Genomic DNA, 515,660 nt, shown 5'->3' with positions numbered 1-515,660 from the left:
CAGCAGCAGTCTGGGCATTCAATCATATCGGATAGTGACTTAAGTTAGCAATCAGGTAACCTGAAAATAACTGAAATAATAATCATCTCCCTTAGGTGAATCATGGACCAAAGTGTGAAGACAGACTTAATCCTTGGAGAGATTGCACCTGAGGGGAGGTGCTGATGGAATGTGGAGAAAAACGGCACTTTAGGCAGTCAGACTGATGGAACACTCTTGAAGACTGGACCTGAGGGAGGAGGAGACTAACTGAATCGTCCTCGAGACAGGATGGAATCGATCACAAGATATCACCTGAGGACAGGCACTTTGAGATTGCTTTCAAAGCGGGGAACACTGATGGAATCTTCTTGGAAAATGGCTTCATTTGGGGTGGGTAAACTAGTTTTTGTACAGGTAGGGTAGTCTACAATCTGCATGGGATTGAGATTGATGGAATCATTTTAAAGATTGCACTTTGGAGGGAAGGATGAGATCACTCAATCCAAGACTGCTGGATAACTCATGGAATTCATTCTGGAGAATACCTGAGGGGTCTTAACCTGTAAAGAAATGGAACCTGAAATTGTTGGGAAGTACATGAGAAATATGTTATCCCTCCACAGGACTGCTTTTGAGTTTGGAAGAGTATTGAAATTCTTCCAGATATTTAACCTAGGGGGTAAATGAACTCATTCTTAGAGACTGGGGCAATCTGATGAATTCTCTCAAGGGATAGAGCCACAAGTAGTCCGATGCTATCCTAGGAGGCCTGGAGGCCTGCATTAGAGGGTCGGAAAACTTGAGGAACCCTTCCTAAGACAACACTAAAGTTTGACAGTTTTGCAACCTGCCTAAGACCTACAGTGCCGGCCAAAAGTACTGACACCCCTGCAGTTCTGTCAGATAATGCTCAATAATATCTTCATTTATTTTGCTTGCAATGAAAAAACACAAAAGAGAATAGGGAAAAGATTTAAATAATTATCTTTTACACAAAACTCCAAAAATGGGCCGGACAAAAGTATTGGCACCCATTTAAAAAATCATGTATGCTTCTTTAATTTGTGTAATGAACAGCCCCTGTTCCTTACCTGTGGCACATAACAGGTGGTGGCAAAAACTAAATCACACTTGCAGCCCGTTAAAATGAATTAAAGTTGACTCAACCTCTGTCCTGTGTCCTTGTGTGTACCACATTGAGCATGGAGAAAAGAAAGAAGACCGAAGAACTGTCTGAGGACTGGAGAAGCAAACTTGTGAGGACGCATGGGCAATCTCCAAAAATCTGACTGTTCCTGTGTCTACCGTGCATAGTGTCATACATAAGTGTAAAGCCCATGGCACTGTGGCTAACCTTCCTTGGTGTGGATGAAAAAGAAAAATTGACGAGAGATTTCAATGAAAGATTGTGCGGATGGTGGATAAAGAACCTCGACTAATATCCAAACAAGTTCAAGCTGTCCTGCAGTCCGAGGGTACAACAGTGTCAACACGACTATCCGTCGGCGTCTGAATGAAAAGGGACTCTATGGGAGGAAACCAAGGAAGACCCCACTTCTGACACAGAGACAGAAAAAAGCCAGGTTGTAGTTGGCCAAAACTTACCTGAAAAAGCCAAAAACGTTTTGGAAGAATGTCCTCTTTTTGGGAAATGGCATCAACATAGTTTACAGGAAAAAAACTGAGGCCTTCAAAGAAAACACGGTCCCCACAGTCAAACATGGCGGAGGTTCCCTGATGTTTTGGGGTTGCTTTGCTGCCTCTGGCACTGGACTGCTTGACCGTGTGCATGGCATTATGAAGTCTGAAGACTAACCACAAATTTTGCGGCATAATGTAATGTAGGGCCCAGTGTGAGAAAGCTGGGTCTCCCTTAGATGTCATGGGTCTTCCAGCAGGACAATGACCCCAAAAACACTTCAAAAAGCACAAGAAAATGATTTGTCAGAAATCACTAGAGACTTCTAAAGTGGCCAGAAATGAGTCCAGACCTGAATCCCATAGAATGCCTGTGGAAAGATCTAAAAATGGCAGTTTGGAGAAGGCACCCTTGAAATATCAGAGACCTGTAGCAGTTGGCCAAAGAAGAATGATCTAAAATTCTACCAGAGCATTGTAAGAAACTCATTGATTGATACCGGAAGCAGTTGTTCGCAGTTATTTTGTCTAAAAGCTGTGCTACCAAGTATTAGGCTGAGGGTGCCAACATTTTTGTCTGGCACATTTTTTGGATTTTTGTGTAAAATGGTAATGATTTAATTTTTTCCCCCCCCATTCTCTTTTGTGTTTTTTTTCATTGCAAGCAAAATAAATGAAGATATTACTATCAAAGCATTTGTAATTGTAAGCATTTTCTAGGGGAAATTAAGCATTATCTGACAGAATTGCAGGGGTGCCAATACTTTTGGCCAGCACTGTATATATCTAGGATTCTTACCGAAATACAACCTCATGGTCTGATGGACTCGCGATAAGAGACCAGAAACAACCAAAAGAAGTTCAGTCCAAGGCCATCCTTCGAGGACCTGCACCAAAGTGTGAGCTGAGCCAATCCTTTTGGTCTTCCTGATGAAAGTAGACAAAATTTCCAAGATACTACCTCTGAGGAAAGTTACCCAGGCTATGTATCAGGTGAAAGTTTAGTAGATACTGAGACTGCACTTGGATGGTTGAACTCTAGTCTCCATCGGAATAAGTATTTTTCTTCGTCTCCTTCCTGAGACCTGCAGTGAAAGGCCAGTGGACTGATTCCCTCAGAGACTGCACCTGAGTAGGGTTGTCTAGGTATTCTTCCTGGGAGAAAAGTTTCATAGCAGAGACGAGTGTATCTGTCTTTAAATTCACCAATAAATCTTGCCCAGGAAAACGGATTGTCACATACAGTGGGCCAAATAAGTATTTAGTCAACCACTAATTGTGCAAGTTCTCACTCTTGAAAATATTAGAGAGGTCTGTAATTGTCAACATGGGTAAACCTAAACCATTAGATACAGAATGTGGAAAAAAACAGAAAATAACATTGTTTGATTTTTAAAGAATTTATTTGTAAATAATGGTGGAAAATAAGTATTTGTTCGATACCAAAAGTTCATCTCAGTACTTTGTTATGTACCCTTTGTTGGCAATAACGGAGGCCAAACATTTTCTGGAACTCTTCACAAGCTTTTCACACACTGTTGCTGGTATTTTGGCCCATTCCTCCATGCAGATCTCCTCTAGAGCAGTGATCGTTTGGGGCTATCGTTGGGCAACACAGACTTTCAACTCCCTCCACAGATTTTCTATGGGGTTGAGATCTGGAGACTGGCTAGGCCACTCCAGGACCTTGAAATGCGTCTTATGAAGCCACGCCTTTGTTGCCCTGGCTGTGTGTTTGGGGTCATTATCATGCTGAAAGACCCAGCCACGTCTCATCTTCAATGCCCTTGCTGATGGAAGGAGATTTTCATTCAAAATCTCTCGATACATGGCCCCATTCATTCTTTCCTTTACACAGATCAGGTCCTGGTCCCTTGCAGATAAACAGCCCCAAAGCATGATGTTTCCACCCCCATGCTTCACAGTGGGTATGGTGTTCTTCGGATGCTATTCATTATTCTTTCTCCTCCAAACACGAGAACCTGTGTTTCGACCAAAAAGTTCTGTTTTGGTTTCATCTGACCGTAACACATTCTCCCAGTCCTCTTCTGGATCATCCAAATGCTCTCTAGCGAACCACAGACGGGCCTGGACGTGCACTGGCTTCATCAGGGGGACACGTCTGGCAGTGCAGGATTTGAGTCCTTGGTGGCGCATTGTGTTTCTGATAGTAGCCTTTGTTACTGTTGTCCCAGCTCTCTTCCTTGTGTAAATCAACCAGATATGTTTGCTTGATTATATTATTTTCTCAGATTTTGGCACGAGATAAATTAAGATGTGATTGGACATGTCAGAGCACAGACTACTCTTTTCTTACAATGAAAGAATCTTGAGAACCCAAAATAAGCAATTACAGATTGGAAGGAGATCAAATTGAAAAATATTTGTAACTAGCAAAGTATGTCTATTAAGGATTGCTTGGTGAGATCAGGAAACGAAGCAGCTTTAAGAAATTAAATACTTTGCTCATCTGCAGTGGTATAAAAAGGTATTTGAACCTTTTGGAATTTCTCACATTTCTGCATAAAATCACCATCAAATATGATCTAATCTTTGTCAAAATCACACAGATGAAAAAAAAGTGTGCTTTAACTAAAACCACCCAAACATTTGTAGGTTTAATATTTTAATGAGGATAGTATGCAAACAATGACAGAAGGGGGAAAAATAAGTGAACCATCACATTTAATATTTTGACCCACCCCCACCCTCCCACTCCACCCCATTTGGCAGCAATAACTTAAACCAGATGCTTCCTGTAGCTGCAGATCAGTCTGGCACATTGATCAGGACTGATCTTGGCCCATTCTTCTCTACAAAACTGCCGTAGTTCAGGCAGATTACAGGGATGCCTGGCATGAATTCATCTATTTATTTATTTATGGATTTATCATGAATTTGTCTTTAGGTCATGCCACAGCATCTCAATGGGGTTCAAGTCTGGACTTTGACTTGGCCACTCCAGAACCTTTGTTTTGTTCTTCTGAAACCAGTCTGAGGTTGATTTACTTCTGTTTTGGATCATTGTCTTGTTGCAGCATAAACTTTTGAATTAATTCTTCCATTAATGATTGCACATTGTCTAGGCCCTGAAGCAGGAAAACAGCCCCAGATCATGATGCTTCCTCTACCATGCTTCGCGATGGGGATGAGGTGTTGTTGTTTGGTGAGCTTTTCCATTTTTCTTCCACACATTACTTTGTGTGTTACTCCCAAACAATTTAACTTTGGTTTCATCAGTTCACAAAATATTTTGCCAAAACCTCTGTGAAGTGTCCAAGTGCCTTTTTGCAAACATTAAACGAGCAAAAAAAATATATATATAATTTTTTTTTTTTTAGACACCAGTTGCTTCCTCCGTGGTGTCCTCCCATGAACCATAGAGATATTGGAATGCGCCAGTGATTTCTGTAAGTCTTTAGCAGACACTCAAGGGTTCTTTTTTTTACCTTTGTGAGTATTCTGCACTGCACTCTTGACATCATTTTTGGGTGTTTTTTGTTAAAGCAGACAGTTTTTTTCATCCGTGTGATCCTGACAAAGATCAGATCACATTTGATGGGGATTTTATTTTACGCAGAAATGTGAGAAATTCCAAAAGGCTCAGATACTTTTTCATAACACTTCATATGTTTCACTGAAACATGACTGAAATAGTGAGTCCAAGTAAGGAGATCAAATTAAGACGCATTGGAGATCAACACAAGATCTCATAGTTGTTTCTTGGTGAGCTCTTAAAAGAAGACAGCTGTGAAATATCAATGAGAAATCGTGCCAGTAGAACTATTTCTCAAGACCTTCTCATGTAATGTTGACTGCGAGACTTACTTCTCACTAGACAAATTTGAGAAAAATGAGAAACCCACTCTGGTCTCGATTGTTGCTGATTCACCTCTCAGAGATGTTAATGAGTTATGAACAAGATCTGATCTTCAATGTTGCTTTGCTATGGGATGTCCTGTGATTTAAGTGCAAACACTCAATGTTAGACTGCTTTTTGCAAATCTCCATATTTTGTTTTTGCAATCCTGGAAATCATTAGCGGCAAAATATGTATGTCTGGATTCAGGCATTAACGATTGTGTGACAAAAACCTTTGACCGTATCCTTTCTGTTACACAAGCAAACATTTACTTTGATGAGCAAAAATTCTTAAAAGCTGCCGACTACACTGTTTTACTTGTCACTTTTCCCAAGTTGCTGACGTGATTTTCTTTTTCCCCAATAAGACAATATTGACTGTCCTTTCATGTTGTGACTTTACCGGCAGTTTAAATGTGTACTTTTATTCAATCTCCCAATACTGTTTATCAACTGGCACAACACTTATCAGATTGGCACTTTGAGCAAGCGCAGCCAGCCTCAACGGTGTCGCATCAACTTTTATATTTACAGAGTGGAGAGTCAATCGAAGGCTGCCCCCGAAAGCCCTCCCGACCGCCTGGAGGATGAGCGACTCCTACTAGACTGTTGAACCAGACGCCAAATGGGTATTAAAGAGCTGGCTAGTGGCCAGATGGGCCAAAGTCACTCTCTGGATCAGCCACTGCATATAGTGGAATGACCTTCAAAGGAAAACATTACGATGATGAGGCCATCTTCATGTCTTGGTCTTACTTCCTCTTTTTTACCTGTTGTGTTCTTTTGTCAACACAATGGATTGCATGTCTATTCCTCTACAGCAATCTTCTGGCCTTTAGGCTCATTACAAATCTTCAGTTATTCATTAATTTCAAAGTATTGAGTCTTCAATGAATGTAAGACTTCACTATCAGTTAACAAGAAACAGGGTGCAGGGCCGCTCCGTAGGGAGCCTATTTTCAAAAACTTAAAATTCAAATATTTTCAAAACCAAAGCCGCTAGCGACCTAAAACCAAGACAGGCACCTCCCTTAGGGATGTACAGTGGGGCAAATAAGTATTTAGTCAAAGGGATATACAGTGGGGCAAATACGTATTTAGTCAACCACCAATTGTGCAAGTTCTACTTGAAAAGATTAGAGAGGCCTGTAATTGTCAACATGTGTAAACCTCAACCATGAGAGACAGAATGTGGAAAAAAACCAAGAAAATCACATTGTTTGGTTTTTAAAGAATTTATTTCCAAATTAGAGTGGAAAATAAGTATTTGGTCACCTACAAACAAGCAAGATTTCTGGCTGTCAAAGAGGTCTAACTTCTTCTAACGAGGTCTAACGAGGCTCCACACATTACCTGTATTAATGGCACCTGTTTTGACTCATTATCGGTATAAAAGACACCTGTCCACAATCTCAGTCAGTCACACTCCAAACTCCACTATGGCCAAGACCAAAGAGCTGTCGAAGGACACCAGAGACAAAATTGTAGACCTGCACCAGGCTGGGAAGACTGAATCTGCAATAGGTAAAACGCTTGGTGTCAAGAAATCAACTGTGGGAGCAATTATTACAAAATGGAAGACATACAAGACCACTGATAATCTCCCTCCCTTCTCACCTCGTGGCGTCAAAATGATAACAAGAACGGTGAGCAAAAATCCCAGAACCACACGGGGGACCTAGTGAATGACCTACAGAGAGTTGGGACCACAGTAACAAAGGCTACTATCAGTAACACAATGCGCCGCCAGGAACTCAAATCCTGCACTGCCAGACGTGTCCCCCTGCTGAAGCCAGTACACGTCCAGGCCTGTTTGCGGTTCGCTAGAGAGCATTTGGATGATCCAGAAGAGGACTGGGAGAATGTGTTATGGTCAGATGAAACCAAAATAGAACTTTTTGGTAGAAACACAGGTTCTCGTATTTGGAGGAGAAAGAATACTGAATTGCATCCGAAGAACACCATACCCACTGTGAAGCATGGGGGTGGAAACATGCCACCCCATTGGTTACATACCAATGTAACCGGTGTGTCAGCGCCGCCCCGCGTTGCGCTCCCACCTCTGACCAGGCCGGGACGCGAACCCGCGCGCCACGACGCTAACCACTGCGCCAATAAAGCTCAAGCCGACAGCGCAGCCATTAGCGTCCTTACGTGAAGGAATCGGAAGGGAGGTTTCCACGCTCCACAATGGACCTGCGTGTACCCATTACACTCACCCCCCGAAACCTTCGCTGCCGATCCGGGTCACGGCACCAATGTAACCGGTGTGTGCTTTGGGGCTGTTTTTCTGCAAAGGGCGACTGATCTGTGTAAAGTAACGAATCAATGGGGCCATGATCTGTGTAAAGGAAAGAATCAATGGGGCCATGTATCAAGAGATTTTGAGTGAAAATCTCCTTCCATCAACAAGGGCATTGAAGATGAGACTTGGCTGGGTCTTTCAGCATGACAATGATCCCAAACACACATCCAGGGTAAAAAAGGAGTGGCTTCTTAGAAGCATTTCAAAGTCCTGGAGTGGCCTAGCCAGTCACCAGATCTCAACCCCATAGAAAATCTGTGGAGGGAGATGAAAGTCCGTGTTGCCCAACGACGGCCCCAAAACATCACTGCTCTAGAGATCTGCATGGAGGAATGGGCCAAAATACCAGCAACAGTGTGTGAAAAGCTTGTGAAGAGTTACAGAAAACGTTTGGCCTCCGTTATTGCCAACAAAGGGTACATAACAAAGTATTGAAATGAACTTTTGGTATTGACCAAATACTTATTTTCCACCATGATTTGCAAATAAATTCTTTTTAAAAAAAACAGTGTTTTTTCTGTTTTTTTTCCCCCCACACTCTGTCTCTCATGTTGAGGTTTACCCATGTTGACAATTACAGGCCTCTCTAATATTTTCAAGTGGGAGAACTTGCACAATTAGTGGTTGACTAAACACTTATTTGCCCCACTGTATGAGTCTCCATGAGCAGCAGCATCAAACAATTCAAAGTAAAATCCCGATTAATTATTTTTATATAACTATAACAAAACTTAAAATGGCTGTAAAATTCTCTGATTTTACACTAGATGCACAAAAATCACCAAATGCAGAGATAATCACCTATATTTTCAGGATCAATAGTTATATTTTACATATATGTTTTTGCCCAAAAGAGCGACTTAAGTCAAAAATGCCCTAAATTTAAAAAAAGTTACAAAATTCAACAGCTAATAAATCACTCAATTTTCACAACAGAAACCTAATACTTGAGGGAAGAACATGGAATCATCTTAATTTTACTCAACAAAAACAATTTTTGCATATTTCTACAATCACAACTTACTTGAACTTGGTTTTAGTTCCGATGTCATAATTACCTCAGAACGTTTTGCCGGCTATCAGGCCCTCGTCGTTTTTAGATTGAAATGTTACATAAAATCACGCAAAAGGCTAATTGTTATATGTTTTGACGCAGAAATGTCAAAATGACTAATTTTTTTGCCCAAAAATGGGCAATTGGCCCAAAATTACCTGATTATTTGAATGTAAAGTTACGCTATTGTATATGGATGCAAAATCCAAAATGGCAGCCATCACAAAACAAAGAGCTTTTTAAGCGGAAAATTCTTGTAAATAAATGCATAGATCCCGGAATTTTTATAAATATGAACGTAAAACAGTCTAGATTCTTGGTTAAAAGCAAAAAAAAAAAAAAAACGGGCACTTATCATTCATTTTACGTAAATATTTCAAGCTTTTTCAAGCTTTCAAGCAATTTTTTCCATTCATTTCATTTTTTCACACCGATTCAAAGTGCATGCATGGTGCTATTTTATCAACCAAATCACTTTTGAGACACTCCTGCCTGCTTGTATGCACTAATACTTTCGTCCTGTTTCCACCTAAATCCGGCGTTAGAACGCAGCGTGAGTTTATCGCAGTGAAAGCCGCCACGACACTCTGCCTGGCCCGGCCCCCTACAGTAAGCCGTGGCGCAATGTCTAAGAGCTGTATCGTCAACTGATAATGAAGTCTTTGACTTGAATTAAGAGTTAATCCATGAATGAGTTGTGGGGCATGCGAGGACAAGCATACAATTTAGCATGTGCATTTAAAAAAAAAAAAAAAAGTCTGCAGAGGGTGTGCCAGAGTGGTGAAATAAACGCCGTATGTTCTTAAAAAAAAAAAAATGGTCGTTTGTGGACTTTCCTCAGACTTCATTAAAACCAACTGCTTTAACAGAGTCTTGTATGAATTCGAAATTAGGACCTCGAGGCAGTTTCAGTGTGTGTGAGAGAAATTGGTACTGCTTAAAAATCTATACACTCTAGATTTGTAAATGTGTGCTGAAGCTTTGTTGTTTAAAAACTCACCATAGAAATGTTAAAACCCTGTGAAGGTCAGAACTATTGTAAAAGCTGTTTTGATTTGCGGCCCTAATATAAGTTGCTTTATCAAAAAAAAAACCTCAAAGGTCTACTTTGTATTCAGCAACATTTTTTTCCCACCGTCAAGCGAAGTAAGAGTGTGACTTAAATTTTTCAGCAAGGACACCTCCACCCCCACTTTCAGTCTGATCTAAGATGACTCACTCAACTAACACAAGGACAAAATGTAGAAATGGAAGTTCAATATACATATGTGCGTCAGGTAGTCAGGTGTATCTGTCTCAATAGCCATTTTGAGACCAGTGTTGTGGGTTGAATGCTTTGAATTCAGTGTCTATCTTTTATGCACTGCAGTGCTTTCATCATTTTTGGGGGGAAATTTCAGCACCCAAAGTTTGTGCCACTGAGCAACATGGTGGTAGTTGGCGGCTGACCCGCCATCACCATGGGGAGACCGTAGAGGCCCTCGTCTGCCCTCCCACTCAAAGCACAGGGCTGTTAAACCACCCCGATAACTAAATTGCCCTGATGCAGTTGGGAGTTAAACATTTCAGGCAGAAATTTTATATTGTCTAATTTGTAAGAAAAAAAAGGTCAGAAGAGAATGGCCAGACTGGTTCGAGCTGATAGAAAGGCAACAGTGACTCAAATAACCACCCGTTACAACCAAGGTAGGCAGAAGAGCATCTCTGAACGCACAGTACGTCGAACTTTGAGGCATATGGGCTACAGCAGCAGAAGACCGCCGGGTGCCACTCCTTTCGGCTAAGAACAGGAAACTGAGGCTACAATTTGCACAAGCTCAGCAAAATTGGACAATAGAAGATTGGAAAAACGTTGCCTGGTCTGATGAGTCTCGATTTCTGCTGCGACATTCGGATGGTAGGGTCAGAATTTGGTGTCAACAACATGAAAGCATGGATCCATCCTGCCTTGTATCAACGGTTCAGGCTGGTGGTGGTGGTGTAATGGTGTGGGGAATATTTTCTTGGCACCTTTTGGGCCCCTTAGTACCAATTGAGCATCGTTACTAGCATGGTGTATCTAATAAAGTGGCCGGTGAGTGTAAATATTATATATGTTATTTTATTATTATTATTATATATAGAACATGAATAGACATTTGTCGCGCAATACCTAAACATTATTTTACTTTTTTAAAACAATGTTCAGTTTTTTGCAGCTGATCGGGAATCACAAACCTGCCATGAATATGATGAATAAAGTGAAGGCTATGTGCTGTGTGAATGAAGTATACTGTAGGTTTATATAGAGTGAAAATTATTGCACCCTACCATCCATTTCATCTACTCCCGTTAAGACTAACATTTGGTGACGGGCCCTAGCACCCATGAAGTTTTGGCTTATATTCTTTAATCGGTCCCCAAAGCCAGTTTCACTGAGCAGTGCAATAGACTTCTGTAATGACTTGCCTTGAATTAATAATCAATCAGTACGCTGTTACAACGTGAACACTCATCATGCTAACATGAAATTATTCATCACATTTAAGGAAGAATACACCATCAAATTATCTTTTCCTAGTGGACTAATGTGTGCCCCTGACTAGGGGTATGACAAAATATCGAAACGGTGATATATCGTGATACTTTGTATCCCAAAAGGTTATCGATATGCTCCTGCAAGAATCGAGATATAATTTTAAAAACCAACAAATTGCGACCAAAATCTTCCACCATAATAGTGTCAGTAACAGTTAACTCTAAAGCCTGAGTTATGCTCCCGCGTTCTCCTGCCAGGTGACGTGTTGCTCTGTAATTCACCACCAAGCCACTAGAGGGGTGTTGCTTTATGTTTGTACGGTTTTGGGGCATGCTTGTTGACTTCCTCTAAACTAACAAACTAAACAATGCAAGATGGAACGCTTGAATGTGGACCTTCAGCTCATCAACATTGAATAAATGTTTGTTTATCCTACAAATGTTGAGGTGCAGGCGACGCAGAAGACGGTTTCGAGGCAGTCAGTCCAACTTTTGATGCCGCATCGAGTTCTAGCCTCGGGTGAAAACCAGCTAGCTGTGGTGACCAGCTTCAAACTGGCGTCGAGCACTGCGTCCAGCGTTTTGTCCTAGGTCTGCAAAGCCCTCCAGCCCGATTTGTTTGACGTGTTCTACAACCAGCCAGTGGGAAGCCATAGCAAATTTCTGGCATCTATGGAACTTCCCAAACTGCGTTGGAAGCCTTGATGTTAACGTTATGATAAAAGCACCGAGGCACTCTCAATCACTGATGATGCATCGTGTGTGAACTGTCTGTTGTTGAAAATTAAACATCAAAACAACTCTTTTGACACCAAACCTGTGCTTTATTCTTCATATACTTGAAGTGTGACACGTAAATAAGTCACAGACTCACAACAAACATATGTACACAATAAGTGATTAAGTGCACCAACCAAATATACGACTTAAAGTGATAAAAAGTTTTTGGCCGACCGCTTCGTGTGGGCATTTGATTCCGAACACACATGTCGGTGGTTCTTCCATTTTTTTTATTCAATCGCTCACCTTGCCATTTGGCAATCTTTATGATGTCTTGACGAGACTTGCTCTTCGATGATACTCCTGTTGGCTTGGTCCATTTTTGCATGTAGAAAAATAATGTTTTACAATGGCGGTGATTTCGCGCTGAACCGGAAACCACAGTCTGAGTGGCCAAATCACAGTTTTTTTCCGCCACGTCATACGCGTTCGCGTGACGCTAGGGTTTGAAAAATAAATAGGAACACGTCAGGCTACAGCGCAGGGTCGTAAATCTGGTCTTCCTTAACGGCGCAGGTCTGACGCGGAAGCATAACTCGGCCTTAAGGCTGCCTTGACGGTGCTTGACACCCAATCCATTTATGAATGAATCAATGAAATATTTATTGTCATCATCATCGGTATTATTGACAATCATTGACAATTACAAAATGTGATATGATTTGCCCGAAGGAAGAAAGAACCGAAGAAAAAAGACAAAGGCAGACGGGAGGAAGCATAAGCTTATCATTTTCCCGTCCCCCCCCCATACAGCTAAAGATGCACAATCAGACATGGTACAGTTACATACATCACATGGCCACAAACTTTACAATAACACAATCAACAATCTGGGTTTACAATAACTCAACGTCCAGTCAAGCAGCTCTCGTGCACAAGATTAGTGGTCTGAGTTTCAGGGCGTACAAGGTTAGCTAGTTATTTAAAAACCAGAGCATTCACAGTCATTCTGTCAGATTTTCAGGGCATTGTTCATTTTAATGCATTTCCAGGTCATTTCCTGTTGAGTTTGAGTCACTGCCTATTCATTTGGGTGATTCTTCGGTCACTTCCTGTTCTGTAACACAAAATGAACAGGAAGTGACCCACAAAATATCCCAAAATCAACAGGAAGAAACGGAAAATCAACCGGTAAATAACCTAAAATCAGGCATGAAAATGGGTCAGGGGTTAAAAAGGTGAGAAGGGTGTGGAGGAAATATGTTCCAGTACACTGTATTGTACACCCCAACAAAATATTGAGCTCTGTCGACCCACACTGTGTTTCAGCAGGGCCATGCAGAGACCGGTGGAGGGGTGGGTGCTCGTAGATCAAAAGGGGCACATGAACAAGTATTTAATACACCTTAAAACAACATAACTTCAATTTTAACCAGCTTTAGATAATAATTGGCTGCGACTGTGACATACTTTAATTGGGAGGGGGCAACAGTGAATAGAAATCAAAACTGTCATCAACACTTTCTGGCTGTGACTCAGTCAGTCTGCCTCTTTTCTTCCTTCAACCTCTGCATCAAAACTTCCTTCCTCAACTTGTTCATCTGAGAACAAACCACATCAGATGGTCACTGAGCCACCAACAGCACAGTTTTCTTAAAACTATTATTTCATTATTAGCCATACTTAACAACTCTAGCACCTAATGATTACTAAAGCAATGACATAAAAATCTTATAGAAAAATAACATTGTAATTGTGTTTATAATTGTATTTAATACCCGACTATCCTTGCAAACTTGTTCTTACCAGGTCTGCTATTCACCCAGCTGATGAGGTATCCACTGCCTTTAGCAGCCTCATCTAACTCCTTTTTTTATCCCTCAATCTCCCTTCCCTACGACGCATGTCTATGTAATGAAATATAAATATTTAAAAAAAACAAACAGACTCCCCGGTGGCTTTTAGTTTTAAAGCTTTCTTAATTTCTTTCTCACTCAATAACGATGGAGTTAGATTTGTGTTTTTATTATTCAATCAAAAAACAAAGTTACTTCGATCAAAAACAAAGTTGCTTCAATCAAAATACAGTATATACTTTTAATCCCAAAAAGTAGCTTCAATTAAAAAAAAAAAAAGTTTTTGATTGCAATAATAAATTTGAGACAAAAAAAGCATTTGAAAACTATTTTTCTTGATTGAAACAAATTTTTCCATTTAAGTAATGTTTTGCGTTTGGCTAGGACATTTGTGTCTTTATTATTCAATCAAATAAGTTGCTTCAAACAAAAAAATATATATAAAAAGAAAAACTTTGCACATGTGCCAATCACCGTTTACCAAAGCCTGAGAGGGTTTGAGTAGACTCACTATGAAGCTTTTAATAAAGCCAGGCATTTTCTAACTACTTTATTCTTGTTTAAAAATAATTCGGTGGGGCAGTAACATGTTTAAAACTTATCATAATTCTTACATTTTGAAGTGCTTGAAAACCATTTATAAATGATACTTTGGTGAAAAAAGTGAAAAAACATGTCTTATATATATGTATCTTTTTTCCAATGTAAAATCTGAATAAATGCATTGAACACGCACAAAAAAATGGGGGGGGGGGCGCTACTTCGCGGTTTTCACTTATTGCGGCGGGTTCTGGTCCCCATTAACCGCGAAAAACGAGGGAACCCTGTATTTCTGAAAAGCTTTAAGAAGCAGGACTCATTCCCACCACTCGTCGGGCCGCTGTTGTGCCGACACCGGCCGTCAGCTCAAATCCAAGCCGAAAATAACGCGTCACCGGCGGACGACGGGAGCGATGTGAGGCGCCCCCTCCATCCGAGAGAATGCCGCTTAATTTGACTCAACAGTGTGTTTCTTCGTTTATATTACCGCTAAATACACAGGCTTGACACCAATTTAACGGGAGCTATTTTTTTCATGGGAGATTTGGCTAGCTCTGGCAGTGTTCAACGCAAGCTGCAACGACTGGCAGTAACTTTTTTATATCGCAAAACGTGAAAACGATTGAAACCATTACTCACCAAATTCAATCTGCTGGCAAATACAGGCAAGTGTGTATGCTGCGCTCTGGTCTGCCCCGATGTGGATAAGGCCTGCTTTTTTTTCCCGCAGCTTTGCAATGCAACCGAAGGCTCTCCGAGCACACCATGTACACGCGTAAGGAGTGCGCGCGTTTGGAATAATGGAACGCAGCTTGGGCCGCTGATTGGTTCTCGTCAGCGAAGCATCTAGAAGGATTTGCTGACTGTGTTCTTAAGTGCTCAGTTTACGTACTAAGTTAATCACATGATGATAATAATAATAATTAAATAAAACCTCCCGACCCCCCCCCCCTCCTCCCAAAAAGAATTTCTCCTCGGATCTACGCAATTCACGTAGGTCGCCCTTTTTTACTTCAAAACGGCGAATTTCGCCGAAAGGTGAGAGATTTTCATGCCTGTAAAATGGCCCAAAATTACCTCATTGCCTGGCATTGGCTGCTACTGACGGCCATAGACGTTCAATCCGTTTGAAGTGGGAGGGATGGCAATTCGCTGCCACCCTCCTACTTCAAATGGATTGGACGTCTACTAGTGATAAACTCATTCCAATTCAAAGCAGAAGCTTGTTTTTCTGTTTATTTGATGTTTGTAGAATATCCTAGAATGATTTCCTGACCAATATATCGATAATCGTTGTATCGCCGTATCGTCAGATCGTTATCGTGAGCTTTGTATCGCAAACCGTATCGTGAGGTACCAAGAGGTTCCCACTCCTACCCTTGACCAATAAAAAACAGTACATGCCTTGAAATAGACAAAGCAAAATGGTAAAACCAAACCTAATGAAAGTGCTACGAGAATTGACCAAGTCGTCACTTATGATTTATTTTAAATGTAAATGCATTGCTCTAAAAAGGACCATTGCCCCCACCAAGGTGGCCGCCACTTGGCAGGACTGTTGTTCCAGAGCGCTAACATGACGTCTTCTGACGCTTCCGTCATGATTTCGCGCGGGTTTCCCCTCCAAATTTCAATGTCCTCAAACGCCATTGGCTAAAACGTGTCCAAACGAGCCAATGGGCGATGCGCTTATTCAAACCAAAGCACCTACTCAACTATTTCCCCTTCCAGCCTCGACGTCAAAACGTTACATCGAACCGCGGTGAGTCACGGCACATTTATTGGCTTTTATTTAATACATTTCGCGATACATCTCCTTCAATATAAGTTGATATTTGGACAATTCACCGGGGTGCCATCAGCAGATCCTCGAATTTTGTCTGCCGCCGCCATTATACCACCGAAGAAGGGTAACCCGCCCTCTGTCTTAAGTAGTATTCTCTTCTTCTCTCCTTCTGTTACTTCTTCTTCTCTGTTTTCTTCTTCTTCTTCATAATATTACAACGTCGACTGGAAAGTAATAGTGGTCTAGCTTGTCAGGGAGAATTGTTATATTGTCCCGTTGCGATGCTCTAGCATGTAACATAAAATCGAATCAGTTTCGTTAGCTTTTAAGCTACCTAGCTACAACGCCATTAGCCATTTTGTTACGGCCTGACAGCCGTTAAGACCAACAGTTCTTGCACACACAATTGCAGCACTGTTACTACTATTTTAGCTGTTAGCCGATGTCAAACTTTATTTTTTCAGCGAGAATGACCCCTCCTGATCACATTCGAAATTCAATACTGTCCGTATTTGTATTTTGGATGCGTGAACTCAAGGCTAGCATAGGGAACGGTTACTCTAAAATGGTGTGTTGAGCATTACGTAAAGCGCAACACACTCTATAAAGTAAAGCTATTTGGCTTTAATGTCACCCCTTTATTATTATTAATAATACTTAAAAGCATGTCGACTGTTAACGACGTAGGCTATGAGTGATTCGGGAGAAGCATGGCCACCATTTAAGACACACAGGCAGCTAATTTTGCATTGAATGTGTTGAAATGACAGGAGTGGGTGAAAATACATTTGTCAAATGAGCTAAGTGGGAATTCATTTTTTTAGCCTAATGGTACATTACTTATTGTACACATAACATGACACTTTTTTCAAACAGGGCTCTGAAGTTTGAAAATCAGTCTTTTATTAAAATTTGTTCTATACATTTTTTAAGCCCGCACTGGTGAAATAAGATGAAAAGTCAGATGGTGACCCCCACCCAGATACTACCACCCAGAAACTTAAAAAACAAAAAACAAAAAAACAAACAAACAAACAAAAACACCCCCCCCCTCCCCCATTTTAAGGCCGCACCGGTGCAATAAAATGAAAAGTCAGATGTTGACCCCCACCCAGAAACAACAACAACAAAAAAGAACATAGCATCTACATTTTCCCCCAAATGTTACTAATGAATCACTGTACACACCACTATTATTCTGAATAAAGTCAATTCACATTAAAAAATATTTGCTAGGAAACTATAGTAGGGACAAGTATATTCTTCATTGAAGTTAAATCAGTATTAAAATGCTTCTATTTTAAAGTTGATTAAAGAGACAACTAAATATATAATTGAAAATGCTGTATTTCAAATAGCTTATGTCTTGTGTCAAAAGCAAGAACAAACTTACTCAGGAACAGTTTCTTTGCTAAAGCCATCTCCACCGTGAACAACTATATGTAACACCACCTCACCCAATGTCCAATATTTATTTACATGCAATATACTAGGGGTGTGACAAAATATCGAAATGGTGATATATCATGATACTTTGTACCTCAAAAGGTTATCGATATGCTCCTGCCAAGAATCGAGATATCGTTTAAAAAAGGTGTCAATGTCATAAAAAAATAAAATAAAAATGAACCAACAAGTTGCTTCCAAAATCTTGCACCATAATAGTGTCTCAGTTAATTCTAAGGGTGCATTGACGGTGCTCGACGCCCAATCCATTTTGGGGCAGTTTACATGGCGACTCTGCGACACAGAAGACGCAATGGCTGAGTTGCGGACTCGCCTCGCGTGCATATGGTGTCGGAGAAGACGGAAGGCGAAGACGCAAAATTCTGAATCCTGCCTCGAAAGTGGAAGAATTCGATTGCGGGGGAATGAGGGGGGCTTGCTTCACATGCATATCAAAGGCTACTGCTGCGCCGGACCCGCGATGATAACGTCACCACTCGTACACGTCACATTGGGCGTGTGCAGCGGTGCTGTTTAACATTAAAAACTGCAAATGGCGGAACGCCGGCTTTAATTTACTGTTTTAATAATATTTTTACATTAAAATATGTTGAATGTTTCCATTTTTTTACCTTTTAGAGCAAAAGGAAAATGCCACTGCTTCGAATGGGCGGGCATGTTTTCTTCCGGGCTGAGGAGCCCCGTGGGGTCAAAGTGCATCATTCGCTGTGACCTTGTAAATCTGCACTGCCCCCTAGGGCCTGGCATGAATACTACATCGTTTTCATGCGGAATTGCAACATTGTTCAAATGGAAACGAAACCATGTAGATGCACATTTGAATTTTTTCGTCTTCTTGGAGAGTCACCATGTAAACGGCCCCTTAGACTATGAATGGTCGTTCATTCGAAACCAGAGCATTCACAGTCATTCTGTCCGATTTTCAGGGCATTTACAGGTCCTTGCTGTTCATTTTATTCATTTTAGGGCATTTACAGGTCATTTCCTGTTGAGTTTAAGTCACTGCCTATCCATTTGGGTGATTCCTCGGTCACTTCCTCTTCTGTAACTCAAAATAAACAGGGAGAGACCCCTAAAGTACCCCAAAATCAACAGGAAGTAACTGAAAATCAACAGGTAAATGACCTTAAATGGCCCAAAATTACCTCATTGCCTGGCATTGGCTGCCACCGACTGCCATAGACGTTCAATCTGTTTGAAGTGGGAGGGATGGCAGCGAATGAACGATGCTGAATGTTCATTCGCTGCCACTCTCCCAGTTCAAATGGATTGGACGTCTACTAGTGATGAAGTCATTCCAACTCACAGCAGAAGCTTGTTTTTCTGTTTATTGTAGAATATCCTAGAATGATTTCCTGACCAATGTATCGATAATCATTGTATCGCCATATCGTCAGATCATCGTTATCGTGAGCTTTGCGTCGCAAATCGTATCGTATCGTGAGTTATCAAGAGGTTCCCACTCCTACAATATACTATGTGAAATACTTACTATGTGCAATATTAATGCCTCACTTTCAATGGCTGCTACTTAACTTCTATTCACACATATTCTATGTGCAATACTTATTTACGTGCAATACTAATGTGCAATATTCAATGCGTTCGCTGTCAACTGCTTCTACTTCACTTCAATTATTTATACTGTCTGAACATAGGACTACCTCATACATATTTATATTTATTTAGATGTTATACTTTATTTTTTGAATGGCACTTTTGAGATTTTTACTTGTCCTGCACTGTAAAGGGAGATACAACTGTATAATAACAGTAAAGGGCTATTTCTATTCTATTCTATTCTATTCTATTCTATTCTATTCTATTCTATTCTATTCTATTCTATGGATTCATTCATTTTTTGTACTGCTTATCTTCACTAGGCTCACAGGTTCACTGGAACCTGTCCCATCAGACTTTGGGGAACACCGTGAACTGCTAGCTAATGGTGTGTTATATAGCGCTTTTCCACCTTTCAAGGCGCTCAAAGCGCTTTACACTATCTCGCCATCCACCTACTGGTGACGCAGCACCAGGAGCAACATGGGGTTCAGTATCTTGCTCAAGGACACTTAGGCGAGTTCATCAGGGCGGTGAATTGAACCCACAACCTCTGGTTTGGGGGACAACTACTCTACCACTGAGCCACGCCACCCCACACTAATCACGACGCACATGTAAAGAACCATTCGCAACCACAGGCAAAAGTTCCAATGAATAAACTCCTTTGATTGTTTTTGGAATGTAAGAGGAAAACGGAGTACCTGGGGAAAAAAACAACAAAGGCACTGGGAGAAAATGCAAACTCAACATAGAAAGGCCGGAACCCGTATTTGAACCCATGACCTTTTAATGTGAAATTGACATGATAACACTCAACCAATTGGTTAATATTTTTGTGCCAAATTCTCTGTTTATTTGAAATTTACAGAGACCAACTCATTAGTCCTTGTTTTATCACTCAACCCCAGTTTATATACTGGTGTCTGAAATGGACAATTAATTAGGCCTGTCGCGATAACAAATTTTAGTGTGCGATAATTTATCTCATAAATTATTGCCCCCCCCCCCCATTTTTTTTTTTAAACCAATTTACAATAACACAGTGAGAATACAGTATATATTAATAGATCAAGTACACTCATTTAAACGCGATAAATGTTTACTCTTAAATTCGAAAATACTTTTTTAAAAAATCACAACTAAAAACAATAAACTATCCCTCTTTCAAGTAAAAGACAACAATATTAATACCGCACAGAAACACAGAATAAATAAAATGTCTTTTTCAAGAAAAAAATTAAATTGCACTTTAATAACTTAAACATTTAGGCAACGAAAACTTTTCCCCTCATAGCTTCTGCAATGGCGTTCCATGTGTAATATTCTGAATGGATGTTTTCCAAGGCACCCTGAAGCTCACGCAACGGGGATGTTATATTCATGTTACGTGGCAGTGAGAGACACACAGCCTGCCGAGAGCCTCAGGTATAGGAAGTGTTGTTAGCGCCGCGTGTTAATAAAAAACAAAGTTGTCAGCACGTCATGGTTTTGATATCATTTCCAGAAAAACACATAATAGGACACCATACAGCTTCCTTTTTAATGTTGTCCTTATAATGATGATCTGCTGCATCATAAATCACTTTGTGACTTTCCACCTCCATGATGGAGCGTTCTTCGTCCATGCTCGCTGGTTAAACTGTGAATAAGCAACTGGGCTGTTGACTCCTGGCACGGCTCCGCCCATTTTGACGGATGTATCTCCGGCAAAAATAGAAAATAGCCTAAACCATCCGGCGGGCTCCAGCACGCTGGAGATGGTCCGCAGTCAATCCGGAGCACTGACACGGCCGGTATACGTTGAAAAATAGGATATACCGTATTTTTTGGACTATAAGCGGCACCTGAGTATAAGTCGCACCAGCCAAAAAATGCGCAATGAAAAGGAAAAAACCATCTAAGTCGCACCGGAGTATAAGTCACATTTTTTTGGGGAAATTTATTTAATAGAATCCAGCACCAAGAACAGACATGTTATCTTTAAAGGCAATTTAAAATACAATAGAGTACAACAGGCTGAGTAGGTGTACGGTATGCTAACATTACACTACGCTAGAAGTTAGATCGGGCCTAAAAAAAATCCAGCCCGACCCGACCGGCCCGTGTGTATCAAAGCCCGGCCCGAGCCCGATCAATTAACTTGATTTGCTTGCCCAAGCCCGAAAAAAACCAGAAATGTTATGTTTTATTTGTAGGCAGGAGCCCGAAAACCCCCCCGAAATTTTGTTTTATTTGTGAGGACTCAGGAGAAGGAGGAAATGCAGGGATGCGATGCGTGGTTGCGTTTTGTGTGATCACGTTTGTGACGATGCCGCTGCATACTATATATGCATAATGATAACAAATTAAAGCCCGTCTTTTGTAACGAATTCTCCCAGTTAAACAAAACTGTAAGATGGACATTCAGTAAACATTTTTAACATATTTGCGTGTCTGTTGTAAGAGGTGGATAGTGGATTTGACATTTATTTTAATCTCCTTGAGTTGGCAGGAAAAAAAATGCAAGTTTTCTCAATGTTCAAATAGTCTACATATTTTTATGATCATTATAAATGCATTTACACAATGAAATAACGCTGGAGAAGTTTATTAAATATATTTCTCGTTTCTGTATAGCATCTTCAACAATCAATTTGAATCCTTTCCATACCCCACTCCTACCACATTTGTTTGCTTTACAATTCCCCTGTCTTTAGTTTGTTTTTTACTCCTAGCTGCTCCATATCGAAAAGGAAATACGAGGATGCGACTTGCGGAGGGCGCCAGGGCGGGAGGGGAAGAGAAAGAGAGCGCGTTCACGTGTGCAGGCATGCACAGCACCTTCTCTGTTTTATCCAAATTATTTATATTATTTAATATCCATACATCGTTTTAAGTCTAAATATATGAATATATATATTTTTTAAAAAGTTAGCGAGAGAGATGTCCGGCCCGACTCGACCGTAAATAAACACACATAAGTCGCTCCAGAGTATAAGACGCACCCTCAGCCAAACTATGAAAAAAACTGCGGCCTATAGTCCGAAAAATACGGTAATGGGAACGGATTGGCTCCGGCACTTTTTTTTTTTTGCCGGACCCGGATCGAAGATGCATTTTGCGCAGTTGGTAACAAGGAAGCTGAACTTTTAACAGCACGTCAGCCGCGTGCGTGCACCAAAGCGATAAATCGCAGCAGAAAAATTACCGCCTTCATTTTGATTTACCGTGCGATAAATGGAATTATTGCATATTGCAACAGGCTCACAATTAATTGCTTTTTCTAGACAATGCACATTTAATACCATAAAAATGTAGTGATTCTAACTTGACTGATTTTTCATGCATTAATATCTAAGCTATCAAGCACATACGTATAAACATGCATTTTCAGTTAATTCATTTAAATATTTCATCTTTTTTATGTGGTATGTGATTGGCTGAGGATCACTTCATGGTGTACCCTGCGTTTTTTTCTCAAATTCAACTAGGATAGGCTCCAGAGCACTCATGACCCTACTGAGGATAAGTGGAAAATTGACACATAAAGTCCTTTCATTGTTTTACAAAAAATGCAGCACATCAAGCATTGTTTACTACAGAAGGAACATTTACCGTTTTTGTGTTTGAGCAATTTAGCACAAATGTTGACCATTTCAGGTATATGTATAGTATTACAAGACAATATGTTGTGGTGCTGCAATGATTAATCGATTAACTCAAGTATTCAATTAGAAAAAATTCGTAGAATTAAATTTTATTGCTTCGAGTATTCGTTTAATTAAAGTGGCGTTGTAATGGTTTATTTGAAAGTGTTTGCATGTAGTTTTATTGATTAAGGTGGATACACTGCCGTCTAGTCTGCCTCATTTCCAATGGCTGAATCCAACTGCTCCCTGTTAAGACCAACGTTAGCTAATTTTTTTGTTTGAGCTAATGTTTTTTAATGCATTCAAAATTTAGTTTATAGGTATATTTAGCCGTTGTTTTGTGGGAATATATGTCTGAACCATTTGTTGAGAGCATTGTTAAAAAAACAAAACAAAAAAGTTAGCATTTCATAGCATTTAAGCATTTAATTGTATTTTTGTTGTATATAGATCCTTTTTTTTGTTTGTTTTTTATACCGTTTGAGGCTAAGCTCAGGTATTTTAATTTTTCATGTTCCTTATCTGATTATTCGATCTAACTAGTTCATCGATTAATCGACAACTAAAATAATCGATAGCTGCAGCCCTAATATGTTGTGGTAGTTATTTTACATTAAAAACACCCTTGACAGCAAAGTACGTCCAATCCATTTTGACCTGGGAGGGCTGACAGCGATTATTCGCTATAAATAGTAGCCAAAGAGCGAAGTTCTTTTTTTTTATTTTTTTTTTTTATGAGCAATTGTGTTTTGGTTTGTGGTTTCAATTGTGTTTTCCCCTCCAAACCTTCCCCATTTTGCCAAATGCACCCATCAGAGTACAGTTTTTACTTGTAAAAGCAGCATGTTAGCAGCCATTTAGGTGAGGCCGCTGAGGCGCTTACAGGCCTTGCAGGTTTAGCAGAGAGATGTTGTTGTTATTAACAACACAGAGCACTCGTGGAATCCTGCGATGAGGTATGCAAATCCCGCAAAGCCAAGCCAGTGAGCATAGCGAGCCCATGATGTTGTTCCAACGACATGAGTGCTGCGTCCAGGCCAAAGAGGATGCCTGAACCTGAACAAGATCAAATGTCACTGCAAAAATATGAATTGGACAGGGGAAAAAAAGTGACCTCGAATGCAGCATTCGATGACATCACATGACGTCCTGGCAGTCTGCTCTTCCATCAGGAGAGGGCAATGTTTGCACCATTTAATGCTGAAACAAGCACATTCTCAACACGCACATTAAGACATGTAATTGCTTTTATATAGAAAGCAAATCTTGTTTGGTTGCAGCATATAAATCTTTCATGGCAGCATTACTGAGGCTTTACTCGTCTCCTCCCGCAGGGTACCATGGAGACCCAGTCAGTGTACATGTGCTTCCCCTGCTACAAGGAGTTCAATACCCTGGAAGAGGTACTCAAGCACCAGGTGACATGCACGGCCGAGGAGGACCAGGGGGATACGTCCCGCGTTGCGCCTGTTATTGTTCCGATGCTCCAGACGCAGGTAAATAACTAGCATTGGGGTTTGAAAGGACTGTTTTTTTTTTTTCTTACTTCATATAGCAAGAGTACATACATCATAATGTTACCATTATATTAGAACTGCACTCTAAAACTCATTTTGAGGTACTCAAAACAAATTCTATCAAGACCAGAACTGAACATCATCTTGTCCAATACACTTTCACTGACTGAAAGTGTGATACATACATACAGTATAGTCTGCTTTCTCTTAATACGCATAGTAGGTGTGCCAACTACAGCTGTTTTCTTTCATTCATTCATCTTCCGTTACACTTATCCCCATGAGGGTGCTGGAGCTTATCCCCGCTGAATATGGGGACTCAGTAGGCGAGGCACAACTTGGATTGGTTGCCAACTAATTGTATGGCACATTGAAAAAACAAAACAAAAAAAACTAACTCGTACCTAGGGACTATTTGAATTGGTCAGACAACCTGCAATGCATGATTTTGGGACGTGAGAGGAAACCCAAGAACCTGGAGAAAACCCACGCAAGCACGGAGATGTAAACTCTTCACTGGAGCCCAGGATTGAACCCTCAAATTTAGAACTGCGAGGTGGATATGCTAATCACTCTTCCACCAAGTCACCCGCTGTTATTTTACTGACTTAAATAGGGGTGTGACAAAATATCGAAACGGTGATATATCGTGATACTTTGTATCCCAAAAGGTTATCGATATGGTTGTATTGAGTTCATTTTGCCTACACTTATAAATTCGTCAAACCTTTTCTTTTATCCCAGGCAATAGTAGGTGGTTTATTTACCCGACATGCTTTGGCGAGCACTTCCGCCTTTGTCAGAGCAGAGCATTGACCCTCTGACGGAGGCGGAAGTGCTCGCCGAAACATGTCAGGTAAATAAACCACCTACTATTGCCTAGGATAAAAGAAAAGGTTTGACGAGGTTATCGAGATGCTCCTGCCAAGAATCGAGATATCGTTTTAAAAAGGTGTCAATGTCTAAAAAAATAAATAAAAAGGAACCAACAAGTTGCTACCAAAATCTTCCACCATAATAGTGTCTCTGTTAACTCTAAGGCTGCATTGACGGTGCACGACGCCCAATTATCATTTAGACTGGGAACGTTCGTTCATTGGAAACCAGCGCATTCACAGTCATTCTGTCCGATTTTCAGGGCATTTACAGGTCACTTGCGGTCCATTTTAGGGCATTTACAGGTCATTTCCTGTCGAGTTTGAGTCACTGCCTATTCATTTGGGTGATTCCCAGGTCACTTCCTGTTCTGTAACTCAAAATAAACAGGAAGTGACCCATAAAATACCCCCAAAATCAACAGGACGTAACTGAAAATCAACAGGTAAATTACCTTAAATTGCCCAAAATTACCTCATTGCCTGGCATTGGCTGCCACTCAAGGCTATAGACGTTCAATCCGTTTGAAGTGGGAGGGATGGCAGCGAATGAACATTCGTTCATTCGCTGCCATCCCTCCCACTTCAAACGGATTGGACGTCTACTAGTGATAAACTCATTCCAATACACGGCAGAAGCTCGTTTCTCTGTTTATTAGCTGTTTATAGAATGTCCTAGAATGATTTCCTGACCAATGTATCAATAATCGTTGTATCGCCATATCGTCAGATCATCGTCTTCGTGAGTTTTGTATCGTATCGTGAGGTACTAAGAGGTTCCCACTCCTAGCCTTAAAAAACACCGCACACCCAAACCGGTAACTGTCCACAATTTACCATGGATTCTGCAGACAATTAGAAGTGACTGTCTTTCAGCACGGCCCCAATTCCCGCTCATACTCCAAGCTTTATGTTTGTGCTCGTACAAGCACGCGCACCAGGGGTGTTACAAAATATCGAAATGGTGATACATCGTGATACTTTCTATCCCAAAAGGTTATCGATATGACCCTATCCCAAAAGGTTATCGATATGACCCTGCCAAGAGTCGAGATATTGTTTTAAAAAGGTGTCAATGTTAAAAAAAAGGAACCAACAAGTTGCTATCAAAATCTTCAACTTGTCTCAGTTAACTCTATGGCTGCCATTGATGGCGCTCGACGCCCAATCCATTTAGACTGGGAGGGTAGAACGAACGTCAAATTATTCGAAACCAGAGCATTCACAGTCACTCTTTCTGATTTTCAAGCCCTTTACACGTCAATTTCTGTTCATTTTAGTGCATTTACAGGTCGCTTTCTGTTGAGTTTGAGTCACTGCCTATTCATTTGTGAGATTCCTGGGCCATTTCCTGTTCCGAACCTAAAATCAACAGGAAGTGACTCATAAAATGCCCCAAAATCAATAGGAAGTGACTCAAAATCAATAAAGTAATAATATCTGAAATGCCCCAAAATTCCCTCGTTGCCTAGCATTGAACGTCAATGGCCATCAGTGGCAGCACTGATGGCCATTGACGTTCAGTCCGTTTGAAGTGGGAGGGATGATTCGTTCATTCGCTGCCACTCTCCCAGTTCAAATGGATTGGATATGTACTAGTGGTAAACTTATTCCAATTCACAACAGAAGCTTGTTTTTCTGTCTATTAGTCGTTTTGTAGAATATCTTAGGTTGATTTCCTGACCAATGTATCGATAATCGTTGAATCGCCATATCGTGAGATCGTTATCACAAGCTTAAATCGTATCGTATCGTGATGTACCAAGAGGTTCCCACTCTTAATGCGCACCAAGTTCGAATTTAACACCAAGGCTGCAGTTACGATTTAGGCCGGAGGTGGCAGTCGCAAGTAAAAAAGTGACAAACTCCATTCAAACTAGAGCTGAAAAAATTACTAGGATAATTTGAGTAACTCGATTTTAAAAATTAATTCAATTTTCTCCTCCTCGAGGAATCGTTTAATTTTGCCAGCTGTAAGCATGAAGTTTTGCCCTGACTACTTTTAATGGAGCACAATGCGATGACGTCACGTGCGTACAGGAAAAAGAGAGAGGCGGCGGATGCATTTGATTTCAACCACACATGAATATAGAAGTAACGACAAAGAAGCTGATGAAAATGAAGAGAAAGGCACCAAGAAAAAGCAGAAAATGTCAAAAGTGTGGGAGCGTTTAAAGCTTGAAACCTAGGCGAAAACTTGTAATGTATTCACGGCAAGATAGCATTTGCATAACACTGCCGCAGGCTACCCGCGCTCCTGCCGACGATTCCGCACCCTTGGCTGGACCCAGCGACCGATGACCGTCCCCGAGACCCCAGCTAAGCGCTACTGCGCGAATCGCCCGCCTAACCCCCGCTCCGCCGAAGACACCCCGTTTACTCTGAGAACGGAGGAAAGATCCTCTGGACAAGGTTAAACTAAGTTAACGTAGCGTTAATACATAAGACTAACGTTACTGTACCTTGCCAACGTAAGGTTAGCCTTGCGAAGGGCTAGGTTTGTATTAATTATGACTACTGTCGATGCGTGGCTAACATGTCTTTCATACAGGCTTTATTTAATCTGTAAAAAAAGAATGAGGGTGTAAAATAAAAACATAATAAAGCTGTCAATTTTAGCTCGATAGTCATTGATGGATTAAACACCAAGTAATAGTGCCTAATGTGCTCCAATACAGCAGGTATCATACAGTTATTTTGAACACTGCAAAACTCAAAATACTACCAGGACTTAAAATTTAGAATTTAAAATGGGTAGACACAAATGGAAATTCAATCGAAATACGTGGGAAAAACACCTTACTTTTAAGTGATGTCTGTTATCAAGCGTAATGGCCTTTTTAGGTAAGAATTTTTTTTTCTTCCCGAATAAGATCTTATTAAGTATTTTGAATGAAAGCAGTGAATTTGTTGTTTTTTTCTAGTCACGTCTGAGATGCAATTGTTGGTTGTTTTCAACAATGTACATCTAAAATAAAGACATTGATTTAAAAATGGGTAAATATTAGGTGAAATGTCTTGTTTTCCTATGTATATTTATAAGCGCTGTCAAACGATGAAAATTTTTAATCGAGTAAATCACAGCTTGAAAATTAATTAATCGTAAATAATCGCAATTCAAACCATCTCTGAAATATACCATATTTTTCTGTAAATTATTGTTGGAATGGAAAGATAAGACACAAGACGGACATAAACATTCAATACTGTACATAAGTACTGTTTGTGTTTATTATAACAATAAATCCACAAGATGGCATTAACATTCTTTCTGTTAAAGGGATCCATGGATAGAAAGACTTGTAGTTCTTAAAAGATAAATTTGAGTGCAAGTTATAGTAATTTTATATTAAAACCCCTTAATGTTTTCATTTTAATAAAATTTGTAACATTTTCAATCAAAAAAATAAACGAATTGCTCGCCATTGTTGACATCGCAGAGCGGGACGTCACATGGGCTCCCTGCCGTTCTTCCACAGTGTCTTTAACTACTTAAGGTAGTGATTGAAATACACCACAAGGTGTCAATGGCGAGTTTTAAATTAATTAGAGATCTAGCCAAGGCAAAGTCTGAGTAAGTTTTATGTGTATTTTGCATAGCTATTTTGATTGGGAATGCCAGTTCTCTTTGCATTGAGCGCTTTTCTTTTTGTGAACATTATTTTTTGAGAGATAGGAATATTTTTTTGGTTGTCCTTTCACTAAATTATACTGTAGCGACCTAACTGTTCCACCCAAATGCATGATGGGAAGTCGGGCAACCATGACTGTCAGTGGTGGCAGCAAATGGTACACAGTATGATCTGCGTTGTATTCAGTTAAGCGTGTTAAGAACAAGATCGTCTCCTGTCATCCTTCCCCACGTCATTCGCCACAATACTTAATTTGTTGTGAAATAGTTGCCAAAGCTTAAGCCAATAAAAGGCGCGGTCCAATGAATGTCTGTGTCCACTCGCATTTCTCTGCCTCTTCGCTCTCAATGTGCTAAAACGGCGTCATTGTAAACTGTTTGAGCCAACGCATGAACGGGTCATTCAGTGCATGCGTAAATTGCGTCAAATATTTTAACGTGATTAATTTAAAAAATTAATTACCGTCCGCTAACGCGATAAATTTGACAGCACTAATATTTATAATTGTTCTTTACCTAAAAAAATGTTTTATCCGATTAATTGATGGGCTTTTCAGTAGAATACTTGATTACTAAAATATTCGATAGCTGCAGCCCTAATGCAAACCTTTTAAATAATTTTTATTTTTTTAATTCTGTTTGTATAATGCTTAAAACCGAGAGCTGCTGGAAAACAATTTCACTGTGCCCTGTATAGCGGCAATAAAAATCATTTGATTTGTTTGAATTTTTGATGGTGTGACAATCATCCTAATCCAAATTGACACATCTAACCCCAATTTGTGTTTTTCATTAAAAGATGAACTAATAGCTCACAGCTAGAATATGTGAATCAAAGCTGTAGCTTTAGCTCATACTTTTTAATGGTAACATCTTAGTAACTAGAAACGTTATTGTGTAGAGTCCCATAAAAACAATAGTGAAGACCTTAAAGTTAAAAAAAAAAAAAAGTCATTGCTTCTTGCCTAAAAGCGATGTGACACTGGACAATGAAGTCACTGCAATTTTTTTTACTACTATTAGGGCAAGTCGTGCAACACCACCGTCTGGCGGTCGAGTTGTCTAAAAAATGACAACCAACCCGGTTTTCCTCTAATGATTCACTAGAGTAGAATCTTTCCGTAGTCCCCCCCCCCCCCCCCCCCCCCAGAGGGTTCCCAGTTGCATTATCTGCTCCGAGGCAAAGTGCAGACTGCAGACTTGGTTATGTGCTGTGACAGTGAACTTCTTGTGACGGCTACTCACCAGCCACAACTTTACCAGCCTCATGTTGTACATACTGTAATACAACAGTGCCCACGGCAACATCTATTTCACCCCCGGAAAAATATCTAGCCTCTTTAAAGCTCAAAATTGGCTTTTTAGGTGAGGTTCTGAATGCATGGATGTCATATTTTGCCTGACTGTGAAAGTGTAAACTGCCAAAGAATAAATAGGAATGTATTAGGACTAAAAACATAACATGGAATTAAGAGGAGAGTCTGTACAAATGATATGGATGGATGTGTTCCTTTTTTTTATTTTTTTCTTTACTTTTAAAAAGAGGCGTGCAAAATTTCCGATTCTTAGATTATTCGCGATTCGGCCGTGGAAGATTCGAGAACGATTCACAAACATCCAAATTCCGATTATTGAATTATACCAGTTAAAGCGGAAGTAAAACACAGTAGGCGCGGTCTTTGGGACGCAATGAGGAACGGACCGAGAGTAAATATCATGTTCAACTCATGCCGCTAGATAAAAAACAATCATACCTGAATGCGGCCGACAGCCGCTACAAACAACGCCCAGTTGCTAGTTGCTACAAACATACGGCTACAGTAGATATCATATATATGTAGAACTAGATGCAAAATGACAGACGACGTTGGTGTTAGAACATGTATTATTGAACAGAGATGCGAAATGACACTTTCTGGCATTAGCAGACAGCCGCCATCTTAAAGCAGTAGACTTTTCTAGAAGGCTCTTTTGTTGCGAACCTAATTAACTTTTTATCTAAAAATACTCCTAAATTGGCAAACTCTTGTCTTGAATCTATCTTTAAATGACGAAACAGTTTTAAAACTTTGACATGTCAAAAGTAGACAGAAGGGAAATTATGGAATTACGGGAGCAATTTTAACAACTGTAACGGTTAATTCACAACATTAAATTGATTGAATGTAGTTTAAAGCTGCTGATACAGAATGGGGACTGAGGTATTTAATTTACTGTTATTTTTGTATATTTGTTTACTGTTATATGTTAACTTGATACTGAAATAGTAGTTTGGCTTAGCCTGAGAGGATTTTTGAACAATTTTGGAACTAATGTACAAAACATTAAAAAAAAAAAAAAAAAAAAAAAGGAGGGGGTGCATCAATAATCGTTTTATAATCGAATCATAGCCTCTGAATCGTAATCGAATCGTTAGGTGCCCAAAGATTCCCAGCTGTACTTTTAAATGTGCCCTTTATAAATTCTATTTAGACACAAATTTTAGATGTTCAACTATATAATATTATACATTGGGTTGGGCATCAAGCATCAATGGGATCCGGGACTAACACTCCGGTTCTCCTGGAACCATTCAAATTTTTAAATTTCGATTCCAAGTTTCGATGCCCTGAAAAAATAGCTGCCGACAAGTGGCTAATTTAGCTTAGCACAAAAATGTGTTGCTTCGCTTCACATAAATGACAACAAAGTAACAGAATAAACACACTGAAATAATGTCAGACCCTCTGGTAAAACGTGCAAACTTAGATTTTGTTTTATTAGGGGTTCCCAACGATGTGTAGTGCAAAGGGGGTGTGTAACGTCTGTACACTTCAAGAATTCAATTCCAACTAAAGTAATGTTCTTTTTGCTGGCTGTTTCCAGTAAGTCACCACTAGTGGAAGCCAAGCGCACATAGCAAAACCAAAGAAAAACTGTCCGGAGTGTTATTATGTGGACGGATGAACAATATATCAGTTTAAAAAGGAATCAAACTTAAAAAGTAGTCAACTTAAGATCAAGGTACAGAATACTCCCCGCTTGACATCTGCCAGCCCTTAACTAACTTGTAGAAATACCACCTAAAACCAACAATGCAATACAATAAAATGCCTGAAACATAAGACACTCTAAAACATAGGCAAAAGAATATGTGTAAATGTTTTCTCCGTGAGCTGTTGAAAAATAAACATCTTTGTGAAAGTGCATTCCTGTGGAAAGAAACCTCATCATATTCAAGTTCAAAGACTGATATTTGTATACAAATTAAAAATAGTCTTGTGAGAAATTCATAGCAAAGTTCATTTAATTTAAAAACCAATCGAGAAGTTAAGAAATTACTACAAACCATGCATTTTTTTTTACCCTGCCTATTAAAAGAATCTCAATCGAGAATCGTTTGGAACCGGAATCGAAACGTGAAATCGGAACCGTTCTGATTCAAACGATGCCCAACCCTAATTATACACTAAAATGAGGCGTCCAACTGCACGGCTTGGCTTCTTTAGAGGTTTCTCAGGTCGTTTTCTGTTCCGTAATTCCCAAAAGCTCAACAAAAATACCTAAGAAAAAGCCAGAGGAACGTTGACATAAGGTGCCCAGTGCGCTCCGTTGATTAATAATAAAAACCCCTTAATGGTAGTGCTTACCCGCAGCTCAGCACTAAACACATTTCTTGTTAGCCACAATTTGTAGGCCACGCGACGGGTTCTTTTTGTGCTCAAAATTGATTAACTCAGCGGGACTGTTAGGGATGAACACTTTTCTCACTGTGAGCACAGATTATATTGCTGTTGATGTTGGAAATCAGGTGTTTACAGAAAAGTCAATTTCGTGCCTCTATCAAGTCATTGTATGTCAGAGTCAAACAGTGCCCGCAATCGTTTTTTTCACCATAGGAAATCATAAATATGGTTACCTCATAATAAAGCACTGCGAGAAGTCAACGTGATTGTGTAATATTTGGATATTCTTCCCTGTCACACAAGATTAAAGACATCTTAGTAGGGCAGCAGCTATTGAATATTTTAGTAATCAAGTAATCGACTGAAAATTCTATCGATTATTTGAGTAATCTTTTTTTTTTGGGGGGGGGGGGTAAAGAGCAATTATAAATATACATGAGAAAAAAGACATTTAATCCAATATTGAACTATTTTCAGTCAATCAGTGTCTTTATTTTTGATGTACATTGTTGAAAACAGCCAACAATTGCATCTAAGATGTGACTAGAAAAAAAAATTCACTGCTTTCACTCAAAAAACTTATAGAGCTTAAAAAAAAAAAAAATTCTTACCTAAAAATGTAATTACGCTTCATAACACACATCACTTGAAAGCTACGTGTTTTTTCCACGTGTTTCAATTTAATTTCCATTTGTGTCAAGCTATTTTTAACTTCTAGTTAAGTTTTAAGTTAGTCTAAACAGTAAGTACTGATAGGATTTTGAGTTTTTGCAGTGTTCAAAATAAATGTATGATACCTGCTGTATTGGAGCACATTAGGGACCAGTGTAGTGCTGCAACGATTAATCGAATAACTCGAGTATTCGATTAGAAAAAAATATTCGAATTAAATTTTGTTGCTTCGAGTATTCGTTTAATTAAAGTGGCGTTTTAATGGTTTATTTTGAAAGTGTTTGCATTAATTTAATTGATTTGGGGTGGATACACTGCCCTCTGGTCTGCCTCTTTTCACATGGCTGAATCCAACTGCTCCCTGTTAAGACCAACGCCAGCTAAGTTTTAATTTAAGCTAATGTTTTTTAATGCATTCATAATTTAAGTTTATTGGTATATTTAGCCGTTTTTTTTTGTGGGAATATGTGTCTGAAGCTTTTATTAAGAGCATTGTGAAAAAACTTTAGCATTTAATCTAGCAGACATTTTCTTTGTAAGTTAGCCGATTGTTCTTTTGTTGTACACAAATCCTCATTTAAAAAAAAAAAAAAAAAACCATTTGAGGCTCAGCAGTATTTTAATTTTTCATATTCCTTATCTGATTACTCGATTATTCGAACTAACTAGTCCATCGATTAATCGACTACTAAAATATTCGATAGCTGCAGCCCTCGACCAGTGCTACTTGGTGTTTTATTCAGCAATGACTACTGCGCTAAAACTGACAGTTAGCTTTATTATGTTTTAATTTTACACCCTCATCTCTCTACAGCGCTGTGTTTTTACAGATTAAAAAAAGCCTGTATGTAAGACACGTTAGCCACGCATCGACAGTGGTCATAATCAATAGAAACCTAGCCCTCTGAAGGGCTAACGTTACGTGAGCGAGTGACAGTGACGTTATATTTATTAGCGATGAGAAGTCTACTGCTTAAAGATGGCGGGTGTTTACTAACGCTGCCCAGACGCGGCCGAGTTTGTCATTTCGCATCTAGTCCTAAATACATGTGATATCTATGAGACGCATCGGACATTACCTGCTACGTCACTAGCATCATGCGGGCGTAGTTTTTAGCAACGTCGGCGTATTTTCTAGCGGCTGTCAGCTGCGGTAAGTTTTTTTTTTTTTTTGCTTCATCCTCTACGCATGTGACGTCAGCGCGTTGTCCCGAATTAAAAGCAGTCTGGGCAAAACGTGATGCTTAGAGCTGGCAAAATTACACGATTCCTCGAGGTGAATAAAATTACTCGGATCAGTTTTTAAACTCGAGTTGCTCGAGTATTCGTTTCAGCTCTACATCTTAGTCACTGTGCAATCATGCCAAAATAAAGTAAAACCCATTTTTCAAAACCAACCCTAGTTGGTTAAAACCCCTGTGATGTTATATAAGAATAAAGATGATAACATATTAGTCTGACTTTGCGGTCACAAAGACAAAATCAATCCTTCAGAAAAAGTTCACAAGTCTTAAGTGCATTTTCCTGACTATGACAGTGCAAGTGCTGCTTGAGCTTCTGTCTGGAAAAAGGTTTCATATTGGCAAGATAGCAATCGATGTGGCGGGGCTTCGGGAAAGGCCGCCACGGCCAGTAATGAGGTCACTGAGCAGACTGACGCCCGAGATGCTCCCTTCGCACGGGCTATCAGTCCATGCCGTCTGAATCACTTCGGTAATGAACTCTCTAACTCTGGATCGTGCCTTCTCCATTTTGTCGCTTTATAGAGTACACGGGAAGCTGTGTTAATTGATGATTGAAAGGTGTATCAAATGGTTGGAACAACTGTTCTATTGCTGTTGTCTGTCATGTGATGATTCGTCAACTGTACTCACCCTGCGAGATAAAACCGTTAAGCCTTTAAAGTGTTGACATAACACTCCAGCCCCACTCCATTAGCTGTAATTTGTTTGTTTATTAAGTGATGTTACAACATAACAATGGCAGTTAGTGTCTTGTGTGGATAAAGCACATGTTTATATAGATGCTTAATGCATGTAAATGTTTAAATCCCAGCGAGAGAGCGCTAATTGTTCAAAGTAGTCCCATGGCAAGTGCGGAACAACCAGATTGGTTTATGATACTAATAAAATTGTGTAATTTTTTTTTACGCGTAATGTGAAAGATTCCTTTATGGGATTCCAAACTGATCTTATTTGTTGCTGTAATGACAATGAGCATAAAGTTCTATCCATGTGTGTCCCCAGCCACAGTTAACACAAGAGACCCTAGGCACACAGATCCAAGTGCAATTGGAACAATTGCCTGAACAACCTGTTGATGATGCAGAGCAGAAGACTGAAGTCATGGTGCAGGAGGCCGAGCTCAGTGAAGATCAGTTGTTGGACCAACCGCGAATCCTTTACCAGTGTGGGGACTGTGAAGAGCTCTTCAAGAGCCTGGACATGTGGCAGCATCACCGCAAAGAAGGCATCTGTCTGAGGACCGTCATCGTGGGCGGGCCTGACACAGAGCCACAGTCTTTTTTGCAACCCGATGAGCCTCAGCCTATGGCTCAGGCTGTTTTGAATGACGACAAGCCTGCTGAAGCAGATGGATCGGCGGTCGTAGAGGAACCGCAGCAAGTCGGCGAGACTTCTTCAGGCAACGCTTCTGATCAGACTGCTCCTGAGGTTGTTAAATTGTCATCTTCACAAGAAGAGTCCTCTGCCAGGAGGAGAGGCGCATTAAAGAAGCCCAAACCCGATCCTGTGCTGCTTTGCGTGGACTGCGGCTCCTGCTTCGGCCTCGTCTCTGAACTCGTGGCTCACCGCAAGACTCACGGCTTTGAGGAAGCTCTGCATCACTGCACGGTGTGCGGTGAAAGCTTCCTTAACACCACACTTTTCCTCTACCATCGCAAGCAACACAGGCAAAAAGGCGAAGGAAGTGCCACCTTGGCGACCGGCCTGTCGGAGAAAACGCACTTGCAGAGTAGCGTGGTGGACGAGCAAGCACCGAATGGCGCTCAGTCAGCCTCTTCGACGCAGCGCACCGAGCTCTTCTTGTGCATTCAGTGTGGCGCCAGCTTCAGCGATGCTCCCACGCTGACCGTGCATCGCAAGATGATGCACGACCTTGACAATCCGCTCCACAGTTGCTCCCACTGCTCGAAGACTTTCATGAATACCACCCAGTACCTATATCATCGCAGGCAACACCGTGTTCTGGAGTGTGGACCAATAGATGAAGGAGAAACTGCTGATGAGATGGTGTCTACACTTGAGGAAGCGGAGAGCTCAAAGCGTCCTCTATCCTCGCCCAGCGCCACGATGGAGTCTGATGCACCGGTCGCAAAGAAGAGCAGGCCAGCTTTCAGGGTCATCAGCAAAGGTAAAGTCAACTATGCACATTTCGTTGCGGTATTCACCTGGGTTAGTGTGCCAGTTCGGACATTCCTTAGAATTTTACTGCTACATTACCTAGTCATAAGTCCAGATCATTACCAGGTCATGTTATGTTTGAATGCAGCAGTTACTGTTTTTTTTTTCAGAGCACAGAAGTTGATGAGGTGGCTATCACGTGACTACATCGCGCTGCAGTACAGTCAGTGCTTAACTTATAAATTGTAAAGTTAAACCTAAGCTTGTCGCAATATGCAATAATTCCATTTATCGCACGATAAATAAAAATGAAGGCGGTAATTTTTCCGCTGCGATTTATCGCCTCGCGTGAACGTGCGTGCGCGCGTGCGGCAGAAGTGCTGTTAAAAGTTCGGATTCCTTGTTACCAACTGCGCAAAATGCATCTTCGTTCCAGGTCAGGCAAAAAATAGCCAATCGTTCCCATTATATCCTATTGTTCAACGTATACCGGCCGCATCAGTGCTCCGAATTGACTGCGGGCCATCTCCGGCGTGCCGATGCTTTTGACGTGTGGGCACTCCCGTCAGGTGTGACATTTCACGCGGAGCGGATATTTTTCGGCACAACATATTTACAACGAAGTCCGCCAAAACATTGTTACCGACTTGGCCGCTACGAACAACTTCGCTTTGACAACGGACATGATGAACATTGAGTGGCAAATTAAGAGCGCTGTGCTTCAAACGCTTCCTGTTTATGAAAGTCGATTGTCATATGCTGGTGTTGTGCAGTAATGAGCAGACGTGACTTCTGTGGCGTTTGCTAACTTTTTCAATGCGCGCACACACTAGATATCATGAAATAGCAAATTAGATGTGCTACGTCCCATGCCATTGGCTACGTGAGCCCAGAGTGATTATGGGACACGTAGTCCATATACTACATCGGTGAATTATAAACCGCCATAACTGAATGGAAGTTAAGAAGGCAAAATCAATCCATACCAGTGACTATAGATAATGCTGCAAATATTGTTAATTCAGTATGTGACACCGATGGATTCGGACCACAAATAGGATGTCTTGCTCATGTGTAGTAAACCTAGCTGCTAAGAGAGCTGTAGCAATCAACAGTGTGCCCTGCCTCACTTTACAAACAGTAAAGATTGTTCTCAACACTTTTATACAAATTTTTTTCAGATCAATAAGAAGTAAGCACATAAATATAATGCACTAAAATGCATGTTTATATGATGGCAATTTAATTTTTGCTACATCCGTATGGAACACCATAGCAGAAGCTATGAGGGGAAAAGTTTTCATTTGCCTAAATGCTCAAGTTATTAAGTGCAATTTTATTTATTTTTCTTGAGAACCTTTTAACTTATTCTGTGTTTCTGTGCGGTATTAATACAGTGGTACCTCTACATACGATCACTTCGACACACGATCTTTTCGACATCCGACGTAAAATTTGAGCCGCCATTTGTTTCTACATCCGACGAGTTGCTCGAAATACGACGACATGACAGCACTGCAAACGAACGCACGGTGGATTTTCTTGTGTGAGAAATCAACACAGTTTTCAAAAAAAGTTGATACAGTTGGAGAAACAAGGAAAAAAGTGATGCTTACCTTTGAAATGAAGATGCAAGTTATAGAAAAATATGAGCTTGGGGTGCGCGTCCCTGAACTGGCTCAACAATACAGCTCCATGGTCCTCTTCCGACCACCGTTCGCCACTATTTATAAGTTAAGGTGACAATTATTATTGTGGTAACATTGCCAAGAAAATCGCCAGCTTCGTCACGTTTTTATCATTTATTTAAGAACTTATCCAACACAAAACGCCCATTGTCTTAAGCAGTTGACGGCTCTCAAGAAAACGAAAGTATTATCTCTACCGCACAGACCTATCTCACTGAGACGTCAGCTTCGCGGTGCGTTCAGGGACAGTAAAAAGTGTCCGCCATATTAGAATCCGATTCGTTACATTATTTACAGGAATAATTATTAATTATTCTTCTTATTATTATATTATTCTGAATTATTTATTTATAACTTATTTGTTTTTCTATGTTTAATTGCCATTTGTAACAGTGCCAGCAGTATTTATTAAGAATTTAGTGTATGTTTTTAGGCTTTGGAACGAATTAATGGAATTATAATGTATTCCTATGGGAAAATCCTGCTCGACATACGACCATTTCGACTTACAAACAAGGTCCTGGAACGAATTAAATTCGTATGTAGAGGTACCACTGTATTGTCTTTTACCTAAGAGGCATGGTCTATTGGTTTTAGTTGTGATTTCTTAAAAAGTATTTTTGAATTTAAGAATAAATATTTATTGCATTTAAATGGGTGTACTTGATCTATTAATACTGTATTCTCACTGTGTTATTGTAAATTGGTTTTTAAAAAAATTGGGGGGGGGGGGGGCGCAATAATATCGCGTATCGCAATAATTTATGAGATAAATTATCGCACACTAAAATTTGTTATCGCGACAGGCCTAGTTAAACCGTTTCACTTGTAAAACAAAAATCAGAGCTCACAATAAACAAAATCAAAGCAAACAAGGCCAATCACTGTTGCTGCCAAACTGACTTCTCTCTTCCGCATACGTCATATTGCATTGCATATACTGTATTGTCTTAAAGGCAACAAAGATATTTAGAGACAAAGACTTCACTATCCGTTGAAGGGTAACGGGGCATAGGGCCGTTCCGTAAGGGGCCTATTTTGAAAAAACTTAAAATTCAAATATTTTCAAAACCAAAGCCGCTAGCGACCTAAAACCAAAACGGGCACCTCCCTTTGGTAGATATGAGTCTCTTTGAGCAGCGGCATCAAAAATGTTTAAGTCGTTCCCTAATAAAATCCTGATTTTGTTTTGTTTTGTTTAATATAATAAAACTTAAAATGCCCATAAAATTCTCAGATTTTACGCTAAATGCACAAAAATCACCAAATGCAGAGATAATCACCTACATTTAAGGATCAAAAGCAATATTTAACATACATAGCTTATAAGTTTTTGCCCGAAATACCAACATGTTTTTTTTTATTTAGGGTTAGTTTTCAATAGCTAATAAATTACTCAATTTTCACATCAGAAACTTAATACTTGAGGAAAGCATGCAGAACCATCTTAATTTTACTCAACAAAACAAAATTGGCATTTTTGCTATGTACAATAACAACTTATTTAGGTTAAATTCTGGTGTCACTATTGCCTCAGCACGTCTTGCTGGCTATCTGGCCCTCGTCGTTTTTAGATCGGAATGTCACATAAAAAAAAAAAACCAAACACTTAAGGCTTTTTTTTTTTTGGTATGGACGCAGAAACGCAAAATTACCCATCCCCCCCTTTTTTAAGTTGAAAATTCTTGTAAATAAATGTGTAAATCCTGGAATTTCTATAGATATGGACATAAAACAGTGTAGATTCTTGGTTAAAAGCAAAAAAACGGGCAGTTATAATTCATTTTACCTAGCTAGTTCAAGTTAAAGTTATGCTAAGTTTTAAAGTGCATACATGGTGCTATTTTATTTAACACTTACCTTGAATCCTCGACCAAATCACTCTCGAGACACTCCTGCCTGTTTGTATGCACTAAAACATTTGTTCGGTTTCCACCTAAATCCAGCATTAGAACGCAGCGTGTTTTGAGTTTATCGCATTGAAAGCTGCCACTACGCTTTGCCGGGTCCGACGCTCTGCCTGACCCGGCCCCCTTCGGGATGCTGAGGCGCATTGTCTGTAGGAGCTGTCTCGTCAACTGATAATGAAGTCTTTGTTAGAGATGTGACAATGCATTACCATCGGCGGTGTTTTGACTTTTGGGGCAGGGGGGCACAACATGTTGAAGACCCCGAAACATGTCAACAGTTAACTTACAAGAATATTTGTAATAATAAGTTGAAATTGAGCGTCTTTTGTTCCCTATCATTCTCGAGGGGAGTTCTAAATCGGGCTGCTTAAGACAGCTATACTTTTTGCCAAGATCGTCATTCTTTTAATATGGTACGCCCGCCGGTGTCGTGCCAATGGAGATTCACCCGTCAAAAATTGTATCACCTGGTCGGAGCCACTGCACTGCACTGATTTGCTTGATTTCCGTGTTTTGGTGATGTAGTTATCTATGATGTTTTAAAACATGGCTCATCCATCACAAAAAAAAAACCTGTTGTATAGCGTAACATGCGTACTAAACGTAAAAAAGGGCAATGTTTTACTGTTTTACTCGTAGGATGACCAATAACTGTTATTACTGTAATTCAAGTCCTGTATGGAGTTAATCCAGTTTAATAAACGTCAATGTCCAAAATATATAACTGTGGTTATTTTCTGGCTTCAATTAATTGTTGAAATCTCCATAACTAATGTGTGTTTGTGTGTGCACTCCCGCGGCCAGGCAATACAATTTTTGACGGGGTAACTACATTGGCAAGTAGAAGCGTGCGAAATTTCCGATTCTTAGATTATTCGCGATTCGGCCGTGGAAGATTCGAGAACGATTCACAAATATCCAAATTCCGATTATTGAATTATACCAGGTAAAGCGGAAGTGAAACACAGTCAGCGCGGTCTTTGGGACGCAATGAGGAACGGACCGAGAGTAAATATCATGTTCAACTCATGCTGCTAGATAAAAAAAAAAACAATCATAGAGTAAATATCATGTTCAACTCATGCCGCTAGATAAAAAAAAACAATCATACCTGACTGCGGCTGACAGCCGCTACAAACAACGCCCAGTTCCTAGTTCCTACAAACATACGGCTACAGTATATATCATATATATGTAGAACTTTGCAAAATGACAGATGACGTCAGTGTTAGAACTTGTATGATTGAACAGAGATGCGAAATGACAGACTTTCCGGCGTAAGTAAACAGCCGCCATCTTGAAGCAGTAGACCTCTCTAGAAGGCTCTGTTGTAGCGAACCTAATTAACTTTTTATATAAAATACTCCTAAATCAGCAGAATCTTGTCTTGAATCTATCTTTAAATGGTGAAATAGTTTTAAAACTTTGATAAAAGTAGACAGAAGGGAAATTATGGAATAACGGGAGCAATTTTAACAACTGTAACAGTTGATTCACAACATTAAATTAATTGAATGTAGTTTAAAGCTGCTGATACAGAATGGGTACTGTACTTTTCGTATATTTGTTTACTGTTATATGTTAACTTGATACTGAAATAGTAGTTTGGTTTAGCCTGTGAGGATTTTTGAACAATTTTGAAACTAATGTACAAAAAAAAAAAAAGGAGGGGGGTGCATCAATAATCGTTTTATAATCGAATCGGAGCCTCTGAATCGTAATCGTAATCGAATCGTTAGGTGCCCAAAGATTCCCAGCTCTATTGGCAAGACACCGGTGGTGGCTCTGTTGTACAATTAGCGTCTTTAGTGGGGCAAATTGAAACTCCGCTCACCATTTTGGCGGTGCTCTCTGGCGTTTCATGGTCCACATTTTCAATCCCTGGTTCTCGCGCAGTAGTTATTGTCGCTTTTGAAAGCTTAGGTTTGAAAAAATTACGTACATCCATCTCGCCTCTTCGGTCCTTGGGCGGTTTTGGCTAAGCAAAGCAAATGATCGTCTCAGGTGCTAGTCAAATGATCTCTTCGTAAAATCATTTTGACCAATTATGATTTTTTTTTGTTCATTTCATTTATTTTTGTTGTTTGTTTAATTGCTTCACAACTTTTATAGACAATATTTTACCAGAAAACTCTTAATTTTAAAACCATATATAGGAAAGTCAATTACATGCAATGACACTTTTCGGCTACCAAACTCCGCATATGTGCATATCGCTACATAATACAACACCACCGCCCAGTGTATCACAACCAATAAAAATTGCTGTTGAATTTAAGACTCAGGTCTACAAGTCGATTATGACAGGGCTGTTCAATAAGGTGCCGAATCGGCCAAAATAACTCTCAGAAGACCGTGAGGTCCAAATCAAGTAGTATTGGATCCTGTTCCAGTAAAATCCAGCACAAATTAACCCCTAAGCCCAGTTTTCATTTTTCTTTATCGTAAACTAGACCTGACAACTGTTGGCTGATCTTAGAGTTTAGGAAGAGATTTTAAAGTTTTGATTAGGATGGCGTGAGACTCAGTGGGCTAAACAAAAACAGTACAAGTGCTTATGGTGTCCTTTCTTAATATTCTTTTTTTTAATTAAAAAAAAATATATATACAGTGGTACCTCTACATACGATCGCTTCGACACACGAACTTTTCGACATCCGACGTAAAATTTGACTCGCCATTTGTTTCTACATCCGACGACATGCTCGAAATACGACGACAACGGCAGCACCGCAGACGAATGCACGGCGGATTTTCTTGTGTGACAAATCAACACAGGTTTCAGAAAAGGTTGGTACAGGTGGTGAAACAAGGAAAAAGTTGACGCTTACCTTCTAAATGAAGATGCAAATGACAGAAAAATATGAGCGTAGGGTGGGCATCCGTGAAATGGCTCAACAATACATCTCCACGGTCCTCCTCCGACCATCGTTCGCCAGTCTTTATAAGTTAAGCTGACAATTCTTATTGTGGTAACATCTCCAGAGAAATCGCCAGCTTCGCCACGTTTTCATCATTTCTTTCACAACTTATTCAACACAAAACGCCTGCTGTCTGTCGCAATTGACGATGTTCTCAAGAAAGCATTGAAAGCGAAAGTAAACTTTCACCCGCTCCCCTCCCTCTTTGTCACGTCAGCGCCGCGGTGCCTTCAGGTACAGAAAAAAACGTCCGCCTTATTAGAACCCGTTTCGTTACACTATTACAGGAATTATTATTATTATTATATTATTAATCCGATTTTTATTTATTATTTATTTGTTTTGCTATATGTAATTGCCATTTGTAATAGTACCAGCAGTATTTTTTAAGGATTTAGTGCAGGTTTTTGGGCTGTGGAACGAATTAATGGAATTATAATGTATTCCTATGGGAAAATCCTGCTCGACATACGACCATTTCGACTTACAAACAAGCTCCTGGAACGGATTAACTTCGTATGTAGAGGTACCACTGTATATATATATATAAACTAGGGCTGTCAAACGATTAAAATTTTTAATCGAGTTAATTACACCTTAAAAATGAATTAATCGTAATTAATCGCAATTAATCGCAATTCAAACCATCTATAAATTATGCCACATTTTTCTGTAAATTATTGTTTGAATGGAAAGATAAGGCACAAGATGGACATATACATTCAACATACGGTACATAAGGACTGTATTTGTTTATTATAACAATAAATCAACAAGATGGCATTAACATTATTAACATTCTGTTAAAGCGATCCATGGATAGAAAGACCCGTAGTTCTTAAAAGCAAAATGTTAGTACAAGTTATAGAAATTTTATATTAAAATCCCTCTTACTGTTTTCGTTTTAATAAAATTTGTAAAATTTTCAATCAAAAATTAAACTAGTAGCCCGCCATTCTTGATGTCAATAATTACTTACAGAAGGAGCTGAAGCCCATAAAATCAGTCGCACCCAAGCGCCAGCAGAGGGCAGCAAAACTCCATAGACACAACAAGTGAGCGTTTCACTGCACTGTCATTTAAATCTGTCTGAGCCGGCCATCTGCGTTAATTGCGTCAAATATTTTAACGTGATTAATTTAAAAAATTAATTGACGCCCGTTAACACGATAATTTTGACAACCCTAATATAAACCTCATGATTGAGAACAAAAGTTCATTTCAATAGTTTGTTATGTACCCTTTATTGGCAATAACGGAGGCCGAGTTCACAGGTGTCAAACAGATTCCAGAAAGTGCCGAGTGGGTGCAGGTTTGCTTTCCAACCAATGAAGAGGACACCTTTTCACCAATCAGATCTTTTACATGTGTAATCAGTTAAACTTTGTCAGGTGCTGCTTGTTTCAGTAGGAAGTTCATTGGTTAAACTCTCTGCAAGGTATCGGTTAGAACAAAATCCAGCACCTACTTGGCCCTTTCTGGAATCAGTTTGACACCTGTGATGTAGTTGTTCAGTCTAGGTTGGATTGGTACAGTAAATAAACTTTATTTCTTTTGTGGAATATAAAAAAGTAAACCTGTATCATGTCATGTCTGAGTCTCTGTCTACGTGGGCATGCTTCATGTCTGTAAGCAGCTGACCTGGGAAAGTACAGGGTCATGGTATGCATGTCTAAAAGCCATAATGCGGGTAGATTACATAGGAACTCCCATCACATGGTTATGTTGCAGTGTATTATGCCTAAAAGTGTACTGTCTTTTTCAGGAAACAAAGATTCAGGCTTAAAAGAAGACGCAGAGGTTGCAATGACAGTGGACACCACAAACCTTCCTCCGCCTGCTAAGCTGCTGCAGGACTGGTCCCGCACTGCTTTGCCTCACGTGTGCCCCTACTGTGGCAAAACTTTCACCCGACGCGTTTTCCTGCGCACTCATGTCTATAGCCATACTGGAGAAAAACTCTTCAACTGCAAGGTGGTCCATCCAAATCCGGTGCTGCATTACTGTTCTTATTTGACAGTGGCCTGACACTTTGTCATTTTTGCGCAGGTGTGTTCAAAGTCCTTCACGAACTCGCAGAGCCTGCTGCGTCATACCATGACTCACAGTGGAAACAGGCCCTTCTGCTGCGATGTTTGTGGCAAAGACTTCACTCAGGCTGCTACTCTCAAGAGGCACCAGCTCATTCACACTTCGAACCAGCCTCGCCGCAAGCGTGGACGCAGACCGGTACCCTTCTCTGCCATTCGTTTTTTCAGCAGAATGCAAACCTGTACCCGTTCTAGTTTTTCATCATTGGCTGTGATTCACATTGAAAGAACTCGTCAATGGGACCTGTTTCACCCAACCAGCAACGAAGTATTTATAAGCCTCCAAGCTCTTAAAGTTTTTCAAACTTTCGTGAGAATAGGCTGATTTTGTGTGGACAAGATAGTTGTAAATATCAGGGTAGCAGACGTCAGGCAGAGACGGCGAAGACAGCGGGTCGAAAAACATCGATTTAGGCATCAAATATGGATCTGGCGAATGTATAAACTGAAGCTTTTCCACATAACGCCTTTTATGCAACGCATCCAATGAGTTTACAGCGTCAGATAACACCGGGGCTTCCATGAATTGCTCTATAAATTGCACGACTAATTGAAACCATTGAGAATAGGGCTAAAAAATGACGGACAATATGGCGGCCGGATACAGCGACATGTCATTTTGTGACGTAGGTGAGTAGGGTCTATAGACGCACACAGGTCTTAGCAACACACTCAGGACATTTTTCAATTGAAATGCCTTAAAACTACTGCTGTACAGTAGGAAAGACAAGGAGCAACGAACTATCTCTCTTCCCCTCTCGCTCTAAAAAATAACTTGCGCACATTCTGTGCCTGCCTGTTTCATACACAAATTTATTTTCCAGTCTTTTAAAAAGGTGTAAATCTCTCTCCCAGTAACTGGGAGCATCCATCATAGCGTCTGTTAACGGTGTCCGGGCGGCAGACGTGTCTTGAATTTCGTTTGGCAACGAGCGGCTGCCATAAAGTTATGAGTGAAAATCATCGTTTTTGAACCTTTATAAATCGTAATCGAATCGTCACGTGTCGAATCGCGATGCATGTAATAATCGATTTTTTTGGAACTCCTTTAAGATCTACCAACTTAAGTTTACTTCTGTTGTGGTCATTTCGCGTTCGTGTTGCGGCTATAGACCCCAATCACCAACGTCACACAATCACGTGATCGCTGTATTGTGCCACCATATTGTCCGTCATTGTGTGTCGTATTGTCAATGATCATAGTTTGTAAAGGTGGATTCACTTGCAAATTATGGAAGCCCCGGTGCTTTCAGACGCTGTAAACTCATTGGATGAGTTGAATAAAAGCTGTTATTTGGAAAAGCTTCAGTTGATCCAGTCGCGGATCCATATTTGATGCCCAAACCGATGTTTCCTCCCGTCCGGTCCTGTCCCGTGCGTCAGAGCTCGTCCTCAGACCACAAAATTTCAAACCATACTCCAGTTTATGTCATGATGAGGAGTCGGGTACCTAAAATCTGCACTGGCCCGAATATAAACCGACATTTGGTCAGCTGAGCGTTACCGTTGTCACGATTGTAAAATGAAATTTGATCGACAACGGGCCGGTGTGTGCCGAAAAATAGCTGCCCCGCGTGAAATGTTCCCCCTGCCGGGAGCGCTTATTTATAACGCTTTGTTGATGTGAAAACATCAAATGTTTTCATGGACGCATTACAGTAATGGATTTACGACTGTAAGATCAGTTTTAAATAATTAAATTACACAAAATATTAGTAATGTATTTTAGTAACGAATCGTGGACTGGGCCAAATAACCATCTTTGAACAGAAATGTATTAGTCTACAGGTTTTCACGACCATATCCCAATGACAATCACACAGGTATGACATTTATTAGTTCAAGTAGAGTAAAAAAAAAAACATATTCACGGTACAAGAAAGTCGTTTCCGTGTGGGCGCTCCCGTCAAGGGGGACATTTCACGCAGGGCGGCTATTTTTTGGCACAACACCTGTTTTAGTGGTCACCCTCTTGCTGCGCGACTGTGGCGATGAGCTTCGTAGTCTCCCTCTGATGTCTGCGATCGTGTTGGCATCATATTGATGTTTTCGCTGCTGTCTAACGGCTGTCGACACAAATAAACAGTGCTGCTTTCGAGATTTGCCCTTTTAACAATGGGCACACAGCATCTACTAAAATGACCGTTTATCTTCTCTGTTACTGCAACCAGCCGCCACACATCCCGTCACCATTTTGATTAATCAATGTTAACGATTGTCAGGAAGGTTTTTGGGTTTGTTTACTAGGCGGTGATTCCTTAGACAAGCAGAAAAACATGCAGTAATAGGAGGAATGTACGTAGCGGTAATATGTAAACACGATGAGCTGACGGACAATATGGCGGCACCAGTCAGGGGGGCGGAGTTGTGACGTCACGTGATTGGGGTCTATAGGCATTCTTATTTTTTTCTTTTGCAGAGCGTTTGGAATTTGGCCTCTTTATATTATCAACGTTAGTTGCAATGAGTTAATAAACCAAACCAACACTGATACTGTGACAGGGATTCATGTTGCCGGTGGTTTGCTGAGATCTGCTTTTGCTTTTTTGTAAGCCCTGCAATGCATCATTTTTCTTACTAGGTACTTGTCTCACTCGTATGGTGAATTACTATTTCGTTGAAGGCTGAATGAAGACCTTGCTGTCTAATGTATTTTCTTTTGCATTGTCCTTGGGTGCAGATCTGTGCTCCAGACAACGACGGAGTAGATGGTCTCTTCTCGTGCCCCCTCTGTCCTTCACACTTTAACACAGAGGAGCAACTCAACCATCACAAGTAACTTGTTTCTTTCTGGTTTGATTTTTCCCAGAAATTAAATTGGTTTATATTGGTGGGTGAAACAACATGTTTCACTGAAGTCTTTTATCCTCAGACAAAAATTCAGCCTTGGCAAACCAGTTGAATGCATCTAATTAACACAGCATGGGAATGAGATGAACCCTCTTCTTTGGTAGCTGTAAGCAGCCGAGCTACATCATATGACCTTAAAGCTTTCCGAACACAACGTGCTCTGATATCTTGTCTGCCCTTGAGTTTCAGTCACATGATTGACAGACAGGCCAAGTGAATTAAGAGGACATGGGGTAGGACAAAGCAAGAATGTACACCTTTTTTGGGAGGGTGGGTGAATATTCGGTGAAATGTCACCTCCGTAGCATTGCACCGTACATTGTGTTAACACTGGAATTGAACAATCGTCAATTGCCCCAATTAGACATGCTGTGAACTGACAATATTTAGGGCTAGGCATGCTGGTTTGTTCGATGTTTTCAGAGCTGAAGAAATTTGTGATGAAATTGGCTTATTATTTTTTGTAAAACAGTTTTGACTAGTTACATTTAGGAACCATTGATTGGGTTTAACATGAGCACTGATTTTATACAGTAGCTCTTAAAGTAAAGATGATTTAAGCACAAAATAATCCCTCTTAAAAAATATCAGACCTATGTTTTGTAGATACAAATTAGAACATTTGAACAAATATAGCTTTATAAAAGCATTGAAAAAATGGATCAGGCTACATGAATTCCCAAAGGATAATAATCTACAAAAAATTTGAACCGTTCGGATTTTAATGATTCCACAACTGATGGTCACTAAAATTCATGTGCACATCCCTACTCATTCCTACTTCACTCTCGGAACATATCTGGACTTAATATTATATTGAATGCATGGAGAGGCTTACTGTTGAGATATTTTCAGAGTTTGAAGTAGGTATAAGTGGAGATGTACAGTATAGTTGTGCACATGAACTTTGGTGATGACTGATCACAGTTATCGGATGTTCTAATTGGCACGCGTTATACCTTTTCCATTGTAAAAATTTCATCCAGTGCAGGGTTTCCCATGGAAAACTTTAAAAAAGGCAGTCTTAAAATAAAGTGAAAAAAAATTACAAATAAAATACTTACATACAAGTGAATCTTGAAACAATCCATTGTTGGTGACGGTCACTTTTAAAAGTAAAATAAATGGTGTGGCTCAGTGATGAAGTAGTCGTTCCCCAACCCAGAGGTTTCGGTTTGATTCCCCACCCTGTTGACATCGTCTGAGTATCCTTGAGGAAGATACTGAACCCCACGTTGGTCTTGATGCTGCATCATTAGTAGGTAAATGACCATATACCTGTAGTGTTAAAGCGGTTTGAGTGCCCTGACGGTGGAAAGGCACTATACAAGTATAAGTTGATTCCATTTACCAAATAAACTAAAATTAAAGCAACACTTGATCCATTTACCAAAAATACTCAAATTAAAGCAACACTAGGTAACTTTTCAACCTTTATCCCTTCAAGACCTGCAATATGAAGCAATTATCAGAGAATCCCAAAATTAGAAAAATAAGGTCCTGATGGAACCTTTTTATCAAATTTGTAAAAAGAAATGACAAAAGGAATATGTGTAATAAGCGCTCTAAAATCTATACCTATATCTATTTGACTAAATCCTGTTTTTTTTTCTCATGGAACCTGCAGATGCATGTGTTGACTTGCATCCATCATTTTTTTTTCAAAAAGAAATGTCAAAATTCTGAATAACTCTCAAAATCATGAAATTTTGGTGTATCAAATGTGATAAATTTGGCAATAAAGGGTTAAAAATATTTTCATAATATTTGTGATGATATGTCGACTTACAGCTAGTTGAATTACACCTCTTTTGTATCTTGAGGGGGTCTGTATCGCATTCACTGGCACTAACTTTGAGGTGGGTGGCAAGAACCCTGCCACACACAAAAAAACTACAAATGTGTAGGCTATGGCTGCAGCTATCGATTATTTTAGTAGTAGATTAATCGATGAACTAGTTAGTTTGAATAATCGAGTAATCTGATAAGGAACATGAAAAATTAAAATTCCTGAGCTGAGCCACAGTTTTTAATTTTTCTTTACAATGCTCTTGACAAATGGTTCGAACACATATTCCCACAAAAAACGGCTAAATATACCTATAAACTAAATTAGGAATGCATTTGAAAAACATTAGCTCAAACCAAAACTTAGCTTACGTTGGTCTTAACAGGGAGGAGCTGTATTTAAGCAATGTGAAATGAGGCCGACTACAGGGCAGTGTATCCACGCATATCAATAAAACTAAATGCAAACACTTTCAAAATAAACCATTACAATGCCACTTTAATTAAACGAATACTCAAAGCAGCAAAATTTAATTTGAATCTTTTTTTTTCTAATCGAATACTCGAGTTAATCAATTAATCGTTGCAGCACTAGTACAGACTGCTTTATGGCATACGTCACTTCCAGCTTTTCCATTCATTATAAAGACAGAAGTCGAGGGGAACGCTTTCGTGCAAATTCTGCAAAGATGGCAGAGCAACAAAAGAGACAAAAAGTTTTGTCTGAAGAGGAAAAAGAAAGGGAGGCTACCAGTATGTATAGAATAAACATTGGCCCGGCTTTCACTCTCTGGCGTTTCGGAAGTACTGTAATTATTTTCTGTATAAAAATTAATTTGGTGTTCAAAAAGTCTTTTTTCAAACTTGAGTCTTAAAAAGATAGTCTTATAATCAGGGTCATCTTATATTCGGGCCAATACGGTAATTAAACTGCTTCAATGGGAGAGCTGGGACAGGTTTGTTCATGTATAGACATAAGATGTCGGCAATGTGACTTCAACCAAATCACCAGTTGTGGTCAAAATGCAGTTACTTTTTAATCTCTTTTGTAGCACTGTTTTAGCCTCTTTGAGTGGTGAGCAAGAAAAGCTTAGCAGCCCACCAGGCTTATAGAGCACTGGAGGAAACGCACACACCACTGGACCACAGCAGTGGTGGTGTTGTTTTGATTTTGCTGATGAAATGTAGGTGTTTTGTGGACGAGTTATTATAAATTGATTGATAATAAAAACAATGAAATTATTGTCAATTTCATACGGTAAGTTTGTTTGGGAAAAGTGCAACATTTGGCCAAGGAGTCCATTTCAAGCTTCACCTCGAGTTTCAACTTACCAAGATACCATGAGATGGTGCCAAAGCAATGTTTTTTATAGTAGCCACGAGCCAATAACAGAGGGAGCCTCCTAACCAACATCTATAAATGCTGGAACCAACAAGGATGAGTGTGTTACAGCACTCAACAGGCTGAAGGCTGTGTCGAAAAGAGTGCATACCCCACTACTAACTCGTAACCTATAGCAACAATTAGGCATATGCTGGATGTTATTCTGACGGTATGATAACCTAAAGTCAAAATATCACTGTATTGTAATTAAAGCTCTGAAATGTGATAATTTGAAATATCTGGGTTTAAAAAAAAAAAAAACTTTTTCCCATTGAACAGGATTTTTATTTTTAAACATATTAGCAAATTGGAACATAAGTATAATGTTGTTAGAATATACCGTATTTTTCGGACTACAAGTCGCACCTGAGTATAAGTCGCACCAGCCATAAAATGCCCAACGAAGAGAAAAAACCTTTTATAAGTCGCACCGGAGTATAAGTCACATTTTTGGGGGAAATTTACTTGACAAAATCCAACACATAGAACAGATATGTCATCTTGAAAGGCAATTTAAATATAAAAATAGAATAGAGAAGAACATGCTGAATAAATGTTCAGTGTACAGTGCATGAACAAAGAAATGCGAATATACTGTCCTCACCAGGACGTTACGGCTCAGTCCTGGCTATACAGCGAACTCCCAAATGACGATGCTGGACGTCAGTATAATTTGCTGAATCAATTTGGTCCTCGATACCATACAGGTTCGCATCAACGTAAATAAATGATAATTAGGTGCTATTACTGCAATGACATAAACTTTTAGCATGCGTTCACTAGCATTAGCACATTGTTCAAACAACCACACAACTGGCTCTAAGTATCCGATCGCGGGTGGAAAACACACAACAACATCAGAAAAGATGATACACACAGGCGTTGCCTCTGTAGAGGTATTTTAAAAGCATAAACAATGAACGTAGGTTCGCAGCCGTGTTTCTCTCTCGTTAACTCGCCTACTCACCCACAGCTACATAGCTGTCCGTCTTCTTCTGGCGCGTGAGTGCTCTTCTTCACGTAAACAAGTGCGAGTGCGCCCCCACGTGGGCGTGAAAGCGCTACAAACTAAAAGCATGCATTTCAATATAAAAAAGTCAATAATACAATTGAACACACATTGCCAAAGGCAGAACGCGAACGTGGCCATAGCTATTAAGTTATTCAGATAACTATAGCATAAAGAACATGCTAACAAGTTTACCAAACCATCACTGTCACTCCAAAAAACAAAATAACGTGAAATGATATCATAATGTGTTAATAATTTCACACATAAGTCGCTCCTGAGTATAAGTCGCACCCCCAGCCAAAATATGAAAAAAAAATGCGACTTAATAGTCCGAAAAATACGGTATATAATCTTTTTATTATTTATTTTAATTAAAATAAATGCAGTCCTTTGGGTAAGCCTAAACCACATCTCAACATCATTACCATGAGAACAAAAATAATTGAATTATTTTCCATAAAAAGCACATGTATATGACTTGTATCATGTTTACATTATATACACACACATTCTTTCTCAACACAGACAGTTGCCAGAGAAAAAAGACATCACGTTTTACCACCACACTAAAGTTAACTCTCATAGCTGGTGGGAAACATTCATGACAGTGTTTCCTAACCTTTAATTTTGTATAAATTCGAAGTCATATTGGAGGTATTGCATCCTCGTCAGCCACCCTCCCCAAGCATGTTTGATATTTCGGTTGGCCCTCCTCCTCTAAGCCGCGGCCGTCTGTAACTTTTCTGTAGCCAAAGTATTCCCATACCAGCGATTTAGTTTTCTTCGATGGTGGGAAAAAGTTAGCATCCAGCCATCGTGTAGCACAGCTCACTCACTGGCACTGAGCAACAACTGGTTGGGGAGGGCTGAACCTTACAGCTGCAAGCGAGGGATTTCTCCATGTGTTTTTAAGACATAAAAATAGCTAATACCTTAAGAACGGTATGACGGAAGAGTTGTGCAGTTTTGAATCCTTCACATTTTCATACCACTGTATACCTTGAAAGCGGTAATCGGCACATGTCTCGCAGCTATAACTCCACAATTAAATAATTGGCGTTGATATGAAAAATAAAAAAATGGCTCCGAGCAGAGTCCGAGGGTCAATAGATACTGGCTGCCAAGTTTCATGATGATTGGTTCATAAATGACCTTCAAAATTGTGTGTCCAGAAGAACCAGAACAACTACTTGAGTGGTGACTTAACAGGCCTTCAGACTGTAAAATATTTGTGGGTTAGTGTCACTCTAATTTAATGCTAGGAGCTGCAAAGAGAGGAAGTTCAAGTGTTCCTTTCCCCCTAATAAGTGGATAATAACAACAATTTTAGTTTACTGCTCTTGACAGGATGCTTTGCCATTCAGTCTAGCTAATGTCCCTCATCTACCATGGAAGCCACTTGCTGTCAGTTATTCTTATATTTTTTCAGTTCTTTAAAAAATACAAATGTCTAAGTCTGATGTTTTTCTTCCTTCCTTTTCCCCCCCTATTCATCAGACTTCTTCACACCAGCAACCCGTTCCCCTGCCCGGATTGCGGAGAGGCATTCAGCCGCAGAAAGGACCTCGACCTGCACTCGCTCACCCATCAAGGTCAGAGCCCCCATGCGGGAACTGTTCACCCACACACTTTGTATTGTCAGTGAGAACAATGGGCTAGAGCAGGAAAAGCGAAATCTCTCTTTCTTGCATTGCCTTCACAGTCAGTGGTTTTATGTTTCTGTTCGGAAATAAAATATGACGGATGAGCGCCTAATGAAAAATCTGTTACACCATAAAGGAAGCCAATCAATTATGATGTTCTTATTAGTACAACTCCCAGTGAATTACTATTGACTCGGCGATAAATGGCGCCGGCCCCCCTGTCAAGCCCACCCGGCCGACCTAGCTTGTTTATTCCTAAGCATACATCGGCGTTATACGAGCATTGTTGCGCCGATGCATTAGGTCAATGACTTTGCATTGATCCTCGTCTCACGTGGAATGGAACGGGATAGGTGGAAGTAAATGAATTGGGTCAACATGCCGACACTTCATCTTAATCACAGGGGTGCGGGCGGGCTGGAGGGGGGGCTCATTAGTTAAAGCTTGACAAGTCGGCACGAGGGAGAGGTCAGAGGTACAGCTTTCCTCGGCGACAGATGATTGACGAGATTGATCTATTGATCAGCCCAGGGCCATAGGGCGATATTGTCCTTATTAATGGTTTAATTGGTCGGTTCCTGAGGGGAAGGAAGGGCTGAGCGGCCAATAGTCCTGACCGGGGTAGAAAGGACAGATGGTTAGCAGATTGCGAGGTGTTGGCGTGACGACCCCTCGACGTGCTGATTGAACCATCAGTGTCAGCAGTGTCCCCCCCTTCCTCGGGCAGATTTTCATCCAAGCAGGAGGTCTCTTGACTTTGCCCAAATAGAGCCAGGACAACTACTGATTTGTTGATGAGCTGATCAATAGAGACTCTCACTTATTGACGGAATATTTATTCAAGCAGGAACTATCGTGAGCACAATTGCCAGAAGTCCAATGACAGGAATTAGTTGTCCTGCAGTACAAGAAGGGATGCTCAGTTGTTTTTTGTTTTGTTTTTTAATTTTGTAGATACTGTATATAGAACATAATTAATCTCTACTGTTGAAACATTCCACAAACCCTTCACGAAACTACAAAGATTATCCTTATGATTAATAAACTGGAAAAAATTATTTATTGAATAAAAATGATTTTTGTATGTCTAGTGTTGCACTAATTTTAGCTGAAGCTTGATCAATTTATTATCTTGGCTTTCAGATTTGTTCGTTAAACATGATAAAATGATTTAGTTAAAGATAATATTTCATAGGAGTTCTTGACATAAAAAAGTAAATTCATGAATCATATTTTCAGTGTATTCTGGTTGGTCTGAGATTTTTTGTGTGTGTCACTGTAGGTGGGGGTGTGGTTGCTGGGGTAAATAACATTATTGCAGTTAATTGTTGCAAAAACAATTTAAAACTTAAAATGTAAAAAAAAAAAAAAAACAACAACAACAAATGTTTAAAAATAAATAAAATACAACAAGTGAAAATACCTTTACATGTACCATATTTTTCGGACTGTAAGTCGCACCAGCCATAAAATGCCCAACGAAGAGGAAAAAAACATATAAGTTGCACCGGAGTATAAGTGGCATTTGGGGGGAACAGTACAGTGTACAGTATGATAATGTTACATAATCCATGAACAACGAAATACGAACGTGGCATGTATGTTAACGTAACATAGCTATTAAGAGTTATTCAGATATTTATAGCATAAAGAACATGCTAACAAGTTTACCAAACCATCAGTGATACTCCAAAAAACCCAAATTACATGTGAAATGATATAATAATGTGTTAATAATTTCACACGTCGCTCCAGAGCATAAGTCGCACCCCCAGCCAAACTGAAAAAAAAACAGCGACCTATAGTCCGAAAAATATGGTAAACACTACAACAACCCTACAAATAGGCATGTGCCGGTATGAGATTCTGATGGTATGATAACCTTAAGCAAACATTTCACGGTATTGCAATTACAGCTCTAAAATGTTTTATTTTGGGATTTCTGGGTTACAAAAAAAAACCTTTTTTTCCATTGAACAGGATTTTTATTTTTCAAAACAACATATTAGCAAATCTGAATATAAGTTTCATGTTAAATAAATAAAAAAATAACAAAAAATGAAATGTTCTAAATATTAAATTAGCATGCTAATTAGCCATGTTATCGGCTCGTCAACTAGCTTACATTACAGTATGTTTTACCTTTGCTAGACAGTGGGGAAAATTTTCAAACTTGTAAAAATTACAGACCTGAAAATAACTTTAGAAAAGCAATTTCTCTAAGATTTCTTTTAGTGGCACCATAGTAAATAATTAAGCACTAAGGTTGAAAAATTTTAGGAACCATTCATGGAACTGAATGTGGGAATGAACCAAAAAGATGGTTCTAGTGATTAATATTATGTCTGTTCTCTAATTTTTTGAGCGTCTCGGGGGTAAATCACAGTAACTCCCTTAATTTAGAAGTGAATGAAGTGGAAAAAATGTTGATGAGCCCATGCGACCTTTTCTCCCTGTAGAATCCAATGATACTGTCAACACTTATTAAATGTTCCTAAATTGAAATCTGTACGCCTCCTGAAACTTAAAGCTGAGATGATTGCTATCACGCTGTTAAGATTAGGGCTGCAGCTATCGAATATTTTAGTAATCGAGTAATGGGCTGAAAATTCTATCGATTAATCGAGTAATCGGATAAAACGTTTTATTAGGTAAAGAGCAATTATACATATACATGAGAAAAAAAGACATTTAATCCAATATTGAACCATTTTCAGTCAATCAATGTCTTGATTTTGATGTACATTGTTGAAAACAGCCAACAATTGCATCTAAGATGTGACTAGAAAAAAAAATTCACTGCTTTTACTCAAAAAACTTCTAGATCTTATTAAAAAACAACATATTTCTCACCTAAACATGTAATTACGCTTGATAACACACATCACTTGAAAGCTACGTGTTTTCCCCACGTGTTTCAATTTAATTTCCATTTGGGTCAAGCTATTTTTAAGTTCTATTTAGGTTTGAAGTTAGTCTAAACTGTAAGTACTGATGGGATTTTGAGTTTTTGCAGTGTTCAGAATAAATGTATGATACTTGCTGTATTGGAGCACATTAGGGACCAGTGCTACTTAGTGTTTTATTCAGCAATGACTACTGAGCTAAAACTGACAGTTAGGTTTATTATGTTTTAATTTTACACACTCATCACTCTACAGCGCTGTGTTTTTACAGATTAAATAAAGCCTGTATGTAAAACACGTTAGCCACGCATCGACAGTGGTCATAATCAATAGAAACCTAGCCCTCCGAGGGCCTAACGTTACGTGATCGAGTGACAGTAACGTTATATTTACTAGCGATGAGAAGTCTACTGCTTAAGATGGCGGCTGTTTACTAACGCTGCCCAGACGCGACCGAGTCTGTCATTTCGCATCTAGTCCTAAATGCATGCGATATCTATGAGACGCATCGGACACTATCTGCTACCACACTAGCATCATGCGGGCGTAGTTTTTAGCAGCGTCGGCGTAGTTTGTAGCGGCTGTCGGCGCGTTGTCCCGCATTAAACATAGTCCGGACAAAACGTGATGCTTAGAGCTGGCACAATTAAACGATTCCTCGAGGTGATTAAAATTACTCGGATGAGTTTTTAAACTCGAGTTACTCGAGTTGCTCGAGTATTCGTTTCAGCTCTAGTTAAGATGGAGTCAAATATCGCTCTTCGTTAATTTAAATGGGACTTCACTGGTTTCGCTGACATGGGGCATATTTAGTGTTTCACAAATTGACAATAGCAAACAGCACTTGTACTTGAATGTGCAACCGCACATTCATCGATTTTCTTTAGCGGTTGTCCTCATTAGAGTCGGAGGTCAGGCATATCACAGATGACTTTAGGCAAGTACATCCTGGACCGGTCGCTAGCCTATTTTATGTTATGTACAAACAACCATTGAAAATCACATTCACACCTATGGACAATTTAAAGTCTTCAACCTAGCATGCATGTTTAGGGGAGGTGGAAGGAAGTAGGGCTGCAGCTATCGATTATTTTAGTAGTCAATTAATCGATGAACTAGTTGGTTTGAATAATTGAGTAATCGGATAAGGAACATGAAAAATTAAAATACCTGAGCTGAACCTCAAACGGTATACTAAAATAAATAAGGATCTATGTACAACAAAAGAACAATTGGCTAACTTACATAGCAAAAGTCTGCTAGCTTAAATGCTATAAAACGCTAACGTCTTTTTTTTTTTTTTTTTTTAATGCTCTTAACAAATGTTTCAGACACGTATTCCCACAAAAACAGTTAACTATACCTATAAGCTAAATGACAAATGCATTTAAAAAACATTAGCTCAAACAAAAACTTGGCTTATGTTGGTCTTAACATGGAGCAGCTGGATTCAGCCATGTGAAATGAGGAAGACTAGAGGGCTTTTGTATCCACCTAAATCAATACAACTAAATGCAAACAATTTCATAAATAAACCATTACGACGCCACTTTAATTTAACGAATACTCAAAGCAGAAAAATTTAATTCGAATCCTTTTTTCTAATCGAATACTCGAGTTAATCGCTTAATCGTTGCCGCACTAGAAGGAAGCAGAGCACCAATGGTGCTTGTGTGTCCACCCGCGTTTTTCAGTTTGTAGAGTCTTGTTTTTCTTCCATTTCAGACAAGGAGCCCGTCGTGTGTTCTCACTGCTCCGCCCAGTTCATCAACGAGGCCGTTCTGGACATCCACCAGCAACGCTGTACTGGTTCAGAAGAGGACAAGAACACCGGACGTGGGCGCGGACAAGGCAGAGGCCGCTCCACCGGACAGGTGAGCACTACAGGAAATGTCCCTTCTAGACTGAGTAACTTGACCTTTTGTGACATTTCATTCAGTAAACGGTAACAAGTCGCTAAATTTGGGCAAGTGAGTTATTTATAGATCACTTTAGGAGCGATTAATAATTAATCAAAACGAAGGCAATTTAAATTTTCTGAGAAAAGGATACATGTCAGAATTTGACAAAAGCAAAACCCTTCGCCCCTCAGATTGAGTGTGATCTATGCGGCCACCGCTGCATGACCCAAGAGGGCCTGGACCTCCACCGACTGTCGCACACCGGCCAGACCCCACTCAAGTGCCCGGTTAGGCCTTGCCGCCGCCGTTTCATCTCCAACAAGGCCCTCGAGGAGCACGTTCTGGCCCACTGTCAGGGCAAGATGGGCAAGCCCAAGAACCGAGTCCGCTTTGAGTGTCAGGTCTGCTTTAAAGGATTTGCCTACAACTCCACCTACCAAGTTCACATGAGAACTCACACCGACGAGAGACCCTTCGAGGTATGGAAATCAATTTTAAAAAATGTTTCAAGAGGACCTTAACCCTTTAATTCACAGATTAAGATTTTTTAAAACTCTTACAGGGCACTCATTTAACTAATTGGCTGCTATTGATGGCGGGAGGGTCAAATTAATATTCATTTTTCATTCAATATTCATATTTTCTTCATCAAATAGCCATAGGATTCAAGACCACTTGATAGAGCCATAGAGCAAATGAACCACCATAAAGCTTTCCACCAATTGGCTATGAAGATGATCTCTCACTTCCTCTGCTGCCACCTTGTCAACACTGTTGTCATACAGCATATTTCTAACGTACCTCATGCCTCCCAGCATGCAATGCAGCGCTACAGATCTAAATAAAGGTCATGCTCCGAGCATATCCTTCCGTTACTGTACCAGTCGCTTCATTAATTACTAGTTACGCTATTTAGTTCATTTTTATGTGATAATGTTAGTTTCATTTTGAAACCGTGAGTTTGAATGACATTTGATTTAATAACCTATTACTTGTTATTATTTGTAAAATGGAGGGAGCCTATTCTTTTGCTCATACATTGTAAGTGGAAATTGATCCTCCCTGTCTCATGAGCATCACAAAATGGCTGCTCATGGAAAATTTACTGGGTTAGTCCAGCAATATGACAACATATTTATGAAATACATTGCTCAAGTCATGTGGCAGTGCATCTACTCTATATATCACGATCAATTTTTTTCAAACTTGATGCATATTGTGAGTTTTCGTCCAGCGATCATCTATGGTTAAACGGTATCTTATCTCAAATCTTTTTGCAGTCACACATAATCCCGGGAAATGTATAGCTATCATAAAATAATCAAATCCTCTTTCTCTCGTCGATGGGAAACCCTGCTTTTCACGACCTACATCAAAAATTGAAATTCAGTATTCACGGTCACACGCTGCTCCCCACTGTGGCCATCTCGCCGCTGCTGGACGTCGGCCATTTGTGCCGCGTGTGTCCTGCGGGTGTTTCCCCCCTCGCTGTACTTGATGAATGGCCGGGCTGAATTAGGGCCTGTCAGCTCCCCTCTCTGCCTGTTACTATTCTGGGAATCTCAACCTCCCGTTTCCCCATCCCCGCCCTCGCGGACGACCCTCCATCTTTGCCGTGCCGGTGACATCAACTCTACCCGACAAACCACCCTGCGTGCCGCTGTGGAAATTGATTTAATGTTGGCGGCAACGCAGCATCTTTCAGGCTGCGCTTAGAGATTGATGTTTGATCAGAGAAGCAACACACAGGCCACTGTGGGGCTGAATATTAATTTAAGTCTAGTATACTTTGAGATGACTGAAAGCCAACGTGCATTAGCTGAGGGACTTACCGACTGAGTTAGGGAAGAAATACGGAAGCCACAAAAGTGACACGGTGATTTTGTGTAGTCAGTCAAAATATGAAGAATCATCAAATACAGATGAAACAGTAGTTCATGTTGTACTCAATTACAATGCGCCGTTATGCACTTCACATCTCCGAAAATGTGTTATAAAACATGGTTAACCCTTCAGACTTGCACTGGCATTTACTACATCTGGCAGTGAATCAAAATCTTACAGTGCTGAAGTGGCAACGTCGAGGTATCACTATGAGGGGTGGGAACATCTGGGTACCTCTCATACGAATTGCGATACAAGGCTCACAATAACGTTTTATCTCACAAGGTGGTGATACAACAACTATCGATACGCCGGTCAGGAAATCAAACTACGATATTTTCAATTCAATTCAATTTAGTCACACACACATTCATATTTACAAAGTGTACATCATATCGCAGTGCTGAGCTAAGATCATGTGTGAGTCAGGTCTCCTTAAGAAGCTACTAAAAGCTTATAGTCAGGAGCCTGTAGTATTTTCCAATACAACTACCGGTATTAAAGAGGAAAAACAAGCTATTTTTAAATGGGGAAAAAAAAGTTTTTTTTTGCTGCTTTGCTGACAAGCCGTCAAAACGTTTGTCTTTCACGGAGAGAAAGTCAATGCAACATTTCTGTAAATATATACAGCAACACTATATTACTGCAACATTCTTGTAAACAAATCCGTGTCTTTCTTAGCTCAGTGCCAGCCATTGACAACAATAGACATCCAATTCACGTTCATTCACCATTACCAGACAAAATGAATTGGATGTCGAGCACCGTCAATGGCAGCCAATGAGTTAACATAGACACACATACAGTGATCCCTCGCTACTTTTTGTTAGATCCAGTGTGCCACCGTCAGAGGTGAGTATATGAAGCCATTTGTATTGTTTGTATTATTTGTTGAGAATAAGCACGGAGCGCTAAGCTAGTTAGCGATTATGCTGATTAATGTCTTAAGTATCCGATTGTATTTATATAATTACATCCGTGACGACGTTTTTTTTTTTTTTTTTAATCCATAAAGAAGATGACGCGTGGAATTTTTACGATGCACTGCACCTCGTGCGTGCGCGCCGTTAGCTTCATTAGCATAAACATCACAACAGCAGGCAATCGCACAGTACTGTGTGCTAACCCAAGGAACTGCTCAGATGCCTTAGTTGTTATGTTCGACGAAAGCCTCAACAAGACAACCAAGTCCAAACAGTTGGACCAGCATGTGAGGTATCGGATCGGCGACCAAGTCGTATCCAGATACTTTGGGTCGCAGTTTATGGGTCATGCGAAGGCAGTGGACCTGCTTAACATTTCAAAGTACGTTGCCAATTTCTCCAATTAATATGTGTTAGATGCAATGATGTATTTCTGCACGGTTTGCCTTTCGAATGAATGTGAATTTCGCAGTTTTAACTCAAGAGTTAGCTATGTTCAATGGGGTATTGGCAGTTGCACTAGCCTTAGCATGGATAAACCGGAGTCGTAGATCAACAACTGTTGTGCCGAAAAATAGCCGCCTCGCGTGAAATGTCCCCCCGACGGGAGCGCTTATTTATAACGCTTTATTGAGCGTTTATTTTATTTTATTTATTTGCTTATTTATTTTATTATTGAGCGCCCACACGTCACTTGTACAAACAGCTTTTTCTTACCAAACGACGGACATGGAAACAATTTTCTTGTACCGTGAATATGTATTATTTTACTCTGCTTGAACTAATAAATATCATACCTTTGTGATTGTCATGGGATATGGTCTTGAAAACCTGTAGACTAATACATTTCTGTTCAAAGATGGTTATGTGGCCCAGTCCACGATTTGTTACTAAAATACAGCACTACTACTTTGTGTAATTTATTTATTTAAAACTGATTTTACAGTCGTAAATCCATTCCTGTAATGCGTCCATGAAAACATTTGATACATGTTTTAAAGCGTTATAAATAAGCGTTCCCGTCAGGGGGGACAGTTCACGCGGGGGCATTTTTCGGCACAACACCACCATCACCCTCAAATACACAACACGGTTGACACTATTATTGGAACGAGTGTGGGGTAACGTTGATCTGAATAACATGGCATGGTGATAGGCAAATTATAATGTAGGTGATGGTAAAACACCTCCTGGTATATTTAAATTTTTTCTTGATAGAGAAAATCCATACTCTTATTCAATCTGATTAAAAGAAATGTCTTCAATAGCAAATAAAGGATTAACATGTGTTTTGTATACTTGTAATGTGATTAGAAAAAACCAATTACCATGGAAATGGTCATGTGTAGCGTTTTTTATTTTGTGGTAATTAATGGTAAACTACTGCCATTTAGTGGCTGTTTTTTAAACTTTCACTGCCAATTGCAAGATTTTTCCAAGCACTTTACAGTTAAGGTGACCAACTTGACAATCACCAACCTACCACCTTGACTAGGTCCTCTTAAAAGGGAAACCTGTTGTATTGCAAATGTAATTTCTGAAGTTACTTTACAAAAATAGTGTAAAATCCATTTTATCCTGGGGGAAAAAAATCTGAAAGACCTTATATTTAAATGTGTTTTAATTGTATCTTCAGTAAATGTGCATTCTTTTGTCAAACACACTTGGTAATTGAGGTTAAATTTGATGTTCAGTGCTTTATTTTTTTAATATGATTCAATATTATCTAAATAATGGGTGCGAGAAAAGTTTAAATTTTCAGTTGAAATGGCATTAAAAAAGGTCTTAAAAGTCTTGAATTTAGATTTATCAATCCTGCTGGGACCCTGACTTACAGGCTGAGCCCCCACCTCTTCAATCTCTGCAGCAATGCTGACAGCATTCCTGTAACGAGTCACATGACATTTTGGAGGGAAAATCACAAGCAGTACTCAATTTGGACATTTAGGGATGTACGTATTTACTAAGGGGTGTACTCACTTTTGTTGCCAGGGGTTTAGATATTATTGGCTATATTTTGAGGGGAAAATAAATTAACTTTATTATATAAGCTGCACACAGACTACTTTTCATTGTGTCAAGGTGTCATTTTGTCAGTGTTGTCCAATGAAAAGATATACTTAAATATCTGCAGAAACGCGAGGGGTGGTGTACTCACTTTTGTGATACACTGTATAGTAAAGTTGTCTCCTTTCTTTTTTATAAAGAAACAACACACATAAACCCATTCATATAACAGTTTATAATCTCCTTTCAACACAAACAGTAAATTGTTAAGAAGAAAGGAAATAGTCATCCATTTTGTCTTTATAATTACTGACAGGAAGTAATTATAAGGAATGTAGCAACAGGTTTATTGTATTATTTATAAAGGTCGACCGATATACCAGTTATCCAAACTATTGGGCCGATATTTGGATTTTTTTTTCAAGATCGCCATCGGCCGATACATAGCTGATATAATGGGATAACCGTTATGTTCACTATTTGGGTGATCATCAAAGGTCGACCAATATATTAGCTGACCAACAGTCAGACGAAATGTAGCCGATATATTGGAAAAACTTGTTTGGGTGATGATCTTGGTTAATTATGATATTCTACCACCTACTGGCCAGTGTTACAAAAGGAAATGGCAAAAAACGTAACTTTTAGTAAGGACATTTAAATGTGTTTCAGTTGCCTATCACATACCTTTCAAGTTGTACGGTTTCGGCGTAATTTGTACAAGTGAGCACTGATTTTTAAATGTGTACGCCGTACGTTCAAAATCTTTACGTTTTTCGGGCATTAAGTTTTTTTTTCTCCGTTTGGATTTTGGCAACGAGACAATGTGCGTTACTATGCGCGGTGTTGGTTGAATGAAGCGAGAAAAGTCAGAGACATTGAGAGAGAAGAGTGTTGTGACGCTGTAGCAAACGCGATGCTAGGCTAGGTGGCGCCAATATTTCCTGACTGTAGCCGACAGCCTACAATCTATGCCTAGATATCAAATGCTTATAGAACTACATGCGAAATGACAGACGGCGGCGTTAATAAACGGCCCCATTGTGAAGCAGTAGACTTCTCAGAAAGGCTCTGTTGTAGTGAACCTTCCTAGCAAACGTCAGTAACTTTTTATGTAAAATACTCCTAAATCGGTAAAATCTTGACTTGAATCTATCTTTAAATTATGAAACAGTTTTAAAACTTTAATTTTAACACTTGATTCACAACATTAAACGATTTCCAAACATAGCAAAGGTTACTATGTGTTTTTTTTTTTTTTTTTTTTTTTTTAAATGAAAAAAAAAAAAAGAAAAAAAGAAAGCTAACACCAGTTAATTTGCCAAGTAACTAACTACTCTTGCCTTCAGGTAACGGAGTTACTAACTCACTTTTTGGGAGAAGTAATTTGTAACTAATTACTTTTTAAAAGTAATATTAACAACATTGGTCATAAAGATGAAGTCTGCAGAATGAAAAGTGACGAAAGCGGCGATTTCATTCTGCCAATTTGTTGCCAAACACAATTTGTCTGCAACAATTGCTGATCACTTCTCAGAATTAACAAAAGAAATGTTCCCTCACTCAAAGATTGCATCGGTAAGTTCATTTTATCAATTGACCTTTTTAATTTATAATTGGACACAGTAACGAACTACCTTCAAGTCAAACTGAATTGCGGTCTGAAGTGCCATGAAGTGCAGCCATCAAGACATGATAGAAACTGCCAAAAGTGCTACATACAATTATAACAAAAGTCCCTTTTATTGATTGTTCTTTGATTGTTCCAGGTTATATGTTACAATATTACCAATAAATTCATATTATGTTAAAAATCGAGTTTTATTTTTGTTTCATATTGCACGCTACATACAACGTTGTAAGATTAGTCAACAATTTGTAAGGGCATACGTCACTATTTGTAAGATTGCCAACGGCCTCGGGTTGACAGGTATGCTATCATGAGGAACGTGCTTTTAAAAAAAGTAGATCGGCCTCAAATATAGGCTGAATTCTCTCTCTCTTTTTTTTTAATCTGCATTGGCCTCTGAAAATCCAATCAGTCGACGTCTATTTATTCAGTTATTTTATTGTTTTACTCAGAAAACTATCCAAAGATGTGAATTTGAGTGTGAATATGTAGTTTTTTGCTCATTCATATTCTCCTGCCAGAGGTCAGCAGAGTCCAAAACTGGATAAGCGGTGGAAAATGAATGAATTTGTCTTATTTTATTGACTCCCTTTTACATTTTCCGTTTCCATCCAGTGCTCCACCTGCGGCAAACGCTTCCGTCAACTGCCCCACCTGCAGGACCATGAGCGCATCCACAGTGGCGTGCGGCCCTTTTGCTGCTGGATCTGCGGCAAGAGCTTCAGTGTGGCGGCCCGCCTCACCGAGCATGCTCGCACCCACAGCGGTGAGAAGCCGTACCCGTGTCCCAACTGCCCCGCCGCCTTCCGCTCCCGCTCCAACCTGGACAAACACATCAGGCAACACGGCGACCAGGCCGCTCAGGCCGCTGAGGAAGTAGCCAGCGCCACTGAGGCGGCGCAGGTCCAGAAAGTGCTGGAGGGCGCCAAAGCACTCTCTGCACTGGCCACCACCACCACACAAGTGGAGGTAGACGACAATGGCATGCAGACCATCTATGTACTTCAGGCGGGCGAGGGAGGGGGCGAGGCAGTCATGATCCCCGCCGAGGAACTGAGCGGCTTGGACGGGACGTCACAGGTTGTCATCTTGCCCTCGTCCATGCTGGGAGCCCAGGGCATCACCATTCCTACCATCACCATGGATGGAAGTGAGATCACCATGCTGGAAGCCACGCAGTCCCCGCAGCACTCTATCGAGTTCATTGTGGAGGAGACCATATGAGCATTGGTTTGCATGAAGAACTCTTTTTTTTTTTTTCTTTCTTTTTTCTTTTTTTTGTGTGTGGGGGTGTGTGCTCACTGGGTGAAATTTCACAACTTGATGTTTTTTGTCCCACAAATGCGATGCTCACAATATATTAAGGATGGAAATTCAGGATGAACCTTAAGTGCACTGTTTGTTTGACCGAATGTTAGTTGGTGAAACACATGAACTACTCAATGTTCCTAATGTGGATGTCTTTAGTTATTGACTTATTCGCTGACATTAAAGGCAATTCATTCACGGTTTAATTCATTTGAACTGGGAGAAGCTGGCAGTTTTGATCGCTGCGGACCCTCCCAGTCTACAATAGATTGGATATACAGTATACTGTTGTCAATGGCAGCCAATGAGTTTGAAAGAATCCCTGTTGCGAATGTAGAGACAGTAAAACGAAGGTCAGCTGTAAAGGTCATAGTGCATTTTTGGCTCATGCAGAATTTTTTTCCCCATATTCTGAACATCAATCTCATTAGTTTTTTTGTTGTTGCTTGGTTTAGCTAGTTAAATTTGTACCTTTACTCACTATGCCTTAAAATGAACTTAAACCTTAATAGGTCCCTTATATGTACCATCATCATTTCCTTTACTATTTTTAACGCCACCTCCCAAAATCTATGAACATATTCGTCCTGGGAAAAAAAATAATGCTGGATACATTTAAAAAAAAATAATTTTTAAACCTTCATTATTTTGTTTGTAATGGATATTTAAAACAAGCTGCTGATCCTGTCTATTTATTTATTTAAGAGACCCATCCTCCATCATCTCCCCCCAACATTTTCCCTTTCCAAAAAACTACTTTGAAAAAAAATCTCAAAAAAATTTATTCTGCATAAATTTAGAGCTTTTATTTAGCTTGTAATTCAAATCGAGCTAATGATCTTCGTTTTCAAAATCAATGCTACAGATCCTATGCTAACGTGTTACACATGCTAATCATTGCAATTGTGAGGAACCTCTGGAGAAATTTGCCACTTCCTGTTTTGAATGAAAAATATAGCTCTACCTAGCTGACAAATTTAATGAAAAATAAGCAAAAACTTTTTAGTAAAAGAATCAAGTGTTTTTTATTTCTAGCTTTTCCATTTTCAGCTCAGTGAAGGAACAGATGACATTTAAAAATGCTTTTCACTCAGTTCCGACCGGTGTTCATTCACAGATGAAATGGCTTGAAGTGAAATTCTTGAGAGGGACACAATGTCCCTTGGATGGCTCAAAGGTTAAATGAAATCACATTGTACAGACTTGTTTGTTAAGAGAAGATCCGTTCATAAAAATGTCTCTTAAAACTCCTCAGCAGCAGATCATCCAGTGGAGAAGCCTTTAGCGGCCCCCGCTGTCACCCGCCTCTTCTGGCTAACAAGTGTGGGAGTGAAATAGCACCCAGCTCAGCAGCAGTGGAAGTCAAGAGTGCATCTTCCATCATCCCCCCCTTACTGTCACCAACCGAGCGAGGTGCGTGAGAAGTAGAATTGTGTGTTGATCAGCTTTAATTTGGCGGGCATTGTTATTGATTGTTTTTGTCCTCTAATCAAATGCATTCTCTTATTAAAAATACAAAACAGCGTGACACCTGTGATGATTTGTGCTATGTAAAATGTTGTCGGCCAGTTTTGATGGAATTAATCCAGTGTTGTCGCCGTCGAAAATCAAAAATAATGATCCTATTCTCCATCAAGAGTTTATGGGTGCAGCCCACCCTTGTGATTGCTGACAGGAGGGGGTTTAAACACAGGTGCACATATACACATGTACGCAAACAAACATATCCACTCTGTCTTCGTTTGCTTCCGTGTCATGGAATGGAGAAACGCTGATAATAGAGAGGGGAACTCAAATGGGGAAATGGTGTGGGCTTGTGGTGCGAAAGGAATCCGGCGACAGCAATTTGTCTGCCTTTTATTGCTTTCTTCTGATGGTTTAAAAAAATGCATTTTAACCCAACTCTATAAAAGAAGACCATAGAAATTTCACATAATAACAGTAACAAGATACTCTGTTGATTATTTGGAAAACTATACAATATTTCCTTAATTAAAGAATTTTAATATATTTACACATTTGACACAATCAACCACTGGTGTTGCCAGGTGTGGGTAAATCCAGTGTAGGGCTACTGCACCTTAAAACATGTTTTGTTTTCTCCTTGATATAACTGTTGTTATGATTTGGTCTAAACAAATAAAAGTTGATTTGATTTTATTTGACTTAGAACACATCCATAACTGAACAGTATGGACATGAAGGTGACAATGTTTTTTTAAGGTAACCTATCGTGGTTCCTTGGTTTTATTATTTTTATTATAGTTATTCTTTGTTCCGCAGCCCTTTTGAGCTCAATTTGACCCCCTTAGAATGCTTCAAAATGCACCAAAATCGGCAGGCAGGTCAAGACGGGTGCAATCTTTGATACCTATACACTATGTAGCGCCCCCTAGCAGTCATTCTTTGTCCCGCCGACACTTTGAGCCCTACTTTGACCCCCTCAGAATGCTGAAAAACTCACCAAACTCAACGACCAGGTGAAAACTGGTGAAAACTGATAAAATGTAAAAAAAAAAAAAAAAAAATCAAAAAAATGCGTAAATGTGTGTAGCGCCCCCTAGGAACAAAACCAACATTTCATTTTTTTTTTAAGGTGAAAGAGGAGGTAACAACGCAAAGGTTTAAAACTTAGAACACATCAATACTACCCCTGTCCCCCTGGTAACGCCCCTGCAATCAAGTATACATTTCGCTAATGCTGGGAAGGTCGCGGCTCCGATCTTGCATCGCCCTCCTGCGGCTCCTTGGCGCTCCGCCTTCCTCTCTCTTCTCTGCCTTGGTATCTGCCCTGCGCTCCGGTGCGGGCCGCTGGCTGAATGCCGGTGGGTCGGCTGGATGTCGCCTGCTCCGGCGGGGGGCCCTTCCCAGCCCTGGGGTTGGTGGGCCGTTTGGGGTCCCATGGTGTTTCGCGCCGGCAGGGGGAATGTGGTTCGTGGGCCGGTTGGGTGTGAGGGTTGGTGGTGCGTCCCCTCTTCCCATCCCTGAAGGCCTTTTGATGGGGCTGCGGGTGGCCCAGGGGACCACCCTGGATCCCTAGGGGGTGGTGATGGCCCTATTGCTGGGCTGCGGGAGGAGGGATGGGATGGGCTGCGCTGGCTCCCCGCCTCCCCTTCCAGATTGGCTGGGGAAGGTCGGGGGCTCTGGTGGTGGTGGCACCCACCCGGCATCTCCATTCGCCTGCGGGAATATCACGTTAGATGGGACTCACGCATGACTAGGTAAAATTAGACACACTCAAGTAGGAAACCTCGGTGTCTGGATTAGCGAAGAAACAGCATAGAATAGGTTGCCAACATACTCACACTCGCAAAGGATTCCCACAAATACTGGGTTGTAGATTTATGTACACTTCACCCCTTCCAATCACTTATCTCTCATACCCCCCCCCCCCCACATGGTGTCAACTGGGAATACAACTAGCTAAAGATAGCTCAAACATATTCATAGAGTAGGCAAATTATTGTCATTATGATAGTCTTATGACGCCGCTATGAAATAGTGTTTCCATATGTTCTAAAAAAAAAAAAAACTAAAAATTAAAACAATGAGGACAATGATTTAAAAGGACAAACGCATACCTGCATGCTGCTATGCTTGTGACTGAACTGGAAGGAATTAGGGCGGCAGCTATCGATTATTTTAGTAGATAATTTAGCCGCTGATATCAACTAGTTAGTTCGAATAATGGAGTAATCAGATGACGAAAATTTAATGTGTTTCAGAATAAATTTTAGGAGATGTAAAACAAAGGCTTGCTAGATTTAGATATAAAATTGCACTTCCATTTCACAAGAGCAATAAATGCATTAAAAAAATAAAATAAAATACCTGAGCTTTGCCTCAAATGGTATTAAAAAAATCAATAAATGAGCATTTAAGAACAACTGGCTAACTTGCACGGCAAAAGTTTGCTTGCTTAAACGTTGTACAATGCTAAGATTTTTTTGTTTGTTATACACAATACTCTTAACAAATCGTTTAAACACATGTTCCCACAAAAACAAACAAACAAAAAAACGCTAAATATACCTATAAACTGAATTACGAATGCTAAAACAGACGAGCTGGATTCAGCCATGTTAAATGAGTTATGTCATATTCATTGTTGCCACTAGAGGGCAGTGTATACACCCAAATCAATAAAACTAAATGCAAACACTGTCAAAACAAACCATTAGAACGCCACACTAATTAAACGAATTCTCGGAGCAGCAAAATTTAATTTGAAGCTTTTTTTCTAATCGAATCACTCGGTTTAATCGTTTAATCGTTGCAGCGCTAGAAGGAATTACATAGTCCAATCCATTTGAACTGGGATGGCTAGCAACGATCATTCGCTGCCAGCTGTCAGTGGCTGTGAATTATTGTGAATTATTTAAAGTAATTATAGCTGAAAAATGCTGTGTTCCTAACTACTAGTCAGTATTAACATAGCCACACAACAAAGTAATGTTCTTGCCTCATACAAAGCCAAACAGATATAAAAACAACGTTAAACCCCGCAGCAAATAATGACATCCAATGACTTTTACCACCACTTTGTTTGCTGCCATTGCGTGTTCATTTGTTATCCAATAAAAGAATAAAAATAAATAAATAAGTAAAAACACAAACCCACCTGTTAATCTGAATGGACAACATCGTACGCTTATTGGAACCTGTTTCCCCTGCAGTAATATGCAGCTGTCTAATGGTGAATTAGTTTTTTTTCCCCTTGAGAAGTGCTTCACATCTGTGTTGCATTCCATAAACATTTTACCACTCCTATAAACTAATAATCCAGCTCAGGACTGTTGGACTACATTTTACAATTGGTAATTATGCCAGTACGCATCTGGAAAGTAATTGCAGTACCTGAGTTTCTCCAGATTTATTGGTTAGAATGTTTTTTTTCCCCGTGTGAACATTTAGGAAACATAATAGTGATAAGGGTGTTCTGTACAAATAGAAACTACGTACAGTGGGGCAAATAAGTATTTAGTCACCACCAACTGTGCAAGTTCTCCTACTTGAAAAGATTAGAGAGGCCTGTAATTGTCAACGCGGGTTAACCTCAACCATGAGAGACAGAATGTGGAAAAAAACAGAAAATCACATTGTCTGATTTTTAAAGGATTTATTTCCAAATTAGAGTGGAAAATAAGTATTTTGTTACCTACAAACAAGCAAGATTTCTGGCTGTCAAAGAGGTCTAACTTCTTCTAACGAGGTCTAACGAGGCTCCACTCGTTACCTGTATTAATGGCACCTGTTTTAACTCATCGGTATAAAAGACACCTGTCCACAATCTCAGTCAGTCACACTCCGAACTCCACTATGGCCAAGACCAAAGAGCTGTTGAAGGACACCAGAGACAAAATTGTAGACCTGCACCAGGCTGGGAAGACTGAATCTGCAATAGGTAAAACGTTTGGTGTAAGGAACGCAACTGTGGGAGCAATTATTAGAAAATGGAAGACATACAAGACCACTGATAATCTCCCTCGATCTGGGGCTCCATGCAAGATCTCACCCCGTGGCGTCAAAACGATGACAAGAACGGTGAGCAAAAATCCCAGAACCACACGGGGGGACCTAGTGAATGACCTACAGAGAGCTGGGACCACAGTAACAAAGGCTACTATCAGTTACACAATGCGCCGCCAGGGACTCAAATCCTGCACTGCCAGACGTGTCCCCCTGCTGAAGTAAGTACACGTCCAGGCCCGTCTCCGGTTCGCTAGAGATCATTTGGATGATCCAGAAGAGGACTGGGAGAATGTGTTACGGTCAGATGAAACCAAAATAGAACTTTTTGGTAGAAACACAGGTTCTCGTGTTTGGAGGAGAAAGAATACTGAATTACATCCGAAGAACACCATACCCACTGATAAGCATGGGTGTGGAAACATCATGCTTTGGGGCTGTTTTTCTGCAAAGGGACCAGGACGACTGATCTGTGTAAAGGAAAGAATGAATGGGTCCATGTATCGAGAGATTTTGAGTGAAAATCTCCTTCCATCAGCAAGGATATTGAAGATGAGACGTGGCTGGGTCTTTCAGCATGACAATGATCCTAAACATACAGCCAGGGCAACAAAGGAGTGGCTTCGTAAAAAGCATTTCAAGGTCCTGGAGTGGCCTAGGAAGTCTTCAGATCTCAACCCCATAGAAAATCTGTGGAGCGAGTTGAAAGTCCGTGTTGCCCAACGACAGCCCCAAAACATCATTGCTCTAGAGGAGATCTGCATGGAGGAATGAGCCAAAATACCAGCAACAGTGTGTGAAAAGCTTGTGAAGAGTTACAGAAAACGTTTGGTCTCCGTTATTGCCAACAAAGGGTACATAACAAAGTATTGAGATGAACTTTTGGTATTGACCAAATACTTATTTTCCACCATGATTTGCAAATAAATGATTTAAAAATCAAACTGTGATTTTCTGTTTTTTTCCACATTCTGTCTCTCATGGTTGAGGTTTACCCATGTTGACAATTGCAGGTCTCTAATCTATTCAAGTGGGAGAACTTGCACAATTAGTGGTTGACTAAATACTTATTTGCCCAACTGTATGTAAAATCATTGGCTCAAAATGAGACTTTTGTTGCCAAGCGAGGGGTAGAAAAGTTGGTACAGCTGCTTGCCGCCCTCTCCCCATCCTCGTCTCCTTGATCCCCCTTTTTCATATTCTCTTGCGATCATGAACACTAAAAATACCCAAAGTGACCCTCGGGAGAGAACGTGTGATGTTCAGCTCTCTCAGCAGTAAACAAGCTGACATCACAATGTCCCATGCAGGTGAAGGACAATGAAGAGCTGCTGCGTCCAGGTTGTACCACCTTGTAGCCAGATGTACTCAATGCAATCAAGTCAACACAAGGAATATCTCTGGATACTTTTGAAGAGATATTGTTTAACAGCTTGACGTCGAAGCAAAATGAGGAGAAAATTGTAAAAGTTCAACAATTACCTATTTCACAACATGTTTTGCACGTACGTGTACTAGAATTTCTGGTAATTTAAAAAACAGCCAACAAAATTACAGAAATGCAATAAAACACTTTTCAAACTGAAAATAAAATTTAAAATATACAATGAGGAGCAGAAGTATTTGCACCCCTTGTGATTTTGCAGGTTCATCCACCTAGAAAATAGGTAGAGGTCTGAAATTGCAATCATAGATGCATTTTCACTTATAGAGACATAATCTAAAATAAAAAGTCCGTGACTCACGTTGTATGATTTTTGAAAATTTGATTTCTAATTTACTGGAGTTCATAAATATTTGTACATCTGAGAAAACCAGTGCTAATATTTAGTGCGGAAGCCTTTGCAATTACAGAGGTCAGACCCTTTCTGTAGTTCTTCACCAGGCTTTCACATATGGAAACAGATTTTGGCCCATTCCTCCACACAAATCTTCTTTAGATCTGTCAGGTTTTGGGCTGTCGTTGATAAACACCAAGTTTCAACTCCATCCAAAGATTTTCTTTTGGATTGAGATCTGGAGACTGGCTAGGCCACTCCAGAACCTTGATATGCTTTTTACGCAGCCACTCCTTGGTCAGCTTGGCTGGGTGCTTCTGATCATTGTCATGTTGGAAGATCCCGCCACGACTCGTCTTCAAGTCTCTGACTGAGGGAAGGAGGTTGCGGCTCAAAATATGACAATGGCAGAAAACACTCAGGTGACTTGAAGTTCTGCTCTGAGACCCCCAATTTAGCCAACTTTCAAAATTGTCCGATATGCATGTGTGATACATCATTTGAAAGCTAAAAATCTCAATTTTCTGGAGGAAGACAAATTTTGAACAGGAGGACATTTAAAAAAAAAAAAGTTTTTTAGACAGCAAAACCCAATCTAAAGGTGAGAGCACGAGAGAGCAGAATTACAGACGCCATGACTTTAACGTGATATCATCTCGTGCTTACGTTGTTTCGATCCAAAAACTCCATGTAGCATGTATCACTGAGTGTCAAGACACAGCTATGAATAGCCACAGCTGGATATTTGGGGATTTTATGGGTGAAACATGGTAATATAACAAGGGCTGCGATGCACCAATCGCAGACATCAAGGAGTCTGAGATTTTCTTTTCCATATATTTACCCATTTAAACTTCATTTTTCAATTTTTCTTTGTTTGGATCGATTATTTTTCATCTAAAATATTGGGGAAAATGCGACAGTAACAAAAAGAAATAGAATTTAGCAATAGTTATGAGGTAGATATCCGTGACTTTTTTACAGACGCCTTTTTTTTCATTGTGATATAATTTGTTTAAAAGTTTAAAATATGCGACTGAATAATTTTTCAAAGTCTTTTTTTTTTTTTACCGAAATGTAAGACATCAATTAATGATTCTAAGCTAAAAATGACAGACATTTTGAATAATAAATATATTCAATTTCCTTCGTTTTATGATTGGGTTGAAAAAAAAAAAAAAAAAAGCGGTTGCGCGACGTCTGTAAACGGGGGTTTTCAGGGTAAAATGGACAAATTAAAAATAGTATGGGGGCTTAATGCGCCATGAATCTGCTATGACAGCATATAGACATATTGTTCTATCAAACACAACAGTTCTTTTGGCTTAAAATACCGCAGTTTCTTTTAAAGAGGAGTGCAAGAGCAGAAACTGCTTTTTCAGTCTTGTCTGTGTTTTCCACCCAATACATTTCACCATTCATCCTCTGCTTTATACAGTATAGTCGTCCTGTCCTCTTTGCCGAAAAGCAGCCCCAAAGCATGAGGTTTCCACTCCCATACTTCTCAGTGGGGATGGTGTTCTTGGGATTGTACTCATTAGTCTTTTTCCTCCTCACACGACGAGTAAAGTTTGCACCAAAAAGTTCTACTTTAATCTCATCTGAACACATGACTTTCTCCCATGACCCCTCTGCATCAATCAGATGGTCTCTGGCAAACTTCAGACGGGCCTTCACATGTACTGGCTTCAACAGGGGAACCGTTTGAGCAATGCATGATTTTAACCATTACACCGTAGTGTTTTACTGACTGTAGCCTTTGAAACTGTCCACCCAGCTCTCTTCCAGTCATTGACTAGGTCCTGCCGTGTAGTTTTAGGCTGAGCCCTCACTTTTCCCATCATGAGTGATGCCCCACGAGGAGAGTTTTTACATGGAGCCCCTGTTCGAGTTAAATTATCTGTCATGTTTAGCCTTTTCCATTTTCTAACAATTGCTGCAACTGCTGATATATTCTCACCAAGCTGCTTTCCAATTGTCACATAGCCTTTTCCAGCTTTGTGGAACTCACCAATTTTTTTCTCTAGTGTCTTTCAAAAGCTCTCTGGTCTTGCCAATGGTAGCAGTTGAATTATGACTGATTGTGGGGTACATAGGTAACAATAATGAGCTCAAACGGAAGGTGAGTGGGTGGTTACTCATGGGGTGAAGGTTGACTTTTTTTTTAAGGTCGACTGACTAAGCCTGTCGCAATATGCAATAATTCCATTTATCGCGCGATATATAAAAATGAAGGCGGTAACTTTTCCGCTGCGAATTATCGCCTCGCGTGCACGTGTGTGTGCGCGTGCGGCAGACGTGCTGTTAAAAGTTCGTTACCAACTGCGCAAAATGCATCTTCGTTCCAGGTCCGCCAAAAACTAGCGCCGGAGCCAATTGTTCCCATTATATCCTATTGTTCAACGTATACCGGCCGCGTCAGTGCTCCGGAGTGACTGTGGACCATCTATGGCGCGCCGGTGTTGTTGACGTGTGGGCGCTCCCGTCAGGAGTGACATTTCACGCGGGGCGGCTATTTTTCGGCACAACGCTGGATATTTACAACGAAGTCCGCCAAAACATTGTTACCGACTTGGCTGCTACGAATAACCTCACTTTGACAACGAACAGCTGAATGAAATTGCCGGTAAGAGCGCTGTGCTTCAAACTCGTCCTGTATATGAAAGCCCTCATATGCTGGTGTTGTGTAGTAATGAGCAGACGTGACTTCAGCGGCGCTTGCTAACTTTTTTAATGCGCGGTTGCGCGCACACACTAGATATTATGAAATGGCAAACTAGATATCATGAAATGGCAAACTAGATGTGCTACTTCCCATGCCATTGGCTACATGAGCCCAGAGTGATTATGGGACATGTAGTCCATATACTACATCGATGAATTCTAAACTGTCATTTGTCACATGAGGTTAAGAAGGCCAAATCAATCCATACCAGTGACTATAGATAATGTTGCAAATATTGTTAATTCAGTACGTGACACAAATGGATTCGGACCATAAATAGGATGTCTTGCTCATGTAGTAAACCTAGCTACTAAGAGAGCTGTAGCAATCAACGGTTTGCCCTGCCTCACTTTACAAACAGTAAAGATTGTTCTCAGCACTTTTATACAATTTTTTTTCATATCAGTAAGAAGTAAGCACATAAATATTATGCACTAAAATGCATGTTTATATGATGGCAATTTAATTTTTGCTCGTTAGCAAAAAAAAATAAAAAATACAATTGTTATATTTTTTTTTACAGAGCATTAAATGTATTGAATCGATCGAAAATCGTGTCCCTCGTATCAAAATTCGTACCGAACCATGACTTAACTGTATCATTGCATCCCTATGGAACACCATTGCAGAAGCTATGACGGGAAAAGTTTTCATTTTTCTAAATGCTGAAGTTGTTAAGTGCAATATTTATTTATTTATTTTTTTTAAACACATTTTATTTATTCTGTGTTTCTGTGCGGTATCAATATTGTTGTTTTTTACTTAAGAGGTATGGTCTATTGTTTTTAGTTGTGATTTCTTAAAAAGTATATTTGAATTTAAGAGTAAATATCGCGTTTAAATGGGTGTACTTCATCTATTAATATATACTGTATTTGCACTGTGTTATTGTAAATTGGTTTAAAAAATTGGGGGGGGGGCAATAATATCGCATATCGCAATAATTTATGAGAATAATTATCGCACACTAAAATTTGTTATCGTGACAGGCCTACGACTGACAACTCTTTGAGTGTCCTAACTATTGTTGATTTTCAGGGGTACAAATACTCATAAACGCCAGTAAATTACAAGTAGATTATTTTTTAAAAATCATACAATGTGATTTCTGGATTTTTTTTAGATTATGTCTGTATGAGTGGAAATGCATGTATGATTGAAATTTCAGACTTCTACCTATTTTCAAAGTTGAAATTTCAAAACCTCTACCTATTTTCTCAGTGGGTGAACTTCAAAATCACAAGGGGTCAAATACTTTTGCTCCTCACTGTATTTATAAAGCAATAATTTATCAAAATAATTGCAACAATTGTACAAAATGTTCACAAAATGTATTGTAAAAACTAAAACATTACAAAACTAAAAACATTTATTAAAATTAATTAATTTACACGTAAAAATAAATCAACAAAGTAAAGAATTGTACAAATTTAAAAGTAAGGCAAAAAGCTAATACTGTATACAAAAAATACAAATGACAAAATAACAATTACAGAAAATTAAATAATTACATGTGAAGTTCGAAAACATTTCTGGTTTGACTAAAGCTTCACACAACAAAGCAAAAGTAAAATGTATTTTGCTAAGGTAACATTAAGACACAAAATTATTTGGTATTACAGAAACCCCAAAAATATAAAGGAAATGCCAATAAAAAAAATAAAAAAAATGTTAAAATTAAAATCCACTAAAAGCAACAAAAGTTTAAAAAAAAAAATTTACTAACTGGAAAACAAAACATTTCGGGAAAAAAAATAAAAATAGAAATTCATTAGCATAACTAACAAAAATTTAAAAACTGCAGAACATGTCATTATTACAAAATTTACAGTTCGTGAATGTGCAAATTTTGTTTGTAGATCCAACTAGAGTCAATACGCTAAAAGAGCTTCTTAAAATACAGTGGGGGCAAATAAATATTTAGTCAACCACCAATTGTGCAAGTTCTCCTAATTGAAAAGATTAGAGAGGCCTGTAATTGTCAACATGGGTAAACCTCAACCATGAGAGACAGAATGTGTGTGTGTGTGTGGGGGGGGGGGGATCACATTTTTTGATTTTTAAAGAATTTATTTCCAAATTAGAGTGGAAAATAAGTATCTGGTCATCTACAAACAAGCAAGATTTCTGACTGTCAAAGAGGTCTAATTTCTTCTAACGAGGTCTAACGAGGCTTCACTCATTACCTGTATTAATGGCACCCGTTTTAACTCATTATCGGTATAAAAGACACCTGTCCACAACCTCAGTCAGTCACACTCCAAACTCCACTATGGCCAAGACCAAAGACCTGTCGAAGGACACCAGAGACAAAATTGTAGACCTGCACCAGGCTGGGAAAACTGGATCTGCTATAGGTAAAACGCTTGGTGTAAAGAAATCAACTGTGGGAGCAACTATTAGAAAATGGAAGACATCCAAGACCACTGATAATCTCCCTCGATCTGGGGCTCTATGCAAGATCTCACCCCGTGGAGTCAAAATGATAACAAGAACGGTGAACAACAATCCCAGAACCACACGGGAGGACCTAGTGAATGACCTACAGAGAGCTGGGACCACAGTAACAAAGTCTGCTATCAGTAACACAATGTGCCGCCAGGGACTCAAATCCTGCACTGCCAGACGTGTCCCCCTGCAGAAGAAAGTACTCGTGCAGGTCCGTGTACGGTTCGCTAGAGAGCATTTGGATGATGCTGGGACTGGGAAAATGTGTTATGGTCAGATGAAACCAAAATAGAACTTTTTGGTAGAAACACAGGTTCTCGTGTTTGGAGGAGAAAGAATACTGAATTACATCCGAAGAACACCATACCCACTGTGAAGCATGGGGGTGGAAACATCATGCTTTGGGGCTGTTTTTCCGCAAAGGGACCAGGACGACTGATCTGTGTAAACGAAAGAATGAATGGGGCCATGTATCGAGAGATTTTGAGTGAAAATCTCCTTCCATCAGCAAGGGCATTGAAGATGAAATGTGGCTGGGTCTTTCAGCATGACAATGATCCCAAACACACAGCCAGGGCAACAAAGGAGTGGCTTTGTAAGAAGCATTTCAAGGTCCTGGAGTGGCCTAGCCAGTCTCCAGATCTCAACCCCATAGAAAATCTGTGGAGGGAGTTGAAAGTCCGTGTTGCCCAACGACAGCCCCAAAACATCACTGCTCTAGAGGAGATCTGCACGGAGGAATGGGCCAAAATACCAGCAAGAGTGTGTCAAAAGCTTGTGAAGAGTTACAGAAAACGTTTGGTCTCTGTTATTGCCAACAAAGGGTACATAACAAAGTATTGAGATGAACTTTTGGTATTGACCAAATACTTATTTTCCACCATGATTTGCAAATAAATTCTTTAAAAATCAAACAATGTGATTTTCAGTTTTTTTTTTCACACATTTTGTCTCTCATGGTTGAGGTTTACCCATGTTGACAATTACAGGCCTCTCTAATATTTTCAAGTGGGAGAACTTGCACAATTAGTGGTTGACTAAATACTTATTTACCCCACTGTATTTGTTCCATCTCAATATTCCGTACTGCATACATTATTACTCCCCAAATTTTAACCTCATCTAGTATGAGTATGATTTATTTTATTTCATTATTTTTTGCATTTCTTATGAGGCCTTGTCACTTGTGTGTAATTTCAAAGTCATCCGGCTGCTGTTTGATGTTCTCAAATGCCCTCGGGCTGTTTTTTTCCCCCCCTCCAGGAGTCGGCCTGTTCATGACAACTGTTCTCCCTTAGATAACATATAATCAAAAACACATTAAAAAACACACCATTAAATCCTGAGAATGATTTCACTCAAATTGTTCTCCTGAAAAGGCTTCTTGAATGCATTTGAGTGTACTTCTACAAATTGCGTGCAAATCAAGTATACAAGTGCCAAATGCATTGATGGCTGCAGTGCCCCTTGAGGGGGGGCGGCCTCGGCGGTTATTGGAAGACCGCCGTTTCGACCCCCGCGGCTCCTCCTGAAGGAGCCGCTTATGATTAGCCGCCCCATTATCGCGCTGCTGTAAACCGTGCAATGGATTTAACAATGTAAACATTGCGAGCCGGCACCGGGGAGGGAAAATATAATAAATGATGTTCCTGTGGTTGGAGTGCTTCTGCTACATCGAACAGTATATCCTCTTGAGAACCAAACTTTACGAGGAAAAGGCACCTTTATAGAGTTGTTCTGATTTCATCTGTTCAGTTTTACTGGAAGAAAAATGTATGTTGCATTAATTGATGAGTAGTCCTATTCAAAGCCCTAAAACCAGTTCATTTGTCAACATGACATTGAGTGGGCAAGTCTAACCGCAAAAAAATGTTTCCAAAAAATCTATGTCTGAATAGTACCACGGAGTATGAGGGCCAAATAAATAAATACAGGATTAGAAATTAAATTCATACTGTTACTACGAGAAAAAAAGTTGTTTTATTACATGGAGTAATGCGCTTGAACAAGCCGCTGTGCACTTTACAGTACGTACGTATATTACCTTAGCTGGGACCTACAGTGGTACCTCTACATACAAAGTTAATTCGTTCCAGGACCTAGTTTATAAGTCGAAATGGTCATATGTCGAGCAGGATTTTACCATAAGAATACATTAAAATTCCATTAATTCGTTCCACTGCCCAAAAACTTACACTAAATCCTTAATAAATACTACTGGTACTATTGCAAATAGCAATTACACAGAACAAAACAAGTAGATTGTAAATAAAAATTGGAATAATAATAATATATTAATAGTAATGATAATAATAATAACACCTTTAAAAATGTTGCGAATCGGGTTCTAATGTGGCAGTATTTTTGCGTGGTGTACCTGAACACACCGCGTGATTGACGTGCCAGAATGAGGGAGGACTTTTCACTTTCACTATACATGGTCAGCTGCGGGGGACTGTAGGTTTAGGACTGTTGTGTTGCAAGCAGTGTTGGGCACATTACTTTAAAAAAGTAATTAGTTATAGTTACTCACTACTTCTTCCAAAAAGTAACTGAGTTCGTAACTGAATTACTCCATAGTAAAAGTAACTAGTTACCAGGGAAAGTAACTATTTCCGTTACTTTAAAAAGAAGTTGTTGTATGTCAAAGAATTTGAAATTTTCTGAGCAGTATTCGTGTCAGTTGAATAGAGAAGAACAGACAGGTAGTTGTGTTGTAGAACTTCGTAATATTTATTACACCTCACCAGCAACAGATTTACCCTACACTTGAAGTGCAACAAAAATAAACAGATTTGAATTGCTTATCACAGATGTCGACAAAAGCTTTGCCCCAGTACATAAATTACACTTTACATGCACGTTCTTTCCTTTAATTTCGGCCAACTCGAAATAGTGTTTATATCTCCACCATGGAAAGGACAAATTTTCCTCTGGATGCTCTGCCATCATATCCCTCAGCATCTGTTTTGCATCTGTGTGTTCGCCGCACGCGCTGTTCCGATTTGTGTGTGAAAACACCGGCTCTGAAGTTTGTTTAAAAAAAAAAAAAAACTATTAACAACAAATACACGTGCGCTATTAGGCTCGAGCGTTTACGTCACAGACTGGGGGATCACATGAGATTTGACAACAACGCAGCCATATTGGAAGCAGGTCTGGCTCGCGGGACATTAAACTTTAACTTGCCAGTTCGATAAAGAGACAAACTCGTTACTAAGGCGAAGAACAGATATGTGATCAAACTTAAGGATGTGAACAATGTTGACCCTTACGAGCAAGCCGAAGACAAATGGAGTAAAGATGTCGACGGGCTTCTACCATTACGCGAAATGGACATTCTACTGTATTTATTGTTTGGTGTATGTTACTAAACTCATCAGCGATTCCGAAATTACAAATCGCTACAAAGCTACGAACAGTTTTGCTGCGGATGGGTGCAGGACCTGCACATTATGACCGTATCAAACGGCAACTATGTGTGTTTACTATTTTCTACTATTTTCTACTATTTTCAGTGTTATGTATGTTTACTATTTTCATTGCCATGAACCTGAATGCACCCAAGTCTTGGATGACAAATAAACAGAGCAGAGTAGACTCGCTACGGCAGGTAGTTTCTTCAATTTAATCAAAGTAAGCAAAGCACCGCTTTTGAGCGTCAGTAGAGGAAACTGCGTCGTAACGTCGAAAAAAAAAAGTTAGATTACCCCGTTACTGAAAAAATAACGGCGTTATTCCCAACACTGGTTGCAAGTTGATGGAAAAAATGACTAGAAACCTGACGAAGCTGGCGATTTCACTACAATAATAATCGTCACCTTAACTTATAACGACTGGCGAACAGAGGTCATAGGACACAGGTGTCAAACCGGTCCTCAAAGGGCCGCAATGGGTGCTGGATTTCATTCCAAGCAAACAAGATGAATACCTTTTCACCAAACTGGTGTTTTACAAGCGTAATCAGTTGATTGCAGTCAGATGCTGCTTATTCTAGCAGAAACCTCATTGGTTGATCTGTCTGTGCTGGATCTGTTGGAACAAAGACCAGGACCCACTGCAGCCCTTGGTGGAATCGGTTTAACACCACTGTCATAGGAGGACCGTCGAGAGTAGACATTCTACGGCCGTATTGTCGAGCAAGTTCACTGATGCGCACACAAAGCTATTACTTCATTTCAATAGTAAGCATCACGTTATCCCTTTTTTTTCACCACCTGCACTAACATTATTGGAACCCATGTTGATTGCTCTCACAAATCTTCTGTGTGTCCGTCTTGTGGAAAAAAAAAACTGCGCCTCTGTCATAGATCGTCGTATTTCGAGCATGTCGTCAGATGTAGTAACAAATGGCGAGTCAAGTTTTACGTCGGATGTCACAAAGATCGTGTGTCGAAGCGATCAGAAGTCGAGGTAACATTGCATTGGTATAATTCCTTCTATTGATTATAATTTGATGTTATTGAGCCAGAAGATAAAGGACTTCCTATTTTATGAAGCAGATTCTAAAATATAGACTCAGAAGATGCACAATGTTATTCCAATTCACTATTACATCACATGAAGTTACTATTGAATACCCCCATTTTTTGATGATTTTAGCCATTTCCAAGTCGCGCATCTTTCCTTTTAAGATTTTTAGGAAAATCCTACTAGGATAAGGATTTCATTTGGCTGTTATAAGTGGCACTTTTAAATGGTGCATTTATCATGCCTATTCATAAGCGGGTGTACACACTTATGCAACCCCCCCACAATTTTTACATCCTTACAATAATGCCTTCCATCTTTTCCATTGAGTTGTTAAGGTTTTAGAGAAGAACATTATCTTGTTTTTTCCTTCATTGCACAAACACCTAAAATTTACAATTGTATTCAAACATATTTTTATCTACTAAATCGGTCTTGAATTCTGTGCTTTAGCTAGAAAAAAAAAACCAACAAAACTATAAACATACAATACGGGTATTGAAATGGTGAACTATAACAAACTGTTAAAGTACATTTCTGAATCTGTTGGAATCAAATTGTATCTATATCAGCTTGAGTGTTTTGCTAAGCCGCCATATTTGATGTGGCAAATCCACTAGCTAGTGGAGTGAACGTTTTAAAAAGCATCAAAATGCAACTTGCACAAAATTAGTTCCTCTCATACTCATTTAGCCATTCACCCACAGCAGTTTTGGAAAATAGTTAACGAATACAATACAAGTTACCGTATAGAGAAGTTTCTGAGGTGCTTCCACTTTAGGTCCTTATGGCTGCAAGCAACTTCAGTTTTAGAATTTCTCCATCAAAACAACAGTGGAGCTGGAGTAACATTACTCACCAAAATGCCTTAAAAAGACCATTTGGAAACGCGTCAGAGGAGGACAACATGTTCATGAAGGCAGATGTGGAACCAAGCTCGTGCCACTACAAGGACCGTAGCTATGTTGCTGCTGTGTTGTGGAAGGTATGTTCTTCCTATCCCTGCATTTTTATGTGTCTGGTGCTCAAAAAATACAAAAGCTAAAATCTTGCGCATGAAACGACTTGTTGCCGTTGATTTTGTTATTACGATGATGATTGTAATTATGATGATCTTTATTATTATTTACTGTAACTACTGTGGCTGCAACACATGCTATCTGCTGCTAGCCTGTTGATAATCAGTATGTGTATGATGGCAAGCATAAATGCAAGTATTACAAGTTTTTTGTTCGTTTGTTTACAGGTGGAAAACGCTGTAAGGCAAGGGAAGTTGATGTGCCTCACCGCAACACTTTCCGTACGTTGATGGACATATATCGAGATTATGCCGTTCTAAGGCTTGAGGTGGTGGTTCGCCTCGCAGTGGACCGTCAGCTCGATCCCAAGATCAAGCTACGATCTTTTTAACTGCAGCAACTTTAAGATACGCTATTGGAGCTGGAATTACCAAGGACAGCGTGAGGAAGCTCGTCTGTGTAATGTCGGGTCAAAGTTTGGTGAGGCTCTGAAGCCGCTCCAGAGCTCTTCTTTCTGATGTCACATTCTCGTATGTTTTTTTTTTTTCTAATAATTTTATAAATTGTGATTTACTGAACTGTTTTGCACATGCACCAATCGTTTTAAATAAAACAAGAAATGGAATCATGCCGTCCAAATTAGTGCTGCAACGATTAATCGATTAACTCGAGTATTCGATAAGAAAAAACATATTCAAATTAAATTTTGCTGCTTCGAGTATTCGTTTAATTAAAGTGACGTTGTAATGGTTTATTTGGAAAGTGTTTGCATTTAGTTTTACTGATTTGGGTGGATACACTGCCTTCTAGTCTGCCTCAATTCTCATGGCTGAATCCAGGTGCTCCCTGTTAAGAACAACATAAGCTAAATTTTGTTTGTGCTAATGTTTTTTTTTTTTTAATGCATTCGTAATTTAGTTTATAGGTATATTTAGCCTATTTTTGTGGGAATATGTGTCTGAACCATTTGTTAAGAGCATTGTAAAAAAGTTTAAACTAGCGGACTTTTGCGACGCAAGTTAGCCAATTGTTCTTTTGTTGTACAAAGGTTATTTATTTGTTATACTGTTTGAGGCTCAGCTCAGGTAATTCTTCACGTTCCTTATTCTATTATTTGAACTAATGGTTTATCGATTAATCGACTACCAAAATAATCGATAGTTGCAGCCCTAGTCCAAATGTTTAATTGCGATCAATATCTGCAATAAAAAAGAATGACATAGTATTTTTTTTATATGTACATACCTTGTAGGATTTCCTTATAACAACAAAATCCGTGTCAGCTGGTGGCCGGCGTATCAATCTATACCTCATGTCAACACAGGCTGACAGGTTGTTATAATTTTGTCCAAGAACAAAATTGTAAGAATTGTAAGAATAATTGATTGTAAGAACAATCGTACAATCTCGCCTATGTCGTGCTGAATCCATTTTTGGAGATTCCGTGGGTTCCTCTTGCTTGATTTTGCAGTTTTAACTTTGTCAACACACTGCCTACTTCAACCGCAATTCATGTTGTTCTTTCTAAAACGGAAGTTCGGAGCAGACATTTTCCAAGATGGCTCTGCCCATGTTTCGCTCAGGAAACTTGTCTATATTTCAATGTTTACCATCACAGTAAAAGTGTTACTCCATTCGTACCTGTGAACAAAATGTGTTTTTCCTAATAGAGAATGCTTTTTTTTTTCCGTTCGTAGTTCGTAGGGTCAATATAAAAATATTTTATCATCTGATGTAAGTCATTACTTAGATTTTGTATTTCTCGAATTATTCCTTGCTTAGCACAAGTCATGACTTGACCTCATACGCCTTAGATTTATGAGTATTTACAAACTGGATCTTTGCCAATCAACTTTATTCTCACTTTTTGATATGGAAATGTCTTAACCATAGCTCGGAAATCTACTCTTTCAGTATCTACACTGCAGGTCAAAAGTATTGGCACTCCTGCAATTCTGTCAGATAATGCTTAATTTCTCCCAGAAAATGATTGCAATTACAAATGCTTTGGCAGTAATATGTTCATTTATTTTGCTTGCAATGAAAAAACACAAAAGAGAAAGAAAAAAAAAATTAAATCATTATCATTTTACAATAATCTCCAAAAATGGGCTGGAAAAAATTGGCCCCCTCAGCTTAATACTTGGTAGCACAACCTTAAGACAAAATAACTGCAAACAACCGCTTCCGGTATCAATCACTGAGATTCTTACAATGCTCTGCTGGAATTTTAGACCATTTTTCTTTGGCCAACTGCTGCGGGTCTCTATTTGAAGGGTGCCTTCTCCAAACTGCCATTTTCAGATCTCTCCACAGGTGTTCTATGGGATTCAGGTCTGGATTCATTGCTGGCCACTTTAGAAGTCTCCAGTGCTTTCTCTCAAACCATTTTAGTGCTTTTTGAAGTGTTTTTGGGTTATTATCCTGCTGGAAGACCCTTGACCTCTGAGGGAGACCCAGCTTTCTCACACTAGGCCCTACATTATGCTGCAAAATTTGTTGATAGTCTTTAGACTTCATAATGCCATGCACACGGTCAAGCAGTCCAGTGCCAGAGGAAGAAAAGCAAACCCAAATCATCAGGGAACGTCTGCCATGTTTGACTGTGGGGACTGTGTTCTTTTCTTTGAAGGCCTCATTTTTGTCCTGTAAACTCTATGTTGATGCCTTTTCCCCAAAAGCTGTACTTTCGTCTCATCTGACCAGAGAACATTCTTCTAAAACATTTTTGGCTTTCTCAAGTAAGTTTTGGCAAACTCCAGCCTGGCTTTTTTATGTTTCTGGGTCAGAAGTGGGTCTTCCTGGGTATCCTACCATAGAGTCCCTTTTCATTCAGACGCTGACGGATAGTACGGGTTGACACTGTTGTGTCCTCGGACAGCGGGACAGCTTGAACTTGTTTGGATGTTAGTCGTTTCGTTGAAATCTCTCGTCAATTTTTCTTTTCCATCTACATCTAGGGAGGTTAGCCGCAGTGCCATGGGCTTTACACTTGTTGATAACACTGCCGCGGTAGACACAGAAACATTCAGTTCTTTGGAGAAAGACTTGTAGCCTTGAGATTGCCCATGCTTCCTCACAATTTTGCTTCCTAAGTCCTTAGAGAGTTCTTTGGTCTTCTTTCTTTTTTCCATGCTCAATGTGGTACACACGAGGACACAGGACAGAGGTTGAGTCAACTTTAATCCATTTTAACAGGCTGCAAGTGTGATTTAGTTATTGCCACCAGCAGTGCTTAATTTGTACATCATAAGGTGCCGGAACGCAAAGTACATATGACAGCGCAGGGCTGACAAAACGGGCACAGGTCCCGGAATATAAGCAGAAATGGTGCTGAAACAACATGCAAATGCCCACTTGTCATGCTGTGGGACTTATGAGCCTCAATTTCAGATGATAATAATAATAATAATAATACTGCATTGTATTTCTAGAGCGCTTTTCAAGCCACACAGACTCTTCACAAGAGAGATTGAATCATAGTACCAGCAAAACAATCATAAAAAAAAATTAAAAGCATAATATCCATGGTATGAATGTTATGACAACAATTTAAAATTATTTAGGCTATAATCTGCACAGCACGGGCAATTGTCCACATAACTACAGGTGGGACTTACAGTCAGCAATTAGTTTCTCAACAGGTCTAACTTGTAAAACATCAAAAAAGATTGGCACGGCGGCCTATTTAGCTTACCATATTTAGTTGTCCAAAACATTCCTTGTTGTCATTATTGCTTTTCTGACTCGTTTGTCTGTCTTTTAGGCATGTTGAAATACCGTTTGATGCTAAAGTTTTTTCTAATTTATGTCAGGGGCTGATTTGTTGGTGCAGCTTTTGAGCGTATCAACAAATCTCTGACTCTTTCAAATGATGTAACATTTTTATAAACAACATTGTTACCAACATCTCCAAGGGGCCGCTGTCCCGTTTCAGTGTGACAGGCATTGCCAATTTGGCGTAGAAGAAGAAGTGGGTAAGCATATGGGTGAGAGAAAGAAAGCGCGGTGTTGACTTTTACAATGGTTCGGAGTTTAAAGCACCGCTAACCAAAAGTGCAGATTGGAAACAACATGCAATTCTTGTGATATGTTCTGTAAATGTATCTATGCATCTGATTATTTTATCCCCGTGACCCAAGCGGAAGATGATGGATGGATGGATGGATGGATGGACATTTAAAAAAAAAAAGTTTTTATATTGTAGCATCACTGGGGCTGTCATCGGCACGGTAACTTATGCGTCAACGCGGGGCTCCTATTGGTGCGCCAGCGCGACGTTCTGATTGGTGGACTGCATAGCCGACCGCCAGTGACTTGTTTGTTTTGCATTAGGGTGGCGGAAAGAATAAAATGAGGGGGTAAAAAGCGACAAGGTTCCAGTGTTATTTTCACTGCCAAGCTTTACTTAGCTAGCGTTACAATTTAAAGCAACTGTTTTCTGTTCAGCCCAAATGCTTCATGGAAAGTTTGGCAACCATGACTTAGAGTGGTGGTTTCCAGTCTCATTCAATGTGTGCTCCTTTCTGTGAAGCGCAGTGGTTCGTGGCGTTATTTATAATAGAGGGCGCTAGTTTAGTAAGTGATGATGATGAGTTAATCAGAATCGTCGTCTCACATTCTCTTCTATATCGCTTGGCATTATATTATCATTAATATTAATACACAAGAGGTGCCGGCTCGGACTAAATAAGTCCCGGAACACGTGAAATCCAAAATCAAGAGGTGCCGGAACATGTTCCGGCATGTTCCAGCTCAAATTAACTCCTGGCCGCCACCTATTACAGTGGGGAGAACAAGTATTTGATACACTGCCGATTTTGCTGGTTTTCCCACTTGCAAAGCATGTAGAGGTCTGTAATTTGTATCATAAGTTCTCTTCAACTGTGAGGGACGGAATCTAATACAAAAAAACAGAAAATCACGATGTATGATTTTTAAATAATAAATATATATTGCATGAAATAAGTGATACATCACAAAAATCGAACTTAATATTTGGTACAGAAACCTTTGTTTGCTATTACAGATACCAAACGTTTCCTGTAGTCCTTGACAAGGTTTGCACACACTGCAGCAGAGATTTTGGCCCACTCCTCCATGCAGATCTTCTCCAGAGCCTTCAGGTGTCGGGGCTGCTGCAGGGCAACACAGACTTTAAGCTCCCTCCATAGATTTTCTATCGGGTTCAGATCTGGTGACTGGTTAGGCCACTCCAGGACCTTAAGATGCTTCTTATGGAGCCACTCTTTAGTTGCTTTGGCTGTGTGCTTTGGATCGTTGTCATGCTGGAAGACCCAGCAACGACCCATCTTCAGGGCTCTCACTGAAGGAAGGAGGTTGTCAGCCAAGATCTGGTGATACATAGCCCCATCCATCCTCCCCTCAATACGGTGGAATCATCCTGTACCCTTGGCAGAGAAGCAGCCCCAAAAATGATGTTTCCTCCTCCATGTTTCACAGTTGGGATGGTGTTCTTGGGGTTGTACTCATCCTTCTTTTTCCTCCAAACACGACGAGCCGAGTTTAGACCAAAAAGTTCAATTTTGGTCTCATCCAACCACATGACCTTCTCCCATTGCTCCTCTGGATCATCCAGATGGTCAGTGGCAAACTTCAGACGTGTCTGGACATGCACTGGCTTCAGCAGCGGGACCTTGCGTGCGCTGTAGGATTTTAATCCATGACGGCGTAATGTGTTTCCGATGGTTTTCTTCGAGACTGTGGTTCCAGCTCTCTTCAGGTCATTGACCAGGTCCTGCCGTGTAGTTCTGGGTTGATCCCTTACCTTCCTCATGATCAGTGATGCCCCACAAGGTGAGATCTTGCATGGAGCCCCAGAACGAGGCAGATTGACCGTCAACTTGAACTTCTTCTATTTTCTAATAATCGCTCCAACAGTTGTTACCTTCTCACCAAGCAGCTTGCTTATTTTCCTGTAGCCCATCCCAGCCTTGTGCAGGTCTATTATTTTATCCCTGATGGTAAATGGTAAATGGTGTTATACTTATATAGCGCTTTTCCACCTTTCAATGTCCTTACACAGCTCTTTGGTCTTGGCCATTGTGGAGAGGTTGGAGTTTGTTTGTTTGAGCATGTGAACAGGTGTCTTTTATACAGGTAACAAGTTCAAATATGTGCAGTTACTTCTGGTAATGAGTGGAGAACAGGAGGGGTTCTTAAAAAAGAACTGAGAGCTTAAATATTTACTAGTTGGTAATGTATCAAATACTTATTTCATGCAGTTAAATACAAATTTATTATTTAAAAATTATACAATGTGATTTTCTGGATTTTTGTATTAGATTCCGTCCCTCACAGTTGAAGAGAACTTATGATACAAATTACAGACCTTTACATGGCTTGCAAGTGGGGAAACCAGCAAAATCGGCAGTGTATCAAATACTTGTTCTCCCCACTGTATATAAGAGAATGCCACATAGGCTAGAACAAGATTTCACCACTAAGTTTTGACAAAAGATAATTGCAGTCACCTTTGAACTCTTATATTATGTTTTTATTTCACAAATATATCTCTTTTAAGTGGATTTCATGCCCGGCAGTTAATCAAGGCGCCACATCAAGTAGAAGGATGTCCAATATTTGAGGACACGCTACTACGTTACAACGTCAAATTGTCATAAAACCGTGCTAAGATGTGATGTCTTAATGCTATTCTTTCAGCCGTCTTCTATTGACTCTATTAACATATTGTAGTTATTAACGGCGGGTCGAGCTGCTGCCGTAATCTGGCGCATGAATCACTCTCCGTGGTTTGTGATCACATTATTCTAATTTATGGCCCCCTGTGCATGCAGTTTCCTCTCCACCTTGCCCGTTCTCCTGCTCTCGCTTACTGTTTTAGACGCATCCTTTGCGCCTTCTGTCTGCTGAGGCGGCGCTGCTGTACCTGCTCTGACTTTGACAAAGTAGTCCCTGCACGCATACCCTCTGCTATATACGGTATGTGAGTGTCTGTATGTGTACTGCTTGTACTACCTTGTTCTTGTAGTTGGCATTTCGCAACACCATGGGACTATTAGCTTTGTTTAAGTGTGCGTTGGGGAGTCTACACAGTAAGGCAGCGATTCACAAACTAGTGTGTGCTAGTCATGGCTTGGGGTGCCTATGAATATTCTCATTCATCCTGGTCATTTTATCCTCAGGGCACTCCAGGGCAACCTGAATTGTACAGTTGTGATCGATTCAATGCCCTGAGAATTGCTTGGGGGTCCTCCAAATAGTTTGAAATATGAATGAAGTTGTATCTTATAAAAATGCATACTGTAGCCTACTATCGCATTAAAGTTTTATTTTTAAGCTCCTTTAAAAAAAAAGCAAATAGTGTTTTTTAAAGTGTGTAAACTACAAATTTCATGATGATGATTGTTCAATGATATTTGCAGATACTGCAAATTGTGTCACGATTTGATTTGATTCAAGGGCTTTTAATCGAATGTAAGGATATTATGCACACATTTCATTCTAAGGCGATTTAAAATACGAACCAATATTGATGTTTTGACAATTTTGTTGTGAAAATATTTCAGACATTTGAAAGAAAAGCATTCCAAAGGAGCAAAGTACTCTCATGAAATTCTGATGTTTGATTTCATTTCACAGATTTTTTTTTTCATGCCAGTTCATGTTCATGTAAGTGCCTTTCTAAAGTGGACCCGTTCTTGAGACTTGCACTCTGAAGCCACTGCATTGCATTACGGTAATGTATATAATCCAAACAGTGATCCAAATGAGGGACGGCTATCTTGACTTTGTTGTTCCTTGTGAAGGCTGGACTGACCGCAGTGGTTTTGCAAGTTCGCAAATTCACACAGATTAATGCTATGCTAACTGATGCAGGTCGGACTTTAAGTAGCAAAATTAGTGGTGTTTCCCCCACCTCCACAACATTGACGTTTTTTTTCCATTACTGACAATGGCTTGTGTTGTCCGAAAAAACTTCTAATGTCCCTCCTCTTCGAAGGGGGTGGAGGAGGCGGCATTTTGTATTTCAGTCAGCAGGGTTGTATGAGTGTGCGTCTGTGTGGCGGGAGATCGGGTTGGGGGGTGGCAAGTCATCAGCCAATCAAACGTGCGTTTGAGGGGGAAAAAAATGGACCGATGCATTCAGCAAGTAAAAAGGGATAAATGTAAGTCTGAACATAATTAAAATAATTTACTTAATAATGATAGAGTCTATTCTATCCTTACAACATATTGGAAGATAATCTAAATTACCCATATAATTGAACTCATTACATAACGCAAATAAGGTGGTTAAAAGTTGGTGGGGACAATTTGTTAGCTGCACGCAGCTCTCTCACTTAACGACTTCGCCGTGTCGTTAAGCATTAATTTACTCCATTTTCGAGTTGTACATGTATGTTTATGATGTAAATAGTTTTTTAGCACTGTTGGATAACATTGAGAGTCCAACTGAATATACAGTGGGGAGAACAAGTATTTGATACACTGCCGATTTTGCTGGTTTTCCCACTTGCAAAGCATGTAGAGGTCTGTAATTTGTATCATAAGTTCTCTTCAACTGTGAGGGACGGAATCTAATACGAAAAAACAGAAAATCACGTATGATTTTTAAATAATAAATTTGCATTTAATTGCATGAAATAAGTATTTGATATATCACAAAAATCGAACTTAATATTTGGTACAGAAACCTTTGTTTGCTATTACAGATACCAAACGTTTCCTGTAGTCCTTGACAAGGTTTGCACACACTGCAGCAGGTATTTTGGCCCACTCCTCCATGCAGATCTTCTCCAGAGCCTTCAGGTTTTGGGGCTGCTGCCGGGCAACACGGACTTTCAGCTCCCTCCATAGATTTTCTATTGGGTTCAGATCTGGTGACTGGCTAGGCCACTCCAGGACCTTAAGATGCTTCATACGGAGCCTCCCTTTAGTTGCCTTGGCTGTGTGCTTTGGGTCGTTGTCATGCTGGAAGACCCAGCAACGACCCATCTTCAGGGCTCTCACTGAAGGAAGGAGGTTGTCAGCCAAGATCTGGTGATACATAGCCCCATCCATCCTCCCCTCAATACGGTGCAGTCGTCCTGTAGCCTTGGCAGAGAAGCAGCCCCAAAAAAATGGTGTTTCCTCCTCCATGTGTCACGGTTCAGATGGTGTTCTTGGGGTTGTACTCATCCTTCTTTTTCCTCCAAAGACGACGAGCCGAGTTTAGACCAAAAAGTTCCATTTTGGTCTCATCCGACCACATGACCTTCTCCCATTGCTCCTCTGGATCATCCAGATGGTCAGTGGCAAACTTCAGACATGTCTGGACATGCACTGCCTTCAGCAGCGGGACCTTGCGTGCGCTGTAGGATTTTAATCCATGACGGCATAATGTGTTTCCGATGGTTTTCTTCGAGACTGTGAGATCTTGCATGGAGCCCCAGAACAAGGCAGACTGACCGTCAACTTGAACTTCTTCCATTTTCTAATAATCGCTCCAACAGTTGTTACCTTCTCACCAAGCTGCTTGCTTATTTTCCTAAAGCCCATCCCAGCCTTGTGCAGGTCTATTATTATATCCCTGATGTCCTTACACTGCTCTTTGGTCTTGGCCATTGTGGAGAGGTTGGAGTTTGTTTGTTTGAGCATGTGAACAGGTGTCTTTTATACAGGTAACAAGTTCAAACAGGTGCAGTTACTTCCGGCAATGAGTGGAGAACAGGAGGGTTTTTTAAAAAAGAACTAAGAGCCGAAATATTTACTAGATGGTAATGTATCAAATTACTTATTTCATGCAGTTAAATACAAATTTATTATTTAAAAATTATTAGGGCTGTCAAAATTAACGCATTAACGCACGGTAATTAATTTTTTAAATTAATCACGTTAAAATATTTGACGCAATTAACGCACATGTCCCTTCAGACAGTATTCTGCCTTTTGGTAAGTTCTACAGCAAGGCTTTTTGTGCTGTCTAACAGCGAACTCTTGTGGTCGCTTTGCGACATGGTTTATTTTTTTCTTGCCAGTTCAATATGGCTGCACGACGTCTCTGTTGTGCTTATATGATCCTTGGAAAAGATTTGTCCGTAAGTATGGTTGTTGTAAAGAATGTACATATTATGTTAATAAGCTAAATGTTTGTATGAGACGCTTTTTGTTTATGTTTAGTCAACCTGTATAGCGTGCTAAGCTAACGTTGTTGCTAATGCAATGCTTTTGTACTTTTTTTTGGTAGTTTTACGTAAACGGTCTAAAGAGGACAATGGTTTGAGGCCATTTTATTAATAAATCAGATGAAAAAGGAAGAAGTCTGATTATTAAGGCGTCGTTCACTAGCTGTCTAGCTTTGGAAAAAGTAGATGCTTCGGAGTGAGGACAGCATAGACAGATTTAAATGACAGTAGAGTGAAATGCCCACTACAGTCCTTATGTACCGTATGATGAATGTATATATCCATCTTGTGTCTTATCTTTCCATTCCAACAATTTATTTTACAGAATATATATATAATTCACAGAAAAAGATGGCATATTTTATAGATGGTTTGAATTGCGATTAATTGCAATTAATTACGATTAATTAATTTTTAAGCTGTAATTAACTCGATTAAAACTTTTAATCGTTTGACAGCCCTAAAAATTATACAATGTGATTTTCTGGATTTTTGTATTAGATTCCGTCCCTCACAGTTGAAGAGAACTTATGATACAAATTACAGACCTCTACATGGCTTGCAAGTGGGAAAACCAGCAAAATCGGCAGTGTATCAAATATTTGTTCTCCCCACTGTAAAAGAGGGCTTGTTTCACCGCCACAAAAGCTTTGGGAGCAAAATTTTATAAGGGTGCAAAATTTGACAAGAACACCGGTACGTGAAAAAAAGACCCTAATCACACCGGTCCGTGGGGCAAAAAAGGTTGGGGAACCCTGCTTTAGACTTTAGAGACATAAAGAACTTTTTTTTCTTCTTGTTAAAAAATAGAAGTCACTTAAGGACTTACTTTCTCCTCAAAATTCTTAACTTTTTAATTCCTATACCCTTTCGGGGGACACAGAGTAGTTATCTTTAATTGGTATTAGAGGGTCCTTGGAAATGTTCTCCCTGTAAGGGCTCCCTGGACCCTAGAGTTTAAGAAACCTGGCGAAAGCATTGGAATGTTAGCTTTGTTGAATGTGTGTATTTGGAAGTCAATATAAAATGTGTGTGTGTTTGAGAGAGAGTGTGTAAATGAGTGAGAATGTGCTTGGAGCCTTGTTCATGTAGTTTGTAACTGTGGGACTGTTGGCTTTGTGTAATGTGTGCATTAGGGAGCCTATAAGTGAGTGCGCGTGTGCATGCACACGCCGCTCGTACATCTGCCGCTTATGTCATACACTCCTCTGTTTTGTCCTCCATTACATCCCTCCTTTCATCCCCTGCTCTGTCGTTCACCTTGTTTCCTCCCCCCACCTTCCTTCCTCCCTCTCTCATTGATAGTGAAGCAGATGTGAGCAGAATGCCAAGGAGCTAATCATTATTCCGGCAACAGAGTGCGCTGCTCGACCTGAATGTCAATCCTCCTCCTCTCTCTCTTTTCTTCCTCCCTTCCTTCACTCTTTCCCTTCATCCCTACCTAGCCTGCTGTACCATCCCCCCATCTTTTGGCAGTCAACCTGGGGTTCGAATGGAGTAAAAAATAGTGCGACACCGGCCGGCGGAACACACGTGTAATGCTTGAGTGAAGTGTATGCTGTGCTTGTCGTGTGTGTATTATGTAAAAAGCTCAACGCATCAATTTGTCAGGAGCAAGGAGGTGTGGGATGGAGATCAGAGATAGACTGCTGCTGTGGAATTCTTATTTTGACACAGTAAGGTTGGGGGGACTCTGACAGTCAGCGGGCATTACGTTGATGTGGACCACGAGTACATTTATTTTTTTGTTATAATACAATATTACTGTCTTGGAATTGCAATGCTTGACACGCACCAGAGTTACTATCACCGAAATGACTGTTCAAGAGTGACTTTTGGTCCAAGCTCTGACCTTGTGGAGTTTGAGTTATTAAATTTTTGTGTTCTGCCGCAAGTAGTCAAATTTCAACACCTTCATTCACCCATAAGAAATGACGGAAACTCGAATTAGTTGCAGGTATCCATAACTCCATGACTGTGAATGGCAGCTTCAAATAAAGCATGGTTTGTTAAGTCTTTTCTCAAGGCCTACTTATGATTAGAGATGCCGATCGATTGGGTCCGATCACGTCATTTTCAAAATATCGGAATCGGCAAAAAAATATCGGCCATGCCTTTTTTTAATATGTATACGTTTTTTAATTAAATCGTTTTCTAATTGTATTTAACGTTACAGACATATTATGTTACACTCATCCAGAGTCTTTAGTTTAGGCTTAAGGTAGGGTTATCAACTTTATCCTGATAACGGCGGTAATTAATTTTTCTTAAATGTATCACGTTAAATATTTAACGCAATTAATACATGCGTTGCACGACCCACTCACGCATTGTCGCGCTCAATTTGTTATGGCGCCGTTTTATCCATATAGAGAGATAAAAGGCAGCGTAAAATGAGTAGAGTGAATTTTGGCAGCCTTTGGAGCCTTTTTTTAATAGGCTAAAGCCTTACAATCCCTCTCCCTACGATTAGAAATATCATAGGAAGCAATGTGGGGAAGCAAGGTTGCAATTGATCTTTTTCTTAACACCTTATGTTATTTCCCAACGCAGAGAAGATATGCCAATTGGTAGCACTACGCACAGTCATGGTTCCACTTCCCATCATGCATTTGGGTTGAATGGCTGCAGTATCATTTGCTGAAAGCTCAACAAATACACTAGATGGCAATATTTAGTCACAATATACAAAGTCACAAGTCTTTCTATCCGTGGCTCCCTCTCACAGAAAGAATGTTAATAATGTAAATGCCATCTTGAGGATTTATTGTCATAATAAACAAATACAGTACTTATGTACTGTATGTTGAATGTATATATTCGTCCGAGTTTTATTCATTTTTTGCTTAATGTATTGCCAAAATGTATATGATCGGGAAAAATTATCGGGAATGATTGGAATTGAATGGGGAGCAAAAAAAAAGCAATCGGATCGGAAAATATCGGGATCGGCAGATACTCAAACTAAAACGATCGGGATCGGATCGGGAGCAAAAAAACATGATCGGAACAACCCTACTTATGATAGACATACCTATCATGTTTATCATGTGAAATTGGCTGGGGTTTAGTTGTTACGTGGCCAATCAGAAGCTAGACGCTTCTCGTGCAGTTTCTAAATGAGATATGACACTGTCGATTGGTTAAGTGTAGTGCTGCAACGATTAATCGATGAACTCGAGTATTTGATTAGAAAAAAAGATTCGAATCAAGTTTTGCTGCTTCGAGTATTTGTTTAATTAAACTGGCGTTGTCATGGTTTGTTTTGAAAGCTTTTGCATTAAGTTTATTGATTTGGGTGGATACACTGCCCTCGAGTCTGCCTCATTTCACGTGGCTGAATCCAGCTGCTCCCTGGTAAGACCAACATAAGTTTTTGTTTGAGCTAATGTTTTTTTTAACGCATTCGTAAAGTATTTTATAGGTATATTTAGTCGTTTATTGTGGGCATGCGTGTCTGAACCATTTGTTAAGAACATTGTAAAAAAAAAAAAAAAAAAAAAAGTTGCCGTTTTATAGCATTTAAGCTAGCCAACTTTTGCTATGTAAGTTAGCTAATTGTTCTTTTGTTATACAAAGATCCTCATTTTTTATTAGACCGTTTGAAGCTCAGCTCAGGTATTTTAATTTTCTATGTTCCTTATCCGATTACTCGATTATTCGAACTAACTAGTTCATCGATTAATCGACAACTAAATTAATCGATAGCTGCAGCCCTAGTTAAGTGTGTGTTTTGTTAAAAATCTGGGGTATGTCATCGCAATGATTTTCATATTAACACTTCAGAAACATCCACTTCAAGGTTTGCATCCTAATCTTGAGTTGGAGTGTGCCTTTTTAAAGCAACACTTTGTAACTTTTCAGTTTTGGTCGATTTTAGAGATGGCCGTGGACAAAAGAGTTTGCCTTAACTCATTCACTCCCAGCCATTTTCACCAGAGCAAGGCCTTTCGCTCCCGGCCGTTTTTCTGGATATTGACTGATTTTGCAAGGCGCACAGAAAATTGCGTTCTATTGCTATATAAACATGAAACCCACCAAAAGAAAGTTCATATCTTTTTCCATTCTTTAGAAATCAGCATTAGAAAATAGCTTAGTTTGAGCAATTTTCCAATTTTTGATGTAAAATTGGAGAAAACGAGCTTTTTGTAAACGCATACATTTCAAACATAACTTTGATTTTAACAAAGCTATTTTTTGCATTGGTTAGATCCCAAACATCTGAAAATTGTTTTCCTTTTACAAAATACCATGAACAACCAGACAAATAGAGCTTTGGATAGCAAAGTAACAATTTATTTATACATGACTACTGAGAGATGATGCTTTGTCGCTGAGATGACGCCGTTGTCGCCATGTCAGCCGTGTAAACTTTCCCCTCATCGTTGTCTGTCTCACAAAGATGGATTATTTTTGCGTCTCTGCGGGGTCTGCTCGGCGAACCACTGCACTGGGGGTTCCACTCGTTTTGCTCGGTCGTCCAGCGCCTGGCCTCCCAGACGTCCTCTCGGTTGTTTTGTTCGGTCGGAGCGCCGCCTGGCATCATGCCGCCAGCGCTCTAACTGTGCTGCCCGGCAGTTCATTGCTGTTTAATCGGGTTGCGGGTCTTACAAAAAGTGCTACTGCCCTCCAGTGGCCAGTTTTATTGCTTTAAAATGGGTTTGGAGCCTTGTTTTTTGTTTCTCAGATCGAAAACTATAGATGCTTCTTGTAAAAAAAATGCAAAACATGTATAAATACGTTTTTGGGACAATGAAGCATTTAAAAATAGAATGTATTTATACGTTTCTTGGAGCAAATGAGTTAAGGAAGACCGCGTTACCCATGAGGACCAGCGCTCTGTTTCCCATGAGGACCATCGCACATCCGAACGGTGTCATAAAATCATCAGTGTATCAAAAATCAATCTCCTGGTTGCCTGCAGATGGATTAAACGACATTTCTGTTTCCAGTGGCTGTGTGAAGGACGAATAGTGATAAGGTAATGTATCCAGTTGTGGCTAAACAATAGGATATGATGGTTAGCAACCATGTGGCTTAGTGTGGCTAACACCCCCTTGGCTTGGTTAGGAGGGGGGGGGCCGTCACACCAGCAAGTGAAAGCTGGGCAAATGTTTATTCTGTATATCCTGGTAGCCTCTCTTTTTTCCCCTCTCCTCAGACAACTTTTTGTCTCTTTTGTTGCTCTGCCATCTTCGAAGCATTTGAGCTAAAGTCTTCGCATCGACTTCCTTCTCTTTAATGAATGGGGTAAGGGGGAAGTGACTTATGCCATAAAACAGTCAGCATACTTGTAGTTTTTTGTATGGCAGGGTTCCTGCCACCCTCCTCAAAGTTAATTAGTGCTGGTGAAAGCGATACAGACGGCCTCAAGATATAAAAGAGGTGTCATTCAACTAGTTGTCAGTCGACATGTCACAAATGTTATGAAAATATTTTATAAATGTTGGAAAGTTACCTACTGTTGCTGTAAGCATACTCATAATAATTATTAATAAAATTGCATAAGCAAAAATGAACGAGAAAAAAAAAATATGCAAAGAATCCGACTTGAGCATCTAAATCCAATATCCCAACGTCAGCTTTCATAAATAATCAAAATGAGGGCCGGCACTGCTTTTGCTTGAAGTAAAAAAAAAAAAAGGTTGCTAAGGACTTTTGAAAGGCAAATTTGTTTCTATCTTATGTCTGTCTACAGTAGTGGTTCTCAATTGTTTTCTGTTTCGCCCCTCGTAAACATTTTGCGCCGCCCGTAAACAGTTTGCTGAAGACATGTCAACAAAGCACATGGATTACTGGAATTATGTTCTATGGTCTGATGAGACGGGCGGGCTTCCTTGTGTACCGTCTTCAGAAGAGGCTTCTTCCTGGGGTGACAGCCATGCACACCAATTTGATGTAGAGTGCGGCATATGGTCTGAGCACTAACAGGCTGATCCCCCCCACCTGTTCAATCTTTGCAGTGATGCTGACAGCACTCCTGTAACGAGTCACATGACATTTTGGAGGGAAAATGACAAGCAGTACTCAATTTGGACATTAAGGGATGTACGTAGTTTCTAAGGGGTGTACTGACTTTTGTTGCCAGGGGTTTAGATATTAATGGCTATATTTTGAGGGGAAAATAAATGAAATCTATTATATGAGTTGCGCACAGACTACTTTTCATTGTGTCAAAGTGTGATTTTGTCAGTGTTGTCCCATGAAAAGATATACTTAAATATCTGCAGAAATGCGAGGGGTCTACTCACTTTTGTAATACACTGTACTGATTAGCAACAGGCTAGCAGCAGATACAGTAGTTGTAGTAAATAATATTAAAGATCATCATAATTACAGTCATCATCGTCATAACAATATCAAAGGCAACAAGTCGTTTCATGCGCAGGATTTTAGCTTTTGTAGTTTTGAGCACCGGACACATGAAAATGCAGGGAACAGAAGAACATACCTTCCATAACACAGCGGCAACATGGCTACAAAAACACCCGGTCTTTTTGGTGTCATGAGCTTGGTTCCACATCTGCCTTCATGAACATGATGTCGTCCCCTGTTGTGGTGATGGCAGATGGATGCGGTATTTCCAAATTGTCGTTTTTTAAGGGATTTTGATGAGTAATGTTACTCCAGCTCCACTGTTGTTTTGGATGGGGAAATTCTAAAACGGACGTTGCTTGCAGTCATACGGAAGTAAAGCGGAAGTACCTCGGAAACTTGTCTATTGGAAAAAACTTTTCAATGTCAAAGTGAAAACAGACTTCTAAAGAGTAATATAAATGAAAAAAAATATATATAAACGCAAATGATTGTTTGCATGATTATTCTCCCCCTTCAAGTCAGATTTTGTAGATGCGCGTTTGGCTTCAATCACAGCAGTGAGTCTGTGTGGATAAGTCTCAGTCAGTCTTGTACGTCTGCCCACTGCAATTTTTCTCCAGTCTTCTTTTCAAAACTGCACAAGCTCTGTAAGATTGCGCGGGTCTAAGGCATGAACAGCCCTTTTCAAGTCCAGCCACAAATTCTCTATAGGATTGAAGTGTGGGATTTGACTCAGCCACGCCAGAACATTTACCTGGTTCATTTTTTTAAAAAAAACATTCCTGTGTAGCTTTTTCAGTATGTTTTGCATCATTATCTTGCTGGAAAATAAATCTTTTCATAAGTCATAGTTTTTCTGTATTGTCCCCTAGTATTTCGGTGTATTTTGAAACCATCATTCTACCGTCTATCTTTGATGGCCTTCAGGTCCTGCTGCTGAGAAACATCCCCACAGCATGATGCTGCCACCACCATGCTTCACAGTTGGGATGGTATGTTTTTGGTGATGTGCAGTGTTTGGTTTCGGTAACACTTTACAATAAGGGTTTCTTAATTAACATTATTTAATGCCTTTTTAGACAATAACTTATGTTTAAGTAACATGACAATAATTATTATAATTGCTTATCTCACATTTATCAATATATTAATTAACATGAGTTAATGCATTAGCTAATGCATTAGTTAATGCATAACCAGACAGTAACTAATGGTTTGGTAAAATTAAAAATATATATAGGCCTATATAGGGTTAGGGTTTGTTAACTTAGCATTTATAATTTCTTAGTTAAGGCACACATGTGCAACACTTTACAATAAGGGTCCAAAAAGCATTCAGTAATGGTTAATAAAGGTTAAGGGTGGGGGGAACTTAAGCATTTATAATTTTCTTAGTTAAGGCATACATGTGCTACACTTTACAGGAAGGTACCAAAAAGCATTCAGTAATGGTTAATTAAGGTTAATTAATACTTATGAGGTACGTTCACGTGAAATAATACCATACTTAAGGTTAGCTTAGCAGCACCCAAGGACTCACAGAGCAATGTTTCTCATTTTAAAAATAACAATCACTTACTCGTACCAGTATACATTAATAACTATTTATTAATGCACTAATGTATAGGTGAATTAATGTTAAGTAATGTACTATATATATTTTATGTTAATACTATACTTAAGGTTAGGTTATATCTCGTGAACGAACCTCATAAGTATTACTTAACCTTAATTAACCATTACTGAATGTTTTTTGGACTCTTATTGTAAAGTGTTCCACACGTATCCCTTAACTAAGAAATGATAAATGCTTAGGTTCCCCCCTCTTAACCTTTATTAACCATTACTGAATGCTTTTTGGAACCTTATTGTCAAGTGTAGCACATGTTTCCCTTAACTAAGAAATTATAAATGCTTAAGTTAACAAACCTTAACCCTAAACCATAAACCCTAACCCTATATAGGCCTATATATATTTTTAATTTCATCAAACTATTAGTTACTGTCTGGTTATCCATTAACTAATGAATTAACTCATGTTAATTAATATATTAATAAATGTTAGATAAGCAATTATCTTATTGTAATGTTACTTAAACATTATTGTCTTAAAATGCATTAACTATTGCATTAACTCATGTTAATGAATATATTAATAAATGTTAGGTAAGGGATTAAATGAATTGTCATGTTACCTAAACATGAGTTATTGTCTAAAAATGCATTAACTAATGTTAAACAAGGGACCCTTATTGTAAAGTGTTACCTTGGTTTCCGTCAAACATAACGTCCGTCTGATAGCCAAAAAGCTTAATTTTGGTCTCATCAGACCAAAGAATTTTCTTCCACTGACCATATAGTCTACCACATGAAAACTCTAGTCGAGATCTAATAAGACTTCTCTTCAACAATAAGTGTCATTAATTGTTTTTTCCTGTCTTCCATCACAGTGTAAATTTTCTAACTGCATAATTCTGAAAACCTCTGCTGGCTTAATGTTGATGATACTTGGTAGAAAAAGTTTTGAGAACCACTGCCTTACTGCACCAGTACAGCTGTAATTATTCGTGTCTGGCCTACTGTTTGAGCCACTGGATCTGCATACCAAGCAAGGGGTCAATTAGACCAGAGGTATATTAGATAGGACTGGAGTGTGTGTGTTTATGTGTGTGTGTGATGAAATGGGAGAGACAGCACCACCTGACTTCCTGAAAAATGAGGTTGTATGCATGTTTCCGTCACGACTCTTATTCAAACCGCTTTCACAGAAACAGAACAAAAAGCCCTTGATAAAAGAATGGTAATGTTGCATTCATACAATGAGACTTAGCCTAAGGGAGCCTATGGCGTGTCAAAGCCGCTGTCGCTTCGGCTCAAGTGTGAGTGAGTCATAGGTGGCCTGGACTCTGTCCACCCACTGGACGGAGACATCTTGAGATGTATTTATCGCGAGACACGCAAAGTCAACTAGTTGGTGAGATGATTTGATATTGCGCCTTCTTTTCCTTCCTTTTTTTCAAACCTGTCAAGCTGCATAGTGATGCAGAATGGTCAATGTGTATTCCTTTTTATGCAGGAATGTTTTTGTTATGCAACAGGGAAGTATAAAGTACTCCCTTTGTAGTTTTTTATATTGTGATGTCTTTTGTAATTACAACCGGACATAAAAGGATTTACAGCAGGGTTGTCAAACTCATTTTTGTTGTGTTTCCATTTGAGTACCATTATGACTGCGAACCAACATAAATATAGGATGGTCTTTTATTATTACCTGTACAGAAATCAGAAGCCAGTTTTGTTTTGCATGCCACAAAAAATAATGCGGTGGGCCAGACCTGGCCCTCGGGCCTAGTGTTTGACAACTTACCACTTTAGCCTGTGGGGAACTATTTGGTAACTTAACTATTACTGTCCTCCCTCACCTTCAGTTTAAAAGACATTGACTCTTGGCTCTCCTTCAACTTCCTCCTCCTCAATAGCTCAAAATCAGAAGTCCTCCCTGTTGGCAACAACGCCACGCTCTCCAATGACAATAACTTTTCTATTACCATCAACAATGCACCGATCTCTCCCTCTACTCAGGTTAAGAGTCTGGGTGTCATCTTCGACTGCACGCTCTCCTTCCGCTTCCACATCAACGACTTCACCAAATCAGCCTACTTCCACCTTTGCAGTATTTCTCACCTCCTCCCTTCTCTCACTCGCCATACCGCTTCCACTCTTGTCTGTAGTCTAGTCACTTCCCGGCTCTATTACTGCAACTCATGCTCTTCAGTCACCAAAATAAGTCCCTCCAGAAACTGCAGCTCCCCCAAAACTCAGCAGCACGTCTCATCACTCGCACCCCCACCAAACACCACATCACCCCCATTCTCCGTCAACTTCATTGGCTCCCAGTCAAACAAAAAATCAACTACAAGGTTCTTGCCATCACCTTTAAAGCACTCCATGGCCTGGCCCCTCCCTACCTATGCATACTCGTCTGTATTAACCATCCCCCCCGTTCACTTTGCTCCTCCTCGATCCTCCACCTTTTGGTCTCCAGTGTCCGTCTCACCACCTTCGGTTCCAGAGCGTTTAGTCACTGTGTCCCCCAGCTCTAATACTCCCTACCCCTCAATCTTCGCAATATATCTACCCACTCACTTTTCAAATCCAAACTCAAAACACACCTGTTTACTCTTTCTTACCCACCATGATCCTTATCTCGGTTTTATTTTGACATCTTCAATTTTTATTTACTTTTATCTAATTTTATGATTGTTTTGTTATTGTTGTTGAGTTATTGTGTTTCTGTCTTTCTTGTGAAGCATCTTTGCGTGTCTTGAAAAGCGCTTTAGAAATAAAATGTATTATTATTATGATTATGATTGTGATTATTATGATTAACTATTATATGACAGATGCAAATATTGCAACTTTAACAGGTGGGGAACCATAATTTGTCATGTATGTAGGAAATACTTATATATATTATATAAATCTGATTTCCATTTAATAATACAACTTTAACTGGTGTGGGACCATATCTGGTTCCCAACGCCAAATTCTACTCAAATATACTTATCAGCACTTAAGCAGTGGAACCATATTTACAGTGGGGCAAATAAGTATTTAGTCAACCACCAATTGTGCAAGTTCTCCTACTTCAAAAGATTAGAGAGGCCTGTAATTGTCAACATGGGTAAACTTCAACCGTGAGAGACAGAATGTGGAAAAAAAAAACAGAAAATCACATTGTTTGATTTTTTGATAATTTATTTCCAAATTAGAATGGAAAATAAGTATTTGGTCACCTACAAACAAGCAAGATTTCTGGCTGTCAAAGAGGTCTAACTTCTTCTAACGAGGTCTAACGAGGCGCCACTCGTTACCTGTATTAATGGCACCTGTTTTAACTCATTATCGGCATAAAAGACACCTGTCCACAAGCTCAGTCAGTCACACTCCAAACTCCACTACGGCCAAGACCAAAGAGCTGTTGAAGGACACCAGAGACACAGTTGTAGACCTGCACCAGGCTGGGAAGACTGAATCTGCAATAGGTAAAACGCTTGGTGTAAAGAAATCCACTGTGGGAGCAATTATTAGAAAACGGAAGACATACAACACCACTGATAATCTCCCTCGATCTGAGGCTCCATGCAAGATCTCACCCCGTCGTGGTGTCAAAATGATAACAAGAATGGTGAGCAAAAATCCCAGAACCACACGGGGTGGACCAAGTGAATGACCTACAGAGAGCTGGGACCATAGTAACAAAGGCTACTATCAGTAACACAATGCGCCGCTAGGGACTCAAATCCTGCACTGCCAGACGTGTCCCCCTGCTGGAGCCAGTACATATCCAGGCTCGCTAGACAGGTTCGCTAGAGAGCATTTGGATGATCCAGAAGAGGACTGGGAGAATGTGTTATGGTCAGATGAAACCAAAATAGAACTTTTTGGTAGAAACACTGGTTCTCGTGTTTGGAGGAGAAAGAATACTAAATTGCATCCGAAGAACACCATACCCACTGTGAAGCATGGAGGTGGAAACATCATGCTTTGGGGCTGTTTTTCTGCAAAGGGACCAGGATGACTGATCTGTGTAAAGTAAAGAATGAATGGGGCCATGTATCAAGAGATTTTGAGTGAAAGTCTCCTTCCATCAGCAAGGGCATTGAAGATGAGACGTGGCTGGGTCTTTCAGCATGACAATGATCCCAAACACACAGCCAGGCCAACAAAGGAGTGGCTTCGTAAGAAGCATTTCAAGGTCCTGGAGTGGCCTAGCCAGTCTCCAGATCTCAACCCCATAGAAAATCTGTGGAGGGAGTTGAAAGTCCGTGTTGCCCAACGACAGCCCCAAAACATCACTGCTCTAGAGGAGATCTGTATGGAGGAATGGGCCAAAATACCAGCAACAGTGTGTGAAAAGCTTGTGAAGAGTTACAGAAAACGTTTGGCCTCCGTTATTGCCAACAAAGGGGACATAACAAAGTATTGAGATTAACTTTTGGTATTGATCAAATACTTATTTTCCACCATGATTTGAAAAGAAATGATTTAAAAATCAAACAATGTGATTTTCTAGTTTTTTTTTTTTTTTCCACATTCTGTCTCTCATGTTTGAGGTTTACCCATGTTGACAATTACAGGCCTCTCTAATATTTTCAAGTGGGAGAACTTGCACAATTTGTGGTTGACTAAATACTTATTTACCCCACTGTACATCCCTAAATGTCCAAATTGAGTACTGCTTGTCATTTTCCCTCCAAAATGTCATGTGACATGTTACAGGAGTGCTGTCAGCATTGCTGCAGAGATTGAAGAGGTGGGGTGTCAGCCTGTTAGTGCTCAGACCATAGGCCGCACTCTACATCAAATTGGTGTTCATGGCTGTCACCCTAGGAGGAAGCCTCTTCTAAAGATGGTACACAAGAAAGCCCGCCCGTCTCATCAGACCATAGGACATGGTTCCAGTAATCCATGTGCTTTGTTGACATGTCTTCAGCAAACTGTTTGCGGGCTTTCTACAAATGTGCTGACTGCTTTTTGGCAAACATCACTTCCCCCTTTCCCCATTCATTAGAAGTCGATGCTAACGCTTTCGCGCGAATTCTGCAAAGATGGTAGAGCATCAGAGACTTAAGACTCTGGCGTGACGGCCCCCCCTCACAACCCAACTCGTCAGCGCTGACGAGATCGGGCGGGGTGGGGGGAATTTAGCCACACGGTTGCTAACTGTCATATGCTATTGTTTAGCCACATTCATTACCTGACAATTTTTTATCCTTAACACAGCCGCTGGAAACAGAAATGTTAATCCATCTGCAGGCGACCATCATTATTTTTCGACACTATGCAGGTGCGCGCTTCCTTAAGGTAAAGCACTGCCACTTTTGTCCACCGGTGTCGCTAAAATCGAATAAAAAAGAAAAGTAACCAAATGTTGCTTTAAGTTAAAACATTTGAATTTTACATGAATATTAAGAGTATTTTCAATTTAGCAGTTGAAACCCTATTTGGTTACTTGGGTAGGAAATGTAAATTACAGCTGCCATAAATATTTATTTTGATAGTTGATGAATCATTGATTATTTTTGCGATGAGTTGACTAATCGGACCATGTATAATCATGTTAAATTTACTGTTGTATTACTCTGGGCATAACATTTTAGATGGAAATATGCACTGGAACAAAAAACTATGGACTAGAAATACGATGTAATTATAAGTATTGTTTCCCAAAGCAAAAAGCATATGTTTGCATGAATTAAAAAAAGAAAAACATACGAAAAATAATTATTTACTGTTTTTCTTCCTTTAAAGAAAATTCAATTAATAAAAAGAAATAATAGAAAAAAAAAGTCTATATTTTTAAAATAAAAATTATTTGGAACAAGTAGGTCAACAATGTATCTCACCGATATATCAAAGATCAAAATACAGGTTTTTGTCAATTTCATAATTATTTTCATAATTAAATAGACCTAGTGTAGATGTGATTTTGATATACAGCACTGACGCAACTTTTACCTGCTAGCATGTAGTGGACTACAATTGGGTACTTAAGTTGAAAATGTTTCATGTTAAATGTGATGATGATATAATTGTCGTCAACCATTTTTATTACAGTTACTCAAATGGAATCTTCGTAATCGTTTCAGGTGGATTTCCTGAATGAGCGAGGATCCACCTTTTTTTGGTCGTTTTTCTCGTCAAACGGCAGCTCGTCTCCTAAACGCTCAACAAAAAAATGCAACTGTAAGGCAACACCATGTTGTCACTAGCAATTAAAGAGCCACCCTGTGAGCGAAGTGAAAAAAATCAATGATACAACACGGTGCACTGAGTAATACCCTGGGAGGCCGTGCGATGCTCCTCAGGGGGTGGGATGATTGCAGGGGGTTGAGAGGGTGGGGGGTTTAAGAGAAAGATCTATATTGAAAGGCCACTTGGAGTCGACCGGCCTGCGTCCTCATCTTGTTAGAAGCGATGCGACAGCGTTAGCGTGATAGAAGTTTGGTCCGGCCGCTTGGCGAGGCGGAAAGCGGCCTCTCTGGAGACCGCTGTCTGCTTGCCGTCTCATGCCTAACACCGTCGCGCATTGTGTGAGTGAGCGTTATAAATAGTGAGGAGGACGTCGCATCCTTTCAAGGAAGTCCCACACGACGTGTCGGCCTGCTCACGGGAGATGAGATGACTTTTAGTAAAGTGTGTGTGTGTTTACATGCTTGTTTACCAGTAGCGTCAGTTCATCTTTACATCTCCCGCATGTTGAATGTGAGCAGAATAGAACTATAGCTAGCTCTAACCAGCAGACTTTACTGTCTACTTAACAAATTACGTTGAAAGAACACATTTTAGCTGTTGTCTTATAGCAAATGACTGTAGAAAAGCCTATACAGTGAGTGTAAATGGCCCAACAGTGGTTGTGATGTCATTGTGCTACCTTTCTTGTACTGTCCTCTCTCTAACTGGGGTTCGGCACTTGAGCGTGCTGACTGCTTAGCCAATAGCCTAGTCTCTAGCTTCAGCTGATGTTATGCCAAAATATCCTACCCCGGCGAAACGGGTAAATGGCTAATTTGATACCCTAAGTACTACCGTGCACTTTTAGCTTGTTTTGCTTAGATGCATACAGGAAGAACGTACCAAAAATACCTTTAAAGATACTTAAACGTAATACATAAAATCTAATAAGGGTGTTTTAAATACACTATGTGACTAAAGTGGTGAACGGACAAATGCTCTGCTTTTCCTAACTTTCTATGTGTACAGCACCTTTTCAACTGGTCTTCAGTAACTCTGTAGTAAACTAATAAATTTAAATTTGTCTTCCTACCATGCTTTTCAGTTCAAAACAAAACAAAAAAAATGACATTAAGGTTACCGTAGCATTATACATTTTGTACGTGTAGAAAGGGTAAAATTTAAAACCCATAAACACGCAAACGGTAGCATAGCGTGTGTCCCCCCCTTAGCAACAGTTGCTAATGACATGAATATTAATGGGCGGAAGTGACATGTAGCGTGCGGTACGCTATTCCGCGATGTAGAACTGTAGCTTATTTACAGTTTTTTTTTTTTTTGTGTTCAATGTTATTTACATTTAGAAAGAGATGCATATAAGAAATGATTTTCCCCTTTTTTTTCCCCACAAAGTATAATTCTTTATTAAATGCATCAATGCTTCATCCTCTTAAATCAACTCATGCTGCTTAGAACAGCACACAACACAATTAATTGTACAGTGACCCTTCGCTACTTCGCGCTTCAAACTCTGTGGATTTTTTTTCAATTAAAAAAAAAAAAAAGAAAAATACAGATGAGCTGTCCCGAGCCGATCACGCAGTCTCACACTCGCTACCTTCCTCCCTCTCCCTGCTCTTTGTTTGTCAGAGAGTGAACTGGAATTGCTTATTAAAGTACGGAGCCATTTAAGTGGCGACTCTCCGAGAAGACGAAAAATTTAATGTTTGCATTAATATGGGCCCGTCTCCATTCGAACAATGCCGCAGTTCCGCATGAAAACGGTCTAGTATTCATGCCAGGCCCTAGGTGGCAGTGCAGATTTACAAGGCGGCAGCGAATTATGCACTTCGACCCCACCAAAGTTCCTCAGCCCGGAAAAAAATATGCCCGCTCACCCGAAGCGATGGCATTTTTCTTTTGTTCGAAAAGGCACAAAAATGAAAACATTCAACATATTTAATTTAAATATATTATTAAAACAGTAAATTAAAGCCGACATTCCGCCATATTTGCTGTTTTAAATGTTTAGTAGCACCGCTGCGCACGCCCAATGTGACGTATACGAGTGCTGACGTTATCGGCGCAGTGTCGCGCTGCGGGAAAAGTGTCTTATAAGAATCTCTTTCCAATGATGGATCTGAAAAAATACATTGAACAAAAAAAAAAAAAAAAACTTTTTTGGAGGGCGCTACTTCGCAGGTGTTCGCTTATCGCGGTGGGTTCTGGTCCCCATTAACCGCAAAAAAACGAGGGATCACTGTACTATAAAGCTTCTATTGCAAGTTCAAAGCAGCTCCCTTGTCACTCATCGTTAACTTTAACAAGCTGCAGCTGCCTGATGAGAAAGAAAAGCTTCGGGTGGGAGAAGGAGAGGCTGTACGTGATCAGATGGGACATCTGCATAAAATCCTGTTTTTTTTGTTGTTGTTGTTTTTTTTATTTAAAAAAAAAAATCTGCGATGGACTGAGGCCGCAATGTTTGAAGCGCGAAGTAGCAAGGGATCACTGTATACCAATCAGAGACACAAATGTTTTTTTCTCCACTAGAGGGCACTCATGCTCTTTGGACGGGTGATACTTCAAAGTGTTGTTCTGGTCAGAATTCGAAGATTTTTGTATCATAGTTTTGGCCTAATATAATCATGTAATAGGTTATATTACAGTATCATTATAATAGTTCATATAGATGGCGTTGTGCTGAGAAAAAAATACCAGTATTTATAAAAATATAAAAATCAGTCATTGTAAGCAGTTACACACAATGTTACTCATTACTTGAGTATTCTTTTCAACAAATACCTTTTTCACTTGCACTTAAGTAGGGATGGGAATCGAAATCCGATTCCAATTCGGAACCGGTTCCGAGTGTTTCGAGGCCTCGACATCACAATGAAAAAGCCTTAACGATCCCTTTAACGATTCCTAAAGACGCGTATTGCGTCGTGACGTGTCTTGTTGTCCAGACGCATCAAACTAGCATGGCGCCAAGAACCACTCGCTCCAAAGTTTGACTACACTTCACCAGGAAAGAGTGTGAAAATGAAAGGTTATGACGGGTAAGCACGAGCATTGCAGCCATAAACATAACAATGACAGCACGTAGGTTCAAACGCTCGAAAGTGTGTCTTCACTTCACGAGGAAAAATTACAACAAAGCAACTTGCAGTCATTGCAAGGTGGAGATAACTGCATCGGGAGGGAATACGACTGCGCTGTCTTCACAGAGAGGTTAAGGCTCAGTCCTGGCTATACAGCAAGCTAAACTCCCAAATGACGATGCAGAAGACGTTGGTATAATTTGCTGACTTTATTCAACCATCACTTGAAGAGTGAAACTAAGAATAGAAATGAAACAAATCAATTTCGTCTCCAATAACAAACAGGTTTGCATCAACGTAAATCAGCGATGATCAGCTGTTAATAACAGTAATAACAAATGGTTAGCATTCGTTCGCTAGCATTAGCACATCGTTCAAACCACTACACAACTGGATTTAAGTGTCCGATCGCGAGTGGAAACACAATAACAACAACAACACAAAAGATGATACATACAGGCATTGCCTCTGTAGATATTAACATTAACAAAGAACTTAGGCTCGTAGAAGTGTTTCTCTCTCTCACTAACTTGCTCACTCGCTTGGATGCGGCATTTCTTCTTCGGGTGTAAGCGTGCTCTTCTTCACGTGAGCGCGTTCTTCTTCGCGTCAGGAAGCGCAAGGGCGCCCCCACTTGAGCGTGTAAGCGCCACAAAAACTAAAAGGTATGCATTTCAATGTAATGGTAAATAATACACGTTAACCCAGCAGTCGCCAAACTGCGGCCCAAATACGGCCCGCCTCCACATTTGGTCCGGCCATTTTTATTTTATTATTTTTTTCTCAACAGTGTTATTAATTTCCTGGCCTTTTTCTTGAAGAATTCAGAGAGGGTTATTTGGTTATTATCTATTTAATTAATAGTGTTTTTATTATTAAATATTATTATTATTATTATATTATATTATTATTTTTTATTTTATTTACTTTCATTCCGTGAGGAATCCAGAAAGGGTTATTTGATTGTGGCTTTCTGAAAAACAATATTTTTTTTACATTTATGCACTTCTGCAATCGTCACACTTTTTCTGTTACAAACTGACCCCGGCCCCTCATCAGAGAAGGGAAAAGTTATGTGGCCCTCACAGGAAAAAGTTTGGGGACCCCTGCTTTAACACATATTGCCAAAGGCAGAACAACAACAACCTATCTGCCAATATATACCAATATTTTTTTATTTCTATTAGATAAATGTTTCAGTAAAATGTTACACATTCTTGTGTATTTGCCACTTACTGGGCCTCTTTTGATCTCGTTGTGAGTTTGTAAGGTTGTGACTTCTGATTAAACAAACTCGATGCCAATCAAAACGTTTGTTCTTCTTTTTCCCCTAATTAGAATCGATAAGAGAATCGATAAAGAATCGAACCGTTAAGCAATATCGATAATGGAATCGGAATCGTAAAAATCCTATCAATTCCCATCCCTACACTTAAGTAAATTTTTGGATGTCTATTTTTATACTTGAGTAATATTATTTAGAAGTAACGCTACTCTTATCAGAGAAACATTTTTGGCTACTCTACCCACCTCTGGTTATGACACAATAGTACATTATGTAGGAATACTTACTCGTTTAACGTTATTATAATACAACTATTACAATTTTGACATGCATGATTATACCAATTTGCCACCTGCAGTTGAAAATGCTAAACCAGTTGAACATGATTAAAATGCAATTATTTCAACATCTAGTCAGTGATTAGAAATCTACCAAATCTAATGATGGTGGTTGTAGGTGCCTAATTGGGGCAGTGACCTAACAGGGAGAAAATATTAATGATTTTGTGCTAATTGATGCTTCCCACAGGACTGGCATGGAAAAGTATTCAAGTTTTTCACAATTTAGTGCGCACTTCCAAATATTGTGAGGGATAAAAAATAACTCTGCACCACCCCCTACGGTAATGAACTTCCACAAAGGATGTTGAATAAATGTAAAACTTAATTAAAACACAATTAATGATGTACATTACTCAGTACATTACTTCTTAATTTCCCCTCGCAAAATTAAGCGGAGCAATCTACTACAAGGGATTTTTTTCATCACCATATTTCATTAAAATGATAAACTATCATTACATGTTATTTCTTTTTACATTATTTTACATTAAGCATTATTTGCCGTCAGTGATTGGATTATGGAAACACAATAAAGTTCAGTATTTTTTCAATTTCATACGGTATTAAGGCAGTTGTGCGGTTCAACATGATTCTTTGCCACAGATATTTATATAAATAGACATATAAATAGACAGCAGATAATTTGAATAAACAGCGATGACGTGCACAAGTTCTCTCTACATTCTCATACATATATAGAAATAGACAGCAGATAATTGAATAAACAGCGACGACGTGCACAACTTCTCTTCAAGTTCTCATACTTCTTTAAATTTAAAAAAGCAACTAAATTCCCCTGATACCACTGTATACCTGCAACTTTCATATTTATTATATTTATTTATATATTCATTTCGTATTTTTACAAATGAGTGCCTTGCCAATTTGTATTTGATGACATTGTTGTTAAACACATTTTTATGTTGAAACCATGTCCATTTTTATGTATTTATTTATTTTTTTCCCTAAAAGCCTAAACAGAAATCCAAAACTTGTAATTGCGTTCACAAAACTCAAAACGTTTCTTTCATAACACAAACTCAAAACCAATCCTGGTGTGTTCAAAGCCAAACAATATGCCTCGAATTTATTCACAGCAAGCAAAAATAAATAAAAAATCGATCACAATAGAGCATTTGTTTGACTAAATATCAGAATTCAGCTGCAATATAGGCTATGTTGTGAGCAGAAAATGGCTCCTGTAAAATGAATGGCCATTTTGATGTTTTGTTGGCGATAATGGTAATTTTTTTTTTTAACTTAAAATGCCTCCGTTCTGGCCTACAGAAATGACAAAAACAGCAAGCAAGAAAATTGGTGTAGTCAGTCATGGAGGAAGTAGAGAAAGAAAATTGGAATCAACACCTATGAAAAGAGGATACAAATGCTAGCTAACCAGACTACATGATCCAGCCAGTCACTTAACTGACTCCACCTTATGTATTCGATTGACAGAAAATTGTACTGGAAAACAACATTATTGTGCTTTAAAAAAACATTATGAAATAAAAAGGCCATTTTGCTATTGTGGAATAAGACATTATAAAAACAAAAAAAACAACAACTGAAAAACGCTTTTTCAAAAATCTTATTGTGCTGAAATACGACATTATGAAATAAAAAGACTATTGTGGAAAAAGACAACATTATATGAAAAACTACGCTTTTTTTAAACTTGTAAAATCTTTTTAAAAATAATAAAATTACCTTGTTTTACAATTTAAAGCAACAGTAGATAACGTTTCAGTTTTGGTCGATTTTAACGACGCCGGTGGACCAAAAAGCATGTTTATTTCATATTTCACGCGGTGGTTTATGCTCCTGAATGAAATGGACCGCTTAGATGTGTGTGGGTTTAACGGTCCCACAGTTGTCTTGTATGTTGACTTGTTTTGTCCAATCTTCGCGGTGAACGGGAACTTTTTGAAACCCAAAAAGGCTCACACGCCTCTCCCTGGTGCAGCAACAAAACCCTGCAGTATATTTGGCTGGCGTGATGCGAAAAATATATAAATTGATCGCTTCCACACACATCCAAACGATCCATTTCATTCATGAGCATAAAAGACAACATGAAATATTTAAAAAACATGCTTTTTGCTGTCAGAGGCACTTCAAGGTCATTTTTGTATAATTTGTCTGTTACTTTACAGTGGGGCAAATAATTATTTAGTCAACCACCAATTGTGCAAGTTCTCCTACTTGAAAAGATGAGAGAGGCCTGTAATTGTCAACATAGGTAAACCTCAACCATGAGAGACAGAATGTGGAAAAAAAAAACCCAGAAAATCACATTGTTTGATTTTTAAAGAATTTATTTCCAAATTAGAGTGGAAAATAAGTATTTGGTCACCTACAAGCAAGCAAGATTTCTGGCTGTCAAAGAGGTCTAACCTCATCTAATGAGGTCTAACGAGGTCTATCGAGGCTCCATTCGTTACCTATATTAATGGCACCTGTTTTAACTCATTATCGGTATAAAAGACACCTGTCCAGTCACACTCCAAACTCCACTATGGCCAAGACCAAAGAGCTGTCGAAGGACACCAGAGACCAAATTGTAGACCTGCACCAGAATGGGAAGACTGAATCTGCAATAGGTAAAGCGTTTGGTGTAAAGAAATCAACTGTGGGAGCAATTATTAGAAAATGGAAGGCATACAAGACCAGTGATAATCTCCCTCGATCTGGGGCTCCATGCAAGAGCTCACCCCGTGGCGTCGAAATGATAGCAAGAACGGTGAGCAAAAATCCCAGAACCACACGGGGGGGACCTAGTGAATGACCTACAGAGAGCTGGGACCACAGTAACAAAGGCTACTATCAGTAACACAATGCGCCGCCAGGGACTCAAATCCTGCACTGCCAGACGTGTCCCCCTGCTGAAGAAAGTACACATCCAGGCCCGTCTGCGGTTCGCTAGGGAGCATTTGGATGATCCAGAAGAGGTCTGGGAGAATGTTATGGTCAGATGAAACCAAAATAGAACTTTTTGGTAGAAACGCAGGTTCTCGTGTTTGGAGGAGAAAATACTGAATTGCATCCGAAGGACACCATACCCACTGTGAAGCATGGGGGTGGAAACGTCATGCTCTGGGGCTGTTTTTCTGCAAAAGGACCAGGACGACTGATCTGTGTAAAGGAAAGAATGAATGGGGCATGTATCGAGAGATTTTGAGAGAAAATCTCCTTCCATCAGCAAGGGCATTGAAGATGAGACGTGGATGGGTCTTTCAGCATGACCATGATCCTAAACACACAGCCAGGCCAACAAAGGAGTGGCTTCGTAAGAAGCATTTCAAGGTCCTGGAGTGGCCTAGCCAGTCTCCAGATCTCAACCCCATAGAAAATCTGTGGAGGGAGTTGAAAGTTCGTGTTGCCCAACGACAGCCCCAAAACATCATTGATTTAGAGGAGATCCGCATGGAGGAATAGGCCAAAATACCAGCAACAGTGTGTGAAAAGCTTGTGAAGAGTTACAGAAAATGTTTGGCCTCCGTTATTGCCAACAAAGGGTACATAACAAAGTATTGAGATGAACTTTTGGTGTTGGCCAAATACTTATTTTCCACCATGATTTGCAAATAAATTCTTTAAAAATCAAACAATGTGATTTTCTGTTTTTTTCCCCCCCACATTCTGACTCTCAAGGTTGAGGTTTACCCATGTTGACAATTACAGGCCTCTCTAATATTTTCAAGTGGGAATACTTGCACAATTAGTGGTTGACTAAATACTTATTTGCCCCGCTGTACCTATCAAAATTTGTATTTATAGGCTCCAGCACCTCCGCGACCCTTGTGAGGAATAAGCGGCATGGAAAATGAATGAATGAATGAATTTCAAAATGTTTATTATTTATTTGTGACTCTTGTGGGGTTCCATGCGTAAGTGATGATAGACATTTTTAAATGCCAGTACTGTTTTAGACAGTCAGTTAACTAATCCAATTTGACTGGATTTAACCATCTCAGTCAAAATGGATTAAACCTAAACCCTCTATCGCCGTCAATGGCAGCCAATGAGTAAATACTTAAAAACAAATACATTTTTAAACCCAGATCTTTTGTTCCCCATTCACGATCCTCAGTTTAACAAATGAAAGTGGAAGGATTTCAAGTCGGCCCTTGCATCCTTCGACACCCCTGCCATAGAGTAAAAACCTTCATGTAAAATTTCAATGTCATGGTCTGCATACTTTTTGTGTAAAATCCTACTAAATTCTTGTGAATACAGGCCGACATCCGTGCGTGCGCGTGTTTTTCTTCAGAGTAAAACATGTGCAAGCGTGTGTGTCAGGTTGGTGTGATAGCGTTTATCACGCTTGAGCATGACGCCGTGTCAAACACTGTCAGGGTAGTTTACCCTGGCTGGGGGTGTGCGTCTCACACGTCCGATGCCCGTTTGTGTGTGTTTTCACATTTGTGTATTTTCCCTTCTCGTGACCATTTTTGAATGTTTTGCTCTAAAGGCGGATGGCACAGACTGACACAGGGCAGTTGATATTCATCTTTGAGGAAAAATAACCTTAGAAGGAGAAAGGATGGGGGGGGGTTGGAAGGAGAGATGATGAGATTGGAGAGAGAGAGTGAGAGAGAGAGAGAGAGAGGTGGGTGCACTATTGAGCAAGAGAGTGGAGGAGGCGAAGTGGATGCAGTTGAATCAGAAGGAAAAAAGTCCGGGTGGATGTACTACTACGGATGGATGTAGGGACGCACGGACGGACGGAGCAACACATGGATGTACGCTGAACGTCGAGAGACCCGGGACGAGCGAGCGAGCTTCTGCATCCCCTTGTGAGAGGGTGAGAGAAAGAGAGAGAGAGCCGCAGTGAGCCGGGAAAATAGCGCACGGTCCTCAGCCGGCGGAGTTGACCGAGGAGAACCTTGTGAGTGTGGATATCTTTTCAATGTCTTGTCGTGTCATATCTAGTGCTTCACATAGCCCAGGACTTGATTTGTGTGTGTGCGTGTTGGGTGCACAGCGCATTGGTATTCAGCGGACGGGAGCTCCACCATCTCACTGCGCCTTTTCCCCAGGATGGGATCACAGAGAGGGGATTGTGCGAGGCACTGGAGAGCCCCCCTCCGATGGGTGAGTGTCCGTCCCTCTTCTTCTTCCTCATCCTCCTCTTCAGTCTGCTCCTCTCTTCTGTCCGGAGGATTTTTTTCCCCCCCAGCGTCAACCGGTGTTTGGGCTTCAGCTTCACCCTCCTCTCCCCCCACCTGTTTGCCTCCACCTCATTCTTATTTAGACTCATCTTCTCAGACTGTATATATCCATATGTCCTCGGTTCAATTCTTACATTCTGATTTCCTTTCCTGATGCCGCCATCCAAATGTCCAGTCGGTTTGTCCTTATGTCCTCTCTTCAGTCTTTAGGTTCTCTTCTACATCCATCCACATCCTCATGTCCACTCTTGATGCATCCATCCATATGTCAGTCTAGTCATGCCCTCATTTCAGTCCCTATGTAATCTCCTCCATCCAGCATCTATCCATCCTCATGTTTTTTTGATGCCTTGATCCTCAAGTCCTTTCCTGGTGTAGCCATCTACATGTCTTCTTCTGGTACGTCTCTCCCTATGCATCTACGCTTGTTTTTGCTCCTTTTCCATTCATCATTAGGTTGTTGAAATACCTGCACAATTAACTCATTGGCTTCCATTGACGGCGCTAGACGTCCAATCCATTTGACCGGGAGGAGCTTACAACTATCATTTGCTGCCAGTCTCTCCCAGTCAAAATGGATTGGATTTCTAGAATCGTCAATGAAACACTGAAACATCAACATCTACAGCCAGTCCTGCTAGGTTTAAATGAACTGGGACATCTACATTTTAATTGTGATCACAATTTTGGAAGCAAGGATTGAATCAACCTCATCATTGCCGATTTTTACATTTAAAATGTGAATTTTGCTGCACATCATATCAAGCAACAAATCAACCAGTTGTCAGGCAACCACTAGTGCACAGGTGACAAACTTAAGGCCCGGGTGCCAAATTCGGCCCACTACATGATTCATATTTGGCCAGCAAAAAATAGATCATGTGCACTGGCTTCATGTTCTTCACCAAAATAAGAAAATCTTACACTGTTGTCACTTAAAAATGAGACGTTGCAAGTGGACATAATTTATACTGTGGTATGAAAACGTCACTGTTTCAAAACCGCAAAAATTTTCCTTGATACTGTACCTTCCCTAATGTATTAGGTATTTGTTATGTCCCATATGTGTCAGTGAGTCAGCTGTGCTACTCGATGGCTGGAGGAGGTGAAACCCCTGAACTTTTTTTCCCCATCAAAGAACAGGAAATCGCTGGTACGTGAATACCTTGGCTACAGAAAAGTTATAGACGGCCGTGGCTTAGAGGAGGAGGGCCAACTGGCATGTTAAACATGTTTGCGGAGGTTGGCTGCCGAGGAGGCAGCACCTCCAGTATGATTTCACATTTATACAAAATTAAAGCTTAGTAAACACTGTCATGAACATTTCCTACAAGCTACGAGAGTTAACTCCAGCGTGTTTAGTGTGTCTAGCGGTGATAAAACAAGTGTTTTTTTTCTCTCTGGCAACCATTTGTGTTGAGAAAGAGTGTGTGTAAAATGTAAACATGATACGAGTCATACACACATGCTTTTTATGGGAAATAATTAAATTGGTTTTGGTCAGATGGTAATAATGTTGAGCTGTGGCTGTGGGTTTAGGCTCACCTAAAAGACTGCGTTTATTTAAATTTTATTTAGTATATTTCAGTTTTTTTTTTTTTTAATTTAACGTAGCATTATACTCAGGGGTGCACATATTTTTTTTGCCCAGGTTCTCAGAGGAGGACCTGGAGATCCTCATTGAGCTTGAGAGCCGACCCGCCTGATGCGATAAAATTATGACAAGCTTTACTTAAAGCCAAATAACTTTAATTAATTATATTAACAATTAATGCTTGATTAACATCAACTGGCACAACAAAATTGCCATTACTTTGAAGTGAAATGTAAAGAAATAAACATAAAAGCACCAAATCAAAATAAAGGGCATTATGCGGCTCCCACATTAACTCCAAGCCTTTGTAAAAGTGGGATGTCCTCCTCATAAGACCTCATTGAACGTGCATGTTTAGCTTTGTAAAATGCGAGCAAAAACATGTTTGTCAGTGCATGGCGCTGTTCTTCACTACCTTTATTCCGTCACTTGTCCATAGGGCGAGTGGGGTCCTGTCTGACATCGATAGTTTGCTTAATTGCCACATGCTCTTTGTTTTTTTCGTGCTTTTCAAAGTTTGGATGGCTGAAATTTTTTGACCCTACATAAAATGCGCTGCTCTTATCAGCGACATTGGGATTCTCACGGCACATTTTGTACCGCATTTCCGTGCGAGCATCATTTGCTTCTAGCCATGGTACCTCTTGCAGCCACTTTTCAGCAAAAGTCCTTGTTTTCGGTAGCTCCGGTGACGTCTCTGTCGTCTGTCTGTCTTTTGACGGGGGTGGGGGAACACGGAAATAATTACTCAGTGGGGCCTGCCTCTTCGACATTTTGAGAAGTTATTTTCTCATGTCCGCCGCAAATACAGTGGTCAGCCATCGGTACGCAAAAGCGTATGGAAGCCGTTGAGGGCCAGCGCATTTGTCTACGTCCAGTACGCATGCGCGCATGCGGACCACTTACGTGCACCCCTGATTATACTTATGTTCCAATTTGATAATGTTTTGGAAAAATAAAAATCCTGTTCAATGGAAAAAAAATAAAAAAAAATTAAATCTCAGATATCTCAAAGTAACACATTTTAGAGCTGTAATTGCAATTCTTTAATACCGTGAAACATTTTGGCTTAAGGTTATCATACCATCAGAATCTCATATCGACACATGCCTTGGTTTAGCACTCGGTATATTTTTAAATATTGGGTAAATGGCATACAGCGATCCTTCGCGACTCCGCGCTTCAAACTTCGCATCCTCAATCTATCGCAGAATTTTTTTCAATTGAAAAAGAAATAAAATAAAGACAGATGAGCTGTCCCGAGCCGATCGCGTAGTCTCACTCTATCCCTCCCTCCCTCCTCTTTATTGGTCAGGCAGTGCACTGAAGTTGCTTATTCAAGTTAATGATGATTGACAGACAGTTAAGGTTTGATCTGGCCAGGGACGCAAACTTCAAAGCGCTGCATGCGTCAATCATCATTTAGCTTGTTAAACAATTGCTGTGGCAACTCATTGTGTGTAAGTGAGCAGCTTGAGCGGATTTAAGTGGACTCACTCAATGAAGCATTTAAAAAAGACAAACATTTTATTCTTGTTTGAAAATAATTCAGTGGGACAGTTACATGATTAAACAACACACCTACTGTATTCTCTTCTTCCCTCTTTTCAGTCCCCCCCCCCCATGCAACATTTGGCCATCTCTCCTCATGTCCTTTGCATGTCTTAGTGAAGAATCCCTCCTTATGTCTCCACATCAGGCATCCATGCCGTCCTTACGGAAACTCTGCTTGTCCGTCCACGTTGACGGATGGGCAGGACATGTTTCGCTTCAATTGTCGACTCGCACCTCCCATTCCCAACCCTGACCCCCTCCCACCCGCCCCCTCCCATTTCTGGCTTCAGCTCCATCAGCCTGTCTCCTCCTCGCCTCATTCACACCCTCTTTCTCTTCAAGTGTCATTCTCCTCTTTTCTCTCTCTGGATGCGCATTCAGACAGAATACAGACAAGGGGAAGATGTTGATGTTGCCAGTGAATGAATAGATGACCGTGCCTGCATGTGTGTTGATGTCAAAGTACTGCTATTTCGGAGTGCGTGTCAATCATTTGTGTTTCTTGTGTGTATGTGAGAGAAAGAGACGTTGCAAAAAGGGCAGAGGTGTGTGTTCATCCTCAGCATGTGCGACTGGAAGATCAACGTGTCTCATAGCCTCGGGCGTGACAGCTGCGACACACACACACTTATACACACACCCACACAGTGAGCACACACGTTTGGCTTTTTGCACAGCTTACCTTCTGAACGCCAATTCATGCCCACGTCTGTGTTTTCACACTCACGGCAAAATTACATGTTAATAGTGGCGGCAAAAGCTACATTGAACGCTTGCATTGTAGCTATCTTAAATGAGATTTTTCCAGTCACGAACTTCTTAATGATCCATAGAAATTATACTTAAGCTTTAAATCCGCTGTTCAAATGCCACAGACAGAATAACGTTGTCATGTTTTTGCGGAGAAACTTTTTGAAAGTTATTTTTAGTCTGCTCTGCAGTCACTACGAAAGTATTTTATTTCATCTAAAACATGGGTCTCAAACTGAATTTATCAAGTATTCCACAAAAAGGGCTCATGTATTTTAAAAAAGGTACAAGTGATCCAATCTTCTCAGTTTCTATGAATAACAGTTGAGAACATGAATGCTTCTTCAGAACACAAAGATTGGTGACCCGCTTCACTCTCACATCTCGATCTCTCTATTTTACATATTCCTTAGCGCAGGGGTATCCCACTCTGGTCCTCGAGAGCCCCTATACAGCTTGTTTTTCATGTCTCCCTCCTCCAACACACCTGACTCAAATATTCAGGATTGTTATCAGGCTCCTGCAGATTCAGGTGTGTAGAAGCGACTGATATATTTATTCAATTTTTTGAATCCTGCGCCATGAAAATGAGTGACTTCCTGGATTGACGAAGAATGCAAATGTGAAGTCAGCGGGCTAATCATCTTCAGTATACAGCCAATACTATAGTGTGCAGAACGACTGCGGATTCAGTTGATTTTGCGGATTATTTCGTTTATTTTTCTTATCGCACCAGCCCAATGTGCTGCAGGCTTTTGTTGCTGCGCCAGGGAGAGGCGCGTGAGCCTTTTTGGGTTTCAAAACGTTCTCGTTCACCGCGGCTAATGGCCAAAACAAGTCAGACAACTATGGGACCATTGGACCGACAAGGAAATAAGTAGTAAGCTACGTGTTTTATATTATGTCAAATAAGGGTGTAACGGTACATGCATTCGTATTGAACCGTTTCGGTACTTGGTGCTCGGCTCGGAATGGAGGCGTACCGAACGATTTTGTGACGTAATGTGACCCTTACTTTTCGAGGCTGTGAGTCGATCGGGTTACAGTTTCTTTGTGTAGATTATATTTACTCCGTCTTCTCTACTATAATGAGGACCAACACGGTAGGGCAGTAAGAAATGTCGACGGCGCGACAACGTGGCCGCCGTGAGAACGCAGTGAAACGCGGCCGTTAAAGTCAATCAGCCAATGCACACCATCAGATCTCTTGAGTGGTAGATCGGGGCAGAGTTGACTTGTCTTTGTTGAATTACAATTGTCTTCTATGCTATAATAATAACCGACACGGCCCCGTGTTCAATACAAAACCCTCCTACCACAACAAATTAAGTAGGAACTAATATTCACATAGGAACTAAAGTTATACAACATAATATAGACAGTATAATATAAATGAATACTACATCACATTTGTAAAATACAAACACATAATAAAATAAATAATAAAATTAATTGAAATGAGCTAAAACACCTGTAATTAAATAATAAGAATAATACACAGATCCTGCTTACATAATTAAATTTATTAATTTCTGAAAAAAAAAAAAACGTTCATAAGAAAAAAAAATAATTGAGGCATTTCATTTGTAAAATACATGATAAAATCTTTGTCATTGGGATTGCTTTTCTCTTTAGCACAGGACTTCTTTTTTCTTCTTTCTTTCAGAAAGAAAGCTAACCAATACGCGGGCTCTGAAAGGCAAATTGTTGTTGGATTATTATCTTTAAATACCCACTACTTTTTGAGCAGAATTCTAGCTTTGTATTGGCTGCTGTTCCTATTATTGAAAGCACAAAAGTGTGTAATAAACAACTAGCACATTTATATTTTGCATTTTGTTTTCTTACTGTACCGAAAATGAACCAAATTGTGACCTCAAAACCGAGGTACGTATCGAACCGAGATTTTTGTGTACCGTTACACCCCTAATGTCAAATACTGGGAACATGGCACACGTTTTAATAAGGAGGTGGCTTGTTTTGTGGGTGACAATGGTCTTTGTCCACCGAGAAGACCACTTGGCCAACGACCAACGGCTTGTCACACACCATGCTCTCTTCCACCCCCTCGGTCCTATTGGCGTGCCCACCGCGAATGCGCTTTCCTCGGCTTGGCCACGAGCATCCCTTCGCTCTGACGTTGGCCGGTTTGTCCACCGAGAATGGGCTATTTTTGGCATTCATTCCCTGCAAGGAGCACTGCTAGCCTGCCGTGGCCGCAGCAGAATGACGAGCCGTAACTTGCTCGCCTCCGGGGGCTGGCCGATCGGTGAAGACAATCAACCCCGCAGCCGTGTGTAACATGAGTCGGGGTATTTTTTGTGTCATTTGTTGTTTTCAAAAGGTTAGAATAAGACTTGGAAAGGCTGCCCGGTTCGGGTTAGCATGTCGGCTAGCTGTCACGACTCCTGTTTTGTTTATGCTCTCGCCAAAGACGGGGCAGGGAAATGACAAAAGCCGGACTAACTCCGGTGGCATAAAATAACGTTCGGGAGAGGAAGAAGTCGGCAGTTTTACCATTATGCGTTAATTTTGCCCTGTCGTACTGAATAAATGAATTTTTAATATTCCATTTAGCACAAGTGTTATTTGTCATGACCATACCATTTATTTAGCAATTGGGGAAACATACTTAGATAAAAAGTATATCCTGTAAAAATATTGGAGTAGAGAGATTGAAACAATGATGACATTTTGCTGCTGATGCCATCATCCATCTGCGGACGCTAGAGCGCTATAATGATGTCTATACGGCAGATTAAAAGACTAATTTCTTGTCATCTGCCCTTTGCCAAATTGTTGTATATATCTTAAAATATCATTGTAATTCACATAATAATGCTGTTTAAGATTTTTTTTATGCTGTCACAGGCACTTTAAGGGGATATGCTTGAAATATAACGATTTATGACAGCTTTGCAACTTCATTGTTTTTTTGCGTTAGGGTTTGTTTCCTCCTAGTGTGGCTTGGCGGCGTGATTACCCATTGATTTCACCTGTTGTGCATGCTCCTTGTGTGTTGACCAATCCGCTGCCTCTTGTGTTGCCCACCTGTGCCTCATTGTCTCATTATCCCAGTTCTGTATTTAAGTTCCCCATGTGCTGTCTGTTCTTGTTGCGTCATTGTCTATTTGTACGCCCAAGCCTTTGTGTTTAAATTCCTCTTAAAAGTAAATTTTGATACCTTTTTGTTTGATCCCCTGGTATATTGTTTTGAACTTTTGTTTTCCCTGCGATTGGGTCCACCTCGATGGTGAAAAAAAGAAAAAAGGTGACGCGTACCATTGAAATGAAGAAGGAAGTGTTAGAAAAATATGATGTGTGAGTGAACTGGCTCGACAATGCGGCGCACCAGTACACCCTCCCCACATCTACCTACACACCCGCTTTCGCCACCCTCCGACCTCCGTTTGCCAGTAAGTTAACTTGACAATAAAAACTTTTGCTATTTCTTATTTTTCATAATTTCTTTGTTTTACATGTGTCTTATTGAATGTATTTTTTAAATTGGAGAGAACATGTCTCACTTTATCAGCATGCACCCGCTGTCTCCTCCTGCCACTGTTCGTCAGTCTCTCTCTATAACCGGGGTTCTCAATTAGCAGACCGTGGTCCACGACTGGACCACAGCACACCTCTCTGCGGACCAACGGGCGTACGAAAAAAACGAAAGAAAAAAAACTAGGGCTGTCAAACGATTAAAATTTTTAATCGAGTTAATCACAGCTTAAAAGTTACTTAATCGTAATTAATCGCAATTCAAGCTATCTATAAAGTATGCCATATTTTTCTGTAAATTATTGTTGGAATGGAAAGATAAGACACAAGACGGATATATCCATTCAACATACTGTACATAAGTGCTGTGTTTGTTTATTACAACAATAAATCAACAAGATAACAACATTCTGTTAAAGCGATGCATGTATAGAAAGACTTGTAGTTCTTAAAAGATAAATGTTAGTACAAGTTGTAGAAATTTTATATTAAAACCCCTCTTAATGTTTTCGTTTTAATAAAATTTGTAAAATTTTCAATCAAAAAATAGTAACGCGCCATTGTTGATGTCAATAATTACACATTGCTCATGGTGCTGAAACCCATAAAATCAGTCGGCAGAGGGCGTCAAAACACCAAAAATCACAAGTAACAAGTGCACATGACACTGTGCTGTCATTTTAATCTGTTTGAGCGGGGCATGTGCGTTAATTGCGTCAAATATTTTAATGTAATTAATTAAAAAAATTAATAACCGCCCGTTAACGCGATAATTTTGACAGCCCTAAAAAAAACTCAACTTTTTTTCAACATACCTCATTTGTATGAATCGCCGATCTACCGCTATGCGCTACTATTCTATCGCTAAATTCTGTTTGATTTTTGGTCAAATATCCTACATGTTTTCACTTCTGTTGTGACAACGATGCGCTGATTGGCTGACAGAGCCTGTGTGGATGCGCTGATTGGCTGAGAGAGCCTGCGTGGATGCGCTGATTGGCTGAGAGAGCGTGCATGGATGCGCTGATTGGCTGAGAAAGCCTGCATGCTACTAGCTAGCGTAGACTGACCACAGCAGTGTCAGCAACCTCAAACACAAGTCGCACCCGACACTTTGCAATCTGTTTGTACATGCTGTCGTGTACTTTATTTTTCATTCAAGAACGTGAGTGATACTGTGAGCAAACGAGATTTACTTAAATATTTCCCCGTGTTACCCCGGCACTCTCGCTGCATGCGGGCAACGTTCAAGATCACAACGTTAACCGATGTTCACTAACACCACACGTGCCACCAGTAGACAACCGAATCTAACAAAATGGCATGCTCAAAATTGACCAAGAGAAGAAAAGTGGACAACGAAACTTGCCGTTTCAATGAGGAATGGAATGACAAACATAAGAAGCCTTTCTCTGATGGAGAAATATAAAAGAGTATGACTGAAGTTAGGACAGCAATGTTCAAAGGGGAAAAAAAAGGAGGAAATGTCAACAAAAATCAAATCCCACTCTCCGATTCATCAACCACAAGACGCACTGAAGTACTGGATGATGATGTGAGTAAACAGCCTTGTGACCGCAAATGCCATTTCTCTCATTGAGCAGTGTGTTCTGAACAAATGAACATGTACTGTACTACTTGCACGTTTGTCCAGCAGTGTTTTACATTTACAAAATGTACTGTCAATAGCTATTGTTTGCACCTCAATGACAGATCTTGTTAAATATATAGTGTACTACATGTGTAAACATTGTACTTGCATGTTTTTTGTTGTTTTTTTTTAAATGTATTTTTATTTTAAGTCAAACAAATGTTTTGTTATTTTTATTTCATCAGAATGTACATTGTATTTTTGTTTGGTCAAAAGGAAACCACCTTTACCACCTTCGACCTGCCTTGTACTTGACCGACATTAATAAATGGACCCATGCTTGTATGGAAAAAAATAATGGTGGACCTTCAAGATTTGTATGTGAGGACCCCTGCTCTATAAGTTAAGGTGACAATAAAAACACATTTTTAAATTTCCATTTAGGAGCATTATTATTCCGATATGTATTTATAATTCATTTGTTTTGCTATGTGTGATTGCTATTAGTAATTGTACCTGCAGTTTAAGGATTTAGTGTAGGTTTTTGGGTTGTGGAATGAATTAATCGAATTATAATGTATTTTTATGGGAAAATCTTGCTCGACATACGACCACTTCGACTTAAAAACCAGGTTCTGGAACGAATTCGATTGGTATGTACAGGTACCACTGTATTTGACAGCGGCGTCATAAGACTGTCATTAGAACATCATAAAACCATCATAATTATGACATGACACTGTCATAAGCATTAATTAAAAATTATGGCGGATGTCATTAAATGTCCAAAAGATCCATACTGGACATGAATGGAGTTGTTTTATAATCAGAGTTATCTTACTTTAAAAAAGTGATTCATTAGTTAGTTACAAATGCCTTCTCGTAAAAAGTAATTGAGTTAGTAACTCAGTTACCTCATTGTAAGAGTAATTAGTTTCTCAGCAAAGTAATAGATGTTACTTTTAATGTTCTACACGTTATTACATTATACATTCTGGAACATCTTTCACATCAAAGATCTTTATATTAATTGATTGAATTGAACTGATTTTTAAAAATTTATTTAAAAACACATAGGTCACACTTAAAAAAAATAAAAAATAAATTATCCTATATGAATAATGGTATAGAAACTTTAACTTTCAAATGCTGCGAGAAAAAAAGCCTATTTTTCCCCTGTTGGACTGAACCCGCAGACTTGTATGTATCGTCACACCCCTAATATATATAGATATATTTTTCAATATGCAGGTGAGCCTCTGAATTTCCTGCCTCTCCGGTCTTTGCTTTGTCTTTTTGATTAAAAAACATCACACAAGGTTCATGGATACGCCATTTAGGAAAAGTTTAGGTCAAGTGACTATTTTTGGTAATTAAAAAAAACAAAAATTATGATTACATTGTAGCATCTAAAAAGGACAACACCAACTTGGTGATGATGATGAACAATCAGCTGGAAAACAGTACATTTTCAATTAATTGTACTCACCTGGACGCCATGAACTGTATGTAAAAAAAGTTGACCAAAAGTTTAACAGATGCTCACCACGCTAAAAGCTAATGCTAACGCAAATGCTATGCTAATGATCCGAGCCAGACATCCTCGCATTTGCATTTGCAACTGCATTACGACCCCCTTCTCTCCCCCTCCTGCTCTGCTCTTCTCTCCCAGGCAGTTGTGAGCTGTGTGTAGTTACGCGGCAACGCGCCTCTTCACATCCTCAGTAACGGTATTTGTGTTGCAAAGATGGGAAAAGTAATTACGTAATTAAATTACTCACTAATGAAAAATTAACACCGTTAGAAACGCTGTTATACTCTAACACCATTATTAAAAACACTGCTTATAATAACACATTATCAACATTATGTGTTATTGTAAGCCATTTATGAACAATATTTAAACGTAGTCTTAAAAAAACCCCAACACATTCTTAAAACATTTTTTAACAACATGCACAACTACAATGCAATTCAGTGCAATAGCAGAGAGCTGGGACAGGTTTGTTCACATATCGACCATAAAATGTCGCAATTGCAATTTCAAACATATCACCCGACGTGGATAAAATGTGTTTAAAATTTGCATACTTTTTATACTTTCTTTTGTAGGGTTGTTTTAGCTGGCACGGGAAGAAAAGCAATGGGGCGAAACCTGATTTCAATCAAGCAACTGTGGCTAATTTACTTTGGTTAATATCTTGAAAAGAAAAAAAGCACTGAAAACTCATGAGCCTGAGACGTGCAATGTTCATCTTTATCATTTGATAAAATGGCTTTCCCATTCAAATAGACATTGACATAGACGATGCCAATCTCAACTGAGGATGTCTATTGGGAGTACTGTATATTCACAAAAAAAAAAAAAAAACCTCAAGAAACCATGGCTTAACCCACTACCTGCCAGTTCAGGTCTCTGGCAGAACCCTATGTAGCTTTTAATGTCCTCTCAAATATAGATACTAGGGCTGTCAAATGATTAAAATTTTTAATCAAGTTAATCACAGCTTAAAAATTAATTAATCGCAATTCAAACAATCTATAAAATATGCCATATTTTTCTGTAAATGATTGTTGGAATGGAAAGATAAGACACAAGACGGATATATATATTCAACATATTGTACATAAGTACTGTATTCGTTTATTATAACAATAAATCAACAAGATGGCATTAACATTATTAACATTCTGTTAAAGCGATCCATGGATTGAAAGACTTACTTAATCAGTCAGGAAGCTGCAGCTAGTACAGAATGCTGCAGCCAGAGTCCTCACAAATACAAGGAAGCTGGACCACATTACACCGGTTTTGAAATCGCTACACTGGCTTCCAGTGAGTCAAAGGATAGACTATAAAATACTACTGCTCGTCCTTGGACCAAAATACATGCTTGACTTGTTAGATTCCTATGAGACATCTAGACCCCTAAGGTCGTCTGGAACCGGTCTTCTGCATGTTCCAAGAACAAGAACCAAGCAGGGTGAGGCAGCATTTAGTTATTATGCTCCTCACCTCTGGAACAAGTTACCCGAACGTCTGAAGTATGCTCAAACTTTAGCTCTTTTAAATCAGGGCTAAAAACGCTTTTGTTTAGCACTGCATATCCATAACTGTCTATATATTTCAATCTACCTGCTTTCTATTCCTCTTGTGCTTATCTCCATTGCTGATTTCAATTATTATTAGTAGTAGTAGTTTTTGTTTTATTTTTATTTTTGTTTTATTTTTATTTATTTATTTGTATTCTGTGATTAAATGCGATCTTTTGTCTTGGTTTTTACGTTGTGTTGATTTAAATGTGATTTTTATGATCTTCATGTGATGTAAAGCACTTTGAATTGCCTTGTGTTGAATTGTGCTATATAAATAAATTTGCCTTTGCCTTTACATTTCTTAAGATACATTTTAGTACAATTTATAGAAATTTTATATTAAAACCCCTCTTAATGTTTTCGTTTTAATAAAATTTGTAAAATTTTCAGTCAAAAAATAAACTAGTAGCTCGCCATTGTTGATGCCAATAATAATGCTCATGGTTCTGGAACCCATAGAATCAGTCACACCCAAGCGCCAGCAGAGGGCGACAAAACACCAAAAAACACAAGTAACAAGTGGACATGACACTGTGCTGTCATTTTAATCTATATGAGCGGGGCATGTGCGTTAAATGCGTCAAATATTTTAACGTGATTCATTTAAAAAGATAATTACCGCCCGTTAACGCAATGATTTTGACAACCCTAATAGATACGCTTTCACTTTCACACAAATTCAGAATCCAAAACTGATTTATCTTTGGGACATGATTAAATTCACGGAAAAGTCTTAACATGTCATGCATAAAAACACAAATTAATTATTTAAAGATGTGACCAAAAATTCTGCTGAAAATGGCTAAAAATGTATTATCGATTTTCGGTTTTGAAGACCAAAAGTTTACCACCGAATAGTGTGAAGAACCTTAGTTCTTTTGTGATGACGTCATCAAAACACTGCGAGAAGCAACAACGCTGGCTGACCCTTGATCTCGCTAACACTACTGGCCAACATGTCGGTGGTTTGGAATTTGTGGGGAGACAAAATGTCCGCGGTTTGGAAAATAGTTGTTGGCTCCGAATATTCGGTCACATCTCTACCGATAATGCATTTTCAGCTATTTTCGGCCAATAGTTGTCTCTAGAATTATTCATTTTGGAAACCAACTGAACCCACCATTTTTTGTTTTGAGGTATCTTTCACCATACAGATGGCAAAGCTAAATTGTGCCTGTATAAAAGCTTTTGCAGGACATACTGTAAATGGCATTCTTAAGGCTGCTTATCTCTGCTCTCCACACATACTAGTCATTTTAAATGGTCCATGTACTCTATGTCCACAGAGCACTATTGATCGGAGTGCATATTTTTGAACTCATTCTAAATGGACAAACCTCCTTTGCTGCTTGTACCGTGTGGATTTCCTTTGGGCTTAGAACACTTGATCATGCCTCAGGATTGCTCGTAGACATTCAACAAGTACAAACTGTTGCATAGTAACAAGAGCGGAGGCAACCTGTTGAGGGGGGGCGCTATGATTTGACATCGGCCGGCTAATTTTAGCTTTAAAAGCTCACATGAATAAACCGAGGGGTAGAAAAAATATCGTCGCGTCGTCAGCCAAGGCCGTCTCGGCTCACCATCTGTCATCGACTTTCATACCTGTCAGCTTCCCACTGTGACAATATGCCTTGGCACCTTATAAAAGGGGCACATGATTTGTGACAGTACAAATTAGCGGGACTAAATAATGAAATAATGACCAAGTTAATGGAATTAATCATGCTACTTAGATGGGTTTCATTTTCACACACAAAACTGTACTTGTCAAATATATCAACTGCTAGCACTTTTGAAACATGCATTAAAGCCACAATTTCATGCCAGAAACAAGAAATCAAGTGGACTGTTGAAGTGATATTTCTCAAAACTGGTAAAAGGGTATATCTTAGTCACACAGGATGACTGTAAAATGTTTAAGACACACAATAATTAAAGAGGGCAAAAGGCAAGGCAAATTTATTTATATAGCACAATTCAACACAAGGCAATTCAAAGTTCTTTACATCACATGAAGATCATAAAAAAACATTTAAATCAATAGAACGTAAAAGTCGTTGGCTTCTTGACACTTATTTTGTGCACACACATACACACACACAAAAAGTCAAGACAAACTCTAAAGACACATGCTCATGCACAGATGAAAAATCAATATGGCGCTAGTTATTATATTTGACACCTTGATAACATTTCATCCCGAGCACACCTGCAGGTTTAATATTGGGGTGGTTGCACTTCACATTTTGAAAATCTATGTTTGAGGTTAATCTTTCTTCAACCTTTTAAACAACACATCCATTTTAAACATGCCAATAAAAACTAGACTATTTGGTGCCAATTCTAATCATTCAGTTTTAGATTATTTTTTTTTTGTCAACACCCAACCCCGACAAAGTAAAAAACAACAATAGCAACAACCTATTCATCTCTCCTCATGCATGTTTATTTAACCGTACACTGTAAAAGTAAAAGTAGTTTGAACCTGAGACACTACTGTAGCAGCCGAGCTAGCAGACAATTGAGTTTACAGCTATGCAGGTGTCAATCAAGTTCAGTTTACTCAGATATTTAAGAATGACAAAGTATCTGAACCTTTTGGAATTTCTCACATTTCTGCATAAAATCACCACCAAATGTGATCTGATCTTTGTCAAAATCACACAGATGAAAAAACAGTGTGCTTTAACTAAAACCACCCAAACATTTATAGGGGGGAAAACAAGTAAGTGATCCATCACATTTAATATTATTTGCACCCCCCCCCCCCCCCCCCCCCCTTTGGCAGCAATAACTTCAACCAGACGCTTTCTGTAGCTGCAGATGAGTCTGGCACATCGATCAGGACTAATCTTTGCCCATTCTTCTCTACAAAACTGCTGAAGTCCAGTCAGATTCCTGGGATGTTTGGCATGAATCGCTGTCTTTAGTTCATGGTACAGCATCTCAATGGAGTTCAAGTCTGAACTTTGATTTAACACTCCAGAACGTGTATTTTGTTCTTCTGAAACCATTCTGAAGTTGATTTACTTCTGTGTTTTGGATCATTGTGTTGTTGCAGCATCCATCCTCTTTTTAGCTTCCACTCTCTAGCAGACTGCCTCAGGTTTTCCTGAAAAACATCGTGATAAACTTTTGAATTTGTTCTTTCATCAATGATTGCAAGTTGTCCAGGCCCAAAGGCAGCAAATCAGCCCCAAATCATTGATGCTCACTCCACCATGCGTCACGGTGGGGATGAGGTGTTGCTGTTGGTGAGCTGTTCCATTTTCCTCCACGCATAACATTGTGTGTTACTACCAAACAATTTAACTTTGGTTTCATCAAACCACAAAATATTTTGCCAAAAAAACATTAGTGTCCAAGTGCTTTTTTGCGAACATTAAATGAGCAAAAATGTTTTTGTTTTTTTTTAGATGGCAGTGGCTTCCTCCATGGAGTCCTTCCATGAACACCATTCTTGGGCATTGGTTTATATATAGTTGATGTGTGCACAGAGATATTGAACGGTGCCAGTGATTTCTGTAGGTGTTTAGCAGACACTCTAGGGTTCTTGTTTACCTCTCTGAGTATTCTGCGCTGAACTCTTGACATCATCTTTGGTGGACGGCTGCTCCTTGGGAGAGAAGCAAGAGTGCCAAATTCTACATTTGTAGACACCTTCTCCGACTGTCGATTGATAAACATCCAGACTTTTAGAGATGGTTTTGTATCCTTTCCCAGCTTTATACAAATTAGCAATCCTCAAATCCAGGTCTGCAGACAGCTGTTTTGACCGAACCATGATTCACATCAGACAATGCTTTTTATCAAGGCAATTCTTTCCAGGTGTGTGTTTTATAGTGGGCAGGGCAGCTTTAAACCACTCATCAGTGATTGGGCACACAGCTGACTTAAATTGTTTGGTAATAATTGATTTCAATTGCTCTTTAAGTCTCCTTAGGCAGAGGATTCACTTATTTTTTCCCTTTCTGTCATTGTTTGCATGCTATCCTAATTAAAATATGGAAACTTATAAATGTTTGGGTGGTTTTAGTTAAAGCAGACAGTTTCTTTTTCATCTGTGTGATTTTGACAAATATTAGATCACATTTGATAGTGATTTTATGCAGAAATGTGAGAAATTCCAAATGATTCAGATACTTTTAAATACCACTGTACTTAGCTTAATTCAGGCTGAGGTATCAATATTGATACCTTGATAATGAGTTAGGAATACTCTGGATAACAAGTTACTTAACCCTTGACTGAGCAAGTGACGTCGCATGTACAATAATGACATTTGGTATTCAAGTGTGGTTTAGGTCAGGGGTGTCAAATGTACAGCCCGTTACGTTTCATTCACCCCCTCCCAGTCAAAATGGATTGGGGGTCTATCGACCTTAATGGCAGTCAGTCGGTGAACAAGGAAGTCACCCAAAAATGCTCCAAAACCAACAGGAAGCACCTCAGAAATGCCCCAAAAATGATAAATAAATAAAAAATTGGAAAAACTGGAATTTTTGATGCCAAAATTGTGTGTGTTGGTCAAAAATTGAAGGACTAGATGCATTTTGAAACGTTTCTTTTTTTCCTTTAAAAATGAATGGGCATGTTTTTGGCAACTTTCCGGGGAACTTTAAATTTTTTCCAAATTCTGTGTATAACTTTTATGCCCCTCACCGTCCTGGAATTTTTTATGCCAAAATTGTGTGATTTGGTCAAAAATTGTAGGACTAGATACATTTTGAAACTTTATTTTTCTCATTAAAAAATGAACTGGCAAGTTTTTGTCAAATTTCCGGGGAACCGTAATTTTTTTCCAAATTCTGTAAACAACTTTTGTGCCCCAAACTGTCCTGGAATATTTGATAACTAAATTATGTAATTTGGTCAAAAATTGTAGGGCTAGATACATTTTGAAAAAAAAAAAAAAAAATTTTTTTCCGGAAGTTTTCAGAGCCGTTTGAAAAATTTTGTAAATTTAGCAAAGACAAGCATTTTTGTACTTTATTCTTATTTAAAAATAATTCGGTGGGACAGTAACATGTTTAAAACTTATAATTGTTACATTTGAAGTGCTTCAAAGCCTTTTATTAAAATATACATACAAGATTTTTTGTTTTATTTTTCTATTATACTTTGCGGGAAAACAAGTGAAAAACATGTCTTATATGTATCTCTTTCCAATGCTAAATCTGAATAAATACATTGAACCCCACAAAAATAAACAAAAAAATTTATATCTTTTTGGGTGGAGGACTTCACGGTTTTTCACTTATCACGGCAGGTTCTGGTCCCCATTAACCGCGTAAAACGAGGGATCCCTGTATTTTACTTTCTATGAATAAATAAAATAATAAATTGATAAAATATTTCTTAAAGCAAAATTATTAAAACTAAAAAAGAATAAAACAAAAATTTACATACTTTGGCTATGGCTCCAAACCATTTTGGTTGGAGGGCCTGCTGCCAACCTCTCCCAGTCAAAATGGATTGGACGTGTAGCGACGTCAATGGCAGCCATAAGTCAAATGATTGCCATATAAAGGGTTAAAAGAACTAAAGTTATGTCTGCTCAAAATCTTTAGTTAGAATGACTAATAATTTTGTTTAACCTTAATAAAAAGCATCACAGAAAATGAAAGTGTAGGCACTTTAATGACAGTTTTTGCTTTATAAAGGAAATGATTTTAATTTTGTGGGGAACAAAACTACGCATATTAAAAACAATTGTACTATGTCACCCTACAGTTACTGTTGCCAAGCAGCTGACAGGCTAGAAATAAAAGACAGGAAGCGTAATTATTAGGTGCGAATGTGTAAAATCGAGTCTGATGCAATAAAAAGAGGAAGCGACAGGATGGAGTGTTTTAGAAGTGTGACGATTTAAGGCAGAGGAGGCGTGATGAAGTTGGGGTGACAAGGCCAGAACAGACAGGCTGACTGACACACATGATAAAGCAGAGTGACACAAAATGTCGGCGCGCTAACCTTTCATACACTTGTCCATCCATCCTCGATGTGAAGGTGGACGTGAACACGCAGGGCAGCAACAACGCACCCACGAGTGACCGCATCGCAAACTCCAAACAATGTTAAAAGTTTAGGGCCAATAAAGGGAGTTGTAAAAAGAAACACACTTGGGGTGGGTGGAATATAAAGTATGCTGAACCGCCGTTAAATCTCGGTTTGCCCACTACGGTTAAGAAATTCTGAGCTCGGATGACTAATTCGGAAAACTTTTTAAGCCAAGCTTTTTTTGTGTGTGTGTATGAAGCAATTCACACTTTTGTTGGAATAAATCAATTTTGTAAATATGTATTTTGAAAAAGCCTTGAACATTTTAAACATTTAACCCGGAACGCTGCTGTGAGGTTTTCAGTCAGTCTGAAGTTAAATTTTTAATGTCACATACTGACTGAAGGCTGATAACATTGGAGTTCACAGCATCTTAATTTGCATGAACATATGAAAAAATATATGCAAATGTATGATAATTCTACTAGACTGCCATTATACTTCCCACCTACCCACAGGGGTGCACTCAATAGGGGTTGAACAACCAAAGATTGTTATGTAGTAGGCTGTATTGCGATAAAAGTCAAGTCAAAGTGGGTTCATCGATGACCCCATTGATATTATTAAGTAAACTATTTTTTTTTTTTTTCCATGATAAAGCAGTTTCTATAAAGAAATACTTCGAAGGACTGATATAGAAACAACATTAACAAGCAATTACAAACACAAATCATTTCATTGAATGTATCCTTAGCAACTATCCTTTGGTCAATTGACACTCATTCTGATCATTCATGGAAAATTGGAGTCCCCAGCCTGTTCCTCGGACTATTGTATTTGGCAGATGATACCTGTAATTTGGTGACGGCTTCTCAAAAATTTCCAACTTTCAAAGCTGTTTTTTTCCAATCAATATGATCCATCATGTTAATTACAATTACAAAAGTACTGTATTCTCAAACACAGAGGTGCCCAATACAGTGATTGCATTATGATCAGTTGATCGCCGGTGGTCCATCAAATTTTCCTTTCTGTTGGGATTTGTCTTTTGATTGACATACTGTTAAATCAGTTAGGCTTTATTGGAGGAACCAACGTCAGAGCCTCTTTAACCCTCCCTGGCATCTAGCTTTGATTGATGTACCTGACTGGAAGGCAGATCTTGTTATTGCAACAGTCACAATCCACCCTTGTCTGTCAGTGTAAACACCAGCAGTATGTATTGTTGTAGTAAACCACAACAAATGTCCGTCCGCCCGTCCCATCCATCCATCCATCCCATCCATCTGGAGTCTGGTCGTGGGGACCGCAGCTTTAGCAGGGGAGCCCAGACCTCCCTAACCCTAGCCGCTTCAACCAGCTCCTCTGGCTGGATCCCAAGGCGTTCCCGTGCCAGCCGAGAGACAGTCTCTCCAGCGTGTCCTGGGTCGTCCCCGGACCGCCGGTGGGACATGCCCGAAACATCTCTCCAGGGAGGCGTCCAGGCAGCATCCAAACCAGATGCCCGAGCCACCTCAGCTAGCGCCTCTCAACATGAAAGAGTAGTGGTCCGACCCTGAGTCCCTTCAGGATGACCGAGCTTCTCAACTTATCTCTAAGGCTAGGTTCATACTGCAGGTCATAATGCACAATTCCGATTTTTTTTTCATGTTTTTTTGGCGTGCCCATTCAGACTGCCTTTTGTCCATTGAGCCCGATCAAGTATCACGCATGCGCACTAATTCGAAGTCCGAGATGCGCTTTGCAAACTGACCTCCATGCGCAGGAGCATCAAAACAAATGACCACACATGCTGGCTCAACGTTATTCAAGGGTGATCATATTTTGATTTCCAAAAAGAGGACATAAATACAGATATAAATAATCCATGTTTAGTTTTATATTCAAAGTTTATACAGATTGATAGCATGCGCGCATTGTCCGTGCATGACACACACACACATACGGACAGTTTGCGCCGACTTTGGGCCATGTAAGCAAATATACACATGTTTAAATATTGCTCATTTGGAGCACAGAGAAAACTGAGCATTCTCAGTCTTATTCTCAACCCATTTTATTTTTTTATGACTCTTAAGCCCGCTCCTTCCCCAAAAGCCACGTTCAAGCTAGGTGCTAACGCTAATGCACAGTTCAATTCAATTCTATTTGTATAGCCCTATATCACAACAGGTTTGTCTCAGAGGGCTTTACAGAGTCATTTTGATACACAGTCAGATACGGTAGATGAATGAAATGAGTCCATGTCCTGGGCACCCCCCATCCTTAGACCCTCCATGCCGGCAAGGAAAAACTCAAAAAAACCCAATGGGAAAGAGAAACCTTGGGGAGAACCACAGTCAGGAGAGATCCACTCCCAGGACGGACCGGCTATAGATGCAACAGAACTGATGATGGGTATTAGCAGAAGGAGTTCCAGTTTGTAGAGATGCAGTGGAGTGAGGGAGCATGAGGAGGTCCATCTAGCCAGATGAGATGGCGGGGCATTCTGCATTCTGAGAACGAAGTGTTCTGTTGGAGTGGTATGGAACCAGAGCATCTGTGAGATAAGATGGGCCCCAAACCATTGATGGTCTTAAATGTAAGAAGGACGATTTTAAATTTAATTCTAAACTCGACTGGAAGCCAGTGAAGGGCTTGGAGCATAGGGGTGATGTGCTCTCTTCTATTAGTTCCTGTTAAAAGTCTTGCTGCTGTGTTCTGGACAAGCTGAAGACTTTTTAGGGAACTTTTACGACAAGCTGCGAGTCAGGACTTACAGTAATCCAATCTAGATGTAACAAATGTGTGAATTAATTTTTCTGCATCGCTTTTAGACAGAATATTTCTAATTTTGGCTATGTTGCGCAGGTGAAAAAAGGCTGTTCTGCAGGTTTGTTTAATATGAGCTTTAAGTGATGCACCGCTACGGTAGCACCATGTCTCTTTCGCTCTTTGCTGACGTAATTGCAGCATGAATTCCGATTTGGGGGACTTGACAGTTAGGACCACAGCCACATTCTTGAAAATGTGGCCCAGATCGGATTTTAACAACATACGAAAGTGACCTAGATTGGATTTGAAATGTTCCACTTTTATGTGACTTTTCCCGTTCAGACAGTCAAGTTAATGTCTCAGTCGAGTCAGAAAAACACTAAAAAAAATTTGAATTCGTGCATTAAGAGCCCAACAACAAATGTATGCATGTATAAAATGTTGTGTGGCTTGGATCCACTCTGTCAGAGGACCAGGAAATGTGCACGTTGTTTACAGTCATTCTTCACGAAATGGGCAAAATGAAGTACGGTAAAACTGGTTCTGAAATGCTTAGGGATTTCACCATCGAGTCGATGACAACCTGTGTGGGAAAAAAAAATCGGAATTTCTCTTAAAATCACCTTTAATCCATGTGCAGCATTCAATATCCAGCCAGAGTTGGCACACCTGTTTACATCCAATGGAGACATAATTTTCTTCGTGTGGAAATATTTATAACTATCCCACTGAAGGCCTTTAACACACCTCCAGGGGGTGCAGACATCGCGTTTGTCCCACAAACAGGTGACAAAGGGTTGAGTGAGTGTGCTAACCTTTTATATACTTCCCCATCTGTCCTTTTCCTTTAGATGTGAAGGTGTACACGGAGTGCAACGGTTGTGGTCACCCTAAGGCGACGGCTTTCTAAACTGGTACTGGCATAGTCAGGAAGCCCCCTTGGAGGAGTCCGTCGTCCGGCCGAAGCCATCGACCCGTTGAGCAGATAATTTGGCTTGTCGGGGATCATCACAGAGCAAATAGGCTGCAGTGATGCCCCAGCGAGGCGACGGAGCCTTCGGACACGTCCGGAACCATCCTCCGGATGTCCTATTGAGATTGCAACAATTGCCCGCGGACCCCTTCTTCCACATCGAGTAATTGAAAATCCCCATCTCCTCCACCAAGAAGACTTTGTGTCCTGATTCGCATGTCAGGGCAGGAGGAGAACCCATTTTTATAGGGAACAATTTTATCCTACTTTTTTCTTCTTCGCCTACCCTCTGGGTTTTTTTCAGCGAGATAAAACACAGTGCAATTCTTTTTCTTCCTGATGGAGTAGACTGTCCTCAATAGATAACAAGCAGGTAAAAAACAGAGAAGAGAATTAACAAAGGTTGTTAAAAAAAACACTTGTTTGGAAAGTGCGATGGATCGGGTAGAAAACGTTGCGGTTTAGAGTCCTGCCAGCGGGAAAATGACTCGGTAAACAGGTAGACACGAGAAGACGGACAGACAGGCCAGGCATGCGACTCATTGTCATTCCGAGCGTGTGAGAGGGAGAGAAGACAGCAGGAAAAAAAGGACAGCGAGGAGGGGAGGGGAGAGGCTACGGCGGCCCTGTTGTTTTTGCAGCAGGCCTGCCCGCGCTAATAGAACAGGTGGAAGGCAGGAAGGAAGGGAGAGCAGGTGTGCTAAACCCTCCTCTTCGTCTGCTTGCCGTTTACACTTTTATGTTACCCCCTCCATCAGTTGGAGAGGCGATTGCTTTTCTCGCCGAAAAAGCCCTTTCCCCGCTCTCTCTCGTGTCACGACCCGACGGAAAGAAAAACAGGCCCCGCTATCGATCCGCCCCGAAGGGATTATTTTTGTTTCCATCGCACAATAAACACCGAAATCCTGCGGATTCCTTCACCGTGTCCTAAGCAGTCTTCTCTCGCCTGCCCAACCACCCACCACCACCACCACCATCACCAGCAGCAGCTAATAAGTGACACACCGTGCCCCCCTCTGGCTCCCCCAAGGCCGACCCTCTTGGCTGAAGCGATCCAAAGTCTGTAGGTCGTCAGATCTCGGTGCCAGTTCTCCCCCCTTTTTCTCCTGCTGCAGCGCTTCTGATTACCATCTTCATTCCTTCTGTAAGTAACAACCTTCTGATTCTCTTTATCTGTGTTATTTCCGCTCATGTGTTGTTGTTTTTTGGCAAGGTTTGCTTCCCTGTGCTCCAGGCAATGTTAGTGTGCATTTCTGCACTAAGTATGTGCAAATACGAATGTGTGTGTTGGGGGGAGGGGGTGCATTTGGTTTCAGGGACGTCTATTGGGACCCAACATATTTAAGTCACCTCTTAACTCTGTTGTGTTGTTTATGCAGAAAATGTAGGTGGACAGAAGAGGGTTTCAGGGGACAGAGAGATAGAGGGAAATAGTGATACAAAATATGGTTGACTATATACTGTGTGCAACCTTGCTGTAAGTAGCAGTGCAAGCGTTCTAAAACTACCCTTACTGAAGGGATACCCTGAAGAGAGGGGATACACCTAGTAACCAATAGGATGGGAAAGGGACAATAGGTCTGATTAGTGTGTTACACGGTACTGTTGGTCTTTTTTTAATTATTAGAATTCAGCTCAACTACGTTAATAGTTCTGAAGCAGTGGTTCTTAACCTTGCTAAAGGTACTGAACCCCACAAGTTTCACATGTGGATTAACCGAATTAGATAATAAAGCTTTTTTTTTTTTTTTTTCCGAATTCAAAACCGACATATCTAAGAGAGCAAGCTAATAATTTCACAAATCCCTGTTCAAAATTTTTCAAAATTAAAACCAGGTATAAATATGAGACCATGCTGCCCACTTGTTTGTTGTATTCCCACATATCCAGTGTACGTCAACCTTCCACTTAGAGCTGGGAATCTTTGGGCACCTAACGATTCGATTACGATTACGATTAAGAGGCTCCGATTCGATTATAAAACGATTATTGATGCACCCCCCTCCTTTTTTTTTTTTTTTTTTTTTTTAATGTTTTGTACATTAGTTCCAAAATTGTTCAAAAATACTCTCAGGCTAAACCACACTACTATTTCAGTATCAAGTTAACATATAGCAGTAAACAAATTTACAAAAATAACATTAAATAAAAAAACTCCAGTCCCCATTCTGTATCAGCAGCTTTAAACTACATTCAATTAATTTAATGTTGTGAATCAACTGTTAAATTTGTTAAAATTGCTCCCGTTATTCCATAATTTCCCTTTTGTCTACTTTCGACATGTGAAAGTTTTAAAACTATTTTAAAGATAGATTCAAGTCAATATTTTACCGATTTAGGAGTATTTTAGATAAAAAGTTAATTAGGTTTGCTTGGAAGGTTCGCTACAACAGCCTTGCAGGGAAGTGTACTGCTTTAAGATGGCGGCCGTTTATAACGCCCGCATCTAGCTTTTTGTAGATGTGCTGCTAACACTACCAAATCTATATTGCATCTAGTCCTATATAAATGATATCCACCGTAAACTTTGTAGCAGCTTTTCGGCAGCAGTCAGGTATGTTGTTGTGTTTTTTTATCTCGTTGCATGAGTTGAGCTAGAGCCGTGAGTTGAGCATTGGCATTACCCGAGGGGCCGGGTAATGGGAAGCATGATGTTTAGCTACTCTTGCTCCGTTCTGTCCCGAAGACCGTGCGGCGCGCTGAGTGTTGTGCACTTCCGCTTTACTTCGCATATTTCAATAATCGGAATTTGGATGTTTGTGAATCGTTCTCGAATCTTCCACGGCCGAATCGCGAATAATCTAAGAATCGGAAATTTTGCACACCTCTACTTCCACTGAGCAAACCAGTTCCTCCTCCCATCAGATCGAAGACTAGCAGTTAAAAGAAATGGATTAATGGTTCCCCTTTTTCAATCAATTCAATTCAAAACTCACCTGTTCAGACCAGAGGTTGCGCTAGACATTTTCGTTGTCTGTCATTTTGACTGACAGGGTCATAAAAATCCGGTCATAGTCTATTTTTACCCGTCACTTAAATTTTTAAAATGATAATGATGACATATTCAATAGTATTTAGTTTTCATTCATTTTTAATTAATATTGTAATGCTTGCTTGGCGGCGAAAAATTAGACACGGAAGTCGTGGTATTTTTCTCCCTTTTTACTCTGCTTACCGCCAACAACTCCGCCCCCAAAGAAAAGGAGGCAACGATATAGACCCCAATCACCAACGTCACACAATGATCTTAATTGTGGTTGTCAGCCCAAAATCTTCTAAATATATATTAAATGCATCTTACCAGATATAAAAAGACTACTACATAGTCTGTGGTGATCGTTTGGTGCCCAGATTTCTTGTCGAATTACAGCAGTCCATCTCGCTCTCATCTTCGCGTCTCTCAGACTACGGTAGAACTTCAAGTCTCTCCGTCTATCTTCTCTGTTACAGCAACCAACCGTCACACACGCCTTCACCATTTTGATTATTAATATTAACGAGCAGAAAAACACGCCGTAATAGGAGGCATGTACGTAGCGGTAATGTATAAACATGACGGGCTGACACACAATATGGCGGCTCCGGTCAGGGGGGCGGAGTTGTGACGTCATGTGATTGGGGTCTATACACAGGCGGCAATCTTGTCCATCAATTGGATGACGCGCTGGCACACCGGGTGCACCAATAAGAACCTCGCGTTGATGTGTCAATCACGGTGCCGCCGCCAGACCCCAGTTACGCTACAATATTCTGACAGAATAGCCAACGACGTCATGCATTAAGAGAGACAATAGCTAATTAATATGCTAACTCGCCACCCTGTGGTCTGGGGTGTGAATTGCAACCTGTCAAAATGACTGACGGACTTCAGTTTTTCCGTCACCGTTTTAAAAAACCGGTCAACGACGGAAAATTTCCGGTTAACGCGACCCCTGGTTCAGACCCACCCATCCATAATAATCCCTAATTTCATTGTGTTTTAGTTTTCTGCAATTTATTTTTTTATTTATTAATATTTTTATTGTTTTTACATCTCTTTGTTTTAAATTTGCCCTAACATTATATACTTTATCATTTTTACTGTTTTCAAACTGTAATTTGTTTAAATGTTTTTTAAAATGATTGTACAGCAATCTTGAGCCAGAAAGGCGCCTTCAAATAAATTGTATTATTATTAAGCATGTAAAATGGGAGAAAACCAGTCCAAAACCTGGTCTAAAAGCCACTTTGCCTAGATTTAATAAGCGTACGAAAATAGGGCTTTGCATTTCAGTACCTTCGCCAAACCCCTTAGACTTACTCGAACCCAGGTTAAGAACCACTGTTCTAAAGCCTTTCCAGAAAAAAATATAGCTCGACTGCTGTCTGGATATGTGGCATTTTTAGTACTTTCTTTGTGTCAGCTGTCTCTTTGTGGATACTAATGGTACTTTCACATCAGACCAAGAGACCATGGTCCTGTTGGAGAGCTACCTCACAACAACACTTGCAAATGACTTGATGAAAAGTTTCAGTTCTCACACACTGCGCCAACCGAACTTTCCAAGTAGAATCATCTGGACAAAAGGCACACTCATTGATTGGACAATTTTAGAAAAGGAAGCACCTCCTTCCTACGGAAGAAACCCCCCATCCCTGCCGCTGCATGTAATGTAGCATAGTTGCACTCTGCTCCGCTTGCATTCACTAGTGAAGCAGGGTGCGCTTAAAGCCTACTGAGACCCACGATTTTTGAGCGAACCATAGTTCATTTGTTTGATTTGAATGCGCATTCACATTTACAAAACGAAGTGGACTATCCGAGAAAAAGAACTCTCTCAAACAGTGTTAGTGTGAAAGGTCCTAAGTGATATATTATGATAAAAAGTCTGAAAGATCCCTAACCTAACACGTAGGAGTGGTAAGTGTGCTGCATTGTATTTAATTCTCGTAATTACTATGATGTATGTTAATCAGAAGCCAGGTGCCAAGGAGGGTCTCTAAAGTGGCGCTAACATTGGTTAGTCCGCTATGGGCGCTTTCACACTAGACCAAGAGGACCAGGGTCCAGTTGGAGAGCCTCCTCGCCGCAACACTTGCAAATGAGTTGTTGAAAAGGTTCAGCATGCAACCGAACTTTCCTAGTGGCAGCACGTGGACGAAAGGTGCACTCGTGGATTGGAAGAATAGAAGAGGAAATACTTCCCCCGTGGGAAAGGAGGGAGCGTGGAGTGTCACAATGTGGTGCTCTGACACTGCACGTAATGTAGGACACACGCGCGTGCAATCATTCTTACTTTCGTGACTTTTTGGACTGTCAGATTGTTGCCAGTTCCAGGAGTCCGTGACTCACAAAACAGCCGCCCTTTCCTGTCTATGCCACTGTAACTTTCACACGGTACGTTCATCAACAGCATGCAAAACACAACCGCCACATTAGAACCCGATTCTGTGTATCAAATGCAACTGCTTAGCACAGCACAACATTTATCAATGGCTAATCATCTGTCATCTTGCCATTGTTGATTTTGAATACTGTACACGCTGGACTCCCGCTCCCAAGGATACAGTGCGTGTACCGTCCCAGCCTAGAAGAGCATGGAGGGCAATAGTGCACCCTGCTCCGGTTGCATTCACAAGTGAAGCAGGGTGTGCTCCATGCGGATCAAGACCCTCGATTTTTGAGCAGACCAGAGTTCAGTTGTTTAGTCCTAACTAGAGTTCGGATGGGCGTTCAGCTTTACAAAACGAAGCGGACTGTCTGACAAAAAAACCTCTGGTTTGTTTCAAACGGACCAAACAGTACTAGTATAAAAGCACCCTGAAAGTGCCCTAATAAGTGTCTTAGTATGATAAAAAGTCTGAAAGTTCCCTAACCTAACACGTAGAAATGGTAAGTGTACTGCATTGTACTTACCGTATTTTTTTAGACTATAAGTCGCACCTGAGTATGAGTCGCACCAGCCATAAAATGCCCAACGAAGAGGAAAAAAATCACATATAAGTTGCACTGGAGTATAAGTCGCATTTTTGGGGGAAATTTACTTGCTAAAATCCAACACATAAAACAGATATGTCATCTTGAAAGGCAATTTAAAATGAACATACAAAAGAGAACAACATGCTGAATAAGAGCACAGTATGATAATGTTACACGATGCATGAACGACAAAATGCGAATGTGGCTGGTATGTTAACGTAACATAGCTATTAAGAGTTATTAAGATAACTATAGCATAAAGAACATGCTAAGAAGTTTACCAAACCATCAGTGTCACACCAAAACACCAAAATAACATGTGAAATGATATAATAATGTGTCAATAATTTCACACATAAGTCGCTCCAGCCAAACTATGGAAAAAAAACTGTGACTTATAGTCCGAAAAATACGGTAATTCTGCATTCTCGTTATTACTATCACATATGCAGGGGTGAAAGTGGCTAGAATTTGTTTGCCGGAACTCCCCGACGTGAAGGTTGCCACAGAGCCAGAAATTGTATTTATTTATTATTATTTTTCTTTCTTTTTTTGGGGGGGGGTGCAAACCTCTTAAACTACTGAAATGCAAAGAAAACTGTTTTAGCACAGTTATTTCTATAACACATACAAAAACTGATTTTCATTCAAAATTATATTTTTGTCAATGATTTGCAAAATAAAAGTAAACAAAAACAGCAATAACCCCAACCTCAATCTCCTAATTTTATTTTTCCCCTCGTTTCCTTGCATACTAAATGCCAAATCTCAATTTTAACTACTTAAGAACATAGGATGTATATTAAAAATTGAAGTTCATGTAAACATTTAAAAAAAATTTTTATTATTATTATTTTTTTAATAATAAAGATATAAGTAGCATACATTCAGAAAAAGAAGTACAAATGACTTACATCATGCAGAGTGAAATGGAATATATTTTGAAGCTCGTGCCAATATTGACTTTATTAAATCATAAGGAAATGAATAAGTAGCCTAACATAAATGAACAAATATAAATCCATGTCATGTGTCAGTATGTCAGCCAACTGAACGGATAAATGAGTCCAGGCATGTGTGGCAGCTTAACATTTTTTTTGTTTGTTTACATAGCGTTTTGACAGTTGCCGTCATGTTTTCGGAATCAAAGCACCGTGTACCGGAACAGCATTCCGGCCCTGAATCTTATACCGGAACTGCGTTCCTGACCGTTCTGGCCCACTTTCACCCATGCATGTATGTTAATCAAAAGCCAGATGCCCAGGAGGGCAGGTGATAGGCTGAAGGGGCTCTAACCTTGGTTAGTCAACTAAGGTTTATGGTTTATCTGTACAGTATGTCAATCAAACACAAACTCTAAGGTAACTAATTCATAGCTCCATGGGCTAGCGCTCTCGCTCTCTTGACGACTTAATTGACTGCATTTATTTTTGGGATCGACCCTTCGATCACGATCGACATGTTGAGCACCTTTGATTTATAGTACAACTTGTCATTACCGCCTCCATCACCCCCCAAGGGAAGTATAATTTGCAGTTGACTAGAAGGGTTGTCATTTATGTTTATCTTTAAATACTCGCCACACAGTTGTCATGACTCCTACCCAGAGGTATAGTACGTACATGAAAATTAGGTGATATTCAACTTTTAGTATACTTGTAGGCTTCTATTAGTGACAGCATGAATAAAGACTAGTGATGTGCGTGCAATGCTTGTACTGTATTAATAGTACACTTTTTTTCTGCAATGACTTTTCAGATTTTATTTTCAATTGTTGTTCAATTAATTGAATCTGTAAAGGACAAACAAAATGAGAACACCCATGTAGGACCTCCATGTTTTGGTAAGTTGAAAAATATGTTCAACATGATTGAATTGGATAAAAACCATCTGAATAAAATGGTGAATATCATTGATGAAGATGGCCAAAACAAATAACAACTGTTTGGGCTTGATTTTAGCCAGTATCAAATGGATGGAATAATTTGTTTAGATTTTTTTTTTTATATGCGTGTGATGTGACCAACTTTTGTACTTCGTATTCTTCACCAAAGCGATGAATATTTATTACAACAGTAAACGTAAAAAGAACTGTAAAACGACAGAGCCTCCTTGTATAAGAGCAGTGAATTTTAGACCATCTGTTTTCTTTCTGCTTATTGGGAGCAAGAATTAGCCTTTAGCCTTCTTATTGGTCCTGAGGTTAATATGGACTAATTAGTGACATTTTTTTTCCTTCTCTGAGCATTTCTTTTTGCTTTTCTGTCACGAAGGATAGAGGATGAACCAGCTAATGAGAACGATTCCCTATTTCCTGACTCGTACTTTGCCGCCTCCATTTCACGCCCAAGAGCGCCGCGTATCGTTTCCGCCTCCGTTAGTCTCCGGTTGAATCTGATGTGAGCCCCCCGTAACATTACGCTGCCAAATCTATCTCCTGAGACACATGTGCATCTTTATACACTGTCACAGTCGCATAGCCCCCCTTCCTTTACCCTCTGCCACCGTACCCGGGAGACGCTCAATCAAGATAGTCCCGTCAACCAGACCAATGAGCTGCGAATAACGCCATTACGCCGGCTTCCAGCTCGGAGCGTCACAGCGACGGAAAGGTTGGGAGGGAGAGGGAAAAAAGATGCAGTGTGTGTGTTGTGTACTGTATTAGAGAGGCCCTAGAGCTGCGAAAGACCTTCCATCCATGGGATCACTGCGATGGCTTTAGCGAGGCCTCGCTTTGTTCACACTGCTGGTCAGCCCTTCACAACAGAGATTACTAAATAATACGATTACTGCAGCTGCACATTGATAACACCATGCTACCCCTACACCCTCTGGTTTGCTATGGCATAAAGGAATGGGAAGGGCAGTGTGTGTTTGTTGGCATTAAAAGCCATGATTGGCTTGATTCTCTTCATGTTGAGAAAAGAAGTGGTGAGAAGAGCTGGTGTCAAGTGGCCGTTGACAAAAAAAAAAAAGCTCTCACATGTTCTGTATATTCCGTACTTGCCCCTCAAGAGATGATGAAAGATTTTACAGTGGTGCGGTTTGGTTTGACGAGATCAAATAATAAAACATTTTCTAAACTGAATGAATTCCTGAATTAACTTGTAATATATTAATTCAAGTTATTCCCACAAGGCGAACTTCAGCTTGAATTATTTTTCATAATTCACTTTGAGGCAGCGAGGATTTATCACTATAAAGTGTGACTAGCATCAAGTGGCATATATTATATTTAATATGAAGTAGTGATTGAATTGTAAAAATTAATGCCTGAGCATTTTTCTGAATCCCTGGTTATGTCAGGTCTGATTTAAAAGGGAGCGCTAACACTTTCATAATGACACACACACAGAGTTGGATTTCTCTGAGTGATATTGGGAAAAATGTAAATAAAAGGTATTTCCAGAAAGTGGCCGCCCATAGTGCGGTAATACCTTTTTGTCAATGCAGGTACTAATTTATACTAATATTAAATACTAACCATATTTTTCGGACTATAAGTCGCACCAGCCATAAAATACCCAACGAAGAGGAAAAAAACATATATGAGTTGCGCTGGAGTATAAGTCGCAATTTTGGGGGAAATTTGCTTGATAAAATCCAACACATAGAACAGATGTGTCATCTTGAAAGGCAATTTAATATAAAAATTAGGCCTGTTGCAATAACAAATTTTAGTGTGCGATAATTTATCTCATAAGTTATTGCGATATGCGATATTATTGTGCCCCCACCATTTTTAAAAAAACTATTTTTAAAAATTTTTAAAAAAGATTTTAAAAGACATTCCATTTGGACCAAAGTTTTTTCTGTTGGGATTGTTTCCAGAAGAACACAATTACAACAAACATGAACACTTATCAATTTTGGTTTAATAATGGCAAAGAAATGCATTGCATTAGTATGGAAATTGGATCGTGGACCTTCTGCCAAACAATGGATCAATCAGATGTTGTCAGTTATACCTCTAGAACGCATGACATACATATTGAAGGGAAAACAACAGCTTTTTGAGGACTTGTGGACACCTTTTATGAATTATGTCAAAAAGATGAAATTGTCTTGAGGCTTACAATATATTAGGGACTGTGATTTTGTGTTTATGGAGGATAAATGGGGTGAAGCTGGAGCTTAATAATAGTAGAGGAACAACTTTTTTTTTTTTTTTTTTTTTTTTTTTGTGGGTGTGTTCTCGGTGTGGTCTCTTTATGGTATTGTTTTGATGGTGTGAATTATTAGTTTGAAAATCAATCAAAATATTGTGGGGGAAAAAAATTACAATAACACAGTGAGAATACAGTATACATTAATAGATCAAGTACACCCATTTAAACGCGATAAGAAATCACAACTAAAAAAAATAGACCATGCCTCTTAGGTAAAAGACAACAATATTAATACTGCACAGAAACAGGATAAATAAAATGTGTTTTTCAAGAAAAAAAAAACACAGTTAATAACCTAAGCATTTAGGCAAATGAAAGCTTTTCCCCTCATTGCTTCTGCAATGGTGTTCCATAGGGATGCAACGATCCAGTTAAGTCACTGTTCGGTACGATTTTCGATACGGGGGACACGTTTTTCAATCTGATTCAATACATTTAATGCTCTGGGAAAAAAAAAAAAAAACTTTATTTTTTTGTTTCATTTTTTTTTTTTTTTGCAAACAAGCAAAAATTAAATTGCCATCATATAAACATGCATTTTAGTGCATAATATCTATGTGCTTACTTCTTACTGAGCTGAAGAAATTTAGTATATAAGTTCTGAGAACAATCTTTACTGTTTGTAAAGTGAGGTGGGGCACACTGTTGATTGCTACAGCTCTCTTGGCAGCTAGGTTTACTACATGAGCAAGACAAGACCCTCATACTTTGGGGCTGCTTTCGTCAAAGAGGACAGGGTGACTGTACTGCATAAAGCAGAGGATGATTGGTGAAATGTATGGTCAGATTTTGAGCCACAACCTCCTTCCCTCTGTCAAAGACTTGAAGATGACATGATCCGGTTCTGGAGTGGCTTAGCCAGTCTCTAAAATCTGTGGATGGAGCTCAACGATAGCCCAAAACCTGTCAGATCTAGAATAGATTTATGTGGAGGAACAGGCCAAAATCCATGTTTCCATATGTGAAAACCTGGTGAAGAACTACAGAAAGCGCCTGAACTCTATAATTGCAAACAGAACCTTCTGCACTAAATACTGGCACTGATTTTCTCACTTACTAAATTACAAATAAATTATTGAAATATCATACAATGTGAGTTTTGGATTTTTTTTTAGATGTCTCTATAAGTAGAAATGCATTTATGATTGAAATTTCATACCTCTACCTATTTTCTAAGTGAGTGAACTTTCAAAATCACAAGGGATGCAAATACTTCTGCTCCTCACTGTAGGTTTTGAATTCTACCCACCAACAAACACGGACATTAGTACCGACAAAGACATTATAAGCTTGTTTGATGATTTATGAGGCATGTGCGCCTGTGAATTAGTTATCACATTTTTTTCAGGTGCTGTGTTGGACGATGAATAGAGATTGATTTGCATATTTCTGTGCAATTTACAACTTTGCTCTTGTTGAATAAAATTGGATTTGAAAGAGCATTGTCTTACCTAAGCGGCTGGTGCACTAGCATGTGGTTTTTTAAAATCGTATGAATATGGCACCACATCCATCTTGCAGTCGAGTATGCTTCACAAACGCTTTGACCTTGCTGTCTAGTAAAAAGTGGAAATGTACTGTATTTGATGAATGCTCCTCCGGCATGTTGGGAACAGGGAGGGCGAGCAGAATGGTCTGCCAAAAGAAAGCCTGTGGAACCTTGTGGAGCTAATATCAGGGGTCGGTCCCTGGCTCGAGCCCCCTTCATTGAAACGTGAAGGGTCTTGTGTTCGCCTCCCAGCAGGAGGAAACGTTTGCCTGCTGAGCTGAAGATTAGCTTGGTAAAATGGAAGAGGAAATTCACTCGTGAGGCTAATGGTAAAAATAAGAACAGAGGAAGCAGTCGATTGAAAGTGGGCATGAAACAAAAGACTGATGGTTTACAAATTGGCTAATGGAGGGCTCGGACACCCAGCAAGTGTGAAAACAAACAACCAAGTCAATGTTTAATTCTCTGCCTATTTTGGAAAATTTAGAAAAGCTATAATTTGCAATCTTTGTAAAACTGTGATAGAAATTACTGTATAAAAGTCTCTTTTAAGGAAAAGTGACACACAAATTATTTATCTTGGGGCAGGGTGCTTTGGTGACACTGCGACCTCACCCACCCCCCAAGGCCCCCCACCAATGACACTATGAATGTTCCCCATGGTCCATCACGTCTGTAGACACATCCGCCGGCATGACTCAGCCTTTGCCAGCCATTCAGTCATTCAGTCATGTCATCAAGTAAGAAGTGGCAATGTCATCTTGCTCTCATTTCTTCATTCATGAGCTTTTAAAAGGAACCTCAGCCTTAAAGACTTATAGGCTCTAATAAGCCACAATTGTTCTCTTTTACTAAAATACGTTATTAGAAACACATAAGATATTGCCATAGATTAAAAAAGCTATAATTTTTGTACATGTTTTGACCTACGGAGGGTGCCATGTTTGTATGTCTGTCTGTATGCATCTAAACAAAACAAGATGAAAGCACACGATAGTACTTCGGGTGTCATCTTGGAGGACGTTTCGCCGGTGTAGCACATTTTGGCAGAACACCATTTTTTTTTCCTACTCTGGTCTCGTCTCATCCCGTCTTTCCTGTTCATTATGCTTTTGCCGCTGGTTTTGTGACATAACAACAGTGCTGTCATGCTCATTAATGTTCCTCTCGGGTTCAAATTAAAAGTGTTGAACAGATGACACGTTTATGTCGCTAGTCGTACTCTGGAAGCCTGGCAGCGTAACTGTGTGACGTCAACGCTCTGTGACGTCAACAACAATGGCGACCTACGTTAAACTGATTTTTAAAAATTGTATAAAATCGAAAACATCAAGTGGGATTTAAATATCAAATTATTATTATTATTTTAAAAACCTGTCCTGTTCAGCTGGTTGACACAGAGAATGGAAGTCTAAGTGTCCGGTTGGTCTGAACAGTTTTAATGTTTCACATTGAGAGTGTGACATACTCCCATTGTGATCATTCAACATACCTCATTTATTATGACAAAGCAGCGAACAGGAAGGGGTTATGGGGGAACAGGAAAAAAAAAGAAACACAAGAAAAGAAAAGCAACAACAAGAAACACATTGAACGTCTACACTAACTGTTAATATGTTGGTGCTATCGTCAGCTAGTTGTTTCCAGTCGACACATGTGGGCGGGCCTGTTGACCAGGGGAAGGGGGTGGGGGAGACTATAAGCTAAGTGATTGGGAGGGGTAGAGTGTACACAAATCAGCTCTGCGATCTAGAACCCAGTAACCGTATGAATCCCTTGTGATTGTAAGCCTGTTGGCAACCGACCCTACGCCGCCCCTCTTTGTTGTGGTAAGGCAGCGCCACAGTGAACTTAAAAGACGAGCGGCACATTCTACATGTTTACATAAAATAAATGCTACCTGCTGTTTTTTTGTTGTTGTTTTTTTTTTGCTTTTAACCAAGAATCGAGACTGTTATATGTTCATATCTAGAATTCAGGGATTTAAGCATTTCTTCACAAGAATTTTCAATGAAAAAAGCTCTTTGTGACTCCACTCGGTCAGCTTTGACGGCCTCGCCAACAATATAGGCCTCCTATTTATCGGCCCTGCGGCCCGTGTCCCATCAATTACATTATGAAGTCTATGTATGATGATTAAGACATGCCACAATTTAGTATATTCTTATGTACAGTGGAGCAAATAAGTATTTAGTCAACCACTAATTGTGCAAGTTCTCCACCTTGAAAATATTAGAGAGGCCTGTAATTATCAACATGGGTAGACCTCAACCATGAGAGACAGAATGTGGAAAAAAACACCCAGAAAATCACATTGTTTGATTTTTAAAGAATTTATTTGCAAATTATGGTGGAAAATAAGTATTTGGTCAATACCAAAACTTCATCTCAGTACTTTGTTATGTACCCTTTGTTGGCAAAAACGGAGACCAAACGTTTTCTGTAACTCTTCACAACCTTTTCACACACTGTTTTTGGTATTTTGGCCCATTCCTTCATGCAAATCTCCTCTAGAGCAGTGATGTTTTGGGGCTGTCGTTGGGCAACACCGACTTTCAACTCCCTCCACAGATTTTCAATGGGGTTGAGATCTGGAGACTGGCTTGGCCACTCTAGGACCTTGAAATTCTTTTTACGAAGCCACTCCTTTGTTGGCCTGGCTGTGTGTTTGGGAGCATTGCCCTGCTGAAAGACCCAGCCACGTCTCATCTTCAATGCCCTTGGTGATGGAAGGAGATTTTCACTCAAAATCTCTCGATACATGGCCCCATTGATTTTTTCCTTTACACCACAGGTGTCAAACCGATTCCAGAAAGGGCCTAGTGGGTGCTGGATTTTGTTCCAACCAATACCGTGCAGACAGTTTAACCAATGAACTTCCTACTGAAACAAGCAGCACCTGACAAAGTTTAACTGATTACACATGTAAAAGATCTGATTGGTGAAAAGGTGTCCTCTTCATTGGTTGGAAAGCAAATCTACACCCACTTGGCCCTTTCTGGAATCGGTTTGACACCTGTGCTTTACACAGGTCAGTCGTCCTGGTCCCCTTGCAGAAAAACAGCCCCAAAGCATGATGTTTCCAACCTCATGCTTCACAGTGGGTATGGTGTTCTTCGGGTGCAATTCAGTATTCTTTCTCCTCAAAACACGATAACCTGTGTTTCTACCAAAAAGTTCTATTTTGGTTTCATCTTACCATAAATAAATGATGAAAAAACAAATATAAAAAAAAAAAAAAAAAAAAAAAAATATATACACATATACAGGGGTGCACATAAGTAATCCGCATGCGCGCATGCGTACTGGACGTAGACAAACGCGCTGGCCCTCAACGGCTTCCATACGCTTTTACGTACCGATGGCTGACCACTGTATTTGCGGCGGACACGAGAAAATAACTTCTCAAAATGTCGAAGAGGCAGGCCACACTGAGAAATTACTTCCTTGTTCCCCCACCCCTGTCAAAAGACAGACAGATGACAGAGACGTCACCGGAGCCACCGAAAATAAGGACTTTTGTTGAAAAGTGGCTACAGGAGGTACCATGGCTCGAAGCAAATGATGCTCGCACGGAAATCCGGTTCAAAATGTGCCGTGAGAATCCCAATGTCGCCGATAAGAGCAGCGCATTTTATGTAGGGTCAAAGAATTTCAGCCATCCAAACTTTGAAAAGCACGAAAAAAACAGAGAGCATGTGGCAATTAAGCAAACTATCGATGTCAAACAGGACCCCACTCGCCCTATGGACAAGTGGCGGAATAGGGCGGAATAAAGGTAATGAACAGCGACATGCTCTGACAAATGGGTTTTTGCTCGCATTTTACAAAGCTAAACATGCACGTTCAATGAGGTCTTATGAGGAGGACATCCCACTTTTAAAAAGGCTTGGAGTAAATGTGGGAGCCGCATAATGCCCTTTATTTTGAATTGGTGCTTTTTATTTCTTTACATTTCACTTCAAAGTAATGGCAATTTTGTTGTACCAGTTGATGTTAATCAAGCATTAATTGTTAATATAATTAATTAAAGTTAATTGGCTCTAAGTAAAGCTTGTCATAAATTTATCGCATCAGGCGGGTCGGCTCTCAAGCTCAACGGGGACCATGTCACATCTCCAGGTCCTCTGAGAACCTGGGCAAAAAAATTATGTGCACCCCTGTGTGTGTGTATATATATATATATATATATATATATATATATATTAACTAGAAAATTCAGTTTCTGGTGAAATTGTGTAGGGATGCTTAGCTCTGCTGGACGGTCACTTCCTGGTCACTTGCAGTTGATTTTGGGGCACATCGTTTTCATTTTGAGCATCTATATCCGGGACACTTCCTCTTAAATTTGGGCATTCCCATGTCATTTCCTGTTGATTCTGAAGAATTTACAGATCACTTCAATAATCATGTGCTTGTCATTGTTAGAGACTGATCGTTTCCAAAGGTGGTAGCAGTGGCTTGGTGGGTTTACCACTTCCTTTCTGTTCTTTTTTCCCCCCAAAATTTTAATTAATTCTGAAATAAGTATTCAAATCCAGCCAGTCATCATGAAGAGTATGCTTGTACTGATCGTTTCCAAAGGTGGTAGCAGTGGCTTGGTGGGTTTACCACTTCCTTTCTGTTCTTTTTTCCCCCCCAAATTTTAATTAATTCTGAAATAAGTATTCAAATCCAGCCAGTCATCATGAAGAGTATGCTTGTATTGGCACTTGTTCTATTTCGCACATCCTCCCAGATCAAATGGATATGTCAACTCTTTGTCCATATGTTGTTGTTGTGTGGTGATTCATCACCACCCCCCTGCCTCACCCCCAGTTCACTGGACGATTAGTAGCCTCTGTACTTCATTGATTTAAGAAATATCAGCGCTACAGATTTGAGTACAGTGTAATTTCATACTTACCGATGATAGAAGGAATTTATGACGATACTTAATTCACTGTCGTTTTTGCAAAGATCTGGCTTAGTCCGTTCCTTCTGTACATGATGAAACACGATTGTTTCAAGGCAAATTTAGGTTGTTACGACTCCATTTTTAAAAACATTTTTAGCTCACTGACAGCTTCTCCCAGCTTCCGTCAACTTTCTAGTCCGCATCCCAGGGTGCATTTTTTTCGGCCCCATCTCCATAAAGCACACCCGGGCGGCTTTTGGGAGTTGTCAAGCTGAGGCAAGCCGCGTATTTGAGCTTCCTCGCTCCCCCTTCAATCCTCAGGTGCTTGACCAGCTTGCGCTAAAGCTCGGCTCATCGTTGCCTAATGGAGCGCAAAATATAGCCCTATTTGCTTAGCTGTTTGTCCACTCCTGCTTGCTTTCAGCCCCTCAGGATTGGGGGGAAGATGGAGCCAGCGTATGTGTTTTAGTGACCAGGGTGATGTGAAAAAAAAAAAAACCAAAAACATACTTCAATGGACACTTTTTTTTTTTTTTTTTTTTAAACATTCTCCCGGCTGAGCTGTTTGGTCGCTCGTAAAGCGAAGGCCGCTAATGGCCTTTTGGTTAATGGACTCATTAAGATTGAATGGTAAGAAAATAAAAGCAACGCATGTAACGTGTGCTGGACGTGATCGTTTTTGCGTAAGGACACATTGTTACATCGGGCGCGTTCTCTGCCCGCGTTTAACACGGTGTCAACGACACCCGGGACGACACTTGACAGTGCCCTCGTTTTACGTCACTGCAATCCCAGACGGGTCCGAGGCGTCCTGACCCGGCCACGTCACGACACGTGTGATTTGAGGTCAACTCGGAGAATGCAATGAGGCGGGCAAAAGGCATTCTGGGTAGCCTCGCGTGTTGTTTCACGACCGCTCAAGTATGTGTGAATTTCTCGTAGCTGTCCAGAGGCTTGTTTGCTTGTGTTGTCGGCGGGCTCAGCTGCTGTGCCGGACCACCGGCGGATGGCTATTTGCATTAAAACACAATGTGATACAAGAATAGCATTCAGAAGTCGACCAAGGTTGAGGAAAAAAAGTGACCTCCATAAATGAAAGTCACATTTGCGTTATTTATTTCATTTTTGAGCTGAAGATCAGAAACTGATAATAATAGATGTATCTATATTAAGTCTGGGCAACAATTACAAATAATTTTGAGCTACCGTTTATGAATTGATTGGAGAGGTTTCAACGAGAATTGAAAGCATTTTGACAAAAATACCCATGTTTTACTGTTGTTCTTTGTAAAGTACATTCAAGGTAGAATCAAACTTTTTCTGGTAAAAGAGAATTTTTCTGTATTTCGGAGATCTGGTCTTTATGCAATAATATAACACATCATGTCAAAATGTTGTAAAATCAGAAAATAAAAGTGAGTGATATTTTGATATATACAGTATATATATATATATATATATATTTTTTTTTTTACATTTTATCAATGTTTTCACCAGTGTTCACCTGGCTGTTAAGTTTGGTGAGTTTTGAAGCATTCTGAGGGGGTCAACGCAGGGCTCAAAGCGTTGGCGGGACAAAGAATGACTGCTAGGGGTGCTTGGCGCTACATAGTGTATTTAGAATGTCTTTACAAGCTACCAAAAATTGCACCTGTCTTGAGCTGCCTGCCAATTTTGGTGCATTTTGATGCATTCTACCGGGGGTCAAATTGAGCTGAAAGGGGCTGTGGAACAAAGAGTAACTATAATAATAATAATAATAATAAAACCGAGGAACAACAATAGGTTACCTAAAAAAACATTGTCACCTGTATGTCCATACTGTTTAGTTATGGATGTGTTCTAAGTCAAATAAAATCAAATCAACTTTTATTTGTTTAGACCAAATCACAATAACAGTTATCTCAAGGAGAAAACAAAATATGTTTATGGTGCAGTAGCCCTACGCTGGATTTTGACCTACTTGAGCATTGCAGCTTTTTTTTTTTTTTTTTTTCCCCCCACACCTGGCATCCTGGTAACAACACTGAGCAAAGGTGACGTGTTACGTGCGGTACGCTATTAGACACAAGTAGAGAAACTATCGGTGCCAGAATTAGTGATCAGGCAGCATAGAATAGGATATCAACACATCCACTTACAAGTCATTCACATAATACCTCACATTGCTGGTTTGTGTACGCTTCACCTCACCTAATCAAATATGTCACTCCCCGCTCCTTCTTTTTCTGTCATCAGGCCCCCCACATGGTGTCAACCGGAAATACAATTGACTACCGATAGCACTGCTATATTCATAGTTAGCGTAGGTGTTGAATGTATTTCTTGTTCTTGCTCTGTTCCTCTGTCTCCTTTTACATTTTCCTTTCTGTCCCCCCCATACCCCTTCCTGCTCACTGCATTCTCCTTTTAAACGAAACACAATGAATAATCACAATGGGAGTATATTATACTCTCATGTGACACATTAAAACTGTCCAGACCATTAGGACACTCAGATCCCAATTCTCCGTGTCAAGCAGCTGAACAGGACAGGTTAAGAATAAAATGAAAAAAGAAATAATCAGTGTTGGGAATAACGCCGTTCTTTTCAGTAACGGGGTAATCTAACAAATTATCTTTTCCGCCGTTACAACGCTGTTACCGTTACTGACGGTCAAAAGTGGTGCGTTACTTACTCTGAACAAATTGAAGAAACTACCAACCATAGCGAGTCTGCTCTGCTCTGTTTATTTGTCATCCAAGACTTGGGGTGCGTTCAGGTTCGAGAATAGCGCACGTGTTTTGTTTTGTGCTTTTTCTTAGCAAAGATGTCCCACACAGGACGTGCTTGCACTCTGTTTCTTTAATAGCACATATAACTTCAACATTAACACAAACGTACGGCTCTCGGCAGGCCGTGTCTCTAACTCACTCCCGCATCATGTGAGCAAAACAATATTGGCGCCGTGTGCACTTTAGGGTGCCTTGGATATTTCTGTATCAGAATATTACACCACGTACTGTTATGACTCCAGGCTGTTTGTCCCTACTCATTCAATTAGACAATGCTTTCCAAAGCTTGCTAACGTTTCTGTTTTTGCTACACCTGAATGCTAGCCTCGTTCCCATCCCCCACTGTCAGCCAGCAAGAATGCTGCTTCCATCTTGAGGACGGCAGACGCTTTGAGGGTGACGGGAGGAGTAGGGGGACGAGGTTACCTGAATGCACCACCTGGATAGATGCGGTGGAAGTGATTGTGATTGGCTGAGGGTTAGTCATGTGTCATGGTAAGCCAATCAGAGCCGGTGTTTTCACACACAAACTGGAACAGCGCTTGCGGCAAACACACAAACGCAAAACAGATGCAAAGGGATATGATGGCAAAGCATTCAGAGGAAAATTTGTCCTTTACGAGGTGAAGATATAAACACTATTTCAAGTCAAAATACTTGAAGTACAGTAGGCTATGTCTACTTGACCAGTTGTCTCAGGTTGTGAGAGTTAGATTTGATTGATTAAACTCACTTTATATTGTTTACTGCTGATTGTTATTTTATTCTATTGTTTGCTGTTTATTTTTGTTGCACTTCAAGTGTAGGATAAATCTGTTGCTGGTGAGGTGCAATAAATATTACAAGGTTCTATAACCAACTACCTGTCTGTTGTTCTCTATTCAACTGACTCGAATACTACTCAGAAAATTTCAAATTCTTCGACATACAACAACTTCTTTTTAATGTAATGGAAATAATTACTTACACTGGTAACTAGTTACTTTTACTATAGAGTAATTCAGTTACTAACTCAGTTACTTTTTGGAAGAAGTAGTGAGTAACTATAACGAATTACTTTTTTAAAGTAACGTGCCCAGCACTGAAAATAATACATGAATTTTATACGTGTGTATTATTCGTTTTTGGCTAAGTGTTTTCAGTTTCATCCATTTTTTTTTTTTCGGTACATACCTAAAAGGAATACTTTTTAATTGAATATCTGAAATGTTTCAGAAACTAAATTGTCAAAAAACATCAAAATTACTTTGTATTTTTTATTCCTTGAAATAAAATGTAAGGATTGTATCAAACTGGTTAATAAGATATTATGTACAAATCTAAGGCCCTTACTTCGAATCGGATCATGGCACAATTTGTAATATCTGCAAACATCGTATCGTTGTCAAATCGTCGATATCGTGTCGTCATGAAATTGATGATTTACAGCCCCTGCCTCGACTGAAATACACACCACATTCGAGCAGATAGCCATCAATTCTGCTCACCAGCAAAATCAGGCTGAAAAAGACTCCCCAAGGTGAAAGATCGTGCCTTTTAATCCACTCAGCGTTATACAGTATGCAAAGCAAAGCATGTCGCCATAAAATGGCGTCTCAGCAGGGGGACGTAATAATGCAATCAGGGATCAAACCTCACACCCCCACGGGTATGTTCCAATTGAAGGAGAAGCTGGAAAGCTGACTCTTTGATCAGATATGACCACACTCTTTGCACTGCGTGACATTTTGAAATTGATTTGGAATTGAAAACCATCCGCAGAGTGCATGTAAGTGTTCCCTATATCGCGGCTGCTGTGAGGTTTTAAATGACTTTCATTTCTAACACTGAGAATAGGTGCTGAGGATGACTTAAAAAAAAAAAGGTCCCTTTATATTACAGATTTTCACCAATTGTGAGTGGTTTTAAAAATATAATCCATGTAATAAACAGGGATGGACTTTATTGACGTTTAAACACGCTACATAAAGCTACTCTTGAGTACGATTTTTTTCTTTTTGTGTGCCTGTTTGAGTGCTCCTGCGCACTCGTGCCACACGCTAGTAACCTGACAATGTGTGTATTATCAGGGCTTGTATCAGGATGTTTTATTTTATGGTACGAATGCACTCGTGTGACTCGTGCACGTCTCCACTGGGAATCAGAGGAGGCAAATAAATTCGATTTGGATAGACCGGCATTGTGTGTTGTTTGGAAAATTATAGTAAATCACGACTCAACAAGCTAAAATGAAACTTTAATTCAATAACATTAGTAGAGTTATGACCATCTCTGCTCATGGAGGCAGTCAATGACATTTAATGGTATCGTGGCATCAAAAATAGGTTATATTAAAGCGCTTCTAGATTATGGTGTTTTAACCAATGCAGAAAGATAAAGAAATATTCATTCATTCATTCATCCAGAGATAAAGCATAAATATTACCTCAGGTGCTAGTATTGATATATGTATCATTGCAAAATGGCTTGTTAAAAAATGACTGATTCATGCTGCAGTTTTGGCATTCATAGAAGTAAGGTGGAGTGTTAAAATAGAGCAGAATCAATCTACTTTGGTGGACATGTTTTATTTTCTTGATGTGGTGAAAAGCAATTTTGTAACATTAAATCCTGTTTACAGACTTTCATTACGTGCAGTGACCATGAACAAGCATCATTATAAAGTTTATCAGAATTCAATACTGCTCCAAATAAACTGAAAATGCTAAAAAAAAAACCATTTAAAGGGGACATAATATGGTAAATTGACTTTTGAATTGCTTGGACACAAATAGGAATTTTTGGAGTGCCTGCCCGCACATCAAGTGTGAAATTAAACAACGAAGTAAAGCTTTGGTTATTCGCCTATTTCTGAAAATGTGGCGGTGAAGGAGTGGTTATGCATTTTTATCTGAGTATTTGCGAACATTGGGTCTATTTTACATGACAAACATAATTTGGGTCACATTTATTAAGACGTCATGAAAAAGGATGAAAACACCAACATCACTCTTTGGCCAGAATGTCAGACTTCTTTGTGTTATTGTTGATATGTGTAACCAAGTGACCTACCCACTAGCCTACCTATCTACAGTATGAGCTGACGATCAACCAACCCACCTATTGACATACTAAATTGATTATTTTTTATACTTAATGTTGTTGTCACTGTGGTCATAATTGAGCCGCTTCACTGAAACCAGATGCGCCTCGCTTAGTGTCCAAATTAGGGTTGGGCATCGTTTGAATTTGAAAGGTTCTGGTTCAGAGTCCACGTTTCGATTCCAGTTCAAAACGATTCTCGATGCAGATTCTTTTAATCGGCAGGGTAAAAAAAATTGCATAGTTTATATTTCTTCATTTCTCGAATATTTTGTTACCGTATTGGCCCGAATATAAGACAGCCCTGATTACAAGACAAACCCCCTTTTTTCCCCCAAGACTCAAGTTTGAAAAAAGACTTTTTGAACACCAAATTAATTTGTATACAGAAAATAATTACAATACATCCGAAACAAATGATTATAACAATATATTTGAGAGAAAAAGCATGTTATTTTGCCTCATTCGAATCCTAATATCTGAACATTTAAATATGTAAACTAAAGTGCAATCACATTTGTAAATGAATGGCTTCTGGTTTTTGAAATGTAAATAAATCAATCTATTGTGATAAAACAACAAAATTGCAATAACTGCATTAACTATCAAAGTGAAGTCTAACTGTAACTGTCGTCTTGAAACAAATCTGAATAAGGAAAAACATTGCAATAAAATAATGCAAACTGGTTAGACTTAAGAGTAGCTGAGATCTGTCATGACAGAACATCGCATCAATGATATCTGGCGCCATCTAGCATCGTGAATGGGGAGAGTAGCTGAGGTCTGTCATGACAGAACATCGCTTCAATGATATCTGGCGCCATCTAGCGTCGTGATTGGGTATAACGTTTAGGCCGCGAATATAAGACGGTTATTGTTATTGTATTATATAAGGCTATTGTTCAGTGTTATTTCAATGCAAAAAACAGTCTTATATTCGGGCCAATACGGTATATGAACTTTCAATTACCTTTGCTATGAATTTCTCACAGGGCTATTTTTAACTTGTATATAAATATCAGTGTTTGAACGTGAATATGATGAACTTTCTTTACAGAGGAGTGCACTTTCACAAAAAAGTTCATTTTTCAAAAGCTCACAGAGAAAACATTTACACATATTTTGCCTATGTTTTAGAGTGTCTTATGCTGCAGGCATTTATTGCATTGCATCGTTAGTTTTAGGTGGTATTTCTACAAGTTAAGGGCTGACACTTGCGGATGTCAGGTGGGGAGTGTTCCGTCCCTTGATCTTAAGTAGTGCTGTCAAATTTATTGCGTTAACGGGCGGGAATTAATTTTTTAAATTAATCACGTTGATTTGATGCAATTAACGCATGCACTGAATGACCCGCTCATGGTTTGCCTCAGTTTACAATGACGCTGTTTTAGCACATTGAGAGCGAAAAGGCAGAGAAATGTGAGTGGACACAGGCGTTCATTGAACCGCGCCTTTTATTGGCTTAAGCTTTGGCAACTCTTTCACAACAAATATAAGTATTGTGGCAAACGACATGGGGAAGAATGACAGATGATCTTTTTCTTAACATGCTTAATTGAACACAAGGCAGAACATACTATATACCATTTGCAGCCACCACTGACAGTCATGGTTGCCCAACTTCCCATCATGCATTTGGGCGGAACAGTTAAGTCGCTACAGTATCATTTAGTGAAAGCACAACAAAAATAATATTCCTATCTCTCACAGGAAACGATCTTTTTCTTAACACCAGAATTGAACACAACGCAGAACATACAGCATACCATTTGCAGCCACCACTGATAGTCATGGTTGCCCAACTTCCCATCATGCATTTGGGTGGAACAGTTAAGTCGCTACAGTATAATTTAGTGAAAGCACAACAAAAATAATATTCCTGTCTCTCAAAAAAAATAATGTTCACAAAAAGAAAAGCGCTCAATGCAAAGAGAACTGGCATTCCCAATCAAAATAGCTATGCAAAATACACAGAAAACTTACTCAGACTTTGCCTTGGCTAGATCTCTGATTAATTTAAAACTCGCCATTGACACCTTGTGGTGTATTTCAATTACTACCTTACATAGTTAAAGACACTGTGGAAGAACGGCAGGGAGCCCATGTGACGTCCTGCTTGACGACGTCAACAATGGTGAGCTATTAGTTTATTATTATTTTTTTAATGTAAAATTTACTAATTTTATTAAAATGAAAACATTGAGGGGTTTTAATATAAAATTACAATAACTTCTTCTCAAATGTATCTTTTAAGAACTACAAGTTTTTCTATCTGTGGATCCCTTTAACAGAAAGAATGTTAATGATGTTAATGCCATCTTGTTGATTTAATGTTATAATAAACAAATACAATAGGCCTACTTATGTACAGTATGTGGAATGTTTATGTCCGTCTTGTGTCTTATCTTTCCATTCCAACAATAATTTACAGAAAATTATGGCATATTTTAGGGATGGTTTGAATAGTGATTAATTACGATTAATTTTTAAGCTGTGATTAACTCGATTAAAAATGTTAATCGTTTGATAGCTCTAATCTTAAATTGACTACTTTTTAAGTTTGATTTCTTTCTAAACTCATATGTTGTTCATCCGTCCACATAACGTCACTATTGTAACTCAGGACTCTACAGTTTTTCTCTGGTTTTGCTATTTGAGCTTGGCTTCCCCGGATGGTGACTTACTGGAAGCAGCAGGCAAAAAGAACATTACTTTAGTTGGAAAAGAATCCTTGAGGTGTACAGACGCTACACACCTCCTCTGCACTACACATCGTTGGGAACATTTGATAAAACAAAATCTGTAAGTTTGCACATTTTAACAGAGGGTCTGATATCATTTCGCTGAGTTTATTCTTTTACTTTGTAGTTATTTATGTGAAGCGAAGCCACAAATTTTCATGCTATGCTAAATTAGCCACTTGTTCGGCAGCTATTTTTTTCCCGGTCGGCGGTCAGGGAATCGTAACTTGGAATCGAAATAAAAACATTCAAACGGTTCCGGGAGAATGGGTGTGTTAGTCCCGGATCCCATTGATGCTCGATGCCAACCCTATTCAAAATAACAAATCACGTCCTTTTGTGCCAATGTTTGCAGTTAATCAATTTCGTTTTTGATATTTCCGAAATGCGTCATGAATAAGCTCCCACCTACGATCTCCTTCATGTGTTGCATCCTCGAATTGTTTTGAGTTTGCTTTGAAATCAGTAATCTGCTAAAAAAAATTGCCCATTTCTTATTACAGTTATCAACTGTTTAATGCAATGCCAATTCATGAGGGTCAGAAGTCTGTCCATTTGAATGAAACATGATTGCATGGAACTATTAACTGACAAACTGAACATGACTTCTTTGTTCATTTTCTCATACTTGATGATCTTGAATTTTGTCAGATTTACTTTTCCAAATCTAATCAGATTTCAAATATCTTTGCAGTTTAGGAAGGACAGACAATTGCAACCTATATGCCCAGTATGCTGTCCTCGCTCTGACCATTGCCCAATTTAGAGTAAAAGCATATTATAATTAGCGTGTGTAGCTGATGCTAAGTTACGCTCAAAATAATCTACAAATGCCCAATATAAAATATACAACATCTTGTACATCAACAAAAATATGCACTATATTTTAGACAAACAGTACTTAAGAACTTGTCCAAGGAAGACATTAAGACCAACATCACGGCCGAAGCTGCCACTGTGTACGTCATGCAGCCATCTTGGCTTTCGCAACAAACAATGTCGCCAAGCAATTTCGAGAGGGTGCTCTAGGAGTGCACAAAAAACAAAACAAAAAAACCCCCAAAACTGTAGTTAGTGATGACAAAGAGGACTTCCATCCACGATGATGTGGAAGAGTTGCCATAAGACAGTTAAGACATTTAAGAGAGTTAAAAAACAAAAACTAGAAACTTAATATACCGTATTGGCCCGAATATAAGACGGCCCTGATTATAAGACGACCCCCTCTTTTTCAAGACTCAAGTTTGAAAAAAGACTTTTTGAACACCAAATTAATCTTTATACAGACAATAATAACAGTACATCCGAAAAAAACGATTATAACAATATATTTGAAAGAAAAAGCATGTTATTTTGCCTCATTCAAATCTTAATATCTGAACATTTAAATATGTAAACTAAAGTGCAATCACATTCGTAAATGAATGGTTTCTGGGTTGTGAAATGTAAATCAATCTATTGTGATAAAACAACAAAATTGCAAATAACTGCATTAACCATCAAAAAGTGAGGTCTAACTGTAACTGTAGTCTTGAAACGAATCTGAATAAGGAAAAACATTGCAATAAAATAATGAAAACTGGTTAAACTTGAGAGTGGTTGAGATCTGTCATGACAGAACATTACTCCTCAAGTTCAGAATTCGCTTCAATGATATCTGGCGCCATCTAGCGTCGTGAATGGGTATGATGTCTAGACCCCGAATATAAGACGACCCCCACTTTTTCAGTCTTATTTCAATGCAAAAAAACCCAATCTTATATTCAGGCCAATACGATATTTAACACATTGGCTTTGTTTGTGTTGTGTACTTAATTGCAACTATGCATGTAAGTTGTTACTAGATAAAAATACAGTCAATAAATGATCTAATTTATCCAAGTTTTGTTTGTTTCAGTCATATTGGTAACGAAAATCGTTCCAAATATTTGCCCAAAAATCTCCCCTGTTGTGGTGCGAACGATTCAAGGGTCAACATAAATACAGTATACGCAAGAATATACGATATTTGATTCTTCAGTTTTAGACCCAAGCGTCTGGTTTCGCTGGAATGGCTCACATACTGGATTAAGTACATTTCTAGTAGTTACATTATGTGTGGGCTCAAGTTTGCCATGTAAGAGTTAGTTTTGACTGTATTTAAAATAAACATACCATTCTCAATACTGTATTTGTACGCCTTCAAACACATTGCTTCTGATTTTTATTGCAGCTGTGATTTTGACAATAAAAGCGCACCGGCATAAACCTTTATGTCCTCGCAGGCTGGTAATGAAAGCAGCCACCTGAGAATTATTGTGTCATACTTGAATAAATAAGACAGTATTAAGTCAATTTAATTTGAGATAAGTCACTCTGGCTCATACAGCAGCCGTCATTAAACGACGTAATAGCTTGATATGCTTCTTTTCTCTCTTCTGCTTTTCTTCATTCTTCACTCAGTATTTGGTGTTTGATATGTATTTTTGCTGCCAAATTGCATCACCCTCTCTGTGTTTTTGCCTCGCGTTGCTCAATGCTTTCGGTATTTTTGGGAGCGTGAGTCAAGATGCTGCAACGCGCTCCGTCAATCACTGATATTAATGGCTGAGTCACATTCATTGTAGCCGGCTCCGACCAAATGGCCACAGAGCATCGGACTACCAGCCTTTTTTCTTTGGCCATTTGAAACAGGACAGCACTAAAACCTGACAAGCAATCTGGACGTTCCTGAGCCATGCACAGAAATGGGGAGTGTATCTTTAATGTTCAAGTGAAATTGCTGAATGTCTCAGGAATCTGGCCTACCTCCCTAATGACCGGCAACCAATCTACCTGTTAACAGACCTACTTACTGTACCTTACCAGCAATAACTACCTGACTTACTGATCTTACTCATCTACAACGTACCTATCTACGAATTGGCCAACCTGCTTCCCTACCTTACAGACAACACATAGTAAAGATGACCTTCATGTTTGTTTCTTAGACATTTTATAATAGTGAAAATAATTTCTGAACACAAAAAAAAGACACCGTTTACGTGCGCAGCCATTTTGTGACGTCAGTTATACCCGCTCACATAAACACTGACACGAGCACAGTTGCATGTGATTATGAGTATTAATGATGTAACGAGAAAGGGCAGGTAATCTGGAACACTTGCATCTGATTGGCTAAAATAGTACAGACGATGACATTTCTGTCCACAAAAAGGGCTGGCATGGACTTCCTAGAAATACAGTGGTACCTCGACATATGATCGCTTCGACACATGATCATTTCGACATCCGGCGTAAAATTTGACACGCCATTTGTTTCTAAATCTGACAACATGCTCGAAATACGACGATATATGACAGCACCGCAGTTTGTTTTCCCGCAAGACGGATGCACGGCGGATTTTCTCGTGAGAGAAATCAACGTGGGTTCCAAGAATGTTAGTGCAGGTGGTGAAAAAAGGGAAAAGGTGAGGCTTACCATTGAAATTAAGATGGAAATGATAGAAAAATATGAACTTGGTGTGCACGTCCGTGAACTGGCTTGACAATACGACCGTAGAATGTCTACTATGTCTAATAATGTCTTTATAAGTTAATGTGACAATTATTACGATTGTAACATCACCCGAAAAACATCACCCCAGCTCTGTCAGGTTTTTAATAATTTATTTCAGAACTTGTGCAACACAACATGCCGACTGTACACCGCAGCTGAACATGAAAATTGAAAGTAAAAAGTCCTCTCTCTCTCTCTCTCTCTCACTTCAGCCACGCAGTGCGTTCAGGTACACCACGCAACAGTTATTCGCTACATTAGAACCTGATTTGTTACATTTATCAGGTACCATTAACATCGTTATGTTATTATTACCATTTTTATTCCTAATTTATTTGTTTTGCTCTGTTTAATTGCTATTTGCATTAGTACCAGCAGTATTAAAGACAGTGTTGTTAATTTTACTTTAAAAAAGTAATTAATTACAGTTACAAATTACTTCTCCCAAAAAGTAATTGCGTTAGTAACTCAGTTACTTGAATTTAAGAGTAATTAGTTACTTGGCAAAGTAACTAGTGATAATTTTCATGTTTTTTTTTTTTTTTTTTTTTTTAAAAAAGGTCATACAATGTGAGGTTTAAAGGGTTTTTGGGACAATTGGCCCTCGCCCAATTCTTTACCCTCCACTTAACTAGACACAAGGGTATTGCGATAACTAGATAGTAACCTTTGCTATGTGTGGAAGTCATTTAAAGTTGTGAATCAACCGGTAAAGTTGTTAAAATTGCTCCCGCTATTGCATTAGTTCTGGCCACAACAGTGTCATCTCTCAGTTAGTTATGTGTAAATAAATTGTTACTTTGCTATCAAAAGCTCTATTTGTCTTGTTGTTTGTTATTTTGTAAAAGGAAAACATTATTCAGATGTTTGGGATGTAACTAAAGCAAAAATTAGCTGTGTTAAAGTCAAAGCTCGGTTTGAAATGTATGAGTTTACAAAAAGCTCAATTTCTCTGTTTTTTCATCAGAAATTGGAAAATTGCTCAAACTAAGGTATTTTCTAATGCTGATTTCTAAAGAATGGAAAAAGATATGAACTAATATTTTTTTCTTGCTTAAAGAAGAGTCTAATCTTTCTCTTGGTGGGTTCCATGTTTATATAGCAATAGAACAGAATTTTCTGTGGGCCTTGCAAAACCAGTTAAAATCCAGTAAAACGGCCGGGAGCGAAGGGGATTGCGCCGGTGAAAATGGCTGGGAGTAAATGAGTTAAGAACACGTCACGCAAATAAACGAATCTGATTGCACGGACGATTTCGTTCGGGCCCGAGAGGCCAATAAGGAGCTGGGTCGCAGACTCTATAGCTGGAACAGCGGTGAGTCTGGACTTCCAGGCTGCCATCTGGCACTACCCATGAGCCAGACGGTATTTGGCCGGCTTTTAAAGAAAATGGGCCGCGATTCAGTTTATGTGATGCAACTCAACCCCACGATTGTCACAACTGGTCTTGGATTGGCCAAGAGTGTCTTCAGTTAAAAACATCCCATATCATTGGTTCAATAAAATGTAAACAAAGCTTCACGTGTCTCTATTTGAAGACATCATTTCCTCGCCTAGATTTTACAACAGTGCTAGCAAACATGCCAAAACGGCTGACATCTTTTAACATTGACTGGACGGAAGAGCACGATTTCCTCGCCAAAAGCGGTTGAGACTCATTCCACGGTTTCTGGACGCTTCCGCCGACGCACCGGCCGTGCGGCCGCCTGTCCATTCCATTGAACCGGGTTGGGGGTCTTACCAAATGCGCTATTGCCCTCCAGTGGCCAGTTTTATTGCTTTAAAATGGATTTTCAGCTTTGTGCTTTGGAGCTAAGTTTAATCAGAACCTAGAGATGTCGCTTGTTAAAAAAAGGGAAAAAAAAAAAACAACCTTAAACATTGATACAATTAAAAATAGAATGTATTTATACGTTTTTGGGAGCAAAACGCGCGTCGAAGTCGTCTCCACAACAACATGTTCCTATCCGCGGTAAATTCAGTTTTAAATGACCAAAAACACATTGGGTCGCTAAAACCAACAGTCTGTCTCGCGCTAGCCATGTTGACACTGCTCTCCTCGCATGTTTACGTCCTCGCGCTAGAGTTTCTTGTCGCTTTACCAACATCACGTCTGACCGTCGCTGATTGGTCCACTCTGCTGTCTGTTTGCTGTGGCTTGCTCCGCCCTGGGAATTTGATCCGCGAAACAGTTGCCAGTAGAGGTGTGCGAAATTTACAATTCTTAGATTATTTGCGATTCGGCCGTGCAAGATTCGAGAGCCATTCACAAACATCCAAATTCCGATTATGGAAATATGTCAAGTAAAGCGGAACTAAAACACAGTCAGCGCAGTTGCGGCGCAATGCGGTCCGTTCCTCATTGTGTCCCGAGAGTAAACATCATGCTTGTCATTACCTGGGTAATGACAATGCTCAACTCATGGCTCTGGCTCAACTCATGCTGCTAGATAAAAAAAAAAAAAACAATAATACCTGACTGCTGCCGACAGCAGCTGCACATCATGCTACGGTAGGTAATAGATATCATATGTATATAGAACTACATGCGAAATGACAGACTTGCCGGTGTTAGTAACATCTCTAGAAGGCTTTGTTGTAGCGAACCTAATTAAATTTTGATCTAAAATACTCCTAAATCGGCAAAATCTTGACTTGAATCTATCTTTAAAAATAGTTTTAAAACTTTCACATGTCTAAAGTAGACAGAAGGGAAATTATGGAATAACTGGAGCAATTTTAACAACTTTAACGGTTGATTCACAACATAAAATAATTGAATGTAGTTTAAAGCTGCTGATACAGAATGGTGACTTGAGTATTTTATTTACGGTTTTGAACTGTTAACTTGATACTGAAATATTGTCGTTTCTTAAAGCCTGAGAGGCCTTTTGTACAATTTTTGGACTAATGTACGAAACATTGAAAGCAGCTAATAGCTTGGGGGTTTTGTGGGTGCCACCAATAATCGATTTATAATTGAATCGTTGCCTCTGAATTGTAATCGTAATCGAATCGTTAGGTGCCCAAATATTTCCACCTCTAGTCGCCAGACTCTATAGACCCTACTCACCTACGTCACAAAATGACGTGTCGCTGTATCCGGCCGCCATATTGTCCGTATTTTTTAGACCTATTCTCATTGTTTTCAATTAGTCGTGCAAGTTATAGAGCAATTCATGGAAGCCCCGGTGTTATCTGACGCTGTAAACTCATTGGATGCGTTGCATAAAAGGCGTTATGTGGAAAAGCTTCAGTATATCCATTCGCCAGATCCATATTTGATGCCTAAATCGATGTTTTTCGACCCGCTGTCTTCGCCGTCTCTGCCTGACATCTGCTACCCTGATATTTACAACTGTCCACACAAAATCAGCCTATTCTCACGAAAGTTTGAAAAACTTTAAGAGCTTGGAGGCTTATAAATACTTCGTTGCTGGTTGGGTGAAACAGGTCCTCGTCCTCGAAAATTCGGCAGGAATCTACCTTGTGCTCGGGAAGGTGAGTTACGAAATTTTCAATTCAAAATCTTTTGTTCTTGCTAACATCCACTGTCAAGTCTAATGTATTTCATGTCATTTGTCAATGGAGCTAGGGCTTTTAATGTTTATATGGTTTAGCGATAGCACTCTCACTACATACATATATAATATGTAATAAATATGAAGTGCAATAGCACTACTCCAGATTGTCCCTAGTTGAATTCATTTTTTGGCTTTTGACCTCAATAGTGAAATTGTAAATTAATTGTATGACAACTGTCTTATTATCCCCTTATAATTATATATTTTCAGGTAGTTCATTCACAACGTCTGAGTGTATGTTGTCGGCGATTAGCCTAGCAATGATCTTAATTGTGGTTGTCAGCCCAAAACCCTCTAAATATATATTAAATGCATCTTGCCAGATATAAAATGACTACTACATAATCTGTGGTAATCGTTTGGAGCCCAGTTTATGTCGAATTGCAGCAGTCCATCTCGCTCTCCTCTCCGGGTCTCTCGGAATACGGTAGAACTTCAAGTCTCTCAGTCTATCTTCTCTGTTATTGCAACCGACCGCCACACACGCCTTCGCCATTTTGATTATTAATGTTAACGAGCAGAAAAACACGCCATAATAGGAGGAATTTACGAAGCGGTAATGCTTTAACATGACGAGTAGACTGACAACATGGCGCGGGGGCGTGGCTGTGACGTCACGTGAGTAGGGTCTATAGCTGGAACAGCAGTGAGTCTGGAGTTTCAGGCTATGTGTGTCCATCCTAAAACCGAACAGGTGGGCACCCTAACGTCAGGCTACGTGGCTCCTACCGTTTTGCGCTTACCGTGGACCACTCTTCACATTGGGCTGACGTTAGTGTGAAAAGGCCTTAACACCTGGTTACTAGAGGTGTGGAAAATAATCGATATGGATTGTGGTCGAGATACAAAGGTGCGCGATGCGAGTGTATCGATTCATTCAGTGTACATCGGTGCAAAGACGGCGTAAAATCAAGATGCATTTGTTCGCTGTATGTTTTATCGGTAATCTTCAACATTGTATCGATATTTTCCATGTTGAACTGCATTCTGTCCTTTTTTCCGAGGTGTCTTGAATGCACCATCAACTAGTGCTACAAGTTAACATGGTGGAGGGTAGCAGCAGTGGTGCTGAAGCGGATCAGATTTTCAATGCACCCTCAAAGTTCAAATCCGTCGTTTGGCAGTACTATTGATTTTACAAGAAACATGGCAGACTTGACAAGACTCACGTTATTTGTAAAGAATGCCGCGCTTCTAAACCTTAACGGCAGCACAACAAACATGGGAACTCACTTGAAGAGACACCATGGTATCGACGTCACGAAAATGATAGAGCAGGGGGCTAACAACAAGACTGGTGAGAAGGAAGAGAAGATGACTGATTATTATGGCAAGAACAGTAAAGCTAATACTTTTGTTAAAGGTTATTATCTATTGTTTTTTATGTATGAACATTGCACTTAAGACACTCTGAGAGTGGTCAGTTTACAGCAGATGTCACTGCCAAGTTGTTTGTATTGTTCTTTTCACAGGCAGTTGTGATTTGTTAAAGATAGACCTAATTGTGAAAGGTCATTATTTGTTATTGTTTTTCATATTACTATTTGGGATACACTGTAGATGTACATTGCACTTAAGACACTCAGTGAGAGTGGTCAGTTTAGAGCAGATGCCACTGCCAAGTTGTTTGTGGTTTTCTTTGCACAAGCAGTTGTGTGCATTTCATTTTAGGTTTTGTCTGGCAGACAGGTATGTAGACATTGCAAAGTGTTACTTTAAGTCACTCATTGAGAGTGATTGATGTTACTGTAACATTTACACGTACAACTTCTTTAAGCTATCTTTATTTGTTTTGTTTTACTCTTATATCAACAAATCAAAGCCTTTACTTAATTGCCATGTTATTTTTTTTGTTTGCTTGCTTAGTAGATTAAATACGATATATCATTTTTGCTTCCCACTGAATCGCATTTGATTGAACTAATTTATCAAAAAGCATCACAAACAGGTGTATCGCACTTTATCGAAGTGCATCACATCGTATCGGGAACAGGTTGTATTGTAGCATATCAAATTGGGACGGAGGATGAATCATATCGCATCGTATCAAAAACATGGATTAATCGTAATTATCGTATCGGGCAGGGATTCAGTGTATCGGAAATTATATCGTATCTTTGGCAGGGCATCGAGATGCATATCTAATGGCCACAGTAATGGAGATCCACACCCCTGCTGGTCACGCTACCTAATCTACTTTCCTACCTCTCGTTTGACTGCCAACCAACCAGTCAGCCAGCCAGCCAGCCAGCCAACAAACCAAACAATTAATGAACCTAAACAAAGCAACCAAACCAGTTTTTCTTGAGGCCCACGCAATCGAGAGGTAGAAAATGTATTGTCACCTGATACTTCAAGTGTTTGCTTTTGCTTAAGTGGCTTTTTTGTCTGTCTGGCAACAACCAGAGACTTTGTGTGTTGCCTTTCCATGCGTGGCTTGTATGCAAATATTCTTAACACAGTTGCCTTTGCTTTACCAAACACCTGTGCTAAGATGAGTGAGCTGTGGAAGCTGTTTTATATTGCTACTGAATTACACGCGTGAAGAAAGCCTGTCTTTTTTTATCGTGTGTGCGCGTCAGCTCTATGTAGTAGTCGCTTCGATTGATGTCTTTCACACAAGTGGTCCTGCTGAGAGGTAAGGATGATTGCAGGCTTTTGATCCAGACCGAGACCTGATGCCCTATGCTGAGCCGCAAAGGCCGAATTGGACCGATTAGCTCCCGAGGTTCGGGCTATCCGTCTACCCTCTTCCCCAAAAAAGAGTAGTCGTCGCTAATGCAAAATAAGACAGCACATTCTCTCTGTCTTATCTAGAGGAGCTGCTAAGCATCGGGTATTAGCCAGCAAATTGGGTATTAGCCGTAGATTGTAGGTATTACATAGCAGGTGCTGCATCACTTCACTTCATTATGCTTAAAGCCCCAAATAACCGATTCGCACCTCTTACATCCAGCGGAAACAAGCAGTAATTATTACCTCATAAAGGTAACACGCAAACACTTGCATATTTTAACACCCAAGGGCACATCGGAATTAATTTGGTGTTATTGTTTTTTTTTTTTTTTTCTTTTTCAAAAACCTTTGCAGTTGAGTAAGCCCATTTTTCACCCTTCGTTTAGCTCTGCTCTCGTTCTGCGTGCAGATTACTAAATGCCTGCCTTAGCACCGTGGCTGCTGTACAGTCGATACTTAATGGTGCTTTGCTTTATAAAGCATCTTTATGGAAATAAAGTATTTGGAACATAATGTTGCTGTCCAATGAAACTGCATCCCTTTGTTTTCTAGAAGCTATAAAATGTTTTATATCTACATATTTCCTAAAAGCACTGCACAAACGGCAAGACATCTTAAGCACAAAATGCAACTATGAAGATCTGTGTTTTCACCATTAAAGTGGGACATACTAGTACAGTGAATGATTTTATTCACTGAATCTACTTAACTACATCTATCAGTGGCTGACCACCTGACCTACATACCAATAGAGCAATTAACTGAACTCGAGTCAAAGAAACCGGATTATTTTACTAACCAAAAGCTTAAGCAACCGATTGGCTTTACCAGGTGACCTACCCAGATAGCAAAATATAACTGGAGCGGTCATGGGCCAGATTGCCTACAAATTTCGGCCCAATTTCGTAACACTGATCCACGCCAGTATCTTCTTGAACAATGGCCCAAACTCAGTAGGGAGTCACTTGCCGAATCAGCGACCAGTTTTGGGCCAGAACTGGTCCAAGGTATCTTACACTACATTAATGTATGGCCCGGATGTGGCACACATGTTACCCAACCTGGGCCAGATTTGTATCAAAACTTTTTATTTGGGATCCATTTTGTTCAATGTAGCATACTGTAATGTGTTTATATTGCACATTCAATTGATCTATTAAAAGCAATAATAACACTTCTTTTTCATGCCATCTATTAATGCTAACATATTAATGCACCATAACAATAGAACATTGTTTTTTTTCACAAAATATATTAATTGGAACAAGCAACTCCACATTAAAGATGACCCATTTTTAGACTGTAACCAACATATTGTATTTGTTAAAGTTCTGGGGGTAACGGGTAGGGTTGGGTATCGTTTGAAATTGAACGATTCTGGTTCCGATTCAACATTTCGATTCCGGTTCCGAACGATTCTCGATTCCGATTCTTTTAAGAGGCAGGGTAAAAAAAAAAGGCACTGTAAAAAAAAATTGCATGGTTTATATTAGTCTTAACTTCTCTATGATTTTTAAAAAATTATATGGACTTCTCACAGGGCTAATTTTAACTTGTATATAAACATCAGTCTTTGAACTCGAGCAATTTTTTTCCGCTGGTCAGGGCATCGAAAACATGGAATCGAAATTTTAAAATTCGAACGATTCCGGCAGCATCTGAGTGTTAGAATCGGTTCCCATCAATGCTCGATGCCCAACCCTAGTAACAGGGCACCGAAGCACAGAGACAGATGCAAACTGGCAGTGGTAACAAGATTTCATTGACGATGAGAGGCTGTGGCAGATGGTGTCCGAAGAATCCGGTGGGCAGTTTAGTGATAGAACAGGTGAACAGGCAGGCAGGCGTTCTAGCAGGCATGCCGTACAGGATCTTGGGCGAAAAAAAAGTCAGTTCAGTATCAGGATACAAGATTTTTTGTTAGCTGAAATTCATGTTGATGAGTTGTTGATCTGGAGATGATGTGAGGCCAAGGACCAAGGTAAGCTGCTGACGATGATCTGCGGCACCTGGTCCTAGGCTCACCCATCTGTGCAATCAAGGCAGTGGCACAAATACACAAACACAAGAAGGAGGGGCTCAGTTTGAATAATAGGATTCAAACATTGAAACATTTACAGGAATGTGTTCTCCCGCCATAGGTTGTTATGCAACAAATTTTGAATTACTTAACTTGCAGACATGGCAGATAACTGGAATACACCGGCCATTTTATTAACGCTCGGTTGAAAAACTTGTTTAGCAGTCAAGAAGTGACTTCAAAACACATTTATGACTTTGAATATAGCACTTACTATAAAAATTCCCGTATGCCGAGATGATGTGTCCTGAATACCATGTGTTCTCCTGTTTCGTGCCGCAGCGAATGACCCACCTTTAGGGTGCGCGCTGTTGTGACGTCACACGTAGACCATTAAATTTCAGATTTTTAGCGTATCCGTTCTGCACGTTCCGCCCCAGACCAGTACGTAATCTATTTTTTGGACTGTCAAATTGATGATCCGAGCCGTATTTGGCGCACTGACGTTCAGCGGGCGTGATTGCTATGTGAATCTGGCTGGATCCGGCATGGAGTCACCTGCTAATGGGGTACATACCTACCTACCTGCCTTCCTACATACACACTAGGGGTGTGACAAAATATCGAAATGGTGATATATCATGATACTTTGTATCCCAAAAGGTAATCGATATGCTCCTGCCAAGAATCAAGATATCGTTTTGAAAACGTGTCAATGTCTTAAAAAATGAACCAACAAGTTGCTACCACCATAATTGTTTGTCAGTTACTGTAACTCTATGGCTGCATTGACGGTGCTCGACATCCAATCCATTTAGACTGGGAACGTTCGTTCATTCGAAACCAGAGCATTCAAAGTCATTCTGTCCGATTTTCAGGGCATTTACAGGTCACTTGCTGTTCATTTTAGGGCATTTACAGGTCATTTTCTGTTGAGTTTGAGTTGAGTACTGTAACTCAAAATAAACAGGAAGAGACCCATAAAGTACCCCAAAATCAAAAGGAAGTTACTGAAAATCAACAGGTAGCCTTAAATGGCTCAAAATTACCTCATTGGCTGCCACTACTGGCCATAGACGTTCAATCCGTTTGAAGTGGGAGGGATGGCAGCGAATATTCGTTCATTTGCTGCCACCCTCCCAGTTCAAATGGATTGAATGTCTACTACTGATAAACCCATTCCAATTCACAGAAAAGCTTGCTTTTACTGTTTATTAGTTGTTTGTAGAATATCCTAGAATGATTTCCTGACCAATGTATCGATAATTGTTTTATCGCCATATCGTCAGATCATCGTTATTGTGAGCTTTGTATGCAAATCGTATCATACCGTGAAGTACAAAGAGGTTCCCACTCCTAACACCCACCCACCTACCTACCTATCATCCTAACGCCTGACCTCCTGCCCGACCTACATAGTCCAGTCCGGCTGAATGTGAAAAAATACATTCATACTAATTCATTTGTTTGAAATTTCACATTCAAGCCACACATTCGAGTCACCACCTCCATCTCCTCAAAAGGATGCAGATTGTTCAGGTTATTTTTCGATGCAATTATTTTTGAAATGCTTTGAAGCTTGACGAGATGGATTTGTGATCCTTCTCAAATGCTTTCTCGCCTGTTCGGCTGACTCGCAAGGTTAACTATCCTGACTGCTACACCAGAAAAGTAAATGTGTGCTCTTTGTTATTGTGTCTGTGGCGGAAGGAGGAAAAAAAACATAGCAATTTCACAAAGGCGCGGAAGATTCAGCGTTGACTCGACCACGTCAACCTTTCTGTGACATCCACAAACGAGGACAAAATACGAAGCTGTCCTCAGCACTGCTTGAAGATCACATCATCTCCTTTTTCCAATTCCACCTGCTCGCCTCTCCGCAACATAATGACTCGTTTGTAGTTGGCCGCCGGGCACTCTGGGGAGATATCCCGTCGACGACAATAACAGCAGTGCGTCGTAAAGGGATAACCTGCCTTATTGCTCAATGGATTTACATACAGCAGGTAATCATGGTGGCCGCCGGCGGTCTGTGACTGATGGTGTATGTCAGCTGTGTGCATGCTGCTTGTGTTTTCATTTAGACACGCTGCCCTTCTAGGCCATTGCCGTACCACGTGGATGATTGTTATGTATTTGATTAGCCGTTCGTGTATATGTGTGTATTTGGGCCATTTACCTAAAGGCCATCTTTGCTTTCATTTTGCTTACAAACCTAATACAGCCATGACATGAATTTTGACAGATATGTTTGTCATGATGCAGTCATCAATGTGACACCATAGCACACAGAAGACCATGTCATACCACTAACACTAGAAGCAAACTGAAATATTTTGCCAACAACACCGCTAAGTGGAAACAGCTATTCAGTTGTGCATTAAGCGCCTCACTTTAGGACTGTTAGCCATTACATACATTTGTAATGGGCCCCAAACGATTACCGTAATCATAACCAGAATGCCTGGTGGAACAATGGCTGCTCTTACGAAGCAATTCAGTTTGTTTGGGTAGGATTACTTAACAATTCAACAATTCACTGTTTAGTTTAGTTTAGTTTATTCACATATCATTCAACGTACAGTGAGGCAAATAAGTATTTAGTCAACCAACAATTATGCAAGTTCTCCTACTTGAAAAGGTTAGAGAGGCCTGTACTTGTCAATAGGCATGTGCCGGTATGAGATTTTGACGGTACGATAACCGTGAGCAAAAATACCGCGGTTTCACGGTATCACGGTATTGCAATTATTGCTCCCAAAAATTTTGAGATGTATGGGTTAAAAAAAAAAACAAACAAAAAAACTTTTTTCCATTGAACAGTATTTTTTTTCAGACCATAGTTGCAAATTGGAACATGAATATATTGTTAAAATAAATAAATTATCAATAAAAAAATATTTGAAATAAAATTAAAATAAATATAACTTATAGACTATACTCACAGCCACAGCTCAAGTTGCACAAGATTACAGCAAGAACAAAATAATTTCTATAAAGTAAAAACACTTCTGAATAAAATTTTAAAAAATTTATACTGCATGACTTTTTTTGAGGGTGGAAAAGCTTAAGTGAAGTTTCGCCATTTTTCAGCCACTGTGTCAACTCTAGTCTACATGATGTCATGCCTTTGTGTTAAAAAGAACATAAGGAATTCATAAGTTAGGTAAAAATGTATAAGTTAGTTAAAATGTCAATATTGTTGTGGAAAGGTTTCATCTAAAAAAAAAAAAAAACACATTGGGAGTGAGACCTCACCTTGATCCAGTGAACGTGGATTTATGCTTAGGGCAAGATCATTGTTCGCAATTAGCGATCTTTGATGCTTTCACTTTTTCCCCTTCATTCAAGCGAATCAAGCTTGTTTTCTCACTCTGCGGCTGTAACACTCAACGAAGTTGCTCTCCCAGCTGAGCCTAGGCTAACATTCATCTTTGTAAGCTTTTACTTTGTTTGTATATTGAATTTGAAAGGAAAATGTGTGTTTTGTTTTTGGCGAACTTTTTCCATGGTGCTAATCTGTGGAAGCTACTCACACGGAAAAATCTAATTGTACAACATTTTAAATGTATTCATTTTGTATATTAAACTTACCATGATTTGAGAGCTCAATAAATTGAAGAACAGTACGCCTCATGTTTGGAGTAATTGTTTTTGGGTTAGCTGGCTGTGTAGCCGATAGCATCACTCTCACACACAGCAACAAACAGGAGGGGTGAGCGCTGCTGCGCCAAGCCGCTTCTGGCTGCATTTTTGACACAAGAAAAATAGCGAATACCGTCCTACGGTCTGACGGAAAACTTTAGTGGTTTTGAAACCGCGACGTTTTCACACCACGGTAAACCGTGAAACCGGTAACCGGCACATGCCTACTTGTCAACATGGGTAAACCTCAACCCTCAGAGACAGAATGTGGAAAAAAAACACACCAGAAAATCACTTTGATTTTTAAAGAATTTATTTCCAAATTAGAGTGGAAAATAAGTATTTGGTCACCTCCAAACAAGCAAGATTTCTGGCTGTCATAGAGGTCTAACTTCTTCTAATGAGGCTCCACTCGTTACCTGTATTAATGGCACTTGTTTTAACTCATTATCGGCATAAAAGACTCCTGTCCACAACCTCAGTCAGTCACACTCCAAACTCCACTATGGCTAAGACAAAAGAGCTGTCGAAGGACACCAGAGACAAAATTGTAGACCTGCACCAGACTGGGAAGACTGAATCTGCAATAAGTAAAACGCTTGGTGTAAAGAAATCAACTGTGGGAGTAATTATTAGAAAATGGAAGAAATACAAGACCACTGATAATCTCCCTCGACCTGGGGCTCCTTGCAAGAGCTCACCCCGTGGCGTCAAAATGATAACAAGAACGTTGAGCAAAAATCCCAGAACCATACATGGGGACCTAGTGAATGACCTACAGAAAGCTGGGACCACAGTAACAAAGGCTACTATCAGTAACACAATGCGTCGCCAGGGACTCAAATCCTGTCCCCCTGCTGAAGCCAGTACACATCCAGGCCCGTCTGCGGTTCGCTAGAGAGCATTCGGATGATCCAGAAGAGGACTTGGAGAATGTGTTATGGTCAGATGAAACCAAAATAGAACTTTTTGGTAGAAACACTGGTTCTCGTGTTTGGAGGAGAAAGAATACTGTATTGCATCCGAAAAACACCATACTCACTGTGAAGCATGGGGGTGGAAACATCATGCTTTGGGGCTGTTTTTCTGCAAAGGGACCAGGACGACTGATCTGTGTGAAGGAAAGAATGAATGGGGCCATGTATCGAGAGATTTTGAGTGAAAATCTCCTTCCATCAGCAAGGGCATTGAAGATGAGACGTGGCTGGGTCTTTCAGAATGACAATGATCCCAAACACACAGCAAGGCCAACAAAGGAGTGGCTTCGTAAGAAGGATTTCAAGGTCCTGGAGTGGCCTAGCCAGTCTCCAGATCTCAACCCCATAGAAAATATGTGAAGGGAGTTGAAAGTCCGTGTTGCCCAACGACAGCCCAAAAACATTACTGCTCGAGAGGGGATCTGCATGGAGGAATAGGCCAAAATACCAGCAACAGTGTGTGAAAAGCTTGTGAAGAGTTACAGAAAATGTTTGGCCTCCGTTACTGCCAACAAAGGGTACATAACAAAGTATTGAGATGAACTTTTGGTATTGACCAAATACTTATTTTCCACCATGATTTGCAAATAAATTCTGTAAAAATCAAACAATGTGATTTTCAGTTTTTTTTCTCCACATTGTCTCTCATGGTTGAGGTTTACCCATGTTGACAGTTACAGGCCTCTCTAATATTTTCAAGTGGGAGAACTTGCACAATTAGTGGCTGACTAAATACTTATTTGCCCCACTGTATACACTCCATGGCATATTCAAACAGATATAGAATATGTTCATACATTTAGAGGTGCGAAAAGAACATTCTAAGGAGGCTATTTAAAGCTTTTAGTAGGAGGCCCTGTTTTTCACAAATACGAGATATTGGCCAGTAATCTTTATACTGTAAATGTGGACAGCATACACATATACGGACATACAATTAACTTCTACTAGAGCGCGAATAACGTCTGGAGTATCGAGAGCTTTGCGGAAATTTGTTTCGAAATATGAGTGGGAGATAGTGTCTCAATTTGAAGAACAGAGCAGCATATGGCGGTAGTTTAGTTGTGAGATCATCAAAATGGTTTTAAAAATTAAGGTAGTCGTCAATTTGGATCCCCAGGAATTTGGTAGAACCGACCCAATGTTTTCTCTTTATAATTGTGCAAATTAATTTTTTTAAAAGCCTTTTTTTGTTTTTTTGTTTATGGGTTTATGGGGGCAGAACACAATATAATTTGTTTTATATATTTAGAGGGAGTTTATTACATTTGAACCATGTGCCTATTTTCACTAACTCACTATTTGCTATTTGCTCAAGTGTGTTTTTTTTGGGAGGAGGAAAAAATGGTATTATAGACTAATAATACTTTATGTATTGGTGGTTAATAAGTCTCAGGAAGGTGTTATGAAACGACGAGTCGTCAAATATAGATCCCAACACAGAAATGGAAGTTTGTTGCGTACTTGTTACAAAAAAGACAAGGGAGTACACCAGCACACGTAAGAAACATACAAACAATAATGGCACGAACCGAGTCGGCGAGAGAACCAAGAAGAAGGCAACGATTGCCAGAGAAGGCAAAAATAAATAATAGCAAAGTCCAACAAAAATACTAGCACAACAATAATGTGATACCAATGGATACAATTGTAAGCAGGCAGCAAGAGACCTCGAGATGACGCACACAGCGGTAATCATCATCAATGGTGACAGGCGTCCTTAAAAGGATCCAGGGATAGAAAGACTTGTAGCTCTTAAAAGATAAACGATATTATAAGTTAAAATAATTTGATATTAAACCCCTATTATTTTTGTTTTTATACAATTTATAAAAATTAGTTTAACTAGTAGATTGTCATTGTTCTTGACGTCGCAGGGCGATGACGTCACATGGTTATGCTGCCTCGCTTCCAGAATAGGACTCTAACGACATAAACATGTCATCTGTTCAACCCTTTCAAATTGAACCTGAGATGAACATTAGTGAGCATGACAGCACTATCGATATTTCAGATGAACAGGAAAGACTGGATGAGACGAGACGAGAGTAGGAAAAAAAAAGGGTGTTCCTCCAAAATGTTCTACACAGGCAAAACGTGTTACACCAAGCGGATTTGACATAAGTACTACAGTGCGCTTTCAGCTTATTTTGTTTGTATGCATACAAACAGAACATACTCAAGATGCCTTAAGAAAATACTTAAACGTAGTCATACCAAATAAAGGTGGTTTAAACATGCTACGTGACTAATGTAGTCAACAAATCAACAATCTGCTTTAAAGCTACCACATGAAAACACAATTCTTAAAAGTATGAAAGGGAAACACATGCAAAAAGTATTTTGAGGCAATGAAAAGGTAATAAAAGACTCAATAAAAACACAAATAGTAAGTACTCGGATGTCTCGCTGCGTAGAAGGAATTAGTTACCCGTTAGTATTCGTCGAGTGACAGTGACAATCTACGTCATCACCCCGAGCGTCCATTGCGCGCGTAAAACATGGCGGCCTCCGTAGGTAAAAACATGTACTAAATATTATAGATTTTTAAATCAATGGCAATATTTTATGTGTTTCTAATAACATATTTTAGTAAAAGAGAAAAATTGTGGCTTATTAGGGCCTACAAGTCTCTAAGTCCGAGGATCCCTTTAAATATTTCTTCCTAATGCACCACAGGTGTGTTGCACAGCCCCGCCCATCCGGCTCAATCAGGTGCTGAATAAAAAGTGGAACTTAGAACGCATAAAAACATGACAGAAGGAGGTAGGCAGGTAAATGAACTTAGTCAGTTGTCAAAGGGTATTAAAACACTAAGGGGCTGTGAGATATCAATAGAACCGTTATGTGGCAAGATAACAAATATTAATAAAGTTAACGAAAAAAATCACATTCATGAGCAATTAAAGAAAATAGATCGAAAATTACGAACATTTCTGAAAGCATTACGGAAACAGCCGAATGTGGCGGAGACGTCATAACAAGGAAACGAAAGGTCGAGGCAGGTGCCATCGTTGTTTATCGACGAGAGAGTTGCGTTCGTGTTTTATCAAAAAATCGCTAAAATGGTTCAAACCTGTCATGCTATGTGGTCTACAAATTGCCATTTGTCGCAATGTAGTACCCATGAGTTCCCGAACGCGAGAAAAAGAGCTGGACTACGCAGACAGTGGGTAAAGTTCGTCCGTGCTAAGAGGGCTAATTTTGCAGACTCTGCCTCCGGCACGGTTTTGTGTGGTGCACATTTTACACCTGAAAGCTATTCGAACTATGGACAAATGAAATCAGGTTTCGCTAAGAAATTGCTGATGAAAGCAGATGCGGTGCCCACCATACACGCGCAGTCACCTAAATGTCCCGAGATATCAAGAAAGAGGACGATGACTGGTTCTGATGAGACCACCCCAGGCTAACCAAAGGAGCGGAACAGCCAAGCTCAAAATGGCCAATAAAAAAATATCACGCATTGGATATAGGACTGGACACATGTATAAATTATCGCTCGTAAAATACAGTATATAGAACAAATCCTCTAATCCCATTCATATTTGTATCTGTTGGCAGAGCGAAAACCTATGATAGCACAATAAATGATAATTATTCTATACATTACATTATTTTGCGGTCACGGTGTATCAGCTTCACAAAAAGAAATGCAAAACAAACCATTCGGTGTTTCCCACACGATCTGCTGCCGGCCGGTGTTTCATTAGTGTGATTGCTCCCCTCAATGATCCTTTCATTAGGCTGCAATGGCTTTCGTTTGGGCTCAAATTGATAACCCAAAACACCAAAGAAAGGTTCATAACTCTCCTCGTCACCATTAGAAGAATGTTCGTTACGTCGGATTCGTCGCTGCAACTAGAAACAAAATTGTCCGCCATCATCGCCGCCATTCAGTACTAAGCACTGAGCCGGTTGTTTCCTTGTCGTGACGTCACGCACACAATATGCTAGATTTCCGGGATCTCTGGGGCGGGTCCTTTTAGCTTGACAATCGATCTATCATTTTCTTGGTGTTGCGATGTGTGTAATTACACGAAGTGGCATGATATGAATCCAAAAGGCATGCGTTTATGGATAAATGATGGAATATTAGCATTTCCCCAGGTGTTGTCATACCCTTTAAGAATAGTCATCAGTAAGTACTTTCTGTTAGGTAGTAGGTTCGTATAAATGAATCGATCTGGATACATGTATTGATTGGCTAAGCATAATCAAACTCAAATCGATTGTTTAAAAAAAAAAATATATATATATCGTAACATGGTCCAAAGAATCGATATCATATCGTCATGAAAATGGGCGTTTGACACCCCTAGTAGTTGGGGAGTGGAAAGCAATGACGTTAGGTTGAATAGCCTCTTGACTTTGACATAGAAAATACCTTATTTTAAAGGATGTGCAAAAGGGACGTGAATTCATTTGGAATTTTTTATTATTCATTCATTAGTGTGAACACATTTATATTAGGTTTTGGTCAGGCCATTTACATATTTGAAGGAGCTATACTCAATTCCACCTACACACTTTGTTGTATCAGGACTTCTGAGCGTAACCATCTTTAGGTTACAACTGGTGGCAATTTGCCACTTGGTCACAAAAGTTACAACACGAAATGTTTTCCATTCCATAGGAGGCCATACCATTACTTATTGATCTACTTTCACACAATGGCTTTACTATTAATCTAATATCCATAGAGTTTATATTTTAAGGTACATCTGCAGTATTACTATAATATACAATAATGCATTTTTGAGGAAACCAAAGTCAGAATGATGTTAATTAGCGGATATGTGTGTTCTCTGAGGCTTTACCGCGAGTCGATATAAAAGCACGAGAGAACCGGGTATGTGGGTGGGGGGTTTGTGGTGTGCGGGAGAAGTGATAAGAAGCGATAGCTCAGCAGAAAAGGTGTAAACTCCTCTGGCTATTGGCTAATCCAGCAGGCTTAGGGGCAACCGGTGCTCTTTTTTTTTTTTTTGCCTGGCCCAGCGGCGGAGGAACCACTATGGAGAAGTCCTCTCATGCCTCTGTGGACCCTCAACACATTGATTATCCAGTGAGCGATAGGAAGCAAAGAATGCCTTTGACCTCCTGTAGCATGAGCACAATGGAAGGGAGACACAACAAGCGCAGTCGAGATGGAAGATATAAAAATATTAAAATAAGTTAAAAAACAAGCTCGACCATTCGCGTTTGGTCTCACTCTGATTTCGAGCCAAGGGTGCATGTGCATGCCTGTAGCAGCTGATCTGCGTGAGAGCTTTTGCGGTAAATGAAAACTGGAGTTCTGGCGGCGAGACAGGTCACAGCCGTCTGAGCCGTAGTACCATTACACTAAGGAGAAGGAGCAACACTTCCACCCTCGTTTGAAGTGGCATCCTTATTGGCATGTGATGAATAAACATGATGGACGATTGGGTTTTGAGCTGAGCAAGGCGGATGGCGTAAAGCTCATTAGTGTCCAAGGGGTGCACCCAAATTATCGAAGAAACATATGACCGTGTCACCTGGAACACATGGTCACTGTAATGTAATTTAACGAGATCAGGCTGCTAAACCCGATCAGATAATCATGGTGAAGCAGCATGTGGCTGATTGCCGGAGGTATAGTTAACCCTGACCCCTTTGTGGTCCACTATTCATATGCATGTAGCTGGATGTTAAGATTCATGGAGACCACCCCTAATTGATGCATTAATCGATTAAGAGGTGTGTTAGACCCGAGCTTCTCCCACAGTCCACAAATAAGCATGTTCGGTTTACTGAACTCTAAAATGGTCTTTGCTCAGTGGTAATCTGTCTCTCTCCATACGCATTGTGATTGACAGGTGATCAGACCAGGCCATTCTCTTGCTTCATGCCCCAAACATTGGACAACTGGGACAGAATATAAAGCGATTGGAGTGCATCCCCTCTCATAATGACAAATTACACCATCCGATCAAATCCATTGGCATTCATAACATTAACCCTGTGTTTCCCCATCAAACCTCCACAATGCAAAGCTGCACCTCATAAGCCCCGTTCAGCCCGGTACTGCAGCGTGCGGAGTGATTAGAAGCCCCTCATGCCGAAAGCGCTGGCTGGCCTCCAAACGTTGCAGGCAGCTGGTTATGAATAACAGACCTCCCCCCACTCATTCGCCAGCGTTCGATACTTCGCCGGCACTGTTTTAAAGCGCAGCACTTCCAATCAGTGACACACTGGCTTTAGCGTAAGATTGACACCTTTATGAGTGGTTTGGCTGCTAATTTAACAGCAAATAATCGAATATGAAAAAGGTTATTTTCTGAGCAGATGTTTGCCTGATATTCTAGCTTTGGTTTTAGATCACACATCAATTTGGAATTTAGTTTTGAGAAGTATTTAGGGTTAGATGTAATAGCTTCAATCCTTTGCTTTCGTTTTGCAGTGCCCACACTCATGTAATGTCTGTTAGAACAGCAGCAAAGTTGAACAGCTGATCACTTTGCACCTTTTTTCTCTTTGACTTTAAGCACAAATAAATATGTAACATACAAATAATAAATGCTGAAAAAAAATACTTAACCCTTTAACACCTGATGGTCCTAGGTGTTTTTGGCCGTTATACATACTATGGTCAAAACAGGTTATGTACAGTAGACCAACAGTGCAAAATAATGAATATATACAGTGGGGCAAATAAGTATTTAGTCTACCACTAGCTGTGCAAGTTCCCCCACTTGAAAATATTAGAGAGGCCTGTAATTGTCAACATGGGTAAACCTCAACCATGAGAGACAATGTGGAAAAAAAAAAACCAGAAAATCATATTGTTTGATTTTTAAAGAATTTATTTGCAAATCATGGTGGAAAATAAATATTAGGTCAATACCAAAAGTTCATCTCAATTCTTTGTTATGTACCCTTTGTTTAGCCTGGTACTTTAGCCAGACTCACCGCTGTTCCAGCTATTGAGTCTGGCCACCATTAAGCGGATAAAATTTCCAGGGCGGAGCAAGCCACAGCAAACAGACAGCGGAGTGGACCAATCAGCGACGGGCGGGACGAGGGACTTGCGCGCGGAGGTAAACATACGAGGAGAGCGGAGTTTATTCAACATGGCTAGCGCGAGACAGACTATTGTCAATGACTTGTGTCGATGCGCTTTTGCTAATTTAAAACTGATTTTACCGTGGAACATATTCTCGGCTCTCCTGTTCGCCATCTGTGTTGTTGTGGAGACGACTTCCGACGCGGAAGAGTGACGTTGCTCGTTAAGAACACGTCACGCAAATAAACAAATCTGATTTGTCGATTGATCTTTACTTGCTCGAGAGGCCGTTAATGGGCTGGGTCCCAGACTATACTCTCAGTGTTTGAAAAACACAGGGAAAACAGTCTGGCCGTGCCAGTTAACCATTTGTTGGCAATAAAGGAGGCCAAACGTTTTCTGTAACTCTTCACAAGCTTTTCACACACTGTTGCTGGTATTTTGGCCCATTCCTCCATGCAGATCTCCTCTAGAGGAGTGATGTTTTGGGGCTATCGTGTGATAAAAACAGGACAAGCAAGGTTTAGAGATATTAGAGCGCTTATTACCCATATTTATTTATGTATTTTTTTTTTTTTTACAAATTTGAAAAAAAGGTTTCATTAAGACTTTATTTTTCAAATTTTGTGATTCTCTGACAATTGCTTCATATTGCAGGCATTAAAGGGTTAACTCTAACGCTGCATTGATGGTGCTCGACGCTCAATCCATTTAGACTAGGAACATTCGTTCATTCAAAACTAGGGCATTCACAGTCATTCTGTCCGATTTTCAGGGCATTTACAGGTCACTTGCTGTTCATTTTAGGGCATTTACAGGTCATTTTCTGTTGAGTCGGAGTCACTGCCTATTCATTTGGGTGATGCCCAGGTCACTTCCTGTTCTGTAACTCAAACAGGAAGTGACCCAAAAATACCCCCAAATCAACAGGAAGTAACTGAAAATCAACAGGTACTGTAAAAGAATTTAAATGACCCAAAATTACCTCATTGCCCGGCATTGGCTGTGAAGGGAAAAGGTACCGTTCTCGTACACACCATATTATTGTTTGCATTAGTCTAACACATTCATCTAACTATAGTTTAGGCAGATTTCACTCAGTGCCCTTGACACAGTAAAGTTAATCACCTTATCGGCGCTCATGAGGGGGAAAAGGAAAAATGGTATTGTTTCTCGTAGGCACCGTCTAACTGTTTGCATTACTCGAACACACGTAATATAATCAATCAGGGAATAGTATCATTTCTCATATTCACTGTAGGACTGCACTACTCTAACACACCTAATGTAAAATAAATAGCACACCATAGTTTAAAGAAACAGAATAGATACACAACGCCATCTTATCACAGAAGCCCAAACATGTGCGCCACAAGCAAGATTGACGCACCAACTCTGGCAATCAGTCCTCCAGACAAACGAACAAGGACAAAGACCAGCGTGCTTTGTCCTGAAACAAGTAGTGCCAGCCCAAAAAACAAAATTGATAGCAGGCGCTTGTGATGTCAAGACCAGCGGTCGCTGTGGCAACCACATCCCATCCACGCACGAACCTAAACAGCCCGAAACCGGCCAGAGAGGGATGATCCCAAAGCAACGCCCGGACACACCTTCGGCCGGCCCACAGACTTAAAAAACACTGGACACTGAGATAAGACAGATTTTGCTGCTCGGAAACATTTGCTATGTAGCCTTGCGTTGGATTCAGCATGGTTCCCTCCGTCGTCTGTTTTTCCCTTGTTTTTGACCATTGTCGACGAATAAATTGTCAACCTGTTTTCGGTGAGTCTTCTTTAAACTTTTGAAACATGGAGTCAGTACAAAGGGTTAAAATAAGAAGAGAACATGCGAAGTTCTGCCTTCCTGGTTGGCGCACGCGAGGCAGCATCGGCCAAGCGGCACTTGTTTTGGCTGTCGCTGTTTCCGTGCGGCTTGACTGGGGAGGCGAATTTCAACAGCTGCCACTGAGGGCCATAGACGTTCAATTCGTTTGGATGTCTACTAGTGATAAACTCATTCCAATTCACAGAAAAAGCTTGTTTTTACTGTTTATTAGTTGTTTGTAGAATATCCTAGAATAATTTCCTGACCAATGTATCGATAATCGTTGTATCGCCATATTGTCAGATCATCGTTATCGTGAGCTTTGTATTGCAAATCGTATCGTATCATGAGCTACCAAGAGGTTCCAACTCCTCCTGTTAATGTAACAGTTAGCCAGATAACTGCAGCTTAAACAGCACGACATAACTTGTTAACCAAACTCTCAATCTGTCCAAATCACTAAAAACATTCAGTCGCACTTATGAACCCAAACCAGAAGTAGAGCCCTTCTTACAGTCTGAAATAGTGAGTCGCAGGCACAGCCGAGCTAAATAATTGCAATTTATAGTCCTGAAAATACGTTAATCGTCATTTTTTTTTTCCCCATTTTTTTTTATTCCTTAATATCTGCCTCCTCACTATGCAGGTCTCTGCTTTGAGACTCTTGTGCCTCTGAACTGAATACACACCGGAGCGGCGTGTTGGTTTGAAAGCATTAGAGGAATCACTAACAGCCTTTAAGTCTTTTCGAGGCGGATCGGGGTGGAGATTAGCGACGTCGCTTAAAGGGAAGATGGCAGGGAGGGGCGCAAATGTTTTTGGGCCTTTACAGGCATCCGACACCTCCTCCATAATAGTAGGCTAATCCTTTTTATACAGTCTTCCTTCCACGCAAACACACCAGCAACACACATTGGCTGGCATTGAAAAGCATTCACGCATTTCAAGGGCACACATTCATAAACACTCATCATCTCCACACAGCTGATGAATGCATGTCTCTGAACTGGTGATAATGAATTGAAACGCCTCATCACATGACGTCGCAGGCAGCCAAAAAAGAAACGCAGAGCCAAATAAATCATCCGAGCGCATCCGTCACCAGCGCCCGCCCCGGCCAGGAGTTATTAGTCAAAGTTGCGCTCGCGGGTGAACGCGCCAAAAGAAGACTTTGTGCCGCTGTTGCTCATCCAGCAAGTCAAGTCGTTATAAGTGATAATGACAGATGTCCCTTCACGTTTGCCGTTTGGATGCCTTGAAATGCTGCCTGAAAGGCCTGACCACTCGCTGCATCGTACGCTGGACTACAGTGGACACTCGTCCGTCCGTCCTTCTACCGATTCATTCAATTGAGCATCCGTTAATCTATTCATGAGTTCCTATCTAAATCCATCTATCTGTCATCAATGCAACCATATATGATCTATATTTTTACAGCCAACGCTGTATCTAAGTTCACACAGCAACATGACATTCTTCCTTGACAATCATGCCATGTTTCAAAATAAGACACAACGTTGCAGGTATTCATTGCTGCCTGCCAGTAGACGTGTTGTGTTCGGCGAAGGGTCACTGTATCCACTGCCTGGCTAATTATCTACGCTTCATACAGATGTTTGTTTTCTTTATTCACCTTCATGAACAGCATTTAACACTGTGAAAACTTCAAAATACGATAAACAATCTGTGTTATTTAGTCATAACAGATGTCTGAAAACACAGTCCAAGCACCATGAACAGTTTAGCTAATACTTCCATATTGTCAAAAGCATTTGTACATACATTAAGTGGTTGAAATTAACACAGCTAGCAGCCATAATGAGGTCATGTAAACAATCGTTAAAAATATAGGACCTTTTGCAATGAAAACTCAGCATTCTTTTGCTAATTTATGAATGTCCAAGTGCAATCCAGGTGTAATGCAATCAAAGCACTATTATGCAAATTAGAGATTTACACAGCCAACGTTTGGTCCTATGGTTTGGTATTGCCGTATTTTTCGGACTACAAGTCGCACCTGAGTATAAGTTGCACCAGCCATAAAATGCCCGACGAAGAGAAAAAAAACATACTCTGGTGCGACTTATATATAAGTCGCATTTTGGGGGACATTTACTTGATAAAATCCAACACATAGAAAAGATCTGTCATCTTGAAAGGCAATTTAATATAAAAATACAATAAATAACATCATGCTGAATAAGTGTACACTGCATGAACAACGAAATGCCAATATACTGTCCTCGCCAGGACGCTACGGCTCGGTCCTGGCTATACAGCGAGCTTAACTCCCAAATGACGATGCTTGACGTCCGTATAATTTGCGGAATCAATTTCGTCCTCCAAACCAAACAGGTTCGCATCAATGTAAATAAATGATAATTAGGTGCTGTTACAGCAAGGACACAAACGGTTAGAATGCCTTCGCTAGCATTAGCACATCGTTCAAACAACCACACAACTGGCTAAGTGTCCGATAGCGGGTGGAAAACACACAACAACAACAACAGAAAAGATGATACACACCGGCGTTGCCTCTGTAGAGATATTTTACAAGCATAAACAATGAACGTTTCTCTCTCGCTAACTCGCCCACTCACTCAAGCTGCGTAGCTGTCCGACTTCGTCTGGCGTGTGAGCGGTCTTCTCTTAAACATGTGCGAGTGCGCCCTCACGTGGGCGTGAAAGCGCCACAAACTAAAAGCATGCATTTCAATATAAAGTCAATAATACAATTGAACACACATTGCCAAAGGCAGAATGCGAACTTGGCCATAGCAATTAAGTTGTTCAGATAACTATAGCATAAAGAACATGATAACAAGTTTACCAAACCATAAGTGTCACTCCAAAACACCAAAATAACATGTGAAATGATATCATAATGTGTTGATAATTTCACACATAAGTCGCTCCTGAGTGTGTCGCACCCCCAGCCAAACTATGGGGAAAAAAAAAAAAAAAAACAACAACAACTGCGATTTATTGTCCGAAAAATACGGTACCTTTGCTTAAATACAGGGATTATTATTTACAGTGTGTACCTTTGACCAGTTGTGGAATCGTGTGTCTCACCATTTGAGTTTTGACTTTCTCTCCATTCTACATTCTCTCACTTCCTTATTACCATTGTTGTCATTAACGCGTTTATTGTAATCTGATTACCTTTTTCAGTAACGAGTAATCTAATGCGTTCATTTTTTTATACCAGTAATACGATTAAAGTTTCCTTAGTGCCTGTGCGTTACTATTTTGCTGTTGCCTCATAATTTATGTAGAATGAAGAATACTGTAGTCATGTACGAAGAGCATTTCGACAAGAAAACTTGCTCTTGAGTTTGGGAGTGACATCACATCTCACGTTTTCTCATCGGGAAAAAAAAACGGGTCACGTTTATTACAATGCTGTGTGAGTGTGAGCGCTGTCTGCGGTGAGGGCAACAAAATAGCCTGGCTACATCGTCAGGATGCTAACACTGACAAGCAGGAGATACAACAAATGGCTGCATTTTCTCACTGGAAATACAACCATTACTTCACATTTCTGTCCAGTAAAGATGACAAAAATATCTCTGTACGCTGCAAACTTTGCGCTGGCTCAAAAAGACTGTCGACCGCTAAAAACTGGACATCCAGTTGAAGGAACCACTTGGAATTACAGCACAATGCGACAAAACTCGAAACAAAGCCTACAGGTAACGAGACAGCCTGCATTTCTACAGTTTGTAACCAGCCTTTACGTACATTTTATCGTAACAGTTTATAACCACAGGCGGAGTTTTACTTTTGTGAGGGGGGGCAAAACATGTTGATGACTGAAACAAAAGTCTAAAGTTTGAACACACCTCATCATTTTTGTGTTTATTGTATTTTCACTACTACTGTAAATTCTCACTGAAGATATCAAAACTATGAACGAAAATGTGGAATCATGTACTTGGCAAAAAAATATGAAATAACTGAAAACAGGTTTTATATTCTACATTCTTCAAAGTATCCACCCTTGAGGTGTCTCCAAACTTTTGGCCTATGCTGCATATGTATACATATATATACCGTATATACATCTTGACACTGTTTGTGTTCAATCCTCGGTTCAAGCTGAGTTGTTGTTGGAAGCTTTTGAAGGCCTAGTTTCAAATAAATTCTAAATAACCATCTTGCCACCTCAGGTGTAGTTTTGGTTAAGCAAAGCAAAGGACTGTCTGTAAGGTGCTAGTCACATGATCTGTTGGAAAAATAATTTTGACCCATTATGAAATACTTAGGATTCTTGTTCATTTCATTCATTTTTGTTGTTTTATTGCTTTACAACTTTCATAGACAACATTTTAACGGCTAGGTCTTTATTTTAAAGGGGAAGTTCAGAATTTTTAAAATCAGGCTTAATCTTCGAGATACCAGGGGTTTAATTAGTCGTTGGAGTTGATTTGAACAAATTCTGTGCAGTTTGTCAGTTATTTGTTAGTTTCAGGGCTCCAAAGTGGCTAAGCTAGTGCAAGTCAGTGGTGGTTAATGGTGGTTGAAATCAACTCCATCGACTAATTACCGTATTGGCCCGAATATAACACGGCCCTAATTATAAGACGACGCCCTCTTTTTCAAGACTCAAGTTTGAAAAGACTTTTTGAACGCCAAATTTTTATACAGAAAATAATTACAGTACATCCGAAACAAATGATTATAACAATATATTTGAGAGAAAAAGCATGTTATTTTGCCTCATTCAACTTTTAATATCTAAACATTTAAATATGTAAACTAAAGTGCAATCACGTTCGTAAAAGAATGGCTTCTGATTTTTGAAATGTAAATAAACCAATCTATTGTGATAAAGCAACAAAATTGCAATAACTGAGTTAACCATCAAAGTGAAGTCTAACTGTAACTGTAATCTTGAAACAAATCTGAATAAGGAAAAACATTGCAATAAAATAATGCAAGCTGGTTAAACTTGAGAGTAGCTGAGATTTGTCATGACAGAACATCGCTTCAATGATATCTGGCGCCATCAAGCGTCGTGAATGGGTATAACGTCTAGACCGCGAATATAAGACGACCCCCTCTTTTTCAGTCTAGTTTCAATGTAAAAAACACAGTCTTATATTCGGACCAATACGGTAAACCCCCACGAACTAGAAGATTAAGCCTTATGTGAAAAATTCAGTTGCATGCGATGACATTTTTCTGTTGTCATTTTTATGTTGAGGCAGCAAAAGGCGAAAAATTTGTAAAAAGTAAAGTAACTTAGTTACTTTAATAAAATAATCAGTAAAGTAACTATACTATTTTTTTTTAGGTGTAGTCAGTAATCAGTAATTAAATTACTTTTTCAAGTAATCTGTGACAACACTGCTTACTAAGCACTCTGCCAATATTTGCCTAGCAGACAACCTCATCTGGGTTAGGGGGTCGGTGTCGTAATAATAAAAAAAATATATATATATTTTTTTTGTTTATTTACTTTTATATTTGTTTATTCTTCACATACTTAGACAAAATGTATGTTGTCATTCATTTAACGTCTAGTAACTAGTATTTTCCAATGTGCATGTAAGTCTGCTTCGAGTCAGCAATGATTGGCTCCTGCTCCCCATGATCCTGAACAGATTAAGTGATGTAGATAATAGCTAGATCGGTATGAAAGTCTTATTCAATTCAATCAATCTTAAAAATTCCTGGTTTTAGCAGGAAGTGTAAAAGTGAATGGGCTATTGATCGGGAATTGATCCCCTATGTGACCCACTACACTCCCATTGGCCCCCAGTAAAAATGACAAATGGACCTCTTAATGACATGACATTTGATCACCGTTGTTGAATCCTTTTAACGACTCATTGTGGCCTGTTAGGTAGTACCGGAAGCGTTGTGTGGCTAGTGTAGGGGGGATAAGCGGTGCGTATAGTCGTTTTGTTCCGCTTCATTGTCATTATCCTCCTCGATGCGCACTCTGATTGCACAGGCCAATTAAAATGGACCAATCTTCCATTCAGCTGAAGCACTTTCCGCCACCCGATTGTTGTGTCATTTACGGAGCATTACAGTTCCCGAAACTCTCTCTTCACCCCCCCCCCCCCCCCCCCCCTACTTTCTATCTCTCTCATGGGCTGTCCAAAGTAATAAGTGTTTTGCAGTGTGATAATGCAGTACTGGCACTTCCTTTTAGGTCTATTTTATAATATCCATCTCGTCCCTCCTCAGTGGCTATCTCACACTGCATCTCAACAACTGATGCTATCCCACTTCCTTTTGGAAAATTTACTCCTACAGAAAAATTAACCAGTTCTGCACAACACCTTTTCTCTCTCTCTCTGTATTCATCCTGCACATTTATTTCTCCAGCCTACCTATTTAGCAATCGTCCTGTCTCCCTTCAGTCACACCTGCTTGTGGATGGGAGTCTCCGGACCAGGAAGCAGCCGAGCGTAGCAGACTAAATTGGACCGTTATGGCGTGGCAACACACGCATGAGAGAGTGTTGAGTTAATGGACAACTTAGCGCACCTCATTGTTATAGCTGTTAGTGTCATTAAGGCCTCCATCCCCACCGCCTTATCTTCTTCCCGCTTCCTGTCTTCCATCTAAGGCTGCACCTGAGAAAACGAGAAAGTCGGATATTTCAGACCTTCCGCCTGGAAAGTTGCAATTCTTGGGGTTCCGCTACGTAAGATTTTAATCTAATGTCAAATATAGCCGTAACAGAGGATTTACAAGTTACCTAAATTACGAGTTCTTCCATTTACAAGCTGTCATTTCGTCAATTTTGTGTATGTATTTATTATTATTATTATTTTTTAAAACAAGCATTAAGTACTCTATGCTGGCGCTAGTGGAAAGTTCAAACCTAAGCGAGAACCATAGTATTGCCTCAGCACCTGTTATTACTATACAAACGTTAACTGCCAATGAATACAGGTAGTCTCCAGGTTACGACGTACTCGACTTCTCGTCTCGTCCGCCATTTTGTCTCCAGTCGTTTTTTTAAGCTTTTTACTTTCTTCACTTTTGAAAAATTTTAAAGCTGCAGCACAAATCTGTACACTTTTGTTCAAAACGACACGCATTTTAACAATAAAACACTTGACGCAAAACAATTGGTTTTTAAATGTCCATCTAGTCTGATCAATATGTAAATTAAGTAGATTAAATTAGCCTAATTTGCCTAACAAGAGTCCGCTATCTTAAATGCTATGAATGCTGACGTATTAACAATCCTCATAGCAAATCGCTCACACCTAACTCCACAAACTGTAGCTTTAAACTTAATTACAAATGCATACACAAACATTAGCTGAAACAACTTACAGCCTTATATGGTCCAAACCAGAGCGCAGCTATCCTTTATCCGTGTCAGACGTCTGAATCTGCTTCTCAGTCATACAAGGCGACAGTCCAGCCAGAGCCCACGCTGCCACCAGAGGGCAGTGTATTCTCAATCATTAAAGAAAATGCAATGCTTTATGACTTTTTGGATAGTTATTTTGTAGGGGTACTTAAAGGGTTAATTCCGGCCTTACGCAGAAATTCAGGTTACGTCACCAGTGCAGGAACGGAACTCGTTCGTAACCCGGGTACTATTCGTATACTTGCCAATTATATTTTTCACTGGCATTGGATATTATTGATAATATGATATACAGTATATGTCTCCTGATATACTGTGAATTTCTAGTTTGGCAATATTGTCAATGATCTAAATCCGCCATACATGACAATGATGGATTAATTTAGAGTTGAGCTCAGCGCAGACGAGGTTTTGGAGGGAAATAGTTTTACAAGATATTCATGTGCTCTACTGCTTATTACTAAAGAATGAAATGAAAATCAATAATTTCCTTCTTAGTGAAAGAAGAGAATCAATTCTTTATTTGGTTTATATATGTAATCAAAGAACAAAATATTCCATGGGTTTTGAAAAAATAGTCAAAATGATCTAAGATGGCTGCAGTTACTCTTGAGTTTCTGAAAAGTGCTGAATGGCATACAGTGCTCCAATGATTATTTGATTGACTCGAGTAATTCGATTCGGAAAAAAAGCTTTGAATCAAATTTTGCTGCTTTGAGTATTTTAATTAGGGTGGCGTTGTAATGGTTTGTTTTGATAGTCTTTGCATTTAGTTTTATTGATTTGGGTGGATACACTGCCCTCTAGTGGCAACAGTGAATATGATATAACTAATTTAACATGGCTGAATCCACTTGCTCCCTGTTAAGACCAACATAAGGTAAGTTTTTGTTTGAGCTAATATGTTGTTTATGCATTTTGTCATTTAGATGGGTATATTTAGTCGTTTTTTAATGGGAAAATGTGTTTGAACGATTTGCTAAGAGCATTGTAAAAAAAAAAAAAAAAAAAAAAAGTAAGCATTTTATAGCAATTAAGCAAACAGACTTGCTGTGCAAGTAAGCCAATTATTCTTTTGTTGTACTTAGATCATTTATTTTGTTATTCTTATAACGTTTGAGGCTAAGCTCAGGTATTTTAATATATTTTTAAATGAAAGTGCAATCAATTCTGCATAGTTTGAAGAAACACTCAGGAATTTTATTTTGTATTCACATTTAATGCTGTTTTGAAAGTGCAATCTTAGCATTTCCTAAAATTTATTCTGCAACGCATTAAATGTTCCTAATCCGATTACTCGATTATTCAAACTAACTAGTTGATTAATTGACTACTAAAATAATATATAGCTGCAGCCCTAATGGCTTATGTAAAACACTTCCGTTGCTATTGTGATTTCCGTCTTGTGCCAATATACAGTAATGACATTTTGTGGACCCAGTATTTACTTTTCAATATGGACATTTTATTAGGCATTAGAGTAAAATGGGTTATGTGACAAAACAAATTAAACTCTTATGTCAAGATATCAATGTAATACACTCAACATGGAAATTGAGGTATCATGTAGTCTGTAGAGCAGCTTGCAGCATCTTCAGATAACATTAATGGTCATCCATCTTTGCAGAGAACATTGTGTACCGCAATTATATTGTGTGATGGGCTTTATATTACTTCAACAAGAGAAATATGCTATTACAGACTACATGCAACAGTCAGTTACTTGTCAAAAGTCAATCGCAGCCGATACATTTTTCGAAATTGAAAAAAAAAAAAAAAAAAAAAACAATTTGAGAAAGAAGACTGATTATTTTGAATGGATTAAAATGATAAATACTTTACATGTCTATGACACAGTTAGACAGTCTGAGTTTCGATTACCCACAAATTCCAAAAGATGGCATCCATCAAAGACAACATTCAATCCGATCTGAATATTAGTAGGAATGCATGTTTGTCTATCAGCCCTGTATTTGGTTGGTGTTTCCTACCTCTCTTCTATAGTCATAGGCATAGGCTAAGTGGCAACATAGCAGTCTTGACTGCAGTGTTACGGCCATGCTACTTTCTGCCTCTGTGCCCTTCAACATTTCGTTTCCCAGCCAACCTCTAGGCTGGAGCGCCCAAGCCTGCTTCTCTCAGCCCGCCTGCAATAAATGGTGAAATGATAGCAACCACACGCCATAAATCAAGCCAATTGAAAAACATGACTATTAGAGGCTCCCTTCCCTTTTTCCTCCCACATTTTGGCGCCCTTCACCTTTGTGCCAAGAGGGAGCGAGGGAGGGAATGGCAGCCGTTAGTGAGAGTTTTTTGGGGAGAGGGAAGGTGAAAGATGATGGAAACTAAATACAGTGCGCAGTGGCTTCTTGTGTGGCTGCACATTTCAATTTACCTTGCGTTGCTAGGTGTCACCTGCACAATATATTCGGAATCAAACATGTTGAGTGTTGACCATTTCTGTTTATATTATGGCCCTTTGAGGTCTATGATATATTTATATATACAGTATATATCTTTTTAAAGTGATGATTATATATTATTAGAATTTGTGGGTATAATATTTTTTATAACAGTTCTTCTGAAGCGTGGGATGTGTCAGTACCCTTAAGGGGGTGCGTGAGATTAAAAGTGTTGTTGTAAATTTGATTTAGACGTTTTTGTTTCTGATTTTATTGGTAGATGTTTGCACCAGATAGTGCGTGCAATTTATTTTTTAGGATAAAAGGCAGGAATTCACTAATTTTTGTCACTCTTACTGGCTAGAAACAAGCATTAAGCTAGATATTCCTAAAATGTAATGCTATTAATGGCCAGAAACTAAGTTTTGTTTTGGATCTTTATCTGAACAAGGGGTGCACAAATTCTGTCAAGATAATGAAATGGGTCTATAGACAAGTTTGCTGGGCGAAACATGGGCATCTTGGAAAATTTCTGCTTCGAACTTCCAGTTTAGAAAGAACAACATGAATTGCGGTTGAAGTAAGCAGTGTGTTGATAGTTAAAATTGCAAAATCAAACCAGAGGAAACCACAGAAACTCCCAAAATGTATTCAGCATGACGTAGATGAGACTCCGTGACTTTCTGTGCTGTGCGTGAACTCCTACAAACGCCAATACATATGTTTTGAACAGCGTCCAGCTTCAAAGCGCTGGTGTGGATCTACCTCGCTGTACGCCTTAAATGGAAACCAGCTGCAGACAAGAAGTTAAGGATGCGATTTAAACCTAAGGATATACCTAAAAGATTGTATGATTGTTCTTATCACTTCGTTGATCATTCTTGTTTTATTTAAAACGATTGGTGCATGTGCAAAACAGGTAAATTAATCACAATTTTTAAAATTATGAGAAAAACATTAACGAAGGTTGAGCACACGAGAATGTTTTATCAGTAGGGTTGGGCATCGAACATCGAGCATCAATGGGACCTGGTTCTAACACTCCGGGTCTCCTGGAACTGTTCGAATTTTAAAATTTGATTCCATGTTTCGATGCCCTGACCGCCGAGCGGAAAAAACATTGCTGCCGAAAACCACGAAGAAGAAGCCACAAGAAGCACGTGTGTCAGTGCAACATTTGCAACACAACTATTTCATGCCAAGGTGGCTGCACGACCAATTATGCACGACCGGCTTCAATACGAGTGCTAAGTACAAAGCTGGCTGAGTACTACGTATTTGACACGCTGCGCCGTCATAACCAGGAAAGTAAAACAATACATTACGTCCGTCTTCTGCTGTCCCAGCGACCCGACCCCGGATTAAGCAGTAGGGAAAGGATGGATGGATAGACGCAATAGTACAAGAATAAATCTCATTATTACGTTAGGCTATGGTCGATATCATGTATATAGAACTAGATGCCAAATGAGACTCGGCAGCGTTAGATCATGTAAAGAGAACTAGATGCCAAATGACACTCGCTAGCGTTATTAAACAGCCGCCATTTTAAAGCAGCATATGCCACCGTTAAAATCAACAGTATTAAAAGGATTTTTGTTTTTGAATCCGTCGTGTTGTTTATTTAGAAAGATGCATCCGTATGAAGTATTCGATTACTTTTTTCATGCACTCGTAGCAGTGAAAACATAGCATCACATCGCATAGCATCCTTGCCAGACGCTCTCATCTCTTCTTCTCCGCATTATACGTACACTCCTACAGCGCCACTCACTGGCCTAACTGGTATTGTCACAACATAAACATTGCATGTGTCTATAAACACAACAGAATCGTTTTTTACAAATAAGGTAACTGTTAGGGTACGCTGGGAAGTGGACCCCAAAGGAGACAAGAGAGTGGCTGTGGTGATTATCAAAAGTTTATTTAGAAGCGCACGAGGGTCACAGCAGCGCACGTGCACTTGGGCTTGTAGCTGGCAGGTGTTGACGGGAGGTCAATCAAGCGTTGGCACAATTCTGGGAGCAGGCACGGGGAATCCTGGGACGGAAAAAAAGGTCGGGTTGAGCCTGGTAAGATAAGATGAGGTAAATACCTGAATGCTGGACTTCATTGAAGGGAAAGCTGAAAGTTTGGTCTGGCTGCGAGCGGCAACAACAAGCTGGCTCATAAAGGCGGCTGATTCTGACGGCTTGCAGCTGTCGTTGTCTCCCCCCGTCTGGTCTCCAGCCAGCAATCAAGGAGCCCTAACAGTAGAGGCAGGCGATCGGGATGGGCACGATGGAAGTTGCGTATCAGGGACCTGGACAACACCTGCCTGGCAGGGATCCATCTTCGCCCCTCAGGCCCATAGCCCTCCCAGTCGACCAGGTACTGTACCCCACTGCCGCGGCAGCAGACATCCAAGAGCCGCCTCATTCGGAAGGCCTGATATTAAGGAGACCCTCGACGGCTTCCAGACGGACTGTCTCTCTCTGTCCTAGGTAATTCCAGCTCCAATAGCGTATCTTAAATTTGCTGCAGTTAAAAAGCTCGTAGTTGGATATCAGGATCGAGCTGACGGTCCACCACGAGGTGAGCCACCGTCTCCCAGCCTGTCGGGCACCCCCGGGTAGAACGCACATACAGTGGGGCAAATAAGTATTTAGTCAACCACTAATTGTGCAAGTTCTCCCACTTGAAAATATTAGAAAGGCCTGTAATTGTCAACATGGGTAAACTTCAACCATGAGACAGAATGTGGGGAAAAAAAAAAAACAGAAAATCACATTGTTTGATTTTTAAAGAATTTATTTGCAAATCGGCTCTCTGTAGGTCATTCACCACGTCCCCCCGTGTGGTTCTTGGATTTTTGCTCACCGTTCTTGTTATCATTTTGATTCCACGGGGTGAGATCTTGCATGGAGCCCCAGATCCAGGGAGATTATCAATGGTCTTGTATGTCTTCCATTTTCTAATAATTGGTCCCACAGTTGATTTCTTTACACCAAGCGTTTTACCTTTTGCAGTGTCAGTCTTCCCAGCCTGGTGCAGGTCTTCAATTTTGTCTCTGGTGTCCTTCGACAGTTCTTTGGTCTTGGCCATAGTGGAGTTAGAAGTGTGACTGACTGAGTTTGTGGACAGATGTCTGTTATACCGATAATGAGTTAAAACAGGTGCCATCAATAAAGGTAACGAGTGGAGCCTCGTTAGACCTCGTTAGACCTCATTAGAAGAAGTTAGACCTCTTTGACAGCCAGAAATCTTGCTTGTTTGTAGGTGACCAAATATTTATTTTTCACTCTAATTTGGAAATCTTTAAAAATCAAACAATGTGATTTTATGTTTTTTTTCCCATATCCTGTGTCTCATGATTGAGGTTTACCCATGTTGACGATTACAGGCCTCTCTAATCTTCTCAAGTAGGAGAACTTGCACAATTGGTGGTTGACTAAATACAAATACATATTTGCCCCACTGTAGTCTCGATATACGTCAATCAATGCGTGTTGTTGTGAGGCACATCAACTCGTCTTTCCCTACCTAACAGTGTTTCCACCTGTAAAGAAATGAACAAAAAACTTGTAACACTTGCATTTATGCGTTAACATAATGGTGCCATCTTTCATGTACTGATTAGCAACAGGCTCCCAGCCACAGCAATACAGTAGTTGTACTAAATAATAGTAAAGATCATCATAATTACAATCATCATGGTAATAACGATATCAAAGGCAACAAGTCGTTTCATGCGCAAGATTTTAGCTTTAGTATTTTTTGAGCACCGGACACATGAAAATGTAGGGATAGGAAGAACATACCTTCCATAACACAGCGGCAACATGGCTTAAAAAACACCCAGTTTTTGTGGTCGCCTGAGCTTGGTTCCACATCTGCCTTCATGAAAACGTTGTCCTCCCCTGTCGTAATCATGGCAGATGGATGCTGTATTTCCAAATTGTTTTTTAAGGGATTTTGATGAGTAATGTTACTCCAGCTCCACTGTTGTTTTGGATGGAGGAATTGTAAAACAGATGTTGCGAGCAGGAATGCGGAAGTACCTCTTGAATCTTGTCTGTAGCTTGAAAGCTTTGTGAAAGAAAAACTGGGCTTGGTTTTGGTTTTTATAGTGTGTGCCTCAAAGAAAGGGTCTGCAATCTCCATGAAAATGTTGACGAGAGTGCGTATCGTATTTTTCGGACTATAAGTCGCAGTTTTTTTCATTGTATGGCTGGGGGTGCGACTTATACTCAGGAGCGACTTATGTGTGAAATTTTTAACACACTTTGATATCATTTCGCATGTTGTTTTGGTGTTTTGGAATGACACTGATGGTTTGGTAAACTTGTTAGCATGTTCTTTATGCTATAGTTATCTAAATAACTCTTAATAGCGATGGCCCCGTTCGTGTTCTGCCTTTGGCAATGTGTGTTCAATTGTATTATTGACTTTTTTATATTGAAATGCATGCTTTTAGTTTGTGGCACTTTCACGCTCCCGTGAGGGCGCACTCGCACTTGTTTGCGTGAAGAAGACTGCTCACACGGCAGAAGAAGACGGACAGCTACGCAGCTCTGCGTGAGTGGGCGAGTTAGCGAGAGAGAAACACGGCTGCGAACCTACGTTCATTGTTTATGCTTGTAAAATATCTCCACAGAGGCAACGCCTGCGTGTATCTTTTCTGTTGTTGTTGTGTGTTTTCCACCTGCGATCGGACACTTAGAGCCAGTTGTGTGGTTGTTTGAACGATGTGCTAATGCTAGCGAACGCATGCTAACCGTTTGTGTCAGCACCTAATTATCAATTATTTACGTTAATGCGAACCTGTTTGGTATCGAGGACGAAATTCATTCCGCAAATTATATGGACGTCAAGCATCGTCATTTGGGAGTTTAGCTCGCTGTATAGCCAGGACCGAGCCGTAGCGTCCTGGTGAGGACAGTATATTCGCATTTCGTTGTTCATGCACTGAACACTGTACACTTATTCAGCATGTTGTTCTCTATTGTATTTTTTTATATTAAATTGCCTTTCAAGATGACAGATCTGTTCTATATGTTGGATTTTATCAAGTAAATGTCCCCCAAAATGCGACTTATACTCCGGTACGACTTATGTTTTTTTTCTCTTCGTTGGGCATTTTATGGCTGGTGCGACTTATACTCAAGTGCGACTTGTAGTCCGAAAAATACTGTAGATTAAAATTTTTTTACCTCTAAGGCAAGAATTTCTAAACTCTTTGCATTTTTGGCTCTAAATAGGCTTTGTTTTGACTATGTTTGACAAGGAGGTGCGCCAACTGTCAGGATGTTGAAAGGTAGTGTGGGACTTGATTTTTTTTTTTTTTTGAAAGACTATTACATGCCAGAGATTTCCAAACTGTTGATACGTTTTTTTTTTTTTTTTTGGCTATGAATGTGTTTTGTTTTGACTTTTGGATGTGAGAGGATGCTGGATTTGCCAAGCTTTCATATTAATTTTTAATTTGGGGTTCACCAATTCTGTAAGGATGCTGAAGGTAGCTCATTTATTTTGTTTTTGAAAGATTGATTCAAGCCAAAAATTCATAAACTGCCAATGCTTTTTTATTGTCTTTTTTCTACTGTTTATGAGTGTGTGTAAATTAACCTTCCTTTGCTATTCTGTGGCTTGAAATATCTGTAAAACCTTGCTTTATTTGATTTTAAAATTGCATGGCAGGCAAAATCAGACACCCTCACAAGCAATACGGTGCCATCGTTTGCACACCCTTGCTTTTGTTGCGTCTTGGGGTTGGTGCAGGAGGATATCCTTGTGTCAGCACATCCGTGATGCGTTTGCGTGTGCACGCATGTCTCCCAGGCTTAAGCGAGGGAAAAGGGAAATGTGTACCGGTGAGACAGTAGCAGATCGCGAGAGATAGACGGCGGGGGCCGAGCGAGGGGGAAATTGCTGGTGAGGGAAGCGGTGCGTTAAATGTGATATGACAGCAATGTACATATCATATTCTATTGTCATTGCGATGTGTAGATGCACAGATGTCCACGCGGGCATAGATCTAGTGTGTCAATGCAATTGCGCTGTTCTGTGGCTTTATAGGACCAATAATGCTGGTGCCAAGCAGAGGTTCTGTCTGAGTTTTGGTTTCCATGGTGATGGCTTGCCTCACACCACAGAGGGTAACAGTAGGGAGTTTTGTAATGACAAAAAGAGAAAAATGGTTCTTATTGATCTGCTGTTTTTTCTTTTACTGCAAAGTTCCATTTTTTGGCTTTTGCTTCTTTTTGGTGCAAGAACTTTCTTCTAGTTCAGTTCCAACAACAGGTGTTTGTACTGTGAATCCACCAATATATTTTGGGGTTCATTTTGAATTTTTAATTCAAGTGATCCTTTGTGTCCTGCTAATCACATTTTGGCATCATAACAGGCTTAATTTGATAATATTTGATTGTTGGTATAAGTCATGTGCAGTGTAAAGCACAATAGTAAGATGTGACTGTTGTGAAATAAACAAACCTGGTCTGACCTAATGAAACGATTGATTATTTAAAAGTACCTCTCTGTTGTGATGATTCTAGCAGAAAGTAACGACTGAGCTTGGATGATTCTAATATTATTGTGTGACAAAGATTTAAGGCCGTTTTGCAATAGCGGCAGATGGGTGCACGGCATGCCATTTATTGTGTATGTGGGAGGGGACATTTCGGCGAAAGTGAGCGGTGGTGGCTGTTTTGGATGAAGCGGCAAGTCTTGAGTGGATTTTTCCTAAAGGGCAGGGCCCAAAATAGAAACTTGTTCTATTATCACAGCATTGCCGTGCTGACGTCAACAATGCATCAAATAGCAGAAGGGCAATCGTATTGATATCTGTGTTATCAGGCTGTTTCGGCAGATGGATACACACAAATCACGGCCGATGGAACCTTGATTAATGCACTTTTTTCAAATTTCCTGAGCTCTGGGACATTTGAAAAATGGGTCTCACACCTCTCCTTGCTGGGCTAAATGATATCTCCATGTGCATTTGTGTTGAAATATAGTTAACAAATAACAAAAAAATATATTCACCTTCTCAATTAAACTAGTAAAACTCTAAACGGCTATTTTAATGCCTTCTACTGTTTGAAATGGGAAAGTTGCTGTTTTGTTGTGCAACAATGAAAAATAAATGCATTGGTGTTTGGGACTATAGTAAACATGCTTGCTGGAGTACACCCGCTTTTCACTTCCTGAGAGCGTCTACGTCAGTTTATGTGGCTTCTCCAATTTTGCGCTTGCCACAGGCCACTTTTCACACTGCTGGGCTGCCGCTAGTGTGAAACAGCCTTTAGAGGAGCTGGGAGAGTCATGGAAAGACAAAGAAGTATTTTGAACTTTGTTTATGGATCAAGCACCCATTGTGAATTTGTCATTCAGCACGTTGTTCGATAACACCAAGTTTTCAAGCGACGCAGAAACAACGAACAGTTGGACGTGAATTTGAAAGTTAGTTAAGTTTGGTTAAAGGTTGTAGAGCCTTTAAGTTGTTCTTGAGGCCATGAGGCCAATACTGCAATTATTTTGTGAGTAATGTGGAAATGGAATATAAACCTTGTCTTTTTTTTCAAACCCGATGTCCATAAGTTCCTATTCCTAAAGGACTATACAAAGTTATAACTGTTACCTGCTGATTTTTTAGAAGATACGGTTTACTCTATTTGGTGAGCGTTGGTTTAAAAAAATTGCTGTGATTGAGTGTATAAAGGAAAAAAAAAGATGTAAAATGGTGTGTACATACAATTTAGGGTCCATTCATTTACTTCTCTTTGCAGTTTAATTTCAAACTCAACACATTTACAATGGCGTACCGCAAGCAACACGTCACTTCCGCTCATTAATATTCATGACATTAGCTACTGTTGCTAAGGGGGGGACACGCCACCGTTTGTCCCTAATAGGAAATGTATGGAAATCAGGTACGAAGGAGATGTTTACAGAGCTAAACCTACCAATTCTCTCCGAAAATGTCCCTGGTGCTAAATTCACTGGCAAAGATGTGGAAGAACATAAAAATGTTCAGTTAAAGAGATGGATTGAATGTCGAAAGCTGAAAAAAAAAGAGCCGACCTAAGCATAGCCTTAGCTTTTTTATCCATGCGACTGACAATGACATTCTCCTGTTTCAACAAGCTATCCTTTACCCCCAGCCCTGTCTTTCTTATATATTATATCCTCTGGTTGTCCTACGTCTCGTACCGTTCTTGGGGGTAATTTAGTTTTGTGTGGCGATCACAAATGCTACTAACTGACAGCCAACGAACACTTTTAATTTTTTCATTGTTAACAAATCTTAGTTCTATAACTTATTTACACTTCCCCCATACTAAAAGTGTTTTTTTTTTTGTTACAACAGGAAATGTAACTGTGGCAGTCAGACACCATTTTAATTCTTTTCATGGTCTTTCATTGTCAGACAGAAGCTGCACGGCTAAACATCACGCTAAAAAATAAAAATATCAAAATGGCTTACCTCTTTGTCCTCTGAAAGACAATGCCAACCCAACAAAATGTTTAATGCATAAATGTTTACTGCCGAGCGGATGTTAAAAGTCCGCGCAAGTTGATTCACTCTTCACATTTTTTTCCTCCGAGTTTTTGGTTTCGGGAAACTTATGAAGAAAACATCCTTCATATGTCGTAATGTCTAGATTCGTTTCTACAAGTTCCAAAAAAGCAATGTGTGATCAGCGTGTTCGTTTTTGAAAGATTACTGGAGAAAAGTAGCACAATTAACATTTAGTAATTAACATGGTTTCTATGCGAGGGCGGGTCTATAATGTCCCACTCCTGCTTTACGAAGTGACGTCACGGTCTAAAAATAGCATGCGTGCAGTATGCCATTGTTAGCTTAATTAGCACAACATAAGTCTTATAGCATGCTCACAAATGCTTATATCTTGAATCACTATTGCATTTTTTGCAACATTAGCATTCCCTACTAATATGATTTCACTTACAACTGCTAAGATTACAGAACATCATGTATTAACCTTTTATAGTGACTTGTACATTGATCAAGTATCTGATTTAGGATTATATCATGCAGTCCTCGGAAATTCCATGGAATCAAAAGGCATTAACAACCTCAATTTAAGCACATCCTAATGCTTGAATGCTGCTTCAGCTTAATATCAGCCCCAGCATCTAACCTCGGAGTATTAGCGCAATACTTGTGCTCATGCCGGGCAGGCCTCGCACACTCCGCTGCAGCACGCGTGTCGTGACACATTGTGACAGACGCACGACTAGTCACGGCGCAAAAGGGCACGCCGCCAGAGGTGCTGACGGCTGTCATGGTAATACGCCACTGTGGCTGCCAGGCCTCCTTCTTACCAGCGCACAAAGACGGACGCGTCATTTAATTACAGCATGTGGCAGTTCACATGCACAATCATGTTAATTAACATAGATTTTTTTCAGGAGGACAAAGCCTTTTATACAATGTGATCCAGCAGGGTAGTGCTGTAACTCAAATGTTGAATGTTTTCTTCTTAAAAGTCCTTTTTTTGCTCGGCGCTGGAATGAATGTGCGTATGTATACAGAAAAAACATTTATTACAAGACAGTATATGTAAATATTAGTGCTGTCAAACGATTAAAAAATTTAATCTAGTTAATCATATGTCAATTGTGTGATTAATCATGATTAATCACATTTCCCTCGGGATGAATAAAGTTGCTCTTCAGGAAAAAAAATCTAGGAAAATACTATAATTGACTTAAAAATGGTTTTAAGATGAAATGTATGATGTGTGAATGAATTAATAATGAACCAAATATAGTTTTAAAATTTTATTTAACAACTCAGCTCGTATAAAATAAAAAATAAAATAAATTGTCTGTATTATACAGCAAAGAGTTTTAACAGATTAAAGTGCCTCAGACTAACAATGTGGCTCAAGTACCGTTTGGCATATTACCCAAAATTGACTCCCAATTTAAAAAGCAGACAAGCACAATCCAGTAACAATAGCTAGTATTTAAAAAAATGTGTAAACAACTTGTCTGTTAAATTCAACATTTGAAAACAAATAAATGCAGCACTTGCAGTTTTACATTATATGGCCTGAAAGCTGTGTGAGATATATATATATATTTTTTAAACAATTTTCACACACTTAACTGAAAAACATTACACTAAACTGTGTGCAAAGGTGTTTAGGAACACTAAGTTAGCCATACGCTTATTATTTTTTTTAACCAACTTCTCAGGCAAACTAGCTTGTTGACATTTTCAGATAACAGAGCAGATCTTTTCTTTTGAACAATGTACCCTGTCAAAGAAAATAGTCTCTCGCAAGGAGGCAGGTGTGACCAGATACTTTTTTTGCAAGGTGGGCCAGCTTACTGTGGGCACTATTGTGCGCAGACCACCACTGTAGTGGACATTAGTCCATGCTGGCACTGCCTTGTACCTGTCTAGTGGTTTGTCATTGGTTGTTGCTGTTTGTTGTCATTGGATTTTCAAGGCCCTCGTCTTCGACTATGTTAGCGATAGCAGTAGTCAACCTACTTGGTTTCTTTTTGTTGGCAAGTCCGAGCCCGCACTCTGCCAGTGAAGCTTGATGACTGTGGCTTGTTCCTGCAGTGTTAGCGTCATTGCTAACACTAGCGAAGATGTGCCTTGCCCGAAGGTGGTACTTTAGGCTGGTTGAGCTTCGATCCGAAGGACAGTTCATCACAGCAGTATGTGCACACAACTTTGGTTTTATCCAGGTTTCCATTAGGCAGCTTTTTAAAACGGAATTTGGTCATCATCCTCACTCATCGTGGCTGGCTGCATTATGTCCTGCATTGCCGCGCGGAGAATGTAAACATCAGCGTGTGGGACTACGGGAGGCAGTTGTGGCCAAACTTAGTGTGAGCGGTAAATTGCGTTATTTATTTTTTTTTTAATACGTTAATATTTCCTGATTAATCATGGTCGTTAACGCGTTATTTTTGACAGGCCTAGTAAATATATATATTTATTAAGTACTACTTTTGAAAAAAGTGAGAAAACAGGTGTCTTATATACATATCTCTTTCAAATGCTAAATCTGAATAAATGCAGTGTACACCCCCCCCAAAAAAAAAAAAAAATTGGGGGGGGGGCGATACTTCGCGATTTTTCCTCTTATCGCGGCGGGTTCTGCTCCACATTAATCGTGAAAAATGAGGGATCACTGTATATTTATAACTTGTTTTGCTATGTGTAATTGCTATTTGTAATTGTACCAGCAGTATTTATTGATGTTTCAGTGTAGATTTTTGGGCTGTGGACGAATCTTATGGCTCGGTATACGACCATTTCGACTTACAAACCAGGTCCTGGAACAAATTAAATTAGTATGTAGAAGTACCACTGTATATACTGTATATGAATCCTGCTCAATAAAAAAGAACTAAAACATGTAAAACATGACTAATTGACACCTGGCCCTCTAAGTACCCAACACACACACCCTCACCTGCCAGCAACTGCAGTGAACTATATCATGTGTATTATTAAATTCATTTAAAAAATGCATTCGTAAGAAACAAAGACCCATTGACAGCCCATTAGGTGAATAAGTAATAATAAGTAATAATTAAGAAAAAATAATTGCCGCCGTGAACGCAATAAATTTGATGGCCCTACTTTAAGCCAAAACTACTCTGGATGAGTGTAAGACATTTTGTCTATAACGCTATATACAATTAGAAAACGATTTAAAAAAAAAAAAAAAAAGGCATGTCTGATATTTTTTTGCCGATTCCGATACTTTGAAAATGATGTGATTGAGCCCGATCGATCAGCATCCCGATCGATCGGGACATCTTTACTTTTAACCATTGTGTTTTTTTGTGTTCGCTTTGAAGCAGTTGACCACACTAGTCATGTACATATTTAAACCGTTCTTATTTGAGATAACTACCTTTAAGTATTTTCTTAAGGCATTTTTTTAGTACGTTCTGCCTGTATGCATCGAAACAAAGCAAGTTTAGAGCGCACGGTAGTACTTTAGGTGTCAAATTGGACTAATGTAGGCCGTTTCGCCGATGTAGGAGATTTTGGCAGAACACCGGTGCAGATTCCGCATCACTGCAGACGCCGCACTGATCTGGTTGTCGATCTCCCGCTCCCTCATACCCTCACTCGTAAAAAAATTACCCTAAGATACTTGAACTCCTCCACTTGGGGCAGGATCTCATGCCCAACCGGGAGAGGCACGCCACCTTTTTCCGACTGAGGACCATGGTCTTGGATTTGGAGGTGCTGATCATCATCCCAACCGCTTCGCACTCGGCTGCGAACCACTCCAGTGAGAGTTTGATGAAGCCAACAGCATCACGTTATCTACTAAAAGCAGAGATGCAATGCTGAGGCCACCAAACCGGAAACCCTCAACGCTTCGGCTGAATCTAGAAATCGACTTCCCGACGGACCCTTTTCTCCAACACCCTTGAATAGAATTTACAGCAGGAGGCTGAGGAGTGTGATCCCTCTATAATTGGAACACACCCTCCGGTCTCCCTTCTTAAAAAGGGGGACCACCACACCGGTCTGGCAATCCAGAGTTTTTAGTTTTTTTAAATGCAGTCTTGGAAAAGAAAGCATTTGGCCTAATAGACTTCTGGCACAAGTGCCCATGGTCGCTTTTTAAGGAAGTGAGGTATGTTTTATCTGTTGTTGTGATAAAAATAAATTTGTAAGACTAAAAGGCTCTCTTCCTCAATAAACACTTCATGACAAATAGCTGCCTTGTGCTCTTGGGAGTTGAGTAACAAAATGGCCTTTGCTCAGTATATGCGGAAAATTTATTTTTTATTTCATGTTTCATAAGAATACATTTGCACCAATAAAGGGCTCCCTCCCACTAAATTACTTAGGACTTCTTGACGTCTGGTGTTCACTGAAAAAGAGCAGGAATATGAAAATATTCATATTTTTTTATGTCACAACAAAAAATGCATTTTGACATTTTAAGGCCTTGCCACAAATGAACGCCTTGTTACTATAAGACACCAGGTGCTCTTGCCTGTTGAATAAATGAACAGTCCACAGCCAATATGGTAGGATATTGTATTTAATATTATAATAATGTGTGTTGTAATAATAATTTAAAAAAAAAAAAAAAAAAATATATATATATATATATATATAAGTCGCTTCCCCTTATCCGAATAATAATTTTCACCTGTCACTTCCACCATTATTTCCAGATGGTTCAGTGTGCACATGCTGCACTATTGTAAATAGCACACAAAGCCTGGGAGCATGATGGAGATTGCATTATTGACCCCAGCTTCTATTCTCTGTGAATAAACAGGTAAAGGGAGGGAGGGGAAAACATGGGGTGGGCGTTCAGGGTAGCGAAGGCCCTCGTGTGTGAAGAGGAAGATGGTGGTTGATGGGAGAAAGACGAGGGGATTGGAGTTGAAGGAACGAGGGGAAAGTGAGGCAGATGGCGGAGAGGGAAGTGAAAATGGGGTGGGGAGGGGGACTCGAGGATGTCGGTGATTGAATGGAGACACGTGACGAAGGCGCCTGGGAAGAACGATGGATGATAGGAGGGGAAAAAGAATGAAGCGGAAAGGTTTGTCCTCCATCTAGTGAGGAAGGAAGGTCTCAGCCCGGGGCCCCTGCAGCGTCGTGCCTTCCCAATCTACAGCCTTTCAAGCGATGAGCAGCCTTTTTTAAAAAAAAAAAAAAAAAAAAAAAAGCTTGTTAATAGAAAATGTCAAGAAAGTGTGAAAGGAGAGAAATAAGTATTGCTGAGGCACATTTGATCTGTTGCTTAAAAAACAACAACAACACATTAAACACCCTATGTCAGTGGCTCAAACCTGCAGCCTGGGGGCCAATTCAGCCCCACGGGGCAGTATTTTACTTGACATTTATGTCAATGATTTTCACGGCCTGCACCTTGTTGCCCTGGGCTTTTTTCAATTATCTTAAATTTTTTAAATCACTTACAATATGAGCTAGCATAGCTTAGGTTCATGACACTTTGTAATGGTAAGTTACCCAGAGGGAATTAGTTAACTAAGTAACTTGAGTGAAATGTAATTCCAAAGTGGATTTCACTTGGAAGTAAAGTACAGTGATCTCTCGTTTTTCGCGGTTAATTGGACCAAAACCTGATGCGATGAGTGAAAATCCGCTTAGTAGTTTTCTTTTTTGTGTGTGGTCAATGCATTTATTCAGATTTTGCACTGGAAAGCGATAAATACAAGACATGTTCCCCCCCCCCCCCCCCCCAAAGTATATTAATTAAAAAAAAAAAAAAAAAAAAAAAAACCTTATGTAGTGTATATGTGGGGAGAACAAGTATTTGATACACTGCCACTGGAAAAACCCATTGGCAGTGTATCAAATACTTGTTCTCCCCACTATATATATATATATATATATATATATATATGGCAGATAACACAGACAAGGCTGAAAAAGCAGTTTCTGCTCTTGCACCCCTCTTTAAAATAAACTGCCAAAAGAACTGTTGTGTTTGATAGAACAATGTCTATATGCTGCCATAGCAGATTTCTGGCGCATTAAGTCCCCGAACTATTTTTAATTTGTCCGTTTTACCCTGGAAACCCCTGTTTACAGACGTCGCGCAACCGCTTTTGTTTCACCGTAGCCATAAAAAGAAGGTAAATAATCGTATTTGTTATTCGAAATGTCTGTCATTTTTAGCTTAGAATCATGATTTAATGTCTAATATTTATTTAAAAAAAAAAAAAGACGACAAAAATTATTCACTCGCATATTTTAAACTTTTAAAGAAATTACGTCACAATGAATAAATAATGTCTGTAAATTTTTATACAGATCTGTACAGATATCTACCTCATAACTAATAATTTTTTTTTACTGTCGCATTTTTCCAGATATTAGATAATTAATCGATCCAAACAATGAAAAAAAAAAAAAAAAAAAAAATGTTTAAAATGGTAAATATTTGAAAATGAAAATCTCTACCATTCCTTGATGTCTGTGATTTCTGCATCACGACCCATGTTATATTACCACGTTTCACCCATAAAATCTCCGAAAAATCCGGCTGTGGCCATTCACAGTTGTGTCTTGACACTCGATAATACATGCTACATGGAGTTTTTGGATCGAAAAAAGGTAAGTACGTGATAATATCTCGTTAATATCGTGGCGTCTTTAATTATGCTCACGCGTGCTCTCACCTCCAGTTAGGGTTTTGCAGTTAAAAAAAACAAAATTTATTTTTTTTTAAATGCCCTCCTTCTCCCAGAAAATTGAGATTGTAAGTTTTCCAATGATGTATCACACATGCATATAGGACAATTTTGAAAATCGGCCAAATTGGGGGTCTCAGAGCAGAACTTCAAGTCACCTGAGTGTTTTCAGCCATATATTATTATTATTATTATATTTTAGTAAATGGTTTTCAAGCACTTCAAATGTAATAATTCTAAGTTTTAAACATTTTACTGTCCCTCTGAATTATTTTTAAACAAGAATAAAGTAGAAAATGTGTGTCTTTATTAAATGCTTCATTGAGTGAGTCCACCCAAATCCGCTCAAGCTGCTCACTTACACACAATGAGTTACCACAGCAACTGTTTAACAAGTTAAATGATGATTGACGCGTGCGGCACTTTGAAGTTTTGGCTTCCAAGCATCTCTGGCAAGATCAAACCTTAACGTCTGTCAATCATCATTAACTTTGATAAGCAACTCCAGTGCACAGCCTGACCAAGAAAAGCAGAAGGACGGAGAGTGAGACTACGTGATCGGATCAGGACAGCTCATCTGTATTTATTCATTTAGTTCTTAATTGAAAAAAATCTGCGATGGACTGAGGGCGCGAAGTTTGAAGCGCGAAGTAGCGAGGGATCAGTGTATATCCTGTCATCCAGTCGTATCTGTCTCAAGACCATCTGTGGAAAAAAAAGGTTTGTCTAACATAGACAATTTCAGGAAAAGTGGGGGACAGATATGCACAGAGAAAAGATGAAATGCTCAAGACTTACAATATAAGGCGTCATTACTCATCTTGACATGCTTCGTAATATGTAAAATAGAGAGATGTGAGAAAGGAGCAGATGACCAATCTTCTCAGTTGTTGTTCATAAACATTTAAAACAATAAATTGCTTGTTTAAAATATTAATCGACTAATAAGTAATCGATGAAAATAGTTGTCAATGTATTTGATAATCGATCACTAATATCTGATGCCTAATACTCTTTCTGCAGTTAATAAAAAAAGCCAATTTTATAAGATACCTTGGATATTTTTTTATATTATAAAAATACACTTGGAAAATAAAAGTCTGTATTCTACAAAAACTGACATGAATAGACTGCTGTTTCTCTAGTAAGCTGAATAAACATCCTGTGCCACTGTTTGAGAATCAATATGTTTATTTCATATATTTTTTACTATACTTATGTAACAATTAAATGCCTTGACTCTAATAAACCCCAACATAACGATAGATGCCTAACGGCCATTTCACACTACTTGCAGCCTAGTGTAAAGGGTTCAGCTGCAACCCATTCACTGTGTATATGGGAGGGGACTTCTCAGCGAAAGTGAGCGGCAGCGGCTATTTTGGACGGAGCGGAAAGTCATGAGTGAATTTTTGCCGAGGGGCGGGTCGCAAAATAGAGACTTGTTCTATATTCGCAGCTCTGCAGTGCTGATGTCAACAACGCATCCAATAGCAAAGGGGAAGGCCTACTGATGTCTGTGCTATCAGGTTTTTTCGGCAGACGGATACACGCAACTCATGGCCGACGAAACCTTGATAATGTGCTTTTTTTCTTCTTCAAAGTTTCACGAGCTCTAAAAAGGACTCTCATGCCTCTTCTTGCTAAGCTTAAGTGCTGGCCAAAAGTATTGGCACCCCTGCAATTCTGTCAGACAATGCTCAATTTCTCCCAGAAAATGACTGCAATTACAAATGCTTTGGTAGTATTATCTTCATTTATTTTGCTTGCAATTAAAAAAGACAAAAGAGAATGGGGAAAAAAAATCAAGTCCAACCCCTTAGACAAAATAACTGCGAACAACCGCTTCCGGTATCCATCAGTGAGTTTATTACAGTGCTAGCTGGAATTTTAGACCATTCTTCTTTGGCCAACTGCTCCAGGTCTCTGATATTTGAAGGGTGCCTTCCCCAAACTGCCATTTTCAGATCTCTCCACAGGTGTTCTATGGTATTCAGGTCTGGACTCATTGCTGGCCACTTTAGAAGTATCCAGTGCTTTCTCTCAAACCATTTTCTAGTGCTTTTTGAAGTGTGTTTTGGGTCATTGTCCTGCTGGAAGACCCATGACATCTGAGGGGGACCCAGCTTTCTCACACAGGGCCCAACATTATGCTGCAAAATTTGTTGGTAGTCTCAGACTTCATAATGCCATGCACACGGTCAAGCAGTCCAGTGCCAGAGGCAGCAAAGCAAACCCCAAACATCAGGGAACCTCCGCCATGTTTGACTGTGGGGACTGTTTTTTTCTCTGAAGCCTCGTCCCCCCCCCCCCCCCCCCCCCTAAACTCTATGTTGATGCCTTTTCCCAAAAAGCTCTACTTTTGTCTCATATGACCAGAGAACATGCTTCCAAAACGTTTTTGGCTTTCTCAGGTACGTTTTGGCAAACTCCATCCTAGCTTTTTTATGTCTCTGGGTCAGAAGTGGGGTCTTCCTACCATGGAGTCCCTTTTTATTTAGACACTGACGGATAGTAAGGGTTGACACTGTTGTACCCTTGGACTGGACAGCTTGAACTTGTTTGGATGTTAGTCGAGGTTCTTTATCCACCATCCGCACAATCTTTTGTTCAAATCTCTTGTCAATTTTTCTTTTCCGTCCACACCCATGGAGGTTAGCCACAGTTCCATGGACTTTACACTTATCTGTGACACTGCGCACAGTAGACATTCAGAACATTCAGGTCTTTGGAGATGGACTTGTAGCCATGACATTGCCCATGCTTCCTCACATTTTTGCTTCTGAAGTCCTCAGATGGTACTTTGGTCTTCTTTTTCTCCATGCTCAATGTGGAACACAGAAGGACCCAGGACAGAGGTTGAGTCAACTTTAATCCATTTTAACTGGATGCAAGAGTGATTTAGTTATTGCCACCGCCTGTTTTGTGCCACAGGTAAGTAACAGGTGCTGTTAATTACACAAATTAGAGAAGCATCACATGATTTTTCCATGGGTGCCAATACTTTTGTCTGGCCTATTTTTTGAGTTTTGTGTTAAAGGATAATGATTTAATTTTCCATCCTCTTTTGTGTTTTTTCATTGCAAGCAAAATAAATGAAGATAGTACTACCAAAGCATTTGTAATTGCAATCATTTTCTGGCAAAAATTGAGCACTATCTTATAGAATTGCTGGGGTTTCAATACTTTTGGCCAGCACTGTAAACGCTACCTCCATGTGCGTTTGTGTGTTAATGTAGTTCATGAATAACAAAACAAAAACTATTCACCTTCTCACCGAAACTCGTAAAACTCTTTACACAGCTATTATGGTGCCCTCTACTCCTTGCAGTAGGAGAGGTATCTGTTTTCTTGTGCAACAATGAAAAATAAATGCATAGGTGCTTGGGACTATCGTAACTATGCTTGCTGGAGTCCACGTCCTTTTTCTATTCCTGACAGCGTCACGTCAGCCTACGTAGCTCCTCCCGTTTTGTGCTCGCTGTAGGCCGGTTTTCACACTAGGCTGCCGCTAGTGTGAAACAGCCTGTATTTAGTTGAGAAAATACTCTAAGAAAAACCCTAACCCCATGGGCAATATGTAATTTCAATATACTGTATTATAAAAATGTTGGTGACCTGTGACAGCTGAAAGTAATTCATTCTCTACAAATGCATTTGTTAAAAAAAAAAAACCTTGTTGGTTAAAAAATAATATGCCCCTTTATTTACAGGGCATTTCATCGTAAGAGCTCCATAGGACTCTGTAATTGATTTGATATATTTAAAAAATGCATATGTACAACAACAACAAAAAAAGGTCTCCCCTCTTAATAAATGCATTACGACTCAACTCAAAACCTGTTGCTCCCAGGAGTTGAGAAGCTATTGTATTCTGTATAGACCCCAGTCACCAACGTCACACAATCACGTGATCGCTGTGATGTGCCGCCATATTGTCCATCATTGTGTGTCCGTATTCTCAATGGTCTCAATTTATCGCGCAATTTATAGTGCAATTCATGGAAGCCCCGGGACTTTCAGACGCTGTAAACTCATTGTATGCGTTGCATAAAAGGTGTTATGTGGAAAAGCTTCGGTCTATCCATTCGCCAGATCCATATTTGATGCCTAAATCGATATTTTTCAACCCGCCGTCTTCGCCGTCTCTGCCCGACATCTGCTACCCTGATATCTACAACTATCTTGTCCACAGAAACTCAGCCTATTCTCACGAAACTTTGAAAAGCTTTAAGAGCAGTACTCTAAGCAACATTACCCCGTGTGACCCTTTACTTTCAATTTTCTAAAATGGCAACAATCAATTTAAAAAAAAGTTGACTGTGATGGCCGACGCTTCAAGGATAGGTGGATATTTGACTATTTCTTCAATAAAATACGCAACAACTCTGTCTGCCTCGTTTGCAAAGAGACAGTCGCTGTTTTCAAAGAGTTAGATGTGACGCGATATTACCAAACAAGACACGCTGACATGTACGACAACATTACAGGGAAGATACGTAGTGAGAAATTATAGCAACTTGAAGCTAGTTTAACTTCACAGCAGCAGTATTTCGCATGAGCCCGAGTGTCGAAAGAGAACGCCGCAAAGGCGAGATTGTTGAAATTATTAATTAAAAAAAATAAAGCAAATGTGACACACAGAAGGGCTTGCTAAAATTTGTTTAAATATATTCATTCATCTTCCATGCCGCTTATTCCTCACAAGGGTCGCGGAGGTGCCGGAGCCTATCCCAGCTAACTACGGGCAGTAGGCAGGGGACACCCTGAACTGGTTGCCAGCCAATCGCAGGGCACAAGGAGACATACAACCACTCACGCACACACTCATACCTACGGACAATTTAGAGTGTTCAATCAGCCTACCATGCATGTTTTTGGGATGTGGGAGGAAACCGGAGTTCCCGGAGGAAACCCACGCAGGCACGGGGAGAACATGCAAACTCCACACAGGAAGGCCGAAGCCCGGGATTGAACCCTTGATCTCAGAACTGTGAGGCAGACGTGCTAACCACTCAGCCACCGTGCCGCCTGTTTAAATATATTGTTCTACGTAAATCAGCCAACGTAGCCCCCCACATTTTTACCACACCAAATCTGGCCCCCTTTGCAAAAAGTTTGGACACCCCTGTTTAACTGATGATCCGTAGACGAGGCCAGCTTCTTTCACTTGATACCAGCTAAATATTATTCAAAAAATAATGATGGCGGAAGAAATAAACATCTTGAATTTGAAACTGTATGTTGTCGGTGATTAGCCCCGCAATGATCTTAATTGTGGTTGTCAGCCCCAAACTCTCTAAATATATATTAAATGCATCTTACCAGGTATAAAATGACTACTACATCGTCTGTGGTGATCGTTTGGTGCCCAGTTTTCTCGTCGAATTGCAGCAGTCCATCTCGCTCTCCTCTTCGGGTCTCTCGCAATACGGTAGAACTTCAAGTCCAGCCGCCACACACGCCTTCACCATTTTGATAATTAATGTTAACGAGCAGAAAAACACGCCGCAATAGGAGGCATGTACGTAGCGGTAATGTGTAAACACGACGAGCTGACGGACAATATGGCGGCTCCAGTCAGGGGGGCGGAGTTGTGACGTCATGTGATTGGGGTCTATACAGTGGTACCTCGACATACAAATTTAATTTGTTACAGAACCTAGTTTGTATGTCGAAATGGTTGTATGTCGAGAGGGATTTCCCCATAAGAATACATTATATTTCAATTAATTTGTTCTACAGCCCAAAAACCTATCCTTAATACAGTGTGTACCTCGGCATACGATCGCTTTGACACACACATCTTTTTGACATGAGACGTAACATTCTCGAAATACGGCGATTTATGACAGCGCACACCACGCTCATATTTTTCTATTATTTTTTTCCTTATTTCACTGGTAAGTGTCACCTTCTTCTTTTTTTCACCACTACTACTACCTGCACTAACTTTCTTGGGACCCATGATTATTTCTCTCACAAGAAAATCTGACATGCTGCCGTCTTTTTGGGCACATATGTCACAAAAATGGCTGTAATTTGAAACCCTAAAAAAACACTACTAATTACTTGAATTTAAGTAATATATGGGTCAGGCTAATTTGCACCCCCCCCCCCCCCTACACACACACACACACACACACTCAAACTAGGGCTGTCAAACGATTGAAAATTTTAATCGAGTTAATCACAGCTTAAAAATTAATTCGTAATTAATTGCAATTCAAACCATCTCTAAAATATGCCATATTTTTCCTGTAAACTATTGTTGGAATGGAAAGATAAGACACAAGACTGATATACAAACATATTCAATATACTGTACATAAGTACTGTATTTGTTTATTATAACAATAAATCCACAAGATGGCATTAACATTATTAGCATTCTTTCTGTTAAAGGGATCCACAGATAGAAAGACTTCTAGTTCTTAAAAGATCAATGTTAGTACAAGTTATAGTAATTTTATATTAAAACCCCTCTTAATGTTTTTGTTAATAAAATTTGTAAAATTTTGAATAAAAAAAATAAACTAGCAGTTCCCCATTGTTGACGTCGCCGAGCGTTGAGGTCACACGGGCTTCCTGACGTTTTTCCAGTGTCTTTAACTACGCAAGGTAGTGATTGAAATACACCACAACGTGTCAATGGCGAGTTTTAAATTACTTAGAAATCAAGCCAATGAGTGTGTTTCGTCCCTCAACTGATGCCGTAGTTCCCTGTTTACGGGTCCATCCATGTCATTTGAGTTTGATAGTTTGTATACTGTGACTAAATATTGCCATCCAGTGTATTTGTTGAGCTAAACGAAATGTTTGAATAGAGTTTGAACAAAGTCTGAGTAGGTTTTATGTGTATTTGGCATAGCTATTTTGATTAAGAATGAACTTTTTTTTTTTTTTTTTGGGAGAGATAGGAATATCATGTTTGTTGCGAAGGAGTTGCCGAAGCTTATGCCAATTAATGGCGCGGTCCAATGAACGCCTCTGTCCACTCGCCTTTCTCAGCCTCTTAGCTCTCAATGTGCAAAAAACATCGTCATTGTAATCTGTTTGAGGCAATACATGAGCGGGTCATTCCGCGCATGCGTTAAATGCGTCAAATATTTTCACGTGATTAATTAAAAAAATTAATTACTGCCCGTTAATGCAATAAATTTGACAGCACTAACACAAACACACAATGCCGGTACGGACTGGGAAACAGGAAAAACGTGGACTGGAATTTCAGTGATGTGGGCGTTTTCTATATGAACAAGTTGAATGGATTGGATAATGACGTACTGAAGGGGCTCTCTACCTTTGAAGTGAGGGGAAACCGACAGATTTATGATCAAATTTCAATTAATAATGACAGGTTATATGAGTATTGATTTCAACTGATAATGATATGATCTGGCAACTTCATATAGTGAATATGTCAGCATTTTTTTGTATTTTGTTTTTCTTTAAATAACACCAAATTATTTCGGTTGGGCTTAAGAATACAGGCCTAACGACGCCACTGCATGTCATCATATGTCGAGATGGATGGAGAGTCAAATTTTGTGTTGTATGTCGAAAGAATCGTGTGTCGACAAGTTCGTATGTCGAGGTACCTTTGTACTCTTAAAATAATTAAAGCTGTATTAGTAATAACTAGGGCTTATTTTAGTAGTCGAATAATCGATAAACCATTAGTTCAAATAATCGGGTAATTGGATAAGGAACATGAAAAATGAAATTACCTGAGCTGAGCCTCAAACGGTATAACAAATAAATAAATGACCTATATACAACAAAAGAACAGTTGGCTACCTTGCAGTGCAAAAGTCCGCTAGTTTAAACTTTTTTACAATGCTCTTAACAAATGGTTCAGACACATATTCCCACAAAAGTAGGCTAAATATACCTATCAACTAAATTACGAATGCATTAAAAAAAAAAAAACATTAGCTCAAACAAAATTTAGCTTATGTTGGTCTTAACAGGGAGCACCTGGATTCAGCCATGTGGATTGAGGCAGACTAGAAGGCAGTGTATCCACCCACATCAATAAAACTAAATGCTCTTTCAAAATAAACCATTACAACGTCACTTTAATTAAACGAATACTCGAAGCAGCAAAATTCAATTAGAATAATTTTTTTTCTTAATCGAATACTCAAGTTAATCGATTAATCGTTGCAGCACTAGTAATAACCCTGATTTGGTGGGAAAAAATAAGTATGATAAGACATTCTTCAAATGGCTAATAGACTAATAGATGGTGCTCTTTGTTGTTGAGTGAATAAATGCCACCCACCTACTGCAGGATTGTTGATACCGAATATCCTACATTGTAAAGATACATTTGTTAAAATAAAAGGCCTCCCGTTTAACGAACGCTTTACCATTAAGTACTTTAGACATCTGGCGTGCTTGGGAGATTAGTGGATAATTGCCATGTGCCAACTATATGAAGAATGATGATGGCTAATTTCCTACATTATAAAAATACATATGCAGAAATTTAATAGCTTCCCACCTGTTGCTCTCATTGCATAAATACTCCTTGCCACCTTACTTGGAATATGGTACACATGACCATATTCATTATTTATATAAACCTTCTTTTTGAAGTAATAAAGACCGCCCTTCTAATATAACCTTCATGACTAATTTATGTCTGGAGAGTGAGAGAAAGACAAAAGAAGAGGGATAAATAATAGCACAGCGGAGTACAAATAGTGATCTCCCGCAGGCAGCTTCTTCTATTGTACTTATTGGACTGGTTTTAAAATATGACTCCGAATGCCTGGTGCTCATTAACATGCGGGCGTTGTACTAGCGAATGTGTCTCAGGATCTTATTAGCTTTGTTCCGTGCATTCACCTGGTCCAACTTTCGCTCCATTGCGCTCTTGTTCTGTGTAATGTCATGCTAATCACTCTTTTGTGCATCTTCATAGTACATGAGGTATGTGTGTATGTAGTAATGATTATAATTTTGAGTGACAGGTGAAAGGTGACACAGGGGGCACAACTATGAGGACGCGAACATCGGCGTTGTCATCTCTCATCATCAGTAGCCTATTTAGCGCTGCCTGTGATGCCGCGCCGAAATTTGCCCGAGCGGTGTGGAAAACAAGCATATTTAAGGCCCCGGATAATTTGAGGGGCGCAGTGGTCACTCAGGGCGCTTTTAACGAGTCATCACATGTTCGCGCTTTAACGAGAAGCTCTGATGAGTGGCTGTGGACAGTGCGACCAAAGTGGAACCTGGAAAAGTGGCAATACTGTATGACAGGGGACTTTTGCAGGAAGTAAAAAGTTCAACCTGCCGACATGTAATGCTGCATGATTAATGAAATGTTAATCGAGAACAAAATTTGGGTAGTCACGATCAAATTAAACTGATTTGTTTTATTTTGCCGATTATTACATTTAAAATGCAGGCTCTGCTACAGTTCTAATCAGGCATTTTTCTCAACTTCAATCAACCACCAAGGGACATGCGCATCGTTAAAGCTTCATTAAATTACCTAATGAACAAACTAGCTAATGAGAAATAATGACAGAAAAAAGTACACCTGGGATCCTGAGAGTCTCAAAACTTTTGATCATAAATGTTCAAGAGTTGAAAATGAGAATTATCATATGAGGAGTATCTGCCTTGAAAGGATCACTATTTATCTTCTAGGCTTGTTTGTAACTCACAAGCAGGGCCGGCCCAGGCCATTTGGGGGCCCTAAGCAAAATAATGCAAAGGGGCCCATATTTTTGGCCCACCATTTCGTCACAGTGTACTGTGAAACCCATACATGCAATCCAACCCATACGTCCATATTTTGTATATTAATCAGATTTTGTTGCACTGCATACTTCAAACTTCTCACCCCAAATGATTGTCAGTACTTACAGTAGATAGCGCCAAACCTTTTTCTAAAAGAGGGGAAAAAAAAGGAAGAACTTTTATTTTTTTAAGCTTGTAATCAAGTATCAAAACTCACAAAAGTCAAATAAAGCAAACTGTAGTAAACAAAATAGAATATAAATTAAACAATTGCCAGATTTGGTGGTCAGGGGCCCTAAGCGGCTGCATAGTCTGCGTATAGGCTGGGCCGGCCCTGCTCACAAGAAGTGATGTTATACAAGGAAATAGCAAATTTATTCAGTTAGCCTGTTTCATTTTATACTGAAAACTGTTTATGCATTGTAAAGCACCGTAGTAAACATTTTCCCAACACAATCAAGATTTGTAATCGTGAGTACAAGATGGATTTTAAAAGTATGATGACTATAATCAACATAGAGCCCTCATGTCCCGCTTGATTTGAAATCAAGCGGGACGCTTGATTTCAAATTTGCTTTTACTTGCTTTAAAAAAAAAAAAAAAAAAAAAGTTTGTATGTTCATTTTACAAATTTTGTTGTATAATGCATATTATCTTTATATTTTAGTTTTTATTTTTAATGTTATAATTAAAATACTGTTAGATAAAATTATTAGGTGGAAAACACTCAGGTGACTTGAAGTTCCGCTATGAGACCCCCAATTTGGCCAAATTTCATAATTGTCCTATATACATGTGTGATACATCATTGGGAAGCTTAAAATCTTAATTTTCTGGGGGAAGAAAAAATTACTCAAGGTGAGAGCATGAAAGAGCATAATTAAAGATAGATATTATCGCATACTTACCTTGTTTCGATCCAAAAACTCTTTGTAGCATGTCTCACCCAGTGTCAAGACACAGCTTTGAATGGCCACAGCTGGACTTTTTGGGGATTTTATGGGTGAAATATGGTAATATAACAAGGGTCCCAATGCAGAAATCGCAGTGGTCGAGATTTTCTTTTTCAAATCTTTACCCTTTGAAACGTTTTTTTTTTTTTTTTTCAAATTTTCTTTGTTGAGATTGATTATTTATCATCTAAAATATCGGGGAAAATGCAAAAGTAGCAACATTTTTTTTTATCAGTTATGTGGTAGATATCTGTGTCCTATTTACATTGTGACGTAATTTGTTTAAAAGTTTAAAATATGCGAGTGAATAATTGTATAAAGTCCTTTTTTTTAAAACTTAATATTACACATCAATTAATGATTCTAAGCTAAAAATGATCGACATTTCGAATAACAAATATAATTACTACTTTTTATGGCTGGGTTGAAACAAAAGCGGTTGCGCGGTGTCTGTAAACGGGAGTCCACAGGGTAAAACGGACAAATTAAAAATAGTTTGGGGGCTTTATGCGCCATAAAACTGCTATGGCAGCATATAGATATATTGTTCTATCAAACACAACAGTTCTTTGACTTAAAATACAGCTTAAAGAGGTGTGCAAGAGCAGAAACTGCTTTTTCAGCCTTTTCCGCCATTACTACTTGTATAATTGTATTATTATTATTTGAAATCAGAGATGATGTGTGACATGTCTGCCTGATTTCGGTGGAGCCATCGCTGGCTTGATTCCTACTCAGTGACGGTGTGAATTTGAGTGCGAGTGCTTGTCCGTCTCCGTTTTTGCCCTGTGACTGACTTGCGACCAGTTACTATTATCCTCTGTAACAGATGTTCACCTATTACAGGTGGGTCTTGTGATAAACAGCGTTTCAGACACTTTTCCAACCCCTCTAGCGACTATTGAACAAACAAGAATCCAGCTTAAGACGAATGTAGTATTTGTAGCGTATTGTAGCCTTCAGGAGACGTTCTAGTACATCCATCTCCACACTGCACATAAAAAGCCACCACTGGCACATTCAAGTATATACACAGAAAACCAATAAATAGAAGTGAATTTATTATTTCTTCTTATTAGCTATATTTATGCTTTTCAGAAATCCAAACAAACTGCACTGATAACAGATTGCTCCGGCAACAGTAATGACAGCGACTGAGTTTTTAAACTGCGGAAATGGCAGCGTTAAAAGCGTACAGTGGAGCATTGAAAAGGCTCATTGGACCAAATGTGACTTTGAATGGGAGATAAAAATGTCAACGAGGCAGATTTCAAGAGGACGTGTTTTCAAATCACACACACACGTTTGGTGGCTGTCAACATAGTGACTTGGCTGATTAAACAAAGGAAACATAACTTGGGTTTGTTTACAAGAAAACACCTCCAGGGCGCTTTTAAGATGCAGCTGCTGTTCACTTCAATTTATGTGAGTCGAGCTCCTCAGATCGTGGCGTTTTTTTTTTTTTTTTTTTTTTTTTTTTTACAAGTTCACTGACAAGAGGACACCCGAGCGCCAGAAGCTTGCGTAGTAAACTTTGTATTCACAAAACGGGCGCCTCGCTGGCTAACGAGCCAATGTCGTCCATTTAATGGCCTAATGAGCGCCACCTCGGGTAGGCTCGCCTGTCAAACACGCCATGAAGCCCATTTGCACCTGCACCTGCCTAGGTGGTTCCCCCCACAATTTCTCCACACCACCTATCATCCATGTGTTTCTCACCAGCTTTGCCTGTTAGGAAACCAATCATGTTTCACACCTGGGCTTGTAGGCAGGAGAGCCACAAAATCTTCCTCGTATTACTAAAATGTTTTTAATTGAAGATCAAGCAAAGTCATTCGAACTTTTGAAGGAACTTCAGCTGGCACATCCCATCCACCTGCACACACCCTGAACACCTTTAAAAAAAAAAAAAAAAAATTTTTACAAGTACAAAATAAAACAATGCGGTGTTTTAGTCTCACATCACCCTCAATCTTAAATTGCCGAATTGTTTCATAAGGAGCAATACTGTACGAAATATACTATGCTGGTGGCCTAAAATAGTACTGCAACAAGGGTTAAAATATTGAAAAACATTGCATGCTTATCCCTTTATTTCTGATTGTTTTGACTCATTTGAGATTCATAAAAAGTTCTGTTTCTTGTTTTGCAGTAATGCAATGCTTCTCAATTATTTTCTGTTACGCCCCCCCACAAAAAGACGTAAACATTTCGCGCCCCACCGACTCTCTGCTGCCACTGTAAATAGTATCATTTATCTATAAATGTATTATTATTGTGAGTACACCTCTGCATAACATTGTGTCCTTTTGAATATTAAAGAAAAATAGTAATATAGATCAACCTACAATACTGTATAACTTTAATGAACATTGTTAGTAATATAGATCAACCTACAATACTGTATAACTTTAATGAACATTGTTTTGTTAGGAACAGAAAGGACTAAAGTATATCACTTTGCCTGAATTAAAAAAAAAAAAGTCACAGCCAAACTGTAAAAATACACTCAAGGTACATTTTTGACCATTTGATACTGAAAAATAAAATTTAATGAAATCAATAAACAATAAATTCAAACTGATTAGCAACATTAACTCATGAAGACAACATGTCAAACAATTTGAACAAAAATAAATAAATAGAACAAAAATGACAGTTTCGTTGGACAGAGGGACAGTTTTTTTCGTCAAACCTTTTCTTTTATCCTAGGCAATAGTGGGTGGTTTTATTTACCTGACATGTTTCGGGACAGTTTTTATTTTTGCTGCAGGCAGTATCACCTCCTTTGCCATGGTGCGGGGTTATTTTGCACTGTGCAACTTTGTATGCCACCTTATATGATGCAAACAGTGCTCGCTGGTTTACTGACATATCACTGACAAAGCGGGATGATTGTTGGCAATATTCGACACATTTTGGCTGAAAAAAAAAAAAAATCAATCGGCTTATCAATGTGATTGGGGTCTAATGTCTTCAAGTGACGTCTCACTTGATTTAGCTTCCTGCTGTCCGCTGCAAACATTTTTAGACTGTTCTTTCCTTGCCTCCCTCTGTGTTAGTAGTCAAAGCCAAATGCCAAACGCTACATACGCGTCGTCATATTTCCTTAACTCTTCATTTCTCTAGTGCTCTTTGCTGTGTGCTCTTGTTCGTTTCAAAAATACTGCGCACACTCTGAAAATGAGAGTGTCACTGCCACCTACTGAGAGGATGTACAACTACACTTTATTAGTACTAGTAGGACAAAAAAGTATGTTCCCCAAGGTCACATGAGCCACCCCTGCCATCACTCTGCGCCCCACTATTTGTGAAGTAATGCTCTAGTGGTAGATGACATAGTTAATTCAGACAGTAAAGGATGTAGCACCTTTAAGTCGAGGCATATTCACACTTACCCTGTTTGGTCCAGACCAAATCAAAAAAACGTTCGTGGTGCGCACCTTTTGGGCTGGTATGAATACAAACCAACCGTGGTGCGGTTCACTATAGGTGGGAAAGCGACCACAAGGTGGCCTGTACTATAGCTGAAATCACATACCTTTTTAATAGGCTTCCATAGCCAGGAAATGTTGTTTGGTTAGCATCACAGTCTATGGTTAGCAGCACATCTGCTAATATGAGTCAGGGTTCGCCGTGGAGCAATTTGGAGCGGAATGTCTACAGTCCTTTTAAAATGAACATAGCATCAAAGACCTCTGATGCTTCAAATTTCCCACAAATGCTTGTCATTGGATAAAAATAAAACATCATGAGCATGTTTGCAGTACTCGGGAGCTCTGATGGTTTACTTCCTTGTTTTAGCATCTTATCCTGCCCAGACTGTTTGGTCCAATGACTGAACAATTTTTGCACGTGCGTAGGTTTGTTGTCAAATCCTGGGTCGTTTGCGTGAATTGCAATGTGAAAAGGAACCGCATTAAAAATTCCAGACCAAATATTTTGGTCCGGACCATAGAAAGCAAACTATAGACTTTCCTTAAAGTTGACAGGCTAACAATCGACTTTTAAAGGGATCCACGGATAGAAAGACTTGTACTTCTTAAAAGATAAACGTTATTATGAATTAAAATGATTTAATATTGAAAACTCTCTTGATGTTTTCTTTTTGTACAATTTGTAAAATTAGTTTAAGTAGTAGGTCGCGGGGCGGTGACGTCACATGGTTACACTGCCGGCTTCCAGAGTATGACTCTAGCGACATAAACATGTAATCTGCTAAACACTTTCAATTTGAACCCAAGAGGAACATTAATTAGCATGACAGCACCGTCCATATTTCACAAAACGAGCAGCAAATGCAAAATGAACAGGAAAGACGGGATGAACCGAGACAACAACAACAACAACATACTAAAGATGCCTAAACAAATTAAATGTAGTAATATCAAATGAGGGTGGTTTAAATTTAATATGTGACTAATGTGGCCAACAGATCAACAATCTGCTTTAAAGCTATCATAAGAAAACACAACGCTTAAAAGTATGAGAGGAAAACACATGCAAAAAGTATTTTGAAGCAATGAAAGGGTAATAAGACTCAATACAAACAGAAATAGTACGTACTCGCCACTTTTAACCGATGAGCGCATGTGTTGGACGTCTCGCTGCGCAGAAGGAATTTCGGTAACCCTGTAGTATTCGTTGAGTAACAGTGACAATCTACGTTATCACTCCGAGCGGCCATTAATAATTGATAATTGAAGGGCATTTCTTAAATATGGCTCCCTTAATGCTTTGCTTTAATTGATTGAGGTCATCAATGACGTCAATCACAAGCTACAAATTGGGACAAGTATTGTCAAAGAGGTTTTTGCGCACCATGAAAACATCAATAATTGATTAAAAAATATTGTGTTCTACCAGGATGTGATGCAACGTCTGAGTAATTTCCGCTGTGAATTGTTAAAAGAAAAGAAATGAAAAAAAAGAGAAAAGTACAGACTTAAGAAGATGCTCCTAATGGACTAGGCCACATAAAAAGAAAAACGAGTCAATACTTAGATGCTGATTATTGTTGGCTAATGTAAAACTTTGCTGGTAATTACATATTACAGTCTTTCAAGTAAAAACTTTGATTTTAAATAAAATCCCAGTAACACAAAAAAGGCCCCAAAAAAGCATAGCGGAGTGACCACATGTCCCAAAACACTGAAACACCACAAAATACAAGATAATCCTAAATACTAACAACATTTATGATGCCGGATTTAAATTAATCTGAGTGACTGTTTACATGCCCTTTTGCTACAGTTTAAAAAAACTATCTCATTAGCTTTATGCTAACAAACAATGCCAAAATGCCTTTGACAGGATAAAAAAATTGTGTTGGTTTCACAGTGTGAAAACTAAGTTGCATAAAGCATGTTTCAGTATTCCATAATACCCACCAGCATATTTTCTTAATCCTCTGAGAAATATGACTAATGTTACAAACGCATAGTGAGTCAGTTGTGGAATACTTTTTTGTGTGTCTCTATGTCCGTATTACACTGCGCCAATGTGGCCATGGTATGCACACAAGGAGCAACAAAATGCCTTCTGAATTGGAGTGAAAAATGTGACCAAAATAAAATATTTGTATTGTTATATTCTACTTTCTAAAACAGCATTTTGAGCCATGAACAAAAGGCTTAATTTGAAATAAAACCCTTTAGGGCTCATTGGCTGCCATTGACTGTGATAGACGTCCAATCTATTTGAAGTGGGAGGGCTGAAAGTCACTACTGATGAACTGATTTAACCCTTAGATCAGGGGTGGGAAAACCGGTCCTCGAGGGCCGCAGTGGGTCCTGGTCTTTGTTCCATGATGAGTATGATGAGTATGGACAAAAACCTGCACCCACTGCGGCCCTTTGTGGAATAGTTTGCCCACCCCTGCCTTAGATACACAGGGTACTGGACCCTACACTCTTCCATAAGTGGGTCAAAATTACCCATGTTAGAACCAATGTGGTTTTATGCCATTTTGGTGAAGAATAATTATTAGAATATTATTTAGTATTATATTTGGAATGATTTCATGTTTGAAATATCTTTATTTTTCACTGAACATTTTTGGGAAAAAATACCCAGAACAGCAATATACTTTATCCCTTCTTGTATTGTATCATCAATGTTGAAGCACTCCCATGCATCTTTATGGTGAGCCCTTGTGGAGGCCCTGACCGATTTCTGAGGATATTGTGCCTCTGTGTTCTGCGCTGGGTGGGAGGTAACTAGCTCCAGTAAGAGCCCTACCAAATCATTCTGTTGGCCATGATTTGGACTAGGCATGTGCCAGTATGATATTCTGACGGTATGATAACCTTGAGCCAAAATATCACTGTTTCATGGGATCACGGTATTACAATTACAGCTCTAAAACGTGGTTGTTGAAATGTTGAGATATCTAGGTTTAAAAAAACAACAACAAATCACTCAATCAATCAAAAAAACCTTGAACAGGATTTTCATTTTTCAAAACATTTTAGCAAATTGGAACATAAGTATAATGTCAAAAACAAAAACAAAACAAAAAAAAACAACGTATTCTAAATAAAATTAAAATAGATGCAGTCCTTTATGTAAGCCTAAACCCACAGCTCAACATTATTACAATCAGAACAAAAATAATTGAATTATTTTCCATAAAAAGCACGTGTGTATGACTTGTATCATGTTTGCATTATACACACACTCTTTCTCAACACAGACAGTTGCCAGAGAGAAAAAACGCCACGTTTTACCACCGCTAGACACACAAAAAATGCTGGATTTAACTCTCGTAGCTGGTGGGAAAAATTCTTGCTAACATTCAATTTTGTATAAATGCAAAATCATATTGGAGGTATTGCCTTCTCTGCAAACATGTTTTACATGTCGGTCGGAACCTCTAATCCGCAGCCGTCTGTAACTTTTCTGTAGCCAAAGCATTCCCATACCAGAGATTTCCTTTCTTCGATGGAGGAAAAAGTTCAGTTTCATCTCCAGCCATAATGTAGCACATCTGACTCACTGACACTGAGCAACAACCGGTGGGGGAGGGTTGAGCCTTGCAGCTGCAAGCGAGGGATTTCTCCATGCATTTTTGGGACATAAAAAATAGCTAATACTTTAGGGACGGTATGACGGAAAAGCTACATGATTAGGTGTCTATCTTCGTCAATGGCACTGAGTTTTTTTTTTTTGCCAAAGAATGACCATTTCTCATCAAAAGAAATATTAAAACCCATATTCACTCTTTGATTACATTCAGGATTTAAGCTCTTCTTTCTTTGTTCCCCCTCAAAAATGAATGTTGCTGGCCAAAATGAAACTCATTATGTCAGGACATCAGTATACTACATGCTTTGTCTTGATGAGAAACAAGACGCATCTATTTGCCAATCACTGATTGTGTTATGCCATTTGAATACAGTATCTAATCAAGTCTCATGTGAGCGTCCTGTATTTCACCACAGTGTGTAATGATTTAATTTCTCGGTTTGCATGTTACTCCAACCATTTGGTTAATCAAAACCCTCCCGCCTTTTCCTTTGCGGCGCAACGTTCCAAAACACTCGAATGTGATGCCTAGCAGAGGCGTCAAATGTCATTTAGGGCGCGGGCGGAAAACAACAGCTGCCGCAACCATTTGGCATTTCCTGGGAATAAAAGGCCGAGCGGCAACAAGTGAACTGTTGTTCAATTAAAAGCAAATGAAGATTTAAATTAAGATGCGTCGCAAAGCCTTGACGCGCTCACTTGTGATTATTGTCAATTTCCTTAAAAAACGCTGCGGAGAGTTGACGCGTGAAACTCCTGGCTCGAGTGCCTGGGAGCCTTAAACCCAATTAATCCGACTTCAGGGTTTAAAAGCTCTTATCGGTCACCTTTTTTTCTTCCCCGGTGATGTCACACATGCTAATCCTGCCATTTTACAGTCAATAAGCGTGTCGGCGATCATGGTGTCGCCGCTATCCCGCTGTCTTTACAGCACGAGCTTCTTGGCGGGCCGCTAATGCGTCAGTGCCAGTCAGTCTGCTTGTAGGCAAGTGTGAGCTACAACTCCTGCTATACTCAATTAGATACACATAAAGTATGAACAGTAGCTGAGTTTATTTACTCAACTGCAGATAGGATGAGGGGCAAAGATGGAGGCAAGGAATTAATATAGCACAGAAAGAAAGTAGGGAGGAAGGATTTAAAGAAAGACAAAGCAGGGTGGAAATGAAAAGAATGGATGGAATTAGGCTTGTAAACAGAAATGGTACAAAACGCAGAAATGATGGAATGGCTTATGGATGGAAGCAGAAGATATGGTAGAAAAGAAGGAAAGAAGGATGGTAGGAAGGGAGAAACGTAAACAGGAAGAAATAAGGAACAGAAGGAATGAAGGACGAAATGGAGGACAAAGAGCAAAAACTAGGAAGGGAGGTAGGACGGAAATGGAAAAGGATGTATGCATGGACTTAAGGACAGAAAGAAGGATGTCAAGAACAATAAAAGCAGGACGGAAATGAAAAGAATGGAAGTAGGGTAACGGGAATGGTGTAAAAGGAAGAGAGTTATGAAGAGTCAAAGGTAGGCTAAAGAATGAAGTGAAAGTAGCATACAAAATGTCTCATTGGCACCAATTAAAGCACTATGGGAAAAGGAACTGGGTGGGATTTAGGCTTTTTTAGGCTTTAGGTGGGATTTTAGAGGAAGTATGGGAGGCTGCACTGAAAAGAGTTCATTCCTCATCAATTTGTGCACGGCCTGGTCTTATTCAGTGCAAAATTATTCATAGAGCACACTGGACAAAGGACAGGTTGTTCAAGATCTATAAAGATGTTGCCCCTACCTGTGCACAATGTAAATGTTCACCAGCTCAATCATACCCACATGTTCTGGTCTTCTCCATCTTTATCTAACTTTTGGTTGGAGATATTTAAAACAATTTCAGAAATATGCAGCTTACAAATAAGTCCATATGTAGCAGCCCCTCGGAATGACGACGTGAGATCGACTGGTGTGTAAGGTTTCTTTATTCCATGCACTCCTTACGACACCGTGAAACTAAAAATTAATACAAAACAATTAACATTTCACAGTGAGCAAATATCGAAGAATTGCAATACACAAATAAGATATCTCGCTGCGCTCTCCAAGGCGTGCAAATCAACCCGAACACGGAAGCCGCTCCAAGACCAGCGAGCAGACATCAGCTGGTCATATCAAATTACAACAGTTCGCGTTTGTTAGATGTTAAAAAGGCGAAGCATGGATATCATAACTCAACAAGGAAGTGATCTTACCAGCTCCTGCTTTGCCAAGACGCAGCTGTCTGCTGATTTACAACCGGATATTACGTTGTTTAAATACGTGCAGCATTGGACCAAACAATTCATTAACAATTTACAAAATAGAAAATAACGTTCGCAAATGCAATTTAAATTCACAACTATTAGCCTTTTACACCCACCATAGCACTGTTTGGAAAATCCTCATCTGTGCTAGAATTATCTATGATGGATCAGAATAGAATTGCCTTTGTTATCCTTTTGGCAAGGCGACTGATATCACTTGCATGCTTATCTCCCATCTCACCATCTTTGTGTCCACTTAGAGAAGATCCGGTGTACACTTGGGGGCTGCAAAAACAAAGTTTATGCAAGGTGGACCCCTTTCCTGATGTATGCTAGGGCCCTGAATTTCCCATAGATTCCGGAATAACAATCCCCCCCATTAGTGACATACGGTATGTGGCTGTTCCTCCCACTGGACCCCAAAGTTCATATATGTATATGTATACATTGTTGTACGCTGATTTCGGGGAGCACTATGTGGGGCGATCTGGTGCTACTGAAGTACGGAGTCAATACCCTATTAAAAGGTATGTCAACCCCTGGGGAAATGTTAATATTCCATCATTTATCCATAAACGCATGCCTTTTGTATTCATATCATGCCACTTCGTGTAATTACACACAAGAAAATGAGAGAAATTTGGATCGATTGTCAAGCTAAAACGACCGGCGCCCGAGATCTGGCAGATTGTGTGCGTGATGTCATTACAAGTGAAGAGAGTGCCACTGGCCACTAGGGGGGCAGCGCCTGTCTGCGTCAATATAATTCCTTCTAGTGAGGGGAGAATTAGGGGTGTTTTGAGCTGTTTATGCTGTTGCATTGTTTTCGTCCTGCACATATTCCAGATTCCCTCATCCATCGTTGTCAATAAAAGAGAATTCAGAATTGACAGTGAGGGGTGTTTCTTCAACAAGAAAAAGGCTCAGTGCTTTAATATTGAATGGCGGCGATGATGGCAGACAATTTCGTTTCTAGTTTCAGCGACGAATCCGACGTAGAAGGACGTAACAAATGTTAATCTAATGATGACGAGGAGAGTTATGAAGCTTTAATTGGTGTTTTAGGTTACCAATTTGAGCCCAAACGAACGCCAATGCAGCGTAATGAAACTGTCATTGAGGGGAGCAATGACACTGATGAAACAACGGCAGCAGATCGTGTGGGAAACGCCGAATGATTTGTTTTGCATTTCTTTTTGTGAAGCTGATACACCGTGACCACAAAATAATGTATAGAATAATTATCATTTATTGCGCTATCATAGCTTTTCGCTCTGCCAACAGACACAAATATGAATGGGATCAGAGGATTTGTTTTATATATTTTACGAGCGATAATTTATACATGTGTCCAGTCCTGTATCCAATGCGTGATATTTTTTTATTATAAAAGAGTACTCACTCTGGCCATTTCGAGCTTGGCTGCTCCCCTCCTTTGCTTAGCCTTAGCCTCCTTTGCCAGTCATCCTCCTCTTTCTTGATATCTCGGGACATTTAGGTGGCTGCGCGTGTATAGTTCGAGAAGCTTTCAGGTGGAAAATGCGCACCACAGAAAACCGTGCCGAAGGCTGGGTCTAGAAAATTAGCCCTCTTTGCACGGACGAACTTTACCCATTGTCTGCGTAGTCCAGCTTTTTTTTTTCGCGTTCGGGAACTCATGGATACTATATTCCGATAAATAGCTATTTGTACACCACATAGCACAGCAGTTTTGAACCATTTTAGTGATGTTTTGGTCAAACAAACCCTAACGCTACTCTCTCGTCGATAAAAAACAATGGCACCTGGCTCCGCCTAGACTTTCATTCACTTGTAGTGATGTCCCCACCCCATTCGGCTGTTTCCGGAACACTTTCGGAAATGTTCATCATTTTCGATCTATTTTCGATGGTTGCTCATTAATGTGATTGATTTTTTTGTTGACTTTATCAATATTTGTTATCTTGGCACATAACGGTTCTATTGATGTCTCACACCCCCTTTGCGTTTTCATACCCTTTAAACTTTTCGATATCCGACGTAAAAGTTAACTCGCCATTTGTTTCTACATCCGACGACATGCTCGAAATACGACAATTTATGACAGCACCGCAGTTTGTTTTCCCGCAAGGTGAACGCACAGCGGATTTTATTGTGAGAGAAATCAACATGGGGTCCAAAAATGTTAGTGCAGGTGGGGAAAAAAAAAAGGAAAAGCTGAGGCTTACCACTGAAATGTAGAGCGTGGTTTGCGCGTCCATGAACTGGCTTGACAATACGGCCGTAGAATGTCTACAATCTCGACGGTCCGCCTCCGACCTACGTTCGGCAGGCTTTATAAGTTAAGGTGACAGTTATTACTGTGGTAACATCGCCAAAAAATCACCAGCTTTGTCAAGTTTTTAATCATTTATTTCAGAACTTGTGCAACACAACATGCCTACTGTCCACCGCAGCTGAACAAAGTGAAAGTAAAATGTCCTCTTACTCTGTCAAGTCAGCCACGCGGTGCGTTTAGGTACACCATGCGAAACACATTCGCGACATTAGCACCCGATTCGTTACATTATTACAGGTATTACTATTACTATTACTATATTATAAACAGATTTTTATGATTAATTTATTTGTTTTGCTCTGTGTAATTGCTATTTGCATTAGTACCAGCAGCATTTATTAAGGATTTAGTGTAGGTTTTCAGGCTGTGGAACGACGTAATGGAATTATAATTAGTGATTCACAATAATGCATTTTTTAACCGATACTGAAAACCGATAATTTCCTCCTCGTTCCAACTGATAACTGATAATGTCAAGCCGATAATTCTGTTAAAAGATTTATGTCAAATTATGAAGTATACACAAGATAGAATATTACTTCACAAAAATATTATTGCTCTTTTTTCAACATCAAATGTGAACAAGTAGTAAATTCCAACATCTAAATACAGATTGTCTGACATTGTGTAATAGTAAACTTTTGGCAACAATTATTTACAAAGTAAATACCTAAGTTGCACAAAAATGCCTTTAAAAGTAATCCATTCCTAACGTATAACATTACTACACTGCAAAAACACAATTCCTTAAAACTAGTTAAATTCCCTTGTTTTCAGTGTAAATCTATTGGAAATTAGTGAAATTATCTGCCAGCACTTCAAGTATATTTGACTGAGATTTCTTGAATAGCCAGCTGAACATAAGCTTAACAGCCTTATTTTAAGCAATAAATTATTATACATAATCCTAAAAAAAAAACCTCAAGAATATGTATGGTTCAAAACATTATTTGAAAGCAATTTTTTTCTTGATTTAGGTAAAAAATGACTTTTTTTTTTTAGATGTCTGGGCTTGATAAGAACAAATGGCAATATTTAGTTCAAGTAAGTGGAATAATCTGGCGCATTCTAACTTCAAAACAACTTTCAAAACAAGATGGGAAAAATTATTTGACTAGATTTAAGAAGAATGATCTGATAAATGAATGCATTACTGACTGGCTGACTTCTTTGTGTGGTTTGGTGCATGTTACAATTATCATCTAACCAACATGCTTACTTGACATTACTTGTCCAAATGTCCATGGTGAAACTGATATGATCGGCATGTTTTTCCCGAAGAATGGTGGTCGTATAAACTGCATTATTTTTTATCCAGGGGTTTCGCTATCGGGTCATTTCGGTAAAAAAAAAAAAAAGTCTCGTCCGGCATCTCCTACTGCTTGTGCCTTTCAGTCCGTCCGGCCGCCAAATTAGCACCCGCGGCGGGCCCCTGTCTTGAATCTTAGTGGCGGCGGCAGCTAAGTACGTGCCGGATATCCGCCTGCCCGGGCTGGCTCGCCGCGGCATATTCGGGGCATGGCTCTGCTCCGGACGGAGGCACGCGCCTCGCGTCCCGCACGCCGTGGGGGAATGCTCGAGAAACCGGGGTGTTTGCTGGAGGTCCCGCTGCCAGGGAACCGGGCTCGGCCCGCCTGCCCGCCCCGCCTAGGGCGAGGAGGCGGCGGCGGGCTCCGTTGGAAGACAGTTACTTGTCGAGTATCGGTCTCGTGCCGGTGTTTAGCCATAGATGGGAGTTTACCACCCGCTTTGGGCTGCATTCCCAAACAACCCGACTCCGGGAAGGCTGCAGCGTTTCTGTATCATCACAAGCCCCGTAGCTTAGCTTAGTTTATATGTGTTTACAATAGCTTTAGCATTCGCGCTAGCAGTTGCCTCGTATTCATTCCAAAAATCTTGCAGTTTTAAATGGCTGCTGGGTTAGTGGTGTTGAATGAGGATGCTTCCTTTCCGCATCGTGGAACTTCTGCAGTGCATGTAGATGGCGGGAGCGTCGTTTATTTCACACACAAAAATCAACGCACGCTCATGAGAGCGCCTCAACCCTGTTGTGTAACGCCGCCTCCTCTATGACGCCGTACCCCTCAACCCCTCCTCCCTTAGGGGCTTCAGAGAGGGGAGGGGTTGAGAAGGTGGCGGTGCTGAATTCTTCGGTTGCACACATTTGGAGGCTAAATCAAGTATATAATTATCGGATTGCATTATCGGTTGATTAAAAATTTTTTTTTTTTAATCTGGATTATCTGTGTGATGTCATAATTGCCATTATCGGCCGATAATTATCGGTAACCGATATTATTGTGTATCTTATAATTAATATTTTATAATGTATTCTTATGGCAAAATCCTGCTCGACATTCGACCTTTTCGACATACAAACAAGATCCTGGAACAAATTTGTATGTAGAGGTACTTGTATTTTTAGGACTGACGAGGTGCTGTTTGTGTGTTTTTTGTTTTGTATTTGTTTTTGTTTTGTTTTGTATTTTCTGTCTTAGGGGGTACTGTCCCCTTATACATTACGGTCACATAGTTTGCAAGTTTGATTCCATAGCTGAGAAATGTACACTCACCGGCCACTTTATTAGGTATACCGTGCTAGTAACGGGTTGGACCCCCATTTGCCTTCAGAACTGCCTCAATTCTTCGTGGCATAGATTCAACAAGGTGATGGAAGCATTCCTCAGAGAGTTTGGTCCATATCGACATAATGGCAATGATTCTGATGATAATGACAATGACAATAGATAAATTCATGGCATCACACAGTTGGTGCAGATTTGTCGGCTGCACATCCATGATGCAAATCTCCCGTTCCACCACATCCTAAAGATGCTCAATTGGATTGAGATCTGGTGACTGTGGAGGCCATTTTAGTACAGTGAACTCATTGTCATGTTCAAGAACCCAGTCTGAGATGATTCCAGCTTTATGACATGGCGCATTATCCTGCTGAAAGTAGCCATCAGAAGTTGGGTACATTGTGGTCATAAAGGGATGGACATGGTCAGCAACAATACTCAGGTTGGCTGTGGCATTCCAACGATGCTCAATTGGTACCAAGGGGCCCAAAGAGTGCCAAGAAAATATTACACCACCACCACCAGCCTGAACCGTTGATAGGCAGGATGGATCCATGGTTTCATGTTGTTGACGCCAAATTCTGACTCTACCATCCGAATGTCGCAGCAGAAATCGAGACTCATCAGACCAGGCAATGTTTTTCCAATTTTCTTTTGTCCAGTTTCAATGAGCTTGTGCAAATTTTAGCCTCAGTTTCCTGCTCTTAGCTGAAAGGAGTGGCACCCGGCGTGGTCTTCTGCTGCTGTAGCCCATCTGCCTCAAAGTTCGACATACTGTGCATTCAGGGATGCTCTTCTGCCTACCTTGGTTGTAACGGGTGGTTATTTGAGTCACTGTTGCCTTTCTATCAGCTCGAACCAGTCTTGCCATTCTCCTCTGACCTCTGGCATCAACAAGGAATTTCCGCCCACAGAACTGCCACTTACTGGATAATTTTTCTTTTTCGGACCATTCTCTGTAAACCCTAGAGATGGTTGTGGTAAAAATTGCAGTAGATCAGCAGTTTCTGAAATACTCAGACCGGCCCTTCTGGCACCAACAACCATGCACGTTCAAAGTCACTCAAATCACCTTTCTTCCCCATACTGATGCTCGGTTTCAACTGCAGGAGATTGTCTTAAACCATGTCTACATACCTAAATGCACTGAGTTGCCGCCATGTGTTTGGCTGGTTAGAAATCAAGTGTTAACGAGCAGTTGGACAGGTGTACCTAATAAAGTGGCTGGTGAGTGTATGTTAAATTTAACTTGACTGGAAAACAAAACAAAAATTTTTTTAAAAAGAATGAAGTGAAAGAGATGGTAGGAAGGAAGGAAACAAGGATGGTCAAATAGGGAGGAAGGAAGAAATGAAGAACAAAGGAAAGAATGGACAGGAGAAAGGATGGTGGAAGAAAAGAATGAAGGTAGGATGGAAATGAAAATAATGGATGGAAGTAGGGTATAGTAAACAGGGATGTTGGAAAAGTGGAAAAACAAGGTTCAAAAGTATGCTTAAGAATGGAAAAAGTAGGAAGGAAGAAAACAAGGATGGAAGGAAAGCATGGAAGGCATAAAGGAAGGCTGGAGGACAGAAGGAAGAGATGAAGATAAGATAATAGAAGAAAGGAAGGACAGACAGAAAAGGACAGTGGAAGTGAGGGAGGATGGAAATGGAAATAAGAAGGATGCAAGAAAGGAATAAGGGGGGGAGTATGGTGGACATAATTAAGGAAAAAAGAGGACAAATCAAAGATAGGAAGAGTGAATAATGACAATGAAAGGGTGAGGATGCAAGTAACGTGGGATGGAAGTAAGAGTGGCTGGACAAAAGGATGAATGCTAGGAAGGAAACAAGGACAGCATGCACGGAAGGAATGAAGTACAGTGAAATAGAAAGAAAGGAAAGATGAAAAGCAAGACTGAATACATGAAAGATAAAGGGAATCAAGGATAGAATTAAGGGAAGCGAGGACAAACAGTAGGATTGATCAAAAATATTTTACCCATTTCAAGTGGATGACACACCCTGTGATTAACAGACTCAACAGCTGTTACATGAAGAATCAAAGCTGAGCCCATCTTCACTCATGCTGCACGTTTGATTGGACAGGTTCGTTTTTGTGCTGCTTTTCTGCATACGCACATGGTGTTTCATATCTGCACAGACTGCAATGAAATGCAATTGTAGGTTTTCTTTATTCTTCCTATATTTGATATCACGCACGTACACACATCCTTCGAGCACGGCGAGGCGTTCCTTGGCTGTTTCACCTCAGGCGTAGTCGCACCAATAAAGACGTCTTTGAACCCAACTCAATGGACTGTAGAAATGGGGGGAGGGAGATCACGTCGAGAAAGCGAAAGAGAGTTACGAACAAAGGGAGAAGTGTATAATAAAGGTTTAGTCCTCCAGGTGAAGATCTGCCCATGTTTTTTACTTTTTTTACGATCTTTTCTGTCATTGAGGCTAACATAATTTGGTCGGCCGCGTGACCGCCGACGATGTCCTCGGATAACGCCGGCTGCAAACGTCAAGGTCGTACTGAAGAGACATTTGACATCTGACATTTCAAAAAGGGACCGCGCAGGCAACCGCACTTGGGCATTTTTATGAATTCTTATAGTTTTTGCTGTGGTCTATTTTAAAGTCGGTCATTCACTTTTAAACAAATGACTTACCCAAATCTGTTTCCCATTTTTTCTTGACACTCTAGTTAAGTCATAAATCTGATGATAGTTGAGTTGCTCACCACCCAAGCAGCAGCATCTGTATGGAGGTAGTTATGTCTTTATTACTCAATCAAAAAAAATCAAATATAAAAAAAGTTGCTTCAATCAAAAATAAATAAAAACTTCAATTTAAAAAAAAAAAAAATCACTTCAATCAAAGAACAACGGTATTCATTCATCTTCCAAGGCAAAAGTGTTTGAATGCAAAAATATAGTTAAGACTCAGAAAAATTGTTTTTTATTGAAATGTTTTCTTTGATAGAAATGACTTGTTTTTGTTTGGAGCGATTGTTTTGATTGAGAGAATGTTGTCTTGTGTTTGGGCCCTATTTTGGGTAGGACCTATTCTTTATAATTAAAAAAAAGTTAAACCTAAAATATGATATTATCAATGACATAAAAAACTCAAATGTAAAAATAAATTGCCAACCCCTGCCAAACGAAAATAAAAAACATTTTAATTATAATTAAAAAAATTTTTTTCCAATTTGAAGCGATTTATGAAGTGAAAAGAAAGCCTTTTTTTTTTTTTTTTTTTTTTTTTTTTTGGATTGAATCGTTTTGACACAAATATCATGCTCCCCTGTTGGTCAGACATGTTTGAGTGACAAATGTCTACACCAACGGCGTTACAATAAAATCAAGTCATTGTCAATTTGGCTATGGCACTGGCTAGCTGGTAACGTTACCCATATGTGGAGATTAAGGGGGGGGGGGGCATGGGAGGGGGCATAACCTCTCCTGGTTGCCGAAAATATCATTGCATGTAATTGGCTCTCCTATACATGAATTTGAAATTAAGACTTGCCGGTAAAATGTTGTCTATAAAAGTTGTAAAGCAATAAAACCAGCAACCAAAATGAATGAAATGAACAAAAAAAAAAAAAAAAAAAAAAAAAAAAAAAATTTTTTTTATTTTTAACAGATCATGTGACTAGCACCTTAGAGACCGTCATTTGCTTTGCTTACCCAAAACCACCTGAGGACAGAAGATGCAGGATGGACATACGTAATTTTTTTCAAACCTAAGCTTTCAAAAGTGACAACAAATACTGAACCAAGGATTGAAGATGAGTAACCATAAAACGCCGGCGAGCACCGTCAAAATGGTGAGCGGAGTTTCAGTTTGCCCCACTAAGGACGTTTATTGTACAACAGAGCCACCACTGGGCGTACCATATTCAATGGAAGACAATCTTGGTTATAAGCATAGCTGTCCTAAGCAGCCTGATTTAGAATTCCCCTCAAAAATGATGGGAAACAAACAAAAAAACCCAACTGCTTATTTTCAACGTATTGTTATAAATATTCCTGGCTGGAATATTCAGTAAAAAAGGATGTGGCATCTACTTCTCCACTCGGTAAGACAGAAAAACGCGCTCACACACGCATGCACACGCACTCAGCTGGGATGCCTGCATGTACAAGCATGGGCTAAGTAACTATCCGAGTATATATCTTCAAAGTTAATTTTAATGCTGACTTTGTATTTCGGGGTCATAAACATGTTTTGCCCCCCCGCCACAAAAATCAAACTCCACCTATGACGTTAGCAGATGAGCGACGACAGTGATCCCTCGCTACTTCGCGCTTCAAACTTTGCACCCTCAATCCATCGCGGATTTTTTTTCAATTAAAAAAATAGATAAATAAAGCATTTTATTAAGATTTTAGTTATACATTGTACCGATCCGATCATGTACAGCCTCTCACCCTCCCTCCAGCTTATTTTCTTGCTCACCAGGGCAGCTGCAGTTTGTTTAAGTTAACAATGAGTGACAGGCGTAAAACCTTTGATCTTGCCAGAGAAGCTTGGGAGCGCTGCGCTTCATAGGAGCCAACTCATTTAACTTCTTAAACATGTGGCAACTCATTGTGTGTAAGTAAGCAGCGTAAGCAAAGAAGCATTTAATCAAGACAAGCATTTTGCTACGTTATTCAAAAGAAATCAGTGGGACAGTAACATGTTTAAAATTTATCATAATTACAGTATTACATTTGAAGTGCTTTAAAACCATTTAATAAAATATACACAAAAGTTATTTATTTATTTAAATTATACATTGGGGGGGAAAAAAAGGGAAAAAATGTCTTTCCAATGCTAAATCTAAGAAAATACATTGAACACAAAAACACGCAAAAAAAAATCAATATATTTTCTATAATGTAAATAAGCTCCACCTTTACTTCATAGATTTCAATTATCGCGGAGGGTCCCCATTAACCTTTGAAAAACGAGGGATAACTGTACTACTTTTGCCTTCGGGCAATATTACAGCTAGTTCCCTGTCTCGCAACTTTTCTTCTAGTGACAGAAGAGAGACTATTCTTTAGGCGTGGCAGGCGTGATGTTTTCTGTCGGTCTTAAAAGATCGGTCAAAATACATTGATACGGTTTATGAAATAGGGTTATTCCTAAAACATTGGAATAAACCAAGAGTTCCAATCTATGGAGCAGTTTAAAACACGACTCTGCGACATCGAGATGCAATGACTGTGTTGCGGAATGGCCTCGCTTTCATATGGTGGCGGCGAAAACTGAAGATGAAGACGCAAACCATTGAATCCGGGCTCCAAAGTGGAAGGATTCGATTGCGGGAGCTTGAGAGGCCTTGCGCCGAATCCATATCAATGGAAAGCGCCCGCGCCGATAATGGCAGCACTTGGACACATCACATTAGGCGTGTGCAGCGGTGCTACTAAACATTAAAAACAGCAAATATGGCGGAACGTCGGCTTTAATGTACTGTTTTTATAATATTTTTAATTCAAATATTTTGAATGTTTCCATTTTTGTGGCTTTTGGAGCATAAGAAAAATGCCATTGTTTAGAGTGGGTGGGTATGTTGTCTTCCGGGCTGAAGAGGTTGTTGAGGTCAAAGTGCATCATTGGCTGTTTCCTTGTAAATCTGTACTGCCTCCTTGGGCTTGGCTACTACATCGTTTTCACGCGGAATTGCAACATCGTTCGAATGGAGACGGAACCATATAAATGCAAATTTGAAATTTTTCGTATTCTCGGAGAGTCACCATGTAAACGGCCCCTATATTTATTCTCTCAGTCGACTTTGAACGAGCTACAACTTGATCTTATCATCAGTCTTTCATGTGACCAATTGAACTACCCTCGTCCTCTTAGTACATAGAAGATGATTTAACCTTGTTTGTGCTTGCTGCTGAACTGTGGCTCTTGGTTAAAAGCGAAGCTTACAAACATTTCCATCCGCGCCCTGACACCTCCCGGCACGTTGCCGTATCGATTCTTAGAGGTCGGTGTGGATGAGTTTATTTGCAGCTGTTGTTCACATATTAACAAAAAGACTATCATGGCGTCCCGTCTGGATGTCAATCAATCAGTCAATTATGGCAGCGACAGCACCAATTTCACATGTGCCCGACGGAGCGCGCGCCGGGGGCTACGTTGCACGGGTTTAGCGGGCCGGCGCTGAAGCAATGTGACATCTTGTGTGTGGGCCCGCGGCGGCTCCTGGCCCAGCAGAGGCTGTCTAGTCCCACTAATGAGGATGGAGAGGGAGGTCAGAGATGATAGCCAATCTAAATAAGGACCTTGATATGACTTTAACACTGTGTCATATTGTGTCTGCATCTCTACGTGCGTCGGGGTGTGTGTGTGTGTGCGTGCGTGCTGGGAGGTAATGTCCTCCCACCTTCCTGCTGTTATGTTATGACTAGCGTCCTCGCTGCTAGCTTGCTGTCACCAGGAGGTGTCATGCGTTGGGCGTCAGCAACACACACAAACACACCTTCATTAACATCGTGCGCGCACATTGCAGCATTCTAGTGCGATGTCGCTTTTGCCTTCTCGCACTCATTAACAATCCCGTAAACATATTTCTGACAAGGATTTGATTTATTTATTTTTTAATGAAATCTGATTAAAAAGTAGAAAACTGAAACATACTGAATGCAGTCCAAAAAGTGTTTATTGATAGTGCATGTCAGACTAAACATTTTGGTGACAGGGTTTAGTATTTAGCTGTTAGTGTCTAAAAATAGCATATGGGTGTTCCACAAAAACATTTTAGTGTTAGAAAATAACATTTTGCTCTCAGAATATAGCAGTCGACCATCAAAATACAGCATTTTGCTGTCAGAAAATAGCAAGTTTCTGTCACAATTGTGTTTGGCTGTCAAAATACAGCATTTTGCTGTCAGAATTTTTGTGTATAAAAAAACATTTCGATGTCTGTTCATTAAATTTTCATGTGCGTGTCAAAATGTAGCAAAGAGGGGTCAAAAACAGCATTTTGGTTCAGACAACAGCATTTTGTTGTCAGAATAAAGCCTTTGGTTGTCAAAATGCATTTTGATGTCAGAAAAAGCCATTATATAACAAAAAAAGATACCTTGAATAACATTTTGGTGTCAGTGTCCCAAAATAGCATATGGGTGTCTTCAAATGCATTTTGGTCTCAGAAAACAACATTTCGCTGTCAAAGTAAAGCAGTCGAGAGTCGGCCATCAAAGTACAGCATTTTACTTTCAGAAAATAGTATGTTTGTCACAATTTGTAGTTCGGCTGTCAAATACAGCATTTTGCAATCAAAATATAAAATTTTTGAGTATAAAAACAACATTTCAATGTCAGTGCATTAAATTTTGAAGTGAGTGTCAAAGAGAGGTGAAGACAAGAATTTTGGGTTCAGATAATAGCATTTTGTTCTCAGAGTAAAGTGTTTTGTGGTAAACAGATGACATTTAATTTCAACATAAACAGTTATACAACAAAATAGATAACTAAAATACAGTGGTAACTCGTCATACGATAGCTTCGACACATGATCTTTTCGACATCCGATGTAAAATTTGACTCGCCATTTGTTTCTACATCCGAAGACATGCTCGAAATACGACGATTTATGACAGCGCCGCAGTTCTTTTGTTTTGCCGGAAGATGGACGCACGGCAGATTTTCTTGTGGGAAAAAACACGGGTTCCAAGGTCAGTGCAGTTGCTGAAAAAGGTGACACTTACCATTGAAATGAAGATGTAAATCATAGAAAAATATGAGCATGGTGTGCGCAGCTGTAGAACGTCGATCTCGACGGTTCTCCTCCGTTCTCCGTTTGCCAGTCTTTATAAGTTAAGGTGACAATTATTATTGTGAAGAAATCGCCATCTTCGTCAAGTTTCTCATCATTTATTCCATCAACTTGTGCAACACAACACGCCTACTGTCCGGCGCAGTTGACGCTAACAACAAAACATTAAAAGAGAAAGTAAAATCTCTACCGCACCCTCTATCTCACTGTCACGTCAGCCACGCGGTGCGTTCAGGTACAGCACGCAAAAAACGTCCGCCACATTAGAACTTGATTCGTTACATTATTAAAGGAATTATTATTATTATAATATCATTCCGATTCATTATTATATTATTATTCATAATTTATTTGTTTTGCTGTGTGTAATTGCATTTGTAATAGTACCAGCGGTATTTATTAAGAATTTAGTGTAGATTTTCGGGCTGTGGAACGAATTAATGGATTTATAATGTATTCTAATGGGAAAATCCTGCTCGACATACGACCATTTCAACTTACAAACAAGGTCCTGTAACGAATTAACTTCGTATGTAGGGGTACCACCAGGGGTGAAAGTGGCTAGAATTTCTTGCCGGAACTCCCCGACGTGAAGGTCGCCACGGAGCCAGAAATTTTATTTATTTATTTTTCCTTTTTTTTGGGGGGGGGGGTCAAACCTCTTAAACTACTGAAATGCAAAGAAAACTGTTTTAGCACAGTTACTTCTATAACACATACAAAAACTGATTTTCATTCAAAATTTTATTTTTTTCAATGATTTGCAAAATAAAAGTTAACAAAAACAGCAATAACCCAAACCTCCATCTCCTAATTTTTATTTTCCCTCATTTCCTCACATACTAAATGCCAAATCTCCATTTTAACTATTTAAGAACTGAGGATGTATATTAACATTGAAGTTAATTTAAACATTTACTTTTTTTAAAAATAATAATAAAGATCTAAGTAACATACATTCAGAAAAATAAGTACAAATGACTCATATTATGCAGAGTGAAATGGAATATATTTAGAAGAGCGCGCAAACAATGACTTTTTCAAATCATAAGGAAATGAATAAGTAGCCTTACATAAATGAACAAATATAAGTCCAAAGTGCACATTGACAGCTAAGATGTTCTGAACCTCACCATCAGAGCAAATAAAACTAAATGTGATAAATAAGCCTCCTCCCCCTTTTTTGTCGCTGCAATTCAACAACCGTTTTTTTTTTTTTTTTTTTTTTTTGCTGTTCCAGAAAACATGCACATTTGAACCAATCAGAGCTAACTATCTCTGCTGATCACATGTCAATATGTCAGCCAATTGAACAGATAAATGAGTCCAGGCATTTTGCTTTGCTGCATGCATTCACACATTGACATGACTCATCATCGTCAGACTCCGATAACCGCAGCAGCTGCGGAAACCTCCATGCCGTCCGTGGAATAAAATAAATTATAAATATTGGTGGAAACGCATTATTTTATTTTCGGAATCAAAGCAACGTGTACCAGAACAGCATTCCGGCCCTGAATCTTATACCGGAACTGCGTTCTGGCCCTGAATCTTATACCGGAACTGCGTTCCTGACAGTTCTGGCCCACTTTCACCCCTGGGTACCACTGTACAGCATTTAATTGTCCTATTGAAGCACTTTTCAGACACAATACTTATTTGGTCTCAGAATATAGCATTTTGGGTGTCATCATATGTAGCAACTAGATGTAAAAAAAAAAAAAAAAAAAAAAAAGAAAAACAGCCTTTTGAAATCTAAAATTGGTCAGTTTTGCTTTAGAACATAGCATTTTTTTCCATCAAAGATTACATTTTGGTATGAAAATATAACAATTCGCTCTCAGAATATAACCTGTTTGCTTTTGAAATACACTATTGCACAACACTGAGGTCTCAGATCCAGAATATCTCATTGTAGTTCAGCATCACCAAATTTATAGAATGTGTTGTGACAGAGTAGTCTAATTGAATACTCTCATGCTTAACTTTTCCTTTTATATGATATTCCACTAATTCTTATGCGACACTAATTTATTTAACACTCTGGAGTGTAACAGATAAAACCTGCATATTTTTATCCCTAAAATGGAATTGATCGCTATGACCCGTCTTCTCCAGGAAGACTTTAATATTTCTCACCCCGGTGGAATTTCAAGTGAGAGCATGCCTGCTTAAAAAGTAACTTGCTGTGAAGTACATTGGCGCACAATCTACGCTTTAATACACGGCTTAGCTGCCACTGTGGAATTGTCGAGCTGCATTGTAGCTGAATATTAACCAGTAGTCGAAAGCCAACAGGAATTTTTATGTTTAGGCAGAACCAAAGGAAGTCAGACCAACTTTCAGGTTTATCTTTTAATCGGTATTGTCTTTTCATGGGGCCATTGGGTTGTCGGGGATGATAAAATGGCTGCATTCAAACATTCAAAACCTACTTTGAAGGCATATCACTGGCTTGAACCCTTTGTTATAAACCCTAACCTTGGTCAGTCAGATCTTTCATGTTAATCTCCATTGCTCTGTGTCTGCAGATAAAAATCCCCCTTAGGTCATCAAAGGATGCTGATTGGACCACTCTTTTTGTTGACCACTTAGCAAAACTGTTCATGATAACATTTCCCAGCTATTCTATCGTTTCCTCTTTTAAAAGCATCTCCTTTGGATGCTAATGTCTCCATTTAGGTTTCATAAAACAAGTGCTTCTCTGGCGTGCTCGCCTTTATGGTCTAGCACTTATGACGTGGGCGTACTTATAGCGGGTATAAAATATCTAAAAACACCTATTTAAATACTAAAGTTATATTCATATAAAAATTAAATCAAACCATCACTTTAAAACTTTTAATCATTAATTTGAACTATTAGCGCTACAACCCAATTGAGTTTAATTTATGAAATAATATTAAAAGCCATTAGAACAGCAGGAGGGTTGCCAATCTGTTTCCTAAATTTCAGTGTTATAAATTGCAATATGCTGAAGTAATTTTGTGGTCAAAGTAAAAACTGTCATTTATCGAGCACCACTGGTTTGCCTGTACAGTGATCCCTCGTTTTTCACGGCTAATGGGGACCAGAACCCCCCGCGATAAGTGAAAAACCGTGAAGTAAACCAAAAAAAAAGTGTTCAATGTATTTACTCAGATTTAGCATTGGAAAGATATACATATGAGACATGTTTAATTAAAAAGATGTTATTTTTTAAATTATGTATAAATTAGGGCTGTCAAAATATCGCGTTAACAGGCGTTAATTAATTTTTTAAATTAATCACGTTAAAATATTTGACGCAATTAACGCAGATGCCCCGCTCAGATAGATTTAAATGATAGTACAGTGAAACGCTCACTTGTTGTGTTTTATGGAGTTTTGCCGCCCTCTGCTGGCGCTTGGGTGCGACTGATTTTATAGGCTTCAGAACCCATGAGCATTGTGTAAGTAATTATTAACATCCACAATGGCGGGCTACTAGTTTATTTTTTGACTGAAAATTTTACAAATTTTATTAAAACAAAAACATTAAGAGCGGTTTTAATATAAAATTTCTATAACTTGTACTAACATTTTTCTTTTAAGAACTACAAGTCTTTCTATCCATGGATCGCTTTAACAGAATGTTAATAATGTTAATGCCATCTTGTTGATTTATTGTTATAATAAACAAATACAGTCCTTACCGTATGTTGAATGTATATATCCATCTAGTGTCTTATCTTTCCATTCCAACAATAATTTACAGAAAAATATGGCATATTTTATAGATGGTTTGAATTGCGATTAATTGCGATTAATTACGATTAATTTTTAAGCTGTAATTAACTCGATTAAAAATGTTAATCGTTTGACAGCCCTAGTATAAATATGTTTTAATCGTTTTTAGGCACCTCAAATGTAATAATTATGATGTTTTAAACATCTTACAGTCCCACCAAATTATTTTGAAACAAGAGTAAAATAGAAAAATGCTTGTCTTTATTAAATGCTTCATTGAGTGAGTCACTCAAATCCGCTCAAGCTGCTCACTTACACACCATGAGTTGCCACAGCAACTGTTTACCAAGTTAATTGATGAGTGACGCATGTGGCGCTTTGAAGTTTCGGCTGCCAGGCATCTCTGGCAAGATCAAAACTTTACGTCTGCCAATCATCGTTAACTTTAAGGAGCAACTCCAGTGCACTGCCTCACCAAGAAAAGGAGCAGGAGCGAGAGGGACTACGTGATCGAATCGGCACAGCTTATCTGTATTTATTTATATTTTGATTGAAAAAAAAAAAAAATCTGCGATGGACTGAGGGTGCGAAGTTTGAAGCACGAAGTAGCGAGGGATTACTGTAACTCTCAATGTCAGTGAATGAGCATTTTTCAAAAACTCCGGAATGGCGTACCTCAAGAAACACGTCACTTTTGCTCATTAATATTTATGACGTTACCAATTGTTGCGAGGCGGCTCAACCTCCCGTTTGTCCCCAATAGTAAATGCATGGAAATAGTATATGAACGAGATGTTTACTGAGCTAAACCTACCAATTCTGTCCGAAAATGATGTCCTGGTAAAGATGTGGAAGAACAAATGTTCAATTAAAGAGATGGCTTGAGTGTCGAAGGCTGAAAAAGACAGGAAAAACAGCCGACCTGATCCAGAGTTAGCTTTTTTATTGACACCTTTTTCTTGTGTGCGTTGCCTTACACCACAGACAATGACATTCCTCCTGTTTCAACAATCTATCCTTTACCACCACATGCCCTGTCTTATATATTATATCTTCTGGTTATCTTACATCTCTGACCGTTCTTGGGAGGCAATTTACATTGCTGTTTTTGTGTAGCGATCGCAAATGCTACTCGGTGACAGCCAACGAACACTGTTAATTTTTTCATTAATAACTAATCTTAATTCTATAATTTATTTACACTTCCCCCTTGCTAAAGTTGTTTTTTTACAACAGAAAAGGTAACAGTGACAGTCAGATACCATTTAAAATTTTCCAGGTCATTCATTGTCAGACCGTGAGCAGCACAGCAAAACTCCAAGCTAAAAAATAATTAAAACTATCAAAATGGCTTACCCACCTGTCCTCTATAGGACCATGGCCTCCAACAAAATGTATATTACATAGGAAGTGTGAATGGCTTCACCTTGCATAGGAAATGTGAATGGCTTCACCTTGATGGTAGTAAACTGGTCTTTTGGACGTCCGTGCAAGTTGATCCATTCTTCACATTTTTTCCTTAGAGTTTTTGGTTTCGGGAAACGTATGAAGAAAACATCCTTCATATGTTGTAATGTTTAGAGTAGTTTCTACAAGTTCCATAGCAGCAATGTTTGATCGGCATGTTCTTTTTTGAAAGATTACCGGAGAAAACAAGCAGAAATAACGGATAATGGATTGTATGCCATGGCTTGTCTATAACGACCCACTTCTGCATTACAATGGCGACATCACGGTCAAAAAATAGCATTCGTGCGGTACGCTATTGGACAGAAATGCATTGGGTGGACTGCTAAAATTTGGGCTACCTTTGACAAAATTTCAGAAGGAACCGTTTTGATTAGTTTTAACAGTTAAAATTGGATGTCTACACCTTGGAGATCAGCTATGTTGCTTGCTTACAGTAGCATCTTTGCTGTAATTTATAAAGTGTTGAGACTACTGAACTTTCAATTTAGCACCTCAAAACTCGTGAACTGCAAGTAATTTCTGATTTGTACTGGCGGTACACAGTTAAATTCAGCAAAAATTTATTTTAATTCTTAATAATTCTGAATAATAATTGTTTGATATCTCCTATCTGGATAATAACTCATTTGCTTTTGGGGTTTTTCAACCATTTCTTTCCCTGTTTTCTTATCAGACACATGAGTGTATAGACATTGATATCCGCTGTTTGTACGCCCACATCGTATATCTCGGCACACTTTCAGTGACTGCCCGTCTTTTAAGACCCTCTTCCCCTCTGACAAGACTGACACCTCGTTTCACATGTCCACGTATGCACACTGTACGAAGGTAGTCTAACGTTTTGTCAGTTTTATACCCACCTCACTCATGGTCGTGTGTCTTTCAAGCCTTAGAGGAGTACAGTGCGGTGTAAGAGTGCGGCTGTAGGAACGTGCTTGTTATGCTGCTCATGTCACAGGAGCAACAGCGAGAGAGGCTCCCTTGTTCTGAAGCACCGTGTCTCATTTAATGGCATAATTCAGGCGAGGAATGGAATCTGTCGTGTGTACGTGTGTGAGCGCCAATGGTCAGTCATGGCAACCGGCATAGCAACAGGGACCTGTGAAGGACATCTGGAATAAATGACTTAGATCAGTGGGAGCGCTGTTTGTAGTGATGGCGTGCTGCTTGGAAGACGATGTCATGTTAGTTTTCTGAAACTAACGAATGTCATTTTCTGACTGATTTTGTGTCAACCCCTAGATTGTTGCTCAAACAGCACAGTGTTTCCCAGTCTTTATTCAGGGAAAGTAAGGCAAAACGGACACTCTAAAAAAATGCCACAAAAATACATGTGACTAATAACATAATTTTGTCTCAACCGACCTAGCCAGTTTAAAATATGGGCCTGTTTAGTTGAAATCAAAATGAAATATTTCTAGAAGAATCCAGGATCTCTGTTATATGAATAGCAACTGGTGGATGCACAGGTTATTTCTGTTGTTCTGCCATATATTTAAAGAGCATTTAATGGTTCTCTCTGTCACTACTTCGCTTACACAGGGAATAACTGGCTTAGCAATCATGTCTCCCTAGCAGCAACTGACCAATGTTGAATTTATGAGAAATTCTACTCTGTGTTGAACCTGAATGCAGGCTTGAAATTTCATTCAAATGATTGAATCACCGTAATTTCCCGACTATAAGGCGCACCCGTGTATATCGCGCACCCTCATTTTAGCATCAATAAATGGGAGAATGCAAGAAAACAGAGCTTGTGGACAGATACAGAAATGTCATTTTACTAACTGGTGAAACACAGCACAAGCATAGCACATTGGTAGTTCAAAACATTATCGTAAACTGACAATATGCACAGTAATATGATCTGACAACTTCTCCAACTTACCAAAATCCACGAGAAAACAAAACAGATGTGACTTTTCTTTTAAACGCTGCTGTATAACTTGATTGTTTCATCATGATGAATAAATGTTTCTTCCATGGATTGATACGGTAAAATAAAAGTGAGGACCAAAGTCGGAAATCGGAACGAGCGCATCACTTCTGTAACAAGAAGAACTATTGTTATTTGGGTTTGAGTTTCCTAAGGGACAGATATAGTTGACGGACACAGGAAGTCTGTGTTGTGTTACGTTTGTTATGGTCCGAGTTGCCGAGTAGCAATAAACGTTGACTCAAATGAATTCAAGAAACTAAATTCTGTGCTTTATGAAAAGTGGAAAAAGCAGAATTTAACACAGACGAAATCATTCGACCAATCAGAGTGAAGTATTACCGAAACAAAATGGTGACGTCATGTACCGTAATGGTCGGCAACGGACCGCCCCATACGTTTTCTTCAACACAACATGGCCGTGTCAATAAAAAAAATCGATCTTAATATATATGTATATATATATATATATATATATATATATATATATATATATATATATATATATTTCTGTCTCCATCCCTGTACCCATGTATAATGCGCACCATGATTTTACAAGTTGATTTTGGGGAAAAGAGTGTGCGTTATATTCGGGAAATATATAATACATTTATCAGGGCTGTCAAACGATTAATTAATCGAGTTAATCACAGCAAATTAATTAATCGTAATTAATCGCAATTCAAACCATCTATAAAATATGCCATATTTTTCTGTAAATTATTGTTGGAATGAAAAGATAAGAAACAAGACGGATATATACATTTAATATACTGTACATAAGTACTGTATTTGTTTATTTTAACAATAAATCAACAAGATGGCATTAACATTATTAACATTCTGTTATAGCTATCCAAGGATAGAAAGACTTGTAATTCTTAAAAGATAAATGTTAGTACAAGTTATAGAAATTTTATATTAAAATCCCTCTTAGTGTTTTTGTTATAATAAAATTTGTAAAATTTTCAATAAAAAAATAAACTAGTTGCTCAATAATTCAATAATTACACAATGCGCATGGTGCTGAAACCCATAAAATCAGTCGCACCCAAGCGCCAGCAGAGGGAGACAAAACACCAAAAAACACAAGTAACGAGTGGACATGACACTGTGCTGTCATTTCAATCTGTTTGAGCGGGGCATGTGCGTTAATTGTGTCAAATATTTTAATGTGATTAATTAAAAAAAAAAAATTACCGCCCGTTAACGCGATAATTTTGACAGCCCTAAAATTTATATATATATATATATATAAATAATAAATTAAATTAAAAACCTTGTTTTAAAACGCTAACTGTCCTTTTGATCCGAGACTTGCCCTTGCTTTAAATTCTTATTTGAATATTAATGCCTTGTTGAAAACCCTACCTCTGTATAGACAAGTTTCCAAGGTACTTGCATCCTACTTTCTGCTCACGACTTCTGGAGTGGTATCACTCACAAAAAAACCTGAAAAAACAATATTTGGAAATACCGCATCCTTCTGCCATCTCGACATGGTAAGAAATACCATGTACCATATAGAAATGGCCGATGGTGACACACTGATGGAAACGCCATCAGGAACCTGAAAAGCTCCGAGGAATTCCAGTACCTGCACAGCCACAAAGTTGGATGTGTCCTCATACAGGAACATGGGAATTTTGTCATCATGAAGGGGGATGTAGAACCAAACCTGTGCCTCAATGCTCCGTACAACAAAGCATTGGTGCTTGTAACAAAGGAGGGAGACGTAGAAACTGGAGGCTGTACATGTATTGCGGGTCCCGGTCGATTGTGTAGTCATGCTGCCGCTGTGTTATGGAAGGTACAGTATGTTCTCCAAAAATACGAAACAATCTGACGCATGAAACGAATAGTTGCCTTTGCTATTACGATGATGATTTTGATTATGAAGTTTAATAATTTTTTACTATAAGTACTGCTGTTGCTGTAGCTGCTACTACAACAACACAACCAAAGTTCCGGGAAAAGATGTTCTTCAGTGGGTTTCTTATCAACGAAGTGATAAGAACAAACATATAATCTTTTAGGTGGCGCCTTTAAATTTAGAGAAGCGATACATATTCTTGAAATATTGTCTGCTGCGGGGCCCTGCAAAGACCGATGGAGGGGCAGGTGCTCATAGATCAAAAGGGGCACATGAACAAAAATTGAATACACTTTACAACAACATAACTTCCGGTTTAACCAGCTTTACAGTATAATTGGCTGTGACTGTGACAGACTTTAATTGGGAGGGGGGAAAAGTGAATAGAAATCAATACTGTCATCAACACTTTCTGGCTTTGACTCAGTCTTTACGTCTTTTCTCCCTTAAACCTCTACATCCTTCCTCAACTTGTTGTTCGTCTGAGAACAAATTAAAAAAGATGTTCACTGAGGCACCATCAGCGCAGTTTTTTTCAAAACATTTTTTTTTCATTATTAGAGAAGTTAAAGATGTGTACCTTTCTAGATAATGCTGTGAAGAGAACGGACAAATATGGTTCCCTATAGAGAGTAGAGACACACAGGTCGAAAAAGCCTTAGGGCGGGGGGGTAATTCATTATTAAAGTAGAAAACTATATAAGAGAAAATTACATATTATTATTTTTTAAAAATCCCCACAATAAACCTGGTCTAAGAACTTTCCCAACAGTATTTGCTAGAAACATGGTTTAATTGGGTAACACTGTTTGTTTTCAACCACTAGATGTCCTCAGACTCCTCACCACACACCCAGGTCACAGAGGAACAGCGTGCAGGGGGAGGGGCGAGGGTGGGTTATGAGGCGGGTTAGCGGCACACAGACAGCTTTTGAATTTTTGTTTTTTTAAAGGTGTTTTCAGTGTTCAATTAAAGTACTCGGTGGCGTGCCAACATACAGATACGCACAAAACAACAACAAAAAAGCCCAGTCAAAAGGGGCACTTTGGGCATGTAGGGGCAAAGGGGCATGTGCTCAAGCACCCTCTGCCCCCCTCCCCTGCACGTGCCTGGTCTGCTGGTTTCGGATGTAAGGCGTATGGCGGGGTATATCTACAGTAACCCTTTGTACCTGGTCGGTGATAAAACCATTCCCTTCAAACCATTTACTTAGGCATTTCCAGGAGTTCGCACAGCCACACAGAAGCACAGAAAGTCCTGGACCCTCGTTTACGTTGTGCTAAATCCATTTTTGGAAAATGGGCTCCTTTGATTTCATTTCAACTTCATCAACACACTACTAACTTCAACCGTAACTCATGATATTTTTGTCTAAACAGGAAGTTCAGAGCAGAAATTTTCCAAGATGGCGCCACCCACGTTTTGTTCAGGAAACTTGTCTATAAAAAACTAATTGTAAACTATAATCCTATCTTAAAATCTTGAAATGCGTAACCTATTAGTGTAATGTTTGAACTTTAATTTTCATTCACCGACAATGTGAAAAAGAGTGCAAATGGTTACCTTTCTCTGATACATTGTTGTTTTCGTCAAAACTGACGATAATGATAATATTTGGTCGATGAACAATTTTTCATGACGGTGATGTGACAACGCTAAAAACCTGTCTTGAGAGACTAAAACATAATGACATGAATGACAGTTATCGTCTGACGAGACGAGGAGAGGAAAATGCACCATTGTTTTCGTCATATGTCCACAATGCGGGACAAATTCTTTTTTGTTCTAAGTGGAGTAAGTCCGCTTGCATCGTAGCTGTGTTTGTATCATGTCACTCATGTGACGAGTATTGCACCTCTCCCACACTGCACTCCAGGCTTGCCTGTTTTGAAACACATAGTAAGATTTGTTTTCTCGTTGTGGCATGAAAGAATATGTAACGTTCATTTGCTCATTTGGTCTGTGCCGAGTGATCACCATATACTAAATGTAACTCGCAGCGTTAGCATAGCATTAGCATTTACGTTAACGTTAGCACGGCGAGCACCCTTTTACACTCTCGGCCAACTTTCTTGTACATACAGTTCGTTGTGTTCCGGTGGATAGAATTAATAAAAAATAATGTACTGTTTTCCAGCTGAATGTGGATAATCGTCACCAAGTTGGCATTGTCGTCTTAGATGTTATAATATGTGCTCGTTTGTCAATGTTCATTCGAAATTATTGGAATACTTGTTGATTGAGTTTTTGACTAAAACGTTTGAATTTGACTTAGACGACATTTCTTGTCGATGAAGACACATTCTGAAATGACTGGATTATGACAGACTAACAACTATTTTTGTTCAAAAGACTAAGATGAAAATTAAAAATGGCTGCCAAGAGCAACAATACAATTAATCATGTAAATATCAAGGTAAATACTTGTAAGACATGTTTTATTGACCTCAGCCTGTCATGGCTTCCTGATGAGCCTGTTTTGACTGTAGGATGTATGCAAAAAGCTTTTTAGACCATTCATTGTGCCTTTAAGTTATTTTGGAAAGATCCAGCCAATTATTGTTGTAGTTTATGCAATATTGTTGAAATAGTTGCACATTCTTGTTTGAAATTATCTATTGTTGTGCTTTGAGATAAATGTGACGCGACTTACAGGTTTTTGAGATACAGTCATTCAACTGATATTTTTTTTTTGCTCTGACTTGAATAAATATGAGCAAAGAGAGTCATCTCACTTCACTACACTCACCAGCTTGGAAGATAATGAATAGTTTATTTCCACTCCCATTTAATATTTACCAAACTAAACAAAAACATCGAATAGATGGCATCAGCGTCGTGGTATTATGACACATGATGCAACATATATTAGAAAACAAACTGTGGAGCAACACAAATAGAGAGATGAAACAATTTTGACAGGAATACATTATTTATTCTCTGCAAAAAATGACTATTATCGCTGCAGCTGTTAGCTATGATAAGCTCCAGCGGCAGAAAATGAGCCTTAATTAAAAAATCACAAATAGCGAGAGTTTTACCCAAGTAGTTCCTACAATGTAAAAATGCCGCCTAACTCCCATAGTACAGTGGGGTGCCACGAGGCGTAATTCTGACCCACTTGCTGTCTGCACACAGATGTTGTGGCTGGAGGTCGGTGACCCGACCGCATGCTGCGCTTATTATACTTTGCTCTTTCACACCTACGACACCCGCAGTGAAACCTGAGAGGAGGCTTCATCCAGTCTCAACCTGAGAACTAAAGTGTTGCCTCGGTGACGTCACTCATTGCAGCAAAAGAAAAAAAATGCTCAAAAGAGACTCACTTTTTTTCACGTTGACCGCATATGGCTCTTCCTGTATCATCCGAGCTCCGCTTCAGCACATTAGAGAAAGTAGGACAGAGCTGATGACCATATTTGGCCGCAGGGGCTCGGTCCCCCCTGCAGCCATCTTCCCTGCCAGGCCACTGATGCTCTGACTTCTCTCCCTCAGCTTCCCTTGTCATCATCATCCATCCCTGTTGCTTCGCTTTCTTCCATCTCACTTCCAACTCTCTCTCCTTGATCCTTAATCTCTTTATTGCCACTTCCGCCATGCACAAATGTTACCCTCGAAAAATAAATAAAAATGTTGGATTCGGTAGCATAAAATCCTCAAAACTTGTTACAAAAGCGTGACGGCTGAGACCTCGCCGCACTTCACTGCAACATATTAAGAAGTTTTATGGTGTGAATGCATATGACGTGACGGACGCAATCCCGTCACACTGCGAACCACGTTTGTCTTTGCAATATGAATGGCTACACCCCCCCCCCCCAAAAAATCGGAATAATCGAAACGATCCGAATCGGGCATGACGCCGTGCTATGTGTACGTAGCCTAGACACATAAATGGGACACATAAATGAAAAAAAAAAAGAACCGAACAGAGATATGGCAATCTCTTAACAAGGTAGTCTGCCAACTAACTAAAAAACACATAAAATCTTAACCCTGTTTTTCCCACCCTTCAACCCTGAACCTGTCTTGAAGGGATCATTTGTATCAAATGATCCCTTCAAGACAAGATTGTAGGGCCTTTAACCTTGTCTTTTAACCTCTCTTCTTGGAAATCATAACCATGGCTTGAAACTAGGGCTGTCAAACGATTAAAATTTTTAATCGAGTTAATTACAGCTGAAAAATTAATTAATCGTAATTAATCGCAATTAATCGCAATTCAAACCATCTATAAAATATGCCATATTTTTCTGTAAATTATATATATATTTTCTGTAAAATGTTGGAATGGAAAGATAAGACACAAGATGGATATATACATTCAACATACGGTACATAAGGACTGTAGTGGTCATTTCACTCTACTGTCATTTAAATCTGTCTATGCTGTCCTCACTCCGAAGCGTCTACTTTTTCCAAAGCTAGACAGCTAGTGAACGACGCCTTAATAATCAGACTTCTTCCTATTTCATCTGATTTATTAATAAAATGGCCTCAAAACATTGTCCTCTTTAGACCGTAGTAAAACTACAAAAAAGAGTACACAAGCATTGCATTAGCAACAACGTTAGCTTAGCACGCTATACAGGTTCACTAAACATAAACAAAAAGCGTCTCATACAAAAAAATATAACATTTCGCTTACTAACATATTATGTACATTCTTTACAACAACCATACTTACGGACAAATCTTGTCCAAGGATCATATAAGCACAACATTACAACGTAGGCGTCAGCCCGAGACGTCATGCAGCCATATTGAACTGGCAAGAAAGCAATAAACCATGTTGCAAAGCGACCACAAGAGTTCGCTGTTAGACAGCACAAAAAACCTTGCTGTAAAACATACCAAAAGACAGAATACTGTCTGAGCGGGACATGTGCGTTAATTGCGTCAAATATTTTAACGTGATTAATTTAAAAAATTAATTACCGCGCTTTAACGCGATAATTTTGACAGCCCTATTTGAAACCCAAACACTTGTTTGAATTCTGTATCATGAATCTCTTAATAGCAACACTTGTTTGATTCTTAAAACTCTGCCTTAAAGCGATGTGACACGAAAAAGCATGTTTATTTCATAATACACGTGGTATTTTATGCTCCTGAATGATATAGACCGCTTGGATGTGTGTGGACGCGATCGCTATATTTTTATTTAGTTTTTTTAATCCCACGCCATGAAAATGAGTGACTTCCAGCTTCGGTCTTGCATTGAGGAGGAGGGCGCTGTGACGTGTACGGGTGAAGGCGTCCTCTTCAGCCGTACTGTTGTGTATGAGGACTAAGGATTCAGCTGATTTTGCGGATTAATACGTTTATTTTTCGCATCACGCCAGCCAAACGGCTGCAGAAAAATCTTGCTTTATGAGGGAGAGTCATGTGCACCTTTTTGGATTTTCAAAAGGTTCCCATTCACCGGGGGAATTCGCCAAAACAAGCCCTACTACTGTGGGACCATTGGACTTACGAGGAAGTGAGTAAACATCTTGTTTTGTATTATGTCAAATACAAATACAGCGATTACAACGTAAACACTACAAACTTTCTTTAAATAAAGGACTACTTACGTTTGATCATTGATAGGCAGATAAAAACATTAGCTGCACGTTAGCTGCACTACAACTGCAGCCGCCCTCCTCCGTGGAACAAACTGTAAATTGCTCTCCGCCGGGCGGTTTGCCGATCCGCGAAGACAATCAACAACCCAGTCGTCATTTCAAATAATCCGGGCTAGTTATGTGTGATTTTCCGCTTCGAAGACTTTGAAACATCACTCGGTTTGGGTTAGCGTGTCAGCTAGCTGTCACGCCTCTTGGTTTGTTTACATTCTCCGAAGCCGGGGAAGGGAAATGACATATGTCCGATTTAGGTGTCATAAAATATCGTTCGGGAGATGCGACAGTAAAGGTGAAGTCGACAGTTTTGACCTTAATGGAGTAATTTTGCCATGTCGTCCTGAATAAGTGCACTTTTATTATTAGCACAAGACTGTTATTTGTCATGACCATGCCATTTATTCAGCAGTTGGGGAAAATACTTGGATAAAAAGAATATCCTGTAAAAATTTTGATGTAAAGAGACAGAAACAATGACATTTTGCAGCTCTCTTCGTCGCACATTTGACCACAAATACAAAAAAAAAAAAAAAAAAAGACTGAATACAGTGGTACCTCTACATACGAAGTTGGTTTGTTCCAGGACCTTGTTTGTAAGTCGAAATGGTCGTTATGTCGACCAGGAGTTTCCCATAAGAATACATTATAATTCCATTAATTCGTTCCACAGCCCAAAAGCCTACACTAAATCCTTAATAAATACTGCTGTTACTTTTGCAAACAGCAATTACAAAGAGCAAAATGAATGAATCGGAATAATAATATAATAATAGTAATAATAATACCTGTAATAATGTACCGAATCGGGTTCTAATGTGGCGATGTATTTTGTGTGGTGTACCTGAACGCACCGCGTGGCTGATGACAGAGTGATGACAGAGTGCAGGAGAGTGCATTAGAGTTTTTACTTACACTTTTCCTGTTCTGTAATTAGGCGTCAGCTGTGGGGGACAGTAGGCATGTTGTGTTACAAAAGTTCAGAAATAAATGATTAAAAACTAGGGCTGTCAAACGATTAAAATTTGTAATCGAGTTAATCAAAGCTTAAAAATTAATTAATTGTAATTAATCGCAATTCAAACCATCTATAAAATATGCCATATTTTTCTGTAACTTACTGCTGGAATTGAAAAATAAGACACAAGACGGATATATACATTCAACATACTGTACATAAGTACTGTATTTGTTTATTATAACAATAAATCAACAAGATGGCATTAACATTATTAACATTTTGTTAAAGCGATCCATGGATAGAAAGACTTGTAGTTCTTAAAAGATAAATGTTAGAACAAGTTATAGAAATTTTATATTAAAACCCCTCTTATTGTTTTCGTTTTAATAAAATTTGTAAAGTTTTCAAACAAAAAATAAACTAGTAGCTTGCCATTGTTGATGTCAATAATTACACAATGCTCATGGTGCTGAAACCCATAAAATCAGTCGCACCCAAGCGCCAGCAGAGGGCGACAAAACACCAAAAAACACAAGTAACAGATGAACATGACACTGTGCTGTCATTTTAATCTGAGCGGGGCATGTGCATTAAATGCGTCAAATATTTTAACGTGATTAATTAAAAAAATAATTACCGCCCGTTAACGTGATAATTTTGACAGCCGTATTAAAAACCTGACGAAGCTGGCGATTTCTTTGGCGATGTTACAATAATAATAATTGTCACCTTAACTTATAAAGACTGGTGAACGGAGGAAGACCGCCGAGATCGTAGACATTCTATGGCTGTATTGTCGAGCCAGTTCTTGGACGCGGACACCACACCACATCTTTTCCATCTTCATTTCAAGGGTAAACCTGACCTTTTTCCTTCTTTCACCACCTGCAATAACATTGTTGGAATCTATATTAATCTCTCTTACAAGAAAATCCACTGTGTGTCTGTCTGGCGGTAAAACAATGAAATCGCGGCACTGTCATGAATCGTCGTATTTCGAGCGTGTCGTCGGATGTAGAAAGAAATGGCGAGTCAAATTTTACATCGGATGTCGAAAATATCGTTTGTCGAAGCGATTGTATGTCGTGGTACCACTGCATACACATTTCCAATATGCTACACAACGCTCATGAATATAAAACAATGGAAGAATATAACTTACAAGCCATGCTTGTATAAAGCCCAAACAATGTGGTGACATATGATACATATGATAACGTCAGCGGAAAGTGCTGGAATGTTTCAAAACTAATTACACCTAAGAGCCAGCAGGGGGTGTCAAAACACCAGAAACACAGGCAGGCAATAAGCAGACACGACAGCACTGCCCTATGCATCTTAGCCCAAAAATTATCCTTAGCCCAAAAAATTATCCGGACTTAATTTGAAATGCTTTTATCGATCGGACAACTCTAGTTAAAACATATCTTTAAACTCAATCTTAAGAAGTACCGTTTTGGCCCGAATATAAGACGGCCCTGATTATAAGACGACCCCCCTCTTTTTCAAGACTCAAGTTTGAAAAAAAAAAAAACATTTGGACCACAAAATTAGTTTTTATACAGAAAATAATTACAGTACATCCGAAACAAATGATTATAACGATATATTTGAGAGAAAAAACATGTTACTTTGCCTCATTCAAATCTTAATATCGGAACATTTAAATATGTAAACTAAAGTGCAATCACATTCGTAAATGAATGGCTTCTGGTTTTTGAAATGTAAATAAACCAATCTATTGTGATAAAACAACAAAATTGCAATAACTGCATTAACCATCAAAGTGTAGTCTAACTGTAACTGTAGTCTTGAAACAAATCTGAATAAGGAAAAACACTGCAATGAAATAATGCAAACTGGTTAAACTTGAGAGTAGCTGAGATCTGTCATGACAGAACATCGCTTTAATGATATCTGCCACCATCTAGAGTCGTGAATGGGTATAACATCTAGACCACGAATATAACACGACCCCCTCTTTTTCAGACTTATTTCAATGCAAAAAACACTGTCTTATATTCGAGCCAATACGGTATAAGCCTTATAATTGGAACAAGTTGCTCAAAACGGACCGTTGTAAATAACGTCATGCATAAGCCACATGCTGCTTCACTCATGTTTATTCCCCTGGTTGTGTTCCCAAATCGGTAAAGGCTCATGACGTGTTTGCTAATTCATTGATGCTTGCACATCGTTTTATAAATCTGCGCCGCTTTTTTTTATTTATTTATTTATTTATTTTATTATTTTGGGCTTGGATGGCTGCATTTAGTTCACCAACACACACATTAGCATAATTTGCTGGAGCCCGTTTACGCTGGCGTGCACTCTCACCGTTTTCTGGCAGCAGGTTGGATGAATACTTAAATGGCGGGGGCAAAATGGCTGGCAGGGATCACCCGGGCCACGCGCCTGCCGGTCTCCCCATAGAGCGCTCAACTTGAATCCAGATCGAGTAAAGAGGTCGCGGAGGAATATAATTGCCCCGTTCTCTTGCAATTTACGAGAGGAGAGAAGCTCCATTTCCTGCCCCGGCTGTAACATTCCCAGCGAGCAGCCCTCCGCCGTCGTCTTCCTCAGACGAAGAGGAAACGGCACAAGGCCACGAGAATGCAACTCTTTCTGGCATACTATTGAATTATCTCGTTGCGGGGAATCAAAGGAAACTTGGGATTGGGCCGTATGGGAGCATCTCTTCCTGAGGTGCTCGGCTTCCGCAGAAGTTTTAATAATGACTTCCCTTGGAGTGTATCCATCTTATCTTAATGAGCTGTTAGCTCATTAGAGGTTTTTTTAAATTCTATTTTTTGATGTTGTTGCATAGTATGGCTTCATCATTTTATTAAAAAAGTCCAATTGCTTCACAGAAAGCAGTGGTGGACCAGGCATTTAGTACCTTCAGGAGTCACTCCATCTTTTACTAACACTACTCTCTTTTGCAAAACCACAATATAAAACAGCACACAACTCGGTCACATTCATCATCTGTAGCAGTTAAAATCAATATTTATTAGATAAGGTCCTGCCTTCAGTTCACAATTTTATTTTTCGGTGTAATTCAACTGTCGAAAATGTTATTTTGTGTGACTCAATTGAATTTGACTCAGGAAAAACAAATACTCGGTAGCTCTAACTAAACAATTTGAAAAATAATAATTCTGTTGTTTTAGGTCTGACAACTGTTAATAACAAGTTTTTGGGTGAGGACGGGGCGCTGGAAGTCCAGGGGATGTTGAGCATCTTATTTTGTTTTTCCCATCCAAAAACAGTCGTTTCGGTCCAAATTTGTCATGCTCATGCCTTTTCTCCATAAAAGACGTGCACAATGGCAGTACACACATATGCTGGATAGTTTATGACGTAATAGACCTGGCAGCCACAGTAATAGGGTGGTAGATGGGTCCCACACTTTTTCTCTGTGGCGTGGCTCCTGGGGCGTGGCCTCCCCTCTGCCTGGGCTGCCAGCCGTGGGAGTGGGGGGAGGTCGGGGCTCAGCTCTCGCGTCACCCCACGGCGGCTCCTCGGCGTTCTCCTGCTTCCGCCTTCCCCTCTCTACTCTGCCTGAGTATACGCCCTGAGCTCCATCGCGGGTTGCTGGCTGGACGCCAGTGTGTCGGCTGGATGTCGCCTGTTCCGGCGGAGGACCCTGCCCTGGGCTTGGTGGGCCGTTGGGGGTCCCATGGCGTGCCGTGCCGGTTGGGGGGCTGTGGCTCGTGGGCCGGCTGGGCAGACGGGGGTGTAGGTGGGCGTGGGTTTGGTGGTGCGTCCCCTCTTCCAACACCTGAAGGTTGGTGGGGTGCGAGTGGCCCAAGTGGCCACCCTGGATCCCGGAGGGGGGGGGGCTGACGATGGCTCCTTTGCTGGGCTGCGGGAGGAGGGATGGGCTGCGCTGGCTCCCCCCCGGCCGCCCTCCCTCCCCAGGCTGGTTGTGTGGGGGCCGTGGCCCTGGGGTGGCGCCCGCGTGGAATCCCCGCCCGTCTGCGTGGCTGTTGCGTGTTTGGTGGGGCTCACGCGCGGCTGGATGTGATTAGGCGCGCTCAGGATTGGCGATGCGGCGGCGTAGGGTCGGTTGCCGACGGGCTTATACTCACAAGGGATTCACACGATTACTGGTTTATAGATCACAGAGCTGATTTGTGTACACTCCACCCCTCCCAATCACTTATCCTATAGACTCCCCCACCCCCTCCCCTTCTTTCCCTGGTCAACAGGCCGCCCACATGGTGTCAACCAGAAATACATCTTGCTGACGATAGCACCAACATATTCATAGTTAGTGTAGGCGTTCAATGTATTCCTTGTTGTTGTGTTTCTTTTCTTTTCATCTGTCCCCCATAACCCATTCCTGTTTGCTCCTTTGTCATAATAAATGAGGTATGTTGAATGATCACAATGGGAGTATGTCATACTCTCAATGTGAAACATTAAAGCTGTTCAGACCAACCGGACACTTAGACTTCAATTCTCCATGTCAAACAGTTGAACAGGACAGGTAAAAAAAAAAAAAAAAAAAAAAAAACGAACAAAAAAATAAGTAATACCACTAACTACTACAAAGACAGCGTTGTATTTCATCTTCAGTGTGCGTTGGAGTCTTTGTATTGGAAATAAAAGCGTACCTGTATTATAATACAAATCCCCGCAGCAAGATGGCACAATGACACACAAACACATCTGACATCTAAAAGGTCCTCGGTTTAACACCCACTTTTCATAACACTCAAAATACACACAAATATTCAACAGCGCTCTGCATGGCGGCATCTCAACAGCAACAACAAACAATAATATGGCTACAATGCAAGCTATTTGAAGTTATCCACGGCCTAAATCAGCAGCTAACGTTTCCACGCTGGACATTATTATAAACGATAATAATAATCTTCATTTTCGACCTCGAATTGAATTTTTAAAAATTGTGTTTTTGTAAAGAAATTTAATCACTAATTCGTTTTTGCACAGTGTTAACTCTTCTGTTCCAATATAACGCCATATCCAACGTGACCTGGTAGCAAGCAAGAATTCAGGTGTTGACCATTTTATTAACAAAGGGAAAAAAAACAACAACATACTGTATATATACTAGTATGTATATATATTTAATCCCCAAAGTTACATATGCTATTGTTTCAATACGTTTTATTTATTGATTTATTAAAAAAAAAAGAAAAATAATAAAATAAATAAATTGCCAAAACCCTTTTCTGTCTCCCTAACAACAGGGGGTGTTGCAACACCCTCAGCCCCCCCACTTCCTGCGCCCCTGGGTGAGGAATCCAAAACTGGTCTGTTTTTCTCTAACATGTAGTCTTTCTTCCACAGTTTACCTACCTCTTTTGTTGTTACTACATACACACAACTAGCCATATATTTTGTAAAAACATAATCGTGTTCAATAAACATTTGAGTCATGCCTGTTTTCCATTTTTCATTGTATGCCATGAATTTTATATACTAGTATATCTATATGTAAAACAACTCATACGACATGTTAGTTAGTTAGTTATTTGCTTTTTTTTTTTTTTTTTTTAATAAGTAAAAAAAAAATATGATAGAGAAAAAAATAGATCAGGTTTGAATTTCACACACACAAATGTACAGCTGTCAGACCCAAATTAATAAAAATTGTGTTCCCCAATGTGATGCTTTGCTAAAAAATTGGGAGAAAGTTGAATGTCTCAGTCTTTGTCCATCTCATTCCAATAAAGAGCAATATCTCTAAGTGTAATTTCATAGTGTGCATCTTTGCCTTTTTATACTAGCTATTTATTAAGATACTGACAGAAAAGAGGGTGACATCCATGTTTTAGCAGTGCAACAGGGTGAAACACAAATATATGGAGAGAATGGCTTGTTTGAACCATAATGCAATTTTATGGAACAAACACAGTATTAGATTAGGAACTTAAGTTGAAAAGGATTCTGATGATACCCCCCCAGTCCAAATAGACAGCTCTAGTAATTCACAACCACTCTACAGTGGGGAATCATCCAATTTGAATTGGTTCGAAATGATCATTTATTAATGACAAAAAATGTATCTTTGCTCCTCTATTAATGCTAAAGGTGTATCGTGACAGACAGAACAATAATAGAAGGTGCAATTACCCTGTATACTCACAGGTTGGCATTCGAACAACAAAATAACTTTGTCTTAAAATAAACAAGCCCAGACTTCCACTCAGCAAAATTTTGAGTTGCAACACGCTTCTAATTATTTCTGTATAGAAACCTTTGTGACATTTTTGTATGGTGATGTGCCATGAGATTATTTTCAATGTAAATTATGTGTCTCAGCTCAGTAAAAAATGGAAAATACTGCACTAGACAGCCACTTCCTGGAAGTCCATAGTCTCTTGTTAACCTACCGTCTACCCAGATGTAGCTCTTTTGAATAAAGCCGCATGGGAACGAGCCAGGTCTCAATTGATATGATTGATTAATTGCCAGTCACATTTTTAATTCACTAGTTGCATGAAAAACACAGCTGAAAAACAGTAGGCAAATTGTTTCCAAAGGTGCAGTCAGTACAGTGCCTTGCAAAAGTATTCGGCCCCCTTGAACCTTGCAGCCTTTCGCCACAATTCGAGGCTTCAAACATAAAGATATAAAATTTTAATTTTTTGTCAAGAATCAACAACAAGTGGGACACAATTGTGAAGTAGAACAAAATTTATTGGATAATTTAAACTTTTTTAACAAATAAAAAACTGAAAAGTGGGGCGTGCAATATTATTCGGCCCCCTTGCGTTAATACTTTGTGGCGCCACCTTTTGCTCCAATTACAGCTGCAAGTCGCTTGGGGTATGTTTCTATCAGTTTTGCACATCGAGAGACTGACATTCTTGCTCATTCTTCCTTGCAAAACAGCTCGAGCTCAGTGAGGTTGGATGGAGAGTGTTTGTGAACAGCAGTCTTCAGCTCTTTCCAGAGATTCTCGATTGGATTCAGGTCTGGACTTTGACTTGGCCATTCTAACACCTGGATACGTTTATTTTTGAACCATTCCATTGTAGATTTGGCTTTATGTTTTGGATCATTGTCCTGTTGGAAGATAAATCTCCGTCCCAGTCTCAGGTCTTGTGCAGATACCAACAGGTTTTCTTCCAGAATGTTCCTGTATTTGGCTGCATCCATCTTCCCGTCAATTTTAACCATCTTCCCTGTCCCTGCTGAAGAAAAGCAGGCCCAAACCATGATGCTGCCACCACCATGTTTGACAGTGGGGATGGTGTGTTCAGGGTGATGAGCTGTGTTGCTTTTACGCCAAACATATCGTTTTGCAATGTGGCCAAAAAGATCAATTTTGGTTTCATCTGACCAGAGCACCTTCTTCCACATGTTTGGTGTGTCTCCCAGGTGGCTTGTGGCAAACTTTAAACGAGACTTTTTATGGATATCTTTGAGAAATGGCTTTCTTCTTGCCACTCTTCCATAAAGGCCAGATTTGTGCAGTATACGACTGATTGTTGTCCTATGGACAGACTCTCCCACCTCAGCTGTAGATCTCTGCAGTTCATCCAGAGTGATCATGGGCCTCTTGGCTGCATCTCTGATCAGTTTTCTCCTTGTTTGAGAGGAAAGTTTGGAAGGACGGCCGGGTCTTGGTAGATTTGCAGTGGTCTGATGCTCCTTCCATTTCAATATGATGGCTTGCACAGTGCTCCTTGAGATGTTTAAAGCTTGGGAAATCTTTTTGTATCCAAATCCGGCTTTAAACTTCTCCACAACAGTATCTCGGACCTGCCTGGTGTGTTCCTTGGTTTTCATAATGCTCTCTGCACTTTAAACAGAATCGTGAGACTATCATAGAGCAGGTGCATTTATAGGGAGACTTGATTACACAGAGGTCGATTCTATTTATCATCATCGGTCATTTAGGACAACATTGGATCATTCAGAGATCCTCACTGAACTTCTGGAGTGAGTTTGCTGCACTGAAAGTAAAGGGGCCGAATAATATTGCACGCCCCACTTTTCAGTTTTTTATTTGTTAAAAAAGTTTAAATTATCCAATAAATGTTGTTCCACTTCACAATTGTGTCCCACTTGTTGTTGATTCTTGACAAAAAAATAAAATTTCATATCTTTATGTTTGAAGCCTGAAATGTGGTGAAAGGTTGCAAGATTCAAGGGGGCCGAATACTTTTGCAAGGCACTGTAAGTAAGTGGCTTTTACAACCACCTTTTCAAAAGAGCGAGTAATGAAGTTAATTCTCACCCAAAAAAAAGAAAACATTTGACATTATGTGTGTGGCAAAAGCCCAGTTAATGACAGCAGCTTGTTCGATGACAGGCGCTTGATCGATGACAATCGCAGTCAATCGCGGTGAACGTTGCCAAGACATTATTCCTGTTTATACATTCCAAATTAGGGATTTAGTGATTTATTTGAATAATATGCTCTTCCATACTGCAAAAATATTTTGCCACAGCTGCTTTGTCCCACGTGTGTGCCTTAGGCCTACAACAAATGTGTGACCCGTTTAGGGTGTAGTCTGCCTTTCGCCTGAGGCCAGAAAGAAGACTCCATCATCTTGCGCCACTTACAAGGATAAGCGATATTGAAAATGGATGGATGCTCTGCCTCGCCTGTTCTAGGTTAACTTGTTGAACGTTAAATGTGCTACCGTAATTTTTGGACTACAAGCCACAACTTTTCCCCCTCATTTTGAATCCTGAATCCAGTGCAGCTTATTTGTTGATTTATTTGGGTTGATAGGTAACACTTAATTTGACAGAAGCGTCACTGTCATAAGACCTCTTAATTATTACACTATCATGGGCATTACTGAACGCTTATGACATATGTCGTTAAGTGTCATCCGGCAATTTATGTCACTAACTTAATAATAATAACTCCATGTCCAGTTTGGATCTTTTACATCCATTCAAAAGTGAGATAATTTCCCAGATGACACTAAATAACATCTGTTGTAAGCATTCATTAATCCTCATGACAGTGTCATGTAATAATTATGATTGTTTTATGGCACCACTGACAAATAAAGCTGTGCCAAATACACGAACTAGCAATTAATGAAACATCGCGAACATTAAATGAAGAAATAATTAGTAGGGAAAATGAATTTTGTCTTTAGCACCGCATTGCATGCTTGGAGGCATGTTGGATGACAACAGTGTTGACAGCAGGTGACAGCAGAGGTTGGCTGTCTCTCCCAAGGGAGCAGTTATGGCCAAATGAAGCTTCTTGAACCAATGAAGCTTTGCAGCCAATTGCTTCAAAGTTTAATGGTGTTTCATTGGGTCTTATGACAGTCTTATGATGCCGCCGTCAAATGAAGTATTACCGGTTAATATCTTTTAGTGTAAATATCCCATAACACAGTGAGAACAGCTACGCCTTATAGTCCAGTGCGGCATATCGATAAACAAACGCCGTTTTCGTGTCAAATTTGGTGCATTGAGGCTTATAGTCAGGTGCGCCTTATATTCCAAAATTAGGGTAATTCCATTCCCCTTTTTTGCATAAATGTTTTAACATACCGTATAAAACACTGCAAATGACAAAAAAGAGATTGCATGTAATTTTTCATTATATATTAAAGAATTTTGCAATTTGATGCAAGTATACGCCAGGGTACAGCATGAAGTTTGGTAGGTATCTTCACTATCATACTATGACTTATAATAATAAGTAGACCCACTGAAAAGCAGTGTTGTTAATAACGGCATTAAAGTATAACGGCGCTACTAGCTGCGTTATTTTTTTCAGCAGTGAGTAATCTAATTAATTACTTTTCCAATCTTTGCAACGCCATTACTGTTACTAAAGCTGTAAAGGCGTGCATTACTACAATTTGGTTGAATGACGAACAAAATGTCTGGGAGACGGAGTGAGCAGAGTGCAAGGAGGAGGGGGTTGGGATGCCGTTCCAAATTTGATGCTAGGTGGCTCATAGCATTAGCATAGCATTCGCGTTCTCGTTAGCATTAGCATTTAGCGTGACAGGTGTCATCTTAAACTCTTGGACAACTTTTTTTGGGGTACAATTAAAATAATGGACTGTTTTCCTGTTGAGTATGCATTATCATCACTAAGTGGGTGTTGTCCTGGTAGATGCTATAGCATGATGATTAGTTTTTTTATTACCAAAAATAGTCACTTGCCCTAAACCTTTCTTAAACAACATATCCATAAACTTTTGTGTGATTTTTAAAAAAATCAAAACAACGAGAGCAAAGATCGGAGAGGGAAGGGATTCAGAGCATCACCTGCATATTAAAAAATATATCTATATATATTAGGGGTGTGTCGGTATACACAAGTCACCGGTGTGGGTTCACTTCAACAGGAAAAACAAAAAGGCTTTTTCATATAGCATTTGAAAGTTTGTATACCATTACACTTTTATACAGGTGAAATTTAAAAAAAAAATGTAAAAAGTGAGACCTATATTTTTTCAGAATGAAAAAAAAAAAAAAACAGTTCAATTCAATTAGTTAATATAAACATATTTAATGTGAAAGACGTTATAGAATGGATCATGTAATAATGTGTAGAACAGTAACTTATTACTCTTACATTGAGGTAACTAAGTCACTAACTCAATTACTTTTTGGGAGAAGTAATTTTTAACTGTAACTAATCGCTTTTTTAAAGCAAGATTAACAACATTGCTGAAAAGTCTCGGGAACCCATGCCCATAAAGTCAGCCCTTTTGTTTTTGTCCATGTCCAAGGGTCTTTCAAAATCGAATAGATTGTCACAGATGATTAAAAATTTTGAACTTTTTACACTTCATGGATAGCCAAGAGAAAATCACCAAGAATTTGGCAGTGAAGCTTGATAAAAACGTATTTAGTAGTAACTCCTGATTTTGAATGTTCTCCTTTTCATTCATTCATGCATTCAACCTCCGTTTCACTTAACCTCATGAATTTCGACATGGTGCTGAAGCCTATTCAAGCTAACTATGGGTAATAGGCAAGGTACAAACTGAATTGGTTGCCAGCCAATCGCAGCTTCTCCTTTTCTTAGTTGGAAAACAAAGAGCTCATCCTTGAATGCCAGCTAAATGATATCTAGCGAGGTGCGCTGACGACTTGGGTAACGGCGTATTTACGCTCGCATTCAACAATCCGTCAAGGGACGTTTGAAATATTTGTCGACATTTGTATTCACCAGAACATTTGTACGTGGAGAACATGCAGATCTTGGGAGCGTGCAAATTGTGGTGAAGAGCGAATATTTGTTCATGCTGTTTGGGATTTGTGTGTGTATTTCATCAGGCATCACACACACTCACGAGATCTCGATGTATATAGTGTCCATATGAATTGCTGATGGCAGGTGGCTGGTTGGGGACCACATGGTCCAGACAGCAGATGGTCTAATGGCAAACAGGCATTGGCCTGTTGAAATTCCATATTCCCCCCCATCCATAAAACAAGGCATTTTCTCTCTTCACATCACATTTTTCCCATTTAAACCCATGGAATAACTAAACTCATGGGCCGCTTACATGGTGATACTGCGACACAAAGACTCAACTGTGTTGCGGAATGGCCTCGCCTTTACATGGTGACGGCGAAAATGGAAAGCGAATACGCAAACTTTTGATTCCAGCCTCTGGAGCAGAACGATTCGATTGCGAGGATTACTCTGCAACCATATGCATGGAACGCTCTCTCTCACTCTGCTAGTAAACATTCAAAACAGCAAACACGGCAGATCGGCGGCCTAATTTACCGTTTTTACAATACTTCTATTTTAAATGTATTTTATTTTCGCGTTTTTGTGCCTTTTAAAGCAAAAGAAAGAAAAAAACACATTGATGTCATTGCTTCGAGTGAGGAGGTTATAACTGCACTGCCTTCTAGGGGCCGTTATCAATACTACATCATTATCACGTGGAATTGTGACATCGTTCGAATGGACATGGAACCAAGACGGAACCATGTAAATGTAAACATGAAATTTGTCATATTCTTGGAACGCCACCATGTAAACGGCCCCTCAGTAACATTAAATACCAACAAAATTCAGATACTCGAAATTTATTCATTCATTTTACATGCCGCTTATCCTCACAAGGGTGGTAGGGCTGCTGGAGCCTATTCCCTACTAACTACAGGTAGTAGACTGGTTACAACTTGAATCGGTTATTTTATTTCTGCAATATATGCCCCTACACTTAACCCCAAAGTCAGTTTAATTTAGCAACATTAAACTTAAGGATGGACATCACGATAAGACACACAAATAAGTCTTAAGAAGTAATGGTATAGGTTTGACATTTTAGAAGACAACTTTTAACGGCTATACACTGCTGGCCAAAAGTACTGATTGATACCTTTGCAATTCTGTCAGATTTACAATTTTTTACACAAAACTCAAAACTATTGGCACCCACAGCCTAATATTTGGAAGCACAACCTGTAGACAAAATAACTGCGAACAACCGCTTCCAGTATCCATCAATAAGTTTCTTATAATGCTCTGCTAGAATTTTAGACCAACTGCTCCAGGTCTCTGAGATTTGAAGGGTGCCTTCTCCAAACTGCCATTTTCAGATCTCTTAGAAGTCTCCAGTACTTTCTCTCAAACCATTTTCTAGTGCTTTTTGAAGTGTGATTTGGGTCTATATCCTGCTGGAATGGGACCCATGATCTTTGAGGGAGACCCAGCTTTCTCACACTGGGCCCCACTTTATGCTGCAAAATTTGTTCGTAGTCTTCAGACTTCATAATACCATGCACACAGTCAAGCAGTCCAGTGCCAGAGGCAGCAAAGCAAACCCAAAACATCAGAGAACCTCTACCATGTTTGACTCTGGGGACCATGTTCATTTATTTGAAGGCCTCGTTTTTCACCCTGTAAACTCGATGCTGATGCCTTTTCCCAAAAAAACTCTACTTTTGTCTCATCTGACAGAGAACATTCTTCCAAAACGTTTTTGGCTTCCTCAGGTAAGTTTTGGCAAACTTTAGCCCTGCTTTTTTTTATGTCTCTGGGTCAGGTGGGGTCTTCCTGGGTATCCTACCTTAGAGCCCCTTTTCATTCAGATGCCGACGGAATGAACGGGTTGACACTGTTGTACTGTCAAACTGCAGGACAGCTTGAACTTGTTTGGATGTTAGTTGAGGTTCTTTATCCACCATCCGCACAATCTTTTCCCAAATCCCTCATCAATTTTTCTTTTTTGTTCACATCTAGGGAGGTTAGCCACAGTGCCATGGGCTTTACACTTATTGATTACACTGAGCCCATGCTTCGTCACAATTTTGCTTCTCAAGTCCTCAGACAGTTCTTAGGTCTTCTTTCTTTTCTCCATGCTCAGTGTGGTACACACAAGAACACAGGGCAGAGGTTGATAGGGATGGGAATCGAAATCCGATTCCAATTCGGAACCGGTTCCGAGTGTTTCGAGGCCTCGACATCACAATAAAAAAAGCCTTAACGATCCCTTTAACGATTCCTAAAGACGCGTATTGCGTCGTGACGTGTGTTGTTGTCCAGATGCACCAAACTAGTATGGCGCCAAAAACCACTCGCTCCAAAGTTTGACTACACTTCACCAGGAAAGAGTGTGAAAATGAAAGGTTACGACGGGTAAGCACGAGCATTGCAGCCATAAACATAACAATGACAGCACGTAGGTTCAAACACTCGAAAGTGTGTCTTCACATCACGAGGAAAAATTACAACAAAGCGACTTGCAGTCATTGCAAGGTAGAGATAACTGCAACGGGAGGGAATACGACTGCGCTGTCCTCACAGAGAGGCTAAGGCTCAGTCCTGGCTATACAGCTAGCTAAACTCCCAAATGACGATGCAGAAGACGTTGGTATAATTTGCTGACTTTATTCAACCATCACTTGAAGAGTGAAACTAAGAATAGAAATGAAACAAATCAATTTTGTCCCCAATAACAAACAGGTTTGCATCAACGTAAATCAGCGATGATTAGCTGCTAATAACAATAATAACAAATGGTTAGCATTTGTTCGCTAGCATTAGCACATCGTTCAAACCACTACACAACTGGATTTAAGTGTCCGATCGCGAGTGGAAACACAACAACAACAACACAAAAGATGATACATACAGGCGTTGCCTCTGTAGATATTAACATTAACAAAGAACGTAGGCTCGTACAAGTGTTTCCCTCTCTCACTAACTCGCTCACCCACTTGGATGCGGGATTTCTTCTTTGGGTGTAAGCGCGCTCTTCTTCACGTGAGCGCGTTCTTCTTCGCGTGAGGAAGCGCAAGGGCGCCCCCACTTGAGCGTGTAAGCGCCACAAAAACTAAAAGGCATGCAATTCAATGTAATGGTAAAATAATACACGTTAACCCAGCAGTCCCCAAACTGCGGCCCGCGGCCCAAATACGGCCTGCCTCCACATTTGGTCCGGCCATTTTGAATTTTTTTTTTTTCTCAATCGTGTTATTTATTTCTTGGCCTTTTCCTTGAAGAATTCAGAGAGGGTTATTTGGTTAATATCTATTTAATTAATAGTGTTTTTATTATTAATTATTATTATTATTATTATCATAAAGAATCCAGAAAGGGTTATTTGATTGTGGCTTTCTGAAAAACAATAATTTTTTACATTTATGCACTTCTGCAATCGTCACACTTTTTCTGTTACAAACTGACCCCGGCCCCTCATCAGAGAAGGGAAAAGTTATGTGGCCCTCACAGGAAAAAGTTTGGGGGCCCCTGCTTTAACACATATTGCCAAAGGCAGAACAACAACCTATCTGCCAATATATAGCAATATTTTTTATTTCTATGAGATAAATGTTTCAGCAAAATGTTACACATTCTTGTGTATTTGCCACTTATTGCCACAGTTAACACTGAGGCTTTGGGCCTCTTTTGATCTCGTTATGAGTTTGTAAGGTTGTGACTTCTGATTAAACAAACTCGATGCCAATCAAAACGTTTGTTCTTTTTCCCCAAATTAGAATCGATAAGAGAATCGATAAAGATTCGAATCGTTAAGCAATATCGATAATGGAATCGGAATCGTAAAAATCCTATCAATTCCCATCCCTAGAGGTTGAGTTAACTTTAATCCATTTTAACTGGCTGCAAGTGTGATTTAGTTATTGCCAACACCAGTAATGTGCCACAGGTAAGTAACAGGTGCTGTTAATTACACAAATTAGAGAAGCATTACATGATTTTTCAAAGGGTGCCAATACTTTTGTCCTGCCCATTTTTTGGAGTTTTGTGTAAAATGATAGTGATTTATGTATTTTTTTCCATTCTCAAAATGAATTAGCAAATAAATAAGCAAAATACATGAAGCTATTACTACCAAAGCATTTGTAATTGCAATAATTTTATCATTATATATATATTTGCATTCTCAGTTCTTTATGACGCATGTATTCTCAATTCTATATGATTCATTAAGGAGTACACCGTCTGTATTTAAGGACGCTCGTGCTTTTCAGCTTTGTCGGACAATTGACTTTCTTACCGCTGTGTGTGACCTCATCTTCATGCTTCTCCGGTTGTATCCTAATTTCCTAAATTGACGTACTGTTTGGCATGCTTTCTTTATTTTACTTTTTATTAAATACAATCTTATTTGCTATTTCTGCTCTCTGAGTCTGTGATGGATTTCTTTATTTCATTTTTTATTAAATACAAACTTATTTGCTATTTCTGTTCTCTGAGTCTGTGATGGATATAGGATATAATATATATATTGCAGTTCCTACTTTCTATTGCACTTTGCATACTAAACAGCTGAAAAAAATAGTTTACTGTGTGTATGTGTCCTGAATATGATAGCAAAGCTTAACGACGCGCCGTAAAACATTAACCTCTAATCAGACCAAACATCTTGTCCATGATTAAGGGCACACCCTGAAGAGATACATCATAATAAATAATGCAGGACTACAGTTCAGACACTGCAATATTGAAATAAACCATATTACTATTAAATCATGTATTGCTAGTGATAGCAATGGACATCCAAGTCATTTTAATTGGGAGAGCAGGCACTGGCGGTGAGTGAACATGTTTCAGTTCCAGTGACAGTGATAGTCGTCCAATCCATTTGAACTGGGGTAGCTGACAGTGATCATTAATTGGATATGCCTTGCTGTCAGTGGCTTAGAATGGGTGAAATGTTAGTAACTAACGGTTAGTAACTGTGCTGTGTAATATGCTACATTTTGAGGTAGCTCAGCCGAAAATCCTTCGCATACAGTAGGTGTTTAAAAATGCATTACTGCTGGGAGGATTGATCTAAATATCAATAACATTGATAAGAGCATAGGTTGATTAGATTAGCTAAAGGTGTAATCATTTCGTGAATTTTGCTCTTCGGGGGAAAAATGATGCTATTAAATGAGACATTTTATAGATTTTTTTTTTTTTTTTTTTTTGTAGTTTATTACCGTTCCCCTTTTATGTTTTGTGAACTTAATAGATTTATAACAATGATAATGACAAGTTAAAAGAAAAAAGCCAGACACAAAAGTACAGAGGGGAAAATGTGTTATTACTGTTGCAGCATTTCTAGAAATAAATATTCTCATACATGTTTACTTCTAAACTTTGACCAAGTTTTAGCCATTTCATGAGTTAAAGCGGAGTGACAATGAAAGTGAAGTGTGGAAAATGTCCAAATCATCCCAAAAACTGGAAGATAACTGCCAACCCCTCCATTTCGAGATTGACAAGTCAATGGCAGCCAATGAGTTAAAATGTTTCATACATCCTGCCCCGTCAAATATCGTTATCGTTCCTGTCCTCCTTCTTGGACAACCATCACTTTTCAATGGCAGCCAAATCCCTTCTAAATTTTAATAGTTAAGAAATCGTTATAAGTGTAGTTAATGTGGTTAGTGTTAAGTATGTAAAAGGAGGTATCTTAACAATGTCAAACCTTTCTTTCTTGTCTATTGTGTAGACTATAGGTCCACATTACTGAGACACTAGCGGCCAAATCACCAGTTATGTTAATATTAACATGGCAGCACACTCATTCACACCACATGACAGATGTTTGAGCACATAGTTTCTGCTAATTATGCGCAATGTTCTTGTTCTCTAACATAAAGTATCCCAGTAGACTGGTAAACAAACAAAATATATGACACTTTAGACTCAAACACCTGTTCGTTCAGTACGTTACAGCATAAAGGGAACATGCATTTTTGCAGTGAAAGCAAAGCAGGTTAGTTAAATGAATGCGGAAAGGTTGAAAGTCGTCATGTAATTATAAGGAGGTAACTTGCAATTGTGCCTTATAGGCACTGATGTGATTGAAAGCAATCAGTTCAGCAATCAGAGTTTAAAGCTACAGTATATCTCCGCAAATGATTACTACACTGTTCTCACCTACAGTCTTTCAGAAATGACCTTGAAATGTGTTGAATTCATTCTAATCTCTCAAGTTACTTCTGAGTCATTCTGAAAAATGCGAAAAAGTTATTGATATTGGCAATGCTGGTCCTGTGGTTGCAATCCTTACTATAAAAACGTATATAACGTTACTTTTGCTTTTCTTAGCAGCACTGGTTCAATTCCCACTCACTGGCGGTGCAAATGTGTGTGAAAATAGTAGTTGGCCACTATCTGTGCCTTGAGATCCCCATTACCATGATCATGGTATGATGGGTGCACAGTAATTTTCAGGCAACCAGAGCTGCCAGTATTTTAACGATAAATTAAGGTCGAATGTTTAAAGTTGAGCATCTCGTATGGCCAGCACAATCCCCAGACCTCAACATTATTGAGCATTTATGGTCACCTTCAAAGATTCATTTACAGTGTATCACAAAAGTGAGTACAACCCTTGCATTTCTGCAGATATTTAAGTATATCTTTTCATGGGACAACACTGAAAAAATTACACTTTGACCCAATGAAAAGTAGTCTGTGTGCAGCTTATATAGACCCCAATCACCAACGTCACACAATCACGTGATCGCTGTATTGTGCCACCATATTGTCCGTCATTGTGTGTCCGTATTGTCAATGCTCGTAGTTTCTAAAGGGGGGATTCACTTGCAAATTATGGAAGCCCCGGTGCTTTCAGACGCTGTAAACTCATTGGATGAGTTGCATAAAAGCCGTTATTTGTAAAAGCTTCAGTCGATCGAGTCACCAGATCCATATTTGATGCCCAAACCGATGTTTCGTCCTGTCCGGTGCGTCAGAGCTCGTCCTGAGACCACAAAATTTCCAATCATACTCCAGTTTATGTCACGATGAGGAGTCGGGTACCCAAAATCGGCACCGGCCCGAATATAAACCGACATTTGGTCAGCTGAGCGTCACCATTGTCACGATTGTAAAATGAAACTTGATCGACAACGGGCCAATGTGTACCGAAAAATAGCTGCCCCGCGTGAAATGTCCCCCCTGACGGGAGCGCTTATTTATAACGCTTTATTGACGTGAAAACATCAAATGTTTTCATGGACGCATTACAGTAATGGATTTACGACTCTAAGATCAGTTTTAAATAATTAAATTACACAAAATATTAGTATTGTATTTTAGTAACAAATCGTGGACTGGGCCACATAACCATCTTTGAACAGAAATGTATTAGTCTACAGGTTTTCACGACCATATCCCAATGACAATCACACAGGTATGACATTTATTTATTCAAGCAGAGTAAAATAATACATATTCACGGTACAAGAAAGTCGTTTCCGTGTGGGCGCTCCCGTCAGGGGGGACATTTCACGCAGGGCGGCTATTTTTCGGCACAACACCTGTTGTTGCGCTCACCTTTTTGCTGTGCGACCGTGGCGAAGAGCTTCGTAGTCTTCGTCTGATGTCTACGATCGTGTAGGCATCATATTGATGTTTTCGCCGCTTTCTGACGGCTGTTGACACAAATGCATCATGGACCGAGATAAACAAACCGTGCTGCGTTAGAGATTTGCCCTTTTAACAATGGGCACACAGCAACTACTAAAATGACCGTTTATCTTCTCTGTTACTGCAACCAACCGCCACACATGCCTTCACCATTTTGATTAATCAATGTTAACGACTGTCAGGAAGGTTTTGGGTTCGTTTACTAGGCGGTGATTCCTTAGACAAGCAGAAAAACACGCAGTAATAGAAGGAATGTATGTAGCGGTAATATGTAAACACGGTGAGCTGACAGACAATATGGCGGCAACAGTCAGGGGGCGGAGTTGTGACGTCATGTGATTGGGGTCTATAATAGAGTTAATTTATTTTCCCCTCAAAATACTTCAAAATATAGCCATTAACATCTACCCCCTTTAGAAACTACATCCCAAAATGTCCAAATTGATTACTGCTTGTCATTTTCCCTCCAAAATGCCATGTGACTCGTTAGTGTTACTAGGTCCAGGTGTGCATAGGGAGCAGGTGTGTTCAAATTTATAGTGCAGCTCTCACACTCTCTTACTGGTCACTGAAAGTTCCAACATGGCACCACATGGGAAGAACTCTCTGAGGATCTTAAAAAACGTATTGTTGTGCTACATGCAGATGGCCAAGGCTACAAGAAGATTGCCAACACCCTGAAACTGAGCTGCAGCACAGTGGCTAAGATCATCCAGTATTTTAAAAGAGCAGGGTCCACTCAGAACAGGCCTCGGGTTGGTTGTCCAAAGAAGCTGAGCGCACGTGCTGAGCGTCACATCCAAATGCTTTCTTTGAAAGATCATCGCAGGAGTACAGTCAGCATGGCTGCAGAGATTGAAGAGGTGGGGAGCCAGCCTGCTAGTGCTCAGACCATACGCCGCCCTCTACATCAAATTGGTGTGCATGGCTGTCACCCCAGGAGGAAGCCTCTTCTGAAGACTGTACACAAGAAAGCCCGCAAACAGTTTGCTGAAGACATGTCAACAAAGCGCATGGATTCCTGGAAACATGTCCTATGATCTGATGAGACGAAGATTAATTTGTTTGGTTCCGATGGTCTCAAGCATGTGTGGCGGCGACCAGGGGAGGAGCGCAAAGATAAGTGTGTCATGCCTACAGTCAAGCATGGTGGTGGGAATGTCATGGTCTGGGGCAGCATGAGTGCTGCAGGTGCTGGAGAGTTACATTCCATTGAGGGAAACATGAACTACAACATGTACTTTGAAATACTACAGCAGAGCATGATCCCCTCCCTCCAGAAACCGGGTTGCAGGGCAGTGTTCCAGCATGACAATGACCCCAAACACACCTCCAAGATGACCACACTTTACTGAAGAGGCTGAGGGTAAAGGTGATGGACTGGCCAAGCATGTCTCCAGACTTGAACCCAATAGAACATCTTTGGGGATCCTCAAGCGGAAGGTGGAGGTGCAGAAAGTCTCAAATATCCGGCAGCTCCGCAACGTCGTCATGGAGGAGTGGAAGAGCATTCCAGTGGCAGCCTGTGAAGCTCTGGTCAACTCCATGCCCAGGAGAGTAAAGGCAGTTCTGGATAATAGTGGTGGCCACACATAATATTGACAGTTGACATGTTGTATGTTAATATTGACAACTTTTACTAAGGGGTGTACTCACTTTTGTTGCCAGGGTTCTAGATATTAATGGCTATATCTGAGTTATTTTAAAGGGAAAATAAATTAACTCTATTAAATAAGCCGCACACAGACTATTTTTCATTGTGTCAAAGTGTCATTTTGTCAGTGTTGTCCCATGAAAAGATATACATTTCTGCAGAAATGCGAGGGGTGTACTTACTTTTGTGATACACTGTAAGACGTTGATTTCCACCGCCATCTTCTCTAAAAGAGTTATTTTCTAATTTTTCTATTCTAACTGAATTCTAACTGAAGAATGACTTAAAATTCCTTTGGAAGGGATTCACAAGTTGTATGAATCAATACATCGGATGATTGAGGCTGTAATTGCCACAAAAGGCGGACCTGCACCATATTTAAGTTTTTGTTGATTTTTTAAGGTGTTTCCATTATTTTGTCAAACCCCGGTATTTTAGCCAAAGTGAGAAATTGGTTTCAACTATTTAAAAATCTGATTATCAAGTTAGGTAATCAATAAAGGTATTGGTATTGCTACTGGTCCTCATATCTGCAATAGTTTTTGAGGGATCTGTACCAGATGTTTTGGTACCACAAAACACTCCAAACACATGTGAGCCACCACTTAATCTGTTTAATTAGAACTGACGCCAACAAGTGGAAAAAACAACATTGAAAGACCGAACGGTCTATTTGTTGGAGTGGGCGCAACAGCGGCTGGCATCTGCCATGCCTCGTCCACGTTTGCGTGTGTTTTGACTTGATTATTGCCCATCTTTTTATGTATGCCAGACGTTGTTTAAAGTGTTTGGCTTTTTTTGTTGCACGCGTGTGTTGTTTGCTTGCCGTTATCACCGCAGCCCAGACCGTCCAAGCCCTTTAGTGGCACGTTAGTTGCGTCTACCATGAAGATTGCCGAGCCCCGTGTGTTTTTTTCCCCCTTCCCCCGTGCCAATGTTTTGCCGTTTGTGCATGCGAGCGCTTTCAGTCAGCAGGTGGCTGCTGTAGCGTTTGCAGACGTGAGCTGTTAGGTAATCACAAATCACTCTGATCTATTCCCGAACCTCTGCCATTATATATAGCATTATCCACTCTGCCACCCACTCTCCATTCTCTTTCTCTTTTTCCTCATGCACTTACTCTATTTTCTGCCTCCCTTCATCACAGTCCTCCAGCTCTTGCACTCCCACACTCACTCCATCGGCCTGTGTTTGCCTCTACTGTATATATTACTGCTCCCTGTTGTTTGTCTCTGCTCTCTTGACATTTCGCTTGTCATCTCGCATCTCCTTCCGTCGCTCCGTCACCAAGACTTACACCCCACCAGTGTTTTACCGATTCCTCACCGTTCTCAACATCCCATCTTTTCCTGCCCCCTCCATCTCTGTTTTGCCTTCCATTACATGTGTGCACACGCTATTGATTGGATGCTCCCTTGACACGCACAGTAATGGACGACTTTAAGTGTGCGCATATATGTGTGTGTGTGTGAGACAGAGAGACTGGATGGCTATAACTCACCTGACCAAGCGGAGGGCCGCCGGGCGGGGAAAAAAAGCAGGCAGAGTGAGAGATAGCGAAGCTTGACAGGCCGCATTTTAAAGCTACTGAGCCAAATGTAGGGCAAGTTTCAAATCAAAACCCCCAGCACCTCGGGGAAGTCGACCAGCCGTGGAAAAAAAACAGCCCCCCCACCCCTTTCGCTCCATACACCGTGCTGCCCACTCGCCCGTCGGGCGATAAAACAAATGAGTAAACTCCCGAGATGGCGACTGACTGATGTGGTTGGCATTTGTCCTGCCAAATAGTGAGCTCCTCAATAACAGGCCACAAGCGGCAACTTGCCGCAGTAAAAATGCTAATTCAATTAGAACAATCGCTTTTCCATCACCCGTGACGTTCAGTGTCTACTCTTTTTATCACAAATTATTAGCGAAAACTTGGTTTCTTGTCTCTTGAGCAGTTGTAAGATATTGTTATGATGTGTGTTTTCATAGAATCTCATGAGGCGGCAGAGCCGGAAATTCATATTTTTAGAAAAGATGACCACATTGCTTTAACCCATTACTTCTAAAGCTTACAAAAAGCTTCTTTCCTCAAATGGTAACCAAGACACATAGTGAAGGAACACCCCCCTCCCCGCCAAGCCGCGGAAACACTGGCAGCCGAGCGAAGTGCCGCTCTGCTGGCACCGCTCCCGCAAGCCAACCGGTGGGGTCCGGCATTCCGCACGTTCACCTCTTGTGTTAACTCTTTGTACCAGGGGTGTCCAAACTTTTTACAGAGGGGGCCAGATTTGGTGTGGTAAAAATGTGGGCGGCCGACCTTGGCTGACGTCCTTTATGTAGAACAATATATTTAAGCAAATTTTAGCAAGCCATTCTGTGTGTCACATTTGCTTTATTTATTTTTTTAATTAATAATTTCAACAATCTCGGCTTTCCTCCCTTTGTGGCGTTCTCTTTCGACTCTCGGGATCTTGCGAAATACTGCTGCTGTGAAATTAAACTAGCTTCAAGTTGCTTCAATTTCTCGCTGCGTATTTTCCCTGTAATCTTGTCGTTCATGTCAGCGTGTCTTGTTTAGTAATATCGCCTCGCATTGAACGCTTTAAAAACACCGACTGTCTCTTTGCAAATGAGGCAGACACAGTTGTTGCGTATTTTAATGAAGAAATAGTCCAATTTCCACCTATCCTTGAAGTGTCGGCCGTCGCAGTCAACTTTGTTTTTTGTTGTTGATTGTTGCCATTTTATAAAATTGGAAGTCAAGGGTCACACGGGGTATGTTGCTTAGAGGGCTGCTGCCTTTTAGTGGGTAAATGAGGAGAAGCATTTAATGTGTAAACAGTACTGCTGATCAATTTAATAAATCTGTGTGCGGGCCAGACATTATTGATCATATGACAGAGGCTGGGGGCCGGATGAAATCTGACCACGGGCCGCACTTTGGACATGTCTGCTTTGTACTGACTCCATGTTCCAAAAGTTTGAAGAAGGCTCGCCGAAAACAGGTTGACAATTTATTCGTCGACAATGGTCAAAAAACAAGGCAAAAACAGACAACGGAGGAACAATACTGGATCCAAAACAAGGCTACATACAAATGTTTCAGTGCAGCGAATCGTTTATCTCAGTGTCCAGTCTTTTTGAAAGCTGCGGTGGAGTGGGCTGGGCCGAAGGTGTGGCTGGGTGTTGTCTCGGGATCATCCTCTGTGGCCGCTTTTGGGCGGTTAGGTTCGTGCGTTATCCTTCGTGGCTGGGACGTGGTTGCCACAGCGGCCGACTCCGGTCTTGACGTCCCAAGCGCCCGTTATCAACTTTATATCCTGGTTGGGTGAGACGCTCCTTGTTTTAGGACAGAGTGCCCTGCTCATTGTCCTTGGAGTGGCCGGGAGAACTGATTGCGAGAGTTGGTGTGGGCTTCTGTGATAAGATGGCGTTGTGTATCTATTCTGCTTCTTTTCATTAAACTATGGTGTGCTATTTATTTTATATCAGGTGTTTTAGAGTAGTACAAACAATCCTACAGTACATATGAGAAACAATACTATTCCTTGATTGATTATATTAAGTGTGTTAGAGTAATGCAGACGGTTATATGGTGTGTGCGAGAAAGGTAACTATTCCCTTCAATAGTCACAATTAGCCACCCGCTGAGGCAAATAAGTAGCTCTCACCAAAAACCTGCAACTTATCATATACATTGAGGAGCAGAAGTATTTGCACCCCTTGTGATTTTGTAAGTTCACCCACTTAGAAAATAGGTGGAGGTCTAAAATTTCAATCATAGATGCATTTCCACTTATAGAGACATAATCTAAAAAAAATCAGGGACTCAAAAAAATGATTTATTAGTAATTTACTGGGGTTCATAAGTATTTGTACCGCTGAGAATCAGTAATAATTATGACACTCAAAGAGTTGTCAGTCTACCTTAAAAAAAAAAGTCCACCTTTACCCTATTAGTAACCATCCACCTGCCACCTGTGAACCCCACAGTCAATCATAATCCAACTGCTACCATGGGCAAGACCAGAGAGCTTTCGGCAATTCTGATTGCTATGGAACAATTGGAAAGTAGCTTGGTGAGAATAAATCAACAGTTGCAGCAATTTTTAGAAAATTGAAAAGGCTAAACATGACTGATAATCTACCCCGGACTGGAGCTTTCTGTAAAATCTATCCTCGTTGCATCATTCATGATAAGAAAAGTGAGGGCTCAGCCTAGTACTACACAGCAAGAGCAGGTCAATGACCTGAAGAGAGCTGGATGCACAGTTTCAAAGACTACTGTCAGAAGAACACTACGGTGCAATGGTTTAAAATCAGGCATTGCTCAGTGGGTTCCCCTGTTGAAGCCAGTACATGTGAAGGCCCTTCTGAAGTTTGCCAGAGACCATTTGAATGATGCAAAGGAGTCATGGGAAAAAGTCATGTGGTCAGATGTGACCAAAGTAGAACTTTTTGGTGCGCTTTATTCATCGTGTGTGGGAAGAAGGATGAGTACAATCCCAAGAACGCCATCCCCACTGTGAAGTGTGGGGGTGGAAACCTCGTGCTTTGGGGCTGCTTTTCGGCAAAGTGGACAGGACGACTGTACCGTATAAAACAGAGGATGATTGGTGAAATGTATCGTCAGATTTTGAGCCACAACCTCCTTCCCTCAGTCAGATACTTCAAGACGAGTCATGTCTGGATCTTCCAACATGACAATGATCCGAAGGATACAGCCAAGCTGACCAAGGATTGGCTGCGTGAAAAAGCATACCAAGGTTCTGGAGTGGCCCAGCCAGTCTCCAGGCCTCATTTCAAGAGAAAATCTTTGGATGGAGCTGAAACTTCGTGTTTCTCAACGACAGTCCCGAAACCTGACAGATCTAGAGAAGATTTGTGTGGAGGAATGGGCTAAAATCCCTGTTTCCATATGTGAAAACCTGGTGAAGAACTACAGAAAGCATCTAACCTCTGTAATTGCAAACAAAGGCTCCTGTACTAAATATTAGCACTGATTTTAACACGGCTACAAACACTTATGAACCTCAGTAAATTTTTAGAATATGGTATGTCTGTAAGTGGAAATGCATCTACGATTGGAATTTCAGACCTCTACCTACGTATTTTCTAAGTGGGTGATCTTACAAAATCACAAGGGGTGAAAATACTTCTGCTCCTCACTGAATTTGCCAAAACTGAAGTCCATGATTAGGCATAAAAGTTGATGGATAAAGTAGCATTCAGTTTTTGTCGGCATGATTTTTCACAATTTTGAAGCTGCATTTTGTATACTGGCTGAACTGTTTCCATTCTAATTCGGTATGGGTGCTAATGACACCTCCCTGTGGTGTGCAAATTTAGAAAACATTGTCACTTGGACTTTGAAGAGCTACATGTAAACCAATACAGCAGTAAAGGTTTTTTTCTTGTCTTTTGGAGAGTATGATTATGATAAGATAATTGTAAAATCCATTAGGCCACAAAGTTTAACATTGATCCTGTTAGTCAGATAACCAGATGGCTGTTTTTCACTCGGTTTTTGAGGCTGACTCTATAAAAAGCACATTTTCTAAACTAATACCCTCCACTCGTTTACTCTCCATTAGTCATCTGATTGAACAAATAAACATCTTGTTCCTAACAGGCATCTCCCTTTCCCCATTAGGCATAAAAAGCAAACCGCAAGCCCAAACACAAAACAAGCAAATCGGTGTGTTTTTTAGGGATGTCTCGATCGCATATTTTTGCACCCGAGTCAGAGTCACCTGGTTTTGAGAATCTGCCGATACTTAGTCCGATCCAATAAAGGATTATTATCTATTTAATTTTCTATTTATTTTTATTTGAACAAATGTTCTAAACATGTTACAGTACTGTACTGTTTACAATATTTCCTCTTCCGCTTTTCCCGGGAGTGTTGTGAAGTATAAACATGTAGTTCTGTTTCTTTTGGCAAAGACATTGTATTTCTGGATTATTTTGTAACTTTTTAGCCCTTAAAAAATGTATATTTTTTAAAATAAAAAAAAACCCGATCCTTTTCACCCGATATCGATCCTCTGAAAAATGGCCCGATCGGCCATTGTATTTCTGGATTATTTTGTTACTTTTTAGCCCTTAAAAATATATATATATTTTTTAAATTAAAAAACTCGATCCTTTTCACCCGTTTGGATCCTCTGAAAAATTGCCCGATCGGCCCGATTTCTGATCGGATTGGGGACATCCCTAGTGCTTTTCAGTGAATAATAATGGATTGATTCTGCCCAAAGCACTAATTTGTGAAAACACATCACACATCAACAGTATCCTACTATTTTTGAGAACACCCTGGTAAAAAGTACAATGTTTGTCCATAGACTTAAAAATATATTGACATATATTGACAGGGCGCGGGGCCGATTAATAGGGGGCCTATCTCCTGCAAAGCTGACCGAGTGGAAACACAGACAAAAAGGTGAAATTCTTGTAAATAAATGCTTAAATTCCTGAATTCTTTATAGAAATGGAAGTAAAACAGTCTTGATTCTTGGTTAAAGGCAAAAAAAACGGGCAGCTAGCATTTATTTTACGTTAATATGTCGAATGTGCTGCTAGTCTTTAAGCCACTGTGGCGCCGCCTTATCACCACAAAAAGCTTTTTGTTGAAAATTCTTGTGAATAAATGCTTAAATCCCTGAATTCTTTATAGAAATGGACGTAAAACAGTCTCGATTCTTGGCTAAAAGCAAAAACAACGGGCATTTAGCATTTATTTTACGTAAATATTTCCAATTATGACACCAATGCCGTAGCGGTTAATCTCTCCCATTGATTTTTTTTCACGTTTCAAAATGCATCCATGGTACGAAAAATATAATAATTACCTTGAATCCTCGAACAAATGACTCTATCTTATGTTGTACAGCTTTCTTACTTTTTCAACCTAAATCTGGCGTTGGATCGCTGCACGTGTTTGAAAATAACTGCGTCCGACTTCGACCGACTGAAGCGGAGTGTGGGACGGCCCCCTACTTAAAGGCGTGGTGCAGAATCTGTGGAATGTGTCCCGTCAATATCATTATGAAGTCTATGGTTTGTCACTTGAATCGTTCCTATTACTGTACTGTATGTTGTTTTAATATTGTTTTGTCTATTAACATGTTCCATGTAATACATTACATGTAATCATAAAACACTCATCAACATGCTCCGTCTTTATTAGGCATGCTGTATAAAACCTCTTCTGAGTTCATCAGCGGCGGGCCAACAATTTAATTATTTCACACAGTATGTGCACAATGTGTTTTATTAATGGCGCATACTGTAAATGCCATGGTGTCACATCCTATTCAGCCCGCAGGCATTCGGTCGCTTATATAGCTCATAATTTCATGCTAATTTGCATGAAATCACACTGTATGTTCTATTTCGCACACGCCTGTTCCTCTTAATTCATTAGATATGATTCAAAAATGTGAACAAGGACCCACCGGCATGCAAAAGGTGAATGTGCCCTACAAATAGTAATTAAACTACACCTGACCCATGTGACATGGAGCTGAACCAGTGATGCTAATGTGAGATGCACTCATTTTCCTTATTTCCCGGCTTCAGTTGCGCAAGGCCTCATGTAACGCGCGCTAACCGGCTGCATTATGCATGCGTGTGTTCAGCCAGGGCAAGTCGTTTACCCAACAGTGGAGCAAAACAAATGCTAATTTCGCATTAAAATACATCCCTAGCATAAATGTTCTGACAGACATTTTCTGTTAGCATACGCTAGGGTCTATTAGCATAGAGCAAGAGTGGTATCTGCATGAGAAAAATGTAAGCATTGAGCTTCCTTTGACCCAAGGTCACACACCATTAAAGTAGATTCACATACACCTTGAATGATGCACCTGAGGATATGGATAAATATGTATTTGTCATTTAGAAGACTGATGTTATTCATTAGGGATGGAGACCGAGCACTGCCATGACTAGCGGAAAGCAACTCCCGCCTAAGTATATATTTTTATTTAATTGCCTCACATTGACTTACAAGTGTGTTACAGCAGCAGTAGCTTTAGTTCAAGTGATTGCTTGGTCAGTATTATATTTTGTGTTGCGATTCAAAATTTGAGCTTCATATACAAATATGCTTGGGTGAGTGAAAAATTCCCATTTATCACTGACTAGGCCAAGCTTTGTTCGTGCTTGTGACCATAGGTTAGTCTAGGAATGTAAGTTGACTGGTAAATAAAGAGCTTCCCATTTTGGCTTAAAGGGCCAAACAACACAATCATATGCATCCTACCAGAAATAATCCGTCATGCCTTGAGTTGAGGTTTGTTAAATTTGTGCCCTTGTGCGTCTGGTCCTTGTGATTACTAGAGCTGGGAATCTTTGGGCACCTAACGATTCGATTACGATTACGATTCAGAGGCTCCGATTCGATTATAAAATGATTTTTGATGCACCCCCCTCCTTTTTTTATTTATTTATAATTTTTAAAAAATGTTTTGTACATTAGTTCCAAAATTGTTCAAAAATACTCTCAGGCTAAACCAAACTACTATTTCAGTATCAAGTTAACATATAGCAGTAAACAAATATACAAAAATAACAGTAAATAAAAAAACTCCAGTCCCTATTCTGTATCAGCAGCTTTAAACTACATTCAATTAATTTAATGTTGTGAACCAACCGTTAAAGTTGTTAAAATTGCTCCCGTTATTCCGTAATTTCCCTTTTGTCTACTTTCGACATGTGAAAGTTTTAAAACTATTTTAAAGATAGATTCAAGACAATATTTTACCGATTTAGGAGTATTTTAGATAAAAAGTTAATTAGGTTTGTTTGGAAGGTTCGCTACAACAGCCTTGCAGGGAAGAGTACTGCTTTAAGATGGCGGCCGTTTACTAACGCTCGCATCTAGCTTTTTGTAGGTGTGCTGCTAACGCTATTGAATCGTTATTGCATCTAGTCCTACATAAATGATATCTACCATAACATTATGTGGATGTACTTTGTAGCAGCTTTTCTGCAGCAGTCAGGTATGTTATTGTGTTTTTTTATCTCGCGGCATGAGTTGAGTTAGAGCCGTGAGTTGAGCATTGGCATTACCCGAGGGGCCGGGTAATGATAAGCATGATGTTTAGCTACTCTCGCTCCGTTCCTCATTGACCGCGTAGCGCGCTGAGTGTGTTGTACTTCCGCTTTACTTGGCATATTTCAATAATCGGAATTTGGATGTTTGTGAATCGTTCTCGAATCTTCCACGGCCGAATCGCGAATAATCTAAGAATCGGAAATTTTGCACACCTCTAGTGATTACCCATTGATTTTACCTGTTGTGGCCTGCTCCTAGTGTGTTGACCAATCCGCTGCCTCTTGTGTCACCCACCTGTGCCCCATTGTTTCTTTACCCCTTGTCTGTGTATTTAAGCGCTCCGTTTCTGTTCAGTTCTTGTTGCGTCATTGTCTGTTCCAGCACCAAAGTCCTCGTGTTCATGTTCCTGAGTTTCCAACATTTTTAGTTCCCGGACACCCTGCCTTGCCTCCCTGTTTCCCCGGCATTTGGACTCTTCCATGCCTCCACGTCGTGACATCATCTTGAAAATGTCTCTGATGTGCAATAGTGGCAAATGATGTGATTAAAAGCCATTGGTTCCAGGAGGTGGCAACCCAACTTGGATCAGACATTTTTTCAAATTTTAGCTAATGGAATGTTAGTAACCCAGACTGATAACCCTTACTCGGGACGTCCCCCATATCCATTGTTCCATTCACCAGTGTTCAAGTCTTTTATGTGTGTGGATGTAACTGATGTCACAAAATGCCTGTGCTCATAAAAGGTATCATTATCTGGAACATGTGGCGTGGGGCCTATTACTAGAGGGCCTATCTCCGTCAAAGCTGACGGAGTGGAAACACAAACAAAGAGCTTTTTCCGATGAAAATTTTTGTAAACAAATGCTTAAATCCCCAAATTCTTTATAGATATGGACGTAAAACAGTCTCAATTCTTGGTTAAAAGCAAAAAAACGGGCAGTTTGCATTTATTTTACGTAAATATATAGAATATGCTGCAAGCCTTTAAGCCACTGTGGCGCCGCCTTATCACCACACAGAGCTTTTTACGTTGAAAATTCTTTTGAATAAGTGATTAAATCCCTGAATTCTGTATAGATATGAATGTAAAACAGTCTCGATTCTTGGTTAAAAGCAAAAAACTGGGCAGTTAGCATTTATTTTATGTAAATATTGTGAATTATGATGCCAGTGCCGTAACGGTTAATTTCTCCTTTTGATTTTTTTCACAGTGTTTCAAAATGCATGCATGGCACGAAAAATACAATCATTACCTTGAATTCTCGAACAAATCACTCCTGAGACAATCCTTCCTGTTGGAATGCGGCGCAGCTTTCGTACTTTTTTTTTTATTTTAGAATTATCGCGACCGACTGCGAAGCATTACTTAGCCTTAACTGAAGCTGAGTGTGGGCTGGCCCCCTACCGTAGGCGTGGCTCAGGGTCTGGCGGAAGTTTGTCATGTCAATACATAATGAAGTCTATGCCTCAAAGTACTTTAACTTCTCCACTTAGGGCAACATCTCATCTTTGAACCTTTACTGATCTCAGATCACACTGGACCAAAAAAAAGAACGCTGATGATTATGGCTTAATGATGTTGCAGTAGTGTATGAACGCCAAAGTGAAGTTAACACAAAATGAGCAAAGAGCAATGAGCAAAGACATATAAGTAAAAAGTAAAAAAAAAACTAAAATTAACTGAATTGCAGAAACCTCCACAGGACTGGCCCACTTCCTTTTGTCCATTAAGAAGCAGGGAGGAGTGGCAGTAAAACAGGCAAAAATGCATACTAACTGTGGTATAAAATGTGATAATAGAGAAACAAGGGTAGGCTATGATGTTCATCCGTCAAATTTCCATTCTAGATCGCAGAGCTGATTTGTGTGCAGTCTACCCCTCCCAATCACTCAGCTTTTAGGGGCAGTTTACATGGCGACTCTGCGACACAAAGACACAATGACTGAGTAGCGGACTCGCCTTGCGTGCATATGGTGTTGGCGAAGACGGAAGGCGAAGACCAAAAATTCTGAATCCTGCCTCCAAAGTGGAAGAATTCGATTGCGGGGGATTGAGGGGGGGCTTCCTCGGCATGCATATCAAAGGCTCCCGCGGCGCGAGACCGCGCCGATAACGTCAGCACTCATACACGTCACATTGCGCGTGCGCAGCGGTGCTACTAAACATTAAAAAACAGCAATTATGGCGGAATGTCGGCTTTAATTTACTGTTAGAATAATATTTTTAAATTAAATATGTTGAATGTTTCCATTTTTGTGCCTTTTTGAACAAAAGAAAAATGCCACTGCTTCGAGTAGGCGGGCATATTTTTTTCTGGGCTGAGGGAGCAGGTGGGGTCAAAGTGCATCATTCTCTGTCGCCCTGTAAATCTGCACTGCCCCCTAGGGCCTGGCATGAATACAACATTGTTTTCATGCGGAATTGCGACATTGTTCGAATGGCGACGCAAACGCAAATTTGAAATTTTTCATATTCTCGGAGAGTCACCATGTAAACTGCCCCTCAGACTCCCCCACCCCGTCCCCTTCTTTCCCTGGTCAACAGGCCCCCCACATGGTGTCAACTTGAAATACATCTAGCTGACGATAGTACCAACATATTCCTAGTTACTGTTGACGTTCAATGTATTTGTTGTGTTCCTTTTCTTTTTTCTGTTTCCCCATAACCCGTTCTTGTTCGCTTCTTTGGCGTAATAAACAAGGTATGTAGAATGATCACAATGGGAATATGTCATACTCTCAATGTGAAACATTAAAACTGTTCGGCTCAACCGGACACTTAGACTTCCATTCTCCGTGTCACACAGCTGAATAGGACAGGTTTAAAAAAAAAAAAAAAAAAATCCATGGGTATTGGTGCTGAAATAGAGAAAGCTCCTAAATCTGCTGATTTAATGTTTTGCTCTTTGAGCCACCAAAAGGCCGGCGTGTCGTGAGTGTAAGGCTACAAATGGTACTGTTAGGGTTCTGGGTGAGTGGGGGACCCAAGCCCAGAGAAGGCAGGCAAGGTGGCAGGGGTAACAATAGTTTAATGCATAATATGAAAGCAGTCTGTGTCCATGTGATCAGGCAGGTTTTTGGAGTGTGAGCAGGTCAGCTGTCAGGGCAGGTGAGCAATGCAGAATCTGTGAATAAAGACAAGGTCAGCTGAATAGAAGAAGCTCAAAGTTAACTGAACACTAGAGTCAAAAACTTGTGGAGTAATGTTGACCTGGCAACAAAGTGAGGCCAGGGATTGGCTTAAGCAGGCTGTCAACGATGATTGACAGCACCTGGTCCCAGTCTCACCCATCTGTCCAATTCTGCAATCAAGACACACATACACACACGCACACACACACACACACAAGGAGGAGGAGCAGCAGGACTCAGGGAGCAGGGGCCCTAACAGGTGCATGAGGTACCATTGAATGAACATGATTGAAACGTGCTAAGTCATGTACTATACTGCTCACATAAATTAAAGGAACACTTTGTTCCTTTAATTTACTAAAGGAACACTTCGTTATGTGAGCAGTGTATTTTTTAAGTAACAAAACTTTAAAATCAAATCCTAGATAGACCAAAAACTGAGCAAGTTTGCCAGTTGAGAGGTACAGTAAGCCTTCTCCTCTGAGTCAATAGACTTGCTGCAGGCTTTTATACTGTCTACTGACGTGTAATATTGGAAATTGGAAGACCATAAAGCAAAGCATTACAATAGTCAAGGTGAGATTGGGGTGCGGGGGACATGACTCAGATAGTAGAATAGAGACCGTGTCAAAGCATGCTGGGTACCTCAAAGAAAGTAAGTGCTATACAACTGAAATCCCATTTACCAGATGTAACAAAAGCATGAACTATGTGCATCACTCCTGGATAGATTGGCTTGTATCATAACGATATCGCGGAGATGAAATGAACGCAGCTCTGGTAATGTTAATGGTAGTTTGCCTGGAAGTTAACAGCAACCCAAATGAGAAAAAAAGTGCTAAATAAAATGGATGGATGTTTTACTAGCTGATCTGCTGTCCGGTTGAAACATGAATGCATCAAAGGAAGGGAGACGAGTGGGTAGGATATTAAATATTGACTGGAAGATACAATCCAGCCCCAAATGGTGCAAAAATGATTCATCATTTGTCAGATGCGACACTTTTGATGATGTCGTTGAGACATCCGCCCGCCAACCACCGCCCAGTGATTACTGACCTTGAGCTGAATCTCATCTCGGATAAATGACAGTGGCAGGATCAGATCATGTCGAAAATCAATGGAGACTCAAGCACAAATCCGCCATTTTATTGACACATTTGTAGTTCTCATCAAATAATTTTGCATACAATTAAATGTTATTGTAGTGACAATTTGCAGTGGGTTTAAAATATGTATGCGAAAGTAACTACTTTGTTTACTTCTTGAAAGTGTGCTGCTGAAGTTGTACTCATTAATAATCAGCATTAGTGTGTATCAGTTTGAATTGTTTGCTACGTTGTGTTTAAAGATCTTGATGCCAAAATGTTGAATAACACATTTCTTGCTGCCCTTCTTGTGCCCTCTGCAGTCAGCTTTCCTCAGCTTCATTAGGCTCACATCGCCACGCGACCAATTTAAGCAACATCTTGCTGTTTTCACACGAGTTAACTGGATGGGATGAATTTCTGACAAATATCGATCAGTACAACCCAACTCTTGGGGAATAATTTTTAATTTTGAGACTAATTTGATCCCCTTTTATACGGTGTTAGTTAAATTACGACAGCCAGCCAGCATTGGGCAAACTATTGCCAGTGAATGTAATTCCTACAAATAGCTGCGAATTTCACTTTTAATCCGTTCTATACAACTATAATCTACAAGGGCCATAAAGCACCCTGAATGGAAGATATACACTGCCCCGGGATTAGCATAATAAAATACGGTTTTATAGAAGCACTTTTTTCCCATTTAACATTGGCTATAATGTAACAGAGTTGTGACGGGTAGGCAGTTAAATTGAAAAAAAAAAAAAAAAAAAAAAAAACTCAGTTAAAACTGATGAAATGATTTGAAAAAGTCATTTCCCGGTGCTCGACCTCCTCCAGCAGTGTGACAAACTACATGTCTAAAAATAAAGTCTGCATGAGTAAAGACGGCAGTGCACCAAGGTCGTGAACTGCACGTTGTTTTGAACGCCCGGTAAATATAGTAAACCAATGACTGTTCTGCCAAAACCAAGAAAGGCACCAATAGGATACTTGTAAGTGGATATTTAGATTGCTGTCATGCATGTTAATTGTATTCCAAATTATTTGCGTACAGTTGCAGGTTATACCTTTTGTGCAATCTTGTGAGTCCGTGCTTACACCTCCTGTAAAACGTACATTTTTACATGATGGCCTATGAATTTGATGCTTATGTTGTGGGTAGGGGTGTGTACACTATAATTTTTCATCTACTCCTGTGTTATTTGTGAACTGATCACAATGAATTTCGGTAGGTATATTGTGGAGATGTATACGCATCAATCCCCGAGCCTGATTTTTTATTTTTTTTTATCGATAAATATTACCCTCAATTTACATTACTGTATTGCCCCGAATATAAGACGGCCCTGATTATAAGACGACCCCATCTTTTTCGTGACTCAAGTTTGAAAAAAGACTTTTTGAATGCCAAATTAATTTTTCTTACACAAAATAATTACATCTGAAACGAATGATTATAACAATATATTTGAGAGAAAAAACATGTTGTTTTGCCTCATTCAAATCTTAATATCTGAACATTTAAATATGTAAAGTGCTATCACATTCGTAAATGAATGGTTTCTGGTTTTTGAAATGTAAAATAAACCAATCTATTGTGATAAAACAACAAAATTGCAATAACTGCATTAACCATCAAAGTGAGGTCTAACTGTAACTGTAGTCTTGAAACAAATCTGAAAAAGGAAAAACATTGTAATAAAATAATGCAAACTGGTAAAACATGAGAGTAGCTGAGATCTGTCATGACAGAACATTACTCCTCAAATTCAGCATTCGCTTCACTGATATCTGGCGCTATCTAGCGTCGTGAATGGGTATAATGTCTAGACCCCGAATATAAGACGACTCCCACTACTTCAGTCTTATTTCAATGCAAAAAACACAGTCTTATATTCGGCCCAATACGGTATTTCTTAAATTTGTCAAAATTGACTTAAAACGTGTCATTCTTGGGTAATGGGCCATTATATGTCCCTCCAAATGAGCCCTGAGCAAGCTGTGACTAGCAGCCCTTTGCATTGACGCATTGCTCTTCGACACTTCAAACATATATCTGTCCGCATGTTGCGACTGCGACACTTGGAGCCTCTTGGCTTCCAGCAGTACCAAAAATGGTGTCGGAACATTCATTAATTCATTTCCTGAACCACTTATCCTCACGAGGGTTGTGATTTCACCCATAAAATCCCTAATAAATCCGGCTGTGGCCATTCACAGCTGTGTCTTGACCAGTGTTGGTAGTAACGCCGTTATAAATAACGCCGTTACGTAACGGCGTTATTTTTTTCAGTAACGGGGTAATCTAACTAATTACTTTTTCCGCCGTTACAACGCCGTTACCGTTACTGACGGTCAAAAGCGGTGCGTTACTTACTCTGAATAAATTGAAGAAACTACCAGCTGTGTCGAGTCGACTCTCTGCTCTGTTGATTTGTCATCCAATACTTGGGGTGCGTTCAGGTTCGAGAATAGCGCACATACTTCTGACTCCAAGGTGTTTGTCCCTGCTCATTCAATTAGACAACGCTTTCCAAAGTTTGGTAACGTTTCTGTGTTTGCTACACCTGATGCTAGCCTCGTTCACATCTCCCACTGTCAGCCAGCAATAATTCTGCTTCCATCTTGAGGACGGCAGACACTTTGAAGGTGACGTGAATTGTCGGGAAACGAGCCTACCTAACGCCGGTAAAGGTTCTAACACACCAGCAACGTGAACGTCGCGTCAACGATCTCGCCGCGATTACGCTTCGGAACGCGGCCGTTAAAGTCAATCAGCCAATGCACACCAGTCGCAGTGCGTCCGCGTGTTAGATGCGTCCCAGAAGCGCTAAACGCGATGCACGCGAAAAGAACAGCAGTTTGTTTTTTGACGCGAGACGCGGCCCCCTGCGTCAATACTACTAGGTAGGATCGGGCAGGCCGGAAGTCACTCGTGTAAAAATACGGTGGATCCGGTCGATTTTCAAAATAACATGCAATCGTAACTTACAATATAAATAAAATAAATTGAAATGAGCTAAAACACCTGTAATTAATACGAATAATACACAAATCCTGCTACACAATTAAATTTATTAATTTCTGCGTGGTGCTTTAACTTGAGAAAAAACATCAATAAAGCTTAGAAAAATGTTACTAAGAAAAAAAATGATTGAGGCATTTAATTTGTAAAATACATGTTAAAATCTTTGTCATTGGGATTGCTTTTTTCTTCTTTTTTCTTCTTTCTTTCAAAAAGAAAGCTGGCCAATACGCGGGGTCTGAAAGGCAAAGTGTTGTTGTTTTATTACCTTTAAATACCCGCTATTCTCGCGCGATCTTGCAATCCTCGCGTGAACCAATCGAGCCGCTCCACAGACGCGCTGCTCATGAAACGCGTCCTATGGAAATTGACGCCGAGCGTCACTGGTGCGTTATCGTGGCGGGATCGTTGAAGCGACGTTGACGTTGCTGGTGTGTTACCAAATGCAACCCCTCGAAAGATGCGATGGAAGTGATTGTGATTGGCTGAGGGTTAGAGTCATGTGTCGTGGTAAGCCAATCAGAGCCGGTGATTTCACAAGCAAACCGGAACAGCGCGTGCGGCAAACACCCACACGCAAAACAGATGCACAGGGTCGGGATGGCAGAGCATTCAGAAGAAAAATTGTCCTTTAAAAGGTGGAGATATAGACACTATTTCAAGTTTGTCGAAATTAAAGGAAAGAACCTGCATATAATGTGCAATTTATGTCCCGGGGCAAAGCTTTTGTCGACATACGTGGTAAGCAATTCAAATCTGCTGAAGCACCTAACAAGTTAACTACCTGTCTGTTCTTCTCTATTTCACTGACTCGAATACAGCTCAGAAAATTTCAAATTCTTTGACATACAACAAGTTCTTTTTAAAGTAACGGAAATAGTTACTTTCCCTGGTAACTAGTTACTTTTACTATAGAGTAATTCAGTTACTAACTCAGTTACTTTTTGGAAGAAGTAGTGAGTAACTGTAACTAATTACTTTTTTAAAGTAACGTGCCCAACACGGGTCTTGACACATGGTGAGACATGCTACACTAAGTTTTTGGATCGAAACAAGGTAAGTATGCGATAATATCTCGTTAAAATCATGGTGTCTTTAATTATGCGCTCTCATGCTATCACCTCGAGTGAGGATTTAGGAGTTAAAAAAAAAAAAAAAATTAAATGCCCTCGAGTTCAAAATTTTTCTTCCCTCAGAAAATTGAGATTTTTAAGCTTTCCGATGATGTATCACACATGCATATTGGACAATTTTGAAATTTGGCCGAATTGGGGGTATCAGAGCGGAACGTCAAGTCACCTGTTTTCCGCCATATATACAGCATAATAAATAAAACTGTTCATACTTTACAATACTACTGGCTGAAAAAAAATAATCTTATAGTAGATAAGTAGTGATTCCAAACACATTTACAGACATATCTGCTTTTACTTGGAAGTTCTCTGCTATTCTACAACAGCATCAAAATTAAAACCAAGCTTTTATACAGGCGCAATCCTCCCATAATGCCGGGAACGGCCAAACATGAATTAAATGAGATAATTACAACATTTGCCTTGATTTCTCTAATTTGTTTTTGTTTATTATGCGTTTTAGCACATTCAGCGGACAAATGAAACCATTCAACAAAAGCAAAAAAAAGTTGTCGCATCAGCCGGGGAGATGAGGACGGTACACCACTTAGCAAAAAGAAAACAAAAAAACGCCACGCTTATGTAAATCCGCCTATCTGATTGTTTCAATTAAAGTTATTGAAGTTGAACTGGTGCAGAGCCATTCAGCAGAATGCGCTCAAAGCATTCTGTAATACCTGCAAAGTAGACCTAATCCAACACTGGCTTGATTTAAGTCTTCATTTGTTGCGCGTGCACGTGTGCACGCCCTTCCTCTTCCCCGCCGTCATCTAGAGTCAACATCAGCCACCAATCAACACCATGTAAGAGTTCATGTTAAAGCGTCTCTTCCCGTGCTCTGCATTAATGCTCGGCTAATTAACAGCAAACAGCGACATGACTGCCTCAGATCGACGACAAGAAAACGTCTCGTCCTACTTATTGTGCCGACTTTGCGCCGCAGTCGGGATGGATTTGTCTTTCGCGAGCGCAGTCGGGATGGATTTGTCTCTTGCTCGCGGCGGGCAGAAAACAAACCCGAAATGAGCATGCTGCTTTCCGCGTGAGCAAATTAAAGGAGATGAGAACATAACACAGAAAGCCTCACTCTCAGTCAGCCATAATACAAGAAACATCTAGTCATGATGGGGAAGTTTTTTCTTAAGAGTCTGAATGTTTTGTTTACACAAATAACGCTGAAAATATTCTACATACTGTACACAGTGGCAGATTTGGCAATTTTGGGGCCTAAGGCGAACATATCCAGGTGCCCTCTTCATGGGTCAGGGGTTAAAAAGGTGAGAAGGGTGTGGAGGAAATAAAATTCCGGTACACTAGGGCTGTCCTAAACGACCAATTTTCTCCTGATTAGTCAGCAGACTGGTTTTGTGATCAGTCGACTAATCGAATAATAATTTTTTTTTTTTTTAACCAATTTATCAATGACATTTTTGTTGACACTTATTTATCCACAAAACCATTTTGGAACACTTAAATTCTTTATTAAAGTACAAATAATCATGTAAATAACAATAATTAATCACAAATAAACAATGAGGTTAAATGCTGATAGCATTTACTAGAGCAAAAGAATGGAAAGTAAACAGATTCAGAACACTGACTTTGCCTTTCCAACATTATTCAAAACAATTCTTAAAGAATTCTAACATTATTATTACAGTATACTACTATATATAATACTAGTATAGTAATTATTATAATTATTCATTGCCAATCATACTTGTCATAGTGTCATTTGAAAGCTATTCTTAGTGTAGAATCTGTATTGTGTAATATTTACTCTACATATTATTAGGGTTGTTCCGATCATGTTTTTTTGCCCCCGATCCGATCCCGATCGTTTTAGTTTGAGTATCTGCCGATCCCGATATTTCCCGATCTGATTGCTTTTTTTTTTTGCTCCCGATTCAATTCCAATCATTCCCGATAATTTTTCCCGATCTTATACATTTTGGCAATGCATTAAGAAAAAAATGAATAAAACTCGGACGAATATATACATTCAACATACAGTACATAAGTACTGTATTTGTTTATTATGACAATAAATCCTCAAGATGGCATTTACATTATTTACATTGTTTCTGTGAGAGGGATCCACGGATAGAAAGACTTGTGACTTTGTATATTGTAGGGCTGTCCCAAACGACTAATTTCCTCCCGATTAGTCAGCCGACTATTTTTACGATTAGTCTACTAATCCAATAATTTTTTTTTTTTTTAATATAAATTTAATAATGAAATTTTTGTTAAAGCTTATTAATTCACAAAAAACATTTTGGAACACCTAAATTCTTTATTAACGTATAAATATATAACATAAATATCAATAAAAAAATTACAAACAATGAGGTCAAATGCTGCTGGCATTAACTGGTGCAAAAAAATGTAAATGGAAGCACTGTGACTTCACCTTTTTAACAGGAGTCAAAACAATTCTTACTCTTTTTGCGGTATGTCATTGTCTATATTGTTCTAAATGTTAAAATAAATTGCAATTTCCCGGACAATCATTTTCAGAATACTTTGTGTGAGTTCAGATGCTCTTTCCGGTGTGCATTCCGCATTTTTTGGGGAGGGGAAAAACTTTTCAAATTTTGTTTGTTTTAACCTGAAGATAACGCAGAGGGCACACTGAAATATTACCACAATTATTTTGAATGAAAGGCACACATACCCACAGTAACAAAAATTAAGTATATAGTATGAATTTTATTGTATACTACTATATGTAAAACTTTATAATATTAAGTAACTAGTGTAATTAGTGCAGTCATGGATTGCAGTAAGCAGGCCAGTGGTGTTTCCATATACAGTACTGTGCAAAGGTTTTAGGCAGGACACCTGCCTAAAACTTTTGCACAATACTGTATGTATATTTTTTTAATTATTAAATTTATTAGGATCATGGAAGCTTCCACTTGGGGAAAATATATACATACAGTATGTCCTGTATATACATAATATAATAAAAATATGTATATACAGAATATATGTATATATTTTCCCTAAGTGGGAGCTTCCATGATCCTAATAAATTTAATAATAATTTTAAAAAATATATAATTATATTATTTTATTAAATAAAAACGCGCGTTGATACGACGCACATAAAGGCAACTTCCATTTAAAAAAACGTTAGAGAGTTGTATGGACTTACAATCCACTAGCTTGTTGTTTCTTGTTGTCTTCGAAAATGATACTTGGGTGACAGCGCTTCAAGTGTTCGTTTATAGCCGACGTGCTACCGTGGTATGCGAGCTCAGCTTAGCAAAGAGTACACACAGTGGCACCCTCCATATTTTCCTTGAAATATTTCCAGGCTCTGGTTATTCTGGTCCACTTTTTTGGCTTTATGCTGCATTCACGTGTAACCACCCTTTTTGGAAATTGGCGGTGTTTTCAACTCCTCACCGGCGATTCACTTGGCTCGTTGTCGTCGGTTCATCTGGGTTCGTCCGATTTCCTCCTCAGGAAGGCGGCGGCGTGCATAACAACACCGAGAGGCATCGGATGGCTCTTTAAGGATACTTTTATTGACCAAGACAAAAACGTGGGGGATGAAGCTACTCAACTCGGCGCTACCCGCGCACTTTTACAACTCGCCGATCTCGCTCCCTCTCTCTCGCTAGCTCGCCCACTTTCTTCCTCTTTGTTCAATCTGACAACGCCGGTCACATTGAAATAACAGCGGCCCCCTTGGGGGTGCCAGTAACAACCGCTTGTATCGCGAACGCCTGCCATTCTAAACTTTATCCGCATGTAATTTTTTTTAACCCGTCGTTACCCGTCGACGGTATGTTTTGCCCGTCGACGCATTTACGTCATCGATGACGTCGACAACGTCGACTAGTCGGGACAGCTCTAGTATATTGTGACTAAATATTGCCATCTAGTGTATTTGTTGAGCTTTCAGTAAATGATACTGTAGCCATGCCCCAATGCATGATGGGAAGTGGAACCATGACTGTGCGTTGTGCTACCAATTGATATATCTTCTCTGCGTTAGGAAATAACATAAGGTGTTATGAAAAAAATCAATTGCTACCTTGCTTCCCCACATTGCTTCCCATGATATTTCTAATCGTAGGGAGAGGGATTGTAAGGCTTTAGCCAATTAAATTAAGACTCCAAAGGCTGCCAAAATTCACTCTACTCATTTTACGCTGCCTTTTATCTCTCTATATAGGTGAAACAGCGCCATTACAGATTGAGCCTGACAATGCGTGAGTGGCTCGTGCAATGCATGCATTAATTGCGTTAAATATTTTAACGTGATACATTTTTTAAAAAAATTAATTACCGCCGTTATTGGGATAAATTTGATAACCCCACCTTAAGCCTAAACTAAAGACTCTGGATGAGTGTAACATATTATGTCTGTAACGTTAAATACAATTAGAAAACGATGTAATAAAAAAAAATAAATAAAAAAGGCATGGCCGGTATTTTTTGCCGATCCCGATACTTTGAAAATGACGTGATCGGACCCGATCGATCGGCCAATCGGGACATCTCTACATAATATAATATAAATTCTGAAGTATGTGGGATTAACTCCAGAAATCGTTATATATGTGATGAACATGACGTGCTTTTATTTTGAAATGTTCACCGGTGGTACGTTCGCTAAACCGCTAACCGAAAGCTTTACACTCCGGGGAAAAAAAATATTCTTCATCATTGCTTGTGGTGTCACTTATAGATTTTTTTTTTTTCGTTAGCAAATGCTGTTAACCAGCTGTTGGGTGTGATTGTATGACTGAATGGAACTGTACTGCATTGTTTTGCCACAGGGTGTGCTGTCGTGTATTGTATATTCGGTGTGAAGAAGAAGAAAGTTAAACGAGGCATTGGCGGCCTGTTCTCAACTTCACCCTCACTGCACTTTGGCTCTCATTGAGAGAGCGGTCGCTCATGTGTTCGAAATAAACGATAGCCGACGTGCAAAGTAGCAAGTGGGCTGTAAAAATAGCGAGCTTAGTGGCGTGAAAAACGCGGGAGAACTAAGTGAAGCTAATGAACAGCTAAGCAGAGCTAAGCGATGCTAAACGGCGCTAAATTAGGGTGACCATATTTTGATTTCTAAAAAAGAGGACACTCAGCCCGGTCTCAAGATACTTGAATTTTACTCGAAGTTCACTAAAAGATGCCTATATCACTTTAATATATTTAAAGTGTGCCCCCTCACTCTGGATGGAAAAATGCAGTTTGAAAAAAAATAAATAATGACTTAAAAAAAATATATATATATATATATATATATATATGTATAAAATGCAGACCCATAGAAATGTATACACACAGTTGGCTATGTGCCAACTAAACATTTTTATAACTTACTATCACGACAATTGTCCTTGACAAATTGTTATTCCCATTCAATTGATGTTCTCATTCAATGTTCTAGATTGCACACAAACAAAACCGAAATAAACTGACAAACTATTCAATCAGCATGTTTCCAAACGTAGCAGTTCAAAACTACTACATAATGCCTAGCGTGGTTTAGCTTACTGATAGCTAACTGAGGCAAAAATCAAACTTTGCTATGAAAGTTTACAATGATCGGCAGCGCGCCGATGCGACACCAAACGGGATTTTACAGTCAAAGCTCCGACAGAAGTCAACAGTTGCCATTATATACGTATTTATCATTAAAAAAAAAAAACCAGGCATTGTGGCCAAATCGTCAACCCAGTAGATGGCGGTAATGCCTCATGATAGGGGTAAACTGCCAACAAAAACAAGAAGAACTACTACTTCCCTCCATTCTAGTAGGAGCCATGTCAACTGCTGCCACCCAGCGGCCGGAGGGATTCTCTTCAAATTGGTCCTGTGAAAAATCATAAAAACCGGACATTTTTATGAATTTATAAAACCCGCCCGGACCAAGAGGACACTACGTGAAAGTAGGACTTGTCCGGGCGAAAGAGGACGTTTGGTCACCCTAGCTAAATGAAGCTAAGCGACTGGTACTCAGTCCGTCGTCATGGAACAGTCCATTGGAGTGCGTGTGTGTGTGTGTGTGTGTGTGTGGGGGGGGGGGGGGGGTAATATAAATGCATCATTCAAATGGCTTTCATTTTTTGTTTTGTTATTTGTTTGGTATGCTGACATAATTATACATGACGAATAGTTGGGGGTTCTGCTGGCTCCGGTGGCCCAAGCCCTTGCTTGTTGGGGCAAGGGCAGCTGGTTTGTAGGGGGCCTAAGGCGATCGCCTACTTCGCCTGAATAGTAGATCCGCCTATGACTTTACATCAGTGGTGGTGAGTAAATACGTACACATACCTTGTTGCTGTAATTAACTCATTGGCTGCTATTGAATGAATTGAATAGATTTTTTTTAGGTGTCTGCACTTGAGTATTCTTTAAGCAACAATTTTACCTGAACCACAATTTAAAAACAGACAAATATACTTTCTATTCTTATTGTTTCAAATATTGCACTTTACTGATTTGCCCCATTTACTGGACTATAAATCACACTTTTTAATAATTTAGCTGGGAATGTAACTTATACTCAGGTATGATTTACAAATCCTTTTTTTCCCCCCACACTGTCAGCCATGAAATGTATGCTCTATGTGTGCCCTTATACTTCTAGAGTTAAGAAGTGATACTGAAGAAAACGACATTAATGGTTTTTGGTAGTGATTTAGAGTGAGATTGAGAGTGGTAAATAAGTTACGTGGTGCTGTTTAGGCTTTCGTTATCTGAATAACTGTTTAGAGAATAAGTTTAAACAGGCCTATTTTGCCTGTTGTTCTTCATTTTCTTTCGACAAGTAGGCTACATGATACATGGCATGTCAGTCTGGCTTTCCGCGGCGGTTTCAATTGGATTTCCACTTAATTCTAATCGGAAATAACAAATCACAGCACACAAGGCGGGACTTTGTGATGCATCACACGGGGAGTGGTAGCAAGTGTTATTAATAACAGCATTAGAGTATAATGGCGTTACTAACGGCGTTACGTTTTTTCAGTAGTGAGTAATCAAATTAAATGATTTTCCCATCTTTGCAACAGCGATACCGTTACATGCCGAGCGTCAACTCTCGGGAAACTTTTTTGCATACAGTTCGTGGCGTCTAGGTGGGTACAATTAATTGAAAATAATGTACTGTTTTCCTTTTGGGTACGCATTATCATCATCAAGTTGGCGTTGTCCTTGTAGTTGCTGCAATCTAATATACCAAATATAGTCACATACCCTAAACCAGGGGTCATGAATTAAAACTCCTCTGGGTCCGAAATTAAAAAATTACTACAATCTCGGGTCCGGAAATATTTTTAATGCTTCTTTTTTTCCCCAAAATACAAACATATCTTTACGTGGCCATGCTGATAATTACAACATTCAAAAATGTAAATAAAATATGAAAGGTGCATAAAACTAAAAAAGTGCTTTAATTGAATCATTAAATAGCAACATAAGAGCATGTTCAAGACTTTTTTTTTTTGTTTTTTTAAATTGTGGATGCTGACAGGGGGACTTGCTTTATTTTTTGACAGACCCTCCTTTTTGCTTTCCATGAAGCAAAGTTTCAGCAACTGCACTCATACAATCTTTAACAATCGGTGCATCACTGAAAGACTTTTTGTTTTGACCCAATATCCACGCTATTCGGAGGGAGCATTCATTTGCGCGTTGCTGTGCAGTGAATGAATGAACCATGAGCCTTGAGGTGCGATCATATTGAGCCCTTAATTCCGCTATTTTTTGAGAACGGATGGCAGAGTTCAGAGGGAAACTTTGCGAAAAAGCTGCATGCTTCGTCTCATAGTGCCTTTTCAAATTGCTGCTCTTTACAAGCGCTACCGTCTCTAAACAGATGAGCCACAGCGGTCTTGTGCTGCCGCCAGGTAAAATGAACAAAAATGTGTTGGTCCACTCCTCCTTAAACACTCTGTTTTCTGCATCAATCTTGCGTAGTTTTGAGCACGCCATTTGCCGTACCTTTTTCGCCTCTTCCTCCAACCTCATTCGGCTCAGTTTTTGGCTGTCACTCCGCGGAGTCTGGAAAGCGAGTGTGAGACATGCTGTTCTAACAATAACTTTCAAATGCTTCACTCCCATTGGCTGGCTCACGCGCGTCACCGCTAAGGTTTTTGTTTGTTGCCCACCTCCGCTCTGTAAACCAGCGGACAAAAATTTTTTTGTTGTTGCAACGTGTATTAGTCGCGACAGCTTGAGATCCGGTCCAGACGGCTTGGGAGTCCGGAACCGGACTGAGGTCCGCGGTTCCGTGACCTCTGCCCTAAACCTTTCTTGAATGACCTTTCCATGAACCTTGTGTAATGTTTTTTAATCAAAACAACTAGAGCAAAGGCAGGATATTCAGATCCTTGTCTACATATTGAAAAATATATCGATATACATATTTGGAGTGTGACGATACACACAAGTGCGTGTTCAGTACAACAGGAAAAACAAAAAGGATTTTTTTCTCACCTTATTTGAAAGTTAAAGTTTGTATACCATTACAGTCTTATAGGCCTATAGGTGTAAGTTTTAAAAATGTAAAAATTGTGACCTGTTTTTTTTTTTTTTTTTTGGTTTTTTTTTGGGATGAAAATCTATTAAATTCAGTCAGTTAATATCAACATATTTGATGTGAAAAATGTTATAGAATGTTGTTGTGAAAGATGTTATAGAATGTAACGTAATAACGTGTTTAGCATGAAAATGAACGTCAGTTACTTGGCTGAGTAACTAATTACTCTTACAGTGAGGTAACCGAGTTACTAACGCAATTACTTTTTGGGAGAAGTAATTTGTAACTGTAACTAATGACTTTGTTAAAGCAAGATTAACAACACTGGTGGGAGCGAATCTTATTTACACTCCTGGGAGTTTTGGAAGTTGTTATGCGTTACCGTCAGTCACAGAGTGCGATCAGGAACAGCATGCAAAACACAACCGCCACATTAGAACCCGATTCATGACATTATTATCATTTTATTATTATTGTTCAAATTTTTATTTTATTTGTTTTGCAATGTGTAATTGTTATTTTTAATTGTACGAGCAGTATTTATTTTGGATTTTGCAAATGTTTTTTGCTCGTGGAATGAATTAATTGAATAATAATGTATTCTTATAGGACAATGCCGCTCGGCATACGACCATTTCGACTTTCCAACCAGGTCCTGGTTCAAATTAAATTCATATGAAGAGGTACCACTGTACTGTCTTAATAGTTTGTGAACTACAAACATTGCTTGATTGCGCATTCCATTTGTCACATCCTTGCTTCTGTGATTGGTTCTTTCAGATTCAGTCTGTGCTTGTTAGCTCTATTTCTAGCATCGATTTTGAAATCCAGCCCATACCACAGAATATCAGGTTGACTAGCCATAAATCTTGTACATGACAAAAGTCAGGCTGGGTTGCTAGGCCAATAATGTACAGTATTATGTTCATTCTGGTTGTTATGTGTCTTTTATGTTATGTTTTTTTTTTTTTTGTGACTGGCGCGACTTATACTCGGGGGTTACTTATAGTCCCAAAAATACAAAAATTGAAATCTTGATTGACTGAGAACCTGCAGATATATTTATTCAGTAGAAAAACCACGACAGCAATAGCAAGGAGGAACATTAACCAAGGAACAGCAACTGATTCATTCAAGCAAAATATTCCCCATCCTTGACTTTTATTTATGAGTGACACAATGTCACTCAAACCATCATCTTAAATGGGCATCCAACCCACAATGATGGGGTGGACATGGAAAATGTATAATATGTAAATAAAAATAGAATATACACTGAAAGGGACTCATTGTGGACAGTAAAAAAATGTAAACCATTAAAACACTTTTTCACACAATGCAATTGGCACAGCACTGTGTAGAACAAACAATAGAACAGCAAGCAATATATCCAAAACATTTCATTAATCTGTGACATTTTCATTACCACTGTGTGATTCTGATGAGGAAACGAAAAGTGCTTAACAGTTATGACCCAAATATACACCTTTTGGAAAATGTGTTAAAGCAGCAAATGGAACAAAAGCGCAGTGGTCCATTGTGGTTTTGAAGTACTCACATACCACAATGTCTCATTTACCTGTTCCAACACTCTCCCAGCACCCCTTCTGTCCATTCCACCTCAGCCACCGCCGCTTTCCGTCATCCTCGAATCTGTTGCCATGGCAGCAAAAACATGACAACAAGAGAAGGACCAAATGTCATGTGAGTCACTGAATGCACAATCTATGTGTATGTGTGTACAGTATGTGTGTGTGTAGGCGTCAGTCCATGACTATGAGAGGACAAAAACTCTCCCGCCACAGGCAAACCCTGAAAATGAGCATAATACAACACACTTGTTGATGTAGATGTGCTACCCAGAAACACATTACCACTATCAGTAGCCATTGTGCCCGTTAGAGAGAACCAGTCGTTGCAAATACTGTAGATTCTTCTGCGTATCCTGAAGCCCAGTCATGACTGACGTCTGGTTCCAGTCCCATGCAATTACCAACCGGAATAGGAGCAAGCGAGATGTGAAAGGCTGCCGATTGACAGCTTGGGAAGTCTCCTCTCCACCTAGCGTTCACACCCACTAAAGTAGTTCATTTCACTTTCCTGGATGGATGAGCATTGGATGTACAGGTCCATTTCGCCAAGCTTCACTAGACCAGGCATCCTCTTTTATTGCAGGGGTCACCAAGTTTTTGAACTGATACTGTAGTTATTTCTTAGATATTGATTAATACAAAGGGCTACTAGTTTTATACAGTTGAACCTGCAGTTTGGCTTTTGCAAATCCAATTATAAACTGATTTTTTTGCACCCTATCCCCTGATTATTTCTGGAAACTGCCTTCACTTATATATGTTATTTCCTGACTTTATTCATTTAAACTGATTGTCTGCCAGTGATAGACAACCCTGATCTGCTCTAAAAATGAAATTGTTTATACATTGACCACACACAGTAACTGTAATATTCCCTTCCATTATTTTATAACACAAAACCGGGGGTTGGCAACCCGTGTCTTGGGAGCCGCATGTGGCTCTTTAGCGCTGTTGTTTGAAATGTTTGAAAATGGAAAAAAGATGGGGGAGGGAAATATATTTTTTGTTTGAACATGGTTTCTGTAGGAGGACAAACATTACATAAACAATCTTAACGTTTTCCAATGCTGTAAAAATGTGTAGAATAAGTATTACATTTCAACATTTGTGTCAACGAAGATTTGCGTCATAGGCTGGGACTCACTATCAGCAGGGCGGCTGTTGTTAACAAACCGGCGGCTATATGATGCGACTGTTATGGAACGGCGAGCCGTTAAATATGGATCCAACACAGACACGTTGTTTGTAGAATTTATTACAAAAAAGGGAACTAAGGGAGCACGCCAGAACACGTGAGATTAAAATACAAACAAAAAGAGGCACGAACCAAGTCGGTGAGATAAGGGGAAAGCGACAAAAGCCAGAAAAGACAAAAAACAAATTACCGTAATTTCCCGAATATAACGCGCACTCTTTTCCCCCAAAATCAACTTGTAAAATCATGATGCGCATTATAAACGGGTACATGGATGGAGACAGATATATATATACCGTAATTTTCGGACTATAAGCCGCTACTTTTTTCCTTCATTTTGAATTCTGCGGCTTATAGTCCAGTGCGGCTTATTTGAAGATTTATTTGGGTTAATAGGTGTAACAATTTATTACAAAGCGCCATCATAACATTGTCATAAGACCGTCATTCATACTTGTGACATGACAGCAGAGGTTGCGCTAGACTTTTTCGTTGTCTTTCATTTTGACTGACGGTCATTAAAATCCGGTCATAATTTTTTTTTTACCCGTCACTGAAATTTTTAAAATGACTATACCTTGATGCAGTCACTATATGTATACACACAATAATACAATAATACTTTAAAATATAAAGTAACTAACATTAGTGCAGTCATGGATTACAGTAAGCAGGCCAGTACTGTTTCCATATATATTTTTATCATATTATGTATATACAGGATATATATATATATATATTTTTTTCCCCCAAGTGGGACCTTCCATGATCCTAATACATTTAATAACAATAAAATATTATATAATTCCATTATATATATATATGTATATATATATATATATATATATATATATATATATATATTTTTTTTTTAATGTATTATTATTATTAAATAAAAATTCACGTTGATACGACGCACATAAAGGCAACTTCCAATTTAAAAAAAAATCGTTAGAAAGTTATATGGACTTACAATCCGCTAGCTTGTTGTTCCTGTTGTCTTCCGAAATACACCTGGGTGACGGCGCGCCAAGTGTTCGTTCATAGCCGACGTGCTACCGCGGTATGCGAGCTCAGCTTAGCAAAAAGAGTACACACAGTGGTGGCACCCTCCATATTTTCCTTGAAATCATTTCAGGCTCTGGCTAGTCTGGTCCGCTTTTTTGGCTTTATGCCGCTTTCACCGTGTTACCAATTCTGCCCTTCTTGGTAATTGGCGGCGTTTTCAACTCCTCACCGCAGTGTGGAGTGAACCGGCGATTCACTTGATTCGTTGTCATCCTTCACTGCATCAGTCCCTCTTTTTTCACCTCTTTTATCAACACCGTTGTCGTTTTAGGGCTTTTTGAAGAAACTTCGGACACTCAGTTGCCTTGACATTTTTCCGAGTAAGGCCAACGACGTCATGCATCAAGAGAGACAATAGCTAATTAATATGCTCACTCGCCACCCTGTGGTCTGGGGTGTTAATTGCAACCTGTCAAAATGACAGCTGGACTTCAGTTTTTTCCGTCACCGTTGTAAAAAACCGGTCAACGACGGAAAATATTCGGTTAACGTGACCCCTGCATGACAGTATCATGGGCATTACTGAATGCATATGTTGTGAAGTGACATCTGGCAAATTATGTCAATAACTCCATTTATGTCCAGCTTGGATCTTTTACATCCATTCAAAAGTGAGATAATTTGCCGGATACCACTAAATGACATCTGTTATAAGCATTCATAAATGCTCATGACAGTGTCATGTCATAATTATGACAGTCTTATGGCACCACTGTCTTACCAAATAACTGTGTTACCAAATACCATAACTCGCAATTAATGAAACAACTGGAACAGTAACTGAAGAAATTATTAGCACAGGACATGAATTTTGATTGTTATTTAAATCTGTAGCGCTGCAATACATGCTCGGAGGCATGTTGGACAACAACAGTGTTGACAGCAGGTGGCAGCAGAGGTTGACTGTTTGACAGTGATGGCCAAATTAAGGTTCTTGAAGCAATGAAGCTTTGCAGCCAATTGGTTCAAAGTAATTGGTATCACGCTGAGGTCAAATAAAGTATTACTGGTTAATATCCTTTTCATGTAAATATCCCATAATACATACTTAATGACATACATACATACATACTACAGGACAGTTGCGGCTTATAGTCCAGTGCGGCTTATCTATGAACAAATGCCGTTTTCCTGCCAAATTTGGTGGGGGGCGGGTTATAGTCAGGTGCGCCTTATAGTGCGGAAATTAGGGTATATATATTACATATATATACTGTATAAACCGATTTTTTTTTTTTTTATTGACACGGCCACGTTGTGTTGAAGAAACGTATGCGGCGACCCGTTGCCGACCATTACGGTATGTGACGTCACCATTTAACACCGTCTGTGTTAAATTCTGCTTTTTTCACTCTTCATAAAGCACAGAATTTAGTTTCTTGAACTCATTTGATAATTGAAATTTATTGCAGCTCCGCAACTCGGACCATAACAAACATAACAACAGACTTCCTGTGTGTGTCGGTCAACTATATCTGTCCCTCGGGAAACTCAAACCCAAATGACAATAGTTCCTATTGTTACTTTCGTGTTGACAGCGATGAGCTCTCACGGATTTCCGATTTACATTCTCATTTTCATTTTACCGTATCAATCCATGGAAGAAACATTTATTCATCATAATGAAACGAGCAAGTTATACAGCAGCCTTTAAAAGAAAAGTCACATCTGTTTTGTTTTCTCCTAGATTCTGGTAAGTTGGAGAAGTTATCAAATCATATTATAACCGTAAATATTGTCAGTTTATGGTAATGTTTTGAACTACCAATGTGCTATGCTTGTGCTGTGTTTCATCAGTCAGTAAAATGACATTTCTGTATCTGTACACGAGCTCTGTTTTCTTGTATTCTTCTATTTATTGGTTAGGGTGCGCGTTGTAAACGGGTACAATAATTTTCCCTAGATTTTACAAGTAAATTTGGGGTGCGCATTATACACGGGTGCGCCTTATATTCGGGAAATTACGGTAGCAAAGTCCAAATAAAACTACTGTCACAAAAACAAAGCGTACCATGAAAATACATACGTATTGGCAGGAGATTCGAGATGCAGACAGCGGTAAGCAAGCAACTATGCAATAGTCCGACACTCGTATAAGGTGACAGGAGTCTTTAAATAATAAGTGCTCCTGATACGCCACAGGTGTGTTGTGCAGCCCCTCCCATCCAGCTGACTCATGTGCTGGAATGAAAGGAAAAGAACTGAGAAGGCACACAAACATGGCATGGCATGGATTCCAAAGAGTTAAAGAGAGAAAAAAAACTGAGGAGAACAGTGGATTCAACGTTTCTTGAGCCAAAACAATCATTCAATCCGAATGCGGAAGGGTTTTCTGAATGTTTGCTCTGTAGCGAGAAATCGTCATATCACAAAAGGAGTAATGTGTAAAGACATTTGCAGGGAAGGCATACTACTATTGCAGCAGAGTACCCAGTAAGTGCGATTCCATTACCGGTACTTCAGGAGAAATTAGAGGAGTGCAAAAAGATTTAAAAAGTGGATTGCATCTCCAAACTCCACTACTGTTTCAGGTTTTGTTGCAATCGGAGATAAATAAAGCGTGGAAAACCGTTCACAGATGGTGACTGGTAAATGAAGGAGTCATACATCAACATATCAGAAGACCTATTGGCAGACCTCAAAATCAAAACCGAGATAATACAGAAAATCAAATACATGCCTCTCGCACCAAGACAGTGAAAGAAAGGGCCATAAAAATGGCAGGCAACTTCACCAATCAGCAAATCAAGGACATTAATTCAGCGGCAGCATACTCTATGATAGGGGTGTGACAAAATATCGAAATGGCGTTATATCGTGATACTATGTATCCCAAAAGGTTATCAATATGCTCCTGCCAAGAATGGAGATATCATTAAAAAAAAAAAAAAAAAAAAAAAAAAAAAAAAAAAAAAACGAAAGTAACCAACAAGTTGCTACCAAAATCTTTCACCATAATAGTGTCTCAATTAACTCTAAGGCTGCCTTGACGGTGCTCGACGCCCAATCCATTTAGACTGGGAATGTTTGTTAATTCAAAACCAGAGCATTCAGTCATTCTGTCCGATTTTTAGGGCATTTACAGGTCACCTGCTGTTAATTTTAGGGTATTTACAGGTAATTTCCTGTTGAGTTTGAGTCACTGCCATTCATTTGGGTGATTCCCAGGTCACTTCCTGTTCTGTAACTCAAAATTACCAGGAAGTGACTCATGGAATACCCCAAAATCAACAGGAAGTAACTCAAATTCAACAGGTAAATGACCTTAAATGGCCCCAAATTACCTCGTTACCTCATTGTCTGGCATTGGCTGTCACTGGCGGCAATAGACGTTCAATCCATTTGAAGTGGGAGGGATGGCTGTGAATGAACGATAGTTTAATTGGATGTCTACTAGTGATAAACTCATTCCAAATCACAGCAGAAGCTTGTTTTTCTGTTTATTAGTTGTTTGTAGAATATCCTAGAATGATTTCCTGACCAATGTATCGATAATCGTTGTATCGCCATATCATCAGATCATCGTTATTGTGAGCTTTGGATCGCAAATCGTATCGTATCGTGAGGTAACAAGAGGTTCCCACTCGATGATGCGTCGTGTGATGTGATCGATATTAAACACCCATTGCTTTTATGCAGGTACGTGAACTCAGATTATATACTTATATACTTTTATATACTAAAAGGGTGCTGTTTTATTTTATTTTATTTTATTTTTATAAATACAGGCTGCGTTTTGTTGCATTATGTTTGTTGCCCAGATAAGGGGCACATTAAGCACATTCTATTTTGTAGTTTTTTTTTGTTTTGTTTTGTTTTGTTTTGTTTTTTTTCCGAATCTTCAAAATACAAATGACATCAAAATTTTGATTTTATATTGCATTTCTTTCATTTTAACAAAGCAATTCAAAATAATTCATTAATATTGTAATGAAGTTAAACTTGAGGCAGTATATAGGACAACAACAAGTGGTGCGTAATTATCCATAGAATGCACCGCAAGGAAAATAAACATTTAATCATGAAGGCTCATTATGTATTTATAGACAACTTAGTCATTTTGATAATAGGCTAAAATAGCGAATATAGATACATACAACATGTGTTGCCTTCATTGTAATGCTTTTATAAAGCTTTTAATTTTGGGGGGCTCCAGACATATTTGTTTTTTGTTATTTTGGCCGAATATGGCTCTTTCAACATTTTGGGTTGCCGACCCCTGTACTAAACAAAGAAACCTTCCTACTGTTGTAACTGTTTTGAAGTTTAATCATAATTTGTGAATTATTAAAATAATATACTATATATATTACAATACATATTATAGGATATGATCAGTGTTGTTAATCTTAGTTTAAAAAAGTAATTAATTACAGTTACAAATTACTTCTTCCAAAAAGTAATTGCGTTAGTAACTCAGTTATCTGAATGTAAAAGTAATTAGTTACTTGACAAAGTAACTGGTGGTAATTGGAAAAAAAAAAAAAACAACAACCAAAAAAAAAAAAAAACTGGTCACACAATCTAAAATTTAAAGGGTTTTTGGGACATATTGGCCCTAGCCCAATTCTTTAACCAAAACATAAGTAGACACAGGGGTATTGCGGATATTGCTATAACTAGATAATAACCTTTGCTATGTGTGGAAGTCATTTAATGTTGTGAATCAGTCGTTAAAGTTGTTAAAATTGCTCCCGTTATTGCATTAGTTCCCTTCAGTCTATTTTCGACATGTGTAAGTTTTAAAACTGTTTCATCATTTAAAGGTAGATTTAAGTTTTGCTGACTTAGGTTCGCCAGGAAGGTTCTCTATAACAGAGCCTTCATGAGAAGTCTACTGCTTTAAGATGGCGGCTGTTTACTAAAGCATCTAGTTCTTTATCATAGATGCTGCTAATGCCGCCGTGTCTTGTCATTTGCGTCTAGTTCGGTGTATATGCGATAACTACCGAAGCATCATGTGGGCGTAGTTTGTAGGCCATCGGCTACATCCAGATATTATTGGAGCCACCTAGCATAGTAGCATCGCGTTTGCAACGGCGTCACACTCCCTTGCCTCCTCCCAACTCCTGCTCTGCTCTCTCGTCTCCGTGAGTCCGTCTTTTTCCAGAATTTTCTCACGGCAGTCAACCAACATCGTAACGCATAGTAACGCACGCCTTTCTCGCCTCAGTAACGGTAACGGCGTTGCCAAGATGAGAAAAGTAATTAATTAGGTTATTCACTATTGAAGAAAATAACGCCGTTAGTAACGCCGTTATTAACAACACTGGATATGATATATCATTTATTATAATATTACTATTAAGTAACTTTAAAGTTGGCTTACCTCCATTTGCAGGTAAGTAAACAAACCCTAGCTTGCTATATTAACACTGAAACTAGCCACATGGTGTGAAAATACTCTTATATCATATAAAGATTATTCTAATGGGCTTCACTATCTCACAACAAAACAGGGTTTTCGAAGAAGACCCTTACAAGCCGGTTTCTCAGAAGAAAAAAGGAAAGTAGCTGAAACCTCAGGAGAGGCAGTTCAAAAGAAGTAGAAAAAAAAAACCTTCTCGCATGGCCAACTTTTTCAGCGGGAACCACGTTTGTGGGGGGTGGTGGTGTCAAGAGTGGGGTAGGAGGGCCAAGCAGTGGGGGTTGAGACAAGTGCAAAGAAAGCAGAAAGTAATACTGTCGTGTAATATCCTGTAACAAGACTCTCACCCTCCTCCAGAGAAAATATTCCACATCCGCTGCGACAGGGCTCTCATCCCTCCCGCCACCTTTTTATTTTTCTTGCCGCAATCACTTCTTTTTGCTAACTCAATGGAATAATCACATTTTCTGTATGCTGCCCTTTTTTCTTCTGTAAAATGATTCAACTCTGCAAAAAAGCCAAGAGGCAAGTGTTAGGTTCGAGGAAAGCATCCTAATTGTTTCAGCTATTTGAGTCTTCCTTTTGTGGGGAAAAAGATGAGGATTTCTTCTAATTATTAATCACTGTTTTGATTGGTTTTACTCAATACTGGAGTTGTCCCCGATGATATCGCCTCAATAAAAGCATTTTAAAAGGAAATCGGATAATATCGACATGGTTTTTCATTATCGGTTTTGGGCCAATATGCATGTTGCCTTCATAGTGAATGCAGAAGCCTTCTGCCTTTGTTCAACGGCTGGTCACAGCTTAGCACAGCAGTAATGCGGATTGATCATTGGAAATCTCCCAACTAAGATACTTGAGATTTGATATGTGAGCAGACAATTTTCATTCATAGTCCAAAAATCCGATGAACAACAATAATTTATCACTAGAAACAGCAATTTCTGCAGAAATTAAGATGAGCCTTTGCTGTGGTATATACAGATCTATCAGGTCACTTCCTGTTGATTTGGGGGACATTCGGGGACACGTCTTCGTGATATCAGGTCACTTCCTGTTGATTTGGGGATATTTGGGCGACACGTCCTGTTGATTCGGGGACACGTCCTGTTAATATCAGATCACTTACTGTTCATTCAAGGACATTTCGGGGACACGTCCTGTTGATATCAGGTCATTTCGAATAATTTCAATGGCATTGACTTACTTGGGTGCCAGTTGAATGTCATTGGGCTGTAATGGTAAGGTTTGGTCAAAAATCACAACCACACAGGTTTCTCTGCCGTGAATGGGAGATTTGGACGTACATGGCGGTCAATGGCATGGACGTGCATGTCTGTCAATGGCATGGACTTACTTGGGCGCCAGTTTTATATCAATGGGCTGTCATGGTAAATGGTCAAAAATCACAATGACCTTAGTTTTCCTCCCATTGGAAATGAATGGGAAATTTGGACGTACGTGGCCGTCAGTGGCATGGAAGTGCATGGCTGTCAATGGCATGGGCTTATTTGGACGTCAGTTTAATGCCAATGGGCTGTCATGGTAAATGGCCAAAAATGACAAGGACCTAAGATTTCCTGCCTTTGAAAATTAATGGAAAATTTGGACGTACATGGCTGTCAATGGCATCCCATTAGAAATGAATGGGACAGTTTTTGGTGAATTTTGGGGGAATCGTACGTTTTTGCCAAATTTGCAACATTTCTGCTTCTTAACATCCTTGATTTTTTTTTTTTATTTACAAATAAAGTGATGTGGTAAAAAATTGGAGGACTAGATAGATTTTGAAATTTTTTTCCAAAAAGTGACATTTACGGGCAAAAGAAACATTTTGGGTGGGGGGGACATCTGATTCCCTGAGTCGCACGAAAATTCTGATCATTTTGAAATTCAAACGGTGACGGTCGGTCATACAGTTTGGGCTGTGCGGTGCGCTGAAGAAATGCCATTCAAAAAAATAATTGAATTTTACTATTGGGGCCTTTGCCTTGCAAAGCCCCATCTAATTATTAAAGCATCAAGTAGGGCATCATAATACAATAAGCCATAATACTATGTTAAGTCCACGGCCACATGTGTCCATATAGGTTTGATATCGGTATGGGATTTTTGGAGTTGGACAATATCAGGATACCGGTTAGAAAAATCATTGTCGCATAACTCTACTCAATACTGCACTAACTCCAAGGGCAGAGGGCACAGCAATAAAAAAAAAATGCCACAACATTTGTACGTGTGTTGGAAATGTAACAGAGCATGAGATCAAATGAGAATGTCTTGATGAAGCAGCATGTGGTGCATATCCCGGGGTTGTTTTTGAACATCCTGTTCCAAGTAACAGTCAACAAACATACATTAGAGATGACGAAGTGGCTTATGTTTATTATGCTTAATAGGAACCGAAAGAAATTGTATACTGCGTACTACAATTGTTTCTTTATAATAAGAGTGCAGCCTTGTGTTTTATACTGTAAATTTTTATCTGTACTGGCATGACACTAAAGAAACGCGAATGTTAAGGTAGAGAACACAATGTTTTCTAAAGCTTCCTCGAGAGTCAGTGTGTGTGACAAAGTAAGATGTGACAACGTCACAGCGCCCCCGCCGCCCCCGAAACGGACTGACTCAGGGTCTCTCGTTGTCGTATACGTCACCTGTGAGAGCCAAAATGGCACCGGGGGGGGGGGGTCACCAAGGAAACGCAGCGGTTGGGGCGATGAAGAGGAAACAAAGCGGGAGCTGATGCAGGAGAGGAAGGATTAGAGACGGAGGGGTCAGAGGGTCAGACGTGGGCAAGATGAAAAGAGGAAGTGGGTGGGTGGAAGGCTTGGCTGCTGTTAACATCTCCTGTATTTGTGTTTAAGTCACAGTGTGATTCTTATACAGAGCAGAGCAAATGTATATGTATTCACAAGTATTTTCATTTGATCGCATTTTGCATGCATTTGTTGTTGTGTCTTTCATTCATTCACATTCATTATATGCAGTTTAATCTTGTAAATTCCTGATTGTATCACACAAATTCTGATCTGCATTCATTCTAATAAAAGTGCTCTAATTCATACATTCTTGCAATGTTCTGCACGTTTTATGGTTACAAATAGAGTTAGTGTTTCATGGTTCAAGATATGTTTATAGTCATTGCACGTGTCAGAAGTACAGAGCAACAAAATATATATTTCAGGTACAGGCCGCCAAAGCTAACAGTTACCATGGACACATACATGGTTAGATAGAACGGGCCAGCCATGTCGTGAAGACTGCAATCTGGTTTGAAAACGGGAGAAAACAAAACACAGGATAGGTACAGCAATCAGACGCCTTTGCAGACCATCCATGTCACCTGCGACAGGAGGTTTGGGTTTGAGTCCCAGTATTAGATTTTCCTGGAAGGTTTAGAGTTTCAGTGTAATGTTTCCATATCTTTTGGGGTTTTTAGATAGTAATTCAAGTCACGTTTAAGGTTTTGGTATAGGGCTTTCTGTCAGGTTTGCGGGTAGGCAGGTGGTGTGTGGACCCAAATGCAGGGAACGGGAGGAGAGGTAGATAGAAGGTGCAGAAATGATTCAATTAAGGCAAGCAAAAAACAAAGTACCAACAAATAATGTGGAGATCCCAAAAACACCGCAGCAGACAAACAAGGGTTACTAACAAAAGACTGGGTATCAAAAACTTACTGAGGGGAACACGGGGGCTTGGAGAAAATTGACGAGAACAGGTTCGAACGTGCAAATGGAGTTTGACAATGACGCAACAAGGAGTGAAAAGAAACTGGGAGCTTATATACACACGCGGGCAAGGGGTAACGAGACAACGAGGAACAGATGGGTGACACAGGAGGACGCAGATTGGAGGATACACTAGGAGCACGCACAACAGGTGAAATCAATGGGCAATCACAGGGACACACTAGGAGGGAACCAACACAAAACCTAACACTTTCTAGTTTTGTGTAGGTATTCTAGTTGGGGTTTGAAATCACAGATTTAAAGTGCCTGTGACAGCATATAAAAAAAATCTTAAATAGCATTATTATGTGAATTAGAATCATATTTTGAGACGATTCGACTATATACAACAATTTGGCAAAGCGCAGATGACCAGAAATTGGTATTTTAATCTGCCGTTTAGCCCCGCCTGTCATTATAGCGCTCTAGCGTCCCCAGCTGGAGGATGACGTCGGCAGAATTCAGCCCACTGAGGGGGAATTATTCAGAATGAGGAAAATACGCCGAAGATAGTAGCAAAATGTCATTGTTTCAATCTCTCTACTATCTAAGTATTTTTCCCCAATTGCTAAATAAATGGTATGGTCATGACAATGGCGTACCGCAAGCAACACGTCACTTCCGCTCATTAATATTCATGGCATTAGCTACTGTTGCTAAAGCAAGGACAAGCCACCGTTTGTCCCTAATAGGAAATGAATGGAAACCGTGTACGAAGGAGATGTTTACAGCGCTAAACCTACCAATTCTCTCCGAAAATGATGTGCCTGGTGCCAAATTGACTGGCATAGATGTGGAAGAACATAAAAATGTTCAGTTAAAAAGATGGCTTTGGTGTCGAAGGCTGAAAAAGACGAAAAAAACGAGCCGACCTAAGCATAGCTTTAGCTTTTTTTTTATCGACGCGACTGACAATGACATTCTCCGGTTTCAACAAGCTATCCTTTACCATCACCATCAGCCCTGTCTTTCTTATATATCCTCTGGTTGTCCTACGTCTCTTACCGTTCCTGGGGGTAATTTAGTTAGCTTTGTGTAGCGATCGCAAATGCTACTCAGTGACAGCCAACGAACACTTTTAATGTTTTCATTGATAACACATCTTAATTTATAATAATAATTTATTTACACTTCCCCCTTACTAAAGTTGTTATATATATATATATAAACAGAAACGGTAACAGTGGCAGTCAGATACCATTGTAATTTTTTTCAGGTCATTAATTGACAGAAGCAGTACGGCACAACATTACGCTAAAAAAATAAAGTAAAAATATAAAAATGGCTTACCTCTTTGTCCTCTGAAAGACCATGCCAACCCAACATAATGTTTACTGCATATGAAACGTGAATGGATTCGCCGAGCTGGTGTTAAAGTCCGCGCAAGTTGATTCGGTTTTCACATTTTTTACCTCCCGAGTTTTTGGTTTCCGGGAACGTATGAAGAAAACATCCTTCATGGTCGTAATGTCTAGAGTCGTTTCTACAAGTTCCAAAAAAGCAATGCGTGATCGGCATGTTCGTTTTTTAAAGATTACCGGCGAAAAGTAGCAATTTTTACGTTGAGTCTATGCAAGGGGGGGTCTATAATGTCCCACTTCGGCTTTACTTCCGCTTTACGATGCGACGTCAAGGTCTAAAAATAGCCTGCGTGCGGTACGCCATTAACTGTCTTGTGCTAAATGGAATATGAAATGTTACGAATGCATTTATTCCGTAAAATATGGCAAAATTACTCCCTAATGGTCAAATCTGTCGACTTTTTGCACCTCCCAAACGATATTTTATGCCACCTGAGTTAGTCCAGCTTTTGTCATTTCCCTGCCCCGGCTTCGGAGACGACGGAAATAGCGTAAACAAAAAATGAGGCGTGACAGCTAGCCGACATGCTAACCCGGACTGAGCGGCGTTTCAAAGTCTTATTCTCGACTTTGGAAGCGAAAAATCACACAAAACTACCCGGGATCATCTCACACGGTGGTGGGTGTGTCGATTGTCTTCACCGATCGGCAACCCCCTGGCAAGTTACTGCTCGTTGTTCCCCTGCTGCGGGCAGGAGAACTCATTTGCCGGGGAAGCAGCTAGAGAATGACCACCGGACAAACCGGCCGACGTCGGTGGAGCATGTTGCTGCCCGAGCCCAACCTCAGGACAGTGGTCTATTGCCGGGCACACGAAGAGGGCAGAGGGGGCTGGAAGTCTGGACGATATGGAAAACCACACGACATAAGCCGAGTATGGCGCCTTCCCGGTGGACACGCGAAGAGGACCGAGAGGGGTGTGCGACAAGCCGCTGGTTGTCAGCCGAGCGGCGTTCTCGGTGGACAAGGAGCATTGTCAGCCACAAAATGCAAGCCACCTCCGTATTAAAACGTGTGCTATGATCCCAGGATTTAACATAATACCAAACACGATGTTTACTCACTTCCTCGTAAGTCCAATGGTCCCACAGTTTTCGGACTTGTCTTGGCAGGGGTTAACGGGAACTTTTTGAAACCCAAAAAGGCTCACAAGCCTCTCCCTGGTGCAACAACAAAATCCTGCAGCACACTTGGCTGGTGTGATGCAATAAATAAACAAATTAATCCGCGAAAAAAATCAGCTGAATCCACAGTCCCCTGCATGCTATAAAGCAATGCTGTATTGTAGGATGCTTACCCAGGTGACGTCACATTCACATTCATCCTCAATCCAGGAAGTCACTCGTTTTCATGGCGCGGGATTAAAAAAATTGAATACATATATATGTATATAATATAAATCGATGGCTTCCACACACAGCTAAGTAGTCCATTTTATTCAGAAGCATTAAATACCACGTGAAATATGAAATAAACATGATTGTTGTTGTTATAAGCACTAAGCTAAGGAGCTAAGGTTTAAAAAAAAAAAAAAAAAAAATAGGGTTTGAAAGCCAGTGTTAGGGTTTCATGGATAATGTTTCATAGAAAGGTTGGACTTAGAAGTGGACTTTCAGGTAATGGTTGAATTTTAACAATTGGGGTTCAAGTCTAATGTTCCTGTCACAATGTGGCGGGGGCATGGAGGGCCCAAACGCAGGTAAAAACGGGGGTGAGGCAAAAAGGTGTGGTGGTAACTCAAAGGCTTTAAAAGAATAATACAACAAAACAAAGTAAAAACAAAAGTCAAGGGATCAAGCAAAAATATCAAAACATACTTGGGGAGAAAGAAACTGCCAGGGCAAGGAGACAGAGAAGTAGGAACAAGATGCTGACAATGTTGCTGGGATGGACAAGAAATAGAAAATGACGCAATGAGGACTGAAAGAAAACAGGGAGCATAAATACACAGACAAGGGGTAACAAGATAATGAGTCACAGGTAGGTAAAACAAGAGACAGCGGATTGGTCAACACACAAGTAGCAGGCACAAGAGGTGAATTCAATGGGTAATTACAAGCACCAGACACACTAGAGCACAAATTTAACAGAACTCAACTCAACAGTTTGGGATTCATGGAATGTGTCACATTTCAAGGCATTAATAGACTGAAATTTTTAGGGTTTCAAAGTAAGGTTTCAAGAAACGATTTTTGGCAAGAATTCAGGTTTGAAGTTTCTAGGTTGGGTGTAATCACAGTTTTGGGTCAAAAATAAGGGTGAAGGACTAACAATAGTTTCAGGCACTTTATTTCCTTCCTTTTTTGCCTCCTTCCCCCTCTCTGTACGTCCTCCCGTCCTTCCTTCAAAAGTTAATTCAAAAAGTGTCTTCCTACTTTTGGTCCACTCTATTGTGACAGTTACACACTAGTTTCCAAAGGCCTATTTTACAAGAGCTTGTAGTGCCTGTCAGGATAGTAATAGAATCGTTTGGGCTGTTACCCTCGTGACCATTTATCTCAGAAGTACACAAAATGGACAGAAGTATTTGTATGCTCGTCCAGCAAGAAAATATGAATTTTTCCACACATGCAGATTAGCTGTGAGAAATCAGATGGTTCGATTATGTATGACATCTGTTTTGGCTCAAACATGGTTCTTTGCCCTTTAGACTTCAGTGTAAAAGCTTCTTTGGGCCAAACACTGGTGTAAGCTTTGTAAATAATTCAAGGAGATATTATGCATAATCACATTTAGCATATACAGTGGGGCAAATAAGAATTTAGTCAACCACTAATTGTGCAAGTTCTCCCACTTGAAAATATTGGAGAGGCCTGTAATTGTCAACATGGGTAAACCTCAACCATGAGAGACAGAATGTGAAACCCCCCCCCAGAAAATCACATTGTTTGATTTTTAAAGAATTTATTTGCAAATCATGGTGGAAAATAAGTATTTGGTTAATACCAAAAGTTCATCTCAATACTTTGTTATGTACCCTTTGTTGGCAATAACGGAGGCAAAATGTTTTCTGTAACTCTTCACAAGCTTTTCACACACTGTTGCTGGTATTTTGGACCATTCCTCCATGCAGATCTCCTCTAGAGCAGTGATGTTTTGTGGCTGTCGTTGGGCAACACGGACTTTCAACTCCCTCCACAGATTTTCTATGGTGTTGAGATCTGGAGCCTGGCTAGGCTACTCCAGGACCTTGAAATGCTTCTTATGAAGCCACTCCTTTGTTGCCCTGGCTGTGTGTTTGGGATCATTGTCATGCTGAAAGACCCAGCCACGTCTCATCTTCAATGCCCTTGCTGATGGAAGGAGATTTTCACTCAAAACCTCTCGATACATGGCCCCATTCATTCTTTCCTTTACACAGATCAGTCGTCCGGGTCCCTTTGCAGAAAAACAGCCCCAAAGCATGATGTTTCCACCCCGTTGCTTCACAGTGGGTATGGCGTTCTTCGGATGCAATTCAGTATTCTTTCTCCTCCAAACACAAGAACCTGTGTTTCTACCAAAAAGTTCCAATTTGGTTTCATCTGACCATAACACGTTCTCCCAGTCCTCTTCTGGATCATCCAAATGCTCTCTAGCGAACTGCGGAGGGGCCTGGACGTGTGCTGGCTTCAGCAGGAGGACACGTCTGGCAGTGCAGGATTTGAGTCCCTGGCGGCGCAATGTGTTACTGATAGTAGCCTTTGTTACTGTGGTCCCAGCTCTCTGTAGGTCATTCATTAGTTCCCCCCGTGTGGCTCTGCGATTTTCGCTCACCGTTCTTGGTATCATTTTGATGCCACGGGGGGAGATCTTGCATGGAGCCCCAGATCGAGGGAGATTATCAGTGGTCTTGTATGTCTTCCATTTTCTAATAATTGTTCCCACAGTTGATTTCTTTACACCAAGTGTTTTACCTATTGCAGATTCAGTCTTCCCAGCCTGGTGCAGGTCTAAAATTTTGTGTCTGGTGTCCTTCGACAGCTATTTGGTCTTGGCCATAGTGGAGTTTGGAGTGTGACTGACTGAGGTTGTGGGCAGGTGTCTTTTATACCGATAATTAGTTAAAATAGGTGCCATTAATACAGGTAATGAGTGGAGCCTCGTTAGACCTCGTTAGAAGAAGTTAGATCTTGCCTGTTTGTAGGTGACCAAATACTTATTTTTCACTCTAATTTGGAGATAAATTCTTTAAAAATCAAACATTGTTATTTTCTGTTATTTTTTCCCACATTCTGTCTCTCATGGTTAAGGTTTACCCATGTTGACAATGACAGGTTTCTCTAATCTTTTCAAGTAGGAGAACTTGCACAATTGATGGTTGACTAAATACTTATTTGTCCCACTGTAATTACTACTGATTACAACTCTATTATGAAAATACTGGCGTTGTTCCACACAAAAGATATTTAAAATGCAAGCGGAACTAGATTTGGGATTTCTTAAATTTTTATTTTACGTTTAACGCAACAACCATTTACCATTACCAATAGACTTTCCTCCTTTCATTGTATTGGCTTCCAAGTTGCAAAGGATCAAAGATTCTTCTTTCATTGTGTGACCTTCATAAAGCAGAAGAAAATCTCGTATCGCCTTCCATTAGTGCAGGTTTATAAAGAGGTATTCTTTTATTCTGCTGCCTTCATGTGCTGCACATTATGTTGCCCTCATGCAGTAGTTATCCATACATTGTATTGCCTTTATGTAGTAAAGGAAAAGATTGTATTGGTGTAGTCACCTGTTGCCCTGTCATTGTTTTGCCTTCATATCGCAGATTATGGGTTCTCCTTTCATTTTGTTACCTTCATGTCGTGAATGTAAATGCAGAATCGCTTTTTATTGTGTTGCTTGCTTTTAGCAAAGAGAAAGAAAGCGTTCGCCCAATAGTTCGGAATAGTGGCATTGTGTTGCCGTCATGGTTGAAAGAAAATGAAAGGGTTTCCATTTTTCCAGATTGTCAGTATAATGTTGCCTTCTCGTTTAGAGTAGGGTTGTCAAAAGTGGAGAAAAGCATCGAAGTATCGATGCTGAGTTATATTGTATTCAAATACAATATTTGATTGCAAACGTATCGATTTTAAAATCAGCCCCTCTGGTTGCTGCTGTTGCTCCCCCCATATGTACTAGGGAGAATATATAGCTCTTCACATGAGACCGCATCAGCGGGCTGGTGGCCTCCTTTGACCATACACAGCCACTGTTAATTAATAGAATTTTTTTTTGTCTACTCTTGATAATAACGATAACGTGGGCTATTTTTTCATATTTCTAGTTAATTTTCTCTAATTATTTTTTTATTTATCTAGTATGAGAAATGGTTTTGAGTATGGCCTAGTGCTTTGAGAATCGATATGGAGTTGAAAGTTTCAGTGGCGTAACTACAGTAGTTTAGAAGGAGAAGAAATGGTTCTCTTTACATCTCAAAATAAAATGAACATCACTTCACAATGTTAGTCTTGTGTAGCCTTGGTGTATGGGGCGCCGTTTGTAAAGCAGCACGTGCTCAAAATTACGTCAACATTTTCTCACATTTAGCGCCACACATTGTTTAAAACATGGTGTGAAATTTTTAGTCACTTTTTTTTTGCACATTTACAACATTATTTAGCAACTTGAATATTTATTTTTAAATAAGAAGTTTTGGACCTGATTGATTGACCTGATTGAATCTTAAATTTATATCCTATATCCTAAATGCTACATCTGGAAACGGTCGGAACTAAATATTCAGCTAATATGCAAATTCACATGACTGGAGACCGGAAGTAACAAAATAAAAGCCGGAGCACACAAAATACTCTTTAAATAGTTTCTCCCAAATGTGTATTTTACCTATATATTTATATTATTATCACAATGACTCATGTCCAAGAGCAGATTGCCACCGTTGAGTAGGTTTTATTAATTTTCAAGCAACGTAAACAGACAGTCTGAGCTGCTCCACCAGCTTTTATTTTGTTACTTCCGGTCTCCAGTCATGTGAATTTGCATATTAAGCTAAATATTTAGTTCCGACTGTTTCCTGATTTAAGATTTAGGATATAGGATATACGGTTAAGATTTAAATTAAATATTTAGTTCTAGATTTAAACAATCAGGTCCAAAACTTCTTATTTAAAAATAAATATTTACGTTGCTAAATAATGTTGTAAATGTGCAAAAAAAAGTGACTCTAAAAATTTCACACCATTTTAAACACTGTGTGGCGCTAATTGTGAGAAAATGTTGTCGTAATTTTGAACATGGGCTGCTTTACAAACGGCGCCCCATATTGGTGCAACACAGGAAAAGAAACTTTTTTTTTTTCATTGTGAAGCCTTCATGCGATCGTGGAATGATTATTCTCTTTCCCAATCCCACAGTTAGTGTTGTTACCTTTGAGTCTCCTCAAGTAAAGCGGAATGAAGATGAAAAGTGGACCATGCCTCTATTAATGCAGCCAAGAGTTGCTGTTCGTCTGTCTCATGATGTCAGCGTAAGAGCTTTTCGATTCGACATGTTATCATTTCAGTATTTTTTTTTTTTCCCAGCCGCTGCTTCGGATGATAAAATATCAGACGAGAGCTACGTTGGCAGACGTTGCTCCTGCCCAGATTTCATCTGATTTGCATTGAATCGTATAATCGACGCTATTCATGCTATTACTGCGTCCCCCTTCCGTTTGAATCCCTTTTTGCATTTTCACGTTATGGTGATTTATTCTATGCGCCTGAACTAAGATGGCATTTTACCTCCACTGCGCTCAAGTAAACATCCCCCTTCAAAATATGTAATTCAAGTCACGCTGAGCGTACCAACTTCCAGGTAAAGATCCACATCAAATGAATAAATCAACGTCTGCTCCAAATGTTCTCGCTCACCTTCAAGTCAGGGACGAAAAGGCTTCCAACGCCGGGCATGACCAGGGGGAGAGATCGGGGATACAAATCTGCCGCAAAGTTAGACAAAAAAGGGATAAAAAGGAACAAAGAGGCAGGAAATGTCAGAGCCAAGAGACGAGCAGTGATAGTGAGATTAGAAAAGTGCATGTCAAAAGGGGAGGTAGAGGATTAGGGGATGGAAATTTATGTGAGCAACATGACACATCTGGAAATTTTGAGGATAGCTGTAGAACAGGGAAGCAGTACACACACTGTTGTTGAGGTTCCTCATGTGGGATAAGCCTATCTCTCTGTTCCACTACCCCTTATCCTCCCATTATTGGCTGTCCGTCAACTCTTTACCATCCACTTTACCAACCATTCCGTCCAGATCTTCTGCCTATATAAACGTCTTTCTCCCATCCATCATTCACCAGTCCACCATCTATCAATTCATCTATCATTGCACCCTCCAATATCCATCCATCTGTTCAGTCTTTCCTTATACTGTATTCCGTCGGTCCATCCATCCATCCATCCATCCATCCATCCATCCATCCATCCATCCATCCATCCATCCATCCATCCATCCATCCATCCATCCATCCATCCATCCATCCATCCATCCATCCATCCATCCATCCATCCATCCATCCATCCATCCAAACACATCCAACCAGTCTGTCCATGCATCCTGTTTATGAATATTTTGATCTATCCATGCATCTATCCGTCCATCCATCCATTCACACACCAAAACGTATCCAACGAGTCTGTCCATGTATCCTGTTTTTACATATTGTGATCCATCCGTCCGTCCATCCATCCAACAAAACGCATCCAACCAGTCTGTCTATGTATCCTGTTTATGCATATTTTGATCCATCCATCTATCCATGCCTCTAGCCGTCCGTCCGTCCACACACCAAAACGTATCCAACCAGTCCGTCCATGTTTCCTGTTTATGCATATTGTGATCCATCCGTCCGTCCGTCCGTCCGCCCGTCCGTCCGTCCGTCCATCCATCCATCCATCCATCCATCCATCCATCCATCCAGTCTGTCCATGTGTCCTGTTTATGCATATTTTGATCCATCCATCTATCCATGCAGCTATCCGTCCATCCATCCATCCACACACCAAAACGTATCCAACCAATCTGTCCATGTTTCCTGTTTATGCATATTGTGATCCATCCATCCATCCATCCATCCATCCATCCATCCATCCATCCATCCATCCATCCATCCATCCATCCATCCATCCATCCATCCATCCATCCAAACACATCCAACCAGTCTGTCCATGCATCCTGTTTATGAATATTTTGATCTATCCATGCATCTATCCGTCCATCCATCCATTCACACACCAAAACGTATCCAACGAGTCTGTTCATGTATCCTGTTTTTACATATTGTGATCCATCCGTCCGTCCATCCATCCAACAAAACGCATCCAACCAGTCTGTCTATGTATCCTGTTTATGCATATTTTGATCCATCCATCTATCCATGCCTCTAGCCGTCCGTCCGTCCACACACCAAAACGTATCCAACCAGTCCGTCCATGTTTCCTGTTTATGCATATTGTGATCCATCCGTCCGTCCGTCCGTCCGCCCGTCCGTCCGTCCATCCATCCATCCATCCATCCATCCATCCATCCAGTCTGTCCATGTGTCCTGTTTATGCATATTTTGATCCATCCATCTATCCATGCAGCTATCCGTCCATCCATCCATCCACACACCAAAACGTATCCAACCAATCTGTCCATGTTTCCTGTTTATGCATATTGTGATCCATCCATCCATCCATCCATCCATCCATCCATCCATCCATCCATCCATCCATCCATCCATCCATCCATCCATCCATCCATCCATCCATCCATCCATCCATCCATCCATCCATCCAACCAGTCTATCCATGTATCCTGTTTATGCATATTTCCATCCATCCATCCATCCATCCATCCATCCATCCATCCATCCATCCATCCATCCATCCATCCATCCATCCATCCATCCATCCATCCATCCATCCATCCATCCATCCATCCATCCATCCATCCAACGACTAAAACGCATCCAACCAGTCTGTCCATGTATCCTGTTTATGCATATTTTGATCTATCCATCTATCCATGCATCTGTCCGTCCATCCGTCCGTCCGTCCGTCCGTCCATCCATCCACACACCAAAACGTATCCAACTAGTCTGTCCACGTTTCCTGTTTATGCATGTTGTTATCCATCCATCCATCCATCCATCCATCCATCCATCCATCCATCCATCCATCCATCCATCCATCCATCCATCCATCCATCCATCCATCCATCCATCCATCCATCCATCCATCCATCCATCCATCCATCCATCCATCAATACCAACTCCACCAACAGCCACCTTTCTATCCATACTTTTATCCTTTCAACATCCATCTCTCCATTTACTCATCTCAAAGCATATCCTTTTCAGGGTACTGGGTGAGTTTAAATCTAATCCAATGGACTGATGGCCAACGAATGGCAAGGCGCATATGGAGCTGACTACCATTCACAACATCACTATGTTGGAAGAAATTAGTCAACAAGTGAATTGACAAACTATCTATGACTTCTTTCTAGTGTAACCAGTACCAAGGAACAAACATTGTGATGCTGTTTGAAGGTTTATTGTGGTCAATCCATGACAGGAGGAAGTCCAAAGCAAGGAATGTTGTCACAGGGCCACACAAATGCAGTCTACAATGACGACTAATTGCGCGGCACACACGCCGTCATCACATAATGAGCGGTGCTCTGGCTTCTCTTTAAATCCCAAAGCCAGCCGTTGAAGCCGTTCCACTCGCAGATTCAATTACGGGAATGACTCATCCCGCCATTATGACGACTGTCACATTTTGTTGTGTCACACAATAAGGCACAGAAGAGAAAACAAATGATTCGCCAGACCCCCCCCCCCCTCGCCGACACCCTTCCTCATCTTCCTCCTCGCCTCAAGCTGCCCTCTTCCATCCGACTTGTTTTTGTCTTTTTGCTTTCTCCCTCCTCGTCTCCCTCGTCCAGTCCTTCTTCGCCTTAGTCTTCATTCATCCTTTGCTCATCTCCTGCGGGTACAACACTAGATAGCCTTTCTGATTTTCTCCAAACACCCCCCAACCCCATGCCTGTCCACCTCCTCCTTCATCCCTCTCATCCTCTTCCTCCACCGTCCTTCGCCCACACTCCCACCTTCTTTCCTTCGTCTTTCTCTCTCTAGATAATTAGGATCTCTGATTTTACGCTTCTCTCTTTCATAATAGGCAGTGCAGACGCAATATGCAAGCGGCCAAGTTGACACACACAGACAAATATGCATATGCGCCTTTATGCACGCACACACACACCAAGATGAATGCCCCCCTGCTTTCTCTTTTATTCTCTGCTGCATTCACAGACAGGCAGGAAGTGAGAATATTTATGTGCTTTTGCCTTTTGTGCGTTTGTCGGCGGTGTGTAGGGCGACTTGCACCATGAAAGGCTGCACGTGCTCCTCTGTAGAACAAGGGCCAAGCGGTGAGGTGTGGGAGGGCGGTGGTGGTGGTTGCACTCCAAGGGATTGCAGTTCCCTGCAGACTGACAGCTGACACAAACAAGCATACACACCCCTACACACCCGCTCATACGTGATTAAACAGGGCCACAGTGTGACACCTTTGTTACCATGGGTGTGTTAATAATAATAATAATACATTTTATTTGTAGAGCGCTTTTACCAATGCTCAAAGACGCTTTACAGTAGGAACAAAAACAGCAAACAACGTGAACAGAACAAAACAAAGAAAATAATTAAAAGCTAGTTTAACAAGTTGAGTTTTTAACAGTTTTTTTGAATGTGGGAAGGTCTTAACAGGTACGGTTGGATTTAGGGAGTGAGTTCCAAAGGGAGGGGGCAGCAACGGAGAAGGCTCTGTCCCCCCAAGTTCTGTGTGTTCTTTGTTTGGACGGTGCGAGGATGTTTCCATTAGAAGAGCGGAGGTGACGGGGGGGTGTGGGGACAGAGAAGGTCTGTGAGGTAGGGAGGGCCCAAGTTATTGAGTGCTTTGTAAGTGTAAGTGTAATTCTGTATGAAATAGGAAGCCAGTGCAGTTTGTGGAGGATGGGGGTAATGTGGTTCCTATAGGGGGTCCGGGTGAGAAGGCGTGCAGGTGAGTTTTGGATATATTGTAGTTTATTGATGAGTTTGGATGGAGAACCGAAAAGAATGCTGTTGCAGTCATCAAGTCTGGAGGTTATGAAGGCATGGATGAGGGTTTCAGCAGCAGAGAAGGTGAGGGAGGGGCGAAGACGGGCTATGTTCTTGAGGTGGAAGAAGGCAGTTCTGGTGATATGGTGTACTTGGTGATCGAATCTTAGTTTATTGTCAAATATGATACCAAGGTTGAGGGAATGTGTTGAGAGAGGCAAGGTGCAGTTGTTGATGGTGAGGGAAAATTGACCGTCTATGACAGGGGTGTCCAAACTTTTTGCAAAGGGGGCCAGATTTGGCGTGGTAAAAATGTGGGGGGCTGACCTTGACTGACGTCCTTTACGTAGAACAATATATTTAAGCAAAATTTAGCAAGCCATTCAGTGTGTCACATTTGCTTTATTATTTTTTTAATGAATAATTTCAACAATCTCGCAACTAGCCTTTGCGGCGTTCTCTTTCGACTCTCGGGCTCATGCGAAATGCTACTGCTGTGAAATTAAACTAGCTTCAAGTTGCTTCAATTTCTCGCTGCGTATCCTCCCTGTAATCTTGTCGTACATGTCAGCGTGTCTTTTTTGGTAATATCGCCTCACATTGAAATCTTTAAAAACAGCGACTGTCTCTTTGCAAATGAGGCAAGACACAGTTGTTGCATATTTTAGCCAAGAAATTGTCCAATTTCCACCTATCCTTGAAGCGTCGGCCGTCACAGTCAACTTTTTTTAGTTGATTGTCGCCATTTTAGAAAATTGGAAGTAGAGGGTCACACGGAGTAATGTTGCTTAACCCTTAAATACCTGCAACATGAAGCAATTATCAGAGAATCCCAAAATTTGAAAAACAAGGTCCTAATGAAACCTTTTTTCAAATTTGTGAAAAGAAAAGTCAAAATGAATATGTGTAATAAGCGCTCTAATATCTATAACCCATGCTAAATCATGTTTTTTTTACTCATGGAACCTGCAGATGCATGTGTCGACTTGCATCCATCATTTGTTTTTTCATAAAGAAATGTCAAAATTATAAATTAGTCTGAAAATCATGAAATTTTAGATGTATCAAATGCGATACATTTGGCAATAAAGGGTTAAAGTGCTGCTGCCTTTTAGTGGGTAAATGAGGAGCAGCATTTTGTGTGTAAGCTACTTCATATGCTGGTTGCAGTACTGCTGACCAATTTATTAAGTCCTTGTGTGGGCCAGATGTTATTGATTTTATGACAGAGGCTGGGGGCCGGATGAAATTTGACCACGGGCCACATTTGGCCCCCGGGCCGGACTTTGGACATGTCTGGTCTATGATGTGGGCTGCAGGGTCGAAGATGATTATGTCTGATTTGTTACTGTTAAGTTGAAGATAGTTTTCTTGCATCCAGGATTTAATTTCACTGAGGCAGTTTTGAAGTGTGGATTGGGTGCTGTGCGAGATTTGTTTTGTGGTTATGTAAATTTGGATGTCGTCAGAGTAACAGTGACATTGGAGTCCATGTTTACGGATGATCTGACCAAGGGGGAGGATGTAGAGAATGAAGAGGAGGGGACCTACAACTGAACCTTGGGGGACACCTTGTAGTAGGGGAACAGTAGGGGATGTGTAATGATTGATGGCGATGAATTGTTGTCGGTCAGTGAGGTTGGAGCGAAACCAGGAAAGTGCGGTACCAGTGATGTTTAAAGATTCTAATCGGGAGAGCAGGATGGTGTGGTTGATTGTATCAAAGGCAGCAGTGAGGTCCAGGAGGATGAGGATGGTGAGTTGAACGATACTTATGGTAATGAGGGCTAATACAGTGGAGACTTGGCTGATTAGAATGATGCAAAGTGACTAATGTTGTAAACAGTGTTGTTTTTGTCAACAACGATGATAACGAACGTATTTCGTTAACCAACACTTTTTTCATGACGATGACGAGACGATAAAGAGCTAAAAACGTGTTTCGAGAGACTAAAACATAACGATACAAATGCCAGTTTTTGTCTGACGAGACGAGAATGAGAGAAAAATGCACCAGTTTCTGTCACATGTCCACAATGTGTGACATTTTATGTGTAGTTAGCTTGCATTGTAGCAGTGTCTGTTTGTGTCATTCATGTGACGTGCTGCTTTATCCAAAAGTATAAGTAAAACAAAACAAAAACTGTTACGTGTTGCGAAACGGGGGGGTGGGGGGTGGGGTTACAGCGTGGACACACAATGACACGATGATTGTAATTTCCAAATGCATTTATTTGAATGAGATGGATGAAGGCTGGGCAGGCGTGAGCGCGTCAATCGTTTCTGGGAAAGGAGAAAAGTTCATGAGCTAGAGATGAAAACACTGACTACTCAAGGAAGGCGAGAAGCAACTGACAGCGAAACCAGTTGAGTTGATCGGATGACGAGGCAGAGCGTCCTGTGGCTTTTAAACAGTGTTGTTAATAACGGCGTTACAATATAACGGCGTTACTAACGGCGTTATTTTTTTCAGTAATGAGTAATCTAATTAATTACTTTTCTCATCTTGGCAACGCCGTTACCGTTACTGAGGCGGGAAAGGCGTGCGTTACTATGCGTTACTAAGTTGGTTGAATAAAAAAAAGTCTGAGAGAAACTGACTCACGGGGACGAGAGCAGAGCAGGAGTGGGGAAGACGCCGTTGCAACCGCGATGCTAGATGGCTCCAATAATACCTGACTGCAGCCATAGCCGACAAACTACGCCCACATGACACGGTAGATATCATATTATAGATCTAGATGCATATGACAGACACTGCTGCATTGCCAACATGTTTTAAGGACTACATGCGTTTGTAAACAGCCGCCATCTTAAAGCAGTAGACCTCTCAGGAAGGCCCTGATGTAGAGATCCTTCCTAGCGAACCTAAGTCATTTTTTTTTTATCTAAAATGCTCCTAAATCGGCAAAATCTTAACTTAAATCTATCTTTAAATGATGAAACAATTTTAAAACTTACACATGTTTAAAGTAGACAGAAGGGAACTAATGCAATAACGGGAGAAATTTTAACAACTTTAACTATTGATTCACAACTTTAAATGACTTCCACACATAGCAAAGGTTACTAGCTAGTTATCGCAATACCCTTGTGTCTAGTTAAGTGGAGGGTAAAGAATTGGGCTTGGGCCAATTGTCCCCCAAGCCCTTTAAGCTTCACATTGTGTGACCTGTTTTTTTTTTTTTTTTTGGGAGAAAAAAAAAAAAAAGTCACTAGTTACTTTGCCAAGTAACTAATTACTCTTACATTCAGGTAACTGAGTTACTAAAGCAATTACTTTTTGGGAGAAGTAATTTGTAACTGTAATTAATTACTTTTTTAAAGTAAAATTAACAACACTGCATGGCACTAAATGCGTTAGTAGACAGCCGCCATCTTAAAGCAGTAGACTTTTTAGGACGGCTCTGTTGTAGAGAACCTTCCTAGCGAATCTAAGTAACTTTTTATCTAAAATACTTCTAAATCGGCAAAATCTTGACTTGAATCTATCTTTAAATGATGAAACAGTTTTAAAACTTTCATATGTCGAAAGTAGAGAGAAGGGAACAAATGCAATAATGGGAGCAATTTTAACAACTTTTAACAGTTGATTCAGGGTAAAGGGTAAATTAGGGTAAAGAATTGGGCTCGGGCCAATTGTACCAAAAACCTTCACAAAAAACTTCACATAGTGTGGCCAATGGTTTTTTTTTTGTGTGTTTTTTTTTTGAGGGAAAAAAAAAAGTAATTATCACCAATTACTTTGCCAAGTAACTAATTACTCTTACATTCAAGTAATTGAGTTACTAACACAATTACTTTTTGGGAGAAGTAATTTGTAACTATAATTAATTACTTTTTTTTCAGTAAGATTAACAACACTGCTTTTAAAGATGGCTGATGGAGAGTGCATGCACCTGTGGCCGTTCCATCCGTCTGTAGTCCAACCTGTAATCACAGCAGAGGCCGTTACAAAAACAAACAAAACAAACCCTTTTATCGACATGTATACTTTTACTACATGTTTTTTAAGCACTGCAAATTTAATACCGTATTGGCCCGAATATAAGACGACCCCCTCTTTTTCAAGACTCAAGTTTGGAAAAAAAAACAAAAAACTTTTTGAACACCAAATTAATTTCTATACAGAAAATAATTACAGTACATCCGAAACAAATGATTATAACAATATATTTGAGAGAAAAAGCACGTTATTTTGCCTCATTCAAATCTTAATGTCTGAACATTTAAATATGTAAACTAAAGTGCAATCACATTCGTAAATGAATGGCTTCTGGTTTTTGAAATGTAAATGAACCAATCTATTGTTATAAAACAACAAAATTGCAATAACTGCATTAACCATCAAAGTGAAGTCTAACTGTAACTGTCGTCTTGAAACATCTGAATAAGGATAAACATTGCAATAAAATAATGCAAACTGGTTAAACTTGAGAGTAGCTGAGATCTGTCATGACAGAACATCGCTTCAATGATATCTGGCGCCATCTAGTGTCGTGAATGGGTATAATGTCTAGACCGCGAATATAAGACGACCCCCTCTTTTTCAGTCTTTTTTCAATGCAAAAAAACACTGTCTTATATTCGGGCCAATACGGTAATTATGATCTAAATGAGGTATACAGTATATAAAAGAAAACAATAATCTATACATGTATACATGCATATATCTTAACCTTTTAAAATAAAATAACACATTAGACTCCATTGGCTCATTCCTTGACTGTCAGTGATAATGATGATGAGGAAAAAGCAACTGTGTACTTCGATGAAGACGATTACAATGAACAGGTGTCAAAGGAGCCTTATTCAGTACCTCAAAAATGTGCGAATAACTGAAACCACAAATTTCGAAGTGCGAATTGGCGAGGGATGTCTGGATTCCTTTTCAAATGCCATTAATTTTATTCCGCCACACACCTTTTTGTTTAGAAAGAAACACAGCACTGTATCGTCTTCTACAGCATCATCCTTCCATCCATAAACAGTTTTACTTTTCAGTCTTCAATATATCCATATATTGATCCTATCGATCATCCAATTACCCCACCCTCCTGCATACATGAAGAGTACTATAATAGAGTATTTGTCAGTGTCCCAGTCTGCCACAATATAATTTCCTCTTTGGCTGAGAGGCTTGACACAAGATATAATATATGAGATATAAACTCATTACTAATATACTTTTATCTACACCAACTCACCAAAAACACCTCAAGTCTAATTTGGATGTCTTGAATACATTTGAATAATAAAAGGATAAAAGATGTAGACATGGAACTGCATAGATTCATTCTTGCATCAATTACAGCTGATTATAACTCGAGTTCCACAGTAGCCATGCGGTCAGCATGTCTGCCTCATGGTTCTGACATTCTGAGTTCAAATCAGGCCCGGAGTGGCTAATTGGGAGGATCGGGACACTTCCCGGTGAGTCGGCCTGACGTTTGGGCCGGTCGTAATATACATTTTTAATGAAGCTGTCAGTTAAACTTGTTAATAACGGCATTAACGCAACCCTCCTTTGCACGATAAATTATGGCCCTTGTAGCATCCTGAAGTTTGGAATTCAAGACCCCGCGACGTGCTTTCAATGCTGCCAGCCCAGCTCTAGGAGAGAGTATCCTCCTGTTGACTTGATCCTGGTAAAACTTAATTTTGGGTTTTAATGGCCGAAATGAGACCTACTGAGGCAGACGAGGTGACGAGCATGAACCCATCTGGCTTTTGGCGCGACCCATCATGGTTGTTTTCGAGCATGTTTGGATGAAAGTACAGCGATGAACCCATCGGCATGTTGGCCGCCCGAGACAGCCTATAGCAGGGTTCACTAAATTCGGACCTCGGTGCCACTTTTCCTGTCGTGTTTTCCATGTCTCCCTCCTCCAACACACCCGAATCAAAATAATCAGGATCATTAACAGGCTTCTGGAGAGGTTACTGATGACATAATCATTTGATTCAGGTGTGTTAGGGGAGAGAGACATGGAAAACACGACAGGAAAAGTGGCACCGAGGTCCGGATTTAGTGAACCCTGGCCTATATGCTGTCATGCCACGTCGCTTCCTGTTTTATTTTAAAGGCTTCACCCTCTTCATAGTCGCGTACTTGCCCTTCCTCTTGTCACCTAATCATATATTGTTTCCACCTGTTCCCCATTACCTTGTGTGTGTGTGTACCTTGTGTAGTTTCCCTTATCTTGTGCAAAAGTGTCTTTCTACCCAGGTTAATCACGTCAGCCTCTCGTCATAGCTTTCATAGTAATCCTGTATATTATCCTCCATTTGAAGCGCTTTGTAATTGTACATTTTGATCCTCGTAATCCTGACTTTTTCCTCCTTTTGGAGTGTTTTTCATTTTTACCTTTCCTCCCTTTTGGAGTGGTTTGTGTTTAAACATTTTGATCCTAGTCGTCCTGACTCATTCCTCCGTTGGAGCGCTTTTTGTTTATACTTTTTCTTATCCCCGCATGTCAGCGGAAGAACCTTAGTTTTCATTAATAAACTTTATTGCCTGTACTCCGCATCTGAGTCTGTCTCGTCACCACAGCCTGACATAGGCGGGCAAAAACACACGTTGGGGGTGAAATCCCCTTGGCCGGCGAAACGTAACTTTTTTCTTTTTTTTTTAGACCAAAATGTGGCACTCTTGTCATTTATTACTGCAATGCACAGATACAGTAAACAGTAAATGAACATGTAGAATGCATTCATTTTAATGAGAGCACCACTAACACCTCTAGCATGGAGGCTCCAGGCACTTCGTGCTTGTGTCGCAGCCGCCCGGAGCTCACTATTTTTGGGCACAAAGACGGAGGATTGGGACGGTCATCGTAAACGTTTTGAGGCAACGCATGAACGGGTCATTCCGTGCATGTGTTAATTGCGTCAAATATTTTAACGTGATTAATTAAAAAATTTAATTTCGCCCGTTAACGCGATAAATCTGACAGCCCTACAAGAAATATACTCGTACATTATTGTTTCTTTTGGCAAGATCCTTGTACATTTAGATTTTTTTGTTTCTCAGTAGCCCTTAAATCTTGGGGGGTGAAAAATCTGATCCTTTTCAAACGAATACAGTCTATTGGAAATTATATGATCAGGCCTGACTTGCGATCATGTCATCAGATCGGAACATTCTTAGTTTTTCAAATGTCTAAAATGTTTTGGCAACAGAATTGTCAACATTTCTTTGTACAGTTTATCATTTTTGCTGTAGGTTAAATTGTGTTTGTTTTGTCAATAATGTCATATTAAATGGACAAATATTGGATCGTTGTTCAAATTATCTATATTGGTATCATATTGTCATGAAAGTAATGATTCACAGTCTTAATAGGTGCCGAAATAAGGGAAAAGCCCCATAGGAAACTAATGCTAGCTATAAGGCAACCCGTTTAGGGTATAACCCACCTTCTGCTCAATGTCAGCAGGTACTTGCTCTCACCCTTATTAACCCTAGTGAAGTTAATTGTTAAAAATGAATGGTAGGTCTCCTTGTTTCCTGCCTATTGTGAGTCTTTTGTGACGTGGACGTGTTGTAGATCTTTGAAGATGAATACTAGAAGTGGAGCATTTAGATGAATCAATATAGCAACTTGTAGCTTTACGTTGAGGTGGAGCTGGCTCTCGCCGGGAGCTTAAATTACGACAATGCATCCTGCCGTCTCGCTTGATCACATCTCTGTGCAGCGTGAGTGAAAATTATGTAAACACGACGGCACCCACTGTGTCTGCAAAACGTGCTTTTTCTTATGCGCCTCCTCCGACTCAATCCTCTCTCTCATTCCACCCAAACCCTTTCCAATCTCCTCACCCCGTGCATTCAATTTTGCTTCTTCTATTCCCTCGCCGTCCTCAGTCAATTCCCCCTGCTTCGCTTTCCTCACTCATCCTCTTCGCTTTTCTGCCGCGCCTCCCTAACTCCTCCGAGTACAGATTCTGTTATTTTCATCGGTCTCATGCTGTCAATAGTCTTCAATAACAATGAAAAAGCAATGTGTGACCATTCAAGTTTCTTGATGAAGACGTTGAGGCCTCAGTGGGAGGGCTCTTATTCGTATACACCTGCCTCTCTTTAATAGCCAATCAGACGGACCGATTAAAACGCAAAGCCTCCTTCATGATAGTGTACTCACGTCTTTTTGATTGAGTGCACCTGAGGGTCCGTCACTTCGGCCCCGACTAGCTCCCAATCGATAAACCATCACGCTGACATGCAATCAACATTGTATGGCCTGGTTGTGGTTCTACACCAGTGTTTTACAACCGTTTTGGTGTGACCGTGCTTCTTTTACATTAGAGCAGCATTACAGTCTATTGGTGTAAGTATTCCATAGTACAATGTGGAAACATGCGGCTTATTGTCAACGGCCCATGAATGAACAAATGGAGGGGGGTTTTTTGTTTGTTTTGTCAAATTTGGTGGATGCGACTTAGTCAGGGCCATCTTATAGTCCCAGAGTTATGGTAATCATTTAGAGACGCTGTTAAACATTAAATAATCTAAATCATAGGAATTTCAGTCTGTCAAAAGTAAATAATTACCGATTTGTATCATCCTGCCTCCATCCTCAAAACAATTTTGTTCCATCAAACTTTGCAAACATTTGCTTTTACCTTGGAAACAATGATCAACATTTTTTCACAGTTTTCTGACATATGATCGGCCCACTCCACTAAACATAAAATGTTATGCATTTGTACATTTAATGTGCATTTTCTACACGTCAGTTTGAAATCAGTGGACGGAAATTGTAACGTGTCCGTCGCGGGTCGCTGGCTGGGCGCTGGTGTATCAGCTGGATGTTGCCTCCTCCGGCGGGGGACCCTGCCATGCCCTGAGCTTTGTTGGCCGTTGGAGGTCCCGTGGCATGCCGTGCCAGTTGGGGGGCTGCGGCTGTGGCTCGCGGGCCGGGTGGGCGGACGGGGGAGGGGGGTTGGTGGTGTGCCCCCTCTTGCCATCCCTGAAGGCCAGTTGATGGGTGCGTTGGTGGCCCGGAGGACCCCCCTGGATTGCGGGGGAGGGGGGGCAATGACTCTTTTGCTGGGCTGCAGGATGAGGGATGGGCTGCGCTTAAAACCCCCCCCGGCCGCCCTCCCTCCCCGGGCTGACTGGATGGGGGCCGTGGCCTTGGGTTGGCGCCCGCGTGGCGTCTCCGCTCATCTGTGTGGTGTCGCGCGCTTGGTGGGGCTCGCGTGCGACTGGATGTGACGCTCAGGTGGGGGATCCCGGTGCCAACATTGGCGATGGGGCGGTGTAGGGTCGGTTGCCAACGGGCTTACACTCACAAGGGATTCACACGACTACTGGGTTCTAGATCACAGAGCTGATTTGTGTACACTCTACCCTTTTCAATCACTTAGCTTATAGACACCCCCACCCCCGTCCCCCTCTTTCCTTGGTCAACAGGCCCCCCATGGTGTCAACCGGAAATACATCTAGCTGACGATAGCATCTACATATTAGCAGATAGTGTAGACGTTCAATGTATTTCTTGTTGTTGTTTGTGTTTCTTCTCTTGTGTTCCTTTTCTTCTGTTCCCCCATAACCCCTTCCTGTTCGCTGCTTTGTCATAATAAACGAGGTATGTTGAATGATCACAATGGGAGTATGTCATACTCTCAATGTGAAACATTAAAACTGTTCAGATCAACCAGGCACTTAGACTTCCATTCTCCGTGTCAAACAAACAAAAAAAATAATAAAATAAATTGTAACGTTTTATTGTTTTGGAATGTTTTCATTTACAAAGAAATATCCATTCTAACCAAAGTTGTATTTGAAAGTGTTTTAAAAGTTTTAGAAAGGAAAAAAAAAACAGGGGTTCCTCTCTGACAAAATGCATGCGGCCGCACTATAGTTTTCAATGAATTACGATTTGGAATGTTTTCATTGACAAAGAAATATCCATTCTAACCAAAGTTCTATTTAAAAGTGTTTTAAAACTTTTAGAAAGGAAAATAAAAACAGGGGTTCCTCTCTGACAAAATGCATGCGGCCGCACTATAGTTTTAAATGAATTATGAAGCCAGTACCATCCCTCAATGAAGAATGTGTTTTATAGCCCCCAAGGGTGCATTTGCAGGAGAGAGAACCTGAGCAAAAGATATAGCTTCATATAAACTAAAGAAGACACAAGCAAATGATGAGAAGACAAGAGCATGAAATGATCAAAAAATTAAATCTTAATCCATAATAATGTAAAATATAAACTTTCCCTCAATTTTATTTGATTTATTGATTTGTCGAACAAAATGACAGATTAACTGATTTTGTTTTTATGTAGTAAGAAAATTGAGCTTTAGTGTATAAGAATATGTGCTTTGACTTATCTTAATTTGGATCATAATGTAATACTTTTGGATAATTTCTCACATCGATTGAATAGCACTGGTCAAGACAGGTTCACAATAGCACCCATTGAACAGCACATTTTGCTCATACTAATCAGCAGTTGTGTAACTCCTGATGTTTCCCTGCATGTTTCCACAACAAATGTGACAACCACATTGCACTTTGCTCGGCAGTCATTAGGTTTGTATGTTTCCACACACACAGTATCGATTGAAAACAATGAGTCCCTCGGCGCAGCCATTATTCAACGATATGTCACGCGCGTGCAGATGGCCTGCGCGTTCGGGCCCGTCCTCTGTTCACTTTGAGAAGGGTTAAGCATAATGAGGCCATCGCGCCCATCTGCACAGTATGGTATGGCAGCTATTAGTACTACAGTCGTGTTTGCGCACACAAACGCAACCACGCATACTCCTTCTTTTCCTTTTTTGCCCGCTCTTTGACACAACAGACCCTGGGAAGTGGAATAAGAAAAAAGAGAAGGTCAACAATTGCATGAAAAAATGGCAAATAAGTGATATAAAAGGATTTAAAAACAAGCTTCCATTGTTGTTGCATGACTAAAATCTGTGAGCCAATATATTTAGTAGATTTTTTTTTCATGCATTTCATAATTCCCTGTATGTAAAGATCCTTGTACTGTGCAGTGGTGCTGCAACGGTTAATCGATTAATTCGATTAGAAAAAAGATTCAAATTAAATTTTGCTGCTTTGAGTATTCGTTTAATTAAAGTGGCGTTGTAATGGCTTGTTTTGAAAGTGTGTGCATTCAGTTTTATTGATTTGGGTGGATACACTGCCCTCTAGTGGCAACAGTGAGTATGACATAACTCATTTCACATGGCTGAATCCAGCTGCATCCTGTTAAGACCAACTTTAGCTGTTTTTGTTTGAGCTAATTTTTTTTTTTAATGCATTCGTAGTTTAGTTTAAATGTATATTCAGCTGTTTTTTGTGGGGATGTGTTTGAATGTTTTGTTAAGAACATTGTTATAAAAAGAAATAAAAAGTTGGCATTTTATAGCATTTAAGGTAGCGGACTTTTGCTATGTAAGTTGGCCAATTGTTTTTTTGTTGTACTTAGGTTTTCATTTAAATATTTTTTATACCATTTGAAGCTTAATTGTTTATATTCTTTATCTGATGACTCGATCATTCGAATTAACTAGTTCATCTATTAATCGACCACTAAAATTATCTATAGCTGCAGCCCTTCTGTACAGTACACTGCGTTGCATGCAGTCTTTAAGATAATGATAGCTTTTAAGTAGGAGATAAAAATTACAGGGGTGAATCCTCACTTTTCACTTCAATTATGAGGGAAATAAGTAGCAAAACATTGGAAGTCTTTAGGCAGCTCACACTCAGAGTATGTTCATGCTTGGTTGAATGCAGTATGCATTTTGGTACTTCGTAAAAAGTTATTACATAATTTTTGTTTTGCTAACAATTTACATAAAAATCTTTTATGTTTGAGTTTCAGGTGTCACCAAAGCAAAAATTTATCTATATATTAAAGTCAGTATTGTGTTTGACATGTTTCTTTTCATAAAATTTGTAAAAATTTTCAAACAAAAAATAAACTAGTAGCTCGCTATTGTTGATGTCAATAATTACACAGTGCTCATGGTGCTGAAACCCATAAAATCAGTCGCACCCAAGCGCCAGTAGAGGGCGACAAAACACCAAAAAACACAAGTAACAAATGGACATGACACTGTGCTGTCATTTTAATCTGTTTGAGCGGGGCATGTGTGTTTAATGCATCAAATATTTTAACGTGATTCATTTAATAAATTAATTACTGCCTGTTAGCGCGATAATTTTGACATCCCTAATTATTATATCATTTCACATGTTGTTTTGGTGTTTTGGAGTGACAATGATGGTTTGGTAAACTTGTTAGCGTGTTTTTTATGCTATAGTTATCTGCATAACTGTAAATAGCTATGTTACGTTAACATACCGGCCATGTTCGCATTTCGTTGTTCATGCGTCATGTAACATTATCATACTGTACACTTATTCAGCATGTTGTTCTCTAATGTATTTCTATTTTAAATTGCCTTTTAAGATGACATATCTGTTCTATGTGTTGCATTTTATCAAGTCAATTTCCCCCAAAAATGCGACTTATGTTTTTTTTTTTTTTTTCCTCTTCACTGCGCATTTTTGGGCTGGTGCGACTTATACTCAGGTGCGACTTATAGTCCGAAAAATACGGTACTCACTTTTTGGAGGTGTACTTTACGTGGAGTTTGCTTAACTAATAACCGACACCCCTGTTATTAGTATTTTTACATGAAAGTGTTTCCCTAGATAATATTCTGATGTGGTCAATTTTGTCATGAAAAAATGGGCACCCCATTGCACAAGCAGTGTTCAGCAAACTTTTATTCTTTCATTCATCTTCCACTTGCCCCCTCTACATGCATTTTGTCAGGGCCCCGCACTGCCCCTGTACTGCTCTTCTCAGCTCAAATTGTGGTCGTGATGCAATTCTTTCAGCTTATCCTTCTGCCCTTCCACCTCCACCTGCTTCTTCGTCTGCATCGCTCTTCCTTTCTGGTCGTGTCGTCAGTCAGAGCCTTACAGGGCTTAGCAAATCTTCTGTTGTAATTGTGTTGGAGATGAACTGAGGATGTTACTCTAGGCCTGCGGAAAACGTGTGTTGGGACATAGAAGACTGAGGAAGCTGTCTTCGAGAGCCTTTTCCGTGCGTGTGCGCTTGTTTGCGGTGTTGTCTTTGAACTGCCTCCGGAGAGCTCTTCAAGGCTGAGGCCTGTCACTTCCAAAAGACTGACTCTCCACAGGAGACCCGCGGAGGAAACGCACGTAGCATATTTCACCACTAGACAGGCGGCAAGCACGCAACTCGGCCGTCGCCCCGGCATCACAGAAAATCACTCCTCCATAGTGCCAAGATGAAAGTCAAGTAGAGTGAGGGCTACTGAGGTGCTACTTGTTACGGTGCACGATTGAAATCAGTGATGGGGAACCTTTTTTCTTCCCAGGGACCATTTGCGTTACCTCTGAGGATCAACTAGTACTTAGGAATTGGATGTTCTTTCGTATCTCCTGGCAGTAAGATTTTGATGCATAAACTAAATTATGCTCCAAATGATTAAAACGTGATGTTTCACAATGATTGCAATTGAAAAATATATTTATTATGCAGATAATATTGCATGAGTACTGTAATTTTCGGACTATAACACGTACCTAATGATAAACTGCATCCACCATATTTTACAAGAACACTGTATTTTTCATTCATAAACCGCTCTGGCCTATAAGCCACAGGTGTCCACATTGTGTAATGAGATATTTACACCAAAAGACATGCACCTCATTAGCCTGTAAAATCTATAAATAAGCTGTGCTACACTAGAAACCGCAGGGTTCAAAGTGGAAGTAAAAAGTAGCTGTTTAAGATGACAGTAATGTTTGTGAACTTGGAGTCATTTTGTGGCTTTTTTTGATCATTGGTTGAATTCGCTGAAGATCATGGGTCTTGTTCACGTAGGCAGCCAAAATTTGATTTTCCAGATTGAAACTGGATGGCTCTTTTGTAGTCTGAACATCAACAAAGCACCGAAATCAAAATTTTTGCGAGACTGACTGAAACCACATACTGGAGGTAGTTTCATATTCGATAAGGACAAGATGCTTTTCAATCTGAACAGCTCAGGTGGGTTTTAAATGCCATGACATCACTCTACGATGATGTATTCGTTTCCACAGCAACCTGTCAGATGGGTCAATAATGTGGCACAGTCTGAACAGGTCCAGATCAGTCATCACTAAAAATCGGATTTGCGGAGGAATCCGATACGCCTGCAGCATGAACACAACCTTCGATTGTTCCTCAAATTAGTGTAAAATTCAAATGAGAGATATGAAAACCCCACAAAACGGCCACATTGAAAGACATCATTTACCCACATTTATCAAATACGTTCTTATTCATTCAGATATCAAAATGGATGTATGTGAATGTATTTGTCATGCTTACAACTAAATAATATTTTGAAGCATTTTTTTGCAATATTTGGGAAAGCAACACCACAAGGATACACACATTTCAGCTGTTTTTTTTTTTTTTTTTTTTTTTAAACTTTTTATCAGTAGTTTTTTGTTTTCAACAATAGCAGTTTTGAGCATCAAACATAAGAAAATGACCGACAAAGATGAATCAAATAAAAAAATAAAATTGAAAAAGGAGCCATCCAGGGCTTGTCTTTAGGAATATGCAAACATAAGCATCACAACACAAAATTTAGAAAGTTTACATTTCTCCCAGTATCTTTCAAATTTTTCATCTGAGTGTCTTAGGGAAAGGGTAATCTACTCCACAATATAAATCTTGTGTAAAGTCCGTGACAAAAGTCTTGTCGTTTATCCAATTTGTAGAAACAATTGCTAATAACCTGACTTTTAATTATTCAATTGGTTTCAGAAATGGCTTATATGAAAGCTAAGACCCTCCCAAATCATGCTGAATGTACAAAAATATATTTGTTTCACTGAAAAAAGATTGATCATTTCATGAAGACTTTAAGGTCAAATTTTGGCAAGTCAAAAGTTTTGTCGCCTACAGAAAGTAGTGTGAAAATTGAACAAAAAATGTACTTCAAATACAAAGATATGTTACATAACATAAGCAAATTAAGTAGTGGTACAGACCATGATTTTGCCACCACCAAACACTGTTTTGTGGCAAAAGGTGGATTTTTCAGATGAATCTTCCATAATTACACCACAGTCGTCGCAAATATTGCAGGAGACCTACTGGAGCCCGCATGGATCTGAGATTCACTCAGAAAACAGTGAAGTTTGTTGGTGGCAAAATCATGGTCTGGGATTACATCCAGTATGGGGATGTGCGAGAGATCTGCAGAGTGGAAGGCAACATAAATAGTCTGAAATATCAACAAATCTTAGCTGCCTCTTACATTCCTAACCATAAAAAGAGACAAATTCTGCAGCTCGATGGTGCTCCATCGCATACTTCAATCCCTACCTCAAAGTTCCTCAAGGCAAAGAAGATCAAGATCCTCCAGGACTGGCCAGCCCAGTCACCAGATATGAACAGGATGAAAGAGGAAGCATGGACAACGAAACCCAAGAATGTTGATGAACTCTGGGAGGCATGCAAGACTGCTTTCTTTGATGTTCCTGATGACTTCATCAATAAATTGTATGAGTCCTTGCCGAACCGCATGGATGCAGTCCTTCAAGCCCATGGAAGTCATACAAATTATTAAATTTGGATCTCTCAGCACCACTACTTAATTAGCTTATGTTATGTAACATATTTTTTTATTTGAAGTATATTTTTTGTTCAATGTTCACACTACTTTCTGTAGGCGACAACATTTTTGTCGTGCCAAAATTGGACCTTTATATCTTCATTAAATGATTAATCTTTTTTTCTGTGAAACAAATATATTTTTGTACATTCAACATAATTTGGGAGGTTCTTAGCTTTCATATGAGCCATTTCTGAAACCAATTGAAAAATTTAAAGTCAGGTTATGAGCAATTGTTTCTACAAAATGGATAAGCGACAAGACTTTTGTCAGGGACTGTCCTGTGTCGATCCATTCAGTGACAGTAGGTGGTGTTTGTTTCCTTTAACCACTTTTGAGTTATTGTTTTCTTGCATGCAACTTGCAGTATCTGTATGAGGTACCTGTCTCGTTTTGTCAGTCCATTTGCAATATTACCCAAATAAAACAAATTAAAGCTTGCTTCTAATTTAAACACAAAATGTTCTCAGCAACCATTGCTACATTTCTCCAGAAAGAGGAGATCTTGGGGCTCTTCCAGAAGATATGGAAGTGGCCCACAGGTGAAAACATCCACATTCTCTCCAACATTAACCATGTTCAGAGTTTTTGCTTTGGAGTTCCGTTACTCTTGGTGTAATAAAAAAACACATAGTACCGGTATTCTTCCATGTGAAATCATGCCATAGTCAGAGTTAGATGGAGTTGCCTCTGTTTTGCGTATTTTTAACCACTCCTCATTGGAAAGTTTTAGTCCCGCCTCCCTCTCCCACCTGAGCTTGATGTATGTAATGGTCAGGTTTTTCATCCTGTGTAGTGGTAAATATGTTTTAGAGATCTGTTTTTTAGTAACTGTACCGCTTGAAGCATTCAGAAGTTTATTGAATGCAGAACAACAATAAAACACAAAGACCGGAAGCAGCATCCCCAATGTCACATGCCACCCAAACTGGCCCTGCTGAGAAGGACCTGCTGATTCAATCTGACACCTGAATGGTTGAGATTGGTAAAAAGGAATTGGTATTTCTATTATCTCCATTTGGCATTGGCAACACTGAGTCTGAAGGCCCTGGGCATTCCATTGCAGCACATAAAAATATGATCTGAATATTTGCTGAAATATGATCGGACTAAAAAAAATGTAGTTGGTTCTTCATTAACATGTGGTATTCCCTCCATTTTTGCAGGTGGTGGAACAGGCAGCCAGCAGACCGTTCTCCATGAGGAGCAGTAGAAGATGCCGGCTCTGCCAGCACTGCTGCTGTCAATACACTTCCTGTTCTTCCTCCTGCTAGCCAACATGCCACCACGCTCACTTTGTCAAACACCTGTACTCTCCGCTGTTCGCATGGGTGAGTTTCCGACTTATATTTTTGAACTAATGTGTTAACCCCGTAATGCCAGAATTTCTGCCTCCTACCCGAGGAGATAGGGTAGCACCCCCAGCACCCCCACGACCCTTGTTAGGATAGCAAATGACCTAATATCACTAGGCCACACCCCCGAAATGTTCCCAAATGACCATATATGACCAGGCCACGCCCCCAAATCTTCCCAAATGTCCTGATATGACTAGGCCACGACCCCAAATGTTCCCAAATGACCTGATATGACTAGGCCACACCCCCGAAATGTTCCCAAATGACCATATATGACCAGGCCACGCCCCCACATCTTCCCAAATGTCCTGATATGACTAGGCCACGCCCCCAAATGTTCCCAAATGACCTGATATGACTAGGCCACGCCCCCAAACGTCCCCAAATGACCTATATGACTAGGTCACGCCCCCCAAATGTCCCCAAATGACCATATATGACGGGCCACGCCCTCCCAAAATCCCCAAATGGCCTGATATGATTAGGCCACCCCCACCAACTGTCCCCAAATGACCTGATGTGATTAGTTAGGATAAGCGGTTCAAAAGATGAATTAATATATACTATAATATATGGCGGAAAACACTCAGGTGACTTGAAGTTCCGCTCTGAGACCCCCAATTTGGCCAAATTTCAAAATTGTCCGATATGCATGTGTGATACATCATTGGAAAGCTTAAAATCTTAATTTTCTGGGGGAAGAAAAATAGCAGCGAAACCCTAACTGGAGGTGAGAGCATGAAAGAGCATAAATAAAGACGCCATGATTTTAACGAGATATTATCACGTACTCACCTTGTTTCAATCCAAAAACTCCATGTAGCATGTACCACCGAGTGTCAAGACACAGCTGTGAATGGCCAAAGCCGGATTTTGGGGGGATTTTATGGGTGAAACATGATAATATAACAAGGGTCGCGGTGCAGAAATCGCAGACATCAAGGAGGGGTCGAGATTTTCTTTTTCATAAATTTACCCTTTTAAGCTTTTTTTCTTTCCAATTTTTCTTTGTTTGGACTGCTTATTTATCATCTAACATATCGGAGAAAATGTGACAGTAACAAAAAAAAAATAAAATTTAGAGATTGTTATGAGGTAGATATCTGACTTACAGACACCATTTTTTTTTCATTGTGATGTAAATTGTTTAAAAGGTTAAAATATGCGAGTGAATAATTTTTTTAAAGGTTTTTTTTTTTTTTTTTAGCTAAATATTAGATATCAATTAATGATTCTGAAGGAAGCCGCCCCTCTAGCCAGACCAGCAATCCGGCCAGAAGGGCAAACTCCGGGCGTTCACGTTAGTCTTATCCTCTTGTACTGACTCAATTTTGAAAGGTTTAAAGAAGGCTCGCTGAAAACAAGTTGACAATTTATTCGGTTCGACAGAGATCAATAAATGGCAAGGCGGAACAGAAACACTCAGGCGTGAAGGCAAGGTCATCCTATCATAAAATTCCCGAGAAAAATGACAACGGGTAGTTTAACATCAAGTCTTTTGAAGGCTCTCGTGGAGTGAGCCGTGTGCAGGAAGAAGGGTGTGTTTGGGATTATTTTTTGTTTGTGGATTGGGCAGGAGGATTCGGGAGTTACTGTTGTCCGGGCAACGAGGGTTGTGGGTTTCGCCCCCTCAGCGTCAAAGGGGCTTTTGGAGTCTTGTCAGTCGTGTTATCAGTTGGATATCAGGCGTTCTCCGGTGCTCCTTGTGTTAGGACAGAATGCCCCGCCATTTGTCCTGGACTGTCCGTTAGAACTGATTGCGAGAGTTGGTGCGTCAATCTTGGTCATGACGCACACGTTGGGATACCTTGATAAGATGGCGTCGTGTATATTTATGCCCTATATTTTGCTTGTTTTCCTTAAACTATGGTACAAGTGCTATTTATTTTATATTGGGTGTGTTAGAGTAATACAACCAATTAGACGGTGCCTACGAGAAAAGGTACTATCTCCTTAAATTCTAGGCTAAAAATGACAGACATTTTGAATAGTAAATATACATAATTATCTTCTTTTTATGGCTGGGTTGAAACAAAAGTGGTTGCGTGACATCTGTAAATGGGGGTCTCCAGGGCAATACGGACAAATAAAAAATAGTTTGGGGGCTTAATGCACTATGAATCTGCTATGGTAGTATATAGACATATTGTTCTATCAAACACAACAGTTATTTTGGTTTAAAATACAGCAGTTTATTTTAAAGAGGGGTGCAAGAGCAGGAACTGCTTTTTCAGTATTGTCTGTTTTCTGCCATATACATTATGTATGAAACTGAAAAAAAAAAAAAAGATTTATTTTTATGATGTATTCATGTAGTGTATGTATCTTAAAATAATAATCAATAATGTTGTTTTTTAATTAAAGAAGAGCTGAAATGTATGTCCTTGCAAAGCTCTTCTTTCTGCTGCAAAAATGCATGAAAAGGAAATATAAGTGTTCATCTTAGAATTAATCTACCATACATCAATTTATAGAATTATAGAATAGAATCCTTTATTCTCACTGTATGATTTGTGCTTTGACAAAGCAATTTTAAAAATTGTTAGGTTGAAAATGAAAGCCTGTCTGAATTCTCAGTATATACTATAGTGGCTTATCGACTGCTGAAATGAGGTATGTAATTATTTCATCTTGAACGTAACCTAAAATCAGTTCTTGTATTCAGCAATCCCGCAACTTTCCTCGTAAACATTCATCGACAAATGTTTCGAGGAAAAATACTGAGAATAGTGCTGTTTAGCGTTGACCTGACTTTGTCAATAAACTCAGCTATGTTTTTGCTTTGATAAAAGACAGCAATGAAATTGTAATGGTGAAACCTTCTGGCAGAGCGCTGAGAATGAAATTTGTGGCTGCTCAAGTCCCGTAAAGCGGCGTGTAATCATTTCACTTTTGACTTTATCTATACTGCATCATCTTGTGTCTTTATTTGAAATCTGTAAATTTTTATTCGTTTAAATAAAGAACAATAAAAACATTTAGAAAGTTAGAAGTCAGACCCTGGCAGAGGGCTGAGAATGGCATTTTTGGCTGCTAGAGCGCTGTAAAATCAAAACAATTCAATATTGCAGTTTGACTTGCAAATAGATCCGCTAATTACAAATGACTAACTTAAATACTGCCTTTTGAGGTCTCAAATAAGATTTCACACTGTCCAAAATACAGTGGGGCAAATAAATATTTAGTCAACCACTAATTGTGCAAGTTCTCCCACTTGAAAATATTACAGAGGCCTGTAATTGTCAACCTGGGTAAACCTAAACCATGAGAGACAGAATGTCGAAAAAAAAAAAAAACAGAAAATCACATTGTTTGATTTTTAAAGAATTTATTTGCAAATCATGGTGGAAAATAAGTATTTGGTCAATACCAAAAGTTCATCTCAATAATTTGTTATGTACCGTTTGTTGGCAATAACGGAGGCCAAACGTTATCTGTAACTCTTCACAAGCTTTTCACAAACTGTTGCTGGTATTTTGGCCCATTCTACCATGCAGATCTCCTCTAGAGCAGTGATGTTTTGGGGCTGTAGTTGGGCAACACAGACTTTCAAATCCCTCCACAGATTTTCTATGGGGTTGAGATCTGGAGATTGACTAGGCCACTCCTGGACCTCGAAATGCTTCTTACGAAGCCACTCCTTTGTTGCCCTGGCTGTGTGTTTGGGATCATTGTCATGCTGAAAGACCCAGCTCGTGTCATCTTCAATGCCCTTCCTGATGGAAGGAGATTTTCACTTAAAATCTCTCGATACATGGCCCCATTCATTCTTTCCTTTACACCAGTACTTCCCAAATAGTGGGGTGCGCCCCCCCCAGGGGGGCGCAGAGCGATGCCAGGGGTGGCGCGTGTGACCTCGGGGAACATGCTTTTTTTTCTTTTGTCCGTACCTAGAATAAAGTGTACTTGCAGATCCACTCAGTGGGTGGCAGTGGCACTCTCATTTTCAAAGTGCGCGCAGTATTTTTGAAGTAAGCAAGAGCACACAGAAGAGACTCATGAAGAGCTGGAGAGCTGTGCGCCGTGTTCAAAAGCCGTTTTCCGGCCGGACTCACGCAGCGACCCACTGTCTTCTCTGGCTCTCACGTGTCCGCCCGAGAGGTGCCATTTTCGGCTTGGGATCGTCACGACGACCGCCCTCACCCACGGTTCTCCCTCGGCTGCCGAGAATGCGCTTTTTTCGGACCGTTTGCCTTTTGGCTTTGACATTTAATACAGTGGTAGATGAGGAAAGACCACTGTTTACTGTGTCTAAAAATGATTATAGCGGACAGTCGGAAGCCAAATCAACCCCAATCTCATTGATAAGCCGCTTGGTTGTTTTTCAGTGAAAATGTGCCGAATATTGCCAACAATCGTCCCGCTTTGTCAGTGTTATATCAGTAAACCAGTGAGCACTGTTAGCATGCTCAGTGCAAAATAACCCCACATCATTGCAAACTGGAGGTGATACTGGGAGCAGCGAGCAGCGAAAATAAAACTGTCCTTCTGTCCAAAGACACTCCCCCCCCCCCCCCCCCCCTTCTATTCAGTTTTGTTTTTTCGATCAAATGTTTTGGCATATTGTCCTCATGAGTTAATGTTTCTAATCAATTTGAATTTGTTATTATTTACTGATTTTATTTTTCAGTATCAAATGGTCAAAAATGTACCTTGAGTGTATTTTTACAGTTTGGATGTGACTTTTTTTTTTTTTAATTCAGGCAAATTGATGCGCGTTAAGTCTTTTCTGTTACAAACAAAACAATGTTAATAAAGTTATACTTTATAAGTTGATCTCTGTTATTTTCTCTAATAGGAAAAAAAAAGGATACAATGTGAGGCAGAGGCGTACTTTTAATAGTAATATTATAGACAAATTATACTATTTACAGAGTTGGGGGGGCGCGAAACATTTACGTCTTCCTTGGGGGGGCATAACAGAAAATAATTGAGAAGCACTGCTTTACACAGATCAGTCCTCCTGGTCCCTTTTCAGAAAAACAGCCCCAAAGCATGATGTTTCCACCCCCATTCTTCACAGTGGGTATGGTGTTCTTCAGATGCAACACGAGAACCTGTGTTTCTACCAAAAAGTTCTATTTTGGTTTCATCTGACCATATTACATTCTCCCAGTCTTCTTCTGGATCATCCAAATGGGCTTTAGCGAACAGCAGACGGGCCTGGACGTGTACTTTCTTCAGCAGGGGACACGTCTGGCAGTGCAGGATTTGAGTCCCTGGCTGCGCATTGTGTTACTGATAGTAGCCTTTGTTACTGTGGTCCCAGCTCTCTGTAGATCATTCACTAGGTCCCCCCGTGTGGTTCTGGGATTTTTGCCTAACGTTCTTGTTATCAATTTCGACGCCACGGGGTGAGATCTTGCATGGAGTGCCAGATCGAGGGAGATTATCAGTGGTTTTGTATGTCTTCCATTTTCTAATAATTGCTCCCACGGTTGATTTCTTTACACCAAGCGTTTTACCTATTGCAGATTTAGTCTTCCCGGCCTGGTGCAGGTCGACAATTTTGTCTCTGGTGTCCTTCGACAGCTCTTTGGTCTTGGCCAAAGTGGAGTTTGGAGTGTGACTGACTGAGATTGTGGACAAGTGTCTTTTATACCGATAATGAGTTAAAACAGGTGCCATTAATACAGGTAACGAGTGGAGCCTCGTTAGACCTCGTTAGAAGAAGTTAGACCTCTTTGACAGCCAGAAATCTTGCTTGCATGTGGGTGACCAAATACTTATTTTCCATTCTAATTTGGAAATGAATTATTCATAAATCTAAGAATGTGATTTTCTGTTTTTTTTCCCCACATTCTGTCTGTCATGGTTGAGGTTTACCCATGTTGACAATTACAGGCCTCTCTAATCTTTTCAAGTAGGAGAACTTGCACAATTGTTGGTTGACTAAATACTTATTTGCCCCACTGTATCTACCGGCAATCCCACAAGAGTAAAAGTCACTTTTGTGATGGACTTGTTCGAGAGAGATAATATGACAGCTTCCTTTTCTGAATCAGCATTAAAAAAATACCAGCAAGTGTTTAAACGACCCTTGTGTAATCACCCTTGCAAAATGTCAGCGCAAACAGGAGAAGAGAAGAGTTACTTCAGGTCCCCGCTGCTATTTCAGGCGATCAGTATCATTCCTAAATCTGGTCGGGGGAACGGATCAGTGCCTGAAGCAACTCACTAGGAAAGAGAAAAACAAAGTTCAAGCAGGAGACAAGATTGAGAGCATTCTGAAATATACAAAAGGGCTCCAGACTAACATATTTCACGAAAAATATGAAAACAAGATCATTGACACAGTCCTCTCTATCATCCCTCTGTTATTTTGCATACTTAGTAATGACACCGAATGTAGTACAGTGGTACCCTCTACTTACGAACATCGCTAAAAACGTAATTTTCAGGTTATAACACGCCTAAACGGGAAAATATTCCCTCTTGTTAACCCCTTCGGACCTGCATTTTTTCTGCTGGGCAAAAAAATATCTTCGCTAATTTTTACTCTAGGGTAAACACCAGAACAAAGTGCAATTTTTTGGCCGGGGATATTTTATGCTTTTATTTTTTAAAATTTTTTTATTTGACATTTAGTTGACATTTCGATTTGGGTGTCGCAGTATGAGGCGCGACAGTGTTGTTATTGCGAGTCGGCGGCTGAGCCAAAGAACACAAGTCTCCTCGCGTTTTTTAATTCACAGGTTTTTTTTAACCCCACACACGAGTCAATACATAAATAGCACATTAAGGCACAGGTCACCTTGCGTTTTTGTCTCACGAAGAGGGAGATAGGTGATAGGCAACATCGATGTTGTGAAAGAGGACATTGCCTCACTCGAAAGATAAGCTACAGTGGGGCAAATAAGTATTTAGTCAACCACTAATCGTGCAAGTTCTCCCACTTGAAAATATTAGAGAGGCCTGTAATTGTCAACATAGGTAAACCTCAACCGTGAGAGACAGAATGTGGGGAAAAAACAAAAACAGAAAATCACATTGTTTGATTTTTAAAGAATTTATTTGCAAAATCATGGTGGAAAATAAGTATTTGGTCAATACCAAAAGTTCATCTCAATACTTTGTTATGCACCCTTTGTTGGCAATAACGGAGGCCAAACATTTTCTGTAACTCTTCACAAGCTTTTCACACACTGTTGCTGGTATTTTGGCCCATTCCTCCATGCAGATCTCCTCTAGAGCAGTGATGTTTTGGGGCTGTTGTTGGGCAACACGGACTTTCAACTCCCTCCACAGATTTTCTATGGGGTTGAGATCTGGAGACTGGCTAGGCCACTCCAGGACCTTGAAATGCTTCTTACGAAGCCACTCCTATGTTGCCCTGGCTGTGTGTTTGGGATCATTGTCATGCTGAAAGACCCAGCCACATCTCATCTTCAATGCCCTTGCTGGAGGAAGGAGATTTTCACTCAAAATATCTCGATACATGACCCCATTCATTCTTTCCTTGACACAGATCAGTCGTCCTGATCCCTTTGCAGAAAAACAGCCCCAAAGCATGATGTTTCCACCCCCATGCTTCACAGTAGGTATGGTGTTCTTCGGATGCAATTCAGTATTCTTTCTCCTCCAAACACGAGAACCTGTGTTTCTACCAAAAAGTTCTATTTTGGTTTCATCTGACCAGAACACATTCTCCCAGTCCTCTTCTGGATCATCCAAATGCTCTCTAGCGAACCGCAGACGGGCCTGGACGTGTACTTTCTTCAGCAGGGGGACACGTCTGGCAGTGCAGGACTTGAGTCCCTGGCGGCGCATTGTGTTACTTGTTACTGTGGTCCCAGCTCTCTGTAGGTAATTCACTAGGTCCCCCCGTGTGGTTCTGGGATTTTTGCTCAACGTTCTTGTTATCATTTTGACGCCACGGGGTGAGATCTTGCATGGAGCCCCAGATCGAGGGAGATTGTCAGTGGTCTTGAATGTCTTCCATTTTCTAATAATTTCTCCCACAGTTAATTTCTTTACACCATGCGTTTTACCTATTGCAGATTCAGTCTGCCCGGCCTGGTGCAGGTCTACAATTTTGGTCTTGGTCTTTTTGATCTTGGCCATAGTGGAGTTTGGAGTGTGACTGACTGAGATTGTGAACAAGTGTCTTTCATACCGATAATGAGTTAAAACGTGCCATTTATACAGGTAATGAGTGGAGCCTCGTTAGACCTCGTTAGAAGAAATTAGACCTCTTTGACAGCCAGAAATCTAGCTTGTTTGTAGGTGACCACATACTTATTTTCCACTCTAATTTGGAAATAAATTCTTTAAAAATCAAACAATGAGATTTTCAGTTTTTTTTGTCCACATTGTCTCTAATGGTTGAGGTTCACCCATGTCGACAATTACAGGCCTCTCTAATCTTTTCAAGTAGGAGAACTTGCACAATTGGTGGTTGACTAAATACTTATTCACCCCACTTGCACAATTGGTGGTTGACTAAATACTAATTTGCCCCACTCTATAACATTCATTGTGGTGTTTTATAGTTCTTGGAGCAGATTAGAGCATTTACGTGTAAAAGGCGTCTGTACTTACAGAATTTTCAGGTTACGAGACTACCTCCAGAACCAATTAATGTCGTAAGTAGAGGTACCATTGTAATTGTTTGCACTGCATTCTCTCTGCGTATAAGCTACTTCAGGATGCCCATCATGCGCATCAAAAAAACATTCCGTCGCTCAGTTTCACCTTTTCAACCTTTCTCATCACGGCAGGTTTTGAGAAAGACATGATTGGGTGACAGGTTATATTTTCCTTCAGCTTGGTGTCACTTTGGAATTACATTTCAACCAAGTGACTAATGTCAAACTGTCAGGAGACTGGACCATGCTGCCTTGTACTGCAAGTTTTTTTTCTTCAAATAATGATAATATAATCAATAAACTTAAAATGCCAAGGTCAACAATTCTTACAAAAAAACCAAAAACAAAAAAATAAAACTCAAGCCATGCTAGCCCTAAAACATTTTGACTTCCAGTAGGAAATCGCAAAATATTGTCCTCGTGGCCTCAATTAGTCCAGAGCCCATAAGTTTAAGACCACTGATTGAGAAGAACGCAGTATCAGGGTGGGAGGAATGTTTAGAGAAACAAGACTCCTCAATGCCATAATTTAATGAAGATGAAAATTACCAGATGATGTCATGTTACAAATCCATCATTTGTCTGAATTATCACACAACATGCCCATTTAATGTTTCAAGTGGGGTTAAATTAAAATCAAATATCATCAACTCTGTTAATTTTCACAACTCCAATTGCTAGTGGGCTTCCCTAGCCCCTCATCACCCGCCCCCACACTCTTCTCTCACAGCGCATAATTGGAGTGACTTGTAAATATGTGTAGCATTTTAAATCTTGCATATGAGGAGCATTGCAATTAAGAGACATGCGATCCACCCACAGTTGTCTGATTAATTTACAAGAAGTCTACATAAACAACGGTGTGCAACTCTAATTGTTCGGCTGACAACGTTTTACTTTTAACTGTGCTTTGGCTTGATTGAAATTAAGAGAAAGAGTGAGAAAGCAATTAACTCATTGGCTACCACTGACGGCAATAGGCGTCCTATTCATATAACCTAAAAGGTTCTGGCATTAACTGTGATGTTCTCATGGCAATGCATTTCAGGTGTTTAACTCATTTGCTCCCAAAAACGTTTTTTTTTTTTTTTTTTTTGACAAGAGGCATCTCTAGGTTCTGTTGCACCTAAACTGCAATGCACAGTGCTCAAAACTCATTTGAAAGCAATAAAACTGGCCACTGGAGGGCAGTAGCGCATTTTGTAAGAACTCATCTCGGGCCAAGAAAGGAAGTGAAGAAAAATAGTCAGGAAATGGAAGTTGGAGGTATCATGTGAAGAGGCGTGAGAATTTGAGAAAAATGTGGAGAACGATCGGGGGGGAAAAAAGGCAAACGACACTGGAGGAGTGTTTTGAAAGGAAAACTAAACCATCGTCAAAGAAGGATTCAAAAAAATCTATCTTGATGAGACAGACGGTGACTGCCACAACAGCGTCAGGTTCCACACACGTTCTGCGGAGCTCACATTGCGTTATTCCTGAGCCCGAGGTTGAAACCAACGATGAAAAAAGTGAGATCGATCTTGACTCATCAGATTACTGGGAAACACCTCATTCAACCGGGAGCAGCCGAGAGCCTTCCCCGTTGTTATGTGCGCAAATAGTTCAACAGTTCAATAGTTTAGTTATGTGTAAATCAATTGTTACTTTGCGATCAAAAGCTCTATTTGTCTTATTGTTTGTTATTTTGTAGAATGAAAACATTATTCAGATGTTTGGGATGTCACAAAAGCAAAACAAAAAAAAAGCTCAATTTCTCTGTTTTTTTTTCATCAGAAATGGGAAAATTGCTCAAACTAAGCTATTTTCTAATTCTGATTTCTAAAGAACAGAAAAAGATATGAACTATTTTTCTGCTGAAAGAAGAGAGTCTAATCTTCTTTTGGTGGGTTCCATGTTTATATAGCAATAGAACAAAATTTTCTGTGGGCCTTGTAAAATCAGTCAAAATCCGGTGAAAATGGCTGGGAGTGAATGAGTTAATAAATGGTTAATACTGTAGATGCAATAATCAAAATGAGAGGCAACCACAGACAGCTAATGTAGACAAGTGTTGTTTTTAGCCCGTTTAATTGTTGTCTTAGTCTTTTGGACAATAATACTTATTAGTCGTAGTCATATTTTAGTCATTTCAAAATGTGATTGTCTTCATCTAGTTTTTAGTTTTACTCCCAAAATAAATAAATAAATAAATAAAATAAAGGTTTCCAATTATTTAGAATGAACATTGACAGTCGAGCAAATATTGTAGTGTCTACAAGCACAACGGCAACTTGGTGATAATACACACTCAGCAGGAAAACGGTACATTTTTTTCAATTAATTATACCCACCTGGAAGTCATGAACTATACTGTATGTAGAAAAAAACTTGTCCGAGAGTTTAAGAGGACACTTGCTGTTAGCATTAGCCTAATGCAAATGCTATGCTATGCTACGAGTTACATTTAATGCATGATGATCACTCAGCACAGAGCTTTTTCCCAGGCTAAAGCAACATTGCATATTTTCTCTGGCCAAGATAAGAAAACAAATCTTACCGTGTATGTGTGTGCAGCCTTGAGAGTGGAGAGGACACTGCACTGGTGAGTGGAGGGTGGGGGGGGGGGGGCACAGCACGTCACATGAGTGACACAACCAGACAATGCTACAATGCAGGCTAACTACTAGGGGTGTGAAAAAATATCGAAATGGTGATATATCGTGATACTTTGTATCCCAGAAGGTTATCGATATGCTTCTGCCAAGAATCGAGATCGTTTTAAAAAGGTGTCAAAGTCTAAAAAAATAAAAAGGAACAAACAAGTTGCTACCAAAATCTTCCACCATAATAGTGTCTCAGTTACCACTAAGGCTGCATTGATGGTGCTCGACGCCCAATCCATTTAGACTAGGAACGTTCGTTGATTCGAAACCAGAGCATTCGCAGTCATTCTGTGATATATAGGGTATTTGCAGGTCACTTGCTGTTAATTTTAGGGCATTTACAGGTCATTTCCTGTTGAGTTTGACTCACTGCCTATTCAATTGGGCGATTCCCAGGTCACTTCCTGTTCTGTAAATCCCCCCCAAAAAAACAAAACAAAACAAAAAACCAGGAAGTGACCTATAAAATACCCCAAAATCACTAGGAAGTAACTGAAAATCAACAGGTAAATGACCTTAAATGGCCCAAAATTACCTCATTGCCTGGCATTGGCTGCCACTGACAGCCATTAGACGTTCAATCCGTTTGAAGTGGAAGGGATGGCTACCCTCCCAGTTCAACAGGATTGGATATTTACTAGTGATAAACTCATTCCAATTCACTGCAGAAGCTTGTTTTTCTTTTTGGTAGTTGTTTGTAGAATATCCTAGAATGATTTCCTGACCAATGTATCGATAATCGTTGTATCGTCAGATCATTGTTATCATGAGCTTTGTATCGCTAATCGTATCATATCGTGAGGTACAAAGAGGTTCCCACTCCTACTAACTACACATAAAATGTCACATATTGTGTATATAACACGTGACGGAAACTATTGTACATTTTCGTCTCATTCTCATCTCATCAGATGAAAACTGTCATTAGACTTGTTATGTTTTAGTCTTCCAAAACACATTTTTAGCTCGTTAGAGTCTCGTCACCGTCATGAAAAAAAGTGTTTGTTGACAAAATATTTTCGTTGTCGTCATCGTTGACAAAAACGACACTGATGTAGGCTAAAAAATGGAAAATAAAAAACCCAAAAGCCCAGACATTCACATGCAGACGAATATTTCTAAAACTTACTAGACCACACTCTCTAAAGGCAAACTCACAAATACTACAATACATAATTTAACTTTAAAGAACCAGTTTCTTGATATGCTTTTTGTTCATTTATAATATGATTTAGCACTATTAATAAAAACAAAGACGTCTCTTTTCACACGTCCGTAACATATTGATGGGAAAAAAATTATGGTAAATTAGGCAACGTGATTTTAACTTATAAGTCAAGATACCGCTGTTATAACATTTGGTAAAACAGACTTCTTATATACATGCTTATACTTATATTTAATAGATAATGTGTTTCATCTTTAAATTTTTACACATACACGGCCAAGTACAGTATTTCTTAGACATTTGTGCATACAGTTAACATTTATGCTTTCCTTATTATAATTAGTCACCAGATAGGGTAACTTCTGTCTAGTCAACCTTTTCTTTGTCCTGGGCCATATGGCCCCCATGTAGTCTATGTATTCTATAGACCCCACTCACCAATGTCACACAATGACGTGTCGCTGTATCCGGCCACCATATTGTCCGTCATTGTTTAGCCGTATTCTCAATGGTTTCAATTTGTCGTGCAATTTATAGTGCAATTCATGGAAGCCCCGGTGCTTTCAGACGCTGTAAACTCATTGGATGCGTTGCATATAAGGCGTTATGTGGAAAAGCTTCAGTCTATCCATTCGCCAGATCCATATTTGATGCCTAAATCGATATTTTTCGACCCGCTGTCTTCGTCGTCTCTGCCTGACATCTGCTACCCGGATATCTACAACTATCTTGTCCACAGAAACTCAGCCTATTCTCACGAAACTTTGAAAAACATTTAAGAGCAGCACATTACCCCGTGTGACCCTTTACTTTCAATTTTCTAAAATGGCAACAATCAATTAAAAAAAAGTTCACTGCGATGGCCGACGCTTCAAGGATAGGTGGATATTGGACTATTTCTTCAATACAATACGCAACAACTGTGTCTGCCTCATTTGCAAAGAGACAGTCACTGTTTTCAAAGAGTTCGATGTGACGCGATATTACCAAACAAGACACGCTGACATGTACGACATTACAAGGAAGATACGCAGCGAGAAATTATAGCAACTTGAAGCTAGTTTAATTTCACAGCAGCAGTATTTCGCAAGAGCCCGAGTGTCGAAAGAGAACGCCACAAAGGCGAGATTGTTGAAATTATGAATTAAAAAAAATAATAATAAAGCAAATGTGACACACAGAAGGGCTTGCTGAAAATTGTTTAAATATATTGTTCTACGTAAATCAGCCACGGTAGCCCCCCACATTTTTACCACACCAAATCTGGCCCCCTTTGCAAAAAGTTTGGACAACCCTGTTTAACTGATGATCCGCAGACGAGGCCAGCTTCTTTCACTTGGTACCAGCTAAATATTATTCAAAAAATAATGATGGCGGAAGAAATAAACATCTTGAATTTGAAAATGTATGTTGTCGGCGATTAGCCTCGCAATGATCTTAATTGTGGTTGTCAGCCCAAAACCCTCTAAATATATATTAAATGCATCTTACCAGGTATAAAATGACTACTACATAGTATGTGGTGATCATTTGGTGCCCAGTTTTCTCGTCGAATTGCAGCAGTCCATCTCGCCCTCCTCTCCGGGTCTCTCGGAATACGGTAGAACTTCAAGTCTCTCCGTCTATCTTCTCTGTTACTGCAACCAACCGCCACACATGCCTTCACCATTTTGATTATTAATGTTAACGAGCAGAAAAACATGCCATAATAGGAGGAATTTACGTAGCGATAATGCGTAAACACGACGAGCTGACGGACAATATGGCGTGGTTGTGACGTCATGTGAGTGGGGTCTATTGTGTGTTCTATGTTGCTTTCCTGACCCTCCCATCATTTTTTTTGCCCCTGGATAAAGGGCGTTGCTATCACAGCAACCACAAAAGCTACATAGACTTCCTCCGTGTTCTTTTTAGCCAAGCTAGGTGTACATAAACCTAGATTCAAATCTAACTATTCACCTCCTTGGTTGTTTTCCCCTTTTTATTGAATTCATAAATACATCATGGTTAAAACAATTTTGGTATTTTTGGCACACAAAAAAAAATATTTGAAAAATATTGTTAATGTCAACGTGATCACAGAAATATGACGTCTTATGTGATGGCCAAAAAACCCTAAACTTTTCAAGTGGTTGTAGATTATTTGGTCTGATGAGACCAAAAATGGAGCTTTTTGGCTATCAGATAATATGCTGTTTGGTGTAAACCGAACACTGCACATCATCAAAAACACACCATCCTCACTGTGAAGCATGGTGGTGGTGGCATCATGCTGTGAGAGTGTTTCTCAGCAGCCAGACTTGGAAGGCTTGTAGAATGAATGCTGCAAAATACACCGAAAAATTGGGCGGAATCTTCTTCAGTCTGCAAGAAAACTATTGCTTGGGAGAAGATTTATTTTCCAGCAAGACAATGATGCAAAGCATACTGCAATAGCTACACAGGAATAGTTAAAAAATAAAACAGGTAAATGATCTGGAGTGGCTAGATCTCAATCTTAGAAAGAATTTGTGGCTGGACTTGAAAAGGGCTGTTCATGCCTGATACCCGCGCACAGAGCTTGCACAGTTTTGTAAAGAAGAATGGAGCAAAATTGCATTGAGCTGATGTACAGTACAAGACTGATTAAGACTTATCCACACAGACTCTACTACTACTACTACTACTACTGTTATTGCAGTCAAAGGTGCATCTACGAAATACTGACTTGAAGTGGGTGATTAATAATTATGCAAACAATTATTTTCGTTTATATATTTTTATTTCATTGTCATTATTCTGTAGAAATCAGTTTTCACTTTGACGTTCAAAAAAAAGTTTTTTTCTAACAATTTTTTGTGTTAAAATGCCATTTGACCATGATTGATTTATGTATGCATTAAAAAAAGAAGACATCCAAGGGGGTGAATACTTACTATGATCGGCACTGTAGATGTCTATAGAAGTTTCCGAGGTACTTCCGCATTTCTGCTCGCGACTTTCTTTTTACGCTTTCTCTAATCAAAACAATAGTGGAAATGGAGTGGCATTAGGCCTACTCGTCAAAATCCCTCAAAAATGACAATTTGGAAATACCGCATCTATTAACCATCATCACGACAAGGGAGGGCAACATGTTCATGAAGGCAGATGTGGAACCAAGCCTGGGCCACCACAGATGTCGGGTGTTTATGTAGCCATGTTGCCGCTATGTTATATGGAAGGTATGTTCTTCCAATCCCTGCATTTTCATGTGTCCAGTGCTCCAAAAATACTAAAGCTAAAATCTTGAGACGACTTGTTGTCTTTGATATTGTTATTATGATGATGATTATAATTATGATGATGTTTAATATTATATACTACAACTACTGTACTGTTGTGGCTGCAACATATGCTAACTGCTGCTAGCCTGTTGCTAATCAGTACGTGCAAGATGGCACAATTATGTAAACGCATAAATGCAAGTTACAAGTTTTTTGTTCGTTTGTTTACAGATGGAAAACACTGTTAGGCAAGGGAAGACAAATTGATGTGCCTCACAACAACACTTAGAGTACGTCGATAGACATATATCGATACTACGTGCATTCTACTTTGATGACGGAAGGCTCGACTTATGCTCCACCTTCGTTAATATTTTTCTAATAATTTTATAAATTGTGATTTATTTACCTGTTTTGCACATGCACACATCGTTTTAAATAAAACATCAAATGGAATCATGTTGTCCAAATGTTTTATTGTGATCAATATCTGCAATAAAAAAGGATGACATACTATTTGAGTTTATATGTGCATGTGTGATGAGGTTCTAATACCATAACTATAATCTAACCGGATGACAAATACCTTGCAGTATTTCCTTGTAACTACAAATTCGTGTTAGCCCTTCTGCATTCGGCAACTGTAATATAATTTGTTATTTTGCCTCATTTTGGTCACTCAACTGGCTGACATATCAATCTACACCTCAAGTTAACACTTGCTGCACAGATTGTTAGAAATTTGTACATGAACGATCAACGAAGTGATGAGAACAAACGCACTAAACAGAAAGTCCTAGAGCCTCATCTACAGTGGGGCAAATAAGTATTTAGTCAACCACCAATTGTGCAAGTTCTCCTACTTGAAAGATTAGAGAGGCCTGTAATTGTCAATATCAGTAAACCTCAACCATGAGAGACAGAATGTGGGAAAACAAAAAACCACATTGTTTGATTTGTAAAGAATTTATTTCCAAATTAGAGTGGAAAATAAGTATTTGGTCACCTACAAACAAGCAAGATTTCTGGCTGTCAAAGAGGTCTAACTTCTTCTAACAAGGTCTAACGAGGTTCCACTCATTACCTGTATTGATGGCACCTGTTTTAACTCATTATCGGTATAAAAGACACTTGTCCACAAACTCAGTCAGTCACACTCCAAACTCCACGATGGCCACGACCAAAGAGCTGTCGAAGGACACCAAAGACAAAATTGTAGACCTGCACCAGGCTGGGAAGACTGAATCTGTAATAGGTAAAACGCTTGGTGTAAAGAAATCAGCAGTGGGAGCAATTATTAGAAAATGGAAGACATACAAGACCACTTATAATCACCCTCCATCTGGGGCTCCATGCAAGATCTCACCCCATGGCGTCAAAATAATAACAAGAACGGTGAGCAAAAATCCCAGAACCACACGGGGGGGACCTAGTGAATGACCTACAGAGAGCTGGGACCACAGTAACAAAGGCTACTATCAGTAAAACAATACGCCACCAGGGACTCAAATCCTACGCTGCCAGACGTGTCCCCCTGCTGAAGAAAGTACACGTCCAGGCCCGTCTGAGTTTCGCTGGAGAGCATTTGGATGATCCAGGAGAGGACTGGGAGAATGTGTTATGGTCAGATGAAACCAAAATAGAACTTTTTGGTAAAAACACAGGTTCTCGTGTTTAGAGGAGAAAGAATACTGAATTGCATGGATGCATTGCATTGCATACCCACTGTGAAGCATGGGGGTGGAAACATCATGCTTTGGGGCTGTTTTTCTGCAAAGGGACCAGGACGACTGATCTGTGTAAAGGAAAGAATGAATGGGGCCATGTATCGAGAGATTTTGAGTGAAAATCTCCTTCCATCAACAAGGGCATTGAAGATGAGACGTGGCTGGGTCTTTCAGCATGACAATGATAATAATAATAATACATTTTCTATTTCGCTCAGGAAACGTGTCTATATATTCACATTTTTATTATGTTCCTTATTTACATTTTAATTTATCTAATCATTTATATTATGATATTGGGTATTTTATTTATTCCATATTGTGTATTTTACATTATTCTGCATGAAGCTGTCCTTCAGCAATCCTTACTTTCTTCCTTTCTCTATCTCTCTCTTCCTGGCTCTAGCGGCCATCTTGGACGACCAGTCCGTGTGTGGGCGCGGCGAGCGTCTGGCGCTGTCGTTGGCCAGGGAAAACATCAACAGCCTAATGGAGGGCCCGGCCCGAGCTCGAGTGGAGGTGGACATCTACGAGCTCCAGAAAGACTCCCAGTATGACACCACTGACACTAGTGAGTCAACCCCCTCATTCAGATAAGGAAGCTAAAAATACACAGAATGTGCTGGTTACATCCTTAAAAGTATTATTTTTGGCAGCTGGAGTCCTGTTTAAGAATGCGTGCTAGTTTGACATTTGACTTTACGTATTTTATAATGTCTACTTCCATTAGGTAAAATCAGTGGAGTTTAAATTAAATTTCTAAGGTTGAAAATCGGGCCCTGGCAGAGCGCCTAGAATAAAATTTGTTACTTCTTGTTTGAGCACTGTAAGGGAGCGTGTAGGGATTTGACATTTGCGCTCATCTACATCATCTTGTGCCATTATTTAAAATCAGTAAATGTATTGCTTTGATAAAGGTGGACGATGAACATTTTTAAAGGTGAAACTCGGCGCCCGGCTGCTTCAGTGACGTAAAAGAGATTTTTTTTTTTTTTTTGCAAGTGTCTTGGTCTTCATTTGAAATCGGTAACCTTTTTTGCTTTTCTACTGGACAATAATGGATGAAATTACCTTGAGTTTGAAAGCAATCCATAAAGGTTTTGGGCCACATTGAAAATACATTCGTGGCTGCTCAAGCATAGCAAAGCAAAGGGACGTAATTCTGTCGACCTCATAACTTAATCCAAAAAAGCTATCATTTTTTGCTTTGATAAACAATCATATAATGCAATTCCGAATGATTGGGGATACAATTTGTGGTCCTTTATTTTGCCTCTGAACATACCTTCATTTTCTTGGGTTGTTTTATACAACCAGTACTGTGTTCTTCTTTTTTTTCTCTTTTTGTTTACTTTGATAAAGGATAATAATGAAATTTGGAAAGGCTGAGTGATGGGAATATAATTTTTTGAATTACTTTTATTTACTTTTTTCATTCATTTGACTAGTTCTACAGTAAATTGTCTGTTCTGATTAAGGATAATGGAAATTGTAAAGGTTCAGTGCTGGGAATACAATTTGTGACCATTTATTTTACTTTTAAATTTGGCTAGAGCACTGATCATAATGTCTGTTGCCTTCTTTTATCGTAATTCAAAATCGGTAAAGATATTGCTATTTTAAAGTAGGGCTGTTCCAGTTTTCACGTATGTCTTTAGGCAAGAGTATCCATGTTATGCCCCCAAATGAAATATGTACATTGAGTTTAGAAAAGGGCGCATCACTTTGGGTCGTAATTCAACAGCGTCTTCAACATAGCATTAGCAAAAAAAGGTCTTATAGCGCAACTTGCCCCTGGTGTGGGGTAAATTGTGGCATTGGGGAAAATAAACAGTGATAAGTTGCGCCATAAATTACTAAAGTTAAAAAAAAATAAAAATAAAAATTCAGATTTAAATTTTCAGTGTTATATTGAACTATCTATTAAATGTTTTTAATATTAAAATATGACCATACGAATACCACACATTTACTTCCAATATAAAGCACCAACTGGGCACGGTAAAATGGTTGAGAGAAAGCACTGAAGACTTCTAAAGTGGCCAGCAATGAGTCCAGACCTGAATCCCATAGAACACCTGTGGAGAGATCTGAAAATGGCAGTTTAGAGAAGGCACCCTTCAAATCTCAGAGACCTGGAGCAGTTAGCCAAAGAAGAATGGTCTAAAATTCCAGCAGAGCATTGTAAGAAACTCATTGATGGATACCAGAAGCGGTTGTTCAGTTATTTTGTCTAAATGTCATGCTACCAAGTATTAGGCTGAGGGTGCCAATAGTTTTGTCTGGCCCATTTTTGAAGTTTTCTGTAAAATGATAATGATTTATGATCCCCCCCCCCCCCCCCATTCTCTTTTGTGTTTTTCATTGCAAGCAAAATAATTGAAGACATTACTACCAAAGCATTTGTAATTGCAACCATTTTCAGGGAGAAATTGAGCATTATCTGACAGAATTGCAGGGGTGCCAATACTTTTGGTCAGCAGAATACAATGAAAAACACCTATTTAAAAGTTAAAATCACATATATATTATATTATGCTTATTCATAAGTGTTGTAATTGACTCTCTTACATGATAAATACAACAACGTATTCAGTAATGTGTAAAAACACAAAACTAATGTGTATATACAATGAAACACCTATTTAAAAGTTAAAATCGTGTATATGCTTTATTTTGAGTGTAGTTTTCTGAAATAGTATTGGTTACACATTACAGTGACATCATGAGACATAAGACCGTCATAATTATGACATGACTCTGTCATGAGCATTAATGAATGCTTATAACAGATGTCATTAAGTGTCATCTGGAAAATTAATTTCTTTAACTCCATTTATGTCCAGTCTGCATCTTTAAAATCCATTCAAAACTGACATAAACACTGTTACCCGTGTTACCTGACTGGTAACACTTTATTTAACAGCGGTGTCATAAGACTGTCATAAGATCATCCTAATTATGACACGGTCACAAGCATTCATATGACAGATGTCATTAACTGTCATCCGGCAAATTATCCCACTGTTAAATGGATGTAAAAGATCCGGACTGGACAGAAATGGAGTTAGTGAAAAAAATTGCTGGATGACACGTAATGACTAGAGCTGTCAAATTTATCGCGTTAACGGGCGGTAATTTTTATTATTTTAAAAAATTAATCACGTTAAAATATTTAACGCATTTAACGCATGCGCGGAACAACCCACTCATGCATTGCCGCAAACAGACTACAATGGCGCCGTTTTATGTGTATTTATGTGAGAGCTAAGAGGAAGAAATAAGCGAGTGGAGTGGACACTGGCATTCATTGGGGCCGTGCTATTTTTTGGCATAAGCTTTGGCATCTCTTCCACAACAATTATAACTATTGCGGCGGGCGACGTGGGGAAGAATGACAGGAGATGATCTTAATCATAAAACCCTGTGTTGAACACAACGCAGAGCAGATATACCAATTGCAGCCACCACTGACAGTAATGGTTGCCCAACTTCCCACCATGCATTTGGGCGGAACAGTTAAGTCGCTACAGTATCATTTACTGAAAGCACAACAAAAATAATGTATCTATCTCTCAAAAAAAAAAAATCTCAAAAAGAAAAGCGCTCAATGCAAAGAGAACTGGCATTCCCAAGCAAAATAGCTATGCAAAATAATACTCAGACTTTGGTCAAACTCTATTCAAACATTTCGTTTTGCTAAAAAAATACACTTGATGGCAATATTTAGTCACAACAAACTATCAGAGGTCTCATACGTTGTGAAGTCAACACTCAAATGAACGTAAGGTACAATGAACCCGGAAACTTCGGCGTCAGTCGGGGGGAAAAACGCACTTGAAAAACTTGGCTAGATCTCAAATTAATTTAAAACTTGCCCTTGACATCTTGTTGTGTATTTCAATCACTAACTTCCACAATGGCGAGCTATTAGTTTATTTTTTGATTGAAAATTTTACATAATTTTTTAAAACGAAAACATACAGAGGGGTTTTAATATAAAATTACTATAACTTGTACTCACATTTATCTTTTAAGTATTACAAGTCTTTCTATCCGTGGATCCCTTTCACTGAAAGAATGTTAATGTTAATGCCATCTTGTGGATTTATTGGTATAATAAACAAATACAGTACTTATGTACAGTATGTTAAATGTATACGTATATCAGTCTTGTCTTATCTTTCTATTCCAACAATAATTTACAGAAAAATCTGGCATATTTTAGAGATGGTTTGAATTGCGTTTAATTACGATTAATTCATTTTTAAGCTGTGATTAACTCGATTAAAAATTTTAATCATTTGACAGCCCTAGTAATGACATTTGCTCATGATAGCATCTTGTCATAATTATGTCTTATTAGTTTTATGACGTCGCTATCAAATAAAGTGTTACCCTTAATCATACTTTAACCTTAATCAGTACATTTTTGTGAAAAAATATAGAATTAATTATTGTTGCTGACCAAGCACTGCAAAGAATACACACAGTATTTTCACCTTCAGTCAAATTTTTTGTCGTTTCTTGCTTTGACAAGGGGCAATTATATTAATTAATGTGTAAAAGACTGACAATAGACTACAAATTGTGACTGCTTGAGCACAGCGAAGGAGCCTGTCATGACCAGTGAACTTCACCAACTCGGCTATTCTGTGTTATAAATTATTCAAAATCAATATTGTCCCCCTTAGATGTATAACGATAACACTCGACATTCATAAATGATGAAGTATGTCATGATCTGAAGCTGGTAAGGCAGCTATGGCTTCCCTTGTTAGCCGTGCCTCTTTTTAATACAGCATTTTTTCTCTTTCCAAAAAGGCTGAAAACGATGCTTGGAGCAGAGCATTAAAAACGCACCACTTTTTTCTTTTATAAGCCTGTGCTGATGAGTTTACATCTTCACTGAAGACCGCCAATGACCCACCAAGCCAGTCTCATTAAAAGCAGTGGACCAGTGCCCTCCAGTAACAGCTGCTCCTGTCTAGTCCGCACCCAATGTGGCTCAATGAAATTCATTTTGATACAGTGGATAAAAACAAAGACTGCACAGGCCCGAGACTCCCTTGCTCCGATTCTGATACTGTCGGTCTCTGACCCTGCCACTGGCCTCTGGCGAAATGTCTAGTTGAGCATGAGAAGGCTTGTGTATGTACATATGTGCATGCGTCTGTATTTGTGTGTGTTGGTGTGTTTGTGAGTGTGTGTCCTTGACCGATGGGCAGGAGACTCTGACAAGCTTGTTCGCTCAAAGCGAATATTTTGCTGGGGTCTTTGGATCAGAGAGCTCGTCATCTTACAGCTACGGCTGTCTGATGCACAAACATGGGCGACGCACGAACGTGTTCAAAAACATGCACACAAATAAAGTACAGTACAGTATAAGCTAGCACTGGGATGCTAAATACCGAGTCGCTTTTTTTTTTTTGTTGACACTACAGAGCGACTTTCGAATGGATACCACTAGGGATGGGAATCGAAATCCGATTCCAATTCAGAACCGGTTCCTTGTGTTTCGAGGCCTCGACATCACAATGAAAAAGCCTGGACGATCCCTTTAACGATTCCTAAAGGCGCATATTGCGTTGTGATGTGTCTTGTTGTCCAGGCGCATCAAACTAGCATGGCGCCAAGAACCACCTGCTCCAAAGTTTGGCTACATTTCACCAGGAAAGAGGGTGAAAATAAAAGGTTACGATGGTTTAGCACGAGCATTGCAGCCGTAAACATAACAATGACAGCACGTAAGTTAAAACGCTCGAAAGTGTGTCTTTACTTCACGAGGAAAAATTACAACAAAACGACTTGCAGTCTTACAAGGTGGAGATAACTGCATCGGGAGGGAACGTGGAGATAACTGCATCGGGAGGGAATAAGACTGCACTGTCCTCACAGAGACACTAAGGCTTAGTCCTGGCTATATAGCTAGCTAAACTCCCAAATGAGGATACAGAAGACGTTGGTATAATTTGCTGACTTTGTTCAACCATCACTTGAAGAGACACTAAAAATAGAAATGAAACAAATCAATTTCGCCCCCAATAACAAACAGGTTTGCATCAACGTAAATCAGCGATGATTAGCTGCCAATACAGCTAAACGGTTAGCATGCGTTCGCTAGCATTAGCACATCGTTCAAACTACTACACGACTGGATTTAAGTGTCCGATCGCGAGTGGAAGCACACAACAACAACACAAAAGACGATACATACAGGCGTTGCCTCTGTAGATATTTTACAAACATCAAAAAAGAACGTAGGCTCGTAGCAGTGTTTCCCCTCTCTCACTAACTCGCTCACTCGCTTGGATGCGGCATTTCTTTGCGTGTAAGCGCGCTGTTCTTCACGTGAACGCGTTCTTCTTCGCGTGAGGAAGCGCAAGGACGCCCCCACTTGAGCGTGAAAGTGCCATAAAACGAATGCATTTCAATATACTGGTAAATAATACACTTTGACAGGGGTCCCCAAACTACGGCCCGCGGGCCGGATACGGCCCGCCCCCACATTTGGTCCGGCCCCTAAACAATACCAGAGAGCATTTTGACTTTTTTTTTTTTTTTTTCTTAATAGTGTTACTTAATTTCTGGCCTTTTTCTGTGAAGAACTCAGAGAGGGTTATTTGGTTGTTATCTGTTTGATTAATAGTGTTATTTTTATTTATTATTATTATTATATTATATTATTATTTTTATTTTATTTACTTTTGTTCTGTAAAGAATCCAGAAAGGGTTATTTGATTGCGGCTTTCTGAAAAGCAATAATTTTTTACATTTCGGCACTCTTGCAATCGTCACACTTTTTCTGTGTTCTGTTCAAACTGACCTCGGCCCCTCATCAGTTAAAAGTTATGTGGCCCTCACAGGAAAAAGTTTTGGGACCCCTGCTTTAACACATATTGCCAACGGCAGAACAACGACCTATATTCCAATATTCATTCATTCATTCATTTTCATATTTTTTATTTCTATTATAAAAATGTTTCAGTAAAATGTTACACATTCTTGTGCATTTGCCACTTATTGCCACAGTTAATATTGAGGCTTTGGGCCTCTTCTGACCTCGTTGTGAGTTTGTAAGGTTGTGACTTTTGATTAAACTCGATGCCAATCAAAACGTTTGTTCTTCTTTTTCCCCAAATTGGAATCGATAAGAGAATCGATAAAGAATCGAATCGTTAAGCAATATCGATAATGGAATCGGAATCGTAAAAATCCTATCAATTCCCATCCCTAGATGCTATTCTTTTACAGTTAAACAAAAACGCTGGATACTCAAAAATCATTTTGATCAAAAGAAATTGAATGAACATTTTTACAGTCTGCATTGTGAATGATTACAGAAAATAAACATAGGCGCATACACTTTGTATACAATAGGGGTGTGACAAATTAGCAAAATGGTGATATATCAAGATACTTTGTATCCCAAAAGGTTTTTGATATGCTCCTGTCAAGAATCAATATATCGTTACGGTGCTTACAGGTCAGTATTTTTTCACTTTAGGGCATTTACAGGTCACTTTCTGTTGAGTTTGAGTCAATGCCTATTCATTTTGGGAGATTCTTGGGTCACTTTCTGTTCTGTAACCCATAATAAACAGAAAGTGACCCATAAATGCCCCCAAGTCAAAAGGAAGTGACCCATAAATGCCCCAAAATCAACACAAAGTGACCCATAAATGGTCTAAAATCAACATGAAGTCACCAAAAATCAACAACAAATGGCCTGAAAGGCGCCCAAATTAAACTCATTGGTTGGAATTGACCACCATAGACGTCAAATTTGTTTGAAGTGGGAGGGATCCCAGCTACGGATTGGACGTCTACTACTGAGAAACTCATTCCAATTCACAGCAGGAGGATGAAAATAGCTTGTTTCTCTGTTTATTAGTTGTTTTGTATAATATCCTAGAATGATTTCCTGACCAATATGTCTTATCGCCATATCGTGAGATAATTGTTATCGTGAGCTTTGTATCGCAAATCGGATCATATCGTAAGGTAGCGAGAGGTTCCCACCCCTAGTATAGAAATATTCACATATGGACTTATGGTATCAGTTGAAAGCAGTGCTTCTCAATTATTTTCTGTTACGCCCATGGAAGATGTAAACATTTCGTGCCTCCCCTAACTCTGTGCTGCCACTGTAAACATAGGCGGAGTTTGACTTTTGGGGCAGCGGGGGCACAACATGTTGATGACCCCGAAATGCAGTGTCAGCAATAAAATTAACTTACAAGAATATCTATAAAAATATGTTGACAATGAGCATTTTTTGCCCCCATCATTCTTGAGGGGAATTCTAAATCAGGCTGCTTAGGCAATACTTTTCACCAAGATCGTCATCCATTGAATATGGTATGCCCGCCGATGTCGTGCCAATGTAGTTACCCCAGTCAAAAATTGTATCCCCTGGGTGGAGCCATATGGAGGTAGAATTGTGTCTTTATTATTCAATCAAAAAAAGTTCAATTACAATATATATATTTTACACCCAAAAAAGTCACTTCAATCAATCAAAAAAAAAAAAAAAGTGTTTGAATGCAAAAATAAATTTGGAGAAAAAAAATAAAAATAAAATAATTTATTTATTTATTCATTTATTTATTGTATGTCAAGGTTTTGTTGTTGTTGATTGAAGCAACTCTTTTGATTAAAGTAATGTTGATTTGTGTTTGGGCCACATTTGGCTAGGACATTTTTGTCCTATTATTCAATCAAAAAAATAAGTTGCTTTACAACAAATATATTTTTAAAAAGAAACATCACTTCAATCAAAAAATGAAAAATTTCAATCATGCAAACTGTTTTTGAATGCGAAAAAATATTTAAAACAGAAAAATTTGCATTTGAACACTGAAAGTTTTCTTTGATTGAAGCAATCCTTTTTGTGTTTGGGCCATATTATGGGCAGGACACTTGTGTCTAAACCATTTAGTCCCCCCCAAAAGTTGCTTCAATCAAAAAAAAAAAAAAATTCAATCAAAGAATAAAGTCATTTGGAAAAATAGAATTCCCCCCCCCCCCTTTTTTTTTGTTGAAAATTATATGCAAAGCAATTGACCGTCTAAGTTGCTAGTCACATGATCTGTTCAAAAAATAATTTTTGACCCATTATAAAAATATATATTTTGTTAATTCATTCATTTTTGTTGTAGTTTTATTGCTTTACAACTTGTATATTATATAGGAAAGTCAATTACATGCAATGACACTTTTCGGCCACTGGGGGGGTTGGCCCCCCTGGCCCCCCCTTATAATCCGCTTATGACTGTAAAAAGTATCATTTGTCTATAAAATTATTAATATTATAAGTACACCTCTGCATAACATCGTGTCCTCTTTAATATTAGAGAAAAAAAAGTAATAACGATCAACTTACAATAAAGTAGAACTTGATTAACATTGTTCTGTTTGTAACAGAAAAGACTTCAAGCGTATCAATTTAAAAAAAAAAAAGTCACATTCAAACTGTAAAAATACACTCAGGTACAGTTTTTTCACCATTTGATACTGAATAATAAAATGTAATCAAATTAATAAATAATAAATAATTCAAATTGATTAACACATGAGGACAGTATGCCAAAAAATTTGACCAGAAAAAATAAATATATAAATAATCGAACAAAAACAACAGTGTCATTGAATAGAGGGACAGTTTTTATTAAACACATTTTACATTACATTTAAATTAAACTTTACATTGAAGTTTGCTTCATTGTTTGCCGAAAAAAATCCCACTAAATTCTCTTTGAGCCATGTCCATTGATGTTGAGAAAAAAAATCCTCCTTTTAAGGCTTTACTTAAGCTTCCCTCTGCTCTTTTGACTCCCCTCACAGCGTTCTTTGTCTCATCTTATGAGATAAGAGCGCTTGTTGACCCACAGGTTTGTCTCAGTGATCAAATTCAAGAGTGTGCACTATTTGTGTCTCTGAGAAGCCTGTGAGCTTATTGTTGTCCCCCCCCTCCCCATACCTCTCCAACTCTTATTCTCAAGAAGCCGGACAGGACAATTTGTCTCGGATTGATTTTTTTGTTTTGCTCTTTATTCCCTCTCCCCGCCCGAGGTTAGACGACGCAGGTCAGAGAGTGATCTCCAAATAAGAAGATAATCTGTTTTAGAGGTGGAGGCTGTTTTGAACTGTAAACCAAATGTGGAATTACAGTGTATGTTTGCATGCGTGTGTGTGTTCGATGTCAAACATCTGCTTGCAAAGGCCACCAGCCAGCAGCAGATGTCGGTCTCTTTTTGCATTTTCCTTTTAATTGAGTTTGTCAGGTGGATGTGTGAGTAAGTGTGTTATTGCTATTGATCGATGGTCTCAGCACATGCTGGTGAATACACTTTTTTTCAGTGCCAATTCTTCTGCTTGTCATCCTGAGAAAATGGAGGCGCGCAACCTTGGAGGAGGGCTTTAAAGTCTTCATTTAACAACAGACATGTCAGCTCCTCATGTATTGTGTCTAAGGGAGTTTTCATTCTACAGCAGCGAGTAACGAAGGCTCTATTAGGAGTTTTGAGTTTATTAGGAAGGTTGAATTGCTTTTTACAAATGTGTATTTATCATTAAAGTTCAAGCATTCTGTCACTATTAGTTAAATAAATTCCTCCCTCCAATAGAGGCCACCTTTTTTATGCACTAGCAGAGAATGCTAAGCATTCATGAGCCTTAATATGGACAAAACCATATGTGTGTACTACCCGGGTAGTGTGACTGTATATTGTATGAAAGATGTTGTAGAGAAGGTGAGCTTATCTGCTCCAAGGGTGATGCTCCAAAAGTTGGTTGAAGTTGAAGAAAAATGGTCGTCTTCAATCCCGCCTTGAATCAGGCCGAATCCTCCTTTACATCAACGCTGTCACTCCGATGTAGATCCAGCAATTCAAAAAAACCAATCTGCATATTAAGGACTTAAATTAATTTTCAACCAACCATATAATGTATAACATGTCATCTCCCTTTTACATCCATCACACATAACTTCCAATGCTGGTCAAAATAGGTTGTTTCTAAAATCAAACAATTTGTTCATAAAGTATACAGTGACAGATACTAGCTCACATGTAGCAATTTCTTTCCAGATTGCATCAACATACAACATTAACATATTTGTATATGACAAAATAACACCTTACTATATTTCCGATTTCCTCCAATTGTTTTTTCTTTTTCAAACAAAAGACACAACTTTGTAACTCAACTCTACAGGAAAACGTGTCTATCACATAGCCGTTAGCATAGTAGCATACAGCATAGCAACTCACCGGAGTCTTGTATCAAACAGAATAACTCAAAGTAATTCGCCCATTAGAGCAGTCTGGAACTCGTCTGCAACAAAATCAACCTTTTATGGTTTCACGTACATAAAACTGAACAAGTTATTACTTTTTTTTTCTAAACTATTACCAGTTTCTCTTTGGACTGAGTCTTGGTTGCGCTAGCATTAGCAGTTTCTCCATTAGCATTCATAGCATCTCCATTTCCCAAAATGCAACGCTCGCACTCCCACTTTTGGTGCAACGCCTAATCATGTAGTGCCATCTAGTGGACATTTCAACTCACAACAGTCATCTAAAATACAGTTCTTAATACAAACCATGAGCTGTACTTTTATCAGTGTTACACCTTTTTTCTAAGATTGGCAATTTTTTAAATTGAACTCCAAAGTTTCATGTGTTTCTTAGGAGTATTTCTTTTTTCACCAGTTTTTTTATTTTGCAAATTTGTTTTTAATAATAAAAATATCCCTCTGTAAACTATTAACTTAAAGATGAATAAATAACAAATAAGTATGGCATATACTATATTACATATGGTCAGAATTTTATAACGTGAAATGTGTTTATGTGGAGTCATATGAAGAAGTGTATCGCAAAGAACAACAATATTTTATATATTTTAAGGGCTGATATTGCTAAAATCAATCCTGCTAACCAGGGTGTGATCAATCACCACACAACACAAACAGATGGTGTATGAATTGTCTTGGTCCTTGCCCAGACAGTTGCCCAGTTCAACACTCCTCTTCACACCCATCACTGTCTACACGGTGTAGCCCCCCTTATCATTTTGCCAAGCAAAAATGTGAAAAATTATATATTTTTCCAAATCATTTTTTATGAAATTATTGCAAATTATATAATTAATTTTATATTATAAAATAATACATTATAACCATAATTAATTGAGTCAGGAAGTCTATTAGAGTTAAGACTTCATAGATGGAAATCTCATGTTTTGATTTTTTTTTTTTTTGCGGTTTCTGATATTCTGTAGAGAGGTGTTTTGTACAATTTAATTTCTTTGTATTATATCGTATATTTTTTTAATTAAATATGTTTTATAAAAAAATGAATGTACTGAACTAAGACTGTCCTTTAGGACTATTTTAGAACATGAGAAATATATACCCCAGCTTGAGTTCAATCAAGCGGCGTCTCATTGAAAGGTTGCCCCTCTCATAAGTTCAAATTAATGAAAACAGCAGTCAGTTTGATGTGGTGCAACAATAGTTACGTTGTTAATTAAATGCCTCTCTGTGAAATAGAGGCTTTCTGATACAGCACTTATTTGGAATTCATTACTGGTGTGCTCACTCAGTGTATTTTTCTTGTGTTGTCTGAGTTAAAATAGTGCAAATCTTTTCAAACAGCAGCAACAGCAGGCAACACTTTGGCTGGCTGCTGTTGTCCTCGGGGGCGATCCTCCTCTCAAATAAATCAGATTAGAGCGAGTCGGATTTCGTTGCTACAATGGGATCAAGGAGATGAAGTAAAAAACACGCACTCTTCCTGAATGCAGCATCTGCTTATATATCTTGTCTTTTTTTTCTTCCCCCCCAGTGTGTCAGATTCTTCCCAAAGGTGTTGTGTCGGTGATAGGCCCAGCGTCTAGCCCTGCCTCTGGCTCCACTGTCAGTCACATATGCGGCGAGAAAGAGGTGAGCCAGTTTGTCAAGCCATTTTTGACACGAGGGTCTTGGGTTGTGGGGTGAAATGTAAAACCGAGACACTAATATTCCTCACTTTTTAAGGCTTAAACTAATGTACACTCTTCCTGTTTCTCACAGATCCCGCATGTAAAAATTGGTCCAGAAGAGACGCCTCGTCTCCCTTACCTCCGCTTCGCCTCCGTTACCTTGTACCCCAGCAATGAGGACCTGAGCCTGGCCATAGGGGCCATTCTGCGCTCCTTCAGCTATCCCTCCGCAAGCCTGGTCTGCGCCAAGGCTGAATGTGAGTGCGGTTAGATGTTGAAATTAAACATCTCCAAGTTTATTTTCATCCACTTTTTGAGACCTGCAAAACCTGCAATAGCTTCATTTCTGAACTCATTCGCTGCAATTGACTTAGAGGAGCTGGCATTGAATGACCATGTTTCAGTCTGTGCCATTGATGGTGATAAACACCAAATCCATTTTAACCAGGTGGGCTGGCCAGTCAAAAGAGTTAAGTAACATCTTCCACAGTAATATATGCTGTGACTCAGTCAATCATCCACTTCATAAAATGAAGGCATTTTCTTAAGTAGACCCCTAAAAATAAGCAAGGACTTTTTTTTAAACATCAGAGGTTTGATGGTTTTTAATTTTCACAGATCATTGTACTCAATACTACTGTCATTTATTGATTAATCTTCTGAACCGCTTACCCTTACAAGTGTCACGAGGGTGCTGGAGCCCACACGCTGAACTGGTTGGCAGCGAAACGCACGAAACATACAGTATAAACAATTCAAACTTACATGTTACACTTAATAAAGTCGCTGTATTATTGTGATGCTACGCTATTTTACCAAATGCGAGATAAATTACTTTGTTGAAAAATAGGAAAAAAATCTTCAAAGTCACTATCAGTGTTGGTAATAACGGTGTTATAATATAACGGCGTAATTTTCTTCAGTAGTGAGTAATCTAATTAATTACTTTTCTCATCTTGGCAACGCCGTTACCGTTGCTGAGGCGCGAATGGCGTGCATTACTGTGTGTTACGATGTTGGTTGACTGACGCGAGAAAAGTCTGAAAAACTCACGGAGACGAGAGAGCAGAGCAGGAGAAGGGAGGAGGCAAGAGAGTGTGAAGCCGTTGCAAACGCGATGCTACTTTGCTAGGTGGCTCCAATAATACCTGACTGTAGCTGATAGCCTACAAAACTACACCCACATGATGCTTCGGTAGATATGAATGAATGAATGAATGAATTTATTGTCATTGTCATTGTCATCATCAGCAGTATCATTGCCATATCACAAATATACATAACTAGATGCAAATGACATACACGGCTGCATTAGCAACATGTATGATAAAAACCTAGATGCGTTAGTAAACAGCTGCCATCTTAAAGCAGTAGACTTCTCTGGAAGGCTCTGTTGTAGAGAACCTTCCTAAGCGAACCTAAGTAACGTTTTATCTAAAATGCTCCTAAATAGGCAAAACTTAACTTAAATCTATGTAAAATGATGAAACAGTTTTAAAACTTACACACGTCGAAAATTGACAGAAGGGAACTAATGCAATAACGGGAGCAATTTTAACAACTTTAATGGTTGATTCACAGCATTAAATAACTTCCGCACATAGCAAAGGTTACTATCTGGTTATCGCAATATGCGCACTACGCCTGTGTCCAGTTATGTTTAGGGTAAAGAATTGGGCTAGGGTCAATTGTCCCAAAAAGCCTTTAAACTTCACATTGTGTGACCTTTTTTTGGGGGGGGGGGACATGAAAATTATCACCAGTTACTTTGCCAAGTAACTAATTACTCTTACATACATTCGGGTAACTGAGTCACTAATGCAATTACTTTTTTGGAGAAGTAATTTGTAACTGTAATTACTTACTTTTTTAAAGTAAGATTAACAACACTGGTCACTATTATGTTTTATATTAGTATTATATAAGAATCAGAAAAAAATTTGCAATCTACAATCACAAAAGAGCATTTAGGATTAAACACATGACATGATAACTGTATATACCGTAGTTCCTTGTTTATCCTGGGGTTTTAGATCCCCCCCAGTCTAAATGGATTGGATGTCAATGGCATATTGCTGTCAATGGCAACCAATGAGTCAATTTATGAACTAACATTGACACGTTTAGAATACAGTGATCCAGAGCTACTTTGCGCTTCAAACTTTGCGCCCTCAGTGCATCGCGGATTTTTTTTCAATTGAAAAATAAATGAATAAATGCAGTATTTTATAGAGCTGTCCTGATCCAATCACGTAGTCTCTCACTCTCGCTCCTGTTTTTTTTTTTTTTTTTAATTCTATTGGTCAGGCAGTGCACTGGAGTTGCTTATTAAAGTTAACGATGATTGACAGTTAAGGTTTGATCTTGCCAGAGCTGCTTGCATAAGACAAGACTTCAAAGCGCCGCATCCGTCAACTATATTACTTGTTAAACAGTTGCTGTGGCAACTCACTGTGTGTAAATGAGCAGCTTGAGCGGATTTGAGTGGACTCATTCAATGAAGCATGTAATACACACAAGCATTTATTTATTTATTTTTTTTACTTTTCTAAAAATGGATTGGGCGTCTTCTTTTTTCTTGTTTAAAGATAATTCGGTGGGACAGTAACATGTTTAAAACATATCATAATTATTACATTTGAAGTGTTTAAAAACCATTAAACCACTAAAACCACATACATAAATTCAGGGGTGAAAGTTGTTAGAATTTCTTGCCGGAACTCCCCAACGTGAAGGTCGCCACTGAGCCAGAAATGTTATTTTTCATTTTTATTTATTTATTTGTTTTGGGGGGGAGGGGTGGGGGGGCAAACTACTGAAATGCTAAGAAAGCTGTTTGGTCAGTTATTTCTATAACACATACAAAAAATGATTTTCATTCAAAATTTTTGCAAAATAAATGTTAACAAAAACAGCTTTAACCCCAACCTCCATCTCCTAATTTTTATTTTCCCTCATTTCCTCACATAATAAATGCCAAATCTAAATTTTAACTATTTAAGAACATAGGATGTATATTAAAATTGAAGATAATGCAAACATTTATTTTTTGTTGCGTTTTTTAATAATAGAGATATAAGTAACATACATTCAGAAAAATAAGTACAAATGACTACTATTATGCAGAGTGTAAGTACCCCAACATAAATGAATAAATATAAGTTACAACAGATAAGATGTTCTGAACCTCCCCATCAGAGCAAATAAAGCTAAATATGCTAAATAAGCCACCTTAACTCTTTCCTTGCTCTTAAAACTTAGATCCATTTTCTGTTGCGTTGGCCCCTTTTTTTTTTTTTTTTTTTTCTTTTTTCTTTTTTTTCCAGAAAACATGCACATTTGAACCAATCAGAGCTAACTATCTGGTGATTACATGTCAGTATGTCAGCCAACTGAACGGATAAATGAGTCCAGACGTTTTGCTTTGCTGCGTGCATTCGCACATTGACGTGAGTCGTCATCGTCAGATTCCGATAACTGAAGCAGCTGGGGAAACCTCCATGCCGTCCGTGGAATAAAATACATAATAAATATCGGAATAAAATAAATAATAAATATCGGTGGAAACAGATTACGCTACACAAGCACTTTGTTATGCTTGTTGTTAACACTTGTGTATGTAAATCTGTTGTTGGTAGATTGTTTTCTTCTTGGAGATTAAATGCATGTTGTGCAGCTTTGTATTTTTTTATTTTTTATTTTTACAAAGCTTTTTGACAGTTGCCGTCATATTATCGGAATCAAAGCACTGTATACCGGAACTGCGTTCCGGCCCTTAATCTTGTACGGGAACTGAGTTCCTGACAGTTCCCGCCCACTTTCACCCCTGCATAAATGTTTTTTTAATTATACTTTGGGGGAAAAAAGGTGAAAAAACATGTCTTAGATGTATCTCTTTCCAATGATAATTCTGAATCAATACATTGAACACATACAAAAAAAAAAAAAATACTTCGCGGTTATTCACTTATTGCAGCGGGTTCTAGTCCCCATTAACCGTGAAAAAATAAGGGATCACTGTTGTAGGAATGTCGATGATGTGTTTCCTTAGTATGAGCGTCGTAAATGGTGATATGCTAATATTAGTGTGGTCAATGTAAAAATGGTTCATTTTTAGTGCAAATTTGGATGATCTATGACCATCAGTAGCAGCCAATGAGTTAAATTTTTAGAATTGTTTTTTTCTAATAATCATCACATCATTCAAGTAAATGAATTGAAACTGGTTTTGCATTATACCAGTGTAAAGTATAAATGTGCAAGATTGCAGGTATTATTTTTATCTACTTTGTATTGCAGTCCTCCACGGCAGTGTAGTATATCTGACTATGTGGCTATATTCATGTGAGCCAAGCTGCATGTTTATTACCTGGGTGCCAGCTGTGGCTGTGCAGCCAGTGGATGTCTGTGCTTTATTTTGTTACCATTCGTTCAACACAGTGATTGAAAGTCCACTGACAGCTGTGTCTTTCCACTTGTGAAGGGATTACAGTCAATTTTACTTTGCGGTAGTGGGCTATATTAAATGAGTTAAAGACAGTGACATGCAGGTAAGCCAGTCCTGCTTTGCAATCGATGCAATTCATTTTTTAGTTCATCTCGCTCGACCTGATTTTACTGCTGAAAAGTATTAACTAATTGGCTGCCATTGACAGCGTGAGATGTCCAATCCATCAAAGCAATTGAAAAATACTTTTTAACAGCCAGTCCTCTCTGTTGAAATGAATTGGACATATATCGTTGTCAATGGCAGGAAAAAAGTACACATTTTCATGCTTTCATGATGCTATCTTACCTTTAGCTTCTTAGAACAGATAGCATAACCTTCTCCTAATAGCAATGTTTTTTTTGTTGTTTCCAGCTGTGTTTCACTGTTGCATAGTACAAAACGTAACATAATCACAAAACAAAAGTTAATCATTTTGTTGCTTTGCAGCCATATTCATTTTGAATAAAAATAAATACCGTATTGGCCCGAATATGAGACGTCCCTGATAATAAGACGACCCTCTTTTTCAAGACTCAAGTTTGAAAAAAGACTTTTTGAACACCAAATTAATTTTTATACAGAAAATAATTACAGTACATCTGAAACATGATTATAACAATATATTTGAGAGAAAATGCATGTTATTTTGCCTCATTCAAATCTTAATATCTGAACATTTAAATATGTAAACTAAAGTGCAATCACATTTGTAAATGAATGGCTTCTGGTTTTTGAAATGTAAATAAACCAATATATTGTGATAATACAACAAAATTGCAATAACTGCATTTACCATCAAAGTGAAGTCTAACTGTAGCTAGTCTTGAAACAAATCTGAATAAGGAAAAACATTGCAATAAAATAATGAAAACTGGTTAAACTTGAGAGTAGCTAAGATTTGTCATGACAGAATATCGCTTCAATGATATCTGGCGCCATCTAGCGTCGTGAATGGGTATAATGTCTAGACCGCGAATATAAGATTAGCCCCACTTTTTTCAGTCTTATTTCAATGCAAAAAAACACCGTCTTATATTCGGGCCTATACGGTAAATACATCTTAAAAGCCGATTCAGATCCTTTGAAAAGGACGTGATCGTGTCTAATTTCGGATCGGGGACCTCCATAATTTATTCAAATAACATGTCAAAATTGTAAAATGTAACTTTAGACATCGGCTGTGTACTTGGAAGGTATTATTGTATTTCCTATGAGGAAAAAAAAAAAGTTCAATTTTCAGAAAGCCAGCAGGCAACTCTTTGGCTGTCTTGCAGTTGAGATATCAATGCAGTCGTGTATGATTTTGAAAAGCATGTTTTGACTGCTTTTCAGTTTGGACAGCGATCATAAAGTTATGCCCACGCTTTTTTCTTTTATTTATTATACCCGTGCATAGATCCTCCTTGGAGGCTTTTTCAGACTGTGCTCATCTAATAATAAAAAAAATATTTTGGAACGCATTCCAATTTTCACGTCGGAAAAAATGACGAGGCACTCGGACAGCTTCCTCAAGGGAGGTATCGGAGGGAGTAGTCACGATAGACTCTTCTGGTTTTGTTTTTAAAAGAGCACATTATTGATTCATTATGCAGTCATTTATTGGGGGGCTTATATGGTGCATGCTGTGATGCAGAATACTGAGGCTTCCAAAGAAATCTATGGTGATTCACAAAGGCGCAAACAAAAGCGTGACTAAGAGCAGATCGTTATCCTTTGGCTTGAATGTAGGCAGAAGGCCTCCCCATGGCTTTTTCCATCCTTAATGCCTCGACGTTTCATTCACTTCCAAGTTTTTTTCGTGACGTCTTTTACACGTCAGATCTTCAGATTAATGCTGAAGATAAGAAGAGCTTATCTGGCCAATGCGAAAGGGAGTGGAAAGAGAAGTTTACCACCGTGTGATGAAAGTCATGGAATATAACTAGGGCGGCACAGTGAGGAGTTGTTAGCATGTTTGACTCTCAGTTCTGAAGTTGTAGGTTTTTATTTTCTCCCCCTAATAGTCTAGTTTTTCTTTGGGTATCTCGCCTTCCTCCCACATTCCAAACCTGTGGTGAAGGGCCATACGTTTTAGTTGATAGCTAGATGAACATTGTCCATGAGGTTTAAAAAGAATAAAAAAAGGAAAATAAATGTCAATTGAAAAATTTTACATTTATTTTTTAAGAATATCCATCTATCAACTGTCCACCGCTTAATCCGGGGTCGGGTCGCGAGGGCAGCAGCTTTAGCAGGGAAACCCAGACTTCCCTTTCCCCAGCCACCTCAACCAGCTCCTCCGGCGGGATCCCAAGGCGTTCTCAGGCCAGCCAAGAGACATAGTGTGTCCAGTGTGTCCTGGGTCGTCCCCGGGGCCTCCCGCTGGTGGAACACCCCTCCAGGGAGGCGTCCACGGGGCACCCGACCCAGATACCCAAGCCACCTTAGTTGGCTCCTCTCAACGCTTCTCACTCTATTAAATAATGCTTAAGTATTAAAAGAACAATTTCCTGATTTACATTTGATCATTAATAGATCATTTGGACAACAGGTATTCCCCGGTTTACGAACGAGTTCCGAATTTCTGCGCAAGTCGGAATTAACCCTCTAAATGGTAAATGGTAAATGGTGTTATACTTATATAGCACTTTTCCACCTTTCAAGGCGCTCAAAGCGCTATACACTATCTCGCCATTCACGTACTGGTGACGCAGCACCAGGAGCAATGTGGGGTTCAGTATCTTGCTCAAGGATACTTAGACGAGTAAGTACCCTTAATCTCAAAATATCCCCAAATATGTGTTATATGTTGTGTTTATGAAATAGAGTAGAAAATTGGATGGATGGATGGACGGACGGAGAGACAAATATGCTGTGCTGTGCTATGCTATGCTATGCTATGCTATGCTATGCTATGCTATGCTATGCTAGTGGGCTAATAGTGAGCTAAAGGGGGTGAAAGCAACGCTTGAAACTAACAGAAAGTAGTACTGGCGTGATGTCAAAGTCTGAGTGCAGCAAAGGAAAGTGGACCGCACATAAAGTGTAATGAAATACCAGATATGCATAGCAATTAGAGATCAACCATTTAGATTTAATAAATAGCAGAATTAAATGAAAAATAATTTACTGTACTTAGCATTAATGCTGAGAGATGGCGGACAAGAAACTGTTACGTGACCAAAAAAAAAAAAACAACAACTGGAGACAAACCTGCGGACGAGACCAAGACAAAATCACGAACAGTAGGTAGAGTACACCGTGACCCAGTGACTCCCACTATAACAATCATGTCATTTAAAATGTATCTATTTATGTTAAATTACCCTATTATTTAATTCAATAAGATTAATATTTTTCCCTTACTAACATTTCAGCATTTTGTATCAAATTTTACTTTAAAAGTTAAATTATTATTGCATCACTATTATTTTCATATGATAGTTCATTTTAATAATTAGATGATTTATAATTTATCATTTTAAAAAAGTTTTAAATTGAAATATACAACATTTATAGAATATATTTTTTGTTTGCAAACATTTTGGTACTCAATTTAAAATATATTTTTTTTATTGTCAGAAATGTTATATGCATGTATGTATAAGTTATATATTATTTACAGTGGTATGAAAATGTATCCAAACCTTTTGGAATTTATCACATTCCTGCATAAAATCCCCATCAAATGTGATCTGATCTTTGTCAAAATCACACAGATGAAAATACAGTGTCTATTACAGTGCTGCACAAAATCCCCATCAAATGTGATCTGATCTTTGTCAAAATCACACAGATGAAAATACAGTGTCTGTTTTAACTAAAACCACCCAAACATTTCTAGGTTTTCATATTTTAATGAGCATAGTATGCAAACAATAACAGAAGGAGGAAAAATAGGTAAGTGAACCCTCTGCCTAAGGAGACTTAAAGAGCAATTGAAACCATTTTTTATCAAACATTTTAAGTCAGTTGTGTGCCCAATCACTGATGAGTGGTTTAAAGCTGCCCTGCCTACTATAATACACACACTGAGTAAGAATTGTCTTGATGAGAAGCATTGTCTGATGTAGCTTGATCAGAAGAGCTGTCTAAAGACCTGCGATCAAGGATTGTTGATTTGTATAAAGCTGGAAAAGGATACAAAACCATCTCTAAAAGTCTTGATGTTCATCAATCAACAGTCAGAGAAGTTGTGTACGATTGGAGAGAGTTTGACACTGTTGCTTCTCTCCCAAGGAGAGGCCGTCCACCAAAGATGACTCCAAAACTTCAGGGCAGAATACTCAGAGAGGCAAAAAAGAACCCTAGAGTGTCTGCTAAAGACTTACAGAAATCACTGGCACAGTCCAATATCTCTTTGCATACATCAACTATATGTAAAACTATGGTCAAGAATAGTGTTCATGGGAGGACTCCATGGAGGAAGCCACTGCTGTCTAAAAAAAATATTGTTGCTCATTTAATGTTCGCAAAAAGGCACTTGGACACTCCACAGAAGTTTTGGCAAAATATTTTGTGGACACATGAAACCAAAGTTGATTGTTTGGGAGTATCACATAACATTATGTGTGGTGGAAAAATGGAACAGCTCACCAACATCAACATCTCATCCCCACCGTGAAGCATGGTGGAGGGAGCCTCATGATTTGGCTCTGTTTTGCTACCTCAAGGCCTGGACAACTTGCATTAAACAACGAATAAATTCAAAAGTTTATCAGGATCTTTTGCAGGAAAACCTGATGCCATCTGTCAGACAGTTGAAGTTAAAAATTGGATGGATGCTGCAACAAGACAATGATCCAAAACTTAGAAGTAAATCAACTTCAAAATGGTTTCAGAAGAACAAAATACACGTTCTGGAGTGGCCAATTCAAAGTCCAGACTTGAACCCCATTGGAATGCTGTGGCATGACCTAGAGACAGCGATTCATGCCAGACATCCCAGGAATCTGACTGAACTACTGTACAGCAGTTTTGTAGAGAAGAACGGGCCAAAATTAGTCCTGATCAATGTGCCAGACTGATCTGCAGCTACAGGAAGCGTCTGGTTGAAGTTATTGCTGCCAAAGGGGGGGAGGGGAAGCACAAAATATAGAATGTGATGGTTCACTTACTTACAGGTATTTTCCCCCTTACTGCAATGTTTGCATACTATCCTCATTAAACTATGAAAACCTATAAATGTTTGGGTGATTTTAGTTAAAGCAGTTTTTTTTCATCTGTGTGATTTTGACAAAGATCAGATCACATTTAATGGTGATTTTATGCAGAAATTTGAGAAATTCCAAAAGGTTCAGATACTTTTTCATATCACTGTATATAGGCAATTACTTGTAAATTTTACATTCAAATAATCCTGCTCCTTGAAATATTGATTTTATTATGCTACGAAGATAAGTTCATTAAAACAAAATGTACATGCAATGAAATGAGGATGTTTTTGCAGAAAGAAACTGTTTAAAACTTTTTATAAACTATACAAATATTACAAGTCTTGAATAAGTAAAAGATTAAATGAGCGACAGGAGCAGCCATACTTTGCCCACTCCTGCCTTAAACGCTCGCTGAACGGAGGTCTTTTCTTTCTTCTGATACACCGATTTAGTTTTGACCTCAGATGCTTTTCACCACCGCCGATTATCACGTAATTGCTGTGTGGTAATCACCCTTATCAAACTATTCTGAGAGTTCTATACCCCGGGTTTCTTTTCTCAAATTTGTAATTTTTTTCCCAAGGTTATCACATTGGAAGACTCTGACCCACTTGGCTGCGCTATCTTATCGCCATGGAGCTGGTTGCCATGGCTGCGGGAAAGGTGCTAACTGCCACTCAGCCAGCTTGTTCCGCACTCTCGCAATGACGGCGTGGGTGTACGTGCGGCTGCCGCTCGCGCGTTTGATTGTCCTGCTGCATGCTGGGTGCTGCAATCTCTTTTTTTCCTCGTTGTTGCTCACTTTGCCCAGCATGCTTTGAGAAACAGTTTTCTGGGTGCTTGCGCGTGTGATTCAGACAACCACTTGTGTTCATCCTGTTGTTAGCTGAGTTAGTCTTCCTTTCACCCTAATGACAAGCACTTTAGAAAATGCAGTCCTTGGCTTTCTTATTGCAAAAACATACATTTTAGCTAGCTCTACATCTTTCATCCTTTTTATTCTGTTTTGTATTGTGTGTGCGTTGTTCAGACCACTTTTTCCCTTGTTGTTTACCTCTGCTGCTGAGTCGCAATTTCAATTAGAGTCGCTTTGGCCATTTATTAGGCTGACAGCATCCAGCCAGTCATTTGAGCATAGGGCTTCTCTTTTGGCACGCCGATGTTATTAACCTAGACGATGACCATTAATCCCAGCTCGCGCCGACAAATGTGAGTGAGTCTCTTCGCAGTAGGACAAAAATACACTTTGGTTTTGAGTTATTGTATTGAGCAGCCTGAACACAAACACTTTTATGTGTTTTGTGTGCTTTTTGGTAATCAACATATTTTCCCTCCGGATCATTGCTAGCTGTCATTTTCTGTTATAGGGTTATTAACACATTCCACCGAAAAATGACACCCTCTTGAGGCAATGTTTGTGTAAAGTATTTGATTAAATGATTTGGGGGGGGGGGGGGGGGGGGGGGGCTTCTGAATACAGGCACCTCAGAAACTTTCACTTTGAAGTATGCATCCTAAGTTGTTTGTTTTACGGACCAGTGTTTTGACAAATTTTTCAACCTATCAAAAATTGCAACGATGCGGTTCTGCGCATGCGCGTAACGTTAAACATAGCCGCAAAATGCGCAAATGCAGCGATTCCAAAGTAAACACTACAAACTTTCTTGAAAGAAAGGAATATTAACTTACATTTGATCATGGAAGGACTTGTAGAAATGTTCCCCTCAGATACATCCTGCCATGTAAGCTGCACACAACAACTTCACACCGCTCTCACCATTAACGACTTCGCCTTGTTGTTAAACCGGCTTCACAAAGATACGATGTTGGAAATTGTAGCAAGGTTTTCAATGTTCTTGTAGCGATGTCAGGATATTCCAGAACCTCGGTAGAGTTGTTGTCTCAAATGTACGTTTAATAAGGTCGCCGTCAGTTGCGATCTCTACAAGTTGATCTTACTGTTGCACAGACATGCTCGAATCATTCGGTATATTCACAAACGGGTCACGAATCCACTCCTTCGCAGTTCGTGGGTCTTTGAGGTTGTAGGCTCGTCAGGTGCCCTTCCAAAGTTGTCTGTTTTCCAGTCATCTTCGCTCGTGTGGGGGCTAATTATTTCCGGGAACAAATGTGCTGCTGCTGCACCCGCGGCCTAGCAATACGTTATTATCGAGGACAAGCGCACATACATATATTATATACACAAAAAAGATGTACTGCTTCCAGTCCAATCAATGGATTTCTATGACGAAATTTTAATCTATCCCGTAGTATTATATCTAGAGTAGACAGGGATATTGGTGTGTTAAGCAGGGGCACAGGGTTAATTCTGCCAGAATGCGGTCGTTATTAAATTATTATTTCTGTGCGGCCCGGTAGCAAATGCGCCACGGACCGTTACCGGTCCGCGGCCCGGCAGATGGGGACCCCTGCTCTACGTCATTGTATGGTGATCATATTTTGATTTCCAAACAGAGGACACAAATAACAGACATAAAGAATCCCCGTTTAGTCTTATAGTGATCCCTCGCTCCTGCGCGCTTCAAACTTTGCGCCCTCAGTCCATCGCGGATTTTCTTTTAATTGGAAAAAAAAAAAGAAAAAAAGAAAAAAAAAGAAAAATACAGATGAGCTGTCCCGAGCCAATCGCGTAGTCTCCCTCTCCTTTGTTCATTACTGCAGCACTGCACTGGATTTCCTTATTAAAGTTAACGATGTTGACAGATGTTTGTGTTTGATCATGCCAGAGTCACGAGCTTCAAAAGTGACGCATGCGTCAATTGTCATTTAACTCGTTAAGCAGTTGCAGTGGCAACTCATTGCGTCTAAGTGAGAAGATTTGAGTAGATCCACTCATTGAAGCGTTGTGAGTGCTGCCTTGAAACCGTCAGGCTCTGTGTGCCGGGGGATAAGGAAGCGTGCGCTGGAATTGTTGTGTGTGCCGACGTTCTAGGCAGACGGATGTGTTGTGTTCGCAGCAATAAACGCCACATGTTAAAAGGGATCCTGAGCAGTTTGTAATTTCCACGTCACTCAGAGTCACAGTCAAGGGAGGTAGCAGAAGCATTTAATACAGCCAAGCATTTTTGTACTACAGTACTTTATTCTTGTTTAAAGATAATTAAAATTAAATTTAAAAAATAAATAACTATTAAATTTGAAGTACTTAAAAATCATATATTAAAATGTATATACAGTATACATAATTAAATATATGTATATATATATACTTTGGGAAAAAAGTGAAAAAACACGTCTTATACTGTATGTATCTCTTTCCAATGCTAAATCTGAATAAATACATTGAACTACTTAGCGGTTTTTACCTTATCACAGCGGGTTCTGGTCTCCATTAACCACGAAAAATGAGGGATGACTGTATATGGATTGAGAAAATGCATGATGCACGCACATATGGTCAGTTTGCCCCAACTCTGCGCCATGTAAACAAAACTGAAATATTAGTCATTTGGCGCTTAGAAAGAAAACCGAGCATGCTCTGGCTTATCCTTTGTTTCCAGTTTTTTTTTTTTTTTAAATGACTGTGGTCAAGCCCATCTCCTCCCTAAAAACCAATTTAAAGCTAGCAGCGAACGCTAATGCACTTTTTTTTTTTAAATTGTGTATGCTGACAGGGGGACTTGCTTTATTTTTTGACAGACCTCTTCTTTTTGCTTTCCATGAAGCAAAGTTTCAGCAACTGCACTCATACTATCTTTGACAATTGGTGCGTCACTGAAAGACTTTTTGTTTTGACCCAATATTCACGCTATTCTGAGGGAGCATTCTTTTGTGCGTTGCTGTGCAGTGAATGAATGAACCATGAGCCTTGAGGTACGATCATATTGAGCCCTTAATTCCGCTATTTTTTGAGAAAGGATGGCAGAGTTCATCGGGAAACTTTGCGAAAAAGCTGCGTGCTTCGTCTCATAGTGCCTTTTTAAATTGCTGCTTTTTACAAGCGCTACCGTCTCTGAACAGATGAGCCATTGCGGTCTTGTGCTGTCGCCAGGTAAAATGAACAAAAATGTGTTGGTCCACTCCTCCTTAAACTCTGTTTTCTGTATCAATTTTGCGTAGTTTTGAGCACGCCATTTGCCGTACCTTTTTCGCATCTTCCTCCAACTTCATTCGGTTCAGTATTTGGCTGTCACTCCGTGGAGTCTGGAAAGCGAGTGTGAGACATGCTGTTCTAAAAATAACTTTCAAATGCTTCGCTCCCATTGGCTGGCTCACGCGCGTCACCGCTAAGGTTTTTGTTTGTTGCCCACCTCCACTCTGCAAACTCGCAGACAAAAATGATTTATGATGTTGCAACGTGTATTAGTCGCAACAGCTTGAGATCCGGTCCAGACGGCTTGGGTGTCCGGAACCGGACCGAGGTCCGCGGTTCCGTGACCTCTGCCTTAGAAGTTATGCAAAACCAGTGAAAAGCGACATGAGAACAGGCGATAATTTAATTATGCCATGCCATAATCAATGGTTATCATAGAAACTGAAAAGAAGCTGATGAGCCGAAATAATTGAAGCTGTTCCTACTTTTTTATGTCATTGTTTTAAAATTGTTGTTAGGTACGTTGTCTTCAGTATTCATTTGTCATTATTAAAAATTGCTGTTTTAGAAATGTTCTTCCAATAACTCAAGTAAAAGAAACAAAGTGAAAAACTTGTCAAAAAAAAAACCTGGTCACTGCTGGTGTTGTATCGCCTTTCGACATTTTCTGTTGTTTTCTGGTTTTCGTCACCCTCTTCCTCAGCCCATTTTTTGTTCCAGGATTATCTTCCCTTTTTCTCGTTTGACATGACTAGTATATATGTCATGTTTTTGGCTATCATGATATTTTATGTCTTGGTCATCACCAATACCCATGTTTTTTCCCATGGTTATCATCTCATATTCCCTCTTGCTATCAGAGTACCCATTACAGTCATTTGAGCCATTGTGCTCCTTTTTAGTGCACCCGCCGCAGCCGGTAAATTAATCCCCACTCGCTCGGTCAAACGTGAGCGGGAGCTGCGAAGAATTTTTGGGTCATTTCCGACGCATCCCTTTCTCTCAGCGCGGCCGGGTAACAACACTCTATCGTGAGACTAATTCCATTAAGCAGTCATCAATGGATGGATGAGGTGGAGGACGGAGAGAGGGCGAGGTGTTGCATGCAAAAAAAAGAACAGAAGGGAGAGGCTAAGAGACGGCAGAGAAAAATATGTGACACAAGCAGGGTGAGGGAAGAGAGGAAGCTGTAAAGTGCATTGATTTTTCTCCCCTCCTTGCTCAAACTAATTAAAGTTTTGGCCTGCTTCAGTGATTACCCCTCTGCTTACAGAGGCTTTCTCCCGCTGAAGGGCTCTATCCGCTACCTCTCCATCCAGATGCATGATGACGCGGCCCTCCCTCCTTCTTCACTTCTTCCCCTGCCACTTATTTACATAGCTAGGGGGTGCTTTACTATAGCATTACAATTAGGCAATGGGAGAGTAGGCTTTCCTGTCAAGGCTCACTCCACGCACAGTGTCGAGTGAGTCTCGACTGCCACTGGTTATTCTCATTACCCCGACGAAGAGGTTTGCGTGAAGAGAGGAAATCAACTCAAGTGCAAATTTCGGTCTTTTTGCTCCTTCCTTGTACTCGCACAATTTTGGGATTTCATTTTGCCATTTGGCTTTTCAAACCTACTAATCACAGCGCCGCTTAGAGGAATGTAAAACAATAATTGAGCCGTGACACAAAACAGACAATTGCAGTAGGCCTGTAGTCAAAACTCCTTTGAGGGAATCTGTTTTCCATCCAAATGGAAGTAAGGGAAAGGGAAATTGTTGCCAGTGTATGATCTTTCAAAATGCAGGGGTTGACAATATAGATGGCCCGGGGTCCCGGACGTACTTTTAAAACCGTTAGGGCCACCAGAACGCTCCAACCACTGGTCTGGTGGGGCTAGTAAAAATAATGTGTCGATTTAAAAAAAAAAAAAAAAAAATCTTTTTTCACCTTCATTCCCAGTGGTTCCGTGTTTTGATGACGTTACGCTGTCCAAGACAAACTTACAGTCTATGCAGCCATCCGTTGCTCTACGTGGGGTGTAAACACACCTCGTTCGCTCGCTCCTGCATGAACACGCGCAACCTGATTACTGCTGCTGAGTAATTGCCAGTATCTCTCTACCCACCTAATGTTATACGACAAGACAATATGTTTCTAAAACCCCCAGCACCCGGCCGAGCACCGGGGGAAAAAGACCACTCAAGAAAGCGAAAGTCACTAGAGGAGTTGAGAGAAAGCGAAATCCAATATGAAAAGAAAAGGGAGAGAAAGTTTCAGCCCCAGTGGCGAGCCCACTGGAATTGGCTCAGCTACGATGAGACAAAAAGCGAGGTTTGCTGTGACGTGTGCAGATCAATGCCCACATATGCGGACAGGTAAGTAATATGAAACCTATGGTGTGAACATAGCATGTGATAATTCAGCCGCGTAATATCGTCATAACGAAAGTCTCACTTGAAAATATTTAGCCATAATTGCCTTAGTTATGTCTTTGACTTCTAAATTGTTGCCACGCAACTGAGCCTTCCAAAGGGCAGTAATGGGAAGACAGGAAAGCTTCGCCCAGGCACGGGGCTTTCCCGTGGGTCCACCTCCCTCTGGAGCTCCCAAGAAAAAGTTTTTTGTGTGTGTTTGTTTCCCGAAAACATTAAAATGTGTGTAAGTGGTCAGTGGAGTCGATTTGGGTTTATTCATATATACTATACTAGAGAGATTATGGAAATATAAAGGAATTGGAGGAGGATTAGTTGCACTAGAATGTTTTTGCACCATTTTGCTGCACTTTTCATTAAATCTACCTAAAAAAATTGCTATTCATGTTATTCAAGCAAATTGTTCTTTTTTGTGATTATTCAGGCCTAGTTTGATAGACCTGGTTTTGATAGTGGGGCCAGTGAACTTCAAAAGCTGGGCCGCTGGTTGATTTCCCTTATTGTCTACCCCTGGAATGTACAGGGTCAAAAGGAATTTTACAGATACAGTTTACCATGAAAATGACATGATTTTTACTGGGCAGTACAGGGGTTTAACAATAGATGAAGCTGGATCAATGCATCAATTAAAGGTCATTGTATTGAATTGGATGGTGGCAGCCGCTTAATTATCGGCAAATATCATAATGTTGGAAAAATAATCTATATCATATCGTGATGAAATTGATGATTTACTAGAGGTGTAACAATGAATCGATCTAGATCTATACACCAATCAGTTAAGCAATGACCAATGAAATCGATCGAAACACAAAAAAATGGTCAGTATCACCATCTTTTAGATATGACGTTTTGTTATAAAAGTGTGTTTTGTTCAAATGTTTTATATGTTTCAACGACTAAATAGTCCAAAACATCTAAATCAATTTGAATTATTGATTGCTTTATAGTTGAAATGTAATTTATTGTGTTAAATGTGTACATAAAATTGTTTTAAATCAATCAATTTGAAGCCATTGAATCGAATTAAAATCAAATCATGGCAGACTTTGCAACTTTGGTGTCCTTACAATCGATGTGCTGTAGTATTGTCATGAATATCATATAGGCAGTATGCTGGACTTTCACCTTTAAGATATCCAGATTTGAATTTTAGCAGATTTGAATTTTGTGGTTTGTATTTCCTATTACAGTAGTGCCATGAATTATGAGTGGCCTAATTTAAACTTTCTTCCAGATACTTGCTTTGACTTGGGAGCAAAAATTGGAGCCATCTAATTCATAAATTTTATGCACTCATGATTCAAGGACCCGCACTTCTTAGAACTATCATCCCTGTCATTGCCATGGCAACCCCAGATCCCTACTGTTTCAATCGTCGAAAACAAACAACCCCAAAATAAAACATTGAACCATAGATCATGGACTCAAATAAATACTTCAAGAGGAATAAAATATTGACTACTCTTCACAACTGCTCACAAATATGTTTCCAGGACCGACAGGAACAAACAATTATTTTTACTCAAAGCATAACTCAGCAGAGGTTTGAACACACATAAGCCCTCAGCCCAGTGATATATAACCATTTGAACAGTCCCTGCAAGGCAGCCACAAGTCTGCCTGGCGTGTGCTGATAGAGACATTGATATGCAGCCTGACATGCCATGTCGTTGTGCCTCAGGCCTGCTGAGATTGGAGGAACTGGTGCGTCGCTTCCTCATCTCCCGCGAGACGCTGTCAGTCAGGATGCTGGATGACAACCTGGACCCGACCCCGCTGCTGAAGGAGATCCGCGACGACAAAGTCGCCACCATCATCATCGACGCCAATGCCTCCGTCTCCTACCTCATCCTCAAGAAGGTCAGCACACATGCACATTATTGATGTTTTTTTAATCTATATGTTTGTTTGTGTTTGATTTTACCCTTCAAAATTGAAACTGGGGTAAAAAAAAAAAAAAACAGGCAGCATTGAATGCAACAGTTGCACTGAACACAAGGACGAGTGTTCTTTAAAGTCCCTACATGTTTGTATGGCGTGTCATGTGATCTAGTGCTTTGCCACCATTTTGTGTCTTGATGTTAAGGAGCTTCTTTAGATTCTCAAGTTTCTTAACCTTGGTGCCACCTTAACATTTGTTGAAATACAACTTCACTTTTCCTTAGCGACAGTAGTAGTAACGGAAGGGACCCCGATACGGCACTAAAATGCAGGCATCGGTATCAATGAGCACTAACAAATAGCAGACCAGTGAATGATTTTGTCAGCCGTTTTAAATTTTTGGTTTAATCTTAGGCCTACACGTTGCAGGGTATTTGGCAAAAATAACTTTTTCTACGGTCTGGCCTATCATCCACACACACACACGCATATTTAAACGAGGTAACGAGATATTTTAATGAGTGGTAATTTTTTAAATTAATCACGTTAAAATATTTGACGCATTTGACGCACATGCCCCGCTCAAACAGATCAAAATGACAGCACAGTGTAATGTCCACTTGTTACTTGTGTTTTTTGGTGTTTTGTCGCCCTCTGCTGGCGCTTGGGTGCGACTGATTTTATGGGTTTCAGCACAATGAGCATTGTGTAATTATTGACATCAACAATGGCGAGCTCCTAGTTTATTTATTGATTGAAAATTTTACAAATTTTATTAAAACAAAAAAATTAAGAGGGATTTTAATATAAAATTTCTATAACTTGTACTAACATTTATCTTTTAAGAACTACAAGTCTTTCTATCCATGGATCGCTTTAACAAAATGTTAATAATGTTAACGCCATCTTGTTGATTCATTGTTATAATAAACGAATACAGTACTTATGTACTGTATGTTGAATGTATATATCCGTCTTGTGTCTTATCTTTCCATTCCAATAGTAATTTACATAAAAACATGGCATATTTTATAGATGGTTTGAATTGTGATTAATTCCGATTAATTAATTTTTAAGCTGTAATTAACTCGATTAAATATTTTAATCGTTTGACAGCCCTAGTTTAATCATGACAATTTAATGACTATTTTAAGAGCATTTCGAATGGGATCATAAAAGATCCCTTCGGTGTCCATACGCTGTATCGTGTAAAGCTATTCTGGTACACACAGCAACACTTTAGGAGTAGTTTTGGTTGCCTTTTTGTGTGTATGTGTGTTTCAGATCCTCAAGTGAGCCTATTATCCATAGAATAGTCAAACTTTTTAACTCCCACAAAGTTCGACAGGCTATTTGCTTGCTCCGGTAAGACAACTGAGTCTATTTTTACCTACCCAGGCTCCCCGCAGGGCCCATGTGAGGGACTATAATGACAACAGGACATACTCGTGTGGTTGCGCAAAGCTTCCGAGTGGGAATTATTCAGGAGCTCCGTGAGGACTCACTCCGGGTGCACAGGAGAGCAGTTTTGCCCTTGGGGGTGCTGGATGTTTCCTATAATGTAAAATAATGATTAACGTACGCTCCCTTCTCCTCATGCTCGCCAGCCTCGTTGCTCAACATCACTTTCTTTTGCCTCAATTGTCTCTTAACCACCTGTCACTTTGTCATAGTCATTGTTTTTTCCCCTTTTGTCTTGCAGGCATCAGAGCTGGGGATGACATCACCGTTCTACAAGTACATCCTAACCACTATGGTGAGAGAACAGCTTCTGTTTTTATGCGTTTTATGTAAAGTTTGTCCTCATGCAGCTCACCACTGGGTGGGCTGGAACCTGGCATACCTCCCCACCCGTCACAAAATTAGAATAAAATTTCAATTTAGAGTCATTGTAAAGTAATTTCTGATCTAAACAAAGGCTTCTTACAATATTATAAGTTTGCATTCCTTGATAAAATTTTGTGAAATATTTTGGATCAACATTCATGCACAAATATTTACTTATTTAGGGATATGGGTCATGTGAAACCAATTTTGTTACTTAAGTGTGTGTCCCATCTTAAAAATCATAATGATTAAATTAATATAAAATTATAATTTGCATAACCTAGCATGCTTTGCCTGATAATTTACACACATTGACACACACTAGTTTAAATACAGTGGTATGAAAATGTATTTGAACCTTCTGGAATTTCTCACATTTCTGCATAAAATCACCATCAAATGTGATCTGATCTTTGTGATGATGAAAAAGATGAAAAAACAGTGTCTGCTTTAATTAAAACCACCCTAACATTTGTAGATTTTCATATTTTATTCAATGAGGATAGTATGCAAACAATGACAGAAGGGGGGGGGGGATAAGTAAGTGAACCATAACATTTAATATTTTGTGGCCCGCCCCTTTGTCAGCAATAACTTCAACCAGACGGTTCCTGTAGCAGCAGATCAGTCTGGCTCATCGATCAGGACTTATCTTGGCCCATTCTTCTCTGCAAAACTGCTGTAGTTCAGTCAGATTCCTGGGATTTTTGGAATGAACCGCAGTCTTTAGGTCATGCCACAGCATCTCAATGGGGTTCAAGTCTGGACTTTGACTTGGCCACTCTCGAAAGCGTATTTTGTTCTTCTGAAACCATTCTAAAGTTGATTTACTTCTGTGCTTTGGATCATTGTCTTCTTGCAGCATCCATCCTATTTTTAACTTTAACTGTCTGAAAAACGGCATAAGGTTTTCATCCATTAATGATTGGAAGTTGCCCAGGCCCTGAGGTAGCAAAACAGCCCCAAATCATGAGGCTTTCTCCATCATGTTTCACGGTGGGGATGAGGTGTTGATGTTGCTTAGCTGTTCCATTTTTCCTCCACAGGTGACGTTGCGATTTTACTCCCAAACAATTCAACATTGGTTTCATCAGTCCACAAAATATTTTGCAACAACTTCTGTGAAGTGTCCAAGTGCCTTTTTGGGAACATTAAATGAGCAACAATGTTTTTAAAGACAGCAGTGGCTTCCTCTGTGGAGTCCTTCCATGAACACCATTCTTGGCAATAGTTTTACATATAGTTGATGTGTGCACAGAGATATTGGACTGTGCCAGTCATTTCTGTAAGTCTTTAGGAGACACTCTAGGCTTCTTTTTTACCTCTCTGGGTATTCTGCGCTGAAGTCTTGACATCTTCTATGGTGGACTGCCACTCCTTGGGGGACAAGCAACAGTGCCAAACTCTCTCCATTTGTAGACAACTTCTCTGACTGTCGATTGATGGACATCCAGACTTTCAGAGATGGTTTTGTATCCTTTCCCAACAATCCTTGTGCTTGATCGCAGGTCTTCAGACATCTCTTTTGACCAAGCCATGAGGAACATCAGACAATGCTTCTAATCAAGAAAATTCTTACCAGAAGTGTGTTTTATAGTGGGCAGTGCAGCTTTAAACCACTCATCAGTGATTGGGCACACACCTGACTTTTTCAATGTTCTGAATTGTTCAATAAAAATTGGTTTCAATTGCTCTTTTCTCCTTAGGCAGAGGGTTCACTTACTTATTTTTTCCCCTTGTGTCATTGTTTGCATGCCACCCACATTTAAATATGAAAATCTATAAATGTTTGGGTGGTTTTAGTTCAAACAGACACCGTTTTTACATCTGTGTGATTTTGACAAAGATCAGATCACATTTGATTGTGATTTTATGCAGCAATGTGAAAAATTCTAAATAGTTCAGATACGTTTTCATACCACTTTAACTAGACATGTTTTACATCCTTGACTTTTTTGATAGCAAATGGTGATAGCAATGTGTGACAATTAAGCGATCTGGTTCGATTTGTTAAGCACAATCGAATCGAAGTCAAATCAAAATGCAAAACCAAGATTAATTCTATTATCATCTACAAATAGTTTTTGTTGAAAAGAATAACTTTCCTTTAAATGTCAGAAATATTTCAGAAACAAAATTATCAAAAACATCAAAACATTTTCAATTTTTAAAACAGTAAAAAGAAAAAAAGAAAAAGCCTTTGAATCAAATCAAATTAAATAGAATCGAGGCAGTCTTTTTAATATCAACACAGTAAATAAGTAATATATTGTATTGTCATAAAAATCAGTGAGTTACACCCAATCAGACTTTGCTGGATACTGAGCCATAGTGAATGACCAAAACTGTCAAAAAACCTTTGAAAAACTCTAGTTGATAAAATTACCTTTAAAAAGAAACTAGTTGAACTTGAGAAATCGGACAAAAGAAGAAAAAAAGATTTGAAAATGTCAGATGGTAGTTTTCAAACTGTTAAAAAAATGTGGTAAATAAGATACTTAGTGTGATTTTACTACAGACTTCTTTGTGAAAAAAAACAGAAATAAACAAATGGCGGGACTCTTTGGAAATGGACAATAAGTAAGTACCTAAGATTTGTTTTGCATTTAAGTGATAAAAAGAAAAGCCTTTACTGCGACAGCCACAAAACAGCCGACAAAATACGTACAATTTGTCGAAAAGCATCCAGACGAGTTACAAAACACCTGAAAGACAGTCATTTGGAGTGACAAAAGTAAATTGAACTTTATGTTCACTACTATCAGAGTTGTTTAGAGAGGAGCTTCTGAAAAAAAAAAAACACCAGCTCTATTTTGAAATATGGCGGTGGATCTCTAACGTTTTGTGTAGTGGGCTGTAATATGTAATACCGCTGCCAGGACGTCTATTGCCATCAACGGCAGCCAATGAGTTAAACATATTTTCAACCATTATCCCAGCATATATAAATTTGTACCAATTTCTTAATTCATGAGTTTTTCTTTCAAGTCACGTGCAAAAACTCCATAGCACATTATTTATGTCATTAATTTTACCAATAATCACGTTATGAGTGAAGTACCTCAACTGCAATTTGGAATTGTACAATTACACAAATACAAAATTACTATCATATTTATATGTGCAATATATCTCATAATGGCTGGTTAGACTATTAGAATTAATTACAACATAACTACTGATTGCTCTGGCCATTACCATCTCACTTGACAGCATGTCATTTAATTAGTTACCTATTATGTGGGCTTGTACATTACTTGGACTACATTTTGTATTTTTTTTTTTCATTATTTTCATTTGCACATTTACCCCTCTTCCGTCTTTCACTCTAAAGACTCCCGTTCCAATTCTGTTATGCACAAAGATAAGAATAAAGGCTATTTCCTTCCAACTCCAACTAAACCCTTTACGAGGGTACAAAAAGATAAAGCGATGCAAAAGCACGCGAAGGGGAAAAGGGTGAAAAGCACGAAAGTGCAGAGGACGAACAAAAGCGATGCTGACGCCTCCCTCCTTTTTAGCATTTCGATTAATGTGTCGCTTCATGCAGCCTTCACTCCGCCGCCTGTTTTTATTCCCTCCCTCGTCCGCCCTCCGTACGTGCTTCACATTCCTTTTCAATGTTTACATGCGTTGCTGTGCTAAAGTCACCATTAAGATGCAAAGTTATGACGACAATGCACGGTGAAAAAAGATAAAGTTCAGATGGCAAAATCGCTTACTGATGCTGGTCAGACTCCAGCTTGTTCTTATTTAGGGGGTCGCTAGACTGTCATTAAATTTTAGAGGCTGTCCTTAGAAGGACGGACAGCATCTTTATCATGTGCATCACAGCAGAAAGAATCTTTTTAACAAATTGAAAAAACACAGAATTTTATTTTTCTTTAATGTGAAATGGTGAATAAAAAGGTAATTAAAAGCCAGTTTTTCCAAGAAGAGTCCACCCTTAGTGCCTTTTTTTTTTTAATATATATATATTAATCCTAACAGCATTTTAGCCAATCAAATTGCACACCCTTCCTCATGATATTAACAATCATTGTCATGTGTACCTATGTTAGAGGCTTTGCTTCTTAGTGTGTATGTGCGTGTGTATATCTGACATCACAAAATGGCTGTACTCATAAGCGATGCCATTTTTTTTTTCGTGTTATTTTTTGATTATTTTCTCCATTTTCAGATGTCTACAGAAACTTAGAGCAACCAACTTTCACATGAAGGTCATTTTATTCAATATTTTTTAATATCAGGTCTTGTCCATCCCTTTAAAGGGAGTTATAAAATAAGAGAAAAAATACGAACATCCAAGTGTTCAGCTGAGAACAGTCATCCATATTTGTTTATTTCTGTGTTACATGGCAATAATGTCAAACTGTTTTGTTATTTTCAGTCGAATACACCCCCAATGACAGTTCCTGGCACGGTTGGGTTGGGCGGTCGCTCGGGGCGGCAAGGGCGAGTTCACGCAATTGTCTACTATTATGATTGGCGCCCCTAGCGTTGCAATGACGCCCCCTGCAGATCACAGTTAAGGCTGATTTATGCTTCTGCGTTGCAGTGACGGCGGAACTACGCTATTGATGCAGTCCTGATTCACGACCCGTGAATATGCTTCATGTCAAGGCATCGTGATGTGAACGTCAAATGACTGTGATTGGTCCGCTCAGACAGTTGTTTCCGGTTCAGAACAACGCCACCGCTGTTTTCAAACATTAGCAAACGTATTCTGTGTCACCTACGCTTCAAAATGTGTATTCACAACATTTGCTATTGTCAGGAAAAATCTCGCCTCTATTAATGTCAGGAATCTCGCCTCCCACCCACGGGGATTAAATCATCAGGTCAGACATCCACTCGAGTATCTACCTTTTACATGCGCATGGAAGGAAGGAGAGTAAGGCACTTAGGTGATGCGTTACAAACCAAGCTCGTTTATTTTCCAGGCACATCCTCCTTTATAGCAACATGGATACATATTCATGAAACAGATTAAACATTCAAACTTGGCAATGGTCTATTGGTTGTATTCAAATCAGGTAAAAGTGAGTTGCCCTCCTCTCCAGCCGTCCTGAGTCACATGTCTCCCTCCTCCATTTGGTATGTGGTGTCAGATAACAATGTTATCTTCCCCTAAGCAGTTTAAGCAATTTAAGAAATACCTTTTGTTCAGCGAACGTCTGTTTCTCGTAAAGTTTTCCCACGGGAGGTAATGGAATGTGACATGTGACTCTTTCCCCTGGACACAGTTGTAGAAGAGGGCAACTTAAAGGCAAAAGTCATATACCAACTCAGACTCATAGTGAATACATGGGTTACAATTTAATAAAACCACTAACTAGGGTATATGCAATTCCCTTTTTCTTCCTAACAGCTATTCAATACTGATTACTTGCAGCTGCAAATACACACGTTCCATCTCCATTGTAATTGCCGTCTATGACCAGAGGAAAAGTCGTCAAGAGTCCCCCAAAACAATACAAAGACAAAGTCACGCACCTCTAGTGGCTTGGAGGTGAATTACAGAGCAACGTGTTCCCTTGACGCAGAACTTCGGATGCTCAATGACGACGTAGGGTCTACGCCGTCGCTCCGCCGTTGATGGAACTCAGAAGCATAAATCGGGCCTTCCTGTCTGCACGCAACGCCACAAGGGGAGGAGGTGGGGGCGGGGATTGGATCAGTTAACAGTGTCACTCTTCAAGGGTTGACTTTGTTTCTGAATGTGCAAATAATCTTTTTTTTTCTACTTGAATATTTTACCTAGTTGTATAATGTATATGGCGGAAAACACTCAGGTGACTTGAAGTTCCGCTCTGAGACCCCCAATTTGGCCAAACTCAAAATTGTCCTGTATGCATGTGTGATACTGTACATCATTGGAAAGCTTAAAATCTCAATTTAATGGGGGAAGAAAAAACAGAAGGGCATTTAAAAAAAAAAAAAAATTGAACAGCAAAACCCTGTCTGGAGGTGAGAGCACGCTAGAGCAGAATTACAGACGCCATGACTTTAACGAGATATTATCACGTACTTAACTTTTTTTGATCCCAAAACTCCATGTAGCATGTATCACTGAGTTTCAAGACACAGCTGTGAATGACCACAGCTGGATTTTGGGGGATTTTATGGGTGAAACATGGTAATAGGGTTATATCAAGGGTCGCAATGCAGAAATCGCAGACATCAAGGAGTGGCCAAGATTTTCTTTTTCACATATTTACCCTTTTTAACGTTTTTTAATTTTTTTTATTTTTCTTTGTTTGGATCCATTATTTATCATCTAACATATCGGAAAAATGCGACAGTAACAAAAAAAAATACAATTAAGCGATAGATATGAGGTAGATATCCGTGACTTTTTTATAGACACAATTTTTCTCATTGGGACGTAATTTGTTTATAAGTTTAAATTATGCGTGTGAATAATTTTTTAAAGTAGTTTTTTTTTAAACGAAATATTAGACGTCAATTAATGATTCTAAGCTAAAAATGACATTTTGTATAATAAATATAATTACCTTCTTTTTATGGCTTGGTTGAAACAAAAGCGGTTGCGCGACGTCTGTGAACGGGGGTTTACAGGGTAAAACGGACAAATTAAAAATAGTTCAGGGGCTTAATGCACCATGAATCTGCAATGGCAGCATATTGACATATTGGTCTATCAAACACAACAGATGTTTTGGCTTGTAATACACCAGTTTCTTTTAAAGAGGAGTGCAAGAGTAGAAACTGCTTTTTCAGTCTGGGCTGTGTTTTCCGCCATATGTATTCTTTCTGTTAAAAATTCTTCAAGTCGTTTGATACTTTAGCTGTTTAATTTACTTTCTATTTAGAGCAGCACTTTTATTTCGGAAACTGCTCGTGCTTTTATTTCCAGTTCGGCGTTTCCCGGTTCAGGCGTCTTGTTCCTTCAGTGATGATTTGAGTATGTCTTGTAAAGTGAATTAAAAGTGCTGTGCATAGATCGTGAACATTCCTCACAATGGCTGGTGGAGGAATAGTTGTGTTAAATGTGTTTTTGTGCCCGTTTTCTCATTCACACTCGTAATTTAATAGTTGCTAGCTTGTATTTTTATCGGCTGCGACTGTTAGCATCATATCAAAATAATTCATGTGAGCAGTGAATGTAGTGGTTTCAAAGGCGATAGTGTGCAAATGTTCACTATAGTTGGTTTACAGTTAAAACGTGGTTTAATGATTCATAAACTCATCACATTAAGAGGTCTGTGAATGTTGACTGTAAGTTATTCTCCAGATACTAAATATGTCTACATGTATGCACACCCGCACAAGATTCCAAAAAAGTATTTGATTTGAGCTCCTGTGCTCTATAACCGGAGCACTCTTTGTGGTCAATACATCTGAGACAACTAGTCACAAGTAAAATCTTCAACACTTTATTATTTCTACAATATCTTATGAGTGTTTGTGACGTTAAATTAATATTCTTTTGCACAGAGTTATTGTTGTGCACTTTCAACTTTTTTGATACTGTTAATAAACATTCGGTAACACTTTATAATAACCGTTTTACTAGTTAATAGATCATTAGTAAACTGTTGATAAAAGAGTTATTGTTGATTTGTGAAGTATTTGTTTGTTAAGCACTTACAGGGTGTTTCAATATGGTTGACCCCATTCTAAATGCCCAGGCTAGTTGATGGATCTTAATAAAACTATATATACTTTAAGTTGAAGGTCATAAGTTTTATTGGTTAAATGTACAAAGAAAAGTACAAATATTTGTTGGTTCTATGGCAGATTTTCATAAATGTGCAACATGAGCGCAGCCTGCAAAATGCCTTATCAAAATGCCTTTTTTTTTTTTTTTTTAAGTGAAGGGCATTTCTTAACCTGAAAAGATAGAAATGCCAAACGTTACACACAAAAACTTGAAACATTTTTACACAAACTGTGTTTCAGGTTAAGAACACCCTGTAAATGCTTAACAAACTGTTAACAAATACTTCACAAATCAACAATTAATCATTTATCAACAGTTTACTAATGATCTATTAACTAGTAAAACGGATAGTTATTATAAAGTGTTACCAAACATTCTTAGTAAATACTATGTTGTTGTTATTGGGTTGTGCTAAGTATACTTCATGCGCTGTATTTTTTGGGTCAAATGTTGGTGGGTTTTGTTGTTGGTTATTTATTTATTTTTAATCCGGAGGGGGGGGGTGCGAAGAGTCTTGTCGCCCAGGGCACTATGTCGGCTAGGAAAGCCACGTACACCCCAACACCAGAACTGCTAGTATCATGCTAAACAAAACAAAATCTGAAGAATTGATAAACAGAAAGCATGCTGTGAAAACATCATCCAAAAACTAACACTAATGGTGGTCTAAGACTATAATAACAGCGCAGAGTAAACGGAGAGAGCTACTGGAGTTGTTGTCTGACTCTGTTACTTCTCAACTCCGCTCCTTGTTGTCAAGCCTCTTCTAAGATTAGATGTTGTCACTCTTTCATCACACTTAACTGCACTGTATTTTTCTCTTCCACTACGACGGCATGCTGTCAACACCATCACTTGAACTGTCGCTCACTTCTCGCAGGACTTCCCCCTCATGAGGCTAGATGACATCGTGGATGAGCAGTCGAATGTGGTGGGCTTCTCCATGTTCAACACCACCCATCCCTTCTATCTGGAGTTCATCCGCAGCCTCAACCTGTCATGGAATGAGGGCTGTGATCTATCCTACCCGGGTCCAGCGGTCAGTATAGTATTAAATGTTTCCGGAGGGGGGAAAAAAAACAAACTAAAATAGCTACCAACTTGGGAACCCATAATCAATCAACCAAATTACAGTACTAGCCCTTTAACTGACAAACCAGCCTTTCCCAACATTTTCAAGACAGATACACTGAGAAAAGTTGGCGCACCCCACATTGCCCTTAAAAACATTCATAACTCAATTTATGACCACTAAAGGCATCCATCAAAGAAAAAAAAAGGCAAATAAAAAATACTGAAACAAGATTAAGAAAAATGATTTAATTAACAGTCAAAAAAATCAATAGACTAAGTAAGCTAACAGAAACACAGGAGACTCACGATGACTGGCAACATGATGCGACGTGACGGCTCAAGGAGACGTGACAAGAATGAAGTGACGCTGACTGAAAGGAACAAAGGAACTTATTACAAACAAAGTAACGGGACATTGAAGCACAGCTGGACAAAACGCAGGTGGCTGATTAGTTGACAAGAAACATGCCTGATGAACAGGTGGAATCAAACACCTGACGAGAAGACAAGATATGAGCAAGTTCAAAACAAGACATAACATGAAAGAACTAAATCTAATTTTAAAACATGAAACAACTAAACCTAAGACAATGCAAAGCACACAAAAACACAGATACTTCTACACGGATATTACTGTTAACCAGGGGTGAAAGTGTCTAGAATTTCTTGTCGGAACTCCCTTACATGAAGCCCTTTTTTTTCCTTTTTCTTTTTTTGGCGGGGGTTAAACCTCCTAAAATTACCGAAATGCAAAAACTGCTTTTGGCACAGTTATAAATATAACATACAATAAAACACAACAGGTTCCACTCACACAGTTTTTAGCACGTCCGCCTCACAGTTCTGAGCTCAAGAGTTCAAGCCAGGGCTGTGGCCTTCCTGTGTGGAGTTTGCATGTTCTCCCCGTGCCTGCGTGGGTTTTATCCCGGTACTCCGGTTTCCCCCGATATCCCCAAAAATGCATGGTAGACTGATCGAACACTCAAAAATTTCCCTAGGTATGAGTGTGTGCGCGAATGGTTGTTAGTCTCCTTGTGGCCTGCGATTGGCTGGCAACCGATTCAGGGTGTACCACGCCTACTGTACATAGTTAGCTGGGTGTGGCTCCAGCACCCTGTGACCCTCATAAGGATAAGCGGCTCGGAAGATGAATGAATTATTGAAAGGTTTCACTTGCATTAGGCTACGGCATGACACTGAAACAAGGCATAAATGATAAACTGAGCTCCATTTAAAATTTAGTTTTTTCACTAATTTACTAAATTCCATCTAAAACTCCATATGATTTTTATTTTCCCTTATTTCCTCAAAATTTAACTATTCAAGAACATAGGATGTACATTAAAACTGAAGATAAGGTAAACATTGACTTTTTTTTTTTTTTTTAATAATAAAGATATGAGTAACATACATTAACAAAAAATAAGTACAAATGACTTATGCACAGTGAAATGGAATATATTTTGAAGATAAAGCAAACATTGACTTTTTTTTAATGATAAAGAATTAAATAAGTAGCCTAACATAAATGAACAGAAATAAGTCCAAACTGCACATTAAAATGTAAGATGTTCAGAACCTCCCAAATAAAATAAAATAATCCTCATCAACTCTTTCCTTTCTCTTAAAGATCTGATCAATTTTCAGTTGTCTTGCCCTTTTAATTCGACAAGCTTGTTTTTTTTAAAAACGTGCATTTGAACCAATCAGAGCTAACTATCCATGCTGATCACATGTCAGTATGTCAGCCAATTGAACGGACACCAGAATCCTTTTTTTTTTTTTTTTTTGCTGCCTGCATGTTCTCAGCGACATGACTTAAAGAATAAATAATAATAGAATAAATAAATGAATAATAGATATCGGTGGAAACAGATTACACACCACAAGCACTTTATTAGGCTAGTGTATGTAACTCTGACGTTAGGAGATTGTTCTTTGTGGAGATACGTGTGTGGCAGCGTGACAGTTTTTTGTTGTTGTTTTTTTTCTTTTAAACGTGACAGTTACCGTCATATTTTCGGTATCAAAGCACCGTATGCCGGAACCGACCCCGAAACGCATGCATGTACGGAGTTCTGGCCCGTCCGACCCACTTTCACCCCTGCTGTTAACCCTTTATTATTTAACAAATTGGCTCCCAATGACGGTATGAGACGTTCAATCCATTTTGTCTGGAAAGGCTGGCAACGATCACTGCCGACACTCCCAAACAAAATGGATTGAATGTCAAGACCATCAATGGCCCTGTTAACGTGAGCATTCACAACCAAGACTCTCAGTTTAAATAAATTGAGTGACTATTATTGTAAAAAAAAAAAAACACACAAAAAAACAGCGTGTTACAGTATTGGGGGCCGTAAGCACATTGTATTTATGATTGAGACCTGGCATTCACACTAGTATACCAGATGTTGTTATTGTGACCTCCATGACCCAAAATTTGATATCATGTTTGTATTTGGATACCGGGTCTTTATGAGATTGTTTTTTCAATGATCAAAAAATAGTCACGGTAATGAGTACCTACAGGACAGAAGTGTCAAACTAATAAAAAAAAAATCTGCGTCCTTAATGTCAACTAGTACTTCCCTAGATAGATTCGACTATAAAAAGTTTGAAGTTGTTTGACTCCTAATTCAGAGACATTTTGTATGTAAAACATCGAAAGGAAAGTGAATTCCTTCTTCTGCATTTTGCACGCCCTGAAGTGTGGAATCTTGTTCGTTCTTTCTTTAATTCTATGGAACATAAACCAGGAAGACGTCCTTTCACTAACAGATGGATCTGCCATTCTCAAACCTTGTCAGACAGGCATCCTCTTAAACATTCTGACAGAGTTCACACACCCCCACGGAAAGAGAATATAACAAAGCCAATCCTAGCCAATCAGTGCATTGTGTTTGAAGATGATGCGAAAATGCCATGTGACATCTTTTACTTGTACTTTATGTAATGACTATTGATATATCCATCTGTATTCCCCTCATCCATCCATCTCTTCCCCTGACAACTTGCCTTTTCCTTCCCGTTCTTCAACCCCCTCCCCTTTTTCCCGCTTCCCTTTCCCATACTCCCACTCTCTTGCTTCTGCAGCTGTCGTCAGCGCTGATGTTTGATGCGGTGCACGTGGTGGTGGGGGCGGTGAGGGAACTGAACCGCAGTCAGGAAATAGGAGTGAAGCCGCTCAGCTGCACCTCACCTCAGATCTGGCAACACGGGACGAGTCTTATGAATTACCTGCGCATGGTACGCACACGGGTGTGCTGTGTGAACATGCGTGCTCATCCCAAACACGTGGGAGTTGATTCAACATACCAAAGGAGCCTGTTCTCATGGGAATTAATTAGGATTTGATATGGAAATCTTTGCACTATATATCATAGAAGTTAAAGGCGGCATAAGACAAATACTCCTAAACCGTGGAAATTCTTTGAACTTTTGGCGTGAACTGAACGGATCACGCTAGAAAGTGACCTTGTAAATTTCACTGAATCTCAACCTTTTCCAAAATTACCCAGTGTTTCTATTCCACTGATGTCTGACCTTCATTCAAATAACCCAGGTCATCTATTCAAGTGGTTCCTAAACTTTGCTGAAATGATCCAGTCTGTTTCAGTGGATCCTAATCTACTTTGAATTTCACTATCATTGAATCACCTCGTATATCTGCTTCAACCTTTTTCCACCCCTGCGCTTAATGAGCCCGTCTCACTGGTTCCCAACCTTCCCTAAAATGATCCGTCTGTCTCGTTCATTGGTTCCTAACCTTTCAAAAATGACCCAGTTTATTTCAGTGCTTCCCAACCTTTCCCAAAATGACCCAATCTGTTAGTATTACTGCATCGTAACTACAGTGGGGCAAATAAGTATTTAGTCAACCACCAATTGTGCAAGTTCTCCTACTTGAAAAGATTAGAGAGGCCTATAATTGTCAACATGGGTAAACCTCAACCATGAGAGACAATTTGTGAAAAAAAAAAAACAGAAAATCACATTGTTTGATTTATAAAGAATTTATTTCTAAATTAGAGTGGAAAATATGTATTTGGTCACCTACAAACATGCAAGATTTCTGGCTGTCAAAGAGTTTTTCTAACTTCTAACGAGGTCTAACTAGGCTCCACTTCTTACCTGTATTAATGGCACCTGTTTTAACTCATTATCGGTATCAAAGACACCTGTCCAAAAGCTCAGTCAGTCACACTCCACTAACTCCACTATGGCCAAGACCAAAGAGCTGTCGAAGGACACCAGAGACAAAATTGTAGACCTGCACCAGGCTGGAAAGACTGAATCTGCAATAGGTAAAACACTTGGTGTAAAGAAATCAACTGTGGGAGCAATTATTACAAAATGGAAGACATAAAAGACCACTAATAATCTTCCTCGATCTGAGGCTTGATGCAAGATCTCACCCTGTGGCGTCAAAATGATAACAAGAACGATGAGCAAAAATCCCAGAACCACACGGGGGGACCTAGTGAATGACCTACAGAGAGCTGGGACCATGGTAACAAAGGCTACTATCAGTAAAACAGTGTGCCGCCAGGGACTCAAATCTTGCACTGCCAGACGTGTCCCCCTGCTGAAGCCAGTACACGTCCAGGCCCGTCTGCAGTTCGCTAGAGAGCATTTGGATGTTCCAGAAGAGGACTGGGAGAATGTGTTATGGTCAGATGAAACCAAAATAGAACTTTTTGGTAGAAACGCAGGTTCTCGTGTTTGGAAGAGAAAGAATACTGAATTTCATCCGAAGAACACCATACCCACTGTGAAGCATGGGGGTGAACACATCATGCTGTGGGGCTGTTTTTCTGCAAAGGTACCAGGACAACTGATCTGTGTAAAGGAAAGAATGAATGGGGCCATGTATCGAGAGACTTTAAGTGATAATCTCCTTCCATCAGCATGGGCATTGAAGATGAGACGTGGCTGGGTCTTTCAGCATGACAATGATCCCAAACACACAGCCAGGGCAACAAAGGAATGGCTTCGTAAGAAGCATTTCAAGGTCCTGGAGTTGCCTAGCCAGTCTCCAGATCTCAATCCCATAGAAAATCTGTGGAGGGAGTTGAAAGTCCGTGTTGCCCAATGACAGTCCCAAAACATCACTGCTCTAGAGGAGATCTGTACGGAGGAATGGGCCAAAATACCAGCAACAGTGTGTGAAAAGCTTGTTAAGAGTTACAGAAAACGTTTGGCCTCCGTTATTGCCAACAAAGGGTCCATAACAAAGTATTGAGATGAACTTTTGGTATTGACCAAATACTTATTTTCCACCATGATTTGCAAATAAATTATTTAAAAATCAAACAATGTGATTTTGTTTTTTTTCCACATTCTGTGTCTCATGGTTGAGGTTTACCCATGTTGACAATTACAGGCCTCTGTAATATTTTCAAGTGTGAGAACTTGCACAATTAGTGGTTGACTAAATTCTTATTTGCCCCACTGTATTCCCAAAACTACCACTTCTTTTTTCATTGTCTTTAAACTATTTTACAAAAGAGCCTGTCTATCCATCTCACTGGTTCCCAAACTTATCCCAAATGAATGTCTTGTCTAATTCAGTGGTTTCCAAATTTTCTTAAAAATGACTGTTTTTCCATTTACCAATTTTCCACAATTTACCCACACCATCTATCGCAATGGCTCTCACCCTTTTACGAAATTACCCCGTCTGTTTCATTGTTTCCCCTAACCTTTCCCAAAATGAGCCCGTCTGTCTCTTTAGTGGATCCCACCATTCCACAAATGACCCAATCTGTCTATTTCACTGCATCCCAACCTTTACCTAAATCACCTTGTCGTCTAATTGTTTTTTAACCCTTTGCCAAATGAGCATGTCTGTTTTCCGTAATAGACCCCATTAAGTGCTTCCCAAACTTCCCTAAAATTACCCTTTCTGTTGTACTTTCCCAAACCACTCCCAAAACGACCTGTTTTGTCTAATTCAGTGTCTCCCAACCTTCCTACCATGACCTTTGGTTCAACTTTCACCTGAATCTTTTGTAAGTGACTCCATTTGTCTATTTGGGTGTGCAATTCTTTCGCTGCTTCTCACCCCTAAAAAACACTGTTCTCGCAGCTTCTTTAAGTTTTATTATAATTTATTAATTTCTTTCATGCATAAAAATGATTTTTGCTTTTTAAATCCTTACAGGGCACTCATTTAATTTATTTTCTGCCATTGACAGCCCTGATTGTCCAATCCATTTTAACTGGGAGGGGCGAATGAACCTTTAAATATGATGAAACTTACTTGGGGCTTTAACCAGTGTGTATTTTTTTTTTTTTTCATTTCAATTTTATTATCATTTTTATTTACATGGTATTAATTTATAAATGTATTTAGACTGCTAAAAATATTTAAAAATCAATAATGATTACTGTAATTTTTAGACTATAAGGTGCACCTGACTGTAAGTTGCCACCCATCAAATTTGACACGAAAATGGTATTTGTTCATAGATATGCCGCACTGGACTAGAAGCCGCAACAGTCATCACTGTATTATGGAATATTTACACCAAAAGTTATTTATTAGCTGGTAAGGCTTTATTTGACAGCGCCATCAAACGACTGTCAGCAGACCAAATAAACCACCATAAAGCTTTGAACCAACTGGCTGCAAATTGCTTCAACAAGATTTATTTGGCCATCACTGCTCCCTTGGGGGAGACAGTCAACCTGCTGCCACCTGCTGTCAAACCTGTTGTTGTCCAACGTTCCTCCTAGCATGCATTGCAGTGCTACAGATTAAATAACAATCAAAATTCATGTTCTGTGCTAAGTATTTATTCAGTTACTCTTACAGTTGTTTAATTAATTGCTAGTTATGGTATTTTGTAACACTCTATTTGACAGTGGTGCCATAAGACTGTCATTAAACAATCATAATTATGACATGACTCTGTCATGAGCATAAATAAATGCTTATAAACAAATGTCATTTAGTGTTATCCGGCAAACTATCTCACTTTTGAATGGATGTAAAAGATCCGAGCTGGACATAAATGGAGTTAGTGACATAATTTGCCAGATGACACTTAATGACATCTGTCATAAGCATTCAGTAATGCCCATGATAGTGTCATGTCATAATTATGACGGTCTTATGACAGTCTTATTATAACGCCGTTGTCAAATAAAGTGTTACCTATTAAACCAAATAAATTAGAAATAAAATAAGCCGCACTGGGTTATAAGCCGCAGGATTCAAAATGAAGGAAAAGAGTAGCGGCTTATAGTCCGAAAATTACGATAATAAAATATTTGTTGTTTTTTGACTAAAAAATAGTCCTTGCGCTATCAGATGTTAAAGGTGTTTAGTGTCAACTTTTTATGCTTATGAACTCACCTTACCCTTTCAGAAACTAATCTGGCCTACAGTGCCTTGCAAAAGTATTCGGCCCCCTTGAACCTTGCAACCTTTCGCCACATTTCAGGCTTCAAACATAAAGATATAAAATTTTAATTTTTTGTCAAGAATCAACAACAAGTGGGACACAATCGTGAAGTGGATCAACATTTATTGGATAATTTAAACGTTTTTTAACAAATAAAAAACTGAAAAGTGGGGCGTGCAATATTATTCGGCCCTCTTGCGTTAATACTTTGTAGCGCCACCTTTTGCTCCAATTACAGCTGCAAGTCGCTTGGGGTATGTTTTTATCAGTTTTGCACATCGAGAGACTGACATTCTTGCCCATTCTTCCTTGCAAAACAGCTCGAGCTCAGTGAGGTTGGATGGAGAGTGTTTGTGAACAGCAGTCTTCAGCTCTTTCCACAGATTCTCGATTGGATTCAGGTCTGGACTTTGACTTGGCCATTCTAACACCTGGATACGTTTATTTTTTAACCATTCCATCGTAGATTTGGCTTTGTTTTGGATCATTGTCCTGTTGGAAGATAAATCTCCGTCCCAGTCTCAGGTCTTGTGCAGATACCAACAGGTTTTCTTCCAGAATGTTCCTGTATTTGGCTGCATCCATCTTCCCGTCAATTTTAACCATCTTCCCTGTCCCTGCTGAAGAAAAGCAGGCCCAAACCATGATTCTGCCACCACCATGTTTGACAGTGGGGATGGTGTGTTCAGGGTGATGAGCTGTGTTGCTTTTACGCCAAACATATCGTTTTGCATTGTGGCCAAAAAGTTCAATTTTGGTTTCATCTGACCAGAGCACCTTCTTCCACATGTTTGGTGTGTCTCCCAGGTGGCTTGTGGCAAACTTTAAAAGAGACTTTTTATGGATATCTTTGAGAAATGGCTTTCTTCTTGCCACTCTTCCATAAAGGCCAGATTTGTGCAGTGTACGACTGATTGTTGTCCTATGGACAGACTCTCCCACCTCAGCTGTAGATCTCTGCAGTTCATCCAGAGTGATCATGGGCCTCTTGGCTGCATCTCTGATCAGTTTTGTCCTTGTTTGAGAAGAAAGTTTGGAAGGACGGCCGGGTCTTGGTAGATTTGCAGTGGTCTGATGCTCCTTCCATTTCAATATGATGGCTTGCACAGTGCTCCTTGAGATGTTTAAAGCTTGGGAAATCTTTTTGTATCCAAATCCAGCTTTAAACTTCTCCACAACAGTATCTCGGACCTGCCTGGTGTGTTCCTTGGTTTTCATAATGCTCTCTGCACTTTAAACAGAACCCTGAGACTATCACAGAGCAGGTGCATTTATACGGAGGGAGACTTGATTACACACAGGTGCATTCTATTTATCATCATCTGTCATTTAGGACAACATTGGATCATTCAGAGATCCTCACTGAACTTAATATTGCACGCCCCACTTTTCAGTTTTTTATTTGTTAAAAAAGTTTAAATTATCCAATAAATGTTGTTCCACTTCACGATTGTGTCCCACTTGTTGTTGATTCTTGACAAAAAAATTACATTTCATATCTTTATGTTTGAAGCCTGAAATGTGGCGAAAGGTTGCAAGATTCAAGGGGGCCGAATACTTTTGCAAGGCACTGTATCTTCCCTCTTCCTATCCTATTGGTTACAAGATGTATCACTTTTGCAATCGGTTTCCCTTCATAAGGGTTGACACAAAGAGCTTGCAACACGACATACAATGAGATAGCACCATAGTTAATCATGTTTTTGTATAACCACGGTATTTCCATCTGTTCTCTTTTAATCTCTTTCCCCTGCATTTTTGAATAAACAGCAGAGTACTCTATGAACAACCACAAAGGAGTATACCAAACTCCCCTTTAGCACATTAAAATTGTTTCATCATTTAAAGACACTCAGATTTTTACCATTCTACATGTCCAAACAGCTGAACAGGACAGGTTACAAAAGAAAAGCAAACAAACAACATAAATAAAACCACATTAATTGGAATTGTTTTACTCAAAAACATACTAAATTGCCTTGTTTAAAATTTCGCATCTTGTGTAACTTTCCCCACTAAATCTTTGTGAGGACATGCTACATGTTGTCATGATTATTATGATTTGTGACCACTTGTCTCTTACCGACTGATTAATGAGAATGAATGGCAGCTTCATTATCATCCTCATCTCATGTTGCATGTGGCCTTGTGTGTGTTTGTGTGTGTGTGTGTGTGTGTACTGTATGTGTATGATGTGCAGTGTGTTGTCAAAGCAGCCGAGGCGCCATCCCTCATTGCCTTCTCCCCACCGGCCAGACATCTGTCCATGTTAGTCATCATCATGGGGAGCTCCATCCTCAACGTTCCTCATACATTTCCTGGGCATTTGAGTTCATACACGGAGGTGAGCTCTATCTAATCTCACAGCCGCTCCTCTTTGAGTTGAAGCTGCCTATCCATGTCCATTCCCCCTTCCTTCTGTTTGCTCTTTGCTTTTTCACTCTCAAAGGACGCGACCAACTATCGATACTCCATCATGATAATTCTCCCCTTGATAAGCTATTGATGTACTGGAGCCAAATATTGATGCTTGTATTAAGCTACCATTACAAACACATTGCCTTGTTTACCCGAGTGAATTCAACACTGATAGTCATGGTGATGTCTGTATTTGCAGTCATTGGTTGTGTTTTTGTATGATAAAAGAAAGACCACACACCAGGATAAAACAATTATCATGTATACACAGATACACGTGGAATTTCCTCCACACCCCCCTAAAATTATTACAAATCTTGGTCAAGTCACATTCAACCATTGGTCAAGGCACAATTTATAAATTCATGGAACACTATTAAATAAAGGAATTAGTCATGGGAAGAGTGCCATAAACTATGCTCAATAAATTTAAAAAATACATGTTTTTTTTCAGTATTAAATTTCATGATCTCTTTATTTTTTAAATTGAAAATACCAATCATTGTTAATCATCTGTCCTAAATTCAGTTTTTTAAAATTTTCGTTCTTCCATTTAAATTATTTTAAAAGTTTTTAATTTTGTTTAATTTTTCAAGAATAATTAAATGCAGAAAATAGGTATACTGTACAATCATTTGTGCCACAGAATATTATATTATTTCAAGTAATTTTTCAATGAAAAAATGAATGAAAAGAAATGACATTTTCACTGAAAAGGAAAGAATTTTGCACGTTGCTAGATAGAGTTTGGGGGCATAATCATTTGTGCTACATTAGACAATGAAAAATAAATAAATAAATTGCAAAAGGTTACCGTAATTTGCTTTTTTTTTTTTTTTTTTTTTTTTTAATTTACCATCTTTTTTAACAAATGAAGCTTTTATCTTTCCCAAAAATTTACAGTGTGCCTTATAATCCAGTGAGCATTATGCATGAATTTTGGTTGTGCGGAATTCAGCCATAATACACACATAAATAACACAAATAAATAAAACAATAATTACGATGTTATAACATAAAGAACAAATGACAAACTCAGTACATTGATGCACTGATGCACCTTATAATCACATGCACCTTATGCAGTGGTGAATGAAGTACTCACTTTTTTAGTTCAGTAAAAGTACAGATACAAGGTCAAAAATTACTTTAACAAGCTCAAAATTTAGCTTAATGGCGGATAGCAAGCAACGATCACGTGCATACTAGAGCATGAATCGGGAGTGGATTTTCACTCCCATTCCTTCCCGCTCTCAGCAAAAAACTCCCATTCTATCCCAATCCCAGGATTGATTAAAAAAGTATATCCCATCCCACCCCTGTAGAATGACTCCCAATCCCGTCCTGTCCCCAGTCAAAATTACTGCCACTTCAGTTTTTTTTTTTGTTTTTAAACACCTTTAAGTTGGTCATTTGGAAAGTCAATGGAGTATCTTTTTTTATTACTGTGTTTAATGCAGTTTTAAAATCAAATTGAAACCACTCGTCTCCGAGTCACCACTACAAGACCCACACATTTTTTACACGCCACTTATTTTGTTGTGGCACCGTCGTGTCGCGTTTCACTCTCAAGAGGTTTTCTAATAATTTGGACCTTCCTGCTCCAGCTTAACCGATGGGTCATTATTTTTCACGTGGTGTTCTCTGAGTTTTCACTTCCACCCTTCGCCCTGTTGAGTCCGCACAAATATAATAGCCGGAAGCATAGGCGGAGTTTGACTTTTGGGGCAGGGGGGGCACAACATGTTGATGACCCCAAAATGCAGTGTCAGCATTAAAATTAACTTACAAGAATATTTATAATAATAAGTTGACAATGAGCGTTTTTTGTTTCCCATCATTCTTGAGTGGAATTCTAAATCAGGCTGCTTAGGCAATACTTTTCACCAATATCGTCATCCATTTAATTTGGTATGCCCGCCGGTGTCGTGCCAGTGTAGTTACCCCAGTCAAAAATTGTATCCCCTGGGCGGAGCCATATGTAGGTAGATTTTTGTCTTTATTATTCAATCCAAAAAAAGTTGCTTCAATTAAAATAAAAAAGTTGCTTCAATCAAAATATATATTTTTAAACCAAAAAAACAGTCGCTTCAATCAAAAAAAAAAAGTGTTTGAATGCAAAAATAAATTTGAAACTCAAAAAACTAAAAAAAAAAATGTATGTGAAACCTATTTTTCTTTGATTAATTTTTGGTTTTTTATTATTATTATTTTTTTGATTGAAGTCAAGTTGTTTTGATTGAAGCAACTTTTTGATTGAAGCAATGTTGATTTGTGTTTGGGCCACATTTTGGCAAGGACATTTTTCTCTTTATTATTCAATCAAAAAATAAGTTGCTGAAAAAAAAAATATCGATTTTCAAAAAGAAAAATCACTTTAATCAAAAAAGAAAAATTTAAATCATAGAAAAAAGTTTTTAAATGCGAAAAATATTTGACATTGAAAAATTTGCATTTGAACACTTAATTTTTCATTGAAAAAGTTTTTGTGTTTGGGCCATATTATGACTAGGACATTTGTGTCTGAATCATTCAAACCCCAAAAAAGTTGGTTCAATAAAAAAAAGGAAAAAAATTACTTTCAGTAAAAGAAAAAAAATCATTTTAAGTTTTTTTCTCTAACATATATATATATATATATATATATATATATATATATTAAATTATATGCAAGGCAAATGAAAAATAATTTCAACCAATTATAAAAATGTTTTTTGTTCTATTCATTTATTTTTGTAGCAGTTTTATTGCTTAACAACTTCTTGTATATATAGGAAAGTCAATTACATGCAATGACACTTTTCGGCCACCAGGGGGGCCCTGGCCCCCCCTTAAAATCCACTTATGGCCGGAAGTACATCAAAGTGTTGGAAAATTGGGACATTGGAATGTTTAGTTCTTTTGACATGCCACCGCAAGTCCAGACAGTGTTGGCCCACAGAAATAAAACAAAACAATGGACACTACGGTCCTCTAGGTTTATTAACACAGGTGATAATCATCATATATTTAAGTGTTCTTGCTCCCGTTGAATAAAATTCCCGTCCAGTGACCCGAGGGATTTCCCGAAATAATTCATGCTCTTGTATAGTGCATACCCCTATCTACAGTACTGTAGATAGGGTTACCATACAATCTGATGGCACGCTGGTGGTCAATATCTTGTTCACCTTGCTTATCTTGCTTGTACTCATGTTGGTGCCATCTAGTGCTCAACGTATAGTTGCACGGGGCTTATCAATTGCGCCGCAGGCATGAAAACAAAACTGTCAATTCATAATGAGGAAAAAAAAAAACAATAATCAAAAGTTAATACGTATAGCTAACGCAGGAGACAATATGAAAAGTAATGAAGTAAAATTACAGATACAATACGTGTTGTAAAATGCTGTAAAGTAAAAAGTACACCTTCATATTTGTAACCAAGTAAAGTAGTGATGCACAAAAATGTACTTAAGTACAGTAACAAAGTACTTTTAACTTCTTACATTCCACCACTGGCTTTCTGTACAAAAATATACAAATTTATATTGTGCTCCATAATACCTTGACTTAATTTTTTGGCAGAAGTCAGAGAATACATTTGTGACACATTGGTCCATGAAAAATGTAAAAAATATTTATTTCATTTTTGTCATCATCTCATTGTTCTTTTTTTAGCTACATGGTAAAAAAAAGGTTATGTTGTGTCCTCAGCTCTTTATTGCGTTCCAGTAAGTTTGCAATCAAAGCTCTGGATGAAATATGGGGCAGAAATTAAAACATCACCATTTTACCATAATGCAAATTTACGACAAGCTGGATGAATGACGACATTTTCTGGATTTTCATTTCCTTTCCTACGTCATGGTCTGGCGTCTGCCAGGTGGAGTACGACGGCCTGACAGGGCACGTGGAGTTCAACAGCAAAGGTCAGAGGACCAACTACACCCTGCGGATCCTGGAGAAGCACCGAGGAGGCCACAAAGAGGTTAGCACTCCACTGCTTTTATTTGTCAGGTCACTGTGCTCCGCTGGCTTTTTGGCAGAGACTTCCAGGTCACCTGTGTACTGTCCAAAATGCTGCCGGAGTTGTGCTTCATGTAGACGTTAGAGAAAGATGCACCCAGCTGGTAAACATGCATACATACTAAAAATACATGCAAAATCAGTGAATACAGTAACTAACTCTTTATTGGCTTTTCCCAAAGGTAATTTCTTTGAGGGTTGCTTATCCCCTAAAAAATGCATACCACACTGATACTCTGTTGATTTCCTTGGCAAGCCATAATTATTCTTCTGATTTTGAATCATTTAAGGCCATTTATTTCTGTAGCAATCGCCTATCATAAATTTATAGTTTTTTGTTCAATCAACGGAGACCAGTTGGTTCCTGTGGCGATGGCCATGCCTGGAGGTGGAATTAATTACAGTATTTTGTCCAATTTTACCATCTCATACTTTAGCGAGAACAGTGATCCCTCGTTTTACCAGGTTAATGGGTTGCGAAAAAAAAAAGTATTATTATTTTTTTGTGTTCAATGTATTTATTCAGATTGATTTGGAAAGAGATACATATAGACATGTTTTTTTCACTTTTTCCCCAAAGTATCATTAAAAAAAAAACAAAAAACCCTTAATTCAAACATATTACTGTCCCACCGAATTATTTTACAAAAAGAATAAAGTATAAAAACCCTTGTCTTTATTAAATGCTTCATTGAATGAGTCCACTCAAATCTGTTCAAGTTGCTCACTTACACACAATGAGTTGCCACAGCAACTGTTTAACAAGATAAACGATGATTGACGTATGCGGGGCTTTGAAGTTTCAGCTTACAAGCGTCTCTGGCAAGATCAAACCTTAACATCTGTCAATCATCGTTATCTTTATTAAGCAAATACAGTGCACTGCCTGACCAAGAAAAGCGGCAGGAGCAAGAGTGAGAGTCTACGTGATCGGATCGGCTCAGCTCTATATACTGCATTGGCCCGATTATAAGACGGCCCTGATTTTCAAGACTCAAGTTTGGAAAAAAAGACTTTTTGAACACCAAATTAATTTTTATACAGAAAATAATTACAGTACATCTGAAACAAATCATTATAACAATATATTTGAAAGAAAAAGCATGTTATTTTGCCTCATTCAAATCTTAATATCCGAACATTTAAATACGTAAACTAAAGTGCACATTCGTAAATGAATGGCTTCTGGTTTTTGAAATGTAAATCAACCAATCTATTGTGATAAAACGAAAAAATTGCAATGACTGCATCAGAGGTTGCGCTAGACTTTTTCGTTGTCTGTCATTTTGACTGACAGGGTCATAAAAATCCGGTCATAATCTATTTTTACCCGTCACTTAAATTTTTAAAATGATAATAATGACATATTCAATAATATTTCGTTTTCATTCATCTTTAATTAATATTCTGTCTGAACAAGCTTAACAGAGAATCCACACTGCGCCATCACACATCAAGCAGCTGTGCGTTATTAGTGCCTAGCTTGCCTTGAACACGGCTTTTTAGGAAGGGTCGGACTTGACAACAGTCATAAAAAAAAAAGGGTTTGAGGATAAGCCTGAGAATGATCGGTTTTCTCTCTGCTCCATATAAGCAATATTTCACCATTGCTTACACGGCTGAGAGTCGGGGCAAACTGCTCGTATGTGTGCGTGACATGCACGAACAGTGCGTGCATGCTATCGATCCATATACTTTGAATATAAGCCTATACAGGGATTATTTATGCCTGTTATTTGTGTCCTCTTTTTAATAAGAAAAATATGATATCCCTGGAATGACAGATGACAGCCAGCATCTGTTATTGTATGGTCATTTGTTTTGATGCTTCTACAGGCATATATAATCCCCGTTTAGGCTTATATTCAAAGTATATGGATCAATAGCATACACGCACTGTTCGTGCATGTCACACACACATACGGGCAGTTTGCCCCGACTCTCGGCCGTGTAAGCAATGTTGAAATATTGCTTATATGGAGCAGAGAGAAAACCGATCATTCTCAGGCTTATCCTCAAACTTATTTTTAGTTTTTTATGACTGTTGTCAAGTCTGACCCTTCCTAAAAAGCCGTGTTCAAGGCAAGCTAGGCGCTAATAACGTACAGCTGCATCGCTACCGTAGCTACCGTACCGTCCCTCGCTTTTTGATGACGTAATTGCTGCATTAAATCCGATTTGCGGGACTGGACAGTACAGACCGCCGCGACAGTCTGGAAAAATGTGGCCCAGATCGGATTTAGACCACATATGAAAGTGACCCAGATCGGATTTGAAATGGTCCCGTTCTATGCGACTTGTCACGTTCAGACCTTCAAGTTAATGCCTCACTCGAGTCGGAAAAACACGAAAAAATCAGATTCGTGCATTAAGACCTGTAGTATGAATGTAGCCTTAGTTCCGACACTCAGTTGCCTTGACATTTTTCCGAGTAAGGCCAACGACGTCATGCATCAAGAGAGACAATAGCTAATTAATATGCTCACTCGCCACCCTGTGGTCTGGGGTGTGAATTGCAACCTGTCAAAATGACAGATGGACTTCAGTTTTTTCTGTCACCGTTTTAAAAAACCGGTCAACGACGGAAAATATTCGGATAACACGACCCCTGGACTGCATTAACCATCAAAGTGAAGTCTAACTGTAACTGTAGTCTTGAAACAAATCTGAATAAGGAAAAACATTGCAATAAAATAATGCAAACTGGTTAAACTTGAGAGTAGCTGAGATCTGTCATGGCAGAACATCGCTTCAGTGATATCTGGCGCCATCTAGCGTCGTGAATGGGTATAACGTCTAGACCGCGAATATTAAGACGACCCCCACTTTTTCAGTCTTATTTCAATGCAAAAAACACAGTCTTATATTCGGGCCAGTATTCTTTTCATTGAAAACAATCCGCGATGGACTGAGGGCGCGAAGTAGCGAGGGATCACTGTACTGCATCATTTCCTGAGCAATCGCTTAAAAATTCTAAGCTTGTTATTTTGCTGCCCAAGAAGCACCTTCCTACCAAGTTTGACATGATCTGAGTAAAGTCGGAAAGACATTTTCCGGTTAATTATAATATGATTGACAGTACCCTTTCATTGTCAAATTTGAGTTTATCATTCATGACCAAAATTAGAGTGGGTGCAATAATTTCATCCCACATCCTTCAGTTATACATGGTTCAAATTTAGTGATCGGGACATGTTCCTCACTGAAGGAACCCTAGAATTGACCTGAATTTCCCTAAAATAGCCACTTGAAACCCAATTTGCAGATATCCTGTCTTTTCGGGCCATTGTTTTTTGTGGGTCTACTTTTTATAGACATGTTTACCAAAATGTAAGTTACCGAGAGAAACTGGCTTGTGGGTTTGAATTTTACAAACATTCCAAAGGGTGCCTGCGGCTCCTAACAAACATAAATATTCACCACGATGATGGCGCCTCTAAAGTTTAGCGACATATTTTGCTTAAGTATAATAATGGCAAAGAAAGAAAGCAATTTTAGGTTTGCCTTTGAACTGGCTCACTTCTATCTGGACAAAAGGCCATTGCGAAGGCTATTTCATTACATTGAGGGGATTTTTATCATGCAACTCTTTTGTAACGATTCCCTGCAGTTTCTTCATTTCACTAATGACTTTTGGGAGCAGAGGATGAGCTGGAGCTGCATTCAGGGCTGGGTAATAAATCAGAATAATCATTATCATCCCCTTCCCTACTTGTGTTAATGTTTATTTATGTATTTTGTGTGTGATTTTTTTCCAAAAAGATAATCCCCGTGACCTTCAATAAAAGAGCTTGTATATTTTTAAATGTTTGATCCGCTGGTTGGCAGACAAAAATATATTTGTCAAGCCACTCTGCTGCGAACTGACCAGCCATGTCCTTTCAAAGGCGGGATTAAATGAAGCCCGAGCGCACACACGGGTGCGCGGTTCATTGACTGGAATAGGCCTCTCTCTCTCCCCCTCGATAGAGCCGCTCATTTACGAGGCGTCCTCGCGTTTAGCGCCAAATGCCAACCGATAAAACCGCGCTGTTCTTTAATTTGGCGTCTCACTTGTTATAATTAACGTTTCAGCTCGGTGGCAGGATAAAATGTCAGTGTAAATGAAGAAAAAGAAAAACTCGTGTTTTTTTTCTTTTTTTTTCCAAGAATCGTTGCACGACCGGTTGATAAATCACAAAAGAGCTGCTTTTGTTCACTGCCATTGCACCCCTGTAAAGGCTGTTAGATTGTAATGGCAACACTTATGTACCTAAGTGGGTTTAGTGTCACATAAAAGTGAAATATGAAGAAAGAGGCCAGTATAGAAAATAGATTAAGGCTCATGAATTTATTTGTTTATCATGACACAATGCCACATACGCACATGTTCGACAGAGGCCCCCATTGGGGTCAATTAAGGCAATGCGAGTGTACTGTGTGCCACATTGAACAAAGTGGTTAGCATTTCAAACGTTGTCTGTTTAACAGCCCGATAGTCATGTAGGCTATTAATGATGTTACATAACATTATAGAAGATTTACACCAGTAAACCTTTTATTATTATTTTTTTTGATTAGTTAAACCACCACAAACACATATTCACTCAATTCTCATATTTCTCTTGGCAATAGTGGGTAGATAGCGGGTTAGAATCAGTAATGCTGGGCAATGTAATTTAAAGTATACAGTGGTACCTCGACATACGATCGCAACGACACACGATCTTTTCGACATCCAACGTAAAATTTGACTCGCCATTTGATTCTACATCCGACGACATGCTCGAAATACGACGGTTTATGACAACGCCATAGTTTATTTGTTTACCCGCAAGACAGACGCACGGCGGATTTTCTTGCGAGTGGAATCAATACGGCTCCAAGAAGGTCAGCGCAGGTGGTGAAAAAAGGAAAAACGTGAGGCTTACCATTGAAATGAGGATGGAAATCATCGAAAAATATGAGCGTGGTGTGCGCGTCCGTGACCTGTCTCGACAATACGGCTGTAGAATGATCTCGACAGTCCGCCTCCGATCTCTGTTCACCAGTTAGTTAAGTGGCAAAAAGTTAAGGTGACAATAATTATTGTGGTAAGATCGCCAAAGAAATCGGCAGCTCTGTCAGGTTTGCAATCACTTATTTCAGAACTAGTGCAACACAGTACGCATACTGTCCGCTGCAGTTAACGCTAATGACACCAGAACATTAAAATAGAAAGTAAAATCCCTACCGCACCAACAGTATCTCACATTCATGTCAGCAATGCTGTGTGTTCAGGTACAGTATGCAAAGCACAACCGCCTCATTAGAACCCGATTCACTACATATTACAGGAATTATTATTATTATTATACTGTATTATTATGCAGATTTTTATGTATAATTTACTTGTTTTGCTATGTGTAATTGCTATTTGTAATTGTACTAGCAGCATTTATTAAGGATTTAGTGTCGGTTTTCGGGTTGTGGAACGTATTCATGGAATTATAATGTATTCTTATGGGAAAATCCTGCTCAGCATACAACCTTTTCGACTTACAACGTCCTGGAACGAATTAACTTTGTATGTAGAGATTCTTCCCCCAATAAGCTTTCAAAGTTGTCCTCAATGACGTCAACATTTTTCCGTCATCTGATTGGTTGGTCAGAGAAAATGTTCCAGCCAACTTCAACTAGCGAAACACCTGCATAGTTATTATTTGCTCAAATTAACCCCTTCAGACCTGAGCATGCTGCTGAAGCATTCACGTCTCTAAACCATTAAATACACTGAATTTATTTGCTATTGCCACTTCTGGGAGATGACTAGATGAAATATTACCCATCGAAATAAAATCATGAGGTTTGGCAAGCCCTCTTTGCTTTTTTTGGCTCTTTGAAAATGGCTGACCAAACACAACTTCAAAAACGATAACGTAAAGTGTTCATTTCTCATTAAAAACATATTAACATTAACATTAAAAATAACCAATAAAAGCATGAAATATCCCCGACCAAAAAAATGGCACTTTCTTCTGGTGTTTGAGTAAAAATCAGCGCATTTTTTTTGCCCAGCAGAAAAAAATGCGGGCCTGAAGGGGTTAATACGTTTATTAATCAGCCTTTGTGATCCATATAACGTCATTTTTTTGTCAAGATTTTGTGTTTTTTATGTGGTTGGATGAATATTGATTCACAACCACTTTGTATGATGTTTGTATGTCAGTTTTGTGCTGACTTACGTACCAAAATTAAAAAGTTAATTTTTAATAACAATTGCCATATAAAATTCTTAATTTGGTAACTTGGCTCAACAGAAATACACATTTTAATAACATGTAGTGCTTGCACTGAGAAGACGAAATAAAATCACCATTTTTTTTGCGCGGCTGGCGCAAGACGATGCATTTACGACGAATGTCCTGATAAAGATTTTTTTTTGTACTTCTGATCTGATTTTTTTCTTTTTTTTTTTTTTCTTTCAAATGATGATCTAAAACCTATAATTTTCAACTATTAAAAACAATGCCACCCTCATTATATAATATGTGCCAATCCAAAACAATACTATACAATAAAAGTACTATCATTTATCGTATCGTATTGGGACAACAATAGCAATCACCAAAAATCATTCTTTTCAAACATTGTCCTAAATGAAGCCATTGAAGGGTAATCCATTAAAATAGGTTTATCAAAAATGCATAAATGCATTTTAAAAGGAGGGAGTAAAAGTGAAAAGTAACTTCTCGATTAATATATTCTTAAAGTATAATTACATGGGGAAAAAAAGTAAGCAAAATAGCTCAGCATTTGAACTTTGCTACTTGCCCACTGATGCAAATTTTAAATAACGCTATTCCTTAAAAGTTAATATCACTGCAGTGCCAGCCATCTTAACAGTAACAGTGCTGCACCTTAAATATCATTATCATCTCGCTGCAAGTCTGTTTGCGGCCCCTTTATTTGTTTTGTATTACTGTATTTCTCTGTGTCACATTGCTATGGTGGATCTAACCTCCGACAATTGGATCATATTTCTCCAGGGCTAGCATTGTGTTGATTACAAAAGCTTGACAGACATTTTCTCTCTCTTCTGGTTAGATTGGGATCTGGTACTCCAACAACACCCTGGCGATGAACTCCACCAGCCTGGATATTAATGTGTCGGAGACGCTTGCCAACAAGACCCTCATTGTCACCACCATTCTGGTAATGTCACACCTTCCTTCGGGGGGCAGGAACAACTGTGGAGGTCACAGTTTGGGCTTGTTTGTCTCTCTCTCAGGTCCTGGTTTCTCTCACTTATCGCTTGAGTTGGTGTCAGTATTAACACGTACTGTAATAACCTTATTGACCATATTTCTGTTCATATAATGGTTTGCTGGCGATTGGAAAGTAGTGCTGGGTGATATAAAATATATGTCACGATAACGATATGCCACCATCTATGATATTTTTACTTATTTGATGATCAAATCTATTAAAAAAGCAAAACATTATTTATTTAACATTATTATTTTATCCATGTTTTAATAAGTATTTCAAAATTCATTTAATAATTACTAATTGTAATAATTTAATTAATAATTGCACAGTCATTCTGCTGCCCCTCACCCCCCAGTTCACGGTGTTTTATTAAAGGGATATCTCTTTGTCATTTCGCATCATTCATTTAAGAAGTATCAGCACTACAGAGTTGAGCACAGTGTTTTTATTACTATACATTTGTTGGCAAGTTCACTTGCACAGCGCATAACAGCACAGCAGTCAATTGCCACGTTTACATGGAGCCAAATATTCCAATTACAATCGGAATATTTGTTCAAACCGAATAAATGTGTTCCATATAAACACCTCATTCGGAATGAACAGGCCCAAACCGAATGGAATTTCATTCCGATTCATAGGGGTGGAATATTCCTTTTCCCAAACCGATTAGAAGTAAAATTATATCATGTAAACAGGGAAGCGGAATGGTGTCTGGTTGCGTTCTTTCTGCACATGCTCCGTACTGACGTGGTGACGTCACTTGGTGACGTAAGTAACGTCACTTGCAACATGGCTTCCAAGCACAGCGCACCTAATTGGAGTCCGGCGGAAAGATTGTATTTAATTCAAACTTTAAAAGAACTGAATATAATTGCTTGCTTAGACAGGCGTAAAACAAGGAACAGTGAACTATTTAAAAAAGTTCACGAGAGGTTACACAAAGCCGGAATAGACCGGAGCGTTGACCAGATTAGAAATCGGTGGAAAACGCTGACAACCGGCTACTACAAGGCAAAAGAGCAAAACAGCAGAAGCGGATACGACCCCACAAACACAACAAGTGGGTTAAAGTTAAAACAGCAGCACTCTGACGATCGGTCTCCATGTTTTGCAACGTGACGCTTTGTTTTGATTAATCTGTGCATGTCAGACGGCAGTTGTCAAACGTCCTTTCGGAATAAAGGCAGACACATGTAAACGCTGGATCGGAATAGATGAAGTGACATGTAAACAGCTGATCTGAAATTTCCATTCGGAATGATTTGAATCGGTATGAATAAAAGTCAGCATGTAAACGTGGCTAATGTTGCTCTTTGTCGCACAATCACCAGCAGGCATAAACACTTTTTACTTAGCTTAACACAGGTGAAATACATTCACTAATTTGACCATGTGACACAAGCTAGTTGGTTGCCATACTAATTAATCAACACAGTCAACAGAATGTGAGCGCAATGACAATAGTAGGAATTTATGATGATTTACGATTTAATTCAATTCAATTTTATTTGTATAGCCCTGAATCACAACAAGGTTATCTCAAAGGGCTTTGCAGAGGCAATATGATACACAATCAGAAACAGCAAATGAAGCAACAAAGATGAATAAATAAATTCGGCAAGGAAAAACTCCAAAAACTCCAGAGTCTTTGGGAGAAAATGAGAAACCTTGGGGAGTACCACAGAGATCCACTCCCAGGATGGATAGACAGGAAGCCCCAGGACTGCTAATGGGAATTAGCAGGCGAAGTTACAGTCCGCAAAGATGCAGTGGAGTAAAGGAACAAGAAGAGGTCCATCTAGCCAGATGAGACGGGAGTAGCAACGAGGACGTCCATCCAGCCAGGGGTCCGGACAGTCAGGAGGCTGCAGCTGAAAAATAGCTGGAAGGGGGGAAAGGGGACACCGGGTGACTAGTGATGAAGAGACTAGACAACTAGATATTAACATTGGAAAATAGAAATAAAGTAAGACAAGTGGTAGGTAGAGTGAGAAAAAGGAAACAGAACTCAGTGGCTGTACTTCCCCCAGCATTATAGCTTCTAGTGCAGCTTAGACTAAACTGTGAGTCTACTCCGACTTCAACTAGCCTGACCATAAGCTTTGTCGAATAGGAACGTTTTTAATCTAATCTTAAATGTGCGGACTGTCTCAGCTTCTTTAATATTAGCTGGAAGCTGATTCCATAAAACAGGGGCTTGGTGACTAAAGGCTCTAGCTCTGACAGTACTTTTAGAAACCCTGGGAACTGCCAGTAGACCTGCATTCTGAGAGCGGAGTGTTCTGTTGGGGCGGTATGGAACCAGAGCATCGGTGAGATAAGCTTGGAGGAGAGCAAATGTAAAAAATGTCTCACATTTCCCCAGTCTCCCGTACTATTGGGAAAAATATTAACATCAACAAATCATGTAAATTAGCCGTTATGTCACAGTCCATTCAAAAAGATTATATCACAGTAACGTTCTCTGAATTACAAGGCAAAACTAAAGATTTTCTTGTCTAATACTGTATCAACTCAACATGTGATTTTTATTGTTGATTTTTGTGTAAATAACACTTACCGTATCTCCCATGGCCACCAGAAGTATCTTTCCACATCTCCCCAGTTCACTTTGTATGGAACAAAATTCTAAGAAATGCCAGTTGTGCCAATTCAAAATAGTGAGAAATGTTTACAGGAATAGAATAAAATGGGATGGCAGTACGTTCAACACCTCAGTACACCCACCTAGTAATACACCCACTTAGTGTCAAGTAGAACGGATATGAAAAGTCAAGTGCATGCACAGAGGCGCACACAAATACACACACAAGCACATTGTATTTGCTCTCATAAAGTAGATGGAGCCTACTATCTTTGTATTAGCAGGTGTCCCGATGTAACGCGAAAGTGCGGAAATGCATGTTTGCTTGCTTTGTTCTCTGTTGTAACAACTTTTCTGGCCAGTAAATTGCTTACTGTTGGAAAGCTTGTTTATTTCCCTTGAAAATGAGGATCCATTCGTAAGGAACATGTTTTTGTGAGATGAGCAGAGCAACTGCAAACGTGCCAAATCTTCACTGCCTTTGCCAGGTTATTCTGCTGTTGCTATCGACGCTTGTTTGGTGTTCTTGGATGCCGTGTTGTAAAGTGTTGTGAGTAACAAGAAAGAAACAGTTTTCCAATTATCAGTCAGGAGCCTCAATAGTGTGTGAAAGAAGCATTCACAGCCACAAGAGTGTGGTCACAGGGCTGTGGCATGGATTCCACTCCAGGAGTTGTCAGAAGTCAACCAATGGCTTGTGTTGGTCGTTTTAGCCTACGCAGCACACAAAAGCCAATACCACAAGTGTTCAAAAGGATAAAGTTGGGAATTCATTAGGTCAAATCCAGAATCAAGAAGACATCGCCATAAAAACTGGGAAGGAAGACACAAGACATACCAGCAATTTTTGGACAGGAAGTTTAGTGACGTGTACAAACTAAAAAAAGGCTCAAAACATTCATTTTCATACATCTGCTGTGGCATGGTATTCCACTCCTCGAGTGGTCGCAAGGTCGTGTTGGTCACTTTAGCATGATATCACGTCCCCTAAGATGACTATGCTTGTTGAGATACTACTTACGACCTGGGACATAACTACATTCTCTATGATGACAGTGGTAATCCCAAAGTGTTGTGGTTATCAGTCACTATCTTCAGAATGTGAAAAGATGAAATGCACAGTCCACATCTCTGTTAAAGTTCCCTTTTTCTTCAGCTTCAACGAAATCACTTCAGCTGACTTAGGCTATGTTCAGACCTCCGTTTTTAAGGCAAAAATCCCAATTTTTTTTTGTCATGTCCAATCTTTTTGAGTGACCATTAAGACTATCCTTTTACCAAAAAGAGTCATGCATGTGTAGAAGGGCTGTAATAAGACATGATACAACTACAGTGATCCCTCGCTACTTTGCGCTTCAAGCTTCAAGCCCTCAGTCCTTCGTCCATTTTTTTTTTTTCAATTTAAAAGAAAAGCTTCTGTACTTTATTTGAAAATGTTAAGCTTTATACTAAGCTTGAGAACGATAAACCGATACGACCGTATATCCGGTTTTACAGGTGAAAGATACAGCTGTATCGATAGTAAACTTACCATTCGAAAGTAATTAGCCATTAAATAGTCAATGAACCAGTAGTAGAGATAGAATTCGGCTATCGCGAGTACAAGAATCGGCTTCTAATGCCTAGTTCAATCCATTGCTTAATATGATAATAATTTAGCTTTTACCTCACATGCTGCGCTTGTGTCATTCACTACACAGCGCACTTATATTGTGACCGCCGTCGTGGTTGCCTCAACTTCCCATTCATTTCGGCAGAACCGCTACTAGTCGCCGTCATTACCCGATCATCACGGGCGTGTCATAACAACGCGAGAGCTAACAAAACCACTGTAACTCACGCTCCGTAGCGTTTTCTTCACAGCCCAAAACGAAACTAGTATTGGCACTGAAGCAACATGCTAAAACAATGGACAGTTTGCGCACCACGCCAGCGACGTGCAGCGATGGATTTTCAACGCACCCCGGAAAACAAAAGTTGGACTTTGAAATGACGAAGGCAGCCAGATCTGTTCGCATGGGACAGAGCTAGTGTGAAGTGGTACAGAGATCGTGAGTTTTTAACCCTGAAAAATAACCCACTACAATGGTGGAAAGGGCTGCATATTGTTTCCACGAAACGCAGTCTACTTAAACATGAACATGTGGATCAGTTGATCTTCCTCAAGAAAAATCTGCCCTTCAAAAGAGATATAGACAGTGAGGATGAATAAAAAATATGTGGAAGCACAGGCATAAGTGAATGACTTTGCTGTGTATAAGGTTAAAGTAATGATTATAGACCTGTCTAAAATGCCATGTTTTTATTCCCCCAGTTATACCAGTGGTAAAGCATAATTTATTATGTATTTATGATAACACTAACAGGTTTAATTCTTTTTTTCAAGGGCTGCTGCATATAATATTTTATGCTCGTAAGATGTTTACGTTGAAAGTTTGCACTTAAATTACTTACCTATTGTGTTCAAAACACCAGGAAATACAGTAATTAAATTACTGCACATTATTGTTGTCTGTCACTGGAGTTCTATTGTATTATCAATCCCATCTAACAAAATGACGGTCATATAGTAAGCCTTATTTTTTTTCTCATAAAAAAATAAAACATAACATTGGTATGAAATTTTGTTGTTTAATTTTGCTCTTAAAAAATGTGGTCTTTTTTATATTTTTAAAATACTGTACGAACACACACAACAAATGTTTACTATCGTATCGTTTTCACGCTGTATCGATCCGTATCATTCTTAAACTGTATCGAATCGTATCGAATCGCTCGGCCTAAAATATGTATCGTTTTTTTAATCAAATCGTAACCTGTGTAGTTAGATACATATCGAATCGGCTTCATGCCAGAGATTCCCAACCCTACTTTATGCATGTAGCCTATAGGTGTACAAATATTTTCGTTTATATATATAATTTATATCATAATTATTACATTTGTCATGGTTAAAGACCAAATAAAGTGACCCACATGCACACATATAGAAAAATACGTCACAAGGTAGCAATGGAAGCATGCTAAACAAACAAAGCAGTACACTGACTAGTTGCGATATGAACCCTAAGGTTGCCTTTGGATAGTTTCTTCTCCAGAACTACAGAAAGCGTATGACCTTTGTAATTGCAAACAAAGGCTTCTGCACTAAATATTAGCACTGTTTTTCTAAGGGGTGCAAATACTTATGAACCCCAGCAAATTACAAATAAATTATTGAAAAATCATACAATGTGAGTTCCGCATTTTTTTTTATCGATTATGTCTCTATTAGTGGAAATGCATCTATGATTGAAATTTCAGACCTCTACCTATTTTCTAAGTGGGTGAACTTGCAACATCACAAGGGGTGCAAATACTTCTGCTCCTCACTGTATTTTGTGCTCTGTGTTTTTCTTCCACCTGAACATGGAGTGTTATGTTGATCAAAGACTACTTCAATTCTGAGTTCATTAAGAATGGGATGAAAAGTCCCTATCTAAATCAGACTGTTCACCTGTAGGCATTGTCATAAGACCAACACAGTCTCATTTGGGAGTGCAATGGCATCGCACAACAGTGTGTAACCAGTCTGTGTACTGTTCTTTCACATTTGCCTGAGGCTCCTGACTGTTTAACGCAGCACAATTGCTTCTTTTTTGTGACTGATAAAATAGCGGTTAAGGTTTGGAGTGCTTTTAGCAAACACATGCTCAGTCATTTGCTCGTTCATTCACTTCGAAAGGTGCATTATATGGAGGCAAGACAATCTACCGTAGACTGAAGCAGGTTGGGACTAAAACTGGAAAAAAAAAAATAATAAAAACAAGATGTCTCGCAGTTGCTGCAAAAATGCTCCCTGGAAAGCTTTGACTTGCACTTGTGATGCGTAGCAGACATAGTGCTTTGATAGGGTGTTTTGTAATGTGCTTACAAAGCACTGTGATCACTGTAACCGTGCTTTCAACAGCTCTCGCCGGGGAGCTACGATTTTGACAGGGTGCAGCTACCTCTGTGACGTTTGCCACTGCAGTGTGCGTCCTTTACGGGCTGTGCTAGAGTTTCACCGGCAGCGTTTGTTCAGATGAATTCCTAGCATTCCCAGTAGTACCTCTCGCCCCCGATTCTGAGTGTGAAGCAGGCTTCGTGTTGAGAATACAACACTAAAACATGTGCATTTAAAATAATTTAATTACGGTAGTATTTTGATGCTAATGCTTTGTCCCTTCTTTGTACGTGTTTTCATTCCGCTTGTATTCCCGCAGTGGTAATGCTTCATTTATATATTTATTTTTAATGTTTTTATTATGTGTACCTGTTTGGAATACAAATGTTTTCATGTTCCCGCTAGCATCTGCAGCCTGAATGCATCAGCTTTTCCATTTTCTTTTCTTTAAAAAACAAAACAAAAGGCTAATTGGCTATTGAAGTGGAGTCGGACTGTGAGAATCTCATGGGAGGGATGCAAATGTGCGAAGGAGAGGCCCAACAAACACCAGACGCATTATTCAAATGCACAACACGTCATCAGATTAATTGGCCGTATATCTTACAAATATTTGTTGCGAGGTCACTGGAGGACTACATGGCAGTACACACCATAACATAATCTATGCATAAGCTTCCAAAATGGATGTTTATTATTTTTTACTTTGCAGTTTTTTAAAACCCATCAAAACATCGATCAATATTCTTATCTTTTAGATGTACCGTTTTGTCCAAAAGAATGAGTTTCATTGAAATGCCTAAAATGTTTCCGCAACAAAAAAACTGTCAAAAGTGGTTTGTAATTTTGTAGGAGAGCTTTAGCTGAAATATTTCTGATTGTGTTAAATGTGTACACACTATTGTATTAAATCGATTGAAGGCTCTAGAATCGAACTGATTTGTGACAAACCTTTTAATACAGTGGGCCCTCATGATACGAGCACAATCTGTTCCACAACCAACCTCGTAACGTGAACGTGCTCATATCATGAATGGAATTTCTCCATAAGAAATAACTGAATTCCAGGAATGCAACACTTCCCATGACAACCAACATTACTCTTGAATAAAAATTGAAGGCATCATTTTTAAGGATAAATAATTCCCCCAAAAATGTAAAGTGTCAAGTTATTATATACAAGCACTTACTATGAGGGCCGAAGTCTTGTAGCAACCTAATGAAATTGTGAGTCAGCTGAGAAGAGGAAGAGGGAGAACAGGCAGCTAGATTCCTCCTGACCACCTCAAATATGTGTTCAAGGATATCAAGTTTTGCATTCCCTTTGAGATTTTCTTGAAATACGCAAGGCAGGTGTCATTGAACAAACCTATAACATTCGTTGTCACCGGCTGCTCTGGTTTGTTCATAAGAGATGCTCGTATGCCTCCGAGCGACAGAGAGGCTTTTCTATCGATCGTATGGTAAACATTTGCTCACATAATGTGACTAATTTTCTGTTGTGATGATGCTTACATTGGCAAAAACTCTTGAATAGTCCCCGGGTTACGAACGAGTTCCGTTCCTACCCTTGCGACAAAACCCAAATTTGCGCGTAAATCAGAATTAACCCTTCAAGTACCCCTAAACACCCCCTACATCTAAAAATAACTATCCAAAAATATGTATTATACATCATATCAATAGAATAAAGTAAATGACATCAATAGATTGATATTTCTTCCATGCGGTAACATTGATCACACCATAGTTCTTCTTACAGTTGACATTTATTAATTTTTCATCGTCAAACTGAACACACAATTAGAAAATACAATCATAACAGAGTGTACAATAATGCTATACAGTAAATAAATAGAGACATATTTGCTGATAAAAATGTACCTCAATGGCGGCACAATAATACAGAGGGAAATAGATTCCAAATCTTGAGCAATTCAACAAGGAAACATGCAGCTGCACCGGTCCAGCGGTGAAAACGAACGCTGTTCAATAGGCTAGCGGAGTAATAGCAAGCTATTGGGGGCATCGGCGAGCCCGCGGCGTTTACCGTTTCTCTGCCTTGTTGAAATGTTAACTGCCATTCGCCACCGCTTCCCAACGTGAAAGCAACGCTCGAAACTAACAAAGTAGCGCTTGCGTGATGTCAAACAAGTCTGAGTGCAACAAAGAAAAGCAGACCACACATATAGTATGATGAAATACTAGATATAGATAGAAATTATCAATGCTGAGAGGTGGAAAAAAAAAAAAACAACAACAACAAAAAACGAACGGAGAAAAAAACGGCGGACGAGACTCCAGCGTCGTATAGTCGAAATCTCGTTAGTCGTGGACGTCGTAACCCGGGGAATACCTGTGTGTATATATATATATATATATATATATATATGTACATATATATGTACATATAATGTCATCATTGTCAGAATAATCAACATTGTACTATCATGAATTTTGACGAATTATGACATCATATTTGAACTATTTAATGATAAAAACTTCAAGACAGGAGGAAAACATTTTTTGCGACAGTATACTCCATGATTTGTGGTCACTCCTGTTGGGTGTGATTGATCAATTCCACTTACTAATAGTAGTAGTTAAAAAATTGGCGCATCGCAAGCCTAGAAAGTAACTCTTTTTTTCGAGGTCAAATATACCCAAAAGTTGTGATTTTATTATTCATTTTTTTTATTTGGCAGAGTCTGTAATGCAATGTGTGAGCTTCCACACATTCTCTTCTCTGTCTCTCTGGAGGATTACACAAAACTGTTCCCAAGTGGAAGTCTAACAGGGAAAGAAGCTGCCAAGGAACCTTCCAGTCATTCAAAACAAGAGGGGGGAAAAAAACAAGCCCAGAGGAGTTTGACGTGATGAGACACACTCCACACAACAAAGAGGATTTGTGTGCGACTGTGAAAGTTACGACTTTCCCCTTTAAATAAACTCCATCTTATTTTCGTCTGGGAGTGAAATATGCAGAAACTAACATTGATTTGACTTTATTGTGCATACATGTTGACAAGTGGTACAAGTGCAGGAGGCCTGTCAGACACAGTAAAGGTGATGGTGTTCACAGGATGTACACTTTTTGAGGCTATTCGTGATGCGACGCGACCTGAATAATAGAATCATTCCATAGAAACTCCGACCGATTCTGATTTGGCTCAAATCTATTCTGGAGATACCTTTGTAGGACTTGTAAACACATACATAAAGATTGAATCAAACCAAGTGTTTTCGGGGATACAGTATGTTCCCCTAAAATTGGGTGCATGCATCTTGGAAATGAATCAGTTAAGGCTGAAATTTGGTATCTAGGGTAAATTGCAGGCTTTTCGAATCTGCTGTCAGAATTGCTCTCTTAAGGCCGAGATGCTGCCGCGTCAGACCTGCGCCGTCAAGGAAGACCCGATTTATGACACTGCGCTGTAGCCTGACGTGCTCCTATAGACCCTACCCACGTGACGTCACAACTCCGCTCTCCTGACTGGTGCCGCCCACTTGTCCGTCAACACATCGTGTTGACCTGTTACGGCTACGTACATTCCTCCTATTTACGGCGTGTTTTTCTGCTCGTTAACATTAATAATCAAAATGGTGAAGGCGTGTGTGGCGGTCGGTTGCAATAACAGAGAAGATAGACGGAGAGACTTGAAGTTCTACCGGATTCCGAGAGACACGGAGAGGAGAGAGCGAGATGGGCTGCTGCAATTCGACGAGAAAACTGGGCTCCAAACGATTACCACAGATTATGTAGAAGTCATTTTATATCTGGTAAGATGCATTTAATATATATTTAGAGGGTTTTGGGCTGACAACCACAATTAAGATCATCGCTAGGCTAATCGCCGACAACATACACGTATGTATGTATTGAGAGTGCTATCGCTAATCCATATAAACATTAAAAGCCCTAGCTCCATTGACAAATGACATGAAGTACATTAGACTTGACAGTGGATGTTAGCAAGAGCAAAAGATTTTGAATTGAAAATTTCGTAACTCACCTTCCGAGCACAAGATTCCTGCTGAATTTTCGTGTACGAGGACCTGTTTCACCCAACCAGCAACGTAGCATTTATAAGCCTCCAAGCTCTTAAAGTTTTTCAAACTTTCGTGAGAATAGTCTGATTTTGTGTGGACAAGATAGTTGTAAATATCAGGGTCAGGCAGAGACGGCGAAGGCAGCCGGTCAAAAATCATCGATTTAGGCATCAAATATGGATCTGGCGACTGTATAGAACGAAGCTTTTCCACATAACGCCTTTTATGCAACACATCCAGTGAGTTTACGGCATCAGAAAGCACCGGGTCTTCCATGAAATGCATTTTAAATTCCTCGATCAATTGAAAACAATGCTAATACAGAGACAAAATGACGGACAAGTGGGCGGAACCACACAGCGAGCACGTGGTTTTATGACGTCGGTGGGTAGGGTCTATTGATTTTTCAAACCCTAGCGTCACTTCAACGTATATGACGTGGCAGAAATGGACTGTGATTGGGCCGCTCAGACTGTTTCCAGTTCAGCGCGAAATCACCGCCACTGTAAAACATTATTTTTCTACATGCAAAAATGGACCAAGCCGACGGGAGTGTCATCGAAGAGCAAGTCTCCTCTAGACATCATAAAGACTGCCAAATGGCAAGGTCAGTGATTGAAAAAAAAAAAAAAATGGAAGAACCACCGAGACGTGTGTGTTCGGAATCGAATGGCCACACGACGCAGTCGGCCAAAAACTGCCAGCTTTTTATCACTTTATGTTGTTATTTTTGGTTGGTACACTTCATCATTTATTGTGTACATATGTTTGCTGTAAGTCTGTGACTTATTTACGTGTCACACTTCAAGTATATGAAGAATAAAGCACATGTTTGGTGTCAAAAGAGTTGTTTTGATGTTTAATTTTCATCAACAGACAGTTCACACACGATACATCATCACTGATTGAGAGTGCCTCGGTGCTTTTATGATAACGTTAACATCAAGGCTTCCAACACAGTTTGGGAAGTTCCATAGATGCCAGAAGTCTACTATGGCTTCCCACTGGCTGGTTGTAGAACACGTCAAACAAATCGGGCTGGAGGGCTTTGCAGACCTCGGACAAAACGCTGGACTCAGTGCTCAACGCCAGTTTGAAGCTAACTGCCCCAGCTAGCTGGTTTTCACCCGAGGCTAGAACTCTATGCGGCATCAAAAGTTGGACAGACTGCCTCGAAACAGTCTTCTGCGTCGCCTGCGCCTCAACATTTGTATGATCAACATTTATTCAATGTTGATGAGCTGAAGATCCAAATTCAAGCGTTCCATCTTGCATTGTTTATTTATTCTCCGTTAAAATAGACAAGAGGAAGTCAACAAGCATGCCCCAAAACCGTGCAAACATAACGCAACACCTCTCTAGTGGCTTGGCGGTGAATTACAGAGCAACGTGTCACCTGGCCAGAGAACCATTGAATGTCGAATGACGCCGTAGTCAATGCGCCGTCACCACAACGCGGGAGCATAACTCTTTAGCTTTACTTTTCACTCTCAAGTTATTGGCCTCTCAAGGTTATTGGCCCTATTTCCGAGGGCAGGTCTGTGCGTACAAGTGACACTGGCTGAATTCAAGCTATAAGGTGAGCGATAGGGAGGCCTGTAAAGAGTTGGAAAAAAGGAAACAACGTTTTAGCCATTTTCGTGTGATATGTTCACCATGGCTATCAGAGGGGTAGTAACGCGTTACATGTACTGTTACTTTTACTTGAGTAACTTTTTGAGAAAACTGTACTCCTAAGGGTAGTTTTACAAAGCCATGCTTTTTACTTTTACCTGAGTAGATTTGTGAAGAAAAAACGTGACTCTTACTCTGCTACTTTGGACTTCACAAGAGTCGTTATATTTTTCCTCTTTATGATACATGTTAGATTTTTTTTTTTTTTTTGCCAGTGATGCAAGAGTAGCTTTACCAATTTCAACAATGAGATGTCGCAACAACCATCACATGACTCCATTATACCAATCAAACGCAGGCCAATCATTCTGTGATCATGCCAGCCTGTTTGACATTGAGCGGATTTTAACCTCTGTTTTCATTTGGCACAGCTTGACCATGGAAAACCGTAGATATGATCCTTTTAATTTCCTAATAGTACTTATGGAAGAACTAAAAACTAATCAAACTAGGAACAATTTTCTCTACCTTAGGGCACTCATGCTCTTTGGACGAATAATGGTTCATTTCTCTCTTTTTTTTTTTTTTTTCTCGCACCGGAATTGAATGATTTTTTTTTCCTTCTTTGGCTTAAAGTTGTTATGTAATTGGTAATTTTAAAGTATCATTATAACAACAGTTCATATTGATAACTTTGTGCTGAGAAAAAAATGCCATTGTTTAAAAAAAAAATGTAAGCAGTTATTCACAATGTTACTCATTACTTGAGTATTCTTTTCACCAAAAACTTATTTACCTGTACATAGTACATTTTTGGATGACTTAATTTTACCTGAATAAATATTTTGAAGTAAGGTTACTCTTACTTGAGCAAAAATTTTTGCTGATCTTCCTACCTCTGATTGTTATTAAAACTTAATCTACTTAATTGCTCACATCTTGCCTCTATTTTGGTCAACTTGTGTTCTCATCTTCATAAGTATATAAATTTGGCAATGTAGGCGATTTTTACTGCAAACGCATAAGTATTCATTGCTCCAAAATACGGGCATCCAAAAACCTCTATAAATTTACAGTGGGGCAAATAAGTATTTAGTCAACCACTAATTGTGCAAGTTCTCCCACTTGAAAATATTAGAGAGGCCTGTAATTGTCAACATGGGTAAACCTCAACCATGAGAGACAGAATGTGGGAAAAAAACAGAAAATCACATTGTTTCATTTTTAAAGAATTTATTTGCAAATCATGGTGGAAAATAAGTATTTGGTCTATACCAAAAGTTCATTTCAATACTTTATTATGTACCATTTATTGGCAATAATGGAGGCCAACGTTTTCTGTAACTCTTCACAAGCTCTTCACACACTGTTGCTGGTATTTTGGCCCATTCCTCCATGCAGATCTCCTCTAGAGCAGTGATGTTTTGGGGCTGTCGTTGGGCAACACGGACTTTCAACTCCCTCCTCACCCCATGGCGTCAAAATAATAACAAGAATGGGGAGCAAAAATCCCAGAACCACACGGGGGGACCTAGTGAATGACCTACAGAGAGCTGGGACCACAGTAACAAAGGCTACTATCAGTAACGCACTGCTCCGCCAGGGACTTAAATCCTGCACTCCCAGACGTGTCCCCCTGCTGAAGAAAGTACACGTCTAGGCCCGTCTGCGGTTCGCTAGAGAGCATTTGGATGATCCAGAAGAGGACTATGAGAATGTGTTATGGTCAGATGAAACCAAAATAGAAATTTTTGGTAGAAACACAGGTTCACGTATTTGGAGGAGAAAGAATACTGAATTGCAGCCGAAGAACACCATACCCACTGTGAAGCATGGGCGTGGAAACATCATGCTTTGGGGCTGTTTTTCTGCAAAGGGACCAGGACGACTGATCTGTGTAAAGGAAAGAATGAATGGGGCCATGTATCGAGGGATTTTGAGTGAAAATATCCTTCCATCAGCAAGGGCATTGAAGATGAGACGTGGCTGGGTCTTTCAGCATGACAATGATCCCAAACACACAGCCAGGGCAACAAAGGAGTGGCTTCGTAAGAAGCATTTAAAGGTCCTGGAGTGGCCTAGCCAGTCTCCAGGTCTCAACCCCATAGAAAATCTGTGGAGGGAGTTGAAAGTCCGTGTTGCCCAACGACAGCCCCAAATCATCACTGCTCTAGAGGAGATCTGCATGGAGGAATGGGCCAAAATACCAGCAACAGTGTGTGAAAAGCTTGTAAGGAGTTAGAGAAAACCTTTGGCCTCCGTTATTGCCAACAAAGGGTACATAACAAAGTATTGAGATGAACTTTTGGTATTGACCAAATACTTTTTTCCACCATGATTTGCAAATAAATTATTTAAAAATCAAACAATGTGATTTTCTGTTTTTTTCCCCACATTCTCTCATTTAACCATGTTGACAATTACAGGCCTCTCTAATATTTTCAAGTGAGAGAACTTGCACAATTAGTGGTTCACTAAATACTTATATGCCCCACTGTAATTTGGTAACTCTCAAAGCCTTAAAGTTGGTGTTTCACCCAACTTTAAGTGGACCGTAGCATTGAAATAACTTTGACTCTAAATTTAGCATGTTTGTTACATATAGTGCCTTGCAAAAGTATTCGGCCCCCTTGAACCTTGCAACCTTTCGCCACATTTCAGGCTTCAAACATAAAGATATAAAATTTTAATTTTTTGTCAAGAATCAACAACAAGTGGGACACAAACGTGAAGTGGAACAAAATTTATTGGATAATTTAAACTTTTTTAACAAATAAAAAACTAAAAAGTGGGGCGTGCAATATTATTCGGCCCCCTTGCGTTAATACTTTGTAGCGCCACCTTTTGCTCCAATTACAGCTGCAAGTCGCTTGGGGTATGTTTCTATCAGTTTTGCACATCGAGAGACTGACATTCTTGCCCATTCTTCCTTGCAAAACAGCTCGAGCTCAGTGAGGTTGGATGGAGAGTGTTTGTGAACAGCAGTCTTCAGCTCTTTCCACAGATTCTCGATTGGATTCAGGTCTGGACTTTGACTTGGCCATTCTAACACCTGGATACGTTTATTTTTGAACCATTCCATTGTAGATTTGGCTTTATGTTTTGGATCATTGTCCTGTTGGAAGATAAATCTCCGTCCCAGTCTCAGGTCTTGTGCAGATACCAACAGGTTTTCTTCCAGAATGTTCCTGTATTTGGCTGCATCCATCTTCCTGTCAATTTTAACCATCTTCCCTGTCCCTGCTGAAGAAAAGCAGGCTGAAACCATGATGCTGCCACCACCATGTTTGACAGTGGGGATGGTGTGTTCAGGGTGATGAGCTGTGTTGCTTTTACGCCAAACATATCGTTTTGCATTGTGGCCAAAAAGTTCAATTTTGGTTTCATCTGACCAGAGCACCTTCTTCCACATGTTTGGTGTGTCTCCCAGGTGGCTTGTGGCAAACTTTAAACGAGACTTTTTATGGATATCTTTGAGAAATGGCTTTCTTCTTGCCACTCTTCCATAAAGGCCAGATTTGTGCAGTGTACGACTGATTGTTGTCCTATGGACAGACTCTCCCACCTCAGCTGTAGATCTCTGCAGTTCATCCAGAGTGATCATGGGCCTCTTGGCTGCATCTCTGATCAGTTTTGTCCTTGTTTGAGAAGAAAGTTTGGAAGGACGGCCGGGTCTTGGTAGATTTGCAGTGGTCTGATGCTCCTTCCATTTCAATATAATGGCTTGCACAGTGCTCCTTGAGATGTTTAAAGCTTGGGAAATCTTTTTGTATCCAAATCCAGCTTTAAACATCTCCACAACAGTATCTCGGACCTGCCTGGTGTGTTCCTTGGTTTTCATAATGCTCTCTGCACTTTAAACAGAACAATGAGACTATCACAGAGCAGGTGCATTTATACGGAGACTTGATTACACACATTTGGATTCTATTTATCATCATCGGTCATTTAGGACAACATTGGATCATTCAGAGATCCTCACTGAACTTCTGGAGTGAGTTTGCTGCACTGAAAGTAAAGGGGCCGAATAATATTGCACACCCCACTTTTCAGTTTTTTATTTGTTAAAAAAGTTTAAATTATCCAATAAATGTTGTTCCACTTCACGATTGTGTCCCACTTATTGTTGATTCTTGACAAAAAAATTAAATTTCATATATTTATGTTTGAAGCCTGAAATGTGGCGAAAGGTTGCAAGATTCAAGGGGGCCGAATACTTTAGCAAGGCACTGTATATATGTAACAGTATCTCCAAAATAACTTTAAACCAGATCGGAGCAGGTCAACTGCAAACATTTTTCAACTTTGAGTTCTTATGGAATGACCCAATATCCATAACAACTTGGCCATTTTGCCGCTGTTACAGTTGGTTGCAGCCCTCTTACATGCCCATCTCTTAACATCCAGGAAAACCCATACGTGATGCGCAAGGACAACTACCAGGACTTCCAGGGCAACGAGCAGTATGAGGGATTCTGTGTGGACATGCTGAGAGAATTGGCGGATATCCTCAAGTTCTCCTTCAAGATCAAGCTGGTTGACGACGGTCTGTACGGCGCCCCGGAGCCCAACGGCTCTTGGACGGGCATGGTTGGCGAGCTTATCAACAGGGTGAGTCATCCCAAAAATATGCATTAGTATAGTGGAACCTCTAAACAACACGGTCAGCCTCTGTTTGGATTTAGAAACAATTTTTTACAATGCCCGGCCACAGACTAGCTATAAATAAAGCAATACGACTAGCTATAAATTTTCAGACAGCTTCATTGTTATGCAGTACAGCGAGTGGAGACTTGCGGCAAACTGGCAAGCAAAGAAACTGTATCTGTGCTTGGGCTGTCTACCAACATTTCTGAATAACTGGAAGATAATAAGTGGGTGGTGAAGGGACAGGTTACGGAGAGTGATGGATGGAGCGCGTCACAGTAGGACTAGCCTCTTTTTTTTCACACTTTTGGTCAACGCCGACGTTTGGAGTGGAGTTATGAGCGTTTTGCATTTCATGGCTAATCATCAAACTTAACTGCCAGGGTTTTTTTTCAGTCCTGTTGGTAAAGGCTCACAACCTGCACATTTATTGTATACGGATTTCTAATTTGGTGGTGATTGAGGGAGTCCCCAGATCACCATCTAACTAAAATAAATCAAAAATATCCAAGACAAACTATGTTAGTTTAGCCACCTTCCTATATGTTAGCGATATTTGGTGACGGCCAGAACAATAGGTGATCGCACCATAAATCAAGTTTTACTTGTTCCTCGAAATAGGCCCGGGTTTTACTCAAAGTTGCAAGCCACAATCGATTGAAAGGGGAAAACAGAGTTCTGACATCACCTTCTTGGCCACACCCCTTAAAGGCACACAGCACATGAGTACTACACTTGATGTTTTTTTCTTTATGTAAAATATGTGCCTTTGGCTCACTAAAAGTTAGGAAACAATTGCCCAATCATAGACTTCACTATCAGTTGACGGGACACAGGGCTCAGGGCCGATCCGTAGGGGGCCTATTTTCAAAAATTTAAAATTAAAATATTTTCAACATCTAGGCCGCTTGCAACTTAAAACCAAAACAGGCACCTCCCTTAGGTGTATATGAGTCTCCATGAGCAGAGACATAAAAAAATTCAAAGTTGTTCCCTAATAAAATTTGGATATTTTTTTTTTTCATACAAGCATAACAAAAATTAAAATGGCTATAAAATTCTCAAGTTTTACTCTAGATGCACAAAAATCACCAAATGCAGAGACAATCACCTATATTTTCAGGATCAATAGCAATATTTAACATATAAGTTTTTGCCCAAAATAGCAACTTATTTTTTATTTAGTGCAAGTTTTTAACAGCTAATAAATCACTCAATTTTCACATCAGGAACTGAATACTTGAGGAAAGCATGCAGAATCATCTTAATTTTACTCAACAAAAACACGATTTGCATTTTTCTATATACAATCCCAATTTACTTTGGTTGAATTCCGGTGTTACTATTGCCTCAGCAGGGAGGCACATCTCGCCGGCTACCTGGCCCTCGTCGTTTTTAGATTGAAATGTTACATAAAATAATACACGTAAAAGGTGAATTTCTTTGGGGATGGACGCAGAAATTTCTAAATTGCTACCTTTTTGCCCCCCAAAAACAGGCAATTGGCCAAAAATTACCTAATCATTTGAATGTAAAGTTATGCTACTGTGTATGGATACAACATGGCGGCCATCACAAAACAAAAAAGTTTTTAAGTTGAAAATTCTTGTAAATAAATGCGTACATCCCGGAATTTCTATAGATATGAATATAGAACAGTCTCGATTTTTGGTTAAAAGAAATAACAAGCACTTGTCATTCATTTTACGTAAATATTTCGAGCTAAAGTTACGCTAATTTTTCCCATGCATTTTTTTCACAACATTTCAAAGTGCATGCCATTTATATAATAATTACCTTGAATCCTCAACCAAATGACTCTTGAGACACTCCTGCCTGCTTGTATGCGGTAAAACCATCGTTCTTTTTCCACCTAAATCTGGCGTTTGAACGCAGCGTGTGTTTGAGTTTATCACAGTGAAAGCTAAACGCTGCCTGGTCTATGGCCCAATATAATCGGTTTTAATTCAATGGCTGCCATGGACTGAGATGGCTGTGTGGGACTGACACAATTATTTGACTTATCGATACCTAATGTACAACTATTCGATTGTCAATAAGTCAATTAAAAACACTGATGAACTCATTGAATTGTCCAAATCCTCTTTTTTAACCTCTAAATCTGTGGTGTCTAAACAATTTCACATAGGGCCGTAGTGGGTGCTGGATTTCATTCCTACAAAACAAGATCTTTTCACCAATCTGGTGTCTCACAAGTGTAATCAGTTGATGGCAGTCAGGTGCTGCTTGTTTTAGCACAAACTTCAATGGTTAAACTGTCTATGCTCGATTGGTAGGAACAAAAACCAGGACCCACAGCGGCCCTTATTCTGTTTTTGAGTTTTTTTTTTTTTTTAATGAATATGAATAATCATATTTTTTAATGAATACAACAAAGAAAGACAGTAAATGTTTAATGAATTTATTTAAATTGTAATAATAAACGTTTTTTTATCCATTTTAAAATGTTGACCTAATTTTATATATTAAAAAAGCAAAAGAAACGTACAGTCCAAATTGTCTGAATTCTCTAATTAAACAGTAAATAACGTGATTTTATATACACATGATTTTTTTGACTGATCTTGAAAATAATCAGTGATCAGTCGTGTATCAAAATAATTACCGTCAGTTGCGATTACTGATCTGTTTACTTGCAGGGGAACAATTGAATTCACGAAGAACAGTTCGTTCGGGGACAACCCCATGGAAACCAAAAAGGCCATGTCCCAGTGTGTTTCCCAGCAGTGACTTTTTTCCACTGTTTGAATAAGAAGAACACACACACACACACATCCATGCTCACAGTTGCACACACATGAACTGTAGCCCAACTCTGCCGTTGCTTCTCATTTCCTCAGTGGGGGGGCTTATCTGGGACAAACGCTGACTTGATCGTTCCCTCTAAGTCAGCACTTACATGGCCCAAAATTGCTCGTGTCGTTTTTAAGCTGGTTTTTTTCCCCTTATCCCGTCCAGGCCTTGGGTGCATGTGACAGCCATTTTGCGGACGGGGGAAGAAGCTGGCTAATGAGAGCGCCCCCTCGCTCTGCTTAATTACCATACGGTACACATCAATTACCAGACTGCGGTCCCCTTGTGGGGTCTGCCACTCTGGTACTCCACGCTCTACCTCCCCCCACCCCCGTCTTCCGCCATCCACTATTGCCTGATCACTCGGCTCTAATTAGCGGCCCATGTTCATCAATTAGCTTCTAATGGAGGAGCTGGAGGAGGAGGGAGCAAGCATGCGAAGGGGGTTACACAGGTGGAAAGACCTGCCAAGCCTGTGCTTCCTCACAATTAGCTTCATTTAGTTGATGGCTAGAATTGGGAGAAGAAAGCATTTATTCTTTTTTTTTTTTTACCCCAAAATGTCTCTTGGAGTGCATTCAAACACTCACGGATGCGCCGCTTCTGCTATCAAGTGTGTGCAGCGCTATTATTCGCACCCACCTGACCACTTGTGTTGCTTTGACTTTTTATTTTTCACTGCTACTCGATCTGACGCTTTCCATCCTCCGTATTTGATCTATTTTCATCCGTCCCTGCAGAAAGCCGACCTGGCCGTGGCGGGCTTCACCATCACGTCGGAGCGGGAGAAAGTGATCGACTTCTCCAAGCCCTTCATGACTCTGGGGATCAGTATCCTGTATAGGGTTCATCTGGTAAGCATGTTTTCCAGGCCACATCCCATTGGGGATTTGGTTTTGTCTCTTTTTGACATGCTTTTAAGCCTTTTGAAAGGTTACAGTCCATGAGAGAATAAATACTTTGCTGGGAAACATTGCACAGAACACAGCTCAGGGTGTTAGATGGATTATGTTCAAATCTCATGTTTAGGGAGCACACCTGAGATCTCAACACTGCTTAAAAATTGTATTAAGACTAACTTTTAGTTTTACACCTGGTAAAATCTGCTATGGTTTATTCAGGGGTGAAAGTGGCTAGAATTTCTTGCCGGAACTCTCCGACGTGAAGGTCGCCACGGAGCAAGAACTTTTATTTATTAATTAATTTTTTTATTTATTTTGGGGAGGGGGGGGGGGGGGGTCAAACCTCTTAAACTACTGAAATGCAAAGAAAGCTTTTTTAGCACAGTTATTTCTAGAACACATACAAAAACTGATTTTCATTCAAAATTGTATTTTTTCAATGATTTGCAAAATAAAAGTTAACAAAAACAGCAATAACCCCAACTTCCATCTCCTAATTTTTATTTTCCCTCATTTCCTCACATACTAAATGCCAAATCTCAATTTTAACTACTTAAGAACATAGGATGTATAATAAAATTAAAATTAATGTAAAGATGTCCTTTTTTTTTCTTTTTTAAATAATAAAGATATAAGTAACATACTATCAGAAAAATAAGTACAAATGACTTTTATTCCATTTCACTCTGCATAATATATTTTGAAGATCGCGCAAACATTGACTTTTTTAAGTCATAAGGAAATGAATAAGTAGCCTAACATAAATGAACAAATATAAGTCCAAAGTGCACATTGAAAGCTAAAATGTCCTGAACCTACCCATCAGAGAAAATAAAATTTAATATGATTAGTAAACCTCCTCAACTCTTTCGTTGCTCTTAAAAATTTGATCCATTTTATGTTGCATTGCCCCTTTTTTTGTCGCCTCAATTCAACAACTTTTTTTTTTGCAGTTCAAAACATGCACATTTGAAACAATCATAGCTAACTATTTCTACTGATCACATGTCAGTATGTCAGCCAATTCAACGGATAAATGATTCCAGGCGTTTTGCTTTGCTGCGTGCATTCGCACATTGACGTGACTCATCGTCAGACTCTGATAACTGCAGCTGCTGGGGAAACCTCCATGCCGTCAGTGGAATAAAATAAATAATAAATATTGGTGGAAACGGATGACGCTACACAAGCACTTTATTATCCTTGTTGTTAACAGTTGTGTATGTAAATCTGATGTTGGTAGATTGTTTTCTTCTTGGAGATAAAATTCATGTGTGGCAGCTTAGCATTTTTTTTTTTTTTTTTACATAGCGTTTTGACAGTTGGCGTCATATTTTCGGAATCAAAGCACCGTGTACCGGAACAGCATTCCAGCCATGAATCTTATGCCGGAACTGCGTTCTGGCCCTGACTCTTATACCGTTCTGGCCAACTTTCACCCCTGGGTTTATTGCAAGCAGGCATCCCTGGCAAATGGCCAAAGGATTCCAAATTAGGTTTCTTGTGGTATTTATTGTCATTATGAATATTTTCTAGTTTCTTGTAATATGATGATTTTATTCAGTTAGTATGATTTTTCTCTTCATAACATTGCTCATACCATTATTGTATTTTTGTAATATTTCATCCTGATTTTTCGAGTTTATTATAATGAGGTCCTGTAATTAACAAAATGATTACTTATTTCCTTATAATTAACAAATTCATACTCAATATATTTTATTTTATTTAAGTTATTAAAGTATGAGTTCTCTTCACTTACAACTTCATTTTGTAAACTGCGACTTTTAATTGAAAAACATTGATTTTGGTCAGATTTTTTTTCCTGAAACATTTAGGATTGGAGTTTTCATTTTTTGACTTTTTTCTAGTTACGCATTGACTTTTTGAACAATTCTTATACCAGGGGTATCCAACTCTGGTCCTCGAGAGCTCCTATCCAGCTTGTTTTCCATGTCCTTTAACAAAGGACACACCTGAATCAAATGATCAGGTCATTAGCAAGCTCTGCAGGAGCCTGATTACAATCCTGATTATTTGAGTCAGGTGTGTTGGAGGAGGGAGACATGAAAAACAAGCTGGGTAGGGGCTTTCGAGGTCCGGAATTGGATACCCCGGCATTATACAGAATTTATTTTCACGATTTTCTGTATAACTCTTTGAATCTTCAAAATTTGAAATCTCTTTTTGAGGTAGTTTCGGACTTTATTGTTGTAATTTAGACTTTTTCTATGAAATATTTGGACTTCATTCTCATAATTATGACTATTTTGTCAAATTCGTTTGATGTTTTTATCATTTCTCTAGTAATATTTCTTATTTATTGTCATATTTCACTTTTGTCATAGTTTGCTGTATAGTCTGATCATTTTTTTGATATAATGCTTTTTCTAATATTCAGACTTTATTTCATTATCGTTAATTACTACTGTTTTTGTTTTCACTGAAGGCCCTACTCTCCTTCCCTTATAGTTTATAGGGAATAATCTTTTTTTTTTTTTTTAATCCCTATCTTGAGATAATGCGATTTTGCCAGTTCAATAAGTCCTAAACAGTCACAAGTGCTGTAAAACTCTGCCTTAGCAGCTTTACATCACTAATGAGCTTTTATGCAGTAGACATTGTGTAAGGGAGCAAGTCTGGACGGAGGCGTAGAATATGGTAGTGTCCTGCTGTGTTGCACGCTGGGAGTTTTCCCTCAAACTGCTGAGACGTGACCTCTTTTTGTACCTCGCCGTCTGTCTCCTCCACACTGATCCATTTCCTCTTCAGGGTCGTAAACCGGGTTACTTCTCCTTCCTGGACCCTTTCTCGCCGGCCGTCTGGCTCTTCATGCTGCTCGCCTACCTGGCTGTGAGCTGCGTGCTTTTCCTGGCTGCAAGGTTGCTCAATGCATTACATTAGCACGGGTCACTTGCCTTTGCGTTTGGCCTCATGGCGTCGATCTATAAAATGCCCGACATCAATAGTGTTCTATGTTCCTTCCACTAGGCTGAGCCCGTACGAGTGGTACAACCCTCACCCGTGCCTGCGAGAACGCCGGGACATGCTGGAGAATCAGTACACGCTGGGCAACAGCTTGTGGTTCCCCGTCGGCGGGTTCATGCAGCAGGGTTCCGAAATAATGCCTCGGGCCTTATCCACCAGATGTGTCAGTGGCGTGTGGTGAGTAAAACGGAAGTTGACATTCAAAAAGCAAGGTTATTGTTAATTAAAATGAACTGAATGACAAAAACTAGAATTGAGCAAAACATTTTCATAAACTGAAATAAATATCAACTACTAGACAAAACAACAATAACTAGCAAACCATAACGTGTACAACGTTACCCCTAGTTAAAACTTTAAATGGTTTCGTAAGCATTTTCGTAACCTGAAAAATTCGTAAATAGAGACGCGTTCTCCATGTAAAGGCCCTAATCCATTCCAAGCACTACTGAAGTGCCACATTAATTTTATAATTGGGGTTAAACAGGAATAAAACAACAAACACATTTGAATCAATCCATATTCCTAACCTAACTATTAATACCTGCAATGAAGTGGGTAAAAGAACATAATGCAAAGAAAAATAGAAGAATAAAATGTCTTACCATCCTTCTGAACCGTGTGCGGGCCTAAAAGAACTAAAAAAACGCGAAGAGACTTGTGCTCTTTTGGTAAAGACATCGACCCCGCTATAACAACAACACTGTCGCACCTGAGCACATCATCATACTGCGACACCCAAATTGAACAAAAGGCCGATAGGAGAGCAGAATTTAGTTAGAATGATTTCCTGACCAGTATATCGATAATCGTTGTATCGCCATATCGTCAGATCATTGTCATCGTGAGCTTTGTATCGCAAATCGTATCATATCGTGAGGTACCCAGAGGTTCCCACTCCTTGATGAAATTGAATGATTGCTCTTATCACTTGGTTGATTATTCGCAGACAAAATTACAAAAACCTGTTAGCCTGTGTTGACGTGAGGTATAGATTGATACGCCGGCCAATTGAGTAACCAAATTGAGGTGAAATTACAAATTATATTACATTTGCCGAATGCAGAAGGGCTGAATACAGATTTTGTTGTTAAAAGGAAATATTGCAAGTAGGGCTGTCAAACGATTAAAATTTTTAATCGAGTTAATTACAGCTTAAAAATTAATTAATCGTAATTAATTGCAATTAATCGCAATTCAAACCATCTATAAAATATGCCATATTTTTCTGTAAATTATTGTTGGAATGGAAAGATGGATATATACATTCAACATACGGCACATAGGGACTATTTGTTTATTATAAAAATAAATCAACAAGATGGCATTAACATTATTAACATTCTGTTAAAGCGATCCATGGATAGAAAGACTTGTAGTTCTTAATAGAAAAATGTTGTACAAGTTAGAGAACTTTTATATTAAAACCCCTCTTAATGTTTTCGTTTTAATAAAATTTGTAAAATTTTCAATCAAAAAATAAACTAGTAGCCCGCCATTGTTGATGTCAATAATTACTTACTCAATGCTCAGGGATGCCTATAAAATCAGTCGCACCCAAGCGCCAGCAGAGGGCGGCAAAACTCCATAAAACACAACAAGTGAGCGTTTCAATGTGTACTGTCATTTCAAACTCTCTGAGCGGGGCATCTGCGTTAATTGCGTCAAATATTTTAACGTGATTAATTTAAAAAAATTAATTAACGCCCGTTAACGCGATAATTTTGACAGCCCTAATTACAAGGTATGTACATGTATGACACAGCAGAGCTTTAGGGCCAAACTTTTACCCGACATTACGGCCTTCAGACGGGTTTTCTCTAGGGCTGTCCCAAACAACTAATTTCCTCCCGATTAGTCAGCCGACTAGTTTTACGATTAGTCGACTAATCTAATTTTTTTTTTTTTTTTTTTTTTTTTTTACTACTTCAATAATGAATTTGTTGTTCAAGCTTATTGACAAAAAACATTTTGGAACACCTAAATTATTTATTAACATATAAATAAATAACAAATACCAATAATAATCACGAACAATGAGGTCAAATGCTGCTGGCATTAACTTGTGCATGTAAACGGAAACACTGTGACTTCACCTCTTTAACAGGAGTCAAAACAATTCTTACTCTTTTAGTGGTATGTCATTGTCTATATATTTCTAAATGTTAAAATGAATTGCGATGTCCCGGACAACCATTTTCAGAATACTTTGTGTGAGTTCAGATGCTTTTTCAGGTGTGCATGCCGTATTTTGGGGATTGGGAAAAACTGTTCAACTTTTGTTTGTTTTAACCTGAAAATAGATAAAGTAGAGGGCACACTGAAATATTACCACAAGTATTTTGAATGAAAGGCACGCATACCCACAGCAACAAAAATTAAATATATGGTATTAATTTTATAGTATACTACTATATGTAAAACTTTATAATATTAAATAACTAACATTAGTGCAGTCATGGATTACAGTAAGCAGGCCAGTGGTGTTTCCATATATATTTTTGTTATATTATGTATAAGGACATATGTATATATTTTTCCCAAGTGGGAGCTTCCATGATCCTAATAAATGTAATAATAATTTAAAAATATATATAATTATATTATTTTATTAAATAAAAATGCACGTTGATACGCCGCACATAAAGGCAACTTCCATTTAAAAAAATCGTTAGAAAGTTGTATGGACTTACAATCCGCTAGCTTGTTGTTTCTAGTTGTCTTCGAAAATTACACTTGTGTGACGGCGTTTCAAGTGTTCGTTCATAGCTGACGTGCTACCGTGGTATGCGAGTTCAGCTTGGCAAAGAGTACACAAAGTGGCACCCTCCATATTTTCCTTGAAATTATTCCAGGCTCTGGCTTTTCTGGTCCGCTTTTTTGGCTTTATGCCGCTTTCACGTGTTACCAACTCTGCCCTTTTTGGATTGGCGGTGTTTTCAACTCCTCACCGGCGATTCACTTGGCTCGTTGTCATCGGTTCGTCTGGGTTCGTCCGATTTCCTCCTCAGGAAGGCGGTGGCATGCATAAAAACGCCGAGAGGCGTCGGATGGCTCTTTATAGATACTTTTATTGACCAAAACAAAAACATGGGGCATGAAGCCACTCAACTCGGCGCTACCCGCGTACTTTTCCAACTCACCGATCTCGCTCCCTCTCTCTCGCTCGCTCGCCCACTTTCTTCCTCTTTGCTCAATCTGACAACGTCGGTCACATTGAAATAACAGCGGCCCCCTTGGGGGTGCCAGTAACAACCGCTTGTATCGCGAGCGCCCGCCATTCTAAACTTTATCTGCATGTAATTTTTTTTAACCCGTCATTACCCGTCGACGGTATGTTTTGCCCGTCGACGCATTTACGTCATCAATGACGTCAACAACGTCGACTAGTCTGGACAGCTCTAGTTTTCTTCCGCTATCCTCGGTAAATCCAGCTCAAATAGCATATCTTAAAGTTGCTGCAGTTAAAAAGCTTGTAGTTGGGTCTCGGGATCGAGTTGACAGTCCGCCGCAAGGCGAGCCACCGCCTCCAGCCCCAGCCTATCGGCCGCCCCCAGGTATATCGACGTCGTCTCGATATATGTCCATCAAAGTACAGAAAGTGTTGCTGTGAGGCACATCAACTTATCTTTCCTTGCCTAACAGTGTTTTCCACCTGTAAACAAACGAACAAAAAACTTGTAACACTTGCGTTTATGCGTTGACATAATAGTACCATCTACACGTACGGATTAGCAACAGGCTAACAGCAGATACAGTAGCTGTAGTAAATAATATTAAAGATCATCATAATTACAATCATCATCGTAATAACAATAGCAAAGGCAACAAGTCGTTTCATGCGCAAGATTTTAGCTTTAGTATTTTTTAGGGCTGCAGCTATCGATTATTTTAGTAGTCGATTAATCGTGAACTAGTTAGTTCAAATAATCGAGTAATCGGATAAGGAACATGAAAAATTAAAATACCTGAGCTGAGCCTCAAACGGTATGAAAAATAAATAAATAAATAAGGATCTATGTACAACAAAAGAACAATTGGCTAACTTACATAACAAAAGTCTGCTAGCTTAAATGCTATTAAAACGCTAACGTTTTTTTTTCCCACAATGCTCTTAACAATTGGTTCAGACACATATTCCCACAAAAAACTGCTATACCTATGAACTAAATTATGAATGCAATAAAAAACATTACCTCAAACAAAAACTTAGCTTATGTTGGTCTTATCATGGAGCAGCTGGATTCAGCGATGTGAAATGAGGCAGACTAGAGGGCAGTGTATCCACCCAAATCAGTAAAAATAAATGCAAACACTTTCAAAATAAAACATACTTTAATTAAACGAGTACTCGAAGCAGCAAAATTTAATTCCAATCTTTTTTTCTAATCGAATACTCGAGTTATTCGAGTAATCGTTGCAGCACTAGTATTTTTTGAGCACCGAAAACATTAAAACGAGCAATAGGAAGAACATACGTTCCATACCACAGCGGCAACATGGCTACAAAAACACCCAGTCTTTGCAGTGGCACAAGCTTGGTTCCACATCTGCCTTCAGGAACATGTTGTCCTCCATTGTCGTGATGATGGCAGATGGATACGGTATTTCCAAGTTGTCTGTATTAAGGGATTTTGATGAGTAATGTTACTCCAGCTCCACTGTTGTTTGGGATGGAGAAATTCTAAAACGGAAGTTGTTTGCAGACATGCGGAAGTAAAGCGGAAGTACCTTGGAAACTTGTCTCTAGGGCAGCAGTATCTTATGGCGTGACATTAAAAGCAGGAAGTCCTGTACATATACAGTATATCTTATACAGTACTGTATTGTATTTTAGCCTCTTGTATCCTGAAATTTCTTTTGTATTAAGAGGCAATATTTTCTCGTTGAGGCATGTCGTAACCTGAAAATTCGGTTTATAGAGACGTTTGTAAGTAGAGCAGTGCTTCTCAATTATTTTCTGTTACGCCCCCCCAAGGAAGACGTAAATGTTTCGTGCCCCCCCAACCCTCTGCCGCCACTGTAAATAGTATCATTTGTCTATAAAATTACTATTATAAATATGCATCTGCCTAACATTGTGTCCTTTTTTTTCTTCTGAAGAAAAAAAGTAACATAGATCAACTTATAATAAAGTATAACTTTATTAACATTGTTTTGTTTGTAACAGAGAAGACTTGACGCGCATCAATTTGCCTGAATTAAAAAAAAAAAAAAAGTCACATCCAAACTGTAAAAAATACACTCAAGGTACAGTACATTTTTGACCATTTGATACAGAAAAATAAAATGTAATAAAATCAGTAAATAATAACAAATTAAAATTGATTAGAAACATTCACTCATGAGGACAATATGCAAAAAAATTTGACCGAAAAAACAAAACTGAATAAAAGAAAAAAAGAGTGTCCTTGGACAGAAGGACAGTTTTTATTTTTGCTGCTCACAGTATTACCTTTTTTGCAATAGTGTGGAGTTATTTCGCAATGAGCATGCGAACAATGCTTACTAGTTTACTTATATAACACTGACAAAGCAGGACGATTGTTGGCAATATTCGGCACGTTTTTGCTGAAAATCAACCAAGCGGCTTATCAATGAGATTGGGGTCTAATGTCTTTAAGTGGCGTCTTAATTGATTTGGCTTCTGGCTGTCCGCTATAATTATTTTTGTACACAGTAAACAGTGGTCTTTCCCCATCACCCACTGTATTAAAAGTCAAAGCTAAAAGGCAAATGGCACTCTCGGCGGCCGAGGTGAGGGCGGTCGTCGTGACGATCCCAAGCCGAAAATGGCACTTCTCGGGCAACGACGTGAGAACCGGACAAGACAGTGGGTCGCTGCGTGAGTGAGTCCGGTCGGAAAACAGCTTTCGAAAACGGCGGCGGCACACTGCTCTTCATATCGGTTTTCTGTGTGTGCTGAGTGCTCTTCCTTAGCGCGCCCCACTATTTGAGAAGTACTGAAGTAGAGGTACCACTGTATTCATAAAACTCACTTATACGAATTTACGACACTAATCCATTTTTTGAAATGTTTTTTCTTTTTTTTTTTTAATCTCATTATTTACACGTGCCAAAAATTATACAATTCAATGACTGAATGCACATTTTAAAAATGTTTTCAAACCTGCATATGATAAATAATCCAAAAGTATAAAAAAAAAAAACTAATACTAATACTAATACACACTACATTTTAAAGGAAAAAAGTTATCAACCTCAAATTTTAAGTCGACCTATTTTACTTGAATTTTCAAGTATTGATGGAAAACCTTAAAAATCAATTTATCGTCCTAAACTCAAATTTTCAAATCAACTAGATTTCCATTAAGTGGTCCAAACTCATTATTTGAGGTAAACTGGACTTCTGTTAAATAGTCTGACCTAAAAAATGTAAGTAAACTGGAAACAACCCTAACCCTTAATGACAGCACGATGTGGAGACAACTGAGCTAAACAGCCAGCTGATTCTTGCTAGCATACTCTTTTGAAGGCACTAGAGGTGAGGCTAAGGCTCAGTTCACACAAGTTAACCTTTCAAGTTCAGTTGACTCAGAAATTTAAGTATTGCCAATGAACAAACCTGATAATTCAAGTTAACACAACTCATTTTATCAAGTTAATAGTGTTAACCTGATAAAATAATTTAGGAATACTCAAAATAGCAAGTTGCATAAGTCAACCTAAAGATGTTTTTTTACTGTATATAAATGGGGTGAAAAGTGTAAAGTGAGCGTTATAACTAATTCACTGCCATTGACAGTGATAGACGTCCAATTCATTTGCAAATGATCACTGGAATCCAGTTCTGATGAATTGGATGTCTATCGCCGGCAATGGCTCCTAGTGTGTTAAATGGACATTTTTCCTGCTTGATTCAAAAGTAATTGTACAGATACATTCTTTAAAATGGCATGAACATTGCCAAACCCTCCCAGTTCAAATGGGATTGGATATCTATCGCGGTCAATGGTATCCAGTTAGTTAAAAAGTTAACCTGGCATTTTTTGGTGCACAAGTTGCCCAAGCAGTAAAAACAAGGGCACTAAAAATACAAGTAACTCCATCAGACAAGGCCTCTCAGTCTGGTATTTAATATAGAGTGTATTATTAGTTCTCAGTTAAAATGTGCATGTTTTGATTGCATGAAAATTACAAACTGAGTGTAAAATCAAATTTCCTCTTGTGGAAATTAAAGGATTGTTCCTCTTCCCAAAGCATGAATTATTAATTCACAGATTCTCCAAATAAACTTGAGGAGTCGGATTAGATTGTGTGCGCAGATCATATCGATTTAGACATTTAGCTAATGTAGCTCGTGGTTCTTTTCCCTTGCTGAAAAGATTCCAGAGTAAAAATTAAATAAATGCTCACAGAAATGCTCATCTGAGGGTCTGCCGGAGCTGTAGCAAGACTAACACTGGAGAACACTATTTTTGTAAAAGTGCACAATGTAGGATTTGCACTTCAATTATTTATGAAATGGCCATACTATTTCAATAGACATTAAAGAAACATGTTTTTTGGAAATAGTTCTTAAACGGACCTCCATTTTTAAGCAAAGATTTTCCCATTTTAAAGCACGGTTTACGTGTCGCAAATTTGTTCATGTTTTGCTTCCGTGTTCATCATGAGCCAGTCACGAGACCAGTTTCCAGTCTTCGTCCTGGTTGCCACAGCTTTGTACGCCCGGTAAACTAAGGCTGCGCCAACTTTGACAAACAATCTGAATAATGTCGACCACCTAAGCAAAAAAACATGTTGTAATAAATCTCAAAGGATTAAAGACAAGAAGAGAAATAAAACCAGGATAAACATTCATTTGGCGTGGTTGTACTGTTATTTAGCATGTGGGTCCATTGACCGGTGCTACATTATTTAGCCCTTTAATGCCTGCAATATGAAGCAATTGTCAGAGAATCACAAAATTAGAAAAAAAGGGTCTTAATGAAACCTTTTTTTTCAAATTTGTAAAAAAGAAAAAATATATAATATGTGTAATAAGCGCTCTAATATCTATAACCCGTGCTAAATGCTGTTTCTTTTTTTCATTGAACCTGCAGATGCATGAGCTGACTTGCAGCCATTATTATTATTATTATTATTATTTTTTTTTTTGAGTAAAGATATTTCAAAATTCTGAATTACTCTCAAAATCATGAAATTCTAAATGTATCAAATGTGATACATTTGGCAAGAAAGGGTTAGCCCCATTGACCGGGGCAAAGGTAAAGTTTTTATACGTGTATATATTTAGTCAGTAATTGAAATTAAAATGGATAGAGCAATTAAATCATCTTTGTGGATGCTGCCACTGCATTACCAAACTGTATATTTCTTTGCCAGTGTGCTTATACATTTAGAAAAGTAGCCCTCCCTCACTTTGGTCATTGTGATAGAAACAAACTTGGACCTCATATCACGGCTCTTTTATCATCATTACTAAATGTTGGCATTACATTGAAAACATTTTGCATGAAAATTAAAAAATAAGATATACCTTCTGCAGGGGACTTGTCACTTGCCACTTAAAGTTCTTTTCCTGCTGGTTCTCCAATGTGAAGCAGTATTCTGGCAAACTGAAGGGGGCGGGCATTTTGTACCAGTCAATATTTTCATCTATTCTTGTTCCAGTACAGTAGTTGAACAGGATAGTCGAACTGAAGGATCCCATACTTTTAAAATAAAAAAATGTGAAAAATACTGTACTAAAAAGATACCATGTGTGCTTTTTTATGCATATTTCCAACTATTTATGGTTAAATATGAAAGTAACAGGAATGACTGAAATGTTTAACATAAATATTATAAAAGAATATGGAAACGGACGTTAATAGTGCGTTCTTAAGTTTTACACTTGAAGACTCACTTTTGATGTTCCAACGATAGTCAGCCGTCATATTTTGCTTATCTGAAGGATAAACTGTGGAGAAAACAATTGACATGCTAGAAAAACTTCACCAGGTGTCAGGCTCAAGGCTCAAGGGGCAGATCATGCCCGCCACATAACTTTTGTCTGGCCCACAAAAGGAAAAATATGCCCATCGACTTCATGTTTCTTGCTCAAATAATAAAAAGCAGATTGTCACTTTTAAAAAGTTAAAGTTACAAACAACAACTATGATTATTATCAAAGTATTTAAGTATGCAAATGTTCTCATTTTGTAGCATCAGTTACCGTGAGGAAAATAAGTATTTTAACACCCTGTGATCTTGCAAGTTCTCCTACTTGGAAATGATGGGTGGGTTTGAAATTTTCATTCTAGGTACTTGTCCACTGTGGGACACAATCTAAAAAAAAAAAAAATCCAGAAATCGCAGTGTATGATTTTTTAAAAACATTTTTTTGTATTATACTGCTGCTGAACACCTAAGAAAATCAATGCCATTATTTGCTACAGTAGCCTTTGTTTACAATTACAGAGGTCAAACGTTCCTGTAACTTTTCACCAGGTTTGCACACACTTCAGCAGGGATTTTACACCACTGCTCCACAAAAATCTTCTCTAGATCAATCAGGAGCCTGGACTGTCACTGAGAAATACGGAGTTTGAGATTCCTCCAAAGATTTTCTATTGGGTTTAGGTCTGAAGACTGGCTAGGCCCCTGCAGAACCTTGATATGCTTTTTATGAAGCCACTCCTTGGTTATTCTGGCTGTCTGCTTCGGGCCATTGTCATGTTGGAAGACCCAGTCATAACCCATTTTCAATCCTCTAACTGAGGGAAGGAGGTTATTCCCTGTAATTTCACAATACATGGCCCTGGTCATCCTCTCCTTAATACAGTGCTGTCGCTTAGTCCCAAGCATAATGCTACCACTCCCATGCTTCACAGTAGGGATGGTGTTCTTGGGATGGTACTCATCATTCTTCCTCCAAACACTACAAGTAGAAATAAGACCAAAAACAACCATTTTCATGTCGCCATTCATGTATTACCAACAGTAACCTTGGAAATGGTGGTCCCAGCTCCTTTCAGGTCATTGACCAGCTCCTCCTGTGTAGTTCTTGGCAAATTCCTCACAATTCTTAGGATCATTGAGACCCTACAGGCTGATTTCTCAAAATTCTTAGGATCATTGAGACTCTACGAGGTAGATCTTGCATGGAGCCCCATTCCAAGGGAGATTGACAGTCATGTCATCGGTGGATCTTATATCACCAAGCTGCTTGGCAATTGCCCTGTAACTCTTTCCAGCCATGTAAAGGTCTACAATTCTGTCTCTGGTGTCTTTGGACAGCTCTTTGGGGTGTATGGTGTGGACAGGTGTTTATATGCAGCTAACCGCCTCAAACAGGTAAAAAAGTCCACCTTTTTAGGAGAATAAGTGCAGTGAAGGTAAACTTTATAAAGGTGGCTAACAGATCTTTGAGCCTCACAATTCTAGCTAATAGGTTTTCAAATATTTATTTGCAGCAGTATTATACAAATAAATTGTTTAAAAAGTCATACAATGTGATTTCTGGATTTTTTTTTTTTTAGATTGTCTCTCACAGTGGACAAGCACCTACCATGAAAATTTCAAACCCGACTCATTTTCTAAGTTGGAGAACTTGCAAAATCGCTATATACCCACACACATACACACTGATAGCCTCGAACGCATGTGCATGTGATAATTAATGTTAATTAGTGTAGCACCGGTACAATTTGTTGGTTCCCGATACCGATTCTGAGACCTTGCTGTGTGGTATTGGCTGATGCTCATACTGCACGGATACCACTTTAAAAAAAAAAAAAAAAAAAAAAAAACATACTGTATATTTTAAAATAATTTTTAATACTAAATAATTGCATACTCACTTAACTAACGTAAAACCAACCATGGCATTGTCAGACACTGCGTAACTCATTGTCTGCCATTGACGGTGCTAGACGTCCAATCCATTTGAACTGGAAGGGATGGCAGCAAATGAACGTACGGACCCTCACGCTTCATTTGGACTGTCTAGTAACCTTATTTGTGGGAGGGTGCAGCTTTGTCACAAATTTTATTTTTTACTACATTGGCATCCATTGACAGTGTTAGATGAACATTCATTGAATAAATGAACACCACACCTTTGAACCTATGCTCGATTTTTTTCGGCGGCGTGCATGGCTGGTGGCCATTTTGGGTAGGGCGAGCAGTTGAAAACTAAATCTTGAACAGTACATATTGCACAGCATCGGTAAATTATTTTGTAGTACTCCCCGATACTTTTAACGTCATTTCAGTGCTGTATCACTACCAATACCGCAACACTAGTATTAATGAGACATGAGAAACTGCAGGAAATCTGGGATGCTCACATTTGGTTTGCTAAAATAGTACCCAAATGTCTAAATGTCTGCCCTCCATGTCGGGAGGCCACTTCCCTGTAACATCGGCTTTCATTAATATTTTCCTCCAACATTATACATAAGAAAAATGGAATTCTGTGTTTTTTTTCTATTATTTAATAAAATTCTTTCCACTGGGATGCACATGATAACGGTGTTATGTGTCACTTTAAGGTAAACAGTAGAGTCATTTGCAGAAATATGTAACAAGTCATTTTACATAATCTGCCACCTGTTCATTTCATTATTTCACAGGTGGGCGTTCACCCTCATCATAATCTCATCCTACACAGCCAACCTGGCTGCCTTCCTGACAGTACAGAGAATGGAGGTCCCTATCGAGTCTCCGGATGACTTGGCTGACCAAACCAACATTGAATACGGGACTATCCACGGCGGCAGCACCATGACTTTCTTCATGGTACGGCGTTTTTCCATTTTTCGCTTTTTGTTTGTACTCTCCTGATGGTTTGTGTAATGCGCCTTGACGCATTTGTCTTAATGTTTGTCCTCACATCTGCCACTTTATCTCCACTAGCTGTGGCACGCATTTAGGTGGCGGCATGACTGCCTTTGTTTGCTTACAAGAGCGCCTCGGGGCATCTGTGTTGGCATCTGTGTTTGCGCTACTCTCGCGAGTGTGTGCGTTCGTGTCTGTTTATGTTGTGTTTGTTCCGTGTAGGTGTGTTTACATATGGGAATGTGAGTAGGTGAGTGTTTGTTTATTTGTGAGGGTATGGCCATGCGCCAGTTTGTCAGCTTTTGTATTTCTTTGGTGTTGATGATCATACAGTTGTGTTGAAGATAATAGCAGTGTGCTTCAGTCATTGGCCACTAGACAGCGATAGACGTCCAATCCATTTGTACAAGAAGCTGACAGTGAATGATTGCTGTCCGCCCTCCCATTTAAAAATGGATTGGACATCTACCGCCGTCAATGGCACTGAAACATGATCATTCACTTTCAGTAGGTTTTCAAGTCACAGAGACAATGCAAATGATCACATTTTCTTTCATATGTGTGTGTGTGTATGGGTCATTCCAGAATTGGAGGACAATCCACATACAAAATACTAAAATGTGCAGCTTCTGAGTAAATTTACTTGTCCTAAGACCAAATATCAGAGAAAATTATTTCCAAGCAAGTCTGGAGACTCCCCTAAAATGCCATTTTTCTCTTCTGCCTTTCCCCATGTCCAAATTAAGTGACAAATACAACTGTTAAAATAAAAAATATTATTTTATTTTGTAGGTATCATTTATTTCATTAATGTTTCTTATAACTGTAGGAATATTTGTTTTCATTCGTTTTAATAAAAAAATATATATACCGTATTGGCCCGAATATGACGGCCCTGATTATAAGACGACGCCCTCTTTTTCAAAACTCAAGTTTGAAAAAAAAAAAACTTTTTGAACACCAAGTTAATTTTTATACAGGAAATAATCACAGTACATCCGAAACAAATGATTATAACAATATATTTGAGAGGAAAAAGCATGTTATTTTGCCTCATTCAAATCTTAATATCTGAACATTTAAATATGTAAACTAAAGTGCAATCACATTCGTAAATGAATGGCATCTGGTTTTTGAAATGTAAATAAACCTATCTATTGTGATAAAACAACAAAATTGCAATAAATGCATTAACCATCAAAGTGAAGTCCAACTGTAACTGTAGTCTTGAAACAAATCTGAATAAGGAAAAACATTGCAATAAAATAATGCAAACTGGTAAAACTAGTAGCTGAGATCTGTCATGACAGAAAATCGCTTCAATGATATCTGGCGCCATCTAGCGTCGTGGATGGGGAGAGTAGCTGAGATCTTTCATGACAGAACATCGCGTCAATGATATCTGGCGCCATCTAGCATCGTCAATGGGTATAATGTCTAGACTGCAAATATAAGACGACCCCCTCTTTTTCAGTCTTATTTCAATGCAAAAGACACCGTTTTATATTCGGGCCTAAACGGTATATAACTATTCATTACTAAATATTTATATTTCACCGTGACCCTCCTGAGGATAAGCGGCTCGGAAACTGAATGAAAACGAATACAGTGGTACTTCGACATACGATCGCTTCGACACACGACCTTTTCGTCATCCGACATAAAATTTGACTTGCCATTTCTTTATAGTACATCGGACGACATGCTCGAAATACGACGATTTATGACAGTGCCACAGCTTCTTTGTTTTCTGGCAAGACGAACGCACGGCGGATTTTCTTGTGAGAGAAATCAACATGGGTTCCAAGAATGTTGGTGCCGGTGGTGGACAAAGTAAAAAGGTGACGCTTACCATTCAAATGAAGCTGGTAAGGATAAAAAAAAAAATATGAGCGTGGTGTGCGTGTCCATCAACCGGTTCGACAACATGGCCTAAGAATGTCTGCGATATCAACGGTCTCCTACCTCCGTTCGCCAGTCTTTATAAGTTAAGAAAACAATTATTATTATTGTAACATCACCAAAGAAATAACCAGCTTCATCTGGTTTTTAATCATTTATTTTAGAACTTGTGCAACACAACACGCCTACTGTCCGCCGCAGCTGAAGGCAACAACAGAACGTGAAAAGTGAAAGTAAAAAATTTAATGCACCTGTCTCACGGTCACATCAGCCACGTGGTGCATTCAGGTACACAACGCAAAATACATCCGCCACATTAGAACCCGCTTCGCGACATTATTACAGGTATCGTTATTATTATTACTGTTATTATATTATTATTCCTTTTTTTTTTTTTTATAGTTTATTTGTTTTGCTCTATGTAATTGCTATTTCCAATAGTACTAGCAGTATTTATTAAGGATTTAGTGTAGGTTTTTGGGCTGCGGAAGTAATTAATGGAATTATAATGTATTCTATGGGAAAATCCTGCTCAACATACGACCATTTCAACTTATAAACAAGGTCCTGGAACGAATTAAATTCGTATGTAGAGGTACCCCTCTATATATATTACTTATACAAATCATAGCAGAAGGAGAAGAAAGCAGTGAATTACATGATACACTGGATTTAGGGTTGCCAACCACCCCTTGAAAAACAGAATCATCCTGTATTCAGAATCGAAAGTACGCGTCACATATTGAGCTTTCAAAGGACGTGCTTTGTCCCGTATTATCATGGAACTTGAAAATAATGTACTCGTATTGTGCTTTACAAGAATATGCAGGGAAATACATCACTCCACCTCTCCTGCTTTTTCACCAATGAGCTGACAGAACAATGACAATAGGAAATCCCGCTCATCTCATTGGTTGAGGTACTGTCGCTTGCCATGACGATAACGGAAAACAACATAAGAGTGTGGGAGATAAAAGGTTGAGTGAAGCTTTAGTAAAAAGCATGTTTAAAATGATGATAATTTGTTCTCTTGTTCTTCTCTGTGTACTTTATTTTCACCAATTTTTTTGTGTCCGGTCAATTTCATTTGTATTTCCACAACATATTTGGAGTGATCCTTTGCGAAAATGTTATTGCTGTGGGGACTTTGAACGCACCTTAATTGCAGTGCTTAATTTGTAAATCATAAGGTGCCGGAACGCAAAGTACATATGACAGCGCAGGGATAACGAGACTGGCACAGGTCCTGGAACATAAGCAGAAATTGTGCTGAAACAACATGCAAATGCCCGATTGCCATGCTTTGGGACTTATAAGCCTTTTCTGATTATATTCAGATAATAATAATAATAGTAATACATTGTATTTCTAGAGCACTTTTCAAGCCAAACAAAGACGCTTCACAAGAGAGATGGAATCATAGTACCAGCAAATAAATCATAAAAAGATTAAAAGCATAATATCCATGGTATAAATGTTATGACAACAATTTAGAATTATTTAGGCTATACTCTGCACATCAAGGGCACTTGACCACATAACCACAGGTGGGACTTACAGTACAGTCAGCAATTAGTTTCTCAACAGGTCTAACTTGTGAAACATAAAAAAAGATTGACACGGCGGCCTATTTAGCTTACCATATTTAGTTGTCCAAAACATTCCTAGTTGTCATTGTTGCTTTTCTGACTCGTTTGTCATTTAAGCGTGTTGAAATACTGTTTGATCCTAAAGTTTTTTTCTAATTTACATGTCAGGGGCTGATTTGTTGGTGTAGCTTTTGAGCGTATCAACAAATCTGACTCTTTCAAATGACGTAACATTTTTATCAACAACATTGTTACCAGCATCTCCAAGGGGCCGCTGTCCTGTTTCAGTGTGACCGGCATTGCTAATTTGGCGTAGAAGAAGAAGTGGGTGAGCGTATGGGGCAGAGAAAGGAAGCGCGGTGTTGACTTTTTCCTATGGTTCGGAGTTGAAAGCACCGCTGACCAAAACTGCAGATTGGAAACAACATGATATTCTTCTGATATGTTCTGTAAATGAATCTATGCATCTTATTATTTTATACATTTTTTAAAAACGTTTTTACATTGTAGCATCACCGGGGCTGTTAATCGGCACGGTAATTTATGCGACAACGCAGGGCTCCTATTGGTGCACCAGTGCGCCATCGCGAAGCTCCGATTGGTGGACTGCATAGCCGCCCGCCAGTGACTTGTTAGTTTTGCATTGGGGTGGCGAAAAGAAGAATAAAATGAGGGGGCAAAAAGCGTCAAGGTTCCTCTGTTATTTCCGCTGCCAAGCCTTCACTTAGCAAGCGTTACAATTTAAAGTGACTGTTTTCTGTTCAGCCCCAAATGCTTGATCAAAAGATTGGGCAACCATGACTTTGAGTGGTGGTTTCCAGTTTTATATAATGTGTGCTCTGTTTGGTAACGCTTAATGATTCTTGGCTTTATTTATTCTAGGGGGCGCTAGCATAGCAAATGATGATGATGAGTTCATTGCCTCTCATTCCTCTGCACGTCGCTTGCCACAATATAATCATTGATATGTATACACAGGAGGTGCCGGATCGGCAGCCCAAAATCAAGAAGTACCGGAACATGTTCCGGCATGATCCGGCTCAAATTAACCCCTGCTTAATTCTTAATTATTTTTTTTTTTAAAGTTAACTTCAGGGTTTATGTTTGCACTTTTTTAAATAATATCTTTATAAAATCAGCCAACAACACACACATACAAAATAAAAAGGCTTAAGGGTTAAATTATACAGTTTTAAATTTGGAGGGACAGATTTTATTTACCATTTTTTTCTAGTACTGTATTTTTTGTATTAAAAATGTATTGCTGATAATTGTTGCTTTTACCATGTTTTACACCATGGAGAACATCAAATAGTTTGCATTGTAGACATATTTTTTGTTTTTGCTGTTGAGCTGCAGTTGTGCAGTCGTGTTGGATATTCGTGTGCAATTTATTTAGGTGCTGTGAAAAGTGAGTCTTAAACCGAGGCTTATTGGACCTTTCTGGTTTTCAAATGTGTTTGTGTGTCATTGCGCGATCTAGCTGTGGGGATTTGCATTATAATACATGGGCTCTTCTATTTCCAATACAAAAACTCCAACACACACTGTAGGTGAAATGGAACACTGTCTGTGTAGTCGCCAAGTTTATGTTGTACTAGTATGTCAACGATCCAGCATGTGTGTGTACTGCCATTTAGTACGCCATGCATGGAGAAAAAGCGCAAGCATTACAGATTTGGACTGAAATGGCTGTTTTGGGATGGGAAAAAACTAAATAAGATCCTCAGCGCCCCCTGCTGTGAGTGACTTTGAGCGCCCCTGTATTTACATAAGTTTGTCGTCCTGATCAACAGTTAGACCTAGCTAAACAGCTTGCTTCTACACCTAAAATAACTCTGTAATACAGATTAGAAATCCTGTTACTGTGACTTTGCCAATTATTGGAATAAATGTAATAAGTATATTACCATTGCTTTGTGAGGTCAGCTAAACAAGCCATTAATAGTTCATTACCTATTATTGATGATTATGTAGCTGAAAATCAAAGACGACTTACGTTTCAAGAATTTTCAGGCCAAAATGTGCTCCAATTCTTGAATGAACCATATGGAAATCAAAGCGCAGGATGTTCTCAGGATTTTACTTGCTGCAACCTATTATTCTAAACACAACTGCATAAGTAATAGTTTGCCATTGCTGCAAAATTTCCTCTTCCCTACAGCGCACAATGCACCCAGATAAAATATGTAATAGCGCACTCCAGACACTTAATCCTGTTGCTGTGTTTTTCCTAAATGCTGTGCCACCTGCCGCGGGCTCTACAAGCCCCGCCCGTCGCGGGGATGATGATGCATCGGCTCCACGCCACCGGCGAATAATGCGTTCCCTCGAGTCACCTCGCTTTTTCTTGCCTGCTCCCGTCTATTTGGTGCCGTCGTCTCCTCGTCATTATTCACACTGGATTTTCATCTCTACACAAAACTACACGCGTCCTTCCCCTGTTTATCCGCCATGCATCTTTCCCCCTCTTTTCTTATCAGTAAATTTCCCTATCGCCCGCCGTCTTTTCGAGAGTTTTTTTTGTCGCACGTGTATTTATATTTCGACTAAATGCGTTGATGCTTCAATGATTTGTCACCGAGAATGCGAGAAGATGAAGGAACCATATGAGAATTACACAAATACAAGGACTTAATAGGACAGCAAAAATCATTTAAAAAAGGGTAAATATACAAGGGAGCAATCAGTCCATTCGTTTTCTGCACAGGATTGATTATCCTGGCAGGGTCATTAGTCAAAAATGCAGTCTGTCAGTTAATTTGGAGTGAAAGGGCAGATTTAATCTAAGAAATGACTAACTGTCAATCATAGAAGTGACGGGTTAAGAAATTGGAGGTGGAGTCATCAATGAAAGTGAATATGACAAAAAATATGTCTATGACAGGGGTGGGAGAATTGGGCCTCAAGGGCCGTATTGGGTCCTGTTCTTTGTTCTGATCCAGCACAGACAGTTTAACCAATGAGATTTCTACTGACACAAGAAGCACCTGACTGCGATCAACTGATTGCTTTTGCAAGACACCAGATTGGTGAAAAGATTTCCTCTTGATGGGTTGGAACAGAAACCCGCCTACTACTGCACACCCCTGGTCTATATCTACAGTATCTAGCTATCTGTCTGTCTTTCTGTAAGACTGTTTTGAAATATAAAAATGTACGATAAAATGACTGGATAAATTCAAGAATAATCAGGTGAGGAATATTGGTGTTTTATCAGCCAGGATAAAAAGACAATACAATTTACAACCATAAACCCCTCCCCCATTTTTCATAAATTCACCTAAGAAAGGGACAAAAATCTACAAGTACGTCTGAAAATCGTTTCGGGCAGGGTTCGCCAAATCTGGACCTCGATGCCACCTATCCTGTCGTGTTTTCCATGTCTCTCTCCCCTAGCACACCTGAATCAAATTACCATGTCATTAGCAAGCTTTCAAGTCAGATGTTTTGGATGAGGGAGACATGGAAAACATGACAGGATAGGTGGTCCCGAAGTCCAGATTTGATGAACCATGATTTAGGTGTGTCATATTTTTTGGACAATAAGCCACTGTTTTTCCCCAACGCTCTGGTTTAAAGCGACAATACAGGATTTTTAGAGTTGATTTAACCCTTTAACACCGAACATGTCGGCGGCAACAAAATACGCATATCATCTTTGAAGCCTCGTCACGCTGTAATTACATCACCCACGTGCCGCTGGTTGGTCTCATTTGAAAGTGCGGAAGTTGAGGTCCACGGCGGTTTTTACTTGGAGTTGATTGACCAAGTAAAATGGGAAAGAATGTCATTTGAGTTTTATAGTCTTATTTTCCTCACAAATAAGCATTAAAACGCTGCATGGACCATGTGTTTATGTCCATATTTCCATCATTTCTTGTCTTTTTTCAAAACCGAAAGCACCATGAAGACTATATATCCCGGGAGCCATTGTGAGGTCAAGAAGAATATTGAAAATGTTCACATTACGTCCAAACTGCTGAGCAAGGCGCCACCTAAGGAGAGGGAGGCGAGGTAGCAAGTGACGGCCGGTTGGATTAAGCAGGCAACTTCGAAAAGTCCGGAATGAATGCAAAACTAAATTTAGCACAAGCTAATGCATTGTTTCATCATTTGCCGTTGTTTTCTTCAAATGAGTTGGGAGTTGCGACAAGCTGACAGCGCAAGCGGCGGAAAAGTGGGCTGTGTGATGTAGATCCGTTCCTGTTCAATTGGAAACAGTTAAAGGCTTAAAATACTTTTCTACCCCATGAATGACATTTTAAATGAGATTGCCCCAAAAAGCCCTTTTTCTTTCCTTCAATAGAGATTATTTGGGTTGACTGCTCTTGGTTAACACGCACCTGTGCACATCTACGAGCTTACCCTCTGCTTGGAAAAAACACTTTTCTATCCCACTTCTTGCTCCTAACAGTAAACAATCATGTTTGCTGTTTTTACATTTCTGGTGCTGATCTGATGGGCTAAACGCTCATCGGTTTATGTTAGTGTTCATACAACCATGCACAAGGTTAACCAAGGCTGCAGTTACTCTTTAGGCCGGAGGTTGCAGTTGCGAATAAAAAAGTGACAAGCTCTGTATAGTCTCTTTTAAAGTCCTGTAAGGCTTATATACTGAAGGAAACAGAAGTCGATTTTTTTTGTTTTTACAGGTTCTTTTATTCTCTTAACGAACAGGAGATGACGACATTAATTAAGGAAAGATTAATTTAAAGCTGGCCGGCCGCGACAAATTGTGCCTCGACCTTAGAATTCATCTAGTTTATATCTGCCGTCTCCACGAACAGTGGAAAAAACCAGGGAGCCTAGTGCCGCCCATAGCTAGACAAAACAATGGAAGCAAAAGTCCTTGCACACAAGCAGTACTCACAGCTATGAGAAGATCATGCTGTGCAACCATGTGAAATGAAAAGATATGTTCAAGTGAATGGAAGGAAATATTTATGTACAAATCCCTCTTTTGGATTCAATCAAAAGTTGAATTCAATACCCGTATGAACAAATACTATTTTCTTCTAAGATTTGGTCTTTTGGTTTATAATTTGGCACGCCCTATTGTCCAAAAATTACTGTAATTCGAGGCACTTTAGATAAATGTGTGCTGAATCCCATTTAAGAATAATTTCAATGCAATCGGTTAATTCTGAACAAAGCCCCAGTTCTAAGAGGTCTTACACTCTAGTGCAACCACGTTATTGCATTCATTCATCTTCAGTGCCGCCTATCCTCACAAGGGTCGTGTGGGTGCTGGAGCCTATGCCAACAGACTATGGGTAGTAGGCAGGGTACACGCTAAATTGGATGCCAGCTAATCGCAGTGCACAAAGAGACAGACAACCATTCATGCCCACACTCATAACTAAGTGCTCAACCACCCTAGCATGCATGTTTTTGGTATGAGGGAGAAAACAGGAATCGAGCAAGCTCCACACAGGAAGGCCACTGCCCGGCCTGAACCTTTGATCTCAGAACTGTGAGGCAGACATACCAACCACTCTCTCACCATGCTCAATCAGTCATTGATTTATTTCCTGTTTTCAAAATCATATACAATTGCAACTTAAGAAGTAAAAGCCACATTAATGGCAGAAAAGCTTTTTATCTTTGGTATATCACAAAAACCTGATGTTTGTAGACGGGTATGTAGACTTTTTACATTCCACTACTGTCCCTAAAAGGGTTCAAAGGCAAATTCTACTTAAACGGCAGTTCCTCTATTCCTCCAGGAAATACGTTTATTTGTACCCCCCTTACAATCCACCCATGTTCACTCTGCAGAACTCTCGCTACCAGACATACCAGCGCATGTGGAACTACATGAACTCCAAGCAGCCCAGTGTGTTCGTCAAGAGCACCGAAGAGGGCATCGCCCGCGTGGTCAACTCTAAGTACGCCTTCCTGATGGAGAGTACCATGAATGAGTACCACCGCGGCCTCAACTGCAACCTCACGCAGATCGGGGGCCTGCTGGACACCAAGGGATATGGCATCGGCATGCCGCTGGGTACGTGGTACCCGCTCTCTCTTCGGTGTTGCGCTTGTTACAACGCGGTGAGGAAAGTAGGTCAGATTACCGCCTGTGCGCTGTACAGATCCATTTATCTACACCCTAGAATCTTAATCAACAAAAAGAATCTTCAAGTATTCCAATATCCCGAATAGACGCTCATATTTTTAATTAGCACCACGCTGCCAATTTATTTTCCCCATCTCTCGTTTGAACATACAGTTAATTGACCCACTAAGACATAGACCTTTTTCTTCATTTTGCTGGAGAGTGAAAGTTTTATGGCTGCAATAAAATCGGGGAGATTGATATCTGTGTGATTTATATGGCAATGATTTGTTCTTCGGAATAGTGTACTTGCTTTTACAGAAATTGTTTTATTTAATTTTTTTACCACCAAGTGGGAGTTGCCCCCCCCCCCTTTTTTTCCCCAATTCCTTTTCCCATTAAATTAAGTATTTTTCGAGAAATTACACTTTTACTGTCAAATGAGTACATTATTGTCATTAAATTACAGTTGATTTCTTAGAAAAGTCCCCCATAAAATTACATTTTATTACTCAATTATTTAATTCACCGTAATTTTCAGACATTAAACCGCTACTTTTTTCCCTCATTTTGAATCCTGCGGCTTATAGTCCAATGTGGCTTATTTGTTGATTTTATTGGGTTAATAGGCAACACTTTATTTGACAGCAGTGTCATAAGACTGCCATAAGACCGTCATAATTATGACATGACAGTATCATGGGCATTAATGAAGGCTTATGACCAACGTCATTAAGTGTCATCCGGCAAATTATGTCACCTAACTACATTCATGTCCAGCTCAGATCTTTTACATCCATTCAAATGTGATATCATTAGCCGGATGACAATAAAAGACATCTGTTATAAGCATGCATTAATGCTCATGAGAGTGTCATATCAAAATTATGATGGTCTTATGACAGTTTTATAGCGCCACTGTCAAGGTCTTACCAAATATCATAACTAGCAATTAATGAAACAACTGGAACAGTAACTGAAGAAATAATTAGCGCAGAACCTGAATTTTAATTGTTATTTACATCTGTATCGCTGCAATGGATGCTAGGAAGCATGTTGGACGACAACAGTGTTTACAGCAGGTGGCAGCATAGGTTGAGTGATGGGGAAATGAAGGGAGCTGTGATGGCCAAATGAAGCTTTTTGAAGCAATAAAGCTTCATGGTGGTTCATTTGGTCGTATGGCAGTCTTATGATGCCGCTGTCTAATGAAGTGTTACCGGTTAATATCTTTTGTTGTTAATATCCCATAATACAGTGAGGACAGCTGCGGCTTATAATGCGGTGCAGCTTATCTATGAACAAATGCCATTTTCGCGTCAAATTTGGTGCTTGGCGGCTTATACTCAGGTGCACCTTATAGTCCGAAAATTACGTAACTGAAACCATCTATTAAACTAAAATGGCTTTTTGTTAAAAATCAATTAATTAAAACATTGAAAGTAATATTCTCATGAGTGTTACCGCAAATTTTTTTCAAAAGGGTTATGACTTCTTTTAGTTTTTCTTTTTTCTTAGAATTTATTTCCTCATAAAATTAAACTTTCTTTCATGACACTTTTTTATCATAAAATTATACATTCGTTTGTGAGTGATTTCCTTGTCAATATTCATATAATATTTAAAAATGCTTTTTCCACCCTATGAAAGAACAGTTTACAGTTGTAATGACAAAAATGCAGCACCCCAAAATTAGGGAATAGCAATGGAATGAGGTTGAATTTGTTTTAATTTTCTATGGGTCGGGTTATTAAACAAAAAGAGCCCACTAATATTTGGGAAAAACTGCTGCTTTTTAATCATCACCTCAACCAATTTTAAATTGAGAAAACAGCTTTTCTAATCAGATGCTTCAGTCTGGCTGTAATCTTCCTCTTAATCTTCCATCAATCCTCTCTTCTTTTCCCCATATGACACAGACAAACACTCCTCCTTCCTTTTCTCCCCTCTCATCCCGCTTCTTTTCTTCCTCCTCCTTCAGGTTCGCCATTTCGAGACGAGATCACGCTGGCCATTCTCCAGCTGCAGGAGAACAACAGACTGGAAATCCTAAAGAGGAGGTGGTGGGAGGGAGGACAGTGTCCAAAAGAGGAGGACCACCGTGCCAAAGGTCAGTCTACTGATGATGATAATCTCTTTTACAAAACAAGTCACATGTACATATTCTTATCTTTTATCAGGCACTGTAAGGCAAATTTCTGTTTTTTTATTCATTTTTATGTAATTAATTTGGTTTTTAATAACATTTAATTATACATGATTTTATTTACTAATGCCTCCGGGCGCCTCCCAGGTGAGGTGTACTGGGCATGTCCCACTGGGAGGAGCCCGTGGGGCCAACACAGGACATGCTGGGGAGACTATGGCTGGGTTCACACTACAGGTCTTAATGCACAATTCCGATTTTTTTGTCATGCCCATTCAGACTTCCTTTGTCCATTGAGCCTGTTCAAATATTACTCATGCGCATTAATTCGCAGTGAGACATGCGCCGAGCAAACTGACCCGCATGCGCAGAAGCATCAAAACATATAACTACACATGCTGGCTGTACGTCATTCCAGGGTGATCATATTTTGATTTCCAAAAAGAGGACACAAATAACAGACATAATAATGCGTTTAGTCTTATATTCAACGTTTATATGTATGCACTGTCCGTGCATAACGCGTCATTTTGCCTCATCTGCCATGTAAGCAGTGCTGAAATATTGCTTCTTTGGCGCACAGAACACCGAGCATTATCAGGCTTGTCATTTTATTCATTTTATTTTTTCTATGACTGTGGTCAAGCCAGCCTCCTGCGTAAAGCCGAGTTCAACCTAGGCGCTAACGCTAATGCACAACTACATCACTGCCATCCTGCCTGCCACTCTCGCTCTGTGATGACATAATCGCTGCATGAATTCCGATTTGGGAGACTTGACAGTTTAGACTGTCGCCACATTCTAGAAAAATGTGGCCCCGATCGGATTTAAACCACATACGAAAGTGACCCAGATCGGATTTGAAAGGTCTACTATGCGATTTGTTGCATTCAGAACGTCAAGTTAATGCCTCACTTAAGTCGGAAAAACACGAAAAATTTGGATTTGTGCATTAAGACCTGCAGTATTAACCTAGCCTATGTCTCCCGGCTGGCCTGAGAACACCTTGGGATCCCCCAAGAAGAGCTGGATGAAGTAGCTGGGATGAGGGAAGTCTGGGCTTCCCTGCTGAAGCTGCTACCCCCGCGACCCAACCCTCGAATAGGCGGGAGAAAATGATGGATGGATTATTTATTCATTCATATATTCATTTTCTATAGAGCTTTTCCTCACAAGTGTCGATGGGGTGCTGTTGACTATCCCAGCTCACTCTGGGCAGGAAGCAGGGTAGAACTTGAACTGGTTTCCAGCCAGTCACGGCACGTATAGATAAACAACCTTTATCGCTTAAACCTACAGTATGGAGAGTTTAGAGCAGACATGTCCAAAGTCCAGCCTGGGGGCCAAATGCGGCCCGTGAACAAATTTCATCCGGCCCCCAGCCTCTGTCCTAAAATCAATAACGTCTGGCCCACACACAGACTTAATAAATTGGTCAGCAGTACAGCTACCAGCATATGAAGTAGCTTACACACTAAATGCTGCTCCTCATTTACCCACTAAAAGGCAGCAGCACTCTTAGCAACATTAATTACCCCGTGTGACCCTTTACTCCCAATTTTCTAAAATGGCGACAGTCAACTGCGACGGCCGATGCTTCAAGGATAGGTGGAAATTGGACTATTTCTTCTCTAAAATACGTAACAACTGTGTCTGCCTCATTTGCAAAGAGACTGTCGCTGCTTTTAATAGTTCAATGTGAGGGGATATTACCAAACAAGACACACTGACATGTACGACAAGATTACAGGGTAAATACGTAGCGATAAATTGAAGCAACTTGAAGCTAGTTTAATTTCACAGCAGCAGTATTTCGCAAGAGCCCGAGATTCGAAAGAGTACGCCACAAAGGCTAGTTGCGAGATTGTTGAAATTATTAATTTAAAAAAAAAATAAAGCAAATGTGACACACAGAATGGCTTGCTAAAATTTGCTTAAATATATTCTTCTATGTAAAGGACGTCAGCCAAGGTCGGCCCCCCACATTTTTACCACACCAAATCTGGCCCCCTTTGCAAAAAGTTTGGACACCCCTGGTTTAGAGTGTTCAATAGCTTGTTGCACATGATTTTATGATTACCCATTAAATTTCATAGAAATGTTGACAAATGTATTTCTGTTTTATAACTTTCCCTTGTTATATTCTGACAATATTATATTTTGGCATTATAAATATGACCACAAGTCACTAATCATATGTTTTTAAGATATTAGTCAACTAATCACATTGAATGTAAAACTCTAAGAGCAAGCACCTGTGCTTACAATACCATCATTAACATCCAGTTTGTGTTTCAGCAAAATAAGATCATAGTACATTCAAGTATTTCTGAAATTTTCATTTTAAAAAATGACGCAAATTAAATATAAGGTGATACTCTTGTTTTGTCCCTGGTGTTATAGTTTGCCTGACTTTGGTGCAGGCAGTGTGGGATCGATTCCCACGCAATGGCGGTGTGATTGTGGGTGCGAATGGTTGTCTCCCTCTCTCTCTGTGCCCTACGATTGATTGGCGACTAATTTGGACCGTAGTCCACCTTTCACCCGTCGTCAACTGATAGGCTCCGGCACTCCGCGACCCTGACAAGGATAAGCGTTGTTGAAAATGAATGGTTGGATACTATTGTTCTAGCAATTCAGTTGTGGATGTAAATTGAAACCAAAAATTATGCAATCTGAAAACGTTTTGCATGCTATGTTACTATTTGCACATAAAAAGAAATAATGATTTGACTCTTCAAAGATATCAACTATTTTAAAATGTAAAACAGATGAATAAATTTAGAAAAATGAGGCGCTATGCATCAGAAAACGAAGCAAACAATTAACAGAGTTACTATTATTATCATTACTGTTCGTTTAGGTTCTGTTTTCACATTGGAACATTTTGTGTCCTTCAGGTCTTGGCATGGAGAACATCGGGGGCATCTTTGTAGTGCTCATCTGCGGCCTCATCATCGCCGTGTTTGTGGCCATTATGGAGTTTGTATGGTCAACACGCCGCTCGGCAGAGACAGATGAGGTATGCCCCCATACCTGCCCTCGCCGAACCCACAGACACACCCCAGTAGGTTCCCAAGGCACACTGCCAACCCTTTTTCCGTTTTTTCTTCTGTGTATTTGTGTGTGCATGTATGTGAGCGTGGTTCGATTATTTTCCTGATTTGTCTCCATTTGTACGTGCTGTAACATTTAATTTGAGGCTGTTTGCTATATGCATGTGAGTTGAGATGTCAAGATAGCGATGGGAATAAATGCAAGAAAGCTATCAGTTTGAATATGCATCAAAGTATTTTAAATTGTAAGGTAGAGTCAATTTTCACATGTGCAGTCTGCTTCTAAGGACAGTGTGCACCTCTTAGTGTTAGGCGTAAATGTCAGTGATGTAGTGTTTGTGGGCTAAACGCGACAGTACAAAGAAGCACTCTTGTGAAATGCCAATATTTACTTGCATAATGCTGCATTATGACCGTATTTTAAATGTCACAATGTATCTCTTTTTACACACCTCCTATTAAGGGTTCTCAAACTGGGGAACACTTATGAAGTCTTTGCAAGAAATGATTATCGTATCGTTTGAAAAAGTGCGTGCCTAAAGTACATACTCGTACTAGAATAGCACACTAATAAAACATATTATTTACCCCTCAGCTTTAGGCCAAGAAAAGCTCTTGTATGATTGTGACGTATTAAATAAATCTGACATAACTACACAAATAAATACTGTTTTAAAGCAACACTTTCTAACTTTTCAGTTTGGTTGATTTTAGTGACACCGGTGGACAAAAACGGTAGTGATTTGCCTCAGTAGTAATAATACATTTTATTTGAAGGCGCCTTTCTGGCACTCAAGGTCGCCGTACTATCATTTACAAAAACAATTGAACAAAGGCTAAAAACAGTAAAAATAATGAAGTATAGAACATTTAAAACACTAAAAATACTAATAGAAAAAAATAATTGGCAGAGAACTAGAACACAAAGAAATCAGGGATTATTATGGATAGGCGAGTCTGAACAGGTGAGAGTTTTGAGTTTGAATTGGAAAAGAGGGAGTGAGTCGGTGTTCCTTAGCCTGGTACTCCAGACTCAGCGCTGTTCCAGCTATTGAGTCTGGCCACCATTAAGCGGATAAAATTTCCAGGGCGGAGCAAGCCACAGCAAACAGACAGCGAAGTGGACCAATCAGCGACGGGCGGATGTGACGTTAGAAACGCGACGAGGGACTTGCGCGCGGAAGTAAACATACGAGGAGAGCGGAGTTTATTCAACATGGCTAGCGCGAGACAGACTGTTGTCAATGACTTGTGTCGATGTGTTTTTGGTAATTTAAAACTGATTTTACCGTGGATTGGGACATATTCTCGGCTCTCCTGTTCGCCATCTCTCTTGTTGTGGAGATGAGTGACGTTACTCGTTAAGAACACGTCACGCAGATAAACGAATCTGATTTGACGATTGATTTTGTACTTGCTCGAGAGGCCATTAATGGGCTGGGTCTCTCAGTGTTTGAAAAATACAGGGAGAACAGTCTGGCCGTGCCAGGCAAGGTGTTCCTAAGGTCGGAGGGGTAGTGAATTCCAAAGCCAGGAAGCAGAGTGGCTGAATGCTCTGCTCCCCATGGTGCATAGGCGAGCAAGGGTGACAGACAGGTTTATGGAGGTGGAGGACCTGAGGGCACTGGAGGGAGCTGTAGTATGGAGGAGGTCAGACAGGTATGAAGGGGCAAGGTTGTGGTTGGCCTTGAATGTGAGCAGGAAAACTTTTAACTGGATGCAAAAGTAGACCAGGAGCCAATGGAGCTGGCCGAGAACTGGAGTGATGTGGTGGGTGAATGGGGTACGGGTTATTCTAGACCTGTTGGAGTTTATTGAGGGTCTTTTGAGGGAGGCCAAAGATATGGGAGTTGCAGTCATCCAGGCGGGAAGTGACACGACTACGAACCAGGATGGCAGCAAAATGTTGGGTGAGGGAGGCGCGGAGGTGGTTGATGGTGCGTAGGTGAAAGTGGGCAATCCGGGTAATATTATTGATGTGTGAATGAAAAGAGAGTGTACTGTCCAGGATGACACCCAGGCTCTTTACATGGGGGGAGGGTGAAACCGTGGAGTTGTCGATGGTGAGGGGATGGGTTTGGTATTTGGATATGGTGGATTTGGAGCCGATGAGGAGCACCTCGGTTTTACTGCTGTTGAGTTTGAGGAAATTGTGGGTTAGGCAGTTGTTTTTTTTTCGGTGATACAGTCAGTCAGGAAGGTGGGTGGGAGAGAGGAGGAGAGTTCGGAAGTGAGGTAGAGCTGGGTGTCATTGGCGTAACAGTGAAAGTTGATGTTGAATGGATGGAAAATACTGCCGGTCGGAAGGAGGTAGATGATGAAGAATAGGGGCCCGAGAACAGAGCCCTGAGGCACACCGAATTTACGGGTGAGGGAGTAGAATTAAGGGATTTGAGTTGTATATAGTGATAGCGTCCAGAGAGGTAGGATGAGAACCAGTTCATCAGGGTGTGGGTGATGCCAATGGTGGATAGATTGTGGAAGAGGGTGGCGTGGCTTCAGTCGGTGGCTAAAGGAAGACTTTGTTTCCCATAAGGACCAGCGCACACCCGAACAGTGTCCTAAAATCATCAATGAATCAAAAATCAATCTCCCGATCGCCTGGATTAATCAAGCAAAATTTGAAGGACGAATAGTAATAAGATAATAAGTCCAGTTGTGGCTTAACAATAGCATATGACCGTTAGCAACCGTGTGGCTTAGTGTGGCTAACCCCCAACCCCATAAGTTCGTTTGGGAGAGGTGGGTTGCTCTGCCATCTTTGCAGCATTCGTGCAAAAGCGTTCGCATTGAGTTCCGTCTTTATAAATGAATGGGAAAGGGGGAAGTGACGTGTGCCGTAAAGCAGTTGGCACTTTTGTAGTTTTTTTGTGTGGCAGGGTTTCTGCCACCCTCTTCAAAGTAAATTAGTGCTGGTGAAAGCGATACAGACCCCCTTAAGATATAAAAGAGGTGTTATTCAACTAGATGTCAGTAGACACAATCATATCACAATTATTATTATTATCACAAATGTTATGAAAATATTTTATAAAGGTTGAAAAGTTACCTCGTGTTGCTTTAAAAACTAAATGTGCATCAGTAAAAGACTCAAATTGGCTTTCATTTCTAGAAGAAAATGCTTTTATTTTCCAGAAAATATTTGAGGCAATCACTTGGGGGAGAAAATGAAACATGATTTGAGTTGTCCTTTTTGTGCTTTTGTTTTTTTTTTTTCCTATACTGCAAAGATGTTTATTTCCGATAACAAGTGGGGAAGTTAAAACATTTTTTCTACTTTGAATGTAATGAAAATGGACATCTTAAAAGCTCCTTGAGCGATGATTTCCTTTCAAACATCCTTACCAACCATGCTTCATTCACACAAATGGACTTTCAACCCTCATTTTCATCATATGTGGAAAGTTGGCACTACCACACTGCCACCCGCAGTATTGCATTCAGCAGCTGCTTAAACTGACTTTATCTTTTTTCATGAGAAGAATACGGTGTAAGAAATTGACTGGAATGGACCATCACAAGAAAAAAAAAAAAATGACAGAGATTCACACCCGCACATCGAGCCCTGCTGATGCAGCGCAACAGGAAACTGACCCCTGTATTGAGTTTTGAGACTCCAAAATTGTACTACATTACTTATGTTGAAGCACAAAAACATAGCTTGATTATCAAGAAATAATTTGATTTTTAAATGGGATTAAGACGAGTATCCTTGGAAAAATTTCTCACTTTTAAAGGGTTCTATAAGCAAAAGTTCGAGAACACCTGCCTCACATGTTACACTGGTATCCTTCGTCTTCCATCTTTTGGATTACTTCTTCCTCTTCTTCTTTCCCCATCTCACTGTTGCTGTCTCCCTCTTTCTCTCTTTCTCTCTTTCTCGTTCCATCATCTGTCCATCAGTCTGCGTTCTCTGACAAAGAGTACTGTTTCTGTTTATGTGAGCCCATGACTTTTTCTTTTGAATGCTTTTCGTAGTGAAGTAGTTTGGGTGAAATGTGTGTGTGTTGCTGGCCTGCCTGAACGTCCATGTTGTCATGATGAAGTGTCCATAAACTAAACCAGCGGTCCCCAACCACCGAGCCGCGGACCAGTACTGTACCAGGGGGCATATGTTAGCATGATACAGGGATTTTGAAAATCAAGTGCAGTTGCAGTCTTGTCTCATCAATCCAACACTTCTCAGTATTGGGATGCAGGCTTGAAAAATGAAGAAATGACAACTGCAAAACTTCCATTTTTCCATTCACAGACAGTAGGATCATGCTGACCAAACTCCTTTAAGTTTATACTTAAAGGCACACCTGACAAACACACACACAACCACACACACCAAATTGTACAGGATATGCAGCTTATTAGTCCGTAAAGATTAAAAAAGAAAATTGAAAGAGACACCCAAGGCGCAGAGTATTCATCTTTAAAATATACTCGAGTAAAAGTAAAAAAGTATTTGGTGAAAAAAAAATACTGAAGTAATGAGTAAAATTGCGAATAACTGCTGATGTTTGATTTTTTTTTTTTTTTAATTATGGTATTTTTTTTTCTCAGCACATAGTTTTATATACAGGGGTGCACATAATTTTTTCGCCCAGGTTCTCAGAGGAGGACCTGGAGATGTGACTTGGTCCTCATTAAGCTTGAGAGCCGACCCGCCTGATGCGATACATTTATGACAAGCTTTACTTAGAGCCAATTAACTTTAATTATATTAACAATTAATGCTTGATTAACATCAACTGGCACAACAAAATTGCCATTACTTTGAAGTGAAATGTAAAGAAATAAACATAAAAACACTAATTCAAAATAAAGGGCGTTCATATGCGGCTCCCACATTAACTCCAAGCCTTTTGTAAAAGTGGGATGTCCTCCTCATAAGAGCTCATTGAACGTGCATGTTTAGCTTTGTGAAATGCGAGCAAAAACACGTTTGTCAGTGCATGGTGCTGTTCTTCAATAACTTTTTCCCGCCACTTGTCCATAGGGCGAGTGGGGTCCTGTCTGACATCATTAGTTTGCTTAACTGCCACATGGTCTCTTTTTTTTCGTGCTTTTCAAAGTATGGATGGCTAAAATTCTTTGACCCTGCATAAAATGCGCTGCTCTTATTAATGACATTGGGATTCTCACGGCAAATGTTGCACCACATTTCCGTGCGAGCATCATTTGCTTCTAGCCATGGTACCTCCTGCAGCCACTTTTCAGCAAAAGTCCTTTTTTTCCGGTAGCTCCGGTGACGTCTCTGTCGTCTGTCTGTCTTTTGACGGGGGTGGGGGAACACGGAAATAATTACTCAGTGGGGCCTGCCTCTTTGACATTTTGAGAAGTGATTTTCTCGTGTCCGCCGCAAATACAGTGGTCAGCCATCGGTAAGCAAAAGCGTATGGAAGCTGTTGAGGGCCAGCACGTTTGTCTACATCCAGTACGCATGCGCGCATGCGGACCACTTATGTGCACCCCTGTATATATACTAGTATATATATATATGGACTGTTATTTTTATACTGTACTATAAGCTATTATAACCGCATGAAGCCAAAGAAATGCAATTCAAATCATTGAATTCCAGCGAGAGAAAATAAAACATTATAGATATATATAACATTATATAGTTCCTAATTTGAATAGTTGAATACTTCCTTCATAGTTCCTATCATGAAATTAAAGGGATCATATCTCTGATTTTTCATGGTCAGTAGAAGGCCTGTCGCGATAACAAATTTTTGTTGGTGATAAATTATCCCGTAAATAATTGCGATATTCGATATTATTGCCCCCCCCCCTCATTTTTTTTAACCAATTTACAATAACACAGTGAGAATACAGTATATATTAATTGATTGCACCAATTTAAACACAATAAATTTTTAGTCTTGAATTCAAAAATAGTTTTTAAGAAATCAAAACGAAAACCAATAGACCATGCCTCTTTTAAGTAAATGACAAAAATATTAATACCACACAGACACACAGAATAATTAAAATGTCTTTTTCAAGAAAAAATAAAATTGCACTTCAATAACTTAAGCATTTAGGCACAGAGGTATAAAGTTGTAGTAACACGAACAATTGCACTTCAACAACAACAGAGAAAAATACAAGTAGCAGTAACAAAAAATTGGCTTCACTAGGTATCAAACAACATTAAAAAGAAGTAAAATTCCATGAGGGAACGCCACTTTGCGGAGTCTCTTTTGTATTATATACATCAAACGAACATCTCTGTAAATGTCGATTGACGTGATGAGGAAGTCTCCGCTTGTTGCAATGCATTCAAGCAGTGAAAACTAAAAAGGGTGATTTAAAATGATCATGTAGATTTGTTGTATTGGCCCTCTTTGTTGAAACAACCTCCAAACAAATTTTTCAGACTGGTTCATCCTTTTTGGTTGCCTCGCTATTTTCATTTGGTTTAAAATCAAAATATTCCCACACCGGGGCTGTGGTGTTTGGCTTGGAAATCAAGGATTTTCCGTCCCTTTTCGTCTTCCTCGCTCAGCTCGCTCATTGCCGTGCGTCGACTGTGCGCTCGGCCCCGCCACCCTCCATTGAATGACGGACGTGCACGCGGGTCGATAAATCGCAGCGGGGAAAATTACCGCCTTTTATTTTTATTTACCGTGCGATAAATGGAATTATTGCATATCGCAACAGGCTTAGTCAATCGGTGCCAAATAAAAACTTAGATGTAAAAATCCACGCTTTCGAATCATGTGGAGGGCAGAGCTCTATTTCAAATGCTTAATTTTCTGTGCTTTAAAGACGTCACATGATTGAACAGGCCGGCGTGATCATAGAACAACAAGCTTGAGTCTATTTGATTTAAAGGAGTCAGGGGATTATTGTTGCCATGACTCATTGGTGAAACTGGTAACGCTACTGTTGGCGTCGCTGGTAAAAAAAAAAAAAGTAAAATCTTATTTGTAGAATAAAGAGGAAAAATGTAACAAATAGAGTATCCTAAAGTAGCGGGGTAAGAGTAGAGTTTCTTCTTCCCAAATATACTCGAGTAAAATTAAAAAGTATGGCTTAGTAAACTACTCTTAGGTATACATTTATTTGAAAAAGTTACTCAAGTAAATGTAATGCGTTACTACCCACCTCTGCGGTTTTTACAGTATACTGAACTTAATTTGTTGCCCTCACATGTGGCAAAAAAGCTGACTAAGCACTTTTCAGCCATTTATATTTAAAGTAAGCGCAACAGAAAATACAGTGAGCAGACTCTGTGGCACCCCACCAGAACCAGCACCTTAAACACACGTACAGTGCACAAAACGATGAATAAATATAAAATGTTCTATGCTTACAATTTGTTTGTGTAATACGTTTGAATGTAAATAAATAAAAGTGTGGGAAGGGTGGCTCCACATGTTTTTTCTTTTTTTTTTCTATATGGGAGATTTCTGACCTAATGAGGGTGGCTGTGTAATGAATGCCCCAATAATTGGGTGTTAACTGGAATCAGAGTTGTTTCTTTATTTTCTTTAAGTGAAACTGTTCCGTGGTGCAAAAGATGTTGGGGACCGCTGAACTAAACGACATTGGGTGTTGCCGTGTCTCTGGATGATAATAACTCTCTCTGCTCTTTGCAAACTCTTCCCATCCCAAAATTCATTACCCCCTCATTCCTGTCTCTTGAATCTCCTTGCCACCTTCGCTGCTCCTGCAACTTTTTTTATTTTTTATTTGCTGCACTGTGTACATTCCCTTGGGTCCTGTTTTCACCTTTTCTGTTGGTTTTCCCACTCATGTGCCGTCTTGTTCCGCTGCCTGCCTACTCTTTGTCTTTCTTTTCCCTCCCTTTCGTCTTGACTTCCCCGACTTCCCCCTCCTACTCCTCGCCCCCTTCCCGGTTGTCCTTTTAGGTGTCTGTCTGTCAGGAGATGATCACAGAGTTCCGAAACGCCGTCTCCTGTAAGAAGAGCTCACGCCTGCGTCGCCGCCGCCCGCTCAGCAGCTCGGCAGCGGCCCTTCGACACCCCAACCGCTTCGCCCTGGGGGCCCCGCGACCCTTGCGCCTGGTCCGAGAGATGCGGCTGAGCAACGGTAAACTCTACAGCGGAGCCGGACCCCTCACAGGCGGGGTGGGAGGAGGCGCTGGGCCACCCGATCTGGGACCGGGTCCCCAGCGGCTCCTCGAAGATCCCCTTGGTGCCAATGCCACCCCTCCGCCACCGGCGCCTACCCCGGTAATGTTGCCCAGCCGCAGTTGCACCCACGTGAGAATCTGCCAGGAGTGTCGCCGCATCCAGAGCCTCAGGTCGGACAGCAGTTTGGGTTCGACCATCACGAGGATACCGCCGTCGTCGGCGCCCCTGCCACGTCTACCCCCGCCCCCTCCCCCGTCCTCGTCCAACACGGACAGCGAGGGCGGAGGGGGTCCAAGCCCCAGGCGGCTGCACAGCCCCCCACATCACCCTGCTCGGTCCATTCCTCTTCAACAGAACCTAAACAAAGCGGACCTCCTGGGGGAGCAGGCCTGAGGGTGAAAGCAACAAACTGCTTGATCCCAAAACTGAGGAAAATAAAAAAAAGACATGCAGATTAATGGACTTTTTGGAAAAAAAAAAAAAAAAAAATCAAGCGGATACAAAAACACGGAAACTTGAACCCAATGTCTGGGTGACCTTGAAGTCTGCCGAGAGAGCGGCAGCTGCTCGCATGCGCTTTTGAACACTCCCTTTTGACCAGAATTGATGGAAGTGCTCATGGCCAAACCGTGCTTTGGATTCTTTCACTACTCCGCGTAAGCGAGGCATTTTACCCCCTCCTTTTTCTTCCGCAGACACTACTGGGAAGCTACCCGTTCACTGGAGGACGTGTTGTACCTGTATGCTGTTTTAAATTGAACTGAAAGACTTCCTGAGGATTATTATATGTTTTATTCATTTTTGTCTTGTTTTGTTGCCATTTGTTCTAAGTGGGAGTTCAATAAAAGCCTTCTATGTGACAATTGCAGTGGATTATGACAAAAATATGACTACGGCTAATTAAGTCTGAGAGTTTTGTGTCCCTCCCTTTATTGCCGCCGCTATTGGAAGGATGTGCAAACAGAAGGATGTGTCAACGGTTCAAACGGTCACAAAAGTCTGGTCTGTAGTACATTTTTACCAATGTATGTGTGCGTGTTTATTTATAAAGTGTCTGGACTCACAGTAAAAAGCTTTGGCGAGCAGCAGAACACGCCTCTCTTAAAGTCTATCGGGATGCTTTAAAATGGGAAATTAACGTCCCTCGTTGTCCCTTCACGGTTAGATATAAGTCAAGACGGAAAGAAGGCAAAAAGAAGTGAGTTCATCCTCTGCGATTAGACAGGTCCTGATCCTTTAATTCTAGGCATCTTTTTAAAGGGGTTTGTTAATACGCCAGCAAGCTGTGTCTGCAGCTACAGACTTGGCTGTCCGGCACACAGGCCCTGTGCCAGAATGATGGACTCAACACAGCCTCGTCAATACTGTCTCAAGCTTTTGATTACCTAATTACTCCCCTTGCCCTGCCGAGGAGGGGGAAGCGCTTCGGAATTGAGCACGTTGACAGCATACTGATGACTGCAGTACATGTTTTTTGCTTTGGGAAAACGACTGCCTAACTTTTAATTGCAAGTTGTTAATGTTACGGGGCTCTGTCGTTTAGAGCAAAACACTAAAGCGGTCGATGTGCTCGGAAGTTTGTGGCGGCGACATGAATACTTGGGAGATGATTCAAAGTGTAGCAGCCGTGCCACCACTTTACCCCGTGAAAAATCAATTCAATTGACCTGACTAACATTTGTCAATGTCCACTTTTTCCCTACATGAAGGTTGTGAAGTTGCCATGGTCACTGATGTTACTGCTAGTCACATTTTTTAAAGAAAAACTTAAATTACAACACAGAACAAGAAATGGCTTAAAACTGTACAGATAAAACATTGTAACCAGTTGCTCAATACAGTACCTCTACACATGGCCTTACCCATATAGTTAACGCTGAATCGCCTAACCCATCAGACTTGACCCGAAACCACCTTACAATGAACAACAAGCTCAAATGATACCCCTAAATCTTTAACTCTAGTCATCCAGCCCATTAGACCACACCCCTTTCACACTAAAACCACAACTTCCTAACCTCTGTAATTTACCCCAAAAACACTTCCCAAACCTTCCACTAACCCTAGTCCCTTTACCATTTAACCACAATCCATAACCTTGGTATTCCTAGAGGCTTTTACTGGTACCCCTTGAAATTTTAAATCATTAGTGCAGACAGGCTGGCATTTTCTCAATATGGGATCTTGTCGGTGCTTGTATTCTCGGGTCCTTGTGAATTGCCATTAGAGCCAGACCGAGTACTGTATCAATCCTAAATGGGTAGCAGACTTAGAACAGTTGAGTCCCGCGTGTTCTTCTCGCCACACCCTCTTCAGCCAGTGTGTTCCAGAGCAGATTTCTGTATTCATGGGGACTGCCGTATTCCATATTCCTTGAAGGCAAAACAAGCGAGCGAATGGAAATAAAGCAAGAGGTATAGACGTACTCCTCAAGTATTCAGCAGTTTCAATACTCAAGCAAAGCGTTCTGCGGGCTCCCATTTTCGACAAGTTCATACTTGTTGTTCTCAGCAAGAATGTACTTCCCAAGCACACAAGTACTTGTGTACTTCAGTATTGAGAAACCTGTTAACCCTAAGGAGCCATTTACGTGGTGACTCTCCGAGAAGACGTAAAATTTCATGTTTCCATTTATATGGTTTCGTCTCCATTCGAACAATGTCGCAAATCTGCATGAAAACTATGTAGTATTCATGCCAGGCCCTAGGGGGCAGTGCAGATTAAGGCGACAGCGAATGATGCACTTTGACCTCCTCAAACCGGAAGACAACATTCCCGCCCACTCCAAGAAATGGCATTTTCTTTTGTTCAAAATTGAAAAAGAGGGGGTCGTCTTATATTTGCGGTCTAGACATTATACCCATTCGCGACGCTAGATGGCGCCAGATATCATTGAAGTAATGTCATGTCATGACAGATCTCAGCTACTAGTTTAACAAGTTTGCATTATTTTATTGCAGTGTTTTTCCTTATTCAGATTTGTTTCAAGACTACAGTTACAGTTAGACTTCACTGTGATGGTTAATGCAGTTATTGCAATTTTGTTGTTTTATCACAATAGACTGGTTTATTCACATTTCAAAACCCAGAAGCCATTCATTTACGAATGTGATTGCACTTTAGTTTACATATTTAAATGTTCAGATATTTAGATTTGAATGAGGCAAAATAACATGCTTTTTCTCTCAGATATATTGTTATAATCATTTGTTTCAGATGTACTGTATTTTCTGTATAAAAATTAATTTGGTGTTCAAAAAGTCTGTTTTCAAACTTGAGTCTTGGAAAAAGACGGGGTCGTCCTATAATCAGGGCCGTCTTATATTCGGGCCAATACCTTATTTAAATTAAAGTATCATAAAAACAGTAAATTAAAGCCGACATTCCACCATATTTGCTGTCTATAATGTTTAGTAGCACCGCTGCGCACACCAAATGTGACAAGTACGAGTGCTGATGTTATCGGCGCGGTCCTGCGCCGCCGGAGCTTTTGATGTGCATGCAGAGCAAGCCCCCCTCAAGCCCCCGCCATTGAATTCTTCCACTTTGGAGGCATGATTCCAAGGTTTGCGTCTTTGCCTTCCGTCTTTGCCGACACCATACGAAAGCGAGGCCACTCCGCAGCACAGTCATTGTGTCTTCGTGTCGCGGAGTCACCATGTAAACTGCCCCTAATCCAGGGGTCAGCAACCTTTTTGGTGTGGAGTGCCACTTTCAAATTTTCTTGTCAATCAGTGTGCCACACCAAGATTAATGACGCACATCCAAGTTTTTATATCAAACAGAGCTGTAATTTTACTCCAAAGAAAACAACATGGACATACACTGAAATTGTATAACTATCATTCTTCTTTATCAATTAACTAAAAAAAATACATGCATATTGTAGAAAATATCAAAACTTTAAGTGCAACAGTAATAGCAGCTGTACTGCAGCAGCATCTTATGTAAACATATCTCACACACACACCCCAGCAAGAAAAGGGGAACAGGTGTGATTCTCAGTGCAGGTCACTCACAGTACAGAGCGGGCTGTTTTAACCTTCAAAGTCAGAACAGGCGACTCTTACATTTTGTCTTGTTCACTAGCAATTTAAACAGTGAATGCTATGCACAATTTTAGAATTTATATTACAAATATAAAAGATGCCTACCTTAATGTGATCCCAGGCCCTGTTTTCCATGAATTATCATGTTTTGTCTCGTAGTGGCGTTTGACACTCGTTGTGCGACACACAACGCTCTCGAGGCATAATGCACAAACAGAGCTCATGGAAGTAACCAGCATACCTGTTGTTATCGGCATCCCCAAGGGGGCGCCGTCCCTTACAATATGACGGGCTTACTAATTAAGCGTAGAAGAAGAAGTGGGCGTCTCGGCGAGAAAAAGAGAGGCAGTGAAGCAAGGTGTTGAGAGAGAGTTGAGAGCCGTGGAAAGTGGCCGTGTCCCATGCTGGTTTTTCTTTTGTTAATAAAGTCTCCAGCAAAATGCTATCCAACGCATCACTGTGTTTTTATACACATCGCCACCTCTCCGAAGTAAGCACCGGACGACTCGACGACAACGAGCCACGTTAATCGCCGGTCCACTCCACACTGCGGTGCTGAGTTATAAGCACCACAATTACCAAAAAGTGCAGATTGGTAACACTGTGTACTTCTGGCAGCTCTTTGATTGGTTGGCTTCATCACACGTTAGTAGCGTGGGCTGAATTGAGCGCGCTGAGAAAAAAATCCGACGAGCGCAAGAGTTGAGATATTGAGGAAGAGCTGGAGATGTGCTCAAAATCCATTACTGCTCGCATATAACGACATATGCAGAGGGGGTGGGAGGGACGCTCCCGTAAAGCCCCTAAATGACGGCGCGCAACTGAAAATGCTTTAATTTCAGGTAAAAAGGCGCATTTTGCTTATTTTTAAATTACCATGCACTCGCGTGTCACTGGTTAACCCTTTGCGTGCCAGTGCTGACACGCATGTCATAGGTTGCCGACCCCTTCCCTAAACCATTAGTACGTCAGCATGTTCCTCAACCGGATTACTGTCAATGCGTGACCACTACCACAAACAATTCCCCTTAAACCTTGTCTTGACAATATTTTCCTAAAACCTTCCACCTGAACACCAGCGTGACGTACCCTTAAACCTTACCCCTGCCCATCGCCAAAGCCAACAACTACAAACCCTTTACGCCCTGAACTGCCTGAACCTTTATCAGCAACCTTTCTAAAGCATTAAGCTATCAAACACCTTGACCTCTACCTTCACCCTCCTGAGCATCAGCATGACACCTTACCGCTTTCCATTGCCAAATCATTTCTAACATTTTAGGTTTTTGGTGACTGTGGCGCAGATGTTTGAGTGGGTCTTTTGAATGAGGGGTCGGGTGTTTGAATCTCAGCTCCCACTTGCCATTGTGTCCTTGGACAAGATACTTTACCGAACCTACCAGTGTGAAAGTAGCATGAGAGTGAATGATTGGTGGTAGCAATGGTGGAAATTGGCTGCCTTGCTTCTTCCAGTCTGTTGTAGGTCAGCAGTGGCTACAATAGTAACTTATCACCACCTCACATAGAGTGATCATCTTTGACGGTCTTGAAAATTGCTTTAGAACTCCAGAGTTTTTTTTTTTTTTTTTTTTTTTAATAATTATTATATTTATATATATAATGTATGTAATATACAGTATATTTTTATTATTGAATGATTTAAACACAGCATCGTGTATCATGAGCCCCTTTCAGACATACGCTGAACTCCTGTTAAATCCCAGGATTTAGACGGGTATCCCTTATGTCTAAAAGAAATTTCCCAGCTCAACTGACATGGAGATGACACAGATATTAACCGGGTCGCGTCCTGGTATAATGTCCGGGACTTCAAAGGGACGCGGCATGCGTGAAAGCAGCCAGTCTATTCCCTGGTCACAGTGCGAAGGCTGATGACGTAAACATCATGGCGGGCCAATTGTCATTTCTTCTTTCTTCGCAGTAAGACGAAAAGCGGTAAACAAACATTGCAATTATCAACATGACAAACCGAAAATGACGTAATTACCGGGTTGTATAATCCTATCCCTCGCCCTCCACGCACAGAGAACGCAGAGTCGCCAACACAAGACAAGTCTGAACCCCCCCCCCCCCCCCCCCCACAGGGACACAAGGTTTGGAGAAGTGTTGTCGAACGTATCAGGAATGTATTTCTCTTTCAATTGTTTACCTTTATTCAGTCTTTTTTTTTTTTGTTACATCAACACAATTTAAATAACTTGTCCTGGATGTTTGGGCTAAAATAGCTCGCACGTACACAAAACTATTCCATTTTAAGATTTTTATTCAATACATGTATGAAATTGCGAGTTTTCTTGCTTTGTAGACTAGTCAATAAATTGCAAATAAAATTGAGCCTTGTCACCAGGGAAATTAGTTGAAATTCCCATCCCTAGCCTAAACCCTAACAATCAAACCTCTTACCCACCAACCTTTTGGTTGAAATCCCTAACCATGACTCCCCTGACTCTGGCCAATAAAACCATCACCTACCTTAACCCCAAAATTGATACCTCATGAAGAACCTGTCTATCACCAAGCAAACCCTTTCAAACATTTTCTTCAAGCCTCCTTATTAACCCATTTGACCCTTCGCTAACTATAACTTCAAGCGTCCATTTTTACCCCAGACAGACTACAGCACGTGCCCCTTCTTAAAGCATTCAGGAATATGGATAGAACATTTAGTCTGGTCATGTCGAGGTCAGCGGAAACAACAGTGCTAGTCTGTGTTTCAGTTCAGGCCTAATTAGTCCCCGAGATACTGCCAACAGATCGTCCAGAGGAAACTAAATGAAGGGAATTGTTGGATGTTGTAAAATTCCCTGCTCACTTGTTCAACTATCATGTTCGTTTGTGTCCCGTCTTTGAAGTTGCTGATGCTAAAGCTTATGAATTTAACACTCTGACAACCAAAGGTTTCCACATTTTCTCTCTCTCCTTAATGGCTGAGCACTTTCGGAGGATACTATCACAGGTTTGTCTTTAACAGTGTAAATTGAACCAAATTTGCACATTTTTCACTCCAAAGGCCTCAGTCGTGTTTCTCTATGAAAGATTTTACTGAGTGATAATTCTGTGTTGTGTATTCCTTTTTTCGCTCCCTAGTCTAAACAATGGCTACAGCAGACCTACATACTCATATTATTAACTAGAGGTGGGAATCTTTGGGCACCTAACGATTCGATTGCGATTACGATTCAGAGGCTCCGATTCGATTATAAATCGATTATTGATGCACCACAACCCCCCACCCCCCCGGCATTTAATTTTTGGTACACTAGTTCCAAAATGGTTCAAAAGTCCTCTCAGGCTAAACAAACTACTATTTCAGTATCAAGTTAACTGTTAAAAACAGTAAATAAAATACTCAAGTCCCCATTCTGTATCGGCAGCTTTAAACTACATACAATTAATTTAATGTTGTGAATCAACCGTTAAAGTTGTTAAAATTGCTTCCGTTATTCCATAAATTCCCTTCTGCCTACTTTCGACGTGAAAGTTTTAAAACTGTTTCATCATTTAAAGATAGATTCAAGTCAAGATTTTGCCGATTTGTTTTTTTGTTTTTGTTTTTTTAAATAAAAAGTAATTAGGTTCGCTGCAACAGAGGCTTCTAGAGGAGTCTACTGCTTTAAGATGGCGCCTGTTTACTAGCGCGGGAAAGTCCGTCATTTCACATCTAGTTCTTGGTATATGATCTAACACGGCAGTCGTCCGTCATTTCACATCTAGTTCTAGATATATGTGATATCTACCATAGCAGTATGTTGCCGTATGTTTGTAGCAACTAGCAACTGGGCGCTGTTTGTAGCGGCTGATGGCTGCAGTCAGGCATTATTGTTTATTTTATTTATTTATTTATTTTTTTATCTAGCGGCATGAGCTGAACATGATATTTACTCTCGGTCTGTTCCTCATTGCGTCCTGAAAACCGCGCTGTGTTTTCTTTCCGCTTTACCTGGTAAATTCAATAATCGGAATTTGGATGTTTGTGGATCATTTTCAAATCTTCCACGACCGAATCGCGAATAATCTAAGAATCTGAAACTTCGCACGCCTCTATTATGAACAAATGTGAGCCTTTTCTCTCCATCACAATCAAAATCAGTCAAGGCCCAATTCTCAGATAATTTTAGGGGCCGGCAATGATCAATCATTACCAGCCTTCTAGCCAAAATGGATTAGACATCTTTTGCCATCAATGGCAGCCAAATAGCTATCTTTAATCCTGTAATGGCTTAAGAATGGTGTTTACCTTTCCAAGGTATGCAATGGCCAAAGCAGGGTACATATACCAATTATTTGTATCCAGGGGTGAAAGTGGTTAAAAAATTTTGCCGGAACTCCCTGACATGAAGGTCGCCACGGAGCCACAATTTTTTTTTTCTTTTTTTTTTTTTTCTTGGAGGGGGCGTCAAACCTCCTAAAACCACAGAAATGCAGCTAAAACTGGTTTTGTCACAATTATTCCTATAACACACACAAACAAAAAAAAGGTTTTCATTCAAAATTGTATTTTTTCAATGATCTGCAAAATAAAAGTTAACAAAAACAGCAGTAACCTCAACCTCCATCTCCTAATCCCACCCCAACATTTCCTAAATGCAAAACCCAAATTTTAACTATTTAAGACTTAGAAATTAAATTAAAATAAATTAAATAAGAAATTAAAATTGAAGCTAACGTAAATGTTTACCATATTTTTCGGACTAGAAGTCGCAGTTTTTTTTCATAGTTTGGCTGGGGGTGCGACTTATACTCTGGAGCGACATATGTGTGAAATTATTAACACATTATTCTATCATTTCACATGTTATTTTGGTGTTTTGGAGTGACACTGATGGTTTGGTAAACTTGTTAGTATGTTCTTTATGCTATAGTTATCTAATTCTTAATAGCTCTGTTACGTTAACATACAGGACACGTTCGCATTTCGTTGTTCATGCATCATGTAACATCATACTGGACAATTATTCAGCATGTTGTTCTTTATTGTATTTTTATTTTAAATTGTCTTTCTATTGCCTTTCAAGATGACATATCTGTTCTCTGTGTTGGATTTTATCAAGTAAATTTCCACCAAAAATGCGACTTATAGTCCAGTGCGACTTATATATGTTTTTTTCCTCTTTGTTGGGCATTTTATGGCTGGTGCGACTTATACTCAGGTGCGACTTATAGTCCGAAAAATACGATACTCTTTGTTTTTTCTTTAAATAATGAAGACATATATCATACGTTCCTCCAGTACAATCAATATGTAAATTTAGTAAATCAAATCAGCCCAATCTGCATAATGCACCAAGTCCGCTAGCTTAGATGCTACGAACACTAACATATTTACACTTCTCTCATAGAAAATCGCTAAACATAACTAAACGAACAGTATCTCCAAACTCAACCACAAATGCCTACACCAACATACATCAACTGAAACAACTTACAGCCTCATGTGGGCTGAACCAGAGCGTAGCTGTCCCTTAGCCATGTCAGACACGTCTGCATAAGAGGTAAGAGTTCAGGCACACCCAACGCCGCCACCAGAGGGCATCATTTGACAAAATACAATACTTTAAACAACCCATCACACATAGGCTAGGTCAGTACTTCTCAAATAGTGGGGCGCGCCCCCCCAGGGGGGCACAGAGGAATCCCAGGGGTGGCGCGTGTGACCTCGGGGAACATGCTTTATTTATTTATTTATTTATTTTGCCGTACTAGAATAAAGTGTACTTGCACATCTACTCAGTGGGTGGCAGTGGCGCTCTCATTTTCAAAGTGCGCGCAGTATTTTTGAAGTAAGCAAGAGCGCACGGAAGAGACTCATGAATGAAGAGCTGGAGAGCTGTGCACTGTTTTCGAAAGCCCTCTCACGCAGCGACCCACTGTCTTCTCCGGTTCTCACGTGTTCGCCCGAAAAGTGCCATTTTCGGCTTGGGATCGTCACGACGACCGCCCTCACCTACGGTTCTCCCTCGGCCGCCGAGAATGCGCTTTTTTCGGGCCCTTTGGCTTTTGGCTTTGACATTTAATACAGTGGTAGACGAGGAAAGACCACTGTTTACTGTGTCTAAAAATGATTATAGCGGGCAGCCGGAAGCCAAATCAATTAAGACGCCACTTAAAGACATTAGACCCCAATCTCATTGATAAGCTGCCTGGTTGTTTTTCAGCGAAAACGTGTCGAATATTGCCAATAATCGTCCCGCTTTGTCAGTGTTATATCAGTAAACCAGTGAGCACTGTTAGCAGTGCAATATACCCCAAATCATTGCAAACTGGAGGTGATACTAGGAGCAGCGAAAATAAAAACTGTCCTTCTGTGCAAAGACACTTTTTTCCCTTCTTCTATTCAGTTTTGTTTTTTCGGTCTAATTTTTTGGCATATTGTCCTCATGAGTTAATGTTTCTAATCAATTTGAATTTGTTAGTATTTACTGATTTTATTTTTCAGTATCAAATGGTCAAAAATGTATTTTTACAGTTTGGATGTGACTTTTTTTTTTTTTAAATTCAAGCAAATTGATGCGTGTTAAGTCTTTTCTGTTACAAACAAAACAATGTTAATAAAGTTATACTTTATAAGTTGATCTCTGTTATTTTCTCTAATAGAAAAAAAGGATACAATGTGAAGCAGAGGTGTACTTATAATAGTAATGGACAAATGATACTATTTACAGTGGTGGCAGAGTTTGGGGGGGGCGCGAAACATTTACGTCTTCCTTGGGGGGGCGTAACAGAAAATAATTGAGAAGCACTGGGCTAGGTTCATACTACAGGTCTTAATGCACGAATCCGATTTTTTCGTGTTTTTCCGACTCGAGTGAGGCATTAACTTGACGGTCTGAACGTGACAAGTTGCATAGAACTGGACCATTTCAAATCCGATCTGGGTCACTTTCGTATGTGGTTCAAATCCGATCTGGGCCACATTTTTCCAGACTGTCGCGGCGGTCTGTACTGTCCAGTCTCCCAAATCGGAATTCATGCAGCAATTACGTCATCAAATAGCGAGAGAGACACGATGGTAGCAGTGCAGCTGTGCGTTATTAGCGCCTAGCTTGCAGTGAACACTGCTTTTGGGACAGGCTTGACAACAGTCATAAGAAAATAAAAATGGGTTGAGGATGAGCCTGAGAATTATCGGTTTTCTCTCTGCTCTATGTGAGCAATATTTCAACATTGCCTACACGGCCGAGAGTCAGGGCAAACAGCCCGTACGTGTGTGTGACATGCACGGACAGTGCGTGCTTGCTATCGATCCATGTAAACTTTTAATATAAGCCTAAACGGGGATTATTTATGTCTATTATTTGTGTCCTCTTTTTGAAAAGCAAAATATGATATCCCTGGAATGACGGATGACGTGTGTCATTTGTTTTGATGCTTCTGCGCATGCGGGTCTTCTTGCTCAGCGCGTGTCGGACTGTGAATTAGAGCGCAAGCGTAATACTTGAATGGTCTCAATGGAAAAAAGTCTGAATGGGCATGCCATTAAAACAGATGGCAAAAAATCGGATTTGTGCATTAAGACCTGTAGTATGAACCTAGCCATAGAGTTTTGACAGTTTCCATCATATTTTCGGGATCAAAGCACCATATTCCGGAACAGTGTTCTGGCTCGGAAACTCATGCTGGAACGCCGTTCCGGGCTGTTCCGGCCCACTTTCACCCCTGTTTATATCCGATTTGATCTTTTCTTTATCGCCCTTCTGATCAAAATCAGAAAAAAAAGATTGTGTAGAATGGTGTGTCAATAGTGATCATCTTTTTACAACTGCACTCAGAAAAGGGTCACGCCTGACAATAATGTTAAACCTTGTGTGCAGTTAAACACCGAATGTTAATTACCAACTACGTGACTGAGTTATGCTAACATTGAGCCTAATTTATGTAATTTAATTTGATTACTGCTTTTCTTCTTTGCATTTTATGTCACTGGAGGACAGCGCTGCCTCTCGGGTTAGGCCAGGTACTACAACAGGCATTGTTTGTAGCATGCTGTGTTGTTCATTTTGAGTACACCATACAAAAAAGCTTGAAACACACGGCAATTTTTTCTTCGTCATGTGTGGATTATCCAACATTTAGGAATTTGTCAAGATGTAAACCAGTATCTGTGCTTCCCTCTTTATTGATAGACTTCATCTAAGCTTCAACCCGCTTTCCTCTCAAGCACGTAGGTGATGTTCAAGGGAAAAAAAGGAGAAACAAAACAATCATAATTTGAATTTGTCTAAGACCAATCTGTACACTGTGTTCTTTGTGTATGCTTAATGACTCTTTTCCACATTTCTATACCATACTTCAAATCATCATAATTGTGAGACCATCAAGATCAAACACATGTGAAAACCTATCTCAGTATGAAAATCCGGAGGAAGGGAGGGTCACAAAAACAGAAAAGGCAGGAAAAAGTGTGTGTGCGTCGGGGGGGGGGGCTCTTTTGTTTTCATTTGGATTGATTTTTTTTTTTTTCATATTTCGATACTAGTGCTAAATAGATTATTGAAAAGAGTCATGAATATTCTGATTACATTGTTGATATTATTCCTGTTGATAAACAAAAGGATCTTTATTGTGCGTGTGGGTGATGGCGGCAGGAGGGAGGAGGACGTCTGTTCACCCTGTTGTGCAAAACTCATAGATAAAACTTGTTTTGGAATAAAAAAATAAAACAGACAACTGTTGTACTTGTTTTCACTTGTACTGCATTTATTTTTGTATTGACGTGTTGTAATAGTTTTTGAGAATTAAGCCCAATCATGATGATGATTATTCATATCCAACATTTACATATAAGATTTGTTGATCAATCCATTGTGTGTGAATTATATTGGGGGGGAAATGGCGTTAGACGGTGAAGTCTAACAAGTGTTTGTGGGCACACTGATAATCTCCACTTGTCCAACAGCGGAACCGTGTGGTCAAATAGAGAACTCGATGGCTGCGAGACATGGACAGTATAGTAGCGATGGTGAGGTTGGCGTTCACGGGATACTTTGTTGGGTACGGCTGCATTTATAGACCGACAGCTAGGTAGTAATACCGACAGATTTCAATTTATTTGTCCAATCAAAAAAATAAATACAATAAAATACAACAACAATAACCTTTCCACAATATGTCCCCTTTAATCACGTCTACAGTGCACTGATCAGGGGCGTTACCTGGGGGGGCAGGGTTGGGCAGTGCCAACCCACGGACACGCTTTGCCCACCCAAAGAAAACTGGATGTAGTACTAACGGCAGTCTGGGCACCACGTATGGTATCTCATTCATATAGTACTGATGTGTTGTAAGTTTTAACCTTTGCGTTGTTACCTCCTCTTTCACCTTTAAAAAAAATGTTGGGTTTTATTCCTAGGGGGCGCTATACACATTCACGCATATTCTTATTTATTTATTTATTTATTTATTTTACATTTAATCAAAGTTTTCACCAGTGCTCACTTGTGTCAGGGACGCGGGCAAGCAGGCAGGTTGTGTGGACCCAAATGCAGAGAAAACGAAAAAGGCAGCGAGGCAGGTGGTAGTGAACTCAAAAAACGTTTTAATAATAACTAACAAAAATCACAAAGTACAAACAAAAAGACTATGGATCAAAAGGCAAGGTTCAAACCAAAACTTACTTAAACAGAGGGACTGGTACACGAGGGCGTTGACCGGACTTGAAATTGACGTTCGCATAGACAGACATTGACATAGACAATGACGCAACAAGGAGTGACAAGAAACTGGGTTATTATATCCGCAGACAAGGGGTAACGAGACGAGGAACAGCTGGGTGGCACAGGTGGATGCAGATTGCAGGATACACTGGGAAAACACACACAGGTGAGAGCAATGGGTAATCACAGGGACAAGTCACACAAGGAGAAACCAAACACAAAACCTAACAGTACCCCCCCTTCAAGGGACGGATCCCAGACGTCCCGAGGAAACAAAAAGTCAGAAGGTTGCTCGGAGGAGGGAGCAACACCAGCCCGTCACGGCCAGTCAGGCGGGTGTCCAGGACGCCAGACGTGGGCCGATCGCACGGGTCGATTGGGAGGGCGCCCGGGGCGCCAGACATTGGGTGACCGCACGGGCAGATCAGGCGGGCGTCCCAGACGAGGTAGTGCTCGGTCGTCCATACCGCCACGTTGTGGCAGGAAATGGGGAGCAGCATCGTCGGGGCGAGGGTCAGGAACTTCGGAGTCTGCTGGCGGGACAGCAGCGGTGTCGTCTGCTGGCGGGACAGCAGCGGTGTCGTCTGCTGGCGGGACAGCAGCGTGGTCGTCTGCTGGCGGGACAGCAGCGTGGTCGTCTGCTGGCGGGACAGCAGCGTGGTCTTCTGCTGGCGGGACAGCAGCGTGGTCGTCTGCTGGCGGGACAGCAGCGTGGTCTTCTGCTGGCGGGACAGCAGCGTGGTCGTCTGCTGGCGGGACAGCAGCGTGGTCTTCTGCTGGCGGGACAGCAGCGTGGTCGTCTGCTGGCGGGACAGCAGCGTGGTCGTCTGCTGGCGGGACAGCAGCGGTGTCGTCTGCTGGCGGGACAGCAGCGGTGTCGTCTGCTGGCGGGACAGCAGCGTGGTCGTCTGCTGGCGGGACAGCAGCGTGGTCGTCTGCTGGCGGGACAGCAGCGTGGTCTTCTGCTGGCGGGACAGCAGCGTGGTCTTCTGCTGGCGGGACAGCAGCGTGGTCGTCTGCTGGCGGGACAGCAGCGTGGTCTTCTGCTGGCGGGACAGCAGCGTGGTCGTCTGCTGGCGGGACAGCAGCGTGGTCGTCTGCTGGCGGGACAGCAGCGGTGTCGTCTGCTGGCGGGACAGCAGCGGTGTCGTCTGCTGGCGGGACAGCAGCGTGGTCGTCTGCTGGCGGGACAGCAGCGTGGTCTTCTGCTGGCGGGACAGCAGCGTGGTCGTCTGCTGGCGGGACAGCAGCGTGGTCTTCTGCTGGCGGGACAGCAGCGTGGTCTTCTGCTGGCGGGACAGCAGCGTGGTCTTCTGCTGGCGGGACAGCAGCGTGGTCGTCTGCTGGCGGGACAGCAGCGGTGTCGTCTGCTGGCGGGACAGCAGCGTGGTCGTCTGCTGGCGGGACAGCAGCGTGGTCGTCTGCTGGCGGGACAGCAGCGTGGTCGTCTGCTGGCGGGACAGCAGCGTGGTCGTCTGCTGGCGGGACAGCAGCGTGGTCGTCTGCTGGCGGGACAGCAGCGTGGTCTTCTGCTGGCGGGACAGCAGCGTGGTCTTCTGCTGGCGGGACAGCAGCGTGGTCGTCTGCTGGCGGGACAGCAGCGTGGTCTTCTGCTGGCGGGACAGCAGCGTGGTCGTCTGCTGGCGGGACAGCAGCGGGGTCGTCTGCTGGCGGGACAGCAGCGGGGTCGTCTGCTGGCGGGACAGCAGCGGGGTCGTCTGCTGGCGGGACAGCAGCGGGGTCGTCTGCTGGCGGGACAGCAGCGTGGTCGTCTGCTGGCGGGACAGCAGCGTGGTCGTCTGCTGGCGGGACAGCAGCGGGGTCGTCTGCTGGCGGGACAGCAGCGGAGTCGCAGGGGTCTGCTGGCGGGACAGCAGCGTGGTCGTCTGCTGGCGGGACAGCAGCGTGGTCGTCTGCTGGCGGGACAGCAGCGGAGTCGCAGGAGTCTGCTGGCGGGACAGCAGCGGAGTCGCAGGAGTCTGCTGGCGGGACAGCAGCGGAGTCGCAGGAGTCTGCTGGCGGGACAGCAGCGGAGTCGCAGGAATCTGCTGGCGGGACAGCAGCGGAGTCGCAGGAATCTGCTGGCGAGACAGCAGCGGAGTCGCAGGAGTCAACAGGAGCAGTCGGCGCGGGCACTGGACTGCGGGGAGTCGGCGCGGGCACTGGACTGCGGGGAGTCGGCGCGGGAACCTGACTGCGGGGAGTCGGCGCGGGAACCTGACTGCGGGGAGTCGGCGCGGGAGCCACTTGACTGCGGGGAGTCGGCGCGGGAGCCACTTGACTGCGGGGAGTCGGCGCGGGAGCCACTTGACTGCGGGGAGCCGGTGCGGGAGCCACTTGACTGCGGGGAGCCGGCGCGGGAGCCACTTGACTGCGGGGAGCCGGCGCGGGAGCCACTTGACTGCGGGGAGCCGGCGCGGGAGGAACTTGACTGCGGGGAGCCGGCGCGGGAGGAACTTGACTGCGGGGAGCCGGCGCGGGAGGAACTTGACTGCGGGGAGCCTCGGGAAGCCGAGCCGTCAAGACGTGCCCACGACGTCGGCGTGGACGAGATCGCCGAGGCTTTTGGACAGGGTTCATTGACAGACTGGGTGGTATGGAATGAGGGAGGCCTGAAAAAAACCGAGAGGGTGAAGAAAAGGGCATGGAAAAAAAATCTGGGTCGGAGTCAGAGTCAGAATAGAGGAGGTCATATAAATTGTGATCCTCCTCAAAATCTGAAAAATCAGAGTCCAAAAAAATGTGTTGTGGTCTGTGGGTGGGTTGAGGGTGTCGACGTGCCGGCCGAAAATGAATCTTTCCCACTGGGTCCACTAGTGGTTGCGTCATTCTGTCAGGGACGCGGGCAGGCAGGCAGGTTGTGTGGACCCAAATGCAGGGAAAACGAAAAAGGCAGCGAGGCAGGTGGCAGTGAACTCAAAAAAACGTTTTAATAATAACTAACAAAAATCACAAAGCACAAACAAAAAGACTATGGATCAAAAGGCAAGGTTCAAACCAAAACTTACTTAAACAGAGGGACTGGTACACGAGGGCGTTGACCGGACTTGAAATTGACGTTCGCATAGACAGACATTGACATAGACAATGACGCAACAAGGAGTGACAAGAAACTGGGTTATTATATACGCAGACAAGGGGTAACGAGACGAGGAACAGCTGGGTAACACAGGTGGATGCAGATTGCAGGATACACTGGGAAAACACACACAGGTGAGAGCAATGGGTAATCACAGGGACAAGTCACACAAGGAGAAACCAAACACAAAACCTAACAACTTGGCTGTTGAGTTTGGTGAGTTTTGAAGCATTATGAGGGGATCACAGTAGGGCTCAAAGCTTCGGCGGGACAAAGAATGACTGCTAGGGGCGCTACATAGTGTATTTGAAATTTGTCTTTACAGGGTATCAAAGATTGCACCTGTCCAAGATTGCACCAGTCTTGACCTGCCTGCCGATTTTGGTGCATTTTGAAGCATTCCAAGGGGGTCAAATTTAGCTCAAAGGGGCTGCGGAACAAAGAATAACTAAAATAATAATAATAATAAAACCTGAGGAACCACAATAGGTTACCTAAAAAAAACATTGTCACCTGCATGTCTATACTGCTCAGTTATGGATGTGTTCTAAGTCAAATAAAATGAAATCAACTTTTATTTGTTTAGACCAAATCACAACAACAGTTATCTCAAGGAGAAAACAAAACATGTTTTAAGGTGCAGTAGCCCTACGCTGGATTTCGACCTACTTGAGCATTGTAGCTTTTTCATTTTTTTTGCCCCACCATGTAAGACTAATGCCCACCCACACCTGGCATCCTGGCAACACTACTGTTTTGAATACAAATATTTATCATATGATGTGACTTTTGTAAGAATCTGTCAATTTGCTGTGCTTGATAAAGTCTTTAGATGTCTTGCGATGAGTATTATAAATTGGTACGGATTAGAACATCAATCAACACACCATTAAGTTATTATAGTTCATCAATTTGAAAATAGTGCTACTGCAACAGTCAATCTATGGGTGTTTTGATAAAAAGTAGAATAACTCCTTCATTTCCCTCCTAAAAATATTGTTTGCTTATACCCCTTCTGCCTCATTGTGCTGTGGCTTAGCTCTCAAACTCTAATTGGAGTGGTTCTCAATTGAGTGTGAAGCGATTGGGATGAAAATGTGCACCTCCGAATCTGAGACCGTGGCGCTTATTCAGTAAGTAGTGTTATCACCAGTAACGCTTTCTTGTACTCTGATTACTTTCTTTCAGTAACGAGCAATCTAACGCGTTCATTTTTCCAAACCAGTAATCTGATTACAGTGGTACCTCGACATACGATCGCTTCGACACACGATCTTTTTTACATCCGACATGCTCGAAATACGACGACATGACACACCGCAGACGAATGCACGACAGATTTTCTTGTGTGAGAACTCAACACAGGTTTCAAAAAGGTTAGTACAGGGGGTGAAACAAGAAAAAAGGTGACGCTTACCTTCTAAATGAAGATGCAAATTATAGAGAAATATGAGCGTGGGATGCGCATCCGTGAACTGGCTCAACAATACATCTCCACGGTCCTCCTCCGACCATCGTTCGCCAGTCTTTATAAGTTAAGGTGACAATTGTTATTGTGGTAACATCACCAAAGAAATCGCCAGCTTCGTCACGTTTTTATCATTTATTTCACAACTTATCCAACACAAAACGCCTACCGCAGTTGACGGTGTTCTCAAGAAAACATTGAAAACTAAAGTAAACTCCAGCTCACCGCTCCCTCTCTCCGTCACGTCACCCACGCGGTGCGTTTAGGTACAGCAAAAACATCCGCCACGTTAGAACCCGATTCGTTACATTATCACAGGAATTACTATTATTGTATTATTCCGTTTTTTATTTATTAACGTATTTGTTTTGCAATGTGTAATTGCCATTATTATTTATTATTATTATGTATTTATTAAGGATTTAGTGTGGGTTTTTGGGCTATGGAACGAATTAATGGACTTATAATGTATTCCTATGGGAAAATCCTGCTCGACATACGACCATTTCGACTTACAAACAAGGTCCTGGAACGAATTAACTTCGTATGTAGAGGTACCACTGTAGTTTCAGTTGTGTCTGAGCATTATTATATCGTTATTGCCTCATCAGTCATGTCGAATGAATAATATTTTAGTCATGTACGAAGAGCATTTTGAATAGAAAATGTTAGAAAGTTTCCCACTACGCGTTCGTTTCCATGGTAACCACTCATAGTTCCTGTTTTGTTTTTGAGTCACGCGCTATGTCTTTTGGGACCAAGAAAGGCGTGAGGATCGCGGGTGCACATTTGAGCAGAGTGCAGCCACCTGTTGAGATGTGCGAGGGAATGTTGATCTGTGTGCGTCCATGAATGTACACGAGTATTTTTCCTTCATTCTGGAGGGTTACAGCAATAGGTTGGAGCAGCGACATTCGCGGCTGTTTCGTAGCTTTGCTGTTGCAACGGCGGGTAGGTATCGCTCCCGCTCGTCCTCACCAAGTTGACAAGCATTGTTTGCATCACATTCGTGTGGCATATTTATGCCGCAATTATGACGTGTTCGTTTAGCATCTTTGGGATGTGCTGTAAGTCCGATTAAGTGTAAAATGCTTAGTTGTCGCCACGTTTTGTGGCCAAATTGACTGCGTGTGTGTTCGGCGTACTCATACCTGTCAACCCGAGGCTGTTGGCAATCTTACAAATAGTGACATAAGCCATTACAAATTGGTGACTAATCTTACAACGTAGTATATAGTGTGCAATATGAAACAAAAATAAAGCTCAAATTTTAAAATGATTTGAATTTATTGGTAATATTGTTACATATAACCTGGTGTAATCAAAGAACAATCAATATCTTGAGCTACATCATGATTACTAAAATTTAACAGTGACTTTTGTTATAATTGTATGTAGCACTTTTAGCAATTTCTATCATGTCTTTTAATGGCTGCACTTCAGCTCGCAATTCAGTTTGACTTGAAGGTACTTCATTAGTGTGTCCAATTATACATTAAAAAGGTCAATTAATAAAATTAACTTATCGATGCAATCTCTGAGTCAGGGAACATTTCTTTTTCTAATTCTGAGAAGTGATGAGCAATAGCTGCAGGCAAATTGTGTTCGGCAACAACACTTTCGGCAACGTCACTTTTCATTCGGCAGACTTCATCTTTATGACCAGCGTTGTTAATCTTACTTTTAAAAAGTAATTAATTACAGTTACAAATTACTTCTCCCAAAAAGTAATTGAGTTAGTCACTCAGTTACCTGAATGTAATAGCAATTAGATACTTGGCAAAGTAAGAATGAACATTCGCTGCCATCCCTCCCACTTCAAACGGATTGAAAGTCTATGGCCATCAGTGGCAGCCAATGCCAGGCAATGAGGTTAATTTTGGGCCATTTAAGGTCATTTACCTGTTGATTTTCAGTTACTTCCTGTTGATTTTGGGTTTTTTTGGGGGTCACTTCCTGTTAATTTTGAGTTACGGAATAGGAAGCACAGTTAATTTTGAGTTACAGAACAGAAAGTGACCTGGGAATTACCCAAATGAATAGGCAGTGACTCAAACTCAACAGGAAGACCTGTAAATGCCCTAAAATGAACCGCAAGTGACCTGTAAATGCCCTGACAATCGGACAATGTATGTGAATCTTCTGGTTTCGAATGAAGGAACGTTCCCAGTCTAAATGGATTGGGCGTCGTGCACCATCAATGCAGCCTTGGAGTTAACTGAGACACTATTATAGTGGAGGATTTTTGTAGAAACTTGTTGGTTCCGTGTTTTTTTTTTTTTTTTTTTTTTTTTTTTTTTTTAGACATTGACACCTTTTTAAAATGATATCTCGATTCTTGGCAGGAGCATATCCATAACCTTTTGGGATACAAAGTATAACGATATATCACCATTTCGATATTTTGTCAGACTCCTACCTGGGAACACCTCGGGAAGAGCTGGAAGAAGTGGCTGGAGAAATGGAAGTCCGGGCTTCCCTGCTTAAAGAGAATTATAATACTAAGGGGCTGTGAGTTATCAATAGAACCGTTATGGGTTAAGTTTCACATTCATGAGCAATTATCGAAAATAGATCGAAAATTACGAACATTTCGGAATGTAGCCCGGAAACAGCCGAATGGGGCTGTGACGTCACAGCCAGGAAACAAAAGGTCGAGACAGGTGCCATCGTTGTTTATCAAGGAGAGAGTTGCGTTCGTGTTTTATCAAAAAAAAATGCTAAAATAGTTCAAACCTGTCTTGCTATGTGGTGTACAAATAGCCATTTGTCGCAATGTAGTACCCATGAGTTCCTGAACGTGAGAAAAAGAGCTGGACGACGCAGACAATGAGTAAAGTTCGTCCGTACAAAGGGCTAATTTTGCAGACCCAGCCTCCGGCACAGTTTTGTGTGGTGCGCATTTTACACCTGAAAGCTATTCGAACTATGGACGAATGAAATCAGGTTTTGCTGAGAAATTGCTGCTGAAAGCAGATGCGGTGCCCACCATACACGCGCAACCACCTAAATGTCCCGAGATATCAAGAAAGAGGACGATGACTGGCACTGATGAGACCACCCCACCACCCCAGGCAAAGCAAAGGAGGGGAGCAGCCAAGCTCGAAATGGCCAGAGTGAGTACTGTTTTATTATAAAAAACATATCACGCATTGGATATAGGACTGGACACATGACTAAATTATCGCTCGTAAAATATATACAACAAATCCTCTAATCCCATTCATATTTGTGTCTGTTGGCAGAGCGAAAACCTATGATAGCACAATAAATGATAGTTATTCTATATAGTACTTTATTTTACGGTCACGGTGTATCAGCTTCACAAAAAGAAATGCAGAACAACCCATTCGGTGTTTCCCACACGATCTGTTGCCGGTGTTTCATCAGTGTGATTGCTCCCCTCAATGATTGTTTCATTAGGCTGCATTGGCTTTCGTTTGGGCTCAAATTGATAACCCAAAACACCAAAGAAAGGTTCATAACTCTCCTCGTCATTATTAGAAGAAGGTTCGTTACGTCGGATTCGTCGCTGCAACTAAAACCAAAATTGTCCGCCATCATCGCCGCCATTCAGTACTTTGTCAGGACCCAAGCACTGAGCCGGGTGTTTCCTAGTTGTGACGTCACGCACACAATATGCTAGTTTCGGGGATCTCGGGCACCAGTCGTTTTAGCTTGACAATCGATCCAAATTTCTATCATTGTCTTGGTGTTGCGATGTGTGTAATTACAGTGGGGCAAATAAGTATTTAGTCAACCACTAATTGTGCAAGTTCTCCCACTTAAAAATATTAGAGAAGCCTGTAATTGTCAACATGGCTAAACCTCAACCATGAGAGACAGAATGTGGAAAAAAAAAAAAAAAACAGAAAATCACACTGTTTGATTTTTAAATAATTTATTTGCAAATCATGGTGGAATATAAGTATTTGGTCAATACCAAAAGTTCATCTCAATACTTTGTTATGTACCCTAACGGAGCAATAACGGAGACTAAACGTTTTCTGTATCTCTTCACAAGCTTTTCACACACTGTTGCTGGTATTTTGGCCCATTTCTCCATGCAGATCTCCTCTAGAGCAGTGATGTTTTGGGGCTGTCGTTGGGCAACACGGACTTTCAACTCCTGCCACAGATTTTCTATGGGGTTGAGATCTGGACATATGTTAGGCAACTCCAGGACCTTGAAATGCTTCTTAAAAAGCCACTCCTTTGTTGCCCTGGCTGTGTTTTGGGGATCATTGTCATGCTGAAAGACCCAGCCACATCTCATCTTCAATGCTCTTGCTAATGGAAGGAGATTTTCACTCAAAATCTCTCGATACATGGCCCCATTCATCCTTTCCTTTACACAGATCAGTCGTCCTGGTCCCTTCGCAGAAAAACAGCCCCAAAGCGTGATGTTTCCACCCCCATGCTTCACAGTGGGTATGGTGTTCTTCTGATGCATTTCAGTATTCTTTCTCCTCCAAACACAAGAACCTGTGTTTCTACCAAAAAGTTCCATTTTGGTTTCATCTGACCATAACACATTCTCCCAGTCCTCTTCTGGATCTTCCAAATGCTCTCCAGCCAACCGCAGACGGGCGTGGACGTGTACTGGCTTCAGCAGGGGGACACGTCTGGCAGTGCAGGATTTTAGTCCCTGGTGGCGCATTGTGTTACTGATAGAGGCCTTTGTTACTGTCGTCTCAGCTCTCTGTAGATCATTCACTAGGTCCCCCCCGTGTGGTTCTGGGATTTTTGCTCACCGTTCTTGTTATCATTTTGACGCCACGGGGTGAGATCTTGCATAGAGCGCCAGATCGAGGGAGATTATCAGTGGTCTTGTATGTCTTCCATTTTCGAATAATTGCTCCCACAGTTGATTTCTTTACACCAAGCATTTTACCTATTGCAGATTTAGTCTTCCCAGCCTGGTGCAGGTCCACAATTTTGTCTCTGGTGTCCTTCGACAGCTCTTTGAACTTGGCCATAGTGGAGTTTGGAGTGTGATTGACTGAAGTTGTGGACAGGTGTCTTTTATATCGACAATGAGTTCAAACAAAGAAGAAGTTAGACCTCTTTGACAGCCAGAAATCGTGCTTGTTTGTAGGTGACCAAATACTTCTTTTCCACTCTAATTTGGAAATAAATTCTTTAAAAATCAAACAATGTGATTTTCTGTTGTTTTTTGTTCCACATTCTGTCTCTCATGGTTGAGATTTACCCGTGTTGACAATTACAGGCCTCTCTAATCTTTTCAAGTAGGAGAACTTGCACAATTGGTGGTTGACTAAATACTTATTTGCCCCACTGTACATGAAGGGGCATGATATGAATCCAAAAGGCATGCGTTTATGGATAAATGCTGGAATATTAGCATTTCCCCAGGTGTAATACTCTTTAAAGCATCCGTTTCTGCAAACCTGTCAGTTTTTACAAGATATCGAGGGCCAGGGAAGTCTTGCCTGTGTTTGCCTAATAGTCAGACTGTCAATACCAGGTCATTGTTATGCATTTAAAGTTCAGGTCTCCATTACAAGATGCTAAGAATCCAAGTGAATTACTCACACACTTTGACGCTCAACTATTGGAATTGTCTGAAGACAGCCGTTAAAGTAGCAGTGTAGTGCATTTATTTAAAGCCTCTTCTCACCAGTGGCCTGCTGTTAAGCTTCCTCCCCCCCGAGGGAAAAGCACTGCTAAATAATTATCTGCCTGGCAAAATGAGCCGCAGGTGTCGAGCGAGCTAATCAGGTCAGTGATGCGAAGCTTTTCATTTGCTTCCAATCAGCTTGTTGCCCTGCGTGTAAATCGCTGGTGTAAAAAGGCTTGACGGGAATAACAACTCATGTGGCATTTGGCACAGTAGGGGGGAACTAAATAAGTCATGTGTTATAAAAGCATAATTTAATCTGACTTTGTGCAAACGTATTACGGTAATCTTATTCTTACCTGAGGAAAACAGCATCTATTTGATGTGCGGTGTTTATTCATTCGAATGAATGAAGCATGCAGTGATAGGCTAATATTAACTCATTCGCCAACCTTGACAGATACACATCCAACCCATTTAACCTGGGAGGGCTGATCAGTATTGCTGGCACTACAAGTATTTTTTCTCAAGGGAAAACAATGGACATATTTGAAGTCCTACATCCATTTATTCAAGTGAATGAAGCATACAGCGGTTTATTCAGTGTACGTTGTTAATAATTCATGAATCAACCAAATGAATGAAGTCTCTTGTTCTGAAGGGGGAAAATAAGCCATCTGTATAAGGTGTCATGCTAATTTATACCAGTGAATAAAACATATCGTTATTCATTTTAGGTCAGGTGGAGAAAGTATATTTGCATAAAACACAACTCAATATTAAAAGCATTTCTTTTCTACAGGGGAAATATTATGGATTGCTTTGAGGTCTGGCATTCATTTATCTAA

The 515,660-nt window shown here is 39.7% G+C and overlaps 2 protein-coding genes and 1 long non-coding RNA gene across 10 annotated transcripts; 2 read left to right on the top strand and 1 right to left on the bottom strand.

Moving 5' to 3' along the window:
• The first annotated feature begins 16,086 nt into the window (after positions 1-16,086).
• znf574 (zinc finger protein 574) lies at positions 16,087-72,224 on the top strand. 3 transcript variants are annotated; one of them, XM_057834845.1, is made up of 11 exons: positions 16,087-16,235; positions 24,253-24,414; positions 35,525-36,650; positions 44,925-45,133; positions 45,209-45,388; positions 47,930-48,024; positions 53,781-53,875; positions 58,558-58,706; positions 58,925-59,212; positions 65,793-66,407; positions 67,744-72,224. In XM_057834845.1, the coding sequence occupies exons 2-10, from the start codon at positions 24,259-24,261 to the stop codon at positions 66,399-66,401; spliced, it is 2,907 nt and encodes a 968-aa protein (XP_057690828.1). In that variant the 5' UTR covers positions 16,087-16,235; positions 24,253-24,258; the 3' UTR covers positions 66,402-66,407; positions 67,744-72,224. The 3 variants fall into 3 exon arrangements, with proteins under 3 accessions (XP_057690828.1, XP_057690826.1, XP_057690827.1); XM_057834843.1 differs by having other exon boundaries at positions 16,089-16,235; positions 65,793-72,217; XM_057834844.1 differs by having other exon boundaries at positions 16,217-16,383; positions 65,793-72,217.
• Positions 72,225-117,944: 45,720 nt separating this feature from the next.
• grik5 (glutamate receptor, ionotropic, kainate 5) lies at positions 117,945-493,348 on the top strand. 6 transcript variants are annotated; one of them, XM_057834366.1, is made up of 23 exons: positions 117,945-118,212; positions 118,309-118,418; positions 140,187-141,452; positions 352,611-352,775; positions 370,582-370,746; positions 383,027-383,124; positions 383,254-383,419; positions 400,945-401,123; positions 402,847-402,900; positions 411,539-411,697; positions 414,829-414,981; positions 421,345-421,488; positions 425,428-425,532; positions 432,636-432,743; positions 449,384-449,587; positions 453,178-453,291; positions 456,112-456,221; positions 456,331-456,504; positions 467,910-468,075; positions 477,387-477,612; positions 479,645-479,773; positions 482,710-482,831; positions 490,737-493,348. In XM_057834366.1, the coding sequence occupies exons 4-23, from the start codon at positions 352,661-352,663 to the stop codon at positions 491,352-491,354; spliced, it is 3,309 nt and encodes a 1,102-aa protein (XP_057690349.1). In that variant the 5' UTR covers positions 117,945-118,212; positions 118,309-118,418; positions 140,187-141,452; positions 352,611-352,660; the 3' UTR covers positions 491,355-493,348. The 6 variants fall into 6 exon arrangements, with proteins under 6 accessions (XP_057690349.1, XP_057690351.1, XP_057690347.1 ...); XM_057834364.1 differs by having other exon boundaries at positions 117,946-118,212; positions 118,364-118,418; positions 482,710-482,876; XM_057834362.1 differs by having other exon boundaries at positions 117,946-118,212; positions 482,710-482,876.
• On the bottom strand, positions 379,255-381,654 carry LOC130914832 (uncharacterized). Its single transcript, XR_009063003.1, has 3 exons — positions 381,591-381,654; positions 381,449-381,512; positions 379,255-381,080 (listed from the first exon to the last, which is right to left on the bottom strand). It is a non-coding gene; the product is annotated as an uncharacterized LOC130914832 (long non-coding RNA).
• Positions 493,349-515,660: the final 22,312 nt, after the last annotated feature.

The sequence above is a fragment of the Corythoichthys intestinalis genome, chromosome 4 (assembly GCF_030265065.1).
Source record: "Corythoichthys intestinalis isolate RoL2023-P3 chromosome 4, ASM3026506v1, whole genome shotgun sequence".
Lineage (NCBI taxonomy): Eukaryota > Metazoa > Chordata > Actinopteri > Syngnathiformes > Syngnathidae > Corythoichthys > Corythoichthys intestinalis.
Note: the sequence above shows the minus strand (reverse complement) of the source record. Positions and strands in the feature narration are given on the sequence as shown.

Bases quoted from the DNA above. Each gene is read 5' to 3' on its own strand.
- znf574 (XM_057834845.1), top strand. From the start codon at position 24,259: ATGGAGACCCAGTCAGTGTACATGTGCTTCCCCTGCTACAAGGAGTTC. The intron at 36,651-44,924 runs GTAAAGTCAACT...TGTCTTTTTCAG, and splicing joins TTTCAGGGTCATCAGCAAAG to GAAACAAAGATTCAGGCTTA. The intron at 45,134-45,208 runs GTGGTCCATCCA...ATTTTTGCGCAG, and splicing joins AAAAACTCTTCAACTGCAAG to GTGTGTTCAAAGTCCTTCAC.
- grik5 (XM_057834364.1), top strand. From the start codon at position 352,661: ATGCCGGCTCTGCCAGCACTGCTGCTGTCAATACACTTCCTGTTCTTC. The intron at 432,744-449,383 runs GTAATGTCACAC...CTTAACATCCAG, and splicing joins TCATTGTCACCACCATTCTG to GAAAACCCATACGTGATGCG. The intron at 449,588-453,177 runs GTGAGTCATCCC...CCGTCCCTGCAG, and splicing joins TTGGCGAGCTTATCAACAGG to AAAGCCGACCTGGCCGTGGC.